General features: G+C 43.4%; 7 protein-coding genes across 14 annotated transcripts; 3 read left to right on the forward strand and 4 right to left on the reverse strand.

The window, feature by feature from the left end:
- Window positions 1–14,441: 14,441 nt before the first annotated feature.
- On the reverse strand, window positions 14,442–21,731 carry CHST12 (carbohydrate sulfotransferase 12). Of its 2 annotated transcripts, none has more exons than XM_075104871.1 (2): window positions 21,622–21,731; window positions 14,442–16,209 (listed from the first exon to the last, which is right to left on the reverse strand). In XM_075104871.1, exon 2 carries the CDS (start codon window positions 16,112–16,114, stop codon window positions 14,855–14,857), a length of 1,260 nt encoding a protein of 419 aa, XP_074960972.1. In that variant the 5' UTR covers window positions 16,115–16,209; window positions 21,622–21,731; the 3' UTR covers window positions 14,442–14,854. The 2 variants fall into 2 exon arrangements, with proteins under 2 accessions (XP_074960972.1, XP_074960973.1); XM_075104872.1 differs by lacking the exon at window positions 21,622–21,731 and adding an exon at window positions 21,409–21,559.
- Window positions 21,732–28,104: 6,373 nt separating this feature from the next.
- LOC142062928 (kinesin-like protein KIF19) lies at window positions 28,105–46,158 on the reverse strand. The gene is given in 13 exon segments (XM_075106194.1): window positions 28,105–28,227; window positions 30,517–30,642; window positions 31,309–31,431; window positions 32,324–32,339; window positions 32,341–32,468; window positions 33,264–33,464; window positions 34,515–34,627; window positions 34,870–35,019; window positions 35,618–35,705; window positions 36,633–36,683; window positions 36,686–36,733; window positions 41,367–41,469; window positions 46,028–46,158. Coding segments are annotated over 13 exon segments (1,401 nt in total).
- Window positions 44,315–64,734, reverse strand: EIF3B (eukaryotic translation initiation factor 3 subunit B). The gene is made up of 19 exons (XM_075104873.1): window positions 64,118–64,734; window positions 59,207–59,399; window positions 57,758–57,877; window positions 57,610–57,667; window positions 56,831–56,959; window positions 55,654–55,811; window positions 54,634–54,765; window positions 54,472–54,538; window positions 53,857–53,903; window positions 52,842–53,052; window positions 52,188–52,260; window positions 51,587–51,709; window positions 51,004–51,082; window positions 50,013–50,151; window positions 49,289–49,414; window positions 48,714–48,791; window positions 48,137–48,245; window positions 47,508–47,625; window positions 44,315–44,882 (listed from the first exon to the last, which is right to left on the reverse strand). The coding sequence occupies exons 1-18, from the start codon at window positions 64,614–64,616 to the stop codon at window positions 47,522–47,524; spliced, it is 2,445 nt and encodes an 814-aa protein (XP_074960974.1). The 5' UTR covers window positions 64,617–64,734; the 3' UTR covers window positions 44,315–44,882; window positions 47,508–47,521.
- Window positions 64,735–64,959: 225 nt separating this feature from the next.
- Window positions 64,960–91,130, forward strand: SNX8 (sorting nexin 8). Of its 3 annotated transcripts, XM_075104877.1 has the most exons (12): window positions 69,204–69,480; window positions 70,414–70,496; window positions 77,481–77,671; window positions 80,537–80,654; window positions 83,746–83,867; window positions 84,235–84,315; window positions 85,273–85,433; window positions 85,828–85,960; window positions 87,059–87,127; window positions 87,934–88,083; window positions 88,488–88,637; window positions 89,426–91,130. In XM_075104877.1, exons 1-12 carry the CDS (start codon window positions 69,428–69,430, stop codon window positions 89,537–89,539), a joined length of 1,425 nt encoding a protein of 474 aa, XP_074960978.1. In that variant the 5' UTR covers window positions 69,204–69,427; the 3' UTR covers window positions 89,540–91,130. The 3 variants fall into 3 exon arrangements, with proteins under 3 accessions (XP_074960977.1, XP_074960978.1, XP_074960976.1); XM_075104876.1 differs by lacking the exons at window positions 69,204–69,480; window positions 70,414–70,496 and adding an exon at window positions 64,960–65,064; XM_075104875.1 differs by lacking the exon at window positions 70,414–70,496 and having other exon boundaries at window positions 69,372–69,480.
- Window positions 91,131–94,683: 3,553 nt separating this feature from the next.
- NUDT1 (nudix hydrolase 1) lies at window positions 94,684–99,191 on the reverse strand. Of its 4 annotated transcripts, none has more exons than XM_075104881.1 (4): window positions 99,134–99,191; window positions 98,549–98,702; window positions 95,394–95,539; window positions 94,684–95,180 (listed from the first exon to the last, which is right to left on the reverse strand). In XM_075104881.1, the coding sequence occupies exons 2-4, from the start codon at window positions 98,698–98,700 to the stop codon at window positions 95,008–95,010; spliced, it is 471 nt and encodes a 156-aa protein (XP_074960982.1). In that variant the 5' UTR covers window positions 98,701–98,702; window positions 99,134–99,191; the 3' UTR covers window positions 94,684–95,007. The 4 variants fall into 4 exon arrangements, with proteins under 4 accessions (XP_074960982.1, XP_074960980.1, XP_074960979.1 ...); XM_075104879.1 differs by having other exon boundaries at window positions 99,092–99,163; XM_075104878.1 differs by having other exon boundaries at window positions 99,072–99,154.
- On the forward strand, window positions 99,167–101,631 carry MRM2 (mitochondrial rRNA methyltransferase 2). Its single transcript, XM_075104882.1, has 3 exons — window positions 99,167–99,261; window positions 99,906–100,177; window positions 100,887–101,631. The coding sequence occupies exons 1-3, from the start codon at window positions 99,221–99,223 to the stop codon at window positions 101,309–101,311; spliced, it is 738 nt and encodes a 245-aa protein (XP_074960983.1). The 5' UTR covers window positions 99,167–99,220; the 3' UTR covers window positions 101,312–101,631.
- A 1,072-nt stretch (window positions 101,632–102,703) lies between these two features.
- MAD1L1 (mitotic arrest deficient 1 like 1) lies at window positions 102,704–484,391 on the forward strand. Of its 2 annotated transcripts, XM_075104884.1 has the most exons (18): window positions 102,704–102,784; window positions 104,243–104,396; window positions 105,331–105,471; window positions 107,259–107,438; window positions 108,865–108,989; window positions 109,657–109,738; window positions 110,961–111,091; window positions 112,365–112,479; window positions 113,411–113,472; window positions 143,852–143,938; window positions 219,785–219,929; window positions 264,207–264,347; window positions 290,681–290,737; window positions 309,671–309,759; window positions 318,455–318,545; window positions 356,672–356,879; window positions 390,344–390,534; window positions 483,313–484,391. In XM_075104884.1, the coding sequence occupies exons 2-18, from the start codon at window positions 104,247–104,249 to the stop codon at window positions 483,469–483,471; spliced, it is 2,154 nt and encodes a 717-aa protein (XP_074960985.1). In that variant the 5' UTR covers window positions 102,704–102,784; window positions 104,243–104,246; the 3' UTR covers window positions 483,472–484,391. The 2 variants fall into 2 exon arrangements, with proteins under 2 accessions (XP_074960985.1, XP_074960986.1); XM_075104885.1 differs by lacking the exon at window positions 290,681–290,737.
- Window positions 484,392–486,532: the final 2,141 nt, after the last annotated feature.

Raw genomic sequence — 486,532 nt, forward strand, 5'->3', positions numbered from 1 at the left:
CTGTCCTGCAAGGTGCTGAGTGAGGATACACAAACCCTGTTGTTGTGGCAATGCCATCTCAGTTTTTATGGACCCCCATCCCTCGACTGTGGGGGACAGGACCATGTGTGGAGGAGAGGACACCCATCACAACGTCGCAAATCTTTCTTCTTCGTCCTGAGGGGTCCCCAGCCCTACGGGGGGACCCATGCAGCCTGACCCTGCAGTGTTTTTTTCATGAAGGGGAGATTCCTGCTGCTCCTTGTTGCATGTGCAGGGGGGTCATCTGAACCACACCCCGAGCCTTACCCCAGATGCATCTCCCAACCAGGCTTGAGCAGATCTCTTGGTGGGAATCACCTCTCCTCTCCCCTTTGGTGCCAGAGCCTTTCCCTGGTCTGTAAAAGCATATACAGAAGATTTAGGACCATGTGAGTGACCCACCCCAATATTTAACCATCAGGTTACTGTGCCACCAGGCTGAACCCTTCTCTTCACCCCAGGACCCATGTCCTTCACTTACCAGTGCGCTTAACCAGGTTCTGCCCTGTCCCTTCTAATAGCATCCACTGCTTTGGCCAGTTGCAGGGTCCAGAGCAGGTGACTAAAAGCCACTTGCCCAAAACAAAGCCAGGTCCTCAGCTCCTTGTCCTCATGATTCCCTGCTGGCAAGTGCCATCTTCTTATTCCACAGCAATCAGCCCCTTGATGGGACTCAAGGACCAAGCAGCCTCAGCTCGCAAAGTGGTGTCAGTCATTTCTGCCTTCCCTGTCAAAAGCTCTCCATCCCCCAGCTATAAAACATCACACACTGCGCTTCACTGTCTGGCAGGCGGGAGATGGAACGAACCTACAGAAACTTGACCTCACAAGCTGCTTTGTCCTCCTCTTTTAGCTCTCAGGATGTCAAATTCTCACGCAGACCTCTCCTGACTCTTTGCATTTCTACAGCCCCTTTGTTCAAAGGCACCATGACGATTTAAGGTGCTGATTTTGCAGATCATGGAGGCAATATTGGCCAAAAGGGGTGATACCAGGTGGGGTCCAGCTCTCCACTCCTTGATGCTCTGCACTGCCAGTAGCATCTACAGGTGAAGACGTCCCTGCTGCCTTATTCCAGGGAAGCTGGACTGGAAAAGCAGCAACTGAGACACCCATCAAGGAGGGGATGTCGGGGGCACACGGAGGCACAGAATGCTCTATCACAGCAGGAGACGCTCGAGCAGGCACTCACAGCCTGCCTCACACGTGTCTGGTGGAGAGATTTAATCCTATGTGAAGGTATCAGGAAGGGATCCTATGCCAACTCCACAACTTGGCAAACAGAGGGGAAAATGTATTAAAAGCTACGACTTCTGAGCATGTTCTCTGTCTGGAATCTGCCTGCAAAACAACTCAAATTTCTCAAAGGGATTCATTATTCAAAACTATTTGCTGAATAATTTCTGTGGGTAATTGCAGGTCTGAAGCTTGTCTGCAAACAATTCATTAGGAGCATCCGGGCAGGCAGCTATAACTGTGCTCAGACTCTGGTTTGCCTTCCCTGTCTGTGTGTGGATAATGCCAGAGACAGGCAGGAAGGGTAAATAAACTTGTTTACAAAATCATGATGTTGAAAAAAAACATTAAAGAAATTGTATCAGCTTAAAATTATCTGCTTCTGCCAACGCTTCTGGATATAACTGTGGCTGAAATAGTCTGGCAGAGAGAACTGGGCACTGGGGGACATCCTGCTCATGGTGTGTGGCTCTGTCCTCCAGCTGCCCCAATGTCCCTGAGGGAGCAGCAAAATTGGTCCTCAGGCAGGGCAGGGAGAGGAGTGGGATATGGCAAAGGAGGAGCTGCCTCCACCCTCCATCCTTGCAAGGCCCTGTACATCACGGAAGGCGCTGTCTGCTGAGTGAGTGTGTTGCAGAACCGCCATCCCTAGAAAATGTCACCAAGCAGCACTGACAATTCACATACACATTTGGAGAAGGATCAGAGACCGACTGGAAGCATTTCCACAATTCAGGGCTCGGAAAGTGCACAGTAGCACTGGGCTGGGTACCAAAGTCATCACTCAGGCTGTTTCCTGCTGAAATCATGAAATAATAGATGTCCTATTAACTGGCAAAGCAAGATGCAAAGAGAAATATTGCTTACAGAGAGCTGGCACAGTGCCTGTGGAGTTATAATAAGAATATTTTATTTGCCTGGGCTTTAGATAACCTATTTCTATTCTCTCTTTTGCTTTCCCTGGGGCTCCTGAGAGTATATCGGTTTCTTGGAATAACTTCTCTTCTCTAGCATCTCTAAAGTCCTCTCCCAGCTCCACCAGCTCACATATAATCTCAAATGCTGCTAAACTAAACACAACCCTAATAGCTGGTGTTAGAGACCAGAGTATCTAACACTCTCAGACTGCACAGACTGCAAAACTGAGGTTGTGGTACTCTTCAAAAGGTGCCTGCGTGGGAGCTGGGAAGGAGAACAGGGGCTAGTCTGCTTCATCCTTTAAAATAGGCAGAGCAGGCAAAGTTAAAGCAGGAATAGAAAAAGAAAAAAACCCCCAACACCCTAGGAAAAAAATATTTGGCAGAAAAAAGCCTGTTTCACACTGCAGTTTCCTAAGTGAAACTAAAACCAAGAAGGTGCCAATAGGACTGATTAGACAGATGTCAACTTACCATCAACCTGCCCAGTAAGTTATTAAAATCCAGAGACCGTTGCATGCAGAAAATCTTGTGTACGGTGCTCTGGAGCTAATATAAGGCACACACCACACATCCCTGAAAAGCACAACAGGAAAGGATCCAATTGCAGGACACTAATCTTTCAAATACACATGATTTAGATTAAGGATAACTAGCATAAATAAAAACCTCTGTACAAGGTGTCCACCAAAATAAGATTTTTACGGGGTCAGTACCTCCCTACAGGCGCCGCAGCAGTAACCTAACTGTTCGCTGAACTTGCCATGTTTGTTATTTGCTACCCCAGGCTGTGGTTACCATTTCATTGTCGTAGCCATTAAGCTAAAACGTGTTTTCTGTAATTCTCTCTATCCGTCTGGTCCAAGAGTGTTTCCGAATACTTAAAAACAAGTAAGTAGTTGTAACCTCAGGAAAATTGGAGGCATCAAGCACGTACGTGAGTCACTGAAGATCAGAGCGTGACCCAATTGCAGAACTAAGAATGGAAAACCTTTTGCCTCAACCTATTAGTCCTATACCCCATCCCTTGGATACAGCCGCGTTCCCGGTGCTCTCTGCTCTCAGGAAAGGCGAAGCAAAGGCAGCTCCGATCCATTTACACATGCAGAGTTTGTTCTGTTAAACTGCTATTGAAACAGCCCAGAAACATGACCTACAAATTCTTTTTCCTCCTCCTCCTTTTTTAGTCTTAAAAGTTTTATTCTTTTCTTAAAAGAAATCTTTTATTCTTAAATTCTTTTATTCTTCCTTCTTTTTTATTCTTAAAGTTCCCATTTTGCGAAGTCTCTATTTGCAGAGAACTTGACTGGAGAAAAACAGGAGATATGTCCCTACTGGGAACAGAGCCCTTAAAATCACCTAGCCATTAACCCCTTCGCTGCTGGTGTTTACCACTCTCCCAGCCTGACGACAGCTGGGAACACAAGGGTGGATGGCTGTGTACATGTCAGTGTTAAAAGCCTTGCAGCCTTCCAGCCCAAACTCCTGATAAGCCTGTGTGGCGCAGGAAGAAAACCAGGTTGCTGTTATGGCATCCAACTGCCCTGCCTGCCCTTCAGAAAGCAGCAGCCCTCAGGGGCTGGGGCTGGTGTAGTGGCACAAGTCCCAGAGCTGACCTCCTCTGCAGCCTGGCCTGAGACCTTGCACATGTGCTGATCTCCTCTGTGTCCCTGGCAGGGGGGGAAGGGAAAAATCACTCTCCATCCCTTGCCCCAGCTCTTTTCTGTTCTGCTTGTATTAAGAAACAAAAAGCATAAAACTAGGATTTTCCCAGACATGGGGAATGAAGTCCCATTGACATGAGTCAAGACACTCAAAGCCTTGACACAGCTATCCTGGGTTTTTCTTCCCCTTTCATGCCATAGTGTGTTCAGGAAGGCACGGAAGTTGTATGTCAGGTGGTGGTTGCATTTGTTGAAGACAACACAGCTTTGCTTTCCCTTAAATTCAATCCCAGTTGCTTGTGTCAATGCCCTGATCCTAAAGGCAGTTTTACAGCACACGAGCAAAAACCCTCTCCAGGCTAACTGCAGAATGGAAATGGTATAGCTGTGATACAGCTCCAAGCCAGAAAAATCCTTCTGAGGAGCTAATTTCAGCTCCATCCATCCTTTGGGACAGAGCTGGTGCCTGCCTGGTGCTACGGTGGGCTCTGCAGACACAGCCGCCCACTCGGAGCTGCCCCAGAGACCTTGGAGGGATTGACGTGAGCTCGGGATTTTACTCCATAAAGTGATGACAGAGTGAGAAGGAAAACACAGGACACGTCTGGGGGCTGGAAGATGTTTCCTCACTGACAGCGCCGTTCTGGGAGCCCAGCAAAACTCCAGTTCTCACCAGTGGAAGTCTGGTGCAGGTGCAAAAAAGCAATCGAGTAACCAAAAACACAATGAGACAGCCTTTTCCTGCCTTTTCTTGACCTCATCCTTTCTGAAACCAAACACTGCTGTTCTTTCAGGGGGGAAATATCCCCTGTTGCTTTTGACCAAACAAGAAAAGAAGAAAAACAAATCCAAATCCAGCTCATGCTATCTTTGGGTAACTGTCTAAAAAGGGCTGAGAAGAGCGATGTCTCAAGCCTTGCAGCTGCGGGGCAGTGAGCTGCAGTAGCACAATGGCCTCAGAAATGCCTTGCCAGGGTCAAGCCAAACACGTGTAGTTTCCTTATTTTGACTGAGAAGGCACCAAATGAGATCTCAGAGGCAAATACGTAGTGCCTAACTCTCAGAAGGAAGATCAGAAGATGAGAGAAAAAACAGGTTGCCTCTAAGGCCTTGCCCCCATGTTGGTCCTTCACCAGCATATTAACTCCATCCTGATGGGATTCCTCCTGCCACTGCTCTCAACTCCCAGTACTACACAGGGCTATAGAAGGGCCAAGGAAGGATCCTACAGAAAGACTGCTTGTGGACGTCTGAGTGGCATCACAATCACCGTAATGTGGTAACAGGCTTGTCCCAAGCAAACACCAGCAAAAAAAAAAAAAAACCAAACAACAAAAATAAAGAAAACATCAAGCTCAGAGTTAAGAACAAAGCAGCCAACTACCGAGTGCTCTCTCACTAAATGGCATCACTGCAAGGAGCAAGTCAGAATACTCTAACCAAAATGTTCCAGCAAAGAATCTGTTTCTGGCAACTACGCTGTATTGGAAATTTCCTTTGAATCAGCACGGCCAGAGAAAAAAAAAAAAAACTAACACTGACAACAGGAACCTAATCCATACTGAAAGCTTTTTCCTGTATATTGGAGGAAAACACAGAGAAAACAGAAACAAACAAACAAACTTGTCCCTAGTTGTCTTTTTAGACTAAATTGACAAACTTAAGAGCTAGATTTCAGCTAGCATCTCAATTCCAAAGGCAAACTTTGCAAGCAGGCTGTTTTCCTAGCGCAAATAAAATGAAAAGCATTACACCCAAACCTGCAGACTTTCCGGAACAGCATCCAAGCACACCAACCTTTTGCTAAGCTCTAAAAAATTTAATAAATGCAAACTGCAACAGCATCTGGAACCTGCCCCGACATCTTGAATTCACATTCTCACTTGCTGATGAAAGACGTTTTGCATCTTATTTTAAACAGATCTGCTCACAGAAGTCACGCTGTAGCCTGGAGCCATCGCCGTGCTGGGGGAGCTGGTCCCAACCTGACCCAGTTTTGGTATGCGAAGGGGACATCAGCACACAGCAGCTTCATCTTGCTACTCTGCCCCTACCTGGTGCTGTGGGGTGGGACAGAAACACAGTTTGTTCTGGTCTTACAAAGGGCTTTTGTTTTCAGGCTGGCTCCTAGCACCCTCATTTCCCCAGGAAAGTCTGTATATATGATGCAAAATCAATCTGAGAATTGCCTTGATTTGGTAGCGCCTATGGAATAACACTATGAGTTTTACTGTCCACCATACACTGTATTCTTTCTCCTGTTGCAGCTGGCAGGTCTATAGAAGGAAACCTGACGCTATTTTGAGAATCCAAGAAATCCAGAAAGCTCAGGTTTGAGGCACCTGAACAAGAAGAGGACAACAACCCTGATTCCACCATTTTGAAGCAGGGATTAGCTCCCAGCCCCACTAGCCAAGGACTTGCTATAATCCCTGGAGGCACGCAGTGAAAACTGGCCAATGCACACAGCTGCTGTCCTTGCGTGTGCTGGGTTCACTCTTTGGCTGCTAACAGCAGCTAGAACAGGAAAAAAACAAGCAGGCTCAGGGATGTACGGCCAGAGGGGTGTCCACAGCCGCTCTGAGAGCCTGTCCTGCGCCCAACGCGACACCCGCTTCTGCCTCGTGTTTGCACAGCACAAGCTTCCCTGGGACACAACGGGGGCTTGCTTAGGAGAACTGAAGAAGGAAACTGCATTAACAGGGAGGAGTGACCATCCTAGGAACCACAATCCATTGCAACATACTAACTGTAATCGCAAAAATGATCCTCTGCTTATAGAAAACAGAAGGCCATAACTTGCATATATTTTACCCCATCAAAAACGTATATGTCTGTTTAAACATTTCAAATGTGTTCACCTGCCCAGGACTGTGGACTGATTCTTACACCTGACTTTACATACACATACATTCACACTCACAATATGTAAGACACACGTAAAGGTAATCAAGGAATACAAGACTAGGTCACCCTGACCTGATGCAAGAACCTTCATCCAGAAGACCTGCATGCCCAGCACTTGGAAAATGCTTATATACACTCAGTTCATTGATTTCCTGTTAGCTAAAGGCCACTGGAGGCTTTGTAAAAAGCTTTATACTCTCAGCATGATCATTCTAGGTGACAAATACTTCTGATTTACCCAAGAGTTAAAATATACAGACTCCGAAATCAATAAGGCATGCAAAGGTTGAGAGAGAGAAAAACTGGAGACAGAGGCGCCCAATAGCCTGTGAAAGGTTGTTGGCACCATCTCTCCTGCACTTCCAACCCCCATGGACGTTGCCCTGCTTGCAAAGCCCAACATCTGGTGAAGCTGCAAGCCTTCCTCTCCCAGCACAGGAAAGGAGCACCTTAGCCCACTACTATTTTTAGTCTGCCTCTAAATGACTGTTTGTTCCATCCAAGCCTACAAGTCCTACCACCATTCATCAAGCCAGATCTATTTCAGACAATCTGACCCCGCATCATGTATCAGAACCTCACAGATTTTGCCCGCTGTATTCTGATAAGCTTTCACCACTTAAATATTCAATTACTTCTTTTCTTCTCTATTCTGGCCTCTGCACCCACCCCTGGAAAAGCAAACAGGGCAAGTCTCCATGCTGCAGCAGATAGCACTTGGTTTCTCAGCAGCCCCCTTGTTCATCTCAGAATTTACCTGCTCCATAGCATCCCCATTTTGTCTGTAGATACCCTCAACTCCCCCCACTCTTTTTATCCTTCAGAAACGCATCCCCAGCCCTGCTCCACTCCCTGCTAACCGCTCTTTTGGCTACTGCTGTCTTTTTGACACATCTTCTTGGCTCTTCTCTGCCCTCCGTGCTCCTCCCATGTTTTCCACAGAGACCTGTCCAGGGTCCAAACAAAACAAGAGTCAATCTCTATGGCATTTTCTTCCATCCATTTTGAATTCCTGCAATGACACAAGAATAAATACTGAAACTGCAGCTTCTCTGCCACAAAATGTGGCTTTGCCAAAGCTGTGTGGGATCCATCTACCTGAGGGATAAAACATGGGATTTGTGAAGGCACTGGCTGGTGGGTCAGGAAAAATCTCCCTCGTTTGTTTAATACATGGTTCGTGCAGGGCTGGGAGTATTTTGATACTGGTAGAGTCTGACACCCAGATTTGGCACAGTCTGAGATTGAGAACCTGAGACAAAATTGCAAACCCCTTCATTAGGTGAAAAGCAACAGCCCTGCTAATACTCACTGCAATCTTAGCTGGCTGAGCACCCTCTGCTCAAGGATGCCCAGCGTTTTCCAAGATAAAGAAAGGCATTTTGTTTGGAGGGATGGCACACACTGTGCTTCCCCTGCATCCTGAGCTGCCTGGAAGCCAGCCAGCAACGGAGCAGGACGGCGAGCTGTGACGACTGTGCATTTTCATAGCTGGGTTTTGCCCATGGACCCATACAAGCCCTTGAGCTCCCCAAAAGGTATGTACTTCTTGAATCAGTACAGACAGTTTTCATGCCAACAGCTTTCAGACTCACCCTGTGGTAAGAAAAGTCTGGATTTAGGCAGTTTTGCATGGCTTTCATTGCCAAATGCTGCAGCCTTGCCTTCCAATGCTCCCACCTGCTCCTCCTGGAGACCTCCAAACCTCCCGTGGACACAGCTCACCTGTTTTCTGGAGGGCTCCTGGGTGTATCTCCCACTCCCCCTTTATGGGGAGACAAAGGGAAGACAGCTTGAGTAACTCACAGAAGGGCTTACTGAAAACAATTAGCAGCACTGCTAATTAAAAACATGCTCCTCAGAACTGCCTCATGGTTTGAGGAACAGAACACGGTTTGCATGAGTCCCTGGGTTTGTAACACCTGCATTCGCATCAGCCCCTGCAAGGGAAACTCCTGCTGCCCTGTATCCCACCACAGTCCGGGGGTCACCGTCTCTCTCCAAATGCAACGGACCCTATCAGCAGTGTCCAGACCTTATGGTCCGGATGGCAAGACACCAACACCTGAAAAGCCAAAGAAATAAAAAGCAATAGTCTTAAGGTATAACTGGTGAGCACAGACTGCTGAACAGCCCTGCTCACCTGCCCCGCTCCCCCTCTGGGGCAGTCTGCTAAAATTACTGTGCCATTCTCCATTAGCACCTATAGATTATTTTTTAAATCACCTCCTTCCATGTGGCTTTCTGGAGCCTTTGGTATTCTGTGGCAGCAATTAATTTTCCAGTCTCGGGGAGAGGCTCACAAAGAAACAAGAAGCCTGCAGAAAGGGGATTGCTTTCCATTGACTACCACAACAGCTTTCTCAAGGGGCCTCCAGGGCCTCAAGTGTCAGGTTCACTCCTGAATTCATGACATTTCTCTTGGCCTGTTGATGGTGGGAGCCCGAACCCTTGCACCCTGCTGGCAGCAAACAGATACATCATCCCGCCGGCTGCCGGCAGGCACTGTCCCCCAGGCAGAAACAAGACACAAAAGAGAAGCTGAAGCTGCAACCCAAAGCCTCCCAAGGCAAGCAAGGAAACACCATCTTCAGGTGGGGCAGCTAGGTTTTCTGAACATTAAAGAGCAAGAAAGGCCTGAGTTCAAAGAGGTTTGGCTCAGGGTGCGCAAACCCACAGCCAGAAGGATTTGATGTGGAAACTTCCCTCCCCACTCATCAAGGGATGGCCACTGATCTTGCACCTCCCTCCCAACAGGAATCAGCTGCTACAACTTTTTTTTTTTTTTTAATATTTTATTTTAAGCCATCCCTGAACAACGCAAAACCACAAAAAGCAAAGACAAAGCATGTCTGCAGGGCTGGGAGGACATAAGGCCACCGCAGCCAGCCCCATGGAAAGGCAACACGTACACCCCTAGACATAGGGAGACACCGAGAAGAGATGAAGGGAAAAGACCTTCATGTCTTGCAGGGAAAAGGCAACAGGCCCTGATTCCCAGCTCCAGAAGCAAGCCGGCAGGCAGCAGAAGGGGGGGGGTCACTCACTTTTTAAGTGTATTGGCACCGCCATAACTCCGGCCCTTTGCAACCCAAAGGCTGGGCACTACCTGCAACACAGGCTGCACAAGTAAAAGCTCCTGCTGAGTGCAACACCCCGACTGCAGGTTTTGGTTGTGCTTTGCTCACTCATTTCACAGGGCACCCGTGATGGGAATTGCCGCTGACAGCGGGTGTAAGAGACGGACCCCCGCTGCTGCGGGAGCCAGGCTGTGGGGAGCGGCAGCATTTGTCAGAGCCCAGGAACAGAAAATGGGTTTCAGATGGGCCACTGCAGAGCAGCCGCATGGCCGGGCTCCCGCAGCGCCTCGCAGACGCAGCGACTGCAGCAAGCGGCTCAGCCAGCCCCGCCGCCCTGCCAAGCATCGCTCCCGTCCCGGCACGGGGCTCTCCCACAGCACCCAGGCCAAATGTTACCCAGCTCCTGCAAGGACAAACCTCAACCTCCACAGTCCAAGCTAGATCCCTGATTTGATTTAATCAAGGAAAGAGCAGAAGAGCTGCGTTATGTCTTCTCCAGACCCAGGGCCACCCACCCTCCCCATCTCTTCCCCAAACAGCCAGGTATCGATGGCTTTATTAAATTCTGCTTTTTTTCTTCCCCCTCCCCCCCGGCCCTTTGGCTCTTGACTAGAGGGTTTACAAGCAAGACCAATATGGGCAAGCTCTTAAATTCAAGGAACATGGCTTGCTTGTAAGTCACCACACCCCACACCCTCCCTGGCACCGTTTTGCACCACAGCCACGCAGCGCCCTGCCAAGTCACCGGCTTTCCCCGCGGGCTGCCGCAAAGGTCTGGCTTACATAAGAAGGAACAAACTAGCTTTTCTTCGCCACCCTTTCAATGCTGCCATTCATCCCCTGCCCTCTATCTTCCCAGTGCCACCTTGAGAGACGGAAAACACACAGCCAAAACACTTCATCGCACATATTATCCCCAGGCAAAGTTTTGTTGCCCATGGGTAATGGCTCTACAATTTTGTCCACGTAAACCACAAGTGAATTAAAGGGTTAAGATAAAAACTACTGAGATGCAAAGGTACCCACGTGTTAAGGATGTTCCATACCCTGGCAAAGCCACGTCACTGCTCAAAAAGCAGAGAGTTCTGAGGCCTGACAGTCCTTCCCTGAAGCACGCAGGGTCTGCAGGGCCAGGTCATGCACATCCCACCGTAGCGGTGAATCTGGCATCAAACAGCAAGTGAACAAATCTGTTCAATGGTCATGTAAAGCTTCGGCTTCAGTGCTGAGCGAGCACTAAAGCTGGTCTCAGTTCTAACCGGCTGGAAACAGCTTGGTCAATCCCTAGGTTATTTTTGCATCTGTGCATCGGTTCTGCCTGGTTAGAGACTCTGTGCTGACTTCGGCCAAGTGGTCAACCCCAGGAAAATGCAAGCCAGGAGGGGAACAGGACGTAATTTTGCAGGCTGAGCATGAAATGACAAAGCCAGGTTTATTCAGACACAAATAGGCCGCTTCAAAGCATTTTTCCAGCCCTTATAAAATCAGTACTAGCATCATAACCATCTACACTCCAGGATTTTTAGTCCTCTTCTGACTTCAGGCCAGCACGGGTGCATACTGCCTGCCCTTTCCGATCATTCTGCCATTATTTGTCAAATACCAAATTCCAGCTTCTTTAGGAAACCAGGGGGGAAGGAAGCACGGCTGGCTGAACTCTTTGTCCTTCTCTCCCCTGTCCCCCCGTACACTTTTACATAATCAGAACAGAGCAAGAAACCCACAAAAAATGCACATTCCCAAAGACAGAGGCTACGTCCCAGTTCTGGCAACTCAGTGGTCTTACCACAAAGCTCAGCGCAGCCTGGATCCCTTTTGACTTCATAACAATACATTCACAGTGGTGGAATGGTGGGGAGGGAGGGCTTCAAAGGAAAAGAGCAGCAAGGAACAAGCTATTTTGAACCCAGAAGCCATCCACTGCAACGTGAACCCCCTCCATCTGAGCTCTACAGCTCCTCCCGGCAAGCACTTTGAAGTACAGCAATGGGAAACGAGGAGGGAGCCAACAGCACCCAGCACATCGATTGGGCATGGGTCTATGAACAGTAAAATGGCTTAAATCTCAGCACAGGCTGGACTCAACAGGGGGAAAGAGGGAAAGTACAGAAGACAGAGCCCTCAGTGGCCTTATGGCATCCATCCATCCTCCCGAATGAAGCTCTTACAGAGGCTGATGAAGCCATTTGGGTTCCAGGCAGCCTGCTGAACCTTGCGTACAGAGTGGTTTGGAATTCAGCATGACATAGTGTGCTATTAGCACAGAATGCTGGCGTTTAGCCCCTTTATCTCACTTTGGATGGGGAGAGAGAAGTCCAAGCGTTCCAAGTCTCCCTTCTCTAGCCAATGTCTGCAAGGGAAGGGAGGGCTTTTTCTTCTGTTGCTGTTAAACTACAAGGCAGCCATAAGGAGAGGGTATGCTCTCCCACCACGTGAAGCAGCTGCTGCGCAGGGTTTGCAGCCATTTTGCACCTTCTCTGCCAATTGCACAACCAGGACCCTGCTGCCACAACCAACAGTAACACTCCGCAACCCATTCCTCCTCTGCCCCGAATAACTGACTGACAGCTGGTGAACCTCAAAAGACGGTCCCAAGCTCTTGCCTGGGACAAGCCACGGCCATGAATCACAGGCCGACTGTAGCTGAGGAGGCAGCAGCCGGGTTGCAGGGTGAGCCGGCGTCGTAGGCGTGCGTTGGCCAAGCACTGGTTGGAGGGGCAGGAAGCAACAGGACCAGATCAAGAGGCACAGGGGAAGCAGCTGGAAGGAAGCTCGCACAGCACCCGTGCTACGGTCCCAGCCACCCACCTCTACACATACTAAATGTCAATTAAATCTAAATTAAAAAGTAAAAAAAATAAACACTGTGTAAAGACAAGAGATGAAAACATCCATGCTGTCTGTATCTTTGAAGAGCCAGATAAATCCACCCTGAAGAAATGTAAAGGTAGCAAGAACCAAGAGACTCTAGGGATTACTCATTACAGGAGACAGGATTCTCAACACCTTTCTGTTTTGCAGTAATTAGGTGGTAACTGGAAAAAAAAAATTGAATAGATCAACACTTTTCTATTATTAGTTTTAAATAATGGCTCAGAAACAGGCACTTCCTTCTCCCCCAAGCTGTGAAGAGCTAAGCACCAAGACTCCGGTCATAGCTTCAGGCTCATTTAAACTGCAAATATCTCTGCAGAAATTACAGGAGAGTGGTGTGAATACAATGAGAAACAAGCCGTTGGCTTTGAGCTTAACTACTAGTAATTACCTTTCATTTATAGGTTAAAAAGCTTGAAACAACATATTTGGTAGGAAGAGGATGCAATGCCAAGAGATGTATGCATACAGAGGCTGGGGAAGCAAGGAGAGAGAGGGGAAAAGTCGTGCCTGCTGATGGCCTCGGAGAGAAACTGAGTAAAAGGCCAAAATAAAGAAGTCTGCCCAAAACACAAGGCTGCCTCCCAAGGCCTGACCTTGGATGTTCATCACTGATAGCATCCCCAGGCCAGGGAAATAATTAAGCATTTCAGCTCTAAAAGAGTTGCCTGCCCATTCTGCTAAGCAGACAGTTTTTGCAGAGCAATTCAGAGGGAAAAAGGGAAGCAGATTCAGCTGATGAGACACAAAAAGTCTCTCTAAAAGCATTAATTTCCTTTGGGAAGCAGCCCATATGCTCCCAGCACAGTGGGCAACCATCACTCCTGCAGCAGGTCCCAGCAAGGCAGATGATTAAATTTGCATCAGTCATTTGGTATAGACAGAAAGGCAGCGGATAAGGACACAGCACCATGAGCAGTAGCTGGCGCTCTGAAATCAAATGAATTTTGAGCTCACCTTGACACCTGCTGATCGAAAGAAACCTTTCAGATCATCTTCTTCCAGGGGTAAGCATCTGCATCCCTGCCACATCCCCCTTAAAGCACGCACAGGAACGAGGACATAGCACAGTTCTCAAGGGACCTGCACTGTTTGCAGGAGTGACCAGGCCACGGAGAAGCACACCACCTCCCCGTCCTGTAACCAGCTGCGGTACGGCAATCTGCGCTTATGCCTAAGTGCTGCAGTGTGAAGCCTGGATGCCAGTCTCTGAACAGCACGTCCATCCAGGAGCAGGCTTTGCCCATCCAGGTTGGCCACAACCCCCAAGAACTTCCGGCACCGTCCTGAACAGGACATGTCATGGAAGATGCTCCACGCTAGCAAGGTATACAGCAGCTGAGGAACCTCAGCTTTTTCGAAAGTAAAATCCTACCACCAGTTTGCCAAAAGGTAAAACAGTGCAGGGGTATTGTGTTGGCCACCTGCATGTCCTGAAACACCCCCCGAGGCTTGCTGTCACTGCTCCCAACCGCCATTTCCTTCCTGCGACCCTGGCGTCACGTCATGCTCACCAGCTGTGAGCAGCGCTCGTCACCAGAGCGCTGGTATTCTTCCAGGGCTGTCTGGCAGAGTGAGGCACTGACCCATCCGATCTGCCTTGAGCCCGACTCAGAGCAACCACCGGCAGACGTGGCTGGTGAAGGCACCACTGACAAACCCAGACCCCAGAGATTTGAGTGCTCTGCAAACCTCAGACCTCTGGAACAGCAGCCTTGAGACAACACACAGAGGCAGGTGCATAAATTCTTGGGTTTTTCTTTTACTTTTTATTCCTTCCCTTCCTTTGCCACAACACACACTTTGTATTAAATATCTTAAATATATTAATTTTAAAAAAGTATTAATAAAAAGCTACTGAAGGACACAGCTGGCAGAGTGACCAAGGGCAGCGACCCACTGCAAAACATGGGGACATTTTTTAAAAAAAGAAAACAAATTGTAACAAAAAGACCTGGCATTTTTTGCATACGCACAGCTGGCTGGAATACCCTGGGCTCTGGCATTATTGAAAAAACGGACGGGGAAATGGTAGAAAAAATATATTCCATTGTACCAACCTGTAAGGGGAAAGGAGTTAAGAGCAAAAATGAGGAGGCTTTAAACATTTTTGGTATTTCAGATGTTCCCTCCCACACCCACCGCCCAGTCACTTTTAGTCTTTAAGCAAGTTTTCTGGCTTGGGGTAGCCAAAGAGTACAAAATCTGCTTCATAAAGCTTGTAGAGCTGCTGCCTCCAAGCCTGTGGGATTTTGGCAAACCAGTTATCTTCCCAGCTGCTGGCAGTCCTGTTCCGGTAGCTGGGGGGGAAGCGAAGAAGCCTGTCCACTTTGAGGAGCTGCAATAGATAAGCAGCGTCCTCATCCAGCGTCTCCAGCTTTCCGATGAAATCATAGTCTATCTGGCACGGATGGCACAGACGGTAAACCTGCCTCCAGTGCTCATTGAAGGGGGCCATCTTCTCTGTCCTGGGATCCAGTAAGTACTGGATGAAGTCAGAAAAGGAGACTTTGAGGCCTGCCCCAAAGGCCTCGCTAACAGAGGTGGGAAGGTTGGTATGGTTGGAGTACAGCTTTAGCATGGGGATGGCAAAACGCCGGTAGAACTCCTCGTTCTCCAGCTCAAATTTGCTGCGAAAGGCAGAGATGAGGCGGACAAAAGGGTCTCGTACAAAGAGGAACTTAGTGTACTTCTTCAGCTTGATCTTCATGAGGTGCCGGGAGAACTTCCCATAACGGCGCCAGAATTTGTTGAAGGTCAAGTGGGTGCTGGTGTTGTGGACGTGCTCCCGGGGTATATCCAGAGGGTTCCGGTATGGGACCCCCTGGTCCAGCAGACTCTCACTTAGCACAATCATCACGCGTTTCCAGTTGGTGCAGGCCACCTTGGGGACATAACAGTAGATGATGCCATGGCGGTCATCCACAATCAGGTGATTGAGCTCATAGTTTGGGATGTCATCAAAGGAGCGCTCCTTGGTGGGGAAGGTGAAGCTGGAATTGGCACAAAACTCACGCAACGTTCTCTGCCTCTCTATCTGCAGTTTCTCTTGGTCCAGGCTGTTTCTGTCATTGTGTGTAGACCAGTCGTAGCCCCGCACATTCTCCTCCAAATTGCTCACCACAGGCTTGTTGGAGCCCTGGATGAGTAGCTGCTCTGTCTTTCGGGGGATAGAGCTATTCTGTTTCAGGCTCGAACTAAGCAGCTTTGCCAGAAATTCATCTACATCTGGCAAGGCTTCCCAGTCTTCACCTGCCGTGATACCAGGGATGGCTCCCGGGGAATGAGGCCTGGAGAAGGATGTATGCAGGTAGAAGTGAGCCGTTCCCACGTTGTCCCAGTACACAATGATCAGGAGGATCATGAAGATGGAGACCAGCACCACAGAGAGACGGAGGAGCCGTGCTTTGGTCATCCTGACATCTACTGTGATAGCTGGTTTTCACCTGGATTCACCTCCGACTTGCAGAGCGAGACTTGGGATCCAGCATGGTGCTGCAGACCAGGAGCCTGGAAACGTACCAGAAAAAAGAGTTAGTTGAACCCTTAATCACTCTGGTTTAGAGAGAATGGCCTTGCGCAACCGAGACTCATTGCGGGGCTGACCATCTGTTTCCGCATGAGAAGAGCTGTGTGGGCCTGAGGTGGGCCCATACAGCCCCCTCGGAGAAGCACTGACTGGCCAAAAGGCATAGCGTGTTGCAATTTTACCAGTTTCTATAGCAATCATGGAGTTTATGAATCTCAAACTTCTAGAGTCACAGGATTTCACGAGAAGCTCTGTTTTCATTTAAAAAAAAATAAAATATAAAGATTTCAGACTTAGAGTTTACAGTGGGATGTTAGAGTATTAAAAATTACAGCTATATACAGCAAATATACAGCTAACTACCTTTCAGACCTCCTTGATTTTTAAACACATCTAACAGACAACAGAGAAAAAAAAGAGGTCTCAATCATGACTTTAGCTTGTGGTACCACATACCACATTGTCATCTCATCTCCCCATGGAGATGCTCTGTTCCACTGGGCTAAAAACAAAGACCTTACTGGAGTTACAAATACATAGCTGAAGATGCCGTTGCCTCAGTGGCTAAAGCAAGCCCCTGTTGAGAGAACATCACTGACCAGAACACACCATCATATCTGTTTGAAGGCACCCAGCAGATGTCACCTCCATGGCCTTTGTTGGTAGCTATTTCATTTTGTCAAGAACTGCCATTACGCGAACAGTTCTCTTATAAAAACCCCCACAGGGACACAAGGCCCTGGTAAGAGACACACATCGATAAAAATCTAAAGGAATGATTACTTTTAACTGAATGACTTCTGACATTAAGGATGCTCTGATAAATCTTTGTCCATGTCCAGACTGTGATGAGTCAGGATGTCTTTTCCTGGTTTATGTAATTCTTATTTCTGTCACACTCGTCCCTAACAACTCTTGAACACCAAAGACAGGCAAGAAATCACTGTTAAAAGGGCAGCTCAGAAGACCTTTTCTGGAGGGTACAGCAGGTTTGGTTTCTTTACTTCAACCAGTCCCATCTTTTCACTGCTACCTGCTTCCCTGCTGACTCCCAGCCCCTTTCCACCAGCAAGCTCCTCACAGGAGACCCCATCTCCCCTCCCTGCTGCATGTTTCTGGTCCAAGGCTGCACACAGAGGCAGGCTGGAAAACCAGCCTTTTTCTCCCCCCAAGTGGTCAAGGAGCCAGTGCCTACAGCCAGGGAAGAACAACACAGTAAGTGAGGAGCAGCTATCTGATATTTTGAGAGAGAAACCAGGGTTTGCTGTTTTACAATCTCTCTCTGCAATGTTTAAGGTCAAAAGACAAGCAAAAAGTAGTCATTCCAATCTCCTCCTCCCCTCCAAGCACAGTCCAGACCGATTATAAACACAGAACAGCATCTAGAGACAGAAAACAAGAGCCGCCCTTTCTGCAGACATCCCCATTCTTTCTAATGACTTCAGAACCCTAGAAATACCAGCTCTGAAAACAAAACCACTTCAGGGCAAGCTGCCCTGAAAAGCTTTTCAAAATGAAGACTGGGTCTCTCTTCCTCCCAGAACAGGGGTTGTTATCCGGCCAGTTCACACGAAATGGCACCAGCACCACCCTGTACAGGGACGCGAAGAACCTGAGAGTCTGGGTATGGAACAGTGTTGAGCTCTGTCACTCCCGGAGCAAACTTGCCCAGCACCTTTGATGATCACAGCAGCCTTGCATTGAATGACTTGTCTAAAGATCCATCTGCATAGCTGTGCTTATGCCTCAGGGATGCCAGATTTTAACAAAGTCCTGGTTTCAAACACTAGACCAAAAGCATTAGACCAGAATTTAGAACAGGAACAATACCAGTTACAGCTACATATGAAAGTATTAGCTCAGCTTGTCCCAAAAGACATAAAATGCAGAACCAAAAGTCTAGGGTTTTTCCACCCTGGTGTATTTATTTACACTTCAGAGGTAGGGAGAGCCAGAAATTCAGCGTAGCTGTAGCCTAACACGTGGCTTTGCACTGCAACACCAAATGCTGCGTTTCCTGGAGCCAGGCTCTTATTCTACATGTGAAGAGGGGCTGGAGGAACTGCAGACATAACACCTTGCGCTTTGCAGAGCAAGAAGCAGGTATTACTCAGCAGTAATTCTCTACATTTAGCTAGTCAAGACTGAGGATGGAGCAGAAAGATGAGCACAGAGTTAAAGAAGGGGCAAATTACATATGTGCGTCAGCACTTCAGGCCAAGCATCTCAGTCCAACAGCAGAAGATAATGGAGTGATGCTGCCAAGCCTACTGCTTGGCACACTTCTGGGTTTGCGTTTTGCCTGAATCTGTTCTTGCTTTCGAGCCGGTTAGCCATGCAGGGAAGGGGCTGCTTCCTATTCTGGCTGAATAGAGTGCCCACTGCGCACATAATTCCTAGCACACTGGGTTTCCAATGCTGCGTGAGACCTTTAGGCTGGCTAGAAAGCAGCAAGCCCGGAAAGCTGCACGGAGCATCCCTTTCTGCCATCCCGATATCCTGCAGCTTACACAGCTTCGGGCAGCGCAGCAGCCTGCTAGCATTTCTGCAAAGCCGTCCCACCCCGGCACGACAGATCACCCTCTCGGCAGCAGTGACAGAAGCGAATGAGACGCTGTGTGTGGCACACGCATTCCTCGGACAAACAGAAGGAGGGCTCTTTGTCAAAGCCACCACCATAGTGTAGCTATACCGAGCGCACCCCCAAGGGCTCGAGCCCGCTTTCCAGGACACAGCACGCAGGCCTGCCAGAGCGTTTTGCTTTTCCAAGACACACAGCAGCAAGCAGCACAGAATCGAAATGACTCCACTTCTGTTAACTCTATCAGTGCCAGAGAGGAACCCTGAAAAATAGCAATAACACAGCTTAATTCCCCCCTCACAAGAAAAAAAGCTACAGAAAACAGAGTTACTCTGTTGACCACGGTACATCCTCTTCCTGAGCACTTCATAAAAGACGCCAGACTGAAAGCACAGATTAGAGGTCTCTTGTGCACATCAGAGGGAACACGCCTCCATCCTCCCCTTGCCAGAATCAAAAGGAAAAGCCTCCAGGAGGAGCCAAGAATTTACATTCAAGTTTAACCCAAAGTCACCAGCCAACAAGAACGTGCACCAGGATCCACACAAAGCTGCTTCTGTGACATGACACTGGCAAACCGGGAAACGGGACAAGTGCTATAATCATCCCACAGAGCCTGCTGAGCAGCCATCTCGTGATCATCTCCAACCTGAACCTGGCCTGGGTGTAAACTAAGGACTGTTATTCCCACCCCAGGCCCAAGAAAGACACCAAGTTCCAAGGTCACTGGTCACCCTCTTCTATCACAAGCTGCCACAACAAATAACGACCTCTGAAACTCTTATCTAGACCAGAAAGGAGGGATGTGTCACCAGCGCTTTTATTGCAAAAGCTATTGCAGATGCAGCTCCTCAGGGATTTGGAAACCATATCTGCACTTCACAGCCCGATTGTAACTGTTTGTTCTCAGGGCAAACAGCAGCTTAAGTAATTCCTGTCTCTTTCTTCCCCTCCGCTCAGCTTTGAGCAACTACATTCTCTCATGGCCTTTCTTTGCAAAAGACAGTAACTCCAGCTCACTCACAGGAGCAACAAGGCCTACAGAAAATAAAGCAGCTTACACATGGGTATGTATTGGAGACAGGGGATAATTAACCCTCTCTGTGAACAGCGATAGGTTTTGAAGAGACTGTGCCTCCAAAGGCTTGGGTGCAGATTCCATCTCTTCTTGATTTGTGTTTCCCCAGGCTTGTCCCTCTCCCATTGCTCCTAACTCCCTGTGGGGAAGCGCAAGGCACGAAGCACCAGCTCACCTCCTCTAGCGCCCGCTCATTCTAACATGAGAAGATACAGGATTTCAGGTAGCTTACTTCTGAAGATGGAAAGGGGTGAAATGAGAACATTTAAAGACATACAAACCCCCCAAATTCAAATAGATACTTTCCCTGCGTTCACCAGCAGTCACTCAACACATGCCGCCTTCCTTACCCACATATCATGGTACACACCTGCTACCAGTTATGCTTAGGGAATATGAAGGCTCTAGAGAAGTAGAACCAATTTAAAGTCCTGCAGGTGCAGAAGAATGACCTCCCATCAGCCCAAGCAGATGGACACTGTACCGAGAACCAGAAACGCATTTCACACACTTGGCCATCACTCAGTAAATTGCTTCTCCCCAGCTTTCAAAAAATCTAGCATCCTTTGCCAAGCTGGGAAGTTTAAACCCATGTAATGACATCAGTGGTTACACTAGCATAAATGCACAGTGTCAGCAAAAAATAGGGCTTGCATTGCATGCTTTACCCCAACTTAGCACATATGTGCTAGAGACCAGCAAAAGAACATCCTAATCTATGTAGCTACCCCAGCGCCTTCCCTCCCATCGCTGCCACAAAGCCTGGTTTGTGTGGGCTTGGCAACACCAGTCGCCTCTTTTTTATTATCCATACTTGGAAGTAGTCTCAATAACCGTATTTCTAAGATTTCCAGACGGAAACTCCCAAAACGCAGCATATCCTGTTTGTCCATTACCTTCGTCGCAAACTTCAAGCACAGCCCTCATTCACACACACGCATCTTCCTGCGTCCGGCCTTACAAACGCAGGAGGAGCCTCAGCGAGCCTCGGTGCCTATAGCCTGGGCCAACAAAACCCCAGAACGTTTGTTGTTTGCCAACACAGGGGCCAGAAACCAGACCCCGCCACTCGCACCGCCTGCCTTAAGCATCGTTTGCTACTGTTCGCAGTTCAGCTCTGCTCGGAAGTTCTGTGCACGAAGTTCGAGCGCGATTAATCCCGTTAAGGGCCGTCCCTACGACGCGGCGTTAAAAGCCACGCTTTGCCGTCGACAGAAACGCTCCGCCGAGGAGGCTGTTCCCTGGGTTTGCTTTTGCAGCCGCAGGGACAGGGAGGCTCCCGGGTCCCGACGCCAGGCAGGCTGCGGAGCCCCAGAAGGGCACACGGGAACCGCGCAAGCCGGGTGCTACCGAGCCTCGGGCCCAGCGCCGGCAGCTCGGGGGGAGCAGTGCAGCCGCCCCGCAGAGCCGCCGGCCGCCCCCCGAGCGCCCCCGGACCCGGCCGCCTCCCGCCGCCGAGCCCTGCGGAGGGGCCGCGTCGCCCGGCCCGCCGCTGGACGCCCCGCCGCCGTGCCCGCCTACCTGGCACGCCGGGGTCCCCGGGGAGAGCAGAGGGGACGCCGTGCTCCGGCTGCAGCTCACGGCTGGGGAGCTCCACCGGCACCGGCACCAGCCCCGGGGCGGCCGCCGGGACCGCCTCACCCGCGCCCCGGGCAGCGCCGCCGCCCAGCGCGGCCCGGCCCCTCGGGGGCCCTGCCCTGCCCCGCCCCGCCATGGGCGGCCCCGCGCCCTTACCCGGGCAGCACAGCCTGCCTCGCCTCGCCTCGCCTCGCCTCCTCCTGATGCTGCCGCTGCTCGTCCCCGTCCCGCCGCTACCCGGCTGCCGCCGCCGCCGCCTCTCGCGAGACGCCGGGCACGGGGCGCCCCGGCGCAGGCGCCGCCCCTCCCGCGGCCTGCGGGCCTGTCCCCGCCGCGGGGCGCCGGGGGCCTGGGTGGGCCCGCAGGCCAGGCCAGGCCGGGCCAGGCCGGGGCCGGAGGGGCGGCCCCCGGCGCCCCTTCCCGCAGCCGGGCGGGACCGGGAGCGCTGCCGCAGGCAGGGGTGGCAAACGCTGAGGGGGCGACTCCCTTAGAGCTCTCTGAAGTGGGGCTGCGTTGCCACGCGCACACCCCACCCGCCCCCATCCCCGAGCAATTACACAAAAATGAGGTTTAGGTTAAACTTTCCTAAATCGGTTACAGGTTGCATGGAGGGCTCGTGCCACCCTATGTGGGTATTTAATTTCCCTGCAGACTGGGGGGGGCTCAGGGGCTGCAGAGGTGAGAAGCCCTCCGCCCCCACCTGCCCTGCCCCAGGGGCAGGATGGGGGAGAGCCAGCGCCAGCAATGGAACCGGCGGCAGCAGCGCTGTCCCGGCATGAACGCAGCGTCCTGGCACCCGGCAGCGCTGGCTGCTGGAGCTCGAGGTTCGATGAGACCAGTTTCACGCTGTTCTGTGGAAGAAACCCCAGGCTTTTGGCTTCTTCAGCAACCTTTATTAGGAGCAAAGTCTTGATACCTGGATACAGCAAGGCTAGATAACGCAGCTTGAAAAGCCTGGAAGAGTTTAAGCTCCCTTTGCTACTTTCATCATTTGTAATCAAGAACCAAAAAAGGCATTAGCCTAGCATTGGAACTGAGCATGGCCGTGCTTTGCACAGGATGGGCTGCAGCTCATCTAGAACTCATGCAGAACTCAGCTGCAGTTCTAGCGCTTCTCAAAGCTGCAAATGATAATTTACAGATTCTACCTCTGAGATCTCAATGCCAACTTTTAAATTTATTAACAGACTTAAAGGTTTTAAAAACAGGGAACTTGGCGCATCATGGGGCTCCATGCTCTTCACAAGAGCATGGCAAATTATCAAACTGGCTTTTTATGCAACCTCCCTTCAGAGATACAACCTCAAACCGATGCATGTGTTGCAAATGACCCACATTTTTTATGAAATAGCTCGGAATACTGCAACTTTTCATGGTGATTCAGCCCAAAGGTGTTTAGTGGAGATGCGTATGCTTGGAAAACTCTGGTTTTACTCACTTTTGGTCCTTCAGTGCTTGCAGGTCACGTGAGGTCTTGTAAATAGAGACTTGGCTCAAGACCTGCTGGCACGAGTTTGTTTTACACACAGTCTGTGCTTATTTTATCTGTGTGTCCTTTTTTTAATGTTTTTGTTTATGTGAAACAGTGGACCCCAGAGAACAAGTTTTCCCAACCTTCCTAATTCACAGTCATACCTCTTCCTGCTTCTTCTGTATCATAAGGAAAATTGGCCATTCGCTTATGCCAGCTTACACACTTGTATTGCATCCCCACTTCAGGGGTTTAAAAATGCATTTTATAAATACAAATAACTTAAGCTTTCTCATCCCTGGAGTGAGCTACCCCTCATCTTCTCAACAGGTAGCAAAGCAAGAGGTACAGAGGGCCAGGCAATGTGCTTAGTGCCACACAGCAAGCCAGAAAAAGCACATAGGAGAATTCTTTGCAAGTGCTGCAGCTGTAAAAAAGATCCTTCATTCATTTGAAAAATGCGTGAACCCACCTAAGATTGTCATCTTAGATACTCCTGCAGACCTAGGAGGGAAGCTGCTCCTGTCTGGGGCATGGAGTCACTATTCAGTGTTATGACCAGAACCAATTTATTTGCAACATATTTAAAAAGCAGGGACAAAAACTTTGCAAAAGACCCTTATGGAAAAGGCTGCTGGCCTTGGAGAAATTTGTTCCAAAAAGAAAAACACATTCCCGTGGTTTACCTCCAGGCTAGCTCTTATCATGGCCTTCACCTATCACCATGCAGCTTCTCCCGGCTGCAGCCAGATCTGAAATGCTGTGTAGATGGAAAAGAGCTTAGAGCAATCGCTAGCTGCTCTCACAGCCAAACATCTGCTCACCCAAACAGCATTCCAGGCGTGTGTTACAGCTCCCAGCTTCACAGCAACACACAGGGACAGCAGGGAAGAAAGGGGAAACTATTTCTCAGGCATTTACATTTGGTTTTAATAGTCAGGAAGCCTTTTGGATGCATGGGTGGCATCCACGCTTTTGCCCTGGGGAAAAAAGGCGGCTCAAGTTCCATGCTGACATCTTCTGGGAGGAGAAGACTGCTGGGAAAATGAGGTTTTCCTTGTCTTGGACTCTTTAACACCCAGTTTGTCTTAAACTGAAGTTAACAGCTAGAATGCACAGTACAGGGGGGAAAAAGTTGCAGTAGGGATATGGAAAAAGTAATCTACAAAGTATAAGGTCCCTCTCCCCCGCTAGCCTTCCCTCTGCTTTTCCGCATCATGACACAGCAGATGAAATATATTTTAAGGCACACTGCCCCTGCACCCGCTTCCCCAACGTCCAGTCCAGCAGTCTCAGTATTGCAATCCCCTGGGGCCACAGAGAGTCCTGCTCCCCCAGTGACTTGTATTTAGTCTTTGGCTGGTTCCCCAAGCGGGTGAGTGCTGCTTTTGCCGACTGCTGGCACCATCTGCAGGCCCTGCAAGTGAGGGAAGATGAAATAACTCGGTCAAGTTTCTCACGCTTCAATTTGAGTCTCATTGCCAGTCAAATGGGGAAGAGACAGATTGCTGTGGGCTATGGAGGGGAGACTTTGGCAAAGGCACTAGGATCTGCACATCATTGCCTTAAGAAAATCCCAAGGTGACGCTTTCAGTGGAAGCAGCCTGTTGTCACATGGCTAACTCAAATTTTGTACTTCACGTATGGATTAGACTAGGATTATGAACACATCTGAAAATGTTACTTTCTCTTCCAAAGAGGTTATTTTTGACTAGGAGGGAGACGGAGTGTAACTTATTCCGGAACATTGCCCATGTCATCTCTTGCAAAAAAAAACAAAAAAGGCTTGAAAGTCGGCCATAGAACCCCTGCCCATGTGACTGCTTTCCCAGCTGGACTGTTTGTGTTGCATTTACAGCTCTTTAGGTCCAGATTGCAACAGAGCAAGTGCTGAAGAACACAGTAGTGCCTCCTGAGCCAACCAACCTGGTATTTCAAGTAGTCACCCTTGTCTTGCTTCTGTAGGAGCCGTCCTTTGATGCGATCAGCGTTGCAGGAGCAAGGTCTTTTGGCAGCACCTCTAGTGAAGTCCCCTCTATCAAAGGCAAGGAGAGCTTAATTATAAACAGCACAGTTTAAAAACATTTTGCAATGCATGAATCGCTAGCCAAAAGAAATTATAGCATTGTAAACCACAAGTTAACCATTTTTTGGTTTAAAAAAAAAAGTAATAAAAACTAATTAGCGTCAGTAAGCATGTCTTGCCAAAATGGGAAAGGATTCAATAGGATTTGGGTATCCAGTTCCCCTAAACTCATCCTGGCCTTGTGTGTCTGCACAAAGCAAAACAACTGAAGCTGACGGATGGTCAATGCAGCCCGTCACGTCTTGGTCTCCTTGCTGAGGCTTGGTTTGGATGTGAAACTGAATGACTAGACTGGGATCAACAAGTTGTTGCATGTGAACCCAGCTGAACACTAATTCACCCAGCTAGGTCACAGAGGCATCGTTGAGGTGGCGTCTACAAAGGATGTGCTTTCTTAGCCATCAGAAGCTACTTAGATCGTATAAAGAAACCCCTAAGATCAGATTACTAATAGTTCTGGTCATTAGCCTTTACTCTGGCTTATTTCTCACATAACAATCCATCTTTTCCAACAGAGCTGATGCAGGATGTCACCGGCGGCTCTCTGGACCCTACCTGAATGGTGGCTGATAGGAACCTTGACCTTTGTGGCAATGGATATGCTACTCGCAGCTTTTGACTAATGGAAGAGTCTAGCTCAGCGCAGGTGGTTCTCGCAAGCCTTTTACTGGGTCTTGAGGAAGTCCAATGCTTAGCTTTCAAGATCTGAAAGACACCAAGTTGAGTTAACCTCGGTGAAGTCTTTCATCTCTGTTGCCACATTATGCCAAAAGGAGTCCCTTCCCACCTGACCGGCTTAGCTTGTTGTTTAGGCAAGAGGTCAAGGGCATTATAGAATAATAAAGACATTTAACTCATTTCCTCATACAGTTTGTTCTTGGTTTCTCTTCCTGTATTTAAAAACCACCCTAGCTCCACTGGGTCTATGCCTCTGCTCAACCCATCCCCTTTAGAAAGGAACACAAAGGCCCTACCCTGTGGAAGTTTGGTTCAAGAGAGCAAGCTCTTTTCTTTCTGGCTGTCCTCTCAGCAGACACCTCCTGGTCTCTCCTTTTCTTCAGCACTCTGGGGAGAACAGCTGACACCCAGCTGCGGGCTCTGACAGCAAACTCCTGATGCTTGTGCTGTCTCTCATGTGACAATCTGGGGTGGAACTGTTCTCTAGATACTTGAGCTCAAGCATATCCCCCTCAGAGAAGTGAGCTGAGGAGACTTTGCTCCCAAGGTCTCTGTGTTGGGCTCTGGAACAGCGACTGGCTGCAATGAGGGAGATGCTTTTGGTGTTGGCAGCATTTTCCTTCAAGGTCTCCAGACTCAGTGGAACAGCAGCAATGTCTGCAGGTGACTTTTTCCCATGCAAGTCCAGAGAGGTGGGGGAATGCTGCCTGGGAGTAATTTTTCCTGCAGCAACATCTGTCGGTTTCTGCTACAAATCAAAGCAATGGCAGCATAATCTGCTGTCGTGGTTTAGCCCCAGTCAGCAACCAAGCACCACGCAGCCGCTCGCTCACTCCCCTGTGGTGGGACGGGGGAGAGAATGGGAAGAGTAAAAGTAAGGCAACTCGTGGTTTCAGGTAACGACAGTTTAATAGGTTAAGCAAAAGCTGCGCACACAAGCAAAGCAAAACAAGGAGTTCATTCGCTCCTTCCCACAGGCAGGCAGGCGCTCAGCCATCCCCAGGAAAGCAGGGCTCCATCACGCGTAACGGTGACTTGGGAAGACAAACGCCATCGCTCCAAACATCCCACCTTCCTTCTTCTTCCCCCCGCATTATATACTGAGCATGATGTCATATGGTGTGGAATATCCCTTTGGTCAGTTTGGGTCAGCTGTCCCGGCTGTGTCCCCTCCCAGCTTCTTGTGCACCCAGCAGAGCACGGGGAGCTGAAAAAGTCCTTGACCAGTGTTAAGCACCACTTAGCAACAGCCAAAACATCTCCATGTTATCACCACTATTTCCAGAAAAAATCCAAAACATAGCCCCATACTAGCTACTACGAAGAAATTTAACTCTATCCCAGCTGAAAACAGGACATCTGGTTTTCATTAAAAGCTTTTATACTTTTCCCCTTCAAAGCACTTTCAAACATTTGGACAACATTAAATATCACCTGAAATGTCGTTGTAACAATTTCTATGTATAGAGAAACAAAGGCAAAGCTTTTTGACTGTGTATCTCCCATATAGAGCCATGGCTACAAAATGACTCAGCCAGCGAGCAAGAGACTGATGAACTCCTAACTCTTCCTTCTGTTCCAGGATGCTGAGTGAAATCGGTCTCACCAGATAGTCATCAAATCAGTGCCCAGCAGATCAGCTAATGGCATAAAAGGAGGTGATGATCCTGGGCAGTGCAGGTCCCCTCACACCAGACCATGCATTGTATGGTGCATCCCTATTTACAAGGCTGGCCGCTCCACTGGACGCACTAGAGACTGCATGGTTCACGCAGAGGGAGAGCGCAAATTGGAGGTGGCAGCTAAGCCTTGGACTTTTAAGTGAATCCCAGGCCTTAAACACAAGGCGAATGCTTTAGGAGTGATTTTGTTGCCTGCCACAGTTTATCTTCCTTACATACAATAGATTTAGCTGCTGTTCACGTTCTGCCATCAGAAGAGGAAGGTACTAACCACAACAAACATACCTTGAATTCACTTCCTGCCGTTGCGACCTGCTGAACCGGCCTTTTAGCAAAACAGAGAAAGCTGGGCTGAGATGGGTATCCAGAGACCCCTCCTTCCTCCAGGGTGTGGTTTTAGGTGATTTGCAACTGCCACTGTGAAATGAATATGCCAGGAGGTTAATAGATGAAAGCACAGGCCCTTTATCAACAGGGAGAGATGAAACATGTCTAGCTGAGAGCTCTCAAGCTGTGGGGAAAGCCTGAAGCCTGGTAAACACAGTAATAAAGAAGACAGCAAGGAAGGGCTTCAGGATTCATTTAGGAGAGAGAGGTTTTGTCCCCTGATCCTCACAAACTTTGCTACTTTATTTGGTTTAAATGATTGCCAGTCAACAGAAACAGATCCAAACATCTCCCAAAGCCCTCTCTGCAGAGAAGGTTCCTGCTAAATCACAGAGCTACTTTGCAAAAGCAGTATACCAGGAAACTCTTTTCTTCCAGATTCCAGTTTCTGGAGGTTCTTCCAGTTTGTTGTTGCCCAGCTTTGAGGTCTTAGCTGGGAGCTGCCAGGTCCACATGCCCTAGAGAATAAGTGTAATAATGAGAAAGGTTCACATTACCTGTCTGACACAAGGGTTGTGGAGGGAATGTCAAACTTCACCCCCCAGGGAAGATCCTTCATGTTCCCAGGTAGGCCCTTTCTGACATCTTTATTTAGATCCAGATGCTGACTTACATCCAGAGAAGGGCTGTTGTGGGGCTGCAGGAAGAGGGAAGAATGAGATCCTCAGCAGGTTTTTCTCACTGTAAAGCCTCTCCTCTAGCCCTGGCTCCCAGACTGCAGTCACCAAGAGACTCCTGATACCTCATGTACTTTTCCACAGTTCCAGCCACCTGCTATTTGCTCCCCTGCTACAGAAGGGCACCCAAAGTAGTTTAATCTCGCATATAACAACATGACTAGCATTAAGTTTATTATTCAAGGTGAAACCCAACTCCTTGTCCCATTCATTCTAGGCAGTTATAAGAAACAAGAGATGATGCTGCTTGGACTCCCTGCTGAAGACTGGCAATTTCCTGGCAGCCCCTTACTGTCTCAAAACACACATAAGTTTTCCAAAGACAAAGGAGCCAGCAGCATCTTTCCCTTCTTGCAGGAAAGACCTCAAGACCTCAATAACAACCAAGCACAGGCCTCCAGAGAGGGTGGTCTCCTTCAGCAGTCACTTGGAGCATTGCATGTTTGGCCATCTAACCTTTGCTGTTCCGTTTGCCACCAAAAGAGTCATCTCTCTCAAATCTAACGCAACGGCGATGGGGAGGATGAACATGCTGGCTCATACACAGCCCTGACTGGGTCCTTTTCTGTCTCTAAAAGCCTTATTAATTCTCCAAGTCAAAGGGAGGAGGGAAGGGGAGCAGAGTTCTAGGAGACATGTTCATGAAACAAAGCTCTGTACAGCTCTGTGGAATAATCGCTGGAGGTGGCTTAGCCATTAAACCTATGTTTTTAGAAAAGGTACAGCATTGAAGAAGCTGTTAGGGTGAAGTGCAGCTGATATGTGAGGAATCCATTCCACAGAAGTTCCCTAGTAACCTTAGATGTCAGCAATGCCAGGAGAGTTTGGCGTACTGACTCTAAGAGGAGTTGTCTGGAGGGTGGAGCGGTGTGGAGGCATCACGGCCAGGCTCTGTGATAAATGGGAACTCGAGGTACCATGGAGCTGGTACGCTGCACATTTGTTACCCTGGGCCAACAGTCTGTCATGCTTTTGACAAAGTGCTGTCCTTTTGGTGAACTTCACTCATTATAATATCATTATAATACCAAAACACACCTCCATCCCAAAAGTTACCTGCCTCTAAGGTGCGACCGCCCCTCACTGGGCATGCGCTTTCATTTTCTTCTAGTCCATGGTTTTAAAAGTAAAGTGAGGAAATTTTACACCAATCATAACAAAGGTATGTATGACTAGAGTCACTCAAGCTCCACCTGAAAGATAAAAAATAGTATAAAATATGTGAAAAGAAAGAGGGTGTTGGGGAAGATACCATCGCATACCACTCTGACTTCTGGGACCAGTCGACAGGCTGAGCCTCTCTTTCCCCTGCACTGGGATGCCTTTGGGTGATCATCGTCTCTTCCACGTTTCCACCTGCCAAAAAGAAAAAGGTATTGGTTTTCTGTGCTTGTTATCTAGAAACAACCATGGGTATTGGCAACAGAGGCCTATTATACCTCGTGTCTCATCTGTCAGTGAACTTGACTATTTTTATTTCATTCCTTACCAGATTCACTGACAAAAGGAACAATCCCCAGGGCAGAACAATCAGTGCTTTAAAAGCTTCACCCTGCTCCCCTCCCCATTTTATTTTTTTAATTAAGTGCAATGAACCGTACAACAGAGCTCCGTGTCCTGACACAGCCTCAGAGCCCACAATGACGCAGGCTACAAACTCGGTCACCTCTCTGTGAGAGTCAGGACTTCCCACAGCAAATGCCACCACCTGATGTCAAAGCTCTTTTCAAGGGCAGGTTTGTGAAATTTAACACATTTTAATGTTGGGGAGGATGCTGAGAAGGTTGAACGTGTTGTCCAGTGTCACATAGTACATCAGACACAGGCTCACACACAAAACCAACTTCAGCTCCCCTGCCTGCCTCCACTGCCCATCAGACTCTGTTCTCAACTCTGCTTCTCTGCAAGGATTGTTCAGCCAGCTTCCCCCGGCTACATCTTCCTGGAGGCCCACCAAGCGCTACCACAACCTGTCCACACAGCTCCTCTCCCCGCTCTCTTCCCTCCAGGTGCCGCAGAACAGTTCTTGCTCTTGGCTCTGCCTTGCAGATCCCTGAGGTTGGAGCTGACTGCACTTTTCTTCTTCTCCTGGTTTTCGACCCTTGCCTTCAGACACTCGATCTCCCTGTGGAGGTCCGCAATGGTGCTGGTGTATTGGGCGATGTGGTAGGAGACGTTCCACAGGTTACATTTTACCTGGTGAGCCAGAATACGTAAGCATTTGTCCCACAGACTGTTATTGCTACAATGGCTGCTAACAAAGCTATGCTTTCAGTTGGAGGGGCACTGAATCCTGTGATGCAGCAGAATTTTCCCTCATGAGTGGGGAAACTGTAAATTAGTGGGTTTCCCTAATTCTAGGAAATTCCCAAAAGGTCCACAGGGAAAACACAGAGATCCATGAAGAGTGAAAACCCTGTTGTAGATCATTGTTAACCTTGCTTCACACCACAAGCCTGTCCATTTTATTCCTCCTTTCTGCAGCCCCTCGGTTCCACTTCCAGGCCCAGCATCCCCACTGGGACATTCCCCATACACTGTCCTCCCAATAGTCATCTTCCAACCATCGTTGCTTATGTTCTGCACCCAGGTCCGTACCAGGCACATCATCCTCTGCCTTTCCATTATTCTGCTCCCTTGTTTTGACCCTCATATTCCTCTTCTCATCCAGGACCCACACAATTTGCTTTTCGCTGTTTCCGTCATCTGTTTTTCTTCTGTCACTCATACTGAGCCTCTACACCAACCTGCACTGCCCCCTCATGAAGTTTGTGCTCCCTTCATCCAGCACAGCTTCTGTTTCCACTTTGCAAGCTTTTAATTTCTAACCTCAACCTCCTTGTGAGTTGTTTGCTCATTTACCTTTTTCTCAATGGTTTTTGCTCAATAGGTGTAGATCAAGGTCGTTTCAGATTCTTCAAAGGAGTTACCGGCTGGGTTGATATGTGCAATCATAACAGTCCTGCTGTTGCCCCCTAACGAGTCCTAGGGAGATGCAACATTGGTGTGGTTAGTATGGACACAACAGGGGCTTGCTGCTTGGTGGTAACCACCACGGCTGGGTACCCCTGTGATTCATTGAGATTCTGGTGGAGAATCCCAATTAGGAGTGAAGGAAGTGCTGGTAAAAGACCATTCACTAGGCCTTCTCTCCATCAACAGCAAAATCAATAAGTAATTAACTTTCTACAAAAAATTTTTTTCAAGAAAATCACAATTTCCACAAATACACTGGCAGCTTCTCAATGCTGCTCACAACAGAGCAGCTGCCTTTTCCTCCATCCTTTCTCCTCTCCACCATCCTCTAGAAAACACATCTCTCAGGCAGCGACAGTGGTAGCTCGGCACCAAGGCTTGAGGTGAGGGTCATAAATGAAGTTGTAAAGGATCCATAAAATAACCAGTGTAGCAAAGAGGCTGTCTGCAGCCTTTCTGATTTCCTAAAGGAGAGACAACTTATGACAGCACACAGTCACTCTCAGTCTCTCTTTCTCCTGCACCAACAACATCCAAATTTATTGGCCAGTTTCAGCCAAAACTTAGAGAAGGGTTGAAACATTCAAAGGCAGTAAGTTAATTTTAAAAAGAAAAAACAATCACTTATCACCTGCAAGCTTAGAGGTATATGACCCAAATCTGTTAGGATTTCCTTATCCCTGTAGGAGGTCCTTCCTTAACAGCAGAGATGACAAGACAACATGTTTGTTAGAGAGGCAGCACTGTCTGAGTCAAGCCCAGATCCCGGAAGAGCACTCCAAGCTGGATGAAGACAATGTACAGAGATATTCAAGGATCAGCTCTCAAGCCCTGTCTGATTTCAGTGGCGATAGCAGCAGCAGACACACCAAGCTCCTTGCCGACCCGCAGCGTACTGGACCTTCAGCAGGTGTGTGTCTACTGTCTCAAAAATTGGCAAACTGGGCCCGGCTTGACCCCTTTTCGCTCAAAGTGTTGATGCAGTCGCCCAAAGCCAGCAGCGAGCAGTTGATGTGGGCTCCTTCCTTCATCCTCTTGCACCGGTTCTAAGTCTGTTGGGAAGGTAGGGAGGGAGGTGGGACAGTCAGGCAGAGCGAGCACATGGCTCAGAACAGTGGGTCTGTGCCTAGGGAAGATGTGCGGCATCACCGGGGTCAAGGTTTGGATGTCAAAGTAACACCTCCTGCAAAAGCAACCTGTAAGTTCAGGGTTAAACCCCTCTCTGAGGCACAGAGGTGCCAGTAGTAGTACACTTCTCAGAAAAGATGACCCAGCTCTGACCTCTTGGTTCTTAAAAGATAGCTATCAATTATCTTCTAAAGATTATTTCGGAAACTAAGACGCATAACTACATCACTACAGAATTCCTGGCCTCAGTAGAAGTGCTGGATATGTAAAATATCTCTCCCTCAAACCACTTCCCTGAGTTCCAGCATTTCCTTTTTCCCATAGGAGCCAGCTGCCTTATTTTCCACCCACCAGCATCCCTCTATTCCACTGGTACCAGCTTTCTCTCCGACAGCCTAGCCGATCCCTGCCTAACAGACCTCAGCTTCTCTTCAGATGTGAAATTCACTGCTGCTTTTTCAGGTCTGAGAAAAGGCTGCACCCAAAAGCTGGTTTACATTTTTCCAATTATATTAGTTGGTCTAATAAAAGATATTACCAATGTCATCAAACTTTGTCTTTATTTTCAGGCTGTCTCAGGTACAACCTACTGCTCCAGAGCAACAGAGAAACACACAGTGCAGGTTTCCCCAGGGAGGAGGGCAGGCACGCAGACACTGCACAGCAGGCCAGGGAATCCAGCCTGGTCTCACCAAAAGCTGCCAAGCTCCAGCCATACCTGGGCTGCTTCTCTCTGACCCCACCAAGTCAACCATGAAAAGCGTCCCAGTTTGCACTTCTCCACTGACCGCCTTCCTCCGGCTTTTCTGCGTCACTGTCACCTGCAGCACTGGTTGTGAGGGGGAGGGCGTCTTGTTGGCAGCAGTCGTTTCCTGGGTGTGTTGCTTGTTTCCTTTCATTAACAGCTGCATGATCTAAACGATGCAGAAAAGATGTACAGCTCTGCCTGAGCCTTAGCACAGCCTTTCCCCGCAGACTGAACCCCTCAACCAGGGTACGGGCAAACGCTGGGCCTGTTCACGCTAGCAGGGGTTTTGCTGTTGATTTTCCCCAGGTCTCCCCCTTTGGCTTGTGACCTTGGAAGCGTGGGTTTGTTGGGTTCAGGGCTGTTTTCCTGGGAGGTGTGTTTATCTCAGTGTAGCTCAAGAGGGTTTCGTTATTTCTTTTCCCTCTCCTGACGGTTTGTTAACTGTGGGAAACTATAGGCTTGAGTCCACATGTGGGTCCCCTGATAAGTTGTTTGAGATAGAAAGCGGGCTGGAGGATTATAGGTACGCGATGGAATTAGCTTGACTACAGACCCGGCGTCAGACCCGCTGATGGAAAATTACAGAGATCAGACCCGATGATGGGAAATTACAGAGAATCTGCAAGTCACCAGGAGGAGGAAGAAAGGCGAGAGATATCTCGGCCTTGAGAGCAAAGAAGAAAGGCAGGGATATCTCTCGGCCTTGAGAGCATCCGACAAACAACAAGGAGTTTAGGCACGAAGTACAGAAATAGACTGTTCGTTAAGGAGGTGTCACAATCCGTATGAAGTAATTGTTGAAGCTTGTTTACAAGAGCATATAAAAGCGCTGTGACTTAAAAATAAAACTGAAGCTTACTCTATCACTCACGTTGAGTTGGCTGCTTGCTTTCCTCGCTTGCCGCAGTTAACATGCGTACACAAATGAAAGCACTCTTGTCCTTCCAGGAAAGCAGCATGCACGCCAGGGAAGCAGAGCTAGCAGGAGGTTAGCTGGAGATTTTAGCCTGTTTTATATCACTCACATGGCTCCACGATCTGCCCTTTCCATACAATTCATCACGTTAATCCAGTTCCACCGAGGTCCTGCTACAAAAGGTCCTTGCTGCCAAGTAAGGCACAGGCAATAGCAAAGTGTCAAGAAATTTTAAAGCACTGATGCGTGAAAGCACAAACCCCCACCGTTTCCCTCGCTGTGGACCATAGCCCAGCGTACGTCCTGAGCGTTGGTAGTGGAGACTTCCATAATTCCTGCTATCTGGATGCTGCCTCTGGGGTCCTCTCTGAGGTCTAAGAACTCCGAGGATGGGTTCAGGAGGTCACGGATCACTGTCATAGATCTGAGGGTAGGGAAACAAGGCTTGGTGTGAGACTAGCACTGGGTCCTTAGATCTGAGAAGAAGGTTGAGTTGATCCTGCATTTCTTTGGAGTGGAAGGGCAGAATGGAAGATTCGAGTTATTACGACCCAAGGGGAGTGCTGCACGAAGGACAGACTTGGACACTCCACTTCCCATTACGCCTGCTCCCAGGGGTCTGCTGAATTCCCACAGGGCCTGGATCCAGGGCAACACAGACACTTCACCTCCAGGTAGGACATGGAGACTCAGTAATCCGTCTCCTCGGGGGTAGCTTCAAGGGCCTTAAAGAGGTCATCAAGAGTGCGGATGTAAATCCCCAGGTCACAGTCCATCCCTAGCATCGTGTAGGTGTTTTCTGCTTCTGTTAAAGATGCAAAGAAAAGCAGCAAAGTCCAACTTCCTTGTGAGCAAGTTTCCACAACAAATAAAGCCCAATTCCATTCTGATTTCTGTCCTTTGGCCCCAAACTTCCTCCAGTTACTCCCATTTCTTACTCTACAATGGCACTGCCGCAGGAAAGACATGACACGTGCCATCCAATATGGGTAGGAAGAGGACTTTCAGATGGCCACAGAGGCAGGTTAACTGTCCACCCAGGTGTTCAGAGCTAGGATAGAAATTTATTTTCATGTGGTCTGTAGCCTACAGATGCTTTCTACAGCTGTACCTATTCTCTTGAGATCAGTCTCCAGCATTGCAGACGACCTCATCTCCTCCTCCTTCTTCTTAACGGGAAGATTTGTCTCCACTGAATTCCACCCCAATTAAGTGACTTCTCAAACAGGGTAGCTTTGCTGTTACTTTAGCATTAAAAGAAGATCCACAGTTCCTGATGAGAATGGTATTTTAATGCTTCAGTCTTGTCCTCAACAGTAAGCAATTAGCATTATAGTTCATTTCTGGTATGTACAGATACTTTTTATTCATCTGAAGCAGTTCAGCTACAGGGACTATTTTACCTGTTGGACTGTATGTAAAAATGGTTGCATTGTAGCCAAAAATTACTTCTCCTATCAGGCTTTTGGTCATGGACACATATACTTCCTCCTAATTCAGTCAAAAAGGCAAAAACTTATGGTCAGGCATAACAGCTGTCCAAACAGTCTATACCTAATTGCATTCCTCACGATTTTCTCATCTATGTTTTACAAATTTCCTGGGCTTCGGAACAATTTGTGAACCATTTGAATTCTGACACATCATCAAAATAGGCAGAAAAGCACAGAGGTTTATTGAATTTTCTAAAGGCAGGCAAGGTGCAGGCGCTTACTAAAATAAATGTCCTTAAATTTGATTATTTTCTTGGACTCTGAACATGCAATACTTTGGTTTTATTTTGTGTCTGCTGAAGAAGGGAGTAAATTCTCTCCCTGATCTTATCCTTTATTGAGGAGTGCCACTGGGCCTCCAAAAATGTCTTAGATAGCATACAAGGGTGCTACACTAACATTTCTTGTGAAAGAGAAAACAGAGAACTGAATTGCCTGTGAGAAGCAAGGCTGCAGTCACTTCATGGTGATCACAAAATGCAGGTGCTGATGAAATCCTCATGCTGCACCTTACATCTGCTGCACAACGCAGCTCAGTAAGGGCACTAGAGCTCACCTCATGAGCCTGTAAAACAAAAGAGGCACAGGGAAGAAGTGTGTGAGCAGTAGAGCCAAGCAGCATGACAACGATCTCATTCACCGGAGGCGTCAGGAGACAAAGCTCTTCCTCTCTGCTCAGGTGTGGTGTATCTGGGGAGTCCCGATGTGGGAAGGAGAGGCAGACAGAATGCTCCACGTCTCCCCGCTTCTCTGACAAAAGGAAAGTCCTCACAGTCCTCTCACCTTCGGCACTGTCACCTTTTATCTGGGTGACATGTGGCCTCTGGGTTGTGAAGTTCTACTCACCTGCCAAGACCATTCATCTAAGCAGGGAAAGCAAATCTTACGTTAAGCCTTTTGGTTAAAAGAAAGGGAAGGATGTTGCCTGGGTCACTCTGTGATCAAAAACCATAGCAAATACAGATTTTTTTTTTCTCAGGATCTCTTAGCTCGCAAGATGTCCCTTGGATGCACCAGGACCACCCTCTGTTATAAAATAAAGTCAGAAGAACCACCATTATGTCTGGGTTTGGTTCACAGTCTGTTGGGATTTCTCATCACCGTCGCACCTCTTGGCCAAAGGAATGTCGCACTACAGCTCTGTGTGGAAAACACACTTACACGCACAACGAGGACACCGATAGGCTTTGTTTTGCAATTGATGTCGTAACTTCTGTAATTTGGAGAAGCAGTAGCTGCTACAAAATGCTTTGAAGGTCCGTTGTGCAGTGAAACAGTCGCTGGCATTGGGTAACAGCGGTGGTTGCTGGGACATGACACCCAACTGACCCCCGTGCAAGCAGGAGAGGGACAGGACCTCTTACCTCCATTTTCAGCCAAGATTCAGACAGAGGAGCTGTAAAAGAAGGTAGTCAAGTTCCTCAGAAGCAAAATTACCCAAAGTCATCTTCCAAAGCCTTTCCTGCAGAAGGGCTAATAGAGATATCTGCAGTGCTCAAGGACAGAAACTTCATTCCATTTCTGACTTTTATTAAGGAAAAAAAACAAAGGTGGGAGAGGAGTTGCAGCCAGTTACAGAACTGGTTCTGTTTCTTTTCAGTCCCTTAGGATCTATTTTGGTACATAATTATCACGGTATGTAATTTCTGTGGGGAACAGTGTTCTATCTCCTCCACTGAAATGGCTCATAAGGAGATGCTGAAGCCTCAAGGGAAGGGACAGATAACCCTGTGCCTCCTACTCCAGAGCAGCTTTCACTCCCTCTTAGGTAAGCAGATCATTAGATAAGCTATTACAGCATAAATCAGCCACCACTTGACCTACAGAATAACACCATTGGTGTGCCAGGCATGGGAGACAAGTGGCCATAGGCATCCAGGAAATGTCAAGACTTTTTAATTTTGCATTTCCTGCTAAATTTCAGGTCTCTTACAAGTATCTCTAGTTTTGATCTGCAAGTTTTCAGTTACCAGAATGACTTTTTTTTTGTTGTTAATTCTTTAGATTTCACCAGTCTGTCTCAGGCTTTAAAACCTGAAGCAACACAAGTACAAACTCCGGAGGGAACTCCTGCTTTATCCTCGGCGGCAGCATTTGCTTGCAGAAGATGGGCTGACACGTAATCATGTGCACATGCAAGTGTGACAGCCAAGAGCAGAGCTTGAAGAATGAGGTCAGCATGTTCCCTTTAGAAATTCTGTCTGTAACACTTTCAGGCCCCTTTCACTGGGGCCTTATAATGTCCAAATTTTGCTTGCAGTGTACCCACGCATCCAAAAGAGTCCTCCTTTTCCAATCTGGGGCTGACACCTTGTCTAAGAGGCAGTATTCTAAAAGCAGAAATCTTCTGTGATTGCACAGGAGCATTAAAACATAACAAGACACAGAGTTAATTTTAAGTTAGGATTAATAAGCAGACAGAAGCAGCTAAGTGAGTTAGGCTGGGAGTAAAAATAGCAGGGAACATGATGTAAATCTAAATACACCAAGAAATCTAAGTACTTCAACTGCCCAGTCAATTAATTTGCTTTCATAATTCCAGTTATTTGCATTATTAAGAGAAACTTATTCTCATAGAAAAAAGTTACCCAGACTAATGTAATGCACATTTCCTTCCCAGATTTCCATTAGAGAAAATAGATCTCAGGGCAGATGATGCAAGTCTGAATAAGCTGTGTAAAAATAGAGCTGATATCCTTGTGAGGCTGCTTTAAAAAAAGAAAAAAAAACCAAAACCAAAAAAAGAAGGATGTTTCACCAGTAAGGTGCTAAACAAATATTGCATTTATAAGATAATTCATAAAGAGGAAAGAGAGATTCATGCTCGCTGCTTCTGAGGGCTGCACTCATTTGACTGTTGCGTGGAGATGAGATGTATTACAGAATTAGCGTGCATTCAGAAAGGGTTCAGAGAAAGATTAGCTGAAGCACAATAGAAAATAATGGGATTTACATTGGAGTAGGTAAATAAAGGCACAATGAAAACGTGTAAATAGATGTAGCGATGTAGAAAAGGTAAGCAGGGACCTCCTGCAATTCCTCCCTCTTAAAAAGAGGAGCAAGAGCTGAAAGACGCAGAACTGGAGAAAAGAAGCATCATTTGCAGTGGAAACTGCATCCCTGCTGTGTCACAGCAAGGCCAGCAGTTTTGCAGGATTTGAAAGCAAGTGTTTGCATGTGAACCAGAAGAGCCAGAGTCTCGTGGTTGTCCATGTGGTACCCAGCAGACTCCCCGGTCCCCATCGCAGGTGTTCTCCTGCAGCCCAGGCACAATTTCCCCCCAGCTCACCCACTCGGCGGGCAACGGGGGCAGCTCCCTGCTCCAGTTCTGCTTCGCTGATGGGATGGGTGCAAAGGGCCACCTGCACACACACGTGGCTTATGTGCGCTGAGGCCACCCAGACTTACCTGCAACGGGGCTCAGCTCTGTGCAAGCACCAGCAATGCCTACAGCTTCTTATTGCATCTCTTCGCTGATCAATCTTAAAACCTTAAGTTTAGGGCCTGGAGAGTTTAAGGAAGTTCATAAAGTTTAAACCAGTTAATTTCTCCACGATTTGCCCTTTTATCTTGAAAATTTCTTCCTCCCTCTTCCCCCATTTCTGTCTCTAACACAGCGAGACTCCAACTGATTGACAGAGAAGGCGGCAGAATGAACTCAGCATGTCATTGCTGCTGCCAGCGGGAACCTTTGGAGATCTGGGACCGCGGTACCAACAGCCACAGAGCTGAGCATGCTTACAGATTCCCGTGGTGTTCCCAAAACACTGATTAAAGTTATCCATGACAAAGAAAGGGAATTGCATTTCACTAAGTACCCATTTTGTTTAATCCCAGGTAGCAATCATTATGAGCCTGTTCAACCGGATCAGGGCAAGTTGGCTCAGATCTGTGCAGGTCCCACAGGGTTCCTCGAAAGCTGGAATTCATCGCAGGACTGGAGCAATTATAAAGTAGCAAGTAACCGCCAGAGCCTTGTGTCACAACTTAATCAGTCAGAAACAGGGTACTCCATTTCGAAACATGGTAATTTGAAAGATGGTAATTTGACTCGAAGATTTAAAACACACTGGCTGTGTTTGCCAGTATTAATGAGATACAAAAGCACACGTATTTCAGCCTGCCTAATCTATAGGTGAAGCAACAGCCAAAGTGTGGTGTCATGGATCTGTTGTGGGGTTAATTGGGCCCCCTGAAGCTGAGGTCCTGGCTCTGGCTCACTTTGCAGCTGTGGGTGAGCTGCACAGTCCCAGATCCCAAACCTGTGCACCCGTTAGGTGGTCTCCAGAGGAGACCACCAATTTGAAATCCCACCTAAAAGCTGCCTGTGGCATCTGAGCTAATAACAGACTTGAAAAAATTCCATTTTCACCTTTCCATAGCTGTTTTCCCTCTCATGAAATACAGCAGCATCCCCTTAGAGCTCCTGACAGGAGAGCTGATGCTGATAAAACACTGCATAATGCACATAAATGATGCCTCATCAGAAGGGTGTGCAATTATTGAAACAGACTTGTTCTACGGCCCCACCAGTCACAAGCAACCGGTTTCTATAGGAACCGGATTTATTTCCACAATAACAAGTCAAGCTACCTGTCAACTTAATGAGGGTTTCACGAACAGCTCTCAGTCTCAAGTGCTGTAGTAGACATTTTTGAGTCGTTCTAGCAACAGCAAAGGAACATTTCTTCACTGTGAGTATCTCAGAGATGGAGGGGACCTCCTTGGCTTCGGATAAAATTCACAAGAATGCAACAATTAACTTAGCTTCGCCATCTCCCTGAACACATCTGAGTGACACTGTTATGAGCATCTCATTCCCATGGGCTGAACTTATCTTAGAAGCATTTGAAAATATTATCTGGTACACCATAATCCCAATCCCTACAGGAGGAGTGGGGGATAACGCAAGTCTCTCTTGGACAGCCTTAACCTCCAGGACAGTCTGGTTAATCACTGTATGTGGTAAGCCCTAGCCAGCGAGGGTAAGGAAACAAACCCAAATAAGTAGCATGTGGCAACAGGCCACACCAAGTACTAAGGCTTTTTCTTGCAGTAGAGAGGAACGCAAGGAATTCTATATATTATTGACTTTATTTTAAGCTATTCCACTTTGAGCAGAGGTTTCTCCTCTTCTTCTCAGTCGTGTTTCAGCACAATGTGAGGGCAATGCTTCAGCTGAACAGAGCTACAGGGTTGAAGGTTGAAACTTGGGAAAGGATTACATTTTCAAAGCACTCCTTTTACTCTGATCAACACAGAGATGACGAGGTCCTGGAGCAGGTGCAGACTCAGGCAGGGCTATAATCCCAGCTGGTTTTAGCTGCTCATTATGTATCTGTCACTCAAACAGATCCCAAAGAGCTGGGCACACTGCAAATCACTGTTCAAGGAAGACTAACCAGCACCACTTGCCAGGTTATCCAGCCTCACCTCCCCTAATATACATTTTTGTTCTCTGCAGGATACTTGGACCCAACTTTTGCTTTAAATCACACAGAGCTTTGCACAAAGAGAGCAAGCGTAGGTTTTTTCCTCTGGCTGGATCACAGAGAACAGGAACACCAGAAGACAAACGTGATAGGAAGGATGCCAAGGCTGGGTACAACCCATCTGCTCCTCCCTATCCCATGTCCCTGCCCTAGGCAGGTGGACTCACCATAAGCTGCTGCTCCTTCATGGCCGAGCTGCGAGATGATGCCAGCTCAGGGCTGGGCGATTTGCCCAGGGAGGTGCACACCGAGTTGAAGCCCTTCGGGAGACTGCACAGGCAGCAGGCAGAATGGTTCAGAGGCAGCAGCAGTGCTCCCCGCAGGGAAGGGAGAGAGAGGCAACACCTGCGCTCCCCCAGGTGGGAGGTGACTGCAGGGACAGCAAGAGGAGAGGCAGCAGGGAACTACTGAGCCCCAGAGCAGGAAGGGAGCTGCAGCAGCTCCCTGCTACGCCAGGCTGCCGAAAGCAGTGTGCAACCACTGCACCCTGTGCGGGAAACGGTGGAAGGGGTCAGGATACGCAGGATAACCCACCTGCAAGCCCAAGTTACTTCTTTGTATGCAAATCCATCTCACACACCCTTGGTGAGCTGGCCACAGCCTTCATTTTCTGCCCGCTAGGATGCCAGACTTTTCCTTGCCCTAGGATCAAACGCGCAACACAGCCAGGCACAGGGGCCCACAGCTCCCCCAAAAGCTGAGCAAGAAGCAGCCTGGCCCCTCCAGTCTTGCACAAGAACTGACAACCACCATCGAGGCAGCCAGGGAACAGTTTGCTACCTCCCTGGGCTAAGTGCAAACTTCCCTTGTATTGTCACTTCACGCCCAGTGGCACTTAGACTCTACTTTCAGGAAGGCAATCCTTCCACATTTTTAGTGTCAATCCATTCATTACAACAACCTATTACAAAAACCACAGGAAGATCACCTTTTGTCTTCATTATTTATTGACAGTAAATGAGTCAAAGCTCATAAAAGTTACAGTAAGGCTTTATTAAAAAATATTAGAATTTAAGAAGTTAAAACTTAGTATAGCAAGTGAACAAAACTTGCTCTATGAAGTTTGCATTAAGGACTGCAGAGGGTTAAAAGGTCATGAGAATGTTTACGTATTACAAATTCAAAATAAAGACTGACAGTAAAGACTAGCCCAGGATTATATGAATTGTTCCAGTTAAACTTGCTATTTAAGAACAATCATTAAAAATACTTAAGACAATACTTGAACACACAGAATGAGAGATACTATCCTACTTAATGCTTAAGGTTTGTTTCCCTCCCCCTCCCCTTATCCCTCCAATTCTGGCCCCACAAGGGCATTCAGTGGAGGTACAACTGCTGTTGGGAGCCTTTTTCCCCACCCATATGTAACTCTATACAGTACCTACAAACCTGCTTCTGTTTTGACCATCCTTCAGAAGCCCCTATAGGGGCCACAGGCTGAAAAATGGTACAGAGTACTTGAAGCTACAAACCAACAGGGATTCAACCCAAGAACATTCTTCCTCCCTACTACAACTCCTTGTGTTATTCAGATACACCAAATAGTCTAGTTTACCAAATGCATACCCATAAAGCACTTTCAGTAGCACATAATTTGCATAAAGCATTTGAAGGAACACTACAGAAGAGACACAGTAACTGGAGAGAGCAGTGTGAGAAATGCCAGCGTAACAGATGAGGAGAGGCCTTAACTGCTGGTCAGGACAACGTCTTGTCAGCTTTCAAAGCTCCTACAGGAATATCAAGCTTTGGATTTTTTTTCCTCACTGGTATTTTTTTCTTTGCACACTTCAGAGAAACATCTTAGAGGACAACTCAATTCTTCCAACATTGGCATTACATTTCTTCACTTTGAAAATGGCCAGGAATAACACACAGTAGCCTATTAAAACTTCATTACATGGAGATGGGAAGGAAAAAAAAAAACCAAACACCTTTCAAATCAATTCCTAACTTAGAAAATTATTCAGAAGTCAGCTCTTCACAACTCAAAGGTAATTAAAATGATTCCTGCTATAGAAGTTCAAGCCATTACTGGAGAACTTTAACATGCTAGAAGAACTTCTGCACCATTTTGCTAGAAAGTAAATATTTTTTCCAGTCCAGTTGAAAGATGAGCTTGGTAAATATTGTGGACAAAACTTCAATCATCTATATAAACTGTATACATGGATTATGAATGAACAAATGCTGAAAACTAGAAACAAATATAGACTTCTGGGAAAAAAAAACACCCACTGGTTTAACAGCGAACTTCTGAAACTTAGTCAATACCATCATTACAGAACAATTATTTTCAAGAGACTTCCTGGTGAAGAGAACATGGGAGTTAATTGAGGTGTTCGTTCATTTGCTATCACAGCAAGTTCACCTAAGGACAAAGAAAAGCGAGAGCTAAGCATATTACTCTCCCTTGGCTGCCTCCAGCTGAGTGGGGCTACCCTTTGCCTGAAGAGTTCTGCTTTCCACTCCAGATGTCAGACACTGCTATGCAAGTGAGCTTGGGGTTTAAAAAGAGCCAGTCAAGAGGGCTCACATTAGCAATTTCCCTGGCCAGTCCAGGAGAGGAGACAGGACCATCCTCATTCACCTCTGCCCCTCACAGGGCAAGCAGCAGGCCAATCTCTCTCACTGCTCTGACAGTATCCAGAAAAGAATTTCTACTTGTTGATACAGAGAATCTGCTTCACCAGCTTTAAGTACGCTTTTCCCCTCTGAGCACAGATGGCTTTAGAAATGAAACTAGGTACTCTAACGGGGAGCATAAGGCATGTGCATACAGAGCACTTCTCTGAAAGTTTGCAATGTTCACTAATGACAGACGTACACTAACCCAGTAATTCCTGAGGTTAGGAAGAAATCCACTCATTTTCTAGTCACTCCACTATAGTGAACAGATCAACCTGTCAGATTAATGAGCCGCCATCACTGTAAAAACCAGACAAACTACAACACAAAACCAGAAGAGCCATGAGAACTGAGATTAAAGAAGAAGAAAAAATCCAAAGGAACCACATAGTCAACATAGCAAACACGCTCTTATTGCTGTGGGTATGTTTGGCTTTCATCATTCAGGGAAAGATTCCCTACAAACAACGCGTAGCCAGCCTGGTTTTAGTATAGGTCTGCTTTTATTTCCATATTCAGCTCTTTGAGGGAGGCATCCTTTCACAATCTGAAAGGAGGAGGATATAGCCCACTGTAGTGCTGCTTCAGCACACTAAAACACATCATACGAAAAATGGTTCTGTTAACTTTTCCCCAAATAAAATGAACACCTGTCCATGCACTCGGGACATAGAAAGAGTCCTGAAACAGAAACATCGTGCGTGTGTGTAAGACAGAGGCTGATGAATCTCACCTCACTGGCAATAGTCAAAAACTGCCAGCTGGTAAGTACTGCACAGGAGTCGGGGAGTAAATACTGGTAGTAGGGGATTTAAAAATAAAAAAAAAACCACAACCCTAAAAAACAAAAGGAATAAAAATTTAAAAGCAGCGCCTTTCCAGTATCTCACTGCAGCAGGCAGCAAGACTTAAAGGCACTACAATGTGTCAGAATGGAGAAAAACTGGTGCATCCACCCTTCCAGAGTGCAAGAATACGGATTAAAAATTCCAAAGTTGATGTAGGCTTTCTGAAAATGAACTAACTTCTTTTCGGCACAAGATATGGTGGTGCTGCAGAAAAGGAAAAAAGAGGTGAGTTAGTCACTGTGCTTTTATACAAATAGCTCAACCTCACTACAGATGCTAGCTGGTGAAAGGCTGTGTAAGCATGTTTCATCTGTTCTTAAACTGGCATTTGTTTAAATCCATACACTACGCAGCTCTCCCTCTTCCTTCCACAAAAGTATCTCCCATGTACAGGACACAGATCAGTCAGACTCAAATATATTCAAAGGTATCAAGGCTATTAATTTTCCTACAGGTGCGAGAGGTACACTGCTCATACTTTCATAGAATCGTAAAATCATATAATGGTTTGGGTTGGAAGGGACCTTAAAGATCCTCTAGTTCCAACCCCCCAGCCATGGGCAGGGACACTTTCCACTAGACCAGGTTGCTCAAAGCCCCATCCAACCTGGCCTTGAACACATCCAGGGTTGGGGCATCCACAACTTCTTTGGGCAACCTGTTCCAGTGCCTCACCACCCTCACAGGGAAGAGTTTCTTCCTTATGTGGGATCTAAAACTACACTCTTTCAGTTTAAAGCCATTACCCTGTGTCCTATCACTACATGCCCTTGTGAAAAGTCCCTCTCCAGCTTTTAGGCCCCCTTCAGGTACTGGAAGGCTGCTGTAAGGTCTCTCCAGAGTCTTGGCTTCTCCACACTGAACAACCAACTCTCTCAGCCTGTGTTTACAGGAAAGGTGCTCTGGCCCACTGATGGTCTTCATGGCCTTCCTCTGGACTCACTCCAACAGGGCCACGTCCTTTTTATGTTGGGGGCCCCAGAGCTGGATGCAATGCTATAGGTGGGGCAGCAGAAGAGCAGAGCAGCAGAATCACCTCCTTCAACCTGCTGGTCATGCTTCTTTTGATGCAGCCCAGGATATTGCTGGCTTTCTGGGCTGTGAGTCCACCTTGCTGAGTCATGCTGAGCTTCTCATCAACCAACACCCCCAAGTCCTTCTCCTCAGGGCTGCTCGCAATCCGTTCTCTGCCCAGCTGGTATCTGTGCTTAGGATTGCTCCAACCCACATGCAGGACTTTGCACTTGGCCTTGTTGAATTTCATGAGGTTCGCACAGCCCCACCTCTCAAGCCTGCCCAGGTCCCTCTGGATGGCATCCCTTCCCTCCAGTGTGCTGACCACACCACACAGCTCGGTGTTGTCTGCACACTTGCTAAGGGCGCACTCAATCCCACTGTCCATGCTGCTGACAAAGTTGTTAAACAGTCCCAATACCGACCCCTGAGGAACGCCACACGTCACTGGTCTCCACTTGGACATAAGCCGTTGACCGCAACTCTGAGTGTGACCGTGCAAGCCAATTCCTTATCCACCAAGTGCTCCATTCATCAAATCCGTGTCTCTCCGATTTAGAGACAAGGATGTCATGTGGGACAGTGTCAAATGCTTTGCACAAGTCCAGTTAGATGATGTCAGTTGCTCTTCTCTTATCCACAAAGGCTGTAACCCCATTGTAGAAGACCACCGGATTTGTCAGGCACAATTTGCCCTTAGTGAAGCCGCATTGTACCCTCACCTATCCCCTCCTTATTTTCTATCTGCCTTCGCATAGTTTCCAGAAGGATCTGCTCCACAATCTTGCTGGGCGCAGAGGTGAGGCTGACTGGCCTGTAGTTCCCTGGGTTTTCCTTTTTTTCTCTTTTTAAAAATGGGGCTTATGTTTCCTTTTTTCCAGTTGGTGGGAACTTCACTGGACTTCTCAAGTATGACGGATAGTGGTTTAACAACTTCATCTGCCAGTTCCCTCAGGACCCATGGAACCTGAACTCCTTAAGTATCTATAGGCTAAAGAGCTGTAGGGTGACTTAGAGCTGCAAAAGGCATGCTTCCAATCTGCCCTTCCTCCTTCTGAAGTGAAGTCCTAAACATGACAGAAGAGGAACCCATTCCAGGTTTAAGTCCTATGTGAGTGCCCTCACTACCAAAATATCTTTTCCCTCTTTAATATAGTGTAAAGGTCTCTAAAGGACATTTCCTACAACAGGGGCTGAAAGTAGCCTCCATTTTCAACCTTCAAATATAGAACAAGAATTCACAAAAAGGAACTGCGAAAAACCACTGGATTAAACAAAAGATTTCAGCAACAAGCAGTGACAGTCAGTCCACAAGAATCTGCTACTAACTGAATTCTAACCAACATGTCTAGAAAATTACAGCAGAGTTCATGTGGCTATTTAAACACCTACTCAAAGTTTTATCAGCCTACATTCAGCTTCCTGTATAATCTTTAGTGCAGTATTTAAACTCTGTCCAGTCTTGAACTAACATGCAATTCTTCCAAAAAGCAAAATTTTTATCTCATACTAACTACAATTCCTTCTACTGACATAACTTAGAGTCTGCAATGCAATGTGTCTAGAAGTTGACCACTCTGGCAAGACAGGACATACACAGTATTCTGCTCAGTACAACTCAAATTTGACGATCTGTGATTACTTTTAAAAAACAAACTTACTTTTCTCCCCTCTAGCCACAGAGAGAACATAAACCAACTCAGAAAACACCCCATTCACTCATGCAACAAACAGACCTAACTTTCTCAAGCAAATTATTGAATCTATAGCAACAGCTGACAGAAAAAGTTTATACTGAGAGGTATGCTGTCTTACCACAGTTTTATTAATTACTCTGGTTCTGCAAGGGTAATAATTTCTTCATTGATAAAAAATTCCACAGTTTCCTCCTCCCAGTCATCAACATTGCTGTCCAGCTCATCTGTGTCTACCCCTGGAATGGAGAAAACATTAACACTGAATGCATCAAACAAGACAGCAATGGAAAGATTTGATGGTCTTGGCAGAAACAGTCCTTAAACCAGCAGTGAAATAAGATATTTGGTGCTTTACATTGTAACAAATACATGCTAAATTTGTTAAACGACAACCAAGGCATTACTGTCTCCCACCACAGGGCTTTTGTGGATTTTCTGGTTAAATGCAACACTCAAATCTCTTCAGTCTTATCCCAAGGTCAAGCCAATGCTTGCCTTGAAGTGTAAAAGGATAAGATAAAACACAGATGCCAAAGTCTCGCAGCCAGCAATATTTGAGCTTTCTCCTGTAAAAAAAAAAAATCCTGTTGCAATTCAGGATAAAAAGTATAAATAACCTTCAGAAAACAAGGGACTAGCTTTAGCAGGAAATGAAGAGAAGTAGATGAATCCCCAGAACAGGGTAGTTATTTGGTAAGAAACAGCAGTTGTCTAGCAGCAAGTCTTTACAAATACTATGTGGCTTACCTCCTCGAAGCTCTAAACGCTCATTTCTCTGCTCCATGTACAACTCTTGTGCCATCTTGCGGTACTTTCTGAACTCTTCCATCATTGTACGTCTCCTTTCCACTAGCTCCTATGGAGGCACGAAGAGCTTGTTAAACCTCCCCAATAAATCAAATCCACACATGATGCATTCATTAGCCAGTCGAACTTTTCTTCCTCATGAACATACTTTCTACTGAATTAAAAGGAGAAAGATCTTTCTCTTATGTAATCAAAAAGCTGGTTTGATTTTTTTTAAATTTGAAGAGCTTTTCTTGATTTAAAGACTGGCTAATGCAGCAACTCACTAAGAACCCCCAAATTTTATCACCTTTGCTTAATGAAGTAAGACCAGTGCCTCTCCAGATTCATTACTGTTTAACCTGACAGTTTAGTAGCATCCGTCTGAACTACCTGTTGGAACTCTAACCATCTGGATTCAAATGAACACAGATGTTTGTTATAAAAGAAATTTAAATTACATATAATTATTACAAAAGTAACTAAGAACAGGTTACTAGAGTTTCATCTACATTACTATATTCCAAAAGTGTCTTGCCTTTGAAGCTTTGGACTGGCTCAGGCGATCCTTCTGCTCAAATATCTTGGAGTATTTCTTCAGGTCCTTCTTAATTTGCTGTAAAACAGGGAATTTTATTTCAACTTGGGTATCAGACTATCAATCACAACCATCATCTTTTGTAATAACTCCTTTGGTAGGCCTAAGCAGGCTGTGCATTTTTTAAAAGCATGTCTGTCCTAAGGAATTTCCCTTCGCTATAATTTTCTTTGTTCTTCCTGGCTTACAGATCATGTAAATGCTTCTGTACACATGCAATTAGCAAAGTCTGGTCAGCCAAATTCAATTTTGTTATTCTTTATAGCTTTTCACTATACCCTAACTGTAAGAATAATGGATAACCATTTCTATTCTGAGCTTAAAGAAACAGTTAATATTTACATAATTCTCAGAAGTGGGGTCCCCTACAGCAATGTGTTTTATCATAAATTCAGGGCAAAAGGCAGTTGCGTAGCTCTTAACAGTTCAAGCCTCATCCTCAAGAGGAGGAAGTAAACCAAGGATGTTTATATGCCAAATCAATGTCAGCAGAAAGAGTCAGTGGAATACACTACCTTTATCTGATCCTCACTGAGCAAGGTAGTTGGCCGTGGTCTCCAGAGAAGCTGACAGAACCTATCTTTATTGTTTTTCTGAAGCAGACGGCCTTGGAAGGTCCATAACCAATATGCATTGTCCACCTGGAAGAGTAGAGCACCATCTCAGTCAAGATAAGCTAAACTTCACACTGTAGTCCTCACTCCATGTCTTAAGGGTCTTCTTATAAAATCAGCACCACTAGTCAACAGAAGCAGGGCGCTCTTTTTGTGGGTGCCTTCCTTGCACAAGTCAAATTCCTCAGCAACACAGTTGTTCCACTGAAGGTCTGCAAGAAGTTACCTTTCTGGAGGATCACAACAGTTTGAAACTAAGCCAGCCTTTTCTATCATACTCTTAAGTCTCAGATTCTATACTTGTACAGGAGGGGATTACAGTGCAGCAGCTGGAACCATGCAAAAGTAATGACAGGTGCAATAAATTCTGCTGTTCTGCATGGACCACAAGGCAATCAAGTTTCAAACCACTAAAGACATAATGAAAATTCAAAAAAAGGACACTCAGTTTAGACTCATGAGCTGCCTTTCTGGAACAACCGGTGAAGCTAATGGCACAAATAAATCCTGATGCCCAGAAATTCTGTGAATTTCAGAAAAATATATAAAACTATGGTGCAGGTTTTAAGTCATATGATCAGCGACAGGTGTCTGTTTTCTCCTCCTAATGAATTGCCCTCAGTACCTTGTGGCTCCACCAAGACACAGAAGTCACAATGTATCTGCCTGTAGGATCCCATTCCACATCTGAAGCTGTATAGTGTTCAGCAATATTCATCATGGTGCAGTCAGACGTATCAACAAATGCTAAGGCACCATTCATGCTGCAAAAGCAAAAGAAGACAGCTTGTTTTGCACACTATCATAGCCTGTGTTTTTAAAAGCATTTCACAAGCTGCATCTTTACAACTCCTCACTTGAAAGACAGATTTTCACAGCAACCAAGAGGCAGGCTCATACTGCTCTCTGTTGCTAGAAAGCAATGTGATGAATAAAAACAAAAATCCAAGTAAGAATGACACTTGTTTCTATGTTCAGTCACCCTTAACCCATTTTACTTCTGTTCCTGAAGTCACAGTGAAAACATATTATAGGCAAGTTACAGCCAAAGATTAACAATCATATGCTTAGACACCTTTGGGTAGTGAAGACAACATTTAAAGAGAACATTATTTCTAGGATGAACAGCAGCACTTGTCTGAAAGCATGTAAAAGCAAATACTACTCAACTGGTTAGTAAAAATCATCTTCACTTGTGCCAATGTGAAAATTTCTTGATAACTCTTCCACAAAACGGCTTTGTCATTAAGATGTGTCACCCGTGAGGAGGCACAAGACTATGACAACAACAAATGCATCGTAAGAGCCACATGCACGGTGCAAATTGGATTAGCTGAGAGTCAGTATTTAACTGGAACCACTGAAAAGTGTTTCTAAGCATCCACTTTTCTGTTGAAAATGCATTCTTCATTTATGTGGCAAAAATAGCAAGTAAAAGTTACAAAGGACTAAGCTACATCATGAAATTACATCTTTTATTTGCCTTTGCTTTGCAAAGCTGTGTCAGGATTACACAGTAATGCAACATTCATGGAGATATCAAACACTTCTTGATGAGTGTAGCCTTTTTCCTCCTTAAAATGAACGTAATGTTCAGTAACCTGGGCAATACTCACCTTCTGAGGCCAGCCAACACTACAAATTGCCCTTGAGGACTCCAGAATATCGTGTTTGCCTGCTGTTTGTCAAACGTTTCTAGAAAGAAACAAGACAAATTCAGAGTAAGACCTCAATCCAACGACATCAATTAGCTCACAAGCTGTCAACTGCATCCATTCCTCAAAAGACATTTCTGAACTCTGCAAGCAAGTACTAACAACAGCCCTTAGGCTCTGCACTTCGAAAGACAAAAACACCAGCACCAGAACACCCAAAGCTAGCAGAAGAAAGAGGAGATCAGAAGACCCCAACTTGGGAATAAATTTTATCTAAAGTGAGCCAAGTCTGTGCTATCACCTCGCATGAACTTCCCAATGCCACAAAATTATTCTGGCTTGGAGGCCTTTTATTCCCAGACCCTGGACTCATTCAACATGAAAACAGTTTAACTGTCACCAGAGTTACATTTCTAGAACACAATGTCAGGCAGAGCACCTATTGCCATCCACCACAGCCAGCCACAATTTTGAGTTTACTGCCATCTACGGCCAGGCAAAATGCTCAGTATCTGCACTTTTCACTTGTTTTTCAGTCACTTACTTATGAGTTCTATTTTCCCATTGTTTTTAACATGGTAAAAGGAAACTGAAATTCGTGGAGTTTCTCCATGCAACACAGCAAACTTGCTTCCATTTGGTTCCCAAGCAAAGGCTATGATGCTTTCTGTAACAAAAAGAGAGGGGTCAAAACTCTGTCAAAAGACAGTGCAAAGCTTTGATTTCAAGCAGTTATCAAAGACGACGAAGACACTGAAGAGAGAAAGGGAATTCATCAGTTAACACTTTGCCATATAGATTATCTCTTAAAACACAGCTTGATACGGCAAATGCAGGGAATTATGGGAAGGTGTTTCGGTCAAACAATGGCTCTGAAGCCTCCCATCGTCTACTAAATACACTCATTATCAGCCCTACCATCTTTATTAGTAACAGACTTTCAGTTATGTCATTTTTCAAGTCAGTCACAAGCATGACTAGCTTTCTCAGTTTTACATGGGACACCCTGCAACACGGCTGCTGTAGCTCCCATCAAAAGAGTTAACTTCCTAATTATGTCACGTGTTGAAAGGAATTTCTAGAAGAGGCTCAAGTGTCTACTCAAGAAAGTTAAAGGTCAAAAGTAAAGAAATATTTGGCATTACCTTTCATTTCCACCACATCCACCGGCACCTGTTTCTCTCTCATTCGGAATATTTCAAAGTTGGTCACTACTCCCTGTAAAGGCCAAGATCAGCTCATTATCCAGCACAGAAGCAGCAGAGCAAATGATTTTATTTGCTAGGCACAGAAGGACAACTACACAATTAGCCTGTCAGGACGCAGGATGAGAGACAGAGTCAAGATTTGTTTCTTTAATGAGAGCAGATAAATACGGTATGCGTCATTACCAAACACATTCCAAATTTTTCTGTTCTGATAAATAATTACTGAAGAATTGTACAAAAGCATTTGTTTCTTTTTAGACTTACGAAATTTAATTAAGACAGATAAACATACGGCACATTATGCAGCACGTCCTACAGGTTGTTCAACAGCTGCTTAACAGCGAGTAGGAAAAGGGGTGAGGCATATAGCTCTCACCCATGTGCACGATGCCGCTGAAGTAAAGTAAACCTTGGATGCAAACATTACATACATTTTGCTCTCCAAATGCCTCAAATTTGGATGGAAAAATGAAAAATAGCTTTGAATTAATATAATTTAGACAGTCTATATTAAAAGATAATACTATAAGAAAATGAGGTGTCAGCTTGACATGGAACCAAATTTTATGAATATAATCAGAATTCACATACCTGTGTGCCTTTGGGAGTCCTGTCCACCTTCACACACAGGTAATCCCCGTTCTTCTGCCAGTGTAGTTTACAATCGACAACATTGAACAAATTACGCACACGAATTTCTTGTCTAGAAGGCAGCTGCATCAAAGTCACTCTTGCTGGGATGTCTTTGTCCTCAGGCACCCAGAAAGCAATTATGTTACCACCTGGAGACCATGAGAAGTCTCTGCAGGAAGAAAGTTAAAAATAAAAATATGGCATTTTAATTTTTAGTTAGAGATAGTACAAGCAGAAACCATCTTCATTATTATATCTGAATGTTGCAGACAAATATAAACTCTCAGTAATAAAGACAGATACAGACAAGCAACTGAGGACAATTTAATAACCTTATACATATCACACCAAACCAGATTTTTAAACTGCTATTTAAACTTGCTATATGACCAATGTTATCAAAACAGTCCATTTCATGAAAAAGTAGAGCTTACAACCAGTGTAAGCGCCAAAGACCCAAGAAACAGGCTGATTAAACCAATGAGCAAAAAAAACTCTATATTAAATTACACTGGAGACAATCTTCTTGCACCTGGCTGCACTTAATGTTCTTGTTGCTTTACAGATAGATACCTCAAAAACTCCCACAGGAGTCAGCATCTGTTGTGCAGATGCACACACAAAACCAACCCCCTTCCTTGCCAACCGGCAGTATACAGCACACTGTTTTAAGCCAGCAAACAAATCTTGTTAGGGAGATATTCCCCAACAAACTGCATTCCAGTTTGGTTTTGTAGACAAGGAACAGGACTACCAAGCTACACCCTGGATTAAGCAGTAGCACAAAGAGGAGTTCAAAGCATGCAAGCTGTCAACTGTGGACACCAATAAATGGAGATTTTCCATTCCTTTTTGCCAGTTTGTCTAATTTGACCACTTCAGCAGTCTAAAGATTCCTCTCACCATAACAAAGCTCCAGACACAAAGATTGCAACTAAAGAGAGTTGTTATCTTTACAAAGGAATAGACTCACCTTATCCCATTGATTTTCAAGCTTTTTTTGTCCAACAAACCCATGGACTAAAAGAGAGGGAGGTAGAGAGGTGTGAAGTTAGTAATATTCTTAGATTTACACATGTACCTTCTACTCTTATTATTAGAGCACATAAACTAGGAAATTGTGTACAGTTTTCAGAGATCCTGTATCCTTATTTTTTATTATGAACATATGTATACCACAATTACAAATAAAATAAGAACTGCTGCACAGAATTAATGAGTACAGCAGCCTGAATTATAATGAAAAAGCAAACTGGACTAGATTAGGCTGCAATTTATAGTGTGTTTTGGGTACTTTGGCATCCACCTGCTATTGAGTGCTAGGAGGCACCACATAATCTTGATCCTATTTACTCTTGTAAGTAGTATATTGAGCTGTCTAGTCCTAGAAGCGTGGTGTGAAATCTACTGTCAGACTCAGCTAAAGTTTTTCACCCAGGAAAGAACAGGACAAGAGCAAATGGGTTTCTCCCCTTTTAAGTCCAGCTCTAGAGCATATTCTTAAAATGTATCCTTCAAAATAGATACCATATGAAAGACTGGCATGGTAATGCCATAAACATTACGCAAAAAAAAAGCAAGAACTTACAGGTGTTTCATAGATGCTGAGCGTATCTGAAGTCATGCGAGCAAAGAATTTACCATCATGACTCCATCTAAACAAATGAAAAGAAAAAAGATTATTAGATAGGAACTGCCTTTTTATTAAGTGAAGTCTGGGACTCCTCTCCAATTCTCTTTCTCAACCTACTTAAAAATAGGCCAGTGAGCCGAGTTTTCACAGTGGAATCCTCTCTTCTTTTGTCCAGTCAGAATATCCCAGACAATAATAGCCTGAGGGTCATCTTGCGTGTCCATCAAAGGGCTGAAGGTCACTAAATACCTACACAAAATAAATAATCAGTTTCACTATGGAAACTTCATCTAATACGTCAGTACAAGCAAGCTTTCATCCAAATAATATTTAACTACAACACACTTTCAAACAGCAGTTTCTCTAATGGGATTTTTTTGAGAGGAGGGGAAAGTAAGAACAGCATGATAAATGGGGAGAAAGCTTCCAAGACACAGGATTTCTCTGGCATCCCTCTGGCTGAAGACTCTAGATTTACGTGCAAGTCTTCCCATATTGATGTTTAAAGAAAGGGGAACTTGCCAAATACACTGTTACCTACTATATAATTTTGCCACAAGAACATAATTGGTTTTGAAACTAATGTAAATCCACTGACCTTAGCCAACCTGAACTACAGGTATGCTAGACTTCTCCATTTAAAGATAAACAGTCTCTCTTTAATACAATAAAAGATAAAACCTAATTGCTTCCAAATACGTTACTTGAAAACTAGCAAAACAAGACACACCTCCACCCTGAAATTATTTCAGCTTTCTCCAAAGAGCTCTTTAATGTTAAAGAAAGTTTAAGGAATTCATTTCAGTACTACAGATTCGGGAGGATGCTACTCAACAGAAACTTTTCAGAGAACTAGAAATTTAACACTGCAGACATCCCATCCAACTAAAGAGGTAACAATATGGGATAACAACATCTTTGAGGAAAGTTGTCAGCTTAGTTTTGTAGACCAATTATTCCAGATCATGTTAAGTATCTTTCCTGAAGTCAAAGAAAAGCCAGGCAGAGCTTCACTTATTCTAAGAAGGATTTATGCATGTAAAGCAAGACTTCCAAAGGCAAAGGAAAATGGAAGACCCCAATGCGTGTGCTTCATGCTTTTGATCCCTTAGCCCAAACAAATGTTACACTCCATACCTTTCACAGGGCGAGAAGTCAATAAGCTGCACTCCCTGGTGACTAAACCTTTGAATCTGCTTGAACTTCTCTCCACCCCAAAGTGCGATGCCTCTCTGGTGGAACGTAGCCAAGTAGGTACCCTTTGGGGACCAACGTACATAGGTTTCTGTCCACCGCTGGATTGAAAAAGAAAAAGTATACACAAAGGTTGAATTTCATGCTGGATTCCTACAGGGGAAAGAATTATGTGTGGCTTGTAGCATCGCATTTTGCAAATCCATTTACTGAGTGAAGATCTCAAGATACCCTGGACTAGTTATAGAGTTTAGTTTCATGCGTATAATGCACAGTACTTAACCTTCAGGCTGAGAACCGTCACTTGAGACCTTTTCAACTTACTGATCACCAAAAACATTTTCTAGGTACAGTGACAACCTTTCTGTAGTAACAATTAAACCCACCCAACAGGCTTGGGTTTCCTTGTAGTCTTTCAGCCCTGGTAAGAACATATTCTTCTCAGAAGTAAGGGTAAGTATTTAAAATTTCATAACAACAATACAGCTCTTGACCTTCAGCCAAGTTAGAGAGGTTTCAGCAGTATAGACCTGGGCCAGTGACCCTTGTGATGAGCAAAACTACTTATCATCCCACAGCCAACTTCTTTCTACTGTAACGCATAATGGTTATTACAGAAAATGCTTCTGGGTACCAACAGTTCCCAGCAAGTCAACTGCCTGCAGCAGACAGGCACACTAACTCTCCCTTTTATATACTCTTACCAAACCAGCTATTCCGCTTTAGCACCTCTGCGGTTGGCAAAAAGCAAGTGATCAGAAGCAGCATACTTGAGCACACACTCAGCTCTAATGAATAGTACTCCTCAAACTCTGACTTTGCATTTTCAGGTCTTTCTGAATCACCTATAACATGCAGATAAAGGAAACTAATAGGCATCATGGACCAGCTAAAAAAACAAAAAACCCACTACATCAAACAAGTTAACTCCACATTTGTTTTACCTAAGCAGCTAAGCCTAATTCTAAAGGAGGTAAATTCACTACTCCTCTTCAAAAGGAAGAAAAAAGTATTGGAGCAACGGGGAAGAATTAAAAAAAAAAAAGAAAAACCTGAAACATCATAAAACGACTGAGACTGACAGTGTATCTGCAATGTACAGCATTTCCAGGACACTCACTGCTCTGTCCTCAATTTGAACTGGTTCCTTGATATCATTCCAAAAAATGGAAGTCCGGTCTCCTGACTCAAAGATCACGCTGTACTGATCCCTGCAATCAGGATCTTCCAACCAGTATCGGAGATTCCCCTGAGAAAAACAGAAGCAAAAAGATTAGTAAGTCAAAGGCTAAGATGACAAGTTCCCCAAATTAACATCTACCCAGCAGGTGGAAGTTAGTCTTACACAGGACATGCAACTGGAGTCTTACCATTGCCAACACATTTATAAAGTGAAATTAAATAATCCAAACTGCTGGTTACTGGAGGCTAAGAGAACAGATCATAAAAAGGTGGACCTTCAAGGTGGTTTGATGATGTTTAACACTTCTTGCCTAAAATAACTTAAAGGGCTTTTTGGTGGTTTTTTTTTAAAAAAACAAAACAAAACCCTATCCCTTCCTCCACAGGACTTATTACAAAGCCAGTGGTAACACACACAGAAGTTTGCCTCAAACATTTAAAAATATAAGATGCTTTCAAAATTCTATTTTCAAATGACTTGTGCAAAACCATTATTTACTCTAAAGTTTTGCCCTATGTGGAACTACTAAGCAGAACCACCAAGTTCTTCCTGTCACTTCATGACAGTAAGAGCGAAGGAACAGGAGCACGTGATCACTACTGCTACTTATAACACTATTAATGCAGTGCTTTATTTTCTTATGGACACTCCAGCAATTAAGTATTTGTTTCATATTATGCTGAATGTTCTTTCCACTTCTCAAAAAAAATCCTTACCAAATCCTTAAATGGCTGTTTCTCAGGGATTTCCCATTCATCACTGATTGTCATGTACCTGAAAAAGCAATTTGATCGGTTACACTCTGTGTAGGCACTCTTGATTAGAATCCCAAAACCTACAGGTACACACAACAGCTGCACTCACTTATCGAAGTCTGTGAAAAGGTTGACTCTGAAAGTGTGCTGTTTATCCAGTTTGTATCCATCTGCATTCTTCACAGCATCCACTGCATGAGATGGAGACATGTACTCCAGAAATATGTACCTACAATGGAGGAAGACAAAAGTAGGAAGTCATCAGTGACTACGCAACAGGCTTCTAACAACAACAAGAAAAAAAAAGCAATGGGGATGAACTAAGAACTCAGCACAGAGCATCTACAAAATAACTTCTTGTCTTGTCCCTAACCGATTAGGGTCACAAGCAATCTCCATTTTGGCCACAGGCAGGTATACACTTTTTAGCTCTATGGGTTTGACCTGAATTAGTCTAGCCCATCTACAGAAAGGATATCAGTTTAAGTGATAAATGCAAGTTCAATGCAACACAGAACAGTGAGAGCTATTAACAGGCAGGTTAAGTATGCAGCTCTTTCCAGCTGAATAACAGATGATGTTTAGAAATTGTAAATCTTGCTGTCATAGGCATCTCAAAGCACAACTCTTGTTTTTCAGTGACATCAAATATAATTCAGCTTCCCTCTCACCACTAACACAACCTAGCTTGTCACCCAGCAGACTTAAAATGAACAGTATCCTGAAGACCGTCAGACACTGCCTGAAAAGAGAGGCATGAACATAAAGTAATTTTCTCATGCTTCTCCTGCTGACCTTACAGAACCAACAATCCCTCTACTCCAGAAAACCCACTTTTTTATGCTCTATAAACTATGGATTCCTCCCAAAGCCAGAAATATATGCTACTCCAACCACAGTAACAAGACTCAGTAAAAACTCATATTTATCAGATTGATTTTTGCCTGATTTCTCTCCCTAAAATTTTCTTTCCCTTGACCTCTCTTTGGACTTGATCACTTCTGGTTATCTTTATTCTCAATTTCAGATGCTGCAATTAACCAGGAACAGGGCTCAAAAGTTGGCAAAGGGGAGAAGGGTCCTGGAATGGGCTTGCTGAACTTATGGAAGCTGGAGTCACTAATGTAAGCATAAGCACCTGCACCCAGAGACAGAATATTGATGGTCCATTTTGCAATAAACTGTACATCCACTGCTACTAAGTATTTTAACTAAAATAGACCTTTAGCCTATTTATTAGCCATGGCAGAAAATTAACAAAAAACCTAATTTAGTACTGCACAGACATTTGTCTTCCAAACCTCGCTAAACTGTTTCCATAATTAATCCCCCCTGCCCATTGTAGCTTAATGAGCAACTAAGCTTCTCAGCTCCCTCAGGAACTTCTCTCTGTCACTGAGCCTAGATGTCAGGATTGTACAGACCAAGGTAGAAGAAAGTGATGAGCATGACTACAAGGTCACCAAAAAATTTGGCCATAAAGTATTGACACTAATAATCAAGGGTAAGTCAGAGCAGTGTTTCAACCCTATTTCCAGTAGGAGTTGTCATGACTTACCCTTTTGTCTTCCCATCTGCTTCTGGATAAAATTCATTGATAATTTTACCAAACTTGGAAAATATTTTGTGGATGACATTCTTCAGTTTCTCAAGTCGGTCTGGTCCAACCTGGGGAACATTATCCACGACAATTACAGAGTCAATTCCATCTGCTTCCTGTGGCCGATCTTTCAGTACATCACCAAGTAATTCTGCAAAGAAAAAAGCATATAAGAAACTAAGGCATCAATCTAAATCTAAAGGAGGAAGACAGAAAAATGAAAAAAATAGTGGTAGTAAGAGAATGGGAAAACTTCAAATTTCAGGAAATTTCAAGAATCATTTAAGAATCTTGGTAGTGAATGAACGTTCTATCAGAGAAACAACTGAAGTGAATGCACAACACTCCAACAGCACTTCTTTGCTAAGAGGCACGATTACACAGCTTCTTGGCAAACTTCAAGCAGATAACTCTTGAGGTCTTTCTTAAAGAAATACCTTACATCGAGGATGTCAACACTTGCAGTATTAGCTTGTTTCAGGAGTTGGAATTGGCTCACTAAGTCCTCAGAATTGACGACAGAGCAGACAACTGTAAGGTTTACTACCCAAGCTCTGACTAGTAGCCTTGCTCAAATTATAACCAAATGACTTCGATTAAAAAAAAAACCAAACACGTAACATGTACCCCCTCCCCTCCCCCCCCAAATTACATGAGTTTTAGCATAATTCAAAGCTATCTGCCATACTGGAAGCTCTGCATGTCTTAGCATCACTATAATTATGTTTGAGAACTCACACTCTCTCTAAACCTTTAATTAAACACAAAAATGAAGGTCTAAGACAAGACACTTAAAGGCCATATTTAAGCACGCAGCAAGTGAAGACAAGCACACACCTTTTCATACTCTGGCTATTCTTCAACCATATTAATTCCCCTTTCCTATATCATCTTACAAGTTTTGAGAGTAGTTGCTGGTGGGATGGTTTGTTCAGTCCCTGCACCGTCACCTTCAAGCTTCTTTTTGCTGCGAAGTGACTGTTTACAATACGATTGAAGCTTCCCTTACATATAAGGGAGAACATTCAGAGTGCCTGTAACTCTGCAGCTGTGACTTGGATACCGCGCATTGAGATGAAAACAGTTAAAAAGTACAGAGCACACCTACGAGCTGTGCACAAAATCAGGAGCTTCAGCAGCAATGCTGCATTACTTTTATGTGGTAGGCTTCTAGACGTACGTAACTTTAATCTATTCCTCAAGTCAATTCTATTAGCTTTCTCTGTATCCACCAACTAAACCCCGCTGGTAATGTACGAATTTAAACATGCTTCTCAAACTAACATTACCTAACTACTGCAATGTACTGACCTGTAGATCCAAGAAGAGACAGAAAAATTACATCAGTGGTTCAGTCCTCAGTGGATTGAACTAGAATCTCTAAAGACAAAGATATCCAAACACACTCTCAAATAACTTTAACCTAAGATTATTTTTAAACCTTTCCAGGAATAAAATCCCACACTATCACTAGCTTTCCTGTTCAAACACACCCTTCGTAGTTCTTGTCTAGGTTACTGTTCATGGTGCAATTGGTCATGCCCCTGCAACTTATTATAATACAATAATGCAACCGTGTTAAAGAATCACTGGTTAGAAGTGGCAGATTATTTCTGGTTTATTGATATTTTTAGTTTTGTGTACTTAAAGGGACCAGAATAGACATTCTGCTAACAAAAAAGCCAAATGTGCTGAAATGAATGGCAAAGTTTCACACATGCCACATAAATAGGAAAAATACACATCCATATCTGCAGTAAGTTTTAAGCTTATGCAAAGATGACTATAAAATGTAAGACTAGACAGAAAATAAGTGCATGCCACTATCCTTCTAAATTAGAATATAAAGGTAAAATTTGGCAAGTCAGACTACATGCAGCATTCACAAACCAGGGGGAAAAAAACCCCAAAACATATAGAAACATTTAAAATATGAGAACAAATGACAAAGGGTGTTAGATATGTTGATATCTCAAAGACATTTTTACAGAGTTTTGCTAGTTTTGGAATTCTAGAAACTCCAGCAGACTGAAAACTGGGGGGGGGGGGGAAAAGTCAAGCACAGGAGAAGTTCATAAAGAAACAGAGTACAGATATTCTGATAGCACAAAACCATACAGATCACTGCGGACGATCAAAAAACTTGACAGGAATATAGAAGCACCAGTCCCAATAAGCACAATCGCAGGTGATAACACCTTTAAAAGCACTATCTGGAAGAAACAGGTAGGCAAACAAGTAGAAGGAAAACGGAACATACAGCAAAAACCTGACTTCTTTCAGAAGTACCGCAGTGGCTGTGGGGAATCACTCCACAGACAGTATTGTACCGCATAGACTAAAAGGGCTTTAAGTTATTACCAGAGGTATTCTGGACCACCTTCCCCTCCTTTAACTTTTTGCTACAAAGTTGAAAGCCGACTCAAACTGTTACAGACCCAGAAGAGAAGAACACAGCTGACTGCTGCAAGTTAGCTTCCCAGTATATACCGGATCTTAAGTCATTCTTCCAGGAGTAAGCCATTCTCCAGGTAGCTGATGATACACTGAAGTGTGGATAGGTAATCACTTGCCTTGGATTTAGGACGCATGCAGTGAAGTGTCTGCTATGCCTACAATGATGGTAAGGATTGAAAGGAGGAATTTAAAAATCTGATATTACAGTAAAATAACAAGTAAATCTCTTATTTACCCTATAATCCCATATCTTAATTTTCCCTGCATATAAAATAAAAGCATGTCCCAAAAGGACGTTTCCACACACAAAAAAGTACACATAAGAAAGTAATTTTTTAGGCTCTGTTAGTCACTTTTTCATAACTGCTTCTCACGAAAGACTTTGCAGGCCTACAGACAAACCAAGGAATGCATATTTAGATTCATGTGCAAGAATACAATACAGTCTTGATTCACTACAGGGTAACAGTTTAAAGACAAATACCTATATTGTTCCATTTCTCTACCTTAACTCAAAATAGTGAATAAAGCAATCTTCAAAGGGTAAGAAGCTGGTTTAGCCAGATCTTATTCCATCCACAACAAAAGCAGGGTGTGGTGGGTGCATGGCTATCTTCAGCTGGCAGTATTTTACAGACTACTATCATTATCTGAACTAAAGCTTCATTGCACCTGAATGGTCATCTGACACACCCCTTCTGCTTGAACTGGGATCAGCTGTTCTGCCATGCCAACACCATTCTGGGGAAAAATAAAAGTAATGCATCTGAGATAGTCCAAGCCTAAAGTTGGTCCAGATCAAAGGTGTTCCTGAAGATGCACTGAAACAGGCTGGGCTCAGTGACACTGGACTGCCTTTCTTCTCCCTGGGGAGCCATCAGGATAAGGGGAAAGGAATGAGGAAGCTCAAGGACTAACACACACACACAGATGGAAAGCCAGACCGGCAAGACTGACTAAACTTAAACCCTGTAATTCAGACACTAACACTGTATATTATTCACACAGCTAAGTAGTTAACCAAATTAATCCTTAACAATAAAACAGGCGAGAATGGCAAATATGCCTAGTTTCTGAATAGACAGAAATTAATATAATAATCCTAGATGTAGACAAAGTGTACCACAAGACACTTAACTAGACAAAAAGAATCCAACTATATGCTTGCAGACAATTTTGCCAAGGTCTCTCTAAGAAACAAATGTACAAGTTCAAAGAGCTCTAGAGACTGCTGAATTCATACTATCAAACGCTTTCTTAACCTAAGATATTTTCTGCCTTTTTATTAAGCTAAGCATGGGACTGGAACACTAGAAGGCACATCTACCCCTTGTATTCCACCGCCAATTGAAATAACCGACTGGCTTACAATCATGTGCTTCAAGAAACATTTCTCCAGTTCTGATACACATAACATAAGACCTTACAACATATAGGACATATATATGTATATATGTAACATATACATATATGTATATAGGACCCTATAAAAGCACACATGCTAGAGCAAGTATTGGCAAAACAAGTACTTTTGCTATTCTGAGAACTGAGATGATTTATCTAGAAAGATTTACCTGAAAAACACTAAAGCAGAGCTCTAACCCCTGTATGCCAGAACTAGGTATTCCCATAATAATTGATGCAGTCACACAATGGCTTAGCCATTTTAAGATGGTCAACATCCAACCCTTTTAAAAAGGGCCTGAGTTTGAATTTCCAACAGCCAGAAATAATTTTTCCATACTTTCTTGTCATAAAGTACCTACGTCACATCTTCATGGGCAGTAACTCTTCCCAAACCCGTAATATTTCACTCTAGATGCATAGAAAAATATAGGACGATGAAATCTAGTTTGTAAACATCTGGTCACCGATTTAAAACTTCTGTTTTTACAGCCGAATTTGACTAATGGAGGCAAACAGAAAGCACGCAGGTCGGTGATCCCACGTTGTGAGGGTAGCCCACAGAGCAATACTTGAAGTTTAACAGTGGAGTTAAGAACAGCTATTAAACAGCGTCGCCCGGCGCGTAGATACGCCAGAAGGCGGCTCGTTTCGGAAACGCCGCTAGGATGAGGATGGATACTCAGCACCGCCAGCAGCCCCCCGCCACGGCACCCCCGGGGAGGGCGGGCTGCCGGGCCCGCGGGGCCTCGGAGGAGCGGGGCCGTCCCCCGCGGAGGGACCGGCTCTCGGGCCGTCCTCCCGGGAGAGGCGACCAGGCACCGCTCGGACACATGGCGCCCCCCGACAGAGTCACAGGGTGCACCGCACCGGGCTATAACCGCACCGGGCCGGCGGCCCCCCCGCGCTCGGCCGGGGCCCACGGCGGGAGCTCTCCCGCCACCCCGCGGCCCCTCCCTTCCCCTCACGGCCGGCCCGACCAGGCCCCGCCGCCCGCCCAGCCCGCACCTTCGTCGCTGATGTCGTCCACGAAGTCCTCGGGGTCGCTGAAGGAAATCTCGTCCTCGGGCTCGGCCGGGGCGGCGGGCGCGGCCTCCCCATCCTCCTGCGCCGCGCCGGGCTCGGCCGGCGGCTCGCCCTCCGCCGGCGGCTCGGTTTTGGCCTCCGCCGTTGGCTCGGCCTTGGGCTCGGCCCCGGCCGGCGGCTCGGCCTCGGGCTCCGCCTTCTCGGGGCTTTCGCGGCCGGACGACGGCTGAGGCGAGGACGACTGCGGCCGCTGCTCGGGCTCGGTGGCTGCGACAGGCTCCTCGGCGGCGGGCGGCGGCTCGGGGGGCCCCGACGGTGCCTCAGGCTCGCCTTCCTCCCCCTCCTCCTCCTCCTCCTCCTCCTCCAGCTGCTGTGGCGGCTCCGCCGGCGGCGGGGTCCCGTCCGTCTGCTCGGTCTCCTCCCCGGGCCCCTGGGCGTCGGGCGGCGCGGCGGCCGGCGGGCTCTCCTCGGTGTCCTGCATGGGGCCGCGGCGGTGCGGGACGGGCCGCGGCGGTGCGGGACAGGGCCGCGCGCTCCCGGCTCGAGCGCGACAGGGAAAGGAGCGGGGGAGGGGTGGGGAGGCTCCTACCGCCGGGCCATGTGCGCCAGGCCCGGCAGGCCTCGCGCGGCGGCGCCTACCAACTGGCGAGGGGGGGCTCCCCTGCCCCGCCGCAGCCTCTGCCTAGCGCCACCCTCTCCCCGCTCCACTCAGAGGCAGCTGCCGTCCCCTTCGCTGCCCGCTCCTCACTCAGCCAGTGGCGGATTCCGCTCCTTCTCACTCCACAGCACCCGTGGATCCCCCCGTTTCGTGCCTGGCCGTGGTTGAGCCCAAGATGGCGCCTCCCTCCGGTCTACTGAGGTGGGGCTCGGCCGAACCATTTTTCTGGAAGCAGAAAGCGAGCGGCGCCGTGACATTTAACTACACACACGTAAGCGTGAAGCCTTCCTGCGTTTTCGGCAGCTCAGCGTATTTCGCTGCCCAGCGCCAGGCGGAAGGTGACAGGACAGCACACTGACGGGAAACCTGCCCGCTGCCCACCGCCCCCCTAGAAACCTTCCACCATGCGCTCGCCCGAAGGCTAGCGGTACCCGCGCGGGCGCTACCAACCTTATGCTTGGGGGGGGAGCCGGTCCGCGCTGTGCTCGGGCCCGGCGAGCGCGGGGGGGCAGCGGCAACCTCCCCCTCCCTGGGCGTCGTGGTACGGCCCGACGGCTGCCGCCACATCAGCCCCAACGCGACATGGCGGGCGGGGGGCTTTCCGCCTGGGTCGGGGCTGTCAGCCGATGTCGGGGGCTGCCCGCCGGGCCTCCAGCTACGGCAGCGGCTTGGTAGCTCGCAGCCAGCCACGCCCGGGCCAGCTGTGGGTTAAATGTACTAGGCCGTCTTCGAGCGTTGTAATAGTCTCGCCGAAACCTCTGTGGTTTTTAAATAACATTTTTCGTGAGGTAAAAAGTGACGCTCGCCGTCCCGCGCCGCCGGTGCGACACTCCGGTTGGCGGGAGAAGCCGTCCAGAGGAGCAGTGAACCTGATCAAACACGGCAATCTCTCGGTACAGTGGTACAGGCAGAAGGACAAGGCGAATAGCCCTCTCTAGTGTTTTCCAGTAATCTGAGGTGTTACCTTGCATAATCTTAACGTTTTAGTATGACTTAAACTGGTAAAGTTATCTCCTGTTGGCTACCAACGTGACCAACTTTCTGAGAAAGCTGACCTCTCGTCCTCGATGAAACCGTTACCTTCTGTCTAGGCCACCCCAGGCTGACGCAAAAATGTGTGGAGCATCATTTTCATCAGTGTGCATGCTAGTAGGATACACGGAAAGTGGCATAGAGAACCTGGAACTTGTCTTGGTTACCATCTTGAGGTTTCACTGACAGTTTTAGAGGAAAAAGAACAGTTCTTGAGGAATAGTTAATCTGTGTACACTTCCAAGATTGTGTAGGGTTTTTATTAGCCCAGTGCTTTCAATCAAATCATCACAATATAGTAAGAATTCCAGCATTTAAAAAATGAGCAGAACAGGTATTTGAATTAACATTTTAAATTTAGACGCTGTCTTACATTGCAGTATCTTTCATGTTTTGATAAAACCTTGAGAGAAGATACTAAAAAAAGCCAAGAAACCCGAGTTTTGTAATTTATCAGCTAGTCACAAGATGGCATCCAAACTCCATTCCGATTCAGTTGGCTGAGCCTGTTGATTGCATTTTAAGCGAAAGGCAATCCTTATCAACGGTAATGGTGACTGGTACTTCGTGCAGTTATTTTTATTTTCCCCTCGTTATATCATGGTAGTTGACCAGACTTTGACTTCTTGGTTTGCAGCAGCGCTGACACACTAAAGGGTAAAGAAAACACTGTTACCTCTCCTACCGTCGTAACCATATAGTTTTCCAAGTGTGAGGATGTGCTGTGGTTCAATCTGTAGTCCCAGCTGGGTCCTCGGGATTACGTGGCTCTTCCAGGAGCGTGTATGTGGTTTCTCTCACCTGTGTTTCACCACTGTCACAATTGCCTGTATTGTTGGAATGTGTAGTTTTTGCTATTACCCTTCTTCCTGTTAGCAAGCTAGCTACTACTTTTACAATCACTTTGGTTAAACACTGAATCTAAATGCTGGATCCTCCTTTCCTGCCTTTGCATGGTCTGCTATTTGCACTCCCTCTTACTTTACATCAACTTTTGATTTATCTTTTCTTCCTTCCTTCCTTCCCCCTCTCCTTTCTTCTATTGAATCTTCCCTTCAGGCCCTGTGCTACTATCTCACTGCTGTTCTTTGTCTTCCAGTCCTTACTCAGCAATCTGAGGGTGAGGTGGAACAACTTTTAAAACCAGAGATTTTGGCACTAGCAGCTGGAGCCTGTTCCTGTAAGTGTTCCATGGGCAGAATTCCTAATAGATGAGAAATTTCAGGGAAGAAGTCTACCAGGAATGGCTTTTCGTAATGCAACTGTCAAACCAGCACTGCCTCATGAATTTTACTGAGTGCAAGTGATCCGACAGTAGTGGTGCTGACAGCACTGATTCCTAAACTGAACTCTGAAAGGGTAACCAAGCTCTTATGGCCTGTATGAAATTTTATCTAATACTGATAGGACGTGCACAGAATGACGCACTGAAAGGCCGGGGCCTCAGGCAGGCACGTACTTTTGCATTACATTTGTTACCTGGAACCTGCTGACGCGTGCCCTTTCTTCCTTTCTCTAGTGAGTGTAGTTTCCTTATGCTTTAGGTTTTCCAGAAGCTTTTGCTGCATTTACAGCAAATATGGAAGTATTCAATAACTTACGTCAAGCACAATCTTTCTGGCCCTGTTAAAAAATTATTTCTGCAAGTGAATTATTTTTCACGGTGTTTTTCTTCAAGACTTCTCCCATGGATTGCAAAAGCAATCTTCAGTTGAGAATGTCTTATTTATACCAAATAAATAGTTATGCTATTAGCTTAAGTACAGACCAATCAAAAATCTATAGCTAAATGAGAACGTGTTGATTCCTCCATTCATTTTCTCAAAAAATGCTATATAGGCGAAAACTGTAGCGCTTAGTTTTCAGAAGTGCTGAGCACGCAAAACTCTCCACTCAGCTGCTGTATAAACATGATTTGAAGGGCCTCTCAGCTTAAATAATGCCATGCTTTTTTAATTTTATACACAGCTTTAGTCTGCACCCACGCTTGTGGGGATCGCAGCTGAAATAGCACTGAGGCAAGAGGCAGAAAAGAGGAGAATCACTCAAGTCGTTCACATCCTTGTAGCAGCACGAGAAGTTCCAAGGGAGAGCATTAGGATTGTAATTGCTTACGCCTGAAATAATTCTCAGTTTATAATTTTCTGGTTTCGTTCTCTGTGCATATAGTGGAGATAATTATCTATCTTCCCAAGATTAATAAATGTAAGGAACATTAATTAGTGAATGCATCCAATACTTTGGATATTAAAAACATTAAGCATCATTATGGATTGGTAGCATCTTAATCTGGAGGTCCAGAATCTATACATATTTTTGTGTCTTGCTTTTTTCGTGGCGTTTTCAGGAAAACCACTGTACAAAACATATGTCTTACTTTTACCAGTGTCAACCACATCATTCCTGACTAATAAAGTACAGGAAGTGGGGAAAAAAAATTACTAATAAAATGAGAGGCATTCATACCTGAAATTCTTATTTTTTATGCAGTTTTAAAAAGTGTCTTTGCATTCCAAAGGCTCATATTTCTGTGCTTTCCTGAATAGGTCAACGATCGTTTCTGCCATATTTATCTTTATTAGTGCATTCCTTCTAGGGCATGGTATAAAGTGCTACAATGGCTTTTCCTTCTGAAAAAATTAAATATCTGCTCTAACTTATATTTGAGAATATTTCATAAAAATCCAAATGCATCCAAAATATCAAAAATATTGAGTGTAGGGAACACCCTGACTGATAGACTAGACGGCAGCAGAAATTAAATGCTGTAGAAAAAGATAACTCAATGAAAGAAAGTATACCAAGAAGTTGTCTTGGAGTGTCTCATCTGACTTGAAATACGAAATACATCCTCCCCGCCGATCGCCACATGACTGGGAGGACTGTCTTGTGACCACTACCAACAATTTATTTACTTTTCGTAGAGCCCAATGACATCTGCTTGGAACTTCACCTCCCCGACAACCATCCTTTGCAGTTTTCAGGAGATAAAAAAAAATTAATTTCTTTTTGGAATAAAGCCTATAGTAAGCCCATGAGCCGATCGCTCCTTTTTGTATGCTTTACGATGTTTGAAAGGCTTGTTATTAATCTCCAAGTGGTTTAGAAGTGCTTTGAGCCATCCACTCCGCAGCAGGGACGGCGTATTGCCTCTCCGGGCGTCTGAGCCCCTGTCGTGACAAAGCCGGCACGCGCCCGGCAGCCCTGAGCTCCCGGACTGGAGTGTGGTGCCTCATCAGGGACGTTATCGTGAAGTGCTGTCACAAGTGATGGTTACTTTGACATGGCGCAATCTCAGGCCTTGACCTGCCGCTGCAGGAGGCGGCTGCGTTGGGGCATCGCGGTGCTGGCGGGGGTCAGAGACCCGCCGCTCTGCTGGGCGCCGGTGCGGACGCGGGCAGCGGGGCGCGCTGCGGGTGCGGCCGCCCGTCGCGGGGGCGTGCAGCGGGGGCCGGCGAGGGCCACCCCGGGCGAGGAGAGCCCGCCCAAAGCCCCCGCCGCCCCGGCCCCCCGGGAGGCGGCCTCTCCCCGCCCGCTCCGCCCGCGCTGACAGGCGGGCGCTGCGGAGGAAGGGGAGGGCGGCCGCCGGGCCCCGGCCTCACATGACTGCCTGCTGCCGCGATGGACGGCGAGGCGCCCGCAGGCACCCGCACAGGTACGGCGCGGCGGGTGCCCGCAGGGCGGGAGCGGGCGGGGGGTGGGGGGGCGCCGCCGTCGCGCCCCTTCCTCCACTTCCTCCCCTTCCTCCCGCCGGCGGCTCGGGGAGGGCGACGGGGCTCCGCGGGTGGGGTGGGGGCCGCTCCTCCTGCCAAAACCTGAGGTAAAAAGGTGCCGCCTTTTTCTTCTCCCCCTCGGCCGGGCCTCGGCGGAGCCTGTTTCGTGCCGGCGGGGGGGCTCAGCCTGCCGGGGAGCCCCCAAGGCGGGGACCGGGCGCGAAGCAGAACCTCTCCTCTCGAGGGTCCTGCGACTGAGCCTTTTGCGGGTGCTGAAACGGCTTCATTTCGTCTCCTTATACCCCACCCGCTCGAAGGGACCCGGCAGCAGCCGAAGGCACGCGGGGACAATTGGCGAAGCGGCTCGGTGGGCGCTGCCGGAGCCAGCCCCCGACAGGGGCCGTGCCTCCTCCCCTTACTGACCCGAGCCAAAGGCAGATCCGGCGTGAAAAGAAGCAGCTCGAAACGCTGAAGTTTTAAGAGCGTGCAGCTGAATCTGGGATGAAGAAACGTGCAGCCAAATGCTGCCAGCACTTGTTGTGAAATGAGAAACGGAGGGGAGCTCCTGGGTGGATTGAGAAAATAACATGCTGGGCTCATAACAGTCAAACTGAGGGAAACCGGATAATACAGTTCTCTAAAGTTCTCTTAAAGTGGCTAAAGTTTCATACTGGCAATTACTACTCTGCATAGTATTTTTTTTCTCTGGAATGAAAAACTAGTAGAGGTTACAAGTGGGTGAGCTTTATGCAGGGGAAAAGTGGTTTGGTTGGATTATATTCATGAGTCAGTGTGAGTGTGCTTTTGATAGGCCTGTGATGCTCCTGATGCAGATAATGCTTATAAATAAATTATTTTGGAATATTTCTGTCCAGGACTGGTGTAAGATATTGGGATATTGAACAGCAGCCTTTGTGGAAAAAAATGTCCTACTGTACCAAAGAGAGAGCTTGTTCAGGTATGTCTGTTACGGATTTACCATCTGCTTCAGGAGATAATGCAGTTGTTTCTGAGTAGAGTGTTCTTGATCTGATTAACTTCTGCACTGGTGGTGGTGCTTCTGTAACTGTCTGATCTACTCAGCCTTATTTAGAAAACTTGGCTTTCTTTGACAAAGCTTACATTGTGAATGCTGAGGGAAAGTATCTAATGGTCTTAGCATAAGAAAAATAATGCTGTGAAAGCAGGAATGTTTTTATTTTTGGCACCATGATGCGGGTTCAGTGATCTTGGAAGCTTCATACCCATATTTACTTTTCTGGAGATCAGTGAGTATTCCAGGAGGATCTACATCTCCTGAGTAGCAATGAGTCCTGACAGGGGCTGTTGATGACCTCCTGTGACAGCACATGCAAATGCTGTCTTTTTTATTTTGCAGGCTTAAAAGTACTTTAACACAACCAAGGGAGAAAAGAAAAAGGATAATGTCCAATGCATTAATATCAGTTTTGCAAAGTCGTTTGTATTTACTTTTTTTTTCTTTTCCTCTTGCTCCCATCTGAGCCTGTTTCGCAATGATTGCAGGGAGCTAATCCAGGTGTGTTGGCTGCGGAGGGAGGTGGATGTCTCTTCTTCTGTGGGGTAAATCTTTAACTGTGTGTGCAGCCTGCAGGAGGGCTTGGTAGGGAGGGCTGTACCAGTTGGAGACAGTAGAATGGACACGTAACCACTCTGATTTCCCACCCCGTCTTCAAGTTTTAGTGACTTGGTGCAGGTTGATGGAGAGAAATGTGTCAGTTACAGATGTGTGGGACTGGTACAAAAGAAGGGGAGCTTTGGTGATTGCTTTTCAGCAGAATTTGAGATGTGAATGAGCTTGTTCTAACTACAAAACATGTGAAAAGACCATTGGGAAACTGCTGTGTGTGGAGTGGCATGCTGTTTTTTTAATGCCTGAATACTAAGATCAAGTTTTTCCCCAGTGTAATTAAGAGGGTGAGAAATGTGCAAGGAAGATGAGAAGCAAAACAAAAAGATAAACAACTACTTCTAATGGTGTTTTCTTGTCCTGTATAAGGAAGGATGATTGTAGAAACTTGGCGATTTTATAGTTAAGCTAAAATGCCCTTGTAAAAGTTTCCTGGAGAACAGTTGTATGTGTTATTTCTTGTTGGGTTACTTTTTTGGGTCCAAATTTTTACACTTCCATATTCGTTGTTAGAGCTGGGTGTGAAAAATGATAGTTTAGAAATCTTCCGTTGTGAGCTGGGAAACTGCCCTAGTGAGGATTTGACTTTTTGTCTCTGCAGTCTTTGGGAACATTCCTCGATGGACTTTTCTCCCCTAATCCTGTTACTCCTTCAGTGTGTCTCCATCTCACTTCATTGCGTTTGCTACAGTTTAGGACTATGGCTCTGTGGCTGGCTTGTGAAGGGAATGTGTTCCTTGTATTCCCAGACTTTGGGAATCGATTGATCAATCACTTGATGATCCAACAGTGTAGTTAAAAGAACAGGGCACTAAGCTTAAAGTTAGTTCTTTGTTCTGTCACACAAATTTACTGTGTGACATTGGAAGAAGATAACTTGGTGCTGGGCTTTTTTTTCCTGCTGTAGTATGTGATTGTGATATTTTCAGAAGCAGTTAGAGGTGTACAGCTGTAGGGGAACACAGAAATGCTAGTGCTTTTTAATTATTATTAAATAAAGCTTAGATAACCTCACTTGACTTTTTTTGAGTTGTGCATTACTTCCCTGCTTCATCCGGAAAAGCACCAAGTGCTGAATAACAATCTGAAACTTGGTTGGTTGGTTGGTTGGGGTTTTTTCCCAACTAGAAAAAAAAGCCCCAAAACCATAACTACCCGCTACACCTCAGAAACAAAGAGGGGAAAAAAAAAACCCAAACAAAAAATCGAAGCCCCGAAACAGACCAGCCACCAGAGGATGCGTATTTGGTATCTGTGCTTGAGAAAGCTGTGGGTTTTTTTTAAGGGGAAAACCAAAATGTTAGAGCCTGTTTTCCAACATCTAATTTTATGATAGTATGTGTATTATATTATCTTGTGTTGTTTTGGCATTGGATGGCTTGTATTTACAAGTCAACTGTTGGGAGGGAGAAGGAAGGATGCTATTGCACCATCTCTTAATTAGAACAAAGCTAAATGTGGTTACTTTTCTTGAATCTAGTAAGAAATACGGGCGCCTCTGCCACATTGAACATAGATCTGTGTATCGGTTAGCTTTGTTAATTGAAACAGACTGATTCCTTTGTGTTGCTCCTTTCTAAATAAGAATTGCGTGGTTTAAAATTCCTTAAAAAACCCCAAGCAAGTTGCATACAGTTGTCTCAAAACATATGTAAAGGCCTTAATAGGAAGAAAGTGTTTGTTTTTGGTTTTGTGTGGGTTTTTTTGTGGAACTTCTATTTTTTTCTTGTTTTTAGGGTATTTCAAATTATCTAAGAATCAACAACAAAAAAAAGGGCAAGGAAGGGAATCTCTTTGGAGTTGTAGTTGAAATCTGCACCAGCTTTCTGAGAGGTTGATGTGGACATTGGATTCTGGAATTATGGAGGAATGCGTTTGACACAATAAGGGGGAAAGGCATTTCCATAATTCCTGAGGCTTTTCATGAGAAGACAGAAAGGAAAAGGAAATGCTGATGAATGATATTTACATTTCTGCTTTAGTATTCCTGGCCCAGGAGTTTGTAGTGGAGCCTTCGTGCCAGGGAGAAATCTGAGGTATCTGCATACAAAAAGAAAAAATAATCAGTTCTGGTACTCCCCTGTGTTTCCTGTGAGTTGGATCACCTCTGCTCCGCAAGGCCGTGGAGATGGAGAAGAAATCTTAGCTATTTTTCCTAAAGGCTTTCCTTCCTTTCAGATTCCTTTTTCCTTCCAGAAAATCTGCTATTAATATAACAAGTAATTCTGTGCCACCTTCTACTTAAGTGTGTCTAATAAATTTAGCTCATTAGCACCCTGGTATAATAAAGAGTTGTTAGTAGCAACCATCTGTAAAATGGAGATAAAGCCTCTGAATTTGGTTGACAGAACTTAAGTCAGGGAGGGAGATCTGTATTGTGATTTACCATCTACGCTACCAGCCCTTGCGTTGCCCTTTTCTTCTCTATGTGCTTACCGACATGTAGAACCTGTGTGCAGCTCATTGGATGGTTGAAATTCTACTTTGGATTTCATCAACGCATGAATTTAGGAAAACTGATTGACAAAACCAGTAACTCTGTGGAGGGCAGATTGTTGTCTAGTTCCAAATGGGAGTGAGGAACATCGGGCGCTAACTAAAGCGTGACATGTGTGGTATAAAGTAGCAAAGCTTTCTACTTCAGTTGCTCTCTGGGTAAGTTTCTCAACTACTTTCAGTCCAAAGGCTACCTGACTTGCTACCAAAAAAAAAAAAGTATTATGCAGTGTTTTCATAAGTTTGGGGTTGTTTTTTTTTTTTTTTCCTTTACAACCAAACAAAAATTAGGCTATGCTTTGAATGCTTCTTTAAACTTTTATTTCTGGTCATCTTCTTGTCTGCATATGTATGCATATATGTATTCTTTTTAACTTCTATAGCAAATTGTTTTCAGTGTTATCAGGCCACTTCCTGGTATCGTGTTGACAACAGATTGAGAAACTCTGCTTCAGCAAAAGGCCACCTTGCACAAAAAAGCTGATTTTATTTTGTCTGCTTTCCTGTGTTCCAGGGGACCATTCCATACCGCATTTCTGTATTCACTTACTGCTCTCTGTATGTAAACTTCCCTAGATAATGATCTGCTGAAACCGAAGGGAATGTTTTCAAAATTAGCTGTTCTGGAGCAGAGGGTGCGTGATGGGAAGCGTTAAGTGTTCTGTTACAATGCATGTAAATCCTTTTACTGGTTGAACACAGGAGCTCATACCAATGAGTTCCCACTATTATCCAGCATTCCTGGCCGGGGCTCTTGAGGCTGTTCCTGAATTGACTCTTTAGTAAGTAGAATGAAAAATGGGCTGAAGAATAGCTTCAGTATATATTGCTCTGCAGGGTTAGTGTTAGTGCCGCGATAAGTGTTTTCTAAAACAGGTTAACAGCTGTTGCAAAGTCATCTTCCTGTGTTCTCAGGCCACTGTTTGAGGGTGTAAATTCACTCCAAGTGTCTTGTTGATATGGAACACGCTGAGATTATTAATTAAAAAGTAATTATTTAAACTTGTTTATATGGTTGTCTGATTTGTACGATTTCACTTTAGACAAGGTTGAGATCTAAAGAAGCTACAGAATATTTCAGGAAGAGCCAAGTGTGCGAACTGCTGATAAAGAGAAGGTATTTCCTGCAGGTGAATTTTGGAAAGCAAACTAGATAATGACTTGATGAAAACTGGCAAAGTTTTACAAATGAAAGGAGCAACGTGACTGAATTGGCAAAGGAACGCTGAGTCTTGTCTAGATCTCTCTCTGGGGCTTCGCTTTGTAGTTGTCTTACCAGGTAACGTGGGTTCAGATCACTGTAATGAATCTGAGAGTCCTTTGCAACATCAGTTCGGCTGATCATGCTGCAGGTTCCAGGACTTGCAGATGAAATAATGAAGGATTCATTGCTCATCCTATAAATCTTTTCTCCTGCTACCTATCTTTTGTCACTGAGGATTTCAGTAGCTTATCAGACAGTGCTGAGCCCCAGTTTAGAGAACAGTTTGTGCCATGAGAGCCCTGCTCTGTTTGTTGGCCAGCAGGAAGATGGAAAGCAGGGAGAGTGATTTTGTAGGCAAAAGGAGTGTTGTATCAGTACAGACTGTCACTGCTCTTGGGGAATAGGTGCGTTGTGGTTTGGTTAGTCCGTCTTTGGGAGGCCGACATGCCATGACTGCCTCTGCAGTGTGAGCCAGTGGTTTAGCAACACAGAGGACAGTGGAATTGTGTGTAAGTGTGTGTGCATGCACTGGAGGAATAGCAAAATTGCCTGTGTCATGTTGCATTTCATTTATGTGTCTTAAGCAATTAAAACCAAGAATTACAAGGGTGTGCACCCAGAGACCCGCTGCTCTGGAGAGCGAGGCTGTTCTGTGCTTTCCGTAGTTCTTTTTGTATGTATTTTTGACACTCTTGATAGTGTGGTTTATTATGCCTTGCTGCCCCATCAAGGGTCAGGTGGGCGAGGATTTTTCCACACTAGAAAATATTTTCCGTTGCTATCTGTATTCTGAATTTTCGTTCCTTCCTTTCCTTTGCAGTTCAGCATCTGTCTGAAAAGTGGATGTAAGATACGTTATCACTTTATCCAGCAGTATCCCATGTCAACACGGAATTAGCTTGCATTATCTTACCACAGATTTCTGGCAAGCAACTGCAACTTTTAGAAGCTGTATGTAGGTGGGGTTAGTAGGTGATACATTAGTCTATTAAGTCAGAGGTGTTAAGACTTGCTTCTCTGAGTCACGTTACCAGGAATCTGAAGCCTGTTGAGACGTGGGATACGGTCATTTGTCCTGGATTTCGTTTGGTTTCCTTAGGCTTAAGGAACAAAGAATGAAGTGTCTGTTCTGAAGCTGTCTATCTGAGGAATCGGAGAGTACCTGTTTTCCCCATTTATCAGGGCCTAGATCCCATGAAGGAACAGGTGGAAAATCCTTATCAGGAGGAGGGCAGGGCTTTCAAGTTACGGACGTGAGTTCTTATCTTCCCTGGGATAATTTCTTACACATTTATCAACTTTTTGAACTACGGATCAAAGCTTAAAGAAATGGTTCTTGCTTCTATCGTGTTACTGTCTCTTTGTGTTCTCAGAATTTTAGATATGTTTAAGAAGGGGTGTAACTTCAGCACAATGGCAAGGTAGGCATGATTAATACTGCCTAGCTTTTCTAGGTAACTTTTCATCAGTGGATTTGACTTGCTTTAAAAGAGCTTGCTTGCAGTATCCCTCTTAAACAGATATATACAGAGAGGAGGCAACACGTCTGTTCCAGAACTCAGGTATGGGTTGAATAGATTCTAGGGTTATAGCCACATTTTTTCACCCTGTTTCTTATGAGTGAAATGTGTAGGAAAAAACAGGATTGCTTTGAAAAAACAATGTAAGCTTATATATTATACAACTGTAAACTGTAGTTATGAAGTTGAGATAATGTGCCGCAGTCAGTCATTTGATAAGAGAGCATTCTGAATCATTACCTTTGCCCCTTCTTTGATGTAGTTTGTCCTCCAGGGCCAAATTCTTAAGAGCCATGTTTTTTCACTTTTGTGTCTGGCTGAGAATCATTTAGAATCTCTCTGTCCAAAGCTGTCCAGCTACGGTTGAATTCACTGTGAACAGATGTTTGGTTTTTTTTAGCTACAAGGAGTGGAATAGGTATATTTGAAAGGTTTTGCCAGAGCTTGCTGTGACTGAGGGATTGTTGCGTTGGTAGCCCTTGTTAGGAACCCTTTTTCCCTGCTCTTGAACTTGAGCATATTGACATAGTAAATTATTGTAATTCATGCCCACTCTAGCATACTGTCAGAGTGTTTAATAAAATTGTGTCAAATGAAGTGTCTCCTTCCTTTGTAATGACATGTAAAATTAATGTGTTAAATTTCTGCAGCACAGTAAAATAACACATTTTTTTCCTTCCATGCGTTGTTCTAGGTAGGATCCAAAAGTGCTGAGCAAGGGTTTTGTTCATTTTGGCAGATCCTGCTGTGGTGGGAGCTGGACAGACAGGAAATGCAGGCCTCTTAGCTGATTCACAGGACAAATTTGGCCTGTGATTCTTCTTTTGCTTAGTAGAGATGTCTTTCTGACTCTCTATAATTGGTGGTGCTCCTGGGTATTGTGAAAAGGGAGGTACCAATGTCCTGAGTGTGTGCGAAGTAGCATAGCCTCCTGGGGGAGTGGCTTGACTGTTGTTCTGGTTGTGTTGCACCACTGTGGGAGCACTGAGCAAGGGAACAGGATATTTTAAGGCTACTTTTTTTCACTCTCTCTTATCAGGTCTACTGGACTGTTTTTCCCTTTTTGTCTTCTAGATTTGGCAAAGCCTCCAGTGAATGAACCGAGGGAACCGGAACAGTTTCTAATGCAGGCGCCCCAGGGAAATCCACTGCTGCTTTCCCACACCCTACAAGAGCTATTGAGCAAGGACAGTGTGCAGGTGGAGCTTATACCTGAGAAGAAGGGCCTTTTTCTGAAACATGTGGAATACGAGGTTTCCAGCAAGGTAATGTGAACAAGCATTGGTCTTGGTGAGAGTATGCCCTCTTAAGAATGTGCAGTTGCTGTTGGCAAAGTCTCATCTAATTTGATAAGTGTGTTGGGCGATGCTGGTTTTGAGTAGGCCACTTGTATGGGCTTACCTTAAATGCAGTAGCACTGCCTTCTTGACCTGGGCTTCTGCAGTACAGAGCATCTTCTGACTGAGGTCTGATGGGTGGTCTGCTAGTTTACTCAATTGAAACCTGAGCTTTGTGCAAAAGCAGATGTATCTAACATTGAAAAGTGAATGTTATCATAACAGATTGGTGTAGGCGACTGGATATTTCAAACTATTTTAAGCTAGTGAAGAAATGTAGTTGGCACTGCTAAACTGAAATCCTTTACAAACAGAAAAGGTACTGCAAATCCTTCTGCAGAGACTAGGCCACTTCCAGTTTACTTGCCCCAGTCCTGACCTGTAGGTTCCACTCGTGGTGTAAGAGAAGATTGAAGATGATTCTTTTCCTATTTACAGAACGGTCAGTGAAATAGCTCTCCAGTGTGTGTTTTTTCAAAAAGGAAATCTGTCCTTTTCAAAGTAGACCATGAGCAATTTACATCTCCCAGGCCACCAAAACGTCAGTTATTGAGTAGTGCTCAAACTCTTGTAATCGCTGTTGTATGTATTTAGAGACACATTTGGGTTGCTTGTCTGTATTGATGTTTGTGGCTTTAGGTGTCTTAGATTGGCACCTGTAAGTTTGTCCAAGACTGTTGTGAGGGGGAAATGGCAGATGGTGAATGCGTCTGTGGGCTTTCTAGGACTTGGTGTTTATTTTTGCCTGTGATTTCAGGGCGCAGGACTCGGTGACTCTGGTGGTCTCTCTAGATTTTGAATTTGGGAACCCATTGCCAGATCCTTTCAGTTGCTGTCATCTCCCTTGTGGTTGTAGCTGTAGAATGATACTTCTGCAAAAAGAAGCATATTGCCCTTGAGTTTCATCTAAGACCTGCAACACAAATCAACATCAGATTTCAAAGCAGACAGAGGGAGGCCCTAGGGGGTGTGTCCATTGCACTCTGGTTATGCCTCACTGCTTTGTTTTTGAAAATGCATAGTGCCACGATAAGTGGTGGATGATGTGCAGTGCAATGCAAATGTAGTGAGAATGGTGTGGGGTCCTGACCTTGGGACTGGACTAGTGTTGGGAGCCTGCTGAAGAGGGGAACGCCACGATGAGGCCAAGGTGAGGGGTGGAACTAGGTGAAAACTTGGTGGTTACCCCTTGCTTAGCCCACAGCCCCAACTGTGCGGACTCTAATAACATGCCCTGCCACTCCCTACACTGCTTATCAGCTGCCAGAAAATTAGGCCTAAACTTATGTCAAGAGCCTAGACAGTTTCTAACAGAACACCCTGGGGGAAGTATTTAAACCAAATCAAGAAGCTGTCATCCACTGACAACTAAACACTAATCACAAGCATAACTCGTGGTTGAGGGTTTAGTTGTATGGCTCCTTTAAATTATAGAAGCATGAACATTTTTGCTGAACCATGAGGCCTTCTTCCCTCCTTGCCCCATATTTATCTACCCAAACAGCCCCTGTTCAGCTACAGGAGTCATAGCAGGGTGTGCTGTGGTGATTAAGACTCTGGGTACAACAATATGTGGAGACTGGGGTCTTCACACCAGCTATAAAATTGGAGCATGGGAGTAACTCAGTGGAGCTCCCTCTCAGCTGGTCTGAGACCCCCACCACCTTTGACTTTGCCGCAGACTACTGGAACACCAAACAGGTTGTACTCCCCTCCCCCCCATTTTCATGTATCTTGCTCTACCAATTTCTGTCTTATTATGTAGTGGGATTACTATATAGGTTAAAATAACTTGTTTAAGAACGGTGGAAAATATAATAAAATTGTGGTATATGTTAACCACCTGGCATCTCGTCAGTGAAGCGTGTTAACAGACAGAATCTGTCTCGCTGTTGATAACAATCCAGGAACAGTGCATGACATGGGTATAGTGCTGTGTAGTCTTTCTTATTAGCTGCTCCAGTAGTTGAATCTGTAGTAGTAGTGGGGGGGAGTTGTGGGGTTTTATTTATTATTGTTAAAGGGTTTCTGCCTCCTAAGTGTCTTGTTCTAGCAGCTACCTAACTCCTTTTCAAATGAAAAAGCAATTTCTTTGGCCTCTTCTACATATTGATCTAAGAAATGCAGAGTGAAGGACTAAGGCTTTAAAGGGACTTTCTATCTTTGTTTATAGATCTAACATCAGCAAGAGGTGTCTGTTTCTTTTGTGAGGTTCACTTAAACCATCTGTCATTTGGGCTAATACTTAACATGATCTAAGACTCTTGCCACCTCTGGATTTGAAACTGATTTAGTGAAAGTCCCTAAGAGCTAGAGGTCACGGACTTGCAGTACTTCAAGAAAAGAGCTCTCTACAGCACTATTTCTAAATGTTCTGTCTAGATTGGAAGACCAGAGAGTTCGAGGGAGTCACAGTATGGAACCGTGGCAGATTTAGGGATATTTGTGATTTCTTGGGAAACCTCTTCCTCTTCATTTTGTAGTCTCTTTCGTCTTGTGTGTGAATGAAATCTGACTTATGTTTTTAACTGAAAATCTTATTCTGAAAAGGACTGTAGTTAGAAGAATGCCATCTCTATTCATAATTGAAAGGTGGCTACCTTTGCAGTCTTTTGTCCCTCCTTCCCAGCACAAAGCCTCTAAAGATAAGAAATAAGTTATTTCTGCAGTCTCCATGATTTCTTTTTCTTCCTTCTAAGTGCAGATGGTAGCAAAAGGCAAAAAATTATGGAAATGCAGCTGATTTTCCAGCCTGTGTATTGATTTGGTTCCTCCGCTCTCCCTCTATTGCAGAGATTCAAATGCTCAGTGTACAGGCGATATAATGATTTTGTGGTGTTCCATGAGACGCTGCTTCAGAAGTTCCCGTACCGTATGGTGCCAGCACTTCCACCGAAGAGGATGCTGGGAGGTAAACCCGGGTCTTTCTTTTGACTGGAGGGGTCGCGGTGCAAGCGTGGTCAGAGTGATACTGGTGAAAATAAATGTTTAAAAGAGTGATGGTCTTTGCTTCTGCTTGGCTCAGAAAACAACTTTGAGGTTACAATATGCATTTTGGACATGTGAATTATTACCATCCTAGAAATTCCCTCTAAGAAAGATATTAATGTAGAATTTCAGTGGGGTTTCTTTCCTTGGAAGTTCAGTATCTCATGACTTTTCTGGTAAGAGTTGAGGCATAATTCTACAGAAGAGCATGGCAGAGTTGCAGGGGGTTTGTTTTTGTTTTTAATGAAAACAGGTTATGCTGATCAGTGCTGTAGTGCTACAAGTATAAAATTACTACAATACTGTTGAACAGCTGTAGCATGTATTGTAGTGTGTTGCTTTGTGAAGTGTTCAGAATAGAAAAGATCTGTGGAAGTCCCCTTTGTTTTTCTATAGTGAGAGAAGAGTAAAGATTAAAAAAAATTAAAAGTCTATATTAAAAGGCTTGAAACTGCAGAGGAGCTGATTGAGTAAAACCACAGTTCTCCAGTGAGAGCATACTTGATCCTGTTGAGTTACTCTAGGGTCCTGACCTCACACACACCTAAAAAGGACTAGTGAACAGTGGTGTTAAGTGAACAGCTTCGGCACTGCCTATTATACCGTTACCTTGCGCAGAAGCCTTATGATGCAGTGGTAATCACACTTCCCCAGTTTATGTACATAAACGTGTCTTTCTGGCAGATGAACCAACTGCCTTAAAGTAGTTATTCCCCTGTTTTTTTTCCCCCCTGTTCTAAAAAGGAGCTTGTTGATCTGCTTAGTATAACCAGAAGCTAAAAACTGAGGCTGGAATCAGTGTCAGTTCATTCAAGTAAATTTTAGCAGTTAGAATAGAAACCAACAAGTATCCCAAGACCGAAAGCATATCAAAGCTCATTCAGGTATGTTTCTCACTAATCTGAAACAATGGCACTGGTTTTAAACTTTTATTATTTCAAATGTTGCATAACTGTACAAAATCCTGGCTTGTTTTCTACTTTATCTGCAAAAGAACAAGCTTTTCACTGTCTTGTTTCCTGCCCATGCTGCTAAGCTTAATGCATTTCAATAAATATTTGATTTCAGTCAAGGAGTCCATGTATTGCTACGGTAAAGAGGAATTGGTAAAGTGAGTAGAGCAGGGTGTATAGTGAACTGGAACAAAGCAAAATAATAGTGCTGGAAAGCTTCAGTGGTCATATACGCTTATGGTGGAACGTAAATTGTGAAGAGCTTTCTTTTGGGGTTGCGAAAACCCGTCGGTTGAATTTGACCTGATTCAGTGTTCTCAGCCAGAATTTCCACTTCATGCAACACCTGTAAGCAAAGTGACCTTCTCTGATTAATCTCAGTGGAGAGGATGCTTGAAAAGAAGCTACCAACACATATCATTTGTCAGCCACTGTTAGTTCCTTGTGCTGCTGGTGTGTTGATATTTCTATGCATTCACCGGTGCATTTCTTCCCACAGATATCATACATGTAAGAAAAAACTGATAGGATTATTTCCCAAACTGTGCCAGGAATACAGTCCTAATACAGTCCAGAACTGTGCTAAGGTAGAGAGTGGTGATCGCCTTTAGTCCAGTGACTCCGCATATAGAAAAGCTGTGTAGGAAGTGGTCTCAGTAGAAATTACAAACATGAAAAAGGAAATTGAATGGGTAGTTGTTGTTTCTGAGTAGGTTAACGGACTGACAAATGAAATTGCAGGACACAGGATTTGATGGATTAGTAGACATGTGCGACTCTTGCACCCTCCTTAGTCCCAGAGAAGGGTGGGCAAAGCTACATGCGTTTTATACTTGGTATGCTCCTCTACTAAGTTACACTCTTATTTTCTTGATGGTCTACTTTCTGCTGTCTGTCAGATGAAGGATTGGTAGCCTGCTCATTCTGGAGGACAGCAGCAAACTGAGGCAGGTCGTGTAGGAAGTGTGTAGATGGCTTCAGAAATCTCCATGTAGGTTAAAGTATGAACAAAGCAAAATCAAGACCTGCAACCCTAATGACTGAAAAATCATTTGATGGGTGATACTGTACTAAGGAGCATGACAAAGAGTCCATGCAGCCAGCAAACTCCCAACTTAAAACTGAAGCAAAAGAGTAATACCCTTTCATGACACGCAAGTGGTGTCATGGATAAGTACATTCTTTTAATTTTGTTCTGTGCTGCTTTCTTTCCCTTGAAATTTATTTTAGTTTAATTTTTCATCTTTCCTGAAAAACTCGAGGATTTTTAATTTACTGCCTTACTGCAGTATCACCAGATAGAAATTCTTCCTGTTTCAGGAAGATGAGCTGAACTTTTTTACTTTGACAAGTAAGGACTCTGGGTGGATGTACTGCAGGTTGCCATACAGGTCTTCCAAAGTACTTTCTGACATCTTGCATGAAAAAGATGAGCGCTGATCTTGAACCAACAACTACAAAACCCCACCCCTTTATTCTCCCTCTAGCCCCAAAATGCTTAAAAATGTGGAGGAGGGACAGTTGAAGGTACAGCACGCTGAAGGCAGTTCTTCAGAATAGTGAGCAAAACCCCCATAATTATTTGTGGAATGATCACTTTGCAAGTGGCAGTGATCTTTGTATTGGCAAGAAGCAGTGTGCTGCATTTCCCAGGAGTCCCAAACAGACGGAGATCCCCTCCAGGGACTAGCTGTGGAATTGATTCAGAGGAAGAAGAATCTTTGTATGCCCACGGTTTGTGAGTGGAGGCTTCAGGCCTTAGACTTGGTTGTTTATCCTGCTTACCTCACCCACCCTGTGCAAATAACCACACAGAGATATGTATGCTGGATTTCAGTAAGATGTAAAGAACCACCTGAAGGAATAATTGTTCTGGTGGTCAATCCAAAAGATCTGTTTTAGGGAGCTGACAGACTACAGGTAATCATTCTTTGGTTTTGTTACAGTGCTTTAGCAAGGGTTGTAAGTACAAAGAAATTATTGGACTGAGTGCTTTATCTTTTTTCTTTGTGAGCAGCAGTATGTGGTGCATTAATTGAAATTTAATGTTTCTTCCCATAGCTGATCGAGAATTCATAGAATCTAGAAGAAGAGCACTGAAGCGTTTTATAAACCTGGTGGCTCGACATCCCCCTTTCTCAGAAGATGTGCTCTTGAAACTCTTTCTGTCATTCAGTGGCTCAGTGAGTACTTTTTAGCAGTAGTCCTGAGTTTGCGTATCATCCTGTAACTGCTTCACTGGGCACAGGGTTCAGAATTGCTTTTGACCTACACGTTGTTGCTCCTCGTGATGAGAATTTTCTCTCAGTAGGTATTTCTGCAGCTGAAAAGTGGAAGGTAATCTCACTCAATGCCAGGAGTACAGTAGTTTGAAAATGATAACTGTTCTTAGGGGAATACATGCTATACTTCTCCTTGAATTAAACCTAACCTGGATAAAGCTATATCTGCTAAGTTGTGTCTTACTATTGCAATGTATCTGAGGCCTATGTGAACTGCCTGGGTATTACTTAGTTCTTTCATGCTCATTTGATTCCGTATCTTCTCTAGGATGTACAGAATAAGCTAAGAGAGTTGGTCCAGGGAGTAGGAGATGAATTTATGACCTGCAGATTTGCTACCCAGGCCAAGGTATGTGTATGAATCTTTTGCAATGTATTATTCTGGTTTCAATGGCTCTCTCCTCCAGCAGATCAGTTATGGCATTTGTTGAGTGATGGAGACCTTAGGTAGGAGAGAGTTGTTTCCAAAGTTTGAAGGACTTTTAAACTTGCAATTTTATAAAAAATATTTGACCCTTAAGGGTCTGATATTGCTAGCTAAATGCTTGTTCATTAATATGATAAAGATTAAACAGTGCATCCTGCTCAGAACATGCTTCTCAGCAACTACTTGTGCTTGCCTAACAAATGCACATACTACACAATTCAAAAGCTAATATCTAGATTGAGGTCTTCCCCATGTGTTCGTGCCCTCATTCTGTCTGTCATCTGCTCTCTGTGGGACAGTAATTTGGACTGTTACAGAGAAGTTAGTTATAAGTTCTCTATACATCTGTTTATGCCAGTGATTAGTGCTATGGCAAGTTTTAAGTATGCATTCACTGTGTTCATTGAGCAATTTTAAAGCAACTCGTCGTTCATGTTCCTGTAATGCTAGCAGAAGGTTTTGCAACTAGAGCTTAATTCAGGCTTTTACAAGTGATGCACAGGTCAGAAAGAGCTGAACGTTCAGTACATGCTTGACTTTGCCAGGCTGGCAGTTACCAGTAGCTTCAGATCAGAACCTGTGAGCCTGAAACCTCACAAAACCCATTTTAACTGTGAGGTAGAACTGCAGATTTTGCCAACTCTGTCTACACCTGGTATTTGAACCTCTTTCTGCCTCTGAAAATTAGGGATGGTTGTATGACATCCAACTCGGACACCTAGATTGTGAAGCTATTCTCTTCAGGTTGTTGTAGCATGGTGTCAGAGAGCAAGCGCAAGAGACCTGTCTGTCTCTGCTGACTGTGTGGTGTGCCCACAACTAAGGTATGTGAATGTGTCTCTGATTTTTCTGCTAGTAATCTCTCTTGCACTCCCTCAGGACTTCCTTCCAGCTGACATACAGGCCCAGTTCGCTGCCAGCAGAGAGCTCATCAGGAATATTTATAATAGCTTTTATAAGCTTCGGGACCGTGCGGAGAGGATAGCTTCTCGAGCCATTGATAATGCCTCAGATCTTCTCATATTTGGAAAGGAGCTAAGGTAGGTTGGGAGGAAAAGGATTTGCCAATGTCAACATTTCTGCTGTTTTTTCAGAACACAAAACTATTGTAAGGTTTACCTGCAAATCGTCTGGTAAGAAAGGGTATTTCAGTGCATGCTGTAGGTAATAATAAAATTTTGCCGGCTATAAAAGAAGAAAATGCATGCTTTCCACTAAGGTTGCATTCCATAGAAAAACCTTGACACTCAGGTACTGGTTTTGTGGTCTCTCTCCCCAGTATATACGCAGCTCTGCATTTGTGATTGTGCAGTAGTAGCTCAGCACTGTGAGCTATTTACCCAGATTTGAAACTCTGAACTGCTCTCTGCAAATAAGTGTATCTGCTTAGTGGAATTTGTCTCCTATATTTGAATACTACTTATCTCCTCCTAGTGCTTTGGGCTCAGACACTACACCGCTTCCTTCCTGGGCTGCTTTGAATAATAGCACATGGGGGACTCTGAAACAAGCCTTGAAGGGTCTGTCTGTTGAATTTGCACTGCTGGCGGATAAGGCTGTGCAGCAGGTGAGTTCTGTACTTTTTTGCTTTTATTTTTTTCCCTTTTTTTTTAATGAAGGAGGTGTGTTGCTGCCTTAAGTTTCATCTTGAATCACGAGTTCTGTGGACATAGGTATTTAAAGAGTTAAGGGGGAGATTGTGGGCCAAACTCACATCCTCAACCACCAGCCTGTTTGTTCAAGCTTGAATGAAAACCCTGGACCGTGTTTAAATGGGAAAAAATATCATGGGCAAGGGAAATAAGGGAACAGCCTGCTTTCTTTTTTCATTTCAAGTGGTTATTGGACAAGTTGAGTTGTACAACTATACTGAGCTGTCCAAAAGTCCTGCATTCTTAGTAATCTGTTACAGAGTATCCAGAAAAACTTATTTCTGAATCAAATTTTGACATTTCATGTACTTAAACATTACATGAGAGTCATTCAGACAGAAGCATCGTATTCCTCTGTAAGTGTGGAGTGTGATAATGGCTGTTAGAATAATGTGAGAACATGACAGTCTGGAAGGAAAAGTAATAGTTTTGTCTTCACTTCTCTTCATCTCGTTGTGTTAAAATACTCATCATGCTTTTATAGATCAGTCAGAGCAGGTCTTTTTCTCCAGAGTTTATGCTCCAGAGAGCTCTGTTGATACGGGAAGAAAAGACAGTATTTATTAAAATACGAAACCAAGTAGTGTAATTTGGCTTGGTGTCTCATCGCTGCCTTTGGTGCATGAACTATTATGGGGAACATGCAGGTATTTAGAGCTGTAATGGATTAGTTAACTTGTAAGAAGGGAAGGTGAAAGATTGGAGGAATCCACAAGAGCTCTCTCTCAGGTAGAGAGAGCTGGAAGGAGTGACACACAGGACTGAAACTAAGTCCTCTTGTTAAAATGATCAGTCAATTGGAAAAGCTGTTCCTGCTCCAGTCAGGTCTTTGTTCTGCGTACTGAAGGCTAAACACTCCAGTGTCATCTGAAAGATTTTTTTAATGCAGTTGTGTAAGTGTTGATGTGCCCTGGAGAACACAGTGGAGGGCCTGCATGGTGTAAGGATGTGAAGAACTGTGATATTGGTTCTTGCCAGGCTTACATAAAATGTACTTTTTCCTTGTTTTCTAGGGTAAACAGGAAGAGAATGATGTGGTGGAGAAGCTGAACCTTTTCCTGGATTTACTCCAGTCCTATAAAGTGAGCTCTGCTGTTCTTCTGCCAATGAGAAAGTCATTTAGAGCAAGCTTGTGCTCTTTAGAGGGTGTAACGCCAACTGGATGGAAAACTGTCTGGGAGGCCAGTTCAGAGTCGAACTGGTCATCTGGCAGAGGGAGGGGAGTGGCTGTTGGCTGTAGCTAACTCCTGTAGCCTTTCTGATCAGCTCATCTTCTGACGACAATTTGCCAAACAGCAAACCCTGCAAGGGATTTAAAAATATGACTGCTTGAACTTTGTGGATCAGCTAACTTTTTTCCAGATTTGGCTGCTTTTAAGTCAAAGCAGTCAATTAGATGGCCACTGATTTGTTCGTGGAGACATGAGTTCAGTTACAAATGAAAGAATTTTTGTTAATTTTTGGTCAAAGGTGTATTTTTTTAGAAGCACCTACTGGAAATGTATGTGGCAGCCTGTCCTGACATTCCCAGGCCTGGACTGAAATAGAAGGATGCTGGCAAGCTCTTATGACAGTTAATTGCCAGCACTTAATACTGAGAAGGGCACAAAAAAATAAGAGGCCTGATAAGATCCAGAATGTTGGCAGAAGTGATGCTCCAGATTGCTTCTTAAGCTCACTGGTCGGGGTCCAAGCAGTTCTGTTTCTTGAATTCTTGACTGCCACCATTTTTATTTTTTTTACCCTCTTGAAAACAAAGAAACAAAAATCTGCAGCACAGAAATAACATAAAGCATGACCACGCGTTTGTGTTCCTGATGTACTTGGCTTGCGTGCTTGCTGTCTCTTAGCTTCCACTGAGTACCTGTTTTTTCCCTTTCTCATAAAGGACCTGTGTGAAAGGCACGAGAAGGGGGTATTGCACAAGCACCAGCGAGCATTGCATAAGTACAGCATGATGAAGAAGCAGATGATGAGTGCCACTGTGCAGAACAAAGAACCAGAATCGGTGGAGCAATTGGAGTCTCGGATTGTGGAGGTAGGGCAGATGCCTGGGAGAGCAAAGGGTGGTACTGGACTCCTGTAATGGTGCCGCTATGTAGCTCAGTCGTATTTGCAGAAAGCCATTAGACCAAAAGGGTAACCTGTACTTTGGGTAATTTGAGCTACCTGCAGTGCTACAAGGAAAATGCATTTGTTTTCCTTAACACTTATTACTGGCTCTTTGGCAACATGTCATTTGCAGGGGCTGTGGAAAGCAACAGTCTGCATGATGGAAAGCACAGTTGCTGTGTATCAAATAGGTCCAGGAACTGCCTTTTTAGGTTTTTGATATGTGTTTGGATTGCTGGTGTGGTGAGGAATGCTGTTTTCTCCTGCTGCAAGTGCCTCCTTGGCACCCTCTTCCTGGCACTGTATTTCACTGAGTTCCTCTTCTTTCAGCAAGAAAATGCGATCCTAACCATGGAGCTGCGGAATTACTTCTCTCTGTATTGCCTGCATCAGGAGACACAGCTTATCCACATCTATCTGCCTCTCACGTCTCACATTTTGGGGGCCTTTGTCAACTCCCAGATCCAGGGTCATAAAGAGGTGAGTTCTTCTGGACTGTATTCTTTTTCCCAAAATATGAATGAGAAGTTGAATGTATTTGTTTTCACCCATGGGCCTTCCTCCTCTAATCATCTGTCCAGCTGGGTTCTTCCATAACTTTTCTTAAGACGTCATTTAAGGTCTCTCCAGTTTGGGTGAGGATCAGGGCTGGCCTCTAACCCCTCTAAAAGACACTATCTTTTTGCAGCAAGTTGCTATGTTTGTTTTTTTTTTTTTTCTTCTCTCATCTGCAGATGGCCTCACCCTACAGGTAGTTGAAAAAGACCCAACTGTTAAATAGCTAGCTATTCTGTAATGAATGATGTGTGTTTGCTAGATGAATCTGTTTTTGTTGTGCTATGCAGAAATCATATGACAAGGAACAACTTCCTTGTTTTTGCTCTAAATCAAAGAGCTCCCTTTTTGTTAACCGCTAAATAAGACCTTCAGCATACCCCATGTACAGACTTTCCTGCATTCGCTATAGTAGAAAAGTCTCTCCCCCTTCAGCTCCCTTCCTTCCCTTTGGTGAAGGAATTTGACCAAGGTATGGGAAATCTCCCTTCCATGCATGCTCAGTAAAGTGCTCAGAGAGCTGCATTATAGTGCCTGTCTAAAAGGGACAATCTGGGTCCTCTGGACTTCCCCAATTGCTGAAGTACAAAAAAGTACTTCAGTAAATTTGTGTTGTGCTTTTGAGTACTCTGAAACTGCTGCTAAAATACCGCGTGGGGAGGTCATTACCTACCATGTTGTTGTGCCTGTTTTCTTTCCTTTTCCACTCACAGATGAGTAAAGTTTGGAATGAATTGAAGCCGAAGTTGAGCTGCCTCTTCGTGGGATCTAGCAATATGCCAACTCCACCATTGTCACCTCCAGAGGGAAACTTCTTCTCCAATTAATGCTCTGGGCATCTAGCATGGAGCAAGAAGTGCAATCAAGGAAGGGGTGGGACTTCTACCTCCAGATGTTAGAATGAATCCTCCAAACAGCTAATTTTTTTTTTTAATACTGCTGCTTTGAGCTGCTCTCTGATTTAGACAGACTGGATGTGGGGCAGAACTTGCGGATCTAAAGACAGTCTCTTAATTTTGAAGTGCTCCAGGGCAGAGCTTATCTTCATTACCCTGCAGACACTCTTCCCGGGGTCAGGATGTGACCTGGTGCAGGGAGTGCTGCAGTGTTGTTGCTGATGCCTCTGCACCTGGGACTAACGGTCCTCCAGTAACGTGTATCTGCACACATGCTGACATGTCTCTGCCCATCTCTCAAGTGCTGAGATGAACAAGATATCTGAAGCACTTGCTTGTAGTAGAGATGGATTGCCTTTTAAACTTGGGAGGGCCTGTGTTGGGGACATATGTGCATAAGGAAAGCTGAAAGCCATCCCCCATCCCATTGATAGGTGTCTGGATTTGATTTCTTACTGCTAGACCTCAGCGCAGAAGACCCGAGTGAGGTGGTCGGATTCGCTAACCCAGCCGGGTAGGGGTCAGTGCTGCTGTGTGACAGTAATTTCCCCAGTGAGGCTAGGCTGACTGTACTGTCAGTGTGTTCTAGCACACGGTTAAGGGCAGCCTAGGGACTTGCTCATATTTTTCATTTTTGGACCAAAGATGACTGGGTTCAGGAACTCAGAGGAGTTTGCCTGGCATAAATGAGAAAATAATTGACTAAAACACTCCCTAATTGTAAAACACTCATACTAGATCAGCAGAACTAGAAGGTAGCGTGCTTATTTTCTTCTGGAGGTTCTGACATGTATCTGTTGAGTAGCTGTTTAGGACTGCTGGAGAGCTGCTGACCCGAAGGCTGGTGTTTTCTTTGGTCTAATATCAGATGAAGTATCCTGTTACACCAGCAGGCTGGGACACGATGCTGATAAAATCCTCTAGCAAAAAAATCAGTATTTACCAGGATGTTACTGTCATTCTTTTTTCTGGCTCTGGGTAGCATTGGACTGTGTTTGTGAAGGAGAGAAGACAATTAAGTGGCAGTTCTTTATCTCTCTAAAAATAGCACGGTCCTTGGTAATGAGGTTTTCGGAATGATTTGTGATTGTGATAAAGGGACTCAACATTCTCCATGTTTCACTTTGTATCTCTGGTGACTTTTCCTCATGAGGCAAAGGGTAGGGGGAGGAGAACTTCCATGTCGCGTTACCTTAGGGGAAATTGTGCATATCCTCCAGAGAAACTGGTAAGTGAAGAAACTGCAAACATACGCAGCAAAACTCTCTGTGAACAGGACTCCCCTGAACCGAACTTCTCTGGGGCCAAAACAGCGGCCAAAGGGGAATTTGAGACTTTGCTTCTTAGCGTTTTCTTTGAGTGGGTAAAAAGGAAGCACATTAACAAGGATGAGTGCTCGTTGTCAAACTGGAACCATTACAGTATTTTCCCATTGGGAACTTCCCCATTAGCAGGAAATATATTTAAATTCTCCAATCACAAAAGCTTTTTTCTTTTTTTCTGTCTCTTTTTTTTTTTTTTTTTAATTTAGAAAACTCAATACAACATGAAGCTCTTCCTAGTCCAGGTGGGAATTACGGCTTAGTTTCTTCAGCTAGGAGCAAGATAATAAGTTATTTGCCCGGTTTCATGAGACTGGCGTAACCATCACACACCCCTGAAAATGTGGTAAAGTGTACTGATGTGGGTGCTGGGCCTTAAGGAGTGTGGAGGGAGTCTATTTAACAACCTTGCTCAGAAAGCATTAGTAAGAGCTTTTTGTGGCAATTCAAATATTAACTCGGAGTCTTTCCTCCAGCGTACGGGCCTTGTCCCGTGAGACAAATGAACTGCAAATGGCTGTGACAGATATGAGTCTTCCCCCCCCCCCCCCCCCCCCCCGAAGATTTGCAAAGTGATGCAGAAGAGATACTGCTCTCAGGCCAGAGCAAACTGGCTGGGGAGGGAAATGTTTCTACACTACGGTAACAAAGAAGATATCTGAAGAATGGCACAAAGGGTTTTTCTTGATTACGAAGATAGTTTGTGGTTAAAGTGTGGAAAGTGTGCTACCGTATTTTTAAATGCCCTTCACTCCTAGCATCTTTAGAAGGTGCTGGTTACGGCCTGTCACTCGCTTAGTCTTAGTACCCATCCTCCCTCATTCAGCCTTGTTTGCCTGATGTAGTGAACAGGTAAATTGAGAAAACACTGCATGTTTTGGGGCAAGCTCTGGTATCTCTGTGATGGATCTTCTGTGTAACTTGTCTGGCTGGGGTAGGTGGCTGGGCTATGTTGTGTAAGAGCACTTGCAAAGTATTAGCCTGGATGGAACTTTACGCTTCTTGCATTTAGGAAAAAAGTTACAATTTTGGACTTTATTTAAGACCAAAACCCTCCAAAAAAAACAAACAGCAAAACCATGTTTGGGCTTTAGACTAACTCCTCTTTCCTCTTCTCCTTCAAAGCAAGAATTCCACAGTCCAAACGCAGAGGCTGTAGCGATGGTAAACACAGACCACACAACCTCTAAAGGAACTGGAATTACATTATTTTGAGAAAACACCCATTCCTCCATTGTTGGCCCTTGCCTCTTTGAGGAGAGCAGCTTTGGGGGTGGGGTTTTCTTGGCTTGATTTTACTCAGTTCACTTAGTACTTTGAGAACAGAGGCCTCGTATTCTCAAGGCCGATACAGCTAATGGCACTTTCAGAGTTTATTTCATACTGGGCTGTTGAGCTTCTGTCTTATTCCTAAACACATGCATACACTATTTCATACAACCCTTAGTTTGCAAACCTTCTTTTTGGGAGACTGGTCAGTGTGCAAATAGCACTATTATGTTTACCTCAATACGTGAGGGGTTTCCTTACTGTATTTGTTCTGTTTAGTGTAAATGTCCGTCAGACTTGGTGAGCAGCGCCAAGTACAGCTTCTTTCTTCTAGAGGAATGCAGCAGGGAATCAATTGTCTGTCTACCCCAGCCAATGTAGGGGAAGCAGTTGTAGTTACCTCCATGCTATCGCCTTCTGCGGCAAACAGCCGAGCTGTACGCAAGGGTGAGACCAAGACTTAATGAAGTCGGTTCCGTTGCTGGCAGCTGGGGAGATTGCAATAAACACTAAGCAAACCAGAAGGCTAATCGAAGAGCGCGTGCTGCCTACCCAAGAACTGATGCTCCTGTAAGATGTAGCGCCAAAGAGTTAACGTGCCTTCTTGAATGGAAGCTTTCTGTGTATTGCTTGAGCTCATGGGGACTTTTGTGTTTTCAAAACAGTAATAATAGAAGAGGCCTCCGATCTTTCTGTCCGTGTCTCTGCCAGAATTTGTTGTGGAGGTACTGGAGTAGGAAACGGCTGAGAACCTGAAACTTTGCCTGAAAAATGTTTTGTCAAAAGGGCTATATGTTTTTTTGTCACTCCTGAGGTCTCCTCTGCTTCAAGCTGTGAAGTGGCAATATACAGGCTTTTTGACCAGTATCACATGTTGAAAGGCTTTCCAAACTGTATTTACAATAGAACCTTAATCTTTGATACCTTTTTCCCTCTCTTTCCCTCTCCCTTGCAAGTTGCTCTTCCCGAATGGTAACATGTTTTCAACAGTGCCTTGCTGCATTCCAGTGCTTCTACTCTTCTACTCTGACATGCAAGGGTGTAATTCCTGGAATTTGTAACAGGCTAATTGACAATCTTCAGCTTGTGCTGTTTCCTAAAAGACAAAGAACACCAGCTGGGGACAGAACTTACTTAAACCACGTCAGTCTCCACAACTGCAGCAGGAGCAGTAAAGTCACTCTCTGACATCAGCTAAAAGTCAGCGCTGGTGAAAGCGCCTTCAGAAAGGGATTGAATTGACCGCAGAAGAGGGGATAGCAAATAGCAGCGCAAGCCTGAGCCGCGTTTGTCCTTTTCCTACCTAACTCCTGGAGGAACAGAAAGTAATTTGCTGTCTCTCCGTGCAATTCAGTGTTTCCACCAGGAAATAAATCAAGATAACAGGTATTGGCTGCCGTTTTCCTACCATGCAGTAAGGTCTTACATCCTGTTAGAAGCTACCTGTGCCCTTGCGCTTATTTTTTCTCCTCAACTTGTCTCAAGCTATTCTCTCCGTTAGAACAGCCAGAAACCCTTACTGCTCTGTCAGAAGCAGAGGTGAGTATCAAAAACTCTAAATAACTCAGTGTGCAGCACAAAAGGAAGGGTCTTAAGGCGTTAACTCTTATCCTCTTAACTCTGAGCTGTGGCTTACTGAGCATATGAAGGAGGGCATTTTTGAGTGGTATAAATTATTCAGAACTGCTAGAGGGAGACAAGAAGAAACAATCTTGTTCAGAGGGTGTGAATTTTGCCTGCCTGGAATATCCTGTATCTTTGCTTTGCTCAAATAGCCTTATGTATGAAGCACTTTATCCAAATGCAGGAATTAAAGAACTATTACTACAGCTGGTAGACTGGAAATGTTTACAGATCCTATATTACATTCCAAGATTCTATCTGTGTTATGTAAAAGTGTTTGTAAAAGTGTTTAAAAAAAAAAAACCCAAACTTGTATGCGATGTCTTATTTCTAGCAGTTTGATTAACCTTTTGGTGCCTGGTATGCTGAGTTGGGCTGACCTGGATGCTGAACAGGTCACCTGCTACTGCCATGTGCTGAGGCCTGCAGCCGTAGGTGACCGCACTTGGCAATGTGGGCTTGCTGAAACTTGATTTTCTTTGGCATATTTTTACCTGAAATGCTCACAATGGTGCAAATTCACAGCAGGAGCTGCAAACGTGAAAGCAGGGCTTGAACAGTGCCATACATCTACCTCTGACTTTTCTTTTCTTGACTCCTGTAATCTTATGCTACCTTCAGCTGGAGAATCCTGAAGGGTTCTCCACATAAACTTTCCAAAAAGCTTTCACAGCACTGGCCAAGCCCCACCTTGTCCCAGGAAAGAATGCTGAATAGGGAACTGTGCAGAAACTGGCAGAGAGAAGATAATTGATTCTGCTGCATCACAGTCCTGTGAATGTTTCTGTGAAAGGACACCAACTCCTGAAAGGCCCTTAAACGGTCTAGAAGGTAGCCGGCTGTTTATGACAGAACAACACATGCTTTTACTAAAAAATATCTTTAATCTTTTAAAAACACTTCCACCCATGAGGGAAAAGCCTAAAAAAAATGAGCCACCTGCAAGGAAAAAGGTTAACACTAAATTTCTAATAATTGTGAGCCGCTGAGGTACACCACAGCCAGGGCCATCTCGCTACTTTTATTTCTGCTCTAAGAAACCCCCTTATTTTCTTTACTTTCCAGTGACTTGGCAAATAAGTCTCCTTTGCTGGAGAGTTGAGAAAGGAAACCCTTCCAAGTAGTACTCATGGTGTTTGAGCCCAATGTGGGCAGCAGCACATGGGTTAAATGCTTCCATTTTTCTTAAATTTCCTCCACTTCTTTCAGGGTATGCTCCAGGATAGTGTCTTCTCCCTGGAACTTAAAATAGCCACGAAACAACTTTTTCTGAAGCAGCAGGGGAAACCAATAGATATCATCTGCCCACATGTGATTGAACGGCACCTCGTCCAGCTGAAACCACTGCGGACGCATTTCTGGTGGGGGAAGACAAAAGAACTTTGCATGAGACTTTTTCTTGGTTTTTTGCTGCCTAGACCTTGAATATCTGTCAGCGAGCAGCTTCCTTCTACAGCCCAGCTGCCTCCCTTCTCAAAGGGATTTTGGCATGAATAGTTGTGCGTTTCTTAAGAGCAATAGTGTCTCAGAAGAGAATGCAAGCCCGCCCTTCCCCTCCCCTAGCTACCTACCATCGCTTTCTGTTGGCTCTCCATGAAAATGATCTGCTCGGAAAACGTGCACTTCCATGAGTTCAGAGTTGCCTACAAATTCAAACGTGATCTGCCCCATCTTCTGCAAGGTGTCCACAGTCAGTCCGCTCTCCTCTAGGAGCTCCCTGCACAAGAAATACACTGTTACATGAAAGCAAGCAGTGGGAGAATAGAAAAGCAGTTATTAGCTTTACTTGCACATTCAAAACGCTTCCAGTGAAATGAAGGTGGAAGCTGCACCTGTAAAGCAGAGCAGGGCACAGCCTGCAGAGCAGAGCTGTGGCTTCCACCAGACTACCAGCCTGCTTACGCCACAGCGGAGCCATGTCAGACCAGCTCGTGTGTTATTTCAAGTTTCTACAGGCTGGTAGGGAAAGATTCAGGAAAATTGGTTTAGTATGATTTACTCTCCTTGCAACACGATGGTCTTTTCTGAGGTTAGAAGTGTGCTAACACACTCATAACTGTAGTTGGATGCGGCTTAAAAACTGTGAGAACTCTGAGATACGCTTTGCCAAAACAAAAGGCTTTGCCAACTTCAAGCTAAAGCTTTTAGAATTGTGGGGAAGCAGGTAATAAGTACTAGAACATCTGTACGTGCAATAAAATCAGCTACTTCTGACACTTCAGTAATGCTACGCGCTACGTAACACGATTTGCACGCAGACCATTAGGAATACCAGCTCCCATTCAAATGCTGTATAAAAAATACAAAGCAATGGTGTAAACTTCCCATTTCTGCTCCTTGGAAGCACATGTAGCACAACGAGAGGCTAGAAGGCAAGACTTTCAAGAGCACTTTGAGACTTGCTGGATGGCTCTTCTCCATGCATCACCATGCAAGGCTACCTGGAGCACGTTCAATTACTTGTTCTGTTTATGCTTCGCACTTGGGGCTTTTTTTTAATTCACCTGCCTCTAACAGAATCAGCACGGCTTGAAGTTAGTCATGTTTTTTCTATGTGCAAAAATAAGGAGTACTTTGAAACACTGTATCTTCAGCTAAGGTTAATAATTAATGTAGCTGCATATTTGGCAGTAACTTAATTTTAAAATGTAATGAAAATTATCTTTAAGGCTCCAGCTTTCTTTGGCATCAATTTCATGAATCCCATCCTTCAAAATTACGTTCCAACTTAATGTCTTGGCTAATTTTAGTTTATCTTTCTGAGAAACTATGTCTAAAATAGAGGCAGTTTTCCAGCAACAAAGCTAAAAGCCTCATTTTACAGACTGGGAGAATTGAACAACAAAGCACAGCAGTGCTACGGTTCTTTAAGCAGTTTATCTGTCAGCTGTTTGGCTCTGTATATGGTCAGGGGAAACTTTACCAGTAGCAAACTAGATGTAATGAGCTAGCTAAGCACTCCCTTTGCAAGATGTGCCGCTGAAGAGCTGTGGGTGCCCAGGCGCTCACAGGAACGTGGTGCACCCAGCGGAGTATAGAAATCTTACTGATTCAAGAAACTTCTTGTTCATGTTTCAGCTTAATATATAACTATCTGTGCCATGAGGACACTTCACACCTTATGCCGCTGCAAACCCAACTGAGACAGTGCAACATGGAACCACAGAATGAATGAACCCCGAATACAGAGCGGAGAAGGTGCAAGTTAAGTTTGGTTTGGACTGCGGGACACCGCTTGGAGGAGAGCTGTGCCCCGAGGCAGCACTGCCACGGTGTCGGTCCCCACCAGGAAGGCGGGCTGCGTGCCTAGCTGGCCCTGGCTCTGGGGGCTGCTTCCTGCTCCCTTGACCTTGGCAGGAATCGGTGATGTCATTCTGCAGTGAACTCCTACCAGCTGCATCGAAAGGGCTGAGGATTTGCTGTTCCACAGCCCACAGCAGCAGGCGCTGGCTGTGCTGTGGCACGCTGCACTGAGGTCGCTGGAACTTTCACCACCTGACATCTCAATTGGACTAAAGCTCCGGTTTCTAACTCTGGGCTGGCACAGATAAACACACGCCTAGGAAATCAATGCTAAATTAAATCTTTAGATTTACACCACAGTCGGTAGCAATGTAAGCCTAGCAAATGGAGGCCTCATTTAAGTAACAAAACTGATCTCCCCCCTCCCTCCACTCAGGGATGATAAACGACACGAAAAGCCATGACGTGAGCCTCAGGTACGTTAAGCCCATGCACTGCCGGGTGCACATCTGCTTAGAGGACCCTTCTGTCCCCTGGATTAGCTCACCACAGAACCCAGGCAGTTGCACCAGTGCAGCTGAGGAGACAGTTCAGGGCAAAAGCTGCTAGGTAGCTGCTGAGCACACCAACACTGAACTTCCTGCAGGTGCGAGGGCAATTTTGGGCACACATCAGAAAGTGAGGAGATGGCAAAGTGTGGCTTTGTATCAGCAAGGTTCATATAAATAACAAGGTACCTAATCTTTACGGGGGTTTAGCATTTCATTTGTGACCTGCTATTTCATTTTAATGACTAGACAGAAGAAGGAACTTCAAGAAATCGGTACCAAAACCTTCAAAAATGGTACTGTACCTCTGTACTGACGGAACTAAATTCCCTAACTCAGCATTAGGGCTTAAAAATGCCGCCATGCAGTCAAATAATAAATTTCAGAGGTTGCCTTAAAGGACCTCTGAGAATTTCTAATATTTTATAACTACATTTTCACACAGTACTAAAAATGCTACTGGAAGGTAGCACCTGTTCAACAGCTTCAAAACTGAAACAATAAGCAGTCCACTAGCATCAGCTGTAATGCTGCTATATAGCCAAAATTAAACCCTGCACCTTTCTGAACGGCGCAAGAACCTCTGTCCAGCACTAGCAGACTGACCCTCGGTTTCAGAGTCCAAGAGATGGGAGGGAGGACACTCCAGTTACTCATAGACTGGGCGACGGTTAAAGATTTGCAGATGACAGGCAACGGGGAGCAACCCCGTTTCTTTGTACACGCGGGCCGTCCCCCATCACCTGCGGGGCAGGCGGTTTTCTCTGTTCAGAGATGGCTCACGCCTGCACCCGCTGGCAACGCCCTGGTTAGGAAGGCGTTATCGACCAGCCAGGCTGCGGCAACTCCACCTGCAGCCCCCCAGGAATGGTCCAAGGCCTCCAGGGCCCAACCTGCGCCCCAGTACCTGCCTCTCCCCAGGGCACCGGCCTCACCTGCGAGCAGCCTCCTCGATGGTCTCCCCCGGCTGCACCTTGCCCCCGAAGCCGTTCCACAGCCCGGCTCCAAACCCGCGCTTCTTCATGCCCAGGAGGACGCGGGGTGGCTGCACCACCAGGACGAGGGTGAAGAGCCTGGATGTGCACATGGCTGCTGGGCGAGAGACGAGGGGGCACGCTGCGCCAAGGGCTCCCCCAGAGGGGAGGCCAGGCTGCTCCTCCGGCCCAGGGCGGGCAGAGACCCCCTCACCCCGCAAAACACCCAGCACCCCCTCCCCAAATGCCTGGTCCCCTCCATCCCCAGCCCAAACCCTTGGTCCCCCTATGCCCCTCCCAGTGCGTGCTCCTCTAACACACCCCACCGACCCTCGCTCTCCTGCACGCCCAGCACCCCCTCCCCAAATCTTTGATCCCTCCTCCCCAAACCCTCGTTCCCCCAAAACCCCTCTCCCCGGAGCCCCAGCACCCCTCCCCCAGCGCCCCCATCCCCAGCGCCGGGCTCCCTCGTTCCCCTGAGCACCTCGGCCCCAAGCGCCCGACCTTCCCGCCCACCGTGGCGCGGCGCGGCCCCCCGCGGCCCACCCGCCCCGGCTCTTCCCGCGCCGCCGCCGGTCCCGCCCCGCCTCCCCTCGCTGCTGCCGCGGGGCGGGACCGGCTGAGGCGGCCGCCATGGCCGGCACGGGGGGAGCCGCTGCCGCCGCCGGGGGCCGGTGCGTGGCGGGGCCACTGAGGCGAGCTCGGCAGGGCGCCGGGCCGGCGGGCCCTCTCCCGGCCCCGGGGGGTGTTGGTGGGGGTCCCCAGGGCGGTGCCGGATTAGTCCCTTAAATTTTTATCAGGAACGGGGAAACGGGCGTTTTGGGTTTGTCGGTGCTGGAAGTGCCGGAGCGGGGCTGTTTACAGGGGGAGCGGTGGGAGCGGTGCCCGTGGCAGCTGGCATGTTCCACCCGCAGCCATGAAGCAGCCTCCGGGAGCCGGGGCGTCCTTCCTCGCTTTGGGGGGCCCACGTACCCCCGGCCTTCCCACCGCGGAGGCCTTGGCGGCAGCCCTGCGCCTCACTGGGCCCCGCCGGCCTCGAGCACAAACGCTGGAGCAGAGGCCGAGGGCTGTGTCAGAGCGGGGCCCCCTTTCCTGCCCTCGCTTGGGGGTAACCTGTGAGGCTTCCGGCCAAAACATGTCCCTTTTCGTTAAGATCGGACAAGGTAATGGTGCCAAGAACCTCAAATTTGGAGGCTTTTTTGTGAACCTGGTGGTAAAACAGGCAGAGCTGTAGTGGGTAGGATTAATTATTATAGGGACTTCTGAAATACATAGTGATTACACACTAATCAATTAACTCGCCTTTCTTCCCGGGCAGCTGTTGGCATCTGGCAAGCAAATGTCTCCACACCACAGCAAGGTTTCTGAAGAAAACTGGAACCGAGCACTGGTGGTGGGAGCGGCACTTGAAGGATCCCTTTGTCAAGGCAACGAAGCGGCAGCATTACCGATGCCGAAGTGCCTTCAAATTACTGGAAATTGATGACAAGCTTCATATTCTTCGTCCAGGACTTTCTGTTCTTGACTGTGGAGCAGCACCTGGTGCTTGGAGCCAGGTTGCTGTAGAGAGGGTCAATGCTTTAGGTACCGGTAAGTGCACATTTTTGGCAGGCAAGATGGGGATGATACTCGTCTTGAAGTGTGTGAGGAAACTCAACTGTGCTGGTGGCGGTGTGGGGAAGGGACACGGGTACTGGCAGACACCAGAGTCACTGATAGCAGCCTGAGGGTGTGTGCCTATGTGGCAGTGAAGATTGTCATACGGTCCGGAGAAATCATATCTATGAATTAAAAACTTAACATGAGGTGCTATGTAGGCGTAAGGAAGTGTTCTGATTAACTGTGTTGTGGGGTGGAACCCTTCATCCAGTTCTGAAATTTGTTCAGCCTGCAGCAGGTAACTTGGCTTTTCTGTGTTTTTATTTCCCTTCTTGAAAAATGGTAGTAACCACTACATACAGCTCACGCGTTTTAAGCCATTAATATTTACAAGATAAGGTGTTACCATTTGTACTGTTTGTCCGGGATTTCTGGACTATCAGCCTTGAAAGAACAGGACAAAACCAAGAGAAATACCTCTTGCTTATCCAAAGTAACTGAGTTTTCATGTCTTGAATGGATTAGCTTAGAGCAAACCATCCATCCAGATGCACGCAGCAAGCTGTCTTAGGGACGAGAAGACCAGACGTGGCAGGTGATACATTTTTGTTTATCGACTAGCGTGGAGCTCATGTATATGCAAGTTGTTTGCGACCATTATGAGTGTTGAGTAAGTATGTCATTTGTTCTTATAATGTAGATCCTGCTGTCCCTGCTGGCTTCGTCCTTGGCGTCGACCTCCTGCGGATTTCTCCTCTGGAAGGAGCAGTCTTTCTGTCGGAGGCTGACATTGCAGACCCAAGCACGCTGAGGAGGATTCAGAGTCTGCTTCCTGCAGAGAAGGTGGACGTTATCTTGAGCGACATGGCACCTAATGCGACAGGCATTAAAGAACTGGATCATCAGAAGCTGATCAATCTATGTTTAGGCCTTCTGAATATGTCCCAAAGTATTTTAAAGCCAAAAGGAACAATGCTCTGTAAATTCTGGGACGGACGTGAGTCCAGCCTTCTGCAAAACAAACTGAAGGAGCAGTTCCAAGATGTGAGAACTATAAAGCCTCAGGCCAGCCGGAAAGACTCTGCTGAATCTTATTATTTGGCAAGACTGTACAAAGGGAAATGAAAGCTGAGACCCGCAGATTTTCAAACAGGTGATCAGACATTGACTGGAAATCTGACTTTGGCACATGTTTAAAGAAAAATCCCAGCATTAAGACCCTGGGTAAACCTGCCACGATTCTTGTGAAGTACCTCATGCTTTTCAAATACAGAAATAAACGAGGGTGGTGTCCTGCTGAGTTTATCCACTAATTATACAAGCAGAGACATCCAATCTAGCTTCTCACCTGTGGAGAAAACAGTTGGGAATGGAGAGGGGTAATGTGAAAGGCAACCTCTGGGGCTGGAGTAATGGAAATGAAAATAAAACAGTGATTATGTGAGTTTTTAACGTGTGCTCGAAAATCATTGCTCTACTAATGTTGTCATATATGAGACTAACCATAAAGGTGGAGGGGGAGCAGCCAGGGGAGTCCATTTATTGCCTCTTCATCTTTCTTAAAAGCTGGTGCAATTTATTAGCACATGACAAAACAGATAACGTTTTCGTGCATGGCAGAATCTGCATCGTCACGTACGATCTGTAACGTGGCCGCCCAGGATGTACAGCCGGCTCTGGGATATTTAGCCTGATGGCTCTGCTGCGTTTTCTACAGACAGACATGGGTGTTATTTAGAAATTGCTACTTCGTTGTGCTCATAAATCCAGTAAATGGCAGTAGGGCAGGGTCATCACTACTGCGAAGATAATTTCCCCCATGTTTTCAGTGATGTTTTTGTATTTGACTGATGATGCGTCTTGGGTAAAATGACAAGACATTCCTGGGGTCCCGGACGGGGAGAGTTACTGATTGAAGTGCTAGAGTTCTGTTTGCAAAAATAAATTTAGCCACTGTCTTATCTGAAAGTGACAACTTTTACATTAAATAGCACTTTTATCAGGGTGACTGTGGCATGAGTTATAAGAGGAGGTGGTGGCACTGCCTGTTTTTAGGGCTTCCAGATCTTTCTCATTACAAACATCTCCTTTGGAATGCTTATCAAATTTTAACTGCTTTGAAACCTCCCGATCTGGATCTCCATACCGAATGGTGTGCGTGAAAGCATTATCTCCAGAAACCTAAACTGGGGGGCTGGATGTTGCTCTGTATATGTTTAGGGAGGAAAAAAAAATTGTCAGGCCGCTCTTGGAGAAACTTTTGTCACCAGCGATTGGCAGCAGGAACCGGAGGGAGCAGGGCGCTGGCAAAGCGTGTGCTTTCCCTGTTGCCCCTCCGGCGGGACGGGAGGGCTCTGCCCTGGCAGGAGCGGGGGACAGGGCGGTTTTGGGGGGTGGGGGTGGAGAGGCTGAGCTTCGCACCGAGGCGGGGCATTACGGTAACGGCGCGGAGGTGGCGGCGGGATTGCGCGCCTAGTCCCGTCGTTACGGCGGGCCCGGACCTCTGTTCTCGCGAGATCTGGACACCAGTTCCCGTGAGATCTCGGCGCCGGGGCGAGGAGGGAGATCCAAGCGGGCGCGCGCCGCCGCCCGCGGCGGGTGAGTGAGGGAGGGCGGGAAGGCGCCTGTGAGGGAGCCTCTCAGGGAAGGAGGGCGGGCGGGCGGCCGCCGGCTCCGCTCGGCCCGGCGCTCCCACCCCGCTCCGGCCGAGCGCAGCGGCGTGTGAGCGTGTGTAGGGAGGCTGAGCCGTGCCGTGCCCCCCGTTCCCGCCCCCCGAGGCGGGGCAGGGCTGCGGGCGCCGCCGGTGCCCCGCTCTCGGGGGTCCGTGAGGGCGAGCCCCTCGCCGTGCTAGCCGTGGGCAGCCCTGCGCCCACCGCCGCCGCTCGCGGGGCTTTGCGGCGGGGCGCTGGGCTGGGAGGGCAGGGGGGGCCTGCGCTGCGGTGGGGGGCGGGCTGTACCTGTCGTCTTAATGTTTAGCTTAATTTCAAAACAGGCTTGCTGGAGCCCGGTTACCTGTGGGCAGTGATCTCTCTTGAATTTATTTGCATGTGATACTGAAATACTTACTTCGAATAAACGTCTTCATTTGGGTTTTGGCTGATCTGTTGTCACTGTGCTTCCATTATGTCTCCTCTTTGCATAAATCCAAAGAATAACTGCTGCGTTACCCTGAGAGGGCATAAGCCTGAAAGTTAGCCCAAGTCTGTCTCTCTGGTACAAGCCTACGTGAACGTCGTGGGTTGCCTTTCCTCATTCCGAACCTTCTCCTGTGCTGCTGGGGCTTTGTGGGACGTGCGGTCCCTGGAGGGACTCACTTAAGCCTTCCTGAGGTCTCCTGGGAAACCTTGCAGGCTTTTGGCAGCTCCAGGCTCGATGTGTCTTTGGCCTTTTAGTTAGTACACTCCCAAATTTGAAGGGAGAGTTACAAAAACTTCTACGTGAATAAGGAGAGACCATTTTACTTACAGAAGCGATCTACAAACTCAGGAAGCTTTGTTGCGGGAAGTTAGGGCCCAAAGTGCTCCTTGGGAACCAGAATCAACTTGTGTTGAAGGTAGGGTTTGCTGCTGGTATGGAATTAGTTGTCCCTCCCTGCCCCAGATATTTGGAGGAAGAATAATGAGTGCTGTTTGTTAGAGTTATGTGCTGTAGGTCTTCATGTGCTACGATGTTAACTTGTATCCCAGAATCTAGATTATATATAGGAAAGGAGAATTTGATTTTGTATAACTTACGACAGCTCTTATTTGTACGCTCATGGGCTGAGATTCAGGGGAGAATGTATTTAAAAATCAAACCATTTCAGGTAGAAAGCTGAGGGAAGAACAGGCTCTGTTGCATCAGTTTCTCATTTCAGAGACCTACAACTTCAGCCTTGGTTCAAGCTGACGTGTGGATCCCAGCGGTGACTAGCACATTGGGTTTTGTACCCTGTAAATGGGAAGACCTTGCATTTAGTGTTTCCTCAGAGCAGTGACATACCTCTCTTTAGCAAAGCAGCCGGTATACTGTAAGGTGCTCTGAATGTGTTGCTCATGACTTTCTATATATTTCCAGAGCCATGGAGGACTTGGAAGATAATACCACTGTCTTCTCCACCCTGAGATCCCTCAACAACTTTATTTCACAGCGTATGGAGGGGGTGTCTGGGCTGGCTACACCAGGATCGTCTCAAAGCTCCTTACAGATTCAGTACCAGCAGAGGGTGCAGGTGAGGTGTCCTCAGCTTGGTGATGCCTGCAGTATCACTTCAGTTTGCTTCCAGTAATCAGGATTGATTCCATTAAGATCTTACCATTCTTTCAAAAACTGATATTCATGCAAGCTTGGTAATGAAAGGTTGCTTTTGGTGAACACTGTAGAGTCTTTAAATTTTTTTTTTAAATGTCAGATATATTTATTTCTGTTTTGTAAAAAATTAAGAAAGGTTCTCTGAATTTTTTCCCTGCTTGTTATATTTGTATACCAGCTCAGGAAATTAAATTATAAGTTGTTTTCATATTGCTGAACCAAGGAGCTGTTAATATTTTTCTAGTAAGTAATTTGTTACCTTTTTTCACAATCTTCCTTGAAGTTTGGCTGCCTGGACACACACAGGACACTTGCCTTGTGCTACGGCTTTGATGTGCTAATGACTTGTGCTTTCTTGTCTGCTTCTGGTTGTATTCACATGTTTTTTTCTTTTTACTTTTTCCTGTAAGCTGCTTTATGCTCATAAAGCATAGGGTAAGTTGATGTTTTGGATCATAGGGACTGTTTATTAGGCTGGAATAAAGTTTCGGTATTCTGTATCTTAACATAATTTCTATTTCAGTCTCTTAAGTGTAATTAACATTTTGGAGATAGAGAAGTACGTTTAGTCAGAGTACCACTAGAGATTGAATGAGAAATTCTGAATGAAGAACTTGAAATTCACTTCTTTCCAGCTAACATTGATTTGATGTGGGTTTCTGAGCATGAGCTCTTGTGTTTCCTCTTCTGCAGCTGGTGTGAGAAGGCAGGTACCACAAACATGGTGATCGTCTCCTTGTAATTTGTAAAATGGCATCCAAGTGTCATTTGAATATGACAGGGTAGGAGATAACGATATTATTGCAGTGCTGTTAATGGTGTGTAATGTCCCTTTTCACACATGAACTGGCCAGTTGGAAGAGCAAGCTGGGCAGATCCACTCCAAATCCCAGCTCCTGCAGGTGGAACGAGAGAAGATACAGATGGAGCTTAGTCACAAGCGAGCTCGCATTGAGCTGGAGAAGGCAGCTAATACCAATGCCAGAAACTATGAGGTAAGTATGACAGCTGCAGATGGCTTGATATCTTAGGCCTCAGTCAGAACATACATAGTGCATCAGTGTTGGTGTTTTAGTTTGGATAAGGGCTCTTGACTTCTCACGTGCTGTGCTTTGGTTTGCAGTGGTGTGCCTCAGAAAGTCTATAATCAACGTTTTTGGATGAAACTAAAGTGAAAGATGCAGTCCAGGAGCAAGCCTAGTGTCTCCAGCTGCTAATGGAGACTCTGTCTTCAGAGAAATACTTCAGTGAATCTGTAGTAAATGCTCCTGGAATGCATTTACTGTGATTGCATTCACTGCAGATGTGGTGGTGGTGTGGGTGTCACGTCCCCAGCACCAACTGTTTTGCTCTACAGAGCCCCTCATAGTGCATTACGATAACTTGCTAATGTGCACAGGAGTGTGAACGTCGAAAGCCTTTTTTGGTTGACAAACTGATGATCTCATCACTAGATTCTGTTAGTTTAGCGCTGAAGTTCACACAAGTAGCAATAACAAAGGAGATTTGTTGTTTGTTTCTCCCAGAAGTATTGAAGCATTTTTTTTCCCAGATGAATTTAAACTTTTGTTGGCACAATTGCAAACATTTAGTTTGTGTGACTGTAATTAATTGGAATGACAGCAGTGCCAGCCATGCACTGTCACACAAGAGAGCTTGCACTGATAAAAGAGTGAACCTCACTCGGGGACTAACAGCTTTTATTGGTTTCTGGTTTTATGCCCATATGTGTTTGTTTAACCACATTACTGAAATAAGTAGTAGGTTTATGGGTTTTGTAGGATAATAACGGTCCTGTATGCAGCTGATTGTTTAAAAAGAAATCTTTAAAAAATCCTAAGCACGTTTTGTTGTATTTTACAAGGCTGCTGGGTGACAGATTTAGTGTGTAGTTGTGGAATAGTGAGTCAGTGGCTAAATTCCTCATTCGTCTGAAGTCAGGTGATGTGGGATTAAGCCAGGAAAAGTTCAAACTGCAATGTAGCTGAGTCAGTCACAGAAACCCTTGAAATACTGGTACAAAGAAAGGGGAGCGGCACTAATCCAGGACTGTGGTAATTACCCTGCTCAGATTCTGTGGGTTTTTTTGAGTCATGTGGATAAAGGTTTTGGAAACCTCACATTGCTTCGCATAATCCTTGCTTCCTATGAAAATCTCTGTCTCGATTTGCTTTGATTAGCAAAGCAATTTACTACACATTTTTTCAATAAGTATTAATTTGTGGTAAGAATAAACTGAAATGGTGTATGAAAGGCTGTCAGAGTGCAAAAATATTTATTGCATTCATTGGTAGCACTGTCCATTTAAACCCCATTTCTTTTTTGTTAAATAGCCTCATACAGTTTCCACATGTTGCAGGGGGAAGTTTGTCTTATTAACCCAACTGTTGAGATCTGAGTTTCTAGAAGTGAATTTGCTTTTGCTATCCATGGGTCAGCTTTAAATTGGAGCATCACATGTTTTCATCTTTGATCCAGTGGAAAGAGTCTGTAAAGCTATGTCTGTGTTCTCATATTCATGTCTCAGTCTAAGAGATTTGGAAGGTTCTGTCTCTCCACTTTGTAGCTCCCTTGCCCTGAGTAGTTCCTTGACATTGAGTTGGTGCTGGTAACATTTTTGCCCTTGTTAGTGCGACGTTAAAGCTATGGTCTGAGTAACATTGCTTCATGATGATGCCTTGGTGACCACAGTAACGAGGAATGGAGACAGGAGAAACAAAGGCAGTTTCACCTTTGTGCTACTTTCTTCTCATGTCCCTCTGCATTTTTTTTCCTTTGCAAGCGAGAGGCTGACCGTAACCAGGAGCTGCTCACACGCATAAAACAATATCAGGAAAGGGAGACAGAAGCTGAAAATAAACTGAAAGAACAAATGGAGATGAACAAATCCTACAAGAAGAGCATGGAGACAATGAGTAAGAAACTGCAGGAGAAGGAGAGCAAATTAGCTGAAGCTAATGAAGTAAGAACAGAGTAATTTTTTAATGTGTTCATAGCTTCAGGTGACTTTGCAGTTCTTGTGAATTGAAAATGCCGTTCTGATTTAGTAAAAAAAAAAATAGAATTGGAATCACCGTTCATCGCCTGGAAATGAATAAACCCTGGTGGCGTGCATCTTTGCTGTCAAAGTGTAGAACCCCACCAAGTCCAGATGCAAGTGAGCAGGTTAGAAGATGTTGCTGTGTTAATTAACAATGAGAAGAGATTTCTTAGACAGGTTCATATGGAGGAGGAGGAAAAAAGTGCAAGGCTACATACAGCGTCCAGGTTTAGAAGCCAGCTTACATGACATTGAGTAAAGAAAGGGGAAACAATGGAGGAGGTCAGATGGGAAGTAGGGGGAACTGTAGAGTGGGTGAGAACAAAGTTATGTACAAAGTTTGTCTTCCCAAAGTCTTAAAAGCCTGCGTGTCCTACTGTAGAATGAATGCTCGGGTAATAATTTCGGTTCTTTTGGATGAGAAGACCATCTTCTCAACCCTCAGTGTTTTCAGATACCATTATAGTTAAGTTCAGCTAGTTCATTTGTAACTTTTCTGTTTAATGTGATGTCCTGCACTGGGTGTAGATCAACAACCACTAAGTCCTTAAGCCTTCCCCCTGCCTAGGCGTCCCTGGAAATGTATCTTATGTGATAAAGCAGCTAAACAGATTTAACGTGCCAGTTATCGGTGATTAAAAACAGGGAGACAGCAATGGCACATGAGAGGAAGTAAACCCACGTATGAAATGTGCGCAGCAGTTCTATTTCTGTGTTCTTTTTATTTCCATATCCACCAGTATCAAGATGAGAACCCTACAAGTGTCTCTGTCTAGAAAACACCTTACATATGTAATGTTTTGAGGTTTTTCAGTTTTATTCTATGTAAGCGAGCTGAGTGACGGCTATATGAAAGAAACCTGTGAGACTTTCTTTAAAATTTTGTTCTAAATACCTTAACTCTAAAAAACACTGGCTTCTACTTTTAAGGAAAGTGTAATACTTCTGGTATTTGGTTGAGGCAAACCCAGACATTTTCAATTTTGAAACCCAGACAGAATATGTTTGGAATGGTTGTGGGATAATTTTTTTACTTTAATATATACTTGTGTTTTATCATCATCTAGCTTTGAAGCTTGGTATTTTTCATGCCAGTTTGAGGTCACCCACTTAATAGGTAATGGAGATGACAATTTTGGTGACAGATGAAAGCGGCTAAATGATTTTTCTCTTGCCTTTGTTTCTGAGCAGAGTTTTCAGGTCTGAAGGTTTGCAAGAGCGTGGGATTGTTTCTAGATTCAGTGTTTGTATTTTCTAGGTGGATATGGTTTCTGTCTGTCACCATCCATAATGTCCAGCTTGGAGAGTCATAGCCTTGTGTGTTTATTCTTTCTTTCCATTAATTCAGACAATCACTATCTTAAAAGGGAAAATATCAGAGCTGCAATGGAATATAATGAATCAAGAGATGCAGATGACAAGCCAAGACTCTCAGAAGCAGGAACTGATGGAACAGCTGGATGTTCAACATAAGTAAGCAGGGGATGAATGACTGTAGGGAGAAGGCGGCAAACAAAACTTCAGTCTTCTGCAGTTGTTGTTGCTCAGAAAACTTTCAACAGTGTTTGATTTCTGTTCTTCAAAGGGGTTCTTTGATCTGGATGTGCAGGTTATAACTGTTGTTTGAAACCAGCTCTGAGGTGCAATTTAATTGTACCTTGAGGAAAAAAATATTTGAGCTTAAAATCTCAGTGATGTCTCAAGTTCATGGTAGAGAGTTAATAGGAGGCAGGTGGGCGGGAAAGGGTCTGAATTTTATAGACCGAACAGAACAAAAATATCAGTCCTTACTTAATCGTAGTTGAGGGGTAGTTGAAAGATATGAGTGTGTTTTTCCTTGCTTACTAAGTTCAACTCTTCCATTTCAAAGGTGCTGTTTATTTACTGTGAGTGTGTATTTGTTGGTCTCAGAGTTAAGGTGGCTTGATTTTGGGGTATTTCTCAAGATGCATTTTTTTAATTAAAATGGGTATTTTTGTCTCTAAATTAGAGGGAGATGATGAGAGGCAGTCTTCTATAACAGTACTATATACCTTGTTAGTGGTGTTTGAAAATGTTTGTCAGAGGTAGTTCTGCATGTAGGGTGTTTCTGGTATGTGATTCCTGGGTGCTAAATGCCTCTTGTGACTATGTCTAACAGAAAATGGCAAGAGGCTAGTCAGCAAATCCAGACGTTGCAAGCAAGCCAATCCCTACTGGCAGAATATGAACAGAAGATTAAGGTAAGAAACTTTGTGGCCTATATAAAGCTTTAGTTCTTAATTTCTTCCATGGAAGTACAGAACACGCTTTTTTTTTTTTTGTAAAAAAAACCCAAAAAACTATTGCCAAAATAAAAGGTTAGTTTGTCATATAAGAATCTGATCTGGTGGCTGGTAAGAGCTGAAGTTGGCTGAATTCAATTGGATGGACCAGGCTACCTACAATTAGCTGTAACATGACACTCTTCACCTTCGTTGTATCAATTGATTGGAAAAAAAATCCACCTGTGCTTTCTCTATAGAAAGGTGATTTATATCCTTACGCAGTGCCCTGGAGGAATGCTCTGTTTGATCTTGTGCCAAAGCACAAGATTGCTCTGCAAAAGACTGCTTCTAGAGCAATCGTTTTTCAAATGCTGGAGGATGAACCTAGCAACTACAGTTACCTTTCTGCTTCCCAGAAGGTCCTTCCTCTGGAGATGGGTTTAGCTCTTTTAGAGAGTGTAATTACTTGCAAACCTTTCAAAACCACGCTGACTTAAATGTGAGTATAGAGGTGCTTTATGTCCTTTCAAATTAAAACGTAGGTTGGTGGGAGTGTATGTTTTTCACTTATCTTCCTGGGAGAGGCAGATGTAGAGAGTTACTCTGGTTTGAGCAGGTGCTGATAGTGGCATCGCCTGTGGTTACTGTAAAGTGAAGCTACGCTGAAAGCCAGCCTCATTGCCAGTTCTGCGATTGCAAGAAGAGACTTCCTCCTTTGAAAGGAAAGGTCAGGAAACAGGATACCAGACTGCAATACAGCTCTAAATAAACTTTTTTTTGAGGAAGAAAAAAAGCAACATTTACCAAAATGCTAAAATGCGTGGTTGTGTTTCTTTTCATTCCTACTCCTTGCAGACCATCCAAGTACTCCTCTCTACACTTCATTGATGGAGGGATAGAGGATGAGAAAATCACAGATTTGGTTTAGTCAATAGAAGAATGTCCTTTTAATGATTAGCAGAGATCTTTTTTTGTTACGAACTTAGGGTAAGCATGTGTAAAGAAAGGCCAGCCCAGGTGTTACAAGTGGAACAAGAGTCACCTCTGCTTTGAGCAATGGATTGGATCAATGACATACTGAGTTCCCGTCCAACTTCATTTGAATCATTGATTCGAGTTTAAAAAGTACAATGGAGAAGTACCTCGTACTAGTTCCAAGTTAATCATTGCTCTCCTCTTGTCATCCCATGTTTTCCAGGATCTGGAACAGAAGTTGTCCCAGCAGGAACATGATGCTTTAATTGTCAAGAACATGAAGGCAGAACTGGCTCGTTTCCCAAAAATGGAGCGGGAATTGCGCCAACTCAGGGAGGAGAATGCCTACTTCAGGTGAAAGAAGGGTTCAGTGTTGAGAGGGTTACCTCGTGTTCTTCTGTACCTGCTGCAATTGCACTATATGCACTGTCAAATCCCTCTATTTGGCTTCCATATGGGAAACTTCAGAAGGAAGTTTAAATATTTCATATAAATACTGCGTATGAATTGAGTAGTGTTGTGATGGTTACTAGATGAGAGGATTTGACAAGATCTGGGTAATCTTCCTGAACACAGCGAGAGCATATTGATCATTCTGGATGATGATAACTATTTGTTAGAACAAAATTCAGTGTTTAAAGGTAGTGATGAACTCTATACAGATTTGGGAAAGAAATCCCTGTAGAGAGAAGAGACAGCCGAACATTTCTGTAATAACTGCTTTTGCTTAGTTATTGTTACCACTATTTTAAAGGCCTGTTGTTCCAGCATAATGTTTGGGAAGTCTTTTGTTTAAATTTCTAAAGCAGTCTGACAGAGCCCTCAGTCGAGTAGGCTTTCTGGGTTTCTGAAGTGACAATTAAATTGAAAAATTGAATTCCTATATGCTATGAAATAACTTTCCTTGGAGATACATACATACATACTTATATAAATATTTGTTTTTAGAGTAAACGTAATTTCCGTCTTTTGGTGCATCTTTGAAAAAAGCAAACAAAAACCGACCTAAATTACATGAATGATCTTGCCAGCTTTTTCCTATTCTAAAATTAAATGGTTTCCTTTGGCTTTGTTCTTGTGCTTCATTATATTTTTAAGTTGTTTATCTTGGAATCTTTTCTCATGCTTTTGTTTTGTGCACTGAGTCATGATATCAACAGATTAGAGGTCATACTTTTTGAAGCAGTTTTTATCTCACACTTGCACACCTCTATTAAAGTGAAAACAAACAGTCTCAATGCTTGCTCAGTCATCACAGAGTACTCAGAAAGCCCGAGTGTGTACCGCTTGCTGTGTTCCAACCCTGCATTCAGCCTGACTGAAGATCAGAGTTGGGAGTCTTTTGCTACCCTTCATGCTGTTTTGCCAATCAGTAAAGCAGGTAGGAAACTTCAGGTGGTTTGGACATAATTAGGATGGCACTTAGAGCAGAAAGAATTAGTTCAATAAAGCTGCGTGGTTTTTTTGTATCAGTGGGTTTGCACTGAAGGTTATAGAAGCAAGTCAGTTGAATGTTGTCATGTCTGTTCAGTGCCATTTCATTCCCTTGTAATTCCATGTGTGTTTGGAATTTTATGAGAGTGAATTGAGTTGTGTGGCTCTTTAATCTTTTCTCTTTTCACCATAGGGAAATGAAAGAAAACAACGGATTGCTTAAAGAGGAGGTAGAAGGTCTCCAAAGAAAACTGGAACGATATGAGAAAGTCCAAGCACAGTTGGTGACCGTTGAATTGGAAAATGAGGTGAGGAGCTAGAAGTACTTGGTGGATGAGCAGAATAGGGGTTTCCTTTGTTGCCTGTTCTGTCTTTTAGGCTCTTCCTGTATCATGTTAGTTGAGATGATACTGGTTTTAATTAATGTGTTTGAACCAGGTAATATCAAACTTAAATGTCAACATGCAGGGAGCTATGGCAATGAAGGTGAAAAAGGCAGAAGGATATCTACTGTTCAGCTGGATATTTTCTGTAAATAACTATCTCATCATATTGTCTTCTTTGGCCTTGCTGTTTCTCTTTTAACTTTCTTCTGCTGGAAATTGTTTTTTGACCTTAAGCTCTGCCCAGAGATGGCGTTGCTGAACAGGCATGTGGTAAGAACCTTGGATTACTGCCAGCACTAGCACTGCCAGAATGTGGTCTCAGCTGAATAACATTGTCTTGGTTCCATCCTACCCTGTATCAAGCATACAGTGACTTGTCAAGAGATTAACCTGAATGTGTAAACTTGTTGATCTGCAGAACTATACTGGTGTCTGATCAGGTTTAGATAATACTGTCTGGTATTGTCTGAAAATAGAAGGTAATAGGAGGAACTGGAAGAGGAGAAATGGGCTCTTCAGCTACTACAGGACTGGTGTTGAGGGTACAACTTCTCTGCTGCCAGAAGTCTAGTCTACCAAGGTCTAGTACAGTGACAGTAGCTCACCCGGTTAGATAATTATAGTGCTGAAGTGTAACATGGGTTTTGTGTGTTATAGAGCTGTGGTGACAGGGGAAATGTTTGTGAGGGCTGGAGAACTACAACCCAAAAGTGCTAGATAAGAAGATAGTGAAATCCTCAGGAGGAAAAGGAAAGACACTGAGTCTGAATGGAGAATTTTGAGAAAACTGTGGAAAATGAGCTGTTAGAACATTCGCCTGTGTCTCTAAATTTTCTTTTGATCTCTACTTTAGAAACTTCTGGGAAAATTAAAAAGCTGGGAGAAACTGGACCAAAGCACTGGCTTGAATATCAGGTATGTGCTTACAGCTCTGGAGGGAGTTAAAACTTAAACCGCTTTCCTTCCCTCTTAATCATCTGATCTCTGAAGTGTGTTGGTCATGCTTTCTTGCTATTTCTTCTTCATGTGGAAGCTCTTCCAGTACTTTTTATTGTATATGAGAAGAACGATAAGATACAAACCATTATAAAGTATCTCTGGGAACTAACAAATGTTTTTCATCAAGTCACCTTGACCAATGTTTCTGAGCCCAAGGTTCAGTTTTGAGTTCTTTGAACTTCTTGCATATAGCTACATTCATGTTTAGTTAGAGAATCTACTAGCTTATTAAGTGAATTTTTAAGAATTTCAGGATACATCCAGAGACAAGAATGTGTGTTACTTGTGACAGATTGTTGTAAATATGATTTTGGTATCCAGATTGCAAATAAATAAACTGCCAGATCACGTTGTTGTGGCTTTTCTTCCCTAAAGCAGCTGAAGAACAGTTGTTAATTTAGTTATTTTGTCTAACGAGAGAAATGGAATAAACTGTTTCTTACAAAAGGGGTAAGCACCCCCGCCCCTGTGGTGTTCTGTAACACCAGCTAGTCTCTTTGTGTACTGTTACTTAACAACTTTCTGACATCTGGAGCATTGAACCAGATTTTTTTAAGGTCTCTGGTGTTTATGTGGTATAAAGTGGGGCTGGAAATGGTGCATCTTCTGAGCATTTTCTTCCACTGCAGAAGGTTTTCTGTGTAGCTTGAATGCTTTTGTGTGTCATGTTTCAGCACTACTTTATTTTCTCTAAATATTTACATTGTTGTTATGCCAGAAGGAGATATGCTTCTTTGTAAATAACTGTCTTGATATGAGTATTACTGTACAGATCACCTTTCATATTGGATCAAGGCCTGAGCTGCCACATGAACTGCAGAACCTAATTTGACCAATCGTTTCTTTAGTCCATTCATTACATGTGCCCAACCACAGAGCCATGGCTGCACACTGCGGGGATTGTTTGGAAGTAGGAGTGTTTGGATATGCACGTATGGTTTGGGCATGTTACTGCTTCATGTAAAAGATACTTGTGTTCAACTTGGGAAGGCCACCTTAGTTTTCTCAGTGCTTTCTGTTTAATAAGCATAACGAACCTTTTTCTAGAGGCATGCTAGTAGGTAGCATGCTTGAGATTCTCTCCTGCATCTGCTGAGGATACATACATTTAGATGAAGTTAGAATTGTGCTAAATCTCTTATGGCAAGGAATGGACAGAAATAGTATGAATCCTTTTCACAAAACCTGTTCTATCAGACAGTGGAGTAAAAGCTTTTTACTTACCTCAAGCTGTTAAAGGTTTAATGAGGTAATTTCACAGTGGGAGATAAATGGAACCAAGTGATTCTGCCTGTTGAAATCTAATAACTCCTTCATTTAAAATCAGAATATTCGCTGTAAAGTGTTAGGTTTTTGATTGGGCCGTATTGTTTAGCACTATTAATGGTGTCTTCTCATACAGAAGAGGGAATTGCTCTTGAGAAAAATAATCTTTTGCATGTACTTGTAGCAAGTGGAACTAGATGATTTCCCCTATTTTTTTTTTTTAAAAAAGGTATTTATATTTTTGATGCTCAGACTTCTTACAACATGAATTATGTTAATTTTTGGTCAGGGTTATGAAGATGATGAGAGATCATTGTCCTAGTTAGGTTCCTGGAGTATGCCATTGGTGAAAGTTTGAGAAGAGTTAATTGCCTGTCTCATAGTTGAAGAAAATAGGAGCAAGTTGGATCGTTGTCCCAAAGAGCCAGAGCAATGTGCTGTTTGCTAATACCTAGATAAGCAAGGAAAAGGGAATGCATTAGGATCACTCATCACTTTCTTCATTGGTACAGAGAATGTCAGGGAAGTGCGTACAGCCTGTGGGGTTTTGGGAGAGGATGGTTTTTTGTTTCCTCTGGCACTTCCATAGGGCTTGTTCTGTGTCTGCTCTCGGTGGTTTCTGTTCACTGATTGCCTGGTCCCAGCAGGCTTTTTGTCAGATTAGCTTACGATCAGACCTTCGAGTGTAATTTTATGGAGTAATACTTGGAAAGGAGGTGCAGCTTTTAGTAGTGTAGGGGTAATCCTACCGGCTTTAGGACTCATAGAATCATAGAACGTCCTGAGGTAGAAGGGGCCTCCAAGGATCATAGGGTCCAACTCCTGTCCCCGCTGACCTCCTGGTCTCTTTTTGGTAACAGTGAAAGAGCCAAGTGTTTATAATGCTTCAGCTTTTGGGGGGGGAAACAAGTTCATTAACAGTTTACTAAAAGGCTAACCTTATGTTTGCTAGTTCTGGATTCCACTTGTAAGCTCCGGGATTTTCCTCTTGCTCTCATAAACTATGGAAAGAAAAACAGTTTTAGCTCTAGAGCACATTGTTCTGTTTGCATTGCTGTTGTGCAGTGTTCTTTCCAGAATTTGCCCTTGGAATTACGCCTGCCTTATACAAACATTTTATAATATACTTGTAAGCTGCCCAATATCCAGATAATAAAATAATACACACCGTAGTTATGTATGGTTCATGTATATGCAACGTGAATCTACATAATTTTTTTTTGTGTTCAATTATATGTCCTTTTGATATCTTCAAGTTCTTACTACCTACTTTCAGGTATAGCTGGCCCTGTCTTTTATTGTGGATGTAAATTTGTCTTGTAGGTCTTTTTTGTGTGTTACTATTATGCTGCCAGGGATTTTCATACATTTGTCGTGTTGCTCTGACTTGATATTCCTGCTGTAGGGTTTGGTTTCAACTGTAAAAGGAAAAAAACACTGAATTTTGAAATTCTTGCCTTGTGAATAGGAAGTCTGGGAGTCTGCTTCTTTGAGAAGGATATTCATGTATGGCTATTATAGGACTTTGTTATTAGGAAAGAGTTGTGTTTAGAAAACAAGCTTCTTGTACTCTGTCTCTCCAGGATGCGCTGATGTAGTTTGTATTTCTTCAAAATCCAGTGTTTGTGTAACTGAGTTGTTGATTGTCTTCACTGTTTGTTTTTTCAGTTGCACTATTAGCTTAAGGATATTTTCCTATTAGTTTCTTGACTGCCTTTAAAAGCATGTATTCTAACAGAGAAGTGTTTCTGGAAGGTTGTGTCTAAGAGAAGGCGGGTGCTTTATTTTGATGACAGTGTGCAAAACCATCCAGGAGATGGCATCCTTTCTCCTGCTGCAGAGGAAATGGGTTTTCTGCTCCAGTCTGGCAGGCTTGGCCTGATTTAAACACCATCAGCTGGGAACCTTAAGAAGGGTCAGCCAGTCTGAGGCAAATTGTCCATTGCCCCTATCAGGTCTCTTAAAATCTGTTTAATGCTACATGCATGCAGTCACTGTCTCGTTGTCCAGTACTTAGGGCAGTGTCTTGGTATGAAAAATTTGTGCATATTTCTCTAATAGCACAGAGTAGAGTGTTTTTCCAACCAGCTCTGTAAACTTCATATTTACGCATGTTCTTCATTTTGTCATGTTTAATAGGGCTTCTTCAAAGCCTGGTGCTTTTCTACCCACCTCAAGCTTTAGAATTGCATCCTCTAGAGCAGTACTGTTATTGTTCTGACTTTCCCTTCTGAGGCATCTAGAAAATACCCAAATAAAAGAAGAGGGTTCTTGGTTTGTGAGCTTTTAATCTAAATAAGCCTTTTTTGCTGCGGCTTGTCTATGTTGGCTGGTGTTGCCTTTGTCCTCTAATGAATTAGCCAGGTGATTTTGCTATCCATAAACAGATACACCCTGGAGTACAGAATGATGCAAAATGATGTGCATCAGGTATGTTTTAAAGATGAGGTGGTTAGTAAGTCACGCTGAAGATACTGATGGTCACTGATAGCAGCTGACAAGGGTTAATGCTAAATCTGTCATTGTATTTATCCACAAGTGGCAGAAGATTGCAAGTTTTCAAAGGTTGAAGTTTTGCTGAAAAGTTATGCAAATTTGTGAAGGCTGGCTGGTGGACCACAAGCAACACCTTCAGAGGAGTTTTAATGCAAGCATTTTATTTTTGAGACAATAAATACTAATCTGTGGTGTGGGGTTTGTTAGTTTGGGTTTTTTTTGGGGGGGGAGGGGCATTAATTGGAGATAGTAACTATATGAAGTTTTTTACATTTTTTCCTGGTGGGCTCAAAGATCTTTGTATACACAGCCGAATTATTTTATATCAGTGATAGAGTTTTGATGTTCGAGTAATCAGGGATTGAATGGTGATCGAATATATTGATAATGACCGATTTAAGTAGGTCTTTCCTTTTTGGGGCACCATTTTCTGTTTCAGCTCAGGCTCAGTGTTTGTGTGTGGAAGATAAAGCAAAAGACTTTGTTCATAGTACCTTTCAGAATCATTTTCTGTTTTTCCATACCCATCACAGGGAAGCAGTGGAGAAATCATCTGTCCTTTTCTGAAGGGCTGTGGAATACAGTATTGAAATTAAAGGTGAGGCTGACGTATCAGAAAGAAAATTAGTGCGCTCGGACTCTTCTGTGTTGCTCAGAGGCTCCAGTCATGCTCTTGGACGTTCTTGAGTTGCATCTAATTGCAGTTAACATTGGAAGGCAGGTCTTAGCCCCCTGATGCCTACAATGTAAGGCTGACCTGGAGGGACACTTAGGTTTAATGAAGCATGGGTTTGGGGAGCACCTGTAGTCATCCTTCAATTTGCAAAAGTAAATCTAGTTGGCTTCAGCGATGATTTCGCGTTAAGCTGCTATAGCTGTTTTGTATGCTTGCTGTCCAGGCCTGTAAAGAGAAGTGCAGATTTGACAGGAATTGAGGCCAATGCTTAAGGACCATTTTCACTTAGTGGAGCCTGCCAGCTGCAGGCAGCAGACACTGATCTGCTGACCTGTCGCCTAGAGCCAAAGCAGTGAACCTGTTAATGCTGACCTGGTTTTCTTTCTGAAACATCTGTGGGCTGGCTGGCTGACAAATCTTGGGGACTAGCTTCCTGCAATGTCTGAGACCAATTAAGAAGAGGAGATGGTGCGAATGTGCATGCATTTCCTCGCTAAGAAAGGGTTTAATTAAGTGGCAAGCATCTCTATTTAGTACAGTGGTTAGCACAGTTGTAATTTGTAATTACACAGGTGCTACACTCAGTACGGGAAGTCCTTCTATGCAGATTCTGCTTTTGGAGTTGGGGGGAAGGGAGGAGAGAGGGAGGGAAAAGGGAATCAGATTTCTTGATTCTGCATTTAGTGGTGGATTAGTGCTCTTTTTTTTCCAGTGAATAGAAGAGAAGGGAGAATATTGGAGTTCTCTACTTTCCTTTTTGAATCTTGATTAACTATGCTTAGCTACTCTGCACTCTCTTCCATCCAAGGCATTGAATATCTTTGCAGTAGTGAATGAAGCTCATAATCTTCTCCTTTCTCACAAGGTAGTAATTTACCTTTCTCTGAATGTCCATTATGAATAAGTGGTTACTGGTTTTGAAAAAAAAATAAAAAAATCTGTTGACAGATATACAAAGCAGTGCATGCTGAAATAATTTGAATTGCTCATATGCGTTTCTGGATACTTAATTAACTGCAACCAATCAAGTCAAGACTGGCGGTTACTGTTGCTAGTTCCAGTAATGCCATAATTCTGGCATGATCTGACCATAGTTGAGCAAATACTTTTATTGGAGTAGCCTATTTTAGCCCTCTGGTCTTTTGTCACTGAGGAAGAAGTTGATCTGATTAAAAGTGTTTGATGCTGGCTGATGTCTGTAACTGTACCACTGACCTGAACTTAAGTGCTAATTTCTGTGTTTGGGGGGAGTGAGGGTGTGTGTTTGTCTGGGTTGGCTAATGGTGGCCCCTACTTTAGAGGTAAGTCCCTAATTGGAGAAGGAAATTAGAATTAGCATAGTATGAGTTTATTGAAGCTTTGTTTTGCACATGTAAGTTTTACGTAAATAATTGTAATTTATGATCTGTGAACATACTGAAAATTGCATGACTGCTGTTCATAAGATTCCAGTGTAAAACAAGCTGTCTCATCACAGTGGGAATTCCCAGGGCACCAAAAAGGGAGATAAATGCTACATAGGGGAAAGCACTAATTAAAAAACACCCGCAAACAAACAACAAAAAACGAAACAAGTAAAAGAAGCTATGCTTATTAGAAAAACTTCTATAGTTATGAGGTCTCAGCTTACCTCATGGAAAGATTATCTGCTGTTGTCCTGTGTAGAGGCAGTACTACATTTTACAGTTACTTTTAAGAGCCTCCACTGAAGTTGAAGGCTTGATAAATGTTGAAGAACTGACTCTGTGAAGAGGGCCAGTGCATGCAGGTCGCTAGTATTCTGCAAAATCCCTCAAAGCTGGGCTCTCTGCTGGCTTCTGCCCGGGGATTAATGTCGTGTGAATTTCTCTTGCGTAGTTCCAGGACAAGTTAGTCTCAACTTAGAGCAGTTCGGCCATTCCTGTCACGTGGGGCTTCTGACTCAAGTATCTGTGTGAAAATGTCTGATCCTACCTGGTACTTCATGGTTCTGTGAGCACTGCTGCTAAAAGAGGTGGTTCTGCATAGCAAAAAGTAATCTGGAATGGAAAACAGCTTTCAGCCAGATTGGTTCCCTCATCAGGTTTACTGAGTGTGTGCATAAATACTTGTGCTGTTCCAAAGAAGGGCAGAGGAAGTGGCAATGAGCAGCCAGGGTTGGAAGGGATGGTGAAGATTACCATTGTGTTTATTCAGAAATATAGGTTACGTGCTCAGTATTTTTAGGACTTGGTATGTGCAAAAGATGAAAGCATTGCTTTAGAAAGATTTAAAATCTTCTCCCCCAAGTGCCTGAACAGTTCCAAAGGGGATCTTTGTCTTTAGAGACTGAGGTAGAATTTTCAAGAGAAAACTAGTTGTGGTTGTCTTACAATAATTATGTGTACCGAAGCCACCATTCTTTACATAGAGGAGTCTTGGAGGAAGTTGTCACCTCTTGAATGTGACATGCAGCATATGCTGGAGTATTGCTCTAAGCTCTTCTGTTCTTCGTTATCCTGTTATGCTATGTTAAAATGTACGTTATTCTTCACTTTCTGCAGTGCCTTAGGTTTTAGCTTTCCTTGACAGAATGTTTCTCGTGTGTGGTGGTGGGAAAATGTTCGTTTGTCATCTCAAAATCTGAAGCTCTGGTTTTCAGAGTAGTCAGAATGCAGTGTTGGGAGACTTCAGGCCATGTTTGGGTGTTGGAAGGGAATAATGTATTTAAATGTGAAGTTTGAAAGCCTGATGTCCAATATGTGCTTTAGCCAGAGTTTAGTCTTCTGTCTTCTGCTATTCTCATGGTGTTGATCAGCTTAATTTTAGTGTGGCAACCATCTGCACCTCTTTTCAAAGATTTCTTAAAGTATTGTAGGTGTGTTCCTGGCAGTACTTCACTGAAAAGCTGGGCAGAACTTCCTGCTGTGTTTTCCTATCCGATATTAATTTTCTCTAAAACCACTGTACTTATCTCTGGTGTTCGAAAATATTAGTGTTCTTTCTCCTTTGCCATTAATGCTTTTAATCCCATTTGAATATGTCAGAATAATAAGCCCTGAGGCTAAAGAAAAGAGAGGAGGAGTGTAAAACATAACAGATGAACACCTGACATCTAGGCAGACTGAGGCTGTAATGTATAATCAGAGAATCAGAGGAAGAAGTAAGCAAGCTCACATCAAAAATATGTCTGTCCTTGCTTTGCATTTCAAAGCTCTGGGAACAGTTAAGGAAACTGCCTTCCCAGGATCACAGATCTAGCATTCTGGAGACGAAGAAAACTATTGAACAGTGGCGTAGCACACTATCCATCTTCTTTGTTGAAGAATAATTTGAGCAACTTCAGTAGTTCGCCTACAGGAACTGTATGAAGAATAATGAAATCAAAGAAGAGATGGACGATTCTTACTAGGGGAATAAGAACTTTGTTTTCTAAATGAAGATGCTAAAGCACCCTTTTTTACTGGAAAATATAACTTCTTTTTCCATTGACTGTCTTTGAGTCTTGTCCCAGCTTGAATATAGGGTGCATTTCCCAAACCAATAAATGTAAGGCTCTCTTTCCTCTAAGAACAGGAGTGGTTTTAGAAATGTGTGCTGGTGTTGTCTTCTGCATAGCAGGTGATTTGTTTGCCACAGGGGACTCCCCAGTCAGACACTTTCTTTTGTGTTGCTGCCATATTTCTTGCAATGTTTGAGGTGCTGTTAAAAGCAGTTGGGTAAAAGTAGCTTGCTTTCTTCCAGCATGTAGTGACCCATGTCATGTGTAAATGGCTTGAACTTAGGTGCTCGCTCTGCTGTGAAGGAGAAGCTTTCAAAAATACAGACACTTTTATAAAGAGCCACTTTCCTTACATTAAGCAGTCCTGTTTGCCTTAAAGTGAAATTATCATTTAAATAGCAGAGACTAATCAGCAAGGGGATGGTTTGCTGCTGTCAGCTCAAATGCTCGTGCTTGATTTTTATTCACACTCTCATTTGGTCATTTCCACAGACTCAATACCACCATAATCTCTAGCTCGCTTTTAATTTTACCTTTCCACTTTGATTTTAGCATCTTTCAATATTTCAGTTGTAAATTTTCTGCTGGGGCTGTTGATGTGCTCTGCCTTCTCTCTCCCTTAGATGTGCAGTGTATTATACCTCATTTATCCCCAAAGGTTGTTTTGGCAGGGAATCTTTTAAACAAAAATGTAAAAATGGATCCTGTATATGCTCATCAAGGATGATTTGGTTTTAGTGTAGCGATGCCTTTTTCAGAACCCTTCTCAGAACGCACAGGCCTTTTCTAAGTAGAAGCAAACTGAGATACATCAGGAAGTATTCAAACTCTTGTATGGTGCTACTCCCTTGTACTAGTGGGCATGGCCTTTATCTACAGGGCAAGGAATCTACCTGAAGAAGGATCAAGGAGTGCCAAGATGGTTTGTGCCAGCCTAACGTAACAGCTTTGTCTGGGGAATCAATTATCTTATCAAATAAAACACCATAGATCTTGCTTATTTGAACTTCACTGAAACATTTGATCAAGCGACTCACTTGGGAAGGTATAAACCACGTGGGAGAAGTTGGAAATTAATAGAAAAATCATAGGGTTTATAAGGAAATGTTTAAGCAGGGATAGATTAAGTACTGTTGAGAGGAAAATGCAAGGATAAGTAGAATTCCTCAAAGATTAGCCTTAGGATCTGCTTTGTTTAGTATTTCTATTAGTGGTTTTGGTGCAAAAATTTGGTGTGTGCTGATAAAACTTGGATAATGATGCCAAGTTCAGGCGATTCATAAATACACAAAAGCTGGATATGCAGAACTGAGTGACCCTAAGGATTAAAGAAGTGAGACAAAATTCAGTGAAACAAAGCATGAGGCTCCACAGAATTGGGAGCTGAATAGAAACTACTTTTGTAAAATGTAGCACATGCAGTGGAAAGGACTAGAAGGACTGTGTGCCTATTTACAGCAGGATGGTTGTTAATTCTTCCACATAGGATGCACCGGGAGAAACACTTCCATGGAGGTGGAAGTGTTCAAGTGCCTCTGTAGATGGCCTGAGAGACACTTCTCAAAGTTCTGGTCACCCACTGTGGAGGAGGATAGTGGCAACTAAGTGCAGAAAAGGGTTGCTGGTAGAAGCCTGAGAGTCCCCTGAACCAGTAGTGAATAGAAGGACTGGCCTCCTAGCAAAGGCTGGCAGAAGATGTAATCGCTGCCAAGAAATACACGGATGGAGGGGAGGAGAAGGAAGGGGGTCAATACCAGAGACAAAAAGAACCATCTATACTAAAGACTAGCATTGGCATTTAAAACAAATTGCTGTAACCCTGACATGAATACAGCTGGAAAGATGTTCTAACTTTTAGAAAGACTAAGTTCTGAATGCAGCTTCCAGTGGAGGCAAAAGTACACAAATTACTGCTTCGAAGTTGAAGCTCCAGAAGGTTATGGAAGAGATGACTCGAGTTCCTAATAGCAAAGGACTAGAAGGACCTAAACTAAAAGATCCTTTTCAATCCCACTTTTATGTGAATGCCTATGTACCGATCTGTAAGCAAGGGAATGGGCTCAAGAATAGGAAAAATGGAGTGGTATATTTTAGTTTGGAATTGCAGGCATTTATTTTTTAAATACCAGACTTCTGAAAAATGCAGTTGGGAAGGAGTTGGGGGAGTTTACTGAATAAAGGTAGACATTGTGCATCTTTCTGCCCACACAGAACAACAACTGTGGACAGGGACCTGAAGTGTGAGAACAGCTGACCTTTGTTCATGTTGAGAAATAAGCAGTTCGCTGAAAAATGTGCTGAAATACTAAGAAAAGTTTATCTGCCCATGTAGATAAAACCAAAATATGATCTGTATTGTCTGAGAAGCTTTTCTGAGCCGATTTGGTGCTGGTTATCTTGATGGCATTTTGAAAATGATTCACTCCTCATCAATGCCTAGAGCAAGGATTCATACTTCTGATGGTAGCTAGGAAGGTGATACTTAATCGTTTGTCTTTGGTTTGTCATCAGTGCACGGGGGCGTTCTGTACTGGATTAGCCAGGAAAGGTCTAATTTCAGTTTTAATTGTACTTAATAGGGTAGTTAGCATAGCAACATCAAAATGGGGCGGGAGAAAATTGGAAACGTATGAACATTCAACTGTTCCAGTTTTTTAGCATCTTTAAAATGCTCCTAGCTCTGACAAGCTGGCTTAAATGCCTTGTGGTATTATTATGTAAGCATTGTCTTTAAGCTTCAGTCTTGCCTCCCTTGGGACCTCTTTGCCAGTGAATATTTTTGACTGAAGCATGTATTTACCTGAACTATATTCTCTTACTTCACAAACTACATTATTAAAGGGAATATGCTTGTAAATATAGCTTTGTGCATGCTTTGTTTGGAGAGAAGAAATTACTGTGGCTTGTAGTAGCAAAAGCACTGCACAATATTTTCAAACATTTTTTAAAGGGCATAGTGAGCTTGAAATGTTGGTGAGTTAAAAGATTAATGTGATAAGTGCCTCAAGGTTCTCTTGAACTAGCTCTGATAATGTAAGTGGTGTTTGTTATTTTAAGATAACTTGGAGCACAGAAATTGCCATGTTGGATTGGATTGTTTACTTGTCTACCTCTGGTCCAGCATCAGAGACAATGGTATCCTGGTCTAGATAGGAAAATCCAGAGTAACGTGCAAGACATGAAGCAGATTTTTAGAATGAAACTTTAACTCTCATCAACATGGATTTTACTTAAGCATAAAGAATTTTATTTAGTGTCCCCCACCTTTTTAAAAGTAAAAACTCCATCAAATGGGAGATATTATGCATAAAATAAATAGAAAAATGCTTTGCTTTGATACTGTTTCAGCTATAATCTTTCTTATTTGAAACTATATGCAACAAAGTTGAAAAGTTATAGAGAGAAGTGAGATTCTTAAATTGCTGCTGTTTCTATAAATGATGCCTTTTTATCTTGCAGTGCTGTTTGAGGAGACAAAAAGAGAAGTATTTTTTGTCTTAACCATATGATTAGATTTTTACTGTGGCTGCTCCTTCCTGTATGTACTATGCTCTTGTGCTGTTAGGTGTGTTACACAGGTTTGTTGGCATATGTCTCTCTTCTCCCTCAAGAGATGAGGAAGAACTATAAGCTAGAAAGTCCAGCCTGAAGTGAGCTGCCTGGACGAGGGCAGACACTGCACCAGGCTCTCAAGAGAATTGGGCCTATAACTGACAGAATTTGTAAGCAAAGGTGGGAGGTGCTGGGTGTTGAGTGGATCCCTGTGTTCAGTGAAAACCTGGAATCAGTTACTGTCTGGAGGTTATTTCTGAAGTGCTGGCCTGAACAACTGAAATAAGAGCTCAGGGCTCGTGTTTTCCAGTGAAGCTTTCTGTGGGGTTAGAATAGCGTGTAGAAAACAGAGTCAGGCCTTTCCAGCAGAAAGAAGACATAATGTGCCCATCTCTTCCAAGCAGCCAAGGCAGTTAAGAGGTGGAGGTGTATGGAACCTTCTTTCCCTCCCTGCCACTGATGTAAAATGCAGGGTGTGTGTTGGCAAAGCTTTTTTTTTTTTTTTTCAAATTTCATCCCCTCCCTGCCCCCATGGCTGCTGATGCACTAAAATGTGTCCTCCTGTGCTTATTTTGCTCATCACCTGGCAGCAAAGTTTCTTGTAATGAAGTCATGTCTGTTGCAGAATGTCATTGTTTTAAGAGGATAATACGTTTTGGAATAGCATGTTAGAAACCTCTGCACATTGAAGCAGCTCTCAACTGTTACTGCCTCTTGCTGTAAGCGGAAATAGGATCTGTCAGGGAGCCTGACCTTCCAACATAGGCACAGTTTTGGCTTTTCTAGAAATGTATTTACTTGAAATCTTGAGCATCTCTTCTCTCCTTTTCTAGTACCACTTTGACTCAATCCTTACCCACACCCTTTCTCTATGTTATTCTCAACTCTCTTGACAGCCAAGTTAACAATTGCTATTCCTCTTTGTGGGGAGTAATGAGCAACTATTGCAAGAACCATTTCTAGCACAAGTTGTTCTTGCTGGAATTGCTTTTGAATTCTCATTACTTGTTTAAAGTCTCTTCCAGAGATACTCTGATATGAACAGTGTAGTGAAAGGAAGATCAATCTTTTGGGTAGGAAGAAATATGAAATTCTGGATTTTCCTGAGTTATACCCTGCTGACCAAGTTAATTTCTTTTCTCTTTTAATGAGACAATCATTCTCTTTTTGTGGTACACATGAAGCTGTTCAGTGAGGGCTTAAAATTCTACTAGCTTTTCTAAGAAGGACAGAAATAGGGTATATGGCTTTGACTGAGAATGTGTTCAGTATCAGTATCCTCAATTAGAGAAGTCAGCTGTTCATCGGTTAGTTAGCTTGACAGTTTTCGGTGATACTTCACAGCTCTGCTATTGGCTCTGTTCAGAAGACGATGCTCTAGATGATTCATAACCTAGTGATGAATTTTTTTACTCAGTTTTGCTAGTACATTTGCAAATAACATTTCTGACTGTATGCTCTTTGTATTCCCAGAGTTAAAGCTTTGTTGCTTCAGGTGGTTTCCTGCAAATTTAGCAGTCAAGGTTGATGGCATCAAGCCTGTTTTGTGACAAGCCTTTCATTTAGGCCCGATGGTTTCCAGTGTGACTTTGGCAAAGACATCATCTGCCTTCTGGATAGCCATCCCACTTGTCAATGTGACAGAACACCTATCGGCTCGCCTGTCTGCAGGTAGCTGGCAAGGGGAAATGCAATTGGCACTTTGTAATAACTGATATATTTGGAAGGCTTGTAGAGAGGAAGAGTGAAAAAGTGCTCTGAATTTGTGTGTTTGTGGGGGTTTTTGTTTGTTTTGGTGGTTTCCCCCCATCATGTTGGGTAGACATAGGTCTTGGAACATGTATGTGCTCCTGTCTATATGACTTATGATAGCTGCTAAAGATAAACATGCTATTTCTCAATGTCATTCTTTTGTAGTTAGATACTTAAAACGTTGTTTGGTGTCGTGTCCCCCCCACCCCCCAAATATTTGTCTGTTTCTCGTATGTTGTACTATTCTTTTCAACAATGGTGTGTCTAAGTCAGTAGAGTTTCACAGAATCGTAGAATACCAATTTGGAAGGGACCTCAAGGATCATCATGTCCAAGCTTTCACGGCTAAAGCATGGTCTGGACAAGATGGCCCAGCACTCTGTCCATCTGAATCTTAAAAGCGCCCAATGTTGGGGAAAAGTTTGGAGGATACAAATTAAACCCTTAACTTTGCCTTAGAGTCAGCCGTTGTGTTTTATGTTTTCATGCTGTATGTAGGTTAGGTATTTGCCAGAAGTGACTTTCATGGACAGTCTCTCATACCATATGATGTTCGTAGTTAAGTGTCAGACAAATCCGGTAATATACAGTGTTAAAAGAACTACACTTTTTGTGTCTTAGATTGTAAGAGCTACGAGATATTTATTTGGCCCTTTTGAATTGAAACATCAGAAGGACAGTTACCAAGGTTTTAGCATCCGTATCAGTCCATGGCTTTTGTCAGGGAGAATGGGATGCTTCTGGTATTATGCTGGAGTTCAGATCTATGGTGTAGGGACTAAATCACTACATGGAATTTGATGAAATTTTATCTGACAAGAGTTTTGCTGGTGGCCTCAAATTGCTCATGGGTTTTCCTAGTTTTAAGGAGCTGTCTCTCACTAGGTTGTTCCTTATCCTTTTCTGTGCTTGATAATTTGGAATCATTAGGCTTGTATATGCTGTCCCCTGCATTTTCCCTCCTTGCTGTGCTAGGGGAGTTTAAGGGACTTAGCTGAAACGAGAAGGAAATAACTACCTTCTCCTCCTCCACAAACTGCTGCATTTGTCAGAGGCAGCTTGAGGGCCCAGGTTGTCTTGCTGTTGTGGAAAAGCTGCAATTCCCTTCTGTCTGAACAATAAGCTTTGTATCTGTTTGTACAGTAATGAACTGCTTTTGTTTCCTTCAGAAACGTGCTCTGCTGTCTGGAGCGTTTCCATTTACAGACAACCCTTGCCAAATTAATTTTATTTAATTATCTCCCAGGGCTAAGCTTGAATACATTTTGTGTTAAATTCACCGTTTCTCCCTCTTCTGAAAGAAATGGACTTAATATCCTTGTTAAAATCTGATTAAAACTAAAATTGAGTTTTTTGAAGTCTGATTATCCCATGAAATGGAATTTTTAAACCTAATTATGAATGGATTTGCATACATTTTTAACACCATTGAAAAGAAAGTTGAAATAAATTTATTAATGAAATCCTCTTCTGCTGTCTCTTTCGTCCACGGTGATTGCTGGAGAGTGAGGGAGGAGGGAAGGCGAGAGCAAAACCCCTCCCTCCTTTGAAATATACCCTCTCTCCCCCCAAATCAATTCCAGAGCTGGTTTGACCCTGTCTCATTTTTATTCCCCTCTTCCACACAGCCCAATTTAAGTAATTAATGGCCTTTCAGAGGGTAACTACACAGTTGAGCTGGTTTCATGAATTTAAAGCCTTTGTGCTTTCTGAAGGGAGAAGGGGGGGGACGGGGACAATGTTTCTTTCAACTATTATGTTCTTCCCCTTCTTTTCCGAGGTAGCCCTGATACAAAATCAATTGGCAGCCCTCATTTCTCCTTTCTGAGAAGCTGTAGGTTTAAGCATTTATTTTAAGTCTGATTAAAAAAATGATACTTTTACAGACTGTGGTGAACGTGCACGTGAGATTTGTGATTGTTTATGTACTTCCCTGGGTTTGAAGCAAAAAGTTTCTTTGTATGATGTATTTGAACCTCTCACTGCAGTAAATCTGCCCATTCCCTCAGGATTTTGGAAGATGTCCCCTATGGAAAAACGAGTGCCAGTGGAGGATGTATCTCTTTGTCTGAGGCGAGCTTTTTGAAGCAGGCACAGAGAGGAGCAAGATGGCTGTGCAGAGGGGTGTTGATTTCACATGGAGGCTGGTACTGTTGAACCTTTCTGTATGTTTCTTGCGCTGATTGAAAGGTTCATCTCTTTACGTGAAAGATAAAACTCAAAGATGTGGCATCTTTTTTTTTTTCTTTTGGTCAGTCATCCTCTTACCCACGGTTGCAAAAAGCTCTTTGCACTGCATAAGCGTTAGGTTAGAGAATTTCAAGAGTGTCTCCTCTCTGTCATATGCTGTGTGCAGATTTATTTTTTCTTGTCAAAAATTATAGTAAATGTGGTAGAGAAAACGTGTGTTGGCAATTCAAAAATCCTGGACTTGATACGTGACTCTGCAAAGAGTAAATGCTCAGCATGTGGCCGCGTGTTCTGTAAGCATTGGCAAAGTTACTTCCGGGCAGTGGGACTTGTTTACCATATGCCTTTGTGTTTTCATTTTAATCCTGTCTTTGCAAAGGTTAAGTATCAAGGAGGTATCAAGTTCCGCAAGAAATGCTAACGCTGGCACTGTTTCTTTGAGATGCTTCTGAAGTGGGGAGTTTTATGAGGGAAGCTGTGGTTCAGCAGAGGAAGGAGGACTGAGCTGAGGTTGGAGAACACTTTTAGCTGGCAAATGCTCAAGTTATAAACCAGAATGGTTAAAGTAAATTGAAAATTTTCTCAGTAACAGGAAAACTTGAGAATTGAGACAAGCTTAGGAGGAAGCTAACTGAGGTAGCTCTGCACCAGTGACTTTAAATTGTTTTGTGGTTTAATGGCTGAGGCTTTCATTTGTGCTTGCTCACTGCAACTATTGTCCAAAGATGACACCTTTAGCACCTGAGTGTTATAATACTTACTGTATAAATAGTACTCCCATTTACACTTAGGTTATGAATGCTTTGCAGCATCTTCCCAATCAAGCTCAAGTGGAATTTGAGTGGTTAGGAATATCTGATGCACCTTTCCTCAGGTGTGGATCTCTGGTACAGAACTGCAGTCACACCAGCAATGAGCAGAATCAGCAAGCTGCAGACCCTGGAGAAGCTGGGAGGAGATGTCCAGTGGAGTAGACATTGTGAAGACTTCCAGAAGGGTGTGTTTTAACTCTTCATTGTTGTCTGGTTGGTTCTGTACCGTCCATTCACCACAGAAAAAGTACCTGGTTGTGGGTAGTCCTGCATGCTGTGTCATACTAAGATCTTGAAGATAAATGTGCATGCAAGAAAGGATGCAAAAGCGGTGTGAAACAGGAATGTTTGTTTCTTTTAATGGAGAGAAGAGGTAGCTCTTCCGTGAATACATTTCAAATTCTAGAAACTTCTTATTGTCTGATTCTTATTAGTGCCTCCCTTAGTAGCTTCAGGCATTGAAAGTGACTAAAACTAGATGATAGCAGTAAGCCAAGATGGTGTCACAGTGCTTGTGACACCAATCCAGGCCTTATCTTAATCCCAGTCACAGAAGCCTGTGGCAAAGACACGGGGAAGTCATAATTGCTTTTGGCTGCTCTGAACCCCGGGCTTGATGCGGGCGGCTGAGCTGATGTACCGGTTTTTGAGAGCGAGCTGGCAAAAGGAGAACAGTAATTGCTGAAATGCCACTGTTTACATCTTTAATGCGATTACACTATAGCAGTTCCACTTTCTATGAACAAGTCTTAAAGTCTGCTTCTGTTTCCTTCTGACATGAATTATTCATTATTTATGGATGATGGTGATTGGGGTTTGGCTTTCACAGGCAGGTTTATTATATCCACTTAGTTCTGACTGCTTTGGCGTGCTCTAAGACTTAGTTATTTTCTCAGCGTTTGTTCTTAACGTTCATCATTCTTCTTGATGTTAAAACTTCCAGAGTATGTAATCCAACTCTGGTTTTGGGAACGAGAGACTGAGAGGGTGGGGTGAGGGTTTTTTTTTCTTTTTTTTTTTCTATGGGAAGCATAGGGAGAACTTTTTATTTAAATCTCTGCTTATTGCCAAGACTGAGGGCAACTGTTTTATTGTCACAGTGTGTCAGAGGACTTGGATATGGGGCACTTTATGTTTGCGGGTTGAGAGGTTTGGATGTTAAGGAAAGAAAGCAGAATTTCAAAACAAGGTGGGATTGATGTGCTCTGCCCTTAAAGGAGAGTGTTTCTGAGGGCTGATGAGTTTGGGATTTTGTACTGTTCTTCTGTTACACTGGGGTGCGAGCACCACTGTAGCAACGATGACAGTCTTTAGGTTCTTCTGATTTCTACTGGGACTGCAATATTTAGGTCTTGGTACGCCTCATGTTTGTTAGCAGATGCCTAGAGCTGATGTGTTAATGGGCTTCCATAAAACTTTTGGTCTGAAATGTTATTTGTCCTCCACTTTGAATATTAAATTCTTAGAAACTTAAAAAAACCCCAAAAACCAAAAATCAAACCCCAAAAAGGCATGAGAGAGAATTACTGCATTTGTTTAAAGTTCTGAAAGCTTTTTTTAGCTAAAAAGTTCAAAGAGCGCATCTCACTAATCAGAGGAATATTTTTGCATCCCCAGGGTGGTCACACTGTTTTAATTGGAACTTGGGCTTCTTTGAAGTCCTTTCTAATCCTCCCTGAGCTGGGGGAGTGGGTTTGAAGGCAGCACTGTAAATCTGAAATTTCTTCGTTTTATTTACATGTGTCTGGGGACGTGTGTAATTCGTTTTCCTGAAGCTAAGCTCACTTGCCGGCTCGTGGACAGCTGAGTGAGAAATGTGCTTCATTAAGTGAGGAGGCCTGAGACAGATGGTGGGGGGTTATAGATAGTGAGCTCACGTGCTTATGGATTTGTTAAAACCAGTAAGTGAGCAACAGGCTCTGAATGATAAATGAACTCAGTGGCAAATGATGTGATAGCTAAATGTGAGGCTAGACTAAGCAAAAAGCTAGGATTTAAACTCATGTTTTAGGATTAACTCATTAGTATGACACTCAGAAATAGTGTTGCATACTGATATTTGACTGCTTTACAAGTTAAGAAACAGTACAGCTTTTATGGTTGATAGCTTCAATCATCCTTTAAATCAATATGGGGTTAAATTTTCTTAGATTGGAGTTGAATTACAGAGTTCCTTGAGTGTTCCTAGTCAGATTGCTTAAACTCTTTGTTCCTCAGATTGCAAAATTAAGGCCTTGCTTTGGTCTGGTTTCTAGAGAAATCCAATCTTACCCCAAGTGTATTACGCACTTGATGTATCCACCATGAATAGAGCCTCGGTGGTAGCTGATGCCTTTTGTGCCATCTTAATACAAATGACTTGTAGGAATATGCTGCTACTGACAAAGCCAGCATTTTCCTTAGGCGTTCTCTTCTTTATTTGTTCCACTATTGATTTTTATGATAAATATAATAAATTATCAGCCATGTGTTTTCTGTACTTCAGTAAGGTTTTTAACCTCCCACATTTGCCGAAATGAGGATGTTTCACTTTCTGGTTCCGCCAGAGGTGAGACATCTGCTGTGAAAAGCTTTGAAATAATCTTTGCTTGAGTTTGGATAGTTTTTAATTAATCGAAGCAACAGGCTTAACCTCAATTTTCTGTCTGAAAGAATAACTTAGTATTCCAGCTGAACATATAAGCAATATGCTGATGTTATTGGATGATATTAAAAAAAAGTTAAAATAACTTTTACTGTAGCTTAGGCTTGCAGTTTAAAGTGGCCATTCATGCTGTGAGATTGAAGAGGTGTGTGATTGCAATCAGAAGTAAATAAGAATAATATATGGGATGTTATATAAAGTAGCTGAAAAATATGGTCTAGACTCTCAAGGGGACCTGTAGGCAGTCATTAATAGTATTTTCTCTTGCTTAAGATCAGGGGTTTTGTGTTACTGCTGGCTAATATTTTCAGCTGATAAGAGTCTGGGAAAACAGTGTGATCAATAAAAATGATGAAAACAATACAAGAACTTAGGTAAATTAATATGTCTCAGGCAGGTGTCAAAAGAACAAGACTATCAATTTAGTGAAATCTGTAAAATAGTCAAATATACATATATTGTCAGTACCTGGTTGTGGTTACAGTATTAGCTCCCTTTCTTATCAGACAGAAGCTCTGGTTATCAGTAAAAATGATGTCTCTGTGCTAGTAACTTCCATGCGGGTAGAAGCTTTGCCAGAGGGGTATGTTGGATACATGGAAGTGAGTTGTGGGCTTTTTGGGTTTTGGTTTGGTTTGTTTCCCCCCTCACCTTCCTTGAAAAGAATCTGACATTGTCTGATTTCTAGGCTGGTCCCAGTGTCTTCAAATGTCATGGGAGTGACCTAGCAGAATGGAACCAGCAGAGGTTCAGTAAAATGATGTCACAATTGCTAACTTAGTCTGTTTATTTGCATAAACGTTCTTGCCTGCTTTGAAAGCTAAGGAGCTAAGTTTTTTACCTGAGGTCCTTCCTTTGTAACCAGCGAACCCTGCTGGCCCTCAGCTTAGTGAGGAGCAAGTTTCTGAACTAGCTTTTATTCACTGACATGAAATTTAAAAAGGAAAGCTTCTGCCTGAGCTTCTGGGAGTTCCATTTATTACCTTTGTTTTGGCTAGGTCAAAGAGAGAAATTCAGCACACTTTCCCAGCTTTGTGTAATCCCAGTAATTGTCCTGGAATAGTTTTTACAGTTTCTAATGTTCCTCTGTTGAATGAGATCTCTTTGAAAGATCCATCTGTCTATCCAGAGTTTGGTTCCAATGAGCATATCTTTGTATTTCAGTCTGTGGTTTTCAGGTATTAATTTTTTCACAAAATCACAGAATGGTGGGGGTTGGAAGGGACCTCTGGAGATCATCTCATCCAACCCTGCTGCTTGAGCAGGCACCCCCAGAGCAGGGGGCACAGGACCGCGTCCAGGCGGGGTGTGAATGTCTCCAGGGAAGGGACCCCACAGCCTCTCTGGGCAGCCTGTGCCCCTGCTCTGGCACCCGCACAGGGAAGGGGTTTGTCCTCATGTTCAGGGGGAACTTCCCGTGTTCCAGCTTGTGCCCGTGGCCCCTTGGCCTGTTGTTGGGCACCACTGAAAAGAGTCCTGCCCCATCCTCTTGACACCCACCCTTTAGGTGTTTATAGGTATTGATGAAATCCCCCCTCAGTCTTCTCTTCTCCAGGCTGAACAAACCCAGGTCTCTCAGCCTTTCCTCATAAGGGAGATGCTCCAGTCCCTGATCACCTTGGCAGCTCTGTGCTGGATTTGCTCAAGGAGTTCCACGTCCTTCTTAAACTGGGGGGCCCAAAACTTGGACACAGCACTCCAAATGTGGTCTCACTAGGGCAGATTTTGCTTATGATTACTTAAAATTATGCAAATGCCTTGAAAATCTGAGGATAACTATGTGGTTAGAATAAATAATTGGTGTTCTGCTGTAATTCTGTTCTTTAATTAGTTTGATTTACCCCCACTCCCCAGCCCCCTTGTGAAGCATTAATTTTTCCTAGCAAATAGTTCACGCTGTCCTCTCTGCCCAACTTAGATTGTCACGATGATCATTCCAACTCCACTGACAAATGTAAACTATAGGAAAAACTACCCTAGTTATGACTCCCTAAAATAAGTTATTTTATTCAGTTTATAGCATTATTTTTTCCTTTAGCTGTTTTTTTCCCCAAATTAAGTTAATGTTGGGGTAAAAAACTTAAAATAGCTTTGCTGCTGCTGCAGTGAAATGAAACATTACATTATTAAACGTGTTTATTTTGTGCTTGAAATCTTAAGGGCAGTAGGTACAAAATTATATGCCACAATAATTTCCTTTCAGCAGCATCATTAATATATAATTACATTCACTAGATTAAATTGCAAATTGAGGAAAAACATTTGCTTCTTTAATTGTGAAGTTTGTGGTGATATCTACTCCAGTATGTGAGCAGCAGCAGCCATTTTTGAAAATCCTTTATGATAATTTCCAACTTCACTACTTCTGTGCTACTGCTGGTAACTAGCTAAGAGGTGCTTTATAGAAATTTGTGTTGGTTTGTTTTTTTTTTTTTTTCTGTTTGATCTCTAATCTGTGTTGGGTTTTTTGGGAAAAGTTAAGCAAAGAGAACTGTTTTCCACAGATGTCATCATAAAGCCTTGAGTAGTACCAGGCTATAATTAGTTTAGAATTTCAAACTGATTGTGAATGAATCCTGAAGGTACTTAAGGATTGCTCTCCTTAATATAGGACTTCTTGGTTTGTTTTTTGGTTGGTTGCTTTGTTTTAATAAGAGATGGAGCAGTGATGAGATACAGTCAAAAAATAGAGAAGAGTGGGATAGAGAATGCAGTGCTGTGGGCAGTGCTGTCTGACGTGGCGAACGCTGCTGCTGTTGTAGGAAGCCTCTGTTGCTAGAGACCAAGGATTTTCCCTGCATCGTACTAAACAATGGTTTGAAAGCATTTCAAAGACACTGGTTCTTATGGATTAGTGAGTACAATAGGTTTGTTGTGCTTCCTTGATAACCTAAAGAAGGAAAAAGGGAAGACCTTAAGAACTGTTTTTCTTATATTGGAAAAACACAGGATACAGAATATTTAATAGCTCTGTAGATATACTCCGTGTTTCTTGAGCTGTGTATCAGATGGCTTATTGTTGCTTTTATAAACTGTTTCATTTTATGCAACTGAGTTTAAGCCAAATTAAAATTCTTTTGTGTTACAGCATGATTGAAATACGTGGACACTCTCCCTGTTTTTTTCCTCCTGAGGGGTAAAATGTAGCAACGCACATTGCAAGGAGGAGTTTGTTTCATAGGTACTGTGCTACCAGAAAGATTGTTTTTTTGATTTTGTCTAAGGAGAGAGTCAAGAACAGGGCATGGCGAAGCATGCTTTGATTGTTTTGAAAACATCAAGCATAAGTTTTAGAGTAAATACTTTTTTTTTAATTATTCCTTATTTATGCTACAAATCATTAGCTTTTGTGCCAAAACCCCCAAAGAATGGCAGCTGAGTAGAGCGGAGAGCAAAGCATGTTTTGCTCCAGTCATACCAAGTGGTCAGCCTTGTGCTGTAACAGGAAACAGCAGAGCAATTAAAGGACATCCCTGTGGGTTAGTGGCAGTACAAATTGAGCTTGTGAGTGGATATACTTGTCATTAGCAAGAGCTTAAGATAGTTTATTCTGGTTTTCTAGTTAACTCTGTTTCCGCTGCTACTTATGTACTGTGGTAGTACATCTTTTCTCTGTTTAAAGCATAGATTAGTTGTATTCTTAATGAAGTCTAGTCTTGACAGTACTAAAAGAAATCTTTGAATGATAGCATACAATTATTCACCCATGCCAAAAACCAAAATGATGACATGATAGTGGATCTCTTGCAACATATGTAGCTTGGACTTCTCACCAGTTTTTGAGAGCCAGACTGACAGTTCATGTGCTTCGCCCCTTGAGCCTCCCTTATTGCTTTTTCTATGTGGCTGATGTTACCTGACTTATAGAGCGTAGCACTGTAAGCTCCATGAGAGCTTGAGGATATGTTTTGATGAGAAGACAGCTGAGCCAGTTAACAGCTTCTTCTTGAAAGGGGGAATTTCAGCAAGCTGATTGAGACCTTCAGTGGCAGAAAACGAAGCAAGTAAAACCAGTGACTGCCACTTCAGTGGCAAGCAGGCAATTAGATTTGCTCCGCTGCTCTCACTGAATTGCCCCGGAGAAGAGGAGCCTGGAAGTCTGCAATGATGATGTGTGTGAGCTGGACCCCTTTTGGAAAGGCAACACTCTCTGGACTTGCTGTGTAAAGAGCTCTGCCATGTGCTCTAGCACTTTTTAATCAAACTACAGAAGATTGCTTTTGTTTCATGATTCAGACCTCGAAATTGCATGCCATGTGATTCAGTATGCAATGACCTGACTTCTTGGTGAAGATTTAAAAAAAAAAAAAAAAGCCGCTGTTTGTATTTTACCTTCCAAATCAGCAGGTTGAGCATTTTATATACTACTATGTATAACATTCCCTTTTCTTGAGGTCTATTAAAGCCTTTCACTTGTAATGTTACATTCAACTATGCAATTTGTGTGCTTACGAGGTCTCAGTGATTTGTTCTGTGCTTTCTGTTAGAGCAGTGGTAGGGATGAGACAGAACTTTGGAATGTTGAAATGCCTGCCAAATGATTAATTTTTTTCAAAAGTAAGATTAATTTTGTCTTGTTGAGCTCTTAAATGTATCTTTAAAGCAGAAATGAAGCTTGAAAGATTAGTTGTTACGATGCCATATTGTTAACTTGGGGAGGAAAAAACCTATTTTCATTAAAACCCAAAAAGGTCTGTTGGCTGGAATCTAAGATAGTTTTTTTCCTTTTCTTTTCTCCCCTCTTCAAATTATGGCTTGATTGGATTAATTGCTAATTTTGCAGTTGCTTCAAAAGAGACATATCAATTGTCTTCAGAATTGTCAAGACCCTTATAAACACTTAAAATGCTTTCTTACAAATAAGTTGTTCTGCTTCAAGTGGTTAATGGGGACATTCGCTTTGGTAAAGAGCAATTGGATTTGTTGATTCCATTTGTACATAGATAGGAGGTTTCTTTTCTAAATGAAGGAAACCTGAGAAGCTGAGATTGCTTATGGCTTTCAGTTTACACTACAGAGTTCCTCCATTCACTTTGTATATAAAATATTAAGCATGCAGTTTATTGGAGAAACAGTGTAAGGGTATACCTTAGTTTTGCTTTTTGACAGCTATTAGCACCTTCATTTAAATGAATAAAGATAAGTGATTACTCTTCAAAACATTTTAATCAAGGTGTTACAAAACACTAAATGTGTCCTAATTGCCTAGGAAATGTTGAGAATTTATTTTTGTGAACAATGTGTGTAGCAGATTCCTTACCATGTGGTTTAGTTCATGTAGTTAGCAATATGAAGGGAGGATGTAGGCGTGACGATATCAACAAATAGGTGTTACTGGGACCTGGACCGGAGCTTGAAGGGGCTGTTTTGCAAGAGGCATACAGTTGTGAAATTTAACTCTCAGAACTTCCAGGCCTGGACACCAGATTTTAGTGGCAATGTTTTCCTTTAGTCTGGTAAGGGGGAGCTAAAGTAAGCTCCCAGGGAGGTGATGCATATTTCAAGGGGAAAGGAATGTTGAGCAGTTTTCTGATAAGACTTTGAGGTCATGTGACCAGATTAAACTTAAGGACTGTGTGCTGCTGTATGGAAGTCTGTATGTGCTGTTGTGATGATTATTTGCTATGCTTTCTTGAAGGGCAAGTCATCACAGGAGCTGAGCTGCTTTTGGACTTGCTGGTGAAGCTTAAGAAATTATCAGGCGTCCTGCAAACCAGAGAAAGAGATAGGGGAGACAGAGGAGTTAGAGCTGTAGAGCACAAATACGCAAAAAGGATGTTTGGGGCACTCACTTCAAACATACAGGGAGAGACTATTACAGACATTCCACAGCCTTTCTAATTACACAAATATTTAAAGCAACTAAAAATGCCTTTCCAGAAATCTGTTGTTGTCCTGTTATCTTCTGTGTTCGTTATTCCGATGCTGCTGTTTTCCTGCCTAGGAAGAAGATTAAGTTCTTGTTTAACAGTAGAAAAGGTCCTTCTTGAGGAGAGGAGAATTTCCAAATTTTCTTGTATTTCTTCTACATAATATAAAAACAGATAAGAAACAAAATCCAGATTTTATACTTTTAGGAGACTGCCTTAAAAAATGACACCAAACCAACAAACTGGCAAAACCTTGGATTTTTTTTTTTATTGAAGAGAAAGAAGCAGATGTTCCCTCCCTGCCTGTGCCTGATTTGCTTAGGAAAGACTTTAGTAAAGACTTTTGTCCCTGTTCTTTGTCAGTTAATTATGCTTCAGTATAAAACACTTTATGGATCCACCTAAAATGCCATGCCAAAAACCTGGGAATGTTCCATTTCAATTTAATATTACTTAGTTGAGACAACCAAATCTGTGTCGTCGTATATTCATACTGAGTTAAAACTATAGGAGAAATGTTAATTCAACAGACTTCTGAGCAATTCTGAGTAATTTAGTATTATGTGTCATTAGTTTGGTAGTTTTAAGCAAATTTAATTACAAAAAAAAAAAAAAAAGGGCAGTGAAGAACTTAGTCCTCCAACAGAGTTGACTAAGTGCCTGTTTTTAGTTTTTCTTTTGTCTTGCTCTTCCACAGTGAAAATTTAATGTCAGATATCTAGCTACAATCATACCCCTTCCTTTTGCTGTGAATTTTGAAACATTTTATAGAAGCAATAAGAAGTTGACATTCTAATAAATTATAAATTAAAAAATAATCCAATTTTTACTTTAACATCTTCATCTGCTTACTGAGTCTCGGTCTAATATTGCTTCAACAGCTAATTCTCAGTGTATAACTGTCATAGTTTATACTGAAATGGTAACAGATCCTTAACTAAGACAGTTCAACAGCTTTCTAGCAAATGTCTATGAAATGCCTGTTGTGTGCATTGAAAAAAAAAAACAAACAACCAAACCCAGACATTAAAAATTGCATAAGCCATTTTCCTGTTAGAAGTTAAAAAAGCGTGCCAGTGGGCTCTTGAAAGTCATTGAGTGACTTGGATGGGCATCCCAATAAGTTAATTTTTCACTTCATTTGAACAATTTTAGGTTTTTGTCATTCTAAAATTGCTCCTTTTCAAATTATCTGTACTTCAAAGGAAGTCAAAGAGCTTTGGTTAACAGTGATTTTGTCCCTCTCCTGCCTTACTGTGCTGCTAAGTTATGCTGGACTAATACGCTCATTTAGGGCAAAAAAATCTTGTTTCCAAATTAGGCTTAAATTCTCTCATTTGTTTTGTTTTTTGATTTTTGCTTAAATGTTATTGCAGAAGGAAATGTGATCTAAGGGATGGGTTGGTGGGACAGAGGAAGAATGTTCTAGCTTTTGGCTCTTTGTGCCTTACCCAGGAGAAAGGAACTGAAGTCATGATTTAATCTGCACCCCCATTTTGGAAGCCACTTTTTGTCATTTGTTCTTTGTGTTATTTTTGTCATTACACAGCATATGAATCAGAATTAATAACACACTGCTCTTGAGTCATACCGTTAAGCATGTGTGTTTCATTCATAAGATTTTCATGCAGTCTAGGCATGGTTTGCTTTGTGGTTCCGTGGGCTCCACTGTTACATGGGGAAGGAAGCTGTCTGCAGGTTTGCAGGGCAAACCTAGTCACAGTGCAGAAAGAAGCAGCTTCTCAGGAAGGGAGTTCTGGGTATATTTATGTAAGGGTAAAGTTTCATACTTCCCTCAAGTAGCAGTGGTGATTCCAGTAGTGTTGTTAAGATACATTGTCAGACAGTTTCCCTTAAATTAGACTTCTTGGATTTTTAATACTGGTTTTGATAGCGGCTGTTCCACAGGGAACGGACGGAGCTGTAGGAAAAATTACATACAGCCCATCAGACGAAGGCTTGCAAGGCCAGAACAGGTTATGTGTGTGTTGGGATGCTGACAAATTTCTCTTTTTATGTGGCATTTTTTTTCAGAAACTAGTGATGAAAGGCTGTTCACAGCAATGAGGGCTGGTTGGTATTTGCAGTGCTTTGGGAGTTGACCAATTCTCTTTAAATTGAAAGCTTGTCTGATTTAATTTCTTTGTGCATGCAGTGTTGTTCCTCTATTTGGAACTGTGTAAATTTGGCTTTTGCCGAATTGTATGTGATCAGGATACGATGTAGGCCTCAGAAATGGGCTTTGAAACCTCTCAAGGTATTTGACAGCTGAGTGTGTGCAAGGAGTGTTTTTGTCTCTGTTCACCTGACATGGTTAATACTCATTGACTTTATTTTCTGTATTATATCTATGTCATTCTGCTTAACAAAAACATCCTCCAGAAATAAGTATAAACCTAAAGCTGCCAGTTGCTGAAACTGAGATTGGAAGCTGATTGTTGATTTGAATTGCCGAACAGATGAGGATGATTATTTTTTATTGGAAATCTGTCAGTAGCTATCATTACTAGAAATCTGTGGCTTTTATAATCCCATCTCATTTTACTGTTGGATTAATTTCAGTTCTGTATCTCAGTCCTAATACATTATGGTATGAATTTCTGAGAAAATGAGAAAAAAATCAGGCAAATACTCACTTTTTTTTCCCATTTAAAAAAACCCCATGCAATTATTTCATTGATACAGGGACCAAACACTGGTGTTGGGGGCTGGCACTCAACATGGCAAGAGGTGCCTGATACTAACTATTGTTGTGATAATTCAACCAAATACAGCAAATTTATGAGAATCTTAAAACTGCAGTTTTTTCAGAGCCTTGTTGACTTGGCAGTAAATTTTACAAAGATTGTCCATGTTGAAATTGGTGTGTCTGCTTACAGCTTGTTTTTGCCAAACAGACTAAGCATACCCGGTCCATTTCTGTCTGGTGTTTTCTGGTTTTTAGCATCTGGTGACTCTAGTAGGTGGAAGATGGTGAAGTGGAAAGGGAAACATAATTAGTATTTTTTTTTCTCATCAGCACTAATACAAAGTTGCCTTTATCCTTACCTTATCTCTAGATTTTTCTAGTTAGAAGCTACTGCAGAAAGAGAACACCTACTTCCTTAATTCGGGGGTGAGGGACAGGAATCTGAGTCAGAGGTCCGCTTCCTGCAGATAGAAGCTAATGAGCCCATGCTGAATTCAGATTGTAGCTGTATAGACTTCTCTTGTAGGTTTTTTTGGTGTGGTTCCCCAGCCCTCCACACCCCTGCAGACATTGTGGAGCATGTAAAACCAACTGTCTTCTACTTTCTGGCATATGTTATCATTTAGTTCTCCATTTATACACCAGTAGAAAGAACCTGAATCCTTCAACTTGGAAAACGAAGTTAGAGCAGTGTTAGATTTGAGCTCTGCAGAGCTGAGATTCCAAGCTGTTTTTCCTTTGCTCTTGGGTTATGTGGGGATGTGGCTTGCATCAGACTGGGTTGAGTTAGTTCTCCAGTGTTTGCTCAGATGCCCAGCCTGTATCCCTCAGTAAAGAGATGGGGAACTGCTTAAATTCAGAATCCCTTCAGGCTCAGCTACAGGAGTTTGAAGTGTTTTATCGAGTGCTGTAATACATTTGACAACCCAGGCGCATGTTGGCTTAAAATTGACTTGTCTCTACTATCAGAAGTTGAATTTTAGATATTTTAATCAAGCCATCTCCACGTTGGTGTCTTGGTTTCTTCTCATAGTTTCTTTGGCCACTGAGTGTGATGTCTTTGAATCATACTGTTTCATCCTGTTCTGACACCTTTCTTTGATTGCCGCAACATGTGTCCTCATTGTCTGAGGAAGGCCAGGTACATCTGCTTTATTATATATCGACTTAAGACTTGCATGTACCACAAGTGGTATTAAAGGCTTCAAAATTTTCTGCTGAGGAAGGCTACAAGGTGCAATTCTGGAAGCAAAAAGCAGGAACCTTTGAATTGGGATTGCCAGAACTGAATTCTGACTATTTGCATCAGCTCAGTGTTTCACTGATTTTCACTTGGTTGGAAGTGACAGATCATTAAAGAGGAAAAAGTGATGCCTTATGTGTATAGTTGGCTGGAAAGTGGTATCATCACAGAAATGGCTGCTTTAGTCTTAGATTCAGTCGGAATCCCAGTGGTCAAGCTAGAGGCACATCTCCTACCTATTCAGTTTTTGGAGTAGTAGGTGCCTCATTCCAGGGCTGTATTTGAATAATGTAAAATCCAGCCAGGCTTAATTTCACTTGCCAGCAATAGTGAAGCCTTGACTTGCATCTTGGGGAACACGACAGAGTGTCTGTCTACAGGTTTCACTTCTGCAAAGCTAGCTTCCTGCTTGCTCCTTATGAAAAATCCCTTTCGAGGTTTGGGTCTCTCTTCCTCTTTGGGGATGATCCATTTTGCTGCGGCAAAAGGATGTACTCAGTACGTACTGTGATGCCCTTTCCAGCTTCCTTTCCCTTGCAGAGTGTGATACAGATACTTCTCTTTTGGGATGGGAAATCCTTTCTGGTGGCTCAAGAGAAAAATATTTTTGTATTTTTTCATAAGCTTCATTTTGCCTTTATTTTAAGTTGAATCTCTTACACTCACAATTTAAGGAGAGGTCTCCAAAAAGAAAAGTTATCTCCTGTAGAGGCTGTCATTGTGGGATAGTGGTTGCTGGGATTGTCAGACTAGCATTATTTTGATCCCGTTTCTCTAGCTTTTAGGAATTGGTTATTGGATTTGATGGAAAAATACACCTATTCCTGACAACTGCAGAGCTGTTGCTAGCAAATCTATAGAAATCTGTGATCTCTTTGACAAGAGAAAGTTATCAGAGTGGTATCTGAAGTGTTATCTAGAGCTGATGGATATTCCCCCTGCCATGACTCTGGACACTGCTTGTATGAAGGACTCTGAAGTCAGCACACTTTTAATTGTGTGGAAACACTGCTTTGAGCCACATGTGATGTAGGTGAACCTCTACACTATCAGAGGTTATTCAGCAGTAGCCAGAACTGTTGAATTGTACTGTTTATATGTACATTTACTTATTCCTTTTCTTATCCTCTTGGTAATGATCCTGTGATCATGCTCCACTGAAACTCCATAGCTGAGTAGCAATTAGAGTGGTGCTGGGTGTGCTCACCTCTGTGTCTTTGTGCTGAGCAGTGGGATGGGGAGGAGGTTGTGAGCACTTATTCTTATGTATATTTAAAAAAATATATATATGTTCAAGTGATAAGCTGTCTGTTCACCTGTATGAATGTTTAGGCAGGCTGCTTGCTCTGAAGAATTTGGTCTTGCTGACTGTTCGGCTTTAGAGTTAGTTTATGGGTTGAAGTGAACAGTGGTGAGATGCTGTGACTTGGGTGGTGATTACAGCATACGGCAATGGCTTTGATAAAACAGGCTTTTATGTAAGCTGGAGAGGATGCAACCCTCTGTTCTAAAGGACTGCAGCAACTTTGGCCTGGTGAAATTGCCTTGTCTGCTTTTGGTGAGACCTTTTTCATGGTTATGTGTAGAACATAGTTTTTTCAACCAATGATTTGTTGAAAGTTTCTATTTTGTTTTAATTGTATAGGACACCCGATGATCTCTCAAGGCAAATTGTGGCCCTGCAGCAAAGGGAGCTTGTGCTGAAAGAGCAGAACTCTACCATCACAAACAGGTGAGTGATACCCATAGTGGCTGCTGGTAGCAAGATGCTGCTTTGTTAAAGCTTGTAGAAAGAAGACAAGGACTGCAAGCTGAGAGAATGGCTCTTTAGATTTCCTTGCTGTTCCATGGAGCCTTCTGTGCTATCTTCTATGTCCCATGTTGATGAAGAGTTTTTTGCTTGCTTAAATCCTTTCAGGAAGAAAAAGATGAAGAACTGTGGGTGGATGCAGTGAAGAGTTTATCCAGCTTTATTTTGTGAGCTAAAGTGTTTGCAAGGGGAAGTGAGCAGCTTTCCCAGACCATCTCATCTGGAAAGGGAGCATCACAGTAAAATGTGCAAAGTCACCTGGGTATGGGAAAGAGAGTAAGAGCCCTGAGGGAGGTGATTTGACTACTTAGAGGACCAGTTTGTATAGATGGTGGTGGAAAAGTATGTTTGCAGTTTTGGTGGCAAAGCACTGCTAGGCTTTGGGAGGAGCAGTCTGTTTGCAGAGTGAGGTATGCTCTGAAACTAGAGGGTGTTCAAGCCTTTGCCCTGGTGTGGGAGTGAATATCTAATAGGGGAAGTGAATTTGTCTGCCAGAGCTTAACTTTCCAGACTGCATTGGTTACACACAGCATTTCCTGACACGGATCCAGTGTGCCAGAAGGCACTTCTCATCCTCGGTGCACATATTCTTGCTTCTGTTTTATTTCCTCATGTTAGGAACCTGTTGTATGTTCTTGTTAAAAACAATACCTCTATCATTCAAAAAGGCTCTTGGACTGTACGCATTGCCAAGGTGTTAGCTGACTTGTCTAAGCAACAGAAGTGTGGAGAATGTCAACCTTTGGTGTAAACGTCTTGAATGTACAGCAGTCAAAGACTGCGTAATTGAGCACTGGACGAGCACTCTTAGTTTCTCCTGGGCTGCATTTGCTAATGTGTCTCCTGAGGTATGCGGTAGATTTTGGTTCAAGAGATGATTGTGTTCTGGGATCTGCCTTACTAATGGTGGGCAGGATTCAAGCTGGGTGTTAAAAGCTTCATGTGTGTTGTTGCTGTTAATGAAACTATTTAGTCAGTTGTAAAATTGTTAGCCAAGTGTAAATTCCCATGAGTGCAGCCAGCCAAATTGTTTTGTGGCTTTTGCTAACAAGTTTAAAGGGGTCAAAAAAATCTCACCAATACAAAAAAGACATTTAATACATTAAAAATAAACCAAGCAAACTCTCAAACCCACAACTGATCAAATGATCAAATAAAAGAATGGTGGTAATGTTTGAGTTATTGATTTTTTTTTCCTTTTTTTTTTTGGGCTGCTCTCACAGCCTGTCAGAGAAATGCTTTTTCTAAATTTGTTAGTGGCCAAGGGGATTCATCTGTTGAAAAAACAGCCTTTTGGTAGTGCCTGTTCATGCTGGATGTAATTGTGTCGATTTAGTTTAAAAATAAAAACATGATTAAGATTACTTTTTGATTTCAAGTGAAATGGGCTGTAAAGCTGCTTAAATTAAAATTCTAACATTATCTTGATGCAATGCTGTGTGTTGTTTCCAAAACTGATCATTTCGGCCTTCTTCTGTCACATACCTTATTCTGTCTTAAAACGTAGGCAATAAGATACATTTTTAAAAACCTTTCGTTACAGATGATTTCAAAGTTCCCAGGAGAAGGTCTTGAGTCTTTGGAAATAAAGCCTTGTTAAGGAAGCAAATCTAATTTTCCTCTTTTCCCTGAACAACATCCAGATTTAACTGATGGTCTTCTCTTTTATGTGTTTCATAATAGTGTTCAGAATGGTCTGTGTATTACAGTAACTTAATATGTGATCATGACTCCCTCTAGTGATTGTGCCCAGCACTTATTCAGCTTTCTGTTGTTTTTTCAGCTACAAGTTCTTTTGCCTCAGTTGAAATGTGTTAAGACTTCAGTACTGACAGTGCTATGTTTGATTTACAAAGTCGGTGGTTATGCAGGTATAGAGCAATGTGCAGGATAAAGACCAAAGAATTTTTGCCTACCCTAAGAAGCTTTGATTAATGTTCTCTACTAAAATTGACGTTTTGGTAGATGCTTAAGAAACATCATCAGAAGTTGGTGTCTGAATTTATTTTTTTTGCAGTGGAGAATCACAGATAGTCCTGGCTTACCTGTTGCTACAGTGCAAAATTCAGTTTAGTAGAAGAGGTTTGAGTGTGGTGTTAAGGATGGTGGTATGACCCTCTTCCCCAAATGGCTGATACTGCTTTGTATAGTGACCGTATGTTTGGCTGTCACTGAGCTTTTGAGCGCAGGCAGAAGAGTACCTGAAAGGGTTTTTTGCAAGCTGATTATTCTTTCTCTGTCTTTACGCTGCAGTATTCTTACTGTTTTTTATTCCCACGGATGGTACCTTTCCCACATTGTTTAGTGACTGTGATAGGCACTTGCCAGCTACTATTTATCTCACAACCTGATAAATAGTCCCCAGTTTCTTTTTGATACCAGAGATGCTTGGTAGCGAAGCAGGAGTTAATTGCAGGACTTGACTTCAGAAAACAAACCAGGCATGGAAAAGGTATCACAAGGGAACAATTTGCAGTGTAAGGTCCCATCCGTTTCTGTAAAACTGGAGACAGATAGAGCTGAACTGCTTCTCAGTGTCCCTTAGTTGATCTAGAATGGGGAGTTATGGTATACAAACATGCTGGTAACAGCATTTCCCAAATGGCATATGGCTTCACTAAACAGACTAAATGTATTTTGCTTCATTCTTCCATTCTTGAACTGCTTTCCATTTATTACTGTATATTTTTTAGAGCCAGTGTTTCTGCTGTTAGAAAGGCAATAGAGTTCATCACACCACACAAAGGCTAAATCCATTACAAATCAGCCTTTGCATTGATATTCCCCTGCTTCTGGCTCAGGGATGTGAAGTGCAGTCTGTGTTTTGTGTAACCTGTGCAATTACCAGTGTCTCAAGGCCTCCCAGAGATGAAATGATGATGCCTATCGTATGTGCTGTATTGCTTAGATTGGATGCTTTTAGACACAGAACCACAGGACTGAATTTCCTGAACAGTGGGTTTAAATCAATTTCTTTTAACAGTGATTGTTTACATGTTTGGGTAGTATAGACTCCCTTGGAGTTTGCTGTTTGTGCTAGGGAGGAAAACCTTCCTGTGGTGCTAGCGTGGGGAAAGAGGAAAGGGGTCACTCTTGCACTGAACACATAAGCAACAACTCACTCCTCTTCGCAACCTCAGGATTGCAGAGTAATGTAGCTGAAAGTGCCATTAATAGCGCGTGATGGAATAACACTGCTGTTTTGGAGTGTGTTGCTACAAGTTGTGTAAATAGATTAAATTATACCTTCAGCAGTAACAGCAGGAAGTATTGTGGAGCTCTGTAACTGCAGAACGAAGATAACAATCCAAAGGTTTAAAGGCTCAAAAGAAGATTGCTTAGGCCCACTTTGATAGCACGAACTGTACCTGCTCTGCTCTTTAGGAAAAGGTGATGAAGGGAAGGGTGTTTTATTAGTGGGTCAGTTTAACCACGCAGCTATCATTAGTTTAAGCACATTTTCCCCCTCAGAGCGTTCATGCTATAAGCATGGTATGTTCAGCTGTACTTCTTCAGGAAGAGTTGAGAGTTGTAATACGGAGAGTTGGCCAAGCCGTTTATAAGCTTTTGTCTTGTGGAAAAATGATGTAGTAGTTAACTATTTTTTTAAGTGAGAAAAGCTGCATATTTATTTTTCCAACATCCTATCTGTATATTTGGAGTGTCTGGAGAGGTTTCCTAACACAATCCTGGCAAAGCATTCTAGAATTTGAAATGCGGGGGAAAACTTCCCTTCCCATCAGTGTTGTCCTCTGAGATGGCTAAGTATGAAGGTGTGACGCTGCTCGCAGTTGGATCTTTGCTTCGATTCTGAAAGACAGGCTATGAAAATGTACTTTTTTTCTTTTTTGGTTACTTGTGGTCCCTCCCAAAGTGATCATTTCTTTTCTACTTTTGCTTTTGTTGTCTAAGTGTAATATTGACTTTGGACCATTGAGGTATCTTGCAGAAAGTCAAATACAGGGAAACGCATAGCTGAAGTTAGTACTGAGCAGGATGAAGGACACAAAGAAAAACGTAAGAGGAGTAAATACTTGATTCTGGTGTTGGGATCCTGGAGCTGATGGCTAATTCTCATCACCTGTGTCAGAAACCCAGCCATGTGTTTTGACTTATAGTTTCATATGTGAAAAGGGATACACAGAATATGTTTGGAAAAATATTTTTCCTTCTCCAAGTGCTCACAGAGTTCCCTTAAGAGGCAGGGTTGTTTACCACCTGTATTCATATAAATCAGGTAAAGCTGATTTACTCAAACAACCTGCTGTGTGTGTTGTTGCTTAAAAATGAAATAAAAAACTAAACTATTGAAGGCTGGGAAATGTAGATTGCAAATGGAACAGAAAATGCTTTTGAGTTGGGCAGCAGGGATTATTTTTTTTTAAATAAATAAAACAATGAATGAGTGATGATAAGCTCAGAACCGTCTGTCTCCATAAGTGCTGTTAGCTCAGAAGTGTGTCGTAAATCTATTGCCCATCTTCTCTTTTCCTTGGGTGTCCCAAAGAGCGTCAGTCACAAATATAAATAGAGCCTGTCAGACTTCTTCCCCAAATCTTCTGGAAAGTTGGACAGAAGTTTAATTACAGTGAAGTGTCTTTTATCTGACAGAGAGAGAAGTGCTAGCTTTTTGATAGGCTTTATGAGTTATTTTGTGATCAAAAGAAGCACTTAATGTCTAATATAGGACAAGGTAGGGATTTTTTTTTTTCTTCTCTTGTTCATCTATATGGCACATTGCGCCTTGATTTATATGTGGAGGGGTGTGTGTGTACCTAATACCAGACAACTGTTTATTCACAGTGCTTCAGGGCAATATTAACTGCTGGCAGGTTCTGCATTCATTTATAGAGTAATATTGTAAAGAAATGACTAGTAGGTATTGCTTTTTCTTTTCTTGAAAATGGATCTTTCATGCATTTTTATACCAGAAGATAGTTGATAGTGTCCTATTAAGTGACCAATCTACTGTCTCCAAATAAACATATCAAAGTAGTAAGCTTCCAGAGCAACAACTGGTTATTCGTGAGTCTAATTTGGTAGACACAACGTTTTTCCAATTTTTTTCTACAATATAGTTAATCCCTAGCAGAAAATAGGAAGGCAAAAAATAATTTAGCCAAGACATTGACTTCTGCTTCAAATTCTGAAAACATGGGATTTTGCCCAGACCTTTGCTTTTAATGATTGTGCCGGTTTTAGTCTGATTTCCTGAGGGTGTGAAGCTTGTTACTGTGCTTTGTGTGTGTATGTAGATGAGATTGTGCCCACCCTACGCTTTTGAACTTGCTAGTTGTCTTCTGTTAAGTTCGGCAGATGGTAGAGGTCCCAAAAATAATAAATTCCAGCAAGGTTAAGGAAAACAGGCCTGCAGCTCCAGGAGAAATGTCTTGTTGGTGCAGCTGGAACCCTGCAAGCAAAAGACCCTCTTAAAAAAGCCTGATGGTAAAGCTCCTGTTGGAGATCATGCCGCCTTAGCCACTGCGCATTCAGCCTTGAGACTGGCGGTGAGTGAGCACTGTTCTGATACCACGGTAGTATCACGATCCATAATTTTCTGCTATACCAAGTTCTCCAAAAGCTTGTGGCGTTTGATAGTACTGTGGTGATGTTGGTATCAGTATCACTTTCATGCTGTTGGTATGAGAAATGGAAGTCTACCTGAGTCAATATTCGCCTATGGAGAGAGAAATCCATAGGAATCCAGAGAACTTTGGTTTTTGAAGCTCATGGAACTAGTCTCTTTTTCTATTAAAAGAAAATATATAGAAAAAGCCTAAAGAACAGCGTACAGAGGACTGACACAGCTGTAATTGTGCCATCTTTTCAGCCTGGAGCTGAAAAGCTGTGGAAACTGCATAGTGCAAAACCAGTAAAAAATATTAGTTTCTTACCTTATATTTGACTGTGCTTCTTGGCGAACATTCAAGAAGAATCTGTGGAATGCCTCTGTTTCAGTGCTTTGATGACTTTTAATTATTACACAAATTGTAGAAGCTATTTAACTCTATTCTTAGGTTTTTTTCCCCCTGTTGTTCCAGGATTGTGATTGACCCTTCTTGTTCCTAGTAGCATCCCTGATGTTTGTGCATCATTTTAATCTTTTTATTACTAGAATGAACAATAGCTTTCATTTGTTTGTGATCTGGAGATACTGATTCAGCATTCCCTTGGGTGTCCAGGTAGCAATGTGTATTATTAACCAGAAAAAATGTGTAAAAAGTAATCAGTTAATTTGATAGGAAGCATAGATCGTTCTTGATGGTGTGTTGCATCACAGACACTCCTTGTTACAACACGGAGTTGCATTGTAGAAGTAATGGAGGCAGAAGTCTGCCTAGCATTTCTTCTGTACGTGGCTCACATCTGCGCTATAAATCTTTCACTTCCACGACACTAAAATTCTTAAAAATCCTAGAGGAAGTAGATGTATGTTAATACTGGTATAGAGTTCTAGGAAACTAGAATTAATATTTAGAATTATTGAAGCAATTTGAAGTCAAAGCTTATTATCTATTTTCATTATTTGTATTATTTCCTTTTTAGCAGAGAAATGCTATGAACAAATTAATGATCTACATGAGTCTGATGGGCCGAAGGAGGAGTGCCCCACATCCATGTTATATTTGTGATATGAATACAAAGGGAGAAATTATCTTAGCTATGCAGTAGGCAGCAGTACAAAAACATTCTGCTTTGAAACCAGTGCTCTTATGTAAAATCTTGAATTCAGCCTCTTGCCAAGCTTTGTACAGAGCTCTGGGAATTGTAGTGATTTAAGGTTTCCAGTGCTTAGGGATTTGTCTTTTATTGCCTCTGCAATGTGGCAGTAAGCCTTGAAAATTTTACATGAGTTGGAAAAGAGGAGGGCCCTTCAGTTTGGGAATACCTCTAGAATCAGTCTTGAAGTCATAAGGATGGTCCCAGGAATAAGGTAGAAGAATGTGGCCTGAGAAGCCCGGACTTTGCTTCTGGAGAAGCTTTTTGTTTGTTTGGGTTCTGCTGAGTCACTTAATACACTGATCTGACTTTCTTGTATTCTCACCTGCAGATCCAGAAGACCACACGAATGAAAACAAACATCTCTGCTCCATATATCTTGTCTAGTCTGCACCTAATTATTTTTAAGGCAAATAAAATACATTAATTCCTATCTATCTGTACCTGTTAAGATTTTTTTTTTGTTCCCTTCTCTTGCAAAAGCGCATGATACAGATTTGTTTCTTCCCATATAGTATCTTAAGATTATAGTACTGACCATGGCTCCTGAACTGTTCCTTTGAAGTGTTTTATGATAAGTCATCAACAGTCAAACAACGTTGTGTATAACCATTTTGCTTCTTAATTTGTAATGCTAGAACTGCATTATAGCTTTCCTGAGCAGTCATGAGAAGCCAGAGGAAGATTGGTGGCAGGCTGCAGAATGAATTCTCTGTCTCTTTACACTCATGTACCCAAATACCTACTGTAGTTGCCGTAATAACAGGTATATTAAAGACTATGGATTTTTCTAAAGTATTTTAGGGTACTGTTTATATTGTTTATTTTAAATGGATGGTTTCCCAGTGCTTTAGAGGGAGTGGGGACAGCCAGAATATACTGAGGCATCTTACCAAGGTAAATGTGAGTTCTGTAGGATTTTGTAACTGCTGTGAAGTAGTATCAGTTCACATACTGCACAGAATATAATTTTGTCTAAAACCCCACATTTTCTTGGCTGGGATGTCTCAATCGGTTGATCGTATCAGTGTGTAAACTTTGTTCAGATCTGTAGCTAATCGCTTCTTTAACAATTTCTCATCTGGATCACATCGCCTCTACCTTGTGACTTCCTCAGCCTGCTGTTATTGGTATTTTTATTATTTATTTCCATTTTAATATTATCTGTGTCGGCTTGTGTGCATGTGTGAAAGTATGGACCATGGTGCAATATAACAAATGGAGGAAATACTGTAAGTATGTAGCTGTTGGGGGTGGGGGGGTCTTTTTAGTTTTTTATAAATATTTTCCTAATGTCAAAATTCTATCATCTATACAAAAGACACACTGCTTGAAAAGTTTAATCAGAAATATAAAGTAAGCTGCCTTGTCTTTTTTAGCTGTGTGAGGCAAAAAACCCCTTGTAATAAATTGCAGTCAACCCCCCCACCAAAAAGCAGCTTTCTTTTGCTGCTCTGAAAGTTAAATGACTAATGTGCATAATTTATTTGAGCATCTGTGCTAAAAACTTGCATACCAAGTTTTAGTTCAATGTGATCAACAATGGCGAAAATTAGGATTTATCATGGAAATGCTGACGGATGTGAACATGTGTAGGCTAAACCGGTGCCTGACAAACCTTCTTATTGTGCAATGCTAATGGTGAAACAAATTTTTTTTTTCTGCTGTAATTGCATTTTTCCCCTCCGTCTGCTTAATTTTCTCCTTTTCAAATTTGGTGGCTTTAGTTGCACTTCATATTTGGATTCCTGCTTTTTTGGAGTCTGCATAAAACCTCCTGAGTTGCCTTGTGATATTTCTAAGCGTAAGATACCCTGAGCTTTCTGGGTGAGTGAGGGGAGGATCAGCATCCTGAGATCTAGCTGGTGCTTTGCAGTAACGTGCTCAGAACGGAAGATGGTGCCGGCAGCCTTGGCAGCTGGTCTGTCTTCCCTCCCCTCCTCCTCCACCTTTTCAGTCTTGCACAGCCAGGGTGCTGTCACCAGGATTATAAATTCTGGAGCCAATTAGCTAAATAATGTTACAAGTGAAAGGAAAGAAACGAAGAGCTGCAGAATATCTTGATGTGAATATGCCTGTCTCAGAAACTCTTCCTGTGGAGAGCTCAGATGTAGCCTTTCACTACAGCTCTGGTGCAGCTTTTGGTGAAGCATCAGACACTTCTGAGGTATCTGGTTAAGGAAGGAGTAGATGGTACTGAGGAGTCAAGCACAGGGGAACAAGGCGAGGCCTTCTTACAAAGTTGTGCTGGTAATAGGAGGTCTTCTGTTAAACTGTGGAAAGATCCTGAGGGTGTGTTTGTGCCTTGACAGTGTTTTTTCCTTTCTCCATCCCTGTCCACAAGATTTCATGTTGAAGCAGATTTCTTGGGTTTTTTGTGTGTGCTTTTTTTTTTTTTTTTAAATTTTCAACATCAGACTGATTGCTTACTTCTTGCATGGGCATCACAGAGGAGAAATGTGTTTACAGTCAGTTCCTCGCTCTGTCTCAAGACAGTAATCACTGTGTTTTCTGGTAACAGTGGTGCAGCCATGCTCTGTTGCTTAGAAAAGATTCTGACGGTGTATCGGTGCAGTAATGCTTTTGCATGAATGTGTTGCTCCATAGGAAAGGAGATGGGTTCGGGAGGAGTGGCTGGCAACTGGTCCAGTTATGTTGTTGCTGGTGACTTTGGATATTTTTTTACTCCAGCTATGTGAGAAAAACTAGTAGGATCTGACATTCAGAGGGCCCTTCGGGGCTGGATGCTTGGTCAGAATGCTTAGGCATTGTACTCTGTTAGAGTTCAGAACAGTGTTCTAGCAAAATGTAATTTCCTTTCCGTCATATTTTATGTATGGGCTCTTTTTACATATTTTCAATATTTAAAACAATGTTCATGTATTCATAAGTTTTAAAATACGTTCTCACTGTAAAGAGATGGAAATCAGTGAAGAAAAAAGCCCACAAAAAAAATCCAAACAAAAAACCCACAACAAAACCCCTTAGCTTTCCTTTTACTCAAGCAACAGAAATCAAATTCTTATGAGTGAAGTAACTACTGAAGAGGCTTTCTGTTCCTCAGCCAGAAAAAGCTTTTGAAATATTTATGGAAATAAACTAAAATATGTCCCTTTCTAGCTGTACAAATAAGGGATTATCAGATCTAGCCTATGGCTGTTGCAGAACACGGAGTCCAAAGTATCTACTACTAATAAAAAGAGAGTGTATGCTTTAAGAAAACACTGTGAGATTTTTTTTTTTTATGGGAGTCTCCTGATAAAGTATCACATATCCATGGGTTATCCTGATGGAAAAAATCCCTCTTCTTGCAGCTTGCATTGGACATAAAAATTGTCATCAGGGCAATGCATTAATTGACTCTTGGAAACCAAATGTATAATTTATGTTGATGCATCTTTATCGTCTTAAAGAGCAAGACTGAAGTCACTTCATAGCCCACTCTTTTGTAGCTGGGAGGGTGGAGCAGTACTGCTTACATCCCCTCCAATTGAAAGAATCCGAATCCTGTGCCACTAAGGATATAATTGCAACACAAGTTGTCTGGCTGTGTTAGACTCCCAATTTATTGAGTGAACTTGCTCATCTGCGTCCTATGCCTTGGTTTTCATTCTACAAACCTTGCACTGGTGTAAGAATTGGAGCTTGCTGAAGTCGGAGTGCATTTTGATCATTCACAGAAGAATAAGGAAAGCAAGGTTTGCAGGGAGAAGTAATACCTTTTATTAGACCAACTGATAGGATTAGAAGGCAGACATGCATTTGGGCACACAGCCAATACTCAGATCTGATATAGAAGCAAAAGCCTTCAAGCTAAATGCAGGTTGAGAGCAATTGCTCTGAGTTCAACTTGATTAATCAATTAGACAATTTGAGAGAGAAGGTAGCGGGCATGTGTGGAACGGGGGCAGGTATCAGACAGACGAGATGAAAGGGCTGTTAGCATCTGTGTGAGAGAGAGAGAGAGACTTGGTCTGATTCGTTCTGATATATAACCAGGGTTTGGATACTTTGATAAGACAATTAGTAGTATGAACTTTCTCCATACAGAAGGAGCTTGGAAGCAGATAGGCAGCGTGTGTCACGTTTTTGCTGGAGCTGTATACCAGTAAATACTGTGTTTCACTGACTCAGCACTGGTATGTCAGACTTGCAATTAAGTGGCTAGAACTTCAATTTTATATTAACCAAAAATATTATTTTCTATATTTTCTATACTGTCAGTAAAATGATTTTATCATATTGTTTGACTTATCTCCTCTGGGCACTCAGCTGCAGCAGCGAGACTGAACCTGCCGTCACAATGACTGTTGAATGAGTTTTGCTTCATTTGTCCAAATGTGTTCTAGGATAAAGCGTGTTTCCTGAGACAGTATTTCTGCCTCTTGTGCTTGTGAGTGCTGAGGGCTATGCTGATGCTGGGAAAGACCAATGGTAGATAGAGTGGGGTGTTGGTGTTCATGGCAAAATCTGTTGTCAATTTTGAGTAACCATTTGGACTTAAGACAACATAACATGGCTTTTTTTTTTTAAAACTGTGTTGTATTTAATAATAGTGCATCTGCTGCTGCGTTACCTGGTATCATTATGTGTAGTGTAGTGCAGTGCACAGCCATGGGTGGTAAGTCTCTAACTTGCCTATTTCAGAGTAACATAATATCTTTTAACAGGGTATTTGTCAGATTTTTCTTTCCTGATTACACCCAGAAGCGGAAAAAAAATGCTGTGATAATAAGAACTGTGATTGTGAAAACAAGCAACAGTAAGATAACCTGGGGCAAAGTGGTGCCTAAAAATACTTGATGTTTTTAAGCTAATTACATTTTATATTGCCAATGACCTTTTGGAAACCTTTCATTTGCATGGCAAAGAATGCAGATGCCTCCAAAGAAATGCCTTTATGCAAAGAGAAAATGCATTCTGGTCATCTCCTCAAACCCAGAATGCAGGTCTGCTGTCTGTAGAGTGTGCCCTTTTTCAGAACTTCATAACATGCCTGTTCTGAACCACAGGGAAGGCTTTGCCCACTGAAGGTGATGAGCACCCAGGCTGTGTCATCTTACAAGGCTGTTTCTTGAAGGTGGAGGTTCTGTGTGTAAACAGTGACACAGGGACATTCTTGAACTTACAGAGGAAGTATTCATTAATGTTTAAAGCCAGAGGAAGCTTGAAATTCATTCTGACTTCATTGGGAAATTTGTAGCTCAGTGACAAACTTGTGAATGATGAAATAGGGACCTTGTTTTAAATGAAGCGTAAGGCAGAAATTCCTCAGTTTTTGCAAGCTTTTAATTTGGATTTTTAAATTTTGTCTTGAAGTAGTTACTTTGCCTCTTCCCTGAATTAATGCTGAAGGTCTTGAACTGAATGTAGGAGAGTGAGGCCGGGTTAAATTTCAGTAGTTTCTCTTCCCCCATCCCCTGGAGACTGGTGTCTAATTCTTGAGTGAGAACTGAACAAGAGAGAGAAGGGTGGTTGCAGCTCTCATGGATAATGTAGCTGTCATTGGGGCTGACAGAAGTTACAGTGTCCTTCTCCTTGTAAACCCAGCAGTGCTGGTCAGACAGCCTTAGACTTCATTGGTTTTGATGTTTTAAAAATAAAGTGAGTGATGTCTTTTGCTAACGTGTACAGACTTCGAAGGAGTTCCTCATGTCCTTAAAGAACTGAATCAAGCCAAGGAGTCAGTGTAGATGCTGCTGTGCTTGATCAGTCAGGCTAGTTTTTAATTCATTTTTCCACAGCACTTCTAAAGAGTGAGTTCCTTCTCCAGTTACCCTACCTCAGAGAAGTATAAGACCATCATTGTCTCTGCTGCAAGATATTAAACCACATTCTAGAAACATGCCCTGTTTAGAATAGTGCTTTGGGATTTGAATCCCAAAACAAGAGGTCTTTTATTAACCTTGTCTCCAAATATAAAACTTTATTGTAGCAGAGGTAATTACTAAAGTAAGGCTGGCTGTATCCAATGCAATTCCTTCTCTGCGGTTCAGAAATGAACAAATCTGTCTAACCAACCATCTGAATCACTACCTGTCCAAAAAAAGGTGTGGCATTGTTGTGTTTTTATTTAAAAGAGAGAAAAATTGGAGACTTCATAAAACCCATGACACTTTGCTTATTGTTACTGGTACAGAAGTCACTTACATGTTCCCATACTGGGATTTATACCACTATGTACTCATCACTATGTCAGAAGAGGCTTACGTGAAGGTCAGGTGGCATGCAGGAAATTTGAGATGCCAACAGAGGTCCTAAAGCAGAGACAAAACAGGACTTATAAAAACATTTTTTCCTAGAAGGAGGCAGATGATAGGAACGTATTTACACCTGGCCTAGACTGGATCCTCTCTGAAGTACAGTAAAGGTTGTCCATGTTCTTTCAAAGTGTACAAGGATAGATGTTGCTGCTTATGGTTTATAGTAGTGCTCTGTAAAGTGTTAAAGCTGCCTAAGGTAAACAGGATGAGGGAGAGGCTGGATGGAAACTGAGATGCCGGTGTAAGACTGGACTGCAGAAATATTCAGAACTCAGTGGGCCTCTGGAAGCAATTTTGTACCCAGCTCTGGTTCTGACCTAGGGCTTCTGTGTGATGTTGAGCAAGTCAGTCATCTGTCCTCTGGCTTGTGGAAGTGATAATTAGCAAGGCTTATGATAATATTTCTAAAGCATATCTTTGTCACTGCTTGTGCAGGGCTTTTCTGAAAGGGAATTCATGACTTCTTTTGCCTATGCCCCGAACATATTTTTCAAATTCTGCTTAATATAAGCATGTTATAAAGCAGATAAATTTTGTTTTGCTTCAGTCAGCTTTGTATCCCATTTATTAAATAGCATCCTGTTAAGAAAACTGTGGGAACCCTCCCAAGGAGAGGAAGAACCAGGCAGTATTTTGTGGTTCTGGAATAGACTACAGGGCAGAGACCCTACGTTAGTCTCCTGTACAGTCCATGCTTGTACTGTAGGAGTCACAGAGGGATAGGAGCAGTTGTGAGAACAGCTTTGTTTTGGTGCTATGACAAGAATTTGTTATGACAGTCAAAGTTTTGCTTCTGTGTGATTTTGCTGGTTTGCCTTACGTATTGTGATGGTATGTATTAAGTGAATGAGAGAGTAGGTAAGGGAGGATGAAATAGAGAGCAGCCTAAAAATCATCTGTTTCAACTCCATCTTCTGCAGAAAAGGGATGGAGTGTAAAGTGAAGAGAGAAAGTACATAATTACTGCAAAACCAGCCACAGCTGAGCAAAACTATGTATGAGAGATGAGTAAATCATCAATATTTCAGATCACCATTTTTATAAACAAATTTTAGAAAGCGAGAATGCAAACCTGAGGAAACAATGCAGAAGAGTGAGTCTGTGTGTGTTAATGTCCCCTGAGCCCCTGGCAGGCAGGAGAAAAGGTTGTTTGAATTTTAAATTGATTTAAATTCCTTTTGATTTTGCAGTCTCTGCCTGTTCTGTGTATATTGTCCCTGGAAAGTGAGCAGAGGATGTTTAAGACTCCCTTGTTTTTATGCTTGGCTAATTTTATTGTCCTCTGTATTTTTAAGCTGTAAATGTTGCGGGCTTTATTACATTTAAACTGGTTTTAATATAGTAGGTAATAAAAATCTAAAAAACAAGAGCTAGTGTCCACTGCAGTGATGTTTTTAGTATAGGGAGGATGCTTGTAAGTCACTGAAAGGCTTAAATTGAAACTCTAGGATCATCTGCTTAGTGAAGACACTTCAGAAATAAAAAAAAAACCTTCCACAGCTGAGAACGAATTTCATTGTTAAAAAATTCCTCTTTTTCCTTTCATCCGAGGAGCTGGTTTACTCTCTGAGGGATCAATCCAAATGTGAGGAGAGGAGGGAGGCTCTGTTTCCTTCCTTTTCATAAAATGGTTCAGCAAGTTTTTATATATGTAGTTATACAGTGTACATCATATATATGTAGCTATTATACGGTATAGCTGAGACCCTTCATAGCCGACTGCTTATTTCTAACCAAGAACTATGAATGGACCTGTCTTAACTTCTGATCTATGAGAGCCATATGCATGTACTGGTGCTATTCCTGCAAGCTCTAAGCCATCAGCAAGGATTTTCTTGGCTTTTGCAAATCGAGCCGAATGCTGAAAACCATTGGAAGCTTGTTCACGCCTTCCTCCCTGGCTTCTTACACAAGGACCCTTGCTAGGGGAGGAGTAAGCAAACAATCTCTGTAGTCCAGGGATTCCCTGCTCAACCACAGCTGGGTTACAAATGTAGAGATGAGGAGCAGTTCTAGTTTTTCTATTAATTGCAATTATTCTTTCTGCAACTCAAAAATCTTTAAAAATCTGATTTCATACATCTTCTTTCAGGAGATCAATGACTCCTGCTGCATTTTAAAGCTAAAATAGCTTGGGAAGATAGGCACTTACTGGAGGATGGCTCCATGGATATATTTGACATTTAACTGTTGAGTATTTGGCTTTGAAACTTCCTTCAGAGAGTGGAAAGGCTGGGCTCTGTGATCTCCACATGGGTCAGAACTTCATTCAATACCTTTTGACATTAAAACTGTTTGAGAACTGGTGCCTGTGGTATTGTCTGTTAGTTCTGATTTCATCACAGCTTAACAGATAGTAAATGTTCCTGTAAAATGTTTATGATTATTTCTGCAAGTGACAACTTCGGTGTCTATCTTGCAAACTTGTATCTCTTATACAAAGTCCTGCATTCAGCACAAACTGAGAGCCACACAGGAAGCAGAGACTGAGCAAGCGTTCTTGGAGACTTCATCATACTAGAATAGGGACTATTTGTTTTGCTGCTTCTGTTAAAACACAAAACCAAACCAAACACCTCCCTCCCCCCCCCCCCAATCTATCAGAATTATTAAGCCAGCTTCTGTTTGTCTAAAATGTCACAAATGGGTAGCAGCTTAAAACATGGTGTCTGAGGCACAGTTATTGTGTTAGAATCCTCTGTCCACTAACCTGAAGCCTCAAGCTAAAATTTGATGACTTTAGAGGCTGCCAGTAAAGTCCATGATTTGTTTGTACAAATGATTTAATGGTCATAGAACTTGGACGTAGAACTGCATTAAATAAAATTATTTTAATAATTGCTTTATTGCATCTATTTAATCATTCTGGGATCCAACGCAGATTAGTTTTTGGAGTGTGCAAAACAGGTAGCCCATCAGCCATTCAGCTTTGTCGGCATCTAAACAAATATCTGAATAAGTAACCTTTTCCGTCTTTTAAACCTGCATTATCTTCCCACTGCTCCTTGATTTCTACAGCAGAAAAAAGAAATCATAAAGAATATTAGAAAGCCTTTACTGTGTGTGTTCTTGTGTAAATTCTGCACCACGTTGCACCTGAATTCTTGTACCTTGTGTTGAAGATAATGAAGGAAAAGGTGCCCAATTTGCTGCTCTTTAAAACCTCAAAATTTTTCTATTCTAAAAACTTGCAACTTTTTCTTTAAACGTTCAGGTTGTGCCTGCCATATTTATGGAAGACACTGACTATAAAAATCAGTAAATTTATGATGTAACTTATAAACAGATGAAACTTCAACAGTTTAGTTTTTTCGCTTATATTATATCTGATTTTATATATATATCTGATTATATTATTATCTGATATGCCTGGTTATACCTATTCTCCAGTGTATGTTAGTATGATAGTTCATGACTGAATGGAGTTGGAAAGAAATCTGCCCTTACTACGAGAGAGCCTTACATCTCTTCAAGACTGACATTCTGCCCAACAGAATAGCTGATGCTGCATCTCAGGAACACAAAAATAATCAACCCCCCAGCATTTATAGTCAACAAATCTTCTATTTGCTTTCCTTTTTTGCCGACGCTGCTGTTTTGTTAAGGTTCTTCTCCGTAAGCATGAAGGTCAGTAACTTACTATGGAAATTGGTTCTGAACTTATGAAAATCCACATCTAGGAACAGGTAGTTTAGAGAAACCATCAAGTATTGTAAGACTTGTGATACCAGTAGCCAACTTTTACTTATACTGTGTAGCTTTTTTTCCTTTAAGTAAATAATGATATGGTTTCTTAGAAAAAAACATTTAGCTTTTTTGATAGTATCTCTCTCAAGCATTCTTAGAGGTACAAGTGTTGTTAAGGTTTCTAATCTTCTATTTGAGATACTTTTGTAACAGAGGATGGCAGGCTTATGTGACTTGATAGACCTATCTCTAAATAGTACTGTAACTTAGAAAAAAATGCTCTTTTTGGAGAGTTTGTCCTTGCAAATGTGGAGGCAAAGGAAAGCCAGAACTTCCTTTCTGACATACCAGAAAGTACCAAAAACTGGACGAGTTTTGAATTTTAAGCAGTGACCTGTCCAGCCAGCTGTGGTCATGTGTTCCCACCTTGCACAGCTGTGCTTCTGGTGTGTGTCTGTGTGCAACGGTAGGCTCTGCTGAGCAGAAAACTAGCATGACTTGGAGAGGAGTCACAAGTCTCTTCATCTGGGAATCAGTCCAGTGCTCAGATTCTTACCTTTTTCTCTTCCTGGCACCCCTGACATTGTCCATTGCAACGGAGAAATGAGGCTTGAGTTAAGCCCAAGTGTGTATAAAAGGTACTAAAATAATGTCTTTTGCCACATGTATTTTGGCAAGATGAGTTTCTGTGTTTTACTGCTCCACACTAGAAGTCACAGATTTCACTCAGGCTCTTTTCATCTGTCTTTAAATTGTGTTCACAATTTCATCTTTTTCTCTTTTTCATTCCTTTCTTTTCGTCCTTTTGGTTTTTTACCCCTTCATCACTCCCATACAACTTAGTCTGCAGTACCTTATATCATCTCTTTGAAAAAAGCTGTATCTCACATAGAAATTACCAGCAGGGAGACCACTGGATGCCATGTAGCATTCATTTCTCCACTGCACTGGGTAATGATTTCCTGGTTCCAGGAGCAGGGGATTAAAATTCTGGTGGGAGGATTTGCCCCCTTCCTCACTCAGCAAGGCCCCTGCGCCAGGGCTCAATCACTTCCTCTAGCAGCAGGAGCAGAGGTAATGTGATACTGTGGTCATTCAATCAGAGGTAGAAATGCTTTAATCTCTTCTATTCTGTCTGATAAATGATTTCTTCTTTGTTCTGAATTCAGATCTCTAGTGTTCCTATTGTTACAGGGATTGGGAGAGAAAAGAGATCATCCTGTCCAGTTAAGTGTTCGGTGATGATGCCTTCCTTTATTCCCAGAGGTACTTTGTGATTTAGTTAGAAAAGTACAATTGTGGGAAGGGCAGAAAAAGCATAGGAAAGAAGGTTGGGACTGTGGTGAATCCCATCACGGTTTGTAATTTTTCTAAAACAAGGACAGCTTGTATTGTGAGTGACTTTCATTTGTAAAAGCACAGTAGAGATCAGAGCAGCTTCTGCTTCAGCATGTGGTCTTTGCTCTGAATAGTCAGGATGCTCCATATTAATTTGGCAGGTGAACTTCTGACCTATGCAGCCACTTCCTTTGCTGCGTGAGCCACAGGAAAGTGGTGCTCGGGTTGCATCTGATGCCAGGCGGGGCTGGAGGGTTGGGGCAGCTCCCTAAGGCACCTCTGATTTTGACCTATCTGTTCCTCTTCGTTGCAACAGTTGCACAAAAATGTGATGGATGAGTATTGACTTTGCTGCTTTATTTTGCTCCCTTTGCTGTATTGACATGAGTTAATAGGGCAGAAGCAGAAGACAGACTCAGTACAAAGTGGAAAGAGATTTTATGTCAATAGGGATTGTAAGATAAGAAATACAGCACTAAGGGTGAACACACAAGAGAGTTAATAGCTAACCAAGCCGCTTGATGTGCCTACAGGAGAAGGACAGTGACCCAGGGCCATAAACTCTCTTTCGATGGAAATATGTTTTCTTGTTTTGTGTGATGTGTTCTGTGATATTAGTAATTGGATTTTTCTCAGTGCTGTCAAATTGCTGAAAGACTGGGGTTGTCTTTTATAATGCTGCATAATGTTTTATAATGTTGGCTTTATGAGTTTTTGCTTGATTAGTTGATCACAGTATTAAAGGAGAGTGCCCCCATTTTTAATAATTATACTAGGTCCATATGCTCCCCTGATTTGGCCATATTAAAAGTGGAAATGAGTGTGTTAAGTGAAATTTAAGCTTGAAGGTGATTGGAAGTGGAAGGCAGAACAAATTCTGATTGAGTAATAATAGTTCACCCAGACCCAAAAGGATGTAGACCATTTAAGCTACTTAATAAATGGAGTGTGTATTCGAGAATTTTAAACCAGTTTTTAGTGAGTAAGGAGCCCACTGGAAAGATACTCTGGCTGTACGTATACCCAGATGAAAAAAACCACCCATTTTAGCTGTTCTTGTGTTCAGTGGTTCAAAAAAAAAAAAATCATTCTGATATGTAGCAGCAGTTTGAAAGGCTGAAGAAATACTCTTATTGGTGTCAGGAAACAATTTGAGTATCTTAAGATAAGTGACATGCTGCTGCTGTACAATGTGTTGTTGGATCCTTAAAATGTCACTGAATTACGGAAAGGAGACTGCTGGGGGCAAGAAGCAACCCTGGATAACAAATTGCAGCAGGTACTTGGAAACTAGCTAATTGTATATTCACTGGAAGATGAAAGGAGACTCTTAGTATCTTTTATAATTATGAAAGAGATGGGTTATGCTGCTGGGAAGTTATTTAGATGAGTTGACAATTGAAAAATGAGTAGTTAAATATTGGAAAGATAGAAGTGAATGAGAGTGCTTAGACCAAGTTAGATTATGCATGGATGTGCGCTATAGATACAGGGAAAAAACTGTAAGGGGTAAGGAAAGGCCTATTTACTCGGACAAGTTTTTAGTTAGCTTTTGTTTGAGAGCTATTTTTAAATGAGAAGTATGTTCTGTAATTTTCAGCTGATTAGCGTGTGTGGCATTTTAATGTTTATTGAAAATGGGCATCTGCATACAATTGTAAAGGGGTCTGGCCTAGTTTGGCTCATAAAGCTCTTCTGTTCTTGCATTGGACTTGGGTAGAACTAGAAGAAGGGACACTTAATTCAGTGCTCTGCAGGCCAAAATATTAATCCTGTGCTTCTGATGAATAAGACATGAGCTGGGATAGCCTTTCCTTTGTGGTCTTCTCAGAAGAAGGGAAACAAAGAAAACTTCCTTATCTTCCTGCTTCAGATCGCATTTTTTCTTTGGGTTAAATTCTTCATACCTAAACATGCAATAACTGGATTCCTGCCTGGTGGTTCTCCAGATATGAAATCCAGTGGTGAACGACATAGTTACACAGGCGAGTATCTTGATGAGGATCCATCTGACACTGAATTTCAGATGAGATCCTGGCAAGTTGAGCTAAAGGCTTTATTGGCAGATACCTTTTTGGTTGCCTTTTGTCTTCGGAAAACTTTTATTGCTGCTAGAGAAACAGCATGTGGAAGTAGTAAAAGAAAAAATAAAAAAACCCTCCAACAAACGAACAAAACCACAACAAAAAAAACCCAGCCCAAACCCAAAACGGGGTAGAGGATTTCTCCAGATGTTAGATGTTTTGATGAAAACATCAAGGTCGCCTTGGACAGCGCTTCTCATGTGTGAATAACTTCTGTAGTAATTCATGTATCTGTATTACTTGAGAAATAGAAATGATAAACAAATGTAAATGAAGAAAATGGTGAATGTATGGTTTGTTTGCTAATGAGATTTTTCTAGAGCTCTCTGATGAGGATAACTGCAGATCAGCTTCAGTCAAGTTAGCCACAAGATGGCAAGCTAAATAGCCCAACTCTTAAAACCCTCAGTGTGGTTTCTTTCCCATGTTGGTGTGTAAATTCTTTCATGTTTTCTGGAGAAAGGTTGATGTGTTTCTGCTTTGTCTGACATTTTGATATATTGCTGTGGTTTGGAAAGCCACTGTGAAATCCTAACTTAATGTTAAAATTCTTTTTGTCTTCAAATACTAACTGGTATTTTTGTTTGCCCTACATTCACTCTTTGCTCGGATGTTAATTTTTGCTGCCATATTATACAACCCTTTTCTAAACACATTTAGAATACACATAATACTAACTAAGTGAAGTTTCAGATTGTATGTCTTCACAGTTCTTATGTGGTCTGGTAATCTCAAATACCATTTTTTTCATATGTGTAATAACTGTAGTGGAATGAACTTTTCTTATTATTATCCTTAGCTCCAAGTTGTGACTAGATAATACATAAATGAAATGTACATGAAAATTCACTGCAAGAGCAAGGCTTATACTTGGGGTAGTATTTGTGAGATTAAGCACTGTCTTGTTCCTCTTGGCCCGAGCTGGTGCTTGATTTCGCGGAGCTTACCCTGTGCTGAATACACATGCTCGGCCTGCTGAGACTTCTTCACGCCAAGCCAGGGAGTTCCTGGGAGAAATGTCGCTCTTTTCACACTGCCTGCCTGACTCGATTAACATAATTCCACTTCTGCTGTGCAGCCTCAGCAAGCTGTCAGCTAGTACTGGGTTCAAATATTCCTAATTTTTTCCAACATCGGTGGCTACCTCTTGGAGCTGGATGTTACGGGAAGTACGGGCAGCTGTGGTAGCCGCTGTCCTCCATAACAGAGCAGATGCGCATCAGAAAGCTCCAGCCTGTTGTTACAAGTGAGGCACATCACAGTTAACCTGACTGTGGAAAGTCTGGGCAGATGGAGACTGTTCTAGCTGGAGGTCAAACCACTCTGGGGCCAACAGAAATGGTGAATTCAGGACCGAGGATTCGCGGTATGGTCTGGAGTTCCCATAGACAGTCACTTTTCAGGTGTGTTGTGAATATGAGTATTACAAATATTACTTTTGTTTCTAGTTTCACCTCTTTACCAAATGTTACATGACAAGGTACAGATTGGTTGATAATCACAGTTAGAGACAGGGTAGCTGGAAGAAGCTAGTTTGTTCTTTAAAAAAATACAGGAATAGTGATTTCTATTGAAGTCCTTGATCAGGGCCAAACAGCTGGTATTAATCTAAAATGTCTTATCGAGGAAGAGTGTTGTGATGAGAGTTACTTTCCAGGCTGCCATCAGTTTTTGGGGTGTAAGCAAGTTCAGACAGAGGAGCCCTGGTGTGAGCTTCTCATAGCTGCTAAATAATCATATCTCAGTGCACTGACTGGGACAACATCATTAATTGATTTGTAGGTCTCTGCCAAATAAATGCTGAAAGTGACATTCTGCTGTTAGGTACCCTGACAATTAAGATGTAAATCATGATAGAGTTTGAATGGGGCATTTAACTGTGAAAAGCTTTTCTATCCTTTTGTTAATTTACCTGGAGTATTCATCTATCCATGTCTTCCATGAGAAGACATGGTACATGTTCATTCTCATGGGCAGTCTCCATCTGCTTTTCAAATGTCATGCTGTGATTAGAATCTTTATTTCCAGAATTTAATAAGAGATCAAAGTTTTGTTAAATCTCAGACTTGGGTTACAGACGATGGGGGTTTGAAGCTTTGTTTAAAATGGATGATTGGTTTTGGGGCTTTTTTTTTTACTAGGCTCCAGTTTTAGCACCATTCCTTCCAACAGATGCAGAGGCGTTGAGGTATTTACACTGAATGGACTGTATTGTAGCATGATTTTTCCTAGGCTGTCAGACCAGCTTCCTTATTTAAAAACAGGAGAAAAAAAATTATTTTTGGACTAGTTTCATAAGGCTATGAACTTTGTGGTGTTCATCAGTCTGTGGCCTTCCCTTCTCAACCTCTTGGCTAGCTTGCTCAAACTGGAGAGAGGGGCAGGTCTTTTAAAGCCAAAGTTTTGTGCAAACTAACAAAGGAAGGAACAAGTACATTGCTTTCACTTGGGCAAAATGGAAAGACAGTTGGCTTGCTCTATTTAGTTTGACAGTGGCAAGAAGAAGGGTATGCGCTTTCTTTAGCCCACACACTCGAAGTAGGAGAGACTTCGGAGAGAAAGTGCAGGGAGGTGAGGGAAGAGGAAGCGTGGGCAATGTAGGGCTGATGAGGGTGATGTGGGAGGATGTTTGATGTATTACTTTATGGGAAGAATCAGAAGATGTACAACAAAAATCCAGAGGAAATTGGGCTTTGCTAGTTAGGTGGTTTTGTGGACTTCAGAAGTATCTGATGTTGTGTGTGTGCGTAAGGTAATTTCACATGGGCAGAGAAGGCTGCGTGTAAAGTGACTTAATTAATAGCAGCTGTTTAAAGAGAGTTGTATTTTTCTCCTGATGTGCATTTTGTGACCGAGCAGGTTAAGACCATAACTGATTTTTCTTAAACCATCTTTTTCCTAATGACTGGGAAGCTAAAGAGAGACATTTTGGTATGGAGAACTTAATTTTATGTCTTCCAAAGTTGAATCCATTGATTTTTCTGAGCATTAACAGGCCTGGTGGTGTGCTAATTATAAAGAACTTTGTGGCAGAAAATTGCGAAAGAGAAACTATTGCAGTGGGTGGACTCCAATGTACTCTGTATTTTTAAAATAAATTCCTTTGGCTGTAACTCATATCTTAAATGTTGAGCTCCTTTCTCTTTGGCTCTAAATTGCCAGTTCAGCTGTGACCAAAATGTCTGCACGGCTTCCTTCACCACATCTAGGTTGTGATCTCAGTAGGAAATTCAGACAGTTGCTGTCTGTTCCAAGCAAGAGCATTAGAAACATCAAGAAGGGACTGATACATGAACACAACTGAGAGGGGGAAAATTCAGGCGTTGAAGGAAAAAAAAGGTTTGATGCTTCAGATATGCCTGTGATTGGGATTGATTGGATTTGATTTCAATTTCATAATTAAATTCTTGCACTGCCTCTCTCCCCTGAACCTACCTCTTTATAATTTTTGGTCAATATTCCCTCTTCTTTGGCATCCTCCTCCCCTTTTGCATGCCTGTGTGTCTCACTTCTCCAGGGCTATTAGAGAGTTTCTCATTTCCTTTCCAGTGGCCTCAGTACTGCCTCTGCCATCAGGATCCACCTGCTCTGTGTGGCAGAAAGGGAAGCTAAAGTGACTAGAAATTAGAGCTAAGTGCAAGCAACCAAAAATAACCTTCAGTTTTAACTGTTGACTTTTAAAAATTGGTCTCTTTCCTTAAAAATAGGTGCTGAATACTGCCAAGTCTTAGGATAAAATATATGGCTTTGTTAGATGTCAAATATAATTCCAGTCTTTAAATAAAACAAGCTACAGACCTCTGGTACTAGCTCATAAAATGTGTGCTTACCTGTTAGAGCAGAGATTGAAATGTTATTTTTTGAAGTTAACTTTTATTGTTTGGGGCAGAAGCACTAATATAGGAAGCCATAAAAATGCTATTCCGTTTATTCTGATTATTCTGTTGGAAAACTTCTGGAGGAGAATGCGTAAAATTATATCTATTAATTGCTCCTACCCAGATTAGCAATTTATTAAATGTAATAAACAATAAAATTAGATCAACCCCCAAAACAATGAGTTGAATTTCTTGGAGTGGTGCCTAGGGCAAACACAGAATCCTTGGGAACCAGTAAGTAAAATGCCATCTGCACAGATATGTCCTTTATTTACTGGAAGGTGCCTGGGTCCGTCTATGTAGACCTTTCCAGCTTAGATCTAACAGGAGAGGTTTTCCAATTAAATGGACTTTTTTTTTTTTAAGACAGACTTATGAAACCATTTTTTAATGTGAAAATGTTACACTGTTCAGTCACTGCAGTAGGCGTGCTGAAAGACTGACATTCAAACAGTGCTCCCACTAGTGAGTTGGATTTTCTTTGCCCTCATCTAAGTATTGACATCTAATTTGTTTCAGAAAAGTGGGAGTGGAACGAGTGTACGTTTTGCTCAAGCTGTTTAACCAAAGTAGTGGAGTACTTGTGCGTCCTTCCTAAAAGCTGCTGGTGCCTCAGATTGCGGTTGTACTTGGTGTCGAAGACCCATGAAAGATGATGAAAATGAAATGTTTCTGGTTTTCTGCATGAGAGCCTGCTGAAATGATGTTGGGTGCGTCATACGTCTTGGAAGACTTGTGTATGCCTTAATGATCACCCCCCACTTTCATTGGAAAAATGCTTGGTCCCACAAAATGAGGAAAGGCCCTGTACATCGTACGGCTGTACGCTGGCTCTCTTCTGTGCTTCAGCTTGTTTTCCTTAAGATGGTGTTAATACATCTAAAGACATGAAACTGCATCTCTGGGGTAGCTAAGTTACTGTTTGGCTCATTACTACCCCGAGTCTATCAGAGACAAGAGGGTTCTCATTGTTTCGGTTGCTTAACAAAAGCACAAAATGGTTATTATCTTAATTAGTTTGGAATGTAACTTAATTCAAGATGTAACAAATGGGTATAAAAACAGGTGGCAGGGGAGAACAGGAAGGACTGATAAGCCTAACTGAGTAGGCTCTAGTAAGTACATCTAGGTGGTTTTTAGTTGTTTAACTGTGTTGAGCGTTGAAATCCTTTATCTGGCAAAAGCTCTTTTATAGATGCTACAGCTGAGACTGAGTTTAAATAGGGTTGAATAAGCCGGGTTTAGAGCTTTGACCAAGCAGTGCTGATTTGGTTTTCATTTTGCATCACAGAATGATGCAGTTCTTAATAAAGTGCTCAGTAAACATTGACTTATTGTATCGGTATCCATTTCCCTTAGGTTGAGAGGGTGATGGATAATAATAGCAATGGCTAAATTCAGATTCATTCTTCTCTGGAGAGTTGTTGCTTTATGTCTTTTGCCTTGTAATAGACTCTTTCTTATGCTGTTTTTTTTGAGCTGAGTTTGTTTCCACCTCTTCTGAGCCAGAGGCTCAACTCCCAGGAGATTGTTGGGTTTCACTAATCCTGTATAGTTAATTCAGGTTATTTTTATTCCTTTTTAATCTCTCTCACAGGATTGAAGAAGTCCAGAACTGATTCCTTGCCAAATGATTCTAAATGTTGTTTATGATAAAAGAACAATTCGGTATTTCTCCTTGCTTTTCCCTTCAAAAGTTGTACCTTTCCTTGGGCAGATATGAAAGCCTGGTACAAGATGAAGCCTCTGTTTCTGTTTTCGGGTAAATAACAATACAGGAGGCATGTACTTAATGGCTTTGCGGATTCCCTAGATGTTTGTAGTAGCTCAGCTGCATCAAAAGTTGACATTTAGCAGACCACATCCAGTGTAGATTGGATCAATGCAGTGCAGAAGTGAAGTTGGTAGAGTTGGATGTAAATATGGCGCTCTCTCCACAATAATTAAAAATGCATATTTTTTTTTTCTGAAGATCCAGGTTGCAACTATGCTTAAAGGCATTAGATTAGGCCTCCAATTCTTTGGTTGTCCAGTAGTTGGAAAAGATCAGTGCTTAGTTAACTTTTCTACGGTGATGAAGGATTTTTAATCAAACCTTTCGATGTAAGATGCACAACGTTGCTGTGTCCCTCACGCCTTTGAGTAATGTTTGTTTATATCGGAAGCTTTCTTGTTTGTGTGCATTGCTGCCACATTATTGTTACCCAAAGACGTCACTCACCCCCATTCTTTTTCTTTTAACAGATTGTGACTGGTACAATTGGCTGTTCAGCGCTCTGCTGTTGATGTCATGCACTGAAGAAAACTTAGGGTGTTGTCTAGTGTTGAGTTTAATTTATTTATTTATTCCAGGATTGTAAACAGATTTGCTTCCTGTGTGGGAGTAGAGCAAGGCACCCGCTTGATTGATTTGTTACTTGCAGGGACACAGAACCAGGGGGATCTATTGATTCCCCACAGCTAGCTGCACCCAGTTTGTAATATACTTAATTGCTCTTTAACAGACTTCACTTTACCCAATCTAACTTTAGGAAGAATGTTCTCTGAATTTGCAGCAGTATTTAAGATGTCTGTATTCTGGCAGACTTTTTGCCACTTTTAACTATTTCGGAGATGAAGCAGGTACTAATGCTGTGCCAGGTCTCCATGGTGTCCGTTCGTCCATCTGATATTGCTGTCTTCAGATTCCACATGGCTCCTTCAGACTGGCCTTTGTAGCCTGAACTGCACCGTTTACCCTGCCCTGACGTCTTCTGAACAGGCTGCTGTTTGTTCTCACTCTGACTTTTTTTTTTTGTGGTGTGTCTGTAGACACATCTGCTACAGATTTAGCTATTTTTATCGAGTTACTTTTGGCAAAGTCCCAGGTATGCGGTGACCATTTTGTTTAGTGTTGTTGTTGGTATTTGGGATTATCTCTTCCTTCCCGTCTTTATGGACGTTTTAGGTACCTCATATGGAAACTCATTAGGTCTAATTTGTGTAAGCATTCGTTGTGCTTTGGCTTTGATCTTAATTTTTCCAGAGTTAGGATTTTGCTTAATGATGACCTGGAAAGACTGTAAATAAGCATCTTTGTGTACTTTATGGATGACCTTGTGAAAGGTGTATAAATGAGGTCTAAAGAACAGTATCTTCTCTGCTACTTGACTGACAGCCCCCACCTGCCAATTTACCCTACATTTAAAAAGAATGTTTCTGGGTTTAGTGAAGAACTTGGATATCATAAATGATTATAAGGCTGATGGAGTACTGAATGTTTACCAAAACAAACAGCATTGCTTTTTGTGTCTGCTTTGTGCCAGAGTGAAATAATTGACACAATAGCTGGAGTTTAAACTGTACGATAATCTTGTAGTGATTCAACAAAGTCATCTGATAATTTTAAAGTATTATTAACAGATGAATGTTTAGAGGAATTGCTGTAAAGGCTTGTCTAATTACTTCTTGTTCAATGTCTTGGGGTGTCAACTGACTTGCTGCAGTTCCTTTGCCTCACCTCTGGCCTGATGACATCCTAAACTATTCCTGCAGTGTCAGCAACAACTTCATGACGGTGGCCTCAGTTTCTATCATGTCATAATTTCACTCCTTCCTAGCTTTTAAGCCCTTCATGGTGGCAAAGATCTGCTTCTAAGTTATATTTAAAAAAGAGAAAAGAAAAATTAACATTTACAAATTCTGCAACATTTTTGAAAACTGCTTTTGTCAGCTGTACGTTTTTTCTTTTTTACAGCATTCACCTGGTATTATTTTCCATTTTCAAGTCACCTTTAGATAAGTACAGAGTAGAGTGTTGTGACTGATAGGAGCAGCAGCCCATAGTCCCATTCTCCTACCCCCAGGTACAATGTGACCTCGGGGTGTATTATCATATTGTTGAGTATATGCATCCTTTGTGCCGGCGCTAGTTGATGGAAAGAATAAAATTGTTTGTTAGATAAAATTCCAACTTTTTATCTGCCAAACTCAATCCAGCCTTGGGCTTTATGGATAAAGCAGTGTAGAAAACAGGAAGATGTGTGCTTTTTTTGTTTTCCCCTCTCTGAAAGGCTCCTGCTGAGGTTGGTAGAAGGGCATTCTAACAATAGTCTGTTCTGTAGGAGGTGAATTTGTGTTATGCTATCTATATTTTAGTAGAGAAAGATAGGATTGAATAGTCATAAGACTAAAATGCATTGTAGAAAGATCCATTAGTTAGAAATAGCCTTTGAAGCACATAGCATCTGCCATAGAGGCTGTGGTAGAAGCCAGTGAATAACTACAGCTTCTCACCCATTTATGTTCATGTGGAAACGCAGCAATTTGGAAACATCTGATTTCTTTTACCTGGAAAATTGACAATTTCCACCAGCATCGTGACCCCCTGGATGTGCTGCGATCCCTTCCGGATGCTTCCCACTTGAGATGCAGTCCCCCAGGAGGAGAATTTCTTAGCAGTAAATGAATTTGCTAATAAGCTTTCCTCCCAAAACAGCGAGGAGATGCCAAGTGACATGTTGGGAAATGCCAAGCAGGAGGGAAATGGCTCTTCTGTGCTGACTGTCATAAACAGGATGTGGTTTGTTTACAGTCCTTACTTGATCTCTATAGTCCCCCTGTCAGGGCTGCGCACGGATGAGGCTCCCGCAATGGCCTGGAGAAATACGAGGTTTCTGAGCCAATATCAAATATTGTGTCAGAGGAGAAAGTGGCTTCAGGCGAGGGAGCAAACAAAATTGAGCAGTGTATCTTGGATTCTTCTGTGCTTCTCTGGGTTATTTATCATTCTGACTGCGCAGCTGCGTTGCAGTTGACTGCAGGGCAGAGGGAATTTAATAAGCTGGGGGGATAACTGTTGGGTGACTAATTTTAAGAGGAGATGTGTTGAAAAGCCTTTGTAGCGGGATAGTTTTGGAATAGTGACAACAGTTTGTTAAGAGGTGTGCTAGAAGAAAACAGTCTTGCAAGTTGTAAAAAGAATAAAATAGTTGAGTTGGAAGGGACCTGGAACGATCATCTAGTCCAATTTCCAAGAAAACAACTGCATTTTTTTTCCTATCACCTCAGAAAATCCAAATAAAATCCTTGGTGTTGGTTGGACTGGCTCCTAGCACTGTCCTGAGGGGATTCTGCTGACCGTCTTGAACCTCTCTGGTACTGTCACTGCCCAAGTATTGCATAGGGCTAGCGTTACAAAGCATTATGAGAGCTGTGTGAAGGAAAGCAAAGGACCTTTGCTTCTTGCCTTTGGTATTCTTGACATTCATGACTACTGAACTCCTGTACCATAAAATATTCCATATGTAGTAACATGGTGATGAACTGCTGTTGTTATACGTGAAACTTCCCCTTGGAGTAACAGAGGTAGAATACACCCGAGGTATGGCTGTCGGTACGGCACGTGCTTCTCCTGTAGGAAAGACACTGTGAACAGCCTAATTAGGCCAAGTTTTATTCTCTTAGGCTTTACTGCCAGTAAAAGCTCCTTGCTAGAAAAAAAAAACTGAGCTGTAGTTCAGAGTAATGTGATTTGCATTAGAGCGTATTTGTGAACGTAAGGTAAATTTTTAAGTATCAAAGTAATTTAGAGACTGAAGTTTTACAGAAATTCCGTGATACTTAAACATTTTGAGTCTACCTCTCATAGTTTCCTAAGAAAAGGCTCTGATGATTCAGAGTTGATGTTCTTTCTACATATATGGGTCTCTTCCTGTATATGCCTTTATACAACATAAATAATTCAGTGCTTGTAAATAGTCAGGGAAAAGTGTTGAGATGGTAAGTCATGGGTTTCTTTGTTGATAGTCACATAGTTTAGTTGTTGAGGTGTAAAAAAAATAAATGAAGTGGAAGTAACACAGTTTGCACCATCGTGGGAGCGTGTGTGTTCACTTGTTTATCTGCTCCTCTCGAATATTGCATTGCGCTTTAAAATCAGTTCCTTAATTCCTTGTCACTAAGTCACCAGCTCAAGTTTATCTGAAGGACTTAGGGACATGGAGGCTGTGTTGTCTTTTTTTGGGGGTTGCAAAGACTGCTAACATTCTCTACAAGCAGCTTGCTTTTTCAGACAGCCTTCTACTGCTTTGGCTGGTTTTGGTAATGCATTACTATTCTGAGTTTTGTGTTTGCCACCCATGAAGCTGACAACGGAAAAGGCTAATTGGGATAAGAAGTACGGAGGAAGGGAAAACATCAAAATTCAGACAATAAATTAAATAAGTTTGTTTGGGGTATGAGTTAAGTTGTGAAGCGAGGCTATTTGTATACCATTTCTCATCTGGATATCAAGAAACAACTTGCTTTTGGAATAGGATTAAATAATTCATATAGGGTTTATCTAAACTTCTGGTGGCCGCAGACTTTTTTAAAGGATTTGTGGAGGGGTTTAGTGGTGCAAGTCTGACTGAGGGAATGAGAACTGATACATTGGTATGCTTTTTGTTTTTAAGTCACTGCTCGTTATTGGGAAAATAGTGTGAGGAGTCGCTGCTTATATCATTTGTAGAATTAAAAAGAAAATGCCGTTTAAAAACGGAGGCTACGATGCAAGATTGAAGAACATTTCAGGAAGCAAAGTCACGGCTAAAGTGTTAACAGACACTGAGGATAAACTGAAAAGGTGATTCTAGCTAGCCAGCACTTCCTAATCTCACAAGAAGAAATAGGTATTGTATTTAATTCTTAAATCTGCGAGTCTTGAAAGTATTTGTGTTTCCCATTGTGCCTTGCTATTGTGCTTTCCCCTCCTCATCTGGAGAGAAAAAGGTGATTTGGTAAGAGAAAAGTTACTATAAAATAGTTTCACTCATGTAGAATTTTATCAGCCCAGCATGAAGCAATAGTTTACACAGACACTGTTTAGCCATAAGAAATACAGAGTTTACCTCTTTGAACAGAAAATATATGGGTTTGCAATCTGTGGAGGGGAATATGAATCCAGCTGTTTGTATTATGATTATTATTTCTTTTTGATTATAGGCTGTTCATGTCTAGGAGAACAGCCAAGCTAGGAAACCCTGTTTGGTACTTTGTCCCAGGCAAAAGGAGGGTGACAGACATACTAATGGAAAAAAAGGAAAAAAAAACTGAATGGAATGAGAAATGTTCTCCTAGCAACGTCCAGGAAGCTAGAACTTGGTGGTGTGTTCCTGAAACTTTTTTTCTAGCACACTAAAATTCTCAAGGGCTTCTTGTTATTTAATTTTTAAGATGCTGTATTTATAACATGCAAGGTATAAAAGATCTAGCTGATCAGAGGGTGTTGGGAGATCCAGGAACTATTGTGTCATCCATATACTCTGTAAATAAGCTTCGTTGACTTATTAATAAACTATATGTGGGAGAATGTGGGAGGTGTCTTGAAAAAAATGCTGTGTACCACAGCTCCTCAGAGCCCAGTATGGGAGCTCTCAAAAACTCTGTGCTACAGTCCCCTTTCTGTACCCTGTACATGGGCCTACTGACATGTCGACATGTCATGTCCAATTTACTGTGTGCTTTTTTTTCAGTGGTGCAACATGTGCACTGAGGATCTGACATTTCTCACAAGCATCAAAAGTACCTGCATGCGCTACACAACACATGCTTTGCCTTGTTTGTCTGTATCTCGTGGGTTTTTGGGAGCAGGCTGCTGTGGATAGCAGCCTAGTCCTGTCTGTTGCTTTTCCCCAAAGTGCTGTTTCAGACGCAGACAATGAGCTGGAGGAATTGTTCCAGATGTGGCATCTTGCTTTTCAGCCTTCTTTCTCAAGAGCCTTTAGTGTCTTCCTGATATATATTGTGATCCTGTTACATGAAGGTAGAGGAGCCCATGTAGAAAATGGGCACTCTCTGGCAGCTGTCTGCTGCTGTCAGGAGACCTTATTCAGCCCAAGCTCCATTAAGGGAGACATGGAATGATGTAGGATTTGTCTGGGCAGATTTAGTATCTCCCAAGGGGCTACTTACGTAGGGATGGGTTACAAACTTCACTTGTACCTCCTGGAATGACCCTAGTTGCAATTCCTAGGATCATATGACCCAAAACTGTGCGTTTCAGAGAGGTGTGCAAGTCTATGATTTTATTCACCATTAAGTCAATGGAGGCTAGTGGATGCAGCTCTCCTCCATGCTGGTTTGATCTTACCATTGAGATTTGTCCCTTGGAAGGATTAGCCAGTCTCTTCCCTTAAATGGTTTCTGCTCTGAAGTCATGAAAACTTCAGCATTCTCAGAGATGAAGAATCATGACATTGCACCCTGCAAGCATCAGAGATGCCTTGGTCCTCGATGAAAAGTGAGTGTTCTGGAAGTCCTCGCAGAGAATGCTGGAAAGGCTTTTGACACTGGTGAGGGCCTGAAAGTTTTTACAGATCACAAACATAAAATTGCCTGCAGCAGGGCTTACTCCATCACCATTTTAGACGTAGGACTTTCCTTGAGGTTGCTACAAGTGAGAAAGATCTTTAACATGGGCCGTGCGGAGAACACTAAGGTAGTAATCCACGTGAGAAGGTGATGTAACCTGCAAACTGGCTCTCCCCCTACCTCAACCCTAGGCACCAGAAGCGGCTTTGGGAAATTAGTATTTTAACTCTAATATGGAAGTGAGGGCATTCCTTCATGGCACTCCAGCTGTTGAGTTACCTGGAAAATGCCAGGCAGAAAGTCAGTGGATGGTGTAACAGCTGGGCTAGATGTGTGCAATTTTTCACAGTATGAGAGTGCGTGAATTGAAGCTTGTCAAATTTTCTGTTTCTACAGTATTTCCAATTTTTTTTGTAAATGTTCTGTTAGCTTGTGGTTTTGCATTATTTTATGCTGATAGGTTTGGATTTTTTTTGTGTGTGTTATACTTTCATTTTTGAGAAAATAAATACTAGTTTTGTGGAACTGTCTTTGATACATTTTTCATGATGGCTTAATAATAGAACTACCCAGAAAGCATGTTCCCATCAATGTAGTGTGATTTCCATGCAAGGTGGGGGAACCCCAAACATTTTGATGTTTCATTAAAATTTAAATAAATATATTATGAAATTCTCCTTAGCATTTCTAGAAAAGATTCTCTTTTTTTTTCCTGACATAGTACACGTAGCATTTGGGGAAACAAAAAAAAAAAAAGCTTTATAAATCACCAGACTGCTTCTCTTCTCAGCAGGGACTCATCCAGACACCAGGAGGCAGGCCTGGCCAAGCAACCCCGAGTGATTATCATGCGGGAGATGTGATCCTAATGTTCTTCTGTATATTAACTCTTTACACCTGTGCTTTCCATTTTCTGAGAGAATATTCTTCCTTTCTGTAAGCAGGGTTTTGCAGAGCACACCGTGCGGTTACGTACAGGCAGGTACTGCTCAGCAACTTGTAGCTTGGCCATGACCATCATGGAAATCAAGGAACCGGAAAGAACCTCTTGGATTCTAGACCAGACCCATAATTTATAGGGATTGTCTTATGCTTTTCACTGACTTATTGGGATTTTGAATGTTGCATTTTGTCCTCTGATCTGTATTTGAGGGAATAACCAATATGGCTGTGTCACAATCCATGACATTTAACTTCTGATGTATCTATAGTATTTGGGGATATATTTCCTTCTGGAGTAGGACGGTTGGCCTATTGTTGATTTAATTTGATTACCTATACTAAAAGCTTCAGCAAAATATTTAAAAGTTATACACACAGCATTGTAGCCAAGAACTGACTTAAGGGGTAGCTTCTGCCAGATCCTTGAATTTTTCATCTTAGGCAATATTAACATAAATTCTGTTTAGCTGTAGAATTTTCTCTCAGTTCTGCTACTTATGATTTACTTCAGTGTCATCTTCTGCCAATCCCAGCTAAAAATATTTTATGCCAAAATATTTTGCTTTATAATTGAATGAGGTCTTCCTTTTTTTAAGTCTTCTTGTATTCTGTGATGTTGTACCTGAAACTGAGCTCAGTTTTGGAGCTCTTAAAAATACTTGTTACAGCTTCTGTCCTGTGTAAGGGGCTGCAGTGGGATTGCTTTTAATAGCGGTGGTTGAAAATTACGTAGATGTGTCTGTCTTTGCTTTCAGTACACCTGACTTTTCCCTAGTCTTTTCTGTTACCTATTCAATACCCAGCTCCACCTCCTGATGTTGCTGGAAAATTGATTGCTCGCATAGGTGGTATTCTAGTTTATCTTCCTCATCTACAAGTAGAGCACTCTGTGCCTATATAAAGAAGCATTTTTCTCATCTCTGGTAAAATTATCATTATATACGCAACTGTTTCTTTTATCCTGTTTCCGTATGCTTTCAGTGTTTCTGAAGGTAACTCTTGATCTTATCTTTTTTCTCTTTTTTTTTTTTTTTCCTTTGACTGCACTTACTAATGTTACCACTCCGCTGCATTTCCATTTTCTTTGTATTAAGCAAGGTTTCCAGTGTACTGTTCTTTACCTCCCTACCTAGCTTCATTGATTTATTGTGCCATTTTAGCAAGTTTGATTTTCAGGAAAGAAGGCTGATTTGTAGCCTCCCAGGTGTATGTTAAAAACTTTTCATGCACTTATATTTGCTTTACCATGAGTTCCAGACAAATCGCCTTTTAAGAGTTAGAGATTTAAAGAGCAAGCTTAAAATTCTTATTTGAAGTCTATATTTGCATGATTTCTCTGTGTGCCTTCTGTGCACACGTGTGTAGTATCTTACCTAAATCTTATTTATTGCAAGTTCATTAATTCTTCCGCAGCTAAACTGCATGGCTTTTGATTTTCATAGAAAACTACTTTTTATTAAAATGGATGGTTCACTTGGCATTTGTGACCCACATGTGGCATTTAGGAACAGTTTAGCTGATGCTTTGTGCTTCTTTATGAACTTACATACAAGGGCAGGAGTGAGTTGCAAGCCTGTTGTGGTTTAACCCAAGCTGGCAACCAAGCCCACGCAGCCGCTTGCTCACTCACCCGGTGGGATGGGGGAGAGAATCAGAAGAGTGAGAAAACTCGTGGGTTGAGATAAAGGCAGTTTAATAGGTAAAGCAAAAGCCGCGCATGCAAGCAAAGCAAAGGAATCCATTCACTCCTCCCCATGGGCAGGCAGGTGCTCAGCCATCTCCAGGAAAGCAGGGCTCCATCACGCGTAACGGTGACTTGGGAAGGCAAACGCCATCACTCCCAACGTCCCCCCTTCCTCCTTCTCCCCCCAGCTCTATACGCTGAGCATGACGCCATATGGTGTGGGACATCCCTGGGGTCAGCTGCCCCGGCCGTGTCCCCTCCCAGCTCCTTGTGCACCCCCAGCCCACTCGCTGGCGGGGAGGGGTGAGGGGCAGCAAAGGCCTTGGCTCTGTGTAAGCCCCGCTCAGCGGGAAGGAAAGCGTCCCTGGGTTATCAGCACTGTTTTCAGCACAAATCCAAAACACGGCCCCATGCTAGCCGCTGTGAAGAAAATCAACTCTATCCCAGCCAAAGCCAGCACAGGAGTTAATTCAGTAGTCCACTCCCTGCAGCTTTTTTCCTGGGGTTCAGAAAGGCTTGTGCTTGTCATATGTTGGATCCATATTATTTAATTTGATGGGGGGTGTGTGTGGGCTTCATACCATGTAAGATGGGATGCTGCTGAGTAACAGCTACCTTACGGCCATGCCATGAGGAGTATACTCTTTAGTGCTTGGGACATCTATGTGCTGTGTGACAAGATGTAGATAGCCTCTATCTCCTGAGCAGACGTGACAGACAGATATTTGCTACTTTCAGGTGCTTTGTGACGGGTTACTGAGGCCTGTGCTTGCCAAGAGGTTGTGCAATACAAGATAAGCACCATTGCTAATGTTGATCAGGGATCTCAAAATATAACCTGCTGGGAGGGGTGGTATCCAGAGACAAGGAACGGGCAGTCGGGTGTCCCAAGTAAGATAGCCCTTCACTGATGTGTAAGGAAGTAAAGGGGATTTTGCTGAGAAGACTTGATGTGATTTAACAGGATAAATGCTAGGCCCTGTCAAAAACCACAGTCATAGGACATATACCAATATGCAACCGGTATTGAGGATAACTTAGAGGTTTATGGCATCTCTTATTGGAATGAAGACAGTAATGCAAGTAAAGGTCATGCTTTTTCAGAGGTTTGAGATTTGCAATAATCATTTTAGTGACATTACTTTGCTTGTGTTCTTATAGTTATGGTTTTATTTCATGCCATATGCTGTTTTTGAGTATACGTATGAAGGAAGAACAAATGTTTTTAGATAACCTGGATGGCTTTGATATGAAAATATTTAATTATGGAAAATACCTTTTGCAGAAGCAGGTGGCTGTAAAATTGTTTATATTCTAACTGCACTGTATGGTCATAAATGCAACGCTGAAGTAAAAACAGAGATCAGATTTTGGCCTTGTTTCCAAGCCTAGAGGGTCATATGATGTTTATAAGTTTTGAATACTAAATATAATGGTATTGCTGGAGATAAGTTCTAGCTCCCAAGTTACAGTAGCATGAAATAAACAGGCTTTTATTACTGGCAATCAATGAATACATTTTTGTTTTGTATTAAATCTGACTTAGTTGAAGATAAACCCAAAATGAACCTCTCCTTGATCAGCTTCTGCTGTTTCTGTGCTTTTCCTGTGTATGTTAGTAGATAGAGGAAGACAAGTGATGTGTAACACTGTCTCCACGTAGCGTGGGTCTCAGTCCAAAGGAGAATTGGACCACTTGTGTGTTCGGGTTTAAACTGAATCAGATGATTGAACATATGCTTAAATGCCTCTGAACTTGGGGCTTGAGATTTCCCAGTCCTCTGGGAAAAGTACTTTTTAGGGTTAAGTATGTCACGTATTGAACAGACCTTTTAGCAGCTTGTGTCAGAAAGACCTAAGTAGTTTCATAAACAATGAAAAAGCTTTAATCTTCTATGGATTTTCTTAGTCTTGGTTAATTAGCTTTCTTTAAACTGAATTGTGGTTTATTTTTGTGCTGATTCTTTGTTAGCCTGGAAAACCACCACCCTTTTCTGCCTGTTGCTCTTTTCCTACAGACTATTTTGGATAATAGCAGCATGTGAGCTGCTCCATTCAACACCAGCAATTAGATCAAGGACTAAAGAATTAAGGGTGAATTTGTGCATTCTCAATTGCCCCCTCACCAGCTGCTTGTTTTCACAAATATTGTAGGAAGAGAATAATCCTTAAGACATCTACTGTATATTGTATGTAGATTAAATTGGCCAGCAGGTATTACAGGGGAGGAAAAAGATGCTCAGAATGATTGTCTAACTTTGATTTTAAATAATAATGATTAAAGAAAACCCTAAAACCACGGGGTTTGAATCCAGAGGTGCTTGTAGTTATGTTACCTTTTTTATTAGAATAGTTTGGAACTTACATCCTTTGCATACAAAGTGGAACAGTAACATTAAATTTTCTTTTCCTTTCAGATGATGATAGAAAGATGGTGTTGTGTGTATGCACATGCTAGGAAAAATTCGCATTGTGATTTCCAAACCCATGTCATATTTTGGTAAAGCATCATTAACTGGTTATTACTCTATTAAAAAGACACCAATATTTTTTGTGAATGCTGTGTCTTTGCTTTTATTAAAGATTTTTTGTCACACTGACTTTGACCAGAACCTTTTACGTGATCATTTAAATTTGTTTGTGAATTAATTACTCAGGGTGCATTTGATATTATACTCCTGTCACTTGTAGCGAATTAAGAGCCACCATTGTCTACTGTATCAGTGATTTTATAGAGGTACTTCTGCTTGCTGCTTTGATTGGATGCAGCTTTGAATCAGTCATCGTTATTATGCATTCTGAATAAAAATCTTAATTCCCTAATTACACATTTACCTGCTATTGTAAATTGTCTCATGTTTACCTGATGCCATGTAATTAGGAAATTACCAAATTTATACAATAGATGTTGCATTTTAAATGTTTCCTAGTTGGGAGAATGTAATAGGAAATGTCTTAATAGGTATATTTAAATTTCACAGAATCACAGAATGGCGGGGGTTGGAAGGGACCTGTGGAGATCATCTCATCCAACCCCCCTGCTTGAGCAGGCACCCCCAGAGCAGGGGGCACAGGACCGCATCCAGGCGGGGTGTGAATGTCTCCAGGGAAGGGACCCCACAGCCTCTCTGGGCAGCCTGTGCCCCTGCTCTGGCACCCGCACAGGGAAGGGGTTTGTCCTCATGTTCAGGTGGAACTTCCTGTGTTCCAGCTTGTGCCCGTGGCCCCTTGGCCTGTTGTTGGGCGTCACTGAAAAGAGCCCGGCCCCATCCTCCTGACACCCACCCTTTAGATATTTTTAGGTATTGATGAGATCCCCTCTCAGTCTTCTCTTCTCCAGGCTGAACAAACCCAGGTCTCTCAGCCTTTCCTCATAAGGGAGATGCTCCAGTCCCCTGATCATCTTGGTAGCTCTGTGCTGGATTTGCTCAAGGAGTTCCACGTCCTTCTTAAACTGGGGGGCCCAAAACTGGACGCAGTACTCCAGATGTGGCCTCACTAGGGCAGAGTAGAGGGGGAGGATAACCTCCCTCCATCTGCTGGCCACACTCCTTTTAATGAAGCCCAGGATACTGTTGGCCTTCTTGGCCACAAGGGCACGGTGCTGGCTTCCAAATGTCCAACGTATTTGCACCAGTAATGGGTGAAGAAATGTTACCTACCTTTAAACAAAGAGAATTCCATTTGTGCATTTCCTTCCTCACAAGAACTGTGAAATGGGGAGTACAGCACTACCAAAATGAATGTTAAAACTGAAAGTCTGAGCAGATACTTGGGCCTCCTCTCTGAGCCTTTTACTTAATGCGCAATAATTTTATTAAATGATTTTTTTAGCTGACATCTTTGTAGTTTTGTTGAACCTAAATATTAATTAAAATAGCATATCTTATACAAATACTCTGTTTGTCTGGGAACTACCAGTATTGGAAAGGACCCACCTGACCACAAATTTCAAGAATGGTTAATTTGCTGACAATATATGATGCCAATTAGTTGTGGTTTTCATTAATGTGGGTTTGTGCCTGTAACTGGGGAAGGGGGAAAAATAGTTTGAAAATGGCCATTTGGAAAACCCTCTTCTGTCTTCTCTTATTTACCTTGAATACAAGAAGCCCATGCAATTAGTAAAGCATTTGTTGCTTTTGTTGTTTGACATCTGAGAAGTGATGCAATTTTTTTTTTCCTTTAAAAGAGAACCTAGAGCAAAAACGCCCCTACATTACTTTGAAAGCCAGGCCTTTCCTGGTAATCAAGTGTTTACAGAAAGATGCTTTGTTCAAACCTTTTCTGGGGCTCTGTATGCTTAAACAAAGGGCTTTTAGACTTAAACACAGCTGTTCATTTGAAAATGAAAAATCAAATTAAGCAGAACCAGCTTTTGAAAGTTAATGTTGTATAGCAACTGAAACAAAAGAAGAAAATACTGTGTTTTACGTTTCACTTAAATAACTTTTTTAACATAAAGTTTTCAACTAAAAAGTGTGGTTTCAAAGCTGCTCATCTCTTGCTGTATCCCGCAATAGAACATCTGCGTTCATTCTGACGCGGATGAATGACATGAATTAAACTAAAACCGTTGAAGTGCTCTTTTTAACATAATTACACCTTGTTCATTTTGGAGACACAATGCAGGGATGAAATGCCAATTAAGCCTGATATGTTAATGAGATTGAGACTGAATAGGGGATTAGAGCGGACACAAATCCCAGTGGAATTGATTTGATATAATCCCTCAAGTTTGTTCTGTTTTCAAATGTACAATAACATTTCTATTAAAATTTCCAGGCATAGAATAAAAACAAAAAAAATCCCACAACATGTTCGATTTGGCGATATGGTTAAAGAACCTGTAGTCTGAGTCTCAGTTTGGCAACCTTGGTTTTATTGTCTGTGTTCATCTCTGGTTGAAAGTGAACTTTGTAGGTGTTTGATGTCTTTCTCAGCCCAGAGTTCTCTTGTGTGTTCATGCCAGGCATGTGTCATGGAGTCCTGTGCTATATAAATATTACTTTACCTGGGATTCATGATGTAAGTATATGTGTATATATGCATGTGAATATATTTTTATATAGCCCAATATATTAAGTAAACATTAAATATTTTTAATGTTTTGTAATATAGTGTGTGCATAAAATAAAAAACAAAGAAATGATGCTTTCCCCTTATAAAGATTCACTCTACACATCTAATACCGTAATTTTTTGACTGTTCTTTGGAATGATCATGGAGCAGGAGGAGGGTGAAAGATTTCTGGATATTTTAAGAAGGACGGAGTGTAACGTTACAGCTAGTGATCAGGAGGAGACGGGGATAGGTGCCAGTTGCTTGTAGTAGCTAGGTCGGTCGGCTGCACCTATGAGTAAAGAAATAAAACTATATTTAGAGATAGAAGGTAGCCTTCTTTTAATCAACTGCATTTAAAAAAAAAACCCAACAACACACAAAAGATGCGTAATCAAAACAGAATTTTTCATAGCTGTAGAGATGTAATTCTGTTTCCTAGAAAACTTGGTTGTGTATCTACCTGAACAGTCTAAGGCAAAAGAGTCTGTCTCCAATGGATCCTGGTGCAGAGTGACAGGGCTTTCGGAGCACAATCTAACCATCTCTTCAGGTTCATATCTGATTTTGTTATCATGATCAGTACTTGTAACCGATTGCTGTGTTTCTATTAAACGACTTCTGGTAACAGATCAAGAGCTCATGTGCCACAGGTGTGTGGAGCACAGCTGGCTCCTTAGCCAGGATCTGAATCAGAGAACCTGCAAGTCAGGGCACTCCAAATGGACCTAGATCCTAAGGAGGAAACCAGAGAAGCTCCCCTTAAAGTGCTGCTGCATGCTCAAGCTCGGTATGAAAATACATTGCCTGGTCTTTTTAGGTTACCAGTAATGTATCCAACTCAGTGTCAGATTTATTTTCTGTGTCATGGAAGTAGAAATTTTTATCAGCATGACTGAGGACTTACCGTATCGTCAGTCACCCGGGGTAGTTTTATAAAGGGAAGGTTCACAGACATGCTAGAAAAGAAAGGAGAAAATTCCTTTCTATTCTTCCTGTACAGTTTAATTTATTCTTGTATTACTCATAGGTGGAAGCCCTTGCAGCTTTATTTGTCCTGTATTATAAGGTGTACTAAAGTCTGGGTTCTCTTTGTGGCAAGGAGTCCAGTTGCTTAAACAAATATAATTCCTGTCTTTTGAGGGTGTTTATAGTTTTTTTTTTTTCCCTATAGAATTCTGGAAATACTAAATGCTATTTCCCTGTTGTGACACCTTATGATTAGCTGACCTCCACAGATCAGAAAAGCTACGCACAGAAAAATAACTTCTTGAATTAATCAAAATATTATCTTTCAGTAGTGGATCGAACCTCTTAGAGAACGGGTTGTCTTCATTAAGCATGTTTTTCTTTTGCTACTTCTGTTAGCTTATGGCAGCACCATTTATCTTCAATCTGTGTCCGTATTTGCCTCAAAGCAATGCGTGGGTTAACAGCTAATATTAACATGAATTATTAATATTAGTAGAGATAATGCTGGCTTGCAGACTAAAGTGTTTGGAAGAGTCTGGAGCTATGGCACAGCCTCCTGTGAACGTCAGGGCTGACTTATACCTACAGCGATTTTCTTCACTTAAGCTAAAGCTCTCTGTTTCAGTCTCGGTGAGCATTATATTCTACCCGGTACTGGGGGTAAGAGACTGTGTTGTGACTGGCTGGATGGCAGCCTGTCCTCATTCATATCTACCTCTGTAATTTCTTGACTGGACTAGAATATACAGCAATTTACTGAAGCGTGCTTCTGTCCAGGGATTACAAAATGCAGCGGATTCAGGCTCATCCGCACGGTCTGTGGTACAGAGATCAAATCTTCTGTTAAATCTTCGTTCTTGCCTCCCGGAGAAACCTAGGGCCTTGATGGTTTTGTTCACTACTCTAATTATCAGTGCCTGCGATATCTGAGAGTCTTCTTGTAATGACATCTCAGCTCTTCATGTAGAACAGGACTTTCTTAGGTTAAAGATCACTTTGCAGAGGTACTGTTTTATTCAGGTTGTTAAAAAAATTAAACTCTTTATGGATCTAAACCCACCATATATCTCTTCTTTTCTCAGCTGAATGTATATTTTGATACTACCCTCCATAATTAAAATAACTGTACCAGTTCTGATTGAAATAGTTTAAAAGATGGGTAATGAATTAAAACAATGCATCTCTAGGGATAGAAAGAAGGAAAGAAACCCATGAGCCATGTGTCATACGTCAAAGTTGTGCTGCGGCTGCTGCAGCGGAACGCAGTTGGTACCATGGTGATAGTGTAGGTGCGAGAACCCAAGTGGAATATGTTACAGAGGGGAGAAACCCAATCTGTTAATGCTGTATGGCCTGCTGCAAAATTTGCTGGCCACTGTGTCATTGTGCTGGATCTAATTCAAAGCGGGATTAATCTTTTCACTTAGAAGAGGCTGGCATTTTGGCTTAATTTCTTACAGATTAGGTTAAAACTTTTTTCCATTTGGGTAGGAAAGTATCAATATGTTGCAACCTGTGGATGCTGCCTGTGCCTGTGAGTGGGGTAAGGGAGGAGTCCCAGGTCAGGGATACCATCTCCCTCTAACGCTCCAGGAGCTGGGACCTTCCAACACCCATATCACGTTAAAAGAAAAAACAACCAACCAAGCAAACCAACAAAAAAACCTCCACCACTACCAAAAAGATCCTGCTGGTTACTGTCTGGTTTTGCTGATCATACATCACCAGCCAGATTTGGATTCATCTGGCTTCTGAGATTTGGAACTTGTCTTTTATATTAAATGTATTGGGAATGCTGGAATGAGATGTGTAAGAATAAAGCAATGACATTTTAAAGTTGAGAACTTATCCTGTATGAAGTAATTTACTGAGACAGTTGGCTTAACAGAACTGCCTGATTACAAAATATATAACTGGAGCTTTCTTCATGACATTCATTTAATTATTTTATATAAACCTCTTCCAAGAGAGAATTTATGACTGAAATGATTCTGAGCTCCAGTTTAGCTGTTTTGATTGTCCTGTCCTCTGGAGTAACATCTCTTAGTTCGGCCTATGTCTGAACTCTGTGCCCATATTCGTTTGGCTGCTCACACCTTGGTTATTCATCCCAGCCTTGTGTTACATCTCTTCTTGCTTTCTGCTCGTGTTTTCCAGCAGTGTTTGGATGTAAATCTTTTTCCATTTTATTAATAGATGAGGAAAATGAATGATATTTTATTAACACGCAGAATCTTTCCAGGATTTGTTTTGTTGCTTTTGTGTGTCAGACATACAGTTTATACACAGAGCTAGAACCTGCCGCTGATGAGCCGGGGTAAATCGCTGTGCTGTTGAGTGCTCAGATGCTGGTATCCTTTTGGACGTTTTTCCCACATTCACTTAAAATGTGGGGTGATCCGTATTTGTTCAATACAGCTTTCTTGTAATCAGACTTCAGTGACTGTAATAACAGATACTGCCTATCATGCAGCTGGGCAGTGAAACTCTGATCATTACTTATCTGAGCGTACATGTTTTGCCCCAGGCAGCTGGTTAGATAAATTCCTATCTTTTAGTTTTCTAGATGTTAGCAGCATGCACATTCCTCTGTGATACTTCTCTTGAGCTTTTGCTCTGAAGATTGCCTGTAGTGGTTACTTAGTCTTGCATAGTATCAGTCTAGGGATCTAGAAAGGATCTGTGATGTGAGTTTAGCCGGATAAGGCTGCAGCTACTACTGCAGCTTTACAATGTACGTGAGAGAGATGATGTGGGTATTTTCAGTTTACAAGGGGAAACGGGAGTGAGACTGAAATTAGCAGTGCCGTTTGCCTCTTAGCATCTTCCCTGCTCAGGCACAACAGTTTCTCACTGTCAGAGGCACTGCCTAGAAGCCCATTTTGGTGGCAGATTTCTTTTACTAATAATTTACCATCCTTATATCTGCTTCAGGAGCCTGTTGCATGTATTAGCTCTGCTAGAAGGTGTAATTACAGCTGGTTTTATCCATGAAATGTCTCCCATTTGTTCAGTTCAGAGGACGGGCCACCTGCCTTCAACTCGGCAGAATGACTCAAGGAGGGAGGTGAGGTGTGAACCACCAACCTGATGTGAATGTATAATTTAAGATTCTGAGACAGTGAACTAATAAAAAAACGCAGTTTTAAAAATTCCCTCATATTACAAATAAAACTATACTTGGCAAAATAAAAAGGTAAAGTTTGTACCTAGCTTAAAAAAAACCAAAAGGCTTTTTCTAATAATTTTATTCAGATTGCCAGTAAGTCACACAAATGGGGCTGTTTACTTGTTTGCTCTAGCCGTATTCTTTTGGTTTTGTCATTAATAATGTATTGTGAATATCAATTAAAAGCTAAGCAGAAATTCAGACTTTTCTCAGAGCCAATTGAAAATGAAACATTGTTTCAAAGGAATATTTTCCTAATTTAAGAGGAAAAAAAAAGCTCAATGATTCCAAGTTGGCGTGTGAGAAATCTTGATAATTAGAAAATGATTCTTCCAGCTCACATCTGACAGGGGATGGTAAATCTCACACATATAAAAAGAAAGAGGAGAAAGGAGTGGAAAGCAAATTGGTAGCCCCCTGTTCCTTCACTGATGGGGAAAACAGGTAATTAGGTGATTTTTCTCATCCTATGACATGTGTAAATGAGAGTCTGTTAATAACAGACCTGTAACGTAAATGATAAAAACGAAAACAACAACAAAAAAAAATCAACCTGTCAAGAATGGTCTGAGTATGAAAGTGAATCTTTGGGCAATGCTGTAAGTGAATGCTCTTAGATAACCCAGCCTGAGCTGTGAGGCCAAGTCAGTGCTGTCTTTTCAGAAACCCTCCCGCCCACCACTAAGGCGTAGATGGCGGTGAGCAGCGTATCCTTCCGTGCAGCCTCTCTCATCTAGCTAATAGTTTTGGGGATGTGTGTACGTGGTTTTGAAGCGATGTCAAAACAAGGGATTGACCCTTTAGTTGCATGCTTTGTAACATAAAGAAGTCTTGCGTGGTGGGATATTTCACCGGCAGCAGCCACAGGGTGGGACCAGCAGCCCAGCCGGCCCTGGGTGTTGATGGGGGCATCCAAAAGCTGCCCCTGCTGCCCATGGGCTGCGAAGGGCACTACATGCAGTGGCAGGATTTGACAGACGTCACCCAAGTCAAGCTACCGCGATAGGCATCCTATCCAAGAGATGCTGGCTCACTTTTTTTCCAGGTAACGGAGCCGAGCCCGAATTCTATTGCCTTTGGGTAGAAAAGGACAGGCTATGTCACTGCTGGACTTGGGAATGCTCAGAGCTCAAACCCCATCTTCCTGGGTTTTCCTGATGGATTTGGCTTTTGTTAGCTAACAACAAGGATTCATGACTGTGTATCTTAAGCACTTGCTTTGTTTTCCTTAATAAAAAGGGAAGAAAGTTGACCTATTGTGGTGGCTAGCACCCTGCTTCTCAGTGACAAATGCTTCTGCGTCAGTGTTGTCTGTCAGTGCTGGTGAGGGGCTGTGGACCCCTGCAGAGCTCGTGCTCCTCTGAGCTCAGCATGTGCCTTGTTTCCGTAGTGGGGGTATCGTCAGCTCTAGGACTGGTGGGTTTTAATCAGGCCTTTCCTTTTCCTGTTTGCACTCTGCTCCATTTTCCTATTAAATGGTGATTGCACATTGTTGAAGAAGGCAGTCAAGTGTAAATTTCATTTTTTGCTTCAGCTAATGTTGCTGTTAGAGGTGGCTTTGCACATCTGTGAATATTCCCTGAAGGAGGAGGAGGAAAATCAATAGACGTAGCTAAAAAGTTTTTTAAAAAATTAAAAAAGGCAGTGGGGGAGATTTTGAGGTAGAGGAAACTGTCTGTTTTGGTATGGAAACTTTCAGGTTTCATCTGCTCATACAGGCTTCCGATCATTTTGCACTGAGTTTTCTTAGAGTAGACAGAAATGTTCTATGTTTTTTTTCTTCCATGAATTCAGAAATAGAAAGCAGGAGGAGACACTTTGTTTTGAATAAAGGAATCTAAACGGGAACAAAATCTTCTTTTGTGTCTTTTATTTAGATTCTTAAGTAAATGAGAGGGAGTGCATTCAGTTTGGGGTGAAGGTTTCTTAAGCTTCTTTCGTACGTCCTGCAGATTCACAGTGCGCTAAGCTTTGTGCTGAGGATTCAGTATGCGTTAGTACATGCTGTCAGTGCAAGATCATTCCCCTTTGTACGTTCCTGAGTCTCCCTTCAGAATGTTGCAGACGAAGCCATGTACCACTTCCTTCAGTACTCTGTGATTTTGGGGGAATGTTTTTGATGAAGTAGGAAGCACCAGGTATGTGTTGGACTCCCTTTTCTGGTTGCCCTGAACACGTCCCTCTAAACCTCATGAGTTCAGAGTGACTTTTTGTTCTCCAGAGGGACTTTTGTAACTTCTTGAGTGCAGCATTGCTTCTCGACTGGAACTCAAATTTCAGTAGCAACTCTTGGCTTGTGGTTTTTTTTTTGTTTGTTTTTTTTTAACATACTTCACTGGTGACTAACTTCCTTTTATTATCGCCTTTTCATTTGCCCTGAAGTCTTTGAGCTGCTCATATTGCTGAGATTCTTCTTCCCTTCTGTTTTTCTCATCCTTTTTTCACACACACATCTTATTCTTGTCGTCCCTTCTGTTTGTCGTTTGTCTTCCTTGCTTAAAGTCCAGGTGCTGGTTAGTTTTTGGATGCATTATAGCTGCAACCCCCAACCTGCCTTTTGAGCTGTAAGCATGACTAAGGACAACAAGACAGTATTTATCTTCCTTGTTCCTTCCATTGTGTTTATATTCATTTATTATCCTGCCTTTTAAATGAAAGGTGTTCTGTGCAGCTGCTGTCTCCTTCCTCTGTCTCATAAAACTTCTTAATACTCGGGGCTGTAAAAAACTAGTTGTAATTTGGTTTGGGATTTTCTTTAGAGATTTGTTATCTGTGTGCTACCAGTAAAAAATGTGTTGAAACAATTTAATTTGTAGGGAATTTTTGTTCCTTTCTGTGCAGTAGTTCCTGCAGCTAGGTAGAACATCTGCTTAGTGAAGAATTGTCTGTCTCTTCACAATGTGGATGTACGTCTTTATCACCTCAGCTTCCTTGCATGCTTTCTTGTTACTGTCTTTTTGCGTTCAGGGTAACTCACAGTCTACTCTAATGCTGAGTGTTCTGTGGGAGCTAGAGACCAGCAAATAAAATTTGTTGGCTTAAATCAGCACAGTCATGATGAGTAGTGCTTAAGCTTTGGGATACCATGCTGTACGATGTTGTAGAAGTTCAAAAAGGCGGTAAAATATTAAAGAAAGAAAAATACATTTGGGTCTATAATTACAAAGATACCACCCTCATTTCAGAAAGTGTCTGAGCTTTAAGTTGATGGAGACATGGAGAACACTCTGCAAAAGTTGTGCTATGCCTTTGCCCTGCTCTTGTATTTTTCCAAAGGCATCTGCCTTGGCTTCCATTGAAGACAGAGTGTTGGGCTAGATTAAATTTAGTCTGAGCCAGTGTGACTGCTGAGAGTAGTGTTTTTGGGGGAATATGTGCGTACTCAGTGCAAAGTGTGGTTGTATATAAATGTTAATAATAATGTAGGTGGGAGTTTGGGAAATCCGTCTTCTGCGTGACAAGACAGTTAAACAAGTTTCTGTACACCAGGAATATTCAAATAAATTGCAAATTATTGATGGAGGAAATTTGCTGTACTTCAGAACCTGCTGGGTTTGAATCTCTAAGTCACCTTACCATTCACAACATGAATGTGGGTTTAATTCACTAACTTTTAAAATATGTCATTCTTCATGAAGAAACCTTAGCACTCAAAGCCTTTGCACATGTTAAATTTTCATGGAACATCTTCGATTAAAATGAAGCTTTTGGAGCTCACACTGTTTATATGCAAAAAATGGTTATCGTCATAAAAATCCCAGGAGGGGAGCAGAAAAATGCAATAAAATTTCACACTGTTTAATGTTCATCACCCTCGGGTATCTAGTAGATTTCCACTAACTAAATGCGAATGTGAATTCCATTTGCTTTAGTAGCTGAATCTGCTTTATCAGCCATCTTGCTTGTGCTACTGCCCATGGAGAGTCTGAGTATCTTCTTTTGAAATGCATTTGTATTTGTTCAGATTTTTCTCTTTACTTAACGGAGCTGCATTTCTTCCAAGTGGTTTATTTCCAGTGACATGCCTGAACACCTTCCATTGGTTCATTTGATCAGTTCTTGGCTGCCTTTCCTCCTTATCTCTGGACAGAAGTTGCTTTGTGGAAGGTCTGTAAGGAAGCAGAAGTGCAGTTCTTTGCTTTGCATTCCCTCCTCATCCCTACTACATTGCTGAATTACAGATGTATACTGGGAAATCTAATATGTGGCTCAGCCCCATAAGGCAAATCTCTTTTACGTGATAAGATATGCTATATGTTATTACCTGCCATCCTTGACCACCGGTTACTGAAAGTGCTAAGATTATCAGAAAGATGCTGATTTTTATTTTTGGCTTTGTCCTCATGGTTCAAAATCCACCTCTCCTCTGGACTTCTCTGCCAGGACCATGTCAAGATTCCCCTTTGCAAAGAAGTCAATGCACAAGGACAGATAGAAAATCAAAATGCTTCTCCCGAAGAAGTCCACTAACCGGCACCGCCTGCTTGCCACCTCGGTTTCCCCTTTGGAAACCACAGGCACTGTGTGTTGCCTCTAGCACGGCTCCTTCTGTAGTGGCAGGGAATAGCTGATCTCCCCATCCATAACACTGGAGCAGACTAACTGGTTTTGTCTCCTCTCATTTCTCTTTTGGTATCTGAAATTAAGGTGATTTTTCCCTCTGAGCTGGCTGTCTGCATGTCAGACCTCTGTCTCTCATTTATTGGAATCTTGCATTGGGGCTTCTGATACTGAGAGAAAACTTTGCGATGTCTTCCCTCTGACAGTGCTTTTATGACAATTTCTGGACTTTTGGGAGATGTGGGGGGTTTTATTGTCTTTTAGAGGGGAGATGTTATTTGTGCCCTGAAGGTTCTATTGAGAAACATTTGGGTTTTGACAATTCTGTGTGTCTATAAATACCCACATAGATCCTAGTGCTGGAATTTTTTGCATGTTTACTGTATAAACACTATAGATAAGAAGCATTGTGACATTCTTATTAAATACAGTGTTGTACAGATGAGTAACAGAGGTACAGGGGAGGTTAATGAATTGCCTGAGGTTAAGCTGAAAGCCTGAGGCTCAATGAGGCTTTGAATTTACAGAATCACAGAAGATCTTCTCGAGTTGGAAGCTGAATCCCAGATAAGAGCCCTAACCTGTTAATTTTCCTTCTTACATGTGTTGTTGCTGCAATTAATTTATAACCGTATCTACAAATGCAAAATATTTCAGTGGCTAAGCACAAAAGAGTTGTTTTATCAATCTAAGATGGAATTTACTTTTAAGAACTGGGCAACCACTAATAAATATTTTCAAACTATTATGGAGAGTGGAAAATAAATTGCTTTTAAGTCATAAGTCTGTCTCAGGCTAAAGATATCCCTGTTTGTAACTGCGTACATGCAGTTACCTGGGAGATTTTATAGACGGTTTTGATTTCTTGAGACTGAAGGTGACCACTTTGCAGAGACCTCTCTCCCGTGGTGACTGTTGAGAAAGCCTATAATACCCACGGAATTGTTATTTGGTCAAAATATGTGATAGGTTTTTCTAAGATGGGCTAAACTGCTAACAATGTTGTTTAGCACTTTAGTTTTCCAAAGTGATTTTTCTCCTGAAAGTTTTTTTTTCCTGTTTGTTTTTTTTTTTCTTTTTAGTTTATAAAAAGATAGGTGGTTTTTTTTTTTTTTGCTTCCAAAGTGAAACTTTGGTATTAATTGCTTATCTCCTGAAGCTTAGTGCAACAGGTAGTTGGCTGAGACTTGACTCTAGAAGCCTATAGCTCAGTGTGTACCTAAGTGTCTTCTCATGGAAAAAAACCTCAGGAAATATTCATATAAATGTGGTCTCCAATAACTTTTTTAATTCTTTGTGACAGCGTTTTCAAAGATATGAAGTTCTTGCTAGTCTTGTGAAAACTAGCATCTGATTAGAGGAGAGGGGACTTGGGAATTTTTTATTGGAGGAGAAGCAGCACAGTGAAAGCACAAACCTTGTAAAACTCCTGTGAATGTAGAGTAGGAGCCTTTATAATGTGGAAATGCCCTAGTCATTAATAGAGTTTCTATTAGAGCTCACATCATCTTCACAGAAAAGTCGATCAAATTTTAAAGACAAATTTGTGGAAAGGCAGACTTTCCTGGCTCTGTGCTCACAGAAGTGTATGCTTTCCCACGCTGCGCTCCACTGCAGGCCCCTCTTCAAGCTGCTGGACTTTCAGCCTCATGAAAGGGGGAAGGGCAGCAGCAGCTCTGAGACCTGTTTGCAGTCCATTCAATGCCAGAGAAGCCTTTCTAGAATAAAGTCACAAATTGGGAAGAGTATCAAGGAGGATAACAACATGCTGCTCTTACCAGAGCGAAATTGTTGTAACGTTGTTGGTCTAAGTATGTAAAAGAGGCTTGTATGCAGTGTCAGTGTCTCCTATTAAAGCATTTAATAATCTTGGTAAAACCAGACAAGCTTTCAGACACTGTGAAAAGGCTCCCCTTCCCAGAACTGCATAACAAGTTTGTCTTCTGGGGAGTGTTTCCTCTGTGGAAGCGACATCGCTTTGGAAACAAGTTCAATAGTGTTGGACATTATATAGACAATACCACCAAAATTAAGGCTCAGCATCATAAAAGAGGGTATCTGGCACTCCACTTTGGGAATGACGTTTCTTAAAATGAGTCACCTATGCTGGTGTATGGAATCTGGTAAGAGATGGTGGATACGTTTGTGGTCTTTTTTAGGCAAACATGCAGAAGTGTTTGACCATGCTTCAGAGAATCACAGAATCACAGAACGGTGGGGGTTGGAAGGGCCCTCTGGAGATCATCCTGTCCAACCCCACTGCTGGAGCAGGCACACCCAGAGCAGGGGGCACAGGACCGCGTCCAGGCAGGGTGTGAATATCTCCAGAGAAGGGACCCCACAGCCTCCCTGGGCAGCCTGTGCCCCTGCTCTGGCACCTGCAGAGGAAAGGAGTTTTTTTCTCATATTTCAGGGTGACCAAACCCCATCTTAGACCTGTAGGGAGATTCCTTAACATACCTTGCTTCTCAGCAGGACACAATCTCCTGGACTTAGTCTGGAAACAGCCGCTATGTACCTTTTTAGTTAGTTCCGAATCCAGGTGAAGTGCCTGTTTGTCTGTCTTCAAAATACAATAGAACTATTACCATATTTTGTAATGTTGGGAGTTTTGGGTACTGTTTTTTCAATGTTCAGAATGAAATTACACAATTTTTGATTGCAGAGTGACGGTGGAGGCTTAAATTTCTTAATTGTTCATATGCATCAAACTCTTTAGAAATGCTTACTGCATGTCAAAAATATATCACTAGAAATATAGTATTAAAGATCCTTTTCCCATATGAATGAGTGTTACTAGCAGCTGTCATATACAGTATAAAAACTATAGAGGTAATTTAACTTGGTCCGGCATTTCTGTTCTCTATATCACCGGTCTGCCAGTTCCTTCCCACTTACAGAAATTACAGTGGGATTATGTACTTTATTACTTATGGTTGGGTAGAGGATGAAATTCTTCAGCCTTTGTTCAGCCTGCGGAGAGGTGTCGTGGTCTGGAGCAAGAGATTTGCAGCTGAGTTTTGTTAGAAATGACTGCTAGCTGGTCGGTCATTTATAAAGGCTCTGGATTTTAATGCCCTTGCACCGTAGCTCCCTGCATGGAAATAATGTGCTGTTTCATGAAGATGAAAGAGGAGGAAAATAGTTTTGTAATGTTTCTGCAAGAAGAGATTCTCCTTGAAAAATGAGATGAGGAATCTGTGAATATGAAAGGCTTTTAGTGCTTTGCTGTAGAATGGGTTTTTGCCTCATTTTAGTGGGGCTGCATTGCCTGCTGTCTTTGACCATGAGAAATGTAAAAAGAGAATTCCTGAATCTGTGTAACGTAAAGATTTATTTCAAACCTGGTTCTGTGTTCATTGGAAAAGTATTAATATGTTTTTTTAAAGTGCTAAATATTGTTGGTCTGTTTCTCACAGATTAAATATGGCATGGCAGGGACCTAACAAAAGTTTGGAATTTTTTTACCTTCAGTTTCAATCTCTTCATATCTTTTCCTGTACAGAAAAAATAAATCAAGAAAAAAAGGTAAGGAAAAAAGGGGCAAAATATACCAAGCTTGGAGAGTATTGCCAAGAAAGCATTAGGCAGAACTAATTGAGGGTCATGTGTCTTGGTCTTACTGTCCTGGCACTTGCACACCACAACAGAAGTCTTTACCCTGCGAACTGTGTGATGACTGCCTCGGCTGTCTGACAGCTGGTAGCATGTTGCTCATGGAAGAGCAGCACATTACACAGCATCTTTTTTCCCCCAGAAACTCTCGCTTCAGTTTCCTGGATTGGTACAGAAATAGAGGGGATTAGCACTGTTCTTGCCAGGTCTGGTAAAGCCCTTAGTCATGAACTGCAAAGCTTTGAAATGGATTGCCAAGAAATGCGTTTCAAATCACCTGGTCCAAAGTCTGCTGGCTTATCTTTTCAGAAAAGGCATTGTGCGTTTTCTCGGAGAAATTACCAGGCACGAAGGGTGAAACACAGCCAGAGAGACTTTGAATGTGATGGTAAGAGCCTAACCACTAGCCAGACCAGAAAAAGCAGGGTGGGTGTAGGTGTTAGACAAAGTACATTTTCCTCTTCCATACTAATTTTTTCCATATCTGAACAATTTCACGCTGATCGGACTCAAAGGGTCACAATCTAATTCTTTTAATTGCTGTGATTCAGAGTCAGTTTTGGAAGTATCTTCCCTAGTTAGGATGCTGTGATGCCATTCTTTGTTTTTCAGGCTTAATGTGTCTTGAATGGAAGCAAAGCAAAGATGTTTATATTTTCTTTGGTGTTTGCACACAAATGTCCGAGCACGAATGCTGTCAGTGGGGCTCTGCACATGGAGCGGGGCTGTTTAGCGAAGTGCTATTGTGGGCTGACTTAAATTTCCTCTTTCCTAAGCTATGCTGTTATCCGTGAATGTCATACTTTAAAATATGCCTTTATGTGCATATGTGTATAGATGCACATGCACGTACTTCAGATTAGAGAATAAAATTAGTAGTTGTTGGTAAGTTAACTTAAAGTACACGACCCACTCAGTCAGCCAGGAACCCTCTGGTTATGGGTGTGCTTCCTAGTTGGACGGATCAGCTGCCCCAGTTTTTGTGGTAGTTTTCCTCAAGCAGTCCATTTCTCTGCTGCGCAGGGGTTAGGGAATGAATACATTTGGGAAATATTCAGAATAGAGGGTGGAAAATGCCTGGTTCTAGTCTCAATTCCAGGCACAAACCAGTTTCAAGACAGCTGGATGTTTCCACTGAAATTATCCATTATGAAATTAATTTACATCTCTCTGGTTTATTATCAGTACTATCCACAGCAAACACACGAAATGAATAGGAAATTTTCACTCTTGTTTTTGAACAGTATCTGCAGCCTGTGTAGAATAGCACAGATCATGTGTTTGTCAGGGGACCCTCCCAGGCATATGAGCTCTGAATTTAATGGATTTGAAATACGTTATGAAGAGTCATGGCTGGATGAGAAATGTCAGTGTCTCCTGCAAACCAGTTTGGGCTGAAACTTCATCTGAATTGTTTGGAGGAAAGGCAACCCACCCCAGCACGTCTCCTGTATACAACACAGAAAAGAGTGGAAAAAGCCTACTTGAGATATGACCTTTGCTTGAAGATTAGAATAGAAACGAAGCTGCTCAGCTGTTCTTTAAGAGCAGACTAAGCTTTATATCAACACAGTCACAGTTTATGGGACCCAGAGGAGAGCAAACAGGAGACTTAGAACCTACCTTTAAAAATAAATTAGACGTTCCTAAAGGCAAGACATTTACAGCTATTACAGACTCATATTTATTTGTAGTCTCTTCTTCCTTGCATTTACATTTAGATCTTCTACTATGCTATTAAATGCAATCATTAAGTGTTCTTACCTTATTTTTTGGAGGCATTGGATTTTCAGATTGATTTTTAAAAATGCAGAGCTACCAGCCGAGCTTTGTGGTTGATTACACTCAGTATTTCAGTGTGTTTTTATTTTTTTTTTTTTCTTTTAATCAATGCACACACTGAATCTTGTGCAAAACCACACTAATTTCTTCTAATGAAACTGCAAGTCTGGCACCTGTAATCTTCTCGGCAATCCAGATTTTACCTTCTAGGTCAGAACTCTGCTGCACGCACATCGGTAACCTGTGCCACCTAGGATTTCTGTCTAGCCTTCGCTTAGAAGGATGGTGAGAATAACCACAATTAGTTGATGTCAAATTGATCTTTGTTTTCAAGATTCAGCGGGGAGTCTCATGAAGGCAAGCAAAGATTGTTCAGGCGGCTGTATGGATTAGTTTATGTCTCTCTTCAGGGCTCTCTCCTGGCTGAAAGATCTGTCTTGGGATGTCAGTGAAAACAGGCACCGTAATTAGCTTTAAATAAACAGATTTGATGTTACTTAACACGATTGCTTATGATCTTTTTGTAGAAGCTTGAAGAAAAAATGGAATAAATACTGGAAATTGTTTGAATATTCATTGTTCCTACTCTGCTTTTTGGTATTTTTCACAGAGCGAATGCCAGTGCATCCCCTCATGTCGCTTCCCTGCTCTGCACCAGCACTTAACAGTGCAGAAACATGCAAAGTGCTAAAAGCATTATTTTCTACTTAACAACTTGTTGTAAGACCTCATAGGGAGTCTACGTTTGTTCAAATAAACCATAAAACAAAATTGGGTTTGAACAAAGATATGTTTGTTCGAGCCAAATTGCCAGCACTTTTCTTAAGGGATAAAAAAGCATTTAAAAAAAAAAACAACCACCAAAACCAAAAATAAAACTTGAGAATGTGCCAACCCAGGCCATAAATGCTGCAAACTAAATTTGTGCCCCACATTTAAAAGAAATGCTGAGGACTTGGTTAAATTTAGTCTTCAGTTTTGGGCAAAACTGAAGCAATTTTGCTTATGTGCCTTAGGTTAAAGCAGTTACATTTTCTGGCTTTGGAGTAAATAAATGCTGGTTACTAAAATAAGCAAGTAGTAGCTCCCTGGGCTGAAGCAGGCTCGGAGAGGTGACATGTCTGATAACCAAAGGAAAATTTGGTACATTTGGTAATGTGCAAATGTTTCATGAATTACTGGTGTTTCACAAGACATTGTTCTTCCAGTGTATCTAAAATCTAGGTGTTACTTCATGCATTCGATCATGGTTGTTATTGCTTATATGTGACGGTTTCACTGGAGTTCTGGGTGTCATGTGGTTAACTTGGGAAAGAATATGTTTTTAGTTTCAGATGCAGTCTTTTATTTCAGTTCAATAGTTTAATTCAGCCTTAAAAAACAGTCTGAGGAGCCGACAAACAAAACCTTTTTGCTCAGCCTTTGTTCTGCTGATGATGGTGGCAGAAAACCAAATATAAGTTTCTCATCTGGTTTAAAAATACTGACTTGCCCAGGTAATCTTTGCAAGAAGTCACTGTGCTGTAGTTATTATTGGTGGTTTGAAGGTTCAGTGCAACGTAAATGTTGGAGCTCACCAAGCCATGTGCAGGACAACCAGGGGATCAGGCCCAGCCAGCATGAACGGCAGGTCCTGTCTGACCAACCTGATCTCCTTCTATGGCAGGGTGACCCGCCTGGTGGATGAAGGAAAGGCTGTGGATGTTGTCTGCCTGGACTTCGGCAAAGCCTTTGACACTGTCTCCCACAGCATCCTCCGGGAGAAGCAATGGCTTGGATGGGTGTGTTCTTTGCTGGGTAGAAAACTGGCTGGATGGCCGAGCCCAGAGAGCTGTGGTGAATGGAGCTAAATCCAGCTAGTGGCCGGTCACGAGCAGGGTCCCTGAGGGCTCAGTGTTGGGGCCAGTCTTGTTCAATATCTTTATCAATGATCTGGATGAGTTTGCAGACGACACCAAATTGGGCAGGAGTGTTGACCTGCCCAAGGGTAGGAAGGCTCTGCAGAGGGACCTGGACAGGCTGGATCGATGGGCTGAGGTCAATTATATGAGGTTTAACAAGGCCAACTGCTGGGTCCTGCACTTGAGTCACAACAACCCCATGCAACGCTACAGGCTTGGGGAAGAGCAGCTGGAAAGCTGCCCAGCGGAGAAGGACCTGGGGGTGCTGGTCAGCACATGGCTGAGCATGAGCCAGCAGAGCGTGCCCAGGTGGCCAAGAAGGCCAACAGCATCCTGGCTTGTGTCAGCAATAGTGTGGCCAGCAGGAGCAGGGCAGGGATCGTGCCCCTGTGGTCCGCACTGGTGAGGCCCCACCTCAAATACTGTGTCCAGTTTTGGGCCCCTCAGGACAAGGAGGCCGTTGAGGTGCTGGAGCGTGTCCAGGGAAGGGCAGCGAAGCTGGTGAAGGGTCTGGAGAGCAGATCTGATGAGGAGCGGCTGAGGGAGCTGTGGGTGCTTAGCCTGGAGTAGAGGAGGCTGAGGGGAGACCTTATCGCTCTCTACAACTACCTGAAAGGAGGTTGTGGTGAGGTGGGGGTTGGTCTCTTCTCCCTAGTAACCAGTGATAGGATGAGAGGAAATGGCCTCCAGCTGCCTCAGGGGAGGTTAGATTGGATATTAGGGAAAATATCTGTACTGCAAGAGTGGTCAGGCCTTGGAGCAGGCTGCCCAGGGAAGTGGGGGAGTCACTATTCCTGGAGGTATTTAAAAGACATGTAAACGTGGCACTTCAGGGCATGGTTTAGGAGACATGGTAGTGTTGGGTTGGCGGTTGGACTTGATGATCCTAGAGCTCTTTTCCAACCTCAATGATTCTATGATTGTACTTTAATTCTCTTGAGTTCCAGTGCAATGTTTCTATCCCATATACTTCACCATAGATGGGTGGAATTAACTATTTCATAAATCCAATGAAAAAAATTGATGAACTTGTGAAACTGTGGTTTTATTCTGTAAACAGTACCGGTAAACTACAAACATCCAAAAGGATCCTTTAATAACTTACAATCAATAGAAATGTTTCCAATAATTTTTGTAAAACCATGAAAACAGTTGTTTCACTGAACTGTCCTGCCTTAATAGAAATGCAAATATTGGAACACCAAGATGCTGAAAATGAGAGCATGAACAGCCTTGGAATGAACTGATTATCATTGTCTAGATTTAGAGAAGCATCAGAAAAGCACTAATGAAATCAGCTAGATTAGGCTTTTAAAATATTCCTGTATGAAGTGTGTAACAAGTAATTACAGGCTTATGGATTTTTAAATCATTCTCAGGTTGTTAAATATATATATACGCGCTATCAGTAACTAGTAGTTGGAGCTATGGAATCAATAATCTCTAAATAGATTAATGAATGCAACTGAAATTGACTGATGGTTAGACTGATCTAAGTGATCCCAAGTAGACTTCTCAATATATACTAATTTTGAGATATTAAAAATGTCATAAATTTAGCTAGAGATCAGGAAATATTTACTCTTTTAGGCATGTACGCCATTATAGCATGACACTATACAGTATAGTATATTTGGAAACTTTTATAGATTTGGGTTTTTGCTATTTACTGATTTTATTCAATTTGAGAATAACTTTGAACAGCCATAAAATCAAAGAAAAATCTTTCCCAGGTTAGCACTCTGTTAGTTCGGGCCGTGCGCGTGCACAAAATAACCTCCTTAGAACCCTGATGATCTTATGTGTGACTTGAGATTTCTCTCTGTTTTTTGTGTTTTCTTTTGTTTTCTTGGTGGTTGGTTGCTTTTTTCCCCATCATTTTTATTTTCTTTTTTACCTTTTAACAAGAATAATGGCTATACATAGAGTTGCTCTGCAAGTTGTCTTTTATATATAATCTCATCTTTATGTAGCAATTTAGAAAGCCTGTGAAGCACTTCCTGGCTGTTTCTAGCTGGCGCTTGCATATAATGGAGTACCTGCAAATATTCTTTGGTTTGGAACATCACTTACAGCTGGTACATCTGCTCTGTTTAAAGCATCACCAAATAGTAGTCAGTCCCCAAGTAACTCTGTTGGTGTTCAGGGGTGATGTTATTTGTTGCTGTTTGTGGAATTAGATCTTTTCTGTATTCTTAAAGGCTTCTTGTGATTTTGCAAAGGTATATTTGCAATAAAATGACTAGCCCTCTGCTCCAATTCCTTTCTAAAGTTTTTAGGAAAGGACTTCTTTTTTTTTCACTCACTGTGTTGACGAATTTGGTAAGAGAGTTTACTTAAGGTATTTGTGCAAAATTGACTAGAATTTCAGCAATTACAAACGTGGTTTTTTTGCATTGCTTTCTATTAACAAGTCCACCCAGGCTAATATTGCACAGACGTTAGAGGAGGGACATGCACAGTGGCAAACTTTGTTAGCAAGCACCATCTGAGTCTTGTACCTCCAGCCTTTGGGAACGGTGCAGCTGTGAGTAATTTAATGGCACATCCAGAAGAGGCATCGCTTTAGCAGTAGCTTTCCTCTTTCTTGCCATCCGACTTGGTCTAATTTGTTGAGTGAGTTTGTTGGATTTTTTTTTTTTCCCCCCAGATCCAACAGTGCGTCATTGCAATATATGAGTCAACGTCCTTATGGTAAAGATGGATTCCCCATTTTCAGAGAAAGCCTCTCAGCTTTGCGTTATGCTGCTAGGAGCTAGCTTACACAACATACAAGTAAGATTATTTATTGTGCCTTGCCTAGGACTGTTGACATTTCTTTATCCTTCAGTAAACTTTGTTTTCTGTATCGTTGTGTGAAATCTGGGGGAAAATTCTGCCCTTTACTCTGAGTCACTGGGTATGTTTCTGCTAAAATACCTGGACTGACCAAAGTGGATGCGACTTGTAAATTCTCCTGCCTCTGCTTAAATTAAATGGCAAAGACAGAGCTGCCAAATGTGGTTCTTGATGGTTTCTTTCTTCTTTTTCTCTCTTCATGTTCTTTCAAAAAATAAATAGGATAGAAAAATTCCCTATCTGACTTAAGTTGATCTCTCCTGAAAGTTAGATCTGGGAATGTATGTGCCAGGAGTATTTAAGCAAGCAGTAACTGAACTCGTAAGACTCAAGTTTTATGCACACCAGTGCTTTTCCCCCCTCCCCTTCATTGTCTTCCAGAGATCTAATAGACCCTTGAATAAAGGGTGCAAAATTGTTTCTTCTTTTACATCTAGTTCTTCATCTTTCTTGCTTCATTCAAAGATACCTTTCTGATCTGCGTTCATGTTATCATTTGTTCCTGTATGAGTGATTAGATTGTGCCGAAGCATAGAGAGCGCAGTCCTTGAAGCAATTGAGTGAGGAAGAAGACTTAACTACAAGACAAATGTCCTGGGACATGAATTCCTTTAATTAAAACCTTCAGGCAAAAGTTATAAGTCTCAAAGTACATCTCATGTAAATAAGATGGCAGTTTCTTACCGCTTTTTAATGTTGTTTGATGTGTATTACAGTCAAGCAAATCTGTTTTGCAGTAGTTATACACCTACCATATAAACCTGTATTTTTGTATTTTCATGTTGCCATACAGATGTTAAGAAGCCTGTTTATGCACAAGAATCAGACTCCCAAATGCGGTATTCTGTGCATGAAAGCAATGGTTGGAGGCTAAACGCTATTAAATCGACCATTAAAAAGAAGTGATTATACAGTGTTGCAAGTGGGACTTTCTCTCATGCATTGCAGGAGTGAATGGTTTCTCTGAGACCTCTGGTGATAATATCCATAGGAAAAGCCCCATCAGAGAGATCAGTCAGTATTTAAAAAAAATTAATCCTAATAGTTGCCACTTTTGCAATTCTATGTAGGATTTGGAAGTACTGTGTGTTTGTGTCTTTCTATATACACACACAAATAAATATACGTATATTTCAGGTGCAGGAATTTTCTAAGTCTCCACTAGGGGTGAGATGTGAAGCTTTTATTTGAGTTTCCACTCAAATCCACTCAGCGTCCACTGACGCTGTGGTTCTTTGTCATGCCTCCAGTTGCACTGGAGAACAAAGTATCGCTCCCTGTCTCTTCTTCCCCCGTCCCCACCAGTTTGTCTTGAGGCACACTGCCTGACACTAAACCTTAGGAATAATGACAGAAATGATTCGTTGTTAATGAGTTAACCTAGACTATATAGGGCTTGACTTCTTCTGTCTGCCTTGGTGAGTTTGACGTGTATTTTCCTTCTAGGGAAAAGAAAAAGTAAATTGTGCACAAAATATACGTGGGGTTCTCTTTACAAAATGCCTGCTTCTACTTAAGTGGGCTGATGGTAGATTGGAAGTGTTTCATTGCTGCTGATGGCAAAGTGATTCTTCAGACTTCACTGGAGATTTCTGAACTCCTCCAGTCCTTTACTGCTAGGAGTCAGCATGGCATGGTAGGTGAAGATCAAGACTAGAAATAAAATATAATTTTTAAAAAACCTAAATTTCACCCCTAACTCTGTGATTTTTCTGCCTAGCAGTGGAAAGCTTGCTCACTTCTGCATTAACATTTGAAATGGCCACGTCTGCCTTCCTTACAGAGTGAGAAACAGGTGAATATGTTTGCACCATTTAGGCTAAATGAACTATAATTTGGCTATCTTGCTTTAATGTACAGGTTTAGGCACAAGCCTTCCTGTCAGCAGGGCACTTTGTATCTTCAAATGATGTTCAGCTAAGTGTCATTATTAGCACACAGGCAAGCTAAACTTATTTATCTCCAGTGTATTCCCATACCCATTAGCATCTCAGATATTTGCTTTGTGAATTTCCTTTATCAGAACTCCTAGGTTATCCTCTGCTGCCACAAAATCCTTCAATTGCCTTTCTTTGGACATCTGGTGGTATTAATTGTGTGGTGAACCTCAGACAAGAATATTCTGCCCAGTTACGTTTCTGGCTACTAGCGTGGCAGCAAGTGTTAGTAGTAGTTATTGTTGCGTATTGATTTGCATTTTCAAACTGCCTTTCATCGAGGACCATTAATGAGCTACGTAGTGCTTAGTTTCTTTTTCAGCAGCTTCAACAGAGATTGATGTAAGCAAAGTCACAACAACCAGTTAGGTGTCCCAGAATAGGAGTCCTGGTATCTTGCCGCTCCCCACTGGTAGCAGTCCTGCGCGGTTGCTTTGGAGTCTGGGCTGGTGCGTGATTCAGGTACAAGTTAGTGGGTCTACTTAATTTTGGTTTTGCCTGCACTGCTTCCTTGTGAAGGAAGATCAGGTGTTTTGATGTTATGAACATTGGTGTACTGTCTGTCCTGTGTATATATAAGGATACCGGTTTATGGATGTAACATAGCCTTCCCCTCTTGATGTAGACAAGCTAGGTCACCAGGTCCCAGGTTTTTCAGTCTTGTGAATCTTGTGGCTGATGGAGCACGGTGCTCTTCTTGCCTCTGGTGAGAAAGGGGTGTTTGCATAGGAGATTTGCTCGGTACCTTGCTGTGCTGTGTAAGCAAAGAATCCTTCTATCAATTCATACAAGAACTAACCCTGCCTTTTTAAAGGTCACTTCTGTCTCAGTCAGCTCTTAAAGTTCAAGAGGAAATAAACTGCTTAGAGTTGGCATTTTTCAAGTCAAGTGTCAACTTTCCAAGCCCCCAAGCCAGCGAATGCAGAGGAAGGAGAGATTAATAAGTGAGCTGCTTCGTTGATACAGTGATTGTGCAGAAACGTTCCCTATTTTCTTTCCTCTTTATGGGGCTTTGGAATGAAATGGAACATTGTTGAAATATCTCACTTTCTCCTTTTCACTTTGCAGTGTGAAAGTATCCAAAGCTCTTTAGAAGTGCTTCTTTTCTCATTAGTCCACTGACAGCAAGCAGAGAGTTTGTCAGCTCCAGTGAAGTAGGACACAAGGAACATTTTATGACAATTCCAATACCTAAAAGCTCCTTTAGCAACAGAATCTTATTATCCAGTGAGAATAAAATGCACTTTCAGACAGTAGCTGAAGGGTGAAGTCTCCAGGCAGGTGCTTGCCCTTAACTGCATTGACACCTTTTCCATGCAGGAGACAGTGGATCGATAAGGAAATAACCAGGAAGACTGGGCTTTATTAATGAGGTATGATGGAGGCGGCGGGGGAGATGGTCGTGGAAGACAGGTGGCAATCAAAGGGCATGCTGAGCATAGACCATCTATTGGCTGCCAAAGTGCCTATATTGAATGTGGGAGACGTAGGCTACGGAGGGATCAGCACTGCTAATTGTGATGTTGGGTAGCTCCAGAGAGCGAGCTGTGCATCCCGTTTACTGTGTTGGGTTTTTAGTTTCAGTCTTGGCAACTTTTTCCTTGTGTATTTGTTTTGCTCACCCATATATAAGTTCTCATTGAAGGTTTTCTGTCTAAAATTCTCTTCATAAAAATTTCCTTCATAAAGGACTTTGCAAAAATAAACACATCAGCAGCATTCTCTTTCTTGCTTTGCTTTCAAAAAAAAAAAAAAGTGTCATGGTATGAGCTATTTTTTAAAGTGACAGATAGATCAGCCTTGCCAAGTATCCCTGTGTTTTCAAGTTGTATGTTCTTAATGCTCTTGGTTTTGGCTGGTACAGCTATGAATTCTTAATGTAGGAATGCTCTGCCTGCCCATCATGTTATGGAAGATGGTGGTGATGGTGTGTCAAGGGCTGCATTTCCAAATGGCTTTCAAATAGGAATAATTTTCTGTTTTTTCTCTATATGCAGGTAGGCACGTGATGTGGAATCACACATGTGTTATTTTTTATGCCGTTTGGGTTTTTACGTACTTCATGCTTGGTTTCTCTAGATACCTATTTAAAAGAAGAGCTCTTTGGAGAATTTGGTCTTTGAATTTTTTCTTTTGTAGTCCTACTTTTTATTGTCACCTGAGATCACTGAAAAAGAATATTGTGTGTCTGTTAACCAGAGAGATCATAAGCAGATCTCTTCTTGCATGAGAAGTTGATTCACGGTCCTTTTAATTCCTGTTTGGATTCTAACAGAAATACATGAAGACGGGTGCTGTGAAGAGTCGTGGCTGGTTAGGCAGGGCGAGGTGAGGATCAGCCTGATTGTTCTGGTCTGTAACACCTGCTGCTCCACTCACCTCTTTCTATAACTGTTGAACGGCACAGATTATGCTCATCAACCTTATATTTATATGCGTCTGTGGGACACCTGTGATCTGCAGCCGCCTTTTAATCTCTTCTTTGGTGTGTGATCCTTTTTTGCTCTCCTCTGCAAAGGCTGCACCTTTTTGCATTGCATGATCTAGTTGGAGCTGTGCTGTGCGATGACCTTTGGCCTGCAATGTAGTGCTAAGGGAAGGAAGCAGTTCCAAATGCTGAGAAAGCCTGAACACAAGTATGTTCAAACACAGTAGATAGTTATGGCCTCAATTCTTACATGTTAGGATATTTTGGCAGTTTTTGAATCCTTTTTTTTTTTTTTATGGGAAGTTTATGGTAGCAGAGATGGATCAGCTGGACCACTTGCTGCCATAGCCAAGAGCTGGCAAACTGCACCTGTGAGAATAGAATTTTTTTCCCCAGCTACTAATTTATAGCTTGGAAATTGAGTATGACCCATGTATGAAAGAGATAAAATGATAAAATATTCACCTAAGAAAATGCAATAAAACTGTGCATGTGAGTAAAATTTAAGCTAGATGAGATCTGATGGTGTGCGTTAAAAATAAGCAAACCTTTGTTAACTCTTTTCCCCAGTTTCCAATCAGCTCAAGAATCAGCCTAAACCAATGAATCAATGCCAGATGCTTTGGGAAAGTTGAATAAAGGAGTAAATGTGCAATGATACTTCTCACGTTTTGCTCAGTTTGAAGCTTAAGGATTTCTTGAGCTGAAGGTGATATCTTTTTGTATTTAATAGGCTGTGATGAATTTTTCTCCATTAATTTGTTTAGCTCTTCTATTGAAAGAGGCAGTGAACAATTGCTCCTTCTTCACCTCCTGCCACTCATGATTTTGCAGCCTCATGATTGTTTTCATTCTTCTCAGACTGCTGTAGCAGAATATAGTGCAGCTAAACATCTCGTTTTCCGTATCAAATCAGTTTTTCTTAATTACAGACTACCAGCCAGAGTAATATCTGACAGGCGCATGAGAGTTTGGGTGGTAAAGATTTATCAGGGCCAGTCTTCATTATTCTCTGTTAGATGGAGAAGGGAGAAGTGATGTCAGTATGGTCAAGTGAGTATTAAAAGGCAGAACGGGAATAAGAACGATGACAGTGTAAGAAATGCATGCCCAAATCACCATGGCCTGGGAGCTGGGAAGCGAGCAGATGAAGCAGAACTGATCGCAGTGTGACTGCATGGTCTGGAAGATGCTATCCCTTCTTGGGACTCAACATCGCCTTGCATTGTGGGAAGAAATGTTTGCAAAGAAAGTAATGGTGTGTTGATCTTGCTATGGAAAGAGTCCCATGAATGAGAAAAAAGAGGCTGTGCTTTCTCCACATCCCAGGAGAGAGAGAGAGAGAGGAGGAGGTTGAAACAACCCCTGTGTCAAAAATGCCTCATAAGCAACTCCACAGGAAACTGAGGCAGCTTAGCCCTCAGGCAGTTTTCATGCAACCCAAACCAGCGGCTGTTGCGCAGCTTCAGTGGTGCTGATGTTTGGCTTGGGAAGAACAAGGTGGGTTCTGCACCCCGCTGGGTGTGGACTTAGTGCTCCAGAGGTAGATGCGATGGTATGAGCGGTTACAAACCTTCCGAGACTGATTGTCACTGATTGTGCAAGGACTCCTACTGCATTTTAATCCAGTGTAAAACTTCTGGGATAAACGCACCGCAGAAACAGTCTGAGTGCTTGTGTGATAATTACGGTGCTGCTCTGGTGAGGGCAGAAACTTTTCACACTGTACCTGTTGATTCCACGCAGGACTACCATCCCATCCCTCCAACATCTCAGCGCTGGCACCTGGACCTGGCTGATGCACAATTTGTGATACCAACTGGTTGAAACCACATTACATTGAACAGAGCTGTTCTTTTATGAGTGGTACAGAAACAAAATGACTTGGTTGCCATGTCTTTAAATTAATTTCCCTATCACAGCTTCACCCCAAAACAAAGCACCTGACCTCTCTCCTCATCTAGTGATTTTGAAACCTGAAACTGCTGCAGAAAGACTATTTACACGTCCACCTGACTGGTTTCTGTATAAAGTATTCATTGCAAAAAGATTGCATAGCGTGTAGTATTGTTTTATTAAACATTTAAAAAGAGTGATGCAGGAGAATTGATGTAACAGAGCTCTAAAGGTTGTTGTTCTGGCAGTTCTCCTTCCACAGTGACAGCTTTATTCCTCTTGCCTTGTATTGCTTTCAAGGTTTTTTGAGCTAATTTTGGGAAAGGAAATTAGAGGGAAATAAGTCTCTGCACCCTGCAGGTAAGTTGTAACAGTGTCAGCAGTCCAGTGGAAGATTCAAATAGTGCTGTGGATTTCTGGGCGGTAATAGGGAAAACGAACATCCACAGCATATTTTAGGAATAGGGTTAGCAGGACTTCATTAGTAGGTCTGATCTCAGCATATCCTTTCCATGGGGAGAAATAACTGCTTGAAAACAGTGCCTGAGAAAGCAGTTGGCCTCTGCTCAGCTGCCCAGGTACACCGCCTGAGGTATGCAGAGTGAGGGTGTGCAGTTGTACAGTGTTTCTTGGGCTCAAGGAGAGTGGGGCAGAGCCACTGCAAAAGGAGCGGTGAATATTCATAGTGTGATAGTCTAGCTTGGAAAGATCTGAGTCTCTTTAGTCTCATTATCTGACACCAGATGGCTGGAGACCAGCTCTTCACTGCTTTGTGGGTCTGTGTTTGCTTATATACATGCCCAAAACAGATGTATATGAGAATGAGAAGTAATTTAACTGGAATGAGGCTTTACCCCACACTGGATGTCCTGGGGGCAGTTTCAGCTAACTCTACTGTTTTTCCTGTTTTTCTTGTTCTTAGATATATGTTCTTGCTTTTATGTTTTTCAACATCTGAATACTATTTGCCCCATATGGAAAATAGGTACTTGGAAGGCAAAGTCAGTGTTGCAAGGTGAAGCTCCCAGAGGGTAGGAAATGCCAGAATTAAAGTTGCCTTAGTCTAGTTTCCTGTCCCATGCAGGATTCCTGTTTCACTTGGCAGAGATGGTGGATTGTATTGACTTAATGAGCAGCTGTTCATGTTTTTTCAATGGAAAAATTTAATACTTTATTAGTTATTTCTTATTCTAACCCTGTTATACCAGATACAAACCAAGGAGAAAGTGTAGCCTTATTTTGGGGATGCTATTCTGGAATATTTAGAACTTGTTCTTTCAAAACACTTAACATTACCCAAGGCTTCATATGTTAGGAGTAGCTGCTGTTGATCTCAGCCATAGTGTCACAAGAGGCTACCTAACGACTACGCACCAAAGACTATGTTTGAAAAGTTCATGGAGTCAGCTGAGAGCTCTGGCATAGGCAAGAATTGGAACCAGTTTTTTGGGAGACTTTCAGTCGCCTTAATGTGAGACCTTTTTCTTTAAGCAATTCCTGTGCTTCATTAATCTTCCAAATTCTGCAGCAAATGAGGCAGAGATCCTGCAGACAGCAGATGCCGTTAGTAGCGAATCCTGATTTGTTGTCAGAGCGTGCTAGGAAAGATCATATGTTACCATGTCACATTGTTTATGCCCAAAGACATGATGGCACTTGGAAAATTCATGGTTATGGGTCAGGTTAGTTGGTCATGGAATTTTTAAGACCTTTGCAGTATTAATATGCTTCCATATTTTGGATTTAATGATTAGCAAGTCTGTTACAATGCTGTGCTTAATATGGCTTGGATCATTGTAGACTGATTTGATGTAAGCTGAGTCAAAGCAGGTGGGAGGTGGATATGAGATGAAGTTAAATTAGTGCTTGTGAGAAAGAAAAGCCAAGAACAGCAGTCTGTTGGAGCACTTGTCTTAGGTAGCTAAGTGACTTTTCAGGTATTCCTTTACTTTAATTTGTGCCAATGTCCCATGGGTAGGTGCTAGGGGGTAGTACTTAATTGTTTCAGTTTATTTGTTGTCAACAAGTATCCGTTATGAATTATCTTCTGAGTCCCCAGTGAAAACCCAGGCAGGTTTTCATCACATAACCTGGAGGAGTTTTCACTGACAAAAGCCTGATGCTGAAATGCTGAGCTGTAGCTTTGAATTTTAGTGAGGATTACGGTGGGGGTCCATCACTGAGTTGTTCTGCAAGAAATATTTTAGAAAATTGTGTTTCTGTAAATTCATTCAGGTAGTCGTAGATTCAGATATTAAAAAAAAGAAAGTGACTGAACAGTAATATAGAATTCTCATTTCAATACTCATTTTACTGTGGAGTACAGCAACGCACATTGGAAATGAGGTCTCATTGGAAAAGGTCATTTGAAACAGATCTGCAGAACCTTCACGAAGCTGTAATGAGTCATGAGACTGCGAGGGCTCACTTGTTATATTGCCATGGAGGGTTTAATGTTTTGTTTTTCTCATCTAAACACTTTGATCCTCTTTATTTTATTAAGATAAGCTATTATCTAACTGTCAGGAGCCTAGATTTTCAGCAGATTTGTTTGCTGACAAGTTGGTTCAGCACAACCATTCTCCTACTCACTTCTTTCCCTACTTCAAGCAAATTTTCCTTTTTTTACTCATCTCTGTCAGTCCTTTATCCTTTACAGCTCTTCAGCTCTCATGCTGTCTATTCCCAGATGACTTTTCTGCTCTCATGGCAAGTGTTGGTTTGAATGTATAACAGAAACTGGAAATATTCTTAGTCACTCGTGATGTTCATGTCACCCGTTGTCTGTTCTGTCTTGCTGTGCTTCACACCAGTGCTGGAGAGTTTGGCCTGTGACTTGACAGCTTGCTGGGAGGAAGAATACTTACTGAATTTAGACCATTTACAGGAGATCTTTTACAATGCACATAATACTGGATTGCGATGAGAAAATTATGCAATGCCTTCATCTCACTTCCCACTTCTGACTGTGCAACAAATTGAAACCCTTCAGGCAAGTGTATTTGGGGGTGAGTGGGGTTGGTGGGGAAGGACAGAAGTAGGGGCTTAACCTTTATAGTGATGGAGAAGCACAAAAAGACTAGTACAAAAAAAGTGAGAAGTTTTGACTTTCTTCATCATACTTAGGCACAGCCGTGAGTTCATCCAGTCCACAAGTGTGATTATGGATGGGTAACTGATGGGGCCAACTGCATTATTCATTATGGTTCAGATTGAAATGAAATCACGGAGGGCAATTTTCTGTCTCACTTCAAGGTCAGATGAGAGTATTTATTATTCCCTCTCTGTTTATCTGTGAATGCAAATTGAATTTAGTGATTCCAATTGATGAAATGTTAGAAATATAAAACTCATCAGAGCCGACACGAAGAGAAATTACTGGGTAGAGCTGGCTAGTGACTTCACCATCCCATGTACAGGCCTCTGCTTTGATTAGTAATTATTTCAGTCTTTGGGTTTTCTCGCTCCCAGTTTTGTTTCAGTTGTTGTCATTTTTGTTTTCAAAGAAAAAAGTGTAATAACACTTCGAAGCATTTAGAATTTGAATTAGATGATGTAAATAAAGCCAGCTGCAGAGAGGATGCTTGGATCCTGGCTGGAGAAAAGGTTTCCTTTCAAAATTCTTCCTTGGAGTTGGTTTTTGAGGCTTTGTTTGTTTGTTTTTTCCTCCCTCCTGTGACAGTTCCCTTTCTCCAGTATTTCGCTCCCTTGCACTGCACTGAATGTTCCAAGCTGGCGTGGGGTGTGATGGGGGAGGGAGCAGCCATTTGCCATCTTTTGGTGCTGAAGCTCCATGTGTTTCCTTACTGACATAGCGCCCACAGACCGACCTTCCTCACCATCCAGTGTTGTTCGGAGAGCAATAACTGGGACCTGCAAAGGGGACCAAATGAGCACGGCTCTCTTACTGTAATAATCGGAATGGAGGTACTCTCTTCCCAACTCACTGTAATGCATTTTGAACAATTTAGTGAACATCTTTGCTCAGTTTGGTGTATCAGTCTGTGGTCAGGAGGCATTGCTGTAGTGTGTGTCTTGTTCTCTGCAGTGTTGGAGAGACACTTTTAGCTTGTACGGGGGGGATTATTCTTATCTCAGAGTGGGAGTGGAAAACCCTTATCAGTGAATGCTCTTTAAAAATAGGCAGTTCTCCGTAATTGCCAAATGCCACATACACAATTATGATAACAGAGATAGATGATACATGCTGTGCAGACTATATGCTGTGTTAATAATTGTAGAGGACTGTTGTTTTAAACTCCTGCTTTTTAATTACTTGCATTTTATTAAGAACATTTAGTACTTGCTCCTCTACCAAGCACTGCAAAGGGAATCGGTTTGCGCAGGATGCACGTGTGTCTGACTTGTTGTTGATTCAGAACAAGAGCCATGAGCATTTGGACATACCAAAAGCCCTTAATAGATTTGTCTACATAAGCTATTATAAATCACTTTGTGTATTCAACTATCAGCTTGATTTCTCCTGTAGCCTCTTTTACTGAAGGCTGCAGCAGTTTAAAGTTAGTAAGCATACAACAAGCTATGTGGGTTCAGCCATTTTTAAATAGCAGTAAAAGTTTTATTCACCAAATAAATGCCTTTGATAGAAGTTTTGGCCTTATGAACATGTAAGGTTTGGAGGCTTAGGAAAAGGACAGTTATGCCTGTAATCTCATCCTTGAAATATTTTACATTCCAGAAGTCAGTGATGGATGTATTTGACAAACTATTTCTGTTCCAACTTAAAACCAAAACAAAGCACAGAAGTCTCCCATTTATTAATTGAGACATTACTTTCATTCTTATCTCGATGGTGGATGTGGAAAGCATGTTTATTAACATGACAGTAAATGTCACGTCAAGTGACTAATTAAATATCCATTCAGATAGAGCCACACTGGCCTTTGCATTTTGGCAATATTCCTGGTTTTGGTTCCTTTGGGTTGTTGTGGTCAGCAAAGCCGTGTACGTTGCAGCAAGCGTGTTGACCCTGTAATGAAAGGAAGCAGAGGGAGCCTGATGTGAATTTCTTTTAGTAAATCCTAACTCCTGTCAGTCAATTAAGGGTATTGTACCGGGTCCGGGACATAAAATTTGTGTTATTTCTGTTCTGTAACTGTTCACTTTGAAGGAACCGTGTTTCTGAGTCTGATACTTACGCTTCTGGTTAGGAAGTAAAATTAAATACTGTCTCAACGATAAAGCATATTGTCACTGTACCAATAAAGCTCCAAACGTCCGTCTGCTTCTTACCCATTTCATCTGTCCACACTAGCAAAATAATTCTCTTCATGTTGTTCCCTCGTTATAAATTCAGTATGATTCAAGTGTTCCTTGTATGTAGAGCAGCAACGTGATGTATGGACTGCTTATTTTTGAACGATTTGTGATTTATGGAAGCTTGATGATGGTGAATTATGTAAAAGGTCTTTGAGAAAATACAGTGTGAACCAAGAGAAAGTTTGCAGATGTTTGCTGAAGACTTGGGAAAAATGAATAGCAAGAAGAAAGCTTGTTTTTCTGCTGACCCTCTGTAGACTGTTTTTTGTAGTATTTTCTGTAGCAGTATTTCATATGGCTCTCTAGAAGGCACAGTTAAAGCTCTAAATAAAATATAGCCCATGTGATTACTTCCACTAAAGACGTCAATATTTGGTATCGTTGCTCCTTCTAAATGTAGTAACCAAATAACAGGTAGCATGGAAATGTTGGCCTCCAGAGTTCCCACTTGTGCTCATCGCCGTAGTACCGCAGTGTTTGAGAGCAGGGATGGATGCTGCTGAGTCAGTACCGTCGCGATTCGGTAGGTGAAAAAGAAAGGAAGCAGAATAAGATGCCAAACAATCTTATTTTAATAAAAGTTAGCACCCAAACCTTTGACTTTTAGTGCTACAAGCATTTCAGTTCAAAATAATCTCCTCTTTCCTGATGTTTGTTTTTCTAGTTTACCTGCCTTAAATTGATTAGTTTAGGCAGCTCCATTCTGCAGCAGTATTCTCAGAGCTCCCATCCGTCTTTTCAGCAGCATTTTATAATAGATCAGTTTTTTTCCTTTTTAACATGAGATGGAAATTTTTCTGTTTTGCCAAGCCCCACCTTTTCTTTCCTGTGTCCTGTCTGTTTTTAAGACAGACTATTTCTGTGATCATTTTCTCTCTTCTGTTTTCCCTTTCTAATTCCCATCCCTGATGGCTGTGGTTCCTGATGAGGCAGGGTTAAGCAGAGGCTGGGTGGGGGGAAGAAGTCTGTGCCACAAATTGCAGGTTGGAAGGAGCCTTGAGGGAGGGCACAGACAGGCATCTTCTGCTGTTATCCACTGGACAATATGAAGATGTGCTGGAGTTACCCTGTTGCTACTTACACCTTCATGTTGGGTTATAAAGCCTGGGGGAGGAGAACGGGAATGAAAAATAACATTTTTGTTCAGGCTTTCTGTTTATCAGTTTCCAGTGTGGTTTATGTCTTTGCGTGTGCTGTCTATAAATGCGCAGATAGGTTGAGAAGGGTGCAAGTTGTCAAGCCTCAGGTATGGGTGGGCTTTTCTTCATCCAAATGTCTTGCTACAAAATAATTTCCCTTGCTCCTCTTTGCCTCATTAGTGCTAACCTTTTTATTTTGGACTCTGTCCTGAAGATGTTGATAGTTGCAGCATGTTTCTTTTTTCTGTTAGGTATCTGCAATAGCTCTGTCATCGTGTTTTACCTCTGTGCGTCTTCAGTGTTCTTCCCATCCATGCTCCCTGGTTTTCGGTGCTTTCTCTTTGATGTGATCCTTGTTTCTGACTGTTGGCCCTGGTGTGTGCAAATGTCTCACCTTTTCCTGAGTTGCAACATGACCCAGACAGTGTTGCTCATCTAATAGTCTCTGTGCCACTGTGGACTTCTTGTTTTCCTCTCAGGTTGTTATACAGACCGGTTCTGCATCCTGTTTGCTTTCCCTGTTATTTTTATAGTCTCTCTGAGGTGGTGACTTGGCTACTGAAAGGATGGAATGATTAAAATAATGTTTCATGGATCACTGGGGGGGGGAAGCTGTCAGCTGCTTTTGTAATTTTTTGAAGGAGATTATTAAAATGTATCTTATAGCTTCAGCGTTCACTTTCTGCCTTCATTGTTCTCAGTCTTTCAAAGAACATTCTGGAAAATTAAGTTTTGTCATTAAGATTACATTAAAGTGGATTACAGAAGGGAAGAGCAAAATATGAGGAGTCTCAACAGCTCAGAACAGAAATATGTTGGCATCTCATTCACTGGGATGTGGAACAAGGAACATTAATAGGCTGATAAACAGAAATGACTTTTTCTCTTTAAGGCTTAAAAGGTTTACTTTGAACTTGCAAAGATTTTAAAAAAATGCCAGTTCCCCAAGCTTATGTTGAACGGAGAACTTTGGGTCTATTTTATTTTACTTTTTTTAATGCTCATTTTGAGTGAGCAATTACTTTAGAAAAGCCATAGGTGTCATCAGTGTGGAAGAAAAGGGCCCACATTGAACTTTAATGGTATTTGCTGCTGGGTACCTACTTTCAAATCCTGTTTTGTGTCAATAAAGAATATAACTTTGTTTTTGGATTTTTTTTTTATAGAGATGGTTTAGGTTGTATTTGGTGCAGTTTCTGGAAGAATTATCAGTCTGTCATAAGAGAGGAAGAAAGGATCTCAATAATTTGCTTTGGCATGGTGTGGAGAGCTGTAAGAAAGTTGAATTTCACACTTCTTATAGCAAGGAAACCTATGGTAACAGAGTCAGTTCAGAGAGTTTAAGTATTGTCTCTGCTTTCATAGTCATTTCTGGCATTTAGATTTTATCTACATTAACATCACATTTGATCTGAGGCTGAAATATAAGCAGATGATGGTGTTCTTCCCAAACATCATGCAATGGCTGAGGAAATTGTCCATTTGTCTCCCCTGGCTTAACTTTTCTCATGTTTTAAAACACTAATTTTCCAACCTAGTTTGAGAGGTGTGTATGTGACTGAATGCCTGTGATCTCCATGAGATGTGAATCCCAAATATTTGTCATTATTTCAAGAAAGAAATATGGCATATATCTTATTTTTCTTTGTGAATGTCAGCTCAATCATAATCCATCAGTCCACTCAGCATTCATAGAAATAGGTCACAACAGTGAAAATTAAGAAAAAAAATTTCTCCATTGTCCTACCAAAATATTTTGCAAAATCAAATGCAAAATTCTGAGTGTTTTGTAGTATTTAATCTTATGTTTGCATTTTTTCTTCTGTTCTGACTCTAATCGGGACTAAGTTTCTTTGATGGAGCAAATGGTGTTTTCAGTAAGGTTTCTGTAGTGTGATTTGATTTGTTATAACACAGTTGATGAGGGTTTTGTATATATATTTACCCTGTGCATAAAAAAAAGAATATTGTTGAACAATCTCTAATGAATCTTTAGACAGTGGCTGAGGTACCTGGTCTCACCCATCTGTTCTGCCCTGTGTTGGAGGCTGAGCTGTAGCAATCTTGGTAGGCTGACGTGTATGCATGGAGAGTTTACGTGAAGTCTGCCTTAGCACAAGCTTAGCAAAGTCTGTGTTAGTACAAGCCCTATGGAAAGGGGGACAATGTTTTAAGCGTAGGATTTTGAGAGGCATGGTGTGATGAATCTTGCTGTTACATTTTAAGATGTCACCTAATTTGTGTCCATTTACTGGGAATTACTGTCAGCCTAAATTGCCCTGAATGGGGTGTTTATGGTGTAGGCTGCTGTGTTATGAACTGAGCAGGTGGGCTGTGAGCACGTGTTTGAGTTTGCTAGCTGTACTGCGAAGTGGTAACCTCCAACAAAAGGATGGGCTGGAGAGCAGTGGTGGGTGGGTTTATAATTTGGCAACTGTAACATCCGAATGATGTGGGTTTTGTACACTGCAAGTAATCAGTTCTTGAATGACATATATGTGCTTGTGACATTTGACATCTTGGTTATACCACTTAATTTTATCCCATATTTCACAGTATGCCAGGACTCAACCTGCGATTTCTCATCTTTGGATGTTGGCTTCTAGGAACTTTTTAAATATGGATTTATTTTGTAGGATCTGATAAGAGTTGATTCTCTGCTTTATTCCGTGGAATTCTTGCATTGTTCAGTGAGAAAAAGGCTAATGTTTAAGTATTCATGAGACCAAATTTGAGATGTTTGCTGAAGTGGGAATGGGGAAGGGAGCAGCCAGGGCAAGGCTGGTGCTGCTTCATGTTCAGTCAGGGTAGATACTGCTCTTGGGCACAGGTTCCCTTTTTAACTAATTGAGGAGGTAGTGGTGTCCTGGTAATGAAATTATCCATTGTCACATGCAGATTTGAAGCCCTCATGATGAACTTTCCCACCTGAATACAACAGTGAAGACGACTATTTCACAGTCCTGGTTATTAATTTGGTCTGTGAATGGTTCCAAATTGAACTGGAGCTTTAAACAGGCTTCTTATTCATCCAGTGTTTAAAAATACCTATTTTTCTTGAAGGAGGAGGATTTTGAGGTAGGGAGACAGCTACTTGGGGATTTTGGTGAACTCCTACATAAATTTCCCAAGAAGTACAATTTAGAGACCTGGCAGTGCAGGATATACTTGATTTACGCTAAGACAGTACCTTAACAATAGTGCTATTTTATTGAAAAGCCTTTTTATTTATTTTCTTTTAATTATAATGATAATGAATACCTTCTGAAGCACTCATATATTTCCTAGTGCTGTTTTCAGCATTAGAGAAACAAAGATCATCTGTTCCTGAGTAAGCCAGAGATGTTGGGTTTGATTTTTCTAGCTTGCTTAAGGTTTTTTGACTTGCGTGCAATACTTTTTTTCATGTCCTGCTCACTCTTTAAATAAAGCTACTGCAGTCTTCGATAAACTTGTCATACTTAAACTATGAAGCAACTCTTAACAATCACAAGAATTATTTCACTCTTATTTTGTTATTGATCAAGTACTTCACCAGCATATTTGATCTGTGATGAGCTGCTTGGTCAGTGCATTGGAACAGCTCTCTATTAGTGTCCCAGCAGCAGACTGAGTGGCTGAAGGGCATGCATGAAGAACATCTCTAGGAATACATGGATAATTGTGCATCACCATATCGTGCTGCACAGAGAGCTGAGAAGGAGAGGGAGCAAGCTATTCTGGCTTAACTGAGAATCACGGCCACATTGCAATAGAAGTGCTAATCACCTGGCCTCAGATGGCATTTCTCTTCCAATATAGGTTGCTGGCAAGAGCAATGTGCAGGTGGTGGCTATAATTACTTGCTGAGTATTATTTTTCTGTCAAAGTAGACCATATTAAACCTCAGTTTTACTTCTACTTTGTTAGAAAAAGATTAAAAGATAGAGTAGAACCCGAGATTGTGTGTCATGTGTTGAAAACAAGGCGTCTTCTCAAAGGCAAACTGGCTGATTCTGAAATAGATATGCAATTATTTAAATGCTTTGTATATGTGAGGTTCCAGTAACTGTCTTGTGCTGAACAAGGCGGCTGTCACTGGGATGGTTCTTCTCTCACATCTTTTTCTGAGAACAGCCAATAATGAGACTGCGGCGTCTTGGTTTCCAGTGGTGGAGCCCTAAGATGGAATGCACCAACCCCAGTGTCCTGCTATCATGGTGATGCTGCTTCTCTCTGAGAGGCAGAGGCCAAGATTTCACAGGTCTGTATTATCTGTTCTAGTGCCCGTATACTGGAGAAGGCTCGGCAGCAGCTACAGGAAGAAATACTACGGATTCAGAGCCAGCTCTTGGATGAGAAGAAGAAGCGTGAGCAGCACGAAGCACTGGTTAGACGGCTGCAGAAACGTGTACTGCTGCTCACCAAGGTGAGTTTCTGGACAATGTATGGAAAAGCCCATGTCCTTATTTCTTTCCTCTGTGTGTAGCCCTTGCTATTTCTTCTTTGTTCACGTCCAGAACTGGTACTACAAAGTTGTTATGGGGTCTTTGCAGAGCAGGTGCTATAAAAGACGAGTAAAAGTACTAGTACATCCTAAGGCTTTGCTAGTGTTCCCCCATCTGGGCTCATGCTGTGTTGGCTTTGTCTCAGGGCTGCCATTTGTGTGAGGGCAGAGGATTGAATCATGTTGTCTCTAGAGTGTTTAGAGCCACTGAAGGGAATTTATAATGGCTTTGGCTGCATCGCCTCTTTTCCTAAAGGGAACGAAACGACGGCACCTTGTCAGCTGTTCCTGTGGAAAAACAATTTACAGAGAGTAAGAGATTTGCCTTCCTCTTATGCTGAATGTCTGTTTGAATGTAATGGTAGGCACTAGACCAGTAAATTGAAAATACGTTTTAAGATTCTTTCTATAGGATATATCAAAGAAGTGTGCATTATTCTATATCAGGTGTGCTCTCATGATGAAATTCTATACCATAATTTTGAAGTCTGTAGAGCTTTGCAAACTTCATATTAAATTCTGAGAGTGCTCTTTACCCAAAGGGAATAATAATTCTCTACAGTCAGAATGATAGGTACTTCACTTTCCAAGAATACTCCTCACAAAGCTTCACTCATCTGAGCAATCTCCCTGACATTATAAAGCTGCTCACGTAAGTAAGCTTATGTGTGTGCATAAGGTCAGACTCGAGTAGTTAGAGCGAGTGAGAGGGAGCCAGGCACATTGCTGTGTACGGGGAGGAAAGATGTTGGTACAAAGTGTCTGAGCAAGAAGGAAAGGCGCTGTTCTGTTGCTTGTGCTTTAGGCTTTAATTTTCAGTGTCAACTAAAGCATTTTGATCGGTTTTAATTGTGCTGTACCCAATTCTGTGTAATTCCATGTCATTGTTAAGCCAAAGAGAATGTGATGTATGGTGTGGAGAGCAGGGCTCCTTGGAGCATGAAGCGACAGCTTTACAAGAGGGTATTCTATCAGATCTTCTGGCTGCAAAATTTAATGCCACAGAGTGTCACGTAAGAGAGAAGAGAAAAATGACATCAGTTCTTTCTGCTTTACAGTGAGGCGGGCACTACAGTCAGGGTGGATGGACCAAACTCTCTCCTTGGAAACAGAAAGGGCATCTCTTCTCAGTCTTTCTAATACCCCCAGCAGCAGCCAGCCCTCCATACTGTTCTAATCTGGTACTGGCACAGCTGGATATGACACAGGTGGATGCTGAACCCAATAAAAATCCTTCCTTTACAACATGCCCAGGTGTTTAGCTTTGCGCTGGGCTGCTCAGACTTCAAGGAAGTTTCTCAGACGGTTTCTAAAATATTCCCTTTGTTAATGTGTTTCCAGACCTAAGCAGAAACACGTGTTGTCACAGAACAAAATATATCATTACTTTTCTTTAAGTACTGGACAAAAAGACAACTGTACTTTGTCATGTAATGGATTGTCCCCTGATTTATAGAGAGAGACAGATCCTTTGCTTTGTTTGCAATCTTGCCACTGAAGAGGAGTAGAGGAAAAGTTGGAAATGTCCTTCATCAGACCATGGCAAATAAACTTGTGTTTTGGCAGTGGAAGTTTTCAGTGTGCTCAGTAATTCCTCAACTGACCTGTTTTAAAGGAATAAAGACTTTGCTGTTCTGAAAATTTATATTCCATCCAGAGAATGCTGGGGGTCCTTTGTGAAGAAGTACATGCATTATGCTACTTGGGTGATCTATCGCAGGCACTATTTCTCCTACTGGTTGTTCTTCTCATGCAAAGTCAGAAGAAGGAATTTCATTTAATTAAAAAAGTATGATATTGTGATTTAAAATGAGATTGGGCAAATATATCGCCTGTTAAAAATAATTATTTTACATTGAAAGCATATCACCTAGAATGGTATTTAATCATCTAATTAGTGGCATCAGTAGTACAGCATGCTTCTATGTAATTTGAGAATGGAAAAGATGAGCTCTCTCTATTGAATCTTTGTCTTGTTAAATAGGACTGTGAAAATCTAATTTGGGGGAGACAATTATATATATGATTGAATTGCTACTGCTTTTGATAGTGTGATTTTTTGCATTTGTGTATATTTGACCCTCTAGTAGGGCAGGGAATCTGTTCCTGTATGCTGAGCAAATGAGGATTGAAAGGCATCAGACATGTTTAACATTACAAGTTTAATGCAGTAACAGCTATCCTTTCATTGGGCTCAAATTGTAACCTGAAAGTCTCAGGCCTTGAATATGTTTTAAAAGATCAATAGAAAAGATAAGCTGTTCTTCTTTTGATAACAGCAGTACCCAATATTTTAGTAGTAAACATACTCTGTTCAGGGGGTACTTGCTTTGCCAGTCTGATTCCTTCTGAGGTTACTTTTACAGCTACTGAATTTTTTTCCTCAAGATTCAAACAATATTTTTTGGCCTTCACCGATTGCCTGTCTCACTTGTTCAGTCTTGTTCATTTTCTCCTTGCCACAGTCTGTGTCTTTCTTGGTTGCTCTCATATTTCCGTTTCAGTGCATTTAACTTCTCCCTCCATTGCTTGTTTCCTCACCTCATTTACTTCTTTAGGTCTTTCTTGACCTTACTTGGGCCTTTCCAGTTGGCTTATTGTTTGGAATTGGCACAATTGTCAGTCTAGGATAGTTCGGTGAGTTGCTACAAATCTCTCTTCCCTGCTGGACTTGAAGAGGAGCGTTCTCCAGGCTTTGACATGTTAGTGCAGTGGTCCAGCCCAATCAATTCCACCTCCGACAGTGTGCTGCCGTAGGAGCTGTGTCCTGGTTACTCCTGTTGACAAACTGCTGTTTAGAACATGTTAGTTGATTACTTTCTCCCATATGTCCTTGTAAATCCGGGCAGTACTTAAGTTTTCTGATCCACATGTTTTCAGTGAAACGTAAGACTAGATTTGGACACCCTATAGGTTTTCAGACATTGATGGCTTGAAGGTATCTCCTGGAGTGTCACTCCGTTCACCTAGAGTGATGAAAGAGAAATTGGTGTTTGAAGGTGTGTATTCACTCGCTGTCTTAGAAATCCACTTGGCTGGGTTCACTGTTGTGCTGTCTTGTTGCTTTGGCTTTGCTCAGAGTTTTAGGGAAATCTGTAATCTTTGCTTTATTACCTGAAGTAGCTGCGATACAGCAGCAGTGGGAGATAGCTGAAATGCTGGGGAAAGACCTAGTCCACCTCTGCCCTTTTTCCTATTTAATTTACTGCTGCATTGGCTTTGAATGCCATGTTTACCTACACAGTTTTGTATTTGACTTCTGTGCTGTCCTTAAGCTTGTGAGTATTTCTCCTTTTCTGAGAGCTTTGCACGCTACCCCTGGTCTCTGTTTATGAAGCAGGCTTATTAAGGACAGTCAGTTCTGCTACTGAATGGCTAAAATCTGAATCTCTTAGGAAATTTTCTATGACATGTAGGTCTCCCAAAATGAAAAACCCTTTCTGAAAATCCTTATCTGAGAGCAGGCAGCTGACTGAGTCAGTATTTCATGGATACAAAGCTCTGGTCTATTTGTTTCAGGAGGGCAGCTTTCAGGAGGCACAAAGGGACCTTATGCAACAGAAGTGAAGTTGAAAAAATGCAATAGAGGCACACTGAAGGCTTCCCAAAGCCTTTTGATGAGGAGGGCCAAAAGTTGCCTTGCATGGATCTTCTTAGGGTTGTCACCTCCTCCTCTCTTGTGATTTTTACCTGGTCGCCATCAGCCCTCAGCTGTATTCCTTACTCAGCTGCTGTTAGGGTTCAGACCTGCCAGCCTCTTCTCCTGCACACGTGCAGTTCAGTGACTCCTTAAAAGTTATTTCTTCTGTGCACAGAGCTGGTGGATGTAACTGCATGAAGCTGCAGAGTGACTAGGAACAGCCTATAACACGTGCAGCGGATTTGACCAGAGACAAAATGCCCTGCTTTTTTGCAGCTGGTGTGTGATCCTTTGGGATCTTGCCTATTTGCATACACCAAAACTCAAAATGTGAAGTCCAATTTCAGTTACTTCTTGTCACTTTTTCCAAATGAGTCTAATTTGCTTCTCAAATTGTAGATTTTGTGAATGTACACTGTCCTAATTGCATCCATTGCTCTCATATAAGGCATAACGCAGCAAATGAATTAATCTGATTGTACTGGATGTTGTTGTTTTGCTGTGTTTATTTCCCGTCTGTGCATTTGTCTGCCTTTGGGTACTCTGCTGCCTGGAGAAGAGGCTGAAAAATTCCATTTTGTGTTCTGAGCATTCAACCAGATCATGTGATCTGATAGGAAATCTGTTTCTATTGAGACATAATTTAGGCCATCACCATAAAAGCTGGAGATTAAACAAGTATTGATTAACCAACTCCAGCTGACTGTTGATACCACATGTTCCTGGAGATATCTTCGCGAGAGTCAGTGCGAAGTATGAAGTGACTCCCAGAGCCGAGAATGGCAGAGATGCATCAGAAATGGGACTAGGTAATTAAACTGTTCATTAAGCATGGCAGATGCAGAGTTCATGACTTGATTTGCCATCTGCTTTGTTTTGTAATCAGTAAAGATTTAAAATAATACCAACGGTTTCTCTGTCATATTGGGTCCTGCATTATGTTTTTTTTTTCTTAGGAGGCAGACAATTTTAAAGTACAAGGAAGGATCTTAATGTTCTGGGGGTTCATCAAGGGAGGTGAATTAACCCTTTTTCTGGGATACGTAAAAATTTAACTTTAAATATTGCACTCAATATTGCACTCAGTAGCAATAAAAACAGCCAGTCTGGCAACCAGATGCCTTGCAACAGACCTTCTTTTGGGTATTATACCCTGTGCTCTGCACCCAGGTATCGTGGACAGCTTTGGGGCGGCACTGAGCTGCTCCTCTGTGCTATGGGCAGTATCAAATGCTTTTCCGTGGCTGCTATGATACGAGGCTTCTTCCTTCCATCAATCCACTCCATGTGTATCGTTTAAACAGTGCCATTACTCGTGCATCACCAGCTGTGCTGCCTCCCTACACGTGATTGTTAATGGCTGTCAGCCTGACCCTTGCCAATCCTTTCCCTCTGCTTGCTGTGTCTCCCCTTCGTAGATTTTTATAAACCCATGGAAGTTATCTTCCTTTTTATGCCTGCAAATAATTCCATTTTAAAGTGATTCCACTGCTCCCTCTTCTGTGATTCAGGAAGGCAAGTTTTGTCGGGTGAGGTAGCACTGGATCATCCTGCATGCTTGAGAAGAGGGAAGCCAGGGCGCTCAACCTTTTAGATTGAGCACAGTTCCCTTTAATTTCAACTTGATTATATTTATCGGTTAAATAATTTCAGAGAAAAAGTGACTGGTAGTTACGGGTGGAGGGGGATGATAGCAAGGGAAGAGAGACGGTCATTAACCACTGTGGGACAGAGAGGAAGAGGTAATTGTTGCCTCTGGAGTACAGGGGGTTTGAACAGGTCTCTGCTGAATTGTAATTTTTAGTATCCAGTGACATAATGAATTTTAATTCCCAGACTCCTCTCGTAGGGTGCCTTTTTTAAAGGATGAGAACTAACAGGTCAGAGATGAGGTAGATAGATGCTTTTATGAAAAATCCTCCCTCTCCTCTCTGTTAGCTGTTGTTGCATCGATACTGAGTTCAGCTGATGCAGGATGGTTGTTGGGCTTCGTGTTCATGGTTTACACAGGAGTGTCTGGGTTACTGGATAAAGTGGGCTAAATTTTGTGAGGACAAAGTGGGACTTGGGCGTTTGATGACTGCTGCTGTAGACATCTGTTGGGGTTGAGGAAATGCCATGTTTTGTGTTTGCTTCTGTTGCTCTCTGACAGCCTTGTGTCTTGTGAGGTGGAGGTGCTTCAGGGAAAGACAGTTCTGGGAGGTTTTCTTTTAATGCTAGGAGTGCTTTTCCCCTGTGTAACCCAAATTCGATGTGATTTTTTTTGAGTAACTTCTTCCAGTTACTTACTGCGTCATATTTTAATCCTGATCCACCAAACCACCTTCTGGAGCTCAGGCAGCTGCCTCCCAAATGTAGCAGCATTGGAGGTAATTTGCTGTGCCACTCTTTGCCTGCAACGGATGCTCCACAAGGAGATTCTGCAAATATTTACTCTGACAATACTTTTCCTGTCTGGGTTTTCTTTTTTTTGAATGTCTGTCACTAGTCTACTTCACCTTCCTTAATCATCTTGTTCTCTGCATTGTAAGGACCTTTAAACCGTGCTCTCCCCTTGCATATGTAACAGATTTCTAGGATCTATTGACCTGATTTCAAATATCTCTAGACCTCAGAGCTTGAGACTTATTTTTCTCCTTTGTCTGTACCCCCTAATTTGTCTGCTTCTGGGATTCATTTAGCTTGTAACAGAATGGTCTGACTCTAGGTTTCATGGAAGTTGCTACAGAAAATACAAAATAAAAAAAATATAGATTTTATTAGCCCCACCATAGTCTTGCCTGCGTTACACAAGTCACTCAGCTCTGCAACTCCAGAAACATAGCAGTGTTGGTGGCTTCACCCTGCCTTTCTCATGAACCAGCCGTAACATTTAATGGAATGGTTTCATCTGCAGTGCCTGTGCTGCCCTTTCTGTAGCAAGCTGATCAGAATCCCACAGTACTCTAATGGCAATTTTTGCAGAGATTTGTACAATGACAGGCTAACTTTGTGCTGATTTATACTTGATGCTTCGTTATATTCATTACAAGATCTTATTTGCATGCTTGACATTTTAAAATATTGTGTTTGGAATGTGTTATTTATTTTGAGACCTTTATTAAGGAACCTCAGTCTAAGGGTTTAATTGTTACTGATAGCTAAGAGTGTAATTACCGCAGTAAAATATCATGACTATATTAAGCAAATGGAAATTGTCTTCCAGAATAAAGCGAGTACAAGCCATTTGCCTTTGAAACAGGCTGTTCCACGAGGCCTGCTAATATAATTTGCTAATACAATTGCAGAATCTCTCTATAAAGAATGGATAAGGAGAGCTGAAGTCGATGTGTTTGGAGAAGAGGCTGTATGTAGCAGTTTCAAAGCAGTGCACAAAAACCATTTGGAAGGAGGAAGTATCTTTAAACCAGAAAATATTGCTGTTTCTTAAGAGAGATTTGCAGATTTCTGAAAGATGGGAGTAATGCATGTTTTGTGAACAGGCTCCCAGACACGTGCATGCTTTTCTTTTGCTTGGTTTTCTTTGTTTGACATTAGCTTCCTCACTTTACATGATTTCGTCATAGGTTTACTCCTCACATTTTTTACTCAGTGAAGAAAGTAGCAGAGTTGTTGAGTTCTCACTTCCTTATCCTGCTTCAAAATGACTTTTCAAAGCCTACGAGTTCCCTCAGTTTCTGACTTGTCAGTCTGCATCTGTTGAAGGGATCTCTGGATCTGAAATGACCAAGCGTGTTCACTGGCCGTGGGCACTGCAGATGTTTGGGAGCGTGGTCTGCCCTTGCCTTCTTGCTTTCCATTGGATCCCCTCGAGGGAGATCTTTTGCTCTTGATCTCGTGTTGCCCTAATTCTTCATAGCTGGTGGATAAATTTGCCTTTTCACTGACTTTGGATATTCTACTTCTTTGTGTCCCTGTATGGGTACCTATAGGTATTTGTCCCACAGAAGCATGAAGGTGATGTGCTTTGTTAGAGTAGAGCTTTGTCACCTGAGGGCTTTGGACGTGGAAGTGGTGAATGTTAGCTTCAAATGACCAGCCTGGAGGCAGAAGATAAATTGACTCGTGAGCCTTGCTTCCCTTTCCCTTTTAGAAGCATGAAAGAACTCATAAAAATTACCTTAGCAATTTTTTGGGAATCAGTTCTGTGTAATTCTTTCTCTTGCCTTTTTATGTATCTGGTAAACCTTGTAATGATAAAAATACAGTGTTCATTACTATCTTTATAGCTGATGCTTTTGAGGTGGAGGCACAAGGACAGCCTGTGTATTCTTATTGATGTTATGTCTGACATAATTTCTATTTAAGCAAGGTGTTTAGAAGGTTTTTTTACAAAAAGGTATAACAATTCAGAATATGCAGCAAAGTTAAAAGTTATCTGTTATTTTATGAGGTATTTTTGAACGGCTATAGAAATCTCATCTTTTTGCCCAGTATACTGACTGGATTCTGCTTTGTCCTACCACCTCTAGATATTAATGCTCAATGCTAAGAGGTTAGATTATGAAAATCAGAAATATGCCCATAAAAGAATTTATTTGACCTTCAGTTCTCATACTTCTCTGAGAGAAAGGGCTGTAGGACTTCTAAAGGTAAAATATTCAATAAAAGGAAATTAGGTTAATCCAATGTTATGGCTGAGAATTTAAACTCACCCAGGTCAGGTAATTCAAAGTTATAGTTCCCTTGATGCATGTGCTGTAACATTTATTCCTTAGCTTCTCAGCCCTGAATTATGAAGGATGGTCGAGCGAATATGGCAGAGAAGCAAGTGGGAAGATGGATGGGTGGAATGAGGGAGTTTATTGTTCAGGGAAGTCGGGCAGAACAAACCTCGCTTCTGTGCCTCGCAAGCAAGGGAAGGGCGAACAGCAGTAGGTGGCCAAGTGAGGTAGGTGGGCATGGGCTTGGGTGGCATCAAAGGACAGAGGAAGGGACTGAGGATTTTTGAACAGCAGGTTCTCAAATACCAGCTAGGATAAGCTGCACAGGTTTTTTTTTGCATTTCTTTGTTCCTCAAATACTTATGGTTTGAAGGCATTAATATCTGTGCCTCTTAGAGTGGTGGTGTTGCCACAAGAACTGCAGCTTTGAATCTCTGACTTCTCTCTGTTTTAATTCTTAGCCGTAAAACTGGATTAACTGGGTTTGCTTCAAGTTGAATCGTGGTGGGTTTTTTTTAATGGATAGGAGAGAGAGATAATTAAGTAATTGCACAGTAGCTTATTTCAACATGTGACGTGAGCCTCTGGTAAGAACAGCTGCACTACTCAGACACCAGTCACTCCAAGCATCCTTTCAAATGAAGACCCAAAATCTTTATAAAACTGAAGGACTGTCTGGAGAATTAAGGAGTTTGGGATTGCTCCTGGCACAGTATCACGCAGTACTAACTCTTTTGTTTAATGCATGTTCACAACATCTCAGGTCAAGCATTGCTTAAATTGATGAATATATTAGAAGTCAAATGAGTCTTTTCAGAGCATTGTGGAAATGGTTTTTGACCCATGATTTGTTGCATTGAGGAGAAATGAGCTGTTCCCTATTTTATAAGCACATTTGCTTAGGTAGTATTTCAGAAACAACATTATTTAATAGAAACTATAGGAAATTCGAAGAATTGGTCTGGTTTCACTTAATAGATTCATACTGATGTAATGAGATTATTATATTACAAGTTTCTCAATATATGGGACATCTGCTGGTTTTTTTTGGTTTTTTTTTTTTTTCTTCTTTTTTTTTTTTTTAAGTGCTGTGTGGGACATCTAGACCAGGAGCTGTGAAGAACCATTAACCATAAATGTTCTTGTTCAGGTGGAAACAATTTGGGACAGAGGGGGAACAGAGGCTTAAATTTCTCTCTGTATGAATCCAGAGGCTCATAATTTCCTCAGAAATATCACTACCTTTTCTGAAGTCAGGAATTTGGAAGGGGATTAATAGGTAAGATGAGGTGTGATCATAAGACAGGAAAAGAAGGTAAGCTTTTTACATTAAGATGATGTTTAACTTTCTTCCTGTCAGGAGGATGAGAACTCTTTTTATGAGAATCTTTTGATTTGTAGAGGTTGTATGTAGGAAGATCCTACAACCCTATGGGGCGTCCAAGCTGCTTTGTTAGTGTAGGGAATCAGAGCCAGAGCAATGTCTATATGTCTGTCTGTCGTTGTGTCTACATCTCCTTACTTTCCTTGGGTACTGAAGAAAAATAACTGTCTTAAGGATTCTAGCAAATTTGTCCCTTTGCTCGCTACCATCTTGGGTCCGTAAGAAGTGAAACATGCTTACTCCAGTGCCGTACCATCCCAGGTACTTGTTCCTGTATGCAGCACTGAAGGAAGCAGAGACCCTACTTGGTCTTCTAGTCGTTATTATTTTGGGTGCCACAAGACTGTGCATAAGGAATTGAGACAAAGTGGTCAAAGTGAAAATAATTGAAGGGAAGAGTTTTTAAACTGGTCACTTTTCTGCAAGGGTTTGAGAAGGTTTGCACTGAGCTTGTGCCTTGGAGCTGCAAACACCTGGAGGGTCAGGTTTGACATCGATGGCAAGTATTTTTTGCAAGAAAATCTGCATTCTGCTTATTTGCTGTAGCCGCCCATGCTGTAACTGCAAGATCTGTTGTTTTGCTGCAGCTGAATACTCTTCCTCCCCACCCCTTCCCTCCACCAAATATGTGAGAGTAGCTTCCTCAGTTCAGTTTTTTCCACCGTGCTGATGGCACTCTGAAGCGCACATTCGCTTGTCCTGAGTGCCTGTAAGGAGCTGTAGAAACTAAATACAGAAAGAATTGGATGTCAGGGCTCAGACCTTGCTGTCCTTGTGTGCATCTGAAGGAGAGATTCAGACTACAACCAGCAGTAGGTCCTAGGCAGAGCTTTGACCTCCCTGACTGTATAGCACGTAGGTTCGGACTGGGGTAGATGGGGTGTGCCCAAAGCTCCCTGGGCTCAACCTCCACAGGACAATGCCCCCTTGTCCTCTGTGGGACAGTGCCAAGAACTCATTTCCCTTTCAGGGACAGGAGATTCTCTTTTTCCCTTTCTCCCTCTGAGCAGCAGGGGATTCCTTCTGCTGGGAGAAGCAGTTGGAAGAGTCCCTGCTCCTGCACCCCTTCTTCTCTGCCTCACCTGGGATACATCTAGGTTACAGGTAGGTCCAGGGCCAACAGCTGGTTGTTGTAGCTTACATGGATGGGAGAGCTGCTGGGAAGACTAATTCTGTGCATTAAACACATGATTAAATTAAAGATAAGCGTGGTTGTGAAGTAACGTTTCTTTCAGGATGCACACACAGTATAGAGCTGTGCGCTTCTATAGGGCATGTGCAAAATGAATTTGCAGTCGGTTAATATGCAGTTCTCAAGATGATCCAGTTTCTGAATTAGCAATTTAACTCTTCTCCCCAGTTGCTGGTTTTTCAGGAACACAAGCTGCAGAAATTTTCTGTTTTGCCCGTATGAGAGTTGTTCTACTATGTAAATAGTATTTTCAGTTTTACAGATAAGAAAACGCCTTCTGGCTTTAAAAAATTAATTTTCTGTTGATAACATACTACGTTTGAAGACCAGCTTTCCAGGTTGACATTTCTATTATATTAATTACAAAAGAAGAGAGCTGCGCTTGTTTTGTCATTGGGAAATGCCGTTTGCAAAGTTATTGGAAAGCTGACCTTGTCAGAAGTGTTATTGCTTTATCCCTCTGTGAGGGCCACCAGAACTGAATGGCAAGAAAAAATGCAGAAAGAAAAAAGCAATTTCAGGAACTAATAATGAAACGAAAACAAAATGTCTTTTATCCCTCTCCAACGTGAAGATGTTTGTTAAGATCGCATATGTAAGAGTTTGGTGCTAGGGGAAAAAAATGCTTGTGAACCACTCCAGGTTTTTTAGAAATAAAAAACACCGTGCGAGAGAATTTTTGACCTTTTGCATGAAGGGAACGTGAACAGTGGCAATACTTACTCCAGTGACATTTCTCCCACTCCCTGTTTTAACCTGCTGTAACCCTGACCATCATCCTTCTCCTCTCTTACCCGTTCTACACACGAGGCTGCGGGGGCTCAGCCTGCACGGACCAAAGCCCCCACGCAAGGGCTGGGGTGGGGTGGGGTAACTTCTGCCACCGCTGTGCTCTGAGGGTCTCCCTGGAAGCAATTTATTTCATACCTCCAGTTCACTCTGCCAGTCCTTTAAGTAAATCTCAGCTCTTCTGTTTGCTTCTAGCAAAATACCAAGCCAACTCCTCTGTTTGTTTTTCCCCTTTCCCTCCCAATTTAAAGCCACAAAGCTATTAATTTTCTCAGAGCCATTACTCCGTCACCCTAAACACCAGGGAACAGCAGCAGCTGCACGTTCCTCCTGCTCTGCCTCAGTGTCCCATCCAGGCACAGCTTTGCTGAACAGCCCTGGTGATTGCCTTCTGCAAGGGAGCTGCCTGCTTTCACATGCCCCTGAAGCATCCTCTCTGCTCCTGAGCAGAAAAGCACCACTTAGTTTAGTGGCCATTTCTTCTCTGAACATATGAGCTACAACAAGAGATGTTGAGTGTCGGATTCTGCTTGTCCCTGTGCTTTCTCCCTGTGGTGTAACTGTAGCAGAGGTACAGCCCACAGGTAGCTCAGTGAGTTGTTAATTCATAATAGAGCGTGTTCGTCACACTTTAAAGGCTTTAAATGAAATCTTTTCTACCAAAGAAATGATTAAAAAACCCCAAGAAAGCTATTTAACCTTCCCCCTCCTTTTATGCTAGCCAGCATATTTCTTATGTAATATCTACGCACATGAATTTGCCATGTGTGGTGTTAACCCGAGGCTATGTTTGTAGCCCTTGCATTCCAATATTGGCTTTTTACTTGCATAAAAGAAGAAAAAAGAAAACTGTGGAATCCCTTGAAAATATCCTAAATAGGATGCTGAACAGCTGTAAATAATAGCCAGGTTTATAGTTTAACTCTCTAGAGGCGTATGCAAGCTGAAGGATGTGAAACATGTTCTAAATCTGATGTTTCCCTTCAGATAACACAAGTAAACCAGAAATAGAGAGAGAAGTAATTAAATGTGCATACCTTCCCTGCCTCACTTTCCTCCCTGCCTGGGCAAGGATTAGTGAGTTCTGAGGTTCTGAAGGTCCTTCTGCTGCAGCTGTTGGCACATCCTCTGCGTCCTGAGTCGCAGTCTCTGTTGGAGTTCGCTCCCTTACGTTAGGAACGATTTGATCCCTCTAAAGGACCAGCTAACGTTGACTCATCTAAATCTGTCTCCTACCAAAAATACCCTGACTTTCTGAGTAGGTCTTTTTACATTTCACCTAGTTAGGGCAAGTGTGGGGTTTTCTTTGTCAGTGCTTATGTACTCTCTCCTTCTCCCTCTGCAGAGGTACTTTTTGTCTGATTAATTTCCTTCAAGGATAGGGAGAAGGGATGTGGAACTGTTGCCCCTCATCAGCCAGCAGCTACACAGGCATAGTTTTAATGTCAAATTGCTCCACCAAAGGAACTGGATCTCTTAACTACTGCCAAAACATCAAAGTATACATTTCCAGTTGAATTAGCAATAGCAGCGGATAAAGGACTTATTGCTGACCCTGGCCCGGTAGGCACGGGGTCGTACTTTGCTTTATGGAGAATTGGCTGTATTTTGGGTGCTATTCAGCTGACAGAACCTGCAAGCTGTTCCTCCTCTGCTGTGGTTCTGTGCATGAACGTTCATGCGACTGAATGGATGCCCAACAATCCGCATCAAAAGTTTTGATTTGTAATTAACTTCTAATATGCTGAAAGGAAGGCTAAAAAATATGTAAATTAGGGAGTTCACTTTCTTCATACAAATACAACTTAAGAAAAATTGTATCTTCTCATTTTGCTGCATTTTTAGGATGTAACAAGCAAGATTGCTGCTCTCCCCAGGGAGAGCTTTGGGACTTAGAAGGTTTATTCATCCAGACCAATGAGTTCTTTTTCCTTGCAAATTTTTCCCCTAAGAAGCAGCGGTAAGAAACTCGGGGCGGGGGGAGGAATCTTCTTGTTACATTGGCTATCCTTTCGCTTTTTTGTCTTGGGACTTGGTCTGGAGTTAAATGTGTTATAAATATCTGAATATCAATGCTTGGTAGACTTATGAGAGCTGTTAACAACTAATGAAGGTTAAATACTGTCTATTTTGGGAACCTGAATGACACTGTCACTCATATTTTAGCAGTACTCGATGTTTAGAGTTGCATTTCTCCTTCTGTCATTCATGTGAGAGAGAGAAGTGCCAATATCTCAGTTATAAAAGAGGATAGGGAACCAAGACGCTCAGATGAAACGGCTGAAGACCTGAGCCCAAGTCAAACAGCAGTTCTGTAGAAGAGCTGTTAAATCTTTATTGCATCTCTTACTGAGAATCTTTGTTTTTTATGGAGTCCCACAATCCAGGCTGCAATTTTCTGTGCCTCACCTGTGTGACAATGACCTTCCTTCAGGTAGCAAGTCCTTCGCTGTAGCACGTGTGTATATATTCCCTGACACTGCCTGCTCCACTGTGTTAGCATCAGCGTTTCACCGATTTTCTACATTTGCTGACTCTTGTCATATCCTGGAAGCATCTCATATCATTTTGATGAACCAGTATTAGTACAAGGATCTGATTTTTCTCCTGGAGCCATGTTGCTGAAGCGGGTTGGTTTGTGGAGGTTGTGGCCTGGTTGGTAGGCACAGGCTGGAGTCCCTTCCCTCCTGTCTGCAGGCAGTGTCTGGCCGACATGTCTGTAGGGATGTCATAGCTCCAAAGGGTGTCCAAATCAAATACCTAGGAGATTGTGGTTTAAAAGCTGCTTGCATGCACACTGCGTGAAATCTAGTATTTTTTTCCTTCCACTTTGCATTCACTTGCATTTGTGTGTGCTCAGTCTGCTTATCAGCCTTTGCTCTTCCCTCGTTATTAATTTTTTTAGGTGCTCCAGAATGCCTCGTCCTTGTCTCTAGACTCTGGTAACATTAATATTTTATGTTGTCAGCACACATTTTGCTATTTGCCCCTGTTTTTCTACACTAATAAGTATCCTGAATGAAACTTCTGGCTCTAATCCCTAGCGCAGCCTGCTGCTAATTGCTTTCCATGGCAAGGAAGAATAGCGTGCTCCTCCATTAGCCAGCTTTGCCGACAGGTATTTGACTCTCACATAATGATTAAAACTGAGGGATGCTCGGTCATTTATATAGACTTTCAAAGCCCTGCATTCACTAGTTTGCTCTCCTGTGAGTTCTCGCAACGAATTGTTAACTAGTTCAGTTTAAATTACTTTAACAAAAGCTTATGCTTATCTATCTCTGTTTTATCTTGTTACACTCAACTAAAAAAGATGCTTTGTAATTCTGAATCTTCTCAACTAATTTTCTTAATGTTCAGGTGAAACTTCCTTGCCAGTGAGTCTAATTTCCTAGAACAGCCTTATCTCCCCTTTCAAAACAGATAGGAGGATGCCTGCTGTCTAGTGTCCCCAATAGAATAGCCATTTTTAATGATAAATCATTTTATTCCTTTTGTCTGTTAATACCTTTGTTATTTTGGTCTTGGGTGAATATCTGGCTTTGAGATTATTATTACTATATCCTCTCCTAAGTGCAGTTTAATTTCTTGAAACATTTAGTTGCCTCTATCACAGTTCTCTGGTTAAAATACATCAGAGACCTGTGTTAATTCTTTTCAGAGCCTGTATCTTTGCTGGGTCAGAGTGCAGCTACAGTCACTTGTGCTTCTGAATTCTGATATACAGGGCAATTCTTCAAGTCTCCACAACAGTCCATCTTAGTTTGTTTTGGGGTTTTCTTGTGTTAAAATTTGTCTGCCTTCAAATTATAAATTATTATTGCTGTGGCTTTTACTTACTTGAAATCCTCCATTATGTTTCACATTTACATGGCCTTTCCTCACTATATGCAAGCATGTCGTGGTTTAACCGCAGCCAGCAACCAAGCCCCACGCAGCCGCTCGCTTGTTCCCCCCCAGTGGGATGGGGGAGAGAATCAGAAGAGCAAAAGTGAGAAAACTCCTGGGTTGAGATAAGAACAGTTTAATACACAAAGCAAGCGATGCACGATGCAGTTGCTCACCACTTGTCAACTGATGCCGATCCCATCTCCAAGCGGTGGGCCCCCCCGGCCAGCTTTCCCTCAGCTCTATGTGCTGAGCATGATGCCATGTGGTGTGGGACATCCCTGGGGTCAGCTGTCCCGGCTGTGTCCCCTCCCAGCTCCTTGTGCACCCCCAGCCTTTGCAGTCAGTACAGCATGAGAAGCTCATGAAGAGTCCTTGATTTAGTGTAAGCACTGCTTAGCAACAACTAAAACATCAGTGTGTTATCAATGTTATTGTCATACTAAATCCAAACCACAGCACAATATCAGCCAGCCGAAACCAGGACAAAGCATCCCGACTTTCTATGCTTTGATGTTTGTCTTTATATTCATCTCAGGAAACCGGTAATGTGAAAAGAAATACATCCATGGAGATCGGTAGGTTTATTTTCTTTCAAATTTTGATAAAGATTTGAGATACTCTTGCAAGTTCATGTATTGCAACTAGCAATTTCTGAAATGTTCCTTGTCTGCTCCCTGTATGAGTGTCTGAATGTCCCATGAGATTTAACACTGTTGCGATGAGTAAACAAGTCACTGTATTCCCAGGCAAAGAGAAGTATAATTGGATCACAGTTGCTGTCACTCCTGTCTATCTTGAAGATGAATCAGTCTGCTGAAACATGCACCTGTGGGCAGGGTATAGAGCTAGCTAGTCTTGTTCTCTATGATCAGATTGAGATTTCAAATCTGTTATACCCTATCTGAGGTCTAATTCGTGGATTTTTTCCCTTTCTTCCCTTTTTAAAATATTTTTGTTTTGTTTTGTTTTGAAGAAACTGCCTGGTTGGTGGTTGCATACTTATTTAAAATGAAGGAATCGGGGCAGATAAGCTGAGAGGCCATAGTTCAGATACTGTCAGTGCCAGGTATTCTTAACAGATGGTCAAAGTGCAATATTTTAACTGATCGTGGTTGTGATTATAATGTTGTTAGGAACTTATTCCAATTCCATCTTTTATTTGTCTTCATAGCTGTTAAATGGACTTTTTATGGTGTTTCTCCCTACTGGAAAATTTAGATCATATTAGAACATGACTTCTCAAAGCTGCGGGAACTAGTGCATAGTTTAAAGAGGATTAGTGATCAGTATGTATAAGAACTATTCTGTGTAAGGTAAATCTTAGAAGGAGCACCTTCATCTTTAGTAATTTATGTGTCTGCAGAGATTTCCTCCTTTCTTCAGCTGGAATCTGTTGTGTTAAAGGTCATTTTATTGAAACTCTTGCTTACATATTCATAAAAGCGTGCATTCTTCTGAGCATTATCAGTCACCAAGTTTTTCAAGTTACCATGCTGCATATTTTCTGTATCTTCCAGCACTGGAATCTGGTATGATGAGTAAAGTGAAATGTCTGCTTTTGGTACTGCAGCCTTAAAAAATTAGGGAGGGGGGATTGCCATGACATACAGCCTTTATACTTAGTGTGATTCATCTGGCAGGAGAAGGGGAAATTATGGGAACGGGAGAACTAGTTGATGGGCTTGGGGAAGCAGGTCTGTAGATAGTTCTAGGCTGATGCTGTATAACAAATTTTCTTTGCTTAATGGTATGTCTGTGATCTAGGCACCTTTTGCTTATTCCTGTGGCTTTATTCTTCAAATCTTCTGGGAATAGCAGACTTGGCAAGATATGGTTTTGTATTTATCTTTTGCATTATTTTAGTTTGTTTGTTAAAACAGCTCTGTAAATATTGTGGAAATCTAGGCTGAAAAGGATGGGGGGAACCTGAGTGTGGCAGGTAGAAATTTATACCTTTGACATCTTGATAGCTCTTTGGTCTCTGACCTGGATTTAGCAGTCTTATTCCTGCATTATAAAAGCTGGAGATTTGCCTTAAAGAAGCGTCCCTTCTACATTGTCCTCTTTTTTTAAACCTTACTTGCCTTTTATATCATCTTATCAGGTGGATTTCAGGGTTCTTATCTTTGCATCAATGCCTGTTTATCTTGCATTGGTTTTGAAGTCGTGGCAAGGGAGCAGGCTGCTAATGTCATTCCCTCCCACACCCCCCCTGCTTTCCAGGCTCTTGATGCAGGTGGCTTTGTGCTACAGCCGGGGCTTTCCCCGATTTACCTGTTGGGCTTCAGCACTTGGAGTTCTGCTGTTCCTTCCTTCAGCTCTGAAGAAACCCAGGGGTCAGAGAGCCGACTCCTTGCATTGCTGGCTGGTGCGTGCTCTTAAGCTGCTCCCAGTCACCCTGCAGGGAACTCAATTTTTGTTCAGCTCTTTGGGGAATTTTACAGGTCATCTCTGTGAGCCGTAAGTGGCCTCAAAGTGGTCACTCCAGGGCACAGCTGGAACCAGTGACCTTTCTGCGAGATTTGTACTGGCTCCCATCAACCAGCAGGGTGCCACTTCCAGAGCTCTAACCTGCTAGGTAAGAGTTATTTGACAGTCTTGTGTTGCCAAAGACAGTGGCACTACATCTTCCATTTATCCTTCAATTTTCCCCCATCAACATTTGTTTGAGATTTCCTGTAATAGAGGGTTAAGAATAACACTTGTCACATTTGGAAAATGTAAGTCATTGAGGAATGATTTCAGCTTACTCCTTTGTAGTCTGCCAGCCTTTTTGCCGTTCAAGTTTTGAAGGGCTGTGTACTACTATAGAGCTGTTTCATCGCGTTTTCTAGCAATGAAATTGCTTTGCTCTTCAACCTTGAGGATTTTGTGTTTACTACGGGCTGAGAAAATGTGGGCCAGAGGGCATAGACATATAGCACGTATAGTGTTGGAAACTAGAGGAGTCTGCTCGACGTGTATGTGTGTATCTGAGCGTGTGTGAGAGCGCTCTGGCACGCTTACCCCCGGCGCGGAGCACTGGCTGTCAGGCGGGTGTGAAGTGCGCTATCGCCTTGCTTATGGCATCTCTTTGTTTCTCATCCAGAGCCGGACTAATGACAGCTCTGGTAATGCCAGATGGCAGTCACCAGTCATCATTTAATAGCAGAAAAATGTCTAAATATTGTCTCCAAAATTGGTTTGTTCATTCATTCTCCTCGTTCTAGCCTGGCAGTGATCCGCAGGCAGCACTTAGGGACCTCCTAAGAAGATCCCGTGTAGAAAACTGTCAGAACAGATTGCTGTATGGATTTTCAGAGGATTAAAGTTAATTAAAGAGCTCTTCCTTGCTTTCATTTCCTCCTATCTGCCAGCTATTTACATGCTAATGTAGGGGCTGCCAGGGAGAATAGGAGAAGTGTCAGCGTTGGGCATGTTATCACACATGGAAACAGTAGGAAATAATGAGATGAGCAATATATATGTGTGTGTGTGTCGCTTGACAACTGAAAGTCAGCAGCACTGCTTTTTGCATATTTTCAGTAGTGTGTGATCTTACTGAATATAACTCACTCTTACATCTCGCACTGCATAATTTAATACTTCATTCACTGTAGTATCTTTACATAAGCAGTTTTATAAATAGATGGATTTAACTATTTTTTTTTTGTCTGCCTTGTTCTAAAGAGGAAACTTCTTTTCTGCAGAAGCGATGAGTAGTTTTACTAGGAGTACAAACCTGGGAGCAGATATTGTGGTGGGGACTGGCGTCTACTGTTGCCTTCTCTTGGAAAGATTAAGCAGAGTAGGTGCTCGACATGTAAGCAAACCGAGAGTGGATGTAATCGTTTTCTGCTCCAGTTGCATTATTATTTCTCCATTCCATTTTCACATTATTTCAAAGGATTATTTTCTCATGGAGTTTTTCAATATCTTCCATTTTAACACTTCATTAAAACTACTACATAACAGATGAAATAAAATTGATCCCAGGTTATGTTTCAAGAGGGAGTTTAATGCTTTAGGAAAATGAGAAGCCTTGCTGTCTGCGTTTTTAAACAAAACTATCAAAACCTTCTGTATCATTGAGCATAGGTAAAGAGGTCTGTCAGCTCCTGAAGGCAGTCCAGAGAGTTCGAGGGTACTGGAGGTAATTAAGTTTCTAAGGACCAAGGGCAGTCAAAGGCAGATTTGTTTCCTGCAGCTTTTTGTTCCCCAATGTGCAAGTGAAGTAAGAAGTGACTAGCTTAGCAAAACAAGATGCGTTCTTACCATGGGCTGCCACTGGGGCTGGAGTCCCTGTGTTTCATGTGACCTTTGTGAAACATCTATTTGGCATTAGTCTTTTTCTTCACTTTTGAGTCTTTTGTGGTTTTCCTAGTAGAAAACATGATGGTCTGAGAGTAAGATGTCAGACGGCTGTTCTTTGGCCTTGAAAATCAATGTGACATTTTGCGAAAGAGTTAAAGATGAGAGAGAGGGTAATACCTTTAAGAGACTTAGTTGGGGGCAGGCAGGGGGAGAAGGTCATCCACACTGAAAAGTCACGAGTGATCCCCTGCATGCTTACAACTTTGTAGCACAGCTTTCTAAAGAGATGCTGTGAAAGGGATGTCAGGTGAGAGATGCCCTGGGATTTTGGTGTTTGAGGTTTTTTTCTTGTAGTTGATATTCCAAATCCTTTCCTTAGCTAGCCTGGTGGGGCTGACCAAGATGAAGTGCTGCTGTGCAATAAGCCTAAGGCTGAATTTCTCCCTGTTGTGGTTCTGCTAACATCATCTGAGCTACACCAGGGAAAATGTTGTCCCTGGTGTCTAGATGTTGCTAAAGGCTCGTTACCCAGGCCTGGGGAGGTCTGAATAATTCAGAGAGCAACATGTTGTACTTGGTTCCTCATAGCAGAGGAAACCAATATTGTTTCAGTTCCTCTGCTGACTAAACCCTATTGCTAAGCATGGTTCAGGGAATGTGATATGGTTGCCAGCAGAAAAGACACTGAACACTCAGAATTTATTGAAGATGGGAGCCGTACGTGTGCTAGTCGAAAGGAAAGGAGCTACACGTGGAACAGATAACGTGTACGGTCCCTGCCTGGGCTGCCTGTCGCTGGCAGGGCCAGCACAATGCTGCTTTCAGGAGCTCTGACAAATGGAAATGAGAACCAATGCTTAAAAAAAGAGGTATTTTAATTTGTAAAGCTCATCATACTTGCACAAGTGGTAAGACTTCTGATTTTTGTGTGTGCAATATTCGTTTTGGGTAAATATGAAAACATCTTACAAAAGCAGAGAACTACTCTCAAGCTTTCCTTAACAGTGATACAAGCGTGTGTGTCTATAGATAACATATGCACTTTTCCCCCTTTCATCTCTGATGCACTTCATACGAGGGAGGTTTTTATTTTGTGTATCACGTGGAATTCTTCAATTGCATCTTGCCACATACTCAAAGGAAATTTTTTTTCTGTGTTATATTGTTATAGAAAGAGATACAGACCCTTTTTTTTGCTGTCTAACAAATGGTAACTTTATTCAGTCAAAACAGTTGGTCTATTTTGAGACTGTATTGGAGCCACATCATGCGGTACACTCTGTCTTACTAAATAATTCAGTTTGCTCCCTTCCGAGCAGTAGCTCTGGTGGTAGCCCCTTGGCTGTAGGTCTAGTCACCAGGACCAGAGCTGAGCCTAGTCACCCCCAAATCTGTAAGGTCACACAGTGTGGAAGTGCTCTCCAAGCAGGGATTAGGACATCAACTCTGCTCTGGTTGATTGGGATGGATGGTCCTTGAAAAAATCAAAGTAATTTTCTGGGTGGTTGCAAACAGGAGAGAGTAGGGGGGAAATTTTGGCCTTTGGCCAAGACTTTAAAAATATTTGCAGTAACCACTCTTAGAAATGTTAAAAGAAGCTGTTTTTCAAAAGGGAGTGAACTCTCAGCCTTTGGAGACACATCCCTTCTAGGTCTCTTCTGTTAAATACCTACATTTTTCCTTCCTCTGTCTTTCACATTCTCCGCCTCCTGCAGCCTGTGGACTGTCAGAGTGGATGGATGCTGTGGAGGAACGACAAAAGGACATGCAGCTGCTCTGTGATCTGCTGCAAATGTGAGAAGATGGGGAAATTTTCAAAACTGACAATGTAACGTAAACAGCAAACTTTTTTTTGGTGTTTATAAGCATTCATTTTTACCACCGTCCTCAGGTCTAAGCTTGTACAAAGGCTCAGACTTCAGTCATGTCTAGTGGAGCTTTAATATTTTTTGAAGTGAAGTTTAATTTTTCGTCAGTCTATTGACATTTTTCTATAACACGTCCGAGAGATTTTACTCGAATTTAAAAAGCAAAAATGTGCAAAAAGTGAGTGAGAAAAAATTAGAAACCCAGTCAAGACCACTACAGCCAAAAAGGGGCAATTGTTTAATAGCTTACATGTGCATGAGAATACACGTATTTTTAGTGGTGATGAATAGTTAAAGTTGAACATTTTTCCACAGACAATGCAATTTACTAGAAAAAAAAATATTATTTTTTCAGTCTTTCAGGTATTACATGCATATTTTGCTACTTTCTGCAATAGCCCTTTCTGGGACTGGTGAGTACGTGGATCAGTGTGAGATATTTAGGTGCAATGCTACAATTGCTTTGCCGCTGGGAGGAGAACATAAAACTTTTTTGAGAACTAAAATTCTCCAGTGCTGGTGTATGTCTGATTTGTGGGTCACAGGCCCTTCATTCTACATACTTCCCTTCAGACTTTCAGATTCTTGCTGATGTATGTAGATATTGGGAGCAGAAGGTGATTTTACAGGTAGAGATGAAAAGAGTTTCAAATGAGGAAAAAATTTTCTTTCGGTACACTGGCTTTTTTTTTAATTAAAATTTTATGTTAGTTTGATTTCTGGAACTTAAGTAGGGCAAACTAGGCAGCACAGCAAGACTCCTAATACCAAAATTAAATTTTTGTTCTTAGTTTTTGGGACATAGGAAGCAAAGCAGCAACCTAGAGCAGTAAACAACATGCGTAATTCAGAAACAGCGTTTTTTTCTATATGCTACCATCTGTTCATGACCTATGCACAGGAAAGGGTGATTTTCTGAAGTCAAAGGATTAATTTTCTGATGAGACATGCTGAGAAAGCTATGAAATACAAGGTAAATCCTGATGCTTGAGAGATCTCTTCAGCCTTTTTTTCTTCCCTCATGGAAACTTCTTTGTACCGCTTGAATGCAATTGCTGACAGTAGTAGTATTGTGGGGAAAGAAGTGATGCAGAGCACGTACAGTCTGATATACATATATATAAAAATTATAAAAAATTAGCAAATGAAAACACTGAAGAGGTCTGATTCAGTAGGGCAATGTTTTCTGTGTGTTAGCTTTCTGAAATGCTCTGATGATAGAAAAGAGAGGTCGTAAGTTCTGTCCTTGTGTACGTGACCGCTGCAAAGAAAGCCCAGATGCTCACAGCACCTTTCCCATTAATGCATTTTCCTGTCTTCAGCGCAAATGACCCCTAGATATGTCATAGCTCTTAATACAGTTTGAAACTCTCTCTCCCATAATTAACTTCTGATGGAATAAAACACAAGGCCGCGGGGGTTTTAGATTTGGAGAGACTGTTCAACAGGTTTTGAAAACGATACATAGAAGTCTTTCTGCCATTCACATAATTAAGCTTAATTATTTTGAATTAATTATAAGGTCTTGAGCACAGATAGGTAACAAGCCCTGTGTTGTCCCTCAGCAACAGCCACTTTTTAAAGCCCTCTTCAGTTGGATCGTAGCCAAGTACAGCATTCCTCTTTCCTGCTTATTTGGCAGCGTGGCCCGTGCTAGCCTACAGGATGTTGCAGCTTCCACGTGCTTTTCACAAGAGCAGCTCCCATCCCCGTCATCAGAGAAAGACTGATGATACTAAAGCCTCTTGCTCAGTCAACATGCTGCCTGTTAGCATCAGATTAACCTTTCCAGCTCTGTGAAGTTTAAACAAAATCTGCCTGCTCTTCCCACCCTCTCTACCACCTCCAGCCTTCCTGCATCACTGATGCGAAGTGCAGAACTCACGGTGACAATGAAGTTCGTCTGTGGCATGCCTGACTGTTAATTAATAATTCCAGTCCTGCGCAATGACTAGTCTGACAACAAGTCAGTCTGTGCAGAAAACTTTTGGTAGACTTCGAAGCAAGCATGCAGAAACATCCTATTTTCAGCTGTACATATTTTTTTTCCCAGAACTACTTCACCATGGCACTGCTCTAAATATGTCTTGTGAGATAAGCTTTAAATCCTACTTGGGCAAAGTTTATTAAAAATTAACATTTGCATGGGGACTTATAAAAAAGAATAGGACCTTCATTAGCTTGAGATCATCCAAAGTACAAAATAATATTGAATTGCTCTCCACTGGTCCAGACCAGGATAACTCTTACTGCCTGCCAAATCTTGAAGCCCAGAAATAGTCAGCATCAGTAACGTCCACTAGGCCACATCATGAAGCGCACCTCTATCCCCAGAGGTCCAAGAAAACGAGCTGCTACCGACAGGCTAAACAGCCTGAAACTCATTGGCGTGGGATACTAGCTGCCATGCCGCTTGAGATACGAAGTAGTGTCCTGTTGCTTAAATCAGGGACTAGTCTGAGAGGGGATTCACGGTTTGGTTGCAAATGGGTTTTTTTTTTTTGTTTTGTTTTACCCAAATTGGGCTCACATTCCCACACCCTACTCTCTGCCTTCAGTTTAGTAATACTTTGAACTGGAGCACACTGGTGTTACCAAGAGCATAAAGCAGAGCACTTTTGCTTTACGTGGCTGTGTGCCCAGAGCAGGATGTGAGCGGGGCCGCTCAGCGGCTCGTAGTGTGCTGGACACGCCTCAGGTCCTCCTGTACGTCACAACATCGTTCTGCTCTTCAGTGGGGAAAGTTGTGCAATGACGTAGTTCATTAGCTGTAAGGCTCTGGAATAACTGCTCTGGTGGTTCGTGATGTTTGGAAGTGAAGTGTCAATGCAGGTGTTGTGGTCTGATATGGCTTTGCTTTATGGAAGTTCACGCTTGGTCCAAAGTAACCCGTGGGCCAGGTAACGCTGGTTTAGCCTGACTGAGGATGTATCCCAGTGACAGCAACTCGGATCTGCAGCCTGTGTAGAAGTCAGTGGAAAGTGGAAGATGCTGGATTATGAGTGGGATGAGAAAGATCCATTGTACAGTCTCTAGGGAGAACATCAATTTTCATACAAATCTAGGACAGATGAGGAACACATCCTTTCCTGTATTCATTTTTTGTTCGGGCTGCATGTTGCTTGCCTGTACCTTGCAGCATTTAATCTGTTGTGATTCCCTTAAATGTCTGTCTCTGCATCATATTCACCTTCCCCTGGGCTGCAAGTCACCAGCATGTGTGTCTTTGTGTTAATTTGTCCCAGTTCACAGGCATAGCATCATTAGTGAAATAACGCTGCTGCTTTAATTACTGTGGGATTTGTGCGCAGCAGTGTGCTGTTGCATCGCGGTGTACCTACTCTTTAATCTACATGGGCCATCTGCTTTATTTCTTAACTAAAAGTTGTTTTGTTTCTGCTTTGGAAGAGTGAATCTGTTGCTCCTAATCTTCTCTGTGTAGAAAAACATTACAGCTAGGATAAATTAAATCCCTCTTTGATAGATCGTGGTCATTTTTGGAAGATTTCTTCCGGGTCGTACCCTGCAGTTTTGCTGTGCATAAGTTTTTGCTGTCCTCTGTGGCTGCAAAGACATTCAGGTCAGAATTTTGGTAAGACCACTCTGTAATCTAGAGAACTCTTGTCCACTAAGTCCGACAAGTTCAAACACAGTATACAGTCCTGCTCTTGGATCTGTGATGGTATCCCAGTTTAAAAGAAAGATGTTACTGGGAGGTTATCCTATGACAACTCTGCAAGTAATAACCTTCTAAATCCCCATTCAAGTGAGCATTTTAAGTTGTGTGACAAAGCGTTTTGACTTCTGTCTAAATAAGGGGTCGCTTGGATCTTTTACTACTGCTTGCCCAATCAAAAATAGTGAGCTGTTGGACTGATCAGGTGAAAGACCTGAGTTTCTCTGAATCTTCTGGGAGGGCTGTCTTCTCCCCTTTCGCCTTTCTCTTCCCAGGACGTCTCCAGGATTAAATGGGTCAGCTCTTTATTATGACCTGGCTCCCTAAGCTTGGGTAGTCCTCAGGCATAGAAGTAGATTGTTTAAGTGGGATGGAGCGTTGACATCCCTGTTAGAGAAAGTTTTCTTTATTTCCCAGAAAAACTCCTCCATTAGATGATTATTTTGAGAGGTATTCCTTGGTGTGGTCAAACTGGGTGATTTTTAGAGGCATTAAAATAAGAATGTGAAATAAGAGCAGTGGGGATCTGGCAGCATGTGTCACTTTTCTCCTCTTTTGAAAGAATTTATAGCCTAGTTTTACCATAAAGTGGGTTTTGTTGTTGTCATCTTATACGCCTTTTAAAAATGTTCCTGTTGTCAATAAATAAGAGGAGGGCTACAGTGATCCATGCCTTAAAGAATATAAAATGAGAAAAATACACTTTCTGAGGTCTGTTGACAATTTATTTTCCTTCTAATGGGAACATTATTTCTACATGAGCCTATCTCTCCTTACCACTAGAAGTTGTTGCATTTGGTTCTGAGACAATGAAATAGCAGCATCAAATCAGGCAGTTTGCATCTTGGTTTTGTTACAAAAAAAAAAAAAAAAAACAAACAAAAAAACTAACAACCCATTATTTCTCATAAGACGTTTTGGAGTAGAACAATCATTTAGAAAATGAAAAGGTCCTTTGTCTAGGAGGCTCTTCTGTTTTGTTCTTTAATCTAAGCAGCTGTCTTTCTCCTTCCCCGTGGGAAGTTGTGGTGGGTAAATAACATGGAAATTCATTTGATGATGGAGACATTAGAGGTTGGCATGGACAATTAATTTGTTATTAGACAGAATTAATTTTATTTGATCCTTACATGGTTCTGTTGTTGCATATAAATTCAGCAGCTTGACGAGTTAGCCTGCAAATGTAGCTCTGTTCGGTCTGCTGAAGGATGGCTTTTTTATGGCTGTGAAATCAGGAGTGGCTTCTTTTCTCGCCTGTGTATAAAGTGCAGATTACAGGGAAGCATTTGGCTTTGTGCTGCAGGAAGTAATTTCTGGGTTTGTGACCTAAAACTTGTCGTCATCTGCTTGATGAGGGGTCTATTAGGTAGCACAGCTAAGCCCATCCAACAGCATGTTGCTGGGAAAGGGGTGGTCCCCTTTCCCTTCTCCCCGTCCCAAACTAAATGCTCTGGTCATTTTCTTTACTCAGAAGTGGTTTGAAAATGAAGTTTCTGAAGCTAAATCAGCAGAAAGCTAACTCTAGTAGAAAGTGAGAAGTTTTGTGCTTGTGAATGGTTTCTTTGTAGGAGTGTCTTTGCTCGTACAAGAGACAAAGTATCAGTGGCTAGAGGTAGAGCTGTTGGTTTGCACCTCCAAGGGATGAGCTCCTTGTAGTGTCCCAAAGCAGCAGCTTCATATTTCTTTTTTTCCCCCCCTACAATCCAAAGCCATATTCTGTTTGATTCTGGTACGTACTGATCATTTCTTCTGCAAAAATAGACAGAAGGGAATGAGACCTCCCTCTGTCTTTCATGACTTCAACATGTCAAGAATTTGAAGCACATGTAACAGGAACACTTAGGGAATGTTCATACTTGTTACCATCTACTGTCTTTTACTGTTTCTTTCTGGTTTTGCCTTTCTCTGGTGTGACTTCAGGAAAAGCACCATCTCGGAAGTGGCTGCACAATGGCACTAATCCTCTCCTAAACAGAGCTGCTGTGTAGCTGATAAACACATTTTTTTTTTCTTGTTTTATACAAATGACCTAATCATTGGGAAGATCCACAGACAGAGACTTGACAGAGATCTGTGTTTTAGCCCAGTTCTTCTGAGCTATTGAATGACCACAACCACTTCATCTTGCTGGGCATCGGTTTCCCCTTCTGGAAAGTGGAGGTGGTGATGCTGAACCTCCATAATAGGCTGCTTTTAAGATTGACTGCTAAAAAGTGTAGCATAAAAACGTAAAGGTAGTACTACATGTCTATACTGTTAAGTAGTAGAATTTAATGAACAAGTTCCTTATAACAGTGTCCTTATAAAACATTTGCTTTTGCATATGTTATACTGCATTTTTCCTCCTGCTTCTGTCCTGCCTTAATTATCTCTGCTCCAGTTTTCCTCAGACTAGAGAGTCTCTTCTAGTGCTAGATTGGTGAACTAAAGATAATTTTTGGGAAATGAGACCAAGGACAAAAGCAGGGAGTGTGTTCAACTTGGAACTGTAAAGGAATATGTGAATATGTTAAAAAGGGTACCAAATTCAAATATTTTTGTTACCCGGTGAGATCAGAAGAGGAATCAATTCTAACATGCAGATATCTTTCTTTGTGAGCTGCATGGTAGAAACTTCAATTGCGTTTACTTTTTTAAACTCATCGTGCCAGGAGACAGCATTGTTTCAGTAGGTATGAACAAGGAAGAGACTGATGTAATCTGTAAGTGGCAGAGAAATAGGAAACTTACACCTCTTGGCAGTACTCTTTTCCATTTAAAAAAGCAAATTGGAGAAATGTAATTTAACTATTCCCACAATAAGTCAAAAAGCAGGAGAAAGTAAGGCGTAAAATTACACCTCTTGGAAAAATTCAAGGCCAGGCTTGGCATCCATTGTTGAAGATGATTTAGCAGCAATTAAATCGGTTCTGACATAGAGGGTAAGATTGTAGATAGGAAGGAAGGGGAAAAAAAAATAATTCCTGAATATCCGTTAGCATGCTAGGCTGTTAGCAGGCTTAGTAGGAGAGTGGCAAGAAAGTAAGCTTTAGTGATGAGTAACTGTCCTCCCCTTTCTGCAAGCTCCAGGTCCTCACTGAGCAAGTGCTTAATGATTGCTTTAACCACCCTGCACAGACAGGCTGTCACTTCTTGGTCAGCAGCCTCGTGGCTGTTTAAAGTGTTCTGATAACAGACACAGTAGAGACCACATGAATTTTCTTAACGTTGAACGCAGAATTCAGCCCAGCTCCTATTTATTTGTTCCCCATCTCCCGCCACGCCTGTGAGGTTCTCACCTATTTGTACTTGCTGACCGCTGCGTGGGCGATGCCCGCACAGGCGCGTGCCCGTCCCCCGTGCCACGGTTTCTGCCAGCCCCCAGCAACTGCTAGCCAAGATCACCCACGTGCCTAAGTGTGTGCAAACATTACAGAAAAACTCCCCTTGCAGCTGACGTTTGCGGTGGGATGCCGTGCCTCGCAGGTCACGCTGCTGTGCAAAACAACACAGCCCTTATAAATAACACCAAGTTATTTATAACAGGTTCCTATGGTGTTACAAATAACAGCCATATCAATCACATACCGTTCATTCAAATGTAAGAATTTAAAACCACTTTAGAGACCCCCTGTTTCTTCACATGGCTAGAGAAAAAGAAATTGCTGTTTGGAGCATGGGAGGAGTGGCTTCGCTTTTCCTTTGCTGTTTGTATCAGTGGGTTAAATCGTCTAATAACTTCAATTCTAAGCTTTTGAAGTATTTTCATTGTAAAAAGTATCCTTTAAGTATGAAATATATGTTTGAAGTGCACGAATGTTGAATTTAGAGAAGAATGATAGTGTTCAACTCAATTCAGTGGCTGATATTAAAGAGGCAATTACATATGATTTGTGAAATAGAGAGCAACCTCTGCAGAGTGTGATACCTTCAGGGTTTAACAGCACACTCTCTGATCTGAGCTAATAAGAGCGGTATCTAATCCTAGAGTTTGCCTTGTCAGAAAAGCCATTAGTGTGCCGGTCTGAGACCGGTGCGTGCCATGCAGAAAGCGAGCAGCTGTTCGCCTTTTGGTACCACAGGAGGAGGTGGGGAGAGGCTCTCGCTAAAAAGTTCATTTGTTATGCTGCTGTTTTTTTGTTTATAGTATTAAAGTGTTGATAATGGAAAAGATGGTTGAACAGGTACATTCTTTTAGAAGCACACAAACTTCATCTGGAGATTAATTCCTTTATTTGCTTGTGTTCCTCTGAAGTTTTAAAAATTTTGAGTGAAGTTTTTCATTTTTTCTTTTGAGATGAAAACTTCAGAGCTCGCTAGTTTTCAAGCTCTTTATTCTTTTCATGCCTTCCTCCTTCATACATGTTGAACTGATAGTATTTTTCTTCCTTCCTTTTTCACACATCTGAAACTTAAATACAATTAACAGTTTCCGTTCTGTGTCCCACGAAGGAACAGGATTTTATGCTATCTGTGCCACAGCCTTGATGAGGAGGCGTTTTCAATTAGTATCATGCTTTTTCTTTTTTAAATTCAAAGCTTCTAGGGATCGCTGTTGAAATTAGGTATATGGGATAACCTGTGGGGTGTGCAAGTTCAGAATATCCATAAAATTTGGGGCCTGAGCCAGTATTAGACCACAGACATTTGATCTCTGCTTTGCTTTTTAGTGTTGCTCTGTGAGTCTCCTGGATTTTTCTTCATGGTGGCTGGCCCTGAGTTTTCAATTACAAAATGATTTCTTGTCCTTAATCCCCATCTCATTCATTCCTGGCTCTCCTTCCAGTCAGGTCTGGATAACTGTGTGAGAGATACTGCAGTGGTTCCTCTCAATTTCTGAAGACAAATTGATATTTATTAATTGTCTACAGAAATGGTAAAAGGTAAGAGGAAAGAGTGAAGAATTACGCTAGCGAATACTGTGGAGAAGCATATCTTCAAATATGTAAAAGACTGCTCTAGAGGAAAAAGTAATAAATTTTAGCCTAGTGTTGAGCTTACAGGCTTAGGATATCATTTCTAGCAGGGATTTTCTGTTCTGCTCATCCTTCCAGGGTGCTGCCCCAGCAGCTCAGCGTACAGACAGGACTGATGGACTGTGCTTTGCGCTCTCCTCCCCCCATGACTGTACCATCTCAGTGTCCTGCCGCCTTGGACCGAGGGGGAGATCCAAATGGCAGAGCCTGTGAGCCAGCCTGGCCTGGGCAAGTGAGCCCGAGGTGGGTGGGATCAGTATTTCTCTGAGCGGAGCTCTCTGTTGGAGCTCTGTGCATGTGGTCAGTGAGATGCATGCCTTTGTGAGACTTCTCACGCATTTAGATCATTAAAAGGTACATCATGAGAAGGTACATCTGCATTCCATGGGTACATCAACTGCTTGTACCTTCTGCATTGTGATTCGGAAATGCCACTAGAGGATATGATGTGATGATCTAATACAGAGTGTGTTCAGAAGTTGAAGACTTCTAGAGATACAGCAATAGTATTTTCTTCACATATACATATTTTATTATGTATATCTGGAGCCAGTCTGATTTGCTCATGTTCAACTAATAGCTTTTTCCCCAATTTACTTCTTGACTTAAGTAAGTATTAATCATAAACTGTTTCATTAGTAACTAATTTGATTCAGGGAAGAAGTTGAAAAGATTTGACGTATGCTCTAAAATTTGCACTCCTTCTCTCATGGACTTGAGGCAGGTGTTTTGTACAAAAAGTCTTTTGCACAGCCTTGATTGTTGATTTTGTTTGTGTGTGTGTGTGTGTGTTTAGCATCCCTGATGTGCCCAGAAAGACAGAGGCAGAAACTTAGCACTTGCTGCTTTTTGGGTGCTTCTGTTCTTACCCTCAGTAAGCTGAAGTGTCCTAGTGAATGAGTGACCACGGGTAGCATCTCTGAGACTGCACTGAAAAGGACAATACAGTAGTCATGCCTTCTTTTAATGTGGTAGATATTATGTATGTTGTTGTTGGAGGTGAAATAATAGGGACCAGTCTGAAATATAATACTTGCATGCCAAATAGGAACAGCTTTTTGGAATAAATTGAAGAAAGGGATTGCGCAGTGGTCATAAACTCTAGCTGAATGATTTGTTCTTGTTACCTTTTGTCTTCCCTTCATCGCTAAACCAACCTTTTTTGTGCTTGTGGTATTGAGTGATTTCACGTTGATTGTGGAGGCTTTTTTGAACAAGCTAGGGTGGATGGTAAGGATGCTGTTAAAGTAATTTAAAATTACTCCTGAGAGAAGGGAACAAGGAAAATAGCAGGATCATAGCCCTGGACTTCAGGAGCGCATGTATTTGATCTGTTCATGAACCTGCTCAGAAGAATCCCATGGAATAAGCTTCTGGAAATGAGGGGGATCCAGGAGAGCTGGGGAGGTTGGGGTAGGCAATCTCCAGAGCAACGTTCAAACCTCGACTCTTGTGCAAGTCTGAGTCTATTCGTGATAATAGACTATGTTGAAAATGGCATCATCTCATAGAGCATTCGTTGGTAAGATAAAGCTTTATTTGAGAAAGATTCTACTAAGTGAGGAGAGTGCTGGCCAGGTTTATTTTAAGGCACTTAGAAAGGCATTTTATTAAATAATATAATACTATTCCACAAATGGAGGCAGAAGAACCAAATAAAGCAACAGATATGTGACTTCATTTTAAACATTTTTTTTTAAAAAACTTTAGATTAATAATAAAGATGGCTCTGATAATATTTCCTGACACAGAAGCTGGACTTTGTTCCAGAGAAGGGACAAACTTGATGATGAGCATTGGATGCTTAAATATTGCCGTGCAAGTGGGTCTGTTCTCACCTTTTTGTCTTCCTGAGGACTTGCTTGATTGCAAATTAAAGGTTCTACAGTTTTGCCTGTGGTGGACTGAGAGTCATTTGGATTGTCTTTCTGGTATGTGGAATACAGGAAAGGCTAAATGTCAACCTGCATCTCTCCAGGTTGTCTAGAAAGTTCTGCATCGTGGGTGTGTTGCAGTACGGAAGTAAGAGTTTATCTTCGTCACTAACTGTCTGCTATTTACCAGCTCTTCCCGTGATGTTACACGGCAGGGAGAAACTTCTTCCCTCTGTTACTAGTCTTTTCTTTTGACAACCATTTCTGCAATTATACCATATTCTACTCGCTTTGAAGTTGTGCCCGAAGTAGACAAACCACTAGATCCTTTGTTCAGTAATACGGGGGAGGTCATTAGTATGAAAGCAAAACAGTGGTTTTAGTTTGCAACAAAATAGATTTTTTGATACCGTGGTTCTGCTCTTTATTGCTATGTGGTTTTGTTGAAAAAGAAATGTAAATACATAGGAGTGTGCATAATTTTGTGGTCAAATATTAATTAAAAGACTGTTGAATGTTTTGGTTTTATACATGTAAACATCATTCTCTTTCAGATGTATATGATGAATATATTTTCTAAATAATGTTTTTCTTCTGGTAAACGGATTTTTCCACTTGTTTTTAATGAAGCATGACTTCAGTGCTTCACGTTTTGTCTAATGGTTTGAGCATAACATCCTTGATGTCAGTGCAGTTTTGAGGAAAGGTTTTGTTGACTTAATATTGCAGAGGCAGTGGAGGGAGAACAAAGAAAGGAACATCGTTTTGTCTGCGTGAATTAACCAGCACTCTGGTGACACTGGAAAAGGAAGGTGTTCACTGAGTGGCAGCTAATATTAATATTAGGTCTACTAACTTGTAGACTATTTTAGGGTAATAGTTTCATTTTGGAAATGTTTAAAATTTGAGGAAATCTGTACGTGGGCTGCTCTCACAAGGGCTGGAGGTTGGTTCTTAAGTGTAGACATGCATCCTCTTGTCATCTGTCTATTCTCTGCTAGGTGTGGCTGAGGAGGTTGTTGCCTGCTGCATTCCCAAACTGTAAATCGCTGGGTTTTTACCATCCCCTGGCTCAGCAGCTTTTGGGAGAGCATCTTGGCCTGCTTCTCTGATGATGGGCTGAGCCCTCTGAAGTCATTGAGCAGTAGGCGTTTGCCAACCTGCATAGCTGGCGCTGAGCACAGGTAGGGGGTCTTCATGCAGGAGACGCGCTGGTGGAGAGGGGTCTGCGCGTCACTTGTGTGAGAAAGAGTTTGACGGGCAGGAGATGTCGGGCTCATGAACTCTTTAGCCAGCGCGGAGCTGGGAGAGGGTATACCCATTACAGACAGAGAGGTGGGGAAGGGACCAGTGACTTGTGGTGCATCTTCACTGTTTCTCTTCATTTATTCCTCATCAGCCCACTTGAGCTAAGGATGCTGCAGAATGAGAGCAGCAGTCAGAACGGGTGATGAGAGTGTGAAAGACTGGGAAAAGCAGTTATGCCGGAAAACTGAAGTTTGGACTTGTTTACCTTAAAAAGTAGTTGAATAAGAGGTGACAAGTTGAAAGCGCAGAGCCTAATGAATGAACGGTTTAGAGAAGTTGTTTGGGAGCTGTTGTTTTCCTGTCTCTGCAATGCAAGAACAAAGGTGTTCAATGAAGCTGAAAGGTGGCAAATTAAAGACTGATAAAAGAAAATACATTTTCAAGCAATGAAAAAAGTAATGGGATGCATTTCCATCAGAAAACTGGCGAGGTCAGGAATTTATCGGGGTTCAGAAAGAGACTGGATATTTACATGATCAATAAAGATATCCAGAGGACTTGTCAATGAGAGCTTTTTTCAGAAGTATTTATTAAATGTCATTTTTTGAAGTTGGGAAGCCCAAGGTGAAGGTGCGACTGGAATGGTGGTAAAGCACTATAATCTTGTTACCTGCCCAATCTGGTCCTTGGATGTGGCTCTTAAGCGTCCGATTTTGTTTTTCACTGTATCTGGGCCTCGAGAGGAACAGGATCCCAGGCACAGAGGGGTTGGTGGAAGAACACTGTCTGTGGTCGTCTCTGCCAGCCTGCACTAACATTTTGTACAGGATTCGAGTGCCAATTTATGACAAACCTCTGCTCAAGGAGTTGCAATCCAGAGCACCGAGGTGGCCTGTTTTCTTTTTTTAAATACAGAAAACTCTTTCAGAAGTGCAGTTCACAGGGTTAAAGAGTAGCTGAGCTTCATGGTGTTTACTTGCTGTCTGAGAGCAAACTCTGGAAATGGCTCCTGATTAGGCTAATGAGACATGTTGTGTGGGTGTTGTCTAAGCGGTGCTCTGGGCTGAGAGAATAAACTGATCTTAAAAAAAGCTGAGAAGGTGTTGCTTGGTGCAGTTTGTGTTTTTAACCTTTTTAGTTGGCTTATACATTCAAAGTGTTAAAATGATTGTTCGTTCACATCTTCAGAGGGTACAAGTGAAAATATGTAACCCACATCATGTGAGTAATGTGAAACGTGTGTTGTGTGATGTGAAATTTGTATTTTGACCACATCCAAATAAATCTTTGTTCAAAGTAATGGCTTGTTATTGCTTTGCCCTAGATAAATTATTGGGTGTGGTTATATAAGCTGTCCCTTAAACTAACCCAGTCTTACTGCTGGGAGCAAGGCTTGGGTGGCAAATGACTCTTTGTGCTTATTATTATTTCAAGAAGAATATGTTTATGTATTCTTTTGCCTTATAGATGGCTTATGTAGTATGGAAGTTGCACACTGTGCCTCCTGTTCTTAACAAAGTGCTTTCTGTTTTTTGGTCAACAGCTTGAGCATCGGGGCTGGGTAGGCACTGGATGTGCTATTGTGTTGTATGCGTGGGCTGTTCGGGGGTTTTACCCTCTGCATTCTGCGTCGGGGTGGATCTGTGAATACTGCAGGCTTCTGGGCAGTCCCCTACTAGTTACGGGACAGTAGCCGAAGGAAGCTTCCAACAGTTGTTACAGATAAGTGAAAACATTTTAACCCCAACAAATTTGATCAGACGTGATGTGATGATTGGCAGCATAGGTGCTGTGGGTGTCTGGCTGTAGGCGTCGTGTGTGTTAAGGTGCACGTTACTTAACTTGCTTGCCTGAGGGAGTCCTATTGCAGCAGCCACGCAGCCAGACTTTTCAGTCTTCTCTGCGCTGCGTCCTTTTCCTGAGGATGCATCGCTGAGCTGTGAGGGCAAGGAGCTGTGTCCCCTCTGTCCACAGGAATCCTGTAAAGGCAACACAGATATGCTATGGGTGACCTAGGAGATAACTTGATGTATAACTTCTGAAACTCTTACTGAAGTCACTGATCTTTTATACCCTGGAGGTAGTAGAGGGAATGATTTATGAATTAATTAAAATATGGAAAAATTATTAAAATTTTCTAATATTAATATTTTTTAATAAAGCAGTCAGGTGATGCATATTCTGAAGCATTAGCTAAAATCTCTTTTTCTTTGCCTTTGTAAAAAGCCACAGCTGCCATGTTTCTAGAGTAGTTGAAGTCCCTTGGTTGTAGGGGGACCAAGAAACTACTTTTCAAGTTCAATGGCATGTGCTGCGTTGAGCTGATCGGATCAACTTAGGTCTCTGATTTTTCTGTCAAAAATCTGATGCAAGAAATTTGCCCTCCTGCGTCGGTTCAGTTTTAGACTGAATACCCCAGGAACAGAGCCCGGAGGGTGGTGCCATTCCTCCTCCTCTACTTTTGCAGAGTTACCTGCACCAGCTAAGAGCACAGTTCCATTTGCTTTCTCCCAGGTTAATGATATTTAAGCAGCTAAAACTGCAGGAAAATGGCCATTAAGAGATTTAGAGGCCAATGTCTGGGTTACTTAGTAGGCAGGAGGAAAAAGGAATCCAAGGGTAAGGAATGAACATAGAGCTAAATTTTTGTGTGCTGTAGACACCGGCAGAATAGAAGAGTCTGAAGCGCCCTCACAAAAACTTTATTTTCAGGGCTGAATAAGGCTTTTTTTTTTTCTTTAATAGATGGATAAAATATTAGTTTTCTATTGCCAGTAAGCAAGGAAGAATGCATTTTCCTATCAGTTGTTTGCTTTCCGTCTGCCAAAGATGGTAATCTAGTGGCTAGGCCGATGTGGTGTGTTTGTGGTTTTTTTTTTTTTTTTTTTTTTTTTTTTTGTTGTTGTTGTTGTTGTTGTTGCTGTTGTTGTTTTTTTGTTGTTGTTGTTGTTTTTTTTTTTTTTTTTAAAGAAACGACCAATTTTCAAATGTGAACTGTGTGCACGGTGTCAGATACCTGTGTCAGATGGGGAGTGGCCCTGTGCTGAGGCAGGTGAATAAGGCAGCTTCACACTTGTGCAAGATTACCATCGCTTGAGCAGCGGGGCTAAGAGAAGTGGTAGAAAAAGGAGGGGTTTTTTGAATGAAGAGATGAGAAATACCCTGAGATAGAAAACAAGCTTGTGCTGGAGATAGGCAGTGGTGAGCGTTCCGTAGAAGGGAGTTAAATGAAGAAATATCATAAAATTATTTCACGGCAGCAGGAGGTTAGGAAACATAACTAAACATGTTAAACTCACTGTGAAGCAAGAAGACCCCAGGGGTATTTTAGTCAGATAATATTTAGTTTGCTGCAGTGTCAGTTGTATGATTGCTTGTCAGCTGGCATATGTATGTGCTATAAGCAAAATGAGGCTTTCAGAGACCGTGCACAATTTTCCTGAAGATGGTAAGCAGGGAATTTATCAGAGGCAGATTAAAAGGGTTACAGTGGATTTATTTGCTCTGGTCCATTGCCAGGATATAAGGCAAACTGAGCCCTCTGTAGAGAAGCGTTGGAGGTGAGGGAGAAGAGCTAGAAAGGAGGAACTATAAATCTGAAGAGCAAGTAAGATACACAGGTATTTGTAGGTGTACATTTAAAGCTGCCTGCTTGAACGTTTGCCAAAAGAGCAGTCAGATTGCAGAGTCTCTCCAAAATTTAAGAAATTATGGTTGGGAAGCTGAGTGTCTCTGAATGCCTTGTTCTGGCAGCTAAAATTAGCCTTTGATCATCTTTCTCAGGCTCTCTGCCTGGTTGTGTCCTCTTCTCACCGCAGTTTCCCCTGGTGGCTTTCTCCAGACTTCCAACCTTGGGTGGAAAATTGGTGTTCAACCTTAGTGATATGGTACCTTTCCTAGCAAGAAAGTGGCTCCCTCACAAGAGTATCAGAAAAAGTGATGAAAACCATCAGCTGTAGAGAAATGATGGGAGAGAAGGGTGCTTAATTCCTGGTTTACTGTGTGCTTGTGGTTACAGAGTACATCAGACTCTCTAACCTCTCTTCTGCCTATTCAGGTTAGTCAGAGATAGAGGTACTTGGACTTAAAAAGAATAAATATTTTATTTTTTTGGGGAAGCCTTGGTTGTAGGGCACAATACATCTGAAGGGCTTCTTTATAGGTTAAATCCATCTGTAGGCTCAAGTGAGAGCCTTATACTGCCTTGAGGGGCAAAATGTAAGCAAAGCGTTGATATATAGAAAGTCACATTCGAGAGGTAAGAATATTTTGAAAAACCATTCTCCAGCATTCTTCTTGTCAGTGCAAGGGCAGTGAAGTCTGTTGGATGTTTTTATTTTATGGAGTTAACAGGATTTTTTTGTAAATGCTATTTTAATTGAGGTCTTGAGTAGAAAGTCAATGGTGTGTATATACATATGTGTCTGCAGTCAGTTCTAATTTGCAAAGTAATGTGAAAATAGGTCAGCCACAGAGAGAAATGTCGGGAAATGGCTGTAGCTATTTGGAGGTTTGGAAATAGAAGATTTTGGTTTAAAAGCGATTAGAACAAAAGTTATGGGTGGTAAGAGAAAGGGGAACCGTTTGCCTTGTGGTAATAGTAGATGCTGCTGTGGACAAGGAGGACTTGAAAAGTTTCTGGTAATGTAATTTTTGCTGGTTTCGTTTGGCATAGGACTCTTGGGGTTTTTTTGTCTGTTCTGGAGGACTCTGTTAGCTCTTGTTATCTGTGCCCCAAGAGGCTCCCGTGGCCCTTTAGATGCGTTCCTGTAATAGCGAAGTCTTTAGCCACAGCTCTGCCTTCAGGCCCTGTTTCTTGGGTCTTGCTGTTACTTCGTTTTTACCTTTTTGCCCCTATTTTCCGTAAGGCAATGGGGTGTGAAGACAGTCTTTCTAATTACAAAGTAAGGCTTAACAATGTATCAATTCTTTATCAGTTCCTCCAGCCGTCAGGTCGGGGCAGAACCGGGCGGCTGCCCCTACCCCAGCGAGCGTGAATGGGATGCACGTGCGAACGGGCGGCTTTGAGAAGGGGTACCTGGTGTCTGTGTTGCAACACAACATGCAGGGCTCTGTGCTTTGCTTTCATGAGTTTCATCACCTTGATACAAATTCATTTCTCTAAATTACAGCGGTGTTGTTGAATTGTAATCCCTCTCTTTGATAAACACATCACTGAAGTTGAGATTTATCACATTTATTGTTTGCCTTTATTCAGTAACAAGTTACCTGTCAAAGAAGGAAATTAGACTGGTTTGATGTTATTCGTATTAAGGCTCAGTTGATTGTTTCCTGTCCCTGATTCTTCTCTAGCTGCTTGCAATTTGGCTGTTAATGTTTTCTTCAAGTATTTTAGGAGATACCAAAATGTTGAAGTAATTTCTGATTGCCAGAGTCTGTATCTCCTCATCCATCCCTCTTTTAAAAGGTTGGATCTGTTTCTTTGTTTTTGCGCCTGTCCTGCCGTTCATGAGTTTACCAAAGGTAGTTGCTTGTGGAGCAGAGATTACCATGGCTAATTTTTGAAGTACCTTAAGCATGTATTTTGTCAGTAGGTCCTGATATATTTATATATTTGATATATTTAGATATATTCTGATATATCTAACAAATATAAGTATTCTTTGAGTTATTTCTGACTGCATTTTGGCTTATGTTCCCACACGTCACACTACTAATTTTACTAATGTTAAACATGTGGTCAGACCCCAGTTACCATCTCTCTTTCTGTGTATGTATTTGTGCCGCTTAAAGCAAGAAAGCATAGACCTGTGTTGCACAGTCATCTTTCCCTTTTATTTGTGTTTTTACAAGGAATAGTTAGCTAAATTATACCTGATTGCAAATAGCATCTGTTTGATGTTGAAGCTCCATATTCTTTCTTCAGTCTCAAAATTTTATCTTATTATGACTAATTTGGAGTTAGGAGTCTGGAGAGGAAGAGGAGGGGGAAATCTTGCCACTGATTTCCTATAATGAAGCAGTCTATTAACATTCTCCAAAAATTATCATTAATTAAACAAAAAGCTCATCTAACACTAGGAACAGGAATATTTCTGTACCATCAGAAAAGCGCCAAGTGGGAAATATCATTATGATTCCACTTTACAAAGTCTGTCTCCTCTGCCAAGCTCTAACCCGTGCTGAAGTGAGAGAGCAAGTGAGCCGTGCATTTGGGTTGTGGATTAATAGTTGAAGTTCACTCATGTGGAAATAAAGCAGATTATACTGTGACTAGAATCTGTCATTAAAAAGCCATTATTGGAACCGACCGGCACAATTCTTGCTCTTTCATTGCTAATGACAAAACAATCTGTTCTTTAAAAAACGACAACCCTATATTTTCTTTCAGAGAATGGTGCGGGAGACTTACCAGAACAGAAGCTGGGTGAAGAGAGGCAGTTGAAAGATTTATTGATCAATAAACCAGACAATTACAGCTTGTTTATGAAAGGGAAAAAAAACCCCAAACCTCAGGCCTTCAAGCAACACTGAGACTCTAATAATGATAACTCTGGAATCCAGCTTGAAACGATAAAAGTCAATAGGAAGATATAGGATTTCAATAAAATTATGACACTAGATAAACTTTACCCCAGGAACAAATTTTCCCTGGGTGTGTGACTGACTTCAGTTAGATTTGTAACTTTAATTTCTTTCTTATTGATTTTTCTTTTCTTCAACTAATTAGAAAGTCTGTGGTGAATTATGTGTATGTATGTTTGAGGAGAGGCTAACGAGCATCAACAGGAATAGGGCCTGAGTTTATATGTAAGTACATAGGTCAGACGGCTTTTTTTTTTTTAACCTATATTTTACTCTTCAGTTGCTTCCAAAACCCAGCTGGGAGTCACTCTCATACTCCTCAGTATGCTTACATCTGAAGCTGTGGGCTGCCCCTGGAGTCGTGCAGTAGCACTGCTTCGGTGACAAGGGGGTTGTTGGTAGGGATGATGATGATGGTGCTTATGTGAACAGTTCTCAGGTCTTACCCTAAAATTAACACAGAAGTCCTGGAGGAGCCCACTTATATTCCTGCTGTTTCTAAACCACTCTGGTAGCCCTCTGATGTGATGAAGCTGGGGAAAGAAAATTTCCCTTAACTTCGAGCTACTTGCCAGCCATGTCGAATTTTGGCTTTACATAGAGGGAATAGAGGAGCTGGTGGGAAGACTGGAGAGAAGCTTGATCTTAGGGATAGCATTTTGCAAAAGTGCCATCCTATAGGAGATTTTCACGGAATTAGCTCTAGTTTGTGGTTAAGATTACAAAACATGTTTTCTTTTTACTTACTTATGTGATAGTATGAGACACATTCTTTTGGTGAACTGGCTATTACTGGCAGAAGGAAGGGAAGCTGTTCAGCCTTTGAAAAAATCACTGTCCTGCCTCTTTTCCAAACTTGTGTGTCCTCAAACACAGCTGCAAGCTGCAGAACCAGAGTTTGCTGTGGGGCCTTAATTTCCTAGGTTTATAATGAACATCAAAACCAATTAGGGTATGTTTAGACCAAGCTACATTTCTATTCTGGCATTGATTTGAAACTGGTCAAGGTAAAGAGCACATGGAGATATCGCAGTGCAAGGTCCCTGGTGAGTTAGCAGAGATGCCCTGTGCTGGGTAAATTGTGGAAATTCCCAGAAGAACCGCTTTTTAGTAATTCTCGTGAACACTCACTCTCCTGATAGAAAGCAGGAAAACAGAGGAATTGGAATAAGGTTAGAAAGGGCACCTGAAAGTCCCTGGGAAGGTTTTTGATGGGGCTTGGGGAAGAGGCTGTCGTGTGGGATGAGGAGATGTTACAGCAGTTACTAAATTAGGATTAGATTTTAGAGAATCCTTTTAGACAGAGAACTTCTCAACAAGATTTTCTGTTTCCTGCCAAACTAACAAGATCTTTAGGAGGGAGGGAAAAGCTTTCAGTAAGTGCTCTTGATGGGGAGAAATTTAAAAAATGGAGCTGGGGACCACTTGTTGGAAGCTGAGAATTGATTTCATTACAGTATTAATATTTAGAAATAATTAAAGAGGAGAACTAAATTCCAGCATCAAGTGATTAATTGTACTGCCCTTTATTTCATCTTTTCAGCACCTTTTTTTCCAATACAGCTTGCGCTGTGTTTACTGCGCATGTTTTTTTCTGGAGAAGTTTACTCTTTCTTTAAGAGAAAGGCTTTGAAGGGGAAGGTCTGCAGTTGATTTTAGGGGAAAAACATCCTATAGGGATGTCCTGCTCCCATGCAGTTTTCCCGTCCTAACATGAAAGCAGAAGTTTGTCGTCCTTGCAGCTGAGCAGCTCAGGGAACTGCTAGGATCTTGCTGGGGATGACTTGAATGACTTAATATTCAGCAGTTAATTGCAGCCAAGTGTGATGGGAATTGCCAGGGGTCCTGTTTGCTGTTGAAAAAATGCTAAGGATTTTGGGACTGCCCTGCTGTAACGGTGAGAACATTGCAGTGTTAAATTATCACATGGATGAAAGATACTTAGTAGAAAATTACAATAGCGGAGCTGCTAGGAGTACAGAGGAAGAGAGGATGCTGTAATTGCAGATCTAATTGCAACAACATGCAAGGATCAAACCGATACCTTCACTACATGCTGACATTACATTCTCTTCTGTGCTCTGGACAATGATTCTGCAATAAGTGCGGAATGAAACTCATCTCCTGAGCAAAAGCGGCTTGCCTTACGGGGAGTGTACTGGGCAGACTGGGTGATGTGTGAGTGCACTGGAGGGGGAGGAGGAGGATGGAGCGGTCCCGTACTGCTGCCTTTCTGCTAAACACGTTCGTTACAAGGCAGGTGTAGTGTTGCTTGGGTTGGGTTTTCTTCTGCCGTAACATGGAAGTATTTCCTTTCATATGTCTGTCAGATGAATAGTTCTTTCTAAACTGTGGCAAAACGGTTCTTTCCTTGGAAAAATATTTCTCTTCAGTCAGGCCTGAACAAGTAGCTAGTACTAACTGTTTAAAACCTGTTTTTCTTTATTATTTTAATAATTTTCTTTATTTTCTTTATATAAAATAAAAAATATTTTATATTAAAGAAATATTAAATATTAAAGACATTTTCTTTATTATTTTATCAACTCAGTTCCTGTAGCCTCAGGCTGTCCTTTAGTCTTGGGGTCCTTTTACTTGCTGACCAACCCAACCATCTTGGCTGACCTTTCAATCCATGACACGCTCTGAACACACCCTGTACCTTTGGCAGTGCCCCTCGTCTTATATTCACACCTTGAATTTGGATCTTTCCCTTCCCCACACGTACACTTGCTATCCATGCTCAGTCGTTGACCTTTAGATTTTGGAGGAGGAGATAACCTTTGTATACAGGCTTGCTCCGCTGAGCAGTTAGCATCACCTTCACTATCTGAAACACAGCCTTTTTCATTTTGGGGATGGAGGGAAAAGGACCTTTTCTTCTACCCTGGCAATTCCTGATTTCCCCAAGGGAGCAGGATCCCAGTGAAGTATTTCAGCACGGCCAAGCTGGGTTTATGAAGTGCTCCAGGTTCAGTGTAGTGGCAGTGGCCTGGTCTGGATGTGAACTGCGCAGCTATAAAGCTGAGTGATCTTCTAATAATATTTTGGATGTTTGTGATGGCAGAACTCGCACGAGAGAACTGGTTTGTTCAGAGCGCTTGTGCATTTCTATAAGAGGGCAAGGTAGTAAACTTCAGCAGTGAAAGGGAGGCAGCACTGTCAGATTTGCTTGGAGTTTTTGCTCTTTGGATTTATGCCAGGGGCCTGTGCTTCTTTGACCCTGTTCTGTAGTCTCTCAAACATCAAGGTTCTTCCGTGCAGTCAAAAGATAAAACACTTCATCAGCTGGCTAATCCCTGTATGCATATTGCACTGGAAACGGCAATCTCCTTAAAACACACCTGACTCTCTGAAATTTTCAGCCTTTTGTCCCCATTCTTCTCCATCAGTGGCTTCGAGGTAGGCATTAGGTGCTGTCTGAAGTTGGGAATGCATTAGGAAATACTTCAGCCAGGGGCCCAACATAAAGTTTTACCATTAGCTTTCAGCCAAAGCTTTATACTTGGGAGTGTGAATGCTGTCAGGGATCCTTCTTTTTGTCTTTCTCTGTAAATGCTTGGTTATAATTGCCAGCAAAGACCAAAGTGAGCTAAATACATTGTCTGCAACATATTAACCTCTGAAAAAATATTTATTATAAACTCTGAGTTGCAGTGAGTAGCAAGTGGTAAGTCACATACCATTTAGAGGATATTTGCTCTCAACCGCTTTGTTCGTTGTCAAATCTGTTTCGTTTCTGATGTGACAATTCCGTTCGTTCATTGCTGTAACTCTTTGGCAGAAAAAATGTCAAGTACTACACTAAATATTTTGCTGAAGAAACCCATTCAGCCATGTTGAATTAGAATAATGTCTCCAAAAAGAATGCAGGCTCTGTTTGCAGTTGCCATCTGCTTGTTAGAGTGTATATGCATGTTGCTTTCCTGCAAGGGATATGTGGTTTTATATACACAAGACAGTCTAATTTTTCAGTTTTCAGAGCAGCAATATTTATTTTGTTAGAACTGGGTGTTCATCTGTGGCTTGATGCTGGCACAAAGATGATATATCCATCAGGGTTTCCTGGCCGTGTAAAGGAACAATGGGCAAAAATGTAGAATATTGTTCTAGAAACGCTGTCCTTGGAGTGAGGTCAGGGGCTTCATCCCTAAAGGTGGTTTCTGTTCTTCCTGACAGGAGCGTGATGGGATGCGAGCAATTCTGGAGTCGTACGACAGTGAACTGACCCCTTCGGAGCACTCACCCCAGCTGAACCGGCGTATGCGTGAGGCGGAGGAGATGGTGCAGAAGCTGCATTCTCATAACACCGAGCTGGAGGTAATAAAGAAGCATCATGCTCTAACCCCAGGGGTGAAGTAGTTGAGACCTTTAAGATTGAATTACCTACTGATGTGATCTGCTCTCACAGAAGACAGATTTGCAAAATTCAGACTTTGAAATTCCAAGATCAATAAGACCCACAAGTTATTATTCTGCACCTAAAGCTGGCAGAAGCCAAGAATAATCATCTTTGGGTGTGATGAGTCTGCTTTGTGTTAGGCTTAGCTGTACTGCATGGCCAGAGTGACAACTAGTCCCTGCTGGTTGAAGGGTTGCAGAGCTGGGAAGTAAAGAGGTAATAAAATGTAGCAGGTGTGGTGTCCTGTCTAGTCAAAGTGGTTCACTGTGTGCAGCAAGGCTCTTCTGTACACAGTGTAAGTGAGGGTGTGTTTATAAGAGCTTTACTGTAAGGGTTGAAGAAGTAAAGTGTGTGTCTGCTGTTAACTCTGCACTTCTTGGCATTGGGCCTGAAAACACCAGAATACAAATAACTCCATTAAATGCTTTTTACTTGGTTTTCTCTAAGAAAAAAACATTCTTTCCAAAGACAGAAGTATTTCTTGAAGGAATTCTTATATTGTTTTTAGTCCTCTTCTTGAAAATTTGTATTCTGAAATGTGACAGTAATGAGGTAGTTGTTAACATTCATTTACCAAATAGTTCCCCTCTTCTCTGTTGCACTTTGTCATAGTGGAATGGGCTTTATGGTCATGAGTTGGAATATTTCGAATATGTCTGTGATCTTAAAGCTTGGCAGTTTTATTACATAGGCTTTACAATAGTCATAAGTATGTGAGTTTTGCTTTCTTCATGCCTAGTTCTGCCATCATACAGATTTATAAACACCATAATTCAGATGGGGTAAAACTTGTACGAATTGATGCTCCTTGGGTTCATGTTCAAGCCATAGAGTGGATTGTCCCACTGTGCCCAAACCTCTTGGTTGCTTCTGGTGTCCTTAAAAATGCTCTTTTCTTGCATTGGTAGGTGAGGACTTGAGTCATACTGGCTCCAGTGACCTTTAAAGCCTTAGCAAGCAGGGCAGCATAGTGTGGTATAGATCAGTATCATGGTATAGATCCACTTCACGCCTGTTTCTCAGAAAAGGAACTCTGCTAAGTTTTGGGCACGTTGATAAAGAAGTTAGAGGGTAACATCAGATGAAGTGGAAATTTGCCTGAATTTGTCTGTCTCACAATGGTTCTCTGTGTTGTCTTTTGATCACCGTATTGCTTACCACCAGAGCAGAATGAGACGACGCTGACAGAAGTGATAGGTGACTACTTTATCCTGTTCTCTGAGTTGTTTCCAGCAGTGGCTCTGGGTTGTTGGAGGGAGATTTCCCACATTGTTTCGCTGAATGGGTCAAATGGGCACAGTGTCTTTGGGCAATGGCAAATTACCTTATCTTCTTTGGGTGAAAGCACTGAAGAGTGTGGGAGCCACCTGCTGCACCCCTCTAATTATTTAAAGGGAACAAATTCTAAGTTTGTTTTCATGGATATGGATTAAGGTCTACATGGAAAATTTCAGAAAGGAGCTGTGTGCTCTGGAAATTTGTTCTGTGTGATGTCAACCTTTAAGTCTTTCAGAGACTTTGCTCTACCAGGATTCAAAGACCTGATATTCCCCATGTAAAGTAAAATTTTACGCATCACTTGATAGCGTTTGCCTTTCTGACTGCAGTGTTGACTGCTGAATCCCATCCGTTTTGAATTTTTTGGGGAAAAGTTTTTTGTTCTAGTGAAAAAATGAAAACTGGAAAGGGAAATTGAGGTACAGGCAGGGCCTCATCATCAGGAGCAGCAGCTGTAATCAACTGCCTGTAGATCAAAGAACTGGTCGATAGCAGCTATTAATAACTTCTAACATAACGTTCTGCACCCTCCCAGCTCTGTTGAGCCTCTGTACAAATTTTAGAAATGTTGACACCTTCATGACTCATCTCACAAACAGAGGAGACGGCAGGAATGAGGCACCTTGGAGCCTCAGCTGTTTCTGAGATGTGGGAGAAAGTCTCCAGTGGGGAAGGCTGGGAAGTCAAGAAAAAGGGGGACTTCAACACATTTAAGTCAGTGAGGCAGAAGGGTCGAGGCATCCTGGGAGCCCCTGCTGTGGGTGGGCTTGGGAGAGCAGTACACAACCAGCTTTAGAGTAGCATGGAAGAATGAGAAGAGCCTGTCGTGAGCATCATGCACGTGGCAGCAAAGCAGCAACGTGCACAACTAGTCTGATGAGATCCAGGTAAGGTCTGGGGAGGCTGCGAGGAGAGGGAGTGGTGGATCTGAGCTGAAAAGGCCAGGCTGACGCTACTTTTTGCTGGGCTAAGTTGGTTAAAGAGTGAAAAACAATTAAGATGAGTAGTTAACAGAGGATATACCACCGCAGGTAATGACAGTTATGCCCACAGAGGAGCGCTTCTGGCCGCTCAGCATACACTGGGAACGCTGCGTGGTTGTTGCAGGAGCAGCCCTCGCACAGTCCCTGTGCACTGCATCGCTGCTGGGGAGGCTGCAGGTATCGCTGTGCTCCAGGAGCATCTTGAGTTTAAAAAAAGCCGTTGTAGCCTCTAAGGCAAATGCCTCCTCTTGCATTACATTTTGTAGCTTTTACCTTTCAGCCTTGCAGCCTTGTTCATAAGCCTTAAAATTCACACCATGTACCATGTCTTTCCTCCCTGACTTCTTTTATCACGTGTTTTTTTTCCTTTTTTTTGGTCTACTGAGTACTTAATTTACAAAAATCTCTTTCTGTGCTCCCTAGTAGAGAGCCCTTTGATACTTCCTCCCCGCCCCGTTTCTTCTGGTTGCCCTAATCTGTTTCCAGCAGCCCCACCTCTGAACAAACCATAGAAGGGAAAAAGTGATGTTCTTAACAGGGATTTTTCTTTACTCTAAAAATGGAGATTTTCCCATCCATTCCAGCAACAGCTGTGTGAGGCAGGAAGCTCTCTGGTGAAGGTGGAGCAATAGTGATAACACAGTAGGAAAGAGGAGGAAGCCGCATGGGACTAGGAAGAATTTTGGACTGAGGCAACAGCTTTTAATTCATTAGGGAGATGAGGTCTCTGATAAGTCCTTTGCTTGATGTATAAATGGAGGTGGGAAGCTGTTTAAAAAGAACGCAAAGAATGAGAGAGGAGCGTGTAAGCCCTGGAGGGTTGCGTGTGAGTAGTTTATTAATGTATGCTGGGAGAATGAAGTTAGGTTGGTACAGTGAGTCCTGCCTGACTCCCTCATTCCCCAGCCCTCACTGGGCAGGACGGCTGCTGGGAGTGCTGGTACATCTGCATCGCAGACATCGCCTGGATTACAGGCACCTTTCCAGAAACTGAAATACAGAAGGATGCTTTCATCCTGGATCACTTCAGACATGCAGCGTCGCTGCATAAGAACTAGTCCTCTCGGAGTCCGATGGCGCAGAGGACTGGAAGACAAAGGAAGGCTGATGGGAACTTTTTAAATCCCCTTCATTGATGACTGATGAGAAAAGCTGGATCTCTAATGCGTGGGCATGCAAACACCTAGTCTGTTCTGGGACTGAAAATGATTGCTTTATCCTCCCCAGGACTGCTTGCCCCCCGTCCGACCCCCTGCTCCACAGTGCTGATCTGGCTGGAGAGGTTCAAGAAAGCACTTTGCGGAGTACTGAATGTAAAGCAGAGGGGAGATGCAAAGAAAAATGCCATCTGAAATGGTGGCTGGACAAGCAAGCAGGCTGTGTCAGCCTATTTCATGTGGTTAATGAAGTGTCATTCACCATCTTTTTAAAAGTGTGTTTTGGAACTGAAGAGGGAATGAGTTTGTCCCTAGCCAGCCTGCTGTAAATACTTAAAATAAACAGAACTGTAGCTGTATTTGTATCACGGCATGAATTTTTGTTTTGATACTGGTGATATTAACACTTTTCTTGCCAATCTTGATTAACTTTTATTACCTTAGCTCCCATTACTTCTAATTTCAAAGTAAACATGACAAAACAAGAAGCTTCTGTGCATGCAGCAGCTGCTGTGAAAAAGCTCTGATGTGGAGTTTAGTGTTTGAAAAGTTAAATCCAGCTGCACAAAAGAGAAATAATCATAAATATAACTGCATTAATAGCGATTTTATTACAACACACTTGGCTCCATATGAAACTCTAATGAAGAGAGATTTGCAAGGAAGACCCATGCTGACACCTTCAGTGGTCTCCAGCATTTTTTACATTGAGAGATTTACACTGTCTGTGAGCACCATATGTACTCTAATCAGTTAATTATGAGTCTGACAGTTTCAGCACATGACATGCCATATGTTCTGTGTTTTTGTTCCACCACGGGCATTACTGGTGACCTCAAAACTCATTGACCAAATATTGTCACCTTATCTGCTCCTGATAACTGCAGCGCATCTGCTGGCGGTGAAAATTGGGCATTGCTGATTCTTGTCATGTTAGTCACAAATCTGCTCCTTGCAAAGGGAGTTGCTTAGCAGTCACCCTGGTGTTTAAAGTGCTTAAAATTTACGTGCGGATGCAATAAAATGTTTATTTGAGCAGTTAACAGTTCTTCCTTGTCTCTCAACCCAGCTTCTCCCATCAGTGCTTTTCCACTCTTTTACCTTCTGTTTTTTGCTCTCTTTGATCCACACTTTATGTTTATCTTGCTTCATCCCTCCTCTGCTGAATTTCCTCTCCCCCTCAAAGGTAAATTGCTTCTTTCCATAGCAGAAGGGGTCTCTGTGATGATGGGAACTTTACAGAGAAATTTCCTCCCATCTGTGCAAGGTACAGAAGAGTTTGTTTTAATTTTCAGATTTATTCTGCCTGCTTTCTCTACCTCTCTGCCGCCATCCAACCTTTGTGCACTGTTTTTTCTCAGTGACAACTGTAAGAAGCAGTGAGGAGATTACTCTGCTCACTTTGGATGTCCATAAGGAGCAAATCCAAGCCACTAGAGCTTTCCTGCCACTCCAGAATGGCATATGTTTCACTTGCCCAGACTTCTACTGTCATTGTAGCATCTTATCTGTGACTCATGTGCGAGAAAACAGGCTGTCTCTGGAGATGATGCTAATGTGCTCCATGCATCAGCTACCACTGATTGCTGAAGCAGTCACAGGGCTGGACATCATCTTCTGACAAAGCAAACACCTTGTCGAAATAGCACTTTGAACCTGAACACTTTGGCGTCTCTTTGCAGCCTCGAGCCTTCCCAAGAACCACTGCGGTCCTTTGCGGTTTTTGTGTGTGTGTGGTTTTTTTTATTTTTTTATTTTTATTTTTATTTTTATTTTTATTTTAAATTTTATTTTTTCTTTTTCTTCTTTATTTTCTTTTTTTCTTTTTTGTTTTCCTTTTTTCCTTTTTCAGAGCAGGTCAGGCTGCGTGTCCTCCAGCAGTCCTGCAAAATGGATTATCCTGGATTCTCTCTTCTTTCACACATTTCATCTTCCTTCAGACCCGAGTGACCTTGTGAAGTCAAGGAGCCATTAGTTTCCTCCCCTCCCTTTTACATCTGCCAGTGGCTGTGTTTTGGGAGAGCACCTTCCAAATAACCACCATATAAATGAGGAAGTCAAGTCACGGAGGGGCTTAATGATTTGTTAAAGATGACAGTCCCTGCTCTGTGGAAGAAGAGTGCCTCTTAAAACTGGTTGATGCTGCAGCAGAGCCTATCTCTATGTATCTGAGACTTCGTGTTTGGTTGAACTAGATTTAAAAACTCAATTACTACTAATTTTTTTGAGGACATTCCCCATTTTGGATCTGCCCTGAAAGTTATTAATTGATCAAGAGAAGCCGTCCATAGCACTGCATTATACTGGAGGTATTCTGCACAAACCAGCATTGTTTTCACTACAGGTAGATTTTTACAGGTATTTTTAATGTGTGGCTGCTCTGACAGTTTAAGAATGGCTTTAACTCAGCAGTTCCTAGGGACCACAAGCGTCCATCATTCTTAAGAAGTGAGAATGTCTGGGCACCAACTTGCATAAACTAAATTAAATCATTAACTAAGACAATAGCTGTACCTTTAGCCAATGGTAAACTGCTTTATAGACAAGCCCCCAGAAAGATTACCAGTTGCAGAAAAAGCAGCAGCCGTAAGGACCCTTTTGCCACTCTTGGCTGCATATTGAAGTAGGCTATTGAAGCGCATGGCACAGAAAAGCGTTTTCCAGCTTTGCTGCCTTCTTGTGCTTCAACTGCAGTACGAACAAGGGGAGGCACTGTAATTTCCATCACATCTTGTTGAAAGTCATGCCCCTCATGTGGATGTAGTCTGTGACACTCTCCCCCCAGTTCTCGTAGCGACTAGATCATGTCTTGACTCTCTGAACTTGAAAATTTCTAGTCGTGATAAATATAAATTATCACCTGTGTTAGCAATACAGAGAGTTTAGGTTCCATTCATGCAACCTCCGCTGTCCGAAGTGTTTCAGGCTGCAGGAAGCATGCCTAGCCTAGGTAAGACTATACTAATATCATCAATCTCCTGTCTAGGCATGATGCTCAGAGGGTAGGGGAACACTCCTGTGCTCACCCTCTGAAAGATCTCTCTCTGACCCTGAGGGGATCGATGGAGGCCAACAACAAACAGATTTCTCCCTCCTTCCCTCCACCCCCCAACCTGCGCTCCCCTAAAAATGCTCTTGGTATGAGCAAATCCTCCTGTAGCCCCTTCCAGTGATGTTACGAATAACCAAGCGTGAACGAGGCTTGACCTAGGGAATTTGGATTAGCTTCAAACGTTCCTGGCTGTAGGACACAAGAGAAACAGATGAACTGGGTCTAAATTCCTACAGAATATTTAAAATTGGGCTCGCTCTTAGTGATGTTTTGGAAAGAGAAGATAAGTGGTGTGCAGTTATGAGTCATATTTACTACAATAGAACAGGGGAGAGCATTTCATATGCTTTCATAGGTGTTGAGGGCTTTAGAATGCTTTACACTGGAAAGCTTGCATGCCTGTGCCTAGAGATACAGGCTTCGCAATTAGATGTCTTTAGGTGGAGGAGGAAGCAAGAGTACATGTGGAGTGGGAGCAGTGGCCCTGTCCCCGGCAAATGGCAGCAGGCAGGCGTTGCGTAAAAGAGCTGCTTTTGTGCATTATGGTGCGTATCACCTCCTGCTGCGAGTGTGCAGCTGTGGGAGCAGGGGGCTGAAACTGGGATGCTAGTGCAGCGATAACATGCCTCTTCCCTCACAGGCAGAAGACAGAAGGAAAAAGGCAAATTAAGCATCTTTGGGGAATGGGGTTAGGAACGGGTAGCTACTACCTTTTCAAAGGGAAGGCTTTGAAAATGTAGAAGTGTGTTCTTACGTCTTATGTCGGTCTCCATCACTTGCTGTTGGAATCCAGGCAGTGTGGAGGGAAGGGCTGGGGTCAGTAGGGCAGCTGTAGGGCAGTTTCCTCCCGTGTTTGCACCACTTTCCATGTTGCTTTCCACAATTACAGAATTGCTTTGCTTTTTTTTTTTTTTAACGTTAGAGAAGCATTTGGCAAATAAGTAAACTGCATTCTGCATTTAATTCAGAGATTTAACCTCTTTGAATCTTTTTCCAAGCTGGAAAACATGGTCATTTTATGTACCACTGGGCTCACCCAGGCGAACTGTGCAGCTACAGCCCATGTCGCTGCTGTGTCACATCTGGTAGCAGTGTTTGTCCTCAGGAGTACTCGAGTGATCCTTGGACAGGAATGATCAAAGCTTCCCAACAGCTTCCAGGGTACGTGGTGTGCCTCTGGAGCAGGGTGATGTGATCCCGGTGGGGGCAATGGCACATCCTTCGGAGCACTTCCAGCCCAAAGTTGCCTGAAGTTTGTGGTGTGTGTTCACGTGACTCACCACCCAAAAAATATTTTGGCGCCTGGCTCATTAGGGACAGGAAAATTGGCCAATCTTGGCCAATTTGTCTCCAAACTAAGAACCAAGTTTGTTTCTGTTGGATTTCCCAGAGGTGCTCTCTGGCCAGTGCATCTCATCTACAATTCTAGCACAGATATAGGGTTGATGTTAAATGCCTGATAATTATTAGACCTACTACTTAAGAACATTCTCCCATTGATGAAAACTTTAACAGCTTGTGGAAACCAAGCAATTCTGGGGCAGAAAGGAGGCAAATATCTTGTGAAAAAAGTAAAAGCTAAGATTGCACATCAGGATAATGTTTTATATGGAAAATGCCATGGAAATTTTAGCTATTCCTTAACTCTGCGTTGTATTAATGGCATCAAATAGCACTTGTCTGGGCATCTTAAGAGCTGTTCTGAACTTGTTGAGGTTTGTTGATTTTTGTAATGATTGGATTTGAATTCTGTGATTTGTAGAGCTTCATTTCAGCATAATTACATAATCTGCATAATTTAAGTTTTAAAGTATGTATTTGTGTTTTCATGTCATCTTTTAATTCATGATGATGGTCTCCTGTAAGAATGAGGGATTAATATTTTTAATTATTATTTTCTATTTTAAAACATGCTGTAAAGATTCCAAAGATTTCCTGCAGGGCATTGTTACATGGTTCAACACATTTCTGCCCGCTGTGTTTCTATGGGCTCCAGCTACAGAGTTTTGTTGAAATCCTGTTACCAAATAGCTATAATATATAAACAGAAAAAGTGCTTTGAGAAAACAATATCAACACAAGGTTGTTCCCATGCTCTTGTGGATCCTAACGCTCCTGCTCGTTGCAGTTTGCAAGAATTGTAAGATCCCCTTTAATACACTTAATACTTTGGCTGTTGTGGCAATTAGAACAACAGCAGTTTCTGTCTTGGTTTTCTTTTTGAAGCCCATTGATTCTCTCATATTTTGGCCTTAATTGCCAGTAGTAGAAGCGGTGTTTCTTCAGGGAACTAATTAGTCTAAAAAGCCTGGTTCAGCATAGCGCTTGAGCACAGTTAGTTGAACGGCGCCCAATGCTAAAGCTGATTGCAATTGTTTTATTTCAGAACATACATAATTATGCACCTTTAGTATTTTCTTCTCCATAGTTATGAGTTGCATTTGCTCCTGTATGTTCTCCCTGTCTTTCCCTACGGATCAGTTTGTCCATCGGGTGCAGCTTCTCCATTTCTTCACTGTGGTTTCATATTAAGGTCATGAATTAGAATACTGCACCATTGCTAGTTGTAACTTGAACAGAATTTAAGGGAAGGTGGCTGGAATTTCTCCTTATTTTTCTCTTTTTCTTTTTCACTTAAATGTGACTAGCCTACTGATATTTGGAAAAGGCTGGGAACACAATAAGTGAAAAAGCCAGCTGATAGCGGTTTTCACCAAGCTGTGAATAGAAACTAAGCCGTTGATATAGATCTCCTCTGTCCAGGGGTGGTCCAAGTAAATTGTGAGGAACAATTCTGTTTTCTCAGAGGCTTTGCAATTTATCTATTTGCTTTAATCAGTGTTAATGTCAAATGTGCTTCGATTGTGCTAAAAGCTTTTCAGCAAAACAAACCGGAAGTCCTAAGTTTTGGAAAAGCCACAGTCTTCCTGTAATGCAAGCTGTAACATTCCTCTTTTGAATTTTGTGCTGTTCAATAAAGCAGGCAGTACTACTGTACAGAACATGTGCCGTGAATCCAACTGTGGTGATGGTAACGTAGATATGAAATGCATGGCACACTAATTTGACATATTGAACTGATTTATGTTTTCAATTTGTTTAAATGGCTATAATGGCTATAGCTTTGACAGATGTACACTCAAACTTCAGTTCTGTTCAAGACCATGTTAAAAATTGAACTGATTTCTGGTTTAAAACATTGATTTTTGTCTGTTCTGTGTTCTCTTGCCTGCATTCCACACGCCAGACTCACAAACATGAGTTCTTGTAACATCAACTTTACACCCTTTTGGAAAACCATGGAAACAGCTTTTTGTCCATTGGAAAGCTGATTCTTGGAAGAGTTGCTAAACCTAAATATTTTTAATTTTTAAAGGAAGTAAACAAGAAGCTTGAAAGATTACATGTTACACTAGTATTGGTGTATAAAAACCCAATGACTTATTCAGTAGCTATGAATGTGAACAGAGTAATTATTTTGTAGAGGTTATTTTAAGTAGAATATCTTGTGTATTGGGAGAGTTTTTGAGGCTTCTTTGTGTAAAGACTGCCACCATACATTATTTATGTACACAAAGAAATTATTAATGTCTGTATCAGTATTTATGGGAGTATCTCTTGAGAGCCCACAAACTCTGATTTTTTTTTTCTTGAAGTCAAGGCTATGCAATACAGTTGGGAACTGGCCTAATGGTAGAGACCACAAACCCATGATCTTTACTTTATGTGGCACATATTATTGCTAAGCTAGCTGTTACCAACCCTACCTTTGGCAATTATATTCTGACTACTCTTGATTTTATTCACAGTTCATGCAGATGCAATGTTCTTCAATTTCTAATCATCTGGTTTATTCCCTTTTATAAGAGATCATTTCATTAGTGGAAAATGCAGCCACAGGATAGATCAGTTCCCTGACCCAATTTCTCAAATATTCAGACAAAATGTGTGCTCCTTTGACCTCTGTGGATGGAGCAAAATAAGGTTGCTGGTTTCTGAAGCATTCTGTGACCTTTTGTAAAAAGAAAGGTGTTGGGGACAGCTAGGAGTGATGCCTGCATGACAAACCGGTATTTCTCTAGGTGGGAACATTCAACAGTGTCTAAACCGTGTTCACTCATTTCTTGCTTTTTATGCAGGCAGGTATGAAAGGGCAAGAGCACCTGCTTGCAGACTGCTGTGAGGAGACCCCCCCTTGTTCAAAGAGCCACGGCTGGGGGTACCTGGGTCTCTGACGCTGCCATTCTTACTAGGTGGAGACTGCTCTGTGTGTGCTGTTTGCTCAAAGATCATCTGAGTGTACTTAATTGTATCTCAGCTGCAGCATGGCAGCACGCAGAGCTGTTGAAAAGAGAGAAGTTGTTAGCATTATGTATGGTATTTATTTAAAGTCAAGTTGCTCACTGTGCTTGGCAGAGGCTGCCTGGGGGCCTGTGATGGGCGCAGAACTACCTATGCATATGTGTGTAATTCCTGTGGATGTTTATTGCAGTATAAGGTACATGATTAGTCTGAAATTCTTTCAACGTACGTGATACCGAACATATCCAAGCTTGTTTGAAAGTGTCAGTTAAGTTTTCTAATTTATTATTACTACCAAAAAGCACAATGTAAATATATGTGGTCCCAGTCCATGTTCAGGAAAGTATATCTAAAGAACTCTGGATGTCTGACTTTATGCTCTTAAAATAACATAGTGTCCCAGGCTAATTCGGTGGGCTTTTTATTGCTTTGCTGTTTACAGACGTTTTTGAAGGCAGGAGGTAAGACTATCACAGCTATATAGAGCAATGACATTTATCTTCACAGTGCACCATGGCCTTATCGTTCATAAGTGGCATTTCCTCTCAAGATAATGAGCACCTTTTTATTTAGGCCAGGCAAGACCCAAATTTATTGTATCTGATTTCTGTAGCCCATCAACACTTGGCATGTTACTGTCATTATTGTGGATATTGGTTTCTGTTGCATTCCACTTGCTCCTGGGGTTCTACTTGTTCTTGTTTCTGAACAGCAAAGGGGGTTGAGAGGGAAAAGGTCACGCTTGAGTCTTTATGAACATCTGAGAGCTGCTGCATGGCACAGATATGGCCACTCCTACAACAAATGTACGTTTTATATACCCTTCCTGTATGGCTTCTTCCATAAAGAGTAAGTCACCATTTTGTCATGTATCAGCCCAGGATGGACAAGCAAGCTGGTGTGGCCCCGAGGTCAGCCACATTTAGGCAAAGCTGAATCTTCATAGCTGTTTATCTGCTTGGTTCAGAAGAAAGAAAATTTAAGTGTGAACAGAAGGTTTAAAAAAAAAAAAAAAAGTGTTCACAATTCTTACTCGCAAATATTTACAGAAGGGAGCTATCTGTCATGATCCATGGCGCCTTACCCTGGCTCTATTTATTGCTTGATTTAATTTCGCCTGCTGCGTTAGCTGTGTGTGTACTCACCGCATCCCTTGTAGTGCCCATCCACCAGCGAGCCTGTGCACGCCTCTGAAATAGAGCTCCCGGCCTCAGAGCATCCCGTGCTGTGCGATGGAGGAGCGATTCAATATATCTTGTGCCTTTGTGGTGGGAGCTAATAACTGAGATTATCTTGGCATATGTTCTGACTTCTTTCCTTTCCTTGCCAAATGGAGATCTTTTATGTTTCTAAAGCACAGCTTTGCTAGACAGGCATTCAGGTGCGAGGAAACTCAAAGGTTTCTAATGGGACCATCAAGCTGTTTCACCTTTTGCCTTGTCAGTCTGCATTTACTAGAGCGAGAAGTGATTGTGAGTTGCTGGATTGCTTTCCTGAAATGAGTTGCTGTTTGGTTCACTCAGAGAAGATAAACACTTGCATCTCAAAAATATCATCCTGTCTGGCATCTTTGTTGGCAGTCTCAGCAGAAGGGCCAAGGAACCAATGGACCATGTCTAAGATAAAATTGCAGTGCTCCCTCTGGAGTTAATCCTTTCAGCCCCAAATTGAGAGGCACTGATGGGGCAATATAAGGAAGTGCACACTTCTGTTCCTTCTGCTCTGTCTATTTTGTGGATAAACAGAGGACTTCTGCCCCAGATTGATTAATCCAGCACTTTGCCCTCATGGTAACTCTCCTGCAACTTTTTACAGTGAAAATTAAACTGATGGTTGACAAACACAGAATATGTATCACTCCTGCACTATGCAAGGATGGTTTGTTTACTTGCTCTGTTCCTGCCACTGCGATTGGGGTTTTTTTTATTTACCCTTTGCATACCCTTTTCAAAACTTTTTTTAAGTAAGGGGATATATTAACGGATGGAGTTTAAAAGTTTGGATTATAGGTCCTTTTGATAGCCTTCTCCTCCTCCCTACAGGAGGAGGAAATAACTTAACTTTGAGAAAGCTGTAAATCTGTGCCGAGCTGGCATGGATAAGCCTTAATCCCCACCAAGGAGAAGGCTCTGAGGTAGTCTTGGGCTGCTCGCTGACAGACTCCATGGCCAGACAAGATCTGTCACAGAGTTGCAAGGAAGGACTTTACAAGAGTAGTGAAGGACCTTAAAGCTAGTAAAACTCCTTGAAAAGAGAAACCAGGACGTTTTCTGCCCCTTGGATTCTGTGAGACCCTCCTTCAGGCTTGAAAGAAGCAGCATAGGATTCAGAGGAGTAATTAAAAAGGTTGATTAAGTTGGCTGCTTTGATGAACGCCAGAAAGCTGGAGACTGGGGATGTCGTGGGCAGTCAGACTAGCTGTGGGAGAGAGGAGGAGAGTGAGCAGACAAGTTGGAACAAGAACTGTGAAACAAAATTTCCCGTTATTTTGAGAAACGGTTATTCAATATTATAAAATGGAGTTTATTAGAAGTTTTCCTGCAAATGCTTCCCAGAAACTAGATCCTCTCTGGGAATAACTCAGATTCCCCCAGCTCTGTTGTTCATTGACACGAGTTTTTTCACTTTCCTTATGATGTGGGTGGCTGGTGTAGCTTTAATACTTTTGAATCCACTCCTATTTTGGGTGACTTACCACAAGACAGCTGCATGAGCACTTCCAGTGCTTTGCTTTAATGACTGCGCTTAATAGTATGTTGAATCTGATACATAGAAAAGACTAGAAATTAGTCCAAGATGGCCCACAGGAGCTTGAGTTTTCAGGTAAGGCTTTTATGATAACAAAAAAGCCTTTTTCAAGTTGTGGGTATGTGGGGATCAGGGCATCCTCAGTCTTAAGTCACAAGCACGTTTTCCCTGTGTACTCATGGTTTAAATACCAGCCTTACCAGAAAACAGTTCCGTCATAACATCGAGCCTGAGCACTGTTTCTGAATGAACTGCACCGAAGTCAGCTTCGTGGTTGGGCATCGTGTTTTACACGTGATAGATGCTGCCTCTGCGACCTCTTTGTCTCTGTCTCTGCTTACCTCGAGTGGGGCAGTTACTAATGATGCTCCGATATAGCTGTGTGCCTTCTCCCATCCCTTGCCCTTCAGTCCTCTGGAAGACTAGAGGCGAAAACATATTTCTGCCCTTCATACATTTGAACGTCTTCATGGTTTGTTATCCCTCCTTCCTACACCCCATAATTTTCTGTTTCTTTATATTTTTAACAAATTTCTTCTACCTTGTTAGCCACCTCCTTCCCAATAAATGAGTTAGCAATAACAAGAATAAAAACAAAACCTTGCTGTTTCCTTCAAGTGCTTGCTTTGCATTTGTTGCCTATTTATAGATTATTCGTTTAAGCTACGGTGGCAATCAGTTAGAAATGTGGTGAATCCTTCTTTCAAGAGCGTTCCAAGAGAGGATCTTTTTAGTTTGTTTGTTTTTTCTATGATTTTTGCTGGAGCCTCTACAGTGTGCTTGAATTCCACTGGCATTTGTTTATTTTGAATAAACTCTCAAATAAAAATAGAAGATCTTTGCTGCTCCGCAAGGAAGTTAGATGAACATGACCATGGTGCGCAGGGATGTTTGATTTTTTTTTTTTGAGGGTGATAAAATTGTGTTTTACACAATTTTTTGCTTCCAGTTGTTGTCTTGGAGGATTTTTAACTTTTTCAATGTAAGGACTGTCTTTGGATAGAGGTACTGTTAGCCCCCCCTCTTTTTTCCCCTGCACCTTAAGGCAAATTCTGGGTCTAAATCTTATTCTATTTGGAGTAGAAAACCAATGAGGTAGAATATTGTAAATTGTGACTGCCTCTGTGGCGTTGCGAAGGACACGTGATCTTTGTGCTTTGGTTTCTCCTTTTGCTGAGCAGGGTTGGTGCTAATCATCTCCAGTGCCTCGTGGGGCACTGGGGGGGCGCAGGAAGTTTATACGCCATGTCCCAAACAGTGAGGCCGGAGTTGTGGGTGTGAGACAAGTACATCACAGGTGAGATGTTGCATGAGACCTACATTAATAAACTCGGCTGGACTTCTGCTGGCTCCATGGGACATGCTGAGGTGTGGAGTGTTGCCAGGGTTTTTGAAGTGAAGCTTGTCTGCAAGGAGGCTGGAAACCACTGATTTGTGCAATACCTGGAAATGTAAGCGCTAGTGTTCTCCTTTGAGGGTAGGAGCTCTTTGTTGTGGGTAGGTATGCGTTGGGAAAAGATACTTCGCAATTTTTTTTTAATACTGCATATTACTGGTAAGGACTAAGGTTGTTTTTGCTTTCCAAACCAGATTTCAAAAGCAAATACTGTTTTAAACTATGTCTCTGCACTTGCCAGAGCCTCTGCAAAATGGTTTTAGGAGCCAGTAGCTGTACTAGTTCAGAGTTTCCCCCCATTTTTGTTCCCCCCTTACTGCACTTCAGTTTTATGCCATGATACCCTGGCAGGACATCCAGGACGAGGCAGAGTCACCTGGGAGGCTGACCCAGAGAACAGGTATGAAGTTCCTGCTTGGCCTCAAGTGTGAATATACCTTCTGCATCAAAGAGGAGAGTCACTCTGCTAAACTTGCCTTGCTCACAGTGCCATACAGATCGTACATGAAAATGAAGGTACAGGATGAAGGAGGAGAATTATCCTATTTGTTTTTTCATCTCGCCTCCCGTGATAGGACTCGATTCTTCGCCCTGGACCCTCCTAGGTCAGTCGCATTTAGAGCGGCTGTTGGCACAGATCAGCTGTGCTGAGCGCACTGTGACATTTGGAAATCCCTGTCTGGAAGGGGAATTGAGCAATGAGCTTGTGCTAATTATAATAGCTATGTTTAAAATGTAATGTTTGCTTTATTGAGCAAACTCCAACTACACACCTAGACTAGAGACTGGAAATACTCTGGCAGCAGAGGAGACGGGTCCTCAGCAAACGCGTTCCCAGGGCTGAAGCAAGGGCAGTACAAACATTGCTTCGTCAGAGCAAACATTGCACAGTCTTCTCTGGGAGGTGAATGTTGTTACCTAGCAACTTCCAAGAGTGTTTCAAATTTGTTGGAGACCCTCTGAGGCTTAGGCACTTTACCCACTGTTCTGTGAGATGCCAAAAATACGCTGGCTGTAATTTTGCAAGCCAAGGGCAGTGCTGGCTTAAACCCCTCCCTGACCTTTATTTGAGCTAGCACAACCTGTGCAGTAATACAGAGAACCAGGACAAGAAACCAAACTAGATTAAAATCAAATCAGAGGAAAACCAAGTTTGATTTAAACATGGAGCTTCGCTTCCCCAGCGGCATTTGCCGGCTGGCTCACAACAGTTGCACTGGGAAGTGTGCCGACACGCCTGAGGGCTCCTGTTGGGAGTGTGTTTGTGTGGATAGCAGTGAGATATAGTCAGGGCTCACAGCACACCTATATCATTAAATACATCTTTTCTGAATTACCACCGCACATCGCCAGCTGCCAAAGCCTTGGGCAGCTTGGAGGAAGGTGTTGCCATTGAGTACTCAGGGGTCAGCGTGAGTTGTTCAGTATGTTCAGTTGTTCAGTATGAGTCGTTCAGTAGCCTTGTTTTAATTGAAAGGTTAACGAAGGCTACTGTGATATTAGGAGACTTGTATAAAAAGAAAACCACAGGTGTGCTGCTGTTTAGCTTCCAATATTCTTTGTTTCATTTTGCTAGAGATCTTCTGGCTGAGGTCTAATCCATGCACAAGATCCTCTTCGTCACCACTGCTTCCATTTGGAGCAGAGGTTTTCCATCTATACTGCTTTTGTCTGAATTGCTATTCAGATTCTAACTCCCCTGAAAAGCTTCTTTTACCTGATAACCAAGTATTAGTGGTTTTCCCCCAATATACTGGCCATGCACTCATGTTTTCAGAAGCATTGCCACCCCTAGGCTGTAGGGGTGTAGAGACCTCTCCTTCCTGGCAAGCAAGAGTATTTTCCAGGTATTCCACTGTCAGCCCACTGAAAAGAAGATGTTGCTTTGTGGTTGGTGGATTGATCATAGGTCTTTATACCTATAAATTAGAAGTGACACACTCATATAAATTATTGTAACAGTACTGTGTGCAAACACAGTGCCTGGATCCAGGGTAGTTATGAGATGACAGTGAATTGGGGTGAATACCCTTATTCTTGACTTTGAGAAGTGCAGTGACAATGAATCATTCTCAGTGATGCAGCAGTGCTGACTCATCCGGCTGAAATTAGAAGGGCTTTTTTAGGTAAAGATGTAATTCCACCATTTTTTTCCGATGAATGGATAAGAGTTAACGTTTTTGTTGGCTAATTTACAGACTTCATCAACTAAATGTCATCTCTTTCCCTTTAGCTATCAAACCTAGTTGGAGGCAACTGGCGGGGGAGAACTTAGATCCAGGGAGGTGGTACTGGAAAAAATGTGTGTGAAGGAGTGGCAGAAAAGTTCACAATTTGGTAGGCACATGCTGGGTGTCATATTGCCACCACATTTAGTTTTTGAGATTCCCTTTGTCTGGGTTTGGTGAGTGCTAATGTTTGCTTTCATCAAGAAAGGGGTTTTGGAGCCTGAACTCATTCTGCTCATAATCTAAAGGGGACGGAGGGTGGGGGTGGGAAGGGGAATAAAAAATTGCTGGAGTTAAAATTTTGCTGGAAAATCAAACACACACAAACATTTGCTCCCCCCTTCCCCAAGCACCTTTGTTATTGCATCTAATAGCAAGGGGTTCTGTTCCTGTTAGCTACTGGGTCTTCTACTTGTAGTCTCTAGCACTGCTTCCCAGTTCAAGGGTTAATACAACCTAAAGAAAACATAATGCTCCCTGGATCCCAGCATTGCTTATAGTACCTGTTTTCAGATCACTTAAATAGCGATGAATAACCAGGTTCCCAGAGGCGCTACATTCATTTCAGAATCTGGTGCTAGTATCCCTTCATTTCAGCTTTAGAGATTTGATCAGAGCACAGTAAAATGAGTTCGCTTTAGTGTCCTCCAGACGATTTGCCTTCCTTTCCCTTTTTGCTATCTCCCTGTGGAATGGGCTGATGCTCTCCCAGTGTTTTTTAGTTGCGCTAATATATTAATAACCTGTTTTACTCCTGGCAAGAGATTTGTGGTCAACCTTCAATAGACAGATTTTATGCCAGGTTATCTTTCCACTGTTCGGTTAAAAATTTTCCTAGGAGAGCAGTAAAAGAGAAGGGACTCCCTGCTACGACTGCACACTCAGCTGCTTTTCTGAGGTAGGAGCTATTTCTGAGCCCACAAAGAGAATATGAGTGGCAGAGGCTTCTCTGATGGGTGTCCCAGTGATGGGGAATGACTGCTTTGGAAAGTCCATCAGCATCCGGGAGTCACTCGTGTGTGTCCAGGAGATGCTGTACTGGCCAACCGCATAATGCTTGAAGCAATTGGCTTGGCAGAGTTTCATCAGCCAGGCTGCCCATTCTGTTGAGGAATCAGCTGCAAACTCACATTTCTTGTTTGGCAATGTATTCTCTCCTCAGGGGCTGCAGCACCATTTGAATAGGATGGAGGGAAGCAGACCTATCGCAAAAGTGTATTATTCCCAGCAGAGCCGTGCTAGTCTTTTCGTCTCTGTGCTCCTTCTTCGCAAGGTGTTGAATGAAAATATCAAGGAAAAACGGGGAGAGTTGAGTCACTCAACTGTTGTCCCTCGATCTTGCCTCAACCTCAGCTGCAGCTCAGAGAGTAAAACAACAAATGCTTGCTCCTGTTTTGAGATGTTTTTGCAAATCTAATGCTTTTTTGTCACATGAAAAATCTGGTAACACCTGAGTCCCTTATTTTCCTACCTACCTGCACTTACCTGCTCTCTTTGGAGTGTTTCAGTCTGGCATAGGGCTGTCCGATCTCCAGGGTCTCATCCTTTCCTGAATATAATGCTGTACGTTTTTCCATCTCCCAATTGGCTTTGGTACTGTGTTCCTTACCTGACAGCATTTGCCTGGGAGATTATGTGAATAGTGTTGGTGGAATAGATTTTGAGAAGCTCGGAATCTTTCTCCAAGTTTTACATTTATTGCAGTTGTGAAGGTCACCTTTGCTTTGAGGATCAGGGAGATTAGGTTACCGTCACCTCTGAACGTGGAGGTGCTCAAGTTCTGCACTTAATATTGTGCTTAATCCTTTTACTGCCCGAGCGGTGTGGCCCATGAGGTGCGTTTTGTGTCAGTAGTGGCACCTTGTGCTCAGAGATTACCTTTGGTCAAAGATCTTTGGATGATTTTACAGGGTGAGTATTATCTTTACGTTAGAGGGGGAGGGAAAATGGAGTTTCAGGGAGTTTAGTGCTTTGCCCTGGGTGTCTCAGCAGTTGTTAGGCAGAGTGGGAACAAAAGCCAGGTCTCTGCTGCAGAACTATGCAGCTTATTTTAAGTAGGTCAAGTGACTTGCCAGGAATAAGGATGTGGGCAATTTCTTCTTGAAATCCTATCTTCCTTCTATCAGTTTTTCACAGTGACTTTGTTTACACCCCTTTCTTATAGCATAACCAGTGAGAATTTGGAGTGATTTCATTATAATAAGCTTACTGTCGAGAATTCTTGACATTCCCAAGTGACTGTGTCTCTTAAAGAAGAGAGATTGGTCTGTCCTTGAGACTTAAGAGCAAGAGAAAGGTTTGGTTATTATCTCTTGTCCAGTAAATCTGATAGTGTGTTGACAGGAGCCCGTACCTTGCAGATGTTTCCCCCATATCTTCCGTAATTATAACTACAACTTCAGCAATGTTTCAATTTGCACTATCATTTTTTTTTTTTTGTTTAGCACCCAAAAGCCTTTTCTTTATTCATTCTTCATTGTGGTAACCAGCTGCTTTTTGTCTCTCACTTGGGGGCGGCATTTCCCTGCTGCACATCAAATCCAGTAGAAAACTGGTTCTCAGAAAAGTAGCAGCTCTTGATTTTTGATGAAAAACACCCCTCAGTACTCTGCACAGAGCAGTAGCCTTCAGTCCCTGGGTGTTGCGGTTTGCTGTGATGCCCAGGAGCATGAGTCCTTGGCGATGTGGGACGTGTTGCTTACAGGCATTCTAGTTTCCTGTCTTTTGTGATCTCGCTTGCGGTAAAATTATGAAGGGCTAAATTACATGGAAAACCACATAAGCTGTGGCCAGAGACACATGCTTTTCATTGAGGTGTAAACCTATCCACATAATATGAATTATGTCAGTAAGTAATGTTCTCTGTTTCGCCTATTGCAGCTTTTCTGCAAGTCAGAGTCAGTGTTGCTTCACTGTATATAAATTCCTGAAACACATTAAAAGTTGTTGGGGAATTTTCCCCTTCACCATTGCATCAGACCAAGCCAAGCACCCCACCACCTCCAGTCCAGCTCCTGTAAGGTAACATGGTGGTTTTGATGCTTCTGAGACAACACCAGGGTTCATTTGTAGCTGTTATTTCCCACTTCATAAAGGACATGCATTTGATTTTATAACTGGGAGAACTTTCTTGAGAACAGCAAAACTGAATCTGTAAAGGAGCAAGGAATTTACTTAGCAATGTCTGATACTAAACTGTCTTCCTGATTGTGATCTCAACTGATGCAATTTTGTGAAAGATCAGTAATTTCATCTACGAAGCATCAAAATATTTTACATTAGAAATGACCACTTAACCCAGTGTAATTTTGTAGTGCACTTCAGAGATGCTAAAACAATACTGTACTGCTCCCACTCTGCAGTAATGGTGTGCTAATGGATTGAAGGCGGAAGGTAGCATGGTAGAAATGGATATATAACTTTAAAGTATAAACAGGCAAATGCACGCATTAACTGTTGAAAGCTGAATCCCATGGGTGAGATTTCAGATTGAACACTAATGAAAATTTCATTTCTGTTCTCACAATATTTTAATATGCAGGATCACAGTATGCAAATAAACTGAAGTCTAACTGCAAGTGGCTGATGAGTTACTTCTGTCTCAGTCTCTGCCACCCCCATATATAAGCTGTCTGGGGCTTTTGTGAAATAAAAGTTTTCCTTCTGTTTTCACTACAAGCCAGAATCTTATAAAAATATCTTTGTATGCAAGATAATTATGCAACCTTCTCTTCAAAGCATCCTCACGATATTCCTCTATTGTTCCATGTAACTCCTCAGCAGGTTGCTATGCATTTTTAAATTTGTGACTGAATTTTAAGTGTTAAAATCAGTGCTTCCCTTATCAGAATTGTCCTGGGAATGCAGCCATGTTTTGGGGTTTCCTTCTGTATTTCAGCTGCAGCTTTGATACACCGTACTTTCCTTGTGCCTCCTGAATCTCAGAGAAAGAGGTGATGTTGTGCTTTGTTTTTTCCGTCTTCCCCAGCTTATGGCATCAGATAAGATATGCTGGCTTGGACCCTGTTATAGGTCACATTGCACTGCAGCCACACATTAAGGCCATCTAGCTTGAGCCAAGAAGGTTCATCTAATATCTTTTTTTGGTAAGTGATTAGATAAATAAGTTACTGTGAAATTACCCTGAGAATGGGGGGCAACCAGCACAAGGAAACTGAAATTATTTGGCAGGTTAGAACATATAAGATTCCATATTTCTGTGATCGGAAGCTTATACATCCTTCTAAATGTAAATTGTGTGTTAAATTTCTCAAAGAGGAGAAGCAAGAATTTATCTTAGAAGTTAATTAATTTGAAATATCTCTTAATTAACATTATACCTAAATTTGCCAATCTTCACAGTTGACTTGAATTTGCATACAACTGTTGCATATAAAATATGTTAAGGGTGTCGTGGGCTTTGGCGTGCTGCAAAAATGCCATGTTTTGCAGCTGTGTTACAGCTCTGCTGGGCTGAATCTCCTCCTCTTCCCCTCCCATGCAGCGGTGCTGCCCTTCCAACAAGCGGCCTTCCTTCTGGGGACCCGCAGTTGGCATTTAGAGCTGTGAAAGCACAACCCTGGAACAGGCAGCTATGTCTGTTCCCAGGTACTTCACCCTGATGAGGAAGAATAAAAATTACTCTTTTTAATTTGAGGTAGTGAACGTGTGCTTTTTTCTCTCCCTAGTAAAGTGCCCTTGTTGTATTAATGTGACTGTTAAGGTAATCGTGTTTTTTGATGAGAGCACAAGACTAAAATGATGTTTCCAAATGAAGGTTGTTTTGACTTAGTCCCTGTATGCAGCACACATAATTTTGATTCCCTGTCTCTTTGAAGCAAACTTTAATTTTATGGCTTTGCCGGCTGCTACTACTGCGCTGTGCTGTACCTATGAGCTATTTAATGTGCAACATCGAGGAGTAAATTAATGCAGGCCCACAGAGTGCTTCGATTTGCTAATTGCTTGTAGAGCAGAGGGTATTGTTGTGAAGAGAAAGACTGTTCATTAGCGATTGAGTAGCTAATTTTTTCCTACAAGCGAGTCTCACATTTGAGCTGCTGCCTATCGGTCAGGGCAGTCGGCACACGTTCGGTCCTCGGAGAAGAGTGTGGGGCTGTTGATGCAATCGGTGTTAACACCTGCCTTGTAACCACCAGATTGCTTTGGTTTCATTCATTAAACCTTTCCTGACCAACCTCCTCCAGTGTTGTCAGCGAAGGCTGACTTTTGGAAGGTATAGAAGACGAATTATTGATGCAGGGAAGCAAGCTAAACAATTCAGAAGTGTCTCCTCAGGAGCTGAATTGGTTCCTCTCCTTGGAAACCGTTCCTGCTCCTCTTTCAGCCCTGAGCTGCTGTATCGCGCGAGGCCGGAGCACAGGTTATCTTTCTCCTCCTGCCGCTCTCTTTTGAGGGTGACAGTAGCATTGACAGTAGATTAGACTGTGTTGTCATGTAAGATGAATGTTTTGAACTGACAAACCTTTTTTTTGGAGGCTTAAAGCAATTGACTGAATACTTGAGAGGGTTTTTTTTCCTGCTTATGCTACTTACTTGATTTTCTTTTACCTGGTTGTGCTGCCTTCAGTGGGCCAGTTGGACTTTACGTGTATTTGTATATCTGATTCTTAAACTCATTATCTGTTTGCTTCTCAGATTTCTTAATGCTCGAGCTTGGTGATCCATGGAATTTAACATGTGTTTTAAGTAATGAGAATTTCCTTGGAGTTTTAAGTTAACTTTTATGCATCGTCTGAAAATTCAACACGCCAGTCTCTCCTGCTGAGAGATTCCTGAGATACCAGGTGAATGTGATCAATTGAAAAGCTCTGTGAAACAGACCTGAGCTACATATATGTAGGGCATTGCCTTTGCCAGCGCGAAACTCGGAGATGGGGCTGTCAAACTGCTGCAGCATCTGCTGCAGATAGCCCTCCCATAGCTGCTGGTGTCGAGGCCAAGGACTTGCACGCCACCTCCTTCCTAGCCACCCTAAATGGCTCAGGTTCATTGCTTGTGCTTTTGTTGGCTGCGAGTGGCCAGAGATAATTGAACTGAGAAATTCAACCGTTCATTCCTGAAAAGGTAGATTCTAAGAAAAAGCATAAGACCATTTCCTTCAGGTCTTTCCCCACAAATGCCCGAAGCGGGGCTGGGTGCAGGGGCTCAGCACGCTGTCTCGTACTGTTCCAGGGCCCCCTGCAACTCCTTCCTTCCATGGCTGTCGTGGCTGGCAGCTCCTCCAAAGCACTCTGATTAAGTGAGATGTGGGCATAAGTTCAGAGACTAATTTCTTCTTCATAATTAAAAATGTGTGCATCTGTCATGCTGCTGGTGATTAGGTTGTATTTTCTTGTGGCCTAGAAGGAATATGGCAGTGAATCACTTTGCAAGCAGCTGTCCTCTAACAGCTGAGCTAAGTTCAATATTTGATTTAAGCTAATAAAAAGTCTGGGGTAGGGCTAATGTTTACAAACTGGATGTGATAAAGCATTCAGATCATCTGTTTCACAGCCAGGCGAGAGCAGGCACAGGGGACCCCACCGAAAGTCTGGGCTTTGTCTTGTTCTTCTGTGCCTGCCTTCATATGTGGGCGCGGGCGGTCAGGAGAGTCCCCGCTCCGGTTTGGGAGCGCATCGGACAGCATCAGCTGTGCTGGAAAAGCCTCCTGTTTCCAGCTGTATCATTGTAACAGCTCTCAGTGCATTAAATATGTCCCTTTTGCTCTTCTGTGAGAGTTGTAGTCAAATAATCCATTTAAAAATCTCTTAATCTTCATAAATCATTTCTTTCAGCAATCTACTAAGTTGAGCTGCCGTTCTCTGAATGCTCACTAGTTAGCTACTGTTTCCCTTTGAGATGAGCTGCCTAGAAATAAATGCAATGAAGAAAACCTACTTTGTGATTTAATTCTTATCTGATTGCTTCTCCAAATCATATTGATCTGCTGTTATCATGCTGCTGTTTTGGACTTGTAGTCCAGGTTTGCCTCTAGGTCTCTGCTGGAATAGCGGCTTGAGAGGTTTGTATTTGGTTATTTTCCCCAAGCCATATTATATAAAAGATAAATTATGAAATACTTCCTGCTTTCTGGTTTCTCCTATCCCTTTGTATTATTTCTCTCCTGTCTAAAAGTTTTTGCAGCCTCTTCCTGGAGTAAAATGTGCCAGGGGATTGAACTGGCTTCTTCCATTCTGAATTACTCTGTGACTCTATAGAAGTCTGTACTAACAGGAGGTTGAACAGAGAAATGACCCTCAGATTCAGGAGTGGTAGCTAGTGGAAGTAGATGTGTCATTCTTAGTGGCTCTTTACATCTAGTTTAGAATAGGCCAGAAGTTCCCATCTAAAGGTCATCTTCATACAGGTAAGTCTAATAAATATTCAGAAGAGTTGGTGGGGGGTTTTTTGATAAAAAATATTCAGTCAGTTCTGGGGTGTTTTGCAAAGGCTGTGCTAGCATCTCTCATAAATAACATCTCCGAGAGGATGTTTTCTAATTCTTCTCCATGTGACTTTTCTGGCTCCAGCCTGCTGGTGTAATTCTGCCTGATTCAATAGTAGTGGGGGGAAAAAAAATCTTTCCCAGATGTCTGCAAATTTATAGTTTCCTGATGTTTCAGCATCAAACTTGGTGATAATCTCATTTTTTCTTCTCACTTGCTTGTACGTGCACTCCATGTTTGGTTGGGACTGGCATCTCCCGCGGTGTTTAATGAACGTGTTTTATTTCCCTGTGCCAGGTCCCAGGCTTGTATTAAAACCCTTTTCATCTTACTTGAGTGTCTGTTCCTTAAATAATGTCACATCATCCCAGGCCGTGCACAGCAAGAATCTGTAACTTTTTCAGTTTCTGCTGAGCTCTGGGGCCAGGGAAGTCTTGAACTGTTTGGTTGGTTGTTTGCAAAATTGAACAACTGCTGTGCTGAACCCTGAGATTGTAATTTTTTCATTTGCTTGCATTTCAGTGAAGTTAGCCTTCAAAGCTTAATGTTTTCCATTTCATTGTAATAAACTGCTTGCTCTTTGTCTCTCTTTTGGATGTGGTACTCAAAAGACCCATTTAATGGGTGGCGAGAGATTGTTAGAGGGACTCTGGAGGGTTTTAATGAATATATGCTTGAAAGTACGTGAATTGGGTTTGTAGGAAAGTTTTTTTTAGTTCTTCTCTTGTTTGTTTACATTGTTTAAATTAGCTTCTCTGTCATCTGTTGTGACTCTTCTTTGGGCTTTCTGCTAACCAGAGAAAGGCTGATTGCAGGCTGGCAAAGTGTTGTTAAATAAAAGATGTGGGAAGTAATAGCACTCAAGTGGTATATGTGGCTTCTCTTATCTCTGAAATACCCATTTCATTTAAAATCCTTTTTCATAAACAAAACTCTGTGAAAGCTTCTCCTCCAAGTCAGGTTCCCTTTTCTCCCCAGATTACACTAGGATAACAAGGTATTTCCACTCTGGTTTGAGATTCATTAAATTTCAGATTTCCTCCTAAAAAAAAGGAAAAACCTTGCATTGGGACCTTTTCTCACAGAAATTCAGTAGAGTTATGTTCCAGAGAGGATTTGCTCTGTATTCTACCACAACAAGTTTGAAGGCTTCCAAAGCCAACCCTACACCCCAGAACTTCAACAGAATATTTTTCATGAAGTCTTCTTTACGCACAAACACACCTTTCCGGAGCTGTGGAGCAAGCCTTTCTCTGAAGTTAAGCTTGGCAGAATTGGGCAGGTTTTATACCACTCTTTATCCAGCTTCCAAAGAAATGGACAGGAGGCAGAGGTCTCAGACTGGGCCATGGGATTGAAATTTGGGATAACTAATCCAGTGGATTTCCTCTCTGCAAGAAGCCTCCTCTTCCTTGTGTATGTAGGCTGTGGGCTCTTTGGGGCAGGATTGTCCCACGGAACGGGGTGTTGGCAGGACATAACAAGACCCAACGCTTACAATTCCTTTTCAATGCTGTGAAAATCATGTTGCCCTTGGTGACTCTTTTAGTTGTGGTGGAAGAGTGCAGTTGTATTAAACTTCTGAAAATATGTCCCAGATTTAATGTTTGGTTTGTTTATTTTTTTTATTTTGTTTTGTGTTTTTTTTTTGTCTTGAAGGCTCAGCTGTCTCAAGTTCTGGAAGAAGTGGGAAATCATAAGCAAAGAGCAGAGATGGTAAGTGTTCATCTTCTGGCGTTTTTTTAATTGTTTTGCAGAACAGTAACATATGCAAAGTTCAGTTCATTTAAACAGTGGATCAGTTCCAAATATTTAGAAATGAATAGCAAATAAGCACTGTAAACGTTTGTGTCACTGTTGCAAGTCTTGGCACTCTCTGTCTCCGTACTCACCTGGAACAAGCATTGGACGAGATCTAGTGGTCTGTCTTCCTTTTTTGGCAATTTGTGTTCTCTTTGTTAGCAGTTCTAGGTCAGAAGCAAGCATTTAATTTCATACTGAATTAACTCCTTTCTTTGGGGGCCTTTGATTCAGTCTCAAGTGTGCAAAGGACAAGCAGATGAGATGCGACAGAATTACCACAAACTAGTTTTGTATAATATCTGTTAATTTTCTGCAGGGTTTCTCTATTTTATTGGCAGTTCCCTCAAGGACCAAAAACGACAGAGGCCACAAAACCAGGCAGTTTATGTGCGGTTTCATGGCTGTTGTCGATTCCTCACACTCAGGGATAAATGAGGTGTCGGCATTAAGCTGTTTCGTGAACCAGTTTTGTTGCTAATGGGCGAATTGTGGGATTCCTGCAACTTTTTCTAGTCACAAGAAAAACCTGATTAGTATCCAGGATGTAGATACTCATTCTGTAGATGTGTTTTACACTGGATTAATTTTATTACTAATGAAAAGACGGGCATGCATCACCAGCCAGTAAGTAGGTGCTAAACAGACCTCTGCTCTGAAACCCAAATCGTAAACTACAGTGCTAATGCTAGTCTTTTTAGACTTCTGCTTAACTCTACTAGGGCACTGAAGGGCAGAACTGGCGTGCCCTGCTGTACTATTAATAGGTTGCCATGCATCTGCTAGTTTCTTTTTTTTTTTATTTGTTCTCCTTGCTTTTCAACATCAGATTTTCTATAATGAGCGTGTTAATTGAGTCTGATTCTGGGGTGGTCTTACATTGTGGGCAAACATTTTTGTATGCTCAGCTGCTTTCTGTGGTGATGCAGGTCAGAACCGATATTTCCAAAGAAAACCGGATTAATCCTATTTACCATCTGATCTCATTGCAAGCTACCTTGTCGTAGTTTTAAATTCTATACAATCAATTTTGCATTGTGCTCACTGGACATATCAGAGGATAAATTTGCGGTTATGTTTTAAATGTTTTGACGTGTGGGGTGTTTTTCTAAGCATTTTAAAGTTGTTTTTTTTTTCTTTTTGGCTCATTAAGCCTGGGTTTTGAGTTATTTGTTTGCCTTCAAAAATTTGTCATATTAAACAGGCTAGCAGAGAGCTGGAGAAACTGGAACTTCCAGCGTTAAACCATTAATTGGTGTTGTGCATCATCCATCAGTGGAGGATAAAGCAGCAGTCAGTGTTCAGTGCCTATTCCCAAGGGTTACTCAGTGGAAAACTGCAGGCCTTGTGATCTTCTAGTAGAGCTTACATCAATCTCACATGAATAGGATGTATTCTGTAGTGCTTCAGACGATGGATTGCAGATTGTGAGGTGTGGGCTTTATTCAGCATTTTGAATTTTTTGCAGTAAGTATAAGAAAATTGCTTCAAACAGAGGGAGAGAGACTGGTTTTCCTCTTTTTGCATTTTGAGGAGAAATGTGACAGTGCAGTTCTTTCTTTTCACTGGTGGTAGATTGCTCTCCTCCATCCCCAGGTGAAATCTCCCTGGTAGGGAAGATGTGTCACTTCTTGTCTTGTACAACGTTAGGAGTGGCAGAGGTCTGTCCCCTTCGGATGGGGCTCTTCCATTAGCTGCCTGCCCAAGGGCTCCAGCACTTGTACCGTCAGCCATTCAACAAAATCTTCTTTATGTGTTTTTTTCTCTCCCTCTCCAGATCGGTGTCTCACCTGGATGGCCTTAGTTTCAGACTCCTTTAAAGCTGACACTTCAGCAATTGTTTGCTGATTTGGATTCCTGGCATCTCACCTTCCTTTTCGTCCCTCTCCCACTTTTTCACTCATGATCCACTGCTTCTTAGTCTGATGTTAAGCCTCCGCGGCTGGGGCGGTGCAGAAGGGCTCGTCCTGCTCTGGGTGCTGACAGATGTGGATATTGCTTTTCATCAGCCGTTCTGCAAACAGGCGTATGGCCCTAAGTGGAACAGAATAAACACCTGTCAGGTGCTATCATACAGTCCGCTGGGTCTTTGGGCTCCTTCTGGGATAAACCTCTGTGGAGGTGACATCTCTGCTGCCACCCTGAAGAGTGCTAATGGCTTTGCCACCCTCCCCAGAGCACTGGAAATGAAGCGATGTGCTCTGGGGTTCGCGGACTAGCTGATTGGATCTCACTGATGAGTTTGATGGGGTTTCTTCATGCGATGGGGAGCATCTTAGATGCCCTGGTAAATAATGCGTTCTTTACATAGCAATATGTAAAAGTAAAATACTTGTGGGATAAATCTGATAGCATCGTGGGCTCAGTAAGACAGTATCTGTGTCCTTGGGAGGAGAGGGCCCTAGTTCAGGGAGTTGTGTCCAGGGGGACAATAGGAGGCGAAGGGCGGTGAGTGCTATAGGGAACACTGTGCCAGGCCGGGGCGCAAGGCCTTGCTAGAGGAGAGTGGGATGGACTTGCTGCACTAACTGCCATTGAATGCTAGAGCGTGTGATTTCGTTGCTTGTCAGCTAAAAGTGAGTTTACTACTGGAAGAACCCCCAAAAAAAGAAAAAAAAAAAAAGAAAAGAAATGAAATTTAAACATCTTCAGCTAATTGCAGTTGACAAGACAAAGGCAGTTTGACTTTCCAGTATTAATTACCAAACCCATACTAATTAGCTTGTATAAGCACAATTCATGCTTCTTTCCCTAAATGCAATTAATATTGCAAGTGAAGACGTCTCTGGGCTGTGCCACTGTATCATTAACATACTTTGCCCTAATTAGACACGGGCAGTAGTGGCTGGAGAAATAAGTTTGTGATTACAACCATAAAAAATCCTCTAATATTTTATATCCTTCAGGGAACTTGAACGTAGAATTTATTTTCTGATTTAAGAAAAATTACTCTTGTCATTGTGCTGTGTAATTATAACAATGAAACTTTGATTTTTCTCACCCTCTAACCCTTGAGTTATTTATTTTTCTCTATTCACTGTTTGAGTGTGTTCCTGTTGTAAGGGATCAGTGCCTGACTAGTCTTCTGAGAGGTGGTACATAACAGAGTCACCAGTCTGACAGGGCTCAGGTGACTTAATTGTGCCACAGATCTGTGCATTTTGTGTTTCTTTTATTTGCTGAAAGAATGTATTTTGTTGCATTTGTAGTTGGTTTTTTTTTTTTGTTGGTTTGTTTTTAGGGTTTTCTGGGTTTTTTGGCATTTTTTGGTGCCTAAGCACACTTATTTACTGCAGTTTTTTTGTATGTATGTGGATTTTTTCTGACACTTTTTATCATCGCTGAAAGTTTTCATTATCAAGGCTAGTGCTCCAATATCTTTATCTCCAGGATGTGCCAGATTGCTCCTAGAGTTCACACATATGGGTCCTTGTTTTGTAGTCTCAGGATCTTACTTCTTATGGTATGTTAGTCTAACACTCTACTGGCGTAGAGCTTCACTCATACCAAAATATTATTTGTGGAAGATGCTTTCTTGTTTGTTATTATTTTTTTTTCTCTCCCTGAGGGAGGGAAGCAGAAGATATGTTAGTTTTTCTAATTTTCATTTGCCTTTTTCATCTCCCTTTATAGGCAGGAGGAATTTGTTTGGCTCAAGCTTGCCATCCAAGCAACTGCTGTGATCCCTGATCTTACACTTTTTTTTCAGTCTGGTTCTGTAGCAGGGGGCATTCATGTCAAGATTTTTTTTCTCCATCATTAATCCCTGAGGGAAGTCAGCTTCGTATTAAGAAAGTATCACCTGTATTTTCACTGCCCTGAGGTGTTCTGGATATCTTGTGGCTTTCATCTTCAAAAGGCAGCTTGGCCCATGTGGGCTCTGAAATCTATAGGCAGCTCATTGGAACAAATTGTATTTCACCCGCCAGCAGATTAAAAAGGATGGATATAAGAATCAGAAGAATTGCTTAGCAGGGTCGAGGTAAAGAAGATTTGGAAGTCCAAGAGTGTAGCTGTCACAAAATGAATGGCATAAATTGAGTGTCCTTACAGAGAAATAAAGACACCTTAAAATGAAAATAATGAATACCCCTTGCCTTGAGTAAAAGTGTTTGTTAACCCTCTGCAAAGAACAGGAGACCTTTATTTAAGGGCAGCAGGTCAGGAATACTTAAGGATCCAAATCATGTGTTCAGTCTGATGAAACCATAATGTTTGGGATTAACTTAAATGTCAGTGACTAGCTGCACTGATGGTTTTCAGGAGAAGCAATGAAGACAGAAAGGAGGATACATGAAAGAAATCAACTCAGAGAACACTGTGCATGCAGTAGTTGGGAACTAGCTGTTCACCAGAAGGCAACATGGAAAAATCACAAAGAGTTTGGGAGAATCATAACAGGCATCAATACATAAAAAGAGACCCACACAGTTCACAAAACATCTGCATTACTGTTGAAAAACTTTACTTTCTAGTAGTTACATCAGACCACCAGACTTTTAAAAACTGTAACTTTTGATACTTAAGAGTAATACCTGGCAAGGATAAAAGTCCTGTCACATTTTACTTTACAGGTGATAACAATGATAATATGAAAGAAGTGAATGTTAGTGTAGAAAGACCTGCACTGGATAACTTGCCAATATAGCTAATTTAATTCTTGTTTAAGAGTTATTAAACATAAAGCAAGAAATACAATGGACAAGGCACAGGAACAAAAGTGGTGTTTGTTAGTCGAAATGTAAATTCTCTGTATTATCTACAATGGGATGGCAACTGAATGTGGGGTTAGAGTACTGAACCATGTGGCTATAAATAAAAGTGGTGCTTTGCCAGAACATTTATAGAACCAACAGGTTGGGAAGGGAAAGGAGGTGACCGACCAGTGCAAGAAGTCTCAATCTATCAAAAGTGTGTTTCATCATTTCTGAATTGATTTAGCAAGACGAGAGCAAATCTCCTTACCATTCGACAGATTTTATCCTAACACCTTATGTGAGACTAGCAAACCCAAGACAGATGAGTAGCGCGGCACTCAGCTGAGCAGCAGCATGAACACAGCAATAGTTTTAGTGAGGCAATTTTAGGGAAATAGCCAGTTCTCAAATCAGATTGAAAAACATGAATCTGGCTATAAAGAGACAGCAAAAAAAAGCTGATCCAGAATGAAATGATATAGTAATAGAAGACTGGGAGAAAATCATGAAGTCCCATGCTTTGGTAACTAAGGCAATTGCTGCATATACCTTTGTTCATAAATTTATCAAGCTTGTCTTGAAACTGCTTAGATTGTTTGTCTCATTAGTATCATCACAAGACTGCTCTGATAGCCAAAATCTTCCCAATTCCAACTGAAAATATATGTGCAGTTAATATCCATTTTTTTCTTGTGCTAATGTTCTCCTTAAACTACAGTGACTGTTCTTCCTCCCTCGTATTTATGCTGTGACATATTTATAGAGAACGATTGTCTCTCCCAGCATTTCATTTGTCTAGGTTAAACAAATCAAGCTCTTGCAGTCTTCTCTTAAAACAGGTTCTTCAGTCTCCTCATGAATCCTGCAGCTTTCTTTAAATCTCTTGCCATTTTTCTGTGTCTCCTTTGAACATGGAGCAGACACATCATTCCAGCTGATGTTCCAGCAGTAGCTTGTACAGAAGTAGCTTCTACAGGAGTATCTACTACAGGCAGGAACCTTTCTGTCCTGGGTTCTGTTTCAAAATCACATTACCCGCTTCCACCGCCCCATGGCACTGATGTTCGTCCTGTGATCAATTAATCCACCCAGCCCTTTGTCCTGCTCTGTAGTTTCTGACTGATGAATACTCAGTTTTTAGAAGTTCTAGCTGCTGTGGGACTTGCACTATTACATTTCAATCTGCTGCTCTTCATTCAGTTTTCAGCTAGCGTCTGCTGCCTGATCTATTCATGCTCCTCTATGATAAAGCCTCCCTGCTTGGTGCTATTAGAAATTGCATTTGCGCGTTAATATTTTTTGACCCAAGACCTTCAGTGAATTCTGTTTGTTTTAAATATGTTTTCATGATCCATATCTGGGGCATTCTTTTCTCTGTCAGGTAGTTTTATTTCAGCAGAGCCTTTTGTTGCTTGTTTGTTCTGTATATAATTCACAGTGTTTGTGTTATATATCGTGTGGTCCTGTTAATTTAGAAATGTGATCAAGGGGGGTGAGTGTGCAGAAGTCATCGATGCTGTGTTTTTACTGTAGAGCTTTGGTTCTCCTGGTAGAGTTAAGCCCTGGAACAGAGGGATGGGAGTACTCAGAGTTACTTTTCTCTTCTCCTTTTCCTAGCTGAGAGGTCTCTCAGTGCTTGTTGTAAACAAGTACGTTAAAATTAATCCTTGCTCTTCCCCATGGTGTAGGAATATAGTGAGCTCTGAGGGAGAGACAGGATTTTCTTTTTTATTTTTTATTTTTCTCCCTCGTTTGTCTCTTAGCTTAGGGAACAACGAATGGCCTCTGTTGGTTGTGTTGCATCTGCTGCGTGTTCCGTCTTGGAAAATTCATGTTCAACACACAAAACAGTGGCAACATCAGAAGCATCTATTGCATGTGACTGTGGGCAATGTAGAGAGTGTGGTGGAAGCTTTGGGATCTTGGCAGATGAGTGCTGATAAACTGCCAGTAGTCTGGAGAGGTGATCAGTACACTACACTTCTGCATGTTAATATCTCAATGCTGTTTTAATTAGGTTAGAAGAAGAGACTTAGTGAGTAAATTCTTGTGGTATATCTCTGTTTTAAAAATCTAGCCAGGCACAGGGGATCAAATAGTACATTCCCTTCAAATTAAAAAGAAATAAACGGTCTGTTTAAAAGTCCCATTACACAAATGAACCTGCTGTTGGATCCATTAACGTGAAAGTTTTATTGAACTCTGCAGCACCGTTAGGTTTCAACAGGACTGTTTTCATTTTCTTGTTGAAGGCAACAACAGCTGACGTGGGGTTAGACGTTCACAAGGAAGAAACGTAGCTGCCGAAAGTGGAGAGGCGCTGCTCCTCCCTGCGGGCTACCTGTGGGACAGGTACTGCCAGTTGCAAGGAGAATAGTCTGACCCAAAACGGAGCAGCAATTCCAACTCAGATGGGATGTATGGATGATGATCTAATTCTCAGCCCATCATTTGGAGGGGCCTCCATGCTACAGGTGTACCTCTAAAACCTGAGCGGTACTGACAAATGCTATGGGTTGCTTTCTGGTAAAAAGAATGATAGCGAGCGCTCCACTTTTCAACTCGGAAACAGGCTGAGAGTTGATAATGTGCTCTCACCTTTGCATTGCAGGATTATAACTGGGGGAAAGAAAGAAGTAGGTCTTTTTTCCCTTCAGTTATTGAACAGAGGATAAAGGTGGATCATTTTCCTGTGCAGAGGACACTGCAGTGCTGTGATTAGAGTGGTCCTGTTGTCAGTGGTGCTGTTGTTACTGTAAAATCTGAGTTATACTGAGCTACTTGGTAAAATGAAATGAGTGGGACAGGAATATTGTCAGAGGCCTTATCATAGTAGCCAGAGCCTTGAGGTACAAAAGGCATAATTAATATGCATGCTGGTATTGTGCTTTTCCAGGCTACATCCACTCTCAGAGAGTCTGTAAGAAGTTTATGAGCTACCTCAGACCCCTGTGGTTTGATTTACTTGAACTAAAATTTCCTGGAGGGTGCAGGGGCTCTCTGCTATGTTCAGCACTTCAAGAGGTCGAAGAAAATCAGGTGAGAGGTCCTGGATACCTCTAGGGTTCAGTAATTTCTGCTCCTTTTTTCTGCCTTGCCTAAAGGGCAGCGTGGACAAGCTGTAGAAGGAGCATGTGCTTCCAGTGCATGTCCAGGGAGGGAAAGGAAGACTTGGTCTGTTGAACAGTCGTGTTGGGATGGGTCACAGTCATCATTAATCTCCAACTTGCTTGTGACAAGCACGGAGATCGGTTTACTACTGCTTCCACAGTCTTGATAAGTTGTACCTGCATCAGAAGATCATCCTGAACAATCTGATCCAAGAAATGCAATTCTGTAGGCAGAGTATATCCTGAGCATGAGGGAGGATGAGAAGATCTCGAGCTATGGGATCTAGGAGGGCATTGAGGGCATGTTCAGTGGATGTGCCTGCAGATCAAAGGTTGCTGGATACTTTTCTTCTTGCCTAGGGCTGGCTTTGTGTGTACAGAAAGGGAGATAAAGGCTTAAAAACCATGGAGTTTCAAGACTGTCCTAGTCCTCGCACTGACAGACTAATCAGCTTGCTCTGCTATGTATTGTGCTTTCGATCTTTTTGTGTCGCAGTGCCCTTAGAAGAGCTTGTTCCCAGTGTTTTTTTGCCTTTGGCTGTTAGATGCTGGGGTAGGTAGTGGTGGTGGCAGGTTGGGGTCTCTCGGAGCTGTTCTGTCAGGGCAGCAGAGTCCTCCAGCAGGAGCTGTAAAACCTAATTTATCCACAGAGACAAGAAGATCATAGAGCTGAATTTTTCCTATGACCTCTTGGTAAATAATGAATGGCAGTGCACTGCCTCGTTGGAATCGCTAAATTGAGGCTGACAACTCTTTGTTGTATTACAGGATCTAGCTTGTCAGGAGAATTTTAACTTATTTATGAATATTTCATTAACCTCTAAAGACTGGCTGTATAAAATTGAGCTCCTGCCAGGCCCTGTCCTGTTGATGCTGTATTCAGTGCTAATGTCATCCACCGCACATCTATTACACCTTCCTTCCCCTCCGAGCTGAACCTCAGAGTTTATTGTTGGTGGCAGCAGGAACATGTTCACCAAAGGTTAAAATGCCAGGTTTCTGCTTTGGCACCAGATCTGAACATACGGTATTTGATAGGGAATTGCTTTTTCCTTTTCATTCTGCGATTGCGTGCTGGCAACTGAAGGGGACCACAGGCATAATCCCGAGAGGCTAAAATAGGCAGAGCAGTCTTGGCAGGGCCCTGTAACCTTTGCTTTTTGGCACAATGAGAGAGATTTCCCTTTTCTTATGCATTAAAAGCCCACTGCTTGTTTTCACAGGGGGGCTTCAGTATGGGTCATTTAGCTAGAAAACCTTACAACTGCTGCTATTAGTCTGTTCTTTGGGGATGGGTTTGGGGGACAAGACCCCTTCAAGCATCTGCCACTTCCTTAAAGGCACCTGGGAGGCTCTGTCAAGACAGCTCCTGCTTTGCCATAGCTGGATCCCTTGTCCCATCCTCATATTTCCCACCTCTGGGAGTTGAGCATGTTGAGCACGAAGCTTTGCTGGCCCCTGCTCACCCTCCCTCTCTCTGCCGAGACGTGCCAGAAAACAGTGCTCCCAGCACTAGCGAACTGCAAAATTGAGCTGGAGATGTAGCAGGAGTGAGAGAGCTGTTCTTAAAAGCATGTTGAAGTACAGGCTGTAGGTTGTTCCATGTGAGTCGGAGCAAGAGGATTAAGTTCAATTTTCAAGTCTAGCACTCAGTGAAGGCTCTCTTGCTCTCTTACAGTATTAAGCAGAGATTGATTCCACTGTATTTATGTTAGGAGGCGAAGGAACAAAAATGGATCTTAGATTCCTCTTTCCTTTCCCCTTTGATCTTCCTAGGTGGTTGGAAAAATGCGTAGATTCTTCTGTGGCTGTTTATTAGGTGATGATTTTTCAACAAGAAAACTGATTGGGGGGGAGGAGGGAGGGGAGAGGTGGGATTACAAGCTACTATTTAATGCAAATTTTTTCACTGAATGCTCCAGAAACTCTCGAGGGTACATTTTCAGGAAACAACTGTATTCAAACTTTGTACAGAGGAGGTATGACATCTTTGCAGATTTATTTGTTGATCTGCCTGTGAATTACAGCTGCTGGAAGACTTGCTTCTAGCAAAAGCGCCTACTCCTGCGTGAAAGAAGTGACCTGTGTGATGCTCTTCCCGAGAGCAGACAACTTCATTGCGCCAGTGCCACAGCTGCACTGGGCAGGGTTGCGGCAGATTCAGTCTGACACCTTGACAGGTTCCCTAAAGAGACTGTTATTCTGTGTTTTGCTGTTCTAACCAGGAGTAATGGGTAGGAGGTGTCAGCCATTTAAGGCTAATTACTCTGGAGTTTCCTTCTCTTGGTGGACACCAGCTGTTTTGCTCTCCCTGGTGGGAGGAGCTTTTGGTACTAATTAAAGCAAACAGTCATCTACGTGCTGGTGAAAGTGGTGGAGTGAGGCTGATAACAGCAGAGAGGCTCTGAGCTGATTGAATATGGAAATTATGTGATCTTTCTTCAGAATGAGCTGATAGAACAAAGAGAGGTTTTTTGGATGTGGAGCAGTCAGGGATTTTTGCTGTCGTGCAGTGGTGGTGATGTCTCATAGCGGCATCTGGGAGTGTGGACTGGGCAGGGATGCGGCAGGAGGGAGAGGAAGAGATTCCTCGTCTGCTCCTTCTTCTGGAAGCGAGAGTTGAAATGTGTAATTATACTTGAATAAACTCTTGGGTTTAGATTAATATCTCCAGTTCCCTTGCTCAATGGGTCTCTTGCACAGGATATTTGTTCCCCTTCCTCTCAAACTTCCCAGATTTGTTCATCCTGCACTCTGAGCCAGCTTCCATCCTGCTGAAATGCCCAGTAGTGCTTATTTCCAGTAGAATGTCCAAGCAGTGCCTATGTCACATCTTGCACCCATCCCAGAGTACCAGAAAAAAATAAGACCGTAAGGTGGGGAACAAAGCTCAAGAAGACAAAACTGTGAAATTTATCCTCAGTTGGTACCCACATGATGACTGGTGTCGCACGTTACTTGCTGTTGACATGGAGTCTGTGCTGGTGACTAGGGCAGTTGTCTTCAGACGTGCCGTAGCATCAGCAAAGCATCTGTTCTTCAAACAGAAGTACAGGCTCCTGCCAGAGCCAGTGTATGATTTTGTCTACACCACTTGTGGGTAGAAAAGGGCCCAAATGTTACGCTGAAGGGGTCAGCTGGAACATTCAGGCTGTTCAAAGCTGCAGGGTTTTGCACGCCCTTCCGACCCCCAACGGAGATACCAAGTCTTGGGCCTTAATGCGTTGCTGCTGGGTAACAGTATCAATACTGTCACCTTCTCCCCTATTCAAGTAACAGCCCTATTTGCTGTAAATCAAAAAGCAAGAGAAAAATAAGCACTTTTCCTGATATTGTTTTTCTCTGAAGTATTCCAGACAGGAGGATTTGAAATGCATCATCTGAATACGGATTAAGCGCTTCCAGTTAGACGTTATCGTTCATCAACAATAATTTGCTGTTGTGTGGAGCACCCGTGGGTGCAGGGCTCCGTGGTTCTGCTGGGGCAGGATGCGGAGATGAACGAGGGGAGGTGGGTGGGTGGGGAGGGTCAGCATCTGGCAGTGTTGGGGGGTGAGAAGGGACTTAAGCAGGGGGAGGAGGCTGAGTCCTGGGGCAAAGGTGTGTGGTAGGTGTTCAGGCAAGAGCTTGTTGGATGCGCTGCGCAGGAGGAGGCTGGGGGGTTTGGAGGGTGTGATATAATGGTGCTTCCTTCTTCGCATGCTTGCAGCTTGGCACGCAGCTCAGGCTCACGGTTGATGCTGCTCATACAGGAGCATGGTAATTTGCAGACCCCTGTGGCATTGGCCTTATTTTGCAGAACAGAAACTGTTTCCTGTAATACCCTATACCATTGTGGTTACGTATGGAAACCTTAGGATAACTAGTTCAAATAAGGTGTCTGTGCATTCATCCTCTTCAGCTGCTAGCAGCAGAGCTGTGGTCCTTTGCAGCAGGGCTGAGTTTGGCTCGCTGAGCTTGCCTGGAGTTTCACCAAGTTACGCTTCTACAGCACAATGTAGAGGGGAGGTGTTTGAAGAAAAGCTGTGGGCTGCCTGCAGGTTGGGAATCAGAGGGGAGAGAGGTGAAAGCTCGTTAGGGCTCCCTCGGGGTAGATGATTTCATTAATGACTATGCTGTGCTTTGAAAATGCAAATGCTGTGTCAGAGCTAAGTCTGATTATAATAATCAATCTTCCTTTTGAGAGGGTGCTGGAGATGGGGAGGGGAGAGAAGGATGAGACTGGGGCTGAATTTTTAGATCGCAGATCTGAGTTTCTTCGCCGTCATTAAGGAAACCTGACGTCACCCGAGAGGGCAGCAGAACTAGGGAGAGGCAAAAGGTGATTTTGGGAGGAATGATCCTTGCAAGCACCGGGGGCTCCTTCACAGGCTGAAGTTAATTTTGTAATTTTGTTCCTTATGATTGTCCTGCCTGGAAAGGGAGGGGTTGGCGTCTGCTCCTCTGTGTGAGCTACCCCTGGTAATAGGAAAGATAGAAACTGCCTCATAAGCAGGATCCTCCAGGGATGGGAGAGAGAGAGGAGGGTGGCTGCTGCAGACGTCCAGCGGTGACAGCTCCTTCTCCCTTGGCACTTTATTCGTTTGTAGCAAGCGTTCCTAGTAATTACGCCTCTTAATTTAGGAGAGCGAGTGGGAGAAAGGAATATAAATTTGTGTATTAACTTTAGAGATTGGAAATAGGGCAAGCGAACCTTCTCTCTGGGAGGTTATATTTGGAAATGAAATAGAATGACATTCAGTATAAACTTGAAAAATTGCTCTCTTTTTACTGCAACAGGAGGAGAAAAGCCACAATCCAGACTGCGTTGGAGAGAAGCAGAAGTCAGCATATGTCCATTTCCCAGTTTGTGTGTATCTACAATAATATATATGCATGAGTACATTTTTCGGAAACTGTTTGTTGCAAGGCTGCTTCTAGCCCTGTCTTCTCAGTGATAAAGGCACACCCAAGTTTGCTACAGGTTGGGTAGCCCATAGAGAATGGCAACTCTGATCCAGCTAGCCTTTGTCTTTAAAGAGAAAAAAAATATTTTTTTACTTGAACCAAGTGGGAAATAGGTAGTTCTAAACCACTTTCTGTTGAATATATGATTTTTTGGGGCTTCATTGCTTTTGTTTCACAATAGCATCAAGAATTAATTTTCCCAAGAAAATGTACCAAGTAATCCTGGACTGCTTAGCCTGTTTCTAAATGGCAAGTAATATTTTGTTTTGAAAGTATTGTCCTATTTCTTTGAAGAAGAGTGAAGTTCACTAAGAAATCTGGTGAGACTTAGTTCTCCCCATGTGTGCCTCTCTGTAGATGTTTTAGGGGAACAGGCCTTCAGAATGTCAGTGGGCTGGGCATATGGAAGAGGTGATACTGCTTTTGCTGAGAGAACGATCTGTGGAAGTGCTCAGCATGGTGCCTTACTACCTTGCAGTATTGCTGGACACCCAAATTAAACTCACTGGTGTTCATGTGTGTTTGATTTCTGTCCTGGTGCCAGATTTATAAGCTTATAGACAACAGGTCACCAAGCTTGCCGTGTTGCTCTGCAGGAAGAGAGGAAAATAAGATCCTTTGTCACTGCTACGTCCTTTGGAGAGAAGCACAAATAGCATCGCTAGGATACTGGTGTATCAAGCTCCTGGGGAACAGTAGTTTGCCTGTTTTCAAACCTCGACATATGGGTCATACTCAGGGTCCCCTTTCTCTGTTCTTGTCTATTTTAGTGTACACTCTTCCTTTCCAAGTCTGCTTGGTTTTCATACATTTAAATATTTATGTATTTAAATAGCTTTTTGAATTGTGTTGAGACTTGTAGTCAAACACAACCTCTCAATTCACCTTTCCACGCTGGCTCCATGCAATGCAGTTCCTATTTAGCTCTGCCTTTTAAAATCAACTCTTTTGCTGAGGAATGCCTTTCAAAGGATGTTGCATCAGCCCATTGTTAAATAAACCTTTAGACATCTATAATGGATTCAGCATTTCCTGTTTTTAACATTTCCAAGAATGCTGAATGACGTGCAGACACACTTCATCAGGATAAGATTGCTGTATCAGCCCCTCACTAAAATGCACTCATTATTCAAATAATAACTGTATGTCTCCAGCATGTGCTCTGTGAAATATGTGTACATGATGTGGGCGAATAAACCGGCCCCTTTTGTTCAACATGCAAATCCTAACTTTAGCAGTGAGTTGAAATAACTTTAGATTTTGAGTCGTTTACTACCCAAAATGAGGCACCTGAACAGAGATTCGGTCATTATTTTGGGCAGCGTGTTAAAATTTCCAGAAGTTCATAAACGTGATTTTCAAAGGGACTGATTTGATTTAGAAGTTTAAGTCCCGTGATAAGTCTCATTTTGAAGATGAGGTGTGGACAGTAGGTCAGTAGGATGCCTTGGAAAGGCTTGCCATCATGCACTCGGAAGCCCGCTGAATCAAGTGGGAGGAGCAGCAGGTCCGTTGCATTGCGGGGATTTGGAGTACTTGTTTTGGAGGGGACAAATATGGGTCAGAAATGGCAAATGCCAGAAATATACCAAGAAAATGAGCTCTCTAAAGTAAAGTTTTGTTTTTTCTAGCTGTCAGGAGATGAATTTGTAATCTTATGTTTCTCCTGTCATCTCATATATCTTTAAATAATTCCTACAGAAAAGAGAGCCAGCAAGGAACACATTTCTTGCACTGCTGTGGGTGTTTGCTATGTCATTAACACTTGGAGGAGAACCACCATCTTGAAATCCTGTCCAGGCAGGTTTAAAAGTAAGGCTGAAAAAAGAACAATATTTCATTTAATTAAACACTAGATGAAAGTCCATCCATGTTCTTCCTTCTGATCTCTCTCAGTTTTGACTATGTATTTTGGAAGAAGTATCTGCATTTCATTTTCTGGGGTATTTGTGGAAGTGGAGATTCTATATACTGGATGTGTCCTGTTCACTTCTATTGAGAGCAATAAAGCTGGACTGAAAACCATGCTTATGAAGTGAAGGAGAGTAGAAAAGGTTTGGGATAAATGGGATCGTGTTAGATTGAGAGCAAGAGGCTCCAGTGTATTCTGAGAAGAGAACATCACATAGTCAAAATGTTAAGTACCTGTTTATGTGTTTTATTCACGAGTCATGGGCTCTGATGTTAGTCATTATTCTGCCTTTTCTAGTGTCATAAAAACCTTAGATAACGTAAAAAAAAAATAAAATAGCTTGGTTTCTTTCCAAGTTGCTGATGTGTTCTGTACAGCGTAGATATCACTGGGGGTCTGATCCTGGGCAATATTAACCCTGAAGCTCCTGCAGGAGTCACAGGTACTTAGGTCCCTCTTGCGCATTTTTCAGGATGAGAGGTGTAGTGCTGTATTTCGGGACAATGTTCTCTCTCTGCTCTTGATGCTAGTTAAAAGAACCAAATCAACATAAAAGAGAGCTAAAGGATCCAAGCCTGACCTAGGTCATTTGGTACTGAATGGGGGAATACGGCAATGAGCTGTGATTTGAACAGCCCTTTTCCCCTCTCTGCTGGGTAATGGCTTCTACTAGTTTAATGTATTCAAAATGATAAAAGTTTAACTTAGCCAGTTATATAAAATTATTGATAAAAATTGGAAGAGCTTAGACAGGAGTATTGAGTTAGTCCAAAAAGCAGAAAATGCCTGCTGAAAATGGCATCTGGTGAACAGGAGAGACAGTGACTGGAAATTAATTGAGGAAAAGGGATGAGATAGGAATTAGGCAGAGCAAACAGCAAGAGGAGAAGGCTCTTCCTCTCCTTATCCCTTCTTGAAGCCATTCTTTGCCACTGGTACCGAGGGACAAGTGGACAGGACGGGACAAACTCTGCCACCACAGTGGGTCCCTTCCAACTCAGGACTTTCTGTGAGTCATTTCTTGTTTACCGCCTGGTGCCCGGAGCTATCCCGAGGGGCTGTGTTGACGGGAATGGTCTCGGTAACCTCCCAGGCTTGCACAAAGTGCTGAAAATTATGTAGAATACGGGTTTGTATTCTCCTATTACTTCCTTCCTGTTGCTTATTTTCCTCATACAGTTCTGCTGCTTTTCCTTCCCTTTTCTCTGCTTTCTGTCTTGACTGCGTCACGCACAGAACTGCAGCGAAGGTCCGGCTGCAGGAGCGGGTAGTGGCAATGTCTAACCCAACGTTACGCTGGTACGAGTGTGCCGGGTCTGACTGGAGGCTGGGGAGATCGTGTTCTGCTTGGATTGTCCAGCAGGCAAAACTGCAAGTAAGAGGAAGCTTTTATCAATGGATTCCTTACGTTTTGCATTTTCTTTTCTGTGCTCTTCACTCTTGTTTCATGATGACCTCTTTGCCTGCACTGTGCCGCCTTTGGAAAAGCAGAATGGGATCCCAACAATAAGCTGCTCCGTCTTATCTCAGCTCACTTTCTTTTTACTCTGGAAAAGACACAAATAACATTTTTGTTATATACAAATAATATATACACAATATGTACAATAACATCTTCTGTGAGACTGGCAGGCAGGGATGTTTTCCTCACTGAAACATAAACAGTTGAGGGGAACAAGCTGCATATTTTGAATGAAATACTTAATATCCTAACTGTTTTTCTTTCTTTCTTCTTTTAATAATCAATTAATGAGGTTTTAATGACAATAATTTGATGTGGTGCAAAGCTGTGCCTTGGCCTGAACTTGAAACTCTCTGGTAGTTTTAATCCTAGTTGAGGGAAGCAGATCTGTGTCAACGTTTAACCGCTCGAGCCAGTTTCATCTCTAAAGGTATCACTTCTCTCTCTTCTCACCTCGGGCTCATCAAATTTTCAATCCAGGTAGTTTTGGCACTTGAAAATTGGGAGAACACAGAAATGACATAAAATGCCCTTACAGTCCCTGTGCCCTTCCCTCCTTATTCTCCTTCAACAGCTTATTCTTAGAAGCCCAGCAGAATCTCATTGCGCCACTACTGAGTGTGCCTGGCACTAATTTGTCACCGCTGTATATCAGGCGAGACGTGATGCTTTCCACAGCAGCATTCACTTCAGCATGTGTGCATCCACTCTTCCATCTCCTTTTCTCATTGCACACTACATTCTTTTCCTCTCTATGCAGCCAACACAAGAGACCCCAGATCACAAGAAATTACTCGTCCACCCCCTCTGTCCTCCCTTCTCCTCTGAGAAGTCAGCCGTGATTTATCTTCTCATGTCAGTGAGCAGGTGGCGGTGGACTCAAGGCTGATCCTGCTTAGCCTATGATAAATAACATATTTACCAGCCCTTCCATCTTCAAATGCTGTCCACATGCAGTCCAGAAACAGCACAGGACTTAAACAGCAAACACATCCAGGCTTCAGCAGACACGGGAAATGGGAGATATGATGAGTGTTTTCCTGCTAGAAGTAGGTTGGAATTGAAGCCTGCTCCTTGTCCCGGTACCTTTTATTCACATTCCTGGAATTATCTGTCATGCTTGCTTTATCCCCAGCCATCTGTGATGGGCTGAGCTGGGAGAGATAAGCTCAGTAATCAGAAAATTGAGGGAAGCATTTCTGGCTGTGATAATCTTATCAGGCAGCTAATATACATTAACATTTGTACAGCCTGATAACGCAGGTGGGCCTTTGCTTATTATTTCTTCCTGGATGCCTTCTGACAGGCAGGGGGAGAATGCAGGGCATCGGGGTGCCAGTGGGAAATTTGGCTAAAACTTCTTTTCTACCCTCTCTCTTCTGTTCCATCCCTGTGGTTTCAGAAAGGGGAGGGAGAATAATCCAACCACCCCTTTTCTGCCCTTTCCCGCTAACAGCGCTGCCGTGCTCTGTCTGTCTTCTCTGGCAAGCCTGGAAGGACGAAGAGGCGATATGTCAGAATTTCAGTTCTGGCTGAGCAATATGACTGCACGTGTCAATATGCTCCTCTTCCTTGTAAAATTAGGGAGTTTCTGCCAGCTTGCTACCTTTGCAGGAAGTTTGCCGTTGCAACGGGATTTTGCTCTAAAAGCCTAATCCGTGCTGTTGAAGGGAATAGTGTATTAACGGATTGTTTCCCTGATGCTGAGCACGGAGCCCTCTGTGGTCCTAAGTTTTGCATCTATAATTAGGGCTGAATTGCTTATTGTTTTCCTCCTGAGTGAAAAATATAGTTTCTGTCGATAGATTTAGTAGGGGAATTAGTTGCCAGGTGCTAAAAGACAGATGACAAAAGGAAGTCCAAAATTGGAAGGATGAGTGTGAAGGAGGTCTAAGCTGGGAGATGGTGCTGGAACAGAAGTTTGAGTATCCTCTAGGTAGTTTGTCTCTGCTTACGCTTCATAATAATAATTTTCTGAAGGGTTTAGAAAAAAGTAACATATGTCTTTTATCAATCTGTGCATTGTCTTGATAGCTGAATTAGGGATACAGGTTCCCATGGGAGCCTGGGAATGGTAGAGTCTGGGTAAGAAGTTTTTATGTCTCTAGAGTTTTGAGGTACTTTCTTGTGAGTTCCTTCCCAAGCAAGGCCAGAAGCAGAAAGTATTCTTAATTGTTTGTTCCACCAGACAGACCTACCTGAACAGCTTGAGCTAGAAGTGTATATTGGAAAGTGCTGGAAGTATTCCCCAGTCTTTTGGATTCAATATATGTGTCTCAGAGTTGTCCTGGACATGATAGCGTAATCCTGTGCTTCATTTCTTCTGGGAAGGAATTGAAGCTAAATGAGGTTGAACAGTCAATACCGAATCTTGGGTACCAGCGAGCTCCTAATACCACACAGATAATTCTCTCCAAGTCATTATCCATGGGGACAGGTTGGGGAAGTATCTGGAAGAAAACCAGAGGCTTTGCTTAGAAACAGCCAACTTTCTGTACCTCATCTATCTTGGAGAAGATGTTGGGGAAGGCAAAGGGATTGCAAAGGGAAGCAGTGTTAACCAAAGTTTTGATGTTCAACACATGAAGAGTTGTGCTTCACATCTGTATCCTGAGAAAAGTCTGAACTGTGCAGAACATCATGATTTCCTCCTCTTCCCATTGCTGATCATATGTCCCCCTTATTAGTACTGGAGGAACTAATGCCTTTTCTCTTCTGCAGCTGGAGGTGGAGATGAAGGTCCTGAAGTCTCAAGAGTGCACAGCTGAGCAAAGTACTGTCATCACCAAGGAGGAGGTTGACACTCTCAGGTAGGCAAAGCAAAGGGAAGGCTGAGAAGAGTCTACTCTTTTCAGTGGAACTAATAAGGTAAATGCCTAGGGTGGTTTCACTGCCTGCTCTGGTTATTGCCATCTCGTGGTAGAGCAGCAGGTACAGGACCTCACCATGCTACAATGCACGAAAACGTATATGTGTAGAGACTGCCTGTGTACGTAGGCTGCCTCCTCTTCGGGGAACAGCATGGTAGCATTGATCAGAACATGTTTTCCTTGTATTTCTGAATAGGATGTTCTTTTCCCAAGCACACTTTTTACTCTCCCACCAGCTTTTATGGACAGGAGAAATCCATGAAGCATTAACAGAAAGCCTCAGCCCCATATCTTTCCTGCATTTAGATACTTTATAAGCTTTTCTATCTTTTGGGAGGCTGCAGGCTCTTTTAATGTTTGGGGTCTCTTGCACTCAGATAATTTATAAGACTGGTTCCTGCGTCACTATTCCCCCTGTTGACTTTCTTCCCTGTGGAAACAGCATTGCTGTTTGTTTCTTATTTTGACCAAATCTTGACTGTAAATACAAGATCTGTTGGCATGTGTGCAAAGAGGTTTAGAATACAGCTTTTGTAATACTGATGTGCTTGTAGCACTGGAGATAAAAGAGGGATGTTTCCCCTCGTGCATTGCTGCAGATGGCAGAGGGGTACCTGTTGTGATTCAGTGAAAGGGAAGTTACAAAACAGCATTTCAGCAGAGAATACATGAGCGTTTACAAAAGGTACAGTGAAGCTAGACAACCTTTCCATGTATTTATTAAAGCATTTACAGTTTCCATTCCAAAGCAGGTGACACAATAAATTCTGGGAACAGAAAAGTTCATCTGTTTCTGAATGTTTAATAAAGTTCCTTTTATTTAAGTTGGGCAAATCAGACCTTGACAGGCTGAGTTTTTTATTCTCAGCTGATGTAAGACTTTGGCTGGAGTTTCGTTTCTTAATTCTCTTATATTTTCAGCTCCATCACTATAAAGCGTTACTGCCTCTTAGGACTGAAAGCAAGATTTTGCAGCAAGCAGAATCTTGCAAAAAGCAGAAATTACTGGCCTGTACATTATGACTTGGCTCTTGTGCTTTGCCTCTGGAGCTTGCTTTACGGCTTTGAAAGCCCAGCTCCGTAGCAGAGGGGAGGTGTTTGAAAAAAACACGTGTTCAGCTAAGCTATTTCAAAACGATTTAGGGTTGTACACCCAATCTTAGGGACTCACTCCTGAAGTATAGTTCCCTCAAGGTGGTGTAATAGTTCTGAAGACCCAAGGCATACATCTCCTTTTTATTCTATGATATGTTTGAGTTCTGGAAGAAGATAATGTGCTATGGCTTCCCTTTTTCAGGAGGATAAACCTGTCTCCATCAGCTTTTGCATATTGTGGATGTTTGTTTGACAACATTCATTCAGGTTTTTCCTTTGCTAAGGCACACTAGACCCTCTGAAACCTGACGTTTATACTGCTGCAGAAATATCCAGCACCTCCTCAGCAACATTAAACCCGTCACTCCTGACTAATATTATGCCTCTCTATCAGTAAAGCCCAGCATCCTGTTTGCTGTCTTCTGGGAGCTGAAGGTTTTCAGAGTATTTCTGCAGCACCTCCTCGGTCTCTCCCTCCCTGGGTTGGAATGGGCTGCAGCGCCCTTTCATGTAGGAGATGTTCAGTCTCTCTATTTTCACCTCCAAGACTGATTATTCGGTGTTTATCTTCACTGAGCAGCATTTGCCATCTGTTAACTGAGCAGCTTCAGGAACAGCGTGTGTAGGGGGAAACAGCTGGGTTGCCACATAGTCCAGGACCACTTCAGATTGCAGAAGGCTCTTGGCATTGGGCTAGAGATGTCTGGCTTTGCCCTGAATTAAAACCTGTTTCCTGGGCAGGTACAAGCGAAGCTCGCGAAGTACCTGCTTGTTACGGCGTTGTGGTGTTAGGTTCTGCTCAAAGGTAGCCCTAAAACCCTGTAGATAGTGTTTTATTCCTCTCTCTTTTTTTGTTTTTAAAGAATTTCTTTGACTAGTAATCTCATCTCTCTCCCCCTTTCATGAAATTGTGTCAAAGCCTCCACACGAAGTATGACAGGAACACCGGCCTGTTCCTAGTAAAGCTGTTGACGGTGCGGAGCTGTTCTCCAGTGATGAGCTGTACACTGAAAGCTGTTTCAGCAAAGAGGCTAAGCTTTTGCAGTTGTTTCATGGTGATATTTTTGTCTTTTCTTCTCTTTCCCATTTCAGTACCACATGCTCCTGAGGCTATGGATGCACACAGGCCACAGTCCCAGGATCTAATTCCAGGCTGGTTTTTTTGTTGCTTTTTACTGAACCACTTTTTGTTGTTACGGCTGATTTAAATACTTGTCCCAGGCCCCAATACTAGTCATTTAGCTACAAAGCTGTTCCAAAAAGCATGGATTTGTTTGGTTTTAATCACTCTTTTCACTGCTCAGCTCTGACAGAAAATGACTTGGTGCAAAGTATTCTCTTTCTGCTGGAGCTCTCTTTGCTGGAGAGCTGGTAAGCCAGTGCCTGTTCCTTCTTCCTTACTGTTGGCTACTATTGCTGCTTCAGGTGTCTTCTCAGAGTCTCAGGCACTCCATTCAGCATTGCAGAATCGACTTCATAAAGATTTTTTTCTTACGTTTCTAGACTTAAGCAGTCAAAGGATATGCTTGGGCCTTATTTTGTGTTTTCTGGCTTTTTCTGCGTATTGGACAAGAAACCGGGCCAAGTTTGTTCCTCACAGAAGAGGCTCCTTCTCAAAGGAGTGCAAAATAAATCACTGTTTTCCCCCAGGTTTTGGGGGTTCAGGAATAATGTGCTCTGGTCCATGCCAGAACATTCCTCGTGCCTCAGCTGGATGCGTCCTCTCCGTACAGCAGAGGCGAACTGGGTAGCTGTGATTAAAGAACAGAAGGGAGGAGAACAGAGATTAGCATGGGAAGGGATTAAGTCTGCTGTGCTTGTCCTCCTCCTGTGTCCTTGTGGGCCTCAACAGGACTGGTTTACTCAATTTTACATAGCTGCTAAGGTGGAGCGAGCAGCGTGAGCTCCACTGTTGCTCCTTCCTTCCACAGACCGCTGCCAGAAATGAATTCTGGCAGAAAACGGGGAAGAATGCAAACTTTCAAATTGGAAAGTGGGGAAAGAAACGCCGTGGCTTATGAGGGAGTTATTTCCATTTCTGTGTTTTATTGTGGCCTTTGAAATCCCATTAACCTACAGTATGATGTGTCTGCTCTTCTGGACTGAGCCCAGCCTCTCCAGTTAGCTGCTGTCATGAAGGAATGTGAAAAATAAGAGGAAAACCAGCAGAAGTCAGCGAGGGGAGCCTGCAGAGCAGGAATGGACTGTGAGCCTCCAGGTGTTTCCATATACACCTGTGGTTAGAAGCCAACTTCTGATAACAAAAGCAGGGGAGACATAAATGAGAAAAAAAAAAATCCACGTTAATCCTTTGAATCTGTATTCACCTCCTGTGAGAGAATGAGAGCTTTTAAAAATATATCTTTTGTCTCATTTTTCTTTAGTATGGAAAGCAAATTTTCAGCGAGAAACTTTAAAGACTTTATCAGTTTTTCCTCCTTCTCCTGAGAACAAAGTGCTCTTTCGTCAGACCTTTTATAACTTTAAATGTGAAACTCTCCCCCAGCATCATCATTTCTGAAGAGACAATAAAAGCCAGTGCTAATGCTGTCATTTCTCACATTTCTTGCTGCTCCCTCTGAAATCATATTTGTTTATATTCTGCAGATCTTATGAAAAGTGGTCAAACTGTTGAGTTCATGCACTGTGGGGTATAGCAAAGCAGAGAGCATTTAGGCATTGGCACCTTTCAGAGGGAAGGTGATAACTGTGCAGAAACTAGCATTTCAGAACCTATAAATAAAAGCAATATATTTAAAAAGAACTTCACTAAAGACTTAAGTGGCAACAGCTGAAGGACCTTTTCAGCTGGAACAAATCCGAACTTTTTCTTGCTGCTGTCAAACTGCAACCCCAGTAAATCCTAAATGTTTTTTGTGGATTTAGTGACTGGGTAGAGTTACAGTAATTCAAAAGAAATTCATGTCCTTGCCAATGCCTATTAGTCACAGTTGCTGGAATTCTGTCTGCTCTGCTCCTAACACCATCTCAACGCCATCTGGATCCCTTAATAGCATCTTCCCAACACATACATTTTCTGCTCCATTCAATAGCTTCCCGTTCAGCAATAGCTTTTCCACATGGCCATGTCCTCTTCGCAGATGGGGCCTCCGTGAGACATGTCCTCATCGACAGTATCCACGCTGCTCTACAGGCGATCACAATACACATCCAAGAACATTAAAAACAAATAAAAGAAAGATAAAGGGGTGGGGAGTTGTCTCTGGTCAACTCCACTGAACAGCTCTGGACTGAGAGAGACTTTTGGAAGTGCCTAGTCGCTGTTGAAAATCAAACAGATTCTTCTTCCTTTCTAAAATAGAAACAGCCTGGCCTTTCTAGCAGCCATCGCTCCTCATCCAAGCTCTTTATAGATAGACTGAACGCACATGGTGCGGTGCCTCCTGACTCTTGCAAGTGTCATTTCAGGAGACATGAGGCTGCAGGGTTTTGTTTTGGTTTGTTTTTTGGTTTGTTTGTTTTTTGGTTTTTTCCCCCTCTCCTCTTGTTTCCCCTTCTAATTTGGAACAGCGAAACATGCAGGGGAGGCAATATAAAGCTCAGTTTCCAAAAGTGGGAAGATCCACAAGTCTGAGCAAATGCCAGATGAATCTTTATTCTTGCACTAAATTTGATCTTATGAAAGGCTGTGGAGAAGGCTTGAATTTACCTTGTGCCTGTGGAGCCTTCAACTGTGGGTTAAGCTGTCTGCATCTGATGTAGGAAAAGACTTCAAGAAATGTGAAGAGATCTTTGCCAGAGTTTAAATATTTTCATGTTTTCAACCCCCTGTATGGAAAAGAAGTTGGTAAATTTTCCTGAAATTAATCTGAATTATTTTTCCCTGTATCACAAAACTTGAGAATGGTGTCAGTATTTCAGAAAGTAACTGACGTTTCTTCCTTCCTAGTACCACAAGGCTGCTTTTGAAACGGGCACCAGCATTCATTCCAGGCCAAGCATTAAGTTGATAGATCGTTGTGCTGTACCCAGATGTTTCCGTGCTCTACTTTTTGTGGTTCTCACACGAATTTATCTTGGATTGTCCTCCCTACCTGAAAGTTACTCCCATACGTAACAAGTTGAGGCATGCAAATTGGTGATAAAATAGCATCACATATCTTGTGTAGACGTCCCTGGACAGAGCGAGCACAAGATGCATGCAGACTAAGGCTGCCTTTGTGGATGCTGGTGCATCCAGAAGCAGTACGCTGTTGGCCCTGTACCTGAATTTACGTATGAAAAATTCAAGTGCCAAGCAAGTAAATATTTTTCAATATTTGACTGCCGTATCTTAACCACCAGCTGCAAATGCTTTGCTGTGTTTATATATAGATAGGATTTCCCTTGCTTCTCTCTCTTTGCCATTGGGAAGAGCTCCCCAGGGCTGGAAAGCAAAGCTGGAATAGCACAAACTGTTTGCTAATGGTTCTTAATGCTTTCCCACTGGAGATCCAGGACACTTAACTGTTAAAAATAGGTTAGAAGAGGGATAAGGAGTGAAAGCACTGGTCAGTCCTAAAAACCTCTCTGGTGCAAAGAGATTACAGCAATGTTCCTGGTCCTCAGCACAGAGGAAGGAGCAAGTTTTATGTCTGAAGGAGAGCAGAGCCGAGGCAGCGTGGAGGGGAGCTCCGCATGCCTCGGTGGGCTGACCTTCCCCCAGCGCACAGCGGGAGGCCCAGTGCTGTGTCTGGAAAGGACACCCCAATGACACCCAAAAAGCTGGGGTACTGGGAAGGAACAGGCGTCTGAGGGATGGGCCCAAGGGCAAGCTCAGGGGGGAGAGGCTGTGAACTTCAGCCACGCTCGCAGGCGTTTTCGCACGTTCTGCCGGTTGCAAAATGCGAGGTCGGGGTATGTCTGCTCCTGACTGCGAGCGCCCGGGCTTTGACTCGGCGCTCTTTCTTCAGTGGGGCACGAAGGGCACAAACAAATTATTAAATCTTACAATTGCAGGTGAAATAGCACAAAAATATGACGACTTAAACCTACCCTTGTTACGGCTCGCTGGTGTCTCGGATCTTTGTGAAGCGTCTGCCATGAATGGTTTTTAAAGGGCATCTAAGAGGCCTGAGCTTAAATCTCCACACGGAGAGAAGTTCTGCAGGCAGATAACGGCAGTGTCACAGCTTATTTGGGAGGCTGGATGGGGAGAAATTTGTTGTAAATTAAAATTCAGCATGTCAAGTATGGAGAAAGTACTGAAGAGGGTCCTGCGTCTGGCTCTGACCTTTCAGTAGCTGCTGCACTGTTGTTCCTCAGAGAAAAATGTTGCTCTTCTTGTGGCCTGTTCTGCAATCCATTTAGAAACACGCTGTTAAAAGCATTAATTTAATTTTGAATTTCCATTTTTTCCGACCTTTTCAGTCTCCTGCTTCTTCAGCATCCTCCACCCCCGCTAGCTTTATGTCTCTTCCAGAAATTATTGATGATCTTTTTTAATGGCCTAGACAATGCTAAAAGCTGCTCCTCGGCATTTTAGAAGCTTCCAAGAGTGAAAAAAGATGATACTTTATAATATCTGAAAATTACCAGCAGGGGTCGGGCTTACAAATAATTTAAGCAATTCAAGCTGCATATTTATAAAGGAGACGTTTCTCTGCTGAACGTGTTGTAGATCAACCAGCTCCTATGGAAAAGTTTGTAACTTTTGCCCAGTGAATAGGGGACACGACTTCTTCGTTGTATCTGAAATTCCTGTTGCATAATTTTGAGATGTTGACAGATGGGTGCGTTGTTCATTGTCATGGTGCAAGGATTTTCAGCTTAACTGAGATAATTTAAAAGTGAGTATTATCAAGCAAGATAATTAATTTTTTTAAAATATTCTGGAAAAGGATCCTGAGAAAATTGAATACAGAGGACAGTGTTAATATGCATTAGTTGCACAGTTAATCCCAGGAAGTTAACATGCAAAAGGTGAGGTTCTTGAAGCAGCATTAAGGTTTTTGTACTCTGTACTTAAACGCAAGCAAAAATGTTATATCAAGCATTTTATAATAATATCTCCTGCCTAACAAGTTTGATAGAGTTCTCTAAAGGATTCAACAATCACTTGGCTAAGGCTAATACAGTTGATACAATATATCTGACCTTTCAAAAAGCTTTGAGCCAAAGGTCACAAAGAAACTTTACTTTGACGGAATAAGAAAGAAGGTTCTTCGTTGGATTAACAAGAATGTAAAAAAAGTCACAGAGGGCTGGCTGTCCCACTGTACCGTCTGCAGCGGTGGCCGGTGGTGGATAGGGCAAAGCTACCGGGGTACTTTGCCAGAAGGCTCTCCTAGCTTCTAGTGCCTTGCCCCCAGGATTTCCTGAGCCAGAGATAATATAATGTCTTTCTACTTTGTAAAGCTTGCTGCATTTTTCTTCCATTAATTTGCTTATGTAACACAAAGTTAAAAGATGGAAAATCGAAGAATAAATGTTGTTTTCACAATATTGAGGGTTTCCCACTTGGTCCTAGAGGGGTTTTTATTTGGAACGTGTTGTCCAACACAAAGAGGAGTTTGTGAATAGTGAGGTGACAGAATTTGAGATGATACTAAATTATTCAGCTTATCAGACTGGTCAGAGAAGAATCTTATGATGCTGCTCAAGATAAGAAATGAAGTTGTAAGTCAATAACTGCAAAACCCATGCACATAAGAGAAAATGCCTTTACTTTTACTCCCACAATGGTGGGCTCTAAATTAGTTGTTATCGCTCAAGAAAGAGATCTTACATTATTGTGAATGGTTTTCTAAAAATACCAGGTAAGTGTTCAGTAGCTAAAAAGACAAATGGAATACTAGGAATTAGTAGAAAAGAAGATGAGAACAAAAAGGAAAGCCTCATACCACCAAATCATCTGAGTGCTGTTTGTAGTTCTAGCTTTTCTCATTGCAAAAAGTATATATAACTTGAAGAAGAACAAGGAAGGGCAATAAAGATGAGCAGAAATATGGAAAAATCCTTGATGTGAGGAAAGACTAAATTGAGATTCTTCAGGAAATAATAGAAGAGGCCAGTAAAGTGGTATGGAGAGGGGAGCATGGTACGATTCTGCACGACTTTTCATAGCAGAACTAACAGGCACTCAGTGAAATAATCAGGTGTGAAGTATAAAACAACATGAACTAATTTTTCTTACAGCACATAATTAAATGGTGGAACTTACTGCCAAGGAGTGTTGTGAAGGCCAAAAGTATAAATCAGATCAAAAAGAGATTTGATGCACTCATGGGGATCTTAGCTGTTGGTGGTTACTAAACATGGTGGTCTAGATTCAGTCTGTGGTTCAGGAAGTATCTAATTTGGATTTCCTTTATACTTTATACACAAAAATACTTATGTATTTTAATATATTTTTACAAATTTTATTTTCATCTTACAAACTTGTATCTTCTATTCATACATGTTATCTGCCTCAGTAGTGTAGCTTTGTGGTACTGAATGAAGGAATAATCTGATACTGCTTGTGATTTCGTGTTTTACTTGATTATTTGTGGTGGGACTATGCAAGGACAGTGTCTCTTAACTTTCCCTTGTTCCTCAGGCTGAAAATTGAGGAGCTGGAAGCTGAACGCAGCAAGCTGGAAGAGGAGAACAGATCTCTGGAAATGAAACTGGAGAAGCTAACTCTGCAGGTAGGAACTGTGGAGGTCCAGAGCAGCTGCAGAGCCTGACGCGGTCCCTTCGCTATAGCTGTTCTAACAGATGAGCCAGAATGCTCACAGCACGCAGCTCCACTTGCCTCAGCCTGGGCAAACTGCTCCGAGACACTTATATCCCTGACCGTGTTATTGGTGTGTTTTGATGTTAGATGCCGTCACACAAATGCAGTTGTCTTTTTTGATGCCTGTGCCCAGAACCTCTTCTTTTTCTTATTGGAGCCTTAAAAACTGTTCCATTTTAAGCAACTCCACTACCATAAGTTGTCTATCTCCGAATTAGTTTGTGCCAGAACAGGAGTGTAGACAGGGCCTAAGAGCACGAAGCTGACATGAAAATTTGAGCTCCCTTCGTACTGAAGGCTCCACTGCTGCTATCAGTTTCTGGAGTGCCACCAGTTTGTGGCCTCATTAGGTAGTCGGTTTCCAAGCCAGGAAGCATCCGTGCTGTTGAGAGGATGACATGGCAGGATCTCCAGACCACAGACATGGAGAGCAGAAGGTGTGGAGTCAGAAGGACGATAGGGTGTGTTTCTTTTGCACTTTACCTTTTCCTGAGGTAGCACTGTCCTATATGGCAGAAGGTCTTCAGCTTTTCATTCTGGATAGATCCCTGAAGTCTCACCCTCCCTGAAGGAGGGCAAGGACACCTGCAGTTGAGTGGACTGTCTATTCAGCCAGCTGTCACTCTGGGAACAGCTTTCCCGTGCAAAGGAGGGGCATGGGAGTTGCTTCAAGCTTTTATAATGTTTCCTGTTTGAAAGGTGCTGGAGCAAACAAGAACCCGAGCCTGTTTGTTTAATCAAAGCCCACCCTGCTATGAACAGTGTTCTCTCTCCCTTCTGTTCTCTCTGATATGCTGAACAATTCGGCATTGTAGCGTTTCATTCTCTTAATTTTTCTTTCGTTCTCTCGTCTTTTTTTCCATTTTCCTGTAAATTGCTTCATGGCAGAAAACCTGCAAGTTTGAAATTACCCAGATTTCAAAAAGACCATTGATTTTATCTTGACACCTATTAGAGGCAAATCAAATCTTTTTTTTTTTTATTACCAATTCCTAGAGACAGGGGAAGTGACAGCTTTGATAAAGCAGGGAGCTAAGAGCTGCTGAGCATCTCTGCTGAGCCATGTTTAGTGTGAAACCTGTCACCCGGCTCTCCTTTAATTGGGTTTCAGTCATCAGAAGGAGATGAAAGGTTTGGGCTGGTGTTTGGATGCTTAGGTCTCCAACAAACACAACAGCAGCTTTCATTTCAGAGCAGATTACAGCTCACTCAAGTCACATTTAATCTGCCAAAGTTGTCTTGTAATGGCTGCTGGGCTTGCCATGAGGGCTTGACCAGAGGAATTCCCTGTTTTCTCTGTGATACCTGGAGATGCCTTGCCTTGTTTCCTTCTACTTCTCTTGACATTCCAAAGCGCCAAGCTTTTTAAATTGCGCATTCAAAGTGGAAAGGTCCAAAGTCTTCAGTACAGTCTTGCTAACTGTTTGCCTTCTGGTCCTCAGTAGAGGAGGTCAGCAGCAGCTACCATCTGGATAGCAGAGCTTTCCCAGAATAGAAGAGTAATGTGGTGATAGGAACAAGATGGGACCTTCATACGGTGGTAAAGCTACTATGCAATAACAGTTGGACTGTTCACCAAAAAGGCTTTGAAAGCTTGTCCCAGGATGCCCGTGATGTACTCACTAATGGTGCTCCCTGTTTGAATATGGTGGTGTGCAGGTCAGGACTCTGTGGAGGGAGTGGGGAAGAACAGGAATGACCTGCAAATAGAGCAGAGTAAAAATTATATGGGAAGGATGAGATAACATGTAGGTGTGCAGAAGGAGAAGGAAGGTGGTAATCTGGTTTAGGACTAGGAAAAGAGAAATCTGCCGGTCCCCCAAAAGGCTGTGAGCTGAATTAAGGTAATCATGCTCTTATATCTGCTTTGCCAAGACTGAGGACGCGGCTTTAATTCTTTATTTAACAGGAGGTAGCTCCCCTGCCTCAGCTTCTCACTCTACTTTTGTCTTAGAAGAATGGCTGCCAAAAGCAGCTTCTCCAAAGGAGGAGGAATAGAGAGGTGAGCATAAATATAGGAGTATGTAAGCTGAATGCTAAAATGTCATTATTGTTCAGTATGTGCCCAGCTGAATGGTCAAGATTTCAGAATTCCTCAGAGGGGAAAACATCAGCCTTCCCATTTTTTATTCACCTTGAGAATCAAATATCTTGACAGGCTAAGCTTAGAATGACTTTTTTATAAACACATTGGAAGAATGTTCCTTACAGTGGGAACACATTAAGTTAAGGATGAGCTTAGAAATTCACCCCTTCTATCAGTGCTGAGCAAATACACTGAAAATATTATTATACATTCAGATAAGATCACTGAAATGTTGCTAGTTTGACATGTTATTTACTCCCATCTCTGAAAGAAGTCACCGGGAAATGATGGGTTAAAATAACTTCTCTTTATCACAAAGAGGAAGAAAGCACAAGACAAACTTTATATACAGAAATTTTATATACAAGGAAATTTTACTGAACAGAAATATGATTGAAGTTACAAACATGGGAAAAGCATGGCATCAAATCAAATAAAAGGTGTAAGAGAGTAGGGAATGACATTAAACAAGGTAGGATGAGGGCGATTTCTGAGAAATCTTTATCTGCAGTTTCTTTTTTAAAATAAAACCTCTGACTTTTTGGTATTGTATCTACTAAATGAAAGATACATAGCAGGGAGGTATTAAAGTTGTGAATTTGGAAGAGGAAGAACCAGGATGCAGAATTAAGACTTTGCTTTACACTGGACCGGACTGAAGTCCATTGAGTTCACAAAGCCATGTGTGGTGAATGAAATCTAGGGAGATTCAACTAATATTTGGTAACTAAAAACGTCAAAGTTCGACTGTATCGATGTGTGGAAAGGAGTAAAGTCTCAAAAACGTTTGCCACCTTTCACATGCTTTTGTAGGCGAGTATTGGCACGTGACTTTTGCTCATCTCTGCTTTGGCTGCTGATACCAATAGCCCACTTTGTGAACTACAGGACCCTGATGGACTGGCCAGAGGGCAAGCGAGCATGCGAAAAGGTGCTTTTGTGTTAGGTGTGTGATTCACACTCGCTGAGCTCGGTATTAGCAAACAAAGAAACTGAGATACTGATAGCTATCCACAGCAGTGTATATAACATCTGACATCTCTTTGTATTCTGTGCTTGTGTGGGGACAGCTTGAATTATGGCTGAAGGCACTTTCCACCTCCACACACCCCTTCTTCCAAAACCCCTTGGCTCTTGACACCTAGCTACAGGCTGCATTGATTTTCCTTCACTGGTATAAAGACTTTAGCATGGATATTACTCACTGGTCAGGTCTTTACTGCTAATAAAAACCTCAGATTACAAAAACACAAGAAATGTTGGGACTGTAGAGAAATGACACCCTGCTGAGGGTGCCTGCCCATCACCCAGGTCATTATCTTAAGAAAAACATTTGAACTGTGGCTTAGGAGAGGGATCCAAATAATATATGAAAAGAGCGTGTTTAACCAGACGATTTTTATATCCTCTCCTCTACCCTTCTTTCTTTCACTGAAGCAAAAAAGGCTTCCAGGAAAGCAAATGCACTGTTACTGCTTGGCCTACGGTGGGCAGACTTGCTGAGATTTCAGTGAAAGGGTTGGTTTGTTTAGTTATCTGAAACGAACTGGACCATCTTCAGGAGCTGCTGGTGGAAAAGCACAACTCCATGCCAAGAACAAAAGAGACTGATCAAATCAGTGCTTTTCGGATAAAGTGGGAGGAAAGACTTGTGAGGAGTGTTCAATTAGCATTTCTTGCTGCTAGGAGCCTTGTGTTTACAGGCAACCAAGCGGATGTGAAGTGTTCCTTATGCAAATACTACTCTCCTGCTTTTCCTGCTCTCCTCTACTCTCCGAGCTGAAGGAGAAGAGATTCTTCAAGTTTGGCTGCTTCAAGGAAGATTGATTAAAATCAGCTGCAGTTTGACTTAATTGGATCCATATGCTTGGAGAGGGAGTAGGACTAGTTAGAAGTCCTTGTAATTAGTTCACAGCTGGTTGGTGAGAAAAATGAAGCTCCAGTTAGAGTTCAGATAAGTGGATCTGTACAGATAAAAGGCAGGGAGATGTTGGTTTTTATACTGAGATGTGTTTGGGCTTGAAAATCACCTCTAGTCCCATAGCCAAGCTAGCAGCCTAATCCCTATGAGCTTGTGCATGTGCTTTTATGAGGCTAAATGGAAGGAGTGTTTATTTTCTTGCTTGTTTATGAGTAAAAGGAATCACCTGTGGATGCTGGCAGTCAAGGAAATGTGAACAGGGACACAGAAAGCTGGGAGAGCATCTCAGGGACTTGGTGAGACCCTACAAGGTTAGTTTGGCTGCGTGAAAGGTTCATGATTTGGCACAAACTCTGATCAATTTTCAGTGTGATGCCCTTGGTCACAGTAATAGTTGTGTTAGCCTTTCTGCTGGTCAGTAATATAACAGCAACACTCATAAAAATGCAATATTATTCACACATATTGAAATAATTTATTTTTGCCCATTATCTCAAAGAGCTTGGAAAGAGTGGACTGGCTGTGTGGAATGGGGACAGTCATCAGAAGCCTTCCCCCAGCCAGAAGCTGGTATTTTTGCTAAATTTTGCTGTTGGAACAGAAGGGACTAAATTCCCTATTACGGTGTCCATGAAGGAGCTGCCTGAGAAAAACATGCTAAACATACTAACGAGGTCATGCTGACATGACTTTATTAATGTTTTGAGGTGTTCGTTAATGCATGTGCAGTATTTCCTTTCTAAATGTCTACGTTTACTATTGTTATCGACTAATTTACAATTTAAGATATTAATCTGGTTAAATTAAATCTTGGTTTCTTCCAGGCTTTAAATTGATTATTCTTGCACAAATTAAAAGCGTAAACCACTTGTCCACTTTGGTGGTAGTTGTGTTTTAGCTGTAATGATTTGAAGATAAGAAGCAAGCAAGTTCTGCAAGCAGAAATGTTATCATTTTTTTAGTAAGAGTAGCTGATATAATTGGTGAAGTTAGATACGAACAGATTGGATGCCTGAAGGTTTGTCCTATTTGTCTACTTTAGGTCATTTTAACTGGTATGCCTAAGCTAGCATGGACTTGTGGTGGTTGGTCCCACCAAAGCAGGAGGCTCTGTGCCCAGGAGGCTCTGCAGGGAGAGGGGGTGGCTGCTGTGTGCTGTATTAGGTTCCCAGGAGTCAAATGTCCACCGACAATGAAGGTGCTGGGGCAGTTAGAGTGCTCTCGTGTTTCTTTTTCCCCTTATCTCTGCAACCTTTGTGGTTGGGCTAGTCTCCCTCTTATCCTAGGGCTTTGTTTTGAGGGACTAACAGAACATCTGGGAGCTGTACCCCTCTGTGTGGTGGACAGGGAACGTTTCTCTTTAAGCATTAATGACTTATTTTATAGTTAGGAATTTGGCAGCCGGGCAGTAACTAGCTTGGAGTTAAAAGCCCAAGGCAAAGTTGAGGTCATTTAACAGTCTAACTGTTCATTATGTGACCAGTGAAGAATGATGAATGAATCATTTACACTGTTATAAAACTTAAAGGGACACTGTCAACCTTTCAAGGTTCCCTAATTGACCTCTCAAGTGCCCAAGAGTCTTCTTCCTGGATTACTTTCATGCTTTCCCTTTCACAAGCTTCCTGTACTTTCTCCCTCATCTGTGCATGCTGAGGTCCACGCTAGCCTCTGTGACACAGCTGGTCCTCATCGAAAACCTCAGGTGGTCAGTTTAGCCCTTTTTTGAAAACAAAAAATAAAAAAAAAAAAAAAAAAAAAGAGGCTTCCTTAAGTGGGTTTGGGCAAACTGCTTGGTCAGGTATAGCTTTTGGCAAGGTGTAGGAACAAATCTAAATTCTTCAGAGGGATTTAATTATGAGATAGAATAGCTGAGAACGTACGGCATGAGACAGAGTAAAAAGAAGATGAACTAAGCAGAGAAGTGCAGGTCCAGGCCTGCAGAAGGTTGTATCGTATCGTACTGCCCGGCTCATCCAGTACATTGAGTTTCAAGGGAGTGTGTGCAAGTGGACGGGGAGCAGAGTGATCTGTGATCCTTTCTACAGAATTCTGGAGTTTCTCCGCAAAAGCTTATCTTTTACAGGCAAAGATTACCTTCTAAATTTCACACGCTGCAGCAGGTCTTCGCTGATGCAAGGAAGCGTGTATCTGCTCAAGTGTGTATTGGCAGAGACCACTCTGGGGGTCACTTCGCAGTTTTGCTCAAAACACTGATGAAAAACACATGTAATAAACATCTATGTTGCCTTGGTTAAATTTATACCATTCCTATTAATTATTGACCCAACAGCTCAAGTCTAGCACAGGCATTTCACTCGGGGATTGGCATTCCTAATTCTTAGCCTCATTGCAAAGATATTTGCAGGTGTTTGCAGCTCCCTTTACACTTTCAGGAGACTCCCCATGACCTAAATGCCTCTACACTCCCTGTAAGCATATAACCTAGATATCATGGGTACCCATTTATGACAGATCAGGGGAGTGTGATGCTGGCATAGAACATTGGAGAATGCTCGCGTAGCAAGTCAGCTGTGATTGCAGCAGGGACCGAATGAATCTGGTACCGTGGGTAACAGCAGCACTGGAGATGGTGTGGCACCGGCTGTAACATGCCAGGGTTAGAGGAGCACCGTGGATTCCCTGAGTGTGTACTCTGGTGGTTAGCATGAGCAAAAACCTCTGCTGATACACCTTCACTGCAATTATTGCTTGAGCTAGTTAGGTTAAAATATGGTCAAATGACTTTGCTGTGTGGGTATCTCTAGTGTTCACAGTGAACTGCGAAGGGTCTATGCTAAAGTGCTACCCAAGTGAACGTGAGGGAAAAGAACTTCTCCTATAATGTGCCTAGAAATTGTGCTAAAATTATTATATGTGTTATTTGGGAGAAAACATCATCTACCTTGTGCCATGTGGATTAGGTACTGAAGAAAGTCTTAGAACCGGTGTAAAATGGAAGGAGCGCAGAACCTGCTGTGTTCCAAGCCTTGAGGGCTACAGGACACTGAATTAGCTGGGGCTATGCAAATATTTGTGCATGTTATTTCTGAATACATCGCATTTATTAGAATTATCAGGAATTAGAAACATTCCATGGGAGCAGATGAGAATTATAAAGATGTCATCGAGTTGTAGATTTGTCTTTAGGTGGTTCAAGGAGAAGCTGTTTCGTGGCCTCAGTGGCCCTGATAAATGTGGTGTGCAAAGCGGACGTCGACTAAAACAAGGACATGCACAGTGCAGACTTGCTAATGTTTGTTAACATCAGGAACCAGGAGTGCTTAGATTCACATTTGTGCAGAGAAATTTTACCAACGTGCCCCTTAAAAAAAAATTTTTTTAAGGAATTTGCACATTGAATATTCAACACCTGAAGGTCTATAAATTTTACTGCCAGAGCTAACACCGTATTGTTTATTTCATGCAGCACCTTTCTCGAAGTTCTGCAGAAACTGATTAACATTTGCATAATACATTTAACACAAAAATCCATAATAAATTCATTAATGTACTTCTGCCACTATCTCTGAAAATATCAGCAGTTGTGTGGCATCACACAGCTCATTAGATGAGCAGAAGGGGAAGGAGGGTGAGCTCTGGATTTCCTGAACAGCTCTGAAACAGGGAAAGGTCAGTGCACTAAGCGTCAATGCCGGAGAGCTCAGAGAAAGCCGGGAGAGAACTGGGACAGGGAAAATGTCCCACTGGAAAAAGTTGCTGTACCAGTAAACATGAAGCACAAACTTGAAGAGGTGGCATCTGTGCTAGAGTAGAAAAAACCCATGACGAGCACAAAATGCAGATGAGGGTGCTGCTACACGTGGGGGGGGCGGGGCTCGTAGGGTGCACGTGTTCTGCAGGGGGCAAACACCGAGAAATTGTTCAAGTCCTGCAGTGGTACAAGAAAGCTGGCTTGAGACGAGCCCTTCTTTTCTGAACACCTACTGCAGGATGAATGTGAGGTTTTAAAAGTTGTGCAAGGCTTGGCTGCGTGGCAGGGGGTCACTAAACCACTAAATCTGGGGGGTAGTCTCTGTGTGTGTACCACTTTCATGATGGAAAGTATGGTGACAGAGGCACTTCTCTGTCAGTGTTCCTGTATGATCAAAAGAGCAAGGATGTAAGAAAACGAGTAATTTCTGCTACAGCTACATGCTCAGGCACACACTTGTGTTTATAAAATGCCCCACCCAACATAAAATGCAGGCTGATGAAGTAGTAGTAAGTAGCAACTACAGAAGGCTCCTGCACAAGAAGAGCGTTTCACTGATTCCCTAGCATCATCCTGCAGGTGAAAGCCAAGGCCGAGGAGACAGACACAACCATTTTAAAAAGAGACTTCACTTTTTAGTTCCTCTAATCTTATTTATCACACAGCAAAGAAAAAGCAAGGTTTCAGGAAACGATAAGAGTGACTGTCCCTTTATAGTTTTCTGTTTTTTCTCTGTAGTCATTTGATGGCACAAATTAGTTTCCAATTGTTCTTTCTTCATTTTCTGTTATTCTTCTGCTGCTTTGAATTCTGCTGCGATGTCACAGAAACAAAACAAAAATGTCGTTTAGACCCGTATAGGGAAAACAGTGCCTGGCAAGGTTTGTTTACTGAAACTTTGTGCTTTTTCTCAGATTTCTATGAATATTGCGTCCATAAGTTACGGCTCCCTTCACATTTGGCTTTTAGCTTTTCATTACTCATTATCATTTCAGCCTTTGTTTGATGACCCAATTACTTTCGAATTTTTGATTAAAACAAAGCAATAGGTCACAGTTTCACGATGCCCTTGTCTTTGCCACTTCTTCTGTTGTGGTCTGGCGTTTTGCCACCGGTCTATGCAAATTCAGTTTTCAGCAATATTCTTAAACGGTTTTATCCTTCTGATAAGGAGACTCTGGTTACAGTGCAGGATTTTTCCTCTACTACTTGGTATGCGGGCAACTCTACACCGTTTCTAAGAGACAGAAGACCAGGATGTGTTACCCAGATTACGGGAAAGAAATGAAGTCAGAGTTTGGCCAATTTTGTGTGTGTGTGCGCGCATGATGGGGAAAAGAGGAAATCTGCCTGTTTCATGTCACAGTGAAGAGTGGGCAGCAGTTGTAATGACGTTAAGAGGAGATGCTCTGAGCTGAGCCGCTGGTGGAGATGGCAGTGTGCTCCAGAGAAACACATTTTCTTTGTGTGACCTCTGTCAGGGGGATTCAAGCGTGTGAGATGTTGATGTGTTATCTTACATATCTCAGAACACTTCCCTTTGATCAGACCGACCTACGGCCTATTTGATGCCTGGAGGCAGAGATCTACATAAAGAAAATGTGTTTCCCCTAAAGAATTTTATTAAATAGTAGAAAGGAGACTTGATATGTCTCTATCACTCAAACACTTGGCATGGAGCAACTCGATCTGCAGTCCAGGGTTGCTAGGGGTCGGAGCTCGTGATGTGCCTGGGGAGACCCAGGTGTGTAAGCAGGGAGAAGTAACACCCCAATGCCTGAGCATCTCTGCCAGTGCACCGCAAATACAGTCAGATCATGATGCCATCTCCTCCCAGTCTAAGTTTACAAATTTGCCTCAACTTCCATTTGCTATTGTTTGATAAGACTCAAGAGAGACATGGATCCAGATGAGTCAGAAAAAAGTAACTGTTTTTGAGAGTTTTCCTACCTAGATTTGAGAGACAGGTAACAATAGAATGGAAAACTATGCCTAATTTAGGTAGAAGGGCTGCTCTCTTTAAATGAGGATAGACAGTCGGGATGGCAGAATTGAAATGCTGTGGAAGGAGCATCTTCTTTGTATCTTTTTTTAAAAATCCGTAGCACCACGTGAGGTGGTGCTGTGTGTACAAAGGAGCGGTGGTGTCTGTAAAGCCCAGTTGCGTTAAATACAGATGGGAGGGTTCCCAGGTGATCCATCACATCTGTGTTTAACCAAGCACGAGGCTCAGCTCATCAAGAACACGGCTGCTTCCCCTGATCAACATTTAAACCCCATGTATCTTAAATAATACAGAAGCTGTTCCTGTTCTTTGCGTTTTTGGCAGGACATGTAAAATGAAATAAAAAGTCCCTGAAAACGATTGTGCGTGTTGGACACAACATAAGATGTTCAGCTGAGATTGTGACCTTTCAAAAGCAGTGTCTGTATTTTGAAAAGGGGGTTCATTGTGCTTCTGGCTCTAGTAAGATGAAAAACTTGAAAAACCAGTAACGTGAAGGCTGCACAGCAAAGATGAGCTCCACAGAGATCCTCTCGTGTATTTTTGGTTGTCTTCCAGTCGATACATCCTTTCTCTCTGTGCAATACTACCACAGTTGCAATCAGTAGTAATTACAGAAATTTTCTCATTTTTGCGAGTAGGGGGTTGTGAAAAGCTGTTGGCAGGGCAGTCTCTGCAAGGGAGCTCAGCTGTGGAGCTCCTTTCCCTCTAGATCCATCACAGCTGGAGTGGCTGACCTTAAGGTTATTTCCCTAGGAGTCAGGGATTGCTCATAGGTTGATCTGTTCACTGTGCAAGAAAAAGCGTGATTAGATCTGTGTGAGCTACTATGATTATTATTATCATGGTGGAGCAGCCTGAACATTTAAATACAACATCAGGGAATTTAATTTTATTTATATATGTATATATAAATATATATATGTTTGCAGACAATTAGTAGAATGCATGCAGTTGTATTTATATGTAGACATCACTTAATATATATGGGTGTAAAATAGGAAACATCACCCAGATTGTTTCAGCAGAATCAGACTGGACTGGGGTCAGAGGGACGGTAAAGATGGCCAAACGGAGAGAGAAATAACTGCTTGGGAGGGAGAACAGATGGAGGGAGTGGGCTGGGAGTCCTCCCCTGGACATGCTGCAACCGTGGTAGTTGTCAGGCTGTTCACTTAAGGTTCACAGAAGTTGAAATGAAGGAGGTGGCAATATCGTAGACATTCATTAGGATCCTCTTCAGGTGGATGGTGGGAAGGAATAGTGATTGTATGCCATATGAAATGGTTTCCCTGGTGCTGCCTAGTGCCTATGCTGTGGTGGCACGTAGACACTAACTTATGGTTCCAAGTAATCTGAGGATTGAATGTACAATGTCTTTTGGCTTTTCTGCTTTCCCAGGGTCTCTGATATCTTCCAAGTGCGATGCTGCTGTTGACACTAACTGCTTAGAAGATAGATCTGCATCTGCATCTGGAGATTTTTGTGTGGTCCATTCTCTCTCAAGCATCCTAGAGAAAAAAAATGGTGGACATACTGCAGAACAGACCTATTGGTCAATTCACCTGTCTGTTCCTCCTGAACCTACCCATTCACCCCCCCGATCTCAGCTCTTTGGCTATTCTGTTCAACTTAATGCTCTATACCGATGTTGCATGCTTCCAGGGGATCAAAAAGGTAGTCTGAGTCCTTTAGATATGTGTGAAAGTTAGAGATGATGCCCTTCTACCGATTTACTCAATGATAGCATGAAAACTTGTTACTGAGCGTAGTATTTATTTCTGAAGTATTTATTTTTTTAGGCAGTGAGATGAAGATAATGTTGAATTCACTGCTTGGAGCAGTTAACTCAAAGCCCTTCAGAACCCAGTAGGTTGCCCCATAGCCATTCCTCTTATTGTTTCAGTTATCCATAAATCTCTCTTATTCTTGTAAATTCTAAATGAAGAGATGACTCTCCCCATCTGGAAAGATTTCAGTGCTGCTTGAGGTCTCCTTGTACTGGCAGAAAAAGACAATTGAGCTTTGAGCTTGAACTGAGAGACAGATAAGATCACCAGGAGATTTCCACAGCAAATGCAGAATATATTCTTCTCTAATGGATTCTTAGCGCTGTCTGGCAAGTAATTGAATTGCTTGGGTAGGAAGGAATTGGGGACTGGGTTGCTTTTTGTTGTTGTTGTTGGGGAGGTTTTTTTGTTTTGCTGGTTTTTTGTTTGGTTTTGTTGTGGTTTTTTTTTCTAAGCTCCCAGATTTTGTGAGGGTATGAAGTGAAAGGTGGTTTCTTTCCGTGACCCAGGATGACTGTCAGACTGAGAGGAAGCTAATTAAAATGTCACTATATGTGCATGAGGGTGATTAGGGAGAAAGAACTGATGACATCCTTGGTTCAAGGGACTTGCCTGTGTCTTTACTTCTATCTACTCACTGTGAAATCTGCAAGTAATTCATGTTCTGGGGGTAGGAATGAGGCCACTGGGTAAATCTGGCCTCTTTCTCTCTCTGGAGTAAAGCAGAAAATAAATTAAATCCATTCTTGCTCGACTGCAATTACTAAGGCAGCCTCACTCCAGCTGGGCAACAGCAAAGATGCTGTTTCCTGCTGTCCCATCGTAGTCCACGCTGCTGCGCTCAGTGTCGCTGGACCAAGTGCTAGGAGAGGTTAGCACCAGGTCATCTGGGAGGTTTCCACGGCCCGTCTGTTTCAGTGCATAGCATGTGAGGGGACAGAAGCAAAGCAGCGTCCTCCTCTTTCACATCCTTTTGTTTAAAAGTACGAAGTATGTCCTGGTAAGCCAAGGGAATGACGAGAGAGATAATAGCACACACTTTGGTATATTCTTTCTAAACACTGGGATGGCAAAGAGGTGGTCCAAGCCATACAGCCTGCATCATTGAAAAACACTGAACAACAGCAGAAGAAAAAAAAAAAAGGATGATCATCAGGGAAATTGCTATAATGGTAAGATAATTAGAACGCAGAATGATTAACATTAGTCAGTGTGCTGCATTGGCAAGGACTATGCAAGTTGAGATAATAGGCCTCTTCCATATCAAATGTGTGGTTTTTCAGCATTTGGTTTAACACTTTCATGTGACTTTAATAGAGTTTACTGAAGCAGGCATTCGGTTCTCAAGAAGCGTTGCACGGTACTTCTCTTCTCCTATGGCTACTAGGACTTCCTTGTTTTCCCTTTTGTGTCTACTGATTATGAAGGACAAAATCCACTCTCACCATGGAGTCCTTCCCCATTGCTCTGAATGACAGCCAGTCATGAGCTCCCAAGGTGTGCTCTTTCTGTTGTGTCTGATGAAAGTGGGCTCCCCTAAGAAAAAGCCTCTCTCAAGTGTTTGAGAAAATGGTTGTCGTCTTCTCAAGGAGAAAATATAAGGATTCAGGAGACTCAATACTGACATTCTCTTCTGAAAAAGACTTATAAATGCCTAAAGCATCAAAAGCCCCTGCCTGTTTGTTATCTTTACCCTAATGGTTGGAGAGTCCCCCGGCCAGCCCTCCTCTGTGGCCCCCTGTCAAGTTCTTCTGTTTTGTCAAGACTAAACTGGTGCAAGAAGCTGGATTTAGCACCACGCTTAATCACTGGTTTTCTTGCCTGATTGAGTTTGGAGCAAAACTTTGAATACAGAATTACTTTAGTGAAACCCTCGTGGTCCCCCATCTCTACCAGTTGTTGCAGACTGGTGAACATTTGTTCTCCTTGACTACTAGCAACTCCACTTGCTCATGGACCAGGTAATTTGACATTTTGTCTCCTTCCATTTCCACTGGTTGCTTCTGACTAGGCTTGTGATATTTTTCCAGGATCTGCTTTCCCCTTGCCATGCTTAGATGGTGGCTGGTGGCTGCTGTCTGTGTTGGGGCACTCGCAGTAGCGCAAGCTTGGCTTTTCCCCCCATCTCTGCACGATGCGGAGATCCAAATCCCTGTTTGGCATATCCTTCCTTACAGCCAATAAAATCTGATGGTACTTTGTGGCAGAAACCCCCCTGACCCTCTGTACTGCTTTTCTTCCTCTCACCTCTTTACTATGTAAATAAAAAACATTTTTTCCCTTAAAGCATGGAAGAGCGCACCGCCCAAATTCCCCCTCTCTGCTCTGGTGCGCAGCGTACGGGGGCCCTCCGGTCCCTGCAGGAAAGGGCTCTTGGAAGTGAACTGCAGTCACGCAGCTGTGCAGTGAATATGTAAAGAGTGTTTCTTGTGGTTTGTATTTTGTGGATTATTTTCTCCTTCTGACCCCACCTCAAATGAAATTCCTGCACTTCATCCATTCCTCTGGGTTGGGCAATCAGCAGATACGATCGAGGTCTGTACGGAGGCAGTGGTCTGGCATACAAAGCAGTCGCATTAGGACTGAGGAGCCAGGACTAATGGGGAACAGGGCTGGTAACACAAGACAGAGAAGTATGGCAGAAAAAGATTCATTAGGGATCAGATTCAATAACTGTAAAATGATGAGAAGTTTATGATCAAAGGCTTACTTCAAGCATTTTAATGTCACAGGCATTTAATCCATTTAAAGCAGATAGATAAGGAGTTAAGTGAAATCTACAGCAGTCATCTTTCTGAGCTGTTTGTGAACCTGTTACAGGCTACAGATCACTGTGAAAGGCACAGGATGGATGCCTGCTGTAGTAATTGAATGGTATATAACGGGCTACCAGTCCTTACAGGCTGATTTACATATGAGGTTGGTAAAACTTAATGCAAAGGCTTGTGGTTTGTCTTAGGAGCATGCATGGCTCCTCAGCAATTTTTAATGTGTATGTTACTAGCAAGAGTATTGAATGAGGGAAAGGGCAGGATTATTTTAAAACCTTTCTGTGCCAGGGTATTTAATTCCTAGCGGGTGTATCTTCTCTGGAAGTAGCATCAGTATAGGCCGTTGTAGTGATGAGATTCACGTGGGCTCTGGCACTTGAACCACCGTGCCATCTACCATAGGAACTGCAGATCTGAAAAGAACAGGTGGGGGCAAGGGGGCACAGAAGTTGTTTCTCATCTTTTCCTTCCAGTGTTGGACTTGTGCCACCCTCTGTCCCTCTCTTGGCGACTCTCCTGGGTTAGTTAACTTCCTTCCCAGCTCTTCTTGCCAAACACTTAAAAACTCTGTTTGGACAGTTGGATAGCACTTTGCCGCGTGTGCCCATGGAGCGCAGCATGCTCTCAATCGCTGTTTCTCTCTAGCTTTTAGCCACCTGGCCACTATGAATTACTTGAAGCCAATTACAGCTGGAGTGCTGTGTGTGTCTGCAGACTGCACCTTTTCCTATTTCTCAGGTAGGTGTTCTCCCCTTCAGTGCTCCTCTCCCAACGCACACACGCACGGGTTTATACCGTAGCTAACAGCTCCTGTATCCCGCATACTCCTTCGGTACAGGAATACTTTCCTTTCACACACACTTTCCACAGCTGTTGAGAAGCAAGCAGAGGGGGCTCTTTCTCTACTCACAGCTCGAGGCTTGTTGAGCTGCTGGAAGCAAAGTAGTCGCTGCTGCTTCTGCATTGTTTAAGGCCGTGTTACAGCACTGGCTGTGCGTGATGCAGTCACGGTAGCAGAGTTGGTATCAAGCTGGTAGGGAACAGGGAGAATTTCCAAGGGCTCTAGGCCATCTTGTTTTCTGCTTGCACAGAAAGTTGCTGTCCCGCAGTGGTATTGATTAGTTTTAAAATAGGGAGGTGATAAATGGAGATTTCAGGTGGTTCTGGTAGATGTGACTGCAATGGATGGAGGTGTTTAAATTGAGCCTGGAATATCTTCCCCTACCTCATGCTGGTGTTCTTGCTCATCCCAGGAGCGTTCTGCTGATGTCTAGCAACAGCATGGTCCCATGGAGGGGCCTTCTCAGCTCCCTTCACTTGTGCTTTGCACAGGAACTGTCTCCATCCTCTTACTCCAGCTTCTATCCCTCACACTAGCTCCCTTTTTGCTTTGATTTTTGGGATGCCTGTCACAGTTGCTCAAAGGGTGGTGCATGTTTGAGACAGACTAGCTAAGGCCGAAGATTTCAAATCCCTTGCAGCATGCCACGGCAGCCAGAGCGTAGATCAGATTTTAAGCAGCCTTGGGTCCACTGTCTGTCTGCATGTTCCCATTTCCTGAGGGAGAATTGGAAAATATTTTGCTTGTTTGAAAATAAATATAATTTGTCTTTAAAATTTTAGCACTAGCAGCCAAATCTCTTCTTACTCCACTTCTGTGTTGCTCTTCAGGGTCCCTGTGTTTTTTCAGCTACTGTTCTTTCCCAAGAGCTTAGAGACTGAGCACTTGAGAGCTCACTTCTAGAGAGTAATATATAAAAAGCTGGATTTTAATTCACCTTCTGCCTCCAAGTACCTTGTTCTGTGAGGGTGCCCATTGGACACTCTCTGTTATCACATGACTATTTCAGAAATGACAGTGATCTGGACTAGCAGCAGCTGTCCAGACGGGGGATGGCAGTGCAGCAAAGCCATCTATGCACAATAAGAGTAGTGTCCCACTTCCAACCCTGTGTCATGGACACAGGAACAAGTCAGTAATTTCCTGAAAACAAAGGTTGGCTGGTTGCTGTGATGCTCGCTACGCTGTTGTAGCAGCCTAGCAAAACCCATCCCTGACAGAAGCAGAGATCAGCAATAAGGTTGTCACAAGCAAAAAACCCAGGGTTCAGGCTCTCTTGTTCACTTATAAATATTTGGTCAAGGAAGCTTCTTTTGGAAAAGTAAAACCTCCCACATAAACGTTCATGAGGCGTAGAGGCAGGAGAGAAAGCCCAGCCGCAGCAAGAGGAAGATGGTGCTACAGCAGAACCACAGGGCTGGCCATACTGAAAGGTTTGGGGGTGTGGCCGGTTTTATCGACACTGCATGGGTCTGGCAGGCAAAAAGGGGGATGTTACAAATCCTGTCTCTGTGGTGTGTATCACAGGGCGTGAGTAAGTGGTTTCTGTGGAATTTATGGGTAATTGCCCTGAAACTTGGTCCCTAGTGCTGTGAAGTAGATGCTCAGGGGGGCCTTGGCTGTAGCAGCCTCTGTTGACGCAGTGTGGTTTGGAGAACACAGTGGGAGGGGAACAATTTGATGTTGAAAGAAAATGGTTTTTCAGTAACTAATTCCCTTTGACCATCTATTACACCTATCTAAATCCACCAGATGTGGTACATTGTCAGATTCTGATACAGTTAAGTTTGCCTGGGCCCGAGCAGCTTTGGCCCTTCTTGGGCACAGCTGGCTGACGTTTGCGCGAGTTGAGCCCTTGGGGCCACGTGCTCCTCCCAAGGAGGTGGCATGGACTGCCCGACCTGGCAACCCGGTATTTGCTGACTGTCTTACCCGGCAGGGCAGTACTCCTGACTTCACTGGTTCTTCGCCTAGTATTGCTTCATTTTCAATAGGAGTCTATCTCATTTAACAGCTTTTGAGAGAGGCAAACACATTTGTGTGTGGTTTAACTTAATACACAGGCTGCAGAGCCAGAGCGAAGGCACTGATCAGTTCTTACAATTGAGATAGCATTCAGAAAACAAATTAGAGTTTGCAGTTGGTAAGGATCCAGGCAGAATTCATAAAATTTAATAGTATTCTCAAGTTCAACATGGACAAGCTCAGTACTGATCCAGAGAAAGCAGGCCTGTATTGAGGAATTATGGATGTTTGGCATTTTTTTTCTTTTTTGTGTAGAGAGGCAGACATGTTATGGTTTTCTGTAGGGCTTTTTTAATGTGGATTAAGATTGCTAGCACTAGTTAGGAAATAGTTGGGGGGCCACCAAGTTTGAGATTAATGGACCAGGTTTATCTATTACAAAAGACCGGTTTGTAGCTGACTGCTGAAGCTGGCTTTCTCAGTGTGCCAGCTCATGATGTTCCAGGCATTTCCTGAGGGCAGAACCATAATTATTTATCTGTCTGAACCTCTGCTTGATGGACGTGAAGAACCACAATCATGTTATTGTTACCACGACACGTGCATGCTAGGACTGAAATAATCTGAGATTACAGGGGTAAATTGTGCTTGTTCAAGCAGTTTGTTTCCCTGTTCCACTTCCACTCCGTAGTCCTTTAGGTGCCTCGTTGTCTCCAAAGGCACTCAAAACTAGATGGCAGATGTTGCCTTCAGAGGGCAGCTGTGGAAGGTGGGTGGGTGACTGGCAGCAAGGTGTTAGATGGGAACATGAGAAACAGTTTGTTAAAGGTCTGGCTTTAATGAAGATGAACATGTGGGCAGAATGGTTATTTTACAGAGAAAGTGTACACATGTGGCCAAGAGTGATGTGTGTGGAGATGTGTGTGTGTTTTGTGACTTGGTTTCTTGAGCTTTCACATCCCAATCATCTTTGTTTCTCTCTTCACCATCTCCCAGAAACATAGAAGTCCTTAAACTAACTTTACTCCCTTTAAATCAGGATGGAGGCTCCCTGATTTAAAGCCTAGTGACAAAGAACGATGGCAGGTGACACACCTGTTTCCATTCTCTGATTTTTTTGCACTCTAATCACCAAATAGCCCTTGTAGTTTTCCAATGAGCTAGATTGCATCTGTATGGATCAGCATGCGCGTGTTCAGGTTGTCATTTCGACTGTGAAAAAGACATTTCAAAAAATGCGAAAAAGCACAATCTCAGTAGCTGTATCTTAAGTGTCATTCTGCTTTTCCATCACCTGAGGATTTGAGCTGCTCTGCCACTCTAAAATATTAAAATGAACATAGATTTGAAAGTATTTTTATATTTAGAGGCGTTGATTCTAATATAATTTTTCCACAAATTAAAACTCTCCTTGAAAAAGATTAAAGTGTCAGTGATAACATCTAGGTTCTTGTTATGTCTAAGAGGAATAAATGCTGAAGTTACAGAATTGTCTGGAGGCTTAGAAAGTAAGAGGGGGAATTAACGGTATGAGAGAGAGTGGATGAAAGTATTGGATAACACTTTTTTTTGAATTGGAGGAAGTGGAATGAGTTGAATTAAGAGGTTTATGGCCAAAAAGAATACCCATTTAGTCTGATCTGCTATATTATACAGAAAATACAGTTTCACTTAGAGAAATCTCTACCTAGTGACTTGTGGTTGCTCGACAGCCTCTTTTTAATAAGATATCAAATATTGATTTAAAGATACTAAGCAGTAGACAGTGTATTGGTTTCCCTGGTTAGCCATCCCTATTAAAAATATATATTATTTTCAGTTCGCTGACTTCACTGTGAGCTGTTGGGTTCTCGCTATGCTTTTGTTTGCTAGATTAAAGAACCATCTAGTGTCAGGTTTCCACCAAAGACCCTGATGAAATTGCTTCAGCCTTCTCCCTAGTAAATGAAATAGTTTGATTTCCATTCATTTCTCATTGTAAGCCATGTTTTTCAGACCATGAATCATTCATGGAAATCTTCTCACAACTTCCCTTAATTTTCAACAACCCTCTTATGCATGCACACCTCACCTGGATGCATTATCACTGTAGTGGTCTCATCAATGCTGCATTCAGAGACAATATTGTTTCTCCGGTCCTACTCAGTTTTCTGCATAGGTATGTAAAAATTCTCACTGTTCCTATTTTTTCCTCCCCACAGAATTAAATTGGAGGTAATCCTTAGTTATTAACCATGGCCAAAAGCCCTCCTCACAGACATTGTCTTCCAGAAAGTACCTGCTGTGTTGTATACCTGAGACTATATTCTGCGCTTTGGGATGTCTCACGATGCATTTGAATTCATGTGCAATGATTGTGCCCAGCACAATCAAATTTCTAAGCTGCCTTTGTGGGCTTTGTTGTTTGCAACAATTCTGCCTTTGTGTTATCTGCACATTTTAGTAAGGATTTATTATTTTCTTATGTATCCTAGAGAACATATGTTGCATACGATTGGCCAAAGAAGCAATTCTTATTGGAAGTAACTGGGAAATGTCACTATTAGTTCATCAGCTTTGGGTCCATTTAAAAATTGCTGTAGTCTGATTTTGCGTCATGCTCATTTTAAAAGAAAATGCAGTTTTGATACCGAGGCTAATATTTTACAGAATTCCGATTCTGTTATGTCAACACAGTTATCTTAATTAACTAGACTTGAAGTGTCTTCAACTCCATTTGGCAAGACCTGTTTTCCATGAAATTGTGTTCCTTGCTTTTTCTGTTCTTTTCGTTTAATGGAGTTACATTTCAGTCCTGTTTTGTGAGTTAAGGGGATTCAGTTTGCTGCATTCTGGAAGCCTCATGAAAAGTGAACAAGGCAGCAGATAACTTGATCTGTGTGAGGCTAGCTGGTTAATCTCACTTTCCTGTCCTCGCAGTCTATTCACCAGCCAGTGCTCTCTGATTCCGACTGCAGTAAATGCAAAACGTGCAGATCAGTACTGCCAGTGGGTGATTACTAATTTGTAAAACTTCAATAGGTGAATTCATCCAATTCAAGGCTTTAAGTTGGAGAAGAAAGTAGAGAAGTGATTGAGTGGGCTGAAATAACGGAAACGGATATTTCCTCTCAAGTGAAATGTAAGCATTGTTGAGCTCTGTTAAGCAAGACGATGGCAGAGATTTGTACTCCTTTCACAGTGATTATAGAAAATAATATTTTTTTCTGAAATCACTAACATCAAATGTGCTTTTCCCTTATCACCTCTCTTGATGTTTTGTTTTTTTCTTTTGCTGTTGACCTGCCAGAGGATAAAAACATATAAATGTATGCAAGTAAGATTTTCATTGTAATTCTTGAGGCCACTTTTTGCTGGTGTAGGCAGATGAATTCTGAGGTGCCCATCTACTGTTCAATATCAGTTTCAGACAGAAACTCCTTGTTTTCTGTCAGTACATTCAGATGCATCAAAGACTGTTTTGGGGTTCTGCCTGTGAAAGCAGCTTGGAATAAGTGCCTTTAGCTCCCTCAGAGAACCTGTGTACCACTGAAGATTGTAGCTGAAGTAGCGGTAATTTTAAGGTATTAAAACTCCATTAAAAACAAAACAGTAACTGAAATATGAAAAATTACCAGGTAATTGCTACAAAAGTCTAATGAAGGAAAAATGCATCCCTCCATAGCAGGTGTGATCTGAGCCCTGAAAGTGGGTGTGATTTTGTGCTTAAAGATGCCATCTGAAAATCTGTAGGTATCACAGTATGGAAAGGCTGTCCTTTCAGGTTTGCTCCAATAAAGTTGAAAAGATGCTTTCTTAACTGCAACTGGTCTGTGTTTCTGAGTTATGCATGTGTTGTCTAATTAAAACTTAATGGGAACGAAGTAACTACCGCAGTGCAAGAGCATGTTGCGATAGCTGTTGTTTAAGGCTGAATTGCCCTCTCCTCAGTGGTTGGTTATACGAAGGCTGGAGAACTTGTTTCCTGCTGAGAAACACTAGAAAACTAGATTTTCTCCTCATTCACAGTTTTCTTTCATAAAAATGTTGTGATTCATGTTGACGATGAGGAAAGTGATGATAAAAATCAAAGCTTGAGTTTTATACAGCAGGAAGTACTTTGTTTGGAATGAGGTTTTGTAGGGTCTTAACAGTTTATAGGTTGACCTGGCAGTCATAATTCTGGGAAAACTTGGCAGTAAAATTTGGAATCATTGCCCCGTCACATCTCTGTGCGAAATGTGCTTGTCACTCCCCAGTCTGTTAGCACGGTGAAGTAAAACTGGTGAAATAAAATCAAACGGGAGGCAGGACAGTTGTATTTCAGACTAGTAAGTCATGCACTGATGTCTGGACAATTTTGTGTCTTACAAATAGATTTCAAGATAGATTCAAATTAGTTTTGGCTCAGCTTTGTAGCAGTCTAAGCTTGAATAAAGAAGATGTGTTGGAGATGAATTGATATAAGGCAGGTTTAGCAGCTGACAGGGTCGTTTTGCTAACTGGCTGGTGATTGCAGTCTGACTTTCCTAAGCATTTTCCCATACCTTTGGTTCAAATTGCATTTAAGAAAAAATGGATGAATAGTAGTTGAAGCTTTGCAGGCAACCAAGAAGTATTTTTCCCCGGTGGAAACCAAGAAAGTCTATTTAAGCAAATGGTTGTGCTGATGTAAGTCCCCCATGTGGACAGCCTCACACAGCACTTGGGGTATGAAGTGGGGGGGATGTAGCTTATATCACCTACAGAGGTGTAGCATAAATCAAAAAACCTGCCTTTGTGTCAGAAATGGTTTTTCTCTGTCATGGGAGTAGAAGGGTTTAAACTGGAATTTTCCTCTGTGGACAAGGCTCAGGTGGGTCCCTTGTGCTGTCCGCACGGTGTGGATGGCTGCTCTTCCTCTCCTCTCTGCTCCGTCTGACCCTGCTACATTACAGCTTGAAATTCCCCTTCTCAGCCTAGGAATTTATTCCCGTATGGAGACTTTCTGGATCTCATCAGTACAATGGGTAAAGAAAAACGAGTTACCAGCTCTTACTTTCTCAGGCTATATGTAACTAACGAGGGGTATTGATTTAGTTTTGATGTGTTGTAGTTTATAAATATGCATTAGGATTTAGGGTTATTTAACTGTGCTTTTTAATTCTCCTTGCATTGCTGACTCTTCTAGTTGAGGGTTTCTTTGTATGCACAGCAAGCTGCTCTGTAACAGCCCTGTTCTCAATGGCTGGGACCTTCCTAATGTTTGTTAATCCCAAGTCTGTAGAAACTTTTAATGTCCAAGGAATAAAAGGACACAGAGTGACTCCCTTCTGCATGGGGAACAAGGGGGCAGAGTCCAGCTCCCTGAGGAGCTGGGTGAGCAAACCTGGGACCAAAAGGCAGTTGTCACCAGGTGGGGAGGAGGAATGAGATGGAGGAGACCTTTCCCATGCTCCCAGAGAAGGGGAAAAGAGCTCTTCTCATCAGGGATCCTACAAGTTACTTACTTAAAGTAACCCGATCAAATGATGAAAAGGGAGGAAAAAAATGAAACATTTGCCTATTTGCCCTGAGGAGCTGGAAGCGAATGTACCCTCTGAATCGATATTTGGATGTTTTAGATACTCGGGTCTCTTACTTGAGAAAGAGCAGAGCAAACAAGAGAGGGTTATGCATATTCAACGCGTCCAAGCGAAACTGCAGTGACTTTCTAATGAATAACGTATGTAGCTACATGGATAATTAAGAAAGGTATGTACATGTCTATACATTTTTCTGAGATGTTAGAAACTCCCTGTTTGCTCTCTCACTTCTTCCCTCTACCAAATTATCCATTACTAGAGAAATTTTGTCCTGGTACCTGGCTGGACGTTGAGGTGGTAGTGGGGAAGAAGAGCTCTCCCCAGGGACAAGCTGTGTCAAGATAAACACTGCGTCGCTGGGAAGAGAAGTGACTGTGACCGAGAAAAAAAAACAAAACAAGGCAATTCTTCTCTAGCTCTTCCCCTCGGTGTGTTGCAGGGGCATGTTTTGTTTTCCTCATTTTTGTCTTCTGCTTGGCCAAAGCAGGAGGAGTGTGGGAGGCAATAACCTCTCACAGTGAGAGGCTGCAGTGGAGCTTGTTTAACCTGGAGCACGTTTGCTATAAAACCCACTCAGACACTGCCCGGCTGCTCGAGGAGACTGTCAGAAATGAGTTCTCCAAACCATTTGCATCTGTCACAGTTCCTATGTGATGTGAAAGGGAACTTGACTTGCTCTTTAAGTGCAACTGTTTCCAGCTTGAGGCAGGGAATCTGTTAATGACGGCGGGTTAGCTCTGCAGTGTGGCCGAGACAGAGGGTGCACGTTCATTCACTGAAGGGCAGTGGAGCTATTCAGGGCTTGCTCTGTACCCTGCCAGGTCAGAGTTACACATGCAAGGATATACAATAGTACTTTTATATGCGTTAAATTACAGGGTCAAAACGTCCTGGCATACTTGAAGCCATTAGGAAGTTTCAGCTTTGCTGTTAATGCTATTGTGGTTGACCTCAGCAACAAGCCTATGCAGTGTGTTTGCTGTACAAATATATTACACGATTGACAGCTCTTCTGGTCACTTTCTTCTCAGGCTTGTATATGCTCAGCTGAACTTTGCATCCTGCCATCAGATCATGAAGGTGATGCCTTTTACATAATTTTTAATTATTCATCTTTCTTTTTATATAAGGTACTATCTAAAAAAACCCTGTAGATGTTTTGGGTTTTGCTAATGAGATATATTGCAAAGAGCTTCTAGAGAAACTCAAATGGAAGAAGGAGGTTCACAGTACGTGGAAAAAGGGACTGGCCACTTGGGAGGAATATAGGAATGTTGTCAGGGTACGCAGAGATGCGACGAGGAAGGCCAAGGCCCACTTGGAATTAAATCTGGCAAGGGACGCCAAAGATAACAAGAAGGGCTTCTTTAAATACATCAGCAGTAAAAGGAAGACTGGGGATACAGTGGGCCCACAGCTGAACAAGGAAGGGGCCCTGGTAGCGCAGGATGCAGAGAAGGCAGAGTTACTGAATGCCTTCTTTACCTCAGCCTTTACTGCTAAGGCTGGCCCTCAGGCATCCCAGCCCCCAGGAGAGAGAGGACAAATCAGGAGAAAAGACTTACCATTGGTTGAGAAAGACTGGGTCGGAGATCACCTATGCAATCTGGATCCTTGCAAATCCATGGGCCCCGATGGGATGCACCCGCGAGTGCTGAGGGAGCTGGTGGATGTTCTTGCTGAGCCACTCTCCATCATCTTTGAAAGGTCGTGGAGGACAGGAGAGGTGCCCGAGGACTGGAGGACAGCAAATGTCACTCCAATCTTCAAAAAGGGCAAGAAGGAGGACCTGGGGAACTATAGGCCAGTCAGCCTCACTTCCATCCCCGGAAAGGTGATGAGGCAGTTCATCCTGGAGGTCATCTCCAGGCATGTAGAGGACAAGAAGATTATCAGAAGTAGTCAACATGGATTCACCAAGGGGAGATCGTGCTTGAGCAACCTGATAGCCTTCTATGATGGCGTGACTGGCTGGGTCGACGAAGGGAGATCAGTGGATATTGTCTATCTCAACCTCAGTAAGGCAATCGACACTGTCTCCCTTCGCCTCCTCATAGGCAAGCTAAGGAAGTGTGGGTTGGATGAGTGGACTGAGAACTGGCTCAACAACAGAACTCAGAGTGTCGTGATCAATGGAGCAGAGTCTGGCTGGAGGCCTGTCACTAGTGGTGTTCCCCAGGGGTCTGTGCTGGGGTCAGTCCTGTTCAACATATTCATCAATGACCTGGATGATGGGATAGAGTGTAACCTCAGCAAGTTTGCTGGTGATACCAAGCTGGGAGGAGCGGCTGATACACCAGAAGGCTGTGCTGCCATGCAGCGAGACCTGGACAGGCTGGAGAGCTGGGCCCAGGGGAACCTGATGAAATCCAACAAGAGTAAGTGCAAGGTCCTGCCCCTGGGGTGGAACAACCCCATGCACCAGTACATATTGGGGGCTGACCTGCTGGAAAGCAGCTCTGTTGAGAAGTACCTGGGAGTGCTGGGGGACAACAAGCTGACCCTGAGCCAAAAACGTGCCCTCGTGGCCAAGAAGGCCAACAGTATCCTGGGCTTCATTAAAAGGAGTGTGGCCAGCAGATGGAGGGAGGTTATCCTCCCCCTCTACTCTGCCCTAGTGAGGCCACATCTGGAGTACTGCGTCCAGTTTTGGGCCCCCCAGTTTAAGAAGGACGTGGAACTCCTTGAGCAAATCCAGGACAGAGCTACCAAGATGATCAGGGGACTGGAGCATCTCCCTTATGAGGAAAGGCTGAGAGACCTGGGTTTGTTCAGCCTGGAGAAGAGAAGACTGAGGGAGGATCTTATCAGTGCTTATATCTAACGGGTTGGTGTCAAGAGGATGGGACTGGACTCTTTTCAATAGTGCTCAGTGACAGGACAGGGGGTAATGGGCGTAAACTGAAACAGAGGAAGTTCCAGCTAAACATGAGAAGAAACCCCTTCCCTGTGCGGGTGCCAGAGCAGGGGCACAGGCTGCCCAGGGAGGCTGTGGAGTCCCTTCCCTGGAGACATTCCAACCCCGCCTGGTCGCGTTCCTGTACCCCCTGCTCTGGGTGTGCCTGCTCAAGCAGGGGGGTTGGACAAGATGATCTCCAGAGGTCCCTTCCAACCCCCACCATGCTGTGATTCTGTAATTAACTGGAAAATCTTGTTACATTGCAGTTTTATTTTCCTTCATTAAGTCTTTAAAGAGGGAATTCTATTGACATACTTCACTCTGGCTCTTCCCTTCCTATTTGAATACCGAGGGTCCCAGGCTAGTACAGCCGATTTGTGCTGCTTTTCTCCTCTGGGATCTCCCCTTGAAATCCCATCTGAATTAATTCTGAAGTAGGGCTTTATCAGGAAACGCAGAATTACGGAGGCATTAAAGCAAGATTTATAGACCATTGTTGGCAGGGAAAGCTTTGAGTGGTTGAATATCTAGATTGGAGTAAATACTACAAAAATACCTCACTTCAAGTATCTTCTGTCTCTCTAGTTTGTTTGTTCAGTGTCTGTATGTGCATGTTACATGCAGAATAAGAAAACAGCAGCAACGTAGGAGTTAATTTATTTTTTTTAAACTGTGTACTTCTGTTGGAAAGCTAGATTTGCGCTGACACTTCTGTGCTGGCTTTGGCTGGGATAGAGTTGATTTTCTTCACAGCGGCTAGCATGGGGCCGTGTTTTGGATTTGTGCTGGAAACAGTGCTGATAACCCAGGGACGCTTTCCTTCCCGCTGAGCGGGGCTTACACAGAGCCAAGGCCTTTGCTGCCCCTCACCCCTCCCCGCCAGCGAGTGGGCTGGGGGTGCACAAGGAGCTGGGAGGGGACACGGCCGGGGCAGCTGACCCCAGCTGACCCCAGGGATGTCCCACACCATATGGCGTCTGTTGCAAATAAAACCTTGTGTGTTCTGCTGACTACACCAAATTGCTGGGAATACAATTTGTTACACACCTTTGGTTAGCAATTTAAGATTTATTAATAAATAGGTCACAGTATTAGGCTATATAATTCTTCACAGCATCGGCCAATTTAAAATGGCAATTTGGTGGAATTTACTACAATCAAGAGTGACTTAGTTTAGGATTCGAGAATGGCAAGGTTCACTCAATTACTTCCATAGTAGAAGTGCACAAAGGAAAATTCAGTTTTGCTTGAGTTAGAATGATTCACAGAGGGATCGTGGATGCAGGGGATAGGGAGGACCCTCCCGCTGAGTCACGAGGTTCAGAATAGACCCCCTTGCTCTCTAAACTCCTTTCTGAGAGAGGCCTAGGTGCAGCTAGGTCCAATCTTAGTCTCAGACTTGGTCAACAGTTTATGTGAATTGGGATTATATATATATATTTTCAAATTGCAGACAGACACACACACCCAAGGTTAACCTGTGAATAAGATTTCCCTTTTTGTGAGTTTCATAAATTACTCACTGTTATGTCCTGGGATTCATCAGTGCACAGCCAGTGAACCTTGCGAAATCCGGCCTTTAAGTCCTCGCGAAACCATCAGCAGACAATCCTTCAATTCTTGCAAAATCTACGCTGAGAGGTGTCCCAGCCCAGGGGGAGATACAGGGTCACACAGCCTGCTGCGGTCCCGGAGAGCTCAAAGGTCTCCCACTTGGATCACTAGTTGTAGGATTGAGATGATTGACTTTGGTCAATATTTCATGTTCTGGCCACAGTTCTGGTGCACAAGTCAGGGAGCAGATAGCCCAGGTGTGGACAGAATGCCTGATGCCCGCGTTGTTATGACCAAGATAACGTCACAGTAGGGCTTTTGCTGGGATCCCAGAGTGGCCGGGGGGCTGCACCACCGCAGCGTCATGCTCAGCGTATAGAGCTGGGGGAAGAAGGAAGAGGGGGACGTTCAAAGTGATGGCGTTCGTCTTCCCAAGTCACCGTTACGTGTGATGGAGCCCTGCTTTCCTGGGGATGGCTGAGCACCTGCCTGCCCGTGGGGAGGAATGAAGGAATCCCTTGGTTTGCTTTGCTTGTGTGCGCAGCTTTTGCTTTACCTATTAAACTGTCTTTATCTCAACTCACGCGTTTTCTCACTTAGACTCTTCCGATTCCCTCCCCCATCCCACCAGGGGGGAGTGAGCGAGCGGCTGCGTGGGTCTTCGTGGCTGGCTGGGGTTACACCACAACAACTTCTCAGCAGTATTCTTAACCAAGTTACTTCATTTGCATGGGAAAGTTGATAAATTGGTTTTTGAAATTCAGATCTATGAGAGCCTCCATTTCTCACCATGAAGTTAAGACTTATCTCTGAAAAAGAATTTTTATAACTGAAACGGTAAGCTCTTTGGGGCTGTTTTCTGAACCTATGTGCTTTTTATTTTCAGTGTCTACCAGAGGTTTCTGAACCATCACAGGTCTCCTCTGTGCGCTACTAGAGTGTACATAATAGCAGCTTCTAATGGACTTTGTTCTCTGGAAAGACAGGAATCTTTGACTTGAAAAAACTAGTATAAAAACCCTGGAATTGAAATCTCTATGTGGTAGCAAACCATCCTAGAGCAGACTGTGATTTGCTTCCATTTCAGTAAAAGGAGGAGCAGCAATTGAGAAGGACAGTGAACGTTTGAATGCATTTTTTTCCCTCTAGATTATCCCAGCTCCATGCCATTCTGTGCCGTGCTGTCCTGACTGTTAACCTTCTCTTCACGTTTGTTTGCATCCCAGACTTCATCTGAATGCCTCACTCAATGCAAATTATAGACTTGCATACTCCAGGGGACAATGCATTTGAAAGTGGGTATAGAGAAACGATCTCCTATTTAAAACTATACCTGAAGGGCTTCAGCACCTCTGGTGAGACATTTTATTTTATTACTCATATTGCAGAGTGCACAAAATGTGTTACATGTTGTACCAAAAGATATGGTCTGGTGTTAGAGCAGCGTGATTAGGGTGATCAGAGCTTTTTTGTCTGTGATACATCCTAACTGCAACTGACTCTCTGTCTCATTGCTAATTTGCTATAGATGCTGCGGTAAAAGAGGGCCATAGGGAGGAATATCAATGAGTATGCGTGGCGTGGCAGATCAGCTCGGGAAGGGAAAGAAAAAGCCCTGTAGAAGTCTTTGTGGGAGGAGCAGCTGGTCCAGGTGCAGGAGGTGGCATTACTGATGGAGCGGGGAAGGTAATGCGGGATTGCTCATGTCATTGCATGTGAGGGTAAGGATCTGACATCTGTTGTGCTGGTAGGAACTATAGAGGAGTTGTTGGGGATGAAGAGGCATAAAGACTAACACAGATTATCTTCCCTGTCTCTGTTCTGAAAATGTCTAACACGGGTGTTCAGGAGGCCATAGAAGAAGGGTTGCCTGAATCAAGGTATATGGGGTCACATCACTGGGGCAAGGAGAAAGATCCTCCTATTTTGGGGAATAAGTAGCAGGAGTTGGACTAAGAACTGGCTAAAAGAAGGAAGAAACAGGTGCCCATGTGAATTTCTTCTGCCAGGTTTTATGGTTGTGTATGCTGCAGGTGTACACACAAAGATGATGGAGAGAGAAACATGGGAAAGAAGGTAGGGAAGCAGCATGAGACCTGGTGGGAACAAGCGAGCCTTTCCCCGGCATCCATCACCTTCTGGGTTTGGTTTTGGGTTTTCTTCCCCAACTGTTTCTGATTTCGAGTGTGTGCATACTGGCAAAGCCGTGAGAAGCAGGTGCTGGTTGTTGCTTATTTGTTAGCTTGCTTTCTCACCTTTGCAATCCATTTTTATTAATATAACTCCTGTTCCAAGAGCTTTAAGGTGCCTTGGTGTAGTTATCTTCTGCGACAGAGGGAGCCAGGGCTGGTCAGCATGCTGTGCTTTGTGTGCTGGGTACAGAGGGAATTCTCTGGGATGCGGTTTACTTTGGGTTTTATTCTAATCACTTTAACAAGCTTGAGCAAAGAAACAAAAAGAACAAAATGAAGAAACAGAGTTTCCATTAAAATGGCATTTCCTGAGGTAGGATTAAGCTTTCTGAGACTGCCTTGTACTGGGTGCGGAAATGCCTCCTATATGCTTTTGTAGGAGAGAGTTGAGTAACCAAATGATGTAAAAGAAAAAGAAAAAAGCTGTTAAAGTAAAAATAAAATAAAGCAAGACCAGGAGAAGCTGCTCACCTGTGTAGCCAGGCTGACTCTAGTTAATAAGCTACTGCAACAAGAGCTGTAGATGGGGCCTTTGCGTGCGCTTTGCAGGTGACAAATTCCAATTTTGCCTTCCTGCTGTTTTTTTTATTCTCCATCATTGAGTAAAATTTCCAAGGGGTATCAATGCAGGACTAACAGCACGCAATTCTTGATGTAAATGATGTAAAACCATTAACTGCAAGCTGAGGATAAATACTTTCAAAGATGACTTCTACTAATTTGTAACTTCTCTGCTTTCAGAATGCAATAAAAGCAAAGGGTATTTATTAGCCGTGTGCAAAGTCCGTGTGCGTGTGTGGCTGTGTTTACTCACAAATACCACGTGTTTTCAGAAGAGCAGAACAGTAATTCCAGAAACCTGAAGCCTTGGGAAAGGAGTGCGTTTCTGTTGCAGCTTGGGCTGTGTAAAGGATCTGAGGTCGGGAGGAGGCACTGAATCCCAAGAATAAGCTTGCAGGTCCCCAAAAGAAGCATCAGCCCTTCTAGCAATGCAAGCATCAGAAGCTTGGATTTTGCACGAATTCAGTAGCTGGAGCCTGACACAGCGAGAGACCAGCCAGGGGCCTTGGGTAACATTTTGTCACAAAATCAAGACAGGAGATAGTCACAAGAGCAACCCATGGTAGATCTGGGCACTGGGGTTTAATTTAGAAGACATTTTACTCCACATCAGACATTTTACTCCACTTAGTTTTTTTCACACAGTTGTTTGTTTGCTCCCCCACCTTGATGCTGCCTTCTCTCAGGCTCAATACTCCTCCCCTGCAGGGAGATCGCTGCTGGTACGGAGTGGTTGGGCAGAAAGTCATGTCTGCTTGTAGTCACCAGTCACTGTCCTCACTGGCCAAGGTCCCTGGGCATCCCCTGGCCATCATCCTTGTGCATCTCTCTGGTCTCCAGGATCTCTCTCCACTTCCAGGATCTTTCCTGCAGACAGGATTGTCACCACCTTCTTTCCAGACCCTCTTCTTTCTGAGACAACTTCTCTTTTTGGGAATGCTTCTTTTCAGCACCACATTTCTTTCTGGAACCCCAAGCCCCTGATTTTCCCAGTCTAAATAGCCTAAGTCATTGTTCAGCTTCTATACAGCCTCCTAAGCAGTGATTCTGTCTCATGTCTCTCTATCTTTGGAGGATTCAGGATGTGCCACGTTTGGTTTAGCCTGGGGCTTACCAAAATTAACAACCAGGCTGTGCTTGCAGTGAACAAGTAGCAGGCTTCTGCCTGAGAGTTCAAAAAATTCAGTTTTGGACATTCACCACATGCATAGACCTAATTACCGCCACGTGTCAGTGTTCACGGTTTAAGCTACTTTTTGACTACAAGAGGTAGCAAATGGAAGCAAGAGCATTCCCTGGCCAGCTGGATGCTTTTCAAACACTCCCCTTCCATCACCCCTCCAACTGATGCTTTATGTTTTATATCTGTATTTAAGAAACTTTCCCATCTGTCTCCTACAGATAGATACAGTCTTTATTTGGGATGTTCTTCCAGGGTAACTATTGACACATTATTCTTTTAAAGCTGATACAATCACTAAGCTCCTTAGATTGCTTCTATTTAAGTTACCTGGTATTGAATAATGCGTCCCAGTTGGGAAAACCTTGGAGATTTTTCTCTTAGGAAGTCAGCATGGAAACAAATTCCTTAGCTAAGAAAGCAGCAGTGTTTATTGCTTGTATTTGGGTGGTGCTCACTGTGTGCGAGAGTCACACAAAAGAAGAAATGTTCCTTTCCTTGAAGAGCTTCCAATCGTCAGCCCTTTCTCAGCAGGGGCAAGCACGATCTGTTGCGTTGCCAGCGAGCAGCGATTAAGCTCAGCTGTCCATATGCTTCGCCAGAATTTATTGTGCTGCTCAGAAATCACAGTTTTTTAAGGTTGATAGACATCAAGACTATGAAAAAATAAGGCACTTAAGTTCATGTCAGCCTCATCTGTGGGTTTTGTCTTCTTTGATGTCAAATGCATTAAACAGGAGGAGCCTATGAGGTTGTGAAGTCAGCTGAAAATCTTTGACAGTACTTGCTGACATTGTGTCCTGAGAGTCATTGTCTCCTTGGGATGTATGAACGTATGAATCGTTAGTGATGTTAGGTAAATGTATTCACAACAGTTGAGCCTATTCCCTTTGCTACCAGTTCTACCTTCTGATTAGAAATATCTGCAGCAGATGAATAGATCTTAAATGGAATTGTTAAGCACTGAATGCTTCATCAAATGTAAAGTAGTCCACATGGTTTTAAGTGCTTTTTTCTTACCTTTGGGCCTGTGAAAGTGAGACGAGTAGAGAGAAAAGCTTTTTTAGCTCCTGGAGGAAGACATCTCTGAATCGGAACTGTGCAGTTTTCAAACAACCACAAGGAGAGATGCCAGAATAAGTTCAGCCCTTTTCAAGGTGCTGTCACAGGCAGCTTTCATTGTTCTTCTAAACAACTCCTCTTCTAAAGGAAAAGTTTCTGTTTTTCAGAGATTAAAGCAATCCTGTCTTCATTCATTGCTTCGTCACTTGACTGATTCTTCCCTAATGGGGAGACTACTTAGGAAGTTTTTGAGCTGAAATTTCAACATGAAGACCAACATACTGACTGTTTGCCGATAATATAGTTTTAAAAAATGACACGCGGCATCAGCACAATTATCTCCTCGGGGTGGGTTTTTTTCAAGCTGGGAGATGGGGGCGGGAAGGAAAACAGCAGAGTCTGACCTGAGCGTGTATGTCTGCTCTAGGTGGCAGATTGGCCCTGTTGCAAATGCTGGTTTCCATAGTCTTTTTGTCAGAAAGTTTATTGATAGCCAGAGTCTTACTAAATAGTTCTGCCATATCGCAGTGTGTGCTTAGAGTGTATTGCATTAAGACAACATTTGTGTGTTGTATCGTGGTGGCTGTCTCACATAACGACTGTGCGATTGCGACAGAAGTGGTGGGATGGTTCTTCTCAGTGGTCGATGAGAGAGTTTTCCTTGTGCGTACCCTGGGGCGTATGTCTGGAAGGCTGAGGATAATTCATCAAAACAACGTTATTTCACAAATCATGGAACATAGTAACATGTGGAGTCGACAAATCATCTCCGTAAAATGTCCGGTGCCCTTCTGAGAGCACAAAAATGGTTTTGCTGCCTTAAGCACCAAATCAGCTAGTTAGCATCTTACATTCCAGGAATGAATAATTCACTGTACTGCTAAGTGTCAACCAGACTTGGTTGCAATCAATCAAGGTATTTATTGCTTCCTCCTAAATTGAGGCTCTTGTACATTTTTTCTGACAAATCTGAATTACTGATTTGATGTTATCCCTCGAAAGAAGAATCAATGAACACCAGCAGTTCTCTCTAGTTCAATTTATTTACTCTTCAGCATCTCTACAATTTCCAAATTTTAAAGTATTGGGGAAAATAGGGGTAGAGAGGAGGTGCTGCTGAGAAACCAGCAGTAACGTTCCATCTTTGCTCTCTGAGTCACTGACCATGATGTGTTGATGAGCAGACCGATCTACCAAGTTATCTACTGAATGAACTGCGGACAGGGTGGCATTTTACTGTTCTTTCCAACAAAGGGATTGGTGGTCTTGGTCATGTATTGGTCGCATTCCCCAATATCACATATTTCTATGTAAAGGCACCATGAGCTTAAGTGGATTTGGTCGATTCTCACATTCAGGCCGAGTTTCTAGACCCGAAGCACACTTTTCATGCCTCTTGGAGAAACCAGGGATACGTTACCATTTCTTGCAAGATGCTTTTTAACTCAATTAAGTGATGTCTCCTTGCCTGTGCTCCAGAAGCAGCATCTGGAGCTGCCCCTGGCAGTTGTTCTGGGAGTCCCAGCTCCTGTTCAAAGAGCGTGGCAGTCTGTTTTGTACCACGCCTTTCAAATGCCACTGTTTGGTCTTCCTTATCGTTAGCTCTAGTTCAGAAGTGATTTTCTAAATAAGCAAATCTGATATAGGTCTTCTCTCCCAGTGCCTGAAACACCATTTTCCAGGCTTCTGTTGCAGAGCTGAAAGGACAAAATTCTGATCCATGAGGCCTAATTTGTTGTGGGGGGAAGAGCAGCTGACGGAGAAAACCAGCAATTTACATCTTCCAGAGCTAAAAGGATTCCAGAAGGAGGTTGTTTGCTTTTTTCAGTCCCTGGTTTCTTACCAGAATTAGGGTTTCGTCTCCTTCAGATGCTAGTGAGATTTTAATGCTGTTTTGCTATTTGTTATATTTAGCAGTTTCCAGCCATGACTCTTCCTAGAGCCAACCTAAGTCACACCCAACCTTCAGAAATTTGGAAAAAACAGTCCAAACGATCGAAGCTGTGATACCGTTTTGGCTGTCTGGTATTACAGACACATGACTCTGATCCCTTTCATCAGAAATTGGCTCTGGTCTGCACCGTTTCCATGGAAAGCTTCCTGCATTTATTTGAAAATTCATAGGATGTCAGTAAATTTCCCAGAGACTTAAGTAACGCTCGGCTTGGTGCAACTGTACGGTCTGGTGGTGAGGAGGGTCGTCTCTGAAGACGTGTTTTCTTTTCATGTCTGCCACAGTGCTGCTAAGGAGCCTCAAATTGGAGGCTGCATCTTTCTGCCCCTCTGCTCCCCTCACATACCGCCTCTTCAGGCTTTGTGTTTTGGGCTTTAGGTAGTAGTTTCTTGTGGGGTTTGTACAGGACCTAGCACACCAGGATCCCTGTCTCACTTGGTTTCTTTAGGCATTACTATAATACAAACCAGCAACACTAATATTTTAGCTGTAGGGAGAAATGTGCTGGTTTGATGTGTGCTGCCTAGAATAAAGAGAAAGCTACTGCCCCTAGCCCAAAAATGTGAGTAGCATAGCAAGTATGTTAGTGATCTCCCAGAAATGTTAAATGAGATGGCTTCTGCCACAGCCTTCGTATCACAGTGGGTTTTTAAGAGATTCACTTGTCTTAGCGTAGCTTCAGCCTGACGTGCTCAGGAGTGCTGGTGAGCCCTAAAAATAAGGCTGAGTCCTAGTGCTGAGTTTTAGAGCATGATTTTTCAAGGGGGCATGTTATAAAAGGAGAGGATAAATGGGCTGAAAGAGCTATGAGAGCCAAAGCACTGCAGCTTTATAGAAAGGCCAGAAAGATGTTTTAAAAGAGTAAAAAACCTGCAAAATAAATGGACTAGCGCAGCATGGTTAAAGCGGTCCTGGCAGGAAGGCAGCAGCAGTCTCCAGGTTTGCATGGCTTTCTTCCACACTGAGATCCTTCTGCTGTCTCGTGCCTTTGCGTGAGTGTCTGCAGCGGTGGTGCAGTGTGAAAGCGCAGACGATCTCTGCGCTGCGCGCTGGAGCCAGCGTGGTGGTGGCAGCCGGGGCGAGGAGGTGCGATCTCTGCCTGACCTTGGTGCTGCAGCCGGTGAGGGGGACGGGGCCAGAGCTGCCCTTCACGGCTCGTCAGAAATACCGTGGTACTGGGCTGCAGAGGGAGAAGCGGGCTCCGCAGCTCTGAGCATCCTTTTGCCAGTCAGCGTAAACCCCATTGCAAACTTTGGCACTGAATCGCTTCCCTTGAAAGGCAAACATGAGAGTGAGGAGTGCCCTGACCTGTCTAGAAGAGTGCTGAAACGCAAATAGCAGTAGAAGTTAGATAGCCAGGTGTGGGAACAGGTTTGTAAATGCCAGCGTGTTTCCGGGGAGAGCGTATCTAATAAGCTGGTGTTACAGCTGTCTTTGTGCTCCCTCTGTTCAACATCTCCAAGGTGCTGAGTGTGGTCCCAGTCCTTTAGTTCTCTCCTAAATTTCTCTTGGCCAAGGCTTTCGTTGGGATTATTGCTTCTCTTGGTCCTAATGGCCTGTCAGTTACAGGCTGTTTGTCTCGACCTCCCCATGGAAATGGGGTCACGAAGCCCCGTTTCTGTGGGGCTACAGGACTGTGCTGCCCTCCCAGATGACCCTGTAGGTGTCCTGAGCTCCACGAGGCTTGAGCAGTATGAGAACATGCATTACCTGCCCATAGGTGGCCAAGGGCTGGAAGACCACATACCCGGACTGCGGGGAACGCCAACAGCTAGGCGGGGTACCCAAGGTCTCCGTGCCTGAGATTCCCCAGTTCTCTGGAGTGAACTCCTCAGACCGGGGCACCTTTGGGGGTTCTCGTGTCCTCCTGTGTTGGGGGGTTCCTTGCACCCCCTCTTGACCTGGTCATACAGATACAGATGTGATCTCTCTTTGCTTTTAACTTGTACTTACACTGTGAAATACTGACTGTCTCTTCTTCCCAGATGGACGGATGTGGTTAAACAGATTCCTCATGAGGAGCACCTTATTGGTTTCTCAGAGTAGTTACGAGGAACAGTTGACCCCTTTTTTTTTTTTACCTCTGGGAGACACAGCAGTGAGAGCATCTGCTGATTTCTAGGTGCATTGATGCTTTCCATACCAGTCACACTGGAGTTCCATGTTTCCAGTTGTGTAGTTTTAAATCATATTTTTGGTGGTAGATGCAAGAAGGCGTTAGCCTTGTATTCACCAGCGCAGGGACCCCGTGCTCTTGACCAAAAGCACTTTTGGACTTCACATCTTCTCCCAGCTCTAAATTGTGCTTCCCCTTTGCCTACGTAACTGCCGGCGTCCTGCCAGCCTCAGCTTTGGCTGCTTCTCCACAGTGGGGCCCATCTGCCTGGCATGGCCCTGGGAGCCAGCTGGCAGAGGGGGAGCCAGCCTCGGGGACCGCAGGGGAGCCGTGAGCACTGAGCCCCTGTGCGTCGCTGGCTGTGCCGCTGGACCCAGACCCCGACTGCTCACAGGCACCTGTGTCTCTGCAGGTGAGCACACCTCTTCCAGCTGCCTTCTGCCCAGCTAACATCTAGAAAGTGAGGTTTTAAAGGAGAATTTCAGTATGGTTCCCACAACAGGGCACGGGAACAGCTGTGAGATGTAGCAAGCATCGCACATGAACATAAAAAGCGCCCAGCTGGCCCTTACCCATGGTCCATCCAGCCCAGAAGAGAATCTCTGACCGCAGTGATGGAAGATGCTCTTTGGGAGAGCCTACAACGTTGGCCACGCTCCCCAGTGCCCTCCCAGCAGCTGGAAGTGCTGGAGAAGCACCGCTGCCCTCCCCTGTCATGGTCCAGTTACGGAGCTGTTGTCCATGAATTTGTCAAACACCTTTTTGAACCAGTGCCGTATCTGCTGCCAGGCTCTGGGGCAGGAATTTTCAGCAGTTCACTCCCTGCTGTGGGCAGAGGTGCTTTACAGTATGTGGATGGAGTATTTTCAACAAAAGCTGTTTAGGAATGGGATCTTCTGGGGTCTCTTACCAGCAGTGACCAGCAATTCAGGATGAAGTTACTCAGTCTCTGCTCTGGTTTGCTTGAAAAAAACCCACATAAAGTTCTAGCATGTCTTTAATGAAAATGAAGTGATAAAATTGGAATAATATCTACCTCATGCTGCTCTTGAGGGTTAATTAATGTTTACAAAATCACTTTAGGTCCTGAGATTTAATTGAAGGAAAAATATTACCATATAAAATGCCTTTTCATGCAGGCGGTGCCATAGGGTTTCAGCTGGGCAGAGTGCCGTGGAAGCCAGCATTAGCACATGCTTTACTACTTTTATGGTTGTGAGGCTTCCTGTAGTTTATATGAAAATTGTCTCTCTGAAATCACAAATGTAACATCAGTGTTTTCCTCTCACTTTGAAAGAATATTAATTTGCTATCTTAGGACTTGACTGACTGTTTAAACTGCTATAAATACAACTCACCCCTGAGAAAGAAGTGTAAAATGAAATACCTGTTCACTTACTTGGGACGAGCTGATACAACTTGCTAATGACTCCACTATTGGAGTCATATGGACGTTGCTGGCTCGTATGAATAATAAATTAGGCTAGTACTGGGTGTCTTGCTGTAGTTTAAAGGTGTATCTGTGTGTTCATTAAAATCTCCTGCTACCAAGAGATATAAAGTACAGCTATAAAACTTCATTTCTGGAGTTAAATTTAACTGTGGAGGTGTCAGCCAGGGAGCAAGCTCCGTTGAGTGGGATTTTTTCGTAGGTTTGGTTTTTGTTTTGGTTTGGTTTTCTTTTTGAAAGAGAGAGTAGCAAGAGAAGGAGAAGCAATATTGTGTTTGGCTGACTTCAACTGTTGGAATAAAACATCACTGCATAAGTGTCCCTTCTTCTGCTGTAACATTTTTTTGTCTTTGCACAAATTGTGGTACAGGTTGGGTGGACTTGGAGGTTAGATCAATTGCTCAACCTGCTTCTGTTGTTTCTGCCATGCAGGGTGACTATGACCCCAGCAGAACGAAAGTTCTTCATTTCAGCATGAACCCAGCGAGCTTGGCCAAGCAGCAGCGCAAGGAGGAGCAGCAGCAGCTCCAGGAGGAGTGTGAGAGGCTGAGGGAGCTGGTGAGGGTGCTCGAAGGAGGCGGCTCTATCCCTGGGAATCTGGAAGGAGTTGCAAGTTTTCAGTCACCACAAGAAATTGCAGGTAGGCTGATGGCTTCTGGTCATGAAGATGCACTTACTCATCCGTACTGTCAGAGGAACCGACTGCAGAAGCAGATGGAGACATTGCAGACAATGTGCTTGATGGAACAGAAAACGAAAAAAGCTGGATTGATGCAGGAGAGAGTGAATGTGTGATGGCAATCCTGTGGCAGTTTGGTACAGGGGGTAGGTGGTAAGCATAAATAATAACAGTCCTAATCATTTGCTCATGATAAATGAAGTATCAATACAACAGCCTTTATAGGCTGGGCTGCTGATGGAGTAAAAGGAAATATTTCCTTCCTTTCAGGGCTGGTTTAGCCCTTGAGGTAGTACAGACAGCAGGAAATAACTTTCATAGCTGCAGGGAAGCAAGTGGTTGAAATCTCTTCAGACCTGGCTTAAAACAAATTAATATTGTTTATCAGTGTATATGTGCCTCATTAATCACAGCTCCATTCAATACTCCATGAAAATAGAGTACATCTTTCACTGAGCTAAATATATTTCACAGAATCTGTGGCTTTCCTCCAGTACAGTCTGTCTTCCCTTCGCATACCTGAACGAGACTTTTTAGTACAGTAACCCCAAAGCCAGCACCTCCAGGCATGCTCTCAGACTCTGTAAATCAAAGCAAGGATATCAGTAAAACGTGACCCATCACGTACAGCACTGCAAGGGGACCCGGCAGAGTAGAGTCGTGCTGCGGACCCCAAGAGATCTTACTGCTGTAACTCTCTCACATGTACCTTGCCCTCAGAATGCTTTTGTAAAGAGAATAATAAGAGAGAGGTGAAGATCTGTGTGGACCTAACCTGTTGTGTTCCAGCAGCACGTACGTGGGCAGTGTCTGGAGGTCAGGATCCTCCCTCAGATGAGGTTAAGAGGGCAGAGCTTTCCCTGAAGGCCATGTGTGTTGGAGACTTGGGACCTACAAAATGGCAGAGCCCTGGTCTAAAGAAAATACACAGAAGAAAATATCTTTCACTGTTATGACACCAAAATTCTCTGAAAGTAGCTTGCTTATTGTCCCATTGCTCAAACAATAGTACTTTATTACTGCAAAGAACATGTCTGTTCTGGCATCTCCTAGTGGATTATGATACTATATAGCCTTAAAAATGTGACAGTAAGAAGCATAGATGGGGTGGTTTATAAAGTGAAGAGCTGACTGGATGTTAGAGGTACAGTGACAGTTTGTCACTGGTGTTAGTGGATGCTCTAGCAAATGCATGAGCATTAAACACTTCCTGAACGTTTAAGGAAGGCTGCCTTTGCCCATAGGAGCTTCCAGTCTAAGACCCCGGTGAGACTCGAGCAGTTCTTGGGTAGTTCTTGCATCGCAGTTTGAATTTGAAATGCACTGGGTTTTAAATTACAGCAGATGCTGCTGCCCAGTGCCCTTGTCTGTCGTTATGCCCCCGAGTAGTCCAGCACATCTAATGCTGCAGATCCATGCGGCTGACAGTGCCCCTCGAGCCCGGGGGGAGAGCGCCGCTCAGGGGCCGAGGGGATGCAGAGGTGAGGTCAGCTCTGTGTCTCTGCGGCTGCTGAATGAACCTCTGGGGTATCATCTCCAGTAATTAGACCATTTCTTCTGGGGGAATGCATTTCTCATATATGCCTCCTGTGATTTGTTATTCATAATTATTATTCTGCTGCCTTTCACACAGTTGCTTTTAGCTGTTTGTGAGGCGCTTCTGTGCTGGGATTTTACCAAGTTTGTCTTTGGCTTATAAGGGATGCATTTTTTAAGCTGTTTTCTCTTCTGCCTTTGATTCCAACAGGAGAACAAACAGCTTGCTGCGTTTCAGGGTGTTTCCAGCCTCTCATAGATATGATGCTTTTTTTTTTCCTTTTGCCCCAGTCCCGTGCTGCGTCATTCTGACTTCTGGTCACCGACTCAAATGGGAGGGAGCATCGGTTGCAGAGCCTAGCAGGGTGGGAAATACCTCAGTGTAATTTATCACAGTCACAGAAGGGCCCTTTGCATTCTCAGAGGGCCTGTAAGTGCATATGGAATTGGTTTGTGTAAACAAAATGGGGAAAAGTGCTGTAAGTGAAGGGTGGAGGAGCCCTGTGGATGACTCTTTGAGAGCAGGGCATGTGTACAGTAAGCCAGGTTATATGGAAAGATCTTGGGTTTTTTCTTGTGTATTATGTACTTGTCTGCATCACTGTCATGCATGAGGAATGTTGCCATAAATAGTCTTAAACCCTCCTTTCTGCCACAGGAGCATTCAGCAATACGGTCTGATGGTGAAGACTGTGTATATTAGGATGTGCAAGAGATGCTGAGGATGCCACGGCACTGACTGCACGGTCGGTTAGCAGGCGTGTCTGAGCTGGCTTTAAGTTGGCCAGATGAATACCAGGTTTGGCCTTTTTGATGGGCCAGGCACAGCTCCCGGTGGGTTAGGGCACGGCTGATCAAGCGTGCCGTGCAAGCTGCATCCCTTTTTGCATTGAGTCTATCCTGCTTAGCTCACGCAGCATCCGCAGTGTAGGTGCAACAGCTGTTCCAGGAGTGGTTTAACAACATGCATTCGCGTGGCCAGAAAACTTACACTGTTTCTCTCTGGGTAAGAAATGGAAGATCCGGCTTTTGCTGTTTTCTTAGGTTCTCAACAGCTCCACCCACAGGAACGGCTGCCATATGCCTTCCATTTTAGTATATTTTCAAGGTGTGAAATGGGGAGCATGTGGCAGAAACTCCTTCTTCTCTGTTTGTCACTGTGCAATTGGCTGCCTTGGGGAGGGAGGTTCATTGTGCATACTAAGGGAGCGGGTTTCAGTGAGGTTTGTGGAACTGTTTCTATACAAAAATCACAAGAATTAGAATTTTTCTTGCACCCCTTTCTGTCAGCTGCAATACCCATATGTCTGTTTATCCATCTCGCTCATATGACACGTGCAAGAGGCAAATTCAGCTCTGTGAGCTTTGAGAGGGAGGTCCCTCATGTCAGAGTTGAATGGGATGAAGGGAGACCAAGGACAGAGTAGGAAAAGTGCAGATAAAAGCTGGGAAGACAACAAAGGTCATATGTAGGTTTGCATTTTGCCTTTTGACGGATAGAGGTGAATGTAAGGTTTTACTGTCCCATTTTGCCATATACCCTGAATGGGTTATTGGCAGAGATGAGGGGTTTGGGTGGCCTGTAGCCATTCAGGTTTGCTGTGTTCAGCAAGCTTATGTGATCTGCAACAATTATGCTTAAGGTTCAAAGAATTATAATTATACCAACCAAAAAGAGGCATTAAGGACAATGATGTTGATGGTTTTGTTAATAATGTATTTGCCGTTATTAAATTCACTCGTTGGACTGGAGTGCAGCACGTTTTTTCTGATCATGGTTCCGAGTTCTGGATAGGTAATAAGGAAATTATTACTGTGGACATTAAAGCTCATTAAATGTGACTCTATTAAAAATCAAGGTTATGCTGGACTTCAAATATCTTTGAGCATAACCGCTGGAGGCTGCAGCGCAACCTGGCAACTTGCCACGTGGTTCAGTGGTCCTTTCCTCTCATTTATGCCGTAATAGTCTATTAAAATGGGTATGAGGGCTATTGCAAAGGAGAGGTTTGAACAATGTGAGCTGTAACAACATACCATCCTTCTTCAAAGTATAAATTTGCATGCAGGGTTGTGCGGTATTAATGGGGCAGATCTGTGGCAGCCGCATTATGGGAACGGGCTGTAACTTTATGCGTGTTTTGTTTCTCTCCCGGTGGCTGGCCGGGTCTGGGTTGTGTAAGAGGAGAGTGCACCAAGGTCAGGCTGCCATCTGGGGAGAGGCTCTGAGTCCTCCTGTCTCTGATACAGGGATGCAGGTTGTAACAGCTTTGGAAAGGTGGCGCAGGGCATCACTGCCCAGACCTGGAATCTGTTCAGTTCTGCATTTCTCTTTCCCATACTCTTTGCACCTTCCCCACACACACTTTTTGTATTTCTTTTTGTATTTCAGGCTACATTTTCTGCTTTTTACCTTCCAGCCCCATAGCTTTTCCTGCTTTTTCCGATTTCTCTCCAGGCCATTTCTGGTTAGATCTTCCTTTTTTGTCTTGTCTGGTCCTGGTGGACCTCTTGATTTGTCTTTTCTGACACTGCTAGAGGTGGAGTTCGATCTTAGTTGCAAGCAAATAGGTAGGTGGCAGCTGATGGGGAGCTGACAGAAGTAATAACTTGTGTATTGTAGCAAAGCATAGGTAGGACTGATAATGCTTCAGGTGCTGATTATTTCCATTTGTGTTCTTATCTTAAAAGTGATACGTTTGAAGGCAGGGATGGGATGACCTGCAGAAGCTCGGTCCTGACTAAAGAATTCAGTAATACAAATTTTCCATGAGCTCTCATGATTTATTGCTATCCTGTATGTACAGAGGAGTGTTCCCTTCTTTCATGCAGCCTCTCCCTGTGAGAAAGTGGAAAAGTGCTTTTAATATTCTTTCTGTTGAGAGACAGGCTGGCACCCCTACCAGGAAAGCGGATGGGGAAATCAACTCTGATTTCAACCATCTGTGGAGAATTTTGGAAGTGAACTATTTTCCTGAACATAATCCCACCAAAAAGGAAAGCGGCTCATCCATCTCAATGATTTCAGTGTCCTTTTTCTCTTGTTAGGGAGGAGTAGGAAAAGGGGGTCCTTGATGAAGGACTGGGGAATCTCACTCTAAGGCAGGTGTTTAACCCTAAAAAAGATGTTCAGCAGAGGCTGGTGTTCATCTGGTGTTCAGCAGAGGCTGCCTCCAGCATCACTGCCATGTCAGGGCCTTGTGAAAATGTAAGTAATTGGAATTAAATTGGGTAATGAATTAATATTAAAATAACCTAATCTTGTTGAAGTGACAAGCCAGAGATGGTAAAATTTGTCACTGTCCCAGCGTGCTTGTGCTTCTGATGAATGTGTTTCTGAGTACAGAAGGTGACGAAAAAGGAGCAGATGGAATTTAAAAGTTGCCGTTCTCCATCCACAGTTGGCTGAGCTCTTGGTGCTTGGAAGTCTTGGTGCTTCCTACCACCTGTGTATAGGAAAACCACACACAATGAGGGCTGCACCTGCAAATGGAACCTGAGCCCACCTGAAGAAGGATTTTTCTGTGACCTTAGTTGTTGGTGGGTGTGCACGTGCTAGCGCAGCATCCACATCTCACTTTGTGCTGATGGGTCCCAGTTCTCACTGGACAAACAAGGTTGGACCAGGTGGGTGCGTGGAGGGCGGCTCTTCTTCAGTCATGTAATGCGTCTTCCTAAAGCAGAGGAAGGGTTCGTTAGGTATCACTTCTCTTGCCAGTTCCCCTTCAATTTGTACTGAAGGAATTGCCTTTCTAACATGAAGGTCCAGGACATTTGCCATCTTCAAATGTTAAAGGACTTTTGGTAAGAGCAGGATGTTAGCCTTTGCTTGCCTGTATTTCAGTGAAAGTAATTGCTTTCTGCATATCCCCATTTCTTCTGAAGTTTATAAAGAGCTTGTCTTTGCCTCTGGTGTTTTGCCATGCACTGTTGAAGTTCTGTCCTCTTTCGCTCCTGAGATGGCCACATTTTCTTGATGGGGGAAGAAATAATTCCCTACTGCTACTTGCATCAGAAACGTTGCATAGCTTTAATGTGCAGAACACAAATCATATGGAAAGCAGCAAAGAGGAGGAGCGTTATTAGCAGCAGTCCTCGGGAGCTGCTTTACCTGACTCACTCAGAGGCATCCTGCCTTCCCGTGCTGACTCTGCAGCTGAAGAGCAGTGCCTCCTTGGGGCAATTCCCTCACCTCTCAGCTAGTTATTATCATTATTGTTTTTATGGGGCTAGTTTCTCTACTGCAAGACATTTAGACCAGTCTGGGACCTGAATAGTACATTAAGACTGGGAATAAGCTGGTAGTTTAAATAGAGCTTACTTTGATTTCCTTCCTTATCATCCATATCCCTTTGTCCCAGCCCAGCACTATAGGTAACGAGGTGGGGCTGCTAAATATACCTGTGTTATAGCCAAGTTGGGACCTCCTGTACTCCAGTATTGACAGTGTTACAGTAGTTGGTGGGCAGAGTCTATGAAACGCTTTTACATTACAATGATGTCAATAGATTTGGGCAGTCAAGCCACAAGGGGAAAATACCTTGAAGTCTTCATGTGTCCTTATTCAGCAACAGTGTGGTCTTTGATGGTAAATGCTCTGCACTACTGAAGTCAGAGCAGGCGCCTGTAAAGAACCAGGTTTCCTGGCCTGAATGAAAGTATAGTACCTCAAGAGAGCTGAAAGAAATGTTCCCACGTTAAAAAAAAAAAAGTTGCTTTTATCATATATAGCATTTGTCATCCAGATAGATTCCCAAGTTTTTTTGGAGATAACACAGATATGAAGTCATGCAGCACTGAATTTATTGAAAACAGTGTGCCCTGCCTGTGGCAGCATGCCATGAGTCTGTTAAACAACCAGAGAGACTTGCCCCTGAGCACGACTTAATCTGCGTGCTGCGAACAGCCGGGACACGAGCAGGCAGACAGGGGTTGCTGACCGAACAAACCCCCGAGGATGCCTGAAGCCTGCAGCTTCTTGTGAAACTGTGATGGGAGGTGCCAGTGAGACATTGTTGGGACTTTCAGACTCTGTCTGCCGTCCAGGGAGCCAGAGGTTTGTAATAAATCCTGTAACGTAGTTCTGTTGTGGCTACTGAATGTGTAAAACTTGGTGTCAGTCAAAGGTTACTACCCAGACTGTACGTAGCCTTCACAAAGAGCGAAAGAGCTGCAGGTTTTCTTTCTGGCTCCTCTTTTCCACCCAATTCACGTGTGGATTTTCTGGAGGCCTCAGTCTTACTGGCTTTGTAAGAGGCAGCCTGTGAACCTGCATAATACCTCCATATAGCTCCTACAAGGGTTTGAGTTGTTTGGTTTGGTTTGGTTTTGTTGGTTTTTTTTTTTTTTAAAGCATCTCCTACCCTCTTGCTAGGCACTGTGTAGAAGCAGAAGCCTTGCTCCAGAGAAAATAAAGCCACTCTACCAAGAAAGAAATAGTAAAATAAGCTGGGAGAGAGAAGGAAATGGAAAAGAAAATTTAAAAGTATGTGTGATGAGGGGGACCAAGTTTAAACACTGAACTATGAGAATATCTACAGTGGTTTCTGTATCAGCTTGAGGAAGGAGGCTCCCAATGGGCATAGAGATCCTGCCTTGACTCTGGGTGTAACAGAAATGAGTAGCACCGCAAGAAAATACTGCTGGGGAGAAGGTTGCTGGTTTCCTAGGCTGATGTATTTTCCTTATTCAGTACAGATGCAGTAAAGTCATGGTGTTACACCTGAAAAGGAGGAGTTCACCTTTGCCGAGATAGACGGGAGGGTTAGAGGTAGCTAATGTCTAGGTGGCAAGGTTAGTGGTAGCTTCTGGGACCAGATAAGTCAAGAGAAAATGTGTGGAGAAACCTGGGCCGACAGGGAGTATTCTGTCTTCTCCTGGCTTACTCTATTAGTGGCTTTAGAGGAGAATTGTTGATAGAAACAGTATTTTTCTGACTGACTTGAGCTTCTAGTTCTCAGTCCATCAGTAGCTGAGTGAAACATGAAGTGACAGTGAGGATGATTGTTCTCACTACTAGGTACATCCTTTCGAGTCCCCAGAAGTAGTTGTGTTCCTCCATCCATTATCAGGAGCAGTTCAGAGCCTTTGCAAGGAGAGAAGTCAGTGGGTAGCAGAAACACCTGAAACCTTCCTTGTCCCGTGTTTTAATCCCTTCCCACCCGCCAAATTCCCATAAAACACCATCACATTTGTACCGTACAGAAACTGCCACATTGCAGATAACACTCTCTGTGGCCATAGCTCTTCTACATCCCTCTGGTTCTTCTATATCCTTCTGTGCTGATGGTTTCTTTGTCAACCGGAGACAAGCCAACAGGGTGTTGAGCTTTATGGGTGTTGGTAAACTTTGGCGGTTGTGTTTTCCTGCTTGGGTATTTAAGTCAAACTCTTGTTATTTGATTGCTGCCTTCTTGGTGGCTATGTAGCGGTCAGGATGCTCCCACTAGTTCTCTCCAGTCCAGCATTTCTCCTGAAGGGAAGGAAATGCAGTATTATCTGCAGCTGCCCTTTGGATCCTGCGGGGTTGTGCTACGAGCTGCCTCTTACAGCAGTTTGCATCACAGAGCAGCTTTTGATTAGGGCTGATGTGCCATAAGGCCTCTGGATGTACACAGGTGAAAATGCTCTTTCATTCATCAGCAGGATTGAGAAGAAAGGCTTGTGCTGATGTCTGAAATTCAGGCCGACACGATTTCCCTGACATTAGAAAAACCAGCCTGCCAGCGTGGCAGAGCTCGCAGGCAGGGGAGAGCCTCAGATCTCTGCTCTACGTCTTGTCAATGTATTGTTTCTCCTGGAAATTAAAGCTTGATGCCTTTGTAAGCAGTAAAGAGCAGGGGAAATCTAGTAGAGGAACTTTGCAATGGGTGTCGAGGTAACCAGGAACGTCTTGAAAAGCCTTGTGCTGGCAAGGTGAATGTCCCCTTGGTTGGGGATGTTTATTAGATTTAGGGAAGATGACAGAAATGGGAAAATAATGAACTTATTTTCACTTTCACTCTCAATACTATCCAAGATGGCAGTATTCTTGTTATGGTGGGTTCATAACAGGAAAAAAATTACTGAATTTGCTGGTTTTCTCTGGAGTCTTCACTTCAATTTCCAGGTAAATGTATGTGGCCGGAAGCTGAAATCTGACTGTCTTCACAGAATAAATAGGGACTCCTTAACACTGAATCCCAAATGAGGTGGAGTGAATGTGTAGAGACTGAGAAATAAAGTATCTGTACTCATTCCACATTTTAAAGGGGCAACATGTACAACTGAAATTCAGAATCTGGAGGATAACCTTTTGTGCTGGCTGTTTTTCTGGTTTACCTACCCGTTTCTCTGTGGGAAGCTGTTTTTCCTGGGAAATACTCTTTTCCAGTTGTGCTTCCAATTTGTCTTTTCACTTACTCTGATTATTTAGGGGCTGTAAATGAAGTAAAATAAGGCTGTTTCAATATTCTAGAGCAGCGGCTGTATTTAAGAAGTTTATATTTGATGAGTAAGTTGATGACATTGCATTATGTGAATTTGATGTGCAAACTTGTCACTAAAGTGTAAACATGGTGACAGCAGGACCAGCAATTCTCAGCCTAATCAAGTAAGCCGAGTAACACATTCTTTGAGCTATAGAGTAATAGAGGCTGATTTACATATTAAAATGAGAGAAGCTACACAGATCCAACAATTAAGTTGATATTTTAATTGCAGAAAAGTCAGGAGATTCAAAGTTATGTTTCCTGCATCAGTTCATTTGTCACTCGCATGTATTCGTAGTATTTTCAATTACTTTTTTTGGTTTGTAACTAATGTGGCTTAAAATACATGAAATGTTGGCCACGGAAGAAAGGAGAGCTTTGGATTTGCTGGGTTAGAAAGCAGACTGAGAACTGAGAATTTCTTGGTCTGTTTAAAAATAGTACAAACAAATTTCAGGTAATATCTTTCTTAATATTCTGGTAGACATGTTGGGAGGGAGGGAGAGGGATCTATATTCAAATGCAATGGAAAAAAAACCTGTTGATCTCAACAGACCTTGAATTATATCCTTAACTTCTTGTTTTCTTTTTAAGGAATAAGCTTTATTTAATTGCAAATTCACACAGATGCACTAGTACCACTAAGAATTACATCAATATATGGATTCTGTCCTTGGTGTTTATGCTGGTTTCACAGTACTGATCTTGCATTCAGATAAGCATGCACGTGTACAGCTACCCTTATCTCCCCATGCTGATGTTCTGATATATGAATGCTTGTTCCCTGCGCTCACAAAAAGCTATTCAGATGCCAAGTCTGACGATTTTTTTATAATCCTTCTTTGAATTAGACTACAAAAAGAATGTGTTTGAAAAGGTTAACTAATGGATACACTTTTCTTCCTGATGAGGAAAAGAAAAATGGTGAAGTGCTGAAAAATGGTCAAGCAGAGTTTTGATCAGGCTTTTCTAATCAAATACATTCTGGGCAGGAGAAATGTTAATCCGTAGTGGATTTATTTGGAATAGAGAACATTTATTTGGAAAGCAATCAGCGTACAAAAGCAGACACTTGTAATTACTTTGCCATCTTAATCATGGCACTGACATCAGTACCATGATGTGATAACGTTGTGATAGCCTTTTGAATGTGGTACTCACATAAGAATGTCAATAGGAAGGGAGAGAAGCCTTTCATAGTATTTTCACACTTATCACCCTCGTTTGCCAATGTCCAGGTATTCTGGGCAGCTTATCCAGTAGTTACTAATCACATGGTATCCTAAACGAAATGGCATAAGACCCTCTCAGCTCGTTTGGAAAAAAGCCAGCACCTTGCAATCCCCTTGGCGATCTGCCAATGGACAGTACAGCATCTGGAATGCTGCTGAGATGAGCTCCCGGCATGGCACAGATCAGTAAATAGATGGCAGCGGTCTGCACGGCGCTGGCTTTGGTGCAGTCGTCTCACGCTTCTGGTGTGATTTTGTGCCAAGGAGGCGAAGGCATGGGGTTAAATCATAGCAAGTCTTAAAACTCCAGGGAAAGTTGTGCCTGTTGATGAGGGATTTCTGAGCCTCCGGGAGCAATCCATTATTTCGACTAAACTAAAGCTACCTGGTGTGGTTTATGGAGCAGCTGGTGCAGCCTTCACTCACTATTTCAGCGTTTCCATGTTTTCTCCATTTCAGTGCCAGGTTATCTGGCATGATCTCCAGTTAGAGAGCCATAAGTCAATCCAGCCTCCATTAGGGAACAGTGTATTCATTTTTATATACAGCCAGCTCCAGCCTGACAGATGAAAATCAGACAGATGAAAAGCTGGTTGAAATCAGATCCACGAATTGCCTTTTCACTCTCTGGATGTCTAAGTGTGTTTGTGTCGGTATTGAATAGAAGAGTCTTGATGCGTCCTGTTGGAGTACTGTAGCATGGTGGGTTATCGGGTAGGTAGGCAACTTTGTAAAGTTACCTTCTGTGATGATCAAATACCATCACAGGTGTGCAGCAGAAGTATTTAAGTTAAATAGAACAGAGACTTCCATAAGGCAGGGCTGGAGGCAGCGACAGCATCCACCTTCGCTAGAGACTGCGGATGTGTCATCACAAATCTCGCCGCTAGTGGCATCAAAAGTGATGCGTAGATCTGAAAGATTCAGCAAAGGTTTTCTGAATAGGCTGATAATGACGACAGCATGTGATTCCCCTTTTAGACTGCCATATTGCGATGATTCCCCTGAAATGAGGCAGAATTTAGGCGAGGGGAAGTTTCCATCTTGTTTTACAAAAATGGTAAAAATAAATCCTAAGTCAGAACTGATGATGTTAGATCTGCATAACAGATGTGGGCTAAAGGCATTTTCATCATCAGCCACCATTTGAAGTAACTCCTGGTCAGGTTGTTTCCATGATAATGTCCCTTCCTCGGTACGTGGGCAGTGTGCTGATGTGTTTGCAAGCTCCCCGCAGAATGTATTTGGACTCCCATGGTGCCACAAGGAGTACTGGAAATTACTCTCCACTTCCATTTCAAAGTACTTCTTTCTGCTATAGGTTCCGTCACATCTTACAACCTGAAAAACCCACAGAAAGAAGAGGGGAGCATTACCCTGTGCTTGTATTCCGGAGTCCCTAGCAAGTTTTTGGTGAAATGAAAAATTTTAAGGAGAATGTTCCCATGTATGCAAAGTCTTCATCGGCAAGGTGATGTCCTAAGCCAAATGGAGCGGATTCTTGGAGCACTTGGGAATAGATTTAAAGCTAATGGCGTCTTAGTTACACCTCAGGTAGCTCTGAATCCTAAGATGCTAATCCCAACAGTTAGAAATAAATAAGGATAAAAATTAGAACTACGTATATCCCAGTTACTGCTGCATGTCAAACGCTGCAGTTCTCTGTTGAAGGTGGAGTGAGCCAAGCTGTTCCATAAAACCAGGGCAAATGAGTAATTAGCAAGAGGTACAGAAATAGTGTTTAGGAAGGTATAAAGTTGCTCTGAGAGCTATAAAATGTCTCTCCTTGTTTTGCTCATGGTTTAGAGTGGGAAAGTTTGACACTTAACAAAAGCTAACTAATTCTCTGTTGTTTCCCTTTAATGATCAAAATTCAGGGGATGGCTAGCTGTGACAGGCGGGAGAAAGCATTGCCATGAAAGTGAAGCTCTTTTTAATTAGGAAGTCCTTTGGATGATTTACTTTCTAGTGATTTGAATGCTGGCCGGTTTGAATGTGTCAGCAATACTGACCAGCACGATGCAGTCTTGTCAGTGCAGGTTCTGTTTTGCTCTTCAGACGTCAAGAGGTGAAGCCTGCTCCAACAAGGAGAGCCTATGATGAGCGAAATTATAACTGCAGCCAGCCATGCTAGAAACTTCGCCATCTGCTGTGAAGTCTCTGGCTTGAATGCCAGCACTTGTGGTAGCAGGCATAATGATGATAATATTTTCCATTTATGTAGCACCCTCTGTCCACAGGTCTCTGAGTATGCTAGAGATGCTAATTAAGACTCGCAGCACCCATGGGAGGTAGGCATCAGTCTCCACGCTAGCTTTTCTTGCCTGCAGAGTCTAAAGAGATTGTGGCGGTAATCTTTGGGCAGCAATTCCTTCCATCCAGCAGCTCTGGAAGAACTAAAGACCTTTTCTACTGTTGTTAGTTTACATCAGAGCTGTATTAGAGAGGCAGTCTGACTCACATGCTGGAGAGTAAGGCAGGGAGTGATCTTTGTGCTCCTAAGTGGGCTTGTTTGGGGAGCAGCAGAGGCTGGGCCTGCTGTAGCTGTTTCAGAGTTTCTTACTGTGTAAGTCTTGGAGTAGGTCTTATAACTCAAGTCCAGTCCTTAATATGTGGCCTTGTGAGGAAACTAGACTTTTAAGATGAGACTGCAAAAACTCAGTGCAATGCTTGACATGTGAAAAAATCATAGAACGGTTTGGGTTGGAAGGGACTTTTAAAGGTCATCTAGTCCAACCCACCTGCAGTGAGCAGGGACATTTTCAGCTACATCAGGTTGCTCGGAGCCCCTTCCAGCCTGACCTTGCATGTTTCCAGGTATGTGACATCTCCTACCTATCTGGGCAACCTGGGCTAGTGTTTCACCACCCTCATAGTAAAAAATTTTTTCCTTGTATATCTAGTCTGAATATACCTTCTTTTAGTTTAAAATCATTACCCCGTGTCCTATTGCTACAGAGCCTGCTAAAAAGTCTGTCCCCATCTTTCTTATGAGCCCCCTTTAAGTACTGGAAGGCCTCAATAAGGTCTGCCCGCAGCCTTCTCTTTTCCAGGCTGAACAGCCCCAGCTCTCTCAGCCTGTCCTCGTAGGAGAGGTGCTCCAGCCCTCGGATCATTTTTGTGGCCCTCTGGGCCTGCTCCATCAATTCCATGCCTTTCCTGTGCTGAGGGCTCCAGAGCTGGACGCAGTGCTCCAGATGAGTCTCACACGAGTGGAGTAGAGGGGGGAGAATCACCTCCCTCGACGTGCTGCCCACCAAATACAGTTGGCCTTCTGGGCTGCAAGTGCATATTGTCAGCTCATGTCCAGTCTTTCATCCACCAGTTCCACTGAGTCCTTCTCCGCAGGGCTGCTCTCCATCCCTTCATCCCCCAGCCTGCATTGATACCACAGGTTGCCCTGACCCAGGTGCAGGACCCTGCACCTGCCCTTGTTGAACCTCATGAGGTTCACATGGGCCTGTTTCTTGAGCTTACCTCCAGTATAGCCAGGGTTTAAGTCCTCAGCAGATGTGTTTCCTGATCAGACTTTTTGTATGTGAAATCATCGGTCCTTTCCTCCAAGGAGTGAGTTGAAGTGCCTGTATATAGCAATCCACAGTGAGCCTCCCACCAGCAGCATTGGAGACAGTGCCCGAAAATGCCTACAGATAGCACAGATTCCTCCCAGCTGAATCCATGGGCTGTAGTGATATCTAGAATTCTGGCTGCTTTTTTTTTTTTTTTTTGTCCAAAGGGCATTTTTTTATACAGCTTTGTTTTATTTTATATCACTCAGTCTTTCTTGTAGGAGACTAACAGGAATGCTTTTCCATAATCTGCATTTCCATAGTCTGCAGGAAATGGATGAGTAACATTGTATGGACCATCAGGAAGGAGAAAGGACATGAGAAAGGGAGAAATTTGACCGCAAATCTTTAAAGCATGATTTCAACACTCACACTCCTAGATTCAGAAGTATGTTCCCAAGAAGTATCTTCCCATGAAGATTTAACATGCTCTTCAGCTGGGTAGAGTTGTGGCAGTGAAGGTCTTCCTTCCCCTGAGTGCAAGGTGTAAAATAAAACCTGCCAGTTAAGATCAAAGATACACCTACTATCCACCTTCTCTAAGAGGAAAAATACTGTTGTCAAGTATCATTATATGGTGTATAAGTGTATTTGAGGCTATTAAGGACAGTTATCCTCAGAGATTTATACATAACAGGTTAAAATGGGGGAGGGTGGGGGAACAGACCCTTGCTGTGTTTAATTATTGCTGGGTGCTGCATGCACTTTTCTCCATTATTTACTTAATCTTAAATGCCAGATGCTAAAGGGCACCAGCATCAATTAACTGCTTAATTAGACTTGCAAAGAAATCATGTAATTTAGTTATAGGCAAATAAAAAAAAGAAAAACACACAAAACAGAAGCTCAGGGCTCTCTTTGCAATAATTTCTAAAGCTCCCTGCATACATAGTTTGCTTTCATTGCTTGCTGGAAGCTCTTTGGGGCAGTCTCTGTGCCACTTGCTGTGTAGGGAGGCAAATGGCTGGATGCAACATCAGCTGTTCATTGCCATTCTGAGTGGATTTAACCACAGCTTGCCTTGTTGCTGTCCAAATTCTTCCAACAGAGGTTTGGATCAGATTCCCTTTGTGAGAGCTTGTGCGGTGCCTCATCGTGATCGGCAGGAGAACCTGTCCTTCTCCCTGTCTTTGTGATCTGTGTCCCATTTGGTGCTTGCCCTAGCCAGTGAGTCTGGTGAAGACCGGGCACTGTCCCGTTTCTGCTAGGAGGACTTCCGTGGTGAATGCATTTCTGTATTTTGCGGTATATTTTAGTGTTTTAGTATGCAGCCGAGAAAGCACCCTGTCTGTAGCAGAGAGACCCTGCTTCCCTCGCTGCAAAATAATAGGAAGCATGATGCTTTTATTCCATTAGTTCCCACTCTCATGAATACGAGTGTTCACAGGAGTGGAGTACATCCATTTTTGTTCCATCAAGGCCTACAACTCTGTCTGAATCTTTATCTTGCAAATTGCCTTAACAGAGTAATAATCGATGCCTTGTGCTTGTGTATACGCAACATTTCTCTTCTGCATAGGTGCGGCTGCCTTTCTGACTCCGTTACCGCTCTTCTCGTGTCGGTATCAGCAACATTGTCATTCAGGTGTCTTTGCAGCATCCCGTGCTTTACAACTTTTGTTTCTTTCTTAGTGCCTAGGTGCTGGAAGCTGCTGACGTATTTTTTTTCTCAGATGTCCTGAAACCTTTCTGAAAACAAGGTGGTGTTCAGTTTCTCAGAGCTTTGTTCTCCCTCAGTGCCCATGCTGCCTCAACACTGCTCTTTTCCTTTCTGAAAATATGACCTAGCCCTCTCAGAGTCCCCTATTTCTTCAAAGCACTGTATAAACATTATCTAATTAAGTATATATAACATGCCCTGAAGTATGTTAAGGGAAAACTGCAGCACAGCATTGAAGTTTCCAGTCACTTGATCCAGTGTAAAATCTGATTGAATCACTAATTATTTTTCAAAATGCTGTGCCTAATGACATGTATCAAGATAGGAAGATCAGAGTTGCAGCCAGAAGCATTGGGAGCTGCTGCCAACAAGAGATGGGCAGTCAGGTAAGTTCTGTATTAGTTCTAGAATTGGTTTGGATGTGCAAACTAAGGTAATAAACAAAACAACAAAAAAAGAGGAGCTGCAGCATTTGGATCTTTCCTGTTTTGATATATATAATCAGCTCTACATTTCCTGTTGAAATGTTCATTAAAATTGCAGCCCCTGTGATTACGCAGCTGCCTAATTCAAATCAATGGGGCTCCTGAAACAATTTCAGATATTTTTAAATACTGCTGTAGAACTTCCTTGTTTACAATGTTATGATTAAGGGACTTTTTTCTAAGTCATCTAAAGCATTAATAAAAATCTCTTGCGTTTTTCTCTAATGGATTTTTTTACTCTGAGCGGCTGCAAATAATGCCAACCCTGCTTTATGGCTTTATCTTTTTCTTCTTAGAGCAGCATGTCTATTTGTATTGATAACTAAATCAGAAGCCCAATTACACAAGTTCTTTATAATTCCTAGTAAGCCATAATTGACTTATTTTGTTTTGGAATCCTAATACAAATAAATAAAATTAATAGAGCAGCAGAATAAATAGCACTGAGAGTATGACAGCCGTGCCTTGCTTCCTCTCACTAACTTTCGGAAGCAACTGTTGATAATGTCTGTCAGCTGAAATGCTTTGATGTTATAACTGACACGTGGCTGTCCAGAAGGGAGACTGTAATGTCCAAAGGGTCAAGATACTTTAATAGGTCTCATGCTGAAAGGGAGGTCATTTTCGTTTTACCAGAAAGGTGCTTTCAAGGTAATTTCAGCTCTTCTGCTTTGGAGTACTTCAGAGTGATGCTAGAGTTCTAAGTTTGTCTCCATGACTTTGGGTTTATTAGCTTTTCACTTTTCTAATAACTCCAATTCCTTTTACTGTTTCAGAAGCCTTGGCACAATTCTGATGTGTTTAAGGTGCAAACATTACAGGAAAATACCTAAATCAAAACATCGTGGGAGAGAGACTGCGTGAACAAGCAGATGTTTACAGTCTCTGAGTTCTGTGGTTGAGAAAAAGCAAACATGTCTCTATAAAACCTCAATGTGTAAAAGCCTTTTAGTTGTGTGTAGTTTTGCGCTTCACCTGCCTGTGAAGATATTTCTTTACTCTTCTTTTGCTTTTATTACCTTCCCCAAGCTGTACTTAACTCCCTTGCTTAACTCCACTCAGTTATGGTCCCACCAGGGTGCCGGGAGCAGGGGAAGAGGCAGATCTGGCACAGCTCAGAGCTGTTCTTGCGGTTGCTCAATCCCTTGCTGAGCACATCTGCTCAGGCTGGTGCTGCTAGGTCAAGCATCAGGGTGGCCAGATGGGAACGGCTGGACATATTTTAGCACTGCGGTGTGGTTGATCCCAGATGCTCTGCTACCAGCCTCCCAGTTCTGCTGTCACCGTTATAGCAACGTCCCTGTTCACAAAAGGAGGGGTGAAATAACGAAAACTGCGCAGGTCAAAAGTGGTCAATGCTGACTGGCATTGCTAACTCTGTCGTTGCTGGGTGTAGAAGTAGATGAAGATTTTAAATGAACTTTTGTTCTTCGGTGCTGAAGAAGTAGGGTGCAGCCTGTAAGACTGAGAAGCGGGTATTGTTATTTAGATACCACCCTGTGTGTCCTCTTGGTATTCAGGACTTGTGCATCTGTTGAAAGTTGGAGGTAAGTGCTTTGGATGTGGACGTAGGAAGGGAATGAGATAGAAGAGGACAGGAAAGACCAAAGCTTTTTCTTATTTTAACAGAGAATAGTTTGAACGTGATTTGGCCGCTGCACCTTAATGGGTAATCCCCACTCTGAGCCTCAGATGAAAAGAAAAAATCTATAAGTCTAGGGATAATGCAAGAGGATTTCTGCAGACTTTTCTCAGATATAAAGTGAGCTACTGGATAGCACAGCCTTTAATGATAACTTTTTCTTCGAGCACAGAGCTAATTCATTGATTTAGCCTGATTGGGTAAATCTATTTTTCGTTGCTTGCACATCCCACGCACAGATACCTTTTGTGTGTGCCGTTTTCCCATTCCCTCACTTGTCCCTCAGCATATATTTTTCCTAAACCTCTGGCCGACCTTTCCCAGCAGCGCCATTCGTGCCAGCAGCATGGCCTCTGTCGCACTCGGTGTCATTGACCCCAGCGGGAAGCGTTCACAGCAGCAAAGAGTGAAATCTCTAAACGAAAACTGAAATGAATCCTTCTCGTGGAAGATTGCAATGCAAGTTTCTCTGCGTACTTACTCCCTGGGTGTGGATTGTTGGAGACCAAGAGTCGAGGTTACCTATATGGTATGCTCTCTTCCTACACCAAAATATTCTCTTTGATGACTAAGCATCAGGGATCTAGGTTTCTTGACTGATCTTATTTCAATAGGCTAGGTCCTGCACCAAGGCAGTGTTTGGCTCAGAGCTCTCAGGAGTTAGATGAAAGAGTTCAAGCAATGCCAAGAAGCTAGAGGATCTTCCAAACAAACAGGGGAGGAAGGAGGGATCAAGAGGCTGTGTAGGTGGAATGCAAACTGCAGTTGAAAAAGAAAAGTAGTGATATTCCGGTGTAGGCTATTCTTCAAGTCTGCTACAGCAGCTGGTGTCAGCAGGGCTTGCTGCAATAAGCATGTCAGCCTCTCGGGATTCCCAAAGTGCTCTGTAAACTTCACAGCTATAGGAAATATGCACAGGGATTGCTGCGCCCATCACTAAAGTGTATCCATGGGGCTAGCATGAAGTATAGTAACCGCTTAGTGCCACACAGGAACTGTCCTTACGGCAGAAAGTGAGAAGTGTCTTTTTCGCTTGAAAGTGGAGGAGGCAGAATGCGGTTGTGCGAATGGCATTTGTACAGGACGTAGGGGCTGATGCCACAGTCCTGGTTCGTGCCCTCGTCCCCAGATAAAAATGCTCTGCCAGGAAAATGCTTTGCCTCTTCTGTAATGGTCCAAGTCTCTCGTCTTCTCTGGAAAGCGTTATATCCACAGCACAGCGTGCTCCCTGCCATAACCTTTAGTTCTTTACTGATTCAGAGAGCGAGTGCCAGCTATTGAATCAGAGGGTTGAGACCAAGGTAAAGGTCGGGATCGTGTCTACATACACAAAAGCAAGCGTAACCTCTTCTTCTTTCTGAAAGCGCTAATATGTGGAGATGTAAAAGTTCGTATCTGTGAATTCTGCAGCTCTTGCGTCAGGGTTGTGAAGCAAAGAGGCAGGTAGGAAAAGACGGTTTCCCGGTTGGGGAGGATCGCATCAAGGGACTGATGGAGTTTAGGAGATAGGAGCCACAGGCATACAGCCATTGTTGTTCTCCAGGGTAGAAACAAATGTGTTTCTGCCAGCAAGAGCAGACAATACCTGGGAGCAATTTGAAAAGCCGGGCTAACTCCCATAGCTTGCTGGCCTCCAAGATAACGCTTCTACCTGTGCCCTGTATCCCACTGCAAAGATTTCCTGCTGCTCTTTTTTCCAACTCATGCTTACTTTCCACAGTCTCTGTGCCTCCAGCAGCTTTTGAGCTAACTTTGCACTTCTTTAAACTTTTTATTTGCCGTTTGTAGTTTGACTTGTGTGATAGAGGACTGAATGCCTTCCATCTGTAGGGAAAGACAGTCTCTCCTTCAAGACATGCATGGACTTAGATACCTCTGCAGCATGCTAAATTGAAGGATTTTGCCTCTCTTATTTGAGATTTCTCAATTGCTAAAACATTTTAATGCCTTTCATTAGCGAAGGGGCGTTAGGTTGACTGGGCCAGTTTTTCAGTCCCCCTTATTCAGACACCTGCATCAGTTACGCAGAGCTTAATTTTAATTATAATCCACTGGGTCACCTGTGCTCCATCAGACTCTTTCCCCCAAGGTTTTGTTTCATTAGAACTTTATTGTAGAGCTGATTTTATTTTTTAAGGCCATCAAATTCAAGGCTGAGCTATGAATTTTGCTGTTAAACAAGAAGATATCCCAGGTCTGTGCTGTGATTCAGCAGATTCTGTGTTCTCAGCCCAGACTGTCACCAGATCAGTGCTGTCGAATTAAGTAGCATCCTTGACTTTCTTTTCCTTAGCTCCTCTATCTGAAAAATGGAGACAGTGCTAATCTCTCATTTGTGTAACTGTGTAATGTTTGTCCGGCGCTTCAAAGATGCCAAATACAATAAAACTGCCAAGCATCCTTTCACTAACATGATTGATGATTTGCACCCAAAATGCTCATTTTTATGCTAAAACAAGATCACCTGAAAGATACTGCGGTTGGAACCAAACCAAGGAAGGGGGGAGGAGGAAACCATCTGTTACACAACAGCAAAAATATTTCAGGGCATTCGCCTGGGAAACTCTGGGTGACGAGTTTGGAATATGAAGGCTTATTTATATGGATGGAGCTAATTTTCTCAAAGTTATTCATTTTTCACTTAGGGAATTACCTAATCTTACAAGAGACTCTAGGAGGAAAGATTCATTTATTCTTTGTCTCGTTCAGCCCCAGGCAAGCCTGAAGATGCTCTGCCTCTTCCAGTTCTGCCTTTTAATGGATTCTATTAATGGAGCTTAAAGAATTTCTTCTTCTGGGTAAAAAGGGTTAATCTTCCTCATTCCCTCTCACCCTTCTCCTCCTCTTTTTCTGGAGAGTTCTTTTTTTGGAGTCTCTGGCTGTTTCTATCATCTTCTCCCCCTAATCTGCCACTATCTGAAGAATTCATTACATTTCAAATCAGAGGCCTTGCTGCATACATTAGCAGGTTTTAATAGACTTGCCACGACTCAAAAAGGAGGAAAAAAAGAGAGAAGATTTAAAACTCTTGTCTTGCCGAAAGCAGACAGATTGACTCAAAAATGACTCAGTCAATAAAAGATGAGTTTTGAAAAGGCTTCCCTCCGCTCAAAGGGAGCTCGTATTCCAGCGAATTAGGTTTTTCTAAGCCCACTGTCAGAAATTAATAATACATACAGCATGTAAAATGGATTTAGCCCTCTACAGCCTTATACAAACATATCTTTGACTTGCTAAATGTGACACAACTACCAGGATTTTCCAGCCTTTATCCCAGGAGTTTGTCATCTCTCCAGAATGGTGACCTCAGTGGAATTTTTAAGCACAACTAAAAAAAAAAATGCTAAATGAGATTTTCATTAAGAATATGTTTCTACTTCCCTCACCCTTTTTCTCCACCCAACCCCCTTTATTAGTATTGTTTGCAGTCAAAATTTTGTTAAAAGCTCCAGTTTAAACTCTCAAGCTATGGAGTCCCTTTACTAGACTCTTTCAGTGGCCTTCCTTCGAAGAAAGAGATACTGAGCCTTCTGCACTGTAGCAGAAATCTGTCATTTGGGTGTTGGTGTTTTTTCTGCTGCCACAAAAAGGCTTATAGGCCGTTAAAATATCTCCTTCTTAGAAAAAAGAAAGGGCTTCTGTCTTATTAGATCTATCCATGAGTATTCTTTTGTGATTTGAGTTCTTCCCAGGTGGTTCTGCTCACCTTGCTTAAGGTAATTTGAACATGCAGGTGTGAAATCAGTCACCACTCCTGTTTGTTCCTCCACCAAAGTCCCGAAGAATTAAAAGTGGTGCTAATTTTAACCTCCTTGGTGATTTGGCTAATCTTTTATTCAAACTGCCCTTGTTCTGCATTTGGGCAGAGCTCTAAGAATGCACAGAAGGTGTTGTCTTTAGCAGGTAGGTCTATACAGCCTTATGGGTGGCTGTGGGCTGACTGCGTTCGTCTGTCTCTTCTTGTTTTCTCAATCTTCAAAATCCTACTGTTTTATTTCTTTTTTTTCTTTAGATTTCAAAGTGCTTGACTCAGTCCTGAAGTCTTTTCTGTATTCTCTCTCTCTCTTTGAAAAGCTTATTCCTGCTATATTTTTTTAATTGTTTATTATGAATTACCCTTTAAGTTAACTTTGCAAAGTCATTCCGTGTCCTCACCTCCTCACAGATCTCTTCTGTCCCCTGGCTGTATTTTGCTGCGCGTTGGCTTTGCTGCCCTGTGCTTGCAGAGGTGTTGTGTGAATGTATGGCAGCAACATAATGTCTGGCTCTGGACTGTACCTCCTAGATGATGTGGAGAAACTGTTTTAAATGTTGGTGAAGAAACAAACATACTAAGGGTTCAATTTTGGACCATTATGTGCTGTATAGATGTTTCTTGGACTTGAAATGGACAGAGGTCATAATTTTTTAAATATGTTTATAGGTTGTATGAAGAGAGCGAGCTTAGAGTTGTTGACAACATGCACCCAAAAATGCAGAGATAGTTCGTTCTTTCCCATCATCGCAAACAGGAAACTTGTCCAGATTTTCTTGTGTTTCTCTGGCTCCAGAGACGAGATCTCTAAACATGGGTGTTGGTGTTTAGAAGAGGTTTCCGTCAAAGTAATGAAAAGCATTTTTCACAGAGGTGAAGGTAATGAGCTGGTTCAGCACTAGCAAAAGTATTTCACTTTGTCAGAAATTTCTACTTTTAACTCCAAGGGCAGACTGTTAAGTTAGGGTTTTTTGGTTTGTTTGTTTTTGTTTGGGTTTTTTTTTAATATAATTTTGACATGTAACTAGAAATGACCTGTCCTTAAAGGACAGCCAGTAGAACAACACCTTGTCCAACACCTTTCTCCCCACTGCTGAAGGAATTTGGGTGACTGGATCCCTTGGTCCTTCTTGCACAGGCATGGACCCTACTTATTTCTGTCCAAGAGCCATGATTAATGGCTTACTTGAAATTCGATAGGGCTTCTGCTCTTTGCCCCACTTCACTCATGAACATTGGCCAAGCAAATGTTTCTTGGGTCCTGTTATAAGATACAACCAGGAATTAGACAGCAATCCCAGAAAGAGAACACTTGTCTGTCTTGCTGATGTTTAGTCCTCAGTGCTTAAAAATGTTGGAAGAACCGAATGTACAAGGCCTAGAAGTCAGCTGGATTTTTGCAGTTGAAAGAGGTGCTTGAGTCATTCTTCCTCAGGGTCTTTTATTTATAACATACCAAGCGCCTGCCCAGGATAAGTCTCCAAAGTTAATGTCCTGTCATTTTGTGTCATAATCGGGAGCGTTTAGTTTTCTGAAGATACTCCTAAAGCTGGTATAGAGGTGAACAAAACTGAAGGGAACAAGCTTGACTCTTCCTCTAGTTTTGTGTTTGTTTCTAACTTAGTTCATTTTTTTTAATCTGTTCCATGTTCTCTTGACTTGAAAAAGGAGTTTTCCCAGTGAATATTATGTCACTTCAGTTTCCAGCTGCTGTGCTGGGACATAGCCACCCAATAATCTCCTTAGGAATAATTGCTGGTGTCTTTTCAGATCATTTCTGTGAAAGGTGACAAACTGCTTGCCACAGTGAGATGTTAATAACACAGAGATGCCCTTTGTTTGAAAGCTGGTGCAGAAATTACCCCATGCAGTTGTTGGAAAGTCAGAGTTGTAATGGTAAGAAGTGAGGAACGGATCCATTCATTTGCATATAATTCCAGGGCTTATGTGTCATCTTTTGTGTAAACCATACAATTTCTGGCACGGTAGGAAATATGCGCTCATAATACAGAGGGACAAGAACATGGGCTCACTCTCAGCATGGATCAGGGTTAAAGAGATGTCATCTACTAGAAAGGAGGGGGTTAGAAAAGAAGAAAACATGGGCTGCAGGAGCTACATGGAGAAAAAGATGCACGGATATTTAATGAATCCAAGTTGTCAGACCAGCTCAGGGAAAACTATACATCCCATCATCTCCTCTGCTTAGGCATGAGAAAAAGGGAAGAATCTGCCTCTTTCCCAGTGTGTGTTGAGCTGAACATTCCCTGCCTCTGCCCTGAATCACAGCAGAGACCAACCGCACGTTTTATTTGTTCCTCTTGTAGGCAGAGGCTGCTCAGCTGTCACTTCACCAGTCAGATACAGTACAGATGACCAAGATGGACATCTTTCTCTATGACACTGAAATGAAACTCTTATAGACTCTTTAAACTGCAGCTGAGGGCTTTCAAGCATGTTCCCGGTGTAGGTTTCTCACCTTTTTCACAAAGAGATGATTTTTTTGGAAAATGAACAGCACAGGTATCTGTGTTGTCTTGTGATGTAGAGTCAGAGGTGTCCATAAATACTTGTTTTGCCTTTTTTCTTGGCCTGGAAGCTAGAAAGTCTCTCTGAGTAGCCAGTCAGTCCCAATGATGAACTTAACAATTAGAGCCTTAGTGCCCATCTTCCAAAATTTCTAATAAAATTGCATGAATATTTAATACCCAATTATTAAATATTTAAAAATTTAAAACTGAACTGGTTTGGAAGTTAGCACCTGATGAATAATTCAGAATCAGGAAACGAGACTCGGTGCTTGGGCTGAGACAGATGTTACCTTTCCCATCTCCCTGCCCAGAGATGATTTTGCCAGTCTGGGATGGTTTGTGGGCATTGCCTAGAGACTTCAAGCCTCCACCTCTTGCTCAAGAGCGTTAGCACAAGGTTAAGGGAAATAACCCCCCCTGTCCATAATAATGCTTCAGACTCCTGCGTCGGAAATACGAGCTCCAGAGGCTGGAATAATGTGATTGAAAGCCTGGTTATCCAGGAGATGGCTCTGTTTCCAAACATCTTTCATGCTTCAGGGAAAAAAGATTGTTTGTCTTTACGGCTGTGTCACATTCCTGCAGTTTTCTTATTTGAAAGCCCCTTTTCCCCTCTTGCTGTTCTGCTGCTCCATGCTGAACCAGCATTTCATTCAGCTCCACCATGATCACCTTTAAAGGATTGTTTTCATAAAGTGAACACCAGAAAATGAAGCAGAACGTGAAAAATACTCCAATAAGAATAGGGCAGAACCTCCTATCCTGTGAGAGGACATCCAGGGCACTTGGAAGAGCGCAGGGAGGAAATGTCTGGTGTGATTTTTGAGCAGAGTAAGTGCCTTTGGGGCCTGCTGCAGGAGCACAAAGAGCAGAAAGAAGGGTCTGGGGAAGGTTTGACTAGTTGGCATCCAGAGTGCTTTCAGGCCAAGAGCAATCTGTTTGCAGTGCCAACACTTCAAAACACTATTAAGGGGATAAACGGGAAAAAAAAAATAAAAGGGGATTGAATAGAAGGAGTGAGTGGAGGCTTTTTAGAGCTTAGTTTCCTTTGCAACAAAAGCCCTAAAACAAACTCCACAATCTTCTCCCATTAAAAACACAAATAAGGTGGCGTGCTGCAGAGAGTTGCCTTTATCTGTTGCAGTGCAATTGTATTTTCATCCCCGCTGGCTGGCTAAAATGGTGTGCATTTTTCCTCGCTGTCCTCTGCGACCCTCCAGCCTGCCTGCGTGCTGCGCACAGTGGAAGCAGTTCCATTAGCCCAGGCCATGCAAACAAATGAAATGGCAGGCTGACCTTTCAGCAAAGCCGCCTTACCTAGGGATGGGGGCACTGGGCTTTGTCTCAGAAAGGTGGGTTATGGAGATGGTAATGGTGTTATAATGTCTGTTAAGAAGAGAGGCACTTCATGGGTAGGAATGGATTTAGTCCAACGCAGTGGCGTGTGCTTATTTACAACCGCCCTCTAAATAGTCAGGGGGAGTCTGCAGGGTTTGGAGTTCAGTCTGTACATCCCAAATAAGAACTAAAGGATGCCTGCATGGTGCCCTGTCCCATCTCAGATTCTGTCTGGCACCACACAGGTATTTGATAAGCTACTTCAGAAATGGTAGGAATCTCTTTAGGTGTTTATTAATTCTATATTTAGATCCATCTGCCTGCAAAGCTACGATATCTTTGTGTTGTGAGCACAGACTTCACAGTGCAGGGGAGAGAGGGATACAAGATACTGTAAGTAACATAATCTTGGACACTATCACTGAGTCCAGATAGCATTTCCATGAGCCTCAGCATCAGAATTTGAGCATAGAAGGTTCTTGGAGTAAGAGCAAAATGTCTGTGCTTCTGGGAAATCTTAAAATCATCTCTTGCCAGTGGTGAAAAGCTCCTGTTCGTAGCCTTGGTGGACATCATTAGAATAACTCCAAAGCACTCTCTAATGCAGGATTAGATATTGTCCACCCTGCATTGTGAATGACTGTAAGTCCTGCAAATAATCTTATCTTTGAGAAGGAACAAACAAATATTTCTGGAGCAGGCTTTCTGTGTTTGTTTTAATAGCAGATGTTGGATGCCATTTCAGAGGTTTAAATAACATGCAGTGTTTTGGGGTAGTAGAAATAGTAGTGATATGTCAGTGGAAACAAGATAATGGGCAGAGTGCAGGGGTGGTGATCAGGCAGGATTAATTCGCCTGTTAGATGCTTCGGCAGACCACCCCATGTAATTAACAATGCATATTATATATGTTAATTATATAGTCCCTAGGATTAATTCTTACATTAGACACTTGAGTGGCTTCAAAACCACTCTTTTTCTTGGAAACAGCCTAGTGGAGAGGTGATTCTCCTTCCTCTGAGAAGCAATATAAATTACGTCCCTGTTCTTGCTACCAGACTTCCCTGAACTGTAGCCTTTGAGAAGTTCCAGTGACGGGTGTGAGGTTTTTTTGATGACTCCAAAATGGTTGCCTGGAAAACAGGTAGACTGGAAGACTTATGCTTAATATTTGCTGGCTTGTTCTAGAAGCAGAAGGTAACTACTTTTCTGTAAACTTAAGTGATACCATGTATTTGTATTTTTAAGGTGAGGCTGTTTTTTGCATCTGAAGTTAATGACTAGCTCCAGCTCTGGCTGACACCACTTTGTTCTGGGAAGCGCTGTTGGTCTATAATTGCCACATGTAAGGGAAATGTGGCTAGAAGATTTTAATCATCATTTGGGGGATGGAGGGAGACATCTTCCTGGTTAGTTCACAATTTATGGCCAGTGTCACAATCCTAACTTCCAAACGGTTTGTGCCATATCATACTAATTGGTGAAGTCCACCTAGGGCAATAAATAGCTCTCCTGAGGTTAATTTATCCTGCGTCTGGGGTGAATGTTGCCATCCCCACTGAGTTCTATATTGCTGCAAGCAGGCTGCTCACATCATTTAAGCCAGTGATTTTAAACCTACCCAGGGTCTCTTTACACAACACTGCACTGCCTTCACTGACAAAACATGGACACGCTGTGGGGGTGGCTGAGGAGCTGAGCTGGGCTTCCAAAAGCCCACCTGCTTCCTGCCTTCTCCCAGTCTGAAACAGCTTTGCCAACGAGGAGGAGAAGGGCAGAGAAAGCTCGAAGCAGTGACTGCGCTGGGATCCCGAGGGAGCCTTTCGCTTGGTGGTGGTTCAGCTGCCAGGGCTGAACCCTAAGCCAACTTCAAGTGTGCTTGAGAGTTTAGAGTTTTGCAACCTTGCATTGTAATCTCAGGGTTATCAGGAGAAGAACAGAACCCTTTGCTTAAGCCTAATCCATGCTATATGTGTGTGTAGGTACTACAAGAGGGAGTTTATCTTCTTCCATAGCCGCTTCTCTCTCGTCCTCTGTGCCCTGCTTCTTTCACCCTCTGCCACTCCGAGCAGGTTATCTGAGGATAAAGGTTAATTATGGACTTTTCTCTAAGAAATGGTGCCCTTGTAAAGATGCGTGGGTTGTCTGAAATGGGGGCTTCAGGCAAGCGTCTTCGGTGGAGAGAAACATATGGGAAATTTTCTTAGTGGAGAGTTCTTGGGCAGTGCAAGAGCTGTGGCTGGCTGTGGCGGTGGAGAGCTTTACTTGTATCCTACTGCCTTTGAAAACTCTTCCCTGAGCTGCTGGAAGGACAAGCTGGTGGCTGGAGGAGAGGGCTGGGAGGTGCACTGAACCATATGGTACATACACTGTTTAAAAATAAACCAGTGTTGACTGATCAAATAAATACCACTTAGGTTTAAAATTGAACAGCCAGTGCAGTCTGTTGAATATAAAACTGTTTTTACCTTCAAGAAAAGTTATAATTTATGGTTGTAATGTCACAAATTGCAAGTTTTGCAAAGAGCCGTTTGAGCCTGCCAGACTTAAGGTTGAGAAAGGGTAGCGTGGGGCTGCCATGCCGGTCAGGTCGTGTGGTCCCTTTCCCCCACTCCCTCGCTCACCCAGGGCATAAAACACACCCATAAAATCTAGCAAACCGAATTTTATTTCTCAAAAGCAATGGTCATAAACTTGCCTACATCAGAAAATGCTCAGCCGTTCTTCTATTAGCCTTTATTTAATACGATACAATTTATTTTTATATTGTGTCCTTCACAGAGCATCACAGAACTCTTTTCAGACACTGTTCGTCATAAACTGAAGCTGGAAGAGAAAATTTCAGCTCGGGGTTTGAACCGGGGAATGACTGGAAGGATTTCGGGTGCAGAAGGGCAGCGTTAGAGTTGCAGAGAGTCGGATGGGAGGGACAGACCTGCAGTAAGAGAGTGTAATTGAATAACAGTTTGGGGGTACAAGTGGGGGTGGTTGATGGGCGACATGGCATGGCAGGCACGGTGTTATGGAAATGGCGAGAAGCAGCTTGTGCAGATGGGAGAGAAGAAGGGTAGTTGTGGCCTGGCTTCTTAGAACTGAGAAAATAGTGTCTCCTCTTCCCATTATGGACCTTGTGAGAGCAAGATAGTTCTGGCATCCCTTCTGTAGGCTGGAAACAAAATCTAAGCAGTCTGTTGTTTAAATAGATGAGGGTTGGTAAAAATACAGTATCCTCCATAGCAGTGTTGGGTGGCATCTGCCTGAGGCATTCTGGCAGGGTCAGCAGGGATGCGAATTCATGTGTAAATACTTTATCCTGGGCATGTTGGAGTAAGTGACCCCCAAATATGTTACTACGGGAAAATAACCTTTAATGGAGAGTTAGAAGGGACTTCAGGCCTTTCTGAGAAAGAGGTATATTAGCTGGGATTGCAACTGAATTAATGCAGCTACATGGCTTGTGGCATCTTTGAGGATGGGCAGAACAAATTTGTGTTTTCCTGGAAAAGACTAGTGATACATTTAATTTCATGCTACTTCTGGCATGCTGAGAGCCACATTGTTTCCTCCTCTTTCCCTGGGGAAAAGGTTAAGCGTAGATTTGGTTTTCTTTGGTGTAGAGACTGCTGTTGCTATTGATTGACCTAGCTGAACTCGGAGAGCCAAAGCTGAGGTATTTCCAGGCAGCTGTGAACATTTCAGATGTAAGGAGTGTAAAAGCAATGGAATAAAAAGCAGTGACATTTTCAATATGAGACCAAAAAAGCCCAACTCATATTTTATTTATTTTTCCAAACTAGTTTGAATTATTCATTAAAGTCGATATAAGTGTGTGAAAATACAAGGTGTTTCAAGAAGCAGCATCATTAGAGGGAAGTTAATCATTTGGCAATATTAATTTTGTAACAGATTAATGATTTTTTTCAGTGAGGATTTTTTTTTTTCCTATCAAACTCTTCAGGATGGGCAACTTTTGTGCATACTCTTGGCCTGAATACAAAAGAGATGGGACAGTATGATTTCCAAATATTTTCCTTTTCTCTCTGTTCTCCTTTATTTTTTTTTCCAGGCAAAGTAAACAGCCAGTCATTATCCCTGACCAAAGCATAACCTGCCAAATCTCACACTTATTTTCTCGGTTCTTATTTGTTTCATTAATGCTTCAGCAAAGGGATGCTTCGGCGTCCCTTCTCTGGGATGAAGGATGTTTATGGTGTGCCTTTCCCCATCCATGGTTTCTGCAGAGCACACCTGCAAATTCTCTCGCCTGTTTTGTCCAAGTGTAACAGAGTCGAACATAAGACCTCACACGAGTGCTCTAAATACAGGGATTCTAGTTTTCAAACAGTGTCTTTTAAAGATAAAAGTAAACCTAATTCTCCAAATGTTGTGAAAGATCTTAAAGGATCAAGACATTCAATGATCTGTAGGTGGTAGATAGATCTGGTGGAAACAGTAATGCTGTCATCAGAAACCTGCTCTGTTAATGCACCTCGACCCGTCCTGAAAGGATCTCCCTCTGTTCAGTGGCCTGTACGGCTGTGCCTTAAACAGTGCTCTGAAATACGCTGAATTGCACTCCGTGCGAATGATGACTTTGAAATCAATTTTTCCTGACTGTGCTAGAAATTTGGCGGGAATTAGTGGTATTAGGTGAGGCTTAAGAATTACTGCCATCACAGCTTTGAATTCAGACACAGAGCAAACAATGAGCTGCCTCTTAGCTTAACATCTTTACTTGGTGGGGGAAATATTAGAAAGATTAATTACTGTCCACAAGTCAGCGTATATGCTGCTTGTGCTGTTCTCTGGGTGCAGGGAATCTGCGGCACCAGGGCTGTACACGGGCAGAGCCATGGTGCAGAGAGGCTACGTAGGTACCCAGTGCCTAAAAATAGGCATCCTGTGCTACTTCAGACACCCCAGGGTGTCTGAGGTGTTGGCCTGGGTCTGACCAGTATGACACAGAACGTGTAGGCAATCTCTTTCCTGCAGAAGCGTGGTGGGAAGCTGTGAAAGATACCCTAGGGTGTCTCAGATGGCTTTGTTTCAGCAGTGGGTTCCCATTCTCCATTTATCAAGTCTCAGGTTACCTTCCTACCAAGTTACTCTTCCATGAATCCCCCTCACAATGTGGCTTCTTGGTTGTGTTGGCAGAGCCCTCAGGGGAAAGCAGGGGAGTAGTCACAGTCCGGAGTTAATCTGGGAATAGTCCCGAGTTGAATTGTTTCCATGGGATAAATACTGCAGGAGGTGGGCATCGGCAGTTGCTATAGCTGAACTATTGAGGATGGCAATTTAATTGGGCATAAAGGAAGAGCAATGTCTGTTTTAAAGTCAGGGTTCAGCAGACCTTTCACTGGGGGCAGTTACAAACTTAAGCATTCCTATTGTGACCCTGTACCTGCTCGTGGTTTTTTTTCCTGCCTCGTTCCCAAGCTGTGCCACTGAATAAACACTGTTGGGGATGACAAGGCTTTATCCTATCCCTGGCTGGTGCTGGCACATTTGGCTGTGTCTACATTAGCAGTTACCAAGTTCAGCACCTTGTGCTGGTAGCTGACACAAGGCATCTCTAACAGGGAGATGTTTGTTCACGCAGTTGAATTCCTTCAGCCAGGACAGCTGGTGAGGTGATACACCAAAACTGCTGCAGGCACTGGAAAGAGGGCCAGGAGGAACAGCGGGGAGGAGGCAAGGGCACGCTGTCGGGAGTGAGGGCTTGCTAGTCCTTCAGTTACATTGAAAAACTCAGGATTTCCTGCAGAAAAGACTGATAGTAGACAGAGTTTTTCCTTTTTTGCCCTAAGGGGAGTGGAGGAAAGCCGTTGCCATCATCTAGTTGCTATTCTAGATTCACATGGTTGTAGTCTAACTAGGCCAGTGCTGTTGGGTGGGTGATAAGGCTGCAACCTGGTGGTGCAAGGGTGCTCCTGGTGGCCATTAGCAGTACCAAGTATGAGAGACAAAACAGTGGAAAAGGCGCTAATTCTTCATGAATAATGAAAGCTGTTCAAGGAGTTCATGAATTAGGGTGCCATCCGCCTCTGAGGTTATAGAAGTCAGGAAAGGCAGCCTCCAAGATGCGGTAGGAAAAGGCAGATTTACTTTTCCAAGGCTAGGCTGCATTTATTAGCAAAAAAAAAAAAATCGCTGTTGGGCATGTGCAATATATTAAAGGCAATGCTGCCTCTGACAGTGGCGAAATGTTATTTACCACTGCAATATGATCACTGAATTTTTACTTTCGTATATAGGATTTTGTCCTTACCGGTTGCATAGCTGAATGAAGGCTGTGAGAATATTGAGGTCAGTGCTGCCAATTAACCTTCTGATTTCAGGGGCTGATTACTTACTTAATCAAAGACCAGATGCAGCTGAGATGATGAGGAAAAGGTTGTAACAATTCAAGGAAGGGTTGAGTTAATCACACAGTGATGAGTTTGGTAGGAATGGGAAGGGTGGTGGATACTCCTTACTCGTAGGATGTAGGGATTACCTTACATCCCCAGCAACTGGGGGTTCCCTGTATAGCAGGGTTTTAGTGAACAAACTGGTATGTGATGTTCCCCAAGACTGGCTTGTGCCCCTTGACAAAGCAAGATAGAGCTGGGGGGGAGGACCTGGAGTAAAGGAAGTACTTTGGTTGTACATCATCTCTGCAACGCACTCAGGAAGGTGGAGCTGAATTAACTGAAGGTAAGAAGTTGGCCAGCGTTAACTCTCCCTGCATGGATGCTCTCACTCAGAAGTAAAGGGACATGTAGTTCTCTTTAAGCATTAAAAAGTTCCTGTCCTTGCCTGGGGATTAAGCTGAATTGGATTAAGGCCAAAGTACTTCTGAGCAGGGGCATCCTCAGTGGCATTTAAGGCACTTTAATTTAACACATTGAATTATCCTTTTGTCCCACCTGGAGCGCCTAACTAAAGCAGTACAGAAGATAAGAGGAAACTCACATTATCCTGGTGCACTTGCAGCTGCTCAGAGGTGAATCACTGGCAAGCCCATGGCCTTGCAGTTACCTTCCTACATTCTTCCTGCACTACGCTTCGGAGGTCGATGGAAATGCTTTTCGGCAAATACTTGGGCAAAAACTTTTCCAGCTTGTTTGGGAAACAGTAATACTTCAGCGTGGGCTGTACAAGGCCAGCTGAAAACCTTCCTTCATACTCAAGCAGTCATCTTGATGAAGTTTCTGCTATCCTAGTGTTGGACTCTGAACTAGCTAAAATAAAGACATATGGCCTACATGTACTATGTCTCTGGTCACAGCACAGGCAAAGCCTTAAACCTCAGAATGACGAAGAGGTATCTAAGTGAGGAAGTCTATTTGTTTGCTGTTAGGAAGAGTCAGGTTTTTTTTTCGAACCCTGGACTGCAGTTTTGATAAAACAGGCTGACTTGGGAGACATCTCTAGTGTATATTAAAGTAAAGCCAATCTCTGTAATTAATGGGGGGATAAATCGAGGTTTAATTACTCAGAAGGCACCTTGGGTGAAAGATTCATGGTAATTGTTGTGTATCCTCGTGAAGGATTCACAGTGCTGGCAGCTCCCTTTGTAGCAATAAAATACAGGGTGAGTGGCAGACGGTCTCGCAGGACCTCTCTTCTAGGGACTAGTCTGGTTAAGGTAGCAAATGCAAAGCGGCAGTGGTATTCTTCAGGCTTTTTTTCACATTAAAAACCCCATCCCGGATCTTAAGGGATTCCTAAGCAGTGTGTCAATTTGAGATCAAAGCACTTACAGTCAAATCAAGAGTGCGTTGGAGATTTCCCTTATAGGCAGCTTCCTCCTGATGCAACCATACAGAGATGTATTTCTTACCATTTTCCACTTTCTTGCTTCCTGTAGCATAACACCTTTCTCTTGGGTTCTGTGTAGAAAATAAGATGTGTGCATGTGGGGAAATGGATGGTATAGCTTTGAATTTTGTAGCACGTTGTTAAAAGGCTGGCTGAGCAAAAGAAAAATCCATCCCACCAAGAGATGTCTGTTTTCCTTATTCCCCAGTTTATTATCTTTTAGTCTGCTGGGGCCAGGAGGAGAGGAATCTAGCTTGCCTGTTTCTGTACTCTGCCTGCTTAATTCACTTTTTAAAAATTTAATTAACCTTTTCAATTCACATAGTTTGACTAGCACTGTAAATACGGCACAAGGGCTCTGTGCTGATGACGTATAGCAAATTACCCGTTTTCTTCCCCTACTTAGAGCTGAAGAAGCAAGTGGAAAGTGCAGAACTAAAAAACCAACGTCTGAAAGAAGTTTTCCAGACCAAGATCCAGGAGTTTCGCAAGGTGTGCTACACACTAACAGGGTACCAGATCGACATCACGACTGAGAACCAGTATCGACTCACCTCCATTTACGCTGAGCACCAAGGGGACTGCCTGCTTTTTAAGGTAGGTCTGCACACCCATCACTGTACCTTCTTTGGGTTCATAGTTTTTAGCATGCCAGCATGTATTTTCTCTTTCTCAGTGATTAGGCTGGAAAATCACTGCCCCCCTGCTATGTGACAGGGTGTTCCTTATGAGGGAAGTAAAGATCCTTTCTTCTTTTAAAAAACTACCTTAGAGGGTTTGGCATCTGGTCTCCCACTTATATATCAAAGTCAGGAGTAAAGAGAAGAGACCAGATATGCATAATACCTAAGGCATCTGGCCTTGCACTTCACCTTTTTATAGTATCGTTTTTGTATGCTGCAGCAATAAAACCTTACGTAACCATCAAGGTTTCATCCTTACTTCACTGTGAGATATATGTCCTTACTGTCTTTGCTATCTTCTAGCTTGTCTGCATGTCATCATCTTGTCTTTATGTAAATTGGAATTCCTTTTGAGCAGCAGTTCATCCTTGTGTGTGTGAAGTGCCATTTATGTGAAGAGCATAGATGAGTAGCAATAACAGCCTGTCTTCTGCCAGTCTCATACCTTTATTGGTCTAGCTAGGTGGTCTGAGGTTGGGTTCTGCCTTGATAGGTGCTGGTTTTCTTCTGTGTTACCTTCCAGCTAGCACAGCTGGGTTGATACATTAGAGAGCTGAGGTATGACATGAGTCATCAAGCTGATAAGCTACATCTTTACCTCGGTTCAAGTGTCAACAGCCCAGGTTTGCAGGTCAGTGGGATAACATTCTCCTTGGTGACAGACACAACTGGCACTGAAAATCATGCCTCCCACCAGTCCCCCTGGGGTGAGTCTCATTGATGAGATGGATGAGGGTTTTGGAGGCATTCAGCACAGGAGGGGACTCTACAAGCAGGACCTGGAGAAGTTCTGTTCCTGCAGACCTACTGCTGTGTGCCGCGTGTGGATTGCTGCAGTATTGTTTCTTTATGTAACAGGACAAACATTTTCCTGTTCTGCAAATCTAGAGCTTCAGGAAAAAAAAACACAACACCAAATAAGCAAGTGAGGGTAAGTATAAGACATCACCTAGGATCCTTGGTAAAACTAGGAAAATATCACCAAAACTGTTGTATTACTTGGCCTTATGACGTTTCTGGACTAAGGCAGATGACAGCAAGAAAATAAAGTTCACTATCTGGGAAGGAGGATGACTCTCTTGTTTTTAAGGTACCGTCACAGAACCATGAAAACTCAGTTCTCACTGAGATGGTGCAGTGCTGTTAGCTCTAAGACCTCCAGAGGCCTGTGCTCACACCTGTACTCTAAAACATTTAGTGAATGAAACTTCACAGGCTCCTGGAGATGTCTGTTGGATGCCATGCCCAGACAGTACAACCAGCAGTTCTTCCTGCATCGTAGGAAAGATGGAGTGCTTGGAGAAAGATAAGGAAACATGAGAAAATTGCATGCTGGCCACATGAACAAGAGCTGTCTGGCTCCTCAGTAGTTTATCTTCAGTAGCATCGAATATTCCTTCATGTCATGGCAATAGAAATAATTTACATGCAAGAGAATGAAAAATTAAGTATGGGTTCCTCTCCCTAAATACTCTTCTTGCTTTCTCTTCTTCACACAAGTCTTTATTCCCAAATACGTCCAGAGGAAGGAAGTGTCACCAGGTAGAGCAGCAGCAGATTCAAGATCTCACATTTCCCAAAGCCAAGGGTGGATTGCTTATTGGTTCACAGAACTCGTCAGCCTCTCTTACCTCACACACCTCTTCACATAGGAGCAGATTTGCTAATTAGAGCCTGAACAGCAAAATCTCTGACCCTTTCCCCCTGTTCAGTAAATCACAGGCAGATCCCACCGTCTGCAGCTTAGAATAGCAGTAGAATATAAACAACAAATTATTTCCTTGCTGAGCCCAGGCAGCTGGTTCTGGTGCATGTACCAGGGCTTGAATCCTGACTACGGCTTCCAGCAAGGTTGTGTGTTTATGCTGTGGAATTTCTGAGCCATGGCAGACTGTGGGTGTTTGTGTGCATTTCATTAACCCAAAGAGGTCACAAAGCAGGGAATGCTATTTATATTTATTCCATTCAAGCAATTTATGGAACAGGGTCTATATAATTAAGCTGAAGTCCCCTGGCACTTTACAAGCTTCTGTAGTGTGCCTGTAAACTTTAGAGGATATTTCAGTAGCACTGCTGGTGGGATTTAATTTTCAGTGAGGCTTCAATAGCAGGGATGCAATAAGAGCTACTGTAATGTAACCCCTTCAGAGTTAAATGAAGGTGAAAGATGTGCTTGGTTTTTCCGACCAAGGGATGCTGTTACTCTAGTAGAGCTTATTATCTACATGCTGTATGTGTCCAGCCAATTCGCATTAGTTGGAATTACAGCTTCAGTGAAAGGGTTAATCACAGTGCCGTGCTGCAAATATAAATGACTGCATCTATAAATGAGCACTGAATTCCAATGAAACCGTATCAGTATTTATTGGCGATCCCTATCGATGCAACAGATGAGCTCATCAACTTGAAGGATGTTCCAGTGATTTTCAGACCCTCTGTGAGTGAGTGCATAGGCAGCAAGGCGTATCTCAGACTTCACAGCTCGCTCTCGCTTGTTTGCTCTTTTTTATTCTTTTAAATAAAGGCTGTGGAAAGCGGCGTTACAGATTCCTCACCAGGAGTTTAGTTTCTGATTATTTTTTTGTGGCATGCAATGCATTACAGTTATTGGGGCACTTGACAGTTTCATATTCTGTTACCGTTGCGGGTACATTAGATGTGTTAGGCCACAGACTTCGCGTTCTGCATAATGCTTGGCTGGTATGTCTAGGCCAGGCCACCCAAGGCATATCCAACAACTGCATTGGCTCTCTTTGTAACAACCTATTAAATATATCTGTTAAAACAAAGAAACGTTGCTGGGGAGCCTCAAAATCAGCTTAGCCAACTTGGAATTAAGTGGTGGCAAACCAGGATGGCATTGCTTGGCCGTGTGTACATCGCGCTGTTTACCCTTGCCTCTGGGTAGATCCTGAATGAGAGTAAAGAAATGAGATCTTTAGAAAAGGCAATGACAATTGTTCCAGACAAAGAAACTCTTTTGGTAAACAGAAAGACTGGTCAAATTTGAAGAGGAGATGATTTGGAGACACTTGTACAAATGAACAAACAGTGTAGGGAAATTAAATCATAGCTTTTTCTTTTTGTGTGCCTAAAGACACAGTCTCAGCCAAAGCATTTGAAGCCAATCAATATAAAATGAAAAGAGTGGAAATCCTTTTATTTGATAGACCTTATGGCTTCAAGGTGCTGCTGAGAGCAGGAGCTCAGTAGGTTTTCCAAAATATTTGTGGCAGGTTGACCCTGGCTGGATGCCAGGTGCCCACCAAAGCCGCTCCATCACTCCCCTCCTCAGCTGGACAGGGGAGAGAAAAATACAATGAAAGGTCCGTGATAAGGACAGGAAGAGATCACTCACCAGCTGCTGTCATGGGCAAAACAGACCCAACTTGGGGAAAAGTAACTTATTGCCAATCAAATCAGAGTAGGAAAATGAGAAATCAAACCAAATCTTAACACCTTCCCCCCACCCCTACCTTCTTCGCAGGCTCAACTTCACTCCTGATTTCTCTACCTCCTCCCCTCCAGCACCACAAGGAACGGGGAATGGGGATTGCGGTCAGTTCATCACACGTTGTCCCTGCTGCTCCTTCCTCCCCCAGCAGAGGACTCCTCACACTCTTCCCCTGCTCCAGTGTGGGGTCTCTCCCACAGGAGTCAGTCCTCCATGAATTTCTCCAACGTGAGTCCTTCCCACAGACTGCAGGTCTCCATGAACTGCTCCAGCGTGGGTCCCTTCCATGGGGTGCAGCCCTTCAGGAACAGGCTGCTCCAGCGTGGGTCCCCCACGGGGTCACAAGTCCTGCCAGCAAATCTGCTCCAGCATGGGCTCTCTCTGTCCACAGGTCCTGCCAGGAGCTGGCTCCAGCATGGGCTTCCCACAGGGTCACCGCCTCCTTTGGCACCCACCGGCTCTGGCATGGAGCCCTCCATGGGCTGCAGGTGGATAGCTGCTCCACCATTAACCTCCACGGGCTGCAGGGGCCCAGCCTGCCTCACCATGGTCTTCAGCAGGGGCTGCAGGGGAATCTCTGCTCCGGAACCTGGAGTACTTCCTCCCCTCCTTCCCTGACCTTGGTGTCTGCAGGGTTGTTCCTCTCCCATATTCTTACTTACCTCCCTGACTGCAATTGCTGCTGTGCAGGTTTTTTTTCCCCTTCTTATGTATGTTACCCCAGAGGTGCCACCACCGTTGCTGATGGGCTCAGCCTTGGCCAGCAGCGGGTCCATGTTGGAGCCAGCTGGCACTGGCTCTGTCAGACATGGGGGAAGCTTCTAGCAGCTTCTCACAGAAGCCATCCCTGTAACCCCCTCACTACCAAAACCTTGCCATGCAGGTGCAATACAATGTTAAGATATCTTTGTGGACACATAATAACACCTAGTTTACATTAAATATTTACATTTAATTTAATCAGGGACATGCAGAGCTCTCTGCTTTGAGATGTAAAGGCAACCTCTTACTACATATGTTAGGAAGAAAATTCCCATGCGTGCTGCTTATTTTCTGGGTTGTGTCTACATATGGTTTTGCTGCTGTACCTGGCAGCATTCAACTGCATCCTCTGGAAATACTTGGGAATGAAGACTTGAGTGAAGACGAGAGAGCAAGAAGAGTGCTCAGAGAGAGGAATCTGTGCTTGATTATTCACTGTGTTTCAGGTAAACAGTTTCTGCTGTTGTGACATGAATGTGGTGCTGGTCGCTATTCTTGATAGGATCCTGGACTGAAAAGGCAATCAGTCTGATCCTGTGTAACAGCTGCATCAAACCTGGTGATGTTTGAAATCTTTACAGTTTCAGTTTCACAGAATCACATAACAGTGGGGGTTGGAAGGGACCTCTGGAGATCACCCTGTCCAACCCCCTGCTTGCTCAGGCACACCCAGGGCAGGGGGCACAGGAATGGGTCCACGCGGGTTTTGAATGTCTCCACAGCCTCCCTGGGCAGCCTGTGCCACTGCTCTGTCACTCCTTTCCTCAGACAGGAGTGCTTAGATTTCTTAGTAATTAATGTACAAATTATTTGGGTCTAAGTTGGTTGGTAAGGAAGTTAAAACAGACAAACTCTTTCTGGTGTCACAGCAGTGTTATGAATCTGAGCTCATAAATACTCTTGGCCAAAAGGCTGCCTTTAGACAAATATTTTCTATATCCTCAGAGCTCAGTCTTGCAGAGTAGAGAGTTCTGCCTGCTTTTAGGTCTCACCTGTGTTGTTATTTTCTGTCAAGATTATCAAATGGAAACCCAAATACCAGCAGTAGTTAATTGAAGAGCATCCCCAAGATGGTAGGCTTGATGCCTGGAAAGAGAATACCCAAGATATCAGACAGCAAACAGAGCCAGAAGCACCATGACACAGCTTGAGAATGTTGCCAGCTACAGGGCTGGAACTTCTTGCTGCAAAATAAAACCTTTATTGTGTCCTGTTGGATTGGTAATACAGTATTAAAATCAGCATTATCAACATAAGATCAACAGCTTTTCTGCAACCTGTTAAATTAGCAACCAGCGCACACACTCTTTGATGCACACCTCTTTAAAAAGATACATTAAGAGTTGGTTTGCAAATCTATAAGGGGAACTGTCACTCTCAAACTTCAAGGCAATCTGAAAAGTGAACGCTTGCTTCTGATGTGCTTCACCGTGGGTGCAGAAGCAGGGAAGGGCAGGGTGAAAAGGATAAAGGCTTTGTATGGAAAAAGGGTGTGATGGAAGGACAGACACCACCTTTAACTTCCCAGTCTTCCTTTGCTTGCCCCATCGCTTGTGTACCCTGCCGTCCTGTTGCGTCTGCACTGACAAGGTGTGTAGAATGCGATAGAGCGGCTATGCAGACAAGAAGTAATAGTTTAATTCTCTTGAGGAGGGGAATGAGGCTGGAATGAATAAGAAAGACCTCAGAAGCTATTTGTCAAACACAGAGCGATGCTGACAAACTGCTGGCTGAAACGGGGAGACAAGACTCGTGTGGTTAAAGGTGTGAAGCGAGTCCAGTCTGCTGAGATTCCAGCACAGCCTTAGCATCAGGTTGGCCAGGGTGCACCAGTGAACGATGTACATGTCAGAATGAGCACGATGGTTTATTCAGGGATTACTTTTACTCACCTGAGTCCTCTTGTTTCATCTTGAACCTGACAGCACTGTTGGGAGCCCTGGATCCGAGTCCACATGCTTGGCATACCTGTAGTTTCAGTTATTTCCTCCTTGAATCCAGCAGAGTATCTCTGAGAGGCATGTTCTAGCTGTTTGTTTCTTTTTGCATCTCTATCTTCTCCCCTCTCCTCCTCTTCACCCTTGATGAGTCTCAAGAGGAGAAAGAAATCACAATTTGGAGGAGTGCTATTTCTCCAGCAGCCGTCTCGCACTCTTGCACACACAATCAAAAATAACAATGGGGCTCATCGGTGGAGAGGGCCAGGCAGCAAGAGATTGATTAGAGATTGTAGGCCTCTGTTAACTCCTCATTCTTGTTAATTACAAGTGATTTTATTTTTATATTTTATTTTCAATTTTTCAACGTGGCTGCTAGAGACTTGATTTCTGCTCAGCTCTGGGAGTGCCATCACTGTGCGAGCGTGGTGCATTCCTGGAAGGAACTGGGATTGCGCTGGGATTTCTGGAAGGGTCAGCAAGGACTCATTTTGGGTTGCACTAATCAGCAGCTCTAAAACAGGAGTGTTGAGCAATCTATGGTGTTACGGCATCAAATCCTGTATTTAAACTCCCTACGCATCATTTTCTTTCAGATACTGTAGCAGCCTGTTTCATGTTAGGACCTAACTTTAATTCTTGCTACTGTCTTCATCTTATTCTGTTCTTTCTCATGCTATTTTTTTTCCTCCTGACACAGTTTCTCTCTTACTGCATGTACTTCCCTAAAAAAACTGCCTGTCCCCTAGGGCATGGTAGGGTTTTTTCCTTTTTTTTTTTTTTCAGATGAAACCAGTCACCTCGAGGACAGTGGAGAGATCTAAGAGAAGGTTTTCTTTTTACTGCAGATTTTCTTAGCAAAAAGATGCTGCTTCAAGACTTCAGGAGGCTGCGCTGAAGCCTCTTTCCAACTGAGCAAAGTTAATGTTCTTTCTTTGCCACTGTTTCCCATCTGTACGAGGTGCATGATGCTTCTGCCAATGTTGCTAGACTGTTATCAGGATAAATAGACTGTGCTCATGGGGAACATAGAGCGGTTTTGGGCTGGGGAATACACTCCCCTGTTACCTGTTGGTTGGCGCAATGCCCCTTTCCAGCGTGTTGGCACGACTGGCTCCCCTTCCCTGCCATGCCTGTGAGTCTGCCAGGGCAGACCCAGCCATGCAGATAATTAATGCTGATGATGTTGGAGAATTATTCCAGTGACTGAGTCTTTCCTGACTAGCGGGAGGATGGTTAGTGCGAGGCGCTCTGAAAGGTTAGAGGTTTGTCTTGCTGATGGGTGCATCCTCTCTGTTGGAGTGACTGATGTGTTACACTGTGAGGCAGATACATAACCCATCACTTCAAAGAAGCAGGCCTCTTTTTGGGCAGGAAACTTGAGGTTTGCTCACAGATGCCATCTGAGATTCAGGCTGTCCCTCTGCAATTCCCTGTTTGCTTTGTAATCATCAGCTGTTGGCCACTAAGTTGTTTTTGCAGTTTCCCTCCCTTTGCTCCTTGATGCCCCAAGAGCGTGGCAGTGCCAGGTTTACCTCCCTGCAGCTCCCTGCTTGTGGTGGCGTGAGCTCTGCCTCTGTCTGCACTTCTCCGCTCCCAGCAAAGGAGCAGGGCACTGAAAAAGGGCAGCTTTCAAGTTATTCTCACAAACCCTGCACCTGACTTCAGCCACCATCGCTGTCAGTACTGCTGACAGTCTCATCCAGGCAACAGGACACGGCAGACATCAGCCATCCCAGCTGATGGAGCTCAGCACCTCTTTCCATGGCTTCTGGTGGACTTGGCAGTGTTAGGTTTACGGTTGGACTTGATGGTCTTAGGTCTTTTCCAACCTAATGATTCTATGATTCTGTAATAACAATAAGTAACCAAATTACTGGAATATGTCTTATTAAAAAAAAAAGTCTGTGGTTCACCTCCCTCCAAATCCTCTTTTCTTTCATTAGAATATCTCTTATTTAATGAAGTGGGAGAGACAGCTCATGCTTTCTAGGGAGAGTCACTGGCACCAACATGGAGCACAGGTCACTGATGAGAATTTAATTCAACCAGAGCATCCAGGCAAGTGTAACAACATGTGTGGCCCTGGAGGGGTGCATGGTGTAGGACAGCGTGCAGGGCAGGCTGTGCTCTGGCTCTGCCTGTGCCCCAAACCAGGCAGCTGCTGATCCCACCCTCGTGCCGCATGGCAGAGCCAGGCAGCCCTGCACGCCACAGCACAACTCTGCGCCCCAGACAACACAGAAGCTGCTGCTGTGTCAGTGTAAGTTAGCAGGAGGCAGAGCAGATCCTGGCTGACCTACCTGCTATGATAAAAGCCTCTCCTTCCTTTCCCCCTCCCGCCACGTTCCCAGCACCCGCGTGATTGCAATTTGCTGAAGAGGAGTTGTTCTTGTTGCTGGCTGTGCCCAGTCTCCCCGCGGGAGGTCTCTGGAGAGGAGGATGTCAGTGTCCACCTGCTGCTGTATTTGAACAGCTTACAAAGGGCTCTCTGGGCTGACAGGACTGTGTTTATGTGCTGTGAGTTGAAGACAGTGTTAAATAACAGATGAAGCAGAGGGGACGTAAGCAAAACCCCTCCCAGATTTTCGTTCCCATCTCTGCTACTAAATCGCTGCGTGGCTTTCCTCTAGATCACTTGACCTTCTGGTTTTCTATATCCTTCTCACCTGGGTGCAGGATATTACCATTCATGGACTTCCACAGGGGTTTGAGAAGCTTTTCAAAACGTTCTGTGGTGGGGAGGGTGTGTGTGAATGAGTTAGAGATGTAACCAGTGCAGCGGCTTTTGTTGTACACGAATGGACACGGCAAATTGTCCCTCAGACACGTGGTGCAGCCGGTGCGGGCCGAGGGGCCCAGGGCACCACAGCCACTCGTTTCCTTTTCTGTGGGTACCTGCCACCTTCAACTGGCATTAAATCTCTTCAGTTTATTTCATTTACTTACTTACTCGAGTCTCTGGTAGTTTCAAATGATGTTCTACTTAGAGCCTGTGTGATCGGCGCTCTTGAAGGAAAAGGCAATGCCTTCAAGTCCGGGTGATGGGGCAAGGCCAAGGCCTCACTGCAGCAGTTATGAAATGGGTGTTTTGCAAAGCAGCTTTTGATGCACGCTTGTTGCTTTCCCTGGCTGCTCTGTTGTGAATTGGCATTACACGCAGAGCCATGTCAGCAAACGCCAACCCTGCGGGTTGCTTTCCTATGGTTATGTTCAAAGCTGCACATGAAAAGGAGTGGAAATTGCTGGAGGTTTTTATCATTTTGCGGGGGAAAAGTCTTGAGTTTCTGGGCACCCTGCATCTCAGCCATCTTCCCTGGCTGCTCCACAGTCTCAATTGTTTGTCTGTCTTTGGACACAAGGGGGAGGGGACAGGCCACCTCTCCTGCCTCGGGTCAGTTCTGGGCCTCTGTGCTGGTGTTGGCCTGCTCCAAGGCCAGCACGTTCAGCTGCAGCAAGACTGTCACGACATCTTCTTCTCTGCTATCCCTGTGTGACAAATGGTGTCAGCAATCCCTGTGGCCGTTTCCTCCACTTGTGATCCTGCGGGGACATCCCTGAAGCCTCTTTTTAGCTGGCTCTGAGGAGTGGTTGGTGGTGCAGAGGGCATGCAGTCGGAGCATTGCCGAGGGACTTCAAGATGGCTTTTGTACCACTCCTTCACCTTTTCCCTGTACGTTCCAGGAGCAGGTTTATGAGAAGACCTCTAGGAAAAGCAGTTAGCTCCAGGAAACAGCTCTGAGGTGAGATGCAGCTGGTCACATCCAGCAAAGCACCCACCACTACGCGAGCGCCCCAGGTCATAGCAGCACAGCTCAGCCTGCACAAAGCCACCAGCGAGAGTGAGTGGCAGCCGCTGCCTCTCTTCTTTCTTGAGTAAGCATCACATTGTTTAAAAACAAATATAATTAGGACTTATCTCTTGCTTTGGGAGTTATAACTACTACACATGCTTGACTGGGGCAAAAGATTTTCTAATCTCCAGGGAGGGAAGAGGATGCGTCTTTGTGTGTATAAAAAACTGTTCAGAAACACAGCAAAAGATTCCCATGCTGGTATGATCTTGGGGCATCTATCATCTCCATCTGAAGAGTGGATCTGGGCTCATATAAAGGTCTTCTCCTTTATTTGTTGTGAATATAAATGCTTGTGTTTTGCCCTCTTTTAGGATTTCAGAGTTAAAAGGTTTCAGCCTAAATTTGGTTGGGCCTTTCCCACAAGGCTTGGCAGGTGAGTGGGGAGGGAGGTAGTGGAGGAATAGTGAGGAGCAGGGAATGGGGTGTCATGGTCACAGCTCCCCTTTGGCAGCCAAAGAGCCCCTATCGGGGGTGAGACGGGAGCAGGGATCTTGCAGCCATACGTTCTTCTGTCATCCTTGTGTTGCTTCCACGCTTCGAAGTCTAAATGCTCAATTACTACATGGCTCTTAACCATAAAGTTAGTGTTGCATAAACCAGTTAATACGCTTTCTCTCAAACTGGCTTGCCAGTTTAAGATAAGAGCCCATATTTCAAAGCTTGTTAGGCAGCTCTTCTTCATGGGATCCCAGGCTCTGTTGTGTTTGGGTATTCCCTGAGACCTTTACCTAAACAGAGTTCCTTTACTTTTTTTTGAGAAACCACATGTAGGAAAGCAAAAGTCATAACCACTGGGGGTGTACCTTCTGCTTTGCTCCAAGGCATCCCACCTCTGTTTGCAGGCAGTTATTGCTGGAGAGGGTCGGAAGCACATCAAGCATTCAGTCATGGCATTTCTGGAAGATTTGATGCACTTCACAGCATCGGGGAGTCTTAAGCACAATGTGCCATGCAGGCTCTCCAGATCATAACGTAACCTGTCAGTGTGGCAGTATGAATCTATTAATGCCGGTGTCCTTGCCACGGTGCTGCATCTGTGGAGCAGTGACAGAATGCAACAGTAAAGTGAAAATCCTTCTGGGGAGCTTTGTTACGGGAACTGGCTGCTGTGATCCTACCCTGTGCTACAGAACAGCAGTTCTTGCAGCTCAGCTCTTTACACTCTGTATACTTAAGGAATTAATACTTAACACGGATACAGATTAATGTTAGGATTTAATAATATATCAACTGTCTTTATTCGTATGCATGGAAATGCTGACAAACCTATCCTGTTCGCACGTTTGCTTCAAACAAACAAGTACATGAATTATCCTAACTCCACACACAAAAACCCTTCATTCTGCCCCATGTGAATGTTAGCAGTAAGAGCAGGTAACTTAGTACTATTTTAGGACTTTGGATTTAATGTATTTTATATTTTGACAATTGCATGAGAACATCCTTTGAGGAAGAAGTGTGGAAAGATATTTTATATCAAATCTATCTTACAAGGACTCACAGCTAAATCACATTACTGCTTTCTCCTCCACAGGGGAAGCAGGGAATTTGAGAGCTGAGGATGACCTCCAGCTTTGGTAACTCCCAAGATTATCTTTTGATGGCATCTTCAGCTTCTAGAAGACGACAAGCCTGTCTCCCTGTATCTTGGCGGGAATATATCAAACTGAGGCTTGAAAATTTTAATTTGTCCCTAATCTGTATTCAGTTTCAGCTAAAGCAGGTAGCTGATAACAGTGGATCTGTCTCAACCGTGTTCTGGGGAGCTGACATAAATTTCAACCTTAAACTGAAGGGTTTGTCTGTCTTAAGGGAAGGCTCTGGAGAGAGTTTTCATGGGCTAGCTGTCACTTTGCATTTCTGGGATGTATGTAACACTGGAGAGGGGACTGTGTGCAGATGATTTTTATATGAAGCAGAGGGTGGAAGAGGTGCATGCAGCACAAGGAGGAGCTTTATAATCGTGTCGGTGCATTCAGTGACTGGTTCTCATGCCATGTGCAATGTAGCTACCATGAATCTGCAGCAAGGGTTACCAGGCAGCTGTTGGTTTGCCAGTCCCTGTGAAAGCTCTTGTGTCTCAGGGTGTTGAAGGGGCCCAGCTGACAGTTGCACAGAGGCCCAGAGGTTTTGGACATGTGTGTAAACAGCTGTCAGTCACTGTATTTCCCCGGAGGTTGTCAGACCTCTGTGCCTGTCTCTGTCAGGCAGGAATCTCACTGCGTTGTTGTGGGAAAGCACGGGAGATGTCCTTGGCTTTTGGCAGAGTCACCACAGCCCAAAGTTGGTTTTCCTCATATAATTCCATTAGAGTGATGACAGTTTCAAGCTGGAACAGAAAAAGACCTGATAAAAGGACCACTCTGTAAGTGGGGAAGATAGACAGAGTGGAAGCAGTAACTAGCAAGGTAATAGACGGTGATGGATCTATAATCTCCGAGGCTGCTGTAAGCAGTAAATTCCTAAATAGTGTCCTTTCAGCCTTAACCTATTTATTTGCAAAGTGCTAAATTTAATTTTCCTGAGTCTGCAGGAAAGCAGCATCCCAGGAATAAACCTTTAGCCCAGCCAAGAAGCTGTGCCAAAGTGATGTTCCAGCATTTCCATTTCCTCTTTGCTCTGCACGGAGCGTCAGGGCTGTGCGCCCCAGCACATCATCTCTCAGGTGTGTTGCTGTCACGAGGCTGGAGCCAACGCTGCTGCAAGGTGGGATGTATCGTGCACAGGAGCCTTTTCAGAAGGGGAGATTTAATAGCCACCTGGACTCTTAAGAGCAGGATAAATGAACCTGTCCCGAGGTGGGAAGGCTGGCACATGAAAGCATGCAAGGGAGCTAACACTGCACATACTGGTGCTCTGTCTGTCCTGTAGATACAGAATTGTGGTGCTAAAGGCTCTCAGCTCAGAGTAACTTCAAGAGTTGAACAGCTCATAAAAGCCCACATATTCTGAAACCTCCACAAAGCCACATCTTGAGGAAGAAAAGCAGCGAGTTTTCCAAGCAACCAACGTTCTGCACATTCACCCTGCGAAGTTTCAGCGAATGTGGTAAGAAGTAGGTTTCTGTGCGTTGCTTTTTGTTCCTGGTAGCACTGTGCTGATGCTATACACAGCGTGTGTTCTTCTGGAGCTAGCAAAGAGGTTTTTCCCCAAAATTCACCATTTAGGGGAGTTTTTAGAAATGTTCCTTTGATTAAATATTTCAGGAGGAAACGCACAGTGTCTGAATCCAGGAGTTGCCTTTGAGAGAGCATTCAGTGTTTCTGTAGTTGTCACGACCCCAATGAAGTGCAATGTGGGCTGTCACTAATCCTGTTGCTTCAGAGAAAGTTGGTTCTCAGTTTGAGAGCTTTGCTATTTTCCTGCCTGCAGAGGATTTCAGCAGAGTTCCTCACGGCACTCCCCATCCCTCTTTGTCCCTTTCTTATCCTCATGATGGCTACACAAGCAGCGCTGTGTTGGCTGGTGGGGAATATGCTGCCAGTGCTCCCCTGAGTTCCCACCGTGTTCTCAGCCTGTTGCTGATACGCGAATGGAAAGATGCTGCTTCCCAAGGATGGAGGACTTTGCCGTCTTTATTCTGCTTCAAGGTTTAGTTGGGTTTTTACTCAGTAAAGTGCCCTGGAAAAGGCAGTCTTATTTTTTTGTGTTTGTTCTATTTTGCCATTTTTAGCACCTTAGGAATGAAATTGGTATCAGTAAGTTTATATCCAGCCTTTCCTCCTGCTTCTCTTATCTAAATGTGAAGAAGGGTTCTGAGCTCCGCAGCTCCATATGCCTCTCAGAGCTCTGACTTACCTCTCACGTTTGTTTTAAAATAAATAACAGTGCCAGGGATTGAGGGTGAAGAATTACGCAGGCTTTTTGCCTGCTTTTTCCTCTGAGGCAGGGTTGAGGGGAAGGGTAGCTCCACTGCAGCCTGGGAAAGGACCTTCCTGAGGTGATATTGAATTTGCAGTGGAGGTCTTTGTTCTTCTCGAATGGGCAGAAATTGTCCCCCGACAGGTGGGTGCTATGTGATCTGGCACCCTTTCCTCACCAGTTTGTGGGTTCCTTGGGTCTTGCTCTTTCTGCTGGTAGGTGTAGGTGCGGGTGTATTCTCTAATAGGTCTCTAATAGACCTTCTTTGTGAGTCTAGAAGGTGTCTTTCTCCAAGAACCTTTCTCTGCTATTCTTTCATTTTAAAGCACATTGTCATAGAAAATTTCATTAGCCACACTGGAAGCCTCTCAGCCCGAGACAGCTTGCCAACGAGTGGTAGATGTACAGTGGTGATTAACATTTACATTTGGAGATTTTCCCTTACACAGAGGACTGTGTAGAAAGCCATGAGTGCTTGAGCCTTGGAAGAACCTGGAGTTTGCTCTCTGCACTGAACTGAGCATTGATAGGGTATTAAGCTGAAATGGTTCTCCACAAAAGTGGAACTTGATCAGCTTAAAAACACATTTTCCTACCAGATTTTCCCCCTTGAGCTAGGTGTACAGGGAGGCTTCTCATACAGGGGTAAGCAGGCAACATACCAAAGGCCTTCAAACTGTAAAGGGGCTTCTCCAGCTTGCCTGAGCTGCTTCCATCACTCAGGGACTGAAATTTTAATCATTGAATTAATTTTTCAGAAACCAAATTGCAAATCTATACCCCCAGTGGCATTAATAATGAATGCAGGGAAGAGAAACATTAGAAGGAGAAAGAAGGGCTAGGAAATTTGGGGTCGGGGAATGAACTTTTGGGGGGTTATTACTTTGAAGCGTTAATGTATAGGTAGGATCTCCTTGTCCCTGGGCCTTTCTTCTTGTCTTGTCCATGCTTTGCCCAACAGAGTCCACTTCATTTCTGTCCAAGGCATCTTTCGAATACTTTTCCCCACCTGCTTCTCTTAGCCTGGATTTTCTTTTCTAGGGTAAATAGCCAGGTCTGTACACACACGGTCCCATTCCTCATCTCCAAAGCAGCCCCCTGAAGCATTGCGGGGGCTTCGGTCCTATCGAGAGCGGAGCAGCAGGCTGCAGTGTTCACCTGCTTCGGCAGATTTTAAAGAGGATGAGGCCTGAACTGCAGCCAAGCTGCCAGAGCTTTCTGCCTCACTTTTGGCTCCTTCCTTCCCCTCTCAAAGAGTGTGCAGATTTTTTTTTCCTAATTAAAAGTATTATATACCAGAAGATTAATTAGAAATGAAAGTGATTTTTTCCCCTCCCTTTGTGTCAGTGGAAGAGGCCTGTGCCAGGCGACTGCCAGAGGGAGCTGGGATTTCTCTCCTTAATGGATTCCAAGCAATTTGCCTCTGGACAGCTATCTTATAAATAATGAATGTTTGCACAGATTTTCCCAATTCTCAGGCGGTGCAGGTGGTCTTCATTTCAACCATCCCAAACAAATCTGGAAACAGCAGGGTGTTCCCATCCTCGGTCGCCACATGAAAGGGGCAATTCCTCATGTTCTCCTTACCCTCCTCACTGCATGCATCACGAAGACCACCTACAGTTATGGATTTGCATCTTTATTTATTCAAAATCCCATCAAGCAAACAGAACTGCACTCTGCTGTTCCTCCTCCTGTCACACGGTGCTGCCAGCAAAGCCAGCACAGGCATTCGCAGTGGATGGGCATGTTTGCGTAAGCAGGAGATCTCCCCGTGGTCAGATGGGCTGACGTTCTCAAAAGCATGTAAGGTTGTTGCTGGCAGACAAGAGTCAAGCCCAGGTGCACATGTGCGTGATTGCGGGACATTTCCAAGGCCTTTGTGCTCCCCTCCAAGGCTCACAGTAAGAGGATGATTCTTTGAATTGTTATATTAATCTTCAGAAATGGGGATTTGGTTCAATGGGTGCTCCACAGAGACCGGCCTAGAGGAGAAATCCTCTCCCAGAAGGAAAGCTATTCTTTGGTTAAAAGCACCCGAGAGTGATTTATGCAGTGCAAGCACTTTAAAGTGGCCCTGATGCAGGGATGGATTTCAGCCTGGAGGAGGATGACATCACCTGAGGGTTTCTCTTATTTTCGTGCCACTTGCCCCGTTTGTTTCCTTTCTGTTAAAATTGAAGTGGTGACTGCATGAAGATGAAGGTGAAGGCCCCTAGCTGCAGAGAGCTCCTGTGGTCATCAGCCACCTGGTTCAGAGAGAGGCTGGGGATTGCTCCAAGAACCTTTTCTGTGGCTGTAAATACAGGGCTAATGACACCTTCTACTCAGCAGGAAGAAAACAGAATTACTAAACTTGCGATTTGGCACAGTGGGAGTGTGAGTTTGTCCTGCCAGTTTCTTGTTGCTATATATTTCCAAGATTTTTTTTTTCTCCCAAGCAGGTGGAATCCAGATCAGGGGGTTCATTTTAAGGATTCCAATTATGCGTATGGAAGGCACAGCCCCAAAAGGAAAACACTGATTGCTGCTTGTAAGTCATCCAGCATAAAAAGGAGAATGTGCAGGTTCTCTGGGAAATGCCACGTCTTGGCCTTATGAGTAATGTGTAGTGATGTCCCGTTAGGAGCCATGTTTCCAGTACAGTGTTGAAGGAGATGTATATATTTCCATATAATTTTAATCATTTTGACTTATGGTTTAACTTTGTGCTAGGCAGGCTGCGCAGAGGTTCCAGGAGAATACTATTTTAGATGGCTTTGGGGGCAAAAGAAAGAAGACGACTGAAGGCAAGGTTAGAAATAGCTGAATATTTCCAGTTGAGCAAGTTTTACAGTCATGTGCTGTGATAATTGAAGGTTTGCTGTTAAATGCTACAAATCTGTGCTGGAGAAGAAAACACATTTCCCAGCTAGAGACTGTAGCAGGCCTTTGCTGCTGGTGTGAGGAGAGAGAATGCTCTTAGGGCAAGAGGTGCTGTTTGAAAGGAAATGTGAGGAGCAATAATGACAGCTTGGCAAGGCCCAGTTCTTTTTGGGGTAGGGCGTGTTTTGTAGAGGAGCCATTCATCTCTAAGGGTTGTGAAGGCTCATCCTGAAGATGCATGAAAAATTCAGATTAGTTTCCCCAGCAGTGCCTGGAAGGGACCTGTTGAGCTGAGCTTGCCCTGGTGCTATTAGGAGATTGTGGGGTAAAGCAAGTGAATACTGTGGAGGTAAAACTATCTGCCTTTCTACACCTATGTATACTGTTGCCCCAAATCTGTGTTATAGCACTGGAGAACAGGCGACTATCACCGAGTCACACTAGTAGGATGTGCTCAAAAGCTAATTTCTGCAACCAGCGCCAGAGTGCTCAGAGCAAGTGAACGCGTGGTTTCTGGAGCAGTGACTTGCTTTAATGTTCTTATCAACTATTTTGCAGTCTTTGTTAAAAGAGGTCAAAGCTCATCCCCCTGGGTGGGGACTTCTTGAGCACAGTACTTATTATTAGGGCAGTACCATATCTTGTAATTAGGGATGTAATTCCCATCTCTGTAGAGAGCCAGCCTATAGCCTGGGTACCATTTAAGAGTTTCAGGAGATGAATTAAGCAAGGATGGATTGAGCAATACAATGAATTTCAACAGAGATCACTCGCCTGAAGTCCTGCAGGTGTTTCAGACGAGATATGAAAAGCAAATACCTGCCCTCATCTTCCTTCCTTTTCTTTTCCATAGTAGGCAAGAACAATCACATCGTTCTGGGTGCCATGCAGTAGTGACAATCTGATGACTTGGGGCCTGGTTGTTTGAAAGGTTACCTTGTCCCCTGGCCCCTGCTATAGCAGCTGGGAGAACCTGTATTTTTTTTCCTGTCTCACACTGAGGTATAAAGATTTTTGCCTGCAAAGGACCAGTGTCTTAGAAAATTGCTGTTGCAGTACTCTGAAGAGTCAGATTTTGGCAAGCTTCAAAGTATGATGTAAGAGATTCTTACTTAATTTAGCACTTCGTTAACTTCACTTTTTTCCCCCTTACCTACATGGATGGTAGCAATGCTTGTGGTGTTCTGCAGGGAGTTCTATAGTTTATATGCTTTGTATAAAATCATTTACGTAAGTGCAGAGTAAATCAATCAAACTTGAAAAAAAAAAGGGGAAAGCAATCAACTTGGGGCTTGAAACAAGGAATAGGTGAAAGACTGAAAGAAAAGAAGGACAAAGAAGATGAATTGTGAAGAAAAATAGAAATAGGACTGCCATACAAAAAAGAAGGAGAAAAGAGGGAAAGAACAGCAATAAGACAGAAAAAGCAAGGGAAGGCCAGACATATAAGTTAATGCAATGTATCTTCCTCTGTAATTATGTTCATTTGATGTAGATTTGTATCAGGCACTTTACAGCAATGTTAATGAGAAGAAGGAAGCAAGAGTTGATATCCCTAGCAGTTTGAAAGGTAGAACTCGAATCGAATTGCTGCTGTTCTCGGTGGGCATGGATATATTTAACATCACAGCATGCTGTATATAGTATGCCATTACAGTCTTACACGAAGTCTTTTGAGTGAAGATCTCAGAGCACATTGCATTAGTTCCAACATATTTCCCAAATTCTTGTGCAGTCTCTAGTGTTGAGAGCTACAGCTGCTGGTTGTTGGTGTGTTCATATTTTTTATACAGCACATGCCAACACGGAAGATGGGTCAGTTTTCCACTGAGGAGACTAGGCCTGCCATCTTCATATAATTCCTGTCCTGCAGCCTTCTTTGGAAAGGATTTTACTACCACCAGGTTATCTTCAGGTGAGAGGCTCTTCACAGTCTGTCTCAGAGGAAGGAAACTCTAATTCATCTCACAGATAGAGCATGTTTCCTCTGCAAATTTGCATTTCCCTTCCTTGCTTTCACACGTCATCCTCCAGACAGATGATGGTCTCATTGCCCTCGGCCCCCCATAATCCTGTTAATAACATTGCTCTAATGATGCACAGGGTGCTGAGGAGTCATGTACTGTGCTCATGATTTCTCAGCAGTGCAGCTTGCACCCCTTCATCCTGAAAAACCACTGTATAGATTTTACTGGGAAAGGGGAAAGAAAAGGATATTCCCAGAGATTACAGCAAATTTACCTTCCTGTATATATGGCTCCAAGAACTGGAAAGCTCCTGCGTGTGTAGACTGCTATATTACCTACAGGTGGGAAAAATGGTCTGGAATTATTCACACTGGCTCCTGGCAGGAGCCCAGAGTCTCGTGGATTATCCACCGAGGCAGAGATGAGGTGAACAATAGGGGTTTAATTTAAGGAATGTTTTCCCTGCCTTCAGCGCGTCTCTCCAGCTCTCATCTCCGCTCCCTGATTACAGTGTAATCTCGCTCATTACTCCGTGGCCGTAACCTCCTCTCCCCCTTTCAGCAGTGGAGAACCAGCAGCCAATTTGTGTCCAGGATTAAGGCTGTGACCCTCTCCACTTCCCTTTGCGCTCAGCGGCTGCTGGAGGAGGTACGCAAAGGCTCTCTACTAATTGTTAGAAGAGAAAAATTTCTGACCCTGAATTGTTTGCTGAGACTTTCTGTAGTTTGTTTTCCTCTGTGCAGCAGCGGTTTTCAACAAGAGCAGAGGATTGATTGCTCCTGCAGCTCACTGGAAGTGCCTGGTTTTAAAGGAGTCTGAAATATTATGGATGTCAGATAGGAGATAGCTGGTCACTCTCCTGATGAGGAGATCTGGTTGTCCTCAGTGCACTTCACCTGCCTTTTGGGAAATGACAGTCATACCTAGGAGCTCTGGATGATACTGCATTTGCTCTTACTAGTTTAACTGCTAACGCTTCAGGTGAATTGCTTGTTAGGGAAGGCAAAATTGTAGATTTCTTTTCGGAAAGAAGGATGGGATTATTCTCCCAGCTGAATAAAACTGCAGGTTTGGGGCACAATTGACCCATTTGTACTCGCAAATGTACAACAGCTTTGTAGGTGGTAATGACTTCTGTCAAATTCTTTTATTTTATTTGTCACTTTGAACTATCGGCTTATAGAGGAACCACAAAGACTCCTTGTTGGTAGAAAGATGGTTTTAAGTTGCTGAATCATTACAAGAATCTTAATGCAGAAGGAACTGATCTTTTTATCCAGGGCTAGCTTTGGGCTCTGTTTTCCCTCAGGACCTGGATGTTGTAGAGGAACAAGAAAATTAGCCCTGAAAAGATTACTTTGCTGTATGTGAATCAATCCTCCGTGCTTCCCACATTTCTGAAGGCTGCTGAAACATTGCAGTATGGAAAATCTAGGTAAGATCTGGAGGAACGCCCAAGATGTCCACAAGGACACAGAGGGCACTTCCCATTGTTTTACATTTACAAGAATATGTTGCGTGTAGTGTTCAAAACTGTGGGTAATTATATTTTGCAATGAAATCTATGAACATCTGTTCTTCCTTTCCGTGCCAAGTCCCAACCTCAGGAGTCCATGTTGTCTCCACAACAGTCATATATAACACTTTTGCCCCCTAAACTAAGTAGAGGTTGCAAGGCAGGAGAAGAAATCTCCCAGGAAAAGGACTTTTCTTTTAAAAGCTTCAAGCAGTATCTGTGCAGGAAAGAAAAGAGGGATTTAGGGTATAGTAGCAAGAGCAGAGGAAGTGGTGTCCACCGTGATGCCCAGTTCTGCGATGCCCCATTGATCTGGGAGCAAGCCTCATGATGTGCCGTTCACAGGTTCCCTCCCTGCCCAGCAGCCACAACTGCAACCACTGCTGCCATCTAGCTTAGTAAACAGCCATACCTTTGTCTTTGATCATTATAAAGAGCAATAGTTCAGCCTGAGTGCAGGAGCTTGCTTTCAGGGGGCAGAGCACTGAAAGGTGTACAAGCAAAAGTTCTCCAGATGAAAGAGCCTACCTTCTCCTGTTTGTTTGCAAAACCTCACCTGCACCACTAAGACGGCCCTGCTGAACTGCCATTGAGTGATGAATGATATTCATGGATTAACAACTTTATTAGAGGGTGTATGCTTGGCGATGGGGTTCGTAACCGCTGTGTCCCAATTTAAAAAGATGTTTTTAATGCCTCCTGTTTTAGCAGAAGTTTGAAAGTCTGGTGGAATCCTGTGCTATAAATATTTATCTTCTGGTTCCCTTTTTTTCTCCCCATCGGGAAAGCTCTTGGGTGATGGCAGAGATCCCATAGCAACTGCAGCTTTTCTTCTTAGCAATCACAGAGAAGCGGTAATGATGACTAGCATGTTGCAGGGAAGAAGAATGTACTCCATCTAGGCTAGACTTGCAAAGAGTAAATTGGAGTGAAAATAGATTAAATCTTTCCATAGTTCAATGGCAAAAGAAAATCACCCATCATTTGCCTTATATCTCCCAGATGCATTAAAATGTGGGAAATGCTCAATCTCCAAAACCCTTCATTTCTTGACAGGCTTTATTCACTCTCTTTTCTCTGCTGTTTTTATTAATTTATTCTTTAAGGCAGTTCCTGCTGTGCCAGCTCCTTTTACTGCGTGGTGTAGAGAGACGTTGTTCATAGCTCTCGCACAAGGAGTGCAGGATCCTGAACTCAGGGCTTGATGGATACCCTCCGACTCTTCCATGTTTCTCTTCTGCCTTTTGCTTTAGGATTTTGCAACAACCTTTGAAAGAAAACAGCAGAAACAAAAAATCAAGGGTTTGAAGAGTTAACTATCTTTTCTGTGCCTTTTGTCACACGTTATAGAAGTCCCAACTAGTGCAGATAAAAAGGAAAAAAGGAAATATCTCTGAATCTGACAGTACTGTGAAAGACTTGGAGTGCTGATGATTAGTGATACAACAGGATGATCAGAATGGGGGAAGTCCGGACCTCTTTGAGGATGCTCCCAGCTTGGACCTTAGGGTTAAGCAATTTTAAAGACACCTTCTTTGAAGGCCATGACCTTGTCCTTCTCCTTCCATTTTCAGGCTTTGGGTTTATTTCTCTCCCAAGGAACTCGGAACAGTTGATTAACTCGTAACTCACTAGTTCTTGACACATTAAGCAGCAAATTTGACTCTAATTAACAGCTTTTATTAACCTGGGTTCCCCCTTCCCTCCCCCTGTTTCACTCTAGAGACTCCTCAAGCCGTTACACATTCTAAAGTGAAATTCATTTCTAATATTTTTTTTAAATTGTAAAAGTAAATGTGTGCAGACATTGGATTGTGCAGCTCAGCAGGAGGATGTGTGTCTGGCAGAAGAACATTTGGAAAGCAAATGTGGTCACCTGGAGGGAAGCAAGGGGTTGGATTGTGGAGAGAGCTGGTGGCTGGCCACAGGGTTGGCTTGACACAGAAGAGGAGACCATGAAGGTCAGGCTTTCCTCAGCTATCCATATACTGCTTTGAACAGTTGCTCCCTAGCTGACAGGGGACGAGCTCAAGCTCAGAGATCCACCTCTGTGTGCACCATGGCATAAAAAGTGAGAGGGGACATTGCTGGAGCTCTTGGCCAAATTGGATGACAGCTCTTCTGCTCCTCCTGAGCCTGCCAGCCCTCTGCTCCCTGTAAATATCTACATGGAAATCATAGTCCATAGGGAATCGAGGGAACTGACAGAATCGGTTTGGGAAAGTTATCCTGTACATATCCCAAAGGGGTATGTGCTTCCCGCAAACGCTGTTGAGGTGCGCAGCTCCCTGGGGAGCCCTCCACTGCAGTGCAAAGCCGCCTGGATTTGGGACGTGGGTGGGATGGGTGAGGGACCGAGAACAGCTACAGATGCTCCTGTTCTTCACCGTTGAGATTTTCTCTGTTGTTTTGCATGCTTCTCGTTGGTCAGCAGATACGGTCACTTGCTGGCAAGCACGCAGCCGAAAAAAACAGGATACCCCAGACTAATCCAGCTCGGGCACTGACTCTTTCACTCTGTCTCATTCCCCATCTGTGAAATGGGAGCAGGAATGACTCCGCTAGTTTGTCAAGGTGTTCCAATTCTGGTGCGCAGGTTGCTATTGAAGTGTTGATTTTTATTGCTTACAAGGTAGAGGAAGGTTTTTCAGGCTTATCCAAACATAGGAAGATGATTTATTTTCAAAGCACAATGTGGTGTAACCTTGCCTAAGAAACTACCACAGTACCTTTATAAAAGATGTTTTCCATAAGCTTTGGTAAATGTATTTCACCACTAGCTTGCTCTAAATGTATCTAATCCACTTTTGGACTTTTGTGAACTCTTGGTCTGAGAGACAGCCTGTGACAGTGAGCTCCAAAGGTCAATTCAGGGTTTGAGAAAAGAGTTTTTTATATCTATTTAAAATTGCCATTCAGTTCCTCTGGGTATCATTTCCTTCGCATCTTGCAAGAAAAGAGTAAATATCTTCATTATTCTGTGCTTTCTCTTAGGTTTCTTCTTAACTGCTAAACAGCTGTGTTATTATATTTTCTGTAACTAAAGCAACTGAACCTCTCCCAAGATAACCCGCAGAGAAGACAAAGTGTTTTAGTGCTCCTAAGAGGCAAACTAGCCAAGGTCAGCTCAATGCCCCCCAAAGCAATGATGTCAAATGCAGTCTCACCACATCACAGCTCACTCTTCTAGGCAAATAGCTGAAGAATATGTCAGACAAAACCGGTCCTCAAGGAATACCAGCGTAATCGTTTGCTATACTGAATGTTGATCATGGGTTATACCTTTTTTTTAAAATTTCATTGAGTTATTTTCTAGATTTGTAATAGCTCCGTTGCTCAGACAGATTTTTGGTAGCCTACTTGACAGTACTTAATCACAGCTTTGAAAATCCAAATAATTAAATGTAATCCTCAGGGATTCCCCCCCCCCCCTTAAGAATTTTAGGGAATTCTACTAGATAGGAGAGGAATGGTTTTCTTGATTTATAAGTTTTCTTTTCACCGGGGGTTTTGTTGTTTCTTGTTTAGTTTTATTTGGTACAGAAATAAGTTTTACAGGCCTCATATTCTCTGGATCACTCCTGAAAACCTTCTGGAGTCAGGCTACAATATTGCTCCTTTCTTGCCCGCTGGTATACACATCCAATTTTAAGGCTGATTTATTTTTTAACAACTTCAGTACTTTCAGGTCCTCAAATATTGTCCTGCCTTGGTGATTCATGATCCTCTGAGGATAAGAGATGTGGTATGGGTGGTTTCAGATGATTTTGCGAAGTGGGTAAAGTTGCCAAGTTACAGGGAGAGCAGTATGGTGAAATAACACCTAGGGTGGCTTTGACAGCAAGGAGGTAAATATGTGTCCCCATCACAGGGCACCAGTAAAATCCATCTCCTCTCTGGGGGAAGGCTGAACTGCCTTCAGCGTGTCCCTTTGCTAACTTCAACAAGGCGGATGAAACTAGGCTTCATTCTCATGTTTCTGTTTATTATGCTGGCAAGATTTAGCTTCGGTAGAGTCAGAGCAGAGGTCTTTTTGTCAGGGCTGCATAGAAAATAAATCGGGTGCGATCCTTGCATTGTGGATATGTGAAGTTCATGAGGAGCAGTGATGGATCGTTATCTTTGTCACTTCCTTTATGCCAACAAGAATAAGAAGAATAATCCTTTTTTTCCCCCTTTTACAATTCTAACAACTTGAAGTCTATGCATTAAGCTGGAGGTGAGACTAGGAAGCAAGTTACCTCGAGGGGTTCCCTCCAGAGTTGAGATACCAGGTAGGAAGAAACTCATTAGAGATACTTTGGCGAGTGGGTGTAGTAAGCACACGTCTTCCAGGATGTGTTTTTAAAGGGTCCATCTGAGGTTAAAGCTGCACTAGCTCTCCTCTTTCGTGCTAATGACTGAACAGCTTTCTTAATAATTTCTTTGTTAATTCCAGAGTTTATCTTCTACCAGTGACGTGTCTAAATCTCTGTGTTTTACTTTTGGAGATTCTCGTGTGCAGGGGCTGGGAGTGGCCCTATACCAACACATGTCTCAGCATAACCTCTGCGCCCCTTGTTGAATACTAGAGATGAATGTAAGCATTAAGCTGCACAGACGTAGAACAAGAATAGCTAGCTTTCCGTTCCCCCTTCTCTTACCTTCAGTTCCTTTTTCAAGCCACTTGTGGTGAGATTACTTTCTCCTGTTGAGAGTTTGGGTGATTCTGCTTCGGTTACACTGCTGTCTGGTTTTCTAGATTGTATCGTTTTGTTGTTTCCTCCATATTTCCCACCTCTTCAGGACCTTTTTGCTTTTCCATCTCTCTGTCCTCCAGGCCACAGCTCCACACAGGTTAGAAGCAGCTGAATTATTCCTGCATCTGAAGAATATTTTAAATGAAACTGCACTTAACAGTGATGCTGCCAGCGCTCATTTTGATCCCTGCATCTGTGGACATTTTATTATTTTTATGATGTTCTCATCATGACTTAAATTTAAAATAAGCATTTGTAGGGTAGGAGTGGATGCCTTGCTCCACTGTTCTGCTTGGGGAAGAAGATCGTCTATGAAGTGGGAGTGTGCAGGAATGTACTGTTTTATTCTCTTAAGGTGCCAGGTTAGCTTCTAAAGTTAGGTAATTTCTAAGGGCTTGTAATATTTTTTTATGAACAGCTTTAAATAGAAGTCATTAGACACTGTTGTTCAAACTTAATTAACTGTTCTCCTTACTGAATTACAGCGCAGCAAAGAGTGACGGCACTGCGCGAAGGAGAAACATCTTACTAGATTTAAAAAGAAATAACTAGATTTAACACTTAATTAAAACACAGGACCTTTGGCAACCCAGGTATTGGGTTGCCTTCTGGGAGATCAGTCTTTGGGGAGTGATGTCTTACTTCCCAGATTACTGCAGTTAAACCACGTGTGTTTCAGGCATGGCTGGAGTACATGCCCGTGCTTCATTCACAGGGGTGGGTTGCTGCTTACGGATGTTTCCCCCCAGCAAAGACAAAAATGTGATTGCAAAGTGTGCAAACAGATTTTTGCATGCTTAATCTAGTCAGTACCTGCAGCAGTACTGAATAAGAAACAGCGGTCAGGGCTTCAGCCTGTGGTGACAACCATAGTGCATGCTGCGGTCACTGGAGAGCCCGTGCCATGGTTGCCGGTACGTGTTACCATCACCCTGTCCCATCGCCACCACCAGTGTCACCAGCAAGGGAAGGCAGCACAGGAGCCTGTTCCCAGCCTCAGAGGGAGTTATCTTTTCTGTGGCGGAACAGTCCTGTCTGTGCAAAGAGGGGGTGTGAAACTGTGTGTGTTTTTAACAAGAGAGGCAAGAAATGTTGATGTCTTTCTAGAATGTAGTTACATTGAATGGAAACAGGGTTACAACAACATTAAAATTTGAAGGTCTTGGAGAAAATAAGATAATCAGAAAATGGATTTAGAGGGTGTTGACGTACATGGTTTCCCAGAAGTGGTTTTTAGGCAAAGTGAAGTTGCCTGAAAGGCTTTGCAGGATTAAATCAGGAGAATATTGTATTTGGCCTTGATATTTACAACAACGGTTCTGGAAACAGCTAAGCCTTCCCATCACATTCAAAAGGCTGGTGATGTTTTGACGCTTAGTGCCCTGTAGTACCATGTGAGGTCTCCCTGAAGAGGAGCAACTTGGGAAGACCATATGACCAACTGCCATTGGGAAAAGGCTTTCTTTTAAAAGAGCTTCCAGAGAAGTCTGCTGTGTATCCACCCTGCTGGGAATGGGTGGGAGCACACTGGAGGCTGAAGGAAGCACAGCAGGCTGAGCATCTGTGAAGAAAACAGGATTCATTGAATTTTATGAAAGTAAGCCCCGTCAGTACTGCCAGCAAACGCTCGCTTCCACCATATGCTGGATCCATCTCTCCTTCATCCTGTGCCTTTGTCTGACCATCACAAAACAATTTGGTTTCTTTAACTTGGCTTTGGAGCCAGAGCAAGAGCTTACTACAGCTCTTTGGAGTAATTTTTACCTCCATTCCAGCTGACTAGATTAGTCTGCAGATAATGCTAGGAGTGAATAAGAGCCTCAGCTCCAAGGGAGCTGGAACGTAATTACACTAGATGAAGGGTACTCTCCGCAGCTCCCCCAAGAGTGCTGAAATTAGACTGTAATCATTGTTTGTAAGCAGACAGGAATGAGGGGTAATCAGCCAGGCAGCCCTGACACGTTATTCCAGGAATTAATATTAGCTTCCTGAAGTAGCTCATCAATTCACACTTATACGAAACTGCAGAAATCAACAGGTCCCATCTTCCCACCGCGGGAGCTGCTGAAGGGGCTGGAGGGAATTGCCTGTGGGGCACGAGCTGGGGTTCTCTGGGTCAAGCCGGTGTGTGCAGAGCGGCTGACGTGGCTGTGCGAGGGGGAATCAGACTCCCTAAGAAGTACTGCGGGTCTCAGCTCTGTGGGGAGACAGGCTGCTGCAGTCCCTGGTTGTCTACAAAGAGATTGGTTAATGCAACACCAGCAAAAAGCTCTGAAGCTTGAAGCCTGGAACTGCAGCCTTGGCTGGTGGGTTGCTGCCCATGGAGAGCGAGCGGGTTCGCTGTGCTGGGGAGGGGAAGGCAATTACATTTTTCTTTAGCTGTCGTCTTTAGCCTGCAGAGCTGCAGCAGGAGGGAGGGTCTGTGCTGGGAAGGAGTGGGGAAGTTTCCTTTTGGTTTTGAAGAAAATCTTTGCAGGTGTGCTTGGTGCTGCTTGAATCCTGGCCCTAACTATAAAGCCTGCGGGTCCCAGTGAGCACAGTGAGAACATCGTGTACAGACACAAAGCTAACACTAGGCAGCGAAAGTCTTGATGTTCCTCTGATGTGAAACGAGAAGAGAAGGAATAGAGGAGCTTGCAAATCCAGGAAGAAACCATTAGTAGTATGAGTGAGGGTACTCATAAAAGCACTGGTCTCAGTAAAAAGCTGAAGGAAGGATTAGGGATAATAGGGGAGAAGCCTTGGTGCGAGTGATGGGATAATGAAGTGGACAGTAGTATGCCAGTGAAAGTCCACAGACCATGGAGGTCGTTTGGGTTTCAAAAAACACATGTATTGCTTTCACCAGAACTTGCTATTGCAAACCAGGTGGTAGGACCATTACGGTATAAGAGTGTGAACCTGCCTTGCTTCCCTGCTTTCAGGAGTTCTCACGGCCGAGCACTTTGCCTGCATCAGTTTTGGAATAAATCACCCACCAACCTATTGATTGTATCTCTCACAGTGTTTTACATACATTAGTTATGAGCTTGTGCTTTTTAATGATGCTACTGCTCTGACAACTCACTAAATATGACACAGCTTTATGGGTGGCATTGCTAATACTTTAGCGGTCAAAGGTTAGCTGCTATTATTAACCGCATTAGTACTGGCTCTTGTATGAAAAGTAAGTGGAGATAGATGCTTTATCCAGAAAGCTCACAGTATAAAAGCAAAACCTAAAGGAGTGTCGAAGGAAGGAAGAGCACGTGAGCAAATGGACTAGGTGGTGGTTGGCACAGTGTCATGAGCTTACGCTTGTGGTTGTTGGTTCATTTGGTTTGTTAATTGGCGGTAGAGGTAGGTCGAAGGGCACAGCAGGAACCTGGCAGCCAGCAAGAGGAAGAGGGACCGAGCCGGCTCGTCACCTGCCTGTCTTGATCACCTGCCAGAGTTTTGTAGCTCTCTCTGCAGGAGGGTGTCTGGAAAGACTTGACAGAAGGATGTGTTAATGTCTGCATGGATTGCTCCCAAAAGTCTCTTTCAGGCTGGAAGGGTAGCATGAGGAAAAGCGTGGGAGGGCTCAAGGGTGAAACTGTCTTCTGGGCTTCAAAGCTGCAAACCTTCCTTAGCAGAGCAAGGTGTGTCTGCATCTGCTGAGGATTACCCAGGTTAAGGAAGGTCCATGTAATGGAAAGTCTTGATGGTAAAGAAAAATGCGTGAATTTTTGGATACCTGGAAAGGTGAGCGAGGAGAGAGAGGAACAGCTGGAAGAGAATTTTGACGTTAGTGGGTAAAACAAGCTATGCTAAGGTTGTGCAGCCGTGAATTCACGAGACACGGACGTAATTATTATAGTCAAGATCAGAGAGGAGGAGCTGTCTAAACTCATTTCTTTTTGCTGCATTTCTCATTTAGATATTTTTTTTTTTAATCTAATGGATCTTTGCGCAGTCAAGCTTGGGAATGAGAATAGTCCTGTTTGCTGTTGTAGGAGCGGCGAACAGGGCAAAGAGGTGGGGTTTGCTGATGAATATCAGCTTCTAGAAATGAATTGTTTTTCTTGCTCCTGCTGCTGCTTTGCTAAGGGACTGGGGCATATATCTCATTTTAGAAATCTCACTATGTGACTGTCATGTTTCTTAGAAAGGACAGTAGGGAAAATAAATTCGTGGGATGAAGGGAGATTATGTCTGTGGGTGACACACCATCTCATCTGGCTACACATTTGTCCTGTGCTCATCACCATCCACATCGCAGAGATGTTCTGCCTTGAGTACCTGGAGATTGGTGTCAGTGTCTTTTCTGATGGACTATTAATACTTCCCGAAGCCCTAGTAGCCTATCTAATAAAAGTAATAAGTGTCTTGGTGCCTAGCTGCATGACTGGAAGATTTATTGCTACATGCAGCAAAAAACCAACTGGGGAAGCAGAGAGGTAGCTCAAAGAAATTTTAATATCGCAGGTCCCAACATTCCAGCTCATCTTTACCAAAGGAGTTATCAAATTAGAACGTCCGGTGGGAACAGAGAGATGTTATCAGAGCTGGATAGTGAAGGCTGTGCCAGCACTTTTCATGAAAACCTCCTGATTTTGAATGACTATAAATAGTTGGTTAAATGCACATAAATAGATCCTACCTGGGGGTAAATACTTGACTTTGGAGTGAGCAGACAGCTGCTTCTCACTTTTAACCTACATAAAATGAGGGACAGCAGTATTGCCAAATATGAGTGTTGAAAATTGTAAATGCAATGTAAAAATAACAATATGCTTTGAGATAATTTTATTTGCCATCTGGTTTTGAGCTGTCGGTTATATTTGCATCATGTTTTCTCTGCAACTGTGAAGTTTCTTTATTTTGAAACAAAGATTGTCGTCTAGTACCTTGACTTCAGGATATGGAAATTTAAGAAAAGTTTTTAATCAAATCAAATCTTGCAAAGTTTGTCAGAAAGGGAAGAAGGCTGGCAATGCTGGGGCAGTTTGGAGAAGTTTATTAATCTATTTTAGTATTACGTAAAAGCAGATTAACCAAACAGGCTTAGTAAATACATAAGGCATCTCCATGTATTCACAATGAACCTTGGCAGATAGGCGCTTTGAAATTAGAAGGTGTTAAGTTAAAGCACATATTTTTCCCTCTTTGGTTGTACCCTAGAGAATTAACTTTCTACACCCTTATAGACATTTGCTACCCACATGTAACGCAAATAATCCGTGGGCTTGTGATTAAAGCTTTTTTAATATTTATTTTCCTTGGGTTTTAAATATTTAATGTTCTTGTCCCAGTCTTGTTTTTATGGAAAAAAAAAAAAGAAGAGCAAAGAGAAGCTGACACGTGCAAGACTTCAGCCATAGTGAATCGGCAGAAAGACCAAAGCTCTTTTTCTTGGTTCAGCTTGTGGGCAGGCAGTTCGAGTGGAGGTAGGTTGCGGCAGTTTTCAGAGGGCTGAAGCAGCTTGTAATGAGCTGTATGAACCATTTAAAGATGGGACAAAATGGTTTCCTTGCTGTATAAAAACGCATGGGTCATATTCCCAACTAGACAGCTGAAGTGGGGTCCCACCACAAAAGGGAGAGAGGTGTTTAGAGCCGTACCTCTTTAGAAATTTTTTCCCATATGAGAAAGGAGTTGTTGTTCTTGAATGCCTGCAGAGCATCGCTGTGCAGTCTGAAGGGAGATGGAAAAAAATCGTCATTTTTCATTGGACTTTAATTATGCTGCTCCTTTGGTCTGCATTTAATGTTAACTTGGTCAAGAAGTGTTTTGGGGAGTGTTGGTGGCACTTGTCTTGGGCTGGCAAAGGGGCAGCATCTGCCCCGCCAGCCTTTCATGGTGTGGATCCCAGCTGACTCAGCAAGGGCAGGCAGGGTTTTAGGAGGGACTTGCAGACCATGAGAGCTTAGTTCTGTTGTGCAAGAAGGCTGCAGACCTCGGCTGTGACCAAGACATGGGTTTGGCAGGCTGCAGACATGCTGTGGCCTGGAACTGGTCTTTTCCCCCACGTTCCAACCAAGGCAGACCCCCTCTCCCCAGCTTTGCCAGGCAGCCAGCGCCCAGGCAGCTGATCTGTACATGGAGCTCATGCCCACGCAGTGACTGCTTTGGGTTATTCATCTACTGTAACAGGCTCTGCTGCCTCCTCCCACCCCAAGCTAATCACTTTGCAAAGCTTCCAAGGTACACCAACTTTGTGTGGCAGCTAACAAGCTTAGCTGATGAGTTCTGCCATCATCCTTCTCCAGAGCTAATCAGCTTACCCTTGCTCCAGAGCTAATGGGCCTGTGGGTCACAGCAGCACCGTGAACTGCTTGCACACGAGTTTACCACATCTATCTTTAATTGCATGACTAGCACTCTAATGGAGTTTCCTCCTGCATATGCTTCGCTTATTTTTCCAATGGTTATCACTTGTTATTTTGCAGCCAATTCTTTTTTCCCTCAGACACACAGTTCATTAAAGACTATTTTCATGCTATGGCTGAGATTTCAAATATCAGCTGCTTCCCAGTCATCCCACCCAGACTGGGTGGTGGCCAAAATTTATTTACAAAGGGAAAATTACATTTAGGATAGCACATCTCATGAGCATTCTCTGCTTTTACCAGTGCATCCCTGAAACATGTCAGTTCCAGCAGAGAGAAGGGCTGAGTGATGGCAGCTCTGAAAAATCAGGATTTCACAAAGTTGAGAGTGGAGGAAAGTCATAGGGCTGAGAGCTGCTGCCATAGAAGTTCTGCAGCCGAAGAGTGACACGGCCAGCTTGTAACCCCATCATCTTCAAGTGCAGCAGCTGAGAGCTGCACCTGCGCCTGCATCCCTCCACTAATTTGAAGTGGCTTTACAACCATTTTGCTAGGAAAAAACTATCCTTCTCACTCACTGCGTGAAAGCAGGTGGAGAAGAGTGACTGGCAAAGAAATGCTGGTGGTATGGATCAAAAATGCTGACTCTGCACTTGGCAAGCAACCCAACAATAAATAGAATTTTTTTTCCCTTGTATTTTTCAGCTTTTGTACTGGCAGGGGATGGGAGCAGGTAACCAGTCTGCCTGAAACTTTGTGTTAAGTTGCAGCGTGTCTGTGGCTTGGCAGTGTCCCAGTTTTCGGGTACAATATGACAGGAAGGGTTTTATGAAGTTAACCGATGAGTGCATTTACACATTCCCCTGCTGTGCTCCATCCCCACCTACGGCAGCACTTTGTCCATGGCAGCAGGGAAATCGGGAACGGGACAACCACCCTGGTCCTGACCTCCCCTTAAAGCAGAGCAGGGGCAGAGCAGGCAAGACCTTGCCCAGAACGAGTAATCAGCAGTGTTTCACCGTCTGAGCTACCAGCTGTGAGTGCCGCCGCAGAAGTTATTCTCGACTTAAGAAAACATAATGAAATCCTGATAAGTTACTGCATTGTTAATAATGTGATTAAAAGGAGGTTTATTTTGGCCATATCACCTTTTTGAAAGCAAAATGGAAACAGCAGAAATGCCATTTAGAAAATGGGATGTTGTAATCTATTCTAGTTTTCATTAAATTCTGTGCTTCTGCTCCCCTACGGCGGTGGTCGCACAGGTTAATTAACACATATGTTGCATGAAAATTAAAGTCCTTAAATTTTATTTTTGTAGTTGGGTTGTCTCCTGTTCTCCTCTTCCAGAACAAATAGCACTGCTCCTTCTTCCTTTATTATAATCTCGGTATTTTATAGACCTCTTTTATAAGCCTCTTGTTTTTGTCCCTTCATACAGTTTTCTCAGAATTTCGGTGGGGGTTTATGAAAGCCTCTTTCTTTCCTCTCTCTAGTGCTTTTCAGTAGTCTCCTGGGCCTATCTTAAATAAAGTGCACAGTATTTCAGATAAGTATAAGTCCCCAATTAAAAAAGTTGCATTATTGTATTTTCCAGACTGTTCCCGATTTTTTGTTTGCTACTTTATCCAACCAGGACTTTATCCAGCGGTTTTGTTAACTCTTGGAAAGAACGATACCAAATCACAGAGACGCAGTTATCCTCTGCCCTGAGCCACGTTGAATTATTTCCCTTACCATATTATACTGCCGCAGAGGATTTGCACATGTATTTAATAATTTTCCTTGCTCATTCTGCTGGCACAGGGGCATGGCTTGCCGGTCCAAATTGATAAGCTCCTTTTCAAGCCTTTATTTAAAAAAGAGGTTTGCCAAAAAAACTGCTTTGCCTTGCACAGGAATCTTTTGATTTGAAGGCAAATTCCACATGTGTAGGAAGGAGTCCTTCATGATATCTGGCAAAACTAGTTGGAAAAAAACATTTTTGGACGCTTATACTCAATTCAGATGGAGTTGCCGTGAAGCCTCAGAGAAGATATTTGAGGAGGGGAGAGACAAGGTCACATTGCCTTTAGGACACTGACCCAGACCATGGGAACCCAGGGTTTGATTTTTCTCTTCTGCTCTTAAAGATCTGACCTCGCTTCTGCCTCCCCATAGGAATGTGCCAGAACTAGCAGCCAGTCGGTGTCCCAGCTGGGGACAGCCATTCCTCCTGCTTACGCCGAGGTCTGGAAACCCAAGTGCTCTTCAGAGTGGAGGCTGATGTCCAAAACACCCAGAGGGGTGTCCTGACCACCCCCTTGGAGGAGAGATGTAGGCCCTGCTTTCCCTAGGTCCTATACAAAAGAGCTGTTGCATTTTGTATCAGATACCTCACTGAGACCAACAAGAGTTGAGCAGCACTGCAAAGCAGGCTGCCCTGGCCACCAGAAGTGGGATGCCACAACATGGTAGAGTCTGTATATTCTGCACAGAGATACCGAGAAGATGGGTTGGCTCTCAGCCACGTCAACAGATTGCTCCTATTTTGCAGACTGAAGTCATGTCTGAAATAAAAACATGCACTCACTGCCGCACGTCCTGCACAGAGCAGTGAAGGAGCTGACCGGAGACAAACATTTTTGGCTGGAAATTTGTGATACTGTCTTGTAGAGATGGATTTAAAGCTCTGGGGCAAATTATTCTCCTTCCATTAGAATGTCATTAGTGACTGCAGCCTTTCACGTGCCTGTAGCTTCAGTGTGACTGTACCACTATCATGAAGTGAACATGTTTTAATAAACCCGGTCCTTTAGTTGGGATACTTCTGGACTTACAATATGCCCATTTACTCATTCTGAGTGTCTGGCCATACCTTAACATCTGTATCAAATGTTCACAGGCGGTGAGAAAGAGAACTAAGCACAGTTTCTATCCTGACTTTGTATTTCTCTCTCTGCTTCAGGTCTGAGCTGTTTGCTTTGAGTTTGACACCTCCTCCATCAAAGGTCCTGTTTCACAGACCTGGTAGTCGCTGATTGCTGGTGGGGAGCACATTCAGAGATGTTTGCTGGGCTCAGCGTGGGGGGTCCCTGGTGCTCGTGTTCCTTTATCTATAAAGCCAGCAGTGAAAGGCTGAGGCTAGAGGTGGCTTGCGTAGTGTGCGAGTGTAATTAAGAAGATCAACTATGCCAGTTTTCTGACTCCCCTCTGTTTGTGTTAGAAACAACAGCACTAAATGATGATTGTAATTCATTACAAATGCACCCTAATTAAATTACCCATCAGTGGCTGCGAGATTAATGATACCAACCCGGGTTAGAACATGATTAAAGTTACGCTTGTCACATTTTTCAGTTATTATATGGAAGTTCACAGGGGGAAGGGATGGGGCAGAGTGCAAAGTGTGAATCGATGATGCTCTGGAAGACAGCCGGGGCAGCCGAAGGCTCCTTCAGACTTTGCTGGTGAAAAACCCTCTTGAGGTTTACCTCAGGTCTGTTAGTGGGTGTAAGCGACTGTACCCTTGCCAGGAAAGGTTGTTAATCCCTTTTTAAGATGGGCAGGAGGGTCATGTAAGTAGTCTGGCACAGCAAGGAACTGAGCCTGGATCTCCCAAACTTAGGCTTAACTCTCCGAGTTTAGCTTGCCGAGCTGTCTTGCCTTTCTTCTTTTTTCATCTTTATATTTCTGCATGAAGAGTAGCATCCAATCTTTCTTGAAAGTGCCTATAAAAATAGTAGGGAAAGACCATGGGCGACATAAGAAATAGTATCAAATACAGCAGAGCGTCAGCCTCTCTCCCCTTCCTTAGAGATGTTTTACACTGCAAATGGTTTTCAATAGCAAATATTTACAAGAGGAAGACAACTCAACAACATATCCTTGCCTCCAGTGACAGAAAAGTGCAAAATTCAGGACATTTTATAACGAAAGACAAAAACAAGGCACTAACCTACCTGATCGTGCAGTATTGGGCATTTTGCTGCCTCTGCACTGCTGGAAAAGAAGCCCCTGGAGGTGTTCCCAGGGTCCAGGTGAGGGTGAGGACCAATGGCTGGGATGTGTTCAGGCAAATGAGACGGAAAAAAAGGATGCCTCGGCATAAGGACTGTCTCTCTGAACGCCCTAGGACAGATTGGCTGTGCTTGGCATCGGCTCTTCAGTCATTATCTGGCAAATAAGCAAGGAGGAATTTTTTCAAAGCAATTTCATTTTCCAATATTGTACATCCTGTCCTTAAATGTCTTTGCTGATTGGATTGCCGGGGCCAGTCCAGAAATGGACATTGTTTACCAGTCGGGGCTGGACTCTTAATAGATCTTCTCAAATTCTTTGAGAAGCAGATCTTGGACGCTCCAAGTAGAAATAAATTGAGCAGTGTGGTTGATGTGCCCTTTATATCAGTGGAACGGGCCTCATTAAAACACTGTACACAAAAGCTTAGGGCTGGAAGAGCAGAAACAAAGGGAGTTCCTGGAAATGAGAATAAACAGGCTTGGATGAGATAGTTGCATGTTTCAGAAAGGAGGCATCTTTGTCTTCGCAGTCGTGTCCTGGGGAATTGTTCCCTTTGCTGGATGCGTGGTCAGACTGGGGTTTGTGAAACACAGGAGGATGCAGGATCGGGTGCTGGTACAGCAGGTGGTGTGAGATGAGACAGCCCATGCTCTCCCGTTCCATGGAGTCTCCAGCAGTGCTGTGGCAGGCAGATGGCACTTATTAGCTGTACAAACTTAATTAGTTCACATCAAAGTTACTGGAAGATGTTTCTCTAGGGAATGGATGGTTACCAAGAGGTTCAAACCCTGCTTGGAGAAAGGCAGATATTAATATTGAATGTAGTCATCTCCGGGTTTGGATGACCTTGCTTCTGTTGATAAAATTATACATTTTCCAGGTTTTTGCATGTTCTCTTCAGCAACACTGTTGCTCATGATATTGAAATTATTTCCCTTGAGGAGGGTAGGGACAAATAACCTCAAAGAGTTATCCTCCATAAAATTGGCTGCCAAAGCCATCTCTCACTGCACTGGAGTTGCAGCATGCATGTTCTAGAGGCAGAGATAGATAAGCCAGCAGCAAGCACTCGTACCGCGTGCATCAGTGGATCCAAGAAAGACCAGAATATGGATCGCCATTCTTCAGATTTCCAGATTCTGCACAAGTTAGCACAGGAATCCTGTCCAGGCCAGCAGCCTGATGCTGTCTGTCAGATCAATGGACGCCTCTCACGCAGACCCAATGTGGTGTGTTGACTTCAGGGAGGTCCTGGTCATGTCTGTCTGTCTTTCAGAGAGTTCAAAGCTGCATCCCACAGCCCATCAACATGTAAATACCTGTGCAAAGGAGAGCAACCAGCTGGCTCAGCCATCAAAGGGGCTTCACCCACAAATTTTGGATAATGCAGGCAGATTCTAGCAGCTAATATCAGAGTTTTGTGGCCTAGTTCTTTCTCTCTGGAGGCTTTTCTGACCTGGCTGTGTAGCCTTGAAGCTGCATATTGCTTTGCCTGTTGTTGCCTTACAAAGCTAAATTTGTTTGAGGTGCTGAGAATTTCCCGTATAACTGAGCCTATGAAAGGGGAGTTTTCCTTTAGGCATTGCAGAGAAATAGCTCTGCTGGTGACACAGTCACTAGGGGGGTGCCAGTGGGAAGGAGATGTCCTTTAACTGAGGAGATGGGGTGAAACTGGGGAGTTTCAATGGTGCTATAGGTCAGTGGTTTGGATCCAGCCTGTGCAGATAGAGATGAGAAGTCATTACATCCTGCCTTCTTGGTCAGTGATCCACGTGAAATGAGTTTGGGTTTTGTCCAGTTCTCTGCGGATAAGCTCTTTGCAGAAAGCAATCAACATATCTGGCATGGACAGACACCCTCACCAGCCGTCTCAGCACAGGGCAAGGATGCAAAGATGTCATGGAGACCAAGCTGCAGTTACCCAAAGTCTGGGTCAGGGCTTTTGCTGCATTCTACTACTTCGTTGTGTCTTGCACCCTCTCCATCATGGATCTCCACCTTCTCAGCTTGCAGGCTTCTGGCTGGTGCTCTGATGCACCCACAAGTTGGAGGAGAAATGGTATTTTGCTGAGTTTGCCTTTGGAACAAAATGAAGTGCATGTTAACAAGGATTGTGTTTCTTGAGATCATATCTCCCTAGCTCCCCAGGGCTGCCTCCTTTCACATTGTGGCACCCCACCAGAATGGCTGTGGGACCAGCTCCTGTTAGCCACCTTTCTCAAGAAGCCAGCTCCATCACCTGGAACTCTCTCATTGACTTCTGCTCAGCCAGGGCTCTGCACCCTCGTGATGAGGTTGCTGCCTCTTTCAAACACTGCAGCCATGAGCAGATGATGTCCAGTGGCCACCAAGAACTAAGCAGTACCTTGTGAGGATTGAGTCTTGTAAAGTCTCTTCAATGTGGAGAAGTTTCTTTTAGAATAAATATCTCTCTTGATTCAAATGATGCATATTCCAGGCTGATTAATAATCTGTGGTAGCAGCAACACATGGTGTTGCCTCACTGTTTGCAGAGACTGATCTCTCCAGGACAAAGCTGAAGCGGTTTTCTTCAGAGCAGTGTTGGAGGAACCAAGGAGCAGGTGAGTGTGTAGATGGTGCTCCCTCCCCGCCGTACGTGCCCATGGTCCTGCCAGCTCATGGGTAAAGTTTCTTGGTTACATAGTGTGTGATCAGAGTGGTCAGCAGATGGGCCCCAAGTTCAGCCTGATTAGTCCTGTTCAATCAGCAAGGCTAAGGCAAAGTTGCTTCATGTCTCTTCCCATATGGTGGCTCCTGCTGTCGCCGTTCTTGTGGGAAAAGCTTTGAGCAGCCTCCTGGTCTGAAGTCCAGCCCCTGTTTTCTCCTCGCTGAGTAAAAGAGAGCACTGGAAATGCTAGTGTTTCTGTCAGGTGCGTGGTTGCACCCAAGGGGAGACATTTGACACCCAGTGCTACTGATAGGTGGGAGCTGGCACTGCTTCGTCCTCCATGGCTGCTGCCTCGTCTTGGCAGGGACAGGCGCCTGTGGGAGCGAGCTGCTCCAGCGCCCTGCAGACGTCCGGGGGCCAGGCCCTGCCTTGGGTCTGTGAGCGGAAAGGCAAAATAGATTAATGAAAATTAATTCTGAACAGATGCCTGAACGGTCGTTCAGTGGTTGAGGAAGGGATGGAGGGACTAAACTGAGGCAATTTGGGCAACTCCAATTTGTTCTTCATGTTTTTTGTTGGAAACTGTCACTTGGGATTAATCCTCCCTTTGTGATGTAGTTTTTTACATTTTTCTCAACGACAGCGACAGGCTGAGGAACTTGCTTCATAAAATCGTACAGTGTAGATCACCCGTGACACAACCAGCTCTTGGGGAAAGTCTAAAGAGTGCCTGGAGTTGGTGTATCCCTCCCCATGGGGGTATGGGGAGAGGGGACACAACATTGGAGGGCTCTGGATTCAGGATTTTTGAAACGACTGGCAGTGATCTGCATGGCAATGTACACAATGCTTCTGGACATCATCCATGTAACACCTTTTATCCCAAGAACATCATAACCACCTCTCTGATATGGCAGCTTTGGTGTGTGCCAGCCTTACAACCATCACCATCGCTTGGTTGTTCTCTCCAGCTCCCCACCCTGGGTATCTCCTCATGGCCTCTTTCTGTGCTCTGGCACATCAAAATGGAGGTCTCCTTGGTCTGCTCAAACACTCCATTTAATCACCTGTGGTAGTTAATGCCTTTTATTAGTTTGGAAATGCAAAAAAAATGGTGAGGGGTTGGCACAGTCTGTTGAGGTGGATCATGTCTGAGACTGCTGAAGAGGAACTGGCTAAACCGTAGCTGGTTTTGTTTGTCTTCACAGCTGTTACTACACGTTCTTTGTGATCACACAAATAAGATCTGGGTAGATCTAGTTTCTGTTTTTTCAATCCTCTATGATTCTGGGCTTATTAGCCCTGACAGTTATTTATTTGTCCTTAGTTGTAGGCTGAGGCAGCTTTATGGAGAATGTAGGAAGCATGTCTTTTCTAATTAGACCACAGCCTGTGGTCTGTCTGCCTTATGGGCAGGACACAGCATGCTGTTTTGCAGAGTTTGTAATAGCAGGAAGCCCTGGATGCAGGAGGTCACACTGGACTTGTTTCTGAGAGTTTTTACAACAACAGCTCACAACATCAGTGTTCCTGAGACTAAGCGAGAAATAAAACCTATGGATTTTATTCTCCTTTTATTTCCCACAGTGAACTGTTTAAATTATATTGGGGCATGATGAGGTACGACAAGAACCGAGAGCAAACCCCCAGGCCCAGACAGACCACAAGCTGGTTTTGCAGGAACTTCTTCCAAATTATTTCCAATGTCTCCTAGCAAGGAACCGGCACGTATGTAGCATCCCAGCTCTGGCAGGAGCTGTTCTCAGAAGTATTGCAGCAACTAATGAGGAGGGAACATTGGCTATATGGAAGCTCACACCTTTTCTTTTCCCAGCATGATCCCCTGTAGAATATGTGTTATGTCACAATTATGAGAGTGGTAGCTCTACATAGCCTCGTAGCTTGTATAAAAAGTGAAAGCTGCTGTGTCTTGCTCTTTGAATTCAGTGGAATAATCTTCCTGCATCTTCCCTGACAGCAACAGACAGGCAAGGTAACTTGTGCAGAGCAGCTCCTGGTTCTTTGTTGGCAATGAAGGAGTGAAGTTTGTTCTTGATTCACCAGGGAAACTGGGATGGAGAGACAGTTGTCAGAAGCATATCACCAGTCTTTCTCCTCTGAGTTTGACTGAGGACATAGTGCTCGGCAGAGCACTCATCCATACCTTTTTCATTTGCCCCTGATTTTAGCAAAGGGGACTGTAACAAGTCGTGTTCATTACCGAACCTTGCAATTCAAGATAACTCTTTAAATAGCAACTTTCCTCATTCTTCAGTCGCTGGCTCAATGCCCAGGGAAAATAGTGGGTTGAGAATATGAAGCAACAACTTTTCTTTTTCCTGTAATAGTGCTTTCAAACTGTATGTCTGTTTAGAAACATTAATCATTGTAACTACGGGGTAAAAATCTCCTGCCTGTCTTTAATCTTACCTGTGCAATGAGATGGCAAGAGTGAGCTGTTGCTTTCTATGGATGATTAAGAAGGGCTAAGCTTCAAATAGTTGACTATATCTTTTTCTCAATTTGCTTTTCTATCACCTTAAATTAGAGATGGTCTTAGCTGTTCTGTGGCAAACTCTCCTTGTACTGTGATCTTTTCTGCTGTTGCAAACTATGCAGGGCTACGCTGGGTCAGCCGTGCTTGGAAAACCTGAAGTAAAGGTGTGTCAGAAGGTTTTGTGTTAAAAAACACCCTTGTCTGAGAGAGCCATGGGTGTAGCATGCTGTCAAGAGATGTTGCATTGCCTAAGGGTCTGCCCTGCAGAAGAGACACAGAACTGCTTGCAGGTTTTGATTTCTTGTGGCATTTTTATGAGAGTAAGGGTAATTCTTGACAAATATTACTGTAATTACATTGTACCTATTGAAAGCTCCCGGCCCCCACAGGTTTAACAAAATGTGGTTGGTATTTATATCTCCTTTCCAGCCTGTGCTAGTGTTGGTAGGTGGTGTTAAACAGGGGCTGCACGATTAATAGCGTAAGTGATACTTCAGAGTGTTTTCTAGACAGTAACTAACTAATCCAGTTTGGTGCTTATGAGAGGAAGGAGATCCCACAGTATTATTTGTAGCATTTTAAGTTTGTAAATCCCTCCAGAATCTCTGAGAGGCAAAAGAAATCCCATACACATGATGATTATGTTATGAAATGGTACAAGATGCCAGCCAACCTTCCTACATGTCTTGGATGCCTATTGCATGTGTTGCTATCACAGCTGCCTCCTGCGTGCCAGATGTTCTTGTTAAAGCCGGCAAGGGAAGGACGGACATGCAGGCGTGGAGGCTTCATGTGTTGTGCAGAGAGCGTACGAGGTGGCTCGTGGGCCATTTCTCTGACCAGATGGTGGAAGGCCACTGCCTGCAGTGGATTACCTGGTGCACTGAGGAGCACCTGGTCTTGACTTCAGAAAGAGGGTTACGTGGATGATTGGGCTAACTCAAACAGTTTTGGCTGGTGCAATAACTTGCTCCTGGGTGAGCATTCACATAAACTAGATACACAGGAGATTGAATCCTTGGCCATGGGTTATACTTGTGCTGTTCATCGGTGCATCTGGGGACATGGTCTCTTTCATCTGCCCAAATTCCTAGCAAAGAGACAATACGTCTGAGCAGTATCTGTCATCATCATTAAACTTTGACTGCTCCTTGTGTCCAGTATCTACTTCCATATCCATTCCCTTAGAAACCTGTATTATCTCCTGGGGAAAGTTTCTGAGGGGCAGGAGTAGATCTCAGCCCTTTCTGTTGTGTTTCTTGAGGCCATGTCCCATTTCACAGACAGCAACCTGGGACAACCTCTGTTTTCTGCAAGCTCCCTTCTGCTGTCTGCCATTTGTATTTCGGGGTCCCCCCAGGCATGACCATGTCTCCTTTCCCCCTTGTCACTCCAGCTCATGGCTGCTCTGTGTTTCACCATCTTCTGACAGCCCCGGAATGGCTTCCTTTGGCTTTTCTTTCCTGCTTTGCAGTTAGCAAAGGAATTAAACATGGCAGGTTGTTGTCCTTTATGGTTGGTTCTGCTTAAACAGTCTGCAGGTGCTGTGGAAGAACAACGCAAGCACCGCTGCCCCTCTTTTCATCTCCTCCTACGAGTGTTTTTAGCTGTCAATAAGCTTTGGCTAAAACCACAATGGTAAGTGACAGCACCAAACCAATGCAGAAAGTCAGAGGTTGGAAAGGAGACCCACTGAGTAAAGAAAATGGTTTTCAGAGATGCGGAGGGGACGGCAGAGTGAGCAGATAGAGGAGGAAAAGAACAGAAAGACGGTGGCAGGAGCTGGGCAAAACAGCCAGGGTGAATAAACAGCCAGACGGCGTGTTTCACGGGCGCGTCTGATTTGTTCCTCTCTTCCGAACGGTTTAGCTGAGGCCCACAATTTGAAAATAAACTTTCCTTTTGTTTTTAAACAGTTCAGTGCCCAGGAGAGCATCAAATAGCTTCGGTTTCAAATCAAAATGAGATTGCGGTGGTTGTGTTGTCATCGTACCCGTTCCGCTGCTTTGGTCTTTGGGAGGAGGAGGCGTCTTTGGGGAGCGGGTCCAGCTAGGCTCGTTGCTATGGCAAAGTCTCTGCCGATGCCTGCTCTCTGCCTGTAATTGCTATTCAGCAGCTGTTTCCAGTGGTCGTCTGGAGGAACTTGCACAAGTTTTGGACGTGAAAATCCCTCCCTGTATGTTGGCATCGCTGGAACTGAGCTTTGACAAGAGATGCATTAGCTTCTAAACTCACCAGTAATTAGGTTGGTTTGAGTGTACTTTGCTGAAAGTTAAGGCTTTGGGGCTGTGAAAGGAGGGTAGAGGGGGAAGTGGCAACTTTAAAATCAATATTGCAAATGCAATGCAAAAGAGTGTAATTAGCATGTTTTGCAGGGCCTATTAATTCCTATGAAATGCTGTTTATTAGGCAGAAGAACTTGGGAGCCCATCAGTGGATTAAACAGGTTCTGTAATGAAATGTAAATGGTGTAATTGGGCTTGTTCTGAAAGTATTTATTCTTCACCTGTGACCCGCTTGATTGCGGTTTGACAACACGAAGGAGTGTGCATCTCTTCGTTAATGACAGCTAATTCCCTGGAGCTAATGGAGTGGGACGCCCAGGCGCATGGCGCTGGGAACGGCAGGTCGTGCCTGGAGCTCTGCAGTGATTGGCACCAATCCGAGCACAATGTAACTTTAATTACAGTAATTCCAAATCTAAAGCAAGCATTTAGCTGCTGGAGAGAGGCTCTTAATTTTGCAAATAGATGCCATATAATGGGCTGACCTTTTATTAGACAAATATTGGGATGGGTGGGAACGCTGTCCTCCAAGATACAGGTAACGTTGTTGGCTCCCATTAGCTCAGTGAAAAGCAGAGGCACGTTCTCCCTGTCAGGTTAACCATATGGATTTCTTTCAACGTGCAACAGAGTGGAGCCAGGAGGGAAATGTGGTGCTGTATGTTATTTAAATGCAGTCTTTGCATCAAGGCATGAAATTCATCTGCTGCTCCTCTGCCTTATGTGTGCGCTTTTGTCGGTGTAGACCACTGGGTGTTTGTTGTTGTTGTTTCTCCCTTTCTACAAACCCTCTTTATCCACACTGTGCGGTGCTAAATATCTCCAGGGACACAGGAAAGGTCACGCTGCTCTCTTGGAGCAAGAGAGCTAAATACTTAGTTTTGTCTGGCATTACAGTATCCTGCAATAAGTGCCACCACCGGTGCTTGTTACGCTCTCTCTTCCATAGGATTGAGATTTATGTGCACAGAATCAGCCTCCCCTCAGTCATACTGGAGAGGGCCTTCCAGTGCAGAGGCTGGCTGTCCTCTGGGCACAGAGGACGGGGTGCTGGGAGGGAGGACTGCAGAGCACACGCCAGCAGGGAGTAGCAGTCCCCCAGCTCTTCCCGAACCCATTAAGCCTTGCAGTCTCTGACCTTGCCTTCTGTCAGCTCAGTCTCTCTCTTAAGCAGGGGTCTTGTTAGAGTTGAAACAAACCCAGGCAGGGAAGATTTTATCCAGGAAATGTCCAGGTCTTTGTGTGTGGATTTGGAATAGGTCCCCAGGGGAGTGCTGTGGGCTGTTCTCTTTAATGTTTGGAGCAGAAGCAATACAATTTCTGCAAGCAATGCTTTTCTTTTCTGTTTCATTATTCTTCCTCCTCTGCCTCTTTCCATCTACGAGCTGAGAGGCAGAGAGGTAGGAGTGACAGCGTGGTCACAGGTCTCTTTACATCGCTGATCTTGGGCTTGTCCCGAGTCAGGACATGCTGCTCGAGGCGACTGTGGAGAGGGCAGGGCAGGAGGCAGCTGTACGCGGGGAGGAGGACAGCACCACTGGTAGACATTTGGCCACCTGAAGGAATGAATGAAAATCATTGGGCGGGGAATACATAAAGGATGTTAGAGAGAAATAGAAACGATGGGCTTTTTATGCTGCTGGGGAATGGTGGTCAATGAGAGGCAGTTGTCTGAAACCAGTCCAGCAAAGAGATGAGAACAGTGGCAAACAGGAGGGAGCATCCTTGCGAGGACAGGCACGTTGCTTCTTCCCATCAGATGGCTTTCCATGCACATTGCCTAATCCCAGCAGAAATAACACCTTCTCTGGATGAGCTCACACTACTGTTCATGTACAGCAGCCTCTTTTTGTGCTGGATTTGTGCTTTGTGGAGAGTCAGTCCACTGGCACACACCCAGAGCAGAGGCAGAGCAGCCTCCAGCTGCAGTGTGGGTGCTTTGAGCAGGTTCTCCCGGTGTCAAGTGCATCCTATTCCCCGGCTTCTCATCTGGAAGATGCAGCTCTCATGGGAACCTTGCTGGGAAGTGATATACAGGGAGGCCATGTTAACACTGCAAAGAGGAGATTTCCTTGGCAAAAAAAACCCAATAGTAATTCAGGTCATTGTTAGAAAAGTCAAAAACCTTCAGGTTTACCTGCCTCTCTTTCCTAGCCTTTGCTAACGTGCCAGTCCAAAGCCTAATTTCCTCTTGCTCCTAAACCTTCGAGGCTGGGTAGCCTCTCTTAGCCCCTTCTGCTGAGTCTGCTCTCGGCTGGTAGTCACCAAAGCCTCCAGTGCACAAAGTATTTTCTGAAATAGTTTTTAACAGACAGCCCTAGACCACAGGCAAAACCAGGGCAGATTGCATGTGGCCTGTTATGCTGACAGTTAACCCAAAATAGAAATATTGTCCATCTCTGCTATAGAAGCCCCATTTTTGGAGTTATTTAATCTTGTGGCTTCCAGGTGCATGTTTCTGGCTGCTGGTAAAGCCTGATCTGGCTTTCTAAATTCAGATCCTTTTCTTTTTAGCGCTTACGTAGATTGTGTTTACCCGAACTATCTGTATAAAGGTTGGAATCGTTCAGATGACTGGTGCAGATGATAGAGTTGCCTAAGAGGCAATCATAAATGTCGATTTCCTCAGTGACAGCGTAACCTCCCTGAGCGCTGCTGGGGTGCAGACCATGTGCGGGCAGCCCAGGAGTGGTACTGCCGTGTCTCACCGCAGAGCAAAGCAGGGCTGCCCAAAGGCACCGCCTCCCTTCCATTTGTGGCTTTTCTCTGAGCCTGGAAATCTCGTGATGTAACCTGTGGAAGCTCTTTTCGGTTCATAGATATCTAAATGTTTCCTGGTGAGGTATGAACACTGTCTGGTGGCTATAAACCTACAGTGACAACAGGCTTGCTTTTCTTACCTACCTCAGCTTAAATCTTTGTACGTTGTCTGTTGAGCTATAGATTGAAGACCACTGCCCCATGTGAAATAGAGAAAGATGCTCTTGAGTTTCTTCTGAAGCACTTTTCAGTACAAAAATTTAAAAAATGCTTGAGAGCTTCAAACTAAGTCCTTGTCTTTGTGGAGGCCAAAAGTGTGGATTGCTCTCTGGGGAAGGCTGTGCCAGTTCAACAGTTCTCTAGTTCCCCTTCTTTTATCTTTGGGATGTGGGAGAGATGGGAGGTACCACAGCTCCGCAGCAGTTGGATGAGAACTGCCAAATTTTAATCCCAACATGAAGTGCGGCAGGCAGAGAGAAGGCAGCATGGGCAGGTTCTAGATTTGCATGGGGAACTGGAAGAAAATTGGGCATTGTTAACATGGCCAAGTGCCTCAAGGAGAGCTTGGAAGAGGCTTCACCTGCCTTATCCTTCCCATCTCTCCACCTATTTGTTCTTTTTAGAGTCCATACGACCACTTCCCCTTTTTTGCCCTTTTGTGTCCCATTTTATATCCAAGTAAAGGGACCATCTCATTGCATGTGTTATATGCATATAAAAAGCTGCATAAAATAGCTTTGGGAGCATGAGTAGTGAGGAGCAACTGTGTGCTTTAGCTCTGTGAGCCCATCCTGCTTGTCCATTCAGCCCCATTCATCTCTTTTTAGGGGTTTTTTTCTATTATCAGCCTAAAGGCTTTTCAAGGAAGGGACTCTGCCTGTGTCATGAGCCCACAAATACCTGTTGCGTTGTGGGCGCTAAATAAATAATAAATGATGACTGTACCAGAAAGCTGTCGGCCAGATTGATGCTGCTGCTATAAACAAACAAGGCTTTTGGCTGGGGAAAGGCAGCAGGTTTCTTGGGCGGTCTGTGCTCGGGGTGAGTGGCAGCTCTCAGTCATTAATACAGGAGTTCGATCTCTGAAGTAAGAGATTATTCCCCTGTGGCCCTTTGGCGTGAGGAACCAGTGATAGACTGACAGCAGTAAAATACAGCCATTTGAGAGGCTCCTCCAGCATTTTACTTAGATTAGATCTCCGAGAGGGGCTGTTAGAAAGGAAGAAATGATGGAACGGCCAGTTATGTGACCGCTGTGACTCATTAATATAACAAAATTTATGTCCAGAGTACTCTCTCAACTGGTCTGAACCAACTCTTAGGAGCTGATTTCTTTCTTCTCCCAGTGCAGCTATTGCCTAAAGGCCACTGTGGGAGATGCACTGACTCTTTTAACAGCCTCTTGCATTTACTCTGACTCTCTGGGCTCAGTTCGCAGAGGCTTGGCTGTGCCACCGATGTGGACTTCACATTCATTCTGCACCTGGTACAGTCTCTGTCTCTGCAGCCTCTTTTGTGAGCAGCAGCTTTGTGGCACGGCAGCCAGTTACAAAATGTGGTTGCACAGGCATATGTGTCTGACAGTCCCTAGTCTCGCTGGGGCTGGGCTTTGGGTTTTTTCCCAGGTTGTCTTTGTGAAATTATCAAAGCATCAAGTCACAATTGCTGGGAGGTGGTGATGGAGAGGCTTGTTGTATTGAATTTCAGCCCCTGTACCAATAAATCATAACCCAAACCGATGGGAAAAATTGTCTTTTGCCAGTATTGGCACTACCAGAAGACCAGTCAATAGAGACCAGACTTTTTCACCCCCTGGTCCCTAGGCCAGGTCTGGGTCCTGGCCAGAAGTGACAGAAAATCATTGACGCCGAGCAGTAGTTTTTCACTCCAGGAAGAGTATTTGCCCTTTATCTAGTGCCTGTTAAACAGCAGAATCATGAACAAAACAGAAACCATCCCAGCCTTGTGTCCTGCTGTCAGCGGCCTAGCATCCACCATGCTCATTTTTTTTATCTGAAGAGGAGGGGACTTGAGCCTGCCCTATTAATGGGGCACTGGAGTATGTCACCCCTCGTGTCACAGCTGAGCCCGGCTCTCCTCCTGCCTCACCACACTACTTCTGGGGGTTGCTGGTTTCATTCTTGCTGCTTGCCATTAGTTCCTTCCCATCAGCACTAAATTAACTTCTAATTAAGCCACTTGAGGAGACCAGGAGGAAGCAGTGCCTGTGCTGAGCGTTAGGGTTGTTGCTGCTAGTGGGGAGAGAAAGCTCTGTGGGTAATCACTGGGGGGAAAGCTGCAGAGAGCAGCCTTTGGATCCTGCCTCGCAGGCAGGCCAAGCAGTGTTTGAAACCCACCGTTCCCCAAGTGCTGAGAGCGGTGCGTGAAGCGTTAGGTTATTGTTTGGGGAGAAGGTACCAAAAGACAGTACAGAAAATAAACAAATGCAGGACTTTTGTTTTCCAAATTCATCCTCTGGTGTCTGCTGGCAAGTTTTTTTCCTCTGCTTTTCTTACACTAAGGTGACCCCAGCTTTTTGTCCCAGGTTTGCCTCATTCCCAAAAACAGATCAAGATGCCAGGGAAACAGTGTGAGCTCTTCGCAGACCCCTGAGCATGATTGCTGTCTCCCAGCTGCTTTCTCCTTTGGTGCTGTATGATGGATCCTCCTTCTCTCCACCTAGAACTCGTTCATCAGGGGTGTGATGCCATTAAATGACTCGGCACCTCTTGATTTTTAAATATAGTTTTGCATTTGCCAGTTACTGGATTTTTCTCACTGCTTCCCCCCAGATACCTACCATGATGCTCACTGTTCCCCCCACCAGATCTCTACCATGGCATCATGCTTGCTTACAACTGGCATGCCACTGTTCAGCACCAGCACAAGCATAATGAAACCACCATTACCACTCAATTTAAAGCAAATCAAAATGCATCTGCAGTAGCACTCCAGTTCACAGAGAGGAGAGGATCAATGATGAATGAAGTCAAACAGTAGTTAGCACAAGTCAGAATGAGATACTTCTTGATAAGAAACATTTCTGTGACTGTGAAGCAGTGTGGGTATGGGAGGAATCAGTCTTGAGGCGGCAGCACAGCTGTTCCCACCTTCCTTTCCCAGCAAGTGACTCACAGAAAGATGATACTGTTTGGAGATTCCACTGGTAGCAGAACAGTTTTGCCCTGGAGTTGTGCTGCTTCATGTTTGTGCTTACAGTGATGGTTGGAAGACAGATCCATTCACATCTAAACCAGTGAGAAGCATGGCAGGGCTGGGCAGTTGGACAGGAGGGTTGGTTGCAAAGGGCTGGAAAGTAGAAGAGGACATGCTGGGTCTGGATTTGGAGCATTTCACATAGCGGGTGTGTTCATGTACCCTCACAGCGCTGAGATCTGAAAAAGCTTCATTGGCAGAGCAGAAAACCAGTTCTTGTTCAGAGCAGGATTTGAGAAGTATCTTATGGCATGCAGAGGAGAGCACCAGCCCTGTAAGTCCTCCCACAGAGATGATGTGAAGCGAAAAGAGGAAGGGAGGGGAGAAAGTACTCTTTAAGGCAATTTGGCAAAGAAGAGAGTGAAGAGAAGGCACGTGTGAGAGAAGTGGGAGGAGAGAGGAGAAGTGATCCAAGAGCTCCCATCAGCATTAAGGGAAGAGACGTATGGTAATGGAAGACATGTGTAGGTAATTTGCCATGCAGGCAGGAGAGAGCAAAGCAGCTTTGGGAGGAGAGAACAGCTGGCAAAGGGTCTTCAGAGAAAAGAGAGGTGCCAACTTAGAAAAGAGTGTCTTGACAAAAAGTTGCATGACTCTTTCTGGGTCTTCCAGCAGAATCTCCTGGCATGTCAGTCTTCGCCCCTCTCCTTTTCTGCCTCCATCGAGGTGGGGTCAGTGATCTTTGTGAAGAAGTGCAAATTCAGCTTGAAATCAACTTCCAGCCTCACCTGTACCGGGAGAACAGGAGACAGGAAGGGTAACATAAAGACATGATGGACAGCATAAAGCACACGGCACGTGCACCTCTGTTTCATCACTTCATTATTTTAACCTGGTTTTGTCTGATAGAGGGGAGTTTTTTCCTGGGCAGTCTCTATTTCTCCTGCCTCACCTCAAGATCTAAAACCAGTGACAGGCTGAAGAATTTCCTTCTAATTAACTTAACAAAGAATAGGTTAATAAGTAGCTTGATCATAGTCTGAGTTCCTATATGGGAAGGAGATTTTGGCTAGTGAAGCCCTCTTTAATCTATTGGACAAAAGCATAACAAGATCAAATACTGGAAGTAGAAACCAAGAAAGATTAGAAATAAGGAAATGCTTTTGTTACAACAGGGATAATTAGCCATTGGAACTATTTATCTCAGTATGTGGGGCATTCACCATCACTTTGAAGTGTCTAAATGAAGATGGGATATTCTTGTACAAGAAATGTTCTAAGTCAGCTAGCAATTATGAGCCTGATACAGGAACTGCTTTGCTTAATTCACCAGCTTGTGCTTTTCATTAGTTTAGACTGGGTGATTCTTACGGTTCTTCTGAGTTCCGCAATTTGTGAACCTATGAGAAATCACAGATTCTGCTGATGAGCAGAGCACCTGATAGTGCAAATACTGGTACCAGGAAGTAGTAGAAGAGTGCAAAGGTCTCTTCTAAAGTAGGAAAGAGAAATCTGAGGCAACTTTTATTAACAACTTGGTAATTCTGCTTGAAAAGAAAATGGCTTTCCTGTGCTTCAGTAAGGATCGGGATGCAAACCCACCTTACATCAGATGCGGCTGGAGATGTTGGCATCTCATCAGACTCATCATACCATGTGTGTACTGTCACAGGACTGAAAATGCAATGGGTTTGTTTGTCCCAGCATGTAGCGCTCGTCTTTCAAGCAATTCCCAAACATAATTAATCCACTCACTGGCATACCTTACTGGCTTCTTGTTATCATCACTCATTTTATGGGTAAGGACAGTTGGGGTGGTGTGGAGATTTCATTCAGGCAATTAAGGAAAGAAGTTGTCAGAGCTGGGATTAATACTCAGGGCCCCAGAGCACCATCTCATTTTAAAATTACTAATGGAGCGCTAGGAAACGTATGTCTGCTGTTGGCCTGAATTTGATCTTCCTTTCTTAAATAAGAATAATAAAAGAGGGAAGGGGGCTGGAGGAATGCAGAAATACTGAGTAGGCTCCGTTGGGAGGCCTGATGGGGAGCGCCAGAGGCTTCAGCGCTCGTTTGTGTCTCTGGCAGCCTGACCCTGCAGTGAGGATAATCAAGTTGAAAAGTAAATCAAATTTCAAATGTTAAACCAGCCAATTAAAGAAGCAATCACATCAAAACATGCATTTTTAAAAAGTTTTTGTTTACTCTGTCATAATTAATTTATTTAGCAAGAAAACTTTTGTTTGTACAAAATACTTGTTAAATTGATCATGAGCAGTGGAGGGAGCGGAGATGCAGCTACACACAGGCGCAGCAGAGCAACAGTTAACCAAAATGTACCTGAAGTTCCCTAAAGGTCTGGCTGAATAAGTTTTATGGGGAAGGTCTTCTACTACCACAAACCAAACGCAATGCATCTTTTTTTGAGACTGCATGACTGGAGGCATGATTGCTGTTTGTGGCCTGTCCATTAACCTTAAAAGTGTCTTTGATCAAATAACTTACCATCTCTTTGCTTTGATTTCCCTCGATGCCTCCCTTTAGAAGACTGAATAGCTGGTGGGTTGGATACTTGGCTCTTTGGAAGTTATCCCTTACCTGTGGGCTCTTAGCATCAAAAATTATTTTCTCTGGTTTCCTGCAGCTCAGCATCCCTATGTTTCAGGGTCTTTCTTATACATTTAGGCTGGTTGGGCTTTATTTTGCCTGTGGCCTATTGCAGACGCTGGCATATTTCGGAAGATACATTTAGGAAGATATTTCTTTTTTTGTCTCTTGAGATTTCTCTTGGAATGTCATTGTTTGAACTTTTGTGAACACCTTTCAATAACGACAGAAGGTGGATCGCAGGTATGCCTTTCCTTTCACCTTTACCATATGAGATGAGAGTTGCAAGCTTTAGTGTACCAGGAAGTTCCTGCAAGCTTCTTGTTTCCTACTTTTACCACCTATTGATTGGATATTGGTTATTCTGCTGGTCTTGAGACTTCATTTGAGGAATGATAAGTGCAAATGACTAAAATTAAAGCAATAAGGCAGGAGTAGCTGTTGAAGGATCCTCACAAAAATATGAATCTTAGAGTATGGGAGGACCTGGAGAGGAGCATGGGCACCAATGGATCAACAGCTGATAGAGAAAAGGCAGAGCCGCGGTCCCCACCCCAAGCCCAAGGTGGGTGACCTGCTGCTTTGCTTTGACTGTGGTTTATAGATCTCCTGAATGGCAGTAGCCAGGGGATAATGATACCGTTCTCCTCCACGGGGCTGGGAATGACATAGTGATGCTGACCTGGAGAACTGCTTGTTCACAGTTTGTGATTCATGGAGTAGCTGGGTCCAGTCTAAGAAGAAATTGGTTGGAAGGTGCTGAGGTGAATGTCTTAAGAGAGTTTGCTTTCCATCATCCAGCAGTGGTTAGATTGTGAGGAAAGAAGGAAATTCAATGTTTGAAGACTTTAATTCCTAATGCTTTTTCCCTCCCCCAACCTCCTTTTTGTTCAGGATTAGACAGGAGCTGGAAGCAGCCACAGCAAGTTTGCAGTTGCCTGAACTTTTTGCTATTAATTAATCCCATCTTTATTCACACAGCACTCTCTCTGCCTCAGACTGTGGGTAATAAACACCGATCAAGCAGGCAGCGATGATAAATTACCTATTTAATAATTAACAAATTAGTCCTAACAGATGGAACGAAAATAAAATTGTCTGTATGTGCACACAGCACACGGCTTGCCTTCTCCTGTTTGTCACACTGAGATTTGGGCATGTCCCCACTGGTCTCAGGTTAGTCACTCTCCCATGCCTTACAGGCTGGTTGTGAGTTTACCTCTGGGTCTGCTGTGGCTTTTTCTAAATCTGACGTTCTCCATGTGCCAGCGATGCAAATGAATGAGGAAGAGAGTGGTGGAGAAGAGGAGGGGATCCCAGCTTTTTAGCATTAGTCAGGATGCAAGAACATCCCCACAGAAGGATCAGCTGTTTGTTGTGATCTGTTATGTTGAATTAATAGAGATTATAGCCCCTGTAATTCTTTCTGCTATTATTTAGCAAAGAATAAAAAGTCAATGCACTGCTGAGTTAAATAAACATGAGGCACTACAGTCATATGAGCATAGTATCCTGTGAGCTAACTGTGCATATATTATTCATCCCCAGTTATTATTCATGACCTTTCCCGCACACCGTCATGGCTCCATCACTTGTGAATTTATAAGTTCATTAATAATGAGTGAAAATTAATAATGTATTTTCATTATATCCATCGGGTATATTTACAGCATTCATAATGCATTCAAATAACTGATTAGAGGTGTAAAAATAAAACCACAGCTCTTCCATGGGCCCTCACCTTTTTGATTTTGAAGAGTTACTATTTTTGTTAATAATCCTTCCTGCTTCCATTGCCATGCGGCCATGCAGTGTAACAGCCTGCCATCTGCCACCATCATGCTTAAAAAGGCTTGAGTCAGTGCCGGAAATATTGTTATTGTGTGAGATTAGAAGATGGTCCACAAATTAATCGTTATTGAAAGCAACACCAAAATTCTGAGAGCATGGGACAGGTGTGAAGTTCAGCTGTTTCCTTCTCCCCCACCAGTTGCATTTGGTCGGTACTGAAGAGCACAGGCGGGTGAGAAGAGGCGTATCTGATCCACCCAGGCTCCGGGAAGTGCTGTGACACTCTTAGGAGCACAGAGATTTTCTCGGGGTGTTGCTGTATCTAGGACAAACGTGCCATAGCAGGTCACACAGTTATGCTTTATTTTAATTGGAAGACGCCTACCTCATTTCATTTCTCATCTGCACAAGTTTAATCCTCTGTTTTTTCACAACTTGTAAGTTTTTGCAAGCTCTCCTTTCTTGTTTTCATTTTTTTCTCAAGCAGAAAAGCCCAAACCCATTTTATTTTTCAGAAGACACCTTCCCCCCGGCTCTGTCTAGGAGAACACCGGGCACTGGCGTGCAGATCGTTAGCTGGCTTTAGACACTGGAGTCTAAAAGTTAGAGACACAGCGATAGATAATCAGTTAACATAACTAATCCTGTTTCAGTTCCAATTCTTACCTTTTCAGGTATTCTGACTATTCTTACCTTGTCAGCAGTTCTTTGGGTTGCATTCCTCTGGTTTTATTTCTGTGTTCATAGCCCAGTGGTAACACTCAACTCTAAACAAGATTCACCTTTTATCTGTTCCCCATTATAAGCATGGGCTGCCTGTAGTGAAGGTACCACCTTCAAAGCACGTACTTGACATTCAGACAGGACAGGAAAGGCTGCCTCTAGCCCCATGGAATTGGAAACACTTAATATAAGAGTCAGTTGGATATCAATAAGAATGTATATTATTTTCTTTTCCAACTAATAGGATTTTTAAATAAGGCTAAAACTGATGCATCTGGCTGAGTCCCTGCCCTTTGTGAGAGTTGCAGCTTCACCCAATGGCAAAGGATTGAACAATGTGAATTCTGGGTATCCCCTGTGCTTGCTAGAAACAGCTGCAAAGAGATGTAAAGAGGGAGGCAGAAGAAGAAAGCCACAAGCAGGGGACAGTAAGTGAGCTTTTTTGTATTGGCTTTTATCAAAACATAATGACGAGAGTTAAAGCATAAAGCAAAGGACGGATTTTGCTTGTGTCAGCCTGGAGGAGGGAGCCATTCATTTCACTCCATCATTTTGAATTGCTTTCTAGAGCGTTTACTCATCCATCTTCTCCAGCCAAACACTTACTCTGCCTATCGCTATTCTTTCGTTTGGATTTGAATTATGAGTCTGTATTAAATTAAGTACCTCTCATTGCTTCTTGTTTTTATGTTTGCTTATTGAACCTATTTTGGTCCCCCAGAACAGTTTTGCACTCCGCTTAAGTGGCCCAAGTTAGCTGGGAGCCTGTGCAGACACTTTTTCCTTTGGACAACGTTGTCAGAACAGGCCAGCCGGTGACTGATGTGATCTGGAGTCAGCGAGTGTGTACAGTGGATAAATGTGCCTGACGCTTTGTGATAGAGCTGGTAATTACATTTCACAGTGAGTGGTATTAATAGTGAAAGGAGGCTCCAGCATGCTGCATGAGAATTGGTAATAGGAGAGGCTGTAGGGAGAAGAGGGAGTCATTTATTAACCTGATGAATTATGGAAAAATTGACTTTTCCTTTGAATGCAGAGGAGCTCTCCTAGACGCAAGGCCTTTTGAGATATCTCAGGGCCTTTGGTGAGCACTAATGCTACTGAAACCTCCTTACTTTTTACCCCATCGTGCCACCCCTGACTCTTACGACTTCCATCTCTACTTTTGCTCAAATGCTATGTCACGTGGTTTTACACTGAGTAGAGATGGTGCTTGGCTAGGGACTCACAAAACTTGAGACCTGAAGATCAAAAGTTTTAGATGATTTTTGAACCTATAGAAGAGAAGACGGTGAACCTCTGAAAAGGAAGAGGGGCAGCTGTTGGAATGGGGTGAGACGATTTGCAGGCATGTGGGACAAGTGCCCTGTAAAAGAGGATTCTCCGACAGTGTGGTCTTGGGGACAGATTGGTGCCTATGAAGAAGACATTTCCATTCGGGGAGACTTACCAAGAAGCAACAGAAACTTTTGTACTTCAGTCTTGCCTAGGCAATTTCTTATCATTGCATTTTCCATAAAAACTACATTTGAGGGGAAGAGCTAATCTCTCCCAAACTTTCCTTTTTGTGAAAGGTCTTTTCCTCTGGATGTCTTTGCTCCTCCCCACTCCTCTCCTCTGCATCCCATCCACTCTCTTGATTTTCCTAAGGTTTCTGAGCGTTTGCTCCATAGCCAGCACTGTGTCCCTCCTCGGGGCTATTTCCGTTCCAGCCCAGCAGCAGTGCAGAAGGGATGGTGCCCCTCCAGCCAGTCCATTAGTGCTCACAAGGGATCTAACATGCCTTCAAGCAAAGGTGTAGCTGTTGACACAGCTGATGCACAAAGCCCCCGGGCTGCTGCACGCGCTGCGGGGTCGTGCAGCTCTCTTCTGGGGTTCTTAAAAGGAAAAACCTGCCAGCTCTGGGAAGGAGGACAGCACAACAATGGAAACAAGCCTGAGCTGGAGAGAATTGCCAAGATTTGAAGGTATTAGAAGTGCTCCAGAACCAGAATGATTTAACGGTGTGATTACTTCTTAATGCAACACTCACAAGGTTTTTTATTAGATTTCCCCCCCTGCCCCATTCTTTCCTTCTAAATGCTGTAGAAACAGACTAGCTTGAAATAAACACCTGGGGCTGTTATATCACTCAGTTTAATTAACTTTTAAATCATATAATGTCACCTGGATACCTTTGTAAATTCTATAAGCCTAAGAGACAGTGATAGCTGGAGCTCTGTTCAGTTAACACCTTTGATAAAATCACCTTCTGGAGGCTACGGGGTTCTCCTCCACCCTTTCCTCCCCACCAGACGTGCTCTCCTTCAAAGAGGATAGGCTGTAACCAAGTGAGTAGTGGCTTAAGGCCTTGAAAATATGTTCTCATTGCATTGGTATCGGGTCATCCTTTTGCCTTTGGGTCAGTGAAGCAGCTCTCTGGCATCCAGAATAACTTTATACTGATGATTTCATAGGCTTTGTATCCTATAGCAGTTTTATGCTCTTGGTTGTGGAGGTGGTCTTGGCCAGCAGGTGACTGACAGGGGGGACCGTGCTTAAGAAGGGAGAAAATGTGTCCCATGGTGGTTAAAGCTGCTTGGCAGGGAAGTCTCTAATATTAATTTGTGCTCTTCTCTGATACAAGTTGCCTATGTGCTGGCAGTTCTCCTACCCTAAGAAAGCACCAGCTGTGCATTTCCCTCGTGTGGGGGCTTTCAGAGCCAGTAAAGGCATATGGGGACATCAATCCATATGGCATTTTGTAGGTGTCTAGAGCAAAATAATGGGAAAGAGCTAAAACACGAGATTGTCTGGTCCCTTCCTTGGCCTCAAGGCGGGAGCAATGGTAGTGGTCTGTGTCTCACAGCTGAGTCCACCCTGTGCCCAGGAAGCTGAATCTCAAAGAAATCGTACATTAACTGGTAGGGCTAATCCTTTGGGATATATATTATTTTTAAAAAAAAAAAAAAGAGTGAAGTTATTAGTACTGATGGAGAAGAGGAGTACAGAAGGATTAGGAAGCTGGGATTTGCTGAGCACTTCCGAGTTCAAAGTGCCCCAAAAGCAGTAAGTAGAGCCCAAATTTAAGGAAACGGTTGAGATGCCTTTGAGTTGTCTAAGCAGGGAGCCAAGAGAAAAAACAGAGGAGATGGGAACTAAACCTGGAAATTATTGGCATAGAAGCGATGGCTGAGTGTGGGAGGGGGAGAACTCACTGAAAGGGGCAGTGTTACAGAACAGGGGAGCAAGGACTGCCCCTGGCATGGATGTGACAAGGAGGGTTCGTGGAGCAAGAAACAGAGAGGTCAGCATTGGGTTAAAGGAGTGCATGGACATAACAAATGGAAGGAGAGATGTGGGAAACTTTAAGGGTTAATAGTCCAGATATGAGTATGAAAAGTCCTGCTGGTGAGAAATGGAGGGGTTGGGAAAGGCCACTGAAAAGGTCTCGCTTCTGCTAACCTCTGAGGTAGAGATTGAATTGATCGGCCATGCAACAATGTCACTGCATCCACTTCATCTTTACTTAAAGTTCTTCCTTTTGTGCGTGAGCTCTTTCCCCAGCCTCAGCAGTGTGAGCAAGCTGGGCTGCTGTTAGCTCTGTACCATCCTGCTGTGCTTCTGGTCCCTCCTTTGATGGTACCTTTCTCACCGTCAGGGATGTTACCCTCCAACTCAGCTGATTTGCAGAAACCCAAGTGATTCTTAAGTCATTTTTTCTTTTTTTTTTTACCCCTGTGCTCTGCTCCGAATGCATTAGAAACAGGAAACCTACAAAAATGCAAGTCAAACTAAAAGATTCCTGAGACTATTAGTGTGTAGTGCCGATGTAATCCTTGCAAGAGTATGTGGGGTAGTTGTTACAAGGCCGTTGGTAGCTCAAGTGATGTTGAATTTGCAGGATGTCATTAAGCTCCCAGGATTTCTCTCTGTCAGTCAATGTGCAAGTTAAAAAGCTCCACCATTTCCATAAAATAGGGAAGGAGGTGGGTTGAGGCATGGCAAATACTTGGAGCGAGCTGCACTTCAGCAATGCAAGGGCATGCAGTCAGCTCTGAGTAAGGCAGGAGCTGTTAAGTTAGGATGCTGGGTTTTGATCTCTTTCCTTTGCAGCTTTACTGACCAAGTTTTCCATCTTTTTCCCTCTGTCTGTGAAATGGGAGTGAGCTGAAGTGGCCGTTTCACATTGCTGCGTTGCTGAGAGTCGCCTGACATTGGTGCTTTGTTTCATCCTGCGGAAGGTCAAACGTGGTGCTGGGGGAGCAGCTGGCGGGAGCTCCCTGGAAAGAATCAATAGGGGGAACATGGGGGATGAGAAAGCAGGACTGAGAGATAGCATCTAGCCAATGTTTAATAAGAAGGGGAGAGAGGCACAGGGCCGAGAAGTGGGGGAAAGTGGTAAGAAAGCCAAGACCTGGCGAGAAGCTGCATGATAATGAGGCATAGGTGATAGCAAAATGATAAGTCAGCAGAGCTGGACGAGGTGGTAATGTCCAGCTTTTCAATTCCAGGCAGGTACTGCTGCGTTTGCAGCTGTGGCTCCTCAGGAGCAGGAGGCGTGCGCCTGTGAATGTGAAACCGAGAGCAAGGGGACAGGGAGGCGAAGGGGAGGAGGGAGCTTGCCCTCCGGTGTTTGGGGTGCAGGAGGTGCATGGAGGGAGCAGGACACCCGGAACCTGAGCCAGAGGAAGGGAGTGGAGGGAGCGTTTGCTCCGTTGGCTCATGGACCAGGGGCCCACCAGAGCGGTGCTTTTGCCCCCCGGGACAGCATCCTGCCGTATTGTGTTGGTGCAAAGTGAACTCGGAGAACCTGGTGCAATTACTCTTTGTTTCCAAGTATGTGGCTTGGCAATGCTACAAGCGCTCTACATGCTGCTTATGGATGGGCCTGTAACAGACCTGTATGTACAGAGCCAAAAATTAATAGTCTCCTGAGAAAGAGCTGAGCTGGATAAATGCACCTATTGTAAGGCCACTGGAGCAAGAGAGGGATGGAGAAGTCTGTATATTTTTATTTCAGGTTCAGGAGTCTCCAGCCTCTGAAGCTGTAATCTGCTGATAAAGACCTGCTTAGGTTCAAGGTTTCCTGTAAATGTGAATGGCTCAGAATGCTATTTCACCAGGAGCTGTGGGTGTGTTGTGTCTCTGCCCTTAACGCAGGCTCTCAGGGAGTCTAATGATGGGCTCTGGGTCTCCTGGTTTTCCAGACGCAGCCCTGTAGCCCGGCAGCCCTGAACCTGGGACCCTCGCTCCACATTTCTGCCTCATGTCGAGGCTCAAGTGGGCTCCCATGAGTTCAGACCCTTTTGGAGACCCTCTCTGAGCTATTCAGCCGGCAGATGTTTGCAGCAGCCTGTGCCCTGCAAGGCAGCCAGTGTTACTCAGTGAGGCTGCAGGCCGGAGTGGGAAGGCATGGGCACATCAGAGCCCATCCTGGCCACCTCTCCGGTTTTTGCAGACTCTGCTTCAGTGTTCCCACCTGTCCGGTATTTATTGTGCTTACACTGTTATATCATGCTCTGTCCTCCCTGGCCAGCACTCATTAAAAGGTAATATCCAAGAGTTAGCCTCCTGCACCCTCTCCAGGGAGGCTGCTCTCATGGCTTGGCAGGTTTCGATGGTTCGTTCCTGCCAACCCAGGTAGATACCAAGAAGATTTAACCCCTCTGGTGCCAGCAGGCAACCACTGAAAGGACATGGAATGAAGCCATCTCTCTGGTTGCTAGTTGTATCAGCTCTGCACAGTATAGAGGGAACTATACGTGGTGTAGTTGTCTTCACACACATGCTACAGTCATAATGATCTGAAGGTAAAAGGTTTTTAAAAGTTTTTCCCAGAAACTGCTGGAACATGCATGAACATCCATGGGGATGTAGGATTGTGAGTGTTGTGGCTGTTCAGCTACACAGTGACTCTCCCCAATAATCCCCGCCCTGGGAACCTTGCTAATATTGCAACTGCTCCAGCCATGGCAAACAGATGCCACTTTAAAAAGGAAAGTTGCTCTGCTTAATGTATTTTGCTTCATCTGTCCCTCCAGCCTCCTTCCCCCTAAAATAATTTTGACTGCTCAAGTCTCAGAATAGACAAGCTTGCTGTTTCAGACTGATTTAAAATCTTCCCTTTAGTGTCACACAGTCAGGAAACAGGCATTTATCCTGTTGGGAAAGGAAGATGCATTGCTTTCCAGTGGCCCCAGAACTTGGGTCTAGCCTGGAAAGTAATAAATTTAATGCACTGTAGTTTAGTGATATGTTTATCTACAGAAACTCTACCTGTTGTTTTTAAAGGTTTCTGGACTTAAACTAGCAAAGGAAACTTGGCATGACAAGCGTAGGTGTTATATATATGTGTGTATATGTATGTGGAATAAAAACTGTCCAATCTTAAAAGCATTTATAAGCTCAGCTTTGGAATATCCAGTCTCTTATGACTCTTACTTCCTATTTCTTTTTAACTCAATGCCATGTTTCACACTCGGGGCAGGAGGGAGCCCAGCTCGAGGTGGACTGGCTGTGCAAGCAGATTACGCCACGAGGCAATGCTGCCATGGGTCACCGAGCCTTTTGCTTCCCTCCCGGTATATCCTCACCAGGCTGAGCTGAGATGCTGTATGGCAAGAGGACAGGTAGAGCTGGCACGACCCTCATGTTTTGGTATTTTATTATCACGGTCAACACAGCTAAATATATGGATTCAGGAACAGGCAAAATGTTCCATTTTTCAGTCCAAGGTTTTCTGACTGTCTGTTGATGCTGGAAGACAGAATCTCTTGAATTGTCTTTTTTGTTTTCCGAACAAGCTGTTTAATATTAACAGTGATTACCCAGTTGCTCATTTCAAGGAGAGCAATAGCAACTTTCAGAGCTTTGGGGACTTAATCTTCTTCTGGATTTATAGGCAGCCACCCAGATCTCTTCAGCGTGGTTTCTTTTCTCCTTCATCTATATTTATTCAGAGAACACTTTAGAGATATTCAAGTGTAAACTATTTCACATCAATCCTTGGCTTTTCCCATCTTTTCTGTCTCCTTATTAAATATAACTCTGTTTATGATATTTTTAACATTTTTACAGGAGATCAAGGCAGTCAGGAAACAGTTACTAACGCACTGGAAAGGCAGACGTATTTGACATACTTGTCTGTGAACCATCAGCATCTAGGGGGTGATAGTGGATAAGGTAAAGGAAGAGTTGCCTGAAGAACATTTCGGGAGAGAAAATGAGAGAAAGCTCTGTTCTTCCAAGGCATTACCCGAGGAGGATCTACTGCAAATTACCAACAGACAGTATTTTACCAGCTCTGAACTACAAATGAGTTGTATTTAAGTTTGAGTCTGTGTGTGGAGCTTACAGTGCCGGAGTCCCTCCACCATTTAGCACAGCCATTCCCCTGGTACTGTGAGTTCTGCGCAAGAATTGAGTCCACATTTTGAATGGGTGTCATGATGTCTCATTAAAGCATTAATGCTTGGAAAAAGTGCTAAACCCTGATGGGTTTTCGACAAGCATCCCCCTGGGAAGAGGGAGAAGTGTCACAAAGCACTATGTCAACAGGGGCCACGTAGCTTGCGGTTCTCATGCTGTACATGATTTCGTACTGGTACATACCCACTCTCCTGATAGGATGAGAAACGTATGAATCAATCATACCGCCTGCTCAGTGTCCGATAAATTAGAGAAGGATGCAGCTGGTTTGCCTTTTGGTTTTCTTTAGTCTTTAATTGCCTCTCCATTATATCGTCTAGTGTCCCTTTCTCCAGCCTCTTTCATATCCATCTTTGAGAATGATGAGCAGTCGAGTGTGATATGCCCCGAAGGTGACTGTCAAAACACGTTGAATTATGCAGTGGTCCGGTATTCCCTTTCTTTTCTCTCCTTCTCCTTTGAGTGTTGCTGGAAGAATAGTTGCAGCTTTCAATTAGGAGGTCAGGATTGACTTTTAGATTAGGTGGGAGACTTTGGATTTTGCATTATTTAAAATGTAAGCCTTGGCTGGTCTTTCTATGCGTTGAGGCTTTACATACTGTTGATATAACCCTGGGGCTCTGTGGATTGCTCCGCTCATGCCACTGTGAGCTCTGTCTTGTTCTCTGCACTGTGTGCCCAAGTTTTTTGTTTAGTTTCAAATGACTGACTTAATTAGCCTTTTGACAGCCAGATATTTTTGTATAATGACATTTTCCCAGGGTTTAATCTGATTTTTTCCTCCTTAATTTAAGGTCCCTGGAACTAGCGTTGTGCTGGCCTATGTGGTTTCCATCTCTCCCTGTCTATCACTACCATAAAACTGTGGTTAAAGAAACCTTCTCTCCCTTACGGCAAAACATGAAGAGATGCATGTAGGCTGCGCTGACATTATCTCTGATGGCTGTGCTCAAGTTTGGCAGCAGCTCGCAGAGCCAGGTGGCTTCATCCAGCTGTCTCCATCCCCGGCACAGGCAGAGCTCAGCCGAGCCAGCGCTCCCTCGTGTCTGAGCACCCCTGCCTGGGGAGGCGGGTAGTGTGCTGCGGGCCAGAGGCAGGGTGCCGGCGACACGGCGGGGAAAGCTGGTGGTGCAGATGGACCCCAAGCCAACTGCGGCCTCCGCCTGGCCCCAGCCTGGGACCTGAAGCAGGGCTGGATCCATCCCACCGGACCCTGACGGCAGGGCCGCGCTGCTCTGGGGGTGGCGTTCATCCAGGGACGTGCCTTTTTAAAGCACATTGCAGACACAAAAATTAATTGATACATTTTACAGTCTTGAAATACAGCCTGGAGGGGAGGGAGTGCCTCTTAGGCTTCTTTAAAGTAATCCAGGATTTTATATAGTAATAATAATACTTATTATTATTACTTATCTGGGACCTACACAAAATCATGGATGTTTGCCTTTGCTATCCGCCTAATGTGCATTTTGCTGATGCACAACTTCTGGTTGATACTCTTGCATAAATAAAATAAGCCCTGTTAATTTCAAACTCCTTGAGAAACATACATGCAAAAACGTAAAGCTTACTCATGGAAAAAGGGCAAAATCAGCAGGAAAAGGGAGAGATTATTTTCAACAGTGTCCTTTTAATTAGAGCGATAATTAATTCTTTTCCCTGACATGCACATACAGATTACACTTTTAAAATATTCCTGCTTGAAATAAAATGACTTAAAGCTACACACCAGAGGAGCAGATCATAAATCTACAGGAGAAAATTCAGGACTGTGTATATTTTGAGCACTCCTTTTGAATCCAAAATGGTCACTGGATAGCATGCCATAAAATCTAACTGCAAGGTGAACAAAATACTCCTCAGGATCTGAGTGTGGCGAACAAGCAGAGGCTCCATGCAGGCACAGGGGGCCGATGAAGTGGAAAATGGAATTAATACATTTTGCACATACACAAATTACATCAGCTGTACTTTTTCCAGGGGACAAAATGCTTCCTACTGTTGGTCTAGGTGCATTGTATTTCTGTATCTTCTTGTGGCATGGTGGGCTTTGAAGGTTGCTCAGAGAGGGATCTTGTTTGGAAAATGGGTGTGGAAGCAAGAGGTCGCTTTAGAAAGGCTGGGAGAAAGCCAGAAGCAGGCTCAGGTCAGAGGAGAAGGTGGCAGAAAGGCCCGTCGCAGTGCAGACACCAGAGCTGGGTGGGACGTGGGGTGGCCCAACGCAAACCAGCTCCCCTGAGCTGGGGGGTGCGAGGCAGCAAGCCTCTGGTGAGCCCGTTTCTTTTGGTGGGGGCTGGCTGGCTGTGGAACAGGGATGGGTAATTCTGGGGGAAAATGGGCTTGATGTGAGGGTCTGAGCTTCAGTTGTGGTGATGGAGAAATGACAGAGAAGGGTGGAGAAAGAAGAAGGAAAGACATTGGGGGCTGGCACAGAGGCCAAAGGTGAAGAGAGGGGAGAAAAGAGATGTTCTGGAGGAATCCAGGCATCCATTGCTCTTACCATTTTTTATTGAATTATCACTCAATTCCCATTATAACTCCCTCAGCCGCACTGGAGGAAGCCCCCATGTATCGCTGCATGCCAAACCCCAGCCTGCAGCCGTTTGCTCCCTACCAATATCGCCGCGAGCCTGCACCAGGGCCTGGAGCTCAGTCTCTCGGTGCTGTGGAAAGCCAGTGAAATGCATTCAGCACAGCAGGGAAGCACCTCACTGCTTCCCTGTAATTACACTTGTGAAAGTGCCTCCATGGAGAAGACAAGCCTGGAGGACTTGCTCCTAGGTGGGAAATTTCTCCTGAGGGCTGATCCTGCACACAGGTAGTGCCAGCCCTGCTTGGAGAATTGCTTCGTTGAGTTGTGCTGCCCAGCCAGGGTTTGATTTCTTATGGCGGTGATTAAGGCTACTCATTTAGGGACATAAAAGGAGTTAGCTCTTTAATTGCACGTACAGATGTTTCCAGACATAAAGCAAAATGATGCAGGGAGGCTATAGCATCCTGCTCATCGTTCTGTACAGACAGGCCAGTGCCAAAATGAGGAATTAAAAGGACAGAAGGGAAAAAAACCTAGGGAGCTTTTCTTCACCTGTAAAGGAGATAATACTGGAATGGTCATGAAAGGAGGGAGAGGTGGAGAGAAAATGCGATGTGGGAGGATGGAGTTCATGTTGTCCATGCTAGGGTATTTTGCTCCTCCCAGGGCAGGCTCCAGGCCACAGAGCCATGGTCAGCAATTCAGCCACAAAGACCTCACCAGCCCAATCTCCAGTGGCGCTAATTAAGAGAAAAGAGTTTCATCCTTTAACTTTTTGACAAAAGGATTTCCATACATCACTTTGTTCGGTTACTTTTCTCCAGAGACCAGCAAGGCTGGGAAGTAATGTTTCCTTCTTCGTTGCTGTTAATTAAGCTAGGTCTGAAGCACCGTGGTGAACCTCAGGTGCCTCTCAGTTTGCAGAGGTCTTCGCAGCACTGAGACAAGCTGCAGGGCTGGGGATCCACAAAACCCTTGATTAGAGGATAGAAGTCTGGTTCATCCAAGCTCTGTCTAGAGCTACAAAGAAGTAATCAAGTACCTCTACCTGCTAGACTAGTCTAAAAATGACTTTTTTTTGCCCTTATAGGACCTCAAGCCTTGTGTTGTTCAGCTGAAGGCAGAGAGCACATGGTGTAGTAGGCAGCCACAGGGATGCTTCCCAAGAGCACTGCACCAAATCTACTCCTTAGCCTTTTGCCTCAGCCATATGCTGCATGTTGCCCTCCCTCCTGCCTTGCCTGGTCTTAGTGAAGTCCCACATGGCTGGCGAACCTGTCAAAGGCCTTTGCACTCCTCCTCACTGCTTGCTGCTCGGAGGGGCCCCATCGCCTTTGGAGAAAAATGAGGGGTTTGCTCCAGTCTTCCTGTATTTATGTGACCTCTCAGCCTACAGTGCAGTGGATCAAAAGGAGCATTTTTTTTTGCCTTCCTGTTTTCTCTGCACATTGGATGTATGATCTGAAAGGAAGGTGGTGTGGGCACGCTGGGATTTGCCCTTCACAGCTATCCAGACAGGTGTATCCCATCCTCATTCAGTGTCATGTTTCAGCCATAAGCTCCAGGGCTTCTCTGGGTACCAGAGGCTGCAGTTTTCTCTGGTGGGACCCACCCCTCCATAACTATCTTTCCTTTTTAGCTTAACAGCTTCCTGTTTCATCTCCTGCTTGCCCTTGTTTGGCATTTGGTGCTGAATCTGTTCTAGAGAGGTGGTATCTGTAAAGGCAGTCACAGCACATGTTGTGTTGGGGAGATACATGGTTAAATATGTCAGCTTCAGCTCAAAGCACAGATATTTTTTTTTTTTTTGTCTTTTTTTTGTTTGTTTCAGGGCACATCCAAGTTTTCAGGACATCTGGAGGTGATAGAGATGGCACCTTAATTGAAAGGGGTCAGAGGGTTGCATGTTTCCCTTGCATTAACATTCTGTGCATATTCCTTTTTAAACCCAAAGGCTCTGTCCACTGTTCCTTGCTGGCCTTCGGAAAGTGAACTCCTGGTAAAGGGCTTAAAAGGCAATATTAAAAGGGGAGAGAAAGAACTGAAAAGGGAATTACAAATCCAATAAAAATTGCTCTCAAGAGTAGACAGTATCTGCTGGACAGGAAATATATTTGAGTTTGTGACTAGCTGCAAAATACCTCAGCCATAGAAAGTCTTGAGTGGAGGGTAAGCCTTTTGCTCAGTTAATCATCAAAGACAAGCAGAGGACGCTCAGCTTGCACAGGGATCAAATCCAAAACCACCTCATGCATATTGCAGCAGCTCTGTATGGGCATTGGGGTGCTGATGGAGCAGCAGCCACTGGGGAAGAATTTGCTGATGCCTCTCAGTGTGTGCAGCCTGCAGCTGTGGAAGGGAATAGTTTGCTTTTGGGAGGTGACAGCCAGCCTGTTTTGCACTTTAGTTCACCTGATGCTTGGGGTGTGTGGTGGTCACACAGATCTCTGGTGATCTGCGGTTTGAAGAGCTCTGAAAATGGGAGGTTCTGAGCTTTTGACCAGTGCTTGGGTGATAGCATCAGTCACAGCTTTCCTCTGGAGTTGGGGCAAGATTTTTTGGGCACCTCCAGGTGTCAACAGCAGATGTTGATTTTAGCATCCCACTGGTTTGTAAGGGATCATTCTCTGTCACATTCATCCCATGCAGATTACCACACAGGTAATTAAGATTTTTTCATCAATATTTGCCTATTCTGGATCTGATCACAGAGAGGAAAACGCTCTTAATCCCACGAGCAGACAGTGGAGGAGGCAGCGGCTCTGACACTGCGCTTCTGCCTGCACTTCATTCCCTGAATGCCTTGTGTTACAGGTTGAAAATGTTTAGTTTGGACCCGTTCTTTTTGTGGATGCCTGTGTCTTTCTTCTGAGCAGCAGAGCGAGCAGGGCTGGAAAAGGCAGGATGCTGGTGCAACCCCCTCCCTGTGCACCGCGTATAAAGTGCCTTGTGTAGACTTTGTTGGAGTCTTTCTAAGAGCATCTGCCTCCAGTTGGGGTAATTACTACTCTCAAGCTGTAGTAGTGAGTATCTCGTTGATGGAATATGAAAGTGAGCAAAATGTCAGTTCAGCACTGCGTGGAGGCCTCACTGACACACAGGCTGCTTCTGAAATTGCTGGCGTTTTTTTCAGTTAATTGCCTTTTTAATCATAGTGAAATTGCTCCTATTTGCATGAATATTCCAACAGCAGGATCGGTTTGCTCTTGTCACAGATACTCACTACATATCACATTCAGTTTTGTTTAATATGCCTCATATTTAGAGAATCAAACTTTTTTTCCCTGCTGGTTCCCTCTGCCTGCTGCAGGATGGGCAAATATTCTTTTATTTATTTCCGGAAATATTCTCCCCTGCCCCCTACCTGCTGCCCACCTCCCTGCAGGCACCTCCAGAATTAGAAAACAAAATTGTCTTAAAACAAAAGCCAGATGACTCGTCCTAATAATTAAGAAGGAAAAAACCCATGCCCATATACAGAGCCCCAGACTTGGGGAACGGCGTATGGGAGAAGTGCCCACAGCAGCAGAGGATGGAGCTGGAGGATGCCACACGTGTGCCCTGCTGCGTTGTGCCGGGGAGGCGAGGTGCGAGTGATTTGTGGTTGCGGTACTGCTCCTCGCTCTGCAAGCATCATGTGAAGTGCTCCTAATGTAGCATAAAACAGTATCACTTGCACCTGAATCATTACCACCACCAGTATCACACAATATTGGTATGACTGCTGCGCCTGGGAGTCTCTGCTGCAGATCAGAAGGTGGCTTGTACAAACCACCCAGCAAAACGCTGTGACAGCCTATTTACAGGGCAAGGGATGGGGACAGGGAGCTAGGGGACAGCCCGACCACGGTTATAACCCCAAGCACAGACCCTGCTGGGGCAGCTTTCCCAGCACAGCGGGAGGAGCTGGCTCGGCCAGGGATGCCTGTGCCCGGCGTGTTCCCCAGACAGGGCAGAAAGGAGGGCTGCACTCAGCCTGCGTGGGAGACCTGGCTCTATCACTATCCCTGGCTTGTTAGCAGAAGGAGGATCTGCATCCCCCAGGAGGTGTCAGAAAGAGCAGCCTGGGGTGTTGGAGAGAGACATTGCGCTGCCGCGGGTGTCCCAGCTGCCTAGGATGGATGCACGCAAGTGTTGGTATGGTGCAGTGGAAGCGTTGCTCGGAGTTAGCAGCGCACCAGGACGGACCCATCCACTTCTAAGGCGGTAAAGCAATTGGAAACAGGCTGGACAATCAGTCATCTCAAACTGTCAAGTTTTAAGCAGAAAACATTGATTTTAATGGTAATTTCTGCATAAAAATTAATGGCACAATAAAACCTTAATTTGGAGTTTCAGAACAAATAATGTAACAGTAAAAGGCAGCATCCTGGAGTAATTTGAAAATGAATTAGGCCAGTAGAACTCTCCCTACTGAGATGCCTTTAACTGATCATCCCCGTAACAGCTAGTTTACAAACATATCATGAGAGCGCTTGCTGCCCTGGCACCTTCCAGGCAACACTTCCAGCATCAGTATGGAAACCAGTACATCCCTCCACGTTCCTTCTGGGTCCCAGTGAGGAGATGATGGGGAGGAAATAAATCAAGCACAGTCATGTGGTTGGTTCAACCTGAGTCTTTGAGGTTTGAACAGGGGAAAAACATTCTCCCGCAAGAAGCAGAAACCACGAGTCTAAAATTAGCCGAGCCCTTCAGATTGGCAATAGGCAAGTGGTGAATCCCTGTGGATCCTCCGTGCTGACAGCACTATTAATACATCAGCCGAGAGCTTGGGTGAGGGTGGGGAGAGTTGTGTGTGTGTCAGGAGTAATATGTTTTCGACGTCTGGTCTTGTTCGTCGGAGTGATACCGGGGGCTGAGCTGTGATACGGGGCAGGAATGCTAGAGACTTTTTCTGAAATGTAAAAAAAATTTGCTGCTTCTTACTTAATTACAGTCGTGGCAGTTGCTATGTTGAAATGCTGCTTTAAAAGCCTTTGTGAGTAATTAGTGTCAAAAATATAAGATCTACAAAGCCATAAACTCACAGCTTGGTAATATTACCAAGTACTAATTAAAAAAAGAAAAAAGAAAAGTCTCTCTTTCATGATAAGATTTCCAGCATAGCGAAAGATAAAAACGATGCAATTTGCGGATGATAGGAGGAAAAAAAAAAAGGAAACCTGAGAGAAGGATTGAGGAGAGAAGAAAGTCAATATCAACAAGGCTGTAGATCTCTGGGTGATTTGGTAATGGTTAGGGTAGGGGTAAGGGAAGTGAAATATTGGAGGTTGAAGACAGAAATATAGTCAGGAATATATCCTGGGAGCATCCTGTGCTACGAAACAGAGATAAGGTTGAAGATCGGGCATTATGGACGAGAGGGATAAAAATACTGCTGTATTTGGGACTAAATAACTTGGCACAGCTCTTAGAAGCAGTAAAATATTTCAGGAATGTCCTGACTGGCATAAATAGAGATATCGCATGCAAATCTTCGGGTGTCCTGGGGCATCTTGTGAGGGATGTAAGAGATCCCATCCGTATTCCTCCTGACCACGCTGGACCCCTTACTGGACTGGTGTTACCCAGTCTGGCAGGGGGAAACCAGGCTCACACGTAACAGCTCAGAGAATTTGGTTATACTGAGATGAGGTGTTTATCCTTTGGAAAAAAGATTAAGAAGAGACCTCATTAAGGTATAAAGAAAACCCTGCTGGGAATAAAAGATTAAGGCTATTTGGGTTATTGTCAAATACACGTGTCAAGGGACATAAAGCTAGTCTGAAGAAGGACCTGAATTCTACAAAACACAAGCTGAATTTTTTTTAACAGCACTTAATAATGCAATTATACAACAACTTGTGCTTTCTCATGCCTTCCAATTTAAGATCTGAAAGCACTTCACAAACATGAATTATGCCTTCCAGGACCGTTGTGAGGTAGAGAAAATATTCCTTTATTTTACAAACTGAAAAACCAAGGAACAGCATGTGTACAAGGCAGCACAGCGCGTGCAGGAATATGTCGTCATTTTAATCAAGTTGGGCATTGCCTCTGGGCTTTGCCTGCTCACCGGGTGCAGTCTCGGTGGTGCAGAAGCTGTCTCCTGACTGACTCTGCGTAGTTCTTCATGCCACACCTTCCTGCTTTCTGCTACCTCCATCTGCATGGAAACGGCGAGGCATTTAGGAATGAGAAAAAGAGCAGTGGGAGGTGGCCACATGGCTGTGTGCTGCCCCATTGACGCTCATGCTGCTCCGAGATCCTGGGTGTCCCTCGGCACCAGCAGGTTGAATTTTTCTGTCCTCAGCCTCACCAGCATTATGGTGTGTGTGCCAGCAGCATCACAGGAACCTGGGACCTCTAGGCCAAAGCGGGACTTCTAGGCCATTTACATCTGATGTGACTTGCAGGTAACTGTATTTAGAGTGCCACTGCGCTGTCGAGGGAAGTCCCTTCCCCTGGCGCCCTTCACCATTCCAGATACACAGCTGAAGAGCAGGGGAACCAAAGACTCATCTTTTGAAGTGTTTCTCAAAGGTTTCTGTTCTCATTTCCAACTTAACAGAAGTGTCTGCAGGCAGGTGGCCGTTTGGGACCGGGAGCTGTGCTGTTATGACTGTCGCAGCCATGAGAGTGAAGCTGCAGATGGTTTCGTCGCACGTCGCAGGCTGTTTCGAGTCTGGAGTTGTGTGCTGCTCTTTTCACCTTGACAGCACTCTTGTGGAGGGACCATTAGTATGGGTGGCAAGTCAGCGGGAAATAAAATTGTCCTGCCTTTAACAAGCTGGCCCCACCTGACCTTGAAGACATTATTTTGTTTCCTGGATGTTTTAAATTAAGTGGTATTTTGACTAAGGTGGTTACATATAAATTGGTGGGGATAATGCTTGCTAGAGCTGAACATGCCCAGCCGGTGCCTGTTAACTCCCTGGTGCTGCATCCTGTGCCTGCCATCCTGTCCAGCAACAGAGGTTTCCTCTAGATAGTGCATTTTCTCCTTATTTTTCCTCACTCTGCCCCTTTCTGTAGCATGAGAATGCAGGCCAGCCTGCTTCAACAGGCATGCCATGCACAAAGCTCGGGGTCTTGGATTTAGTTGGTTTTGATGGCACGTCGCTAAGCAGGACTTAGGGCAAGAGTCTGCAGGATGGAGCTATACTTAGGAGGAGATGTTTGCACAAATCCTCCATGGCACAGGTTGCCTACTGTCTTTGCTTCTGTACCTTGAGTCGATCCTCTAACACTGAGACCACATGTGGGAACGTTTCTACAGGTTGCAGAAAGAACTAATTAGTGGTTTCTTCTTTGTCATCCAGAGGACCAAATACCCCTGGGATGTTACTGGCAATTTTCTAAAGGCTGCTTTACAGGAAAGCATCCCTAGTAAAATTATCTACCCCATTGTTATTCATGCCAAAATGTTGGGGCAATCTTACTTTTCTTCCAGTGAGCAACTAATCACTGCATGGGGCTGTGCTTGCAGCTTCAGCAGCTCACCATTGTTTGTTAGAGATAAAATAACAATTGGTGGTGCCATCAAATCAGTGCAGCTAGTGAAATCAAAGCCTCAAACACAGAGGTCTACATGTCTCATGGAGGAAAAAGCTGCAAGAACAACAGAATAGCTGTGCTCCTGTTGCTGCTCTGATCCCGTCAGTGGCATTGGTGGGGGAAGTCAGCTTGCTGCATTCCTCCAGTCTGCCTTCTACACCGAGAGAAACGGCACACATCAATAAACAATAGGAAACAAGGAGGGTGTGTGTTCAGAAGCACTTCAGGCTTTGGGCTAAGTATTTCTAGACACTTTGCTAGGAACAAAAATCTAACTGAAATCAATGGCAGCGTATCTGCTATTTAATGGCAAGCCGATACGGCACAGCAATGGAGTACAGCATGTTCTCACCTGCCCCTGCGCTAAGTGGACAAGCTGTTGTGAGCTGATCCAGCTGAGGATGCACATGAATTATACCCTCCAGAAGAGAGGCAGAGACCCCACTAGCTAAGGCTATGTCAGAGTGAAAAGGCCACAACCTCCTGGCTGGTCTGAACTGGGGAAGAGGTGTTCGCAGCCTCTTCTGGTGTGTATCGATAGCAGTGGTGTGTGCAGAGGAAATAAGGGCTATTCATCTCCCAGATAGATATGGCTCTTCAGCGGAAGATGGGGTTGAATTTTCTGGCAGATCCTCTTGCTGCCGGCAGCACCTCTGCAACGTCCGGACTGAGCTGGAGCCAGATGTTTTTCATCCAAGCACTTATCTTACCCAGGTGCTCGGCTGTTTGAGTGATGGCTGTGCTCATCTTTAATGTAGATGTACGGCCAGGTGTCAACATACTGTTGAGAGTGAGTTGTGGGCATCTCCTAGACTCCCTTGGTCTGACATTATTGCTGTATTAGGAGGGAAAAAGAGGATAAAAATCTGCAGCAGACCTGGCAGTTTTGGGAGAAGGAACAATTGTCCATCACAGCCTGGTTGTTATCGGTCTGAGTGTAGAATCAGCTTAATGCCGTTTGGATCACTGCTGCCAGGTTTCCGGGCCAGCCAGAGATGGAGGCCACAGACAGAGACAGGCTGGACTAGATGGTGTCCTGGCATCAGTGGCTGCGCAGTCCCAATGCTCTCTCTATGTGATACCCTGACTTAGTGGGAAGATGGAGGGTGATGGCAGAGGTGAGGTGGGGCTGCAGCACTTTGAAGGACAATCCTCTGTAAAGAAATATTAGAAACAGGCTGGTGGTAAGACTGTGTGCAATGAGATATGACTGCATCTGCACCAGCAAGTCCGTGTTATGGTTGAGAGTCAGTATTCATCACTGGGGACACGTGGAGAAGGTTCAGGTGTCTGAGTTAGCATCCAACTTAGCTTCAGGTACAGCCAGTGCTTTCAGGACATCTGCTTGCACAGCTGAGCCAAATTCTGGTAAGATGGTCATCATATCTGCCACCAACCTAGGCAGCCTCTGCTATGGACCTTGAAAAATTGTGAAGGGTTTGGATTTTTGCTTTTGTAATGCATGCTGGCAAGCTGTGACAGGAGAAGGTGCTTGAATCCAGGCTGAACTAAACTCTGAATGAATTGATGAGTTGATTCGCTATACTGTCTTGTTCCAGCCATTGAGATTTTGCAGATCCCACAGCCAAATGAAGGGTCGTTGCAGTGATGGTGAGGGATAAGCCAGGACACTGTGCTGCTGTTGTTAGTATTCAACTGGAGTTGTGCAAGATCAGAACTCTAATCTCCTGTTCGCACGATTCAACTATTGTAGGTTATCAGCAAATCAAGGTGACCTCTAAAGCAAGGAGGCCACGTGGGACTCTCTGCAGCTCTAAAGACGGAGACCAGTTGCACTGAACAGCAGAGCTAGTTGTCAGCATAGTTGTCCTGCAACTGGGCATCAGCATGTTTGGGAGGTGCAGTAAGTCCATCAGTCTTAAGAAAGGAGGAAGAGGGGAAGCTGTGACCTCTTTGTAACAAAAGTAAAAATCCTACTATTGTTTGTGCTCTGCCAGTTGCTTTCCCCACTGAGCTGTCCTACCTGGACCTCTGATGGAGCAGCTACTCTTTCCTTACAACTAGGAACTCCTTTTTGGCAGCTCCCTTTGCAGCCTAGTTGTCATGGCTCTTAGTCTTCTCATCCTGACATGCCCCTAAAATGGTCCTGGATTTCCCTGGGAAAAATTCCCTGTATTTCTCCCCACACTCAATAGGAGTATCAGCATCCATATGATTTCTTATGGCTCCAAGACTGCCTTCCGCCGGGAACCTGCCTGCACCAAAGTCCCTGGCACAGTTTGAGCTGCAGTTTTGTCTGATTCTTTTAAGAGTTGGGAATGGCTGTTTTGATGTCTGATATGTATGAACATGAAAGGCTCCTTTCCCTCTAACTGTGTGTTGGGCAGGGCAATGCCTGTCTCCTCTAATCAAAAATGTAATCAAAGATCTCACTTCTTGTAAAAAATGCATTAAAAAGAAGAAACGATGCAGCATATTTCTATTGGCTTCGCTGCTGGTTTGCTCTGGTTTCTACTTCTGTGCTGCTCCCTGCCGCCCTTCACAAAAGAAGCCCCACCTCAACTTTGCCCGTGCCTTCAGAGGTTTAATTGCAAAATGTTGAGCTTTGAAAACAAAAAAAAATCATTGTATTTGATTCAAGCAAAATATCGATTGCCCTTGAGTTCCCACACCGCAGATATTGGCAGTGTTTTGTCAGTGCAAAGAGTGAGTAGAAAGATCACAGCAAGGAAATAAATATTCCAACTGGAAGCAAAAGAAGCTGAGCCAGGAAAATACCTGTGCTCCATCGCTCCCTCTCCCACAGCTGCTTCTTAATAAGTGGTCTGTTGACCTGATGTTAACGTTTCCCGTTTACAGTAAGCAGCATTTCCCTTAAACAAGATACTGATAAAGCGAAACAAGGGAATAGAGGGGGTGGAGAGCAGATTTGCAAAACATGCTGGAGTGAGAAAGTCGGAACATACCGTGTGTGTCTTGGGAGTGGGAACATGCCTCAGTGTGTGAATAAATATATAATGTATAGACATATGCTCTCTCTTCTCAGAAACAGAGTTTTATGAGTAGTCCCAGATTGCGCTGCTTTCAGTAGCACAGCAAAGAAAAAGGCAGGGCGCTTGCACGAAGGCTGTCGGAGTTGGTAATTGAGGCGTCAGAGGATGGTGGTTTGGACGGAGCATCCTGGCTGCCCAAAAAGGAGACTGGTCACAGAGAGGGGGCTCGGCATCGCTCAGGCTGGTGTGCAGGTGGTCTGTCTGGAGAGACACAATGCGCTTGGGTTTGCTCATTTTCATCTCAAGACAAGGGCTAATACTTCGCTAATGGAGATCAGATTTTCACACAAATTCAGCTGAGAAGAAACAGCACGGGAAGAGGGATCAGATAAGTGTTAGCACAAAGTTATTTGTTAAATGGATTTTTTATTGTTTTCTAAGAAGCCTGCACAGAGCTGTTGTCCTCTTTTTAATTCCTCTTTTGGCATTTGTTCCCTTTTTCACTGCCTCCACAATTCTCCCATTCAAGTCGAAAAAGCCACCTCTGAAAGACCAGTGTAACATTAGCAGAAATTATTAGCAGCAGTGATTTCAATATTCAAATGGACATAATATTTAGTAATAGACTGGGAGTTGTATAAATAGAGTATGAATGCCTGGTAATGAATCATATCAATAATTTTCACATACAGACTGTGCCTTACATTTCTCAAAGGCCTTTACAAATACCAATTGATTCTCACAGCATGCCTGCTTCGTGGAGGAGTTGTTATTAGTTCTAGTGGAGGGTGAGGATATTGAGATGCAGGGAAGTGACGCTGCTTGCAAAGTCCTTGCTGGGACCAAAAGTGAGGAATAAAAGTCAGAAGCTCCTGACTCCCGGGTCTTAATCGTGTGACTACGCAGCTCTGTGTGATTTCTTTGGTATGGCTGGAAATGGTGGACATCATGGACAGTGGCATGAGAAAGATGGTCTTTGGTAGACCCCAAAGTCTGGGGCTGATGGGTTGTGGGTAAAAGCAGGGGTAATGCACAGTGAATGGCAGAACCGGGCTTGATGGTGCTGTGCTTTAAGTTTATAGTCAGGAGTAGCGCCTGTGCCCCACACAGGAGGGGACTTGGGGGCTTTTTGACCTAGAGAAATGTGATTTTCCATGCAGAAACGTGTCAGCTAATGCAGGCATACTCCAGAAAGACAAGGGAGTATCTTGAATCCAGCTGCACTTTGTAACTCTCGCCCACCTCAGTCAAGGAGGGTAATAGCTGAAGAGTACCTGAAATACTGGAAGTCTCTTCTCTAGCGTAGCATCCTACTCAGCATTCACCACATTGACCACCTCTATTTTACTGCTGCCCTTAATTCTGCAGTAAATTGTTCCAGCCTTTAATGTCTCTCCCAGTGACCCGGGGATGCAGCCAGTGATAGAGATCTTCAGAGGAGAGAGGCAGGTTACATAGCACATGCCTCAAACAAGGGAAACCTAATTTATCTTTTGCCCTCGTTTTGTACTGATTCACCAAGGCTGACTGACTGCCCAGGAGAAGAGGACATGCTCTCAACTTGTATAAAAACATGACATGGTACTTCTAGCCTTTTTTGTTTTGTGGGTTTTTTTTTAAACACATCTTATTTTGACATCTTACTTGCTGTTTTGAGTGACACTGTACATTGAGAAGCTGTTGTTAAGCTGGCCACAGTGGCACTTGGCTTGTTATTCTAAGAGGTTACATCATTTCCGAACCCATCAGCGTGTTAAGAGTCCTTTAAATTGGCAGAACAACATGCACTATACTGCACTTCTCTGTATTGAATTTCTTCTGCCATAGCATTGCCCAGTGACCCAAATTTCACAGGTCCTTCTGGTCCCTCACAGTTCTCCACACAGCTAACCCACCTAAGTGATTTTGCCATCACATAGGTTTTTTTCTGCCTCCTAAATTATCAGTTGTTGGCCTGAAACCATTTATTCTTGTCATCATGTTGCCGCTCTCCTCCCCGGACCTCCTTGGAGGCTGGCAGGAGACCAAGGTTGGAAGGATCATTCAGGAGCTGAGAGTCAGAGGGGGGACAGGCAACCCACAGCAACATCTTTCTGGAGCTTAATTGCTGAGCCCCAACCCCAGTTCAGCAAACTCCCACCACTTTTCATACAGGGACCGGAGGCAGAAGGTGACAACCTGTGGCCCACAGCCTGGAGTCAAACTTTGCACCTTGGACCTGTGGCCTTTGGAAAGAGCATGTGCACTTCTCAGGGTCATCCCACAGAGCCAAGTTTTAGCTGTCAAGCTTCAAGGACTGTTTCAGCAAGTTTATTGAGCAACTTCATCATTTTATCTTCCAGATGAGAATTGGCCACATCTATTCTTTTAAATCTCCTTTTTTTTCCCCTACCTCCTTACCTACTTGACGTTCAGCATGGAATTTTACCATTCACTGCCTAGTTTCTAAGATACATTAATACTCTTTTTTAATGTTCTTTACCTGAAGCTTTTTGATAGACTTTGTAAGTAGTATATGTAGTTTCATTAACTCTTTCAGAGAAGAATGTGTACATTAGTGTCAAGAGGATTTTCTTCTACACAAAAACTATGCTTTTCCAGCCCGATTATATTACATTCTTCTAGGGTATACCTCAGGTATTTTGTTCCATGAACAGAGTCTAGCATGTTTAGGGAATAGTTTTTTTTCCCCCCCCTTCTTAAGAAAAAGAAAGCAAAAGGAAAATATAGCAACTACAGCATGGCAACAGCAGCTGCCGCACAAAAGAAAAATAGGCAAACAGACTTCCGAAACATGTATTCACTGTTAAGCTATTTTTACTGGTTGGTGAGTATGTGGGAGTATTATAACAAAATAAGTGAGAAAATAGCTTACAAATAATACATAAGAAACTTTAGATGAAAACATATCTTAATAACTTCAGCCTCCTAGCTAGCCCTCATGCGTATGAATCTCCACATGCACAGACGTAAAGGTCACCTTTGATCTATGTTATTTATATATTGCAAATTCATCCATAGGCATGTATATAAAATTCCATACAAGAAATAACACCAATGGAGCATTAAGGCTAAGTAACCAGGCACTAAAAAGTAAAGAATTGTGCATCCCTGCATAGCAACTTAAGAGTAAATCCATCTCATTATGTCCACAGCTTTGCACCTTAGCAGCAGAGGTTTCCCAGCCATGTGGGTGCAGAGGGGCCCTGCAGCCTGGGTGTTTTCTGGAGGAGTCGCAGGAGCTGTACGTGGCTCCCCGCTTCTCTGCCAACCTGATGTGCAACCCTGGGCACTTTGCATCACTTCTCTGGGGACCTCTTTCCCCATTCACCTTTTGTCTGGAGCACACAAGCAGGAGCCTCCAGCATAGAAACACTCATATTTGCATCTTTGGACGGAGCTCAGCCACAGGTGGGGCCATTTATACACTGAAAAGTGACAACACGGGAATGAATAGCATCCTCCCTGATGAGCCTGAGAAATGTTCTGCTTCACCATCCCCTCCCCAAGATGCTCCGCTCTCACTGCAGACCAGTAAACTGTGGGAAGTCTTTAACTAAATTCAGAATAATTCATTGACAATTTGAGAGAAACAGCCTCAAAAGTGTTGAACTCTACAGTTGCAGCCCGATCTGTTGTGCTGTGTGAGCCCTTTTTTCTGCTGAGATATGATCCATGGGAGACTGAAGGCAAACACAGTCTCTTAAGTCTCCTCCGCAATCCCGATGCTTTTATTGGCACTGAAAGAAACACAGCTCAGCCCTCTGCAGCCAAAGCTAGATTCATTTGCCTTTAGAAACAACACAAATCTGTTTTCCTGGCTAAATAAAGTCATTTGCAGGGTTCTGTTGTGGGAAGGATGTGTCAGCTTGTCCTGAATGGAGCAGTCAGTAGGATGAATAGGTTCGTTGTTGGGCTGGAACGGCCCTCTGCACACTGGAGTGCCCTTCCCGAGACAGGCTAAGCCCTCACTCGGGGACTGCACTTGCAGCCGGCGTGGGATGGCTGCAGGTGCCTCTCTGCATCACTGCAGGCTTTATTGTGGGCATCCCCTTTCTACACCATTATGCACAGTTTATGGTTGATTTATTGCAAAATGTAATTAAGCCCACATCTCGCACATTCCCTTCCAGCCCTGTGGTTTGAGAAAGCTCTGGTTTCTACAGCAAAGGAGGCAAATGGGACTTGAGTGCCGAGTCCTTTGCACGGTCCTGCATTGCCTTGCAGATGTAGGAAGCCCATTTCTTCTTGTCTGTCAATCTCAGGTAATGCTAGTGCTTCCCTACCCTTCAGAGGTATGACAAGCAATGACTAGCTAATGTTTTTAATTATCATAATGGCTGTAGACTTACTTGTTCTGGAAAGTTTGGTGCGCAACTGGTAGGGAAGAAGGTTGGTGAAGTTCTCCAGATGATGTCAGGAACAAGGGAGCAGCAGCTAAAGTGGTTTGTTTCCCTCTGAGGCTTTTTTTCAAATGAAGCTGAAAACAAGCAAGTTAAATGCGATGCTTAGAAGCACTTTGTTTGTAAGATCTTTCTGGTTTAAAATTACTTCATTTAAACATCTTTGTCTATGAAACCTCCAAGGAAACTCATCCACTTGTTTCCTCATCTACATCTTCTGCTTTCTGTGTGTTTTTTACGCAAGAAAGAACGTATTTCATGTACATTTATATATACAGAAACAAATGTAACTTGAATTGTAAAATACGGGCTGGTTGAGCAGGACAGAGGTCAGTGATCTAAAATAAACCTGCCACCTTGGTCAGGACATGTTCTGTATTACAGCACGCATTGTTTACTAAGGTCTTTTCCTGTGGCCTTCTGTAATGTCTGAATATATATTAACACTTTTCTACAAGACATTTAGAGCACAAATAGCCTAGATTTGAGGCATTTGAAGAAATACTTCTTGACTCTTTTGCTGTTTTGTTTGTATTTTTAGCTTGTGAAAACAATTCTCAAGAGCATTGTTAGGTGTATCATAGCAGGAACACCTCTGGGCATGCTGGGGAATGTGTGAAAGCAGGTTTTGAGAGCTTTTATTTTCACACCATGTTTCAGTTGTGTAGTGATAAATGTTTTCTGGAGTACAAACCTGGAGCCCCTCCCCTTGCAGGTCTCGCTCCTTGAAATGTAAAAAGGTTTTTAAATTTCAGGAGCTTGCTTGCAGTCGGGTTGTGTCACTCTTAGCCGGTAACAGGGCCGATCAGCTGTGTGGTAAGCAGCACAAAGCGAAAACTGCTGTTGATCTTAGCAGCTGATGGCATTAGACACGTAGGACTCATACCGGTCCGTTAGGACCTATTACGACTGTTAGGACTATTAGGACCATTAGGACCTATGGCAGAGAGGAAAGGTAATGTCATAGCACGGGAAAAAATGAGGGAGAAACAGACCTTTTAGGCAATTCTGCACTGGCAATTGACCTACAACTCAAGACAGGCCCAATATCCTCTACCAGGATTTTTCACCATACTTTCTGGGCTGTGTGCTGGGTAGTTCCCATGTCCTTCAGCAGGTGGGATGAATGCTGCCGAGTGCAGCATTTGGCAGATGTGTTTGGAGTCCCTCTCCCTGAAATTATCTTAGTTAAGGGCAGTACTTGGACCCTGCAGGTCTGGGGGGAAGAAAACTCTTTCTGCTTCTTGCATGCAGCATCCTGGATCTTCCTCTACCTCTTCAGGTGGAACCAGACCGTGCAGACATATGCCTAGCTTTAATAGTCTTGTTTCATTACATGCCCAACTAGTATGCGCTCCTTTCAGCCGGACGCAGAGCATCCTGCAGGGTGAGTGAATATTAGACTGTGGCTTTATTGTGCGGTGTTGTAACCACAGACAGCCTAATTATTTCAAATGGGCCTCGGCCAGTATGTTCAGATTTGATTAAGAACTTTTTGAAAGATAAGAAGCATTTAGAGCTAAGGGTTGGCTCCAGTCTTAGTTATTTATGTTGGGGAAGGGGGGATAAAATCTTTTATTAGTGTCACTGTTTAAATATTTTGGGTCTCTGTTCCAATATTGTGGCAAGAAGGAACCATATGTGTTCCTAGAAAGAGAGCCTAGTACAGCCGTTAATCAGAAGAGGATCTATTAATGTATTAACATTCAGAATAATGAGCAAAAACACCATGCACTGGAGAGACTAACACATATCTTTAGTCTGCAGTTTTTGAATGTTTGGAAAATGTTATATTCCTCCATCTTTCTAAAGCTGATTGTCTGCCAAAAGAAGTTCTCCTCTGCTGTTAATTTTAGAAAGGTTAAATCTATTTACAAAAGCAAACATAAGCATGGAGTGATGAAAACCAGGAGGATGTGGGGAGTAACATGCTCTCAAGCTGCAGAGTTCATGGCAGGAGCTGATCTGGCAGGGAAACTTGTAGGCATGTCCTTTCCTTTCCTTAACGTTATGCAGAGTTGGGGACGTGGTTGGAGAAAATATGAAGCCCGAGCTCCATACCAACTCCCCGCCACCACCCTTCTCCAGAAGACACTGGGCGACATATGTGTATGTCTGCAGATTGCTATTGGGCTTTAGGGATGATTGCCGAAAGACTTGGCACAGGAAAAGGGCAAATTTTAAAGAGCTTGAGAGTGGGAGAGATTGCTGGTTGAGCAGCTTGGTTGCCTTGAGGTCATCGCTAATTAGCGGCATCTTGCCTAAAGAAGTGAACATTACATTTTAATGCTGCTATGAAAACCAGTCATGCTGTCTCCCCTTTGCATCCCGTGCTCCTGCCTGCTTTGCTGTGGCATCTGGAGCAAGCTGCACAAGGGAATGGAAGAAAGCCCTCTTAAAGGATGTGGAAGGATGCTGAAGTGGTAGCGGAGTTCAGATGAGAGAGGCTGGAGCATGACAGCTGTTACTGGATCATGCAAAAAGCCTGCCAGCGAAAATGCATCAATTTGTGTGATATCCGGGTGTCTTGTCTTCTGTTTTCATAATTGCATACACGGTGTCTGCATAAATCTTTTCCCCCCGCTGCACCTCCAGCAAAAGGAGCTGACTGGTGGATGGCAGCACATCAGTGGGAGAACACCAGCAGGAAGAGACAACCAGTCAGATGTGTGTCAGATGGGGAGGGCCAGGGCCCGAGGCAGATTCCTCGGAGGTTGCTTGAACATGGTGCATACACTAAATAGAAAACCTCTCGTTTCCCCATGGGAAGAGGAGCATGTTCATCCACACATGAGAACCAGCAGCACTGTCTTGCCATGTCCTTCAGGAGGTTAGTGCCAAATGACAGCACAGGCGGCAACAGCAGAAGCTTTCAGCGAATGCATCGTAGCCCAAAGGCCTGAGTGTCCCCTCGAGGGATACAGCGGAATTTCTTTTCCTTTTTCACTGAATACTGAAATCTTCCTATTTATTCACTCCTTAGCTCCAACCTCTGTCTCTTCAGCTGTGGGCTTCCTTCTTACTGTGAGATCAGATCTGCTCGAGGAGAGAGGAGTCGTGTGGCTCTTTGTTTCATACTGGGTTTACCATTAAAAGCCCATTTCTTGAAAGCAGAATATTCCCAACCTGCACAGGCCAGTTGACTGGTTTCCTTACTATCTTGGTCTTCAGTTTTTCCTGCCTATGGACTACCAGTCTGGTTGAGTAACTCTGCAAATACAGCTACTGGTAACCACCAGCTCCATGCACTCAAAAGTTTTGAAGTTGAGAAAGAAATGGTGATTTTCTTTTTAAATAACAACATCTTCTCCCCCGGTATAAATATTGACTTGTAGCTATAGATGCAGTCTGAGAAATGTGTTTCCCCACAGGGGGTTTGTGAGATTTTTAAAGGTTAAAGCTCATTCTTGAAGACACAAGAAAATCATTTTGCATATTCAAAATCAACTTGCCTTTCCTTCTTTGCCTTTCTGGGTAGTGACAATTCATGCTCACTTTGGTCCTGTTGACAGTTGTGCTGATGACAGTGATTTCAAATGAAGAAAAATGGAAAAAAAATGTGAGCCAGCAAAAAAGCAAGAGTGATAAAAGCGCCTTCCTCAACTCATGCTAAGATTGTGAAATTTGGTTATTGATGTTGTAACAGCAACTAATGTTATTTCCAAAGCCAACACTTAAATTCCACTTCAGCAGATCATAACTGTAAGCAAGTCACACAGTCCCATAGGAAGAGGTAATTATTGACAACTTCTTCTCGCTCCTAGTTGAGCAGTAGCTTTGGTCTCCGTAGCACTGACTAATGCAGAGCACTGGCTCTGCGCAGAGGTGACTAATATGTGTCACCAGTTTCCTTGATGTAAGGCTTAAACCTGCATTTTAGCCCAGGGTGCCAGACTATGACAAAGAAGAGCTAGAAGTGGGTAACAAATACACATGGTGAGAATTTCAGCTGTAGTCTGCCATCAGGTCCATCTGTTACTCCTTCCCCCACAAGCCTTGCAAATTCAATGAGCCGGGGACAGGCGTGCTCCATATACTGTCCCATCCTTCAGCCACATATCTAAGGTCTAATTGTCTGCTTGTCATTAAGTTTATCACTTATAATCTCTTGAGCCATTATTGGTCACAGGATCTTCTTGTTCAGTTCTTCAGCCTTCTGTCCACCCTGCTCATGACAACGCTTCCAGAAGGGTACCAAAAAGATGAGGAGGATAAATGTATTAATCACATGCTGGTGTCTGCTGTATCACAGAGTAGCAGTCACTCCAGTGAGACGTGCCTCGCAGGCGTGTGTAATCTGCTCATTTAATTGTTCCAGCGCGTACTCAGCCTCCATCTCTTGCAAAACTAGCCACCCAGCTCCCAAACGAGGGGGTTCTTTTCCAGTTGGCAGCCGGTGAGCCTTGAAGATTGTGTCACCTATTTGCACCCTGTGTCATGTGCAGGCACTTCAGCTGGGGTGAGTCTTGGGTTCTCCTGCTTATTTGCTCTAATCTGGAGAAGGGAAAACAGACCTCTGGCAGGAGGATGCTGCAGAAGCAGATAAGCAGAGGAACAGCGCATGCCTGGTGTGACTCAGTGAGCGGTGAAGGCTCCAGCAAGTTCCGCCTGTTGGTGAGCGGTAGTTCGCTCTGGGGAGTGGATGCCTATCTCCCTGGCAACGCAACAGCTTGCAAAAAGTTGCCATCAAAATTCACCATGGTTCCAGCCATCTCTTGTGAATGCAGGGTTTTGCAAACTTAACTGCTCATGTTCTCTTACAGACCTCATGCTCACAGCTGCAGTTCACGAGTGGAGTATCTCCCAGCTTTGGGAAGCAGGCCATCTCAATTAAAGCCAACACAGATTTATTTTTGTGGTTTTTTTGCGTTATTTTGCTTCCTTCTCATGTTCCAGAAAGTCCATGTTCTTGGTTCTTTGCTCCTCCATTGCTTTCAGCTCCCCTCCCAGCAAAGGAGATGGAGAGGAATGTGATAAGCAACTTGACTGGTTAAAAAGTTCCCTGTCTAAATGAGGGATTCTTGTGCGCTGGGTTCATTTGCGAGACCCTGGTATCTCCCTCAAGTCGTGTGTCTGCTTCTGGCTCTCCTGGGGGAGAGGTTTGGGGCCTGGTTTGAGTTGCACCTACTTTTTCCCTTTGTGTCAAGCAGCCACATTCATCAGGGCCAGGTGCAGACCAGAAACTGCCTCTGGATGGCAGGGCTGGATGAGGCTGTGATTTGGCTGGGAGAACAGAACTTAAATAACACCCAGTCCCTAACATTGCGGGCTGCAACTGCAGAGTCATTTCAGAGAAAGTAACGGGAGATTTTTCTCTCCCTAATTTATGTCCCTCCTGCATATGGCTTCTATGGAGTTGCTAATGTTACAGACAGATGGGTTGGCATTTTACTGGGCAGAACACATGGGCTAGATGTTGTTAATGCTTGTTAGATACTCACTCTGCAGCTTGACCGGTCCAATACGGTCACCTCGCAGATGGTTGGAAAGCTGCAGCCGAGTGCTGGAGTGGTCCAGCTCTGCAGCGCGTGGTTGTGACAGCAGTTGGGGTAACGTGCATTTGGCTGCTTTTTCTGGAGGGCTTTGTTGTAGGTCAGAGATACCTGTGGCTGGGGGATCAGCCCGGCTTCCCCATATGTCAAGGAAAGACACGGATTTGTAAAGAACCTGAGCCTTTTAATGAGGTATTGGCTTTAAAGGCTTAATTTCATAGTTTGGATTTTTATAGGATGGGGTTGGAAAAATTCTGTGAGCCCTGTGCCTTGCTCTCATCTGCACTCCTTCATGGTTGATGTTTATGAGCATATTTGGTGGTGAACATTATTTAGCATTCCTGAGGCCTGTAAAAAAGTTATAATTTAGGATCTCATGCTCTGACTGAAAGCCAGCTGCCAGTATTAGTTTGGAGCAGACATCCCGTGCAGTTTTCCTAACTCTGTGGTGTGAATAGTCTGCTATAATTTAGTCTCACCAGTTGTGTGTTCAGTGGAACCATTTCTAGGTATCTCCTCAAGAAATCTACAGGGTGAATCTCCTTAATAGTTGGTTTGGAGATCCCCATCAGAATCTGTGGATGCAAAAGTAGATGGTGCAGGTGAATCATTTATGTTACCCTCTTTCCTCTTTGACAATGCTGATGTTCAATTTACAGCTTAATGGTGGGAGGCTGAATGCATCCTACAGATGAGACAGGGAATTCTAGTTTCAATACTTGTCCTTTAAAACTCTGAAAGCAATTTTGGAAAGTTCATGGGTATTAATCCACACTGAGCATAGTTCTTCAAACCTATGATTTAAATTGGATATATTTGTCTCTGTCTGTCCTGAACTGTTGAGTAACATTAATGTACCCTGATAATAGCTGTCACATTTTACCCCAGGGGTTGCTCCTCAATGATAGGTGAAATCAGAGCAGTTCAAAGCCCTGTCTTCCAGGATGAAAAGCTCTATAGGAATATTCAGATATAAAATAGTAATAGTATGAATCAAAAAAAATATATTTCCCTTATTTTAAAGCCTTTGATCTTATTTTTATGACATCACATTTGACAGTCTAAAGGGCATTAACCTATAGGAGAAACCTTTTGAGAGAAGATGCTGACTTGCCCTCCGCTGCGCAGAGCACCGTCCCCCAGGATTAACACCAACCGGTTTCCCCATCAAGAGGGATGCAGGTGCTTCAGCGCGTGTCCCTGCTCTTTTTTGCATCTTTCATCTTTTTCCATCGGGTGCAGGAGAGCTCACATAGATCAAAACACGTAGCTGTAGGGAGAAACTCACTGCTATGCGATACACCCTGCTCTGTGTTTCTTTGCTGCTGAGCTGGTGCAGCATCCAGGACCCCGTCACTTCTGTCACTCCTGTGCAGAGTGCCTGGGTCATGTTTCGATTAAGATGGAAGTATACGAGCTGACCTCTTGTGCGGAAGACATTGTGGGGCTGTGGTTCATCTCAATGTTGAATAATAAGAAAGAGAAAGGAAATGTTTGCTATAAATCTTGGTGCACGCAGGGCTGTTTCTCACTTATCCCACCCCAGCTTTCAATTTTCTTCTTGGCAGTGCCAGGCGCTTGCTTTTCTTTGCTCAGCAGCTAAAAGCAGCTTTTTCATTACATTTCCTGGAAGGTCCTTTACAGGCATCCATCCCTCTCTGCCTCATAAATTCACTTTATATAGCAAGTTGGTGACACGGAGGTCAGAGGTCTTGGCAAGAAGCAATTATTATAAAGAAGTACTCTTCCTCTTTTGGGTTACAAAGAGGATATTAAAGGGGGAAAAACTTTACTGCAGACAAGGAATGGTCATTTGTGAAAGGTGGGTGACTTGATTAATGAAGAGCTGCACATCCTGCAAGAGCTACCTTGGGCAGGCGTCCTGTCAGGCCAGCTAAAACCCGCACATTACCACAAAAAAAGAAGGAGGAAACCAATAAACAGTTTGCCAAATAACCTCATAAATATTTCCAGCTGTAAGCACATCATGTGGTACAATTTGTTTTTTTAATATTTCTCTAATTTTAAATGAACAGCCTCTAATTAAAGTGATTTAGTGGCTACCTGGGGACCTGGTATTTGAGCAGTGCGTGATGCTTAGGAGAGATTGATTGGTGAGGCGTAACTCAATTGGGGGATTTTGATAATGATATCATCACCCGAGAGAGCTAAGTTTGAGCAATTAAATCTCAAAACCTCGTGTTTGGGTTGTTATAACTTCAGCAGGCAGTTTCCACATGTGCGCGCGCACACACACGCGTGCGATTTCCCTGGGTATTTGCTGGGCATTTGTGTTTTGGCTGGCTCCGTGCTTGGTGGGCTGCCCTCTGTGTGTGTGTGCCTGTCCAGAGTGGCCCGTAGTAGTGCTCTATCAGCTTTGCAGACCTGGGGAGAGGGTGCCAGCCCGCTTGGTATCTGTGCACCCTCCCTCAACATCGGCATGTGGACAAGGCAGCCTCTGACATTTAGAAAAACCTCAGCATCCGAAGCAAGAGGCAGAAACAAATTATTTTCTCATTTAAAAGTCAGAGTCGGCAGCTTCTTAAAGATATTTTCTAACAGGTCTGTTGGGCTGTGACAGGGTTTGTGTGTATTAATGAGTGTGAGGTAGGTGGTGGGCACTGCAGGAAAGGCATTGGAGGGAGGCAAGGGGCTGTCAGGACCACCAGTGTGCCAAAGCACTTGGTGGTAGATGCTCTGTGGTGCACAGCGGTAGCGCTGCAGAGGTGTCAGGAGGTGATCAGGCAGCATGGCTGACCCCAAGGGCTTCTGCTGATGGGGGAATGGGTTGGGGAAGATGGAGTGACTGTCCTGTGTGAAGAGGAGGTCTGAGGGCTTCAAATGATGAAGGCAAATTGCCAAAGGGATCAATCTGGTGGGGAGATGTGTATAACCCATGTCAGAGTAGGCTTCAGGTTGGAATGGGGAACACAAGGACAAGAGAAATGGCAGTAAGAACTGGAGCAGGGAGACGAGAGCATGGCCATGGCACAGCCCGTAATGCCAGAGGAGCCTGCAGACCTGAGCAGAAGCTCTGTGTGGAGTCTCAGATGTGAAGCTGTGTTGCCCCTTCCCTCAGCATGCATGGGGCTGTTTGCTGCGTGTGTTCAGAGCAGTTGTGCGTAGGGATGCAGCACAGACAGTGATTTATGGAAGGATCATAGCAGATGAGATGGAGCCTCCGCGATACATTTGCTGGGTAAATGTCACTGGACAATGATTCACTTGCTCATTTTGACCCCTAATACATCTTAGCCTTGAAAAGTACCATCTACTGTAGAGCGTAGCCGAGCAGCATCTGCAAAGCAAAGGCTTGTGACTGTGCCAAGGGGTGGAAAGCTACTCTGGCAGCCCTGCCAAAGTCCTAGACTTCACCCTTCGTCATGCTGAGGGGGTGTTTGAACTGGAGTTCCCAAGCTGAGCCACAGCTCTCGACTGCTGCACCCGGCACAAAGCTCACCAAAAAACATTTGGAAACTCCACCTCTGTCACTTGGGGGTGTGTTTGAAGATGCAGGAGTGCATGTCCTGCGTGGATCACACCCCTGAAGCAGCTGTGTTTTCTTGGTGTGTAAATCAGAGGTAGAATAGCCCCACTTCAAGCTGAAGTCATAGAATCATAGAACAGCCCAGGCTGGAAGGGACCTTGAAAGATCATCAGGTCCAGCCTTTCATGGGAAGGGGAGCCTAGATGAGATTATCAGGTTGTACTGAAGGCCGAAGCCCTTTTCTCCCTTTTGCTCCATTTCTACCCCATGTTTTCTCACGATGCCACACCCCCATGTCAGCCTTCTCGTTGGGGCATGCAACTGCCCTCTTTTCAATCTTATTCCAGAGTCTAAAGGCCTACAGGACATTGGGTCTTATGCTCAAACAGTGTTTTTCAAGAAGCATCCTTTGCATGATTAAAGTCACACTAGATGCCAGTTTATAGCTGATGGCACTTTTGGGGCCAGAGTTAGGGAATCCATTGTTTTTAGCTACCAAAATAAGTCAGAGAGAAGAGGAAAAGGACGTACAAGAAACTAAAAATGTGTATATCTGGTTAAGAGTGCAATTCTGAACCATATATTCGCTTGTAAATGTCCGAAGGAGACACTGTCACACCTTTGATGCAGCTACCTCAGCTGGTGGAACAAGCGAAGTAAATGCTAGGACTTGGCTTTCAGGGAGCGTTCCCATGCAGCAGCAGCATGGGTGCAAAGAGCCATCTCAGCAAATCAGTGCAGCCAGAATCTCTGTATATGTTACATGGAAGTGACAAGAGTTGATTGGGTCTCCTTTATGGTCCATACATGGTGGCGTTACCAGCCCAGCCCAGCCAGCTACCGGTCCATCCCCCAGCAGGGACATTTGGGAATGCCTGTTGCTCCTCTGCATCTTCTGCGTTGCCTGCACCTTGCTGAGATGGTCCCTGTTGGAGAGAAGAACTCGCTTTTCTACCACGCTGGTGGTTATTTGAGAGACTTTTATATGTATATCTAAACTATAGCGCCTTGAATAATTTAGCAATTTCCAGGGCTAAGAGGAAGATTTATGGTGTTTCCTTCTGGCAGGCTGCAGCTATCTTGATTCTGGAAAAACAATTGTACTAATGGCTCCTTTCTCCGAGCAGATCCAGGAGCAGCCACTGCAAGTTTGTATCGCCATGTGGTAAATAGACCTGTCATCTTCGTGTTTTAAAATATAGTGAAATCTGCCCGCTGATCTGATTGCTCTATGGGGTAGCACAGCCTGTGAGGAGAAAAACGGGGTGTCACCCTTCAAATCTATGGCAGGAGTTGCATTCCCCCCCCCAGCAGAACCAAGCATGTCGTAACGTGGGGCAAAGATTGATTTCTGTTGCTTTTCTAGAAAAGGTCCCGATAGACCTTAAATCAGACTGAACTGGCAACGGAGCTTAGCGAAAACTGGAATCTTTCCTTTTGCAAGTATTTGAGATCTGAATAAAACATAACGTAGACCTGAATCTCAGTAGTTTAGTGAGCTAGGCAGACTTTTTCCATGAATTAGAAGAAACCAATATAGGTCTATGTAAAGAGTACCTGTGAGATGGTATTCTCATAGTGCTTAGCTTCAGCACCCTGGGCTGCTCTGTGCTTGGGGAAACTGGGGGCGTGGGGGGAATATTTGCATCTCTAGTGAAGCGCTGCGCTTGGCTGGCTCAGCGCAGTGGGGAAAGGGGAAGTGTGACGGTGGTCCCCAAAGTCTCCTGTTGCGTTGGCTCTGGGGAAGATGGGGTTACTCACAGGCTCAGCTTTTCCTTTGACCCCGTCTATTCGGTTTGACTCTAAATCTTCACGCTTTTTCTTTCAAATTTGTCTTGAAAAGCAGCAACACACTGTAGTGATGTAGCTCTGCGTAAGACGTGTCAATAGCGTTGGGCGCAGAGCACTTAGGGCTGGGTTTGAATGTGCTCTGGTCTCTCTTGCCCCAATCCCACTCGTGGACTGTCCCCATGGATCAGTGACACTTGTTTAGGTTCCTCAGCTGGGCATTTTCCACCTAGATGGGCTTTTGGCTTCATCTAAACTTTGCATTCCCAGGGGTGCATCGCTGGGGTGAATGGCAGTTGCATTACATGGAGTGTGTCACGTGAAGTGTTGGTATGTGCCGTCACCTGCAAGTTCTTATGAGCAGGGGTTGTGTCCAGGAGTTTTTCTTTGAAGGTTGAGACTTTTTATTAATTTAAAAAATTGATTAAAAATGAGTGGAGGGCATCCTAGCTATGACTGTGAAGTGGAAGACTCAAGCACCCTTACAGCTCTGAACCACTGTAAGAAAAATCTCATCTTTGTATCCTTCATAAATCTGGTATTTAGAGCTGGAGTCACAGGGATGCCCTGCATTGATCCAAAACAGCATGAAACAACCAGACCCTGCAGCATTCATTCAGCAGAGCCTCCCCTCCAGTGTCCTCCCCCTCCTCGCTCCTGCACACCCCTGTGCATCCCCCTGCCTTGTTGTGATCCCCCGCTTGCGCCCGCTCCCTCGCCACCCACCCCACTCCTTCCTTCTCTGCCTGCGGCTTGCCTGGTGCACCAGGCAGGGTGCAGACTGGCATTTGAAAAGAAATCCTGTGAATTAATGGGAGCATATTGCTATTATTTCATATAATCACTTTATTTGTAAAGCACATGCTGCAGAAGTACTCCTGCTGTTGAACTCAAAACAACAAATCTATCTATATATCCCAGTCTATACTACATTATGAACAGGTGGGTGAAGAAAAAAACCAATAAAAACAAATAATAAGAAAGGTAACAATGGTAGCAATTTTAAAACACTCCCTGAACAAAAGAAAAATAAGTTTCTAGGTTTTTTTAAAAGCAGTGTGAGACTGAATGAAGCGAACTGCAAGTGCATCCATCCTCAAAAGTTAACATGTAAACATCTCCCAGCAGAGGAAGAATTGCCTTTTTTCCAAGTGGCTGCCTTCTTGCCTTGCTCCTGTTGCAGAAGAGATCGAAGAAACCTGGGTGAGATGTCTGGGTTTTGGAAGCTTTTTGAGTTTTTTGGGATTTTTTTGGAGTTTCTGGAGAGCAGGAGACCATGGCGGGGAGGACGGTGCCTCTCTTGACCGTCCGACAACTGAGAGAAACCATGGTCCCGTTGAACACAGTGGGAAGTAACAGTTTTCTCAGAAGCACATATTTGTTCACATAACTTTCTCTGAATATTATTCTTCTGCTTCTGCTGAAGGAGGAAACTTCAGTTATGAAGAACAGCAGGGAGAAATTACCATTAATCTCATAAAAAAGAAATTATTCAAATGTATCCTTCAACCATGACACCAGTGAGCTCAAAGTAGAGGGGAAGTTTAAAACATTTATGTTACTCTGTTTCCAAGATCATAAAACACAAGCAAATGGTCTGGCACTGGATGCTAGATTTCTTAAGGAACTTGCTTTAATTAATTAAACTAGTAAACCAATTAATGGATTTACTCGTAAATTCTTAGGAAATTAATTCTGTGCCCAAAGAGTGTTTTAAATCTGCGAAGGAGGCAGTGTGCATTTCATACAGAGCTTGAATTCCCATTTCAGATGAATCCAATTCAGCACTGACTTTGGAGGCACAAGCGATGCATTCATAATACTCAGACCTTCCTCCAAAACAGGCACTTCCCATCAGCCAAATACGGGGAGGATTTGCAAAACAAAACCTGTGCTGCTTTCACAGCATCCAGCCTGTGTAGTAGCTCCTAGCTATGCTACAGCCTCGTGTTGCACCTTGGGCTTTACGTGGATTGTGGATGTGTGCCCCTCCCTGTGCCTCCAGCTGGCTTCTTCATCTGCCATCTCTGTCCTCTTCCTACTTAGACTGTTTTAATCTGAACTAGTGGTACATCAGATGCGCAGAAAGCAAGGCAGGTAGCTCCAGTAAGCAGCAGGTTAAAGCACTGAACATCTTTTGGAGCTGCTGAAAAACAACCAAGCCGAAGTGGAGGAGATTTAAACAAAAGCTAATTTACTTTTCCACGCGGAAACCTTGTTTAGATTCCCTGCCCGGCTCAGGGGTGATGGGGGCATCCTCAGTACCTTGCGCTCTTCGCAATCCAAAGTGACACATACATGAAAAGTTCATAATCAAATGTATCCAGGCTCCTGAGAACATGAAATCAGAAACAAGCAGATTCCCCAGGGCTCTCGGCAGTTATTGCTTCCCTTCTCTCCTAGCAGGCAAAGCCATGTTCTCCCGTCACGTGGCAATCCTCCCCTCTGGCTTTTGGCATCCATACTTTGGTGTGGGGGTCTGCCCTGCTGCGGCCCATCCTGGGTGGGGCTGCCGGCTTTGCCTGCTCCTGCCCACGCTGCCCCACCTCAGCTCCAGGGGGAAGCAGAGCTGCAGAGCAATTAGGAACGGGAGCATTTTGAAGAGGAAAATGGCAGGGGAAAAAATTAGCATTTGCGCTATGATGTTTTGCTGTTTATTAATAAACAAGCAGCTTTCGTGCCTCTGGGGGCGGGAGAGTCTTCAAGAATTCCTTATTCCTCTTACATTTAGCTTTTTTTTGCTTGTTTTATACGTTACAGGAGATTTGTAATGTCTCCCCACATGTTGAGCTTCCTTATTTTCATGAGAGCATCTCTGGAATAATTCCTCTGGAGCTCTCGGCTATGTGCTGCCGGGCTGATTTAAACATCCAGAAGCACTTTAGGGATGCAGGGCGGATCAGCAGCTTGTTGGGAAGGACTCGTGTTAATTAGAAACAGGTCTGCCTCCTCCTACACAAGCGGAATGACTTCAGGGATAAGTGTTTTCATGGAGAGAAAGCCCTTGCGCATAGCTCCTGCCGCCCAAGACCTGAGTGGTGGTGGCGACGGTGACCCTAATGTGGGCTCCCCAGTTCTGCACCGGCGGCACAGCCTGGCCGCTGCGCAGCCCTGTGCAGGATGGTCGAACCGCTCGTCTCCCCACCACACCATTTGTCACTGGGGGAGGCTCACGCAGGGGTCCTGCGTGGGGACATTGGAAATGCACAACTCAATAACAGCCCAATTACGCCGTGTGCTGAACACCTGCGCTGCAACAGATAACATGTCCTTGATTACAGGCAGATCCGTGCCGAAGGAGGCTTCAGGGCTAGCTCTCCCCTGTGTCGCAGGAGGTGAATTAAAACCCTGCTGTATTGATGGGCTTGTTCTTCTTTCCCCTCAGGCCTCCGGCTCCTCCGGTGGAAAAATGCAGCTTCTGGAAACTGAGTTCTCGCGAACCATCCGGGAGCTCATCGAACTCCACCTGCTTCGCCAGGACAGCATCCCGGCCTTCCTTAGCGCCCTCACCCTCGACCTCTTCAGCCGCCAGACCATCGCTTAGCATCCCACTGCCAGCCACCAGCCAGGCGTGGAGCTCCCCTGGGCAAGACACTTGAGGTAGCAAGGACAAATTCTCCCCTCCCACCCTTAGTCTGTGGCACTGGGTTGCTTCTGTTTTGCAGGGGACTCCTTCTTCCCCTTCCTTCGTGCTGATTCCCAAACCCCACCAATTCCTCTGAAAAGCATCATTTCCCTCCTGTGGGAGGGCAGGTCTAGCTCCATCCCAGGGCGCGCCTGTGCCAAGCCCCACCCTTGAACTGGGAACTGTGTTCATCCCACACTGTCTCAGCATCCCTGGGAAGATGGTGGGAACTGCTGGTTTGAGGAGCTGCAGCATCACCGTTCACAGCTTTTCCCAAAAGGGTCCCCCAAGTCTGTGCTCCAGCAGCGAGACGAGCCTTGCAGGAGGCTGGTGCTTCCTGCCCCCTTGGTTTCCCTCTCCTAATAGGAGCTAAGGGCTTGGTCCCTGAAGACAGGGGCCTGGGGAAGGATCAGTCACGGGTAGCAGGTTCTTTGTGGATACCTCCTGCTCTTGCAAACAGCTCGTCACTCAACAGGGTTGAAATTATTTTCAAGACATCCAGTTACCTGAGTCTGCCAGCACTCAGCAGACAAGCACAAGCGTTTGAAGGCCCTATACCTGTGTTGACATCTCTATGTTGTGTGGTGTTCTCAAATGTTACTGGCATGCTTTTTTGTTCCTCGCCAAGGCTTGGGCTCTTGTTTATCTCAGGACTGCAGAAAGTGGGAGGGAGCTCGCTGGGGTGTGCTCACTGCTGCTGGCTATAGCCCACTGCCTGCTCACCTTGCTGGGGGTATCCCTCCTCTCCTCTGGAGGATGGAGCACCCTCTGAAGTCTGACATTTTGTGTTACAATGGATATAACTCTTCTATCATAAGAATAAAGTGTCGCTTCCCAAACTGGATGTATGATTCCTTTATTTGGGATGTACACTGCTCCTCCTGTGCTCTCCCACGTGTAAAGCATCATAACGAATTGTCCATCAATGGTCTGATGCTGGTACTGCTTTGAGAGGGATGACATCATTACCTCAGTTTTTCCCAGAAAGTCTCATTCATGCTGTAAACCAGACTAGTTTGTTATGAACATCTGTGTATATTGATTTCCTCTTGATACCAGCAGGAACATACTTCCTCCGCTTGGAGAGAAGGTAGCAGTAAGTAGGCAAGAAAGCTAACTTAAATGCTCACAGTGGCTGCAGGGTTGGCCATGCATGCTGGAGGCACTCTGGGACCTGTTGACATGTCTAGAGGCATGGAAAATAGCTGCTATATACCCAACTGATCAGAGGTGGAGGGACAAGCGTGTGGTCTGGGGAGGCTGCAGCCCCCATCTCCCCAACCCCCCTCTGCAGGGTTTTGCAGGGAAGTGCAATAGCCAAAGTTTGGTGTTTTCTCTTCTGCTTGAAGAAGCCCTGGTGGAAGATGAATTGCCTGGCATGCTGTGCCAGGGGAACGCTGCCTGATTCATATGCACGATGTGGCACTGACAGTTGCCTTCCTCAGTCATGGGGAAAATGAATCATGACGTCAGCTGCATTCGACTCCTCCACCAACACAATAGCAGATCCTGGCTGCCTCTGAAAATTTTTCTTCTGGCTCCTCGCAGGAGAAATGAAGTAATTAATAAGTTTACAATAAACCCTCTATCTTAGCAAAACACAGGTGAAGCGAGAAGTGATGCTGGAGAGTGACAAGGGAAAACACGCTCTGCCCATTGGAAAGTTGCCTCCCAAGGGTGAAAGGATAATAAGTTGGGGTAGAAAACACAGTAGTCTTCCAAACGCCTTCACTGGGGAGGAGAAACAGATGAATTACCGCTCTGCACCCAGTTCTCCCAGCAAGACTAATTCGTTCAACTAAGTTTAATATGCCAGCACAGTTGGGAGAGGTGTGTCGTGAGGATGGGTGCTTGGCCAGATGTGCCAGTGTGGTGCAGCACCCGGCCCTGCTTGTGGCTTGGGAGGCTGCTGGGCTAAATGTCCTGCTTTGGCCAGCAGCATCCCTGCCCTGCTCATGGCCTAACGCTGTTGCACAGCGAGCAGGCTTGGGCACTGCAAAACCAGGGCTTTTGGGAGCTCTAAGGCTCACTGAGGGAGGCGTGGGAGCATTCATGTGGAAGCCTGACCATTGCAAAGCCACCTGGGCCACCTGTGGGGCACGGGCTTGTGGCTGGGCAAGGGGGAGAGGAGCAGAGACTCCCAATTTCCAGTTCCAACACCAAATTCAGGATGAAGCCTCAAACATATGGCTGTACATTGCTGCCGCGGCAGCTCCTGTCTCTGCCGCCACCATTATACAGCTCATCTTGGCCATGACGGAGCTGCAAGGAGTAACCGCGATGCTGAATTTCTCAGTGATTGCTCCTTCCATGCTGAACTACACAGGGCTCGGCAGCCCATTGCCAGGCCCTGCCGCTGTGTTCACTGACCCCTGCATCCCCCCTCCGTGGGAGCAGCCCCCGGGGCAGCGCAAACAGAGGCCCTGGTTGCCACCAGCGGTAGGGTCACAAGCCGCATCTGGCTTCGGCTTGTCCCTTGCAAAGCTCCAACTCTGTTGGTGGAAAAATCCTTTTAGAAAATCTTGGAAGATCAGTAATAAATTTGCAGGTGGTTGGAGGGAAGAGGCAAGAGTGTTAACAAGTGTGCGTATGCTCGCTGGGTCTGTGCCTGCTCGCTGGGTTTCTGTGCTATAAGCTCTAAAATATGATTTATTAATGCACGGCTGGGGGACTGTGTGTGTCAGAGCACTGTCTTGTTTGCAGTGTTGCCTGGAGCTTCCCTTTGCTCAGACTGCTTGTGAGCCCCCACTCCTCTACTGATCAACCCTTTTCATCTGTGTGCATATACAAATACCAGACGGGCAAAGAGCTGTCAAGTACTGCCGTACAGTCCTTAAAACCAGCAGAGCTCTTGGCTAAGGCAGGTATGGCAAAGTTCATGCCTCTCCTAAGGTCGCATCTCTGAACCTGGAGTCTTTTGCTCAGGCGTTGTGGCTCCTGGCTCTTTTGGTATCGTTGTGCACTGGTTGCATGAGCCTGC

The sequence above is a fragment of the Phalacrocorax aristotelis genome, chromosome 10 (assembly GCF_949628215.1).
Source record: "Phalacrocorax aristotelis chromosome 10, bGulAri2.1, whole genome shotgun sequence".
Classification (NCBI taxonomy): Eukaryota; Metazoa; Chordata; class Aves; order Suliformes; family Phalacrocoracidae; genus Phalacrocorax; species Phalacrocorax aristotelis.

Coding starts and splice junctions, on each gene's coding strand:
- CHST12 (XM_075104871.1), bottom strand. CDS start 16,114: ATGACCAAAGCACGGCTCCTCCGTCTCTCTGTGGTGCTGGTCTCCATC.
- EIF3B (XM_075104873.1), bottom strand. CDS start 64,616: ATGCAGGACACCGAGGAGAGCCCGCCGGCCGCCGCGCCGCCCGACGCC. Junction 55,812..56,830: donor TTCAAATTGAGGACAGAGCA/GTGAGTGTCCTG, acceptor TTTTCAATCCAG/CGGTGGACAGAAACCTATGT. Junction 53,053..53,856: donor TTGAAAATCAATGGGATAAG/GTGAGTCTATTC, acceptor TTCTTCCTGCAG/AGACTTCTCATGGTCTCCAG.
- SNX8 (XM_075104877.1), top strand. CDS start 69,428: ATGACTGCCTGCTGCCGCGATGGACGGCGAGGCGCCCGCAGGCACCCG. Junction 87,128..87,933: donor ATTTACTCCAGTCCTATAAA/GTGAGCTCTGCT, acceptor TTTCTCATAAAG/GACCTGTGTGAAAGGCACGA. Junction 88,084..88,487: donor TGGAGTCTCGGATTGTGGAG/GTAGGGCAGATG, acceptor CTCTTCTTTCAG/CAAGAAAATGCGATCCTAAC.
- NUDT1 (XM_075104881.1), bottom strand. CDS start 98,700: ATGTGCACATCCAGGCTCTTCACCCTCGTCCTGGTGGTGCAGCCACCC. Junction 95,540..98,548: donor ATCGAGGAGGCTGCTCGCAG/GTGAGGCCGGTG, acceptor TTTCTTGTGCAG/GGAGCTCCTAGAGGAGAGCG. Junction 95,181..95,393: donor AGAGCCAACAGAAAGCGATG/GTAGGTAGCTAG, acceptor TTCCCCCACCAG/AAATGCGTCCGCAGTGGTTT.
- MRM2 (XM_075104882.1), top strand. CDS start 99,221: ATGGCCGGCACGGGGGGAGCCGCTGCCGCCGCCGGGGGCCG. Junction 99,262..99,905: donor GCTGCCGCCGCCGGGGGCCG/GTGCGTGGCGGG, acceptor CTTCCCGGGCAG/CTGTTGGCATCTGGCAAGCA. Junction 100,178..100,886: donor GGTCAATGCTTTAGGTACCG/GTAAGTGCACAT, acceptor CTTATAATGTAG/ATCCTGCTGTCCCTGCTGGC.
- MAD1L1 (XM_075104884.1), top strand. CDS start 104,247: ATGGAGGACTTGGAAGATAATACCACTGTCTTCTCCACCCTGAGATCC. Junction 143,939..219,784: donor AACTCTACCATCACAAACAG/GTGAGTGATACC, acceptor TATCTGTTCTAG/TGCCCGTATACTGGAGAAGG. Junction 318,546..356,671: donor TGGAGAAGCTAACTCTGCAG/GTAGGAACTGTG, acceptor TCTGCCATGCAG/GGTGACTATGACCCCAGCAG.